General features: G+C 35.6%; 1 protein-coding gene across 3 annotated transcripts; it reads left to right on the forward strand.

Annotated features, from left to right (window-relative positions):
• The first annotated feature begins 37,871 nt into the window (after positions 1–37,871).
• Positions 37,872–401,879, forward strand: LOC145660877 (glutamine--fructose-6-phosphate aminotransferase [isomerizing] 2-like). 3 transcript variants are annotated; one of them, XM_081726310.1, is made up of 16 exons: positions 37,872–38,004; positions 62,616–62,705; positions 77,069–77,215; positions 103,560–103,726; positions 108,214–108,355; positions 137,944–137,964; positions 157,919–157,939; positions 159,609–159,760; positions 192,536–192,659; positions 221,361–221,476; positions 235,459–235,657; positions 267,045–267,289; positions 285,556–285,711; positions 302,265–302,393; positions 370,844–370,978; positions 397,449–401,879. In XM_081726310.1, exons 2-16 carry the CDS (start codon positions 62,648–62,650, stop codon positions 397,557–397,559), a joined length of 1,923 nt encoding a protein of 640 aa, XP_081582436.1. In that variant the 5' UTR covers positions 37,872–38,004; positions 62,616–62,647; the 3' UTR covers positions 397,560–401,879. The 3 variants fall into 3 exon arrangements, with proteins under 3 accessions (XP_081582436.1, XP_081582443.1, XP_081582449.1); XM_081726317.1 differs by lacking the exon at positions 137,944–137,964; XM_081726323.1 differs by lacking the exons at positions 137,944–137,964; positions 157,919–157,939.
• The last annotated feature ends 174,837 nt before the right edge of the window (positions 401,880–576,716 follow it).

Below are 576,716 nucleotides of genomic sequence, written 5' to 3' on the forward strand. Positions count from 1 at the left end.
TGCAGTACTTCAATCCACAGTAAAGTTATGAACTAAATGAAACAAAATAATGACAAAGGAATTTAACAACTCCTCCCCCAAAAGAAGACGATAAAAAGGATCTGATTTGTTTTACCATTATCATATACAGACAAGAAAATATAAGATGTTTTCGCAACTCTTAAACACACCAATGGAAAAACTGTTTCTAGTTTGGTAGTTAAACAATTGATTCATAATCAGTCCTAGGCTTGAGTAAAGTGTGAAAGGAAGTTAACAATAAGAAGATAATTGGGTTCTGAATTTGTATTTCCTATGCGCATAAATCTTCCCATTCTACATATTTCTACTTGAAGGATAAGAATAATTATGTACAATCCACCACAATCCAAGAATAACGAAGATATTGACATTTTATCTGGGTATTGGTCATTTGACACTTCCAGGTATTGATCATTTGACACTTCCAGCGGCCATTTTCCAAAATGGCGGGCGAAGATCGGGTAGGATTGCAGGGGACTTTTAGTATGCTGCTTAGAACATCATTTCCAACATCTATATCAGTTTTCAGCTTGTTACTAATTTGTTCCTTACTTTTTATTAATTTGACTGCACTATAATAGCACATTGTAATATAATGTTACTGCAAATATATATATACAGTGAACTCTTTTTAATTCGAAGTCCAAGGGGACACGAAAAAACTTCGAATTATCCAAAATTCAAATTATCCAACAACATTCATTCTCACATATATAACAACAAACCAAAGTACTGTGCATCAAAAACATATTCATATGGAGTAGACTTTACATTTCAAGCAGCTTTTATTTGCGTGATCGAATACCGCAAACTAACAAACGACATTCACTCCACATAATTCAAACTACGTGTACAATGGGAAATATATTTACGTACAACACTGCAACATACGTTCAATAGCCCAAACAATTAAACACCAGTAACAATTTGAATATTCTGTTCTCACTCTTAAGAAGTCGTAAACCTCATTTGCTTAAATTTGATTGTTTTTGTACGGTCAATAAATCCTGAATTTCATGTATTGCGTGGAATACGATATTAATAACATTTAGTTGACTTTATCAATAATTCATCTTAAAGTTTCAACCAATTCTGAAACAAGATTAGATTGGCAAACATTCTCTATCTTGTTCCCCAACTCACCTTCATCTTTATCATTACATAAAATTTCTATTTATCTTTTGTATTACTCTTCTCTATGGCTGCATCTGGATAACTGAAAACACGTTAAAACTGTATTTCTCTTTTTACATCTGTCCAACATTAAAAATTTTCAACTGTATTTACTTCGAATTATCCAAAACATAGGTTCTAAGTTCGATTTATCCACGATATTTTACTATTGTTTTCAATACAGTTTTCAAGGGGAATGGACTTCGGTTCGAATTATCCAATATTTCGAATTATCCAAGTTCGAATTAACGAGACTCTACTGTATATATAATCAGGGGCGGATCCAGGACTGACTTCTGGGGGGGGCGGTGGGTTGTCATACTGCTACTTTTAAGGGCTCCAAACATTGGGATGGGTTTTATTTATATAAAATGAGTTTCCTCTTCTGGTGGGAGGGCGATCGCCCCCTGGATCCGCCCCTGATATATATATTATAGGAAGTAGCTTTTCAAAGATCTTCACATAAGTCAGAATTTTGTAAATAATATTTATTTTATAAGGTGTATCAAAATCAAAATTTTGTATCAGTTGTGAAAAATAATTGCAGTTATTTCATTAAATAAGTCTAGAACGATGTGTGACTTTCTCTCGTAATGATTTTCATCATGATAAGACAAAAGCAACAAGTTTTATAGCTGCTGCTGCTTGGTTGTGTATTTCCTGTTAATCGATTTGTATGACGTTCTTACCTGTTTTGCTAATTTTTTGAAAGATTAATGTTTTTCAGAGGTAACTTATAATTTCCTAGTTTTTATCAAATATCTGATATTAAAGGAAAGGTCAACTTGTAAAAGGAAATAGTGTGTATGAAGCATGAACAAGTATATCGTTTGATTTTTTTTTTCCACGGATGCAGTAGTACTTTTCCATTAAAATTACTTAGAATATGAGTATTTTTTCTATGAGTTGGCTTTCATTACTGATATTTAGTCCGTATACACTGAAGAAATTCCAGTAGACGTGATACGTGAACATACAGAAGCATCTAGTTAACAAATTTTACAATAATACTTTCGGATAACAATCTAGTTCTACACTTACGATTTTTTTAATGTATGCACTAATATACCTATTTCTAAAACAATTATGTTAACTCTTTAAATTCTTTAAAGAATTAATATATGTTAATTATCCCAAAGAGATGGGGAATATCGATAGAACTCATTAAGCAGAACAAAATGAAATCTTTAAGTTTTACGTCTCATGCTTATACCGGCTAGGCTAAAGGAGACGCTAATGATGAGAAATGAATGAAATGGTGGAATGAAGAAAGTAGGAGGAAACGTGAAAACCCCGAGACAATCTACGCACACGGTGTTTGTCTACCTAAAAGCTCATTTGGCGCGAGCTGGAATTGAACCAAGAGGTTCATGTACCAGAGGTGAACGCTGTACCACTGAGCCACCACGGCCCCTAAGAACAAAATGACGTCAGGAAAATCCCTTCATTTGTAGTTTTCACAAAAGAAAATTTACAAGAGCGAATTTTTACGATAATAAAAAATATCATTCATGGCCAACAATAACAGACTCAATAACACGGCATCTATATTAGAGTGAAACTGATTCTAAAACACATCGCTCAAGTTTTTCGTTATTACCTCTTCAACTTTAAAGAGATTAAATAGGAATTTTGCCAAAATTCAGAATTGTATTTCTAATAATTTGTCCCTTTGAATTGGGATCGTATAAGTCTAATAACAACTATGACAAACATGTGAAAGTGGTCGCTTCAAGTATGAGGAACTCACCAGAGGGTGATGTGGGCATTCACATGGAACGATCTTCAGGGAAGAAGCAAATCTTCTGATGAAAATCATGATAACAGATATGTACCCTTGAAGTGTGTTACCGTAGGTAATATACGTTTTGGTATTGTTACCTGTAAGCACGAGAGAACAGACCTTGCCCTGAGCAATCAAAATTATTTTCCGTTGAAAGTAGATATTAGTTTGTGAGCAATATTTTTAAATTATCTTGTTTGGAAAGAATGTATTGGACCTAAAATCACGAACAAATAATTTTATCTATTTTAGATTGAGCGATAACTGAAGCGCAAACCTATTAGTCTTTTGCTTATGGAGCTAAATTTATAAAATACAACTGGCGGAAGAGGCTAACTTCGGTCTCTGTGGTCTTAGGCCGAAATGCTTGCTTGAATAACTTTTTCAAATTACCTTAAACATCTTAGTAAGTTGAGAAACGGAAATGTTATTAAAGTGAGCTGACAAAGGACATCACCCAATTGTCCGGCTCCGATTTCAATGAAATTTTTCTAGGTGATAGAGGAATATATGTATTATTTGTGATGACAGAAATTTTTGCCATGGTGCATGTTTTCTATATTATGTATATGAGAGTTGTGATGTGGTTATTAGAGATTACTGCAAAAGTCCCTTACTAACCTTTGTAAACGGAGCGTTAATGAAAGAACAACCATGTAGATACATGTAAGGCCTAGGGTGAATTTGTATGGTAGGTATGACCTTGACCGCAGCCATCTTGAAATCCGCCATTTTGAATTAAGGTCAATTTTTTAAATAGGAATAGGTAATATGATACATAATTTCGGGCTAGAATTTAATCAGGAAAACAATGGTGAAGTTAGTTTTGAAATACACCCATTTGGGGAAAAGTTACAGGCATTGAATTGTTCACTTACTACGTGCGAAAGTCCCTTACCTCCGCTTCTAACCCGCGTATTAATGATAATAAGTGGATAAAAGCTTCGGTAATACGTATTATGCCTAGGGGAAAGTGATACGGTAAGGGTATCCTTGACGGCAGGCCATTTTAAAATCCGCCATTTTGAATTAAAGTGAAGTTTGAAAAATTAAAACCATACCATGTGACACCTCATTTTAATAGCAAATTTTCCCAAAAAGCCAATGGTATGCTTATTTTTGTTCTATAATTAACCAGTGTGAATTTAGGACTGCTTCTAATGTGCACCAAACGTCCATTATTCGATCTTTCAAATTGGCAATACTCCTAATTTTCACCGCATGTTTTAAGATTCCAACTGGCACTTTGCAATTGCTGCCATGGCTCATGTTTTCTAAATTTATTACACATTTTTAAGAGTTGCGATTTGTCAGTTCATGAATAGTTGCGTTAAGATCCAGCAATCTTTCTGAATTTTGAAGACTTGCAATGTAATTGTTTATTTTAAACGAAAATACATGATGAACATATGGACCTATGTGACGTAAAGAAATACAATTGAAATTATAACAACAAAATTATCAGGAAATGTAGCCTACATGTTGCGCAAACGACAAACAATAAAATATTTTTAATAAATACAACTTCAAAGGAACAGCAGCAATGATAGAAAATATCAAAGAGGCATAATATGACTGTTCCCGAAACATTGTTTGTACCATGAACATAATATGAAAACAGGTAACTTGTTTATAAAGATGTGTAACTTAATCAAGTTTCCGATCAAAACTAATTATAAATCTTACAAATATAAACCTTCGACAACAATCGCTAGAAAACGAATAACTGTTTTGTCTAGCTAAAATATTGCCATAGAAAATAAAGAATTAAATATAAAACAAAACAAAAGACCCTTGATTTACACAACAATCATATTTCGTTTTCCTTTTTGAAGTGAATTTTTATTCGATTTTTCGTCTCATCTACTATACAAGCTACGTCTTCGGTATTACCTGAATGCAAAGTTGAAGTTGTTTCGTTGTGCGATGATTCATGTCAGTAAGCGAGTTTTTGAAGGGCAGGTATAGGAAATAAATAATTACATGGCAAGTCTTCAAAATTCAGAAAGATTGCTGGATCTTAACGCAACTATTCATGAACTGACAAATCGCAACTCTTAAAAATGTGTAATAAATTTAGAAAACATGAGCCATGGCAGCAATTGCAAAGTGCCAGTTGGAATCTTAAAACATGCGGTGAAAATTAGGAGTATTGCCAATTTGAAAGATCGAATAATGGACGTTTGGTGCACATTAGAAGCAGTCCTAAATTCACACTGGTTAATTATAGAACAAAAATAAGCATACCATTGGCTTTTTGGGAAAATTTGCTATTAAAATGAGGTGTCACATGGTATGGTTTTAATTTTTCAAACTTCACTTTAATTCAAAATGGCGGATTTTAAAATGGCCTGCCGTCAAGGATACCCTTACCGTATCACTTTCCCCTAGGCATAATACGTATTACCGAAGCTTTTATTCACTTATTATCATTAATACGTGGGTTAGAAGCGGAGGTAAGGGACTTTCGCACGTAGTAAGTGAACAATTAAATGCCTGTAACTTTTCCCCAAATGGGTGTATCTCAAAACTAAGTTCACCATTGTGTTCCTGATTAAATTCTAGCCCGAAATTATGTATCATATTACCCTATTCCCATTTTAAAAGCTTGACCTTAATTCAAAATGGCCGATTTCAAGATGACTGCCGTCGAGGTCATACCTACCATACAACTTCCCCTAGGCCTTATATGTATCTACATGGTTGTTCTTTCATTAACGCTCCGTTTACAAAGGTTAGTAAGGGACTTCTGCAGTAATCTCTAATAACCACATCACAACTCTCATATACATAATATAGAAAACATCCATCATGGCAAAAATTTCTGTCATCACAAATAATACATATATTCAGCTAGAAAATTTTCATTGAAATCTGAGCCGGACAATTGGGTGTTGTCCCTTGTGAGTAAATTTATAGTACACACCTAGATATGAAGAAAACTGTTTTAAAAATGCTGAAGAAAGATATGAATGGAGCAGAATGCATAATACTACATCCCCAATGCCTTTATTTACATCACGGATGGTCAACGCGTCGCTCGCGGTCTACTAGTAGACCGTTAATCCTGAAGGTAGCCCTTGATGCTCTGTGTCATGATGTCTAAACCAATCAGCCATATCTATTTCGATTGACTAATTGCTACTTTCTGATAAATTAACGTTTTCGATAATATAAAACAAAGACTTTAGTGTTTGTTTAATATTTAAATTTTAATTATATTCAATTTTATGGCATTGACTTTTATTGCTTACGTTTCATAAGGTCCTCGTTATTAATTTATGAAAATGGTTTTCAACCTATTTCCTATTATGATCCAGCGTCGGACTGACCTGCCGGCCCACCGGTCCGCGGGCCGATGCGGCCTCCTCAATGAATGGTTTATGCCCCCTACCGGCAACGCCTTTTGGGTGGAAAATAGGGAAGTGCCACTTGATCGTTTTTTTGGACATTGAATCCACAGAGTTAAAATAACCTATCTCTGTGAGTACTCTATCTCTTGTGATTGTATCATTTTCAACTATTTAATTTGGATTCTAGGCCCAAATTTGTATATTTTTACATATTTGGTTCTATAGCATGTTCTGCACATTTGAAGTTATTAGCACTGTTACCCCGGATGCGTAGACCTAAATCAGAAATATTAGCTAAAACAGTACTTCTCAAACGTAAAATTTATAAAATGCCCTTCTTGGAATTTTGATGGTTCGGCACGGCATCTGTGATTCCCAACCATATTCATACGTGGTGTTATGCCTATGTTTTCAACCTTGTGATCTGTGATAAGGTGCAATGGCTTCCAGCTTCCATATCCTTCTTTGGATTACTACAGGAAACACAGACGTTTCTCTGAGTTCTACAAGCGCCTTAGTATGTGTAAACAACAGAATCCTAGTGCACGTCTTGTTGCTATTTGAACAGTGAAAGCCATGCTACTGTATGTATATTTGGTCGTTTTCATTATTGGGCAGAAGGTAGAGCTGCCATAAAGAGGATATCGGAGCCAGTCTTCGTTGAACTTATGATTACACTCTTTATTGGTTACTCCAATTCAGTCAAAAAGTTCGCAGTGATGCTCTTTCATTGTTGAAAAAGTTTGTCTTCTACGAAACAAGCTTAGTGGCCATGATGTGTTTACTAATATTTCAAATTACTAGTCCACTTTTCGATTACCTTCGAACCAAGGTTCTGGATTGTGTCCAAGCTTGGAGGTTCATTTCCGCTGCACAGAATGGTTTAATTAAAGCAAGGAATAAATTTGATAAAGTTATTCTGGCAGCGAAGACTTTTGTAAGAGTAGTGTCAGGAAAGAATAGTGTAGAGTAGTCATTCACTTGAAGACCTTTGGATTGAAAGGGAGCTTCCGAAAAGGAAAGTACCTAAGGTAAAGGAAATGAGTGGTGAATTGGCATCTGATGAAATCATAGGGAATACAGAAGAGGAAAGCTTCGTATTGTGTGTTTTTAATGTTGTACTTAACAAAATCAGTGTGACAAACCTGGTTTCGAACACTGAAACCTGTATCTAGACTTGGCGTGTTTTGATCCAAGGCGGTTTTCTGATTTAAAATATGACCTACCCTCAAATTCAGTGAACAAAATCTGAGTTAATTCCCAGCATAGATAAAGGGAAACTTATCGAAGAACTGAATCATTTGCAGAGGTTTGGGCCAAGGTATTGCAAGGAGGTGTTCAGAGTATGATAGTGAAGAATTAACTAGTGAGTATTGAACCAGCAATGCAAAAATCAACTTAAAGGGTGCGTTCAAAATTATATATCACATGTGTTCTTTATGTTACACAGAGCTCTTTAAAATGTACTAATTCCTTCTTACGATCCCTCTTACACAAGTAAGTTGTGAACGAGCGTTTTCCAAACTCAAGATTATTAAATCTAGACTAAGGGCAAATCTCTCTCAAGACAACCTTGAATTGTTTTTTGTTAATGCAGTGTGAAAGGGATATACTAAATAAAATGAATAATGATGCCATAATTAACAAACTCTATCATGATAGTGCAGAATTGAAAACACTCCTGATGTAAGGTAAGAATATCCTTGTTTCTTGTCATGTAAACAGATCAAAGTAATGAAAATTGAATGCTATGTATATCTGTATGACATTGAATCAATAGTAGTTAAGCTGTCTGAAACCAAAGTGAACTACTGTAACTGCATTTTTGAGCTGTTAACAACTACGTGTAAATTTAAAAAAAAAAAAAAAAAATGTCAGAAAAGGTAATTTATCACATTTTTATATCACCTTTTCATGTTATTTTATGTACTACTGTTTCCAGAAATGCTAATTTATCGCAAATCATGAAAAACTACATAGTTCATACAATTACATGGTTGCTGATAGCTTGAAAGTGTATTTAGTTCACTGATTTCAGACAGCTCAATTGACGGCCCCATGATACAAGGGATCTAAGTTGTACATGACTTTTCCAATAAGGTTTATGTTCAGAAAAGGACTCTCCACAGCACAATATTCAAACTAGAAGGTGGACCACATCGCAGTCTACTCGAGGGTCTACCTATGAGTGGAGAGTCGTGGTTCACCTCCCAGCTTATAAATTTCACTGTGGAGAGTCCATTTCCTGGGCATAAATGACCTTTATTTCAAGTCAGTCAAACCTCTTGACCTCCAAGATCATCACTTTGTGTTTGCTGTAGATGTTTTGTTGAATGTAACAAATAAAATTATGTGGTTTTGAAACTTATAGTTTGTGCGTTTAGATGGTCTGCAAGGATATTTTTGTATTAGGACTTGATCAGCCAGTTAATCTAGATAGAATACGCATATGTAATAAATATCTCTATGTTAAAGATAGTGCGCCCTCCTATTGATTTAAGGTCTGCGCCCCCGACAGTTTTTCAGTCCGACCCTGTTATGATCCCCTTTTATCACATCCTGTTGCCAGCGACTCGTAATTTCGGATGTTTAAGAAGAGTTTTTACGAGGTTTCAAATCTACCTATTGCGAAGATACGACGATGTCTATATATCAATCTATGGATAGGATCGATTTCTTGTAGACACGGTATATTTTGTAAAAGTTAATGGATTGGAACGAAACTTGGCGACGGCGGGCAAGCTATAAATATCTTGAATGAAGTCGTTAGCCTGCCGTATTTGCCATATTGTATCAAAATGAAAGCCATTTGAAAATGTGGAAACTATACGTAATTCCCTTAAGTTTGGTCCTAGTACAAACAACAGTAAATGCTTTCTAATCCTTATGAGAAGCTCTATTTATTATAGTGAATTCTTCATTTGAATTGTTTTTAATTATTTGTTATGAAAAGGTTATATCAAAATGAAATTAAAATATTCTTAAAACCATATTTTCCGTTACTAGACTAATTACATACATTTTTTTGTGCCTTTCTTTCCCGAAGCCGATGTGTGGCGACCCCCAGGTTAAAAAAAAGTGGACCACCAGGGACTACTGAAATAAAAAGTAGCCTTCAGATCTGAAATAATTAACCATCCCTGATTTACATGGATGAACGAAGCACTGAAAAATGTAATAAGGTTTATATGAAAGTATCACACAGTATTGATGCAGAAGTTTGCTTCAACCTATAGGGGATTTACAGTTTCATTGTGTAGAATAAATAATTCCCCTAAACGCCACCCCGATAACTAAACAATAAATCGGATTAGCGTATAAAATCATTTCTTCTAATAGTTTGCACGTTTCATTCTTAGCAACAATAATCATCCTCTATATTAAAACTATAACGTGATTGAATTACAGTCCCATTTACAAAGGGTGTTAAAAAAGTTTTGCACAGTGATCTGTAATTTTTTTATTTGTTGCAGGAGAATGAAACTTTTTGTGAACATACTTAGAACATTTAGCTATAAGTTCGTATATAAAAGTATTTTCTTTTCTTTACAGGTGAGCCATAATGGACCGTGAAGTAGATGTCAGGTTGCGACAACGGTCGGTGATATAGTTCCTCTTCAAGACCGGCGATGACTGCCACATCTATTCACAGGAAGTTGCTCCCTGTTTATGGGGAGGACACATTGGATCGCAGCAGTATCCAGCGGTGGTTGCAGAGGTTTAAAGAAGGTGATTTCTCTCTTCTGGACAATCTACGATGCGGTAGACCATCGACGGTAGTGAGTGATGTGAATAAGAAGACCATTAATCAAATCATCCAAAATGACAGATGTGTGGCGACACGACAGCTTGCTGAAATGACTGGTTTGTCATTGGGTAGTGTGGTATCAGTGGTATAGTCACTAGGATACAGAAAAATCTATGCACGTTGGGTGCCTAGATTATTAACAAGAGAAATGAAAAGATTAGAAAGGATGTGTGCGAGGATCTTATGACGACCTTTGCTAAAGAGTGGAAACAGTGTTTTGACGGCGTCATTATCCAGGATGAAACATGGTTGTTTTTGTCCGAACCTGAGAGCAAAACACGTGTGAAGGCTCACCTGCGCGGTAAAACATTTGATAGTGAGAAATACCTTATTTCATGTGTCAAGCAATGGTGTGAAAGTCAATCTCCGGAATTTTACCGAAGTGCATTTACATCATGGAAAGAACGTTGGACCAGATACGCCACAGCTGATGGAGGCTACATTGAGTGGCCTCAGTGTATAGCTAAATGTACCAAGTATGTTCACAAAACATTCATTCTCTTCCTGCAACAAATAAAACAAAAATAGAGACCACTGTGCAAAACTTTTTGAACACCCTTTGTACATTAAAATCGCCTGAATGCGCGTGATTGCCGTACTGAAACAATTACAATGTAAATATCACTTAGAATAGGCAATTTTCTCGTATTTACATTAATTATAAAGGGAACAAATTTTACACTTGTACACATGACGATTGTTGTTTTTTAGTTTAACGTCCCGTTCAGCAACAAGACTATGTGAGACGTGGACCTACTGATTACTGTGGAATCCGAGTTACATGTGCTCACGCCAGGAACCTAACCCTAGTTTCCCATGACAAAGACGTGTACGCTAACAGCGTATGCACACAGTACGAAGAAATACTAACGAGCATAAGCTCTTTTTCGTGTAATTCGGTGGCCATCCATCTTAACTGTGGAGTGTTCGAATCTTCCTCACTCCCTCTAGACAAATATTGGACAGCACCATTAAATGTAGATCTTCGGCGGTTTTCTTCTTCTTCCTTTCCCATTGTCTTTGTTATCACTACTGTTCACTCATTGCTACGACAAAAAATGATAAATGGCTTACAAGCAACTTAAACGCAAAAGCGAAAATGAAGACCCATTGAATACATGAAAATGAAGACCTGAATTGGAATGTTAATCTGCAAAAATGAAACAATTTAAATGAGAATCTGAATGAACAAACTCCATGGCTCTGGATAAGTAGCTTAACAAATAAAACACAGTTCTGACCAGAGCAGAATGAAATATATTCAAAACTATACTTACAATGTGTTACAGTTTCAAGAACCTAACGTCCTCTTCATCAGACACCAACACTCTATGTATTTCATTCTGTTCTGGTCAGAACTGTGTTTTATTTGTTGAGAGTCTGAAATTTCCAATAATTATTCTATCACAGGAAAATCACGTCCAATCAAACAATAGAGAATGCATATATCCTGGAGTCAAATTCTACTAATTCTCTGGCTAATTAAATAATAATAATAATAAAATAAAATACAAAATCAAAGCTAGAAAATAAATGCTATTATAACACCTAATCTCACCGAACAACGGCTGAGAGAGACTTATTTAAAAAATATATCCTGAAGATTCGAGGAGACAATTTTAACCTTACGACCATAAGCAAACAGACAGCGATAGAAAGTACAAGAAATATAGTTTTCTTCACTTACGTATTATTACAAACTGCGGGCCTTAACCTCTTTGTCCTCAATTTTCTGCAGGTTCACATACCAAAATGGGACCGACATCCAAGTATCAAAACTCAAATAGAACTCAAACGAAAATACTCCCGGCGCTCCCATTACCCATTTCTTCGGAACTGCAGGCAGCCACTGGTCCTCCAGGAACGGGGTTGTGCCGGGCCTACCACCCGGTATTTGAAACCTGCGATTGAGCGTAGTTAAAATACAAGCCTCGGATGTGGATTTCTCTTACTAGACGATAACCTCGCCATGGACTTGTTTCTGCTCTATGGATTTGATTGGATGACGCTAGGACTCGGGGCCATGGGACGGAGGAGTGAGGTGCATGTGCACCCAGCAGGACCGGAAGGAGTGATGCCCTGAAAGGAAATGCTGGGAGTCTGCGATTCGGGAATCACCACTGAACCATTGGTTCCTTCCCTTACACGGTGGGACGTGGATCCTCTCAATAATACCCATCAGTCGGCGGTGCAAGTGGCTCTGCCACCTTATCATTTTGACTTGGTGTCACAGCTTAGCTTGCTGACGAGTGTCATGCAAGTAGGACCTGCCAGCCTCGTTGCCCGCTTCGAACCACGATAGGGAAGACGAGAGGATTTTGGGCTTTCTTAAATTATGGGTCTGCATCAACCATCCCACACGGATACTGGCCCGATCCGTAACAACGAGGAAAAGCTTGGTATTCTACCAAGATATTTAATAATCAAGAATAAATTACCGATACAACTGGAGCCGTTAGTAAATTGTCACCATTTGTTATACATCAACAGTTACACCATATAGCCACAAGAACCTTTCCACCCGGTCATATTCGCAAACTAAGGAATGGCACATTACTGGTGCAAACAGTTTGGATTAACAGTCTCCTATTATTGTCTTGCACTGCCTTAGGCCCTGTCCCTGTGGTAGTTGAGGCACATCTTCAACTCAAAACCAACAAGGGAGTTACCACCTGCTTCGATTTGAAAGAGTTACCAGAGGCGGAAATATGTGCTGAACTTAAGGATAGCCATGTTACTGATGTCGGCTAAGGTGAACTTACGGATAGCCATCGAATCACCACGAAGAAGAATGGTACGGTGCACCCCACGGATTCTTATATCCTCACTTTTGATCTACCTAACCTTCCAACGCATTTGAACGTCGCTTACCACCGCTTGAAGATCCGGCCTTACATACCATTACTCTTACGGTGCTTTGTCAGCATTTTAGTCACTCAGCTCCTTCCTGTAATCCCTCTGCCATCTGTGGCAATTGTAATTAAGCAGCTTGTGGTCAGACCCCATGTGCAACCCAATGAAGTGCGCTAACTGTAAAGGTGGACATCCAGCTTGGTCACGTGTCTCCTCATTTTGTGATAGAAAAAAGATTCATGAACTGATAGTCCTAGAGAAGATATCAGCAGCTGAGGCTAAACGAAGGCTACAACCGAAGGCACTAGTTTCTCTTCCCTTCTGAAGACCAGTAGATCACAAGGTAGGCTACTCAGTCGATTTATCTACCCAGACTGATCTTGCTGTTTCCAGTGTGCTCATCTCTTCCAAGACGTCTTGTGCCACTGCCTTTTTTGTGAAGTCAGGACTATCCCGCACGAAGTACAGGTCATCTTCCGCTTCGCCACCTACGCCTACATCGAATGATCCTTCGTCTCCACGAATTGTTAAGCCAATTCCTGCTTCTCAGCCTCCTGCCGCTCCGGCTCCTGGCTCCACTTTGACTGCCCCCTAGTCAATCCATAGCCCAGTTTTTGAAGCGATCCAACAGGCAGCCTCCTACCAAACCCGTCACTAAGAAGGAACGGAATAAGCAGCTCCAGGCTCAGGCTTCCAAGGCTGCCCCCATGCTTGCTTCTGGAAAGCAACCGAAGAAATCTCCACGCACCCACTCTTCTAGCTCACCTGGGGAGAAGAAACAGATGCATGCATCACGCAGTCCATGTAGTGATGATGAGTAACTTATGGATAATATGGTGGAGGAGGACATCGATAATTTTACCCTTGTGGAAGGCCGTCAAAAAGGCAAGCGCAGTACCTCACTCTTTGTTATTAACGCTGGTTGAATATGTCTCTTCTTCAATGGAATTTGAATGGCTAGTCCACTCACTATGAGGAATTTTACCAGTTATTGACATTGTTTCATCGTACTATATTCTGTCTTCAGAAAACGCATTTTACCTATACTAGCAATTCAGTTCTCCCTGATTACACTTTATATCGTCATGATCAGCTTACTGCAGGTGGTGTGGTCATCAGTGTCTTTGATGCCTACCAGTCTGCTCTCTTACATGTGAACAGTGATTTCAAACTTATAGCTGTTCATGTCTTTTTAAGGCAACCTGTAACTTTTTGTTGTGTCTACCTTACGCGCCATGACGTCTTTACTGCTGCCAATCTTGAACTCATTGCCCGACAGCTTCCATCCCCATTTCTGTTTGTGGGTGACTTTAACTCCTACAATGCACTGTGGGGCTCTCCTCGTAATGAGCCTCGAGGTCAGATTGCCACATTCCTTGCCAACACTAACTTATTGCTTCTAAATGATGGTAGTCCTACACATTTTACTACTGCTTCTGGTACGTAATCTCATTTAAACCTCTCCATTTGTAGTCTTCAACTTGGTGCCCACCTCACTTGGCGCGTGCATGACAATCTCTGTGGCAGCGACCCCTTTCCTGTTACTGTCAATGTACTTCTGCTCATCCCTTCTGCTCCTTTCACTGCCTGTAACCTACGTAAAGATGATTGGGGTCGTTTTTCTATAACTTTCAGTTCATTCTAGAACCCTGTTTTTCTGTTGATCATCATTGTGCCAGAGTATCCTGGCAGCTGCACACGACTCTATTCCCATCTATGCTGGCTCCCGGTGTAAACGCACCGTTTCCTGGTGGTCTGAGATTCGTGATGCTATTCTGGCCCGACGCCGAGCACTCCGTACTTTTCATCGTGCATTTACTGATGATAATTTGGCTCAATTTCGTCTTCTTCGTGCTCAAGCTCGCTATCTGATTAAGCAAGCTAAATGTCGTAGCTGGCGCACGTATGTCTTCTCTCTTACTGCTGGCAGTTCCATGACAGCGGTCTGGTCGCAGATTCGTCGTCTCCAGGGACATGTTTCGTCTGTTGCGATTCCTGCCCTTCTCATCAATGGTATATTGATCACTGATCAGGATAAAATTTTTGCTGAGTTAGGACGTCATTTTGCGGATGTCTCGAGCTCTACTCACTACTCAGCCGAGTACCTCACTCAGAAACAACAGACTCAACGTACCCCACTTCAGTTCCGCTCCTGGAACGCTGAACCTTATAATCTGCTTTTACCGCTGCTGTTTTGCGTTCTACGAAGGGCAATGGCAAGCAACATCCTCTTCACCTGTACAATCGTCTCTGGCTTGAAGACTCCTTCCCTGTTGCTTGGCGTGAAGCATACACGCCTTGACCTTGAAAAGGCCTACGACACGGCGTTATGGCATTTTGCAGTAACTGCATATTTGGGGCTTACATGTCCACTTGGGTCTCTTCATCCAGAATTTTCTCCAACAACGTTCTCTTCGAGTCAAGCTCGGAGATACTCTTTCTGCTTAGTTTCCACAGGAGAATGGAGTTCCTCAGGGCAGTGTGTTGAGTGTCACTTTGTTTGCTGTAGCAGTGAACAGTGTGATGTCTCAACTCTCACCGTCTGTTTATGGGCTGCTTTATGTAGATGACTTTACGATCTACTCTCGCTCACGTGATCTCCGTAATATTACTCGACAGCTGCAATTAGCACTCAACCGCCTTCACCGATGGTCTGCTACTGCTGGTTTCAGCTTTTCTCTCACCAAAACACACTGTGTACATTTTTGTCGCCTTCGTCATTGTGCCTATGATCCTGAGCAGTTCCTTGGCTGCTCTCGACTATCCTATGTAGATCATGTTCGTTTTCTAAGCTTGAAGTTTGACAGACGACTTAGCTGAGCTGTTCATATTCGTGAACTTAAGTAGCGCTGTCTCCGTTCCTTAAACTTATTACATTTAGTGTCTCACCTTTCGTGGGGTACTGATCGTTTGGTTCTGCTGCGTCTGTATCGCTGCCTCATCCGCTCCCAACTGGGTCATGGCTGTGTTGCATATGGTTCTGCTCGACCTTCCATCCTCCGTCATCTGAATACAGTTCGTCACCTTGGCCTTTGTTTGGCGCTTGGAGCTTTGGGAACCAGCCGTATTCCTAGTCTATGTTGAAGCTCATGAACCATGTCTTTCACACCGTCGGGACTGCCTGCAACTGCGCTACTATATTCATGTCCGTGCCCTACCTGACCTTTCTTCGGCCTTAACCTTTGAGGCTGGTGCTCGCTTTGACAGATATCAAGCACGACCTACTGCTACTCGGCCTTGTGGCTTCTCTTGCACTGGACGCTCCTGCAATATGTCCATTGGGCTTCCTGCATATTCCTCCATGGACTGTTCTTCCACCAGTCGTCAGAGTTAGTCTAACGAAGTTTAAGAAATCCATCACCAGCAGTCAAGAATTTTGTAAGAAGTTCACTTTTCTGGATCAATACCGCACCTACGCTCTTTTCTACACAGATGGTCGAAGCATGAAGATTCTGTTGGATGTGCCTTCGTAACGAATGATGATAGCGCTGACTTCAAGCTCCATCCTACTTCCACTGTCTTCATTGCTAAATTGGTTGCTATTTTGGAGACTGCATTATATTCGTTGATGTCATCTTCTACGTGTTCTCCTTTGTTCTGATTCCAGCAGTGCTTTATGTAGCCTCACTGATGTTTCAACTGTGCACCCTATAGTTCAGCAAATTCTGCTTTCCTGCCATTCCCTACATCTAGCAGGTTGCGATGTACACATGGAAAAGAATGTATTTGACAGTTGACAAATTTTCTATTCCTAATATCTCGGGAACAAATGAATTAATTTGGATCTTTTTGTCGTTATTCATAGAATAGTTATAATTTGATAACTTGCCAAAATCAGTACTCTAATAGATTAATTTATTCCTGAGTTATTATGCAAAGAAATTTTGTGAACTGAAGAATTTCTTTCGTGACTGTACAATTTTGTTGGGTGCCTGGCCATGCTAGTATTCCAGGGATCGAGCGTGCTGACCGTGTTGCCAAGGACGCTGCCCTTACAGGACCTGATTATGACTCAGCGCTCCCCAGCTCAGATCATCGTCCTGTAATTGACAGCCTTCTCCTTCAGCGCTGGCAGACAAACTGGGATGAGCATGTTCAGAATAAATTGCACGCTGCCAAGCCTCGCCTTGGTGTTTGGGCCATGAGTTTCGTCCTTCATGACTGGAGGAACGACGATTGGCACACCTGCGTATCGGGCATAGCCATACTCAATGCGTATCGGGTATTGACTCATGGCTGCCTGTTACGAAGGCAGAACCCGCCTTCCTGCACCCACTGGTGCCTTACTAACCATCCGCGATCTTGTAGAATGTCTTCCTCTTGCTCGTGAACGAGCCCGGCTTGGATTACCAGTTGATATGGCTACATTGCTTAGAGACGATACCCAAATTATCCAGAAAGTTTTCTTGTACCTCCAGTCTGCGCAAGTCCTGACTGCTTTGTGAGTGCATTTCTCACGTTTCTTTTAATTATTTCTAATTTTATATCATGTTTCTCTGTGGTTTCTTGGTGCTTTTATGCTTGTCATAGCATTTCATTTCCTTTTATCTTCTTTTCTGCACTGTCATATTCAGTACTAATTATGAGCTGTCCCACAAGTGTACACCTATTGACGAACTGCCCGACAGAGAATATTAACATGTTATTGTGTACTAACCAGTCCTTGAGTTTGTGAGTTGAGTCTGCACATTTCTTAAAAGGTATGACATTTTAATTTGTAACTGAACTGACGCTTTTCAGATCTAGGTTTTGCTTGTGGCAGTTCTATTCTGAAGAGAATGATTGGCGGATTATAGTCCTAGGGTAAATAGAGATGTCTCAGGAAATTTTTTACCTGAGATCATAACAGAGGAAAATCATATTCACGGAGAAATTAAATGTCGACTAAAAGCAGGGAATTCGTGTTACTATTCGGTTCAAAATCTCTTGTCGCCAGTTCTGTCGAGGAATTTGAAGCTTAAAATATACAAAACGATAATCATGCTTGTTGTTCTGTATGGCTGCGAAACATGGTCACTTACTCCGAGGGAAGAACATAGACTGAAAGTATTTGAGAACAAGATCCTGAGACGAATATTCGGACCCAAGAGGAACGGGAATGGGGAGTGGCGGAAACTTCATAACGAGGAACTACATAATTTATATGGTTTACCCAACATTGTTAGGGTCGTGAAGTCTAGGAGGCTTAGGTGGGCGGGTCATGTAGCTAGAATGGAAGAAAGTAGTAACGTTTTCAAAGTCTTGACTGGAAGACCAATCGGAAAACGACCATTAGGAAGACCTAGGCGCAGATGGGAGGACAATATTACGGTGGATCTCGCAGAGATTGGAATACAAAGAAGAAATTGGATGCAGTTAGCTAAGGATAGAAATCAGTGGAGAGCTTTTGTGAACGCGGCATTGAACCTCCGGGTTCCATAGGCCATAGAGTTAGTTAGTTAGATCATGGTCTTTTGCGGTAACTTGCGGCATTGTGGGGATTCTTGATAAAATTTCTCCCGCCCTTAGTATTCAAGATAGAAACTTGAAATTTGGCACACACATTCAGTCTACCAAGTACTATTTACCAGATTTTTTGAGATCTCTACGTTCACACAGGGCCGTTCCAGAGGGGCCCAAAGTGTGAAAAAAAAAAATCCCCCGAAATTTTCCCTTTGACATCACTTTTCCCTCTCCTGGTATATGTTGTGGGCATGCAAGTGGTACCATTTGAAAGAATGAGGTATGAACCATGATTCTAAGATAAATAGTAACGATGCAGTAGCTGCTTGACTGAAAGTCTAAAAAAAAGTACCCCCAAAACCCAGGTACCCGAAAGGGCTATTGCAATACGGCAACTTGAAGTCGTTTTAACAAATAGGATCGCTGACACATTCCCATAAGTACCACAATTCAATACCTCGTGCGTTAAAGAGACAGACAGACTCTTTCAATGCAACTGATTAGAGCAGCGCTCAAAACCAGTTACACAGACACGCGAAAGTATACAACAGCTAATTGTTGACGTAATCAGAAAGAATTCTCTTCAGAAATTAACCACACTATTCCAATAGTATTTATATTATTATTTTTTAAGGTCACTGTCTTTCATTTCGCTTCCTTTTTTAAAAAATAAATGAAAAACAGCTTTTATTAAACATTTCTCGAAATAAAAAATAGTCCCTCTCATGCCAATAACTGCAACTCTTTTAATCTCTTCCAGTCAAAAGTTGTATTCGTAGAAACCAAACCTCTGAGTACCACAAAAGTCTGGTCGAAAATTTGAAAAAGTGTAAAAGTACATTGCAACTTATATGGTTGTCACATTTATCTTCCACTGGTTTCTAAGGAACATTCCCAACGAATTTTAAGTAGAAAATGATACATATCTGAAAAAATTACAAAAAATACATATTAATAATTGTAAACATTCATATTTCTTAAAAACAAAATATTACTCTAGTTTCTTGTTTGACTAGTCAGGTTTTTTTTTTTTTTTTTTTTTTAACAAGATTTGGAGAATTCTTAATTTTTAATCAGCATTAAACCCTTTTCTCACATACTAAACTTTTCAAAACACTAAAATTTCACAATAAAATTGGCTTACAACTGTACTTAACAGATTCAAAAATTTTAATCACAAAATAATCTGATGCGTTTCATTTCTACAGAAGAAATAAAGAAATTCTCAGTGTTATAAATGTATTAAATTTAGTTTTCGAACTTTCAGAAGATTATTCAATTTTCAATTTCCAAAGTTTTAAAAGTTCGATTTTATAACAATGCAAAATGATTCTCAATCATTATTTTTACGAGGAAGAACTCCTTCACCTCAGATACGGGCACACATTTATAAGAATTGTTAGCAGGGTGGAAAAAAAAGCATGATCTTTTCAAAATCATTTTTGTTGATTTTTTGATTTAAATCAAATCTTTCTCTTCGTATAATACTAGTAGCGAACTGAAGAAAAAACATTAGGAATTAGTGTTAAATGTTAATTATCCCATTTAAGTGAAAGTATTGGGGTTTAATTTTGACTTAATCCCCAATCGTTAACCTATTTCAATCCCAAGCAATGTTTCTTAAGAATTAAGGAAAAAACGTACAGCAACGTTTATCAACATGACACTTTTCTGTTCACGAAAGTTATTGATATTTGACAGGGGTATATTTTCGAAAAAAAGAATCGGAACTAGCTAGCGGCACGAAATACATATTAAATACATAAATTTCGCCTAAATTTAACTAACACTATGGCCTATGAAAACCGGAGGTTCAATGCCGCATTCACGAAAACTGTCCACTGATTTCTATCCTTAGCTAACTGGATCCAGTTTCTACTTTGTATTCCTATTTCTGCGAGATCCATCTTAATATTATCTTCCCATCTACGCCTAGGTCTTCCTAATGGTCGTTTTCCGATTGGTCTTCCAGCAGGGTTGGCTGGTTTAAACCAAAAAATGTTCGTAAAAGTGTAAGTGTTCGTAAAATCTTGATGAACACACATTTGTGGCTTATCACGTTTCACTCCCGTATATTATTTTTTATCATATTCAGACCTAAATTCCCCATTCATTACTCAAAGAGATTATACTACAAAAGCAACTTTTTTTTTTTCATTTTATGAATGTTTCTTCTGTGATTTTTTAATAGTTTATTACAGGGATGCAAATAAGCAACAAAATTTTACTCACCTTCGATATGATATTAAATACTCGCCCGCACCAAAGAACCACTCACTTTGGGCGAGTGGGTGAGTGGTTATTTGCATCCCTGGTTTATTATTATTGTTTTGCAATTTCAATCGAAGAAAAATTCTAAATATTGTTTCGTTTTAATAATGTTAGTATTGATAAAATATATCAAAATGCCGTATTTTTCTTTGGGAGGGGGGGGGGATCATACAAACCCCATGAGAGGCATTTATTGAAATCAGAAATATCTTTGGTATCTATTTATGTATAAATGGGTCCGAGCCAAAGTGGACTCAAATAATTCGTATCTTTTATTCAATTTTCGTACAAATATGCAAATTAAGTTCTTGTATTTCTTTAACTTGGACTATAAAAGTTTTAGTGAACTAACTTGGACTAAATTAGTTCTTCTGTACTCTGCAGTATTTTGAAATTGTCCATATGTATTTCTGTATAATGGTTTCATTTCTGCAACTGTTGTTCTGCAATCTTTTTGTCCTTCTGAAATGACTCTTGACAATTGTATTAACAAGTGGGTAAAGAAAAGTACAACGCATTTTTATCATGAGTCCTTGGTGAGTGAGTCGGCAGACGTATCGAATTTGTGGCCAATTCGTCCTGGTTTCGAGTTCAAATAGAGGACAATTTCTTTCGGATGTAAGCCGAGAAGCGGTTTGGATTCCGCTTTAAGCTTATGTGAACCCTACCTGCATAACCCGGTTGTTGCATAATAACACCAAGGCGAAACAAACTTATTTCTGTCCATATGTGATACAAATACAGAGAAGAAATTATTTAAACCAAAAAGCCGGTTTTTTTTTTTTTTTTCAATAAAAACCATGGTTTTTGTCAACCCTGTCTTCCAGTTAATACTTTGAAAGTGTTCCTACTTTCTTCCATCCTTCCTACTTGACCTGCCCATCTGAGTCTCCTAGACTTGGTGACCCTAACAATGTTTGATAAACCGTATAAATTATGTAGTTCCTCGTTATGAAGTTTCCGCCATTCCCTATTCCCGTTCCTCTTGGGTCCGAATATTCGTCTCAGAATCTTGTTCTCAAATACTTTGTCTATACTCTTCCCTCATAGTAAGCGACCATGTTTCGCAACCACACAGAACAACAATTATGATTATCGCTTTATATATTTTAAGCTTCAAATTCCTCGACAGAATACACGACGACAAGAGATTTTGAACTGAATAATAACACGAATTCCCTGCTTTTAGTCGACATTTAATTTCTTCGTAAATATCGTTTTCTTCTGTTAATATTGATCCTAGATATTTTAAAGTATCCACTTTGTCAAAAGTATTATTCGATATTTTAACACATCCAAAATTTGCCGTGTTACGATCCCAGACGAACTTCTATGTGTTTAGTTCATAAAGGAGGTGGGCGGATAAGGGCCATTTTTCGCCCATCAGGCAACGGAAAAACGAAGTGTCCGATTCCGACAAGTTTGCAATGTATTTGTATACTAGAAGATATGTTGCATATGTAAAGATAATAGATACGTGATAAAGAAAATAGTAAGTCATAGAAATGAGTGCCCAAAAAGAGTTCGTTTCAGCGTTTTGCAACATTTTGGTAATGTTTGCTGTCTTTGATGGAGGCTGATAGGAAGGAGTCGATGAACCAAAATAAACCTGACTCGTCATAATATAACGCTGTATAACCTTTGATATGAATATTAATTGATTTTGGTTCGGTGTGTCCTTCTAAATTTACCTATTAGAGAACAAAATGTATTGCGAGAGAGTATAGAGCGATGACTACCGTTTATACGCTGTAATGTACGAGTTCAACTGGAGACTCCAGCTCTGATGTTATTTACCGATTGTGACTGAAAATACATGCTCAGCATGTCAAGAAAATATATAAAGAAAATGTATTGTTTGCGCGGATGTGTGTGTAGGGCAGCAAAAATAGAGACAGCACGTTATGGAGTATTGAGAAGGCGTGTCAGTTCTGAAAGTGGTATGAGTAAAAGTGTGAGCAGGAAAACAAGTCGCAGAATGGCATGAAATTCTGCAAAAAAAAAAAAAAAAAATATATATATATATATATATATATATATATATATATATATATATATATATATATATATATATATATATATATAGAGAGAGAGAGAGAGAGAGAGAGAGAGAGAGAGAGAGAGAGAGAGAGAGAGCAAAGGCAGATATACGCGAGCTCGTGTGTGTGTGAAGGTGTAGAAGTGTGGAGTCTGCGTCCTGTGCACCTAGATAAGCGCCACGGGTGGCAACTGTTGGAGTTACACGTTTCCATTGCTCTATTTGCTGCGCAGCGATTGGAGTGTTCAGTCGTGTTGTGCCGCAATCAACCATAGTTAAGAAGTGCAGATATCTATCGTGGGTTTGCAACTGTTTGTGCAAACATATATTGACGAACTGAATAAGACATAATGCCGAACGGCCTGTGTGATTGTTGTAAAACCTGGCAAAGAAAATCTACGGCTTTTCGTACCTGTTCTAACAAAAAAAATTATATCGATCTTGAGAAGTTCTAAAAACTGCGGTATACAGAGTGATGCGAAGTTGTGCTCGAAATCAGATCATATGCATGTCGTGTGCTTCGTTCTCGAAGCAATCCTATGCCTTCGTCTGTTGTACAAAGAGATCGTGCGTCTACGAGTACTGCCGTTAACACCACCTATAAGAGTCCTAAAATAGAGTTAGCAACCTCGTTGTCACAACTCTAATAGCTGTTGTATAATATGTAAGCGTAAGAAATACTTGGTGGCTGTACCAAAAGCAGCTCGAACGCAGGCCTTTACAGAAACGGGAATCTATATTTCGTCGGGAAAACGCTGCTGTAAAACGCATCTTACGGAGTCGGTATTCCGTGAGGAGGCTCTGCAAGCTGTACGCCCTGTAAGTGAGAAGACAACAATGTCTGCGAAAGTTACTGAAAGTCTGATAAACGATATCAGAAAGGTAGCACAGAAGAAGGGTATCGATTTCGACTCACCGGGACGACTTTCCGACTCCGATTATTATACTCTTATGGGTACATCAATGTCTGATTTTAACTGTATTTACGACCTAGTAAAGTCCAAAATGCGCTCCTCAACACAGAGATCGTCTCGTACTTGTTTGGCAGTGTTACTCGTAAAGCTTCGAACGAGTCTCTCGAATGGTGTTCTGTCCACATTATTCAATGTCAGAAAACGAAGAATATTATCTTCTGTGCACTCTGCACGTGAGGCTTTGATGCAGAACTTTGTTCCACTATATCTTGGAACGGAACAAATCACCAGAACACAGGTTATTGAAAACCATACGAGGCCTTGAGCACAACGATTATTCATTCCCGACGACGACAATGATACTGTAATACTTGTTGCTGATGGCACGTACATTTATATCCAGAAGAGTTTCCACTATTCCTTTCAGCGACGATCATTCTCGTTACACAAAGGAAGACCTTTGGTGAAGCCTATGATGTTGGCCACGACGACAGGTTACATTTTGGATGTCTTTGGACCTTACTTCGCGGATTCAAAGAACAATGACGCTAACATACTCATATCTTAAAAAATGAAGCACACAATATCAGAGAGTGGCTGCAGCCAAAGGATGTTCTGATTGTTGATAGAGGCTTCCGTGATTGTTTGGCACTTCTGGAAGAAATGGGTCTCGTAGCTGAAATGCCTAGATTCCTCAATAAGCAGCCACATTTTACAACAGCGGATGCTAACGAGGCGCGTCTGGTGACGAAAGTTCGATGGGTCGTCGAAGCCGTTAATGGACAGTTGAAAAACTGGCACACATTGGATAAAGTGGTACTCAATACGCAAATACCTTATATTGGTGACTATGTGCGAATTATGTGTGCTTAGTGATGTGAGGTGGAAAATTTTCCGCTATATTTTTCTGGAAAATTTTCCGTTCTAAAAAAATATCAGTAATCAAGTAAGAATTCCTCAGCAATCATAAAATTGGTTGAATTCATGTACAGAAATGTAAAAATGTGAAAGATCGTTTAAAGAATCTGAAAATTTTCATGGCTCAGACAATTTTCAGCACTATGTAGGAACAAGTTAAACCATTTTCCATGAATCGAAATATTTTCTCTTATATGGAAAAATTGAAGAACTTTTTATGAGTCGGAAAATTTTCATCATTTTGAAGCAAAGAGTAAAACAACTTCTTGTGAATCGGAAAGTTTTATTGCTCTGTAGAAACAAGTGAAAGGAATTTTTATAGATCGGAAAATTTTCATCACGATGTAGAAACAAGCGGAAAAAAACTTTTCATAAGCCGGACAATTTTGGATATTATTTATAGTGATGCTAGGTGGAAAATTTTCCACTATATTTAACTGCACATTCAGCTGCAAAATTGAATTTCTGTAGAGGAAAGTTAGTCAACAACAAATTATAATTTTCCAATTAGCTTTCGGGAACCGGAAAATTTTCTAATATTTCAAGTTGGGAAGTAGATTTTACACAGTGTTTCTCTCTCTCTCTCTCTCTCTCTCTCTCTCTCTTTCTTCATCTGCGAGCTCCTTCTTTGCTAAGCAGTTAGCATACGCGCCTTTGGCATGGAAGACCTGGCTTCGATTCCCAGCGGGAGCTCATGTAGTTGGGATTTCACGTTAATCAGTTGGTACCGTCTTATATAGTCTCGCTGCTGAAAGGGATGTTAAACTCAAAATCAACTCCTCTCTCTCTCTGTGTGTGTGTGTGTGTGTGTGTGTGTGTGTATGTGTATGCAAAGTGCAGAGAACATGAGTTCGTAGGATACAAATATCCCATTCTATTATTTAAAATTTCAATTTATTAAAGTCATGAATGTTTTCCGATTCATAAAAACATACTCCACTTATTCCTACATCGTTGTTTAGCCATAAAATTTATTGGTAATAAATATTATCTTTAAAAAGTTTCATGAAATGAAAATCTAACGATTCTTCATTTCAAGAATGTTTCAAAAACTTCAATACGTTCTTCCCTCAGAATCCACCTTTGATCTTACAATATTAGATTTCGTCAGTTTAATAGGCATAAGACGGTTTTCTCATAGCTTTACTACTATTATCGATTTACATTCTGCAACATTTATAAATAAGTAGATATAATAGAGACAGAGAGAGAAACACTATGTAAATTTTTACTTCCCAACTTGAAATATTAGAAAATTTTCTGGTTCCCGAAGTCTAATTGGAAAATTATAATTTGTTGCTGTCTAATTTTCCTCAATAGGAATTGTATATCTCAATGTGCAGTTATATATAGTGGAAAATTTTCCACCCAACATCCCTATATATAATATCCAAAACTGTCCGGATTATGAAAAGCGTTTCCACTTGTTTCTACATCGTAATGAAAATTTTCCGATTCATGAAATTTCCTTACATTTGTTTCTACAGAGCAATAAAACTTTCCGATTCACAAAAAGTTGTTTTACTTTTTACTTCAAAATGATGAAAATTTTCCGACTCAAAAAGTTCAATTTTTCCATACAAGACACAAAATATTTCGATTTATGAAACATTGTTTCACTTGATCCTACATAGTACTAAAAATTGTGTGAGCCATGAAAATTTTCAGATTCTTTAAACAATCTTTCATTTTTTTGACATTTTTATACATGATTTCAATCAATTTTATGAATACTGAGGAACTGGTACTTGATCACTGATATTTATTAAGAACGGAAAATTTTCCGGAAAAATATAGAAGAAAATTTTTCACCTCACATCACGGCTATACAATGATGTAGGAATAAGTGAAGTATGTTTTTATGAATCGGAAAATTTTCATCACTGTGTGTGCTCTTCTCAATGCTTTCTATTCTACAAGGATTCACAACACCGAAGATGACGAAATAATCGCTCAGCGAATGCTGGCTTTAGTTAAAACTAATTATTTAAAACAGATGGTCAACGAACAAGGCTGGGTGCGAAAAAAGGCAATTTGGGTCAAGTTAGCCGATACAGATCAAGATTTTACACGACTAAATTGGGATGGACTACGGCAATTAACTCTTGGCATATATCAACTTAAACAAAGACAATCTTACACTCACGAGCACTAAGTGACGAAGGTATGTACTCTCTGTACATACATCATGACGATGCTTCTATTCTCCGAGTTCAGTTACGATCACGACATAAAATCCAAAACCTATATTTGGATCAAAACAGAGCAAGGCAACATCAACACGTACAGTGGTACTGTCAATGTAAAGTAGGCGCACGTGTCGTCGGATGTTGTGCGCATGTTGCTTCCGTACTATGGTTTCTGGCTTACTGGCGACACAATTCCACCGCAGTTAAGAAACAAAGTCTAGAATATACTCATACACTACAAGATGCCACCGCTGCAGAATGGTCCAGTGGCGATTCGGATGACTACAGCAAGCACGATGCCTAATCTGCAAACTAGCTACAAGTGTCTCCAGCTGTCATTATTATCTATGCTTGATTATTTCCGATGTAATATATTGATTTCATAGTCGTAGTAGACTTCATTCTTATTTTTGCCGTTAGTGTTATATTTACTATTGCTTTCTCGGATTACAACTCATGACATTAGTGTTTACGTTCCTTCATTAACACACGACTTACGTCTTTGTTTATTTTTTATCTCTCACTTATAGCGCTTTCCGTCAATATATATATATATATATATATTTTTATTTTTATGACGTATAATATTGAAAACCATGCATTTCACATCTCGGGCCTGATGGGCGAAAAATGGCCTTATCAGCCCGCCTCCTTTCGCCTAGTTTTAAAATCTGATTTTTTTTTGTTTGTTTCGGAGAAGGGATCGGGCTCCTCTAAACACACCCCTACTATCTGGAAACAAACAAATAGACGTGAACACAATTTGTCTTAAATGTCCATGGTGATTTTTCCGTTGGAATAGTTAACGATTTAAAAACCCTATGTTACGAAGAGAAGAAAGCAGGATTCATCAGTTACCCGTTCAAAACGGGATTTTCCCTAATTATCCTCTGCATGATACTCGTTTTCATACCGTGCTTACATACATTTGAGTCTCATTGTATTATGATTATCATCTTTCATAATCGAAATAACAGAACAGAAACGGGATTTTACTTATGTTCACTTTAAATTCATTTATTTAGGAATTTGATTTAAATCGACGATTTTTATTTAAAAAATCAAGTTATTTAAATCTTGATTAAAATCGTGATTTAAATCAATCCACCGTGATTGTTAGTATCATCCAAGTCGGAAATAGCAGTATTGGGAGTCAAAAACTTTATAAGAACCCTCCCATTTGTTATATAAAGATTCGAAACTTATCTCCCAAAGAGGATTTAATGTAAGTTTTAATTAAGATTTTAACACCAACCTTAACCATGACGGGATCTTTTAGACAGCATTTTTTTCTTTCTACACCAGGATTTCTCCATATTATCAAGGGCATATTACTAGGTCTTTTTCTTATCAAAAATAATCAAATCTGGACCATTCACTTGCCCGCGAATTTCGAAAAGGGGTTGAAACTGGACGTTCGTAAAGTACTTCCACTCAAGTGGATTTAAACCCCAAAATGCTCAGAAATAGAGAAAACAATCTCAGGAGCGAATTGAGACCACTCAGTTTGCTTATTTGTGCAATAAGCTCTTAATGAACACTTCAGAATCCTCCGTATGATATTGTCCTGATATGCTGAATACCATGACTAAACAGAAAGTACTTAAATTGTTGAGAGATTCAGAAGCATTATCAGTAAAAATTGTTCCCGGAAAGCCAATTCTACTAAATGTTTCTAAAAGCTTAATACATATTACCCGTAAGTATAAGGTTCTAATTTTTGTAAAAACACAAATTTGGAAGCATTGTCAACACCGAGAAATATAAGCTCATACCCGTTTGACACAGGCATGAGGCCGACAATGTTCTCACCTACTCGGGTCGAATATTTCAACAACAAAAGACGCATTTTATGTTGATTACTATCCGTAATCCTCTGGTATTGTGGACAAGTTTTTAAGTAGTTTTCACGTCATTTATAATAGTCCCAAGTATCGCTTCATGACTTTCATTAGCGTTCTATGAAAATCTATGACCTAACGTAATCATGAAAATATTCAATTATAATTTTCTGCATATCTTTAGGAGTTTTGATGCTATAAGCGAAATAAAATGACCTGTTCTGCATTAAAATCCCACTGTTCAAAACTAAGTTTCTGATATTCTCTCCATATTCGAATCTTTCAATAAGATTTCGTAATTCTGGATCTTGTGTTCCAATCTATTTTGCAAGAAGTAGAGTCCGCGAATTGGCTACGCTCATATTTTTCATTATAACAAGTCCAATACTGAATAAACTCAAAGGAATCATACATCATAAACTCGAAGTCAACGACCAAATTATTTTGGGACGTAACATGCTTTACCGTAAAAGAAAACTGACAATGTTTCTACAAGCGATCCCTATTTCAATATGCGTTTTGAACTTCCCAATATCCCTGTTAATGACTTGTCACCGGTAGAAACTTCAAATTTATTGACAAGGTAATGTCTAAACCTGTTAGTTTTTACGAGACTTATAAACTCAGTCTCGTAGATATTGATGTCTATCTGCTTCCGTAAATATTTACGAACAGAATCCTACTAGGAGGACACTAATATTGTCATATTGTGAAATACAACCTCCAGTGGCTTTCCCAGAAGCATCGCAGTGTACGTAAAATCTGTTCAGGTGTTTTCTAAACCATATTATCTATCAACATGTTTTTTAAAAATCTATTCAGGATCTTGTGATCTAAAGTCCAATCGAAAGTTTTCCGAATCGAAGGCAGCTCACTTTTTGACGCATCCCGCGGAATTTTCAAAAATAATTTAACAAACTGCAAATTTTCATTACCCCCTTCTTTCATAGAAGGAATATTCTGAATTGCGAGTATACTGGAGGGATCGATTTCTATGGAGTCACCATCTGCCACGAAGCCAAGGTACTTTATTTTCTTACAAAAAACACTTATCAAGCGAGATGGTTACTCTATTTTGTCTGACAGCTTCTTCGTGGGTAAGTGGTTAGCGTACACATCTTCGGCATGGGAGATCCGGGTTCGACTCCCGGCGGGAGATTATACGGTTTGGAATCAGTATGTCGTTAATCGGTAGATCCACGTCTCATATAGCCTCGCTGCCGAAGGGAACATTAAACTAAAATCAACTCCATTTTGTCTGAGTGTTTCGAGAACTAATTTCAGTGTTTTCTTATGATCCTCAATGTTATCTGACACCACTAATACATCAAAATAGACCAACACCTTTATCTTTCTTGTCCCCGAATATTTTTCCATGGCTCGATCTAACAGACAATTTCCCGACTTAATTTATATCGGAACACTTGCATACTGATAGCTGTCCTTTTGCGTAACTATAATTGTAATTTCTCGCGAGTCTTTATGAATGAATATCTGGTTATATGCTTTTTTTCAGTCCAAAGAACTGAATACCTTCTAAGCTGGTAAGACTACTCTAAAGGTGACAGATAAATGTCATCATTAATTAAGCTATTAGCTTTGTAGAAATTCCCCTATATATATATATATATATATATATATATATATATATATAATATTAAAATAATATCTGCAACCAAAATTCGAGTGGTTCACCACATTAGGAATCCTTTGAGACACTAATTCTTCAATACATTCATTAAGTATTTTTACCTTTCGGTATAGGAAAAGGATTCTCTTTAAATCGTTTATTTTCCTTCACGTACAATTTCCCTTCACTGTTTTTCAAACTTATATCATTAGAAATAATGCCCCGAAATTCCTCACGGATCCCACTTGCGAACTCCGGAACGTCATTATCTAAATATCTATTTTCATTATCGGAAATATCGCGTTCGAAATTAAATGCACTAGATTTCGAATCTTTACACTCAGGTTGGCTATTTTGCGAAAAAAGTTTACTATTCTTAAGTAAGTCAAAATTTATTAGATTGTTCAATGTCTAAATCAGATGCTTTGAACCAGTTTCGACATTCACCTTTTTATGAATACAATTTTCGGAAGTGCGCAAAATAATATTCTCCTTCGTTAAACCATCTGGATAAACTACGTTCACGTGGCCAAAATTTCCATAGTTATGCTTATATTTCAGTGACTCCGAATTCTTTCTTTTGTTACGTCAATGAATGTGAGTCCATATGATTGATGTATCTCTAATCTTCTTTCTTCCACCCTATCATCATCTGCACGATAACGATCAAATACCATCACTAACATGCCCTAGATCAATTCTGCAGGAGCTGGCTAACCCTTGAATAATCTGAACTGGTATCAGCAACCGATGGTAACTTGGGATCTCAACGTCCAGTCTCTGAAACTACAGGCAAATCTTCGTTGAGTGAAGGCACCATCCCGTCATTACACTGAGACGGAATAGCCCGATTTTCAAAACGGCGATCAGAATTCGAAAACGAAGTCCGCTTGGAATCCCAAACTTTATTTCCTGACATGCTTTTTTTTAAATTAAATCTTAATTTAACAGATATTTCGATCAATTACTTTCAGAACTAATATGACTTATAACTGCTGACGCTGCTTTTAAGCCCTTTTATTTTCGATTTTAAAAATTCTATTTATTTCTGAAAAGGATATTTACTAGTACAGTAAGAACGTCACAGCTGTCAAGTTACTCCCCTGAACCCGATTACTGCTACTTGCTAAATTATTTGGCAATTATCAAAATAATTATGATCTTGCGGCATAGGCCTATCAATCCTAAAACACCTATAGGTGTTGAGTTTTTAATTAAAGAGATTACCTGTACTTAATTCTGAACTACCTCTAGTAAACTGACTAGTGTGTATGGGGATGGGAGTTGAAGGTTGAGCAATACAACTGAATTTCCTAAAAGATTTTTCCAAACTATACTGTCCCAAATTCTCAGTTGGCAACTCAAACACTCTAGCATTCTTCAAATCGTTCACCTACATGTAAAAAATTACTTTGAGGAGGAGTCAAACTCATTGAGATCCCAACAAAACTATTGGTAGTTATCTGCTTTGTCTGATCTATCGTAGTAAATTACATATTATCATCTAAAATATAAATGCGAACAGTTCTTGTGAAGCCATTATTAATTTAATGTTCTTGGGTCTTGTTAAATCACAATAACTTAGTAGTACTGTAATACACGATAGAAATTTAATAAATCAGAAGTAAAATATCAAGTATTCATAACAATTAAATAGCAATAAGTTTCATACTAAATCAAATTACTAAATACTACACTAACTACGCTACTAGTGAAAGACAATAGCGACTCTCAAAGATAACTCCAATTCAGACTACACCAATTGCTATAAATTCAAAATTCCGTTTAATCACAAAATATATTTTTATTTTGTTTTTCAAATTAATCAACTTCTCCACTAATAATAGTGTGAATTCAAATTCAGCAAAACTAGAAAATCATAAATTGAAAGACCTTCTCAACTCAGTGACAATGTGAAATTGAATGATCAGTAACAAATCAATATCAAACAAGACCAAATCCAGGGTAGTTAACAAGGTCAAATATATATCGAGTTACAAAATACCAGTTAGCTAGTGAGTTGCAATGCCGAAAATGACAGTTTGAGTTGTATGAAAGGAACTTCTAGCGCTCCCGCGGTAAAAAGAGAATAGTCATTTTTAGCGTTCAACAAACTCACGGAAAAAAACGCAACTGCGATCCAAAATTTCCAAACCCAATATTCAAGTTGTAACCTAATTACTAAACTCCACATAATTATAAATCACCAAAATAATTATATTAACTTCAAATTATCCAAGGTAACTAGGATACGATAATTTACCTTCCAAGGTCAAAATGCAATAAATACAATATAAACTTATTTTTTCTGTAACAAGGTATATATGATTTTAAATTAATACTGAAAATTAATTATGAATTCAACAAACAACAATAACTCACCCCATTTATAAAACAAGACCAATGAAGTTCAGCCTTTATTAAACAATTGCTGCTATTGTATTATTTCATCAGATATTTACTTTGCATTTCCCCCAATAAGTGAAAATTTGTCTACAAAAGAAAATATCTACACTCAAACGGCTCAATAAAATTGCGTAATTAATTCTGAATTAATCTCGTTTCAAATACACAATTTAATAGGTTCAAAAATTCAATAGCCAACTAGCTTTGATTGGATTCGCAAAGAAATAACAAACTCTAAAGGACACTGCAGTAAGCACTTTTCAAATAGACAACCGACCAAGGGAAAAATCTATTCAAAATATTTTTCATTGGGATGGCTTCAAAAATAACCACTACCAAATACTTTCTTTACTTAATACTCTCTTCTTAATAATTAAACAATTTAGTTGCCAAACTTCAGAAATATTTCACTATCCAATGTAATAAACGCTGGGCCATTGAGTGATGTTTGACCAACAGCAGACCAATTTGGAACCCCCTGCTTCAGACACGAAAAGTATACAAGGTTAAAACACATTCAAAATACTAACCAATAAAGGATGCTAAACTGCAAATCAAACAACAAATAAACTCACGCCAAGCTTAGTAAAATATTAAACGCAAGAGAGAGCTCAGAAATGAAGCTAAATGAAAATTCAATGACTTCCGAAAACCAAAGGAAGCACAGAGAAATACCACTAACAAAACGGCATAAAAATGACGATGAATAGTTAACTAGCAACTTACGAACGCAATAGCGAAAAAGACCTATTAAATACTAAAAATAGAAAGGCCTGAATTGGAACGTTAATCTGCAAAAATGAAACAAATGAGAATCTGAAACTTTCAATAACTATTCTACCACAGGAAAATTCCGCCCAACCAAACAATAGATTATGTATATATCCTGGAGTCAAATTCCTACTAATCCTCTGGCTAGTTAAAAAGAAAGTTACAAAATCAAAATTAGAAAATAAATGCTATTTACACCTAATCTCACCGAACGGTTGAAACAGACTTACTGAAAAATATTCTGAAGATTCGAGGAGAGACTTTTAACCTTACGACCACAAACAAGCAGACAGCGAAAGAAACTACAAAAATGTAGTTTTCTTCACTTACCGTAGTATTACAAACTGTTGGGCCTTCTCAACCTCTTCCCACAAATTTCTGCAGGTTCACATACCAAAAAGGAATCAACATTCAAGTAACAAAAATCGAACTCCAACAAAATACTGTTCCAAATAATTTCTATACTTCCAGGTTATTCCCGCAAACAGCATTCAGAAAACAAGTTCATTCGAATCCAAGCTCGGTTAGTCAAACACGCACATACCGGCTGTTGCAATAGAGGAACTGGAAGTCGTTTTGACAAGGAGCACTATCACTTTTGTATGAGTACCACAATTCAGTACCTTGTGCGTTAATGAGAGACTGACATAAACATTCCTTCTATGCAACTGAGTAGAGCAGCGCTCAAAATCAGTTACACAGACATGCGCAGATATACAACAGCTGGCTGTTGACGTAATCACAAAGAATTATCTTCACAAATTAATCACACTATTCCAATAATATTTATATCATTATTTTTCAAGTTTACTGTCTTTCATTTTTCTTCCTTTTTTAAAAAAAATTAGAAACAGCTTTTATTAAACATTTCACGAAATAACAGTAAATAGTCCATCTCATGCCAATAACTGCAAGTCTTTTACTCTCTTCCAATCAAAAGTTGTATTCATAGAAACCAAGCAGCAGGTACCATAAAAGGCTGGTCGAAAATTTGAAAAGACGTGGAAGTCCATGACAACTTATTGTGACGAGAAACCATGATTGCCCCAATACTCGACTTTTAGAATTGACTTTTATCTGAGATTGTACCTTTTCACTCAAACCTCCGACTCTTTCTCAGTTTATAATATTCCTAATTATGACGAAAAAACATATTTAAACATACAGTATGCAAAAATTTGAGCTGCGGATGTTGTCATATTAGTATATCTCGTTTGATTTATCGGTGCGTGTGGCAAAATTTCGAACTAATTTCCTTGTTTACAAGTGACGCGAACTCGATAGGATTGCCAAAGGTACTAGTTTTACTTGAGGTTTCTTTCATATGCAATTTTTCAAGAAAAGAGAATATCCTAAACCAAAACACATTTGGTGGTATCAGTTGTGTATATACTTCAAGTCATGCGTAGAATGCGTAAAACTGTTAAACGTGAAATCAAAGACTAAAGCATGTAGACGACTGCAAAATTAAATTTACCATATGAAAATAGGGCTTAAAGGATATCAAATACTATTAAAAGGGCTTAAAGGATATCAAATACTATTAAAAGGGCTTAAAGGATATCAAATACTATTAAAAGGCATTAATTTAATAGAACCACACCAGTGATAGAGCCAGAAAAACATGAGGCTAATATACTGCCATGTTAAAAAAGCGCAGACAAGCATATCTATCTATCTATATAATATCGATGCACTGACTCAAACGAATATATGTAATGTGCAATAAATTGTAAATTTTCCGTCAACTTTTGGGTGAAAACAATTAGTAAAATATTCTAATTTATCCTAGAATATATGCAACACACACGAGATATGCGAGATGTGACTAGGAAAAAAACCCGGACTGATGCTACAAAATCTTTTATTGAACATTTTGCACAATGGGAACTCTATCACCTTCAAAGTACTCCCCTTCACTTACATCGTTCCATACAATTCTTCCATTGTTGGAAGCAGTGTTGTGTTGTCAGTTATTTTTGAAATCATGTTCATGACATCCATTGCTCTTCTTTTCACAGCTTGTACTGTCTTGAATCTGGCTCCTTTCACTTCTTACCTCACAGTGGAAAATAAAAAAAAGTCACACGGAGCAAGATCTAGCGAATATGGCGGGTGATCTAACACGAATGGCATGTTTAGCAAAAAAGTCTTAATTTCGAACGTCCATAGGGGCGTATGGACAAAAAAAAATTGTCTTGGTGCAGAATCCATGACTTCGTTTGCCACAAATCAGGTCGTCGTCTTCTTACTCGCTCACGAAGGGTGTCAGAACATCAAGATAATAATGTTGGTTTACAGTTTGAACCCAATGACCTTACACGATCCCACGCATGTCGAAAGAAACAATCATCATGGCTTTGAATTTCGACTTGCTCATTCGAGCTTTCTTCTGGCGTGGAGAACTCGGGCTCTTCCAATGCATTGATTGGTGCTTTGCTTCAGGATCGTATGTGATAAACCACCATTCATCACACGTAATCACTTTGTCTAGGAATGTAGGAGGATCCTTTTCAATGTTTGTCAAAATGTCAGTACAAATGTTCACTCGAGCTTCCTTCTGTGTGTGTCAGATTTCTTGGCACCAATTTTGAACACACTTTACTCATGTTCATATTTTCATGTAAAATTTGACGAATACTTTGTCTATTCCTGTGATGCCAGCAGCAGCTCTAATGCTTAATCGACGATTTTTCCGAATCACATCACTCACTTTTTGAATGTTCGTTTCTGTTCTCGACGTGCAAGGTCGTCCTGGACGCGGGTCGTCTGTGGTCATTTCCCGTCCCTCTTTAAAATGTTTAAAACACTCAAACACTTGTGTGTGTGATATGGAATAATATCCGTACACTGATTTTAACATATCGTACGTTTCTATTGTTGATTTTCCCAGCTTGCACAGAAGCTTTACATTAGCACGCTGTTCCATTTGTTCACTCAGCATTTTTCCGACGGAGCACAGACGTACTTTCCGCTTTGTACAAAGACCACAGCAAAACTGATTGACCTGCATTCAGGGCAGTCTGTCATTCAGTAGGCAGGGTATCGTGCTATAGAATCATTCATTACTTTACCTTCATGTACACGTTGTTTGTCAGTAGCTAAATCAATCCTGTTTTTTTCTAGCCATACGTCGTAAAATACTGAATTCCTGAAGATATAATGAAACAGTGTTATAATACTCTACTCAATACAATAAACAGATAATAATTATACATGAATTCACACATAACATTAAGAGCTGTCTTTTCTCGGTACATTATAATTTTCGGAAAACTTACGTATTCAAGCAGTTACTGAGTAATTATTTCCGATAAGCTAGAGACACGGTGTAATAAAGAAAAAATACATTTCTTCTTAATGTTCACCTTTAATATAAGACGTTCAAAGATTTCATAATTTGTATAGATCATTTATGATTTACCAAGTATAACTACAATCCCTAAGTAAATAGTTAATAAAATATTTATATCATATTTATATATAGTGGGATACGCGGAGTGTAGCAAAATGTAAATAGAAGAAACAAAAAAGATGGAAGAAAGGATAAAACAGCAAAGATGACGTAAAGTTAAAAAGGGACAACGTAATATATAACCATTAGAAAGAGACAATCCACAAGATAGCGTGGGAAGGAACAGAGTTCATAGAAACAGAAAACAGGACATTGGTGAGAAAATGAGAGGAAGCAGGGAAATTATGAAGGCAGGATACAAGGTGGTGAATTGAAATGCATAATTCGCGATAAAGAATGAGAGAAGATTAAGATTCTATTTAAAGAAAGGAAAAGAAAGAAAAAAGAGAACAAATTAAGGGAACAATTAAAGAATGTATCCAGCAAAAAGCGTATATTTTTAATTGGACAGGTGCGCAATTGTGCAAGTGGAAGTGAATAACACACGTGTTACTTTTAATGAAGGGGCGGAACCTAATTGAAAGTTGATCTCCAGGAAATATATAAGAGGTGTCAAACTCACAAATAGCCAGAAGGAGAGAAGTCTTATGAAGACAGTTATTGTGTTGAAATTGTTATGTGAATGTGTGTTTTATACGGTACATATTATTACATAGCCTTATTCATTGTGTCGTTGTGTTTAGTTTGACAGTATGCAAACAAAGCCTGATTGAATAGTCACTATTATTTCTGTCCCTTTCCTAAACTTGTGAAGTAACATGGCTTAAATGTTAATTTTTCGTTTTCAGTGAGTTCTTACAAATTCAGTTCACGACACATTATTTGATATGTCATTTAAATGACAATCATGCTATCTATCGGTACTACCTAGCCGTGATAAACACCGGTGCTCCTCTAAAATTGTTTCCATCAGATACTGAAATTGGGCTCGTACATCCGATATTTATGAAGTTAACGAAGTTCCATTCTGGTAGTTAAAAATTAAATTAAGCGAATTAGCTTCAATAATAATAAAAATGCATTAACGAAAGTTCCTAACAATAAATTATGTAAAATTTCCTTTCTTTCAGGAATTTTTGCATATCTTAACTATTTGACACCAAAAAGTAGAAAGGAAGTTCTCGATCTTCTTATCAATGGATTAAAGAGGCTCGAGTACCGTGGATATGATTCTGCAGGTAAGAGCAAGAACTTAACTTTTACCAGAAAATCAACATCTTTAGTTGATGTTCAATTTGTTCATTATCATAGTATTTGTTTTGTACGTAGTTAGCCTCTTACTTTTTTTTTTTTTGTTGTTGTTTTGTTTCGCTCCTTTTCATTGTCTACCCACGCTTCTGTAGATTATCGGGTAAAATATACATACATAGAAACACATTATTTTGCATAAAAAATAAAAATAAACATCTTGTGTTAGTGTGGTATGACGACATAGCGTAAAATTTCCATATATGGATGCACTTCATTCTTGTGTGTATGCACATAAGGCACTACAATCTGTTGAAGAAACAACTTTTTTCATCACAAGTGAACACAATATCACAAATGCAGACATTTACATCATGTGTGTTTTGGGCGTAGTTCCCAACCAATGTGTCGCTCAGTACTATTGGGTATATCGCGAAATTTTACAATTTAAAAATCAGTAAAGATTTAATAATTAGTTTTGAAATATAGTATACCAGCCAAAGCCTACAACGGCAATAACAACGATCGTACTGTATAGTTATTCCTTTATAGAAACTGACTTATTTATTAATTATTATTATTAATTAGAAATTAAAGAAATATGTTGCGATGTCGTACGCGTTCAGTAAAGTATGTTGTCAGTCAAAAAAGTTTGAGAACTGCTTTTAGTGGATGAATAAGGGAGAGGCATTGAGGGTAGACTGTCAGGAGCGGCATAAAAATTAAATTCAGCGTTATAAAACTGACGTAGCTGAGAAGGCAACAGTGGATCTCCTGCACCAATTGTCAAATTTAATATTGTTACTGGATAAAATTTGTAATTTTCTCACTTCTTGATGTTCGAATTTTAAAGTTATAGTCTTATGATGAACACATAGTAGTATGTACGAGACTTCAGCTGACTCTGCTCTGATCAACTGATGGACCTCAGGTGGTATGATGTCATAGGAGTTAATGTCATCTTGATTTTGGCAAGGGTGCATTTGCCCACCCCAGAATGCTTGAGATGAGTACTTAGCACCTCCCTCCATAAATTGCCAAAAGTAAAAATTTCATTTGGTAGTATAGGACCGGGGCATGTACCTCGGTAAGTTTCGTTGGCCATTCTCGTTCTCGTTTATGGCTAAAAACTTGACAAAAACGTGAAATTCTCAAGTTTTTGACCTATTTTAGTCTTCCTGATGAGGTTTGATTATCTTATATGGTTGAGTATATGGATCCATTCCCTGTCATAGTATATAAGTACATTACGCACCCCTTTCAAAATTTGAGAGGGGTATATAAGATCGCCCCTTAAATTTGAGAATTGTTAAAAAATAAAACTTTGTTAATGTTTACTAGGATCCAAATACATACTTTTTAAAATTCGGTTGGTCGAGCTTGTCTCCTTTTGTGGATAAAAAATGCCGAAAATGTGTATTATCATGTGTTCACTACATGGTCTGTTACAGGCGTAATTTATCTTCTTGGGTGAGCATTTATGACACTTTACGGTTAAATAGTTGAGTATAGTGACTCATTCATAGGACGTGGGTATTTTGATGCCTTTATCTTAAATTTCTTGCTCACTACTTGCCCATTATTGACCTGATTTATCTTCTTTAATAATACTTTGACATTATTTGGTTATATTGTTGCATATAGGGGTTAAGTATCTCCATAAAACTGTGTTACATTCATGCAGTCCTCTTAAATTTGGGACCACCCATTAAATTTTCTGTGTCGAAAAGTAAAAATTGGTAAATGTTTTGAAGAACGTAAATACATTTCCTCTGTAAATCTGGTTGGTCCTATTTGATCCCTTCTATGGATGAAAAAAATTGCTAAAGAAATAAAACATACTCGCCACATGATCAGTTATTGATCTAATTTATCTTCTTTGATGAGGCTTTATTACAACATATAGTTACATAGTTGAGTACATGGGTTCATTGTTTTTCATAAGACTTGGTTACATTGATGCAATCCTATTAAATTTTGGGAGGGAATACGTAGGACCGGCCCTTGAATTTGGGAATTGTCAAAAGGTACAAAATAGTAAATGTTTCCTGGATGTAAATACATATCTCTGTGAATTTGATTGGTCCAGCCTGTTCTCTTCCGTGGATTTAAAAAAAAAAAAAAAAAAAAATGTCGAAAATATACGTACGCAACGCAGCGGGAAATTTGAATTAGCGTGAGGCGGTATTTTGAATGTATTGCTCCAAAGTTTATAAGATGAGGCTTAATCTCGTTATATGGTTATCTAGTTAAGTACAGTGGTCTATTTTCTTTCATAAGACGTGAGTACATTGATGCTCACATCTTAAATTTTGGGAGGGGTACATTGGGTCATCACTTAAATTTGTGAATTGTAAAATGAATGAAATTTAATGTTTTGGAGCTTGACTAAATACCTTGATAAATTTGATTATTCTGTATGTCCCCTTTTTGTGGATTAAAAAAAAATAATCCAAAAATTCAAAACATGTAAGTATTTTACCTACTATATTGTTCTTGATGTATTCTATTCTTATATAGTTTAGTAGAGGAGTCATTCTCTTTGATAGGATATGCATACATTGATATACCTCTCTCAAATTTCGGGAGGTATACATTGTCGTGTACCTTTAATTTGCGAATTGTCAAGAAAGAAATATTGATAATTCTCTAGAACTTGAATACATACTTCTATAAATTTAGTTGGTCTTGCTTATCTTCTAAGGTAAAAACATTACCGAAAATATACATAATTAATATGTATTATCAGAAGATAAATTATTGATCTAATGTTCTTCTTTGAGGCTTTATCGCATAATCTATCTTGAATTGAACATAGGTATCACAGTGTAAACTTCGTAAATTTTAAGAGCACGTAGGATCATCTTTAAATTTTGAATTGTCAAAAGAATTGTCTTCAAAATAAAAGTTAGCGACAACTACTTCATACTGTGAACCTTAGGATTGGTATGCAAGATTCATAGTTTTAATCCATTAATAGAACCTGATTGGTTAATTTTTGGTAAAATCTTATTGGGTGGTGTATGTTAAACCTTTAAAGCTAAAGATTTGTAGTCACGTCTCATAGTCTCAAGATCATTGGTAGTGGAATAGTTTAAAAAACCGGATTTAGTTTGAAACTTGTGTTTAAAAATTTTTGAAAGCTTTTAGTTTAAAATTGTTAGAAAAGTTTTGAAAATTTTTAGTTTAAAAGTTATAAAAATTTTTTGATCCGAAAATTTTATTTTTAAAAAATCGAAATTTTCGTTAGAACTTTAGTATGAAAATGTTGGAATTTTTAAGTTAAAATTCTTGTTTAAAAATCCTTGCTCATTTTTCTGTTTTATTTTTACGATTTTATTTAAAGGAAATTATTTTAAAAGTTTAGTCTGAAATTTTCAGAATTGTGCTTTGGAATTTTTTTTTTTTTTAAAAAGAAAAGATTTAAAAATTTTGGTCTTACTAAAAATTGTTTTAAATTTTCGTTTTGAAAATTTGGAAACTTGATTTAGAATTAGTTTTGAGAATAAGAACCATTTTTAAGAAATCGGAATATTTTAGAATAAAAACATATGACACTACATATGAATTGCATAACCATGATGATGCAGTTATGCATGTCAGAACAGGATAATGCAAACCTATACGTTCTGGTGTTTGTATATATGAATCGTTCTAAATAGTATGTTATGACGTCGTCATGGCTACTTGTTCGCAGTTTCTAAAAACACATATGTTAAAATTATTTACCAAGATTACTACTTTACATCACAGTGAACCGTACAGAATCTTACCTATCCAAATTATTCGATAGGACATTTGTATTAAAATCAGGGTTGGCAAAAACCATGGTTTTTATTGAAAAAACTAAAAAAAAAACCGGTTTTTTGGTTTAAACCAGGTTTTTTTGGTTTAAATAATTTACTCTATGTATTTATATTATATATGGACAGAAATTAGTTTGTTTCGCCTTGGTGTTATTATGCAATAACAAGGTTATGCTGGAAGAGGTCACATAAGCTTAAAGCGGAATCCAAACCGCTTCTTGGCTTACATCCAAGAGAAATTGCTCATTTGGACACGAAACCGGGGCTAATTGGTCACAAATGCGATTGCCGACTCATTCACAAAGGACTCTTGTTAAAAATACGATCTTTACATAGGCCTGCTTGTTAATGTAATTGTCAAGAGTCATTTCAGAAGAACAAAAAGATACACAAGTAAAAACATTATACCGAATTATATATAAATCGGGAAACTCCCGCCTTAGCCATTGGGAAAATCCTGTTATTTAAATGTATTTGTGTGTAAAATTTTAAGGTCAACGTATCATAATCACTACGCTAAAACTGAGGTATTAAATTACAAATTTGGTATGTAGGTATCATTCAATAAAATTAAAGTCAAATCCAAGCTGATGTTGAAAGCTACGTAGGCAGTTGATAAATTTTGCCAAGTTCTATAAATATGTTTAAGCAACCTTGGCTTCTTTATAAAGCAACAGGCATTCATTAAAGTAGAAATATGTAATTTGGTTTCATTTCGTATGATTAGGTTTAAAATCCTTATGAAATACCAACGTTACCACGGAGAAGACTTTCGCTTAAAGAGACACCTCGAATCGCTACTTGGTGTACACTTGAAAGATGGGTTGTGGTTCGACCGAGAATTGAACACGGGACCCCTTGATTAAAAGGTGAAAAGTAGATAAACGTAATGCGGATGGTTTGGTATGTGGAAACGTCACCGTGAAGTTCACACGATTTAAACATTTTTCGTTCTTTCTTTCTTTCTTTTCTTTTTTTTTTTTTGTTTAAACCAATTTTTTTTTTTTTTTTTTTAAACAGCTAGTTTAAACCACCTTGGTTTAAACCAGCCAACCCTGATTAAGATATTACTGGTGATTCTTTAAAATGATCAAAACATTATTTTACCTGCAGGATATTTACCCATGGAAACTATAAAGTAAGAAAAACTCTTGTTTTTTCTATTTAGTACACAATCCCTTTAAATGCCATCACATCTTAATGTTGAAAAGCATGCGTATAGGATTTTGTGTGTGTGTGTCATTTGTTGGATCTTACAATGTCAGCATGACACCACCAACTTTCGATTTCGATGACAACAATGATGTATGTACATAGCCTACCTATCATTATTAACTTCCAATCAACAGCAATGTCATTCACGATAGTCATTCAAGCATAAGCATTTTAGTTGAAGAGTTGTGCACAGCCATCGTTAAAGTTTATGACGAATTCCTGTTTGCCAATTACTATTCAGTAAATACATTATAAACAGAACAAATGATAGTTTTTATACATACGACCTCGTTTGAATCTGAAATAAAACTGGCAGTACAGCAAGTGTTCGGTGTGCAGTTGGACATCGAAGAGTAGAAAATACTAAATACTCTAATCAACCATATTGATGATCACTTTCATGGTGAACTAGGTTCAGCAATTGAAATCAATAGGCACAATGAAGTAGTAGTACATACAACACTTGGTGACGAAGTATTTATGTGCTTTGTAATATTATATACCTGTCACAAAACTGAAATTTGTGAAATTTGCATGTTCGTTGGAAGGTGTAACATATTCTTTTGAGATGTGTTGCAAGGGAAGCGTATTTCTGAAAAAAGTACTGTTTTGAAAAACGACTATACATCTCGTAGAACATTTATGTAGACTGTCGACACCATTCCTAAATACATTCATGTGCACCATCTCTAAATACACACGACAGCTTATGACGATATATACATCATTTTGTGCCTATAGATATTGTCCTAGACTTGAGACTGGTCGAATTACAATTATGCGCTAAAGACAAATTGCTGCAAGAAGTGCAAAATAAAATGTATAAAAATATCCAGTTCCATTATGTGACATGAATGTGTGGAATTAACCAACCAGTATGTATTAATAAATAAAAAGTTTCGTTTGAGTTATATTTGTGTTGTATCATTTCAAGTACGATCCAAAAGTATCAAAACTAATTATAAAAATTACAACACTTCACCACAATTTTAAGTTTTCAAACTAAAACTTTCAATCAAAATGTTTAAAAATTACAGAGTTCACAAAATTTTAAAACTAAAAAAATTAATAGAAAAATTACATTTTCAAACTTTTAATGACTTCAGATTTTTAAAAAGGGTGTTCAACCAAAAATTTTTTTAAAACTGATCAAAAATTTTAAACAAAATTTCAAATATTCCTTTTCCAAACTTGAAAAAATATTTGAACAAATGTGTTCAAACAGAAAAATTAAAACAGTGCACATTTTTTTAAATTTCAAAAAATTATTGAAATGTGATTGCCAGTCAAATTGTACCAAATATAACTTTCCACTAATGACCTTAGATTGAGTTGTGACTGAAGTTGAAAGTGTGAAATTGTTGTTCTTGCATGTAGTTCAGTCCCATTAATTATCAGGTTTCAAGTCCTAAAATTTTTTCATGAATGACCTTAGACTGAGAGTCGTAACTATAATCCTAAGGTTAAAGAAATCAAATTAAAAGCTATTCAAATAATGATCGGAAATTATTTTTTAAAAATTTTAATAAAATTAACAATTTGAAAGTGGTGAATCAGAGTGGACCAAGAATAACTTTTTATCAGTAATCTTAGACTGAGTCGTAACTATAATACTAATATTGAAATAAATAAATAAATAAAATAAAATAAAATAGTGTTCGGAAAATTTTTAAACAGAGATTTGAAAGACATCAACTGTATCATGACCACAAATCCTAAGGTTCAAAGTATGAAATTCCTGATGTATATCAATAAGTTTTAATACTTAGTATCAAGTCCTAAATTTAAAAGGTTTATTTTGAAGACATATCTATCAGAAGGTCCGTGCAGTCACCTAGAAGAAATCTACTTTGAAGAACTGACACTATAATGGTACTTGTCCTTCTCTACATAGTCCTCGTACCAGCAACACATTTTTGCCAACAGTTCACTTTCCGTAAGCCCGTTTTGCAAAAGTTTGCAGTTTCGGTTTGAAACCACAGTTGAATGTCAGAAATGACGTCATCCTGACTGTGAGAATGCGTCCTTGATGAGTATGGAGTGGGATGAACAATGTTGGGTTAGGTACTCATTTTTTGTACGTAGGTACGGGTATTAGGTATTAGCTGGCCAATGTACTTAGGTACAAGTACAGGTACTGATCAAAGTACCTAGGGTACTTTGCTAGGTACAAGTTGCTACCTAAGAATTTTCATATATAAATGAAGAGTCGTCTGTCAAATAAAGTTAGAATATGATATTTAATTATAGTAGTAGACCATGGGGGGGGGGGGGGTTATTGTACATTAGATAAAGACAGTTGAGTTTTGTAGATTAAGGGTACAACTCTACTTTGGCGTTCAGTGAACATATTTGTATTTCCTTAAGACAATTCTATTCCAGGATTTCCCCTGCACTTTGAAACTTAAGTACAGCGAATAGTAAACACAAATAATTTGTACTAGGCCACTATTTAAGAAGCAGTCTATTTTATATTATTTGAAAATAACTACAATAAACGCAATTTACATTAATAAAAAGTGAGCAGTCCTTTTCATGGTTCAAAAACACATTATAACTCTTGTTCTCCACCACAGCTTTTACTAATACGCTGTGAGACTAATGAAATAGTTCAAGTTTCACCAGTAGCAAAATTTCAGATTTTTTATTTCTTCTTAGCGTAGCTTGATTTTAAAAGTATTAAAATTCCAAGCAAATCGTCAGTTAGACGGTTTCTTCTCGCAGTCAAAATTTTTCCTCCGGTGCTGAAAAGCCTCTCGACTGGGACGGATGAGGGAAAAATTGTGTTATATTTTAAAAAGATCTGTTTCACAGTTGGGAATGAATGCAATGCTGACAGATCTTTGCTTTCGTCCTCCAAATAGGACAGTATTTGTATTTTGGCTGTATTACCTGCCGATGAAAGCGTGTCTGAGGAAGGCTTTTGATTCAGAAAATCAAAAAAGTCATCAGAATCGCAGTCAGAAGGCTCTGACATTGCTCCTAAATTACGGTTTTTAGTTCTGACTACTTTGCAGCTTCGCTAAACAATAACTGCTTGCACATGTTGAGCTTCTCGGGATCAGATTCGGTCCATTTTAGTTCGGGATAGTGCACGTTGCGGGAACGTATGCCTTGCTCGAGAAAGAACTTATGTCAATCGATGACGCGAAGCGACTCTCCCAGCCATCCAAGATATAGCTTACAAGAGAGAGCTCACGCAGAATTCCAAATGCGTGAAGGACTGGACTGAAGTTTCGATTTCAATTGATACACTAAAGGTGAAACAAATCCCAAATAACAGTTGTCGCCCTGCAGTTTGTCCAGCGCTGACCCCAAAGGATTCATTCTGTGATATTTTCACTCAAAAAATCAATGTCAGATGTTTTGAACCTGCCTATGTTCAATCGCTCGCATAGGTCTCCTAGATGACTTTTAATCGAAACAATCTTTGTCATCTAGTCGAATGAAGAATTCCATCTTGTTGGACACGGGACTGGAAGACAAAAGCCACATCGTCGAAAACATCCGCTAATTTTGTAGATCTGCTGAAAGCACAACACTTATCTAATGCAGAATTGTACGCTTTTTTGTGCTGTATATCCAGAAGAGTTTTTCCGGAGTCCTTTGTCGCCACGAAAACTTTTCGTCGTAAATATGGCTTTCTTTCATGTCGTCGTTCCACATTTTCTCGTTCGACATTTGAAGTACAGAGATTGAATGGTTTGAACACACACAATTGTGAGCTAAGCAAAGCACTGATGCCAGTTCTTACCAAATATGACCAACCGAACCAAGTGAAATTACAAGCCTCAAGATGCTTTGAATTTGATACTAGCTCAAACTAAAACCAAGAATAACGTGAGCTAACAAATAATGATATAGCTGAATTTTGATCATTTGTGAAGCAGGTAACAAATTATGATTCACTAAAAATTAGTGTGTGCGAGATGGATCAAAAAACTCTTTCAAAGAAACAAGAAAATCTGCAATATGTGTTTTGTGTGCGACCTACATAAAAATGTACCTAAAAATAGGTACAGGAAAGTCGTACCTAGGTACAGGTACTAGATACTAAATACTAAGTGTACCTAGGTACAGGCCTTAGGTACGCGTTTTGTATCTAGGTACTTCCCGACACAGATCATGAATGCATTGGCGGATGAGTTGGTACATTGTCTTCCAACAGTAGCACCCCTTTTGTGACCAACCCTACCGACGTTTCTTCTTCAGTTTCTCTAGTAACTTCGGAGATGGGAATAATAAGTACTAATAATAGTTCGCCCCTGTGGTAGTTAATCTGTCATGATGATCCCTTCACAGTCCCAGAAAACAGAAAGCATCATCTTGGCGGTAGACTTCTGCACTCGTGCCTTTTTAGAGATGGGGGAGGAGCTCCTCCCATCGTTTGTTCATTTTCTTCGTTTTTGGGTCTTAAAGATAAACCCAACTTCCATCCATCGTCATTGGTCTGTCGAAAAGGTCCTTTTCAGCCACCTCACAGCAATGCAACATTTCTCTTGCAGCATTCTCGCGGTTTCTCTTCTGAAAGGATGTGAGAAGTCGTAGCATCTACCGTGGTGACACTTCCAAAAGATGCAGCAGGTTGTGAATGATATTCCAAGCAGAGCCATAACTCGTACCTATTGCACACATAACACTTTCAGTGGTTATCCTTCTGTCTTCCATTATATTCTCAAGTTTCTCCGTCAAGGCAACATCATTAGTGAAAGATGGTCTTCCAAATCTCTAGTGAAAGATGGTTGTCATGTGTGCAGTTTAGAATTCTGTTTCCACTTGGATACTATCTCATAGGATGGACTTTCATCTCTTCGTGGATCTACTTTGCTGCTTTCCTCAGAAGATAGGTCAACTTATTGACGCTCCGTGCTTCAAGCTTATCAATCATAGCAACTTCAGTGATCTACCTGAAAAAAGAAAGGAAAAAAAAGTTCGATTTCAGAATTTGCATGGTTAACATACAAGAGCGTAACTATAAAATGCATATTCGAGGGGGTTCGTAGTTCGTGCAATCACGTAGAAGGGACGACCTTTTTGATACCTCCTTGTAATGTGACGTAAGAACACATGACCCAATTTACAGAAAGATATATCAACGTTTTGTCCACTAGTTGAACTATTCAAATTTACACGAGTCGTAGAGACACTTTTCAATTTTAATTTTTGACATTTTTCAAATTTAAGATCAAATTTAAGATGGGTGTACCGAGAGACCACTGTAGAAAATAAGATCATGCAGTTATCCATATGATCATGTTTCACCTTTGATGAGGTCAAAACATAAAAATACAAACTAAAGAAACAGTTAGTATAATCATTCTAAAACAAGAAGTGTGTCAGAACATATCAACCAATAAGATTTCACCAAACACCAACCAATCAGATTCTGTTAACGACTTTAAGCTATAAATCATGTCTGCCAACCCTAAGGTTCAAAGTATGAAGTTGTTGTAAAGTTTTACTTTAAAGACAGTTTTGTTTGACAATTCCTAAATTTGAGGGTGATCCTACGTGCTCTTCAAATTTAAGAAGTCATATCGTTCTATCTTTGTTCTGTTCAAGAGAATAGACCCCTGTACTCAGTCATATAATATAATTATGCAATCAAGTTTCATTAAAAAAAAAAAGAGGATAAATTAGATCAATAACTTATCGTGTGATGATACGTATCAATTACATATATTTTTTTTCTAACTCATAAAAGACAAGCAAGATCAACTAAATTTACATAAGTATGTATTAAAGTGCTAGAGAATATGTACTAAGATTTCTTTTTTGACAATTCTCAAATTAACAGGATGAGCTAATATACACCTCACGAAACTTAAGATATCAATGTATCCATACTGCATGAAAGAAAATGAACCACTCTGTTAAACTATATAACCATATAACGCGATAAATCTTCATCGAAGCGAACCTTAGAGCAATACATTCAAAATACCACCTCATGCAAAATCTCCCACCAAAATTTAAATTTCACTCCGTTTTGCTTAAGTATGTTTTTGACAATCTTTTATCTATAGAAGGTGTCAAGCATGACTAATCAAATTTACAGAGCTATGTATTTACATTCTGTAAAATATTGACTAACTTTTACTTTTTGACAGTTCCCAAATTCAAGGGATGGTTTTATGTACCAAAATTTAGGAGGATTGCATGAATGTAACTAGGTCTTATGAAAGATAATGAACCCTTATACTCAACTATACAACCATACGTTGTACTAAAGTCTCATTAAAGAAGTTAAATGAGGTCAATAACCTTCCACGTTGTAAGCACATGATAATGTTTATATTTTTGGAAATTTTGTACTCATAAAAGTGGATAAGCTGGTCCAACCAAATTTATATGTGTCTTAACAAATTATATATTTGGTCTAGGAATTAATTCGTGCGGTTGGTACGCACACATTGAAGCTGTAGTACAAACACAAAATACATAAATACCTTAAGAAAAATATTGTCCATCGCTAGCCACCACTTTCGCCCATCTGTCAGGCAATGTACGGATTCCGTGGCGAAAGAAGTCCTCATCCTTGGAAGCGATCCAGTCAGAGACCCATGTTTCGATATCTTCTGAAGAAGTAAACCGCTGTCCAATCAAATCGTTGTTCATGCAATCGAACAAGTAGTAGTCCGGAGGAGCAACGTCTGGTGAATACGGCGGGTGGGGTAAAACTTCCCATCCGACATTTTCTAAATAGGTTTTGACCGGTTTTGCGACATGTGGGCGAGCGTTATCATGTTGAACAATAAGTTTATCATGTCTGTTCTCCCATTCTGGTCGTGTTCTGGCCAGAGCTTGCTTCAAACGCATTAATTGTCGTCGATAACGTTCTCCATTCATAGTTTCACCCGGTTGCAGCAGCTCATAGTACACCACACCTTTCATATCCCACCATATGCACAGCATAACCTTTGCACAGTGAATATCTCGTTTTGGTTGTGATGGACCTGGTTCACCTGGTTTCACCCAGGCCTTTTTTCGTTTAGGGTTCTCGTAATGGATCCACTTCTCATCACCGTAATAATTCGATGCAGAAACCCCTTTCTGCTCTGTCGTTGAAGCAGCAATTCGCAAATGGTTTTTCGTCTTTCAACGTCTCTGTCTTTCAATTCATGTGGAACCCAATGTGACATCTTTTGAATCATTCCCATTGCTTTCAAGCGTTTGGAGACTGTTGTTTGATCAACGCCTAATGCTGCTGCAAGTTGTTCCTGCGTTTGACACGAATCCTGCTCGAGCAATGCTGTCAATTCTTCGTCTTGAAATTTTTTTGGCTGTCCAGCTCGCTCTTGGTCTGCCAAGCCGAAATCACCACTTCTAAACCGTGCAAACCACTTCTGACACGTTCGCTCAGCTAGAGCATGGTCACCATACACTTCCACCAAAATACGATGACTTTCAGTCGCACTTTTCTGCATGTTAAAGTAATGCAGCAGGACACCCCGCAAAAACACTTTATCAGGCACAAATTGCGCCATGTTCACTTAACTACAAACTGGTGTTGTTGACGCTTTAATCCACTGCCCTATACTACGAACGATACGCGATGACAGGGGTTTGCAACACGTGTGGATACACGGAACTGTGGGACGCTCCGTTCGTTGCGCCATCTGTTGTCCACCCGCACGAAATAATTCCTAGACCAAATATTTGTGAACCCCTATATTTAACTATTAAGCGATATAATGTCATAAAGAGTCACCAAAAAAAATAAATTAGTTAATAACGGACCATGTGTTATTTTTATTTATTTTTATTTTATTTATTTATTTATTTATTTATTTTTACTTAAAAAGCGGATAAGCTGATCCAACCAAATTTACTAGCTGAACCTGTGCTCTCTACACAGCGCATCATTCACATATGAGCATAAATCTCATTCCTCACATCTGTATTTGTCCCTTTACAGACACAAGTGAAAGACGTATTGATTAAAAAAAAGCCAAGGGGTAACATAAAGGGGAGACTTTTGTCGATTATTTTTTCTCAATATCTCGCACCGTTTGTAAGATTTGAGTTTACTTCCGTTTGGAGTTTCTAATACATGTATGACCATTGTTTTCTTTCTTCTTGCATGCAGTATGTAATAAGCAAATACATTACATACACAATTAATTATAATGTCAGTTATATATATTGTTCATTGGGCAAAACACTCCAAAAATAAAGGTTCATCTTCGACTGGAGAAATGGTTATCCTTTCTTTTCCATTATCATTTGGCCATGAAACAAACGCCTGAGACATATACAACCGCAATATACAATAATGTGGTGTTGGAATGTATAATGCGTAGGATGTGATTTTTTTTTTTTTTAAATTTCAACACTTTCAATGTGCGCTTAAAAATGTAATAAAGAAATAGTGGCCATGTTTTTTTATAAATATTTAATTAGAACTGGACAATCTACATGAAATTTGCAATCGATCAGTGAAAACATCATCTTTCTAGAGCCTGTAGTTTCCGAGATCTCATTGTCGAAAGGATTGACCACAAACATATAAACGTCCATAACATATAGTTTAAAAGACTCGGAAGATGGCAGCAGAATTCACGTGTTGATTTTAGAGAAGGCTTATTAAAATACAAAGGCTTTGAACAATAATTTTAAAACATAAACTTTATGAAAATGATATATTTAACTAATTTATTTAAAGTGCACATATTCAAAATGTTTTGTTTGTCTCTGTTAAACGAGAAATCACACATAACCGTAAATGAAAGATATGAAAGCCAAAGTTATAGGTTGGAACTCAGTCGCTATTAATTGCTATTGTAGCATTTTAATAGATACATACATTTGAGTCGTAGAGAACATTAGCCGATTTTTTTTTCACAATTCCCAAATGAATAGAGTAGTCCTATGTACTTCTCTTAAATTTTGAAAGGAGTACATCAATGTACTCATGTCCTATGAAAAAAAATTGACCCCAATACTCAACCATGGAAAATAATCAGTCCTTACCGGAGAGGATAAAATAGAAGCTCCGAAATTTACGTTTTTGGCAATCTTTTACCCAAAAGGGAACTAAATAAATCCATCAAATTTACACATGTACATACTCCGGTCCTATAGTTATATAACCATATAACGCGATAAATCTTTATCATAGCAAACCTTGGAGCAATACATTCAAAATACCACCTAATGGTAATTCAAATCTCCCACCAAAATTTAAATTTCACTCCGTTTTGCTTAAGTATGTTTTTGGTAATTTCGAGAATTAAAGGGGGGGGTGGTATGCACCCTTTCCAAAAATTAGGAGGTAGGCTATAATACCCCTGCCAAATTCAAAAGAATATTAACATCCTTCTGGTAAAATAATAAACAGAATTTGCACATAAAGTGTCCAGTTGATTTCATTCCATAACTAACACTTTCACCCTATGGCATCCGGATGTTCGATGCTGCGTTCACAAAAGCTTTCCATTGACTTCTGCCCTTAACCAACTAGATCCGGTTTCTACTTTCTGTTCGTATTTTTACGAGATTCATCTTAATATTATCATCCCATCTGCGTCTTCCTAATGGTCGTTTTCCGATTGGATTTCCAGTAAAAAAAAAACTTAGAAAGCTTTCCTACTTTCTTCAGTCTGGCTACATTACCTGTCTACCTGAGCCTTCTAGACTTGATGACCCCAACAATGTTCGTAAACGGCATAAATTATGCAGTTTCTCGATATGAAGTTTCCACTATTTCCAATTCCCGTTCTCCTTGTGTCTGAATATTCGTCTCACGATTTTATTCTCAAATATTGTGAGTCTACGTTCTTCCCTCAGAGTAAGCGACTATGTTTCGCAACCATACAACACAACAGTCGTGATTATCGTTTTACATATTTTAATCTTCAAATTCCACGACAGAATTCGTGACGACAAAAGATTTTGAATTGAATAATAACACTAATTTCCTGATTTTAGTCGACATTTAATTTTGTCCTGCATTGGCAAATGAACATTTCAAGAAAGAAATAACCTTTTACTTTTTAATTGTTGAAAAAGGGATAAATTTTAAATCAACACCCAATTAAATTTTAGAGAACCGGTAACGCGTAGAGATATGTGCCAGATATATTACTTGTCAGTATAATAAAGAACGGGTTTTTACCGTATATTCGGTATATTCTGTGAATTTGTATTTTAAAGAAAGCTGTTTTGTAAAACAAACTCTGTAATGAACATTTTATTAGTTAAAAAATGACTGACAAAACAAGGTAGGAGAAAAAGGTAGGGAAATAGTATGCTCTTAATTGACACTCATATCTCGTATAATTTTAGTTTGTAATTTTATTTTCTCGTTATTTTTTGAATAATAATAATAATAATAATAATAATAATAATAATAATAATTAATAATAATAAGAAGAAGAAGCTGTTTTAGGATGGATCATTGAAGTTGGTCAGAAGTCTTTAGCTAGATAAATATGATTTCAACTACAGGTTTAGCTCCACATCGACTATAACTAAACACGTAGCTTGCGTCTATTGCTGCCTAAATGAAGTAATCACCGTGGAAATCGTTTTTCCATCGAATTGTCAGATTCAACACTCTAGATCCCGGAGAAGGAAAGAAGCATACTGCGTTTCCAAGTCAAAAGGGAAAGTAAGAGAGTTTTTGTGAGTGATGATTTTTCTCAGTGAGATTTAATCTTACAATCGTAGAGCTATGCACTGAACTTTCCAGTGGCATCATCTGTACAAGAATCCAATGAAAATGATTATATTCGGATGCTTTACAGCAGATTACTATTTAAAGTGTCGTAATTAATGCAAATTTGAGAGTTACATTTGAAGCACGCTAACTAGCGAAGTATTCGAAGCTCTAAGCGCACCAAAGTTAGAGAACTAGCTGGACCGTGCTCTCTACACAGCGCATCATTCGCATATGAGCATTAATTTCCTTGTCATTCCTCGTAACATCTGTACATGTCTCTTTACAGACACAAGTGAAAAACATCCTCAAACAGAAAAACATTTCTTCTTGCATGCAGTATGTAATAAGCCAATGCATTACATACACAATTAATTATAATGTCAGTGATATATGGTGTTCATTGGGCAAATCACTATAAAACAATAAAGATTCGTCTTAGACTGGAGAAATGGTTATCCTTCATTTTTCATTATCATTTGACCATGAAACAAATGCCTGAGAGATATACAACCCCTGTGTACAAATATGTGGTGTTGGAATGAAGCCTTACTTTTTAAAACTTTCAACATTTCCAGTGTACTCCTAAAAAGTGTAATAAAGAAATAATGTCCTTTTTTTTAATATTCAATTTTAACTGGACAGTTTACACAAAATTTGGAATCGACCAGTGAAAACGGCACATTTCTAGCACTTATGGTCTTCGAGGTCTCATTTACGAAAGGGTTGGAGACAAGCATATGAACGTTTGTTTACCACAAATATATAAACCTAGCATTTTAATATAGAAAGAGCTAATTTTATTCGTGCAAACAATCTTGAATCATTATCTTTCGCGGATATTTGTTGTTTGGTCTTTTTCGAATGCTAATTCTAAATCCCAATTAGAATTACATTATTTACATAAATATAAGAAGTCAAACCCAAATTATTGACAAATTTTAGGTTAAGTATTAAACTTTCGCAACTTCTGTTGACAAACGATCAGCACACAGCCATGTCAGTTTACAATTAATCAGCTGTTAGAAAACTTAGGGAAAGGGATGAATATGGAATGAAAATAATCGTTGGAAAGACATACATGTCATTGTTACTGGAACGAAGCAGTCGGTTTCAAAGATAGAAGTAGGGGATGACAAGTTTTTGATGTCAGGGTGGTATTATTAGGAAGGACATGAAGTGCAAATATGAAATAAGAGCAACGATACGAAGGACGAAAGGGACGTTCAGGAGGAAGAAAAGTTTTATTGTGAGAGTCATTGAATAGAGAATTAAGAAAATGTCGTATAAGATATTTCGTAAGAAGTATTGTACTATATGGACATTACGCAAAAACAGTGAAGAAGGCTGCAGGGTCGGTGCAACGACATTGCGCAAATTTTTCTAAGGACCAGAACGTTGATAAGCTCTGTAATCTATGACTTATTAACGAGGAGCAGAAAGTGCTGAAATTGCACAAATTTCTACCGCGACGTTGCCAACAACAGGATTCAGGAAATTGTGTAAAATTTTGCACCGAAATAAAATGTATAAGCGTCATTCCTTTGTGAGATATACTTGTACTGCATGCTAATATTTACAAAGCAATATATATATATATATAATATAAGAACATTTCACGTTTACACCTTGAATCCCTAGAATTTAAATTCTACAGCTTTTAAAAATGACATATGTGTCTTCTCATGGTTTATCTGTGAATTCCTAAACTCAGCGTATTTCCTCATGACGAACTCACTCCTTTAGTCTTCTGCTGGTCTTTGGGCCTTTGGAATTCCTCTCACTATCGACGTCGTTATATTATTTTCTTATTATATCCGCAACCAGCACTCTGACCGCTCATTCTTGTAACTACTTATACGATAATAATATACCTATATAACAAATCTTTCTCACAGCACCTAAGAACAGTAACCAAGATACAAATGCAAATATAAGAATCATTTATATAAAGGTGAAAAGGCAGTTACTAAGATACGTGGACACACACCTGAGATAGTAAACAAATGCTTGTTTGTGATTGATCAAACCTGGAAAATGTAAACAAATCCTTATCTCTGATTGATCGAACGTCTGTCCATAATATTTAAAGAGAGTGTATGTAAAATAAGCAAAAAAGAAAATATATAAAGTTTCTAGAAGTTTGTTTTTCGTACAGTTTTCCAATAACTATTTGCCTCCAGTGACTATTTTCTTATAATTTTAATCTTACAAGCAATCTGATTGTTGTATATTGTTATATTGCTAAATATAGTGAGTTGAAAACGTCTCTGTGCAATAAATTTTACAGAAAGTGAGGTAGCAGGTTTTTTGAATGTGTGGAATGTAACGCGAAGTATCTTTGAAGTCTTCGAGATCATTTTTGTGAAATCTGTTTTTAATTTGGTTAATCGGTTGAAGTGTCATAATCGAAAATGTAGAATTCGGTTAGTATGCTAACGTTAAATTTTTCAAAACTTTCTAACAATGAAGATACTTTCAACGAAATATCTGTACCTCTATTGTTTCATATGGAAAATAATACTGTGAATTTTTCGCAAAACATACCTTTGTCAATTAACATCGAAGCTCAAACATGTTCGGAATGTGGCAAGGAATTTGCAACAAAAAAGGATTTGAGCATACATAAAACATGAAAATATACCACACAGGAAATACCTACAACCAATACGGAGGATTTTGTTCAAGAGCCCACTAAATTAAAATCAAGTACTTGGCTGGTTAAACGAATCCCAAGAGGAGCTAGAAACCTAGCAGCAAGAAAACTCTCATCTGTAGTAGAGGAATGCATCGACAAGAATGATTTTGTTTCTTGGAAGAAATTATTATTCTCTTTTTACAATTTATGTCTACCCAGAAATCGTAGCTGAACATCTCTCACAAACATCATAGAACAAAATCTAAACGAAACCTCCTCTACGGACACTCCTCCCGCTCCTAGTAGAAAACGTAATTTTGATTTAACAAATAGGATAATATCCAAAATTTCTAAATTTGATACAAAAGGAGCTTTGAGATTGCTAGCTTCAGATGATACCTTGGCTCCTGCAAGTGAGAAAACCTATAAACTCCTGCATGGAAAACATCCATCACCATCTAGAGTTCAAATAATGCCAGATCCTCCAAATGAATTAGACCCATGCTTAAAAGTTAATGAGGATGATGTATTAAAGGCCATCCATAGTTTTCCCTGCGGTTCGACTTCAGGAATAGACGGACTGTCGCCTCAACATTTAAAGAACCTAACGTCCAAATCAGCAGGTGATTTAGCGCTCATGTTACTAAATTCAATAACTAGAATGACAAATCTAATTTTAAATGGAAAGGCAAATCCGGATATGTAAATATTTTTACGGAGCAAATTTATGTGCCTTGCGAAAGAAAGATGGTGGAATCAGGCCAATAGCAGTAGGTTGTGTTCTTAAAAGATTGGCTTCAAAGATTGCTGTTTCATTGGTCTACAATCGTTGTACTAACTATTTACAACCTCGTCAACTGGAATTTGCCACAATAAAGGGAAATGAGGTCATCATCCACGCTACCAAAACATTCATGAAAGCAAATGTAGATTCAAACAAGGTAGTCCTCAAAATAGATTACCAAAATGCTTTTAACTCAGTCGAAAGAGACTCCATGTTAAAGGAAGTGAAACTAATTCAACCTTAACTGTATCCATATTTCTGGCAGAGTTATTCTAGCCCATCATTGTTATTTTATGGAAATAGAACTATTTCATCACAAGTAGGATGCCAACAAGGTGATCCGGCTGGACCGATGATTTTTAGCATAGCAATCCACCCAATAATGCGTTTGCTTTCTTCTGAAATAGATCTCTATTTGTTTAGATGATGGCACATTAGGGGGCTCAACAGATATACGGTTATACAAGATCTAAATTTCTTATTGATAGAATCTAAGAAGATAGGTCTGCAAGTTAATCTTTGCAAATGTGAACTGTTCTTCACGTCGGGTAAATCAGATCCAATTATAGAAGTCCAGTTTCAGAATTTGTTGCCTGAAATTCGGACAATACAAGCTCACGAGCTATCGTTATTAGGAACACCACTATTTGAAGATAGCTATGAAAGTTACTTTGAAAACCATTTGAACAGTTTAAAAATGATAACACATAGATTAAAAGACTGCCATCACATACAGCCTTCTTTCTCCTTTAAAAAAATCTAGGTGTCCCCAAATGAACTTACTTCTTTTTGCGTACCACTCTCACATGGCTTCTCATATAGCCTCGCTGCTGAACGGGACGTTAAACTCAAAATCAACTCTCACATGGCTTCTCCCATCAAAAATTCTTCAGTTGGATAATCCCTGAAAACATCCTTACAATCAATAATAAATCAAGTTTTAAATGAAAGTCAATGAGTTCAGACAAGTTTACCAATACGATTCAATGGGTAAATATTCGAAGAGCATCCGATTTGAGCCTTCCTGCGTTTCTGTCTTCTTGCTGTGGGGTATTGTCACTAGTCTCCAGTATTTTGAAAATTTCAGTTGACGAAGTGAAAAATCCCTCATCTGTCGGAAGCATTGGAATTATGGAAAGGCATCTATAATAATGCCATTCCGGAGGCCAAGGAATCACAAAGAAAATGGGATGAAATCTTACTAAACGAGATAGCTGGAAAGGAGGTAATTTCACAAAATACATTTGACGTTGCTCGCCTAAAAGCACTTCAGAGAAACGAGTCTGGCGCCTGGTTACAAGCTACACCTTCCCTCCCTCCCCCCCCCAAAAAAAAAAACCGGAACTTTTTTAGACGATAATAGTTTCAAAATATGTGTAGCATTACGCTTGGGACTAAATGTTTGCCACCCATTCACATGTACGTGCCAAGATCGAGTGGACGAGAAAGGTTTACATGCTTTGAGCTGCATTAGAATCCCACGGAATTAAACCAAATAATCAAATCGATGTTCCTAGCATCATAGAGCCACAAGGATTGTTTCGAAATGATGGTAAACGACCGGACGGAATAACTTTAATCCGTGGGAAAATGGGCTAGAGTCTTGTATGGGATGTAACATGTGTTGATACTTGTGCTCCTTCATACATAACACTAACTTGTGAGGAAGCAGGAAATGCAACAGAAGCAGCCGTTAAACGGAAACATACAAAGTACTCCAGACTGAAAGATCATCTTTTTGTTGTCTTTGCTACAGAAACGATGGGAGTTTTTAGCAAAGAAGCCAGTGAATTTTTGAATGAATTAGGGTCAACTTTAATTAAGAAGTCAGGCGACCCAAGAAGCAAACACTATTTACTATAACGAATAAGCCTAGCACTACAGAGAGGAAATGCAGTCAGCATTTTAAAATCCTTCCCACCAGCACAAGAGCTGGATGAAATTTTTTTTACTTAAAATAAGTAGTATAAACAGTACTGTGAAAACCCATGGTTGTAAAACCATGGTGATGGACATCGATTTGTTTTTCTAAGAAATGAAAATGGACTTTTGTCTTAATTTGTAAATTGGTTCGTATGGAAATTTAGCACTGGAAGACTCACCTGTTAATGTTGATATATTTAAAAATAGGCATACAGTATTCGATTTTGAGAACACAATGTAAGCGAGAATATTCTATTTAAATATGTAATTTTATCTGCAATTTAAATTGAAACTTGTGACAAATTATGTTGTCAATAACAATATCTGATTGTTTTGCTCAGGATACAAGTATAAATGAATATACATTATGTAACAATATTATACTTACAAATGGAAATAAAAGTATAATTTAAAAAAATGTTATTGTTAGACAAGAGACAGAAAATTATTAACTGGAACATGTTTCCCGTCCCCCTCTCTAACGACGCCCATGCACACATACAAGTATAATAGCGATAACTGAAAATGCTATTGTCATCCATTACTTTTTTTTCCCACTACAACGACTTGCGATTTGGTGACTTTATTTTAGTCGAAATGCTTATGGTAATAATGGCAACGTTGCACTCTTCTCGTTAAGACTTTATCTGTCTTAACAGGTAAGGGAGTGGAAGTTTGCGCAATTTCAGTGCACCCTGCATGGTTTCGAAAGATAGATGTAGAGATTAGCTGGGTCGAACGAAAACGAATGAGGAGGTGTAGATATAATTAAAAAGCCGAAGACAGACTGGTTGAAATATTGACTGAGAATGAACTGTATGATGAGGGACGTGCTCAAAGGTACGGTGAAAGGAAAGGGGCGAAAGAGATTGCAGTTGACGGACAGTATTAAAACAGAAAATTCCTATTCCAAGGCGAAGTGGTAAGCTGAAGACCATGTGCGTGGAAGATTCTCAATTACGGCAAGTGACTTGCCAGTAACGGTAGAATACGCATAGTGATGATAAGTCAGTCTACAGTATTGTTAAAAGAAAAATGTAATTACCGTATTTTAATCTAGGGAGAATGACAAGCTTCATAGGCCAAACCTGGTATAGCAAGTCTTATATGATGCCTTGACACTTTCCACTATTGTATGTTCAATTGTTTCCATATAGAAGACACTGAAATATTTTATACCATTCCTGTCATCTGATGGATGGTAGACCTCTGCCATGTCATAGGCAGTAGGTTAAAACTTCTTCGAAAAAACAAAGAAAGAAACAGATTATGTTGTGTGCTACTGTAGTTGTCGACAGATTAAATAAGTTGTGTTTTGGGCAGGGTTGTTTGATTTAAATCAGATTGATTTAAATCATGATTTAAATCGCAATTTAAATCACATGATTTAAAAAAAAATCAATTATTTAAATCAAATTTATTTTTCCTTGAACTGAAACAAAATGCAGTACTTTTGAGCATTCTGAAACTCGAATCAAATTTAAATGTAAAATTCGTATCTTAATCCGAGGGGGCCGCGGTGACTCAGTGGTAGAGCTTTCACCTCTGGTGCATGGGGCCCCGGGTTCAAACCCTGCTCCCGCCAAGTAAACTTTGTGGTGGACAAACACCGTGTGCGTGGGTTTTCTCGGGGTTCTCCCGTTTCCTCTCACTTTCTTCATTCCACCATTACACCATTCTCATAATCACCGTCTCCTTTAGCCTAACCGGCATAACCGTGGGACGTAAAACTCAAAGATTTCATTTCATTTTCATATCTTAATCCGTAATGTGTAGCGGCAGTGATGCCAGTTAGTAGGATAATCAGAAGAAATGTTCTTAACAGATTACTTGGTTTATGTGGAGTGATGAAAGTTAGTTTATTATTCAAGTAAGATACATACTGAGCTGTTAAGATCAGATTTCCGTACTTCTTGGAATGGCATATTATTTATCATTAAATAATGTGACGAATTATAATCACTAATCGTGTTTGTTTCCTTATTAGTAGATAGCTGTCAGACGATACCATATAAGGAATCTAAAATTAACATTTAGCCAACTTCGTCATTGCTGTTTCGTTTATTAGTTCGTAGCTCATATATTTTAAGATCAGGTATGATGCAAGTTTAAACCAAGTATTTTTTTTTTTTTTTTTTTATTTAAAAGATTAAAATTCCAGGGCCAAGAATTTTGACAATGTAGAATTCATTGTCGATGACAATGAATAATTTAGAATTCAATATTCACAATTTTCAGTTCAGAATTTTACATACCATGTTTGCTAATATATATGTTTTTTAAACCATTACTGCAAAATTATTAATAAGAACTTTGAAAAATATATTTTTAAGAAATGTCATTTTTGATTAGAAACTACAAGCTGTTCGTTTATGGCAGTGTCTACGTCCTGTGCTAAACTACTTTCTACTAACTACTAAACGATCTTACATAGTGTTGTATTATGTTGGTCATACTCAGTGTAGATTTAAGCGAAAGATAGTGATGTGTAACAAAATAAAATTAAATATTTGCCTATACAATATATCTAGTGATTATTCCTCTTTCATAGGTAAATATAAGTGCGTACAAGAAATATGAACACATGGCATTATATAAAACGACACTGATTAACATTATATAAAAAGATACTGATATTTATTACGACATAGTTGAAATAGAAGAGTGTAAAAAAATTATTCATTTTATAAAAAAAAATATAAAATAGGCTATATATTCACTCTGCAGTGCAATGCAAATTTTTCTACATGAGCATATTTAAATTCTTTTCTGATTAAGTTGCTTAAAAGGAAAAACTAACTTAGAGGCTTTATCAGTGCCTAAATGATTTCGTATTTGAGATTGTACAAAATCAAAAGAAGAAAAATTCTTTCTCAGTGTGTCTATCTATCACGAAATCAGAAAACGGTCACGAAAGTCAAGAAATGTAGCTTTTGGGTCACGATTTTTTGTACCTGTACAAATATAAGTACAGACTAAAAATTTTTCTTGGATAAAACATCAAAATTCACAACCAAAAGTGTCAATGGTCGGCCTTAGACGCTACCAAATCCCAAACAAAGCACGCTTCTATCGCTTGCATGAAAATTCGGCCTAATTCGCTCTTGAGAATGTCACGAAATTTTATGGTTTGGTAAAGAAAAAGTCACGAAATTTCATTTTGAAATTTTAGTGGACACCCTGTTTCAACCCCTGCAGATGAAACGGAAGCTGTAAACACTTGCATAATTGGCTTCATATTTCCAAGTAAGGCATAATTGCTTTTGATTTCCACCATTCAATGGCTGTTATACCTTGTAGAACTTAGTCGATGAAAATCACTCTAGAGAAAGGAGGAGACTTCGCTTGAAATTTAATTACCATGGGCAGTAGAGAAGTACTACCATAAGCTTCTGCAAATTTCAAAGCTAAATCATTTCTTTCGGTAGTTAATTTCAATTTGCGCTGTTTCGGGTCGAGAAGGTAGGTTTTTTTTTAAATCGTGATTTGTTTCAACCCTGGTTTTGGGTTACTGAGACCTCATAAATTCGTACCTGTAACATGAAATAACTTACAAGTTAATATTAATTTTCCAGGCGTAGCAATTGATACTCCCGATGGTAAGGACATGTCCTTGGTTAAGAAGAGTGGCAAAGTTCAGGCTTTGGAAGAAGAAATATTGTTCCGTAAGTATTACACTAAGTCAAGTATCTTCAGGCAAGAACACGAAATTTCTAAAGAAGAATTGCAGTACCAGTTGAAAGTTTGTAGTAAATGAATATCAAGTTACTGGACGCAACAGGCACGTTTTTGTATTGTAAATAAAGGTACATTACTCACTGAGTGTACCTTCCATTTTTTTTTTCTGTTTTTCGCGTTATCTTTCAATAACAGGTTTGTGCTATCGTGAGACTACAGTTTAAAATTAATAGAAGTCCTCAAGAACTTGTTTACATTTTGTAGCATAACGGGTATGTGTCAACAGTCCTCCTGTATACTTATTAGTGGGGTAGCATAATGATAGAATCATGCATATTGTGATAAGAACATAAAATTTTGCACAGAGCTTACTAACATAGTAACAAATAAATTTTGACGTAGACCCCAAAAATCTGACGACAATTTCCTGGAATTCCAGGCGCTGGAACATCTGGAGCACTGGAGAACGGTATGTTGTCGCTGGAATAGCCATTACGTGAAAACGGCTTGACCTACAGAGCCAAAGTAAGATTCAAATGCAAGAGAAATAACAAGCCTTTAATTTAAATTCTATATTGTCTTAATTGCACATCATCTAGAGCCGCACGAGGGGCCCAAACTTCATTAAAAAAAAAAAAAAAAAAAAAACCTATGGCGTACTTTTTCTTTGGTCACTTCATGAAGAAAATGTTACATAAGATAGTAATAAAGTCAAAATTTAAATTAAGTAAACCACAGTTTCTTGCTGTAGTAATGCATCAGTTTATAGTCATTTACACATACCATCACAGGCACACAAGGCTGTGCATGGAGGGAATAGGCCAGCCCATTTACACACATTAGTGCACAGAGATTTGCATCCACAACGAACAAGTTCTTGGCAGTGCTTGGAAAGTTCTGGTAGCACAGACCATAAAGGTGTATACCCTGAATCACTTCTTTTCCAGCCCCACTGTTCAGAATCTGGCAAATTAGGTTGTAGCGCAGACCACTGTGACCAAATATATTCTCCTTGCAAAATGGCTCTTTTCACATGTTGAAGTAGTGCAGCGTCAGTGGGAGGTACGCTTTCCAACTGACACATTTTTTAGGTACAAGCATTCGACGACAGTCGTTTACATTTTGCAGGTAGCTGGTTCGATCATATATTTACACGGTGAAACCTTGCAATTTCATGAATGTAGTATCGTCTAATTTTAAAGGTACATGTGAAAGTTCTACAAATGCAGCAGTAATTTCTAGATTTGTCCGCCACGCTTCCCAAGCTGTTTTCTTTCCCCGACTTGCAAAGGCAGATACAGTATCGTATCCGGTGAATGCGTGCCAAAACAGGATGCCGTCACAGATTTCTGTCCCTAGTTTCTCCGCGTACTGGTAAATAGGAAGAAAGCGTTTGTTTACCAACACCATATTCAACCCACAGGTGAGACAGTAGTAGTTTGGGAAAAGCATGCAAAGCCAGGACAACTACATCTGAATGTACCATTTTGATGATAATGGATTTATGGCCCGCTTTACTGGCATGTTGGGCATGCAGAAGCTACCTCGTATCGGCCTCTTCATGCGTGGTGCTAGTGGACCGTGTATATTTACGTCAAATGTACTCCATATGTCAATACCTTTAGTGCAAGTATCAGCTTTCTCATTGGGTATTTTAGCCTCGTTCATAGATTCTGCAATTAAGAGAAAAAGACTTGTTTTGTTCTCTTCATTCTGCAAAAACAGATTCCAGTTTTTCGGGATGGGAGTAGAGTTTGTAACACGAACTCGTGATGCTGACCCTCGTTTCTGTCTCTCTTCACTTTTTAAGCTATCTGGCAAGTAACGATCAAACACCAGATCTACTCTGCTCTTCCCTGATAGAATGGATGAAATATAAGGATGTACTTTCATCTGCAAGTAATCATGGAATATTTGTGATGGTGATGGCTTCAACATATGGATGATAGCAGAGCCGTCCAATATCATACATGAAGCAGGTGGAGGAGTAAACTGGGTATCGCCGTATTTTTCTAAACATGTAACTACATCCGATTTAGTTCCTTTGTGTATGAATCCATCTTCAGAAATTGACGGAGGATATCCCAGATTTTCATGAGCAAAAAAGTCGGATAGATCTCCCTGTCGACTCTGACATGCTATGAAGAGACGACTGAAGAGAGCACAGTTATTTTTAATATGGATATCTTACGGTGTTCAGGATTAAGTTTTTTCATTGTCTTGCGACAAAGAGCAAGGTTATTTCGTTTAATTGGTTCAAACAGTGATTTACTGCACAGCTGCAACCGTTCCTGTTCAAACTGTTATACTGATCTCTTCCAAGAGTTTCAGCAATGTATACTAACTTAACTGAATCATCGGGCATTACAGAATTAGTCGCAACACTAAAAAGTTCATTACCTTCTTGAATAAAAGGATTGTTGCCATTCTCTGAGAACACACGTACTAGTTCTGTGACATCATTTGTAAATCGCATCTTAGCACCAGATGATTCTTCGTGGCGTATTCTGAGATCATCATTATCAGAGATCAATCCACACTCTTCCTCAAAACCCGATACAAGGTTGGCAATTACAGGTCCGGACACCATCCATTTTAGCAACGCACTTGAGTTGTCGAGAATTACAATTGCACCACCTTCAGACTTCACCGTCTTGTTGCACTGTTCGTGCATTTGATCATGTCCCATACAAGAATGTGGTCGACTTGTTTTGGAACCTACAAAAGCTCCACGGACAAATTCCTCATAAATGGCAGGATGTCTAACCCTAAGTTCCTGTAAAGATTTAACAAACACTGACATCCATCTCGCGTAGTGAGTATGTTCAAGAGCGAACATCCAAGGGCACATTTGAGATAGTGAGCTTACATACTGTTCAAAATCTGCTATTCGCACACTGTGTAGGGAAGTTCAAGAGCAGCAATTCCAACTGTAATACTGTGTACCAATATTTAAACTGAACCGATTCACTTTGTCGAATATCAATCCATTCTTCAAATGATAGATGTTTGTCAGAACCAGAAGCCACATACTCTACTTAGGCTTTCCTTAGTATAATGTACAATGCTGCTGATGTTACCTCGTGAGCATATCTAGCTCGCTTAACGTGAGAACCATGCAGACATAAATCGGTCTTTTCAGAAGTTGTTACGCCTGCTCAACCAAAAGATCCATCCATCCACTTCCAGTTAACCACGTGCCCAACATTTCCAGAGGCGCCATCTCGATATGCAAAGGGCCCATCATAACTATAATTAAGTCTTCTCCATACAAATTGGGCAGCATCCATTGTACTTGCTTTGCCATCGCATAAACAGGCTGATCACACGTAATGACAGGTACTTGAGATAGATTCAATGAAGATAAAGTTCTCTTGATTGTATCAAAGCAATGCCGAATCATTGCAGGCGAATTTATGGAATCTGGAAGTAACGGAAGTAAAACACACTGACTTTTAGATGGAAGCTTACCACGATACTCACAAGTATAAGAAGCTGTCCATGTCATGTTTGGCGTATTTCCAGGACTTTCTGTTGCAACTGCTTGGATGTGTTCCAGCCATTTCCTTGACAACAGCTTACTTTGCTCAGACAGTTCATCAGGATTTATGGTCGAAACGGACACATTGGATTTCAGTGGAGTCATCCAGGGGACATTTGTATACCACGCTGGTAACGCACTTTCGCACTTTTTCGAAAATGTCTTAATGCTAACCCCAGAGTCACTTTTTGGATATGATGATTGAATTATTGATGTTGCTGTTCCATGAAAAGACTGATGCGATGTTGTTGATGATGGATTGTGATCGATGTTGTCAATGGCTGAACACGTGAAAGTGTCAGGTTTGAGGAAAGAAGGATATATTCTTTTTTCTCTTGCATAAGGCATTCGTCATAGAAGCCGAAATTTCTCGAACTCGATCGTACGAAACACTTATTCCCAGTTTGTGGAGTCTATCTATGATACCTTTGTTTCTTGTCTTGGCATGGATCATTAATCCAATGTACAATGGCAACGGTGTTTCATTAGACTGTGGGTGGCGTACGTTTACTTGATCTTGCTTTCTTTTTCTCTTCATGCAATTGAAGCGAATTAACTGTGATATTGACAACGCTGCACTAAAAACGTCAATACTTTCCTTAATAGCAAAGTTTGTACCTTCGAGAATCATTCGCATTAGCGTTACCAATGCAGAAGGAACGGACTGCTCTTGACATCGTGCTGGGAAATGCCCATTAAATTGTGGAAAGGATTAAAAAACCTCATTGCGTATGATGGAGGCAGCCTTAGCCAAACACATTCCGTCCTCTTCTGAATTCTGCACGTATGCACTGTAGATTGCCTCTCCCACATCATCTTCACACACTAGTAACACATCACGGCCTCGCTTTTGTGCTGTCATCTCAGGTATATGTGCTAATATTGTTTCTTTTAGCCGTGAGCTGTGCACCATTTTCTCGGCATCATTTTCCAAATTCTGACATTCGATGAGCAACAAGGCGAGAATCCCCATCCACAAATGCGGGCTGTTTCTTTACCTTACGTGCACGGTTCTGGAATTGCACAAGACACTTATGATGATATTTGGCTTCTGTTGCGACCATATCCCCAGTACTCAGTTTTGCTAATAATTTAGTGTCATAGGATCACAGCTTCTTCGCGTACACGATTACTTAGTTCAACATGCGCACGTTTACTAATGTTTCATCACCTGCGTCATCACAAAAGAAGCAAGTGAATTTGACTTCACCAACTCGGAATGATGATCGAGTAGATGGTCCCGATTGAGAGTTTTTATCTTCTTGCTTTCGTTTGGCAGCAACAGCCCGCGCTAGCTTGCTTTTGTCGAACTTATTTCGGCAAGTTTTGTGAAATTTCGCATGTTTTCTACGCATCGTCTCCTCTATTCCATTTCCATCGTCGAGAAGATTAAGTTGAATGCTTGATAGAAGTCCAATCTTTTCTTTAAAATCTAGATGATCACTGCACGAAAACTTATAGCCTGCTCCCTTGTCCATGTGCGAGCTGTTAGCAGGACAGACCAACGATTCAGCTTTATCATTCTGACATAAAATACACATGTTCCAGTCTATGGTGTCAGAATTAGAATGGCTGAAATCGGCTGCGATCTTAACAATCTCACGTTTTCTTTTCGACATTTTTTTGAAACTGTTTGTTCAGTAGTTGTTTCTCTCTTATAAATACCTCAAAATATGTCATACCTGCAATATATATATATATATATATATATATATATATATATATATATATATATATATATATATAATATTGTAGCATTATCAGTTCTAACTGTTATATATTCAACCATTATATACACATTTTTATACAAATTAAAATTTCACATTACCGCGTGTTTTCTGTGATATTTTGTCCAATCTGTTTTTATATCTTATAATCTCAAAAAAATCTGTAGTCAGATATTTTACCCAAAAAAAGTATAGCTGTAATTTGATACAAAATAACCTCAGAATAGTTTTCATTCCAAGATTTTTTTTTTTTTTATATATATATGTTATAACCAAACCTAACCAGATATATATCCACAAAATAGAACTCTGGAAGTAAATAGTCGAATGCATTCCGCAGATGTCGGGATTCACCTTTTTATTTTCAGAAAAAAATTCTATTCAAAAAATGACCGTTATCCAGAAAATTCAACAGCTTAATTTTCTTTTATTCATTATCTCACATCACAAACGCTGTTGTACCCCTAGTTGCTTAACCTCCGCTTTCTAAAATCTAATCCAACCTAGTGTTGGACATGTTATCGCTTGTTAGGATCACGCCAGTAACAATGCAAATAAACCACATTGTTAGACCTTCTCATACAGATTGTAAGAAAGTTATTCACTAGTTGAGTAGGGATTTTTATATATTCTGGTAGCTTAAACAACGAAGATTCTTGTGACATATAAATCTTCTCCCAACTCTGTTTCTGTTAAACAAAAACTTTATCAACATTACCTGAATATCAGCATACATCCCAATGAACAGCAGAAAGACCGGCTGGTTATTTAAAGTTCCACCTTCAAGCTTCTTTCACACATATGTAATATTAAAAGGCTTTCTTGATAATAAAATATAATTTGATTTTTCAAGACAACAACTCGTTTGTCAAATATAAATAGATTTCTTCAGTTACGGTGCAAAGTTGCTATCAGTACAACCATATTTTCAGCTGGAAGTCACTGTAGCCAGCCACTGCAATTATCTACAAACATCTACCTAGCCGCGCTTAATTTCTCACTGCTGCCTAAACATTTGAAACTGTATACTGAGAGGAAACACTTACATGCCTTTGTTATGCTTCCCTCGGTGTCAGATACAACCACTGGGTGGGGCACTTTTGCATTCATTTTTTGCTCACAAAATGATAAAGTAAAGTGTGATGGCTGCAGGCGTTTATTCAATACTAACATGAACGGAAACCAGTGGTGTAGCGCATCACTTTAAATGCACATAGCTCCGAGACTATTGATCTCATATACACTAAAAGGATATCAACGTAAAGCTTAAGGTTTTGCTAAACGATTTACAAGAGTGTTATTGCGATATCTGTTAAACCAAAGCTTCCAGATGGATAAAACCATAAACAAACGCCATAAGTTTTTTGTTTTTTAATGAATTTTGGACCCCTCGTGCGGCCCTGGATGATGTTCAATTAAGACAATATAGAATTTAAATTAAAGGCTTGTTATTTCTCTTGCATTTGAGTCTTACTTTGGCTCTGTATGTCAAGCCGTTTTCACGTAATGGCTATTCCAGCGATAACATACCGTTCTCCAGTGCTCCAGATGTTCCAGCGCCTGGAATTCCAGGAAATTGGCCTCAGATTTTTGGGGTCTGCGTCAGAATTTATTTGTTACTATATTAGTAGACTCGGTGCAAAATTTTATGTTCTTATCACAATATGCATGATTCTTATGAATTTTTCCTCTAATCCACTCCACTATATAATTTAAGGCAATATAGTTTGTTTAAAATACACCTAGTTTTAAAGTGTGGTTTGGTGGATATTTAGAGAATTTCCGTGTTAAGTGATTAATTGTTTAAAAAAAAAAAAAAGTTTTTCAGTGTAATTGAAGTATTTCAAATGTACGTAAAAGTAGCAAATCTGTATTTGAATTTTAAAAAAACGACATTGCCTCAAATTTTAATTAATTACAGGTGGATTGTTGATAAATATCAGTTATGGAATATGATGCAAATAAGTTCTTCAGAACTCACATTAATTTGTGTGTTCTGACAATAGCAACAGCCCTTTGGTGAAGTAATAACAACATTTAAGAATTAAATAGTACAATCGGTGAATATTCTTTGTTCAATCAAAAGTTGTTGTTGTATGAAGTTGCATTATATATATTTATATATAATAAATAAAAGTGTATATATATAATAAAATAGGCGTAACTGAACCGTAGTTTTAGCAGTGATTTATCCAGAATTTTGAACCTAGGGGAGTGGGGGAGTGTTCAAAAAATCTGGATGTGTGTGCGCAGCTTTTAGTAGCTTTTTAATTAGCTTTTTTTTTTTTTTTTTTCAACTTTAAAATTCGTTTATGCAACGAACGATTGCATTGGATTTCCTTCCTAAGCAAAAGCCAATTGGCGTCGACTTTCTCATGCTTGGTGTGACGTCGAGATGAAATTATTGGCAATCGAATGATCAAACGTTGTTGTGACGATCACAGCCATGTAAAGGTTGATTTTCATTCAATCTTGCGTTGCGTGGTTTGCTTGAAAATTTATCTTGTCGAAAGTAAGTAATTTTATTCTATTGGCACTTGAAAACAAGAATTCAAAATCTTTTAAAAACCAAAATAGTAAGATTTATAATGGTGTCTTCCCGTTCTGCGTAAAGGTCCTCCAGCACTTTGTAGAGAATATTTTAAATGATCTTATGTTTACACAGAACAGGAATTCTTGTTCTACCTAATCTTTCGAGACGAGGAATTCTGTCCAGGGTGGGACTTCTTCAAGAGAATTTTTCTTTAGTAATTGTAACAGATTCTGTAAGAAGGATAACCATTCCTTTAAATTTTGTTATAAATTTTAAATGTTATTCTACTTGTTCCCCTCGGAAAAATGACTAAATACAGTTCTGTTATTAACAGTGTTATTCACATCTATTCAATAAAAATGAATGTGATTTAAGAAAAGCTACCTGCTGAGTAATGGAAAATTGATTGACTCAGTTGCAAGAAAACCGTTTGACATTGTAGCTGAAACGAAGATAAAACAAACTTACTTCGGTCTAGTATCAAGTCATTTCACAACAAAATTTTATTCAGTTTTCCAGTAGTTCACGTCCAACATACTAAGGCTCGTAATCAAGGGCGGCTTTATGATTTTAATTTTGGGTAGGCCCGCTCCCTCTCATATGGATACATATGCACATTTGATTGATTAATGACAATAAGAAATTACTTTTACAGTAGTGGTTGATGCTGTTTATTAAATAATTTTTGACCATTAATATAAAGAGTGGAAAATATATTTACTCTTTATTGTATCTTTTAGTGTTTATATATATTTTTTCATAATTTTTGGGTAGGCCCCTGCCTACCCGGCCTACCCGTTAAAACCACACTGCTCTTAGTACGTAAAAGGTGCCACAGTTCACATCCTCAAGACATGTTTGGTCATATATTAAGCAAACAATACAAAAGGATGCGTAAGACAGCCCTTATCCCCGATTATCTGACCTTTTGATCAAGTATGTACGAAAATCGTACAAGTATTTCAATATTGATATTGATATTTTGTATTGCTGCTATTTACATTGACAATATAAATGTGAAAATAAAAGTATATAGATAAGACTATTGCATATAGTATAGAATTATGTATATAAGACAAACCAGCTGATAAGGTGATATCGAAAAAGGAGTTGTGATGTAGAACACTAACATACTTTCTTAACCCTTTTAGGATTTATGGTATATTTTTATACCATGGCGCAGTATCGTCTTTGACCGCTTATTCAGGTTCTATAAAAAATATTTAAGCTGGATTCTTTTTATTGGTCAAGTCAGGGATGGGCCAAATAACGCTCTAGATGCGTTTTAGAACCGGATGTTCAACTTGGGTGATCAAGTGGGGGCGGAGGGGTGTGACTTGTTTTTTCTTATGGCAAATTTCAACGATTTTTCACGCCTTTAGTTTTCAAGATATCAAATTGAAACTTTGCATATGGATTGTGTGTACCTTTGGGTATTTCTCAATTTTTTGGGGGTTCCTACGTGAAACCAGGGCCGGGACCGAGGGGCGCAAATGTTCCTAGGGGATGATTTTTCAGAAAGATTTCCGTTTTTTTTCTTTCTTTCTTCGATTTTCCAATTCAAGTGGATGATATGGACATTTGAGTGATACCGTTGGAAAGGGGTCATTATACTGAAGAAAATGGCGTTTGAACCATGATTCTAGACCAAATAGTAATGACGCAGTACATTTTTATAATATGTATATATATGTATAGGGCTTAAATTCAGACTTTCAATAATTTTTTCCGCCCTTTGTTTTCAAGATGTAAGATTGAAATTTTGCACACGTATTATGTACATAGCAGCGATTTTTTTTTTTTAAATCAGATTCCGACGTGAAGCCAGGCCCGGGCCGAGGGGCAAAGTGTTTTGGCGGGATTTTTAAAAAATTCGGGTTTTTCCCGAATTATCCGGTTCAGGTGTATGGACATGTGAGTGGTACCGTTGGAAGAATCTTGTTATACTGAAGAAAATAGTAATGATGCAGTACATTTTTGAAGTGTTTATATAATATATATATATATATATATATATATATATATATATATATATATATATATATATATATATATATATATATATATATATAGATAGATAGATAGATAGATAGATAGATATATAAAGCACGGGACAAGAATAAACGACCATAAATGCCATTACTTTTAATGGCATTTTGGTCGTTTATTCTTGTTCCGCACTTTATATATTTATACATTTATATATATACACGAGGGAGGATCAATAATTATTGTCCCCGGCATATTTAAAATACTTGAGCTGGGATGGCTGATGGGGGATATTGTAGCCTAATGTCTTAGAAGCCTATATGCTAAATTTCAGAACCATAGCTGCTATATTAATATTATTTTTTGTCGTTTCAGGTGTGAGAGGTGGCACCTAGCTTGAAAAATAGAGAAAACCGAACAACTAGCTGTCAAGTACCTCCAGAAAAAGGGGTTAAGCCCAAAGGGGATTCATGAGGACATGATCAGTGTGTTGGGTGATGGGGCTCCTTCCTACCAGGTGGTAAAGAACGAGTGCCGCGACTTCCGTTGCGGTAGGAAAAGCTGTCAATAGGCCCCTGGTACTGGTCCTCCAACAACAAGCTTGCACCCCAGAAAACATTGATGCTGTGCATGATACGATTATAGCAGACAGACGAATCACGGTGCAACAGTTAGCAGACATCATGCACATCTCTGTAGGCTCAGTGGAAACCATTGCGCATGAACACTTGGGATTCAGAAAGGTGTCAGCGCGATGGGTACCCAAAATGTTATCTCGTGAAAATCAGAAAGACGGAGTTCGACGTTCAAGGGCTGGTTTGAAGGTTATGGGGGCAGACCTGAAACAGTTCTGTGATAGATTTATGACAGTGGATGAGACGTGGCTCCACCACTATGATCCCGAGTCCAAACGACAGAGCATGGAGTGGCGGCACAGCAGTTCGCCTCCCCCACGCAAGTGCAAGGTGCAAGCATCAGCATGCAAGGTTATGGCTACAATTTTTTGGGATGCGAAGGGCGTGCTCCTTATTGACTACCTGGAGGTTGGACACACACTCACGGAGACCTATTATGCAGCCCTAATCCCTAAGTTACGCGAAGCAATAGGAGGATATTCCACCAAGATAATGCTCCGGCCCATAAAAGCCATATTACTGGTGCCGCAATCCATGTTGCTGGTTTTGATGTGTTGGAACATCCTCCCTACTCACCCGACCTCGCCCCGAGGACTTTTCATTTGTTCCCAAAGTTGAAGGAGCACCTCAAGGGGAAGAAGTTTCACTCAAATGCAACTGTTATTGAAGCTGTGGAGGAATGGCTCATGGCTCAGTCAGAAACTTTCTTTCAAGCTGGCATAGTGGCTTTACATCATAGGTGGAAGAAGTGCATTGCTATGAAAGGAAACTTTTTGGAAAAATAGTACTCCTTATAGGTCAGGGACAATAATTATTGAACACCCTATAAGAAAAAATGGATCACCTTCAAACTTTCAAAAATTTCTCCCGACCTTAGTTTTCAAGAGAAAAGATTGAAATTTTGCACACGTCTTACGCACATAACAACGTTTTTTATTTTTATTTTTTGATTTAAATTCAGATCCCTACGTGAACCCAGGCCCGGGACAGAGGGGCAAAAAATTTCGAAAAATCTTCCCGTTTTCCCGATTTTCCCATTTCTGGTACATAATACGGACAAGCTATAGATACCGTTGGGAAGTATGCTCTATCCTGAAAAAAATGAGGTATGAGCCATGATCCTACGATAAATAGTAAGGAAGCAGCAGCTGTTTGAGTGAGTCCAAAATTTACCTCAAAAAGTGGAAATCCTAAAAGGGTTAAGAGTCGCCTTATGCATCCTCTTATATATGGCCAAACATATCTTGACGATGTGAAATGTGGCACCTTTTACGTACTGCGACTCTTAGCATGAAAAAGCATGAAAAAGTGAATGAAATCTTGATGTGAAATAATTTTATATTATACCGAATTAAGTTTATTTTATTTTAGTTTCAGTTCCAATGTCAAACGCCTTTCTTGCAACTGAGTCAATCAATTTTCCATTTTCTCGCAGTTATTATTTTATGATAAAAAATCACATTCATCTATACCAAAGTAGATGTGAATAACACTGCTGATAAAGAGTTGTATCCTCGTCATTTTTCCAAGAAGCACAAGAAGAACAAGCAGAATAACATCTAAAATTTATTATGAAACTTGAAGAAATAATTATTCTTCTTACAGCCTCTGTTAGAATTACCAAACAGAATATTGTGAATGCAGGACAAAATTCAAAAAGACAAACCCCAAGGAAAATTCAGACAAAACGGACTAAATTCAAGCGACAGAATCATAGGCACAGATTAATAAAATATTTTTTTCTTTAACTGTTATGCATCTAAAATGTTATCTGAAATTCTGCACTTTACGGAAATAACGTTTTTTTTTTTTTAAGTGCTACAAACTCAATAAAAGACGTAAGACTGTTATAGTAAGTATATATTTCATATTTTGATCTTTGCAAAAAAAAAAATAAATAAATAAATAAAAATAAAAATAAAAAAAATAAATAAAATCAGTATTCCACAATTAAAATAAATATACATTACTCAAAATGAAAGACTGCTATATGCTACCATACAAGAACGACTTTTTTTAAAAATCAACTAGCATCACAGTTACTTTTCGTAATTAAAATGAATAGTCTTACTATAATATGCTAAACGTATTTCAAACGTATTAAAGGTATCCCTATTTATTATACCAGAACTTTTCATATGGGTGTGTGTGAAAGTAATTAAAGCTAATCTGCCCTTTTATTATAACATTTTTACGTTTTATTGACCTTTCAGCATTTTAAAAGAAAGAAAAAGTTATTTCAGTTGAAAAAATAATCATAGAGGGTGTGCACTGGTACATCCAATATATACTTCTGTGATTTTGTTCCATGGATTTTGTCCTCGTCAGAATTTTCCTTGCATTTTTACCGCTTGGATTTAGTTCCCGGCCCTCTTACTACAGCCATTTTATACGTGAGTTCCGATCTGCATACAAACACGCTAGAAGTCAAGCTTTTCGGTGCTGCATTTCCCTAAATATTTCCTCCTCGCATAGAATTCCCTGTTTCAAAGATTAGGTAGAACGAGAATTCCCATTCTGCCTAAAGATAGATCATTTAAAATATTTTCTACAAAGTCCTAGAGGGCCTTTAGGCAGAACGAGAATGGATCTTTTTAATATTGCACCTCCTAGTTGGGACAGTGTAAGGAATTTATTTTCGTGGGGATGGGTGTCCGAAAATTTTAGGGGGGTGCTGGGGGGTTAGGGGGTGTAGATAAATCACTGAGTTATAGTATTAATTTGAAGCCGTGGATAGTTGGAGAGTGGTAAGGCAATCATGACAGACCCCCCCCCCCCTTAAAAAAATGTGATGCTGTCGTTTGAATTACGATTTCAGATAGTGAGAAGAGTTTAATTGATATTTCTGCAGATTAGGAGGAGGGTTCTATCTAATGACTGCATAATGCGTAGTGGCAACGAACTGAACATGAGTAACCCTCTCCATTTAGCGGTTAACTTTGTATCGCTCGATTCTCATTTATATCTACATGTAATACAGTTGTATTTGGCAAACAATATACGTTGTAGTGAAGTCACATTATGAAATTGAAATGCTGATACAAGAGTCGAATAACCACGAGAGATCAGTTAAGCAGGTAATATGACAGACAGAAATAGTGATCGAAAAATAAGAGAAATGAAAAAGAGAAAGTGAAGAAAAATGGTAAAAAGATTGAGGTGAAGAGGTGTAAACTTAAACCGGAAATAGGAGATAAATACGTAGAAATGGTAGGAAGTATCAGATAATATATATATTTGTGTATTCACTATAAATTGTTCATAAATTTGTATTAAAAAGGTATAATAGTAATTTCATACACTCAGTTAGTAATGCTTTCGCAAAGCTAAAAGAATCACAGTTTAGAGATAAACTGCAATCGTGCCAGAGAATTCATGAAAATACAAAAGTACGAAAACAAAAAGATGAAGTTACACAAAATTTTACAAACTAATCTAGTTGTCACTTTTGATCTTCAGAAAATAGTGTTTATGCGTCTCCTGTTCATAAGTAAATTGTACTGTAAATTCCAACTCTATGCATTTTAGTCTTGAAATACACCATCATTCATGGTTCTTTCTTTGGTAAAATACTTCGTGAACCTGACCATCATTCTTTCCAAGATAGAAACGTTACATTTGTTAGAAGATTTTCTGAACATCGGAAAATATTATCGAAGAATGTTTTCCACTTACACATATTGCGAGTGTTAATGAAATTTGCGTTAATTAAAATAGCAAAATGTACATTCCTGGAGTTTGTGTCAAAGGAGAATGTTAAGTTCATGAAAAAGAGAAGAAAAAGTTTTTCAGAATTTTATTTACTAGAATAACAGATGATTGTGTTGATTTAGAATTATGCTGCTTGAAAACGTTAGTCAAATAATTTGGAAAGTATTCTGCATTGTGTTCTTTCTCTTATAATTGCTACCATTTTTATTTTCAGAGGAAAAAGAATTGGATTTCAATGCAATCACTGAAAATCATGTTGGTATAGCTCACACACGATGGGCCACACACGGCATTCCTAATGCATTGAATGCTCATCCTCAGCGCTCTGATACAGAACATTCTTTTGTTGTTGTACATAATGGTAAGTTAAAAAAGAAAAAGAAAACTTACGACAGTTTTACAGAACGCTGAAATAAGTTCTAAATTTACTAAATGTAATCAGAATAGCTCATTTTCTCGTTTTGACATTAAGCTTCGTCAACAATAAACAAGCTCAATTATAAGGTGGTTTAATGTAGAGTTGTAGTTTAAGAGAAAAGATGAAAAATAGTCTGTTTCGGTTATATTTGATAACCTATCTTTCGTTTAAAAATTAAATTCATATTCTAAATCGACCATGGAAATAAATAAAATATGAATGTATTAAGTACAAAAGTATAGGATTATGGCCGCAGTCAACTGTGAATAACATATATATAATCTTGCTAATAGAATATTTGAAATAATTTTATAGGATGTTGACAGAAGAGAAATGCCTCGATAATTATTACAGTCAGTGTTGTAGCCTTTCTTGTGAATTGGAACAATGATTGATTCTTTCCACTTTTGTGGCAATTCTTCCTTGTTCCAGATAAGGAGAATGAATTTGTGTATCTTGTTCCACAATTTTTCGCCTCCAGCTAAAATTAACTCAGCTGGAATTTCATCTACACCCGGAGATTTGTATTTCTTTAATTTTTTTTATAGCGGTTTCTACTTCTATTCGGTTGGCCTCTGGAATATACGGTTCTGCGGTGTGTATCTCCATTTCTTTACGCACATTAGCTTTTGGCTGTGTGCTCAGCAAATCAAAGAAATCTTTCCATCTATTTAAGATGCTATCCGTATCAGTGAGAACTGTTCCGTCAGCTTTCTTTAATATATAAGCACGAGGTTGATAGACTTTCTTAAATTCCTTGATTCCCTTATACATGTCTCGAGTGTTCTAATTTTTACTATTATCTTCAAGTTTCTTCATTTTAGCTTTGAAAAAATCGCGTTTCTTTGTTCTAAAAGTGTGGGAAGTTTCCCGCCTGATACCTGCGAAATTTTGTGTAGTTGTTTTATTCGAATTTTGTAGCCAGCGTAATTTTGCCTGTTTTCTCTTCTCTGCTAGTTTAATGCATTCCTGGTCGAACCATGGTTTGTTCCTACGTATTTCCGCGTGTCCCAATTTTTCTTTTGCTGAAATTGTAATCCTATCTCTAATTTCAATCCAAGTATCCTCAACAGTAGTGCACTCCGAATCTTCTAAAGCCGAGAATCTATTCGAAACTTCATTCTGGTATTCCTCTCTTACCTGGCTCTCTTCTAATTTCTTCAAATTAAATCTCACCGTTTTCGGACATAATATCTCTCCTATTATCCCTGCTACCAGATAGTGATCAGTGTCACAATCAGCCCCTCTAAACGACCGGACATCAATTATGCTAGATTCCCTTCCTCTATCTACTAAAACATGATCAATTTGATTATGTGTTTTTCCGTCTGGTGATGTCCAAGTGTATTTACGAACGTCACGATGTGGGAATTTTGTACTCTTCACGATTAGGTTTCTGGATGTTGCAAAGTTCACGAGTCTAACACCGTTGTCATTATTTTCCTTATGCATACTTTCGTTCCTTATAATCGGTTTGAAGATATCCTCTCGTCCTACCTTCGCATTGAAGTCCCCTAATAGAATTTTCATATGGTATCGCGGGAGTTGGTCAAATATCAGTTCCACTTCTTCGTAAAAAACTGTCTTTTATATCGTCATCCTCATCTTCAGTTGGGGCATGTACACTTCTCCAATATATAATTGCATGCCCAAACTTTTCTAAGTCCATTAAAATTCTAAGTTTGGCAACAACGCATTCTGAGTGAGAGGAGGGGAAGGAATGAAAAAAGAAACAAGACTTATGAACACAGCTCACAGTTTGCTGTTCGAAATTCTCAGTTCTTCTTTTGTTACTTCTAGTATATTACGATACTTCTAGTACAAAACAATACCTTAGCATTAATGCAGCAAACTTTTTTCTTTTTTAAAAAAAAGAAAAAACGCACACTTCTCAACGAAAAACAAAGATCGTCATAAAAACAAGGGTAGTTAAGGAATTCAATGCAACTGAAGGAGCGTTCTCTAGTTATTCCGATAGCCATGCGTGTTAGTAGTCTATTTTTGTGTTGATGCAATACTTTTTAACCTGGTTCGAATCCCACTCGATGCTTTTTTTTATTTTGTAATTTTTCAGTCATTCTTGCCGTACATTTTTATAGTATATGTATTACACGGGGGTGATGGACAACTTTCTAATTTATCCAAAAATAAGGTGTACAGACATAGAACCTTTCCTATATATCCCAATGTGAGTTCCCCTTAGTGCAAATAACTTGCATCGATCCATAAAATTTTCGAAAACCTGTAAATAAATCCGGAGATCTAGTGTTCAGGAAATCAGTATCAGATCTAATAACTCCTTCATCACTACCAGAACGCAATTCTTCTTCTTCTTCTTCTTCTTCTTCTTCTTCTTCTTCTTCTTCTTCTTATTATTATTATTATTATTATTATTATTATTATTATTATTATTATTATTATTATTATTATTATTATTATTATTATAAGTAGGAAATAAATAAATAATATAAAAAAGGTTTTAGGGTACTATATTTGGTGAGACATTTTATTTCTTCCAAGTATGGACTTCATTGTTGTCTTGGTGTATCAAAACCATTTTAGATAGGTTTTCAAGATGATCTCACATTTTTTTCACTTAAAAGTCTTAATAGCTCTCAATAGTATCACCGCTTGCTAGAATCAGTTGCATCTCACAAGAATGCACTCAGTTACATAATACCTTGGCCATCACCTTACTCCGAACATTCTCACTTAGTATCTTACAAGAGGAGGTGAGGTGTGTTTTCTACTGTTTTCAAATCGGTTTTGTCTCAGGTTCAAAGTAGTAGATGTAAGCCATACGTTGAATTATGATATTTTTTAAAAAACCTGGTTGTATCCTCTTTTTAAAGATAAATGATGTGCTCAAAAGTGAGATATCTTTCACATTTTTCTATAGAAAAGCTTGTCTGAAGAGAAATCAAAGTGAGTTGAGGCCATAGTGGGACACTATTTAGTATATCTTACTTGTTAGATCCTGCGCAGGGCGATGTTTCAACTTCGAGGGGGAAACGTACACCTAGAAAAAACACTGAACTCGCTGCCAACTGTGCTCAGTATTCAGATTTGGGAACCTGCCTCGTCAATATTTTCCTCATGCTCTGCCACATTTGTATCTTCAAAACTTCATCATTGGGTGTTGTAACTTCTGATGCAAAATGCCTATAATTTCTATAGCACTCCAAAGGTTTTAATTTTGCAATACTGTCATGGATGACATCAATTTTTTCTGGGTCAGTATTATTGAAGGTGCACTGCAGCGAAGTTAATTAAAAAATACCTTTGACCTTTTAGAAATCTGCAACGCAAATTCTCACAGTAGCATTAGAAGTTGCACGGTTCCTCAACAATTGACGCATATCTAGTTGGATTTTTAGGGTTTATCCTTCTAGTAGAGGTACCCAATAAAAGCTAGGTAATGCGCACCACAGAGCCGGTTAGGTTGCGATGAGCTATCCGCTCTGTTCGACTCGGTTGAGATGAACCATCCTCTATAGATTCGGCTAGGTTGAGGTCCGCCACATCTCGGGAGACGTGATATGAGAGCGGTCTTTCTGAGCTCGGCTCTGTGATGAACAAGCCGCGAGCCAACCAATTTAAACCAATTGCACAATTAGAATTGGCACGTTTCATTCAACACATTCAAATGGACAGAGTTTCGTCGCTAGAGGTTAGATCGGTTGTCGCTTTTATGGAAATGACTGTATGTCCGGCTAGTGAGCCTTCCTGTATCGATCTCTCCTTAAAGAAATCCTTGGTTCGGCTGTGAAGAGGATTGTCACAAAACAAAGTTCTTGTAAAGTCAGGTGTAAATTTCCAACTCGATAAATTTTTTGCATAGCTATCTTGAAGAATTAATGGATTTACGCAGTGTTCAGTAGCTTTTATCAATTCAGGTGAGTATGGCCATGGTTTTTATTGGCCATTTGAAAAACAAACACTAAAAAGAACTATGTTTTTTATTATTGGAAATAAAACTTCACAGGTTTTGTTTACAACACCATGTTTCGTATCCATACAGCACCGCAGGATTTTCATTGGAGAAAAGATATTCAAGTGACAATTAGCTCACATTTTCTTTACTGTTTATACACTCTGCTGTTCTGTTGGAGATATCAGCAAAAGTGTTTAATGAGTATCAATTTGGGCAACAACGACACGCTGATGTTCTCTCATGCTTCACAGCGTAAGCGTGAAGATTCATGAGTTATCGGAAATTAATTTTCTAAATGGTAGTCCAAACTTTTGAATATATATATATATAGGGTAATTTTGAATAGACCTAATATAGGCACATTAAAAGCACAATGATGATATAGAAATATAATTTGATAGAAACGTGAAATATCTTGTCTAGAGTTCAATCTGTTGATTAATTACTTTTAAAATGTATCGCGTTACTTTGTCATCAACTTTTCCTTATATACAGTATATGACACAAGTTATACTAGGTGATAGTTGTTACTAATAGATCTTATAGTCGGTTCGGAAGTAGCGCGCTATTTGTAGCGAAGCTACAAATTTTGTAGCTCTAGATGTAGCTGCGCTACAAGTCCAAACCTGTAGCTTGAGCTACATATTTTTATAGTGTGTAGTGAATTTTGCACTAAAGCTACAAATAAACCTTTTCCAGGACGCAAAAATATTTTGTAACTCTAACATTTCCTCACAATTTTTAGTACATTTTTATATGATGATAGGGAGAAAATATGATTGTTTTCTGATTTCTGTCTCCAATTATTTTGCAACAATATTACAAGAAAATTTTCTGAAATAAATTGCGTACTAACAGTCGGTCAAAAGGATAGTAATGACTCTTAAAATAGACCTACATGCCATTCTAGCAGCGAAAGCATATACATTTTGGGGGGAAGGGGGTAATATATATATATATATATATATATATATATATATATATATATATATATATATATATATATATATATATATATATATATATATATATATATATATATATATATATATATATATATATATATATATATATACTTTAAAAAGAGCAGACAAAATGCATACTTTACTGTGAAATGCAAATTGACAGACAAAGCTTTCATGTAATATTTTAACCAAACTTTTAAGTTTAGTTACGTATGTAGATGGAATGACATATTATAATGCATGATGCCAAGTAAACTGTATTTGTGACAAGAGCTTAAGTAGCGAATACGTTTCTGGAAAAGTAGCTAATAGTTGTAGCGAGCTACAATTTTTATCATGTAGCTGTAGAGCAGCTACTTTTGAAAAGTAACTTTCCGACCACTGCTCATACTAAAATAAGGTTGGCAAATGGTGAACATACTGTATACTTGCTGCTACGTGTGCCTCTCGAGTCTACTCTAGGCGATCTTGCTTTCCTCGATTTCAACAAGCGATAGAAGGAAATTTATCACCTTTCTCAGTTGTTTTTCTGTATGCTCAGAAAACTGTTAAAGATATGATTTAGAGTACTCGGGTCATAACCAAAGAAGGGGCATGAAAACCATGGCCCTACTCACCTGAACCGATGAAAACTACTAAACACTGCTTAAGTCGATTAATTCTTTACGATAGCTATGCAAAAACTTCATCGAGTTGGAAATAGTGGTGTCAACCGGCTCGAGTCGGGATGATTGGAATGAGCCATTGGCTCAGTTCGGCTCGGCTCAGGTGAGCCATTGGCTAGAACCGGGTCGGTTGAGATGAGCTACCGGCTCGGCTCACCTAGGCTCAGGTGAGCCATCGACTCGAGCCTACTCGGTTGGGATGAGCCATCAGCTCGGTTCGGCTCTGCTCAGGTAAGCCATTGGCTCGAGCCGGCTCAGTTGGAATGAACCATCGGCTCGAGCCGGCACGGTTGGATGAGCTGTTGGCTCGGGTCACTTTTCAGTTCGGCTCGGTGGTGACTGAGCCGGGGGCCGAGCTGCTCTAACCGTTGACAACACTACTACTTGGAACCTGAAAATCACCCGATTTGAAAGCAGTAGAGAATACACCTCATCTCCACTCGCAAAATACTCATGAAAGATTGTTCGGGGTAAGACCATGATCAATGTTTCATGAAACTGAGAACATTCTTGTGAGATAGTCTAGCAAACGGTGGTACTATTGAGAGCTATTAAGACGTTTAAGTAAAAAATGAGATCGTCGTGAAAACCTATCTAAAATGGTTCTGATACATCAAGATAACAACATACAGTCCATAAGTGTAACCAGCGCCGTAACTTAGATTTTTTTCTGGAGGAGGCAAGCATTAAGACGCGTATTAGGGTCCCTAGAAAAGTTGTTTTTCTAATTCTTGGGCCCCCTCTTTCCATCTTTCTCTTACTCTTTATGGACCCTAGGAGCCTGTAGGCCCTCCCGCACAGCAAGGTCTGCGGTTCCATTAGTTGCGCCCCTGAGCCCGTTTCATACATGACAAATTAATTAAGGGGACAATATTGACAAATCTCAAGTCATACTAATACATATTATTTCTAGGGCACCTAATAGTAGACTTTTTTACTGAAATGGGCTCATTTTTGTTTTATTTACGTTTTGTGTGCTGTTTTGTTTATATAATGTAGTGAATCTGTTTGATATTTCATTTATAATTTCATCTTCGTATCGTATATGGAGTAAAGAAAAAAAAAATGTCTTAACATGGACCCTCATCGAACGGCGGGGAACTTCTCTGGAAGGGACAGTTGTCCGATGCCCCCAACAAGTTACGACCCTGGGTGCAACAACAAACTGGGAGGAAATAAAATGTCTCACCAAATTTAATACCCTAAAACCTTTTTTTTAATTCCCTACTTATAATAATAATAATAATAATATTTGATTTTGATTTTAGGGTTCCTTTCAGCAGCGAGGCTATATGAGAAGTAAACCTACAGCTGAACGTAGGCCCCAAACCACATGAACACCTGCCGGGAATCAACCCGGGTCTGCCACACCAAAGACGCGTATAATAATAATATATTTGATTTTGAGTTTAGCGCCCCTTTCAGCAGCGAGGCTATGTGAGAAGTGAACCTACAGCTTAACGTAAGCCCCGAACCACATGAGCTCCCGCCGGGAATCGATCCAGGTCTCCTACGCTAAAGAAGTGTATAATAATAATAATAATAATAATAATATGAACTGCGTTCTGGTAGTGATGGAGGAGGTATTAGGGCTGATAGTGATCTTCTGGACACTAGAACTCCGGATTTATTTTCAGGTTTACAAAAATCTTACGGATCGATGCAAGAAGTAATTTGTACTAAGAAGGAATCACAATGGGATATATAGAAAAGGTTTTACACCTGTACACCCTCTTATTTTTGGATAAATTAGAAAGTTGTCCATCACCTCCGTGTAATACATATATTATAAAAGCGTACGGCAAAAGTAAATGAAAAATTACAAAATGAAATAAAGTAAGAGCATCGAGTGGGATTCGAACCAGGTTCAAAAGTACTATATCCGCACAGAACGCAAGAACTTAGCTCGCATGGCTATCGAAACAACTATGAAGTTCCGTTCCTATTCATGAATAGAGAACGAATTTCTTAACAACTCCCCCTCCCTTTTTTTAACGAATATTTTGGTCGGAAAGCGTGTGTGCTTTACTTACAACCAAGTTTTCTGCATTTACCAAGTACTATGATGTTTTAAATGTATCATTACATTAAGTTATAAAAAGAGAACTGAGTATTTCAAACAGCAAACTGTGAGCTGTGTTGAGAAGTCTCGTTATTTTTTTTCTTTTTACTTCCCCTACCATTACGTCAACTGCGATGTTGCCAAACCTACAATTTTAAGGGACTTACCAGGGATGATATCGAAACTGCACCTTGAATTAGGAGACATTCTATCTATTTCCTGATAGGACTTCTCGAGCAAGTTCCAAAACAGGTGTTCGTTTCTTGCCCGGAAGTGACCCCGCCTTTGCAGGGGCTAAAATATATAGAACATTTTGACCTATTTTCTATAGCAGGTTTCCATAAAGTACGTTGCTACCCCTAAAAGTTGAAACCTATGCTAAAACGCCAAAACACGTGTTTCATCATTGTAAAAGCATAATTTAACGAAGTGAAAATATTTGCCCCAGGGTCTCCGCAGGGTCCTAAGTGGGGTCCAACTCAAAATTTGCAATTGAAAAGAGGAGAAAGTAGCATATCGTTTGAAAGCTAGTGTTAAAAGAAAAACGTTAACAGAAGTTTCACAGCTCAATGCAAACTCTGTGTGAAATGGCGGAAGATTCAAAATTTGAAAACAGTGCATGGCCACCACTAGAATTCCAAAACTGTGATACAGATGTCAAAATTCGAAAACATGTTTTACAGTATTTAAAACGTGCAATTTATCTAAATGAAAATGTTTGCTCCAGGGCCCTCGTAGGGTCCCACGCGAAGTCTACCTCGAAGTCATCATTTGGAAAGGCTTCAAAAAGTATATCGTTTATAAGATATCGTCCTTCAACTTTCCGACGACCCGTCTGGTGGAAGCAGTCTAGAAGATACGGCTCCGTCGAATGTTGTTTGCTGAAGCTTGGCTTTTGTTCTGGTCTATTTGTGAGACCCACGTAAGTCACACACCACGGTCGTAGCAACGTGGTAGCTGCCGGGACTGTAGCTTTGTTATGCAGGTATGAGGGCCATGTGCATGACGATCACTCTACGGCGTGATATTGAGGCTTGAGTGTCTCGTGGAGGGGTGCGGCCATGCTATTGTTCATGAAGAAGTGATAAAAGCACAGTGGTTGGAGACACCAACTGCACTGAATAAAACTCTTTCCCATGCAGTGTTCGTCGTCCGGAATCGAACATGTCGAGAAAGCTGGATCCTTTGTGTGGAAACGTAAAGACAAGTCTCTCACTGACTGGTAACTAAAATCATCAGGAAGGTCGATGTATCCACATTTGCCGAAAGCGTACTTGATCATATGTTGGAATCCGGGTGATTCCAACTGATTTCGTGTTACCCCAATCAAGTGAGCACTGGAATACCAATTTGTCATGTCTAGCTTGTGCCCAAGTCTTTCATTCCGAACATGCTTGTGGGCACGCTTCACCATCATTTTTCTGTAAAGAATATATCCCACATCGAATGGCTGTCCATAGGAAGTACAGCCTGGAGTGATTGTTCCTGGATGTAAGTCAGGACACTCTTGATATAAGTCCGGATCTCTCATGATGACTGGGTCGTCATTCAACAAAAGACACAGAGTTCCAACGTCTCGAAAAAGATGTGGCACGTATTCCTTGAATATTGCCTTTGTCATCATTCCTGACTTGTTGGCTCTGATTATGAGTCCAGGGATCTGAGGGATTTTACATTGGACCCTTGATCCAAATTTCCCGGATGGTTCGCGAAGCACAATGACAGTCGGGCCCACGAGTTTTCCTGATGCCGAAATCGCTTCCTGGACTGTGTAAGAATGTGTCACTTTTGATTCGCATCTTACTTGAGTTTCGACATTTTTTACTCCATGTTGAGTTAGAGTTCGTGGTGTTAGTAATTCATAATTGAATCCATTTTGATCAAGATTCACAATTTGATCAAGATTGTAGTTATCCTCTTCAATCTTCCGGCTGATTTGTTGAATGTAGCTGTCGAATTCGTTTGAACGTTCCAGTGCTTCTGTTTTGGCTGCTATTGTCATGATTTTTGTGATTTTCCTGGAACCCCAGTTCATTTCTGTCAATAGTCGGCGGATCCAGAATCGTGATGCCTTGAAACCAGTAACCCCTAGCTTCCGCGATTGTTCCAATGCTTCCACGGCAATGCCTTATTCAGTGATCCTGAAAAAATTCGGAGCAGCGCGTTGATTTTTGCACCATGCTTTGACAGATTCTCGGAGTTCTGCTAGTTTGGTCCGCTTGGATGCCTTGTCCAGGAATAGTTTCATCCGAATGATGTCACTTGTACCGATGTCAACTCTTGCTACACGTTTCTCATCCTTGAGTTTGTTACCACTGGGTGCGTTGTTATAAGCTGCTACAGTATCCCGCAATTTCGTTTCGCTCCATGATCTCCAAAATGCGGTTTCCTGAGAAGGATTTGCATCCAGGTAGTCGTAATCAAAATCGCCTTCGGTACCCGAAGCAGTTCCTTGTTGACTTGATGTCGTGTCCAAGGGCTGGAATTGAGTATTGTCTTCGAACGTAACATAATCGTCCACGGTCATTGTAATGTCCTGGAGAACAGAGTTTGTCACCATCAACTTGATGAGCTTGTGAACCTTCTTTGCAATCTAGGGACGTATGTCCTGGAGTCCCTATATGCGGGCAGCGGTCAAACTACACATTTTCAAATGGGTTAAGTAGATTTTCTTTCAAAGTTTCTCAAAACAGACAGCGTATGGAACCAATCTTTCGTCTCTAAGCCAATCCTCTGCAAAATGGTGGAATGTTTACACTACGTCTACATACTGAATCTTAAAGTTCATGACCACCTCTTACACCTAAAGCTTTGAAACAAATATCGAACTATGTGGTTCTTCACATCAAAATGACATTTGTAAATGCAAAACAGCCACGTGGTCTACAGGTTTATAGATCGATTCTACCAGACGGGCTGTCGGTAAGTTGTAGGGGGATAGCTGTCAAACGATATGCTACGTGCCCCTCTTTTCAATTGCCAATTTTGAGTTAGACCCCACCTGGGACCCTGCGGGGACCCTGGGGTAAACATTATCATTTCGATAAATAGCACTTTTCAAATAATGAAACACGTGTTTTAGAATTTTGACACCTGTATCACAGTTTTGGAATTCTTGTGGTGGCCATGCACTTTTAGCTGCAGACTGTTTTCAAATTTTGAATCTTCCACCATTTCGCACAGAGTTTGATTGGAGCTGTGAGACTTCTGTTAACGTTTTTCTTTTAACACTAGCTTTCAAACGATATGCTACTTGCCCCTCTTTTCAATTGCAAATTTTGAGTTGGATCCTACCTGGGACCCTGCGGAGTCCCTGGGGCAAATATTTTCACTTCGTTAAATTATGCTTTTACAATGATGAAACACGTGTTTTGGCGTTTTAGCATAGGTTTCAACTTTTAGGGGTAGCAACGTACTTTATGGAAACCTGCTATAGAAAATAGGTCAAAATGTTCTATATATATTTTTTAGCCCCTGCAAAGGCGGGGTCACTTCCGGGCAAGAAACGAACATCCTGTTTTGGACTTGCTCGAGATGTCCTATCAGGAAATAAATAGAATGTCTCCCAATTCAAGGTGCAGTTTCGATATCATCCCTGGTTAGAAAAATTCGGGCATGCAATTATATTTTGGAGAAGCGTACATTTAAAACAATATCACACCACCGTCCCTTAAGAGTAATAAAAGAAAGTCTGTCAGTAACAAATTCAACCCGTTTAATTGCTGGTTATATTCGTTTGTGAACGTAAAACCCTGTTCCTAACTGGTGATTTTTATTTCCTTCCCCGTAAAAGAACGTAAAATTTCCGGAATTCACAGATCCATTTCCTTCCCACCTAACTTCCTGAACTCCTACTAGGTCCATCCTGTATTTCTCTAACTCACTCGTTACGGATTTTAACGCGCCTGCCCTATAAAGACTTCTAATATTCCATGTTACAAATCTCATGTCCATTTTCTTTTGCTGAGGTCGTGTCAAGTTATCAGTCCTTGTCCGAGGCTTTTGTGAATGTTTCTGAACAAGTGTCTTTTTTTACAGGATAAGGTTGTTAGTCATACCTAAACCCTCAAGCTGGAGGACCACTCCTAGTCGTCTGTCCGCGACTGCTTATTCAGTATATTCGCAGCTAACCTCTATATCTAGAGGCCTTCTCCTCAATCCGCAACCTGAGGACGCGCCATGCTGTGGTGACAGGAACCCACGTTACACGGTAATCTGACGTAGTAGTTTTAAAAAATATAACTTTGTTTGGTTTGCAACTCTTATTTGCTGCGTACGCCAAAGCACTTCTCCAGTTGGTATTTGCTTCGTACAAAATTTCATCATTTTGTATCAATTGGTTCAGAAATCACACTCTTGCTTCAACTTAAAAAGCAAAACACTTACCATATATATATATATATATATATATATATATATATATATATATATATATATATATATATATATATACATATACAGGGTGTTAATGAACTACACCGACAAACTAGGAGGTGATTCCTTACATCAAAATAAAAAAAAAAAAAGTTCATATGGATCTGTGAGGAAAAGTGTATTTGCTACACAGTTAACTTTTGTCACATCTAGGAAAAGATTGTCTATGAGCCTTCACTATCTGCAAAAGAAACTGTTTCTGATCATTTTTTCGTAAAAATGTTGTTGTAATCTTCTATTAGTTTCACTCCTCTTTCTGTTGCATCGTTTGTTACGGAGATGAATTTAAGTGTTGTCTTTCCTTGAAGATAGTCATTGTTATTTGACCATGAAGAAACCCTTTGGGTACTTTAAATATCTCGAGAAAAATTTGTTTGTTGTAACAAAATCACTTATTTCTCTTTTCACAAGAATTTTTATGGTATCACCTCGTGCGTCAAGCCTCTTTGCTGCTTCACGGTTTCCCCTTACAATTTTAATTCTTTCAACCAATTTTTGTTTTTCCACTATGCTAACTTCATCATCAATAAACGCCAATGCTACGTATTCCTCCTTCAAGTACCAGAGATGCCGAAAAAATTTAGAAAGAGCCACATCAGATAATTCAGCATCTATTTGTCTATAGCTGTACAAACCTTTCAAAAGTTGCAAGTCTTGTAATGGTGAATGGAATACTTGATCACATTTAAATCAAACTTGAACATATAGTCGTATCAGAAAAATGCATGCTCTCCGAAGACCCGTGCTTCGTTAAACGAAATCGTTGGCGAAAGAGAAATATTTTTAAACAGTAGATTGCTTTTCCCATCCGCCTTGCATGGTGTATTGTTCCAGGCAAACGAAAGAAAACTCTTTGAGGAGGAATGCCACCCAAGAATATGATGGTCAGTTCTAAAAATTCTTTGTAATCTTTTCTGCGGTGTCCTGCTTCTACAGTTTGATAGCAAAATTCAACACTTTATTTCTTACATCTGAAATATTGTTCCTTACGTCATCATAATCAATTCCTGGAATAAAGTTAGTACAATCTATTTTAGACCACTCGTTCTGAAAATGCTCAAATAGGAGAGCGTCCGGTCCAGATGCAAACGAAACACAACACTTGTCAAATACACATTTTAAAACCAATTCATAAATGTAGTGTCTACAAGGAAGGTATAGAAGATTATTTTGGAGCATCTGCTCTAGCAGAATGCAAGCATCGTTCACATGGCACATATTGCAGGGAGTAGTGTGACAACAAACTGGCTGCACGAACTTTACCAAGTTCCATTCTTCAAGCTAATAAACTGTAGTAGAAGCAATATGTTCTCCTTTTGATGATGACAAACTGAGAACACCAATTAGCCTCTCATGACCATCTTCTGTAATAATTATTGATAACCTGTCGACAGTCTCTCTCTACCAGTCAAATTGGGCAGTAGTTTTCCGTCCCATTGCAAAACTAACGCACTTGATACACTTCGAAATTGTTTTTGAGGTCTTATGCAACCCCGCTATGGATTTTCTCTCAGTATCGGTGAATGGAAGACGTATTTATTACTAGTTCCGCTACATTATGACCTAATGCTACTGCCGTCGCAGTCAGAATATGTATTGTTGCTCTATCAGTGGCCGTGTATCAATCAAGAGCAGCAATAAAATTAGTGTTTCCTCTTTTACATCTGTTGCAGGGTCCGGGCGTACACAAGCATCCATATTTACATCATCTCTAACATTCTCAATGGGTTTTCCTCTTCATTTCTTGAAATGAGACATCTTGCTTCTCTTCCCTCAGGGGTCTCAGCGGTTGTTCATATACAAGATTGTACATTACTCCTGTGTATCATAGTGTCGGATTAAACCAAAAAGTTAGTTGGCGGAACTGTCACAAGTATTTAGTTTTTTAAAGTAAATATATTATATTGTTTTGCTCAGCAAATAATAAATTTGTATTTAATCTTTTCCTCATACAGAAGTGGCTCCTATTCTCACTTTCTCATTCTCTTTTTCTCAGAAAGTGAAAACGATGGGCATTCGGTGATACATCATTATACACATATCATATGCTCGTTATTCAGTCATACAGTTATATTAACTCGTACTTGGATAATCAATCATTCATCGGATTATACTTGAGTTTCCCCACAGCGAGTTACATTTTGATACAGTCCAGCGTCGTAACTGTATAGAGAGATTTTTTTTCATGTTTTGTGTAATACACAATTTTGTATAATAAAAAGTAAGTAAATAACTCTCACGCGCCTTTGCTTATTTTTATTTTAGAATCCTTGTAAGTTTAATAGCTCATATGATGCTGGTATCATCATCAGAGTGGACATTCATATGTAGTAAAGCGAAGGGATATTCACATACTGCTTTACTAATACCTGCATCATCAATATCCCCTTTTAGCAGGGCTCATAGCGAGTCACTTGGTGTTTTTTTTTTTTTTTTTAACTGAAAGTTACTTTTTTTTTCAAGTTCGTCACTAAAAGTTACTTTGGGCGGGTGGGTAAAGTAATTTTTTCGTCTGATTTGTGTTTTACATTGGCAGTTTTCTAAGAAAAATATTACAAAAATAAATGGAAAAAGGCAGAAACTTGTTACTTATTACTCTTCTAAAAACTTCAGTACTGCTGCCATGTGCAACTGTGCTGCCCCATGTGAACCAAGTCAGCTTTATTTTCACTTCAGCCTTTGTTCTTTCTAAAGCACAATGGATGGTTGGTGGGTGCTTAAGCTCTCAAGGTGGGTTTGAGAGCCCTTGTTAGCATTTTGTATGCAACTGCATTTTTAGTTAACATTTGTAATTTTATTAGAGAAGTAGGCAGACGCATTTCTATCGTTACTGGAGATATTCGTTCAACATCTTTCCTAATTCAATGCATATCTATTGCTATCCAACGTGGCAACATGTCGGTTCTTGGCACCTTACCACATAGAAAAGAACTAGATGAGGTGTTTCTTCTCTTAACACAAAGGACAACACTGAACATTTATACAACTGGACGACATACTATACAAATAAGGTGTAATATCATTGGATGGCGTAAGAAAGCAGACAGTAACAATAGATATGATGCCCTTGATAGGTGGTTTTCTACCCCTTCCTTTGGTTCGACTATCGAAATATATTTCCTGCTGACTTAATTATTTTTTCGCAATTATTTCATAAATTTATTTAATGTAATTGTTACAATTTTATTCAAATTATTATATTTTTCTGTTATTCTGTTAGCAATTATTGTTCCATTCCTCATTTATGCCTGTTGTTATTTTATTTGAATGTCGAATAATTTAGAGTTGAAAATAATAGAGTTGAAAATATATTGTTATTGTTAAATATTGAGACTTGAAAATGTCTCAGTGCAAGAAATTTTACAAAAAGTGAGGGAGCAGGTTTTTTTTGAATGTGTGGAATGTGACGCGAAGTATCTTTGAAGTCTTCGAGATCATTTTTGTGAAATCTGTTTTTAATTTGGTTAATCGGTTGAAATGTTTTAATCGAAAATGTAGAATTCGGTTAGTGTGCTAACGTTAAATTTTTCAAAACTTTCCAACAATGAGCATTCTTTCAACGAAATATCTGTACCTTTATTGTTTCATATGGAAAATAATACTGTGATTTTATTTTCTTAATTGAATATAAAAACACACTACAATCTAATGGAATCATCAAGTGACTGTTCAAGTGTTCCATCGTTTGAATCAACCAAATCAGATAAAACTAATACCACTAGGAATGTTTCAGTTGCCAACATTAGCAAGCCTAGTAATGGCCATTCATCTACTACTACTAAATCTACGAATGTGTTACCATGTCCTCACTGTGGAAAACATTATGCGAATTCCAGAGGATTAGCTATACACATAGGTGAAAAGCATCAGGTTATAAATGGGGACGAAGACTGTTGTCATGTCGATAATAATAGCTATCCTGATCATAAAACTACTTGTACTAATATCTCTAACCGCAATAAAGGCACACAGAAATTATCGTTGTCTAACCTGGGCAAAATGTTAATATCGTTAAGGTCCTCAACGCATATTTTAAGACGTGTCCCTCGAGGTGCTCGAGCTGCAGTTGCTGATGCACTTGCCGATGTGTTACTTCAAGTAACTATTTCAAACGACGAAAAAGATTGGATCAACTTGTTTCTATTTCCATTAGTTGCACTAACTGCTCCCAAAAAATCAGAAAATGTAAAGAACCTTACCTCCTGGGTAATACAAAGAGTTCGTGTTTGGTGTGATGTAGGTATCTTAACCTGGTAGTATCTTAACCTGGCATCCAACAAAGATCAAGAAATCTCTTCCAAAACAGAATGTTTCCAATCTTAAGATTGTAGAAAACAAACTTGCAGATGGTGACATCCGTGGAGCAGTCCGTCTACTAATGTCAGATGATACTGTTGCACCCGCCGACATTTCTGTGTTTGAGACGCTGTTGGAGAAGCATCCAGCCCACCCTGGTGAATTTATTTTACCAAATCTTCCTGATGACCCAAAGAGCTGTCAAGGAGTTTCGATTAATGAAGCTAAGGTAGCTATTAATTCTTTTCCATCTGGTAGCGCGGGAGGTCTCGATGGTCTTCGCCCTTCGATTCTCAAAGATCTCCTATCCTGTTCAGTACTTGAATCGAAGGAAAAGCTCTTAAAATCATTATGCGATCTGTTCAATTTAATTATTGCAGGAAAAGTCCCCTTGGAAGTTCGGCCATTGTTTTTCGGAGCCAAACTTACTGCTCTTAAAAAGAAATGTGGTGGAATTAGACCTATCGCAGTCGGTAATGTCTGGCGCAGAACATCAGCCAAAATTATATGCTTCAGAACACGAGAGCATTTTAAGAACTTTTTGTCTCCCCACCAACTTGGTGTTTGTATTCCCAACGGAGCCGAAGCAGCTGTACATGCAACCCGAGTTTATTTATTTATTTATTTATTTTTTTTTTTTATTCACAATGCTCCTAAAGCTATCTTAAAGCTAGATTTTCACAACGCATTTAACGAGCTTCGCCGGGACTCCATGCTCACTACAGTGTTGAATGAATTTCCTTCAATCTATCCATATGTTTACCAATGTTACGCTCAACCCAGTGATCTATTCTTAGGTGAAGATACTATTTCATCCCAGAGAGGAGTACAACAAGGAGATCCCCTGGGCCCAGCACTCTTTGCTATAACCATTCATTCCTTAGTTAAATCATTCAACACTGAATTAAACATTTGGTACTTGGATGATGGGACTATCGCTGATGAACCTGATGTAGTTCTTTCAACTCTAGCACAAATAAATGAGAAGGCATCTGCACTTGGTCTACATTTGAATTTTTCAAAGTGTAAAGTTGGATTTCTTGGGTCAGATGAAGCCAAGTTCGACCTATTATTTAAAAAATTTGACGAAGCTGCCCCAGGAATACGTCTTCTAACTAACCATAATGCTTGTCTTCTAGGCGCCGCTCTCACAAAGGAAGCATTTACCAATGTCCTGTTAAGCAAAATATCGAAGTTAGAACATTTTTTGTCTCGTCTCGCCTCGATTTCTGTCCATGCAGCTTTCTTTCTTCTACGTGCCTCTTTATCGATCCCTCGTTTAAACTACTTCTTAAGATGCTTTCCATCTTGGAATGAGACTCCACTACTGGAAAAATATGATCTTATCCTTAAAATGGGTCTGGAGTCAATTTTGAACTGCTCCTTGAGTGACGACTCTTGGATGCAAGCATCCTTACCTGTTGGATTAGGAGGTCTTGGTATTCGAACCGTTGATATGGCGATTCCTACCTTTTTAGCGTCCTACCACGGATCTCTTCGTTTAATCGAGGATCTCCTTCCACAAGGTTACCACCTGGACCCAGATGAAATAGTTCAAGAAGGCTCAAGTAAATGGATAAATATAACAGATACGGACCTTCCAGAAATCAGCAAAAGAGGTTTTCAGGCATCTTGGTACACACCAATAGCAGCACATTTTCATGAACTTCTTTTACAATCCGTTACTGTTCCTGAGGATAAAGCTAGGCTTCTTGCTGCGTCATCCCCCCATGCTGGGGCATGGTTAAATGCGTTACCTTCCCCCCAATTAGGTCTTCACATGTCTAATGAAAACTTCCGAATCGCAGTGGCCTTAAGACTAGGTTCAGATGTTTGTGAGCCACATCGCTGTCCAGCTTGCGGGGATCAAGTTACCCAACGCGGCCTGCATGGCCTCTCATACATGAAGAGCATAGGCAGGAACACCAGACATTCATCTGTTAATGACATCATTTTGCGAGCCCTCACAACGGCAGAAATTCCTTCCATTCGTGAACCGTCAGGCTGTTGTCGTTCTGATGGTAAACGACCTGACGGCATGACATTAATACCTTGGATGAGAGGCAAATCACTAGTTTGGGATTTTACATGTTCGGACACATTTGCCCATTCAAGCCTCCCATTGACTGTTATGAATGCTGGAGAAGTTGCTAGACGTAGAGAGGCAGAAAAGGAAAGGAAATACAATAATCTCCTCGACAAATTTATTTTTGCTCCAATATCCATCGAGACCAGTGGGGCATGGGGTTCTAGAAGCCTTGATTTTATCAGAGAGGTAGGCAGACGCATATCTATCGTTTCTGGAGATGTTCGTTCAGCGTCCTTCTTAGTACAACGTATATCCATTGCGGTCCAACGTGGCAACATTTCGTCAGTTCTTGGTACGTTGCCCCCTGGAAGGGAACTGGAGGAAATATTTCTTCTCTAGAAGAGTAAAGCGGGGCAAAAAGTCGCACTTAATGTTCAGCATGCTATTGCTGCTATACCAAAAACAATATTGAGATGATCCATAATTGTTATTTTTTCTCGAAAGCCATGTGAAATGAATCTTTTTATAAAGCATATATAAATATGATAAATTAATATATTATGTTTTCTTCGTTAATTATTTTGAACTTCTGTGCATAAAAATTCTGTAGTTACATTTTACTGATTATTAATTTTAAAAGTTCGTAATAAGGGTATAAACATAATCCACATTATTTACTTGATCTTATTGTGCTAAAGGAGAATGACTTACATTATCTGTTTACAGTTTACTTTTCATTGTATGCGGAATGTTCGTAGAAGCCATTCCTATGTTTGCCAATCATGTCGTACCAAGACAAAATTTGTAACAAACCAATTGTACAAGACAGAATTTTATTACCACTTAATGATAATCTAGATACTATGTATTAATTATATTACTTTAATTTTGTATTATTGGACATAATGAAAATATAGAAATTGTAACCCCTTTCTAAACACAAGTAATCCCTTTCTTTTTATTAGCTGACAAACTTAGGTAAATAATTTTTAATCTTAACATGTTGAAAAATTATACATTTCAGCTGTGATCCATCCAGCCCTGTTTTAGTTGGAAAAAAAAATGTAAAAATTCGATTTATGCCCAAGTTTGCCATCGAGGTTTAAAGTTGCTTTTTGATGAGATTTTGGTCACTTTTCAACTATTTAGAAGAGACTAGAACACTGAGCCCTGCTTTTAGATTCTAGTGCCTATTTTTAAATACTAAACTCGTGTCTTCATTATTCGATTAAAAAAGTATCAATAAAGCTTTTTACTTTTTTTTTTTTCGAAGCATAGAGGTCTGTGTCGAAACACGGGGAGTGATGACGTCATAACTAAAAATATGTTTTCGTTAGGCCTATTTTTATTATTTTTGGCGGTCTTACTTTCACACCTAGGAGAAACATTCAGTTCAACGAGCAGTATTTATTAACTTTTATTACGTCTCTGCATTAACACAGGGGGGAAGGGGCCAGAGGGGCAAAAATGTAAAGAGGGATACTTATTTACCAAAAATCCGTTTTCGCGATTTTCAGGTCTCAGATACATGATGGAGACATGTGAATGATACCATTTGAAAGGTTGTTCCATTCTGAAGATAATGATGGACGAACCATGATCCTAGGATAAATAGGGATGTCTCGGGAAACGTTTACCTGAGATCCTGTTTTATACGGGAATCTGGGGTATTGTGGGGTATATTATTTTTGGCGGACTTACTTTTGCACCTGGAAGATTTAAATTTTGCACAAACATTCAGTACACTGAGTAATATTTATTACATTCTTTCAGGTCTCTACGTTAACACGGGGGGTGGGGGGTGGGGTAGATGGTCCAGAGAGGCAAAAAAGGTAAATAAGAGATCTTTCAACCAAAAAATCCCTACGCGGTTTTCCCGCCTCCGATACTATATATAGGCATATGAATGGTACCGTTTGAAAGAACATTCTATTCTGAAGAGAACGATGCCTGAACCATGATCCTAGGGTAAACAGAATGCCTCAGGACATTTTTGTCTGAAATCCTGATTTTTTTTTTTTTTTTTTTTTGTTAGGCCTATTTTTACTATTTTATGGCGGGCCTACTTTTGCACCTTGAAGACTGAAATTTTGCACTAACATTAAGTCCACCGAGTAGTATTTATCAGTTTTTTTTCATATCTCTGCGTTAATACAGGGAGGCGGGTCCAGAGGAGCAAAAATGTAAAAAAAGAAAAAGATATTTTAACCAAAAAATCCATTTTTTCCCGTTGTTTACTCTCAGATACATGATAGAGACATGTGAATGGTACTGTTTGAAAGGCTGTTCTATTCTGAAGAGAATGAGGTACAAACATGACCCTAGGGTAAATAGGGATGTCCCAGGAATTTTTTTTACCTGAGATCAGGGTCTTTTGCGGTAATCTGGGACATTGTGGGGATCATTTATAAATATTTTTCCCGACCTTACTATTCAAGATAGAACCTTGAAATTTTGTACACTTAGTACACACACCCCTTTTTATTTTTTCAGTTAATTTTCAGATCTCTGCGTTAACACACGGGGGTTCAGAGTAGCTCAAAATTTAAAAAAAAAAAAAATCAGAGAAAAATCCCGATTTCTCTCAAAATTTTGCGCCTCAGGGACATGATAGGGAAATGTGAATTATCCCGTTTGAAAGACTGCTCTGTTGTGGAAAAAATAAGGTATGAACAATGACCCTACGATAAATAGTGATGATGCTGTAGCCGTTTGACTGAAAGTCTATAATTTACCTAAAAAGGGCCAGAACCTAAAAGAGATATTTGATTTAACAAGTTCCTAAAGAGATTGAAATACCTGTTCAATCTTAAACGATTTTTGTTTCTTTGAAGCACTAAACAAATAAGTATGTTGTAGTCTTCACTCATTATTCTTCTCAGATATATATAATTGCATATTACACAAAATATAAAAATAATTTATTGTGATGATTAGTTGCAAACAAAAGCAACCATATGCAGGTTTGAGACTTGAGAAGAATAATGAATGAGAGAACACAATATATTTGTTATTTAGTGTTTCAGAAAACAAAAGTGGTTTAAGATTAAACAGATGTTTCAATGACTTGTAAGTCAAATATCGATGATGCAGATATTAAAGGAGTAACATATCCACTTCGTGTACTTGTCAAAAAAGTAACGTTTATTCTAATGAAGATAGCAGCGTTGTATGAGGTATTGAAACTATAAGCGTTTTAAAAATAGAAGTACACAAAGATTTGTGACATTTATTTGCTTACTTTTTATTATGATTATAGAGGTCTATTCCTAAGTTTTTATCTCACGCTTATCAATAAACTTATAAATTAATTTACATGAATGAGACTTTTGTAATGTCTGTTAACTTCATTCTTTAATTCATCATCAGTAATTGTGTAAGCTCTGCTATAAATAAACGGAAATTTCTACCGCTATTAAGTTACGAGCTACTCACTTTTACTATAGACAATAAACGTATCCACCCATTACCAATGAGATACATTTTAGTTTGCAACAATGTATATGTCAATCAAATGTGTATATATTTGTTTCTGCATGTAATACCCGTAATAACTTCACGACTGGAAAATGATTGATAAAATGTCTGGTATGTAGATATGAATCCATTACCTTGTTCCTTAGAGTAAATCTATTCGATGGTTAGTGTTGAATAGTAAAACAGTAATTCTCCTAGTAATTCTCCTTTACCTTGTCAGCAGTGGAAAAATGTTTGTCCATATTTGAATCTTTAAATTTCATTATTTTCTTTTGATATTGCACTAAAATATTAAAACCATGTTTATCAGCAATCTTTTCTGCTGTTTAAACCACCAAAATCATCGAATTTGTAAAGAAAACGGAGTAGTTTTGACAATACGTTAGTAACAGCCATGGCTGGTTTAAACCAGGTGCTTCTTTTTTCCCTTTTTAGTTTAAACCAAAATATATAAATAAATTAAAGATTAAAAATGCCACAAATCGTAGAAATTCATGAAATTTCCTCTATCTCAAACCATCTAGAGTTTCCGGGACCCAGGCGTGGAAGAAGGGGCGAGAGACTAAAAAGGGATCCGAGGGACATTTTATGCTTATTAAACGTTGTTAACCTGTTGCTCACGCCTGCAATATTTATAATGTACATTGGCTAAGTTTTGACCAATTGAAAAGAATCGAATACCAAAAGATGAAGAAAGAAATAAGAAAATTACCTACCTAGCTGAAAGAGCTCTCACATTAGGTGAAGATTAAATTCATAATAAGAGGCCTAACTGGTATGATAGCATTTTTTTTTTTTTTTTTTTAAATATCTCCATTTATAAGAATACCGCATTGTCATAAATAACACGTTTAGTGTTGTGAAGTTGAAATTTTATCAGTTTAATTTAATGATATATATATATATATATATATATATAATCATTTTTGATTTCAGGGAGGGACGCGGAGTACTAATAGTGACTACGAGCGGTCAGCGACGTCAGAAACCTTGAGAAACAGTGATCTAAATCTTTTCTCATACATTTGGGGAATATTGATCTAAATCTTTTCTCATACATTACAAACTCAGGAAGCATGAATGTAAATGTTTTATTAAAATTATTTTATGCATATGTACAGTATGTATATGTATGAATGGATGAGAGTCAGAGTGAACTTAAACGATTCGTATCTTTATTCACTGCTTTTATTATATGCAAATTGAATTTAAGTTATTGTATTTTTCACTCATTGAACTAACTTGGCCTAAAATAGATCTTCTGTACTCTGTAGTTTTTAGACATTATCCATTTATTTTATTAACGTATATAACTCTGTGCAGCGTTTTCACTTGTTCAGGTTGTTTTCTTCTTGTTTTTTTCTCTCCTAAAATAACTTCAATATTTGAAAGTATTCAACGTTAGTACAGTGTATCAGATGTTCTCTATGAATAAGCCGGTACACTCGTCACCTTTGTAATCAAGAAGTCGCTTGTTTCAGTCCAGACGGAGGACCATTCCTGTCGGGTGCAAACTGAGTACTGGTTCGAATCCCCTTGTAAACTTAGGATTGCCAGATTTTTCAGAAGAAGTAAAAGAAGTCGTGCAATTTTAGGGAAGAAAAAAAAAAAAAAAAAAAAAACAACAAGATATGTGATACTGAGAATTTACTTACCATAGTTATATGTGCTTCACATAGTAATGCAGAATATATTTGATTGAAAATTGGTGCAGTTTCATTAAAAATAATTGTAACATACAAAACTCAAAGTATATTATTATTATTTCCAGTGTGAGATTATGTGGTTCAGATTCCACGTTAAATCATACAGTACGTTTTTGCGTTATACTTCTTCTGAAAGAAACATTATACTCGAATCCACCCAACCAAGTATATTATACTAATCTTTATTGTCTTTTAACTGTGTGTATCTCTTATCAGTTCCGCATTATTTTCTATACGTTGAGAAATACTTGCAGGACATACTTACAAAATTCACAGACACTTGGAGTTCTGCTTTTATTAGTTTAAAGTAGCTTCTGTTTCTCACATCAGTATATCACGATCGATTGGAACTGGGACACGACCTAGCAGCCCTATTTAAGCTGTAGGTTCCGTTCCTCAGGACCCCGTTCTTGCATAAGGAGGTTAAAGCCAACTAAACTTTTTCTATCTATATGTAATCTAAGTAAGTAAAGGAAATCTATTTAAACAAATGTTTTAAAAATCTATTTCAGAAAATGTTTAAAGAAAAATCTTTTTTAAAAAACAGTTTTTGCCAACTCTGGTTCTAGTATGCCCATTTTTTTCCCCACATAATTATAGAATTTATGTTTTGATGTGAGTTCTTTTCTTTATATGTCGGATTTAGAAGTAAAACATTGAGCATAGAACCATAATTAAGCGTTAACTATATGTGTTTTTAATTAATATATTTTATTTGCACATTAATACAGTCTTTATTATTAATTTTCTGTTTATAATGAATTTCATCTATTCTGTTTTTAAAAGCCTCAGAGGAATTCTTGCAAGTTCATGTTTGTACAGTGCTTGATAATTGATAAAGAACAAACTCATATTGAAACATAACTTTTGTCCGCAATACTTTGTCTTTCTGTTATCATAAATATATCAGTAGAGGGTACTAATGAGCTGTTGCGCCTATCAGTAGAGGCAAACGTGCTTTACGGGCGTCGTTATCGAAAAAGAAAAAAATTGCCACCAAGTGGGAAGCTGGTACCCATGGGATACAATCAAATACGGTGGAGGCCGTTGTCAGTGCAATAATGTCGTGTAAAGTGAACAGTATATTGTAAATTGGTTAGAAAGGTTCATCTAAGTTATTATGATCGTGCCAGAACTGGTGATTGGCTTAAGAAAGTCGAACTTTGTGAGCGTAATTTCCCAACTTCAGAAAGCTTCTGTTGTAAGAGGAACATCTGTATAGTGGAGTTAGTGGAAGTTGTACAATAGTTCGACAGGATCTGTTTATGCCAGTTAGCAAAAAAGAATAGATTTACGACCGCGGCCAAAATTCCTCACATTGGTTTCCATGTGCCATCCAGAACTAATTCAAGACTACTAAATATTGTTAGGTTGTATGCTGGTACGCCAGGCAAGTGTGTTACCCTCCACTCTCGTTGTACGAGATTACAACGGTTTAAGAAACATCGTGACTGAGGCCAAGGGAGGTGGTCCCATGTGAGGTTTTTAGATGCATCACTATTCTGTGCGCAAATGATTCTGGACGTCACACTGTATGAAGAGAATAGGAAGTGCAAAATTGTCCAAAGTACATTCGTGAATGTGACAAGTATGCGGATCGAGCATAACAAACAGTGAAAGAATACCAGTGCACATCTTCGGCGCAGAATCCGTGAGGGGAGAACTGTACTATACCGAAATCCTGAAGGGTATGTTCCTCTTTTCCGTTGTGCAGTTGTTCATGGATGACAGCGGGCACGTACACAGAACTGCCTAAGTTACAGAAACACTAAAGAGTAGGAATCAACCGGATGGATGGGTTAATATATTCCCCAGATGTTAATGCCCTCGAACAAGACATGTACAAAAGAATCCGCCATCCCCGGACCCTCCAGGCCCTGAAAAGGAAAAATAGGACAACATATTCTAGCTCTCCTGAATCGTGCCAAACAGATGTGCAGAATGCTGTGCTGTCTGGCGTAGTCATACGCCATACCAATGTGATGAAAGCTCTTATGTGTTCACGGTAACTTGTATTTCATGCCTTCTGTTCGTATTGCTTTACATTGTGTTTGATTTATCACTTCCTGTGTGATGGTGGAGAATCTGCATGGTGGAGAATCTGAACTATTTTTGACAATAGACTTGGAGTAATATTTGTACTCATAAATTGATCATTTGATGTACCCAGATCGTCTTCTCAAAAGTTATGGGTCAATATGTGTTTGTTCTTTAGTATTACTATGCAGTGTATATTTTAGTGTTGCTTTAATCCGTGTTACTTTTGACTCTAATCTAAGGTTACAAGAATTTTTTTAATGAATGAAATACCATAGGAAGTTTGCTTTTAATAAATCCAGGGACTGTCTTTGGGAAACGGTAACCTCACTCTAATCATATTTTGTAAACATAGGTATCATTTACTTTCAAGAGTTTCATTATAGATCTCATTACATTATTTCAAATCTGTGATTTGGCCTTTTAAAACACCCTAGATAATTGGCAAAATATTCTAGGTTTCGATTTTCATTTTCTATGATTGAAAAGCTTTTTGACCAGATAATACATTTATGTCTTAAAACTGTAACACATTGTTTGTTTTAAGAAATAAATATGTTACTCTGCTTAGATTTTTTCTTCTTGGTAATGATCAAATAAGTTCCAGAGTCGTAATGGATAATGTTATATTTCAGTTTGTCCATCACTTGGATAAAACTCCTTTATTTTATTTTTCTTCCAGGTATTGTGACTAATTATAAAGATGTGAAACAATTTCTTATTCGAAAGGGATATAACTTCGAATCCGAAACTGATACAGAAGTTATTGCAAAATTAATTCATCATATTTATAAACACCATCCAACACATTCGTTTAGGGAATTGGTTGAATTAGTTATTCAACAGCTGGTAAGTTCACATTTGTATTTTTTTTTTTTAAATTTATTTACAATACTGTGCTGTCTGTATAGGATCAGTACATACATTTAATATTTTCACTATATTTGAACAACACTAAATTATGTAGTGTTTATCAGAACGCAAATTTATTTATACTATTCGCAAGTTCATCCTGTCGAAGTGGTGGACATAACATATGTACTGTCGAAGCAATGAATATGCAGATTTTCAGGAGCTTGAATATAGCTGATGGAAATGTAATTTGTCTATAGTTTGATTACAACAACAGTTCAAAATAACCAAATAACCTAGCTCATCAGCCCATAGAAGAGAGGTGGTGCCCCTCACTCATTTTGCTCTCATGAGAAATGCCCTTACTCTTATTGCATTACATGATTCCGAAGGCACGGAAGGAGAGAGTGCTGTATCCTTGCATTGTGGTCTGCCTGGATGGCGGTTGTTAAAGTCAACAGTTCTGTTACGGTAGCTCCGATTCGCAGACATTAAGATCACTTCTGTGCTTTTGCCAGTGCAATTGTTACTTACCTGAGAAGGCAAGGTTTTGTTGAGTGTCAGTGCTCATAACTCTCAAATGGGAATAGATATATAAAATAAAATTACATAAATGGATCCAGGGAAATTTTTAGTGGTACTTGATTTCCCACGTGGCGTCTTTTCCGTTTAAAAGAAATTGAAAATGAAATCTTTAAGTTTTACGTCCCACGATTATGCCGGTTAGGCTAAAGGAGACGGTTAAAAGAAATTGAACTCGATCTAGTATGTCCGATTTCAAGGTAGCGACTATAAACCGGAAGTGCCCTAAAACGCATACAACTATTCCATTACAGTGGTAAACTCAGATTGGCTTGTACCAGGCCCATTTTGGAGAAAGGATGATGTAAATCAGAAGTCTAGGACACCCTTCATTAAGATGGTATAACTTAACAAATAAAGTAGGGACACTCCATGTCAAATCAACAAGTCATCAGACTTGACCATCTCAGATTTTTGTAAAAAATTGGTGCACAGCTTTATTACAGTGGGAGATGAAAAAATCCCAAATATTACCTCTCTCTCATCCTGAAAATGTCCCCATACAGGGCGTTCAAAAATTGCGAAAAAGGGCATTTTTCAGTTACAGAAATTATTAAAAATTGTCATAAAATGGTTAATATGTGCACTAGAGACGTAGAACAAACACCATTGAAAAGCTTAAAGATTGCCCTACAAGTTGTACTATATTTAAAAAACCTATACAATAAAAAATAACACTTCAAAAATTCAAATTCAAATTTGAATTTTGAATTTCGCACGGAAATGTCCCTGTGAATTTGTTCAAAATTGTCCAGATTGTAGTCTTATATGTGTACTAAAACATCACAAAGTTGCATTTTGGGCACTCAAGGGGATCCGATTCAAAATTAAACATAAACCAAACATTGCAAGATTTTGACCATGTGAATATCTGCGTTCAGATTGATAACCATTTGCCTGTAGCTATTTACCTGCAGCATCAAAGGAATTTATATTATACTTCATTTGTTTTTTGAAGTATTCATTTAAATTTACACAATTATAAAGCTTTCCAGTTATTTAGAGAGGTATTACGTTTCCGAACAATACTCAATACAGGTCGTTATTCTTGTTAGTCAGTATGGATGTTTCTAAATTTATATTGGCTATATTGATACAAGTTACGTTCATTTCTTTGTTTCAAGATTGCTGTTACAGACATGTGGAAGCGCATAATTGAAATAGGAAAAAGAGTTGATTGACTAATTGTTTATGCTGAAAGTGTTTGAAGTGGTTGTGAGCAGTATCACTGTGTTTCATAACACATTTGATACAAATATTCTGAAAGCGAAGGAAATATATTCCTCCCTTTCATAATAAGTTCTGTAACAGCAATCCTGAAACAAAGGAATGAAAATAACTTGTATCATATAGCCAATATAAATTTAGAAACATCCATACTGACTAACAAGAATAATGACCTGTATTGAGAATTGTTCGGAAAAGTAATACCTCTCTAAATAATTCGAAAGCTGGATAATTATGTAAATTCAAATGAATACTTCAAAAAAACAAATGAAGTATAATATACATTCCTTTGATGCTGCAGGTAAATAGCTACAGACAAATGGTTATCGATCTGAACGCAGATATTCACATGGTCAATATCTTGCAATGTTTGGTTTATGTTGAATTTTGAATCGGATCCCATTGAGTGCCCAAAATGCAACTTTGTGATGTTTTAGCACACACATGAGAATACAATCTGGACAATATTGAACAAATTCACAGGGACATTTCCGTGCGAAATTCAAAATTCAAATTTTAATTTGATTTGAATTTTTGAAGTTATTTTTTATTGTACAGTTTTTTCAATATAATACAACATATAGAGCAATCTTTAGTCTTTCCAATGGTGTTTGTTCCACGTCTCGAGTGCACATATTAACCATTTTATGACAATTTTTAATAATCACTGTAACTAAAAAAAAAAAAAAAAACTCCCTTTTTCGCAATTTTTGAACACCCTGTATGGGGACACTTTCAGTAGGAGAGAGGTAATATTTGGGATTTTTTTCATCTTCCACTGTAATAAAGTTGTGCACCAATTTTTACAAAAATCTAAGATTGTCAGGTCAGATTTTGTCATTTCATTGGTTGATTTCACATGGAATGTCCCAGTATCAAAAGTGAATGACGAGGTTGATAATACCTTACATTGGGCGCTGTTACTTTACCGCCATTATTCATATCTAATCTTTTCCAAGGAATTATTTTTTCGTCCTACATTTCTGGTCAAGTAAATTACGCAGACAATGATGTAAGGTCAAAATAAGAGCAATACTTGGGCCAGGCAAATTAAAAGTAAATAAATAAATAAATAAATAAAAAATATACAGCGATAACAATTTAGATGATTTATTATTATTATTATTATTATTATTATTATTATTATTATTATTATTATTATTATTAATAATATTAATATTATTATTATATCGTCATTAGCAGCAGTTACAGGAGCCGTCGAGTGCAACAGGTGGTTCCAGTTAACTGAACCTTTTCATTCGGTCCGCCCAACTAGTTTTTGAAAATGTAGATCTTACTAATTTCTTAAATTGAGTGATTTTTCCCCTCTTGAAACTATTGTCCACCTTAAATCTTCTCCACGTTGAAACATCAGTGTACTACCGAACTTTAGATAACTGGTTCAGAACATGAAGGATCAAGTTTCCCACTAGAATTATAAGTAAATAGATTTTTGTTTTTCTTTAATAAGCAAATATTTTTGTTACTATTATAATAGTGTTTGTGTTCCGTGATGCTAGTGTATGATGAAAAAATTTCTCCATTGAATATGGCTGTTCAGTTCTTGTGAAAATGTTATACATTGTCTCGTACGGCCCTTGAAACCAGTAAGTCCTCTGTGATTTGCCATCCTTTTTCCAAGTTGCACATCTCTGATCTACAGCTGTTTTGAGTAACTCTTACGGATGACCGTTGTATTTCTTCTAGTGATGTGTGGTGTAGTTTCTTTCGAGTTTATATTCCTTAGAAGCTGGAGATGAACTAAGTATGTTGTCTCCATACTTAGAAGACTCTAAACTTATGAAGAACAGACATTGAAACTGTGTTTTACTGTCTACTTTCCCAAATCTCGAATGCATGTTACGAACAAACTTATATATAGCAAGGGTTGAAAAACGCTACATCCAGCAGGCAGTGATTGAGATATATGTTTAACAACGTTCACAATCCAATTCGAAGAATTCTGCTAGATTGATGATAAAAGCCCTCTAACGTATGCTGCTAAATATCTGAGGCAGCAAACGTTATTTTTACCATCACGATTAAATAACGTATTTTCTCCGTTGAAGTCAAGTCTCGATTCAGATGTATTACGCTATCGTTTTGGTGCTTGGGCTCCCTGGTTAGATCAGCTCGCGCCAAGTGAACTTTGTGATGGACAAACACCGTGTGCGTGGGTTTCCTCGGGGTTCTCCTGTTTCCTTCCACTGTGTTCATTCCACCATTTCATTCATTTCTCATCATCACCGTCTCCTTTAGCCTAGCCGTGGGACGTAAAACTCAGATTTCATTTCATTTTCATTTTTCTTCTTATCGTGTGTGGAGTTAAACAAGTAGCGTATTAAAAATTACAAATTTTATCCGCAGGCTCGATGAAACACTCGCGGGCCGCTATTTAGCCACTACTGATGTAGAACATATTACTCTTTTGCATAAGGATAACTATGGACGTAATACTTTCATTTTACAATATTATCCAATTGCTTTAGGAAAGCAGTTGTTCAGGAAAGATTAAGGATAGAAACTTTCGATAACAGCTTGATATGAAGGTTTGATCGTGATCATATTTTTTTTAGTGTTCGTTTCATTTGTGTAGTTCATGAATGTAAAGTTGTGTATTTTTCATTCGGATGTTGTAAACATTATTTCAACTCAGAATCTTTCGTATGTTATAGGAAGGTGCCTTCGCTCTGTGTTTCAAAAGCAAGCACTTCCCAGGAGAATGCGTAGCAACAAGAAGGGGAAGCCCTTTGCTGGTTGGAATCAAAGCAAAAACTAGACTGGCGACCGATCACATTCCTATATTGTACAGTAAAGGTACTGGAAGCTTAAGTTTTCGAAAAAGGGCGTAATTCATGATAATAAGTTTTTTTTTTTTTTTTCTCAAATTGATTTTGTTCTGGTTTAGGACTAAATTTTTTAACTTTTAGAAATTATCTCTTTCCTTATTTAAACTTAGGACTTTCTTCGAAATTAGTATTTTACTTCCATTATTATTTCTTCGTTATTTTATTTTATTGTAGTTTTATTTATTTATTTTTTCTGTAGTTATCTTTTTGAAGTATTTAGAATATGTAACCCAGTTGAATCAGAATTAACCGTAAGACATTTGTTTTCTAAAGAATATTACTGTATACAAAATACAACAGGTGTTATAAAAGTGAGAAAGGAGATAAGTTTGTTCAAATAATAATTTTCAAACTAATGCGCAGTTTTAGTAACAGTAAAGGGAGTGATAAAACTTCTGAGTACAATAAATACAGACACACGCTTAGAAGCCTAGAATTCGTAGAAGTGTAATTATATAAAATTATACGATCACATTTGTAAAAACTTACACTGATAATACTAAAGCCGAAAGTTTTAAAATTGAGAATCTTAACAGCTGCTCAGTTTTTGTAGGTGTGTGCTTCTCAGCTTTTGTAGGTATGCGCAACACTACCCCAGAGCCAGCGGAACTTCTCGCATTCAGGCTGTAGCCTCCTCTCTCTAATGTAAATCAAGCAGCCGTAGACTGATTATATATAAGTGAAATGTTTAATACACAAATTACAAAATTATTTATACAGCATACAGTACAATATACTGGAAAGGAGGAAAAATATTTTTGTCGACCTTCAATAATATTTAAAAATATAAAAGGACTAGAACACTTTACCGACACGTGTAAGTTGAGATCCCCTTTATAATGTGATCGTAATGTAAACAGTTCTGTATTAATATCCACACGTAGGATTGTCACGAGAGAGATCTATAACTTTCGCGACAGAGTCATATTAAGTTACTTCAGAAATATTAAAAATGCTGTGGAAGAACGATTTCTTATCTCTTAATTCGTATTCGCTTGGCTACTTATATAAACAGGAAGCTTCCAGATCGTCGAATTCTACTTGACATGATCAGAATAATGAATCTCGCATTCCGCTTCTTGTGATAATGTATACTTCTATTCACAAAAATCTTGCCTACCTTCCAGAAAGTTGAAACATCCATTAGGTCTCCTTACAAGGGAATCTATTGTCCTTCATTCTGTTATGGAGCAACATGTGTATTCTTCAACAAAAGTAGACCATTTGGACTTTGGTTCCAAGTAAATATACAAGTGGCATGTAGAAAAGAATCACAAAATATTACAAGAAAGAGATCAGTCAGAAACTAGCACATTGCATGACTCAGATTCAGGGCTCTAGGGAGTATACTGTCAACGGAACAGAACAGAAATAAACAGAGGGAAATCACGCATGCGATCCTGGTGTAGAAGATAGCGTCATGGAGCTGTATGCCACTGTTCATTTTCGCGTAGGTTCGAATCCTGTCTACAAAAAATTATAATTTAAAAAAAATAAAGATGTGCATGGAGCATGCTTGTATGAATATGAGAAACTTATATCACAAGTATGTAATGTATAAGTAATACATTAGAATATACATATTAAACAAAATCTCAGCTCCTTCGCCTTTTGTCTCTAATGTGTACTCTTAAACAAAAAGCAATGTGAAAACATGTTCATCATTCAGTATTTCACACATAAGGTATCATTCTAGAAGAAATATCCAATAAATTGTATCAATACTATCAGAAGTGTCTATTTTGAGCATGGTAAGAATGAGGTGTTAATAAATATAGAACCGGAAATTTGAGTATTATAGAAATTTGTTTCTACCTATAGTATGGCTTGGGCGATGATGAAAGTCACTTTTACTTTTTATATAATATATAAATTATAAGGTTTAATTATTTACAGACAAAGCTATTTATCATTTTACGCAAATTTGGTAGAAAACCACACTTTTAAATGGTCGAAATACAAGAAAACAGTTGTTTATAAGCAGAAGTTCCTTAAATAACGGAATGAAAATTTTGAGACATCGTATAGAAGAATCCAAATGAAATGCAACGAGCAAATAAGTTACTTTATTGCATAATGCGAAACCTCTCGATAGTTATAGGTGACCGAAAATCCTGGGGATAATATAACGAGATGTCTAACATGGGAGCACAGTAAAACATAGCGTGGTGCACGTAGTTGTAGTACGTTATAGTTAAAGCATCTGACAGAATAGCTTCTTTGAGTAGAACAAGAAATTGTGAAGATAATACTGTATAAAACAAGATTTAAGTAGATTAATAATAATCGAAACTGGTTTGGCTTGGCAGAGGGTAGAATCAAATGGAAAGAATCTACTTTGCAATGAACCTCCAGGTTGCTTACACCATAAAGCGCGTTCGTTAGCTATTATAAGAAATCAAACGCTGAAGTGTTCGCAAAAAAGAGTACATCAGAGTCCGGATTATCTGAGATAATGTAGACCGACTAATCTCGGATAATCGGACTCGAATAATACTTTTCTGCAAAATGAAGGGGCAGTACTATACGTACATTATAATAAATACAGGCTGAGGTACAGTATAATAAATAAGCCTATAGTGATTGCTGTACAGCACGTTCAGTCATTATAGTATAAGTTGAAAAGTAAAACAATAAAACATAAAAACTAAAGAAAGTAATACACTCATAGTACAGTATTTTTCAAAATTGCATCATAAAATAGTCCTAAGGTTTCGAAGATGATGGTTGAAAGCAGAACACACAGTTATGAATAGGGTCCGAAAGTTGAGGAAAAATCCTCTTTTTTACGAGTGCCCGAAGATTAGACTTAACATAATATATGTTTATTTTGGGTCATTGTAGACCAGAAATGGTAAATTCTATTTGTCCTTTTTTACCTTTTTCGGCCTTTTTTTATTGGTCTTTTTTAAAGCTTTTTATAGGTCTTAACGTCTTTTTGTGCACTTCATCTTTCGACAAATTTACTGGCCATTAACTCCCATTAGAATCGCAGTAGAACCCGCTCTGCCTCATTCTGAAAAATGACTTCTAAATTATTAAAATCACTGTAATAAAATGTAAACCATGGGTTAGGACTAGAAAAGGAGCAACAAATCTCTTTGCCCAGGTGAAAAGTTTGCCTTGAGCTGTTCCTGCAAAAGGTCAAATAAAAATTTATTTTCGTACGTTTTGCTGCTCAAGGCTGCCGAATTCACGTCCAGCGGGGAAGTAATTTTGTTCTTTACCTACAATTGAAAGCATAAAGTATTTAAATATTTTTATTACGTGCTAACTGATAGACAGATCAATTATAATTTTAGAGTGTTACGGGCCAGTGTGGTGTCCTGGCCTTCTCCAAAAGTGTCCGGCTTCTAGTTGCCCTCCAAAAGTAGGATTAAACTTGGACATCAGAAATAATATAACAAAGATGCAAATTGAACGACAAAGCAAAGCATTTCATTTATAAAGTTCCTTGTATACTGTATTGTATATTACCAGAAGCTTATATTCCTTGAGCATTATATTCATAAAATATGTAATTCTGGGTAAATTGGGTCTTAATTTTGTGTCCTTTTTTTTTTTCAGTTTTGGGTTATTTTTAAGATATTTTTAGGTCTTTTTATAGGTCCTTTATAGTCAATTTTTAGGTCTTTTTATAGGTCCTTTATAGTCAATTTTTAGGTCGTCTTCAACTTCCGAGCCCTAGTTATGAAGCTGTTCCTTACTATGTGTGGAAGCGTGACGGTTCATAAGGGAGAAAAACTAGAGAAAGAATGACTTCTCAGTGAGAGGATCATGATAGAATGAAAGTGAAAGAATGAAATACGACAGTGAGAGGAGCATGATAGCAGTTCGTGTTAGAGCTTTACGCTAGTGATCCCGGGGTCGGGAGTTCGAATCTTGTCGATTTCTTTTCCGTTTTTTTTTTTTTCTTATTTCTGTTAATTTGTGTTGCTGCGTTGCTTCGGCTTCTCGCACACTGCAACGCGAGCCTTTTTTTTTTTTTTTTTTCCAGGAGCACTTTGGTTAACTCGAAACTAGATAGTCGAGATTCGGATAATCTTGGCTCTATTATATTACAAATTATCGCCGTCATACTGACACGAGTGTTGTTTAGAACCAGAGAAAATATATACAATAAAATTGGGATATTTTACAGTTCTCGTTGTATTAATAGCAATCTTATTTTCCTACAGAATGATTACCATTGAGCGAAATATTGGAATATTAGATAAACATCTAAATATATACAAATGAATTAGAAATAATGTAAGTAAAAGGCTAATAGTCACCGCAAGAAACAAACCTCATCTCTAGGAAGTACTTTCGAAGAACATAGTCTTCATCGTCAGCCTAGGCACACTTCAAAAAGGATTTAAACTATAAAAAGAATTTTAAAAATGTGCGAAGTAAAAATCTTCTTTTCACTCTAATTAGACATTTGGTAATAGTAATTCACTTGCCACTGTTCACTGTTGTTTACTGTTTTTTTTTTTCTTTTTTTTTTCATTAGTGGGGCCGCGTGGCTCAGTGGTAGAGCGTTCACCTCTGGTGCTTGGGGTCCCGGGTTCGATCCCAGCCCCCGCCAAGTGAATTATGTGGTGGACAAACACCGTGTGCGTGGGTTTCCTCGGGGTTCTCCCGTTTCCTCCCACTTTTTTCATTCCACCATTTCATTCATTACTCATCATCCCCGTCTCCTTTAGCCTAACGGGCATAACCGTGGGACGTAAAACTCAAAGATTTCATTTCATTTCTTTTCTTTTTCACTATCTTCCAGACGGCGAAAATGAGTAGCAAAAACATTGCTTCAAATGGCATTTATGTCACCTTTATTTGAATTGAGTGCCGGTTTCTCCTTATGAATGTAATAAGCTTCTTTAATTTTCCGTTCAGTTGCTGTTTTTGCTTTTTCGATCAAACATGAATTAAAAATGTTGTGGTTATTTTCTTTGAGATGTGATGCCAATCCAGATAACTGTTGTAAGCTACGAGATTTGGGCGTGCGAATGTGCTCAGCGATTCTGGTATGAATATTCCTTTTTGTTTGACTTATATATATTTGGTCACATTGACATTTAACCCTATAGACGCCACTACTTTGTTGGGGATCAGTAAAAAATGATTTAAAATTTGTATTATATTTTTCTATAGGTTTAGGAGGAATTCTTTTTATAGTTTAAATTCTTTTTGAAGTGTGCCTAGGCTGACGATGAAGACGATGTTCTTCGAAAGTACTTCCTAGAGATGAGGTTTATTTCTTGCGGTGATTGTCAGCTTTTTACTTACATTATTTCTAATCATTATCACCATTCGCAATATAGCGATAATATACATATGAAATTGATGTCTGTTACAGCATGTGCAGAAATAAATAAATAAAAAACTATCTAATCATTTGAAATGAATTTCTGAACATAGTTAGTATGTACCTCGAACTAGTATTTTTACCATGTTGCTTTGATTAAACTGCGTATCGGAAAGAAGAAGGATTTCATAAAGTGTGAATATATATATAATATAATATAATATAATATGTGTGTGTGTCAAGGCCTCATGTTAGAGAGAGTTGCTTGAACTAGAACTCCTTATTAAAAATAAGTAATGTGCCCAGTGTTTCCGAAAACTCCACCTCAGAAGGAGAAGGTACTAGAGCCATGTTTCAGGGTTGGGTGGAGATACTGCGGATCATACGCTTCTTTAGGCGTCCGCTACATATACAGAGCCCGCGATTTAAAATAAGGGTTACGATTGTTTATTCGACCATATCAGACGTTTCCATTCATCAGTGGTCCATGTTGCATGTTTGCGGCATCATTGCCATCACGTTTGAAATCGTTACGGTTCTTTATCACCGATTTCACCTGTGCAACCCGACTCCATATGTCCATGTCACGTAACTCACACGGACTAGGATTATCGACACAGGCTGAGAGAGATGTTGCTTGAGTTCTTCTGTCACTTCTACGACAATCTCACGACTGTTCTGAGTGACAATACGTTTAATGCTCGGTAGGACTCAAGCAACACCTCTCTCAGTCTGTGTCGATAATCATCACATGTGTCAGTTTTCTTCCAACCACTGCTCCTCTTCGATAATGTGGTTTTTCGTCCTGAGCTTTTTAGGCGGTCCCAACGTTGGACACTGTCCTTCACGACACACCCAACCCACTTGCCACTTTCGTCACTCTCACACCACATATCCAAACCCCAACAATTTGCCGCCTTTGGAAATCAGAGTCGCTCATTTCACTGTATCACCGTCTGCTCAGTAAATAGCACACCTCACGTACTACGAAGTTGGCCGGAACGTACCACCACGAACAGCCCGGCGCTACGGTTCCATCTGAACTTTCCCAATCCAGACATCTGATGCGTTTCCAACTCTAGGGGTTTCCGTTATTCTGATTACCGTATGGATATATTATTTGAAACATGAATATTTATATCTCACGGTTTTGTTTCAAATCTCTGTATGAAATATGAGCCGATGTAAAAGCCTAGCGTGAATTAACGGTCTCTTGATTTATAAAAGAAAAATGAAGTTCCTGAATCTGATACTACCTTTAAGTAAGGATGGTGCTAATTCTGATAAACTTGATGTGATTTTATTCTTGCTTATAAAGTGAACATGAGTTACAGTGTAAAGTAGGAGCTCATGTATTTCGATACTAAAATACTTTTATTTCGTAACTAGAATTTTTGAATGTTAACTATTTTCTTATGCTAGACAAGGTTGTTTGTACTAAATGTAAAATTCTACCATTTAAAAAAAAAAATCTTTTTTCTCGTTTTTAATTTTCAAATTTATTTTCCGTATATTTTTCTTGTTGCAAATGTAGAGAAATATCGTCTCATGTAAATAACGTAAGCTAAAGTAATGTTAAAACTTGTACGCCACTGGCTGTGAAAACGTGTATTGGTAAGCCAAGTATAGTCCATTTCTTTATTTCGGAAAATATGTAATCTTTCATTCAAAGAATAAGGCAGGTATGCAAAGAATAACATAAGAGCAATAAACATTTTAAAGCACAAAAGTAAACTCTTTATTTGATCTAACTTCAGGTAAGTTTTGCGTTCTTAGTATAATAAAATTTTTCAAAGCTTAATACGCAATTAATTTTCTGTGTACTTGACTTGCATGGGGTGTATGAAGTACATACGTAGCGGAATTATTGTTTCTGTTAACGGAATGCACAGATGTTTTTATGTTACGAAACTGAATTCTAAATCACGTAGTTAAATGGGTCATTCCATGTGAAATCAACCAAGCTCAAAACCTCATGGTGTCAAATTTCGATGAAACTTGATGTACATATAGGCCCCTATGAGAGATGATCATGCACCAAATTGTAGTTTCAGAATACAGGGTGTAAAAAATGGACAAGAGTATCTATATTGGCACTCCGGGCGTCTCTCCCGACATGGTCATACGAAAATCATTGACTCCAAGACCATTCTTGGCCCAAGTTGACATTTGGCACACTTATGCCGGACATATGGGGCCACTTTGGCACAAAATTTCAAGGAAATCAAATGGAAACTTTCTTAGATATCGCTGATCCAAAATTTCCCGGAAAATGTTTGATTTTCAAATAAATCTTCCTGACATATCTTGTAGCCTACTCTTTCCTCTTCAAAATGGTATATATTTTTTTTCTCTAGCTCAATATTTATAGGAGATATGACCAATTGAAGCGAACAAGAGGGCCTACATGTACACCAAGTTAAATCACATTCTGAGACGACGTTTTTTTTTTTTTCTTTCTCTTTCCTGAAAATTTGGTTGATTTCACATGGAATGGGTCAAATGCAAGCGATTGGCATGAATGTTTGAAATAGCTTCTTGTTAAATCAGTTATATTTTCATTACTAAAGATGTTTACTCAAACTATTATTATTACTCGAATTATTACTATTACTTTGGACTACTTAAACTGTATTATAAATAATGCTTTAGGCATAAAATGTATATAGTACATATAAGCTATAATTGTTGGAGGTTTTTAATTTTAGGAGATTCTAAATCTTAGAATGAAATACTTAAGGGCATGTCGACCCATTATCAGAGGCTTTGGAATCTCCTTAAGGTAAAATGTAAAATTTAATTCATAAATATCTTACAAAATACTGCGCTCAGAAACTTGCAATTTTCTATATGAATGCCAAAGAGCAATAGAAAGGAGATGGTTATCGCAATTTTAAACTTAATGACTTAGGTTAATTGTAATAATTACTTCCGTAATGAGGTAATCACTACTGCAGGTAAAGGTTCAAAAGACCACTTTCATACCTCATAAATTACTACGGGTGACATTTTTTGAAGAACACATGCTGGGAAGGGATGCATTGTGGTAATTTGAGAATCGAAACTCATGTCTACCACCTCCAATTTCATAATCTTTTACGTCTTGGGCATTCTCCCTTCCCACCCCGACCTCCACTTCCCATACTGAGTTCCTGCAAGTTTACGACAGCAACTATCTGAATTTGTCTTTTCGGTGGAAGCTGGTGTGATTCACGTGTCAACAAAATACTTGGTAGAACAAAGATAATGATCTTTGAAACCTCAGTATCGAACATATGTTTCCGATTGCTTTTCTACATCTTTTGTTGCTTGATTCTTCGAAGCAGTAGCTTTCACCTCTACCAATCACAACTGTACAACCAAGAAAAGTCTAAATGTTTTTTATTTACCTACTTTTTCTTTTCTAGAAGGATAGGTTTCCTTTCGTTTTATATTATTTATCATAGAAAACAGACAGTGTGGTTATAACGGATTAATTGTATGCAGGGTGGCAAAAAACAAGTTTTCCTTGTTTTGTTTTAAATAACTATAATTTGGTTTACTACTTCATATATTTACTATACCCGTGTGTACAAGTGTGTGAAAAAAAGAAAGAAAAAGAAATAAACTAAAGAACTGCTTGATGGATCATCACCAAATTTGGTCAAAATATAGTCAAGAGTTAGGAATTGAATTTATTAAAAACCACCTACGCAAACTGGAAGTGTTTTAAATAAACCTTTTCTGGTTTGATCTTTGATCACCATAGATTGAAAGCGGTAATATGTAGTGAGATCGGTAGTTTTCTGCTTCCTAAGAACATATTTAATCTCTATTGTTAACTCTACTAAACCGAAAATGGTTCAAATCAATTATAATTTGTGGTTTCAATAAATATTGATCTACATAGAACAAAATCGAAAACAGATAGATGAAAGCGGTTTCCTCCAATCGAACAGCTCGTAGCGTCTCAAGTGTACCTCTCATCTCCTCTTCTGATCTTCTATTGGAACCTGAAGTGGTAGAAATTGACCACTTCCGGTTTTAATAGTGATCTCCGTAGAACAGGAAGGGTAAAAGCAAAAAGTGGTTTTTTGCTTTCTACTCAGTGTTCTAAAAATAACTACTATTTTCTGCTTTAAGTCTCTATTCAAACCAAAAGAGATGGAAATCAACTTCCGGTTTTAACTTTGATGGCTATAGAATAAAAACTGTAATAGATAACAACCAGCGTTATTCTGCAGTCAATTAGGCGTCCCAAAAATATATTTAGTCTGTCTAGTATCTACTAAAACCGGAAGTGGTAGAAGTCTACTACAATTTCCAGTTTCAATATTAATTGTGAAAATATCCTACCACAGAAACCAAACTCCTTTGCGTGGTGTACACGTGGCACTGCTAATTGTTTTTGAACCGTTTTCTTTATTTTGTGGATAATCGTGGCCTCTATTTTTTAAACAATAAAATAAGCCAAACTTGAAGTCATACGTAAACTAGTTTTACAAATGATTTGCCAGTAGAACACAAATTATTTACTAGTCTGCCCATTCAGCACTGTTCAAGATCGAATAAGCCAAACCGAGTTGAGTTGAGTTGATTTTGAGTTTAACGTCCCGTTCAGCAGCGGGGCTATATGAGACGTAGACCTACTGATTAACGTGGAATCCGAACCACATGAGCTCCCACCGGGAAACGAACCCGGGTCTCCCATACTAAAGGCGCGTGCGCTAACCGCTTAGCCACGGAGGAACTCCATAAGCCAAACTGAGTAGCGCGTCTCTACAAGGAATTGAGTTAGGGAAACTAATATATAAAATTATTTGCATGAAGTTAAACCTACTTTAGATTTCTAATAAGAGATAAATCGTAAACATCTGAGAAGTTATTTGGTTCACACAGTTACAGTTAAGAAATAGATAAAAAAAATAAGATAGATTGGGTTAGAGCCTAGGTTAGGATAAAACTGGAAGTATAAAGCCTTCCATCATGCTATTTTGTGACAACCAATTAGGATACATAATCTCCAACAAAATTCGTAAGCGCTTAAACATTTTTGTAATGGAAGTCTTGATTGTGAGCGAAAAGAACTAGTTGACCTTTGACCTCGATTTATACCGGTTTGCGGTCACTTCTTGAGATTGAGACCGAGCTCAGTCTAATTAGCATCCTCAAATTGCAGTTATTCATTAAAAAAAAGAAGGGGCCATGGCTACAACACTTTTGCTTTATTTAGATTACATATGGATAGAAATAAGTTTTTTAGCCCGTTCTTATATAATAATGGGGTTATGAAAGACAGAACCTACAGTTTAAAGTGGGTTACAAACCATTACTCTCTTTGAATCCGAGAGAAATTGTCCTCTAGCTGGGCTCAAACCCGGGACCAATGATGACAGAAATGACAATTCTACAGACTTATCCACGGAGAACACCTGATAAAGATATAGTGTACTGATCTTGCATGTACTGTACTTGTAAATATTTTAAGAGTTACTTTACAAGAAGAAGAAGAAGAAGAAAAAGACCTTCACAAGTGAAATCGGTACAAAGTACAGAAGATATACTTCATTCCTCCAAGTTAGTTCACAGAATCAGAAATTTAGCGACCTAATTTAATTTTCATATAAATATACGAAGTGAATAAAGATATGAATCATTTGAGTTCACTCTGGTTCTGAACTATTTGTTATTTTATTGGTTTAAATCAATAGTTTAATGCACACATACAGATTCTAATTATATGTATTTGTTTGAACATCAATGGGAAAATAATTTTGGTTCACACACAGCGGAATAGGTACGAAGTTCGTGACCCGACGTCTCACTATATATCTTCGCAGGATGTTCGGAAAAGACATCAAACAACTTAGGGAAATTAATCCTTACACGAGAACATAAAATGAAAGTTACGGGTCACCGCACTAAAAGATTCTCACTTAAATTTCTTGAACTAAATCATATTGTACTGCAGTCAAATACAACAAAACTTTAAGGCGTTTTCGAAAAAATCCAAAATATTGCTCGAGTTATTGCTTTCTTGTACCGTTACGACCAATTTTCTGTGGACAATATGTCTGAAATAACGCAATTGTGCACAAAGGTTGGTCTATAGGCTTTTTCCTGTTTTCGTCCGAGGATTCACTTTTTGAAGTTATTCCCTGACACCATGTGTATATATTATACTGCTTATTTTCGAGTAACAAGAACTAGAAATTTTCGAGGCCCTAGTTTCACTTATATTTATTACCATAATCTGAAAACTTTAAAAAATCGCTCCCATGGTCTAAATTATTGTGACACTACTATATCCGTTCTTGATTAGCTTGATTGTTTTGGTGGGTTAGAGTTTAGCGGCCCTTTCTGCACTGATGTTATAAGAGACGTGAGCCTTCAGTGAAATCCGAATCCTTAGTGATGTGTTGAAGTTTCAAGACTTCCACCGGGTATCGAACCCGAGATTCATGATCCAAAGGTGCGCGAGCTAGCCAATAGACAGACGAACGGAAAGGGCTGTTGTATTTTTAGAATGTTACTTACGTATGTTTATTCACGGAAGAGTTGGTTCATGGGGTCCATCGTTTCTGTTGAATGAATCTTAAAGTAAAGTTGATTTTTTTTTATTACATCCAGAAAAATATTTAAATAGCTAATGTTGCCAGAAAGTAGAAGTAACTATCTGTCACGAATTTCAAATCCCAGTTAATACAGGGAATTCTGTAGTTTGTATCCATGCAAACATTAAATACAAGCTTAGTGCTGCAAAGGAAAGCTAAATTTCAACCATGATCTGTATCAAATTGTTGATCCTGCTCTCCAAAGTATATCCCCACTCCCCTATTTTCTACTGCTGAGGCAGTGTTATTACAAAGAGTTGAAACTTACTAACATGAAATTAGTGGCTAGCAATAATTATCTAACTAGAGTTATTAGTAATGAAGAAATTGACATTCTCTACCTAATCTTTGCTTTCGCAGTATACATCATCCAGCAGGAAATCGCAAGAAGCAAATATTTCAAATTGTCTTGGAAACAAATATTCTTCCTTTCTGTGACGTTTACTGAAAATCTTCTATTCGCTCTGCAGAAACAAAGGAAAGAAATGGGATGAGGGTGGCACCCCGCGGCATTCTACCACACCCATTGGAAAAGGACTTAAAAGGGGAGAGGGAAATCCTGTCTGTCAGCAGGATATCTGTTTGCGAAGATCACATTGAAACACACAATCTTCAATATATAGTCCATTATAGTGTTACTGAAAAAAGTTCATTACTCTTGATCTACGTCAGTAAGCGTGAAATTGAAACAACCATTTAATTTCTATTGCTTTTCTGTATACATATGAAAAATTTTAAGTTGTTATGTACAGCCACGAACATTAAAAAAAGGAGGTTGGATATATAAGAAATGATAGCTTTTTCCAGTAGCAGCATAGTTTCACTGTATGTCTAATAGTTGGACAACCAACGTGACAGCAAATACATGCCCGAAAACATAACGTGCCAGGATATTCCTCCACTTGGAGGAAAAAGTATTACTATCTGAGAGCATCACTTAGAGAAACAACCACGACATAAATCTGTAGAAATTCCATTCACGTTAAGATCAAAGAGAGAGGAATTAATGCAAAGAAAACGGAAAGGATAATACGCATCATGCAGAGACCGAAAAAGTATGGAAAGCTAAACAAAATGAGAAAAGAAGGAAAGAGAAAAAGGAAACACCAAAAGATGGGAATAAATTAAATTTAAACACTTAAGGATAAACAGTCTCCGTCTTTCTCCCTGCCCCTTGTATTGTCTTGGTTTTTCTCCTTTCATAAGATAAATCTCTTTCGGTATCAAACGCGAACATCATTTATAGTGTTTAATTACTTGAAAAAAATGTAACTCAGTCTAGGCTGAGACTCGAGCACAGAATCCTTAGAACGACGGTCACACACGGTACCTACTTATCTACACAGGCCCTATCAATGCGCTTATAAATCAGCCATTACACGTGCTGTTATCAAACGTGTTAAATCAGCCATCGTCGGTGAGTTACCCCAGTTACACTTGGAAGTTTGAATTTTATTTACTGCCTTTAGCCATCTACGGCAACAGGCCCCATGTTTTCATTAAAAGCATTTGTTCTGTAGATTAAAATCAAGAATAAATTAATCTATTATGAATTAATCTCTTGGGTGCACCAACACACACACATACATCGTATATATATATATATATATATATATATATATATATATATATATATATATATATATATATATATATATAGACTGATTAAGGATTAAATGAGTTATTTCGTAAATGTACGAAACGGGTCTTGAAGGAGGTCGTCGCAACAGTAATGACACCTCGTAGCGTTTTTACGTAACACATGCAATATAAATATAGCTTCAGAACCAGAAATTACAAGTTCTGCTGCCTGTCTTAAGACCCTCTTTACTATTTTAATTGTCGTGTGCTATTACTAACTCCAGTATCGCAGTAGACACGCCTATCTGACTTGACTTGCGGGTTTAGAGAGTAAGGTAGGTTGTACGGAATACTATTTGTAAAAAAAGTCTTAGTGAGTCGGTATTGAAATTTTGAACACGTTCAGGAAGGCATATTTCAATTCAGTTTGGGACTTTACTTCGTAAGAGCTTTTATTTTCAATTGTTTGCCACCCTCTAAACGTGCCGCCTTACTCGCTCCTCCCAACAGTCAGTATCCTCTGGGGCCAGTGCAGTCACATCGAACTTTACTTGTCGGTTAACATTACTTGACATTAATGTCTTCGTTTTCGACGTATCTATGACAATTTATATTCGTGTATTCGTGCTGGTAAAACAAATTTCAGTTCCGAAATAAAAAAAATAAAAAAAAAAGAAAATAGAAAAAGATCAGGGTCGAGGAGCCTCAAACCAGCGGCGCAAATCTGTCTTTAACTTTGGGGGGACGGGTAAGACCGTCCCCGTATTTTTTTAAAGAGATATTCAGAATATTTATAAGTTGAAAAATAACACTATGGAGGATCGAGGATCAGAATTGTCTTCAACATTGGGAGGCGGGCAGATTTCAATCTTATTCTGAAGGGAGGGAGATGAGACTCATATTACGGTAAATGAATCTGATTTCTGAGGTGAACCTGTTGTATATTATATGGCGATGTAGATGAAGTGGAGTAGGACACAAATAATCACATTTCCCCCCAAAAAAACACATTTCAAATCGAGTTACTGGGGGGGGACAGTCTCCCCTATTCAAAGATGAGAGGGGAGACATGTCCTTCTCATCCCCCGAGACTTGCGCCAGTGTCTCAGACAATTATCTGCAAAGAAATATTATCTTGTAAATTATTTTTCCTTGCCTTGTAAACTTATTGAATTTATTTGTAAGACCTTGAATGAACTTTGGCTCACGCCAAATGGACGATGGTGGGAGAATTAGTGGAATAAAGAAAGTGGTAGGATACAAGAGAATGCCGAGAAGACTGACTCTTACACTCACGAGAGATGAATGCTTTACGGCGAAGCTACCGCGAGAATTTTTGTCGTGTGTTCTGGGTAATAACTTTGTTGTATCTTGATTAGTATGGTGCAGTCTGCTACATTTAACTTTCATTCCCATGATATGTTGCTATATCTTTTACGAGACAAGACGAGACGGGACAGAACCTCTCGAGACGAGACGGGACGAGGACATTTTTTGGAGACGAGACACGAGACGGCATATGCTTTGCACGAGACTAGAAGAGACAGCCTGAAATCTCGTCTCGTCTCCTGGCAACACTAGCTATTTCCGGTTCTAACATTTAACCCATAGATGAAAACGGCAACATGCAAGGAGATGTTTTTTCGTAAACGATTTCGTGTGTATAAGCATCATGGCCATCCACAATACTCTAAAATTGAAAATGGTTTAAGTTTATTAATACTTCCGGTTTCAATACCAGTTTCGGCTTGTATCGTCATAACATGAAACGGTAACATAGCGAGAACTGACTTTTGAAAAAGAGTCACCATCTAGAGAACATCATGAGTATCCAACATACTCTACCAAGGCCAAGGTTGAAATTTGCTATTCCGGTTTCAATTTCCGATTTCCGCCTAATAGAAATAGTAAAAGCTTCAAGATGAGGTCTTTTGCAATTAATTCAGTGTCCAAAGAATAATTTTATTTCCTCCGTTAACCTTCTACTCAAACCGGAATTGCTTCAAATTAGCCATTTCCGGTTTCAACGTTTGTCGATATACAAAGAAAATGATAACGGATAGTGAGAAGAGTTTTCTGCAAACGATTTAGAATGTAAAGACTACATATCATTATTATCTACAACACACTACCAAATTCGGCTGTAGTTAGAATTTACTATAACTTCTGGTTTCAATAACTGTTTCAACGTTTATCTCTATAGAACGAAAACGGCAGCAGATGCCGAGAAGCAGTTTCAGGCAAACGATTCAGCCTCTCAACAAACATATTGTTACTATCCATATAACTCTACCAAAACTGGAAATTCCTCAAATTTACAAGTACTTCCGGTTCCAATACTGATTTCCGTAGAGCAAAAATGGTAAAAGATATTAAAAAATGGCTTTTTGCAATCGATTCATCGTCTCAAGAATAGCTCCCTCCTTCTCCGTGGCAGCTTTGATCAAAGCAGTCAAGCTACACAAAACTGCATGCAATTTACAAATATTGATATTAGAATGATGCTACTGGTATCAGTACTTAGTTTGAATTGTCGATATTTGTAAATAAAATTATGTATTTTCTGCTACCGGCACAGGAACCGCATTCTAATATATTAGCATATGTCCCACAAAAATGCCAACTCAGGAACAGAAAAAAATTTCCGTGAACTGATTTACCTTGGTTATTCCTTATGTCGAAGAATATCATCCCAACCGTAATTAGTGGGAGATTTACGGGATTTGGGACTTTCAGGCTGAAACCCACCCAAATTGCATGATTTCTTTTTTACAAAATCTAATGTTAGTCATTCTTATGCATATAAGCTGAAGCCCCCCCCCCCAAAAAAAAGTTTAGTCATTTCTAAAAAAAAAAAAAAAAAAAAAAAAAAAGCAAGCCTTTGTAAGTGAAGCCTCTCTCAAACTACTTTTCTGGATCCGCTACTGTTCATAATTTATTTTCCAACAAGAAATTCATTCCAGCATCTTCCTAATTAGGAAATTTACCTAAATTTCGAATGCAGGAGGCTCCAGTAGTAATAATTTCCTATCTAAGTGGTATTTTGGACCGGTGCAAAGTAACCCCGAGTAGAGACTGAAACTGCCTTCTCCCAGTTTTACTTTTTTTATGACTTTAAAACGTTTCACATTTCAATTTCAACTATTGCATCGAAGTTACATTATACACAGTAGTATGCTACGAAACTGACTTAACTTTGACGGAAAATCTCGTACGTGATATCTTTCAAATTTTGGTGGCCTTTACAGTGACTGCTTTCCATACCTCCACAACAATGAACCCTCTCGGTAATTAGAACTGATGTTAACCGCCAACATAATATCCAAAGTACAGTTAGATGTTCTATCTTACGGTGCCAGTTGGAACTTCCTCTTTTCTGTTCATGTTTTTGCCGACAGAGGACTGTGAAACTCTTTTCATATTTTGTACAAAGTAACCCCGTCTTACGGTATATAAAATCCTTATTAAAAGCTAGTATCCAAGCATTTTGATAAATTTCGGTATGAAGTGAGGAAGATGGTCAATTTCTATAACTTTCATTCATTTAGGAATGATGACATCGAGCTTGTATGTCTTGTGTTCACATTAAAACAGATGATCTGCGTGAAATGATTTGTTTTTTTACTATACTGTATGTAGCATTCGGCTCCAGTCGGATTTTTATAATGTTACATTCATTAACATGTGTGCTGTAAGAAGAAGGTGGAACTAGGTATATAAATATATTGGTTTAAAATGTGAGCTCATCTTCCATCGTCTTCAAATATCAGCTTTGAAGTGGAGAGGAGGCAAGTTCCAAATACGTCGTGAATATGTCAAAGTGATATCGTGATTGAGTGTCTGGTTGAATAACATGAGTTGTTCTTAAACCCGTGATTCACAAGTTTGTTTGTTCTCCACACCAAATTACAGATTTAATTCTCATACTCTGCATTTGTTTCAAAGGTGTCGCTATTACCTGATCAAAGACTTTCTGTCCGGCACTATACAGAAAATGCCTCCCTCAATAAAAGATAATTTAAAAAAAATACTAGGACATGTTATGTTTATTTATAATAAAGAATTAATATACTAAATTTCAGCTCTCCAAGTTGAACGGCTTGTGAAATCCTAAATTTTTCGCAAATATTCGGACCCCCTTGGAATATGTAATATAATGAAACCGATACGCGTATAACTTCCCAGTTGGGATTGGGGCTTAACTATGTACAAAAAATCATTTCATTTGGCTTTGCAATTTGGATGTGATGATCACGCACACATAGTTACATTCAATTTTGTTAGCTAGCTCCTCTAAAAAGTCACAGGCTGCGTCTCAAAGCTAACTAATAAGTCCTATTGTTATTATTACAATTGCAAATATCAGTATCTAAAATTGCCTGAAGTTCTTTTTTCAATAGAAACAAATTAAAAGAAGAAAACGGATGCCTTGAAAGTAAAACGTAGACAAATTCACAAGTTTTCAGAAGCTGTCTACATGCACTGAGCAGAATGGGTCGGTGGGTCGTAATGCGTTGTTAAGTCAGAGTGGATCGGTGGGTCAGGGTGGGTCCCGGTGGGTGGTGGGTCGCAGTGGATTATGTTCTGTTGACCCGTGACCCACTGACCCGCTCCGTCTCTGGACTGCACATACGGATAAAGCAATCATATATATGTGTTTTAACCTTCCTGACTTTACTTAACCTCCATTAATTTAAGATAATTTACAAAAAATGCAAGAAAGCAATTATTAATAATATATATAAAAATATAGAAATGTATTTTGAAAGAAAAAGTAATTGGTGTACTCGAGACTCGAACCCGCGCTGCACACTCAACAGGCAGACACCTTACCGACTTATCCACGCCACAACTTGTAACTTGGGGTTTCGAAGCTTTATTTATATTGAGTGTGTTACGTAACAACACTACCAGATTTCAGTACTGGTGCGACCAACATCTTGAAGACCCATTTCGCAGTTACGAAATCACTCTTTTAACCCCCATTAATCCGATATCTATATACCTATATCTATCTATCTCTATCTATCTATCTATCTATATATATATATATATATATATATATATATATATATATATATATATATATATATAGGTGTGTATATATATGTATATATATATAGATAGATAGATAGATATAGGTATATAGATATCGGATTAATGGGGGTTAAAAGAGTGATTTCGTAACTGCGAAATGGGTCTTCAAGACTTTGGTCGCACCAGTATGTATGTATGTATATATATGTATGTATGTATGTATGTATGTATGTGTTGACAACAATAAGTAAGAGTATAGATTAATTCATCCTTGAATTTAATCTACAGAACAAATGCTTTTAATGAAAACTTGGGGCCTGTTGCCTTAGATGGCTAAAGGCAGTAAATAAAATTCAAAGTTCACGTGTAACTGGGGTAACTCACCGACGATGGCTGATTTAACACGTTTGATAACAGCGCGTGTAATGGCTGATTTATAAACGTATTTGATAGAGTCTGTGTAGATAAATTGGTACCGTGTGTGACCGTCGTTCTAAGGATTCTGTGTTCGAGGCTTAAGCACTTTTTTCCAGAAAACTTCCAAATTTCGAATGACTGTTTCTATTTTTCAATGTTGAAAATGTTTATAATTGTCAAGACTGAGGTGATTTAATAAATGAATTGAGACAGGAATATGAAGCTTCAAGTACAATTGTTGAAAAGACACAGATTCTGCCATTAGTTCCAAAATCTTGGATTAATATGAAAACTGTTGAAACATTTCAAACAACCGAGTATCTCGTTCATAAAGCCCAAAAGATCAAGAGGAACATAGTATTTTAGCTAAACCTGGTTTAGGTAGGACATAGTATTCCTGCAAACACACACATCGCAACAATCACAAAATTGTACAACATGGATAAAGTGCCCTGAAATGCTTTATTCAGTGTCAGCGTCAGTAAGCATTTGATATTTCACATCAAAGAGAAAAAACAAAGAAAAAAATAATGTCAAAATTTGGCAGTTATTTCTGGAAAAGGTCCACCTAACATCAACCGCAAATTTTCGAAATAAGTAGCCCTGGTATTCCTCATTATTATATAAAACATAGTTTTATATATATATATATATATATATATATATATATATATATATATATATATATATATATGTATGTATGTATGTTGAAGAAAAAATAGTTCAAGTCTCATATTTAATTTTCTAACAATACGACTTGCATGGTTAAGTGTGTTCCTTTACAATGGTTGATGGTTCTTATTGGGAAAAAAGTAGAAACTCTTACCTTAAATGTAGTTTATAAAGGTATTTTAAAACAGTTATGTGCCTATTACGCAGCCTATATAGCAGTGTTTCTTCCAGACTTTTTTTTGGGGGGGCACTGCTCCCCCGGAGCTCTGAGAATGCCTTCCTCTCGGAGGCCATCACAACAATACGTCTATAATGTAAGAATAAATAGAATAGTACCAGCAGTGCCCCCCCAGAATATTGAGTCCTTCCCGCGGAACATTTTCTCTGAAAGGACGACTGCTATATAGTGCTGTTTGATTGATTTAATAAAAGAAACCTTGAACTGTAGTGAACTAACGCCAAATAATACACAACTAACATTTACATGTTTGGTTAATTGTAAGCAATTTGAAATATTAAGCCTAAGATTTCTTATCACCAGTTTCAGAGAAGGTCTTACTTGAATTTCTTCTTCAGAAACGCTGTAATTTCTCAGTACCAGTTGAAATACTGGGTACTCCAATATTAATGATGCAGTTTCCATATGGAAACCAGCATGTGTCAAATACTTTTGGTCAGAAAAATATTTTCTTGAGTCCATGGGGATGGATGAAGGAAATTCACATTACAGTCACGATGTTTCTGTGAATTCGCAACTATTCTTCCAATCACCATTTCTCTTCATAAATGCATACAGTAAGTTGCTCATATGAAAGGTTAATGTCTTTGGATTCTGCTCGACTATTTAGAGTGAACATTGTCTTTGAAGAAGATACACGACAGACTTCAAGTTTTGACAGACTGATCGTGTTCATGATGATTTTCACGTGCCCCTTGCAGCGTGATGGCATTTCCAGTCTCTTTTGAAGCATTGGACGAACGTTTTCAACATCTTCCGTTAAAAATAAAATCAATAAAAAAAATTTTAAAAAAAAGTTTGAAAAATTCGAAGAAATCGACAACAGCAACAATCGGTTATTCACTGGCCTCTGTAAACCAACATGTCTCACTAGACATTTCAGCGTCTCACCTATACCATCGCAAACACTTTTGCCATGGCTTATGGCAAAATGGTTCCACTCACAAGTGAATTCAAAATCAGTCATGGAGGCATAAGTTGACAAAGTTTTTTATACAGTAAAATCTTATTCGCGCTTCTTTCTTTCGCGTTTTTCCTATTCGCGGATTAAAAAAATGCGACCCAATTCCTATATTCGCGGCTAAAGATTTCTTTATTCGCGGATCTAATCAGTACGCACATACATACATAATAAAAAAAATTACAAAGGGTATTGGGTTGGATTCTTATTGGAAACGCCGTCAAATGGACTGATAAAATGTAAAATAGACCTTATTACAACTTTGCCTAAAGTATGTTGTTAAATGATATCGCCGCTGTATTGGTTCGGACTTTGACATAAATCGCCTTCGCCGCGATCGGTGTTTTTGAGAATGTAAACAAACAAAATGAAAGCAACCTTATTACTCAATGAATAAAGTATATTTTTAAATTCCGCCACATTATTAGACGTTCCGTCCTTCGGTAAGAGCCGCTTTGCGTGTTTTATTGTTTCGTCTTTCCGTTCGTTACAAAAATTGTTGATCCAGGGACACGTCTCTACCGCTGTCTTCCTAATTTATACAGTAATGTCAAAAAAAAAAAAAAAAAAAAAAAAAAAAAAAAAAAAAAAAAAAAAAACGAGTTTCGAAACGAAAAAAATCTGTTACCGCTTAAAGTGAAAATAGAAATGCTTGATCGTTTACATCCATATCGCCTTGGAGAGTCGTTTGCATCCATATCACGCTCATTCAATGTCAACGAATCAACTGTACGGTCAATAAAAAAATCCGAAGATAAAATAAGGTTGTCTGTAGCTTCAACTTCACTGTCAGCAAAAATTGTTCGTGATCCAGCAATAGAAAAAATGGAAGTGGCGTTGTCATTATGGATCGAAGACCGCAATCAAAAAAGGGTGCCCCTGAGTGGTCCAATGGTCCGGCAGAAGGCAAAGCGTCTTTACGCTCATTTTAAAGAACCTGATGGTAGTTGTAGTGGTGAATGTACAGATTGGGGATTTCAAGCATTGGAAGGTTGGTTCAATAAATTTAAGGTGAGACAATCATTGCATAACATTAAAATCGTTGGAGAAGCTGCATCTACAGACACTGCTGCAGCAGAACGATATCCAGAAGAATTTGCAAACTTAGTAGCTGATGGAGGATACAAACCTGAGCAAGTATTTAATGCAGACGAAACAGCACTGTTTTGGAAGAGAATGCCAAACAAAACATTCATTTCTAAAGAGCGAAAAGTCTGCTCCTGGATTTAAGGCAGCAAAGGATAGAGTTACACTGCTGCTATGTTTTAATGCATCTGGAGATTGTGTCATTAAACCACTGATGCTTTACAAATCGTTAAATCCTCGGGCTTTAAAAAATCAAAACAAGGACAACCTGCCAGTGTTTTGGCGTGCTAATAAGAAAGCGTGGGTTAGAAGCGCTATTTTTTGTGAGTGGTTCCGAAATTGTTTTGTTTCTGAAGTTGAAACTTTAAAAGAAAAAAAAAAAGAAAAAAAAAACAGAATTTAGACTTTAAAAGAGTTCTAGTTTTGGACAATGCACCAGGTCATCCTCACGAACTTGAAACTATGCAGCCAAATATAAAAGTGACATTTTTACCTCCAACACGACGACTTTGCTTCAACCTATGGACCAAGGAATAATCCAGGCCTTTAAGCTCTATTACATTAGACGAACCTTCAAAATCGTATTGGATAATATGGAATGTAATCCTGATATGAATATTAAGGAATGCTGGAAAAAATTTGACATAGCAAAATGCATCGTAAACATAAAAGAATCATTGGAAGAACCGAAGCCACACACATTGAAGTCATGCTGGAAAAAACTGTGGCCTGCTCTGACTGCGGAAAATGACGAAGAATGTGTGCAAATTCAAACTTTGACTGCAAACATAGCTGAAATTGCGAATGGAATAGGACGAGATGGGTTCGAACAGATAGAATCAAGTGACATTCAGGAATTGCTTGAATCGCAAGATGAAGATTTGACTGAAAACGACTTGGAGGAAATGTTAAATTCACAGCCCATTGAAGAAGAGGCTTTAACAAGCACTGGAAACGTGACATTTAATTTGAAAAATCTTAGTGAAGGTTTAAGAATGGCAAATGAGCTTTGTGATTTCTTTATGAAAATTGATCCGTCTATGGAACAAAGTCTTATTTTTAAGAGGCAAATTGCTAATGCCACTGCTGAATATCAGTCTGAATTGAAGGAGCTTTTAAAAACTGCCAAGCAAGAAAAAATTACAAAATTCTTCAAACCATTGCCTAAGCCTGAAGATAATAATCAATATGGTCAAAAACTTCAATTACAGTAAATTGATTTTTTTATATATGTATTTGTTTTTTTATCCCCTATAATTCCATATAAATTACCATTCCGTATTCACGGTTTCTGTATTCGCGGCATATTTATGGAACATATACTGCGCGAATAAAGAGCTTTTACTGTATAGTTTTTATATTCGTCTGCTGACTCATCTCTAAAGTAGATGACCTGTTTAATCTGAGGAAAAACATCGTTAACGTACTTCAAAAGAATAACTTGGAAAACATAAAATGTAACTGTATCGTGCTTTAACATATCACTGACACAACACAACTGAGACATTTGATAACAGAAGTTACAAGATCTTGGTAGTATATTCCAAAAGGATTAAAATGTTGCACGGTTGAGTAGAATGTTGGTCCAGTGGTACTCTTAAGTTTAATATTGAATAATATAGGAATAGTTTTCAGCAAAATCAACCATGATTAAGCATGATTTGTCATCCAAAGTCTCTTTTTGTGTGTGTTTGAAGTAGTCGCTCTGGGATTTGGCTATGAAGTGATGCTGCGCTAATTTGTCAATTTTTTCCTACCCAAATTTCAATGAGGTCGTCTGTATCTTTAATCATTATCTCAATTTGAGTTCTGTAAATTTGAACCCATTGAGTTTGTACGATATATCTTCTGAGTGAACCAGTTCTTCTAATGTACCTAAGTGCAGGGTTCCCACATTCTGGAAAATCAGGGTATGTCAGGAAAATGAAAACATGTCAGGGAAATCATGCATTTTGCGTAAAATTTTATGGAAAGTCAGGGAACGTAAATATGCAGGACAATTCATGAAGTATAAATTATGTTTCTTCAAAACTGTCACAGTAGTGTGCGAATCATTTTAAAGGAAATTCTAGAATCTTGAGACATTTGTTTGTTTCCTCTACTCAGAACTTCTATCTCTCTTAAGGAATCTAATGAGTCGTTGTATCAAACAAAGCATTACGAAACTTGCTGACAGTGCAGTGAAGCTTCTTTCTTTGTATTTGATTGCAAATGAAAATTTACTAGAAGTAATAAAGCTGGATATTGATTTTAAAGGAAACTAGTGAAAGAACTGAAGCCATCAGATAAAGATAAACTAGCTTTCAGGCTTGACTGTCGAAACGTTTTGCTCGCCACAATCAAGAAGATTGTGGAAAGGATCCTCTGAAGTACAAACTAGTACGTGCTCTGTCAGCTTTGGATCCCAAGCTGCAAATGAACAATTCAAAACTTGCTCAGACTAGGATGAAACACATCCTACAAACTCTTCACGAGCATAACAATATCTGATTCTGTACCTGAGAAAGCAAAGTATCAATTTATGTCTTTACTGAAATCCAAAGGTCTCCTTGCAGTTGACTTCAGAGAATACGAAGAGAAGATGGGCAGCATCAAGTTAAATGACTTCTTTGTAAAGGTAATGTCTAAGAAACAAGAATATTTCCGATTTGTGGCATGTTGTGAAAATATGGTTAATTTTGTCCCATGGCAATGTCTTAAGGGCGGGTTCTTAGTCAATAAGACACTTATTTTAGAAAACCAAATCGAAGATTCTCTGGTACAAAGAGCACAGAGGCAGGTGCATGATGAAATTACTCATATGTACTATGGAGGTGTGGAATGTGTTCCTATTGATCGAAGAATGCTTCTCTCAGTTCGTTCAGTTCGGAGTCGTTATGATGAATACCTTAAACAGTAACAAATCCAAAGAGCAGAGGAAAGTAAAATCAAACGTAAAAGAAGAAGACGAAGTGCTGAAGTTAAGAAATTGGAAGAAGGAAGAAACAAATAGAAACATGTTACAAACAAGGACAAGACGCGCTCGTAGAACAAATTCAAAAACTGAAAGCAAAACAAAATTCTGTTTAAAAATTTAAGTATGAGGATTAATATGTTTCAGAGTTGGTACTATTAGGACTGATAATAATATATTTGGCTCAGGGAGAGTTGGCAATATATTCTTGAGCGCTTTTTATTGTTTTTTCAAGCTAGAAAAAAAAGTATTTTGCAGTGTCAAGGTATGTGTTTCTGTATCATACATACATTATTAATTAGTTACATGTTAAATTTCGTGTAAATAACAATTACTTATACTGAACATAACTAGTATGTAATTGGTAACTAAAGGTGTCTGTTGGACGACTACGGGGATGAAGGAGGCCGTTAGAAAAGTGTATGATAGAACTTACCTCATATATTCCCATTTATATTCAAGAATTTATGTCGGGGGAAACAAGAATTTGTGTCAGGGGAAGTAAGGGAAATCGATCTTCACTTTTTTGTGGGAACCCTGTAAGTAGTCGATGAGGTTCTATACAGAGGACACTTATTGCGCCCCCGCAGCATAGTTTTCTGATTTAATATCACATTCTCGTTCTTGCTGATGAGATATGTGTACTTTTCATTAAAGTAAACGTTATGCAATAGCGTTTTCACATCCTGATGAATAGCACAACGCACACATTGTGGCTTCCTTTTGCATCAATATTCACACATTCTTTGTTCTGAAGTTCGTAAAACTTGGATAAGTTAATTCAGACACTGAAATGTTTCCTTTTTAAAAACTGGCAAATTTCATTTATGTTCGATAAAAGAAGTCTCTTTTGCCGTTTTTCCTTTCCATTATCCGTTATCACTAACACTGAATCCAGCATTTCAGGGCACTTCATCACTGTTGTAAAATTTTGTTTCTAAATTAAAGATGTTTGCAGGAATACTAAGTCGTATCTAAACCAGTTTTAGCTAAAAGACCATGCTCCTTTTTGATCTTTTGCGGTTTACGATCGAGATACTCCGTTGATTGAAATGTTTCAACAGTTTTCATAGTAGTCCATGATTTTGGAACTAATAACAGAGTCTGAGTCCTTTCAGCAATTGTACTTAAAGCTTCAAATTCCTGGCTCAATTCATTTATTAAATCACCTCAGTCTTGACAATTATAAACATTTTCAGCATGAAAAACTAGAAACAGTCATTGGAAATTTCGAGGTTTTCTGCAAAAAGCGCCCTTAACTTACATTGTGTCATTTTTTTTTCTTGAACATACCAAAAAACACCTTTTTTTTTTTTTTTTTAAAATATGTGAAAGAGGGAGCACCAGAGCTACTTACTTTGAAAATTTGAGGCTGATGTTAGGTGGGTCTTTTTCAGAAATAACTGCTAAATGTTGACATAATTTTTCTTCGTTTGTTCTCTTTGATGGTGAAATTCATATGCTTAACCACACGTGAACAGTTAATTACTGCAATTTTTTAAATGCTACAAAATTCTGAGATTGTTTTAGTGAAAACTATTTTCAAATAGCTTCAATATCACCAAAGATCTAGCGGTTTCAGTAATTTAAGTCGAGCGCGGACTTAGGCCTTTCTTGCACAAAACTACCAAATTTCGAATGGCTCCTACAAGAGTTCCCTTTGAGGTAGAATTGTAAAATTTTACAGATGTGTTATGTCTTAGTACCAAAACATTTGTACAAAATTTGAAGAAAATGAAAAACATATGAGCCAGCTTGATTTGTTGATTTCATATGGAATGGCCCACAAATTAAAACTAATGCATATTAAAAATTGATAACAACATAAAAACTTCTTTGAGTTAGGGCAGTCTTATTCTTTGGGTACGATTTGTTACTTTGAATTAGTATCTGAACAAGGAATGCATACAAGGGTAGCCTCCCATTAATTTAGTAGCTAGCGCGCACATTTAATGAATAGGGCCCCGTGTTCGATTCCATTTGGGAAAAGCTTGAAATTTAAACCCATTGAACTGTTTTGGATTCCACTTTAAACCGTATGTCTACGTCCCATGTAGCCTCGATGCTTAAAAGGACTGTTAAACTTCAACCATCTTCCTAGCATTCAAGAGGCTGCTTTTCTTCATACAGAACCGTCCATTTTCACTTACTACTGCAGGCTGACTGGTCATGAGTGTATCATGAAGCTAAGTGTTTCCTGGTATATATGACATCATGTCAAAGTTTTTCTGACTTGTATGATACTTGCTATCAACCCTTTCAAATATATTTCTTTTTCCATAATTCCATTTAAGTAAATAAATAAATGAAACTTAGTTTTTACGTTGGGTTTCAATCGGCAGTCTTTGGTTTACCAACTTTTTTGTTTACCTCTTCATTATCTCGACTACTGCCACAGGCGGAGTTTGCAATTCCAGTATTGAAATAGATAGTTTTTAGTGTTTACTTCATATATATGTAAATTAGTGTAAGAAATAACTATTGGGATACTGCGATAATTTTGTCTGAAAAAGACTAAAATATTTCGTCTGAAGATTTGAATCCACGATAACCTCTTTCTTCGAAGAGAATTCTCTATTTCAGAGTTGTGGTAGTATTCCCTGTAGGCCTTAGTTATATTCCCTTCATGCTATAGTAGAATATTCTATTAACAATGTAGGCAATGAAAGAAAGTCTAATGTTAAACAACAAAAGGCAAAAATATAAGTATGTTTGTTAGAATCTTTCCTCCTGTGGAGACGTTTCAGAAATTCGACTACATAAAGAAAACGATGGTTTTGAAAGTCAGTACAATATATGCACTTTTTTCTTTTCTTTTCTTTCATTTTTTTGTTCATATATGCGTGTACGTTTCACTTTTTGCGATAAATATATTGATACGTTTGTTTTTGTGTTTATCAAGGTACCGAGAATACATTTTCCTTCGCAACCTTAACAGTAAAAGGAAAAAATGGATCGTGACTTCAGATAGTCATTTATTTCCGTGAATGATTAATTTTGTGATATATATTCGTGTTCTCTATTTATATATATATATATATATATATATATATATATATATATATATATATATATATATATATATATATATATATATATATATATTTGTTTTATTTCTTGTTTTAGTTTTCAGTTCCACATTTTTCTTGCTGGAAATTTCTTACGGATTCCTTAAATTCAGGTTTGGAAATTACTACTAAAGAAGGAGACAGTAGCGTTTCCGATTCAGTGTGATCTTGTGAAATGCTAGCAGAAACAGTGTATAAGTTACGTTAATATTTCTTTGAGTCTCAGCTTAGCGTCGCTAATATTTATGTGGTATCATTATAAAAGCTTCATAGAAAGACATACACGGGCGCTAGGAGTTGTTTCATCGATATATTTAGTAGTATAGGTAGTAAAAAAATACAGGCTACCTTGGAAACTAAATTAGTTCGCCCTGTTCGAGTTCCAAGACAAGTGTTTGTCTTAAAAATAGTAAAAACTGCATTAATCTGTTCCTTTATACCACGAATTCGAATGATTTTAATAGTAAATACACTGATTTTATTTTTTAGGTGAAATATGAATAATTAATAACTAATACTTGAATAAAAATAACCCTTTTAGGATCATTGCAAATATACTATACAAAGAGGTATAAAGGCGTAAAATTAACAGACAAAATTACAGTATATGCTTTCACTCCAGCTTTCGATAACAAAGTGAAGAATAAAGCGCGTTAGTACACAGGGGAAACGTACGCAGAAACAGACAAAACACGTGCTGAGCGTTCGAATTCCGAAGCAGCATTCGTATTCTGAGGCAAAAATTTCCTCGAATTTTTCGTCCTGTTCCAAGTTGTTCTATTTCTTGGGCGTTTGGATTCCGGAGCAAAGCTGTATTTGGATTGCTTAATGAACATGACTCCAATACATAAGGTAGATAGATTGTGAGCTGTAAAAACAAAAATAGGAAAAATAGATAAGTATTCAGCAAACTTTAACATCCATAGCTATTTGAAATTGAAAACAACTGAAAAATACCAAATAAAAAAATGCATATATTCTAGTTGGAATGTTGATATATGTTAAGTAATATTAGAATTGAAGTCTCGGTTTAATATGGAATGTTAGGTTATATAATTTCACTGAAATGCTCTTATCAAACTTCCACTTCAAGATTCGAAACGTAATAGCACTGGTTATAAGTTTTGTTATTTGAACAATAAACAAATATCATTTACTTTTAAAATAGCAAATAGAATACTCTTGATAAAGAAATCTGTCTTCAGTAATATACTTGGGTAGAAATGGCAAGAAACCAAAGAATATGCACATCATCAATTAACAAATGACTCGTGAAGTTCTAAAGAAATTGAAAAATCGTAATATATTGGCACTTGTTGAAATCGTTTTGCTTTATTATTTTGTTCTTTTCGTTAGGAAAGATAATATGTCTTCTATGATAACTAACAGCCATTCTCTCTAACCTCTTAATTTTTTCTTTGTATTACTAATATTACTGTTTCACAATTGCATGACTTACAATGGAAAATATATGTAGTTTAAATGTGTTTACGCAGATGTGTGTTTAGCAAATCTTTCTTATACTCGTCTTTTGTAACTGCTGCATTTACTTAGGATTGTGATAAATAATTGTGTTTGATTTGGTGCAACATCTTTTTTAATTTTTTTTCTTTTATTTTATTTTGCATGATCTTTTCCATCTGGATATCCCTTCTTCCAGGTGAAAACAATCTGTCAGAAGGTAGTCTTATTTTTATTTTTTAACGTGATATACATACGTTTTATTTGCTTTATTTATTTATATTATGCCTTTATATGAATATTTGCATGCCATTGTTTTCTGCTTCATTTGCATATACAAAGTGAGAATTTCTTTCTATTGTGTTAAATTTTATTTATGATAAAATTGTTTTTAATATAGATATGAATGAATGAAAGAGTTGCTGTCTTGTCTTCGTGTGTGATCTGGTTTAATGTTAAGTAGTGCTCGGAAAATTAAATTGATTCTGGACATACCGACCGTCCGTTGGATGTATATTGCGTTTTTACCCTATGAAACGGGTTGTTCCAATAGGATCATATGATCCATGAGACTCGTTTGAACCATTTGACCTGTTTGAACCCATTTGGATTGCTCAACCCGTTTGGATCGTTCGACCCGATAGACCTACTAGACAGAAAGAACCTGTAAACCTAATGAATGCTTCAGATAAACACAAACCCGAACAAGAAATGTAGGATGATTGTATTCTTAATAATTGAGTAATGGAAATGGAAAAGGCTGAAAGTGCCACAAAGTAAAATTTCCAGTATTCAATAAAAACTTCCTAAAACTGTACTTTATCCTTTAAGGTGCTGCTCCTTGCGAGTGCTCTAGAAACTAGTAGGAATTTTTCTGGCACTTTGGACCTTCTCTAGGTTATTGGCGATGTCGTTTACAACACATTCCATGCAAAAAATCGATTTTTTATTTTTTGGCACTTTCAGCCTTTTCCATTTCCACTACACAATTGTGATTGTTGATTCGGAATATTGGTCCTAATTTGATAGTTTTTACACAAAAATATGCTTTCTTCTTAACTATTGGTTTGTATACCATCTGGTTTTAACAATTTTTGCAGTACTGAATCAAATGCTTACCTCTTCCTGTACTTCTAACCAGGTACGTACACAGAGGTGAATGCCGAAGGTGCTTTCCCCCGAAATCCGAACTTTTCTGTAGAGTTATTCTAAGTTGAGGGGTAATGTGACAAATGTTAATATAATTTATACTCATCTTGAATCTCCTCGTCCCCAAAATAAATTTCTACGTACATGCCAACTTCTAGCGCTACTCTTGTGAATAAATGGCTAAAGAAATGTGTAAGAATGCGTTTTCCAGCTCTTTGTGCCGATAAATCTATGCGACGAAAAAAATAGGACATCAGAGCTAGATTGGTAGTTACACCTTCGACATTTTTGTTGCAGAATTAAAAGAAAAAACAAACTCATAAAAGAACAAAAAAAAAACAGCATGAAATTCAAAAGTTTTATTTTTTTAAACTTATTTATTTGTTTATTTGGTTTTTGACATTAGTCATCGAATAGAGAGATTGAAGGAGCAATTAGACTAATTTCCGTACAAAAATGTTGATATGTACTGTACAATCAACTCCAAAAGATATACGAGGCCAATAAAGTTGTCTTTCAGTAACTTTTGTACAAATTCTTTAAATAAATTACAGTTTTCTTTTACTATGTAATATGACAGGCAGAGAGACTTAGTCACTTGTGCCCACAGATTTAGACTTCCAAACTATGATACACGTATTCATCATCATTTTGTGGCCACGCGTAGCGTAATCGCTAACGCTCTCGCCTTCGGTGTGAGCGGTCCCAGGTTCGATTCCCGGTGGGGTCACTCGGTCGAAAAATTGTAAAACGCTTTTTCAGGCAGCCACCCTGAATGAGGTTTTTTTCTGGGTTTTCCTCATTCATACCAGGCAAATGTAGGGGTGGTACCTAACTTATAGGTCCCAGGCCGCTTCCTTCCTTCTCTTTTCCCGGATTGTATGATCGCCGAGGGACGTCATCCCTCCCTTAGGTGCCGAAAGCCCAGAAATCTAAAATCCTATTCTATCCTAACGTATTCATCATCATCTTAGGTATTCTGCCATTATTGGTAGGTCACTTGCTGCAACTGTGAAGCTTCCATGCACCACCATCTTCAATTTCTCTCTTCGCCTTCATGCACGGTATTTTTGTTTTAATACTGTCCATCAACTGTAGTTTCTATCGCCAGCTCCCTCCTTTTCCTGTTACTATACCCTCTAGCACGTTCCTCGTAATCTAGTCCCATTTAGGTCAATGTCCCAAGCAGTTTCTCTTCCTCTTTTCAATTATATCTACAGTTGTTCTTTTCTCCTCTACTACTCCTAACACTTCCTTATTAGTTTTCCGCTCGCCCTAGCTAATCTCCATTCTTCTCCACACCCACATTTCGAAATTTTTTTAGTCGTTTTGTATTGCTTTTGCGTAATGTTCATATGTCCCATAGAGTGCAATACTCTACAGGGGGTAGACAAAAAAAATTAAAAACACTTCATACAGGAGACGTTAGTTTGGCCCTCCACTGTACAACACGTGTTGCGGTTGCCGATCGTTCTTTGTTTTCAATGTGTCATGTGGACCTTCCTCTTCCGTCAGCAGTAACCAGTTCATCTGTGAGTGTCGGGGTGTGAAAGTGGTGCGGTAAAATGGGCGACCTGACAGACTTCCAAAAAGTCATGATCGTTGGTGCCCGTCTGGTTGGAGCTTCAGTGGCAACAGTGGCAAACATTGTGGGGGTATCGAAAGGCACTGTGTCCAATGTCACGAGGGCATACACAATTCATGGGCAAACGACGTCTGCAAAGCACAACAGTGGTCGAAAGACAATTCTGTCAGATAGGGACCGGAGGGCATTAAAACGGATTGTAGCAGCTAGAAAGAGAACCACTGCAATGAAAATTACGTCTGAACTTAATTCCGGCCTACAGAACCCGGTTTCATTTAAAACAGTGCGACGGGAACTTCATAAAATGAAGATTCATGGCAGGGCCGCTATCGGCAAACCCCTGGTCACAGCAGTAAATGCGAAGAGGCGTATCCAATGGTGCAAGGACAACAAGGCGTGGACTCATGAGCAGTGGAAACACGTAATGTGGTCCGATGAATCTACCTTCACCTTGTTTCCAACAACTGGTCGTGTTTACGTATGGAGAACACCGTCGTAGGCTTATGATACAGACTGTCTGTTCCCAACTGTAAAGCATGGGTGGTTCTGTTACAGTATGGGCAGTGATATCGTGGTTTTCTGCACGTTCCATCATAGCCCTGCATGGAATGATGAATGCTAAGGTATATGAGGCCATTTTGGGGGACCAGGTTCTACCCATGGCCCAAATATTGTACCCTGATGGTGATGGCATCTACCAAGATGATTTGGCACCGTGTCACGCTAGGGTGGTCCTTATTTCTCAAGTTGTGTATATCTGAGACCGCACCCCTTAATCTTTTTCCTTTTAATGAGAAAAGTGTTATCTGTAAATTTGAGTTCGTTATGACAACGATAAATGGTGCCGCAAAGACATTTTAATCTTTATAGGAATAAGATTTAGAAAACAGTAGTTTGCTATGTTGCTCAATAGATGACAATAGATCCATATATTTAGATTATTCTATTTAATCCCATCTTCTAAGTAATTTGGAGCAGATTTATGAACAACATTAAATTTAAAATAATAAATAAATGCCAAACAATTATTTTTAACGAGCGTTTACAACGAAATCGTTCTCTCCTTTGTTTTTAATTACAACTGTTATTGTAAATGAAATAATTTTAGACTACTCGTAACATGTATTTGTGTTCTTTCGTTTTGCATTTATGATCTTTTGATATGATTGTTATTTTTAGGAAATTGAAGTTTCATTGTGGGTCTTGTATCATTACATGTGATTAAATGAACAAAGTGATCATTATGTGTTCGGTGTTTAGTGAAATCAGTTATCGTAGTGGTAGGCCTATTTACCTCGTTGGTAATATGAGTGAACAGATATTGGGTTGTAAGTTACTGTCCAACAGACAAGTGCTTGGTGCATTCTTTTATAATATACGAATGTGAAATTACCTTTAAGAGAGAATGCTCGGTTAGCAATTCGTGAAACAGAAAGGTTTTGGTCTAAAGCAAGAATACCGATCAAGGATACTCACCACAGCACAGAAAATACAGTTCCAATGGAAGGTGTAGATTCTGATGAGATAGTACAGGATCTTCGAGAAGAAGAGGAAAAGTACGTTTCATTACTCCACGACTCGTTGCGGCTTTTGATCGCTATAAATTGATTGATAGAGCTCCATGCGCATATTAATCGCAACAGCAGAGGCATTGGGACACAACTTCGTCTAATACTGGACGTATCGATGGAGCTTGTATTCTTCTTGAACAAAAATTGGAAAAAGATCTTTTATATCTTCTGTGTAGGCATCACATTTTTGAATTGATATTAAAGTATGTATTTGAAGAATGTGTTTCAGTTTCCTCCGGTCCAGAGGTGTCAATTTTTAAAAGTTTCCAGAAAGAGTGGCCGAGATTTCAACACAACAATTTTGTTACATGAATTTCTAATCGAAGTGTTAATTCAGTTCTTTGCAATATGAAGAAAGATAAGCTAGTTTTTGCTGTTCAAAGTTTGGAAATGCAGAGAAGATTATAGAGAACTTTTGGAGCTTACAGTAATTTTTCTAGGAATTACGCCTCCTGGAAGTATTTCTTTCCGTTTCCCTGGAGCTGTACATCAGGCAAAGTGGATGGGAAAACCCTTATGATATTTAAAAATATTCTCTTTAGAAATCAGTTTAAATTAAACGAGCGGGGAGAAGAAGGACTGCGTCAAGTGTGCACTTTTCCTGTTCTAAAAAGCTTGGTTTATGTTGTATGTAAAAGCTTGGTTTACTTGTCCCAGTGCATCTCGTTCACCACATCAAGATTTACAATTTCTGAAGAGCCTTCAAACTTACAAACTCATAAACTCTGATGTCTCGAGAGTGACTTTATTGAAGTTTTCCTAACATCTTTGATACCGTACTCTCCGAGGAGTGTGAGCACTTTTATTTTTTGACGAGAATATCAATAATGAACAAAACACAAAATAGCAGAAAAAATTAAAAATAGTGACAGTTCATATGAAACGATGAAGCGATTTGAACTGCACGCTAGTAAAATAGATTATATTGAAGAAAAAGAATTGGAGACCTCACTTAAAATCTATTTTGACCAAAGCCTATAATCGAATTAATCTACTCCGTCGCTTGACTGGCACCAACTGGGGTCTCAACGCCTCTACAGTTCTCACTACGTATAAAGTCTTTCTCCGACCAGTACTGACTTACAGATTCACAGCCTGGATACCTGCAGCACCCTTCTTTTATAAAAAGCTACAAATCTTAGAACGTCATGCCTTCAGAATCGCTTACCGTATATCCTTACCTAGCCCCACTGCCGATCTCTATAGTCGCATTACTTTTCCCACACTTCTTTCCCACATAGAACATCTTCGGTTAAAATATATCACTCATCGACTGACAATGAGCCACCCTCTACTCATGGACACAGTATATACTGCAGCCGACTTCGTTACCCTCCCACAATTACGCCCCACCCCTCTATCTCTGCTTTTTACTCTCTATCGCTACACTGTCCCTCCGAATCATCCCGATATTCCTCTTCTCGATGCATTTCATCTCGATATTCATTCACATTTCATCTTTCCATCACATCATCCACAGTAATCCTACTGTACTAACAGGGCACCAACTGTCTTACATCAATGCCCCGCGTAGCCCCGGGGCGAGAAGATAACCTCACTTGTTCTTCTAACCTCACCTATGTGTCGTGATGTGTATTGCACGTACTCATTACTTTCATACCACATAATCATTTCATATCTACCTTATGCTAATGTTATGATCACAAGATCATAAAATCCAATGACCATTAAATGTTAAATAAATAAATAAATAAATGGACAAATATCACTTATCCCAACAACAGTAGTCCATATTCCATTTTCCCGATTACCTCTTCCCGAGTCGAGGGCGTAATCCTTGGGTGGGGCTAGCTTTAGGCTAGCAAAAAAAGAAAAAAGAAAGAAAAGAAAAAGAAATTGCTGATTTTGAGATAGGAAACACGAAGAAGTTCTTCGAAAGGTTTCGGATTTCTACAGGTTTTCTAGACCTTGATTCGGTTTGTTGATCGACAAATGATGAATTTCTTTTCGGGAAAAAAGTAGTTGATAAGCTGCATGTTACAAATGACGCAGCGGAAAGAGCGTAAAGTTAATGGAAAATCACAATGCAGTTCTAACTAAAAATGAAGAACAGAAACAATTCCTTTTGTAAGTAATGAAAGACTAACTTGTTTCTAGGATGTGCAAAAGCTACCTTGCGTAAAAAGTAAAAGTTATCATTAAGTCGATCTACAATTCAAATATATTTTTTGTCCATTTTTTTGGAATAGCAGCCATTATCATAAATATTTTACTTGTATTTATTAGCTGATTGATTTCTAACTCATGTAAATTTTACTAACGAAGCAAGTGGCATGAGAAACAGATCCAAATATCTTTTCCACAGTGGTTCATAACACTGTGCATTACCATAAGTACTATATAACACATGGGCTGAAAAGTCCCGGGCCTAACAAAGAAAACACCGTTTTTTTGGTTCAAAATTAGCTTTATTCATCAACGTAATCTCCATGAAGAGCAACGCAATCAGTCACCACTTTTGTAGAACGATTTATCTTTTGCCTCAAAATAGGCCTCAGTTGCAGCGATAACCTCTTCATTCGTGCGAAATTTCTTACCGGCGAGCATTTTTTTCAGGTCTGCGAACAGCCAGTAGTCGCTGGGAGCCAAATCTGGCGAATACGGTGGATGTGGGAGCAATTCAAAGTTCAATTCATGTAGTTTTGCCATTGTTTTGATTGACTTGTGACACGGTGCGTTGTCTTGATGATACAAAAGTTTTTTCTTTGCCATATGCGGTCGTTTCTTTGCAATTTCGGCCTTCAAACGCTCCAATAACGCTATATAATAGTCACTGTTAATGGTATGTCCTTTCTCAAGATAGTCGATGAATATTACACCACGCACATCCCAAAATACCGAGGCCATAACCTTGCCAGCCGATTGTTGTGCTTTCGGGCGCTTTGGACGAGGTTCACCAGTTGCTGTCCACTCAGATGCCGATCGTTTTGATTCCGGAGTGAAGTGATGGATCCATGTTTCATCCATGGTCACATATCGACGCAAAAAGTCCGGTTTGTTACGTTTAAACATGGCCAAACACTGCTCAGAAGCATCAACACGTTCTTGTTTTTGGTCAACAGTGAGCAAACGCGGCACCCACTTTGAACAGAGCTTTCTCATAGTCAAATGCTCATGCAATATAAAGCCAACACGTTCTTTTGATATCTTTACGATGTCAGCTAACTCACGCACCTTCACTTTTCGGTCATTCAAAACAAGTTTGTGGATTTTTTTTTATGTTTTCTGATGTTACTGCCTCATTTGGACGTCCACTGCGTTCTGCATCATCGGTGTCTCTACGACCACGTTTGAAGTCAGCAAACCAACGTTTTATTGTTGTTTCTGATGGAGCGGAGTCCCCATAACACTTTTCAAGCCATTGCTTCGCGCTTGAACGGTATTTTTTCCCATCAAGAAGCAGTGTAAAATTAAAACACGAAATTGTTTTTGATCCATTGTTTTGAAACTAACACAAGTAGGGTCACTCTTAGCACAATAACTCACAGACGAATGAATAGAATATGATGAAATTCTCACAGCTGTCTTGTGAAGGTTAGTATTCACTGAAAACAAGGTGACTGCAATACAACTAGCGCCATCTATGTGTTAGGCCCGGGACTTTTCAGCCCATGTGTTATACACAGACGATGATCATGATGCTTGTAGCTAGATGCCTGATAACCAACCGACTGTATTTGAAACTCAGTCAATTCTGAATTACAGAGGAAAGCTTTATATTGTCCTATTTACATTTTATATAATTATTATACGTTTATTGACAAATAGTAAATCGAGTGCCATTGAAATTCAAATGGATTTCTTTTTACAGAAATCAACTGCTTTGCGGCACGGGTTAACGTTGTTGGATTTTTGTGAGATTTTATGTATGATGTTTCTATCACCAAAGGAAAAGAAATAAGGGATGCGGCGGAAGAAATTCGAAAATTTATTTTTTCCCATATACCTAAGGACCACCCTAGTGTCACGCTGCAAAAACGGTAAAATCATGGTTTGAGGAGCATGACCAGGATCTATCACACCTCCCCTGGGTCCCACAATCACTAGAGCTGAACATCATTGAGCCATTGTGGTCTGAGTTAAAGGCGGTCTCATTACCCTCCACCGGCATCCCTTAAGGAACTGGAGCATGTTTTGGAGGAACGATGGTACAAAATTCCACACACCACGATTCAGGAGCTGTATACGTCCATTCCACGTCGGATCCAAGCTGTTTTGGACGCAAAAAGAGGCCGCACACCATACTAGGTATGATTTTCACACTTTCGCAAACGTTTTAGATTTTTTTGTCCAACCCCTATATACAAAACACTTCGAATCTTTCACTGAACTCTATTCAAGGACCCAGAAAATACATCTTTTTGTTTCTCCTAAAGGGTTATTTCGCTATTCTTATTCTTGCCTTTATTTAAGTTTCGCACTTCATAGCATCACTTATGTAGTACCCAGATATCGAAAACTAGTCTGTGGTCCATTTTCTCCCATCGTAGTTGTACTGCGTTAGAATGGGAAGACTTATAGTACGGCTATGTCTGTTGGAGGGTATCAGGGCCAAAATAGTAAAAGATAGCGAGAAGCAATTTCTTAGAATCGATTAAGTATTCTAGGAATAGATTCCATCTCCCCCATTAACTCTTTGTTCGAACTAGAAATGGTGTAAATAAATCATTTCTTGTTTTAAAGTTGATCGTTATACAAAACGGTAATATATAACGGAAAGCAGTTTGCTCTAATCGATTCACCGTCCCAAGAATATGATCCACCTCCTCCCTTATCTACCCGTATCTACCAAAATCGAAAGTGCTAGAGATCAATATTAATCTCCATGGAAAAAAGTGATGAGAAACAAAGAGTAATTATTTTCTGATGTGGATTCATCAATTCGAAAATAAATTTTCTCTCTATTCAAACCGAAAATGGGTGAATTTCCGAATTGAGCACTGATCGCCATACTGTAAAAACAGTAACAGATAGTAGAAAAAGTTTTCTGATATGGATTTAGTACCACATTGGTAAATTCCATCTCCGACTTTATTCCCGTATTGCGAAGTGGTAGAGATATACTACAATTTCCGGTTTCAATATTGGTCTCCATGGTGCAAAAATGGTCAGAAATAGAGAGACATGATTTCCGTGTCCTAAGAATAAGTTATATCTTATCTTTACTCTTGTACTCAATCCGGAAATGGTAAGAAATAATGACTTCCGGTTTCAACACCAATCGCATAGTGAAAAAAACACTAATACTCAGTGAGGTTTTTGGATGGTTTGTTGGATCTTAGCGTCCAACTTCAACACAAAGGTTTTAGGAGACGTAAACCTACACTTTAAGGTGGAATCCGAATCACTTAATACGTTCAAACTTCAATGCTGTCTCACCACATGCAGCAAAGGTGACGGCGCTAGGCACTAGATCAGCGGAAAGAGCTAGTAATAGATAATGAAAAGTAATTCTTTTTATAAGATCCGGTGTACTTCATGGATAGGTTCCGTCTTCGACTTTAATCCTCTGTTACAATCGGGAGTTCCATGAATTTTACTGTCATTTCAAGTTTTAATATTGCTAATAGAGCCAAAACGATAAGAGAGCCAGAAGTGTACATTTTATATGGATTTATTGTCCTAAGCATAAACCTTCCCTTGAACTTTGTTTTTTTATTCAAAACCGAAATGGTGAAAGTCTACGACGTATAGTGGAAAAAATTAGTAGTAGATAGTGATGGAGTGATACTACATTTTTATATAAATCAGGATCCTAAGATATGATTTCATCCCAGCTACTACTCTTCCACTGCAACTCGAAGTTGTTTAAAACTAGTACAATATCTGGTTTTAATACTGGTTCCATTCATTAATAGTTGTAAGAAATAGAGGGTTCAGTTGTAGAGCTCTCACTTCTGGTGCGTGGGTTCCCTGGTTCGAATCGCAGCTAATGCGAAGTTAACTTGGTGGTGGATAAACATCCTGTCGGTGGCTTTACTCAGGGTTCTCAAGTTTCCTTTCACTTTCTTTGCTCCGTCATTTCAGTCATCATCACCGTCTCCCTTAACCTCAAAGCATAATTGTGGGATGTGAAGCTAGGAATTTCATTTCACTTCATTTTGGTAAGAGATACCAAGGACCTGTTTGTGATATAGTCAGCGTCTGAAGATTTCGTCTCTGACCCGGACCCTTTACTGCAATCGGAAATTATATATCTACTGATCCCTCATTTAGTATTGAATCCGCACAAGTGCGTGGGATCCCTGATTTTATTCCAGCTTACACTAAGTTAGCTTCGAGGTAGGCAAACACTGTGTTCGTTCTTTTTATTAGGTTCTCTCTCTTCCTCCCACTTTCTCAACTCCTTCATTTCGTTCGTTATCATCATCAGCATATCCATTAGCTTCGGGCTTAATTGTGGAACGTTAAACTACACCACTCATCATTTAAAAATGCTTCATCGAGAAGAAGATATCTTAAGAAATCCAAAATTCGCAGAATGTAAGGATAAGCAATTTATTAACAGGACAGCGCCATTAAAAATAAATAAATAAAAAAAAAAGCAGAGGCGTCGGGTATGCAATCCACGAACACGGCTGATGCTAGCGAGAGCTGGAGTTCTGGGTTAGGAGGAGGTTGGTGTAACGTGTGTGTGTATATGATCGAAAGATGCTTATTAGTGGTGGGTCTTGCAGCACGTTTCGACATCTGATCGAGGACTAATAGTAGCATATCATTCCGCGACAGTGGTGCCAGTATTTGAATGCGTCCAGTGTAGCGAATTTGAGCTCGATGGCTCCACGAAGGCGCTACGCAACGACACACCGACCTCAACCACCACGCCATACCACAGGCCGCGAGAAAAGCCTGCTTTTTGGTATGGCTCTGGTCGATGGATAGCCATATCTTGCACACTGACCAAAGCACTGCAGGCTGTTATACAGAGCCCAGTGTTTCCGCTAACAGTTCTTGAGTACCGTGCCCGTTCGTGCCTTCTACGCATTTGAGGGTCATTAGACCACCCAACAGTACATTGACGAGGTGTTGGAACCGATTTTGGCTCCTTCAGTGTATGTCCTGTGTGGGACTACATTCCAGTAGAATAACACGCGTCCTTACGTTGCACGTGCTGTCCTACACTTCCAGACCGGACATAATTTTTGTCTGCTTTTCTGCCCGACGCGTTGCCCCGTTCTCTGCCCACTTGAACACGTTTGGTCGATGTTGCACAACGCCTCTCATACCTAAAACTCCGCTGCACTTTATCACGCGTCGCACAGAGCGGTATGTTTTATCATTTACTGTCTGAGCATTAGGTCTTTGCTTGCCTAGTTTGGCTCTGCTATCTTGTCCCCTTCTTGATACTGCATTCTTAAAGGCGATCTATGTAAAAAGCTATCGCATAGTTTGGAAGCGTACCGTGGTTTCACAATGTGACAAGAAACTTACTTTGTTGGGAACAAATATGAGTTTTGCCGAAAGTGTACTAGGTGTAAGCACATACGTGGAAAATGGAGAGCTATCAGAGAGTGAGTGTAAAACAGCTAGATAGGTGTTCCAATGAAATGTTGAATTATTAACAAGTGTGTACGTATATTGTATACCTACGCTACTAAGTTCTCAATATACTTCTCATGCCGTTTTGAAATCAATAACACTTCTATTTGAAAAAGAATTTTATGGGGTTTGAGTATTACTTTGCAGCGTACTGTACATTGTATATAGAAAAATAAGGAAGAGGGTGAAAGGTAGGCTAACTCCATGAAAAGGTAAGTGGTACAGATGTTGGTAAGGCGCCATACCAATTGATCAGAGAGGGAGGGTATTATCGAAATCAACTTACATTCTTGAGATTATTCTATCCATGAAACCATCTATTAAATACATTAACACCATTTTTTTTCTACACAACTTAAGATCTGTAACACTAACTTAGAAGGATATCAAGGTGTTTTTTAAATTTAATGTTTGTTGACTACAGAAGACAGCCTTGGCTAAACCTTACTCCCGCCGTGTCAACAAAGATTCTCAATATACACGAATATTTTGTGTAATATTCCAGTAAAATAATGTAAATATTTCAGATTTTTTTTTTTATGTTATTCATGTTTGAAAATTTATTAGTTTGGGTTTAACATTCCTTTGGAGCCGAGGCTATGTGAGACAAAACCTTCTGATAAAAGATACAATACAATAGTTAGGAATAGGGTTGCCCGCGAGGCGAGAGGAGATAAAATTTTGGGATGAAACAGAGGCCTTTGACTAGCAACAGATACATTTTCCGAGGCAAGACGTCACCTTCACGACACCATATCGACAAGAGACCGCCTAAACTTTTATTTCGTAGGCAAGCCTGTTCAGGTGCGTTATTCGAGGCTTTATGCTCTACTTGAAATCAAATTCAGGATGATACGCACGTGATGCACGCAGTTCTGCTACTTAGTCACGAAGGTTCTCTTCTACTCCGGAAAGCTATTCATTAAAAAATAACACTTTTTTGTCGAGGATTAAAATGTGTACTTTTCATTTTGAATGTTTTTCTTTCTTTTCTTTTTTTCTTTTTTAAGCTGAAATAATCCTACTTTGCCATTAATCTCAAAAAGAAAAGGGATTATTGTAACACACAACGATGTATTTTGTGTGTGAGGATTCATGAATATTGGATCTAAGGAGTTTGGCAGGTCTGGGTTCTGACGGGTCCAAAAACTCCTAGTTTTAATACGCAAGACGATTCAAACGGTCCAAACGAGTCATACGGGTCAACGGTACAAACGGGTAATACGGACCAACTGTCCTGAGTTATTTGATCGGGTAAAACCAAATGCATGCAGTAACGAGCAGGTTCTCGTTTATCCGAAATTTCTGAGCACTAGTGTTAAGTGTCGTGATCTGTAGTGGCTGTAAAAAAAACAGTGCTTTAATAAGAAAAAATGTTTTCCATTCTGGTGCCGATGTAGGTACAGGAACCCTTTTTCAAAACTTATCTGTTAGTTTGGAAATCCAGAAGTTCAATATTATGATGTAAAGTAACTGAAGTAGAGAAACGCATGAAAGGAAAATAGCAAATATTTAATAAAAATTTGTGTTTCGAAACATTACCAACAGCATGTAGGGCATGTTCCTAATACCATAACACGACACCATACAGACCAACTTGATGATAAGAACACTTCCTTTCGGTGCTGCGACCAGTTAGAAGTTTGGCAAAAAATGTGAACAACCATAACTCGAGAAGAAATTGTCGGATCAAGCCGGGTATAAAGAAATACACTTTATTTTTAGGCGTATATTCTATTAATACACAGTTAAATTGTGACGCATGGATGGCTGAAAAGTGGCCTCTAAGGAAATAAGATAATAAATAAATAAATAAATGAATAATGTTACTGGTTGATGACGTGTGAAGTTTATTGTCCCATTCAGCACCGAATATATATAAGACGTAGACCTACGGCTTAACATGAGATTGGAACCACAAGATCTCACATCAGAAATCAAACCTGGGTTTTCCGCGCCGAAGAAACGTACTCTAACCATCTAGCTACGAGGGATTCTTTTGGGTTATTCTATAAGACAAAAAAGCAAAATAACGTTCAAGACATAGAGTATAGAACAGATAGATTAGTATAAGCAAAAAGGTGTGAAGTTTCTGTACGCCATTGTTATGATCTATGATTCATGCTAATATGACTGCACGCCTGATACAAAGAAACTGCAGTTGAAAAATTGAGCTTTCCCGCCCTCAAGGAAGTACCACATTTCACGGGTCATATTATAGTAGCGGTGCGATGAGACTAAAGAGTATTCGTTGTGTATGTGTGCGTGGGAATTTCTTTAAAAATGGAAGCTTTAAGTGTTTCATACTCTACTCTGCTTTGTGGTAAGTTTTGGAAGAATATTAACAAGAATCATTTAGAAGTGTCAACTGAAATTGTCGTTCTCAATCGCAGCAACTTAAAACTGTAGAGGCTCTCAAAACTATTACAATTATTGACCAATTACAGTGATAAATATGGTGTATAGTTTTGAGTGGCTTTAGATGTTTTTCAGCTTTTCGGACTGAAGGAATTTCGTGGATGTCAAAGGTTCACTGATGATGAAGTGATTCAGGCTGTTCTCTAAGGGTTGATCAATAGGATTTAACACTATCAGAGTAAAGAAGCTTGTATCCAAATAGGAAAAATGTGTTGTACTTGCAGGGAACTAGGCGGAAAAGTAGTAGAGGTAGCTTTAAATAAAATAAAGATAATATCTGACCACACCACACACTTATTAACATGTGGGCAGCAGTGTACATCATTGCCTCCTTTGACCAGACACACTATCTAACATTTTCTTAAGAAAACTATTTGCTGTAGTATAGGTATCTTCTTCCTTCTTGTTCTGCCAGTGGTTAACATTTCGTCCTTGACTCAAAGGTATTCTATCTGAATTCTGCTCATGCTAACTTTGGAACAACTTATAACTTAAATATAATCAGACCAAAGCAGATACTTATTAGTAGTCTGTTACCGTTTCGGCATTGTATCCTTGTCTTCGTCACACATAATAATGAAGGCACTCATATATATTGCCGAAACTTAACATAGATTATTAGTATAAGTGTTTCCTTTAGTCAGATTATTTATTCAAGTTATACTTAGTACCAAAGGTAGAATGAGCAACTTAATTCATATCTAATCAGAGTCACTACACATTAAATTTTCAGTATGAATTACATATTTAACGTACTTACTACGTTCTACAACGTTTAGCAGTGTTTTAAGAACAATTTTATATAATTCAACGAGTCAACAATAGCAAGCTAACGTTGTTTTGACAATTTCTTTGCGTCACAACAATTATTTTTGACTTGCAAAATATTTGGTAAAATTTGGAAGAAGTGATACAGTGACTTACTGACTGATGGATTCTTAAACATCACGTACTTCATGGCGTCGCAAAGGGAACACGGCTACGATACGAGAGTTACGGAAATTTTAAGGGAAAAATGGGCGAGTATGTATAACGTACTGTTTCAGCGCCGAGGTTATGAAACGTGGACCCAAAACATAATATAAGGCCCGAACTCACTTGAGCTCGCGCTGGTAATTGAACCCACATGTTCCGTGCAGAAGGATCGCATGCTATCCATATAGCCACTTGAGAGTTTCGAAAAAAATTCAGTAGAAAAAGCAAAAATGTATGGAGAGTTCAAAAATGTATTAACTCAGAAATGTAGACATACCAGGGATGGATTGTACTGTGGAAAATGAGAACAAAGAATTTAGGAAAACTAATGAAATTTTTGTAACGTCATTGAAGGAGCAAAGAAAAACATGTTAATAAATAAATTTTAAAAAAAATGAAATCCATATTCGAGGAAAATAAGTTTTAACCAGATAAAAGAATATTACTAATAGTTACAGTTACAAGCGCAACGAACTCTAATGCAACATACATATTTCATTATTTTTCGGAAGTTAATAAGTCACACAGTGGAATAATGGAATTATAGTTCCCGATTTTTTTTTCTGTAGTAAAACAAAATAGTCACACTGTGGCACTCTCTGTTCCTTTCAAATTCTAACAGTTTTCTTCTACTATGACCAATGTTCTATTATTTTATTCCTTAAAATATTGTATGTTATTGTTTTTCCTCGTTTTGTACTTTTGGTAGTGTACCTCAGGAATTCTCTAATTTCTTCTGAGATTACTTTTGCGCTGCTTCTGATATTGGGCATTAGTAGAACTTGAAACTAAAATTAATGGGTATTCCCTTTTATCAGACTTTGATCCGGCATTTCGTTCTCAAATTATGTTCGTTTTCATACAAGTTATTGGCTGGTCATAGCGCCGAAAGGAAGCATTTCTACACCCGTCTTATTTTGGTATCAAGATTTATTTTCTAAACGTTGTTACGTTATTTCGAAATACCCTTTATATATATATATATATATATATATATATATATATATATATATATATATATAGTAATCCGTAGTAATTCGTTCAACAGAGTAGTCAGGTATGCTAAGACAGAGAAACCATTCAGATCAGTTACCTAATCATCCATTAAAAGAGCTGTATCGCCCGAACTGATCGTTCGATTCTTCTTTTTCTTCTTCTTCTTCTTCTTCTTCTTCTTCTTATTATTATTATTATTATTATTATTATTATTATTATTATTATTATTATTATTATTATTATTATTATTATTATTATTATTATTATTATTTTCAAAACAGCCAATGAAAACAGAGACTGAGCAACCACCTGAGCTGTAATGTAAGCATCGTTGTCCTCCGTGCTATTCTAGCGCGCCTGCCTTCGGTGCACAGAGTTGCAGGTTTAATTCTCGGTGAGAGAGAATTAAACACATTAGAGTTGTTCAGATTCCCCTTTAAACTGTAGATTCATGTCTCATACATTTGAATCTAAAAGCTATCGTATACAGCATACTCAACTCTTGTGCTCCTAAGATAGCTTACAGAGAACTGCGAAGATATGAGGTAACAAATTCTGGTGCAAAAAGGTCATAAGTAACTAACAGTGACTGGAGTTAATGTGGTTATTACGTATCACTCAAAGTCATGCTTTATGCTCAATCATAGCACTTCGTGAAACTGCAGCGACACTCAATTTGTCTCTATCTCAATCTTATTTTACATGCTGTCATCCTGCGCTTCTGCACTTTGACATATTCTTATAATTCCACCTTTTTCCTCCACGATCGTTTTCGCAGTTACAAAGTTACCCATAGTCTAATATGATAATATTTTAATCATACTTGATAACATTCAGAAATTTTGATGCAACCTTTAATCATTCCACACTTGACTCATATCTAAATATACAGAGCGTTCAAAAAGTCTCCATACATCTGAATTGTCACATATTCAAAGCAACGAGAAAATTATTTTACTCAAAATTTATTATATTTTATGGCATAAAAACACTATGTACAGGGCGTAGCATATACACACACATTTTCACAGCAAATCTTGGAAATGTCTCCCATGAACCTCCAAACATGCTTGCACACGTTTCTTCTTGTTCTCAAATACTCTTACAAGTTGTTCATGTAGAATGCTATGAGCAAAATCTCGAATAACTGTTTCGAGTTCTTGTATAGTGTGGGGGGGGTTCCCTTTATAAACAGAATTCTTTGCATATCCCCAGAAGTAAAAATCCGGAGGAGACAAGTCAGGAGACCTAGGTGGTCACAATCCCTTTGAAATTATTCGATCTCCAAAAACCTCTTGCAGTAATCTCATGGATTGGCGAGCTGTATGTGCTGTAGCGCCATCTTGTTGTATCCAAGCATTACGAATTTCGTCTTCCGTTAGTTCTCCCATGAACTGGTGAATAATTTCACAATAACGAGTTGAATCTATTGTTTGTTTGAAAAATATGGGGCCGACTATTCTTCTTCTGGATATTGCAATCCACACCCCTACCTTCTGGTCATGCCGAGAACTTCATGTATGACATGTGGGTTTTCTGCACATCTCAAACGTGAGTTCTGGGCATTGACGTAACCAGATAAATGGAACCAGGCCTCATCAGTTAAAAAAAAAATCCGAAACATCGTCAGACTTGTCCATAACAAACCGTGTAAACCATTCACAATACTGCACTCGTTTTACACTGTTGGGAGGAAGTAACTGCTACACCGCTCTCACCTTATACGGGATAAGACGCAGTTTCTTACGAACCGCCTTTTGTGCCGTACTAACACTTATTGCTTCTTCCTGGGCAAGTTTTCGAAGTTGTTTACGGGGGCTACGTTGCATTGCATAAGATAGGTGTAGCATTTTTTCTTCATCGAGCACTGACGGTCTACCACTTCGATCATAGTCCATTACCGTTCCAATGTCTCTAAATTTATCGATCAGTACCCTTACAGTGTGACGATTCGAAACAGGTGTATCCGGAAACCTAACTGCAAACTTATCTTTGACTGTCTGTACTCACCTTGTTCACGGAACACATATTGAACCAGGAATATTCGTTGTTCCAAAGTTAACACCATTGTTTCAGAGACCGCTAACTAGATGCAACAATCACTTCAACGTCACTTTGCCGACTGAAATCTAAGAAATGACCTTCACGCAAGGCGATAATATAGCAGTGTTGCAAACCTTCGCATAAAATTTTATTTCATGTGACTTTGAATGCGACTTTGACTTGCCACGATTCAGGTGTATAGAGACTTTTTGAATGCTCTGTACAAAAGGAGTTGTAAATGTAAGTGAATAAGAATCGACGAAGAGAGACTAAGTTTTCACAACAATTTTCAAATGGATAGCGAAACTAGACAACGAGTAATCTAAAATTAACACTACTAATAAATGTCTCTGACGATAGGATAGAATTAGGAAATTATCACGTAACAGTAATTATAGCATTTATATAAACGCTATATAAATGCAGAAATAGTTTAAGTCAGGTTATTTAAAAAGTATTGAGCCTTTGAAGGTCAAAATTGACAATACATTTATCGTATTTGAAAACATTTTGAAATCGCTTTGGAACCTTCTTGTTCGATGACCTTCTGTCATTTTTCCGGCAGTACCATAATCTCGTTACTGTAGAACTCTGGTTTCTAATAATAATAATAATAATAATAATAATAATAATAATAATAATAATAATAGGTTTTCACAAGCCTTTTTTGAAACTAACTTAACACCATTCAAGGAGCTCTGAAGAGATCGAAATAAATAATAATTTGGCAGTGCCAAGTCCGGGTTATACAGTGGATGCATTAAAACCTCCTAGCCAAATTCTTTCAATTTCTGACAGGTTACTAAAGATGTAACCGGTCTTGCGTTGCCATCGTGGTAACGACACCTTTTCTGTTGACCAGTTCCGACGTTTTTTGAATTGCTAGATGCACTCGCACGAATTGTCGACAGTACAGGTCCGAGTCTATCCATTCCCACCAAACGTACAGCATAAACTTTCTTGGTGTTACTGTGGGTTGGTACAGACCGTGGAACTTTTCCTCGCTTCGACTACGATGTTATTCGCACATTGTTGTTGTAGGTCATTCACTTTTCGTCGCTCGTGATCAGCTGCTTCAAAAATAGCTCGAGATCTTTACGTTTGAGTAGAGTTCTCACAGCTTCGGGTTTGATCCTTGATAGGATACTAAGTCCCTCTCCCCCCCCCCCACAAAAAAAAAAGCTCGAAATATTGGATCGGAGCTTATCTTGAGTCCCTATCGTATTAACGATGGTTCTGCTAAGAAATGTTGAACTTCAATAAATCAATCAACCCTCTGAATTCGTAACACTTTAAATTTTATTCAGAAATACTTTGACGATGCATCTTTTCTCCTGTTATGTACATTTAAAAAAACAAAAACTAGTTTTAAAATATCTATCTATCTACGAGTATATATATATATATATATATATATATATATATATATATATATATATAATCTTCAGGAAATATAGCCGAAAGCTTTTATTATATTTCAAGTTTGGAAAGAAATAACATAGTTTGGGACGATGTAATTAATTTCCGTTCTGTCATTACTGTAGTAAAATTAAGTTTTGTGAAAAATCCTTCTGCAATATTTGTTGGATTAAGAGGCACATTGGAAAACATTTTAAGCATGAAATTACTTTCTTCATATGTATGAAAGCTTACCTTCATTGATAGTACATTAGTTTTTAATGTTTACCTGTCTTGTGTCCTATGTAGATATCAGTTATTTGTGTTTCTTTGCATTTGTTGTGTGCTTGCATGTGTTCATGTTATTTTACTTTTAAGTTAAGCTTTAAGCAAGTGCTATTACTTATTTTATCATTAGCTATGTACTTACTAATTTTATTTTTGTTTTTCTTACTTTCACCATCCTGTCTACTGAGTAGAAGCTGAACGAAAAGCAACAGGTATAGACCTTTTTATTTTTTCTAAAGTTATTTTTTGTTTGCATTACTTACATGTTTTGCATGTTACTTTGCTTGCATATTGTAGTAAAAGATGGCTTGATTGCTTGAATATCATGGTAAACTTGCGAATAGCTTCCACGAATACTGTGAGTTACAAGGTATGGTAGCTTAGCAATTCATTGTAAGAATATATAACACATAACGTTTGTTTGTTTATCTTGTAATTTTCTTTGGGTGTAATGGTGTAGTTCTTGTTTCTGAATATCTGGAGGGATCTTCATAAACCGTAGTAATTCTGTTATTGCTTGAATTGTTTTAATTGTTTCTATTTTCGTTCAAGTGCATCGTCCTGTTCTGAAATTATAAAATTCATTGATCGTACTGCCAGACCCGAGTATATCATGAAAACAGTAGAATCATCTATCTTTCTCAACAGTCACAGCCACTTGCAACTGCTGTTCAGCGGACAATACTTGACAGTTTCTGTGCTTTACAGCGACCTACCATGATTGCAATGGAGAGTTTTTCCTCTTGCCGCCTCTGCTGTCTAATATGCTGAAAAGAAATAAAAAACTCGCTGAGAGTTTTTGATTCGTTTCCCTTGTAAGATAGCTATTTTATTGGCACTACTTGGAGAACAGATTGGCCCTTTCAATATCACCCATGGTACCTTTATCGGAGGCAGTCATGCTTGTTTTTCAATTAAACAGGTTCTACGAATACATACGATTCTTTAAGGTGGTGGCACGTCGCAAATAAAGAACCATAGATTAGATCTATCGATCTATCAAATAGTTATATCAGTTCTTTCCAGATGGCAGCTAAAGTCGATATTAATTGACACTAGCATCACTTATTAGTGAAGCAATCGATTCAGCTGCTTGTTGTATTCTTAGAGTAATGGTAATGACTCCAAGTTAATCTGCGACGTTGCCACATTGTGAAATTTTGATGCCCCATAGCGGCTGAAGGAGGCCCGGAGAACATACCATCATATAACATTTTTGTTTTATTTTGGTCTGTAAAATAGTGCTTTGTGGTCCGTGGGCGCCATTTTTAAAACACCCGATATATATATATAGGATGTCTCAAAAGTCTCCTGACATAGGGTAACTCTGTTATTATCAGAGTTACAACAAGATTTAAGAGGAAAAACCATCTCCAAATATTATGATGTTTTCAATATAAAGTGAAGGATTTTTTTAAATCGGACGAGCCGTTTGGGCTGTACACTCTTTATGTGCCCAATGTTAAATGAGAATGCAACGTTGCCATTTACCTGGACCCACAACATACGTGAATGAAGTTACTGTCTTTTATGTTAACACATCGATGGCCAGCCCCCATTTCAAACAGTAACTTCATTCACTTATGTTGTGGGTCCAGGTAAATGGCAACGTTGCATTTTCATGTAACATTAAGCGCATAAAGAGTGTACAGCCCAAACGGCTCGTCCGATTTAAAAAATTCCTTCACTTTAGATTGAAAACATCATATTTGGAGATGGTTTTTCCTCTTACATTTTGTTGTAATTCTGATAATAACAGAGTTACACTATGTCAGGAGATTTGAGACACGCTGTATATATTCACAGTATGTATGTAGGTGTAAATTACCTTATATATGAAATGTTAACTGATTCGAAACCTTGAATTCAATTCTTTAACAGATCATCGTCCACATGGAAGAGACCTTCAGATGATTCCACGATCCGAATCTACATCAGAATTTCAACCGTTGGAGGATAAGGAAGTCGAATATTTTTTTGCTTCAGATGCCAGTGCAGTAATTGAACATACCAACAGAGTCATCTTTTTGGAGGTCAGTTTATATTGGTGTACAATATGACCAAAACATTAAGATTTGAAATTTAGAAACGTGAAAAGTTAATTGTCCGCTTTATCATTTTTTTTTTTTTTTTTTCAAATGGGAAACCGTATTTAGTAGTTTAAAGGCACTAAGTGTATATGGGTATTGCTAAAATACCTAATAGCATGTCATTCTCGTTTTGATTATTAATCTTGTGCATATAATTATGTTCATAACTGTTACAAGTTCCTAAAATTCGAGAAAATGTGGTTTCAGTTTCATGTTATTGGTTAGTCTTATTTTCTCAATGCTAAAAACACCCCTCCCCCAACCAAAAAAATCTGGGAGATAATATTGGTAGCAAACAAAATAAGATCAGGCCATTAAATCATGCATTGATAGATGAGATAGTTGTACAGATAAGTCGTTTTAGCTAATAAGAATTTTTCATCAAATCAATATAAGAAGAATACATCAGAATGGGACAAAAAAAACTCGTATTTGTTCTTATAACAAAGTAATCCTCAATGAATACTGATATACTGCATTTAGTTTTTTTACATCGCACAACCTCGTACAGCAATTAACTAAGAACTAGATACAAGATAACCAAAAGTGTTCTTGACGTTTTTGATGTCCCAATTGATGAAGCACTTACAGAGAAGAAACGAAATTACTTAGGCGCCCGAAAGGCAATGGGGGTTAGTGGCACTATTGATTTTCTCTAATGTAGGTACGCTGCGCATACACAGCAATGACAAGAAATGAAAGTATCAAAGCAGTTTGTTCACTGTTGTTTGCGTATGACTTTAAGGTGGATCTGCCAGCAGCCGCAGCAAATCGTCGAATACATCATGCATTTGGGAAAATGCTGTGAACGAACACATTCCCAGACATTTGTCCCAGAAGTTCAGTCGGGAGATCTGGGCATTGTGATGAACCTCGAAGTGGCGAGGAACAGCCATTGAAGTGACGAGGTCTTGAAGGTAGTCATAGAGGAAGACAGCAGTCAAACGTGTGGTGAAATTGCTGAACGCTTGCTAGTTTCCGAGGAGACACTTCATGTACACAGTATAGAGGTGATCAAGTACAGAAGAAGCTGAGCAAGTGTATACCCCACACATTGTCCGTAGCCAGCAAAGAACGAGTGTACTGTCTTGGCACAACCACCTACCTGTAGCGCTCCGATGTTTTCGAGGAATCGTGTTACAACAGGTAAGCAAACGTTCCTTTAGATCTTCGACGACAGCGTGGAAGTTTCGCCTAAGTCGCCGCCGCGTTTAGAAAACTGCGGAAAAGAACGCTAGTTCCAGTTCGATGGAAAGTAGTATGGTAATTAAGTTCCAAAATCACACTGCAGGGGACAAATTAAACAGATTAAACACAGTGTCTTCAGATACGCGTATGGGCTATTAGAGGTTGAATTATTTAGTCTTTTAATCTCCGCGGATAAAACTGCTAACTTACGCAGAGAAGCAGTTACAACTATTTCAGAAAAATGAATACATTTATGTAATTTCACTCGATAACAGCGGCGGCTGGTACTATATGTTGCATGGTTGTGCAACTGGATAATTTTTAATACTAAAACTATTTTTAAGTATTAAAGTAAGGTATCAGTAAAAAATAAACCTCTGCTCTTGAGCGCAAAACAGTATTGATGCATTTCTGAAAAAAGTCAATTAAAAAACGGAAAGAAAGAGAGAGATTTACATTTCCAGTGGCAGCGAACGTTGCCACTGGAAGCAGTAACATTGAGCATATGGCAGCGATCTCCTATCTTTTAACATGGGGAAGTGGATTTATTCTTACATCGCTCCTATCTTCCCGTATTGCTCTCTTGCGGTTGCCTTTCTTCCGCAACTGGTCAGCTTCTGTAATAGTTACGAATTCCTCAATTGATAGGGTGAGGGAGATACAGACGCTTGGAAGAAAGAAGTTATTCACAAAACATAAACTCGCAAAGAACAAATATGTCTGGTGGTAGCAGGAACAGGTCCAGGCTGAAAGTTTGGGGGCGGTCATTCGAAGTCAATAGATTTCATTTAACATTTATAATACAAAGGTGAAAATTCTTGGGATAAGATTTATTTTTAAAAAAAGCCTATTCTAGGGGGGGGGGGGGTCGATCGAGTCTCGAAGAAGAAAATGTCTTACTACTGGTCTAATTCCTAGCTCTGTGTCTTTCGTGCACATGATTTCGTGTTCGATTTCCGGCGGAGAGCATAAAAAATTAATCTCAAATCATTCACTTCCAATACTCATCTGTCTTCTTTAGCCTAATGGGCTGGAATGTTAAACTATTTTTTTTTTTTTTTTTTTCATTTTCGAAGGAAAACATCTTAGATTTCATGCTTCTTTACAGACAAAAATACGTGGTTTCTGAAAATGGACTTTTTGTACCGTATATTTATACAAAGAAATGCTAATAAAATGCATATTGTCGGAGGAGAGAGGTGTTTCTGGAGCCTAAAAAAAAAATAAAGCAGAAAATATTTGCGGTAGCGATGCTTTCTATTCAGAGAAACTTGGCGAGCAGCATTTCAGATTTCAATAAAATCATAGAAAAATTTGAAGCCCAAAAGATGGAAGAAAGACCTTCCATTCTAAAATAATGCATAGTTTATATAAGTAAATAATTCTGTTTAACTGCGTGCATGCAATTTTCTTGCTTTTTTTTCTTCTTCTTTTCGGATTAACGCCATTATTCATGGCTTACAGCACATACTATATATTCGATTTATTTCGTGTTCAATAACATGAGTGTAGAGGTTTTGTATATAAATATTGTATAAACGCAGGACCGAATCTAAGAAATATTGCGCCCGGGGCAAAGACGCATATCTGCCCTAATTTCTCCCAATTTTGCATCGAAATGGCGCCCCCTACATACTCTCAACCAGCTGCGCCCCGGGGCAAATGCCCCGAATTGACCCCCCCCCTAGACCGGCCCTGTATAAACGTACATTGATAGTGGTTGTTTGAAAAAAAAGGAAATAGCTTATATATTAAATCAATATTAGAGAAATAATTTAATCAATAACATACAAATAGAGCTTAAAAGACTTTCCTCTTCATATTTCCTGAATACTTTTTGGATAAAACTCAAGAATGCTGGGGGAGGGGAACACTTGCGCGTACCCCTCCCAAAGAATACCTTTGATATTGCAACATTGCATCAGTGCTTGTACAGACTACGATCCGCTACTGCTAGATAATGTCTTTATAAAAGTAAATTTCCAAGCTAATGCTCAAATACTCCATAAATATTCCATAACCATTGACAATAGCAATTGATCATCAAATATTGAAACATAATAGAATATGAATATTTTCAGGAGAAAGTGACATTACAGCTGAACTTCGCAAAAGAAGTTCAGATAAAATGGTGTCCGGTCGTCTTTTACAATCCATATTTCGATAGCATTCATGATTAAGTTTGAATTTAAGCATTATGATGTATTTCTTAAATATTGCAAAGTTAGGTTAAGTTCATATTTTTCTCGTAAAGCTTCCAATAGTGGCGCCTAGGTTTTAAATTCAGTCTGATAATGCAGAGTGCAGTTCAATGTTATTCGATTTATGCATGCATTTTATAATTTAGCCTAACTTTTGAATAATTATTCGTATCTTTTGGTAATATAGTAAAATTGAATAATGTTAAAAAGACTACTGATAACGAATATCATATGAAGATAAAGATGTTACTGTAGTTCGCGAAATTACCATAGTTGTGGCACAACATACAACTATCTTCAAATGATGATATATTAGTAATGTATCGTTTACTTCAGAAGCTGAGCATAACACATCCTTCTTCATATAGCTAGTTCTGGCATCTCCGTAACGGGCTAGTGAGTAATTTAAATAAAATTTTCAATTTTTATAACAATTAATTAATTGAATCACTTGCCATATGCATTAATTCAAAATATGTATCCACTTTACATATTACATTAACTGTATGATTACAAGTACAGTGTTCAATTTCATGTAATAATTATACACGTTCTTTTTATGCTATTATGCACAGATTCTACGATCACTGTAAGAATGATTTTGAAATGAAGCTTAAAAAGAATTACGTAGGACATGATCTTAGTTAACACAATAATATCGTAGATGTTGTTAATCCATAATAAGTAATTAACGTGTTTGAAGTTAGTTTTACTATTTAATGTTGACTCGTGCTTTACCGTCATGTACGGAATAACAGGAATCTGTTTCGACACTAAACAAGCAGAATACGAGTAAACACATTAATCTGTAAAATTCCAACATAGAAACGCGAAACTGGCTATTTTGAATATTTAGAAATATTTCCAGTTAGTAGTTGTGCATTTTAGATGTAATTAGTGGCATGGCTATGCAACAGCATAGGAAAAGGAGAAAGCAAAGCTTTCCGAAGACTTGACTTAGCTCAGCATGTTAAACATCTTCATGATCAAGACAACTTTCAGAGAACGAAAATGAGGAAAATTAATGTTACCTTGGAAAGACCACTAATTACTACTTTTTAAAGAGAACTTTACCGACTCTTAAGTAAAACTGGTGATAGAATCACAAAATTATTCTGTATTCAATTTGAGACGTTCGTTTCATCTTATAGTCACCAGTATTATTTCTTCAAATCAATTTTCTTCTGCTTTCGTTTTCCTATAAGATACAGACAAACGACCAAGTCCCTCCAATATTTTCCACTAGAGCTTTTCGGTGTAGATAGGTAATATGTTTGTTGGTTACGTCATTAATGTTTCTCAGGAATAAACTTTATATTCAGAAACCGATGATTCATTTGAAGATAAACCAAAAGTGACGTTCCATTAAGAAATAAACAGAGGATAGAACAAACAATAAATTAAAACATGAAATACATAAACAAGTAACAAACAACATAACGAAGAAAATTAACAACAGCATATCTGTGATGCTGGAGCATAACACCCATTTTTAATCAAGTGCTCACGTGTTACGAAAAGTGGGTCCCAGTATGACAGTTCAACCATACCAGACATTGGTTGTTATCAGATGACCGTGTATCTCACACCTGAAAATCACCTTTGCTTTTTCTGATAGGCTAATCGCCAAGTGTGCATTAGGAGCTCCCACCATCAGGTCGCACCATCACGGCGGTCCTGTACTCGCAGTAGTTGCAACGAGTGCAACATGCATTCCAGGAGCCAGCATTGGTTAATTGCAAGGGTGTGCTGACAATGTGAGACTACACGTGGCACGGATGACCGGAGATATTATTCATCGACTTGACCGGGAGATGCTGTACGATCCTCCACATTCCCTTGACCTAGCATCATTAGATTAGCACCTGCTCTATTCCTTGAACAACCAACTCCGTGGGAAATCCATCATCAATGAAAACTCACGGAATTCTTTGCGTCCAATACTTCAGAGTTTTATCGCTAGAGCAAATTGCGGAGGTGCAGGATCGTTGGCAGGAGTACTGGACACTGATGGAGATTACTTGAAGACCTAACACTGAGTATCATGCTGTGCATATCTGTCTGTTTCTGACGATCACGAACGGAAAACTCTTTTTTCGGTTATCTTGTACAATACTGAAGTTGAGTGTACATGGTACTCATAGTACTTTACTAGTGTTGAGCAACCACAATTTCAGTAATAACATTGTTTTGCTTTTTGCTATTGTAATTTACCGGGCACACAAAAAAGAATATAGGCGATTATGTAAATTTCATTTAAAGAATTTGTGTAGATTTTCTTATACCTGTGGTATAACACAGTAAACCACTCACTCCGCTTTCCGCGTGGAAGAGCAAGTCTTTCATTATTATCAGTTTCTGTTTGTACGACTGCAGTTTTATCACGAAGGCTGCAGAGGCATACATTTACCTACATAACTATCCTGTTTTCTGTACATATCCGATATTTGTTGTTAGAATAAAATTTTTTGAAGCAGGCATGAATAATAAATTACCCAAACTACATTGAAAGCTTCTCTGTCAATGCTTCATCAGGCAAATGAACAAGTAAAAAGAAAATATTAAAGGAAAGAGTATTAACTGAAAAATGTCAGGTTCCGTGTAATGCCATCGAGAATCATGTGATGGCATTGGCAGGTTCAAAGCAGGGAGATTCTATTTGCGAAAGACAAAATTCACAGTATAGATTGATCGATGCAAGTAATGAGAGTGATGAGAGGAAATCCATCAAGTACAAGAAAGCGGAAAACTAAAAGTATCAGCCATACCACATAATATCACACACCATACCTCTTCTTCATAGGTACCACACAGACATTGATATCTCGACTAATTATAGTATTTGTCTTGCCAAAATCTACTCTAGCAATGATCATAGAGAAAATCTCTTCCTAAAAAACAGCTACAACCACTATTAATCTCACATCACACTCAAGGGAATGGATAACCTTAGCTTTTGCTGTTTGTTTTCTTTGCTGAATGATCTATTCAATATCTGCTGTAGTTTTTATTGAGCATGCGATACTATACTTAGTTTTTTTTTTTTTTTTTTTTTGCTTAAACCGTAAATTAATAAATAGATGAAGCTCTAGAATCACACAAAGCATAAAACACTTCGTTTAAAATTTTTACCTTGCTCTCTTCAGTGGCATTACGTACTTGAGATTTATTTCGATTTTGATGTTTTTCTTCATCAATAGATGAACTTTCATCATCCTCTACACTACATTAACGAGATCTTTATTAATCATGACATAAACAATATGATAACTCGAGTGCATTTTATACAATGTTAATGTCATTTTCCCTGTAATGAGCACACATCATTTAGAGATGGCCTGGTTTGGATGCGGGAATCTTCCTCGGTTCATAGAGCGGGTAGGTAGAGAATCTACTAATTGTGGTCTTAGAGGCCTAAAATGATTTACATTGTTAAAATCTGCAAAATTCTGAGGAATGTTTGACATTGAAGTATTATTAGGATATTTCCAATATAAGTTACATTGTTTGCAAGTCTGCTGTTTTTATCAGAATTGTAATGAACCTGAATACAATTTTTCTTATTTGCGGTTAATGAAGATTTCCAACCGGAACTTTTAGATTTGATTTTATTTTAATTTAGCTTCCGTTTCAGCAGCGAGGCTACCTGAGACGTGAACCTACAGCTTAACGTGGGATCCGAATCACATGAGCTCCCGCCGGGAATCGAACCCTGGCCTCGCATGCCAAAGGCATGTACGCAAACTGCTTAGCCACGAGGGAGCTCCCAAAAGTTTTGTACCATACTTTAATAATCATTAACTTTTCAACTATGCTCTTTTGCAATATTACTACTTAATTGCTCCGAGAAATTACACTAAGATATTTTTATTAACTTTCTAATACTGAATCACGAACTTTTTAGTGACTTATTTCATACAAGATAATCACAGTACATAATATTTTTAAAATTTTCTGGCAAAATAAAATCCAAAAACTTTTAGCAGTACACATTCACTTTAGCACGAAGTTTTTTCGTACAATATTTTATTAACTTTTTTGTTAATGTAAATTTCCAACCTTGTTTTTGAACCGAATGACACTGCATATTGTTGTTAACTACTGCTATAAACTAAATTGCAGAAACTTTTCAGTACTTTTATTATAAGGATAAATTAACTTTTGCACAAGAATTTTTACTACAATATTTTGTTGTAAACGTTTTGTTAAACTAAATTCCAGGAACTTTTTTCTTACAAGAAACTACATTACACATTCTTTAGAACTTTTATGATAAACTAAATTGCAGAAACTTTTCAATACTCCTATTAGAAAAGAATAAATTAACTTTTACACTAAAATTTTTTTACTTTAATATTTTGTCATTATCTTTTTGTTAAACTAAAATTCAGAAACTTCTCTCTTGCAGGAAGTTGAGAAGTTCATATACAAATACTTGATTTTGAAATAGTACGAATACAAGTATTTGTATATGAACATAATAAAGTAACAAACAAACTTTAAAATAATACTCAACTTTTAAACAAAAATATCAAAGTAATTTTGTTAAATGCACTTATGTATAACTGAAATCCAATTTTAATTGTTTAAGAGAGTTAATATCTTAATCTTTACTGGTAAAGACTGAATTTCTCAATTGTTAATTATTATGTTGCTGTGTGTTCCTTAGTCTGCTAATTAGTTGATTCATAACATAAGAACTTACTGGTCTAGATTTATAAATGATGTATGCAATTTAACATTTTACGTAATAGTATTAATATGCAAAATAGTATTAATGCAAAATGGTATTAAAATTTAAATATTACTAACAAAATCACTAAAAATATGAAAACATCGATTACAAGTAAATCGATAGTAAAATGACAAGAATATTGTACTAACTAAAATTTAATAAGAGTCATATTTGACGAAGGGATAGAAAGAAGCTGCAGAGGACTCCTTCACATGACAAAGTTTAAAACTCAACGTCATTCAAATTCTTAGCATTGCTAGCAGTGATTATTAACTAAATCCGTACTTTATTTAAACATTTTCAGTGTGACCAAACATTGTGTTGATTTGTATGAAGTTAAAATTCTAAAATAATTATATACATTAAAAAAAAAAAAAAAAAATGAGTGAGTAATATTTCATAGCAGAACTTGATAAGTTACTTCAGAATATTAGGGTCTAGAAAGACAAGACACAGCCAAAATACGTAATAGTAAGAACATTTTCAAGTAGGTACTCGATTAAAATCAATAGTGTCGTTGAAAATTAATATTAAGGCATATCTTGAAAAGTACCTACAATAAAGTGTCAACAATTTACAAAGTGACTAAGTCAGTAACCAACTTCTTTGAATACATCATTCAACTTTTACATTTCAGATTGTTAATTACATAATACTCAAATATGTGTCGAAACTAACATTACTTCTGAAGAACATGCGCATTTTTAAGTGGGTACATCAAATTAAATTATATACAATAATTAAAAAGAATTATTCACCACACAGTTTAATATAAAAATTATGATTTTAGTCGTATAAATAGGCAACGTTTCAACGTATAGGAGAGGGAGTAGGGGACTATTGGACATATTAGGCATGAGGAAAAAGAGAAAGAAGAGGAGGAGGAAAGCCGAGAGGAGCTTATGTATAGAAGAGGAGTGGTTTACAGGATAAAATACAGTGATTGTAATAATTGTTATATTGGTGAAACTGGGAAAACATTAAAAGAACGGTTAAAACAACACATTGACGATGTGAGAATAGAAAGAGAAAGAAATACCATTTTTAAACACGTGAGGAACACGGGACATAATATTAATTGATGCGATATTTAAGTGTTAACACGGGAACAAAGGACGTTAATAAGAAAGTAGAACGAGGCCAGATTCATTGAGGAAGAGAAAAGCTGTGTTATGAATTGGAATAGTCTTAAAATTGACGAACAAGGGGCAAGTTATTGGAAAGACTTGATTTGTAACTTAATTTTCCACTGGGTCAGAGAGGGAAAAGCATCTGCGGTTCTTAGTTTCATTTTTGTCAACTTTTGTTATGATTGACCGAATCTGTTTAATCACCCAATCAGCATTTAGAACCATTTTTCGGGATGCAACTCTTTGTTTTCACAGTGTCCTGTTCAGCAGCGAGGCCGTATGAGACGTGGACCTGCTGATTAACGTAGAATCTGAACCATATGAGCTCTTGCCGGGAATGGGTTACTAAATGAATCACCATGTGCAAATATACCTAATATAAACGTGAATTCGTCAATAGCGGTAAACGTTTTTAGGTGCTAGAGGTCGACGTGAGAGATTGTGTGCCAAAGACATTAAATGTCGTGTAGTCATCATACTATTTTGCGCTACTATTATTAATCTGCGCATAGTAGTACGAAATAATGGATCTCTAAATTTCGTAATAGAATACAACTTTTGAAAGCATTAGAGTGATTTTGCCCCAAGGAAAATACTCTAGCTTATATTGAATAGATGTCCCATTATTCTGCAAGTAAAAGAGCTTCTGTAACAAAAATATCAACTATTTTAAAAATTAAGTTATTGTACTCTGTCATGATATGCTTTCCTCAATCTTCCTCGAAACAAATAACTTCATAGATACCGCTTAAGCTATTAATTTTGATTAGAATCTTATGCCCAATTTCATCATGCCTTACATCCTTTTCGACAAAAGAGGCAACAACTCTTTACGATTCGTATAACCATTTGGTACATGTTAGCTGTGCTTTACTTCAGTAACTTCACCCAAAAAAAATCTCTGAACAGATTAAATAATTGTGTTACAGTTTCGCCAACTAACTAAACCTCTTGGCTTCGTCAAACACAGTACCTAGTGTACGAAACCATACCATGTCGTACAGTACTGTATAACTAGTTTACACAATAGTAACTTTTTCGGCCCTAGAATTATCATAATTCTGCCAAAGGAAATGAAATGCATATTTCAGTTTAACATCCCATTACTATGACCTTAAGGCTAAGGGAGAAAGATTATCAAGGCAAGTGAATGATGATGGAAGAATGGGTAGTATGATAATGTGGGAGGAAACCAGGTTGTTCACCACAAACTTATTTGGCCAAGGATCGAACCAGGGACCCCATGCACCAGAGGTAAGCGCTCTACCACTGAGCCACCATGCACCCTCTCCAGACAAAGGAAAGGGCCAATCCATACGAAGTGGTTCAGAGGTGGTTGCTGGACCATCTCCGAAAATTATAAAACTTTGAGTGTGACGAACCTTGTGTATGAGAAGGTCAATAACACTATTCACGTTGTCGTATGTACAAGTGTTCCTGAATGGCGGCCATCTTTGTTGTCGGTGGAGTGCCAATTTTTGCATTTCCAAGCATTTACGAAAACTACAGTTGCTCAGGACGTACATATCAGACGAACTCCAAACAAAAACGAATGTTTGGAGGAAAGACTGAGGTATACGGAGAACATATACTCTTGCTTCTAAATAAATATGCAGGGTTGTAAACCATACATGAAATCACTAGAAAAGGTACAAAAAATTACCGTTTTAAAGAGGCTATAATTTGGAATGGCATAAAGTGGGGGGTTCATAAGTTTTGTGCTGAATTCTATTGCATGTAAAGAGTCTTCAGAAATATCTACAATTATGATAGTATTGGCATCATAGATTTATGGGGGTCCGAAAGTTGAAGTTTGTGATGTTGATGCCATGTGTGAGGCGTAATATCTCAGGAGGGCAAAGTGCAAAAAAATGCTGCTTAGGCCACAAAGTAATTCTGTATGTGAATAAACTATTGCAAAAAAAAAAATCATGACTGATATTACATGGAGAATGGACATGGTAAAAACGCGAAGAAAGCACGCACGTGATGATGGTCGTAGCCCGGAAAAATTTAAATGTTTTGATATATTTCATGCTAGATCTAAAAAACTACTCATAGTTCAACAATTCGGCCCGCTTTTGTTTGTGTTCAGTTGTGCAGAAGCTTACGAGTGGCGTTTGTTCCATCCCTGGGTGTCCCAAAGATACACGGAAGAAGTCATTGCCTTAATTTTAGCGGGTTCCGAACCAGAGGTATCCCGATTTGGCAACTAAACCGCCATGATTACTAATCAACGAGCAGTAGCACGGTTCGCTGTAGTTTTTGCTTTTTTTTTTTTTTTTTTCACAAGTTCTTTTTGCGCTTAATTTCCTATTCTGCTTCCAGCATTTGGTGCGTAAAAGATACTCTTTTATTGCTGCAGGCGAGTCTGGAATCTTAACGGGAAATTTACACTATGCACTGCGTTAAGTTTCAGTTAGCGTTTGTGATGTTAGCTAAACATAATCACTTTTAAAAATCAACGGAACATACTCATAATCTTTGTGTTACTATTGCTATATTGTTGCATTTGGTAATCCACTTCAGGCCAGTTCTGAAGTCTGAAACTTGTTAGTTAGGGCCCGTTACTAGCTGGGAATACTTAAAAGTAAACCTCATCAAATGATTTTTCATGTGTGTTCAGCATGTAATTCAGGCAATGTGCGAATTCGATCTTTCTTTCAGAAGAGCTGAATTTCATCTATATACGCACGGAACAAACCCAGTCATCACACACACATGCTCTCTTTCTCCCTGTTTCTCTCTCCCTCCCTCTCTCTCTCTCTCTCCCTCTATCTATCTATCTATCTATCTATCTATATATATATATATATATATATATATATATATATATGTACACCTTGTCTCAAAAAGGTTGAGCGCATTCTTTATTGGTGTTTTGAGGCAAAAATTTTCAAAGTCCAGCTTCGGGTATCTTCGGGAAAAAGTAAGCCAGGTTCGAACCTCCAAGCCAGCCTTTGCAAAAGGGTAAAAGTTTGCAGATGTGTTTTTCTTCTTTTAAATATAATAAGACTTGTTACCAAGTGTTTAAAAAAGCAACATTGATTGAAATACTAAATGATACAATATTTCGAAACGTTTTTATTAATGTGAGCACATGCTTGTTTGTCATTTAGCTCTCTATACGTAATGGAACATTTAAATACGTTAAAGAATCTTTCCATATGTAAAAGAATGCTCAAAATTAAGAAATAGAACATAATTATCGCCTGAGTACTAAAATAAAAGTCAAAGTAGAACAGAAACTGCGTTTGTAATGGATATGAATGTCATAATTATCATGAGATCCGTTATACATCGCTAGAAGCTTAGTTCTAGAAGTCCTTGTGTTAGCTCATTGGTAAGCTGTCGGATTTCAAATCATATGGTTGAGAGTTCGATTCTCGTCTGGGCCAATACTTTTTTTTAAAATTATATTTTCCGCAATGCATGAAAAATTATATAAAATAATTACATTAAAATACATAAGTTGTTTATATATAACATAATAATTGCAGAACATAGTAAGTATTATGTTTAAAATATAACATCTGAGATAATTTTCACAGTAGGTCGGTATTATATATGAGAATGTTAAATACAAGTTAGGAAAATCGTTTAATAGCAATAAATAAGTTATGTAGTGTATTTATTTGCAGCTATTTGTCATACAGATTTAACTTCTCAATATTCTCATTACAGTATGTTATTTATATTCGTGAAATACAGTATATTCCTACGGATATAGAAAGTGTATAAACAGAGTATCCAAAGTCGTATCCTGCTTCAAGACACATAACTTTTCCCGATCCCCTTAACGTCACGGGAAGAAACACAAATTCTCTTTAGAACGGAATGTCGTTACTTAGAGTCTCATTCGAATACGTTGAATATGCTTTTGTGTATTCATCTCTCTCTCTCTCTCTCTCTTTCGCTTTGTTTATGTGTGTGTGTGTGTTGCGGAATATCCCAAGTTGAATACAACATTTGCAAAGTATATGAGCATCGTTGTCATCGAATACCAGAAATTGAAAGTCGTGTTTCTTCAGGTTGGGTTTGCGTGTTCATGTTAGTTCACTGGTAGAGTACGGACTTGCCACTGAAGAGGTCTTGAGTTCAAAGCCTACAGCTAATTATCATTCTTTTGTTAGTAGGATTGCACAGAAATCGGATACAAGAAGTGGTTTACTTTTAGAAATATTTTCAGAGGCGTTTAGGTAGCCCTGAAAAGGGCTTTTTTCGGGAGTTAAGGCGGGGACATTAATATTGTGTCCAAGACCCTTCTGAATTTATTACACGCTCCATTCTTCTGGGCATGGAATCTATTACATGGGTGACAAATCTATCTCCTTCCCCTACCTCCAGCCATGCTTCGGAAACAAGATGCCACAGGTCATCCTGAGTTCTTGGTGGATCTGCCTCAGGCCAACGTTCCCTTAGAGTACGCTTCACTTCTGCCCACATATTTTCCATGAGATTGAGGTCTGCTCCACGAGGCGGCCAGTCGATTAAATCAATCTCAGGGTGCCCTGCGAACCATTCATGAACCACACGGGAAGTATGTATTGGCGACTGGTATTGCTGGAACTGAATTACACCATCAGGCTGAAATACTCGTACAGATGGCACCATGATATTACTGATAATGTCTAAGTACTGAGCATTGTCCAGATGTCCTTCAATTCTATGAAGCTGTCCTGCTCCGCGACTGGAAATCCAACCCCAACATAAAATAGATACATGGCCACTGCGATTGCAAGCAGCCACATATCCATGGTCATATCGGGTACCTCTCGGACGATACACAAAACGGCGTCCCTCCTTTGATGTTGTGAATATGGATTCATCTGAGAAAACTACGTTTTCCCAATTGAGACCCACATTCGCCTGTGCAAACGCGAGACGGTAAATTTTGTGGTCGTCTGAGAGTTTTTCCTTCACGGCAGCAACACGGCCACGTAACCCAGCATGACGAAGCCTTCGCAGAGCTGTATGCTTATAACCAGGAAAGAGAGAAGCTTCCCTTAGCTGTCCAGACGTCCTTAGTGGGTCTAACCGGGCTTCGTTTACTAATCTCGCATCTTGGGCTTCGGTTGACACATGCGGACGACCAGGAGATCGTAAATTACCAGTCTGACCTGTAGCACCATATTTCCGAATCCATCGCCTTCCTGTAGAGGCCGGGACACCTACTCGCCTGCTAGCTGCAGTTGCAGAATAACCTTCCAACTCCCATAAAGTAATTACTGCTGTACGTCTATCCATAGTTACCAATGTTCTGAGCTGTGAGAAGGAAGCAATAGGTAAAAGCTAGTACCTGGCGTGTGATTGGTTACTTGCACGACACGCCTATTGTGGGGAACAGCGTTGCCAGATCTAGCATAATGATGCTAGATCTAGCATAATTTGCATGTCTCTAGCATCTAGCATCTTGCTTTTAGCATCCTGCCCAAATCTAGCACAATTTCAGCAAGTTATCAAAAAGCCGTAAAACCTGGAGATGAGAAAGAAGTTGGTCGTGGGAAGAAAAAGAACGGCAGAAATGTATCCTCTTCCATTGATTCATACACTCGGTAAACCATACAGGCAGTCTTATTTTCCGAAGTAAGTTCGGAACGGCTTTGGGCTTTTTTTTTGTGGCTCCACCCAGGGTTTTCTAATCCTTTAACTCCGAGGTATGGGCGGAGCTATGGGGGCCATTCTCCCCCCAACTTTTTGGCAACTTCACCATCTTTATTTCTGACTTCATGATCATATTTATTCCTGAAATGACAGCTCCGAGACCGACCAAAAATCTGCCCCCCCCCCCCCCCCCCAGCAGACGATTCCCAACTCCGCTTATGCTGCGAAGTAATTTTCTTTCAAAATATGTAAACAAAAACTTTGCATTCATTTATACGATATATACGCCATTGAGTCTGACAACGACTGCAGTAATTTAGTTGAGTTAAAATTTTGGTGCGTGAAGTATTGAGTTCTATCCATGCATTCTTGCTCTCTGTGTATTTTAAGTTACGTTATCGTATCTCAACTTCCTTTCTTTAAAACTCCTGAATTAGTAATTATGAGGATCTAGCATAATTTGACCGAATCTAGCATAAGTTCGATCAGGTTTTGGAATAATTCCGAGCTGTGAGTTTGGCAACGCTTGTGGCGAACGACTTGATCAACGACTCGCGAAAGAAATCTGAAAATGGTGCGCCGTAATAATAACATTAAAAACAGTTTTTATAAAGAAATATTAATACATACGAAAAGCTGTTTAAAGAATGAATTGTTATACTGACTTTACACGTATAAAAACATATACCATATACAAAACAGATTGAGCGATATGATAGCTGTTTTGAGACGAACACTTTCGAAGTCCAACTTCGGGTATCTTCGGAAAACAGTAAACTAAAGCTGCTGGTTCGAACCTCCAAAGCCAACCTTAGTAATCGGGAAAAGATGTACAGATATGTTTTTCCTTCTGTTAAATATAATAAGACATGTTGAAATGGTATTAAGAGTAGAAAAAAGTAACATGGATTGAAATACTTAATGATACAATATTTCGAGACTATGTATTCACACTCTCGTTTCGTCATTGTCATTTCCATACGGAAAAGAGCATTTACGTATGAGCTCAGTTATATTTCAGAAGCAGATTCCGAAAAGCGGTCATGTTAGCTCAGTGGTACACCACCGAGTGTTTAAATCGTGAGTTCGATACCCGTTCAGGTGAGATTCTTTTATGATATTCTACTTTCCTCAATGCATGAAAATTATGTAAAATAGTTACATTACAATTCATCAGTTGTATATATATTTTCATACCATCCGTTGTATATATGAGTTGAATATATATATTCATATCATTTCACGACATAAGTAATTCTTATCTTTAAAATATAACATCTGAGGTATTCACAGAACGTCGGTGTGTTATGTGTGAATATTGAATACAAATTTAAAAAATCCTGTAATAGCAATAAATAAGTTATGTAATGTATTTATTTGCAGCTACTTTCATCGCAGATAACTTCTCAATATTCGCATTACAGCATTTAGGTCGAGCATATCGAAAATCGGATCGTGGTTCAAGACAAAAAAAACTAGCTAGCCCCAAACTGTCACGTAAGATTTTCACGAATCGCAAAAGTAAAGTGAAGAGATTGAGAGCGGTAATTCCTTAATCGCTCTCTCTCAACTCTCTCTTATCTGCATTTATACATATAAAAGTGTATGTATGTATGTTCCATCATAACTCATGTGTGCCTAGAGCAGGGTTTCTCAACCTGGGAGTCGCGGCCCCTAGGGGATCGCGAAGATAGGCGGAAGAGATAAATATAGTTAGAATCTAATACCAGAAATTATTTTTAAATATTATTTTTAATTTTGTTCTGATAGGCATACTTTTATTTTTTATACACACTGTAAAGAACAATAAAAAATAAGTCTACTGAACATTTTCAAAGGGTGTAGAATTCGTGTTACTATTCGGTTCAAAGTCTCTTGTCGTCGCGAATTCTGTCGAGAAATTTGAAGCTTAAAATATACAAAACGATAATCATGCCTGTTGTTCTGTATGGTTGCGAAACATGGTCACTTACTCTGAGGGAAGAACATAGACTGAAAGTATTTGAGAACAAGATCCTTAGACGAATATTCGGACCCAAGAGGAACGGGAATGGGGAATGGCGGAAACTTCATAACGAGGAACTACATAATTTATACGGTTACCCAACATTGTTAGGGTCGTCAAGTCTAGGAGGCTTAGGTGGGCAGGTCATGTAGCTAGAATGGAAGAAAGTAGAAACGCTTTCAAAGTCTTGACAGGAAGACCAAACGGAAAACGACCATTAGGAAGACCTAGGCGCAGATGGGAGTAGAATATTAAGATGGATCTCGCTGAGATAAGAATACAAATTAGAAACTGGATCCAATTGGCTAAGGATAGAAGTCAGTGTAGAGCTTTTGTGAACGCGGCATTGAACCTCCGGGTTCCATAGGCCATAGAGTTAGTTAGTTAGTAGAGTTGTTTAAAAATGAATTTAAATCAAAGAGGTATGATATAAAACTAATGAGAACTGTATATAGAAATACTAGAAAAATACACATGAAACAAAACCTGCACATTGAAATACAATTAAAATTAAAACCTAATGAGATACCTAAGCATGGTGTAATTTCACTAGTGCAGCAATGCCCGGTTCAATCTTCATGACGAACATTATCAAGCCATTTTCAACTGATAAGCGATTTCTTATCTTTGTTTTAATGTTTACCATAAAAAAAAACACACTTTCGCACAAGTACGATATAGCAAATGGAATTATTACTTTTAAAGCAGAAATCACCAGACCAGGATATTCTTCTCTCCTCATCAGGCAGAACTTGTCCAAGTCTTCGTTACAGAAAACCAGTTGCAAAGACTTGTCGCATGATCATTCTATTATTTGGTCAAGAAGTTGTGGGCTTAGATCGGATACGTTAATGGCCTCTTCAATGAAGGAGTTTAACATCCATCTTGAACCAGCACCTTCGTCGTTGGGAATATAGATATTACAGTTACTGTATCCACTGTCAGTGCCGGACGCCTAAAAAAGGGGCCACATATTTCGGAGGAGGTGTGTTACTCATGTTAGGAAAGTGCATGTGCACATGTGTAAAATAGAAGGAAAACGTAATAAAATGTGCTCAAAATTAAGGAAAGGTAGGGTTTATTTTGAAAATGTTATTGAGCTTCGTGCCAACCATGGTGGCGCTTCGTAGCTAGTCTGTCGACGTCACTCATATATACGGTGACATCGTACTATACTCTCGCCCCGGGCAATGATTTTCCATGGCACTGTTCACTATAAACAAAAAAATGGATTCTACTATTATAGAAATAGGTATGTTAAAAATCCCACACAAGCTTATTATAAAACAAATTATAAAAGGGTCGCTGGCAAGAGCGTGTGATAAAAGGGGATCGTGATAGGAATTAGATTGAGAACCACTGGCGTAGAGTAATTTTAACCACATTTCTTATAGTTTCAAAAAGAGTGCTGTCGGGTTACCTATGGTGAATGGGAGGGGGATACATATAAAAGACTAGCAGCGTTCACCCCGCTACGCTGCGGTCACCCCGGAACGCAATAAACTTTGTTACTTAGATAATTTTTACTTTTTCGCTTTCAAGTGATATGATAAAAACCATAGTAGATTGCAGTAAATGTTAACATTATATCGCCTGTCATTTATGTTAACCCGCCCCGCTTCGCTGCGGTCACCCCGGAACGCAATAAACTTTGTTACTTAGATAATTTTTACTTTTTCGCTTTCAAATTGCAGTAAATGTTAACATTATAGCGCCTGTCATTTATGTTAACCCGCCGAGTCACACGGTCATGCGGGTTGCATATAAATACGTTTATTTTTACCTATGATGAACTAATAACAAAGGATTTGTACGTATGGACACCTGAATGGTCAATTATCTCAAGACACTGGTAATTGAAAATTAAAGTGATATGATAAAAACCATCTAGGGTCCAAATCCTAACAACCCCCCAAAAATGAAAGAAATTGGTTCAGCCGTATTAGCGTGATGAGCGGACAAAGGATTTTGTACGTTCTCTTTTATATATATAGATTGCTAGAAAATGATCGATATTAGATTCATAGTTTTCGGGGTCGCTTAGATAAATAGTGAGACTTTCAATTTCGCTTAACTCCGATTAAGCTCTCATTAGTAGGGATGGGCACGAACGACTTTTCTTTGAAACTCGACTCGACTCGAAACAGACATCTTTGAGGTCTACTCTTGGACTCGGCGCGAAAAATATCTTCCAACTCGACTCGGATTAGAGTCAAGTCGAACCAAAACGACCCAAATCCTGTGTGTAGTCCTACCTAGACAATACATAGACAATAATTATTCTATCATCAATTATACTACTGTTACTACAAATAATAATAATAATAATAATAATAATAATAATAATAATAATAATAATAATAATAATAATAACTATTATTATTATTATTATTATTATTATTATTATTATTATTATTATTATTATTATTATTATTATTATTATTATTATTATTATTATTATGACAACACCGTGTACAAACATGAACGATAGATGGTTAATAAAGGAATACTAAAAGCTAGTTGACTGCCGACGTCGGTAGTCATGAAGTCTACAAGGCAAGGACATCATTCATTACCCTAAGCTGTAAGCGTCGGTGGACTACAGATGGTCAACTATTAACCTCTCGCCAGAAATTGGTGGCCCCGCAGCGACGATCCGTGATGGCCCAAGTTCAATTTTGAAAACTTTACTACCAGCGGCAGAGACGCGATGAAACGCCAACGAACCACAAAAATTACTCTCCCAAAATATGTTAAAATGCCTGTATGTGTGATTTGTTTATATTTAGGTGAATCAAAAAAACACAAAACAAATACGCCGGGGTGGACGCGAACTATCAATATTACGATTACTAGGCACGTGTTCTTCTGACTTCCCCACGGAAACGATCATAAAAAGCTTGGTTGTTGAAGGATAAATCATTGACGTCTTAATTTATCCAATCAGACAAACCCCTATATCTCGAGTTCTAGGAGGTGATACCGTGAACCGTTTCAGATTTATTGCTTTCTGGTGGAGTACTATCCATGCGCAAAATTTGAGCATAATAGCCGACATGCATCTTCGGTGCCTCTTATCTTTAGTACAATTTTAACCAGAGATGGTGTGGGTCAATGAAAATTTGATCCACGACCCACCATGACCCACTATCACCCACCACCCAAATGACCCATTGGCCCACTCTGACCCATCAAACATCGTGATCCACTCTGACCCACCACCAACTATGAACCACTCTGAACCATTGCGACCAACTCCGACCCACCAAAACCCATCGACATCAACTCTGACCGATGACCCACGTCCTCCTCTCCATTGACTAAAGAGATTACACTTGTAATAAAACAAGACTGTGAAATTATCACTTATCGGAGTTTGAATTTCTACCGTCATTGGCTCAAGCACCTCTTTGTTACAATACTGGTGGGTCTGACCTTTACGATATATAATGGCAAAGTGTTTCTCATTTTCTGAATTAAAATGAATTTAAATTTATCATATGTAATTATTTCTTTGTTGCCTTACAGACACATTCAGTAGAAAATAGGGTGAAATTTAAAAGTTTCGAATCAAGGAAAAGTAGACCAACGTAAAAAAAAAAAAAAAAAAAAAAAAAAAAAATTGAAAATGCCCATGTAATTACGTTTAGAATACAAATTTTATGGCCATTTTCTCTAACTTTATGGCTTGATTGCCTTAAGCTCGGAACGCTCCATATATTAAACACCAGCTTCAGCAATTATAAATAGAAAGCAGTGGGTATAAAATTCAAAAAGAACTTTAGTTTGCATTACTCAATTTTTTTTCTCAACTAATATCAATCGTTTTCGATTATTTTTACCAATCAACCCACTATTAATTTCCACTATATAGAAAAGGCACCCCCCGTCCCCCCGCTCATAAAAGACAATTTTAAAAAATGCCAGGGCATATTCTCTTTATTTTTAATAAAGAGTTGTATGCTGAATTTCAGCTCTCAGTTGAACGGCTTGTGAGATACTAAATTTTTCGCAAAAATTCGGACTTCTACTCCCCCTAAGGATATGTATTATAATGAAAGTGACACGCGTATGATAACTTCCCAGTTGGGATTGGAGCCTGATTATATACCAAACGTCAATTCATTTGACTTTGCAATTTGACCGTGATGATTACGCAGACATAGTTACTTTCAATTTTTTATGATACATATCCTTATTTCATATGTTACAGATGATTCAAAAATATTTTTTCAAGCAGTTAGCTCCTCTAGAATCTCACAGGCTGCATCCCAAAATCCAACTCCTACTATCCTATGACAATCCAAAAGTGACTGAACTTTTTTTATTAGGAACAAATGACAAAAGAAAAATGGAGATCTTGAAAGTAAAATGTAGAAAAGCTCGGTGCCGCCAATAACTACATATTTCTCCGCCCCTTCATTCCGCACTTAAAAAATAAAACTTAATTCGAATATGGTTAATTACTGAATTTATTACAGTTAAATTCCACTCACTACATGCTATAGCTACAACTATGTAACAAAAAATAACAACTGTGAAACATGTTCTGAATTACTATTACATTTCTTACGCAATTATTAAACATATTAGAATAGTAAAAGAGGATTGTTCGTGAAATAGTATATTTGCCCATGATTTTTAACTTTTTCATACGGAAAAAATTAAAATATTATTCAAGTTTTAAAATTTGCACTCTGCAAATATGTTGCCCTCTAGGCAATGGGACTAATGTGGACTAATGGGAAATGCTACACTGTTAGCGGCGCTGAAAACTTACGATTCGATTCTAATATCGGTTGATTTCGATATCTTTATGTCGCTACGTAACCACCCTGGGTGCTAATGGGAGCTTAATTGGACTTGAATTGAAAGTAGAGCTATTCACCTAAGCGACCACGAAACTATGGATTCGATACTAATATCGACCCGTTTCTAGCATTTTTGATATGTATCCCGACAGTACTCTTTTTCCAGACTGTAAGAAATATAGTTAAAATTGCTCTAGATATATTAGAATTATGTTGAAACACACACATAAATCCACTTTTATATTCTGTATAAATAGAGAGTGAGCGAGCGAGCGAGCGAGAGAGGGCGACTCAAGGCATCACCACTTCCACATTGCAAAAGCATATATCAGGAATTGAATTGAAAATCTATGTAAAAACTTTCTGCTGTGGCATGCTTCATAAGCACAATTTCAGTCTGCTCACGTGACCATTGGGGTTCATGAATTTTTTTGCGAGCGTTCCGACTTTGGATTCTCTGTTTATACCCTCTGTTTATGCATCGAATAACTTTTCAAGAACATAAATGACATTCTGTATTATGAATGTTGAGAATTACTCTCTATATGACAAATAGCTGCAAATAAATACACTACATGATTTATTTATTGCTATTGAACGAGTTTCTTAACTTGTATTTACATCCTCATATATAATACCGACCTACTGTGAAAATTATCTCAGATGTTATATTTTAAACATAATAATTACTATGTTCTGCAATTATTATGTTATATATAAACAACTTATGTATTTTAATGTAATTATTTTATATAATTTTTCATGCATTGCGGAAAATGTAATTTTAAAAAAAGTATTGGCCCAGACGAGAATCGAACTCTCAACCATATGATTTGAAATCCGACAGCTTACCAATGAGCTAACACAAGGACTTCTAGAACTAAGCTTCTAGCAACGTATAACGGATCTCAAGATGATTATGACATTCATATCCATTACAAACGCAGTTTCTGTTCTACTTTGACTTTTATTTTAGTACTCAGGCGATAATTATGTTATATTTCTTAATTTTGAGCATTCTTTTACATATGGAAAGATTCTTTAACGTATTTAAATGTTCCATTACGTATAGAGAGCTAAATGACAAACAAGCATGTGCTCACATTAATAAAAACGTTTCGAAATATTGTATCATTTAGTATTTCAATCAATGTTGCTTTTTTAAACACTTGGCAACAAGTCTTATTATATTTAAAAGAAGAAAAACACATCTGCAAACTTTTTCCCTTTTGCAAAGGCTGGCTTGGAGGTTCGAACCTGGCTTACTTTTTCCCGAAGATACCCGAAGCTGGACTTTGAAAATTTTTGCCTCAAAACACCAATAAAGAATGCGCTCAACCTTTTTGAGACAAGGTGTACATACAGGGTGAGTCAAAATAAGTGTTACAAGCCAATATATCGCGAACTATACATCATATAAGAAAAATATTAAGAGACAATGTACAATACAGAGGGGCCTAAGAAATGAGTCAAACATTAGGTTTCCCCCGCCCCCCATTTTGGGGGAAGGGGGTGAACGTGAAATTTTGAAATTTCCTGTAGCAGATAAAATTTCCAGTACTTATAAATCGGAAACGGCTAAGTAAAAAAATATGAAACAAAAAATGAAAAAGGTAAACGCCATAGGCATCATGGAATGGTGTTGTCGTGGTGCCCCAGGCCCCCATCATGGGGCCCCGGGACCAATTTTAAAATTTCAAATCTGAATATAGGTCAAGTGATAACTTGTTTGATAGATTATGGAAAACCAAACAGCTTATTAAAAAAAATTATTTTGATTTCGGGCAAGCCTGTTTCAAAATGGCCGCCGGAAATGGTTCCACATTCAGATAGAAAGTGCAGTGTTCAAACTGAGTGTTACAAGCCAATATCCCGCGAATTATTGCATCAAATAAAAAGTGTTAAGAGTCAGTGTACAATACAAACAGGCCTAAAAATATGTCGAACACGAGGTTCCATCATCATACTGTAAGTGAATGACAAGTAAAATGTTCGGGGGCAAAATCGACCTATAAGGGTTAACGTAATAATAATAATAAGAAGAAGAAGAAGAAGGAGGAGGAGGAGGATACTACGAAAAATAATAATAAAACTAGTAATAATAATAATAATAATATGAATGAAAATAATAAGACAATGAATAATACTAATACGTATGCGCAAAGAGACGTCGTTTCTCAATCACTACAATCCTATGAGAAAGGGATAGGAAGGTACCTATTAGGCCCTACTTGTAGGCAACATCTCAACATGTGCCCAGTTAGAGTAAGGAAAGCCCGTCAACGTCATTGCCTGGGGAATGGAACCGATGGCCTTCGGAACATAGTACAACGATAACGTTGTATATTGCATTAACAATCTGTACCATCTTATAAAAAAAGGATCAAAGGCGAATTATTTGAGCCGCTTTTATACAAAGAAAAGAAAGTTGCAAAGAAATATCTTTAGATTATTTTTAATCGTCAACTATTAATGTAATCGCTATGGAAACGTAATAAATGTAAGTGTGCAGACATCTTGTTAAATATGTCAATGTGGAATATAAACGCTTCTCAAGATTAAGTATTAAAACCAATTTAAGAAAATTGTAACGTAGTTTAAGAATCGGGATACAATCTAGATACTACGTAGAAATAAATGTAGTAAAATTAGTGGTGTGTCAACTCCAGAAAATAGACATTTTAACGTATTATAAATTGGTGCCGGAAACCCGAAAATAGACATTAGAAACGTAGCAATAGCTAGTACTCTACCTCCTTAATAATGGCTGGTATACACAAGTGTCAATAGAGCCGATCACACAGGGGACGGGGAATGTGATTTTCATTGTTCTACTGAGAACATTTGACTGTACCTGTGTGTTGTTTGTTCATGCAGTGTGAATAGTATGGTATTATTTTTTTCTTGTTAAGTAGTAGTGTTCAACGTAAAATCATCATTGATGTTACATTGCCTAGATGTTAGTGAGAGTGTTAGTGACTTAAAGGGAAGTGGCAGTGTGGATATTGTAGGTAGGGGCTGTAGTTGTGTGTTGAACGGTTCAAAAGCGTAGAAAGAACGGGATATCAACTTTGGTGATAAGTTTTCCGTACAAGGAAACGAACACTATCGCATTAATATTATTAGTTTGGGTAGCGTTTGAATAGAGCAATGGCGGTGTTTGAGCATTGTGTAGATAATTTGCTGGTGTTGGGCGAATGTAGAAGAAATATCGTAACGCGGCACTAATGTATGCAATGCGCTATCCCCAACGCCAACAAACATCTCACATGGCATTTCTGCGATTGGAGAGACGTTTGCTGCAACATGGTAGTCTTGTCCGGGGACGAGGTAGGGGTCGTTACCGCTCTGCAACCAATGAAGAACGTGCAACAGGAATATTGGCAGCAGTGCATGTAGACCCACATGTTACCACGAGACACCTTGCTGAGGCCAGTGAAGTTAGCCAAAGATCTGTAGTGCGTATTTTGCACGAGTACAGGTTTCATCCGTATCATATCATCTTACATCAGGAAACTATCTGGCAATGATTTTCATGCCAGATTGCAATTTTGTCTATGGTTGGAAGGTATGGAAAACAGACAGCGCAACTTCATATCCACCATCTTGTTTAGCGATGAAGCTAGCTTCTTTCGAACGAGGTATCACTCGACCTATGTTCCCATTTGAAAATTTCACGTTCACCCCCCTCCCCCCAAAATTGGGGGCGGGGAAAACCTAATGTTTGACTCATTTCTTAGGCCCCTCTGTATTGTACATTGTCTCTTAATATTTTTCTTATATGATGTATAGTTCGCGGTATATTGGCTTGTAACACTTATTTATAAGTACTGGAAATTTTATCGGATACAGGACCATTTTTGGGGCCCATCTTGAAAACGGTGCCCCATATCAAAAATTGTTTCCTACAAAAATTGTTCAATTTTTCAAGCTCTTTCGAACGAGGTATCACTCGATCTATGTTCCCATTTGAAAATTTCACGTTCACCCCCTCCCCCCAAAATGGGGGGCGGGGGAAACCTAATGTTTGACTCATTTCTTAGGCCCCTCTGTATTGTACATTGTCTCTTAATATTTTTCTTATATGGTGTATAGTTCGCGAGATATTGCTTGTAACACTTATTTTGAATCACCCTGTATATGAGTACTACTTCCGATTAAATTGAATTATTGGCTGGAATGAGTTTTGATTGGACCATAAGACAGTATGTAGTAGATTAATTTTGGAAATATATCTGCAAATGGCAGGAGAAGCTTTTTTAGTATGTCTGTACCATGAGGACGTTCTTTCGTTTTACTCGAAAGTTACAAAAATGTGACATACTATTGCCTTCCCCCGAGCCGCTTATATAAAATCAAGTATTGCTATAAGTATTATTATTAGTATTTGTATCATTATTATTAATAATCTACATATTAGAGATTTTTAGATACTTGTAAGTGAAACTAGATCATCATCTGTTTGACTGAATTTGTCACAGTGACATGGCATACCCACACATACATAGATGCTTTTCCAGGAATTGCAGACCTAAATATTTGGTGACCTTTCAACCCTTCAATACTTTTTAGCCAACTCCTGAGAAAATAGTGTATTTTTCGCATGAATAGTTAAATATTTTAAGAAACAAAAGTGTGTGATTCTGACATCCGCAAAGAGATTAAGAAATGAGACGTTTCATAAACTATTTCAGCTGACATAGAAGTTTCTTTCAGCTTGATTACACAAAATAAAAGTTGTTCGCTATTTGTATCGTTATAAATGACCATTCGAAAGAATATACTAGAGGGGATAGGGATGATTTTTCCTCCAGAGGGAGATAATTTTTGTTAGGAAGGAAATCCGTAGAATCTTCCCGTTAATTCACATATTGCATTCAAGAAATTATCTTCTCAAATATAATTTTCAGTCTTCGGGAAATTCATTCCACCTTCAGGCTACAACTTGGAAATTAGCACCTCAGAAGGATTACCTCAGAATTTGAAACGTTTGCATGTTTTGATGAATGGTAACATTTACAGAACTACAAGGTATATTATATGCTACTTTAATTCATTATATTTACTTCCCAGAGATAAATGTTACAGAAGTACACACCAAACGAGTATATACATATTGCGATGTTGAACTTTCATCACAGATAGATTTTATCTTTTCTTGCAAACTTTATTGAATCATCCTACCTATAATCCAAGTTTTCGGAGAAAGTGTCTAGTGGTGGTTCTATTTTTTTCTTGATTGTATGTGCATGTTAACTTCCACAACTCCTGCATCACTTCCTGCTGCATTTACAGAAACTAACAAGAAGTGTACTCTTGCATTTACTGAAATGCTCTAATTTAATACTTGTAAACGTGATGTGGAATTTAATTTGAGACTAACAAGATGCCTGATCTTCTTTATACACCCATCTTTCTCTTATCTAAGGGACTAATATTATTTTCTTCTAACCATCTTTTCTTGTGTGAAATGATTAGCTTACCAACAGTCTCTGGCATTTGTATTCCCATCATTTAACACAACTATTATCGGAACAATAATTTAGTTCAAATTAACAAGTGTGGGAGATAGTTCTAATTTTTATAATCTGCTATCTTCTTCCAATGGTCCACTGGCGGAGAGTGAAAGCAGGAGGCCCGCTACACATTTCAATATTCGATCAATCTGTTATCTGATGAGTTCTGATTAGGATTGAAAAAGTGTAGTAGTGTTGACTTACCCTACATACCTTTATTACCGTATTTCGTAAATATATACAGTACATTCAATCATGCTTAGGTAAATAAGTAGCTGATTCCAAACGTCATTATAATGACTTGAACCGTTATTTTTTTTTTTTTTTTATTTTTTTTTTCTGGTTTGAAACACGGTAAAATGTTTACAGTGGTCTTTTACATGACAGTTTTTCGTTCAGGGTGATTGAGGATTGACGTGCTAAAGTTGATTCTCTGTGCTGATATTCGTAGTTATAAAAAGTAATTTAAAAAATCAACAGATTAAAATTAAAAATTAAATCTGTGGAAAAATAGTTGGTTAAATTAAAAATCAATGTTGGAGAAAAAGTAATGGTTAAAATTAAAGTTAACTTCAAAATTAATTGATTAAAATTAAAATTAAAAACGCCAGTTTCACAACTATGCAATACCAGTTGCCTTGAATTGTAAAAGTTGATGTAAAATTTAATGGATAAAGTGATGTACTTGGAAAATTATCAATTATTATGAAAAGTTACGGTTTTCAAACAAAATCGATAATTAATAAAAGTAATATTAGAATAGTATAAAGTTGCGAAGCAATTTTCGGCGTTGATGATAATCAACGAAATGGTGCAATGGTGAAAGTGGTAAGGAACGGGGAACACCATGAAGACCCACACACACGATGTTCGTTCACCACTCAGCTCACTTGGCGCGAGCTGGAATCGAACCATGGATCCTACACAGCAGAGAGAATCTCTTTGCCACTGAACCTCCGTGGTCCCTATATAAACAGATAGCGTTGTAGTGCATTAACATGAAATAGCATATGGAGAAGTAACGGGGCGAAGTGTGGTACAGACGACATAACTCCATGAACGCTTTTCCTTCCGTACATAGTCGTCTTGCCTTTATGTCTGTCCGGAATGGGGGAGGCGGACTTTTACTTATTTTATTTAACAGTGGTCCCTTTGATATAAAAGGGGTATGTATTATAATCTTCAATAATGATTTTTTCATTGTTCGTGAGTAAAGGTCTCTAAACGACCCTTATTATACGTTCAATGTCGCAATATCTTACATTAGATGATTACTATTAAAATAAAATAATAAAAAACGAAGAAATATATATAACTGATGTATATTTCTTTTAATTGTAGTTATCTAACGTCCATCATACACATATTTCATTAAAAAAACATGTTTGAAAAGCTCATATTTTAAGGTTACCTTTCTACGTGAAAACAAACATATTCGCCTTCAGCAGTAAGTAATGGTTTTGTCAGTAGTGTAAACCAGAAACTAATTCACCTTTTTCTTTCTTTTTTTCAGAAAAAATAGTTCGTAATGAAATATCCTGTAATAATATTCTTAAATGACTGAACAAGTAAAGTTCCCATTTCTATTTAATTTATCTAATCCTAAAGAGCAACTTTTAATTCAGTATTTAATTAGAATAGTGTGCTTATATATATAAAGTGCAGCAAAAATACTGAATTCATTATCATTGAATTATTGAATTTATTAAGACGGAATTTTCCTTTAAATTTGTATTAATAGTAGAAATTGGGGAATTTTTTGTAAATCTCTTAAGACAACAAAAAATATATGTGCGTGGGAAGATCGGAAAGTTCTAAAAATTGCTTAGAGAGAGTGTTGCAAACGCTGCAATAGGAATATGAGCATGAGCATTACAGTGACACATCTGTTCTGAACGTGCAAGGAAACGTACATTGCCATTCGTCTAATAGTCTGGTTTGCAAAGGCACGGAAAGGAGCAGAAATTCTAGTGACGTGAGAATATGGAACAAGGGAAGTTCTTATGGTCATAAAGATTTTGGTGCAGAAGAGACTAAATGTGACACCGTGGAATGGCTTGTTATTTAACACCATTAGCAAGTGGACGACGCTGTTCAAGTTTGGGTGGAGCAGTGTTGAAGACGACCCTACAGTGGACGTCCGCTAACCACCATCACACGAAAAACAAACATTAAAGTCGGTTATATGGTGCTGGCTGGCTAACGATGAAAAATGCGCTGTATAGCTTATCCAGCGGGCATCTCATGGGACCGGACACACACCCCATTCTTATTCAAGAATTGGACATAATGGGTGCCACGCCTACTCATACCAGAAAGTTCAGCATAGGTCACAGGCTGGAAACTGGACGAACTTCGCTTCCAAGTGGTACCCACTCGTATTTGCCTCATCGTGCCCCCATTGACTTCCTCCGTTCCCAAATCTTGAGAAAATTTTGATGGCAAAAAATTTCAGTCTAATGAACAAGTCATCCTCACACTGACAGGCTATTTGTAGTTCTGGATGAGCCGACAAATCCTGCTGGTGTCAAAGCTTAAGAAGGCCATTGTCAGAAGTGTAATAACCTTCGAGGAGATTGTTGAAAAATAAAACGTCGACTTTTCTGATATTGTGTTTTAATCTGTCTGATCCTTGGAACTTTCCAAACAATCTACGTACATGGAGAAGCAGAGAAACATTCTAGATACATTCTAGAAGTAGGTGAAAAGATAACGGAACATACTTCATTTGAGTTTAGTGTATCTTACTATACAGAAAATGTACCTATTTATAAGACTTGGTTTAATAGTTTTATGTATAATCTATAAGAATAGTGCAAAAAACTTGTGCTGAAACCCATGATAATATGAAAAGATTGTTCACTTACTGTTTTCAAGCTACAGTAGAGCTTTCGCCATGAGGAAATCAAGAAAACTATTTGATCTTAAATTCTAGTGTTATCATGGAACAGTCAGACAAATACACATACGAATGCCAATTTAATCAAATAGAAGAAATTCGCTATGCTCGAATTAGCGATTTAGCTACCAGTTTGTGTTTACTAATTTTGTTTCTTTAGGTCGCATTCTCAAAATCTCAGATAAATATACATTTTAAAGTCATATAAGGTATATTGCACTTCGAGTTTTCTATTTATCATTCTTGCAATTTGATAAGAAGAGTATCAGTTACTTGTTTTCGAGACATAGGCAGTATATATCAAAATGTTTCCTATATTAGATTACACTATATATAAATAAAACACGTCACTTTCCTTTGGTCTTGCAAATATCCTATTTCTATGTTATGCTGAAATTCTTGGACTTCTTTATTGCCTTTTTTATTTATATTGCTTCGTTAATAAACTAATAGTTCTTTTCAAGACTTTCCCAAGTATGAAAATGTAAATACCCAGCATTATGATGTAACAGCTTTCTAATATATTTGAAAACATTTTGAATGTACTATATTGTCTATTCTCTAGATTTCAAATATTCTTTATTACATGAGTATTTGATCCATGAAACATTTTCATCATCTACACTTTGAGAAGAGATCTGAATTTTGAAATTAAAATCCAACTACTTCTTTCTAAGTACTCTTCTTGCCAGGTATTCAACCTGTGTCTACCAAACAAAAAAAAAATCACACATCCCATCCGCCGGAGTGTTAATCAGTTTTATTTTTTTACTGTTCAGAGAAATAATTAGAAATATTTGTTTTCTCCTCAGGAATTGTCAACATAAGGAGAGCACATAATAATAATAATAATAATAATAATAATAATAATAATAATAATAATAATAATAATAATAATAATAATAATAAAAGCTTTTATTCTTTCTAACTGGCATTGCTTTCCTTTGTTTGATTACCTGATAAAGCAAGAGTACCGTAGTATGCTAATCATTAAAGTCCCAAAGGTCAAGATTGTATAGTGGAATATATATATTTCCTGTTCATTTTTGTGTTCTAGATTAGAAAGAGCAACAGCTCTCTCTCTCTCTCTCTCTCTCTCTTTCTGTATATATATATATATATATATATATATATATATATATATATATATATATATATATATATATATATATATATATATATAGATAGATAGATATAGATAGATAGATAGATATAGATAGATATTATATTGAGGACATAGACCCGCAAAATCATTAAGTTCGGAACGTTTTGTCCCTTTTAACAGATAACAGTAACATTTGTGTGCTACTTGTCCAAACCACAGCTCGCTAGACACACAGACAGTGGTCAAAGCATACTTTACATTACTGTCCGCTGTTCTATAGCTGCATCAATGAAATTGTAAACTACGAGCATTTAAAACTTACCACTGCACTGCAAAGATCCAAAAATTAGGGAGGGAGTAAATCTCAAACAACCCTGAGGTTAAACAGTATAAACCTTTGTTTTCCATGGCTCTTTGGCGCATCTAAAAATTATTTTTAAAAAACTTTTTTTTTCTTTTCTTTGAGAAAGGAAACTGACAGACTTCTGAGGCAACTTGTGGTCAATATATTCGCCTTGAAAGTTACTGTCATGGAATGCCCACGAAGTGTTTGAAAAGTAATTGTAGAATATACATTTCGCATGTTTTTGACAAGTAATAGTAATAACGATTATTGTTTAATCGTTTCGAACTCCTTTAACGATTATCAGTTAAAAATTTAACGCTTAATAAACTAATTGAGTAAATTAAAAATTAACAAAAAAAAAAAATTAATTAATTTATTTAATCATTAATTTTTTAACGGATTAATTACAAGCCTGCTGAATCTCAAATGCTATAAGAATAATTTGCAGGTTCTAATCTTTCTTGTTCTGCCTGTTCTCCGAATATATATCTGTAATGTATATATCTGTTGAGTAAGGTAATCTTTCCTGCAAATACATGAGTTATATGGATTCACGTGTAGTGGAAATGCATCGTAGAATGAGTTCCTACGGCATTAATCATCGACATTTTACATAAAGAATTGAGTGCACTTGTACCACAAAGTAAATAAATGAGTACTGAATATGAATAAGAAGTTAGTTGTATAAGTAAAAATTTCATTTAATATTATGTCACTTGTATGAAATTTTGTTCCCTATTTCCCAAATAGTGTCCAACTACTTTATAAAAAAGAAACTGATCTCATATTGTACTTTGATTTCTAATTTTTAACGTATTTGACAGATGAAATTTAGAAAAACAATGTACATTTTCATAAAAATAAAGAAAATTAAGCATTCTGAAAACTTACTTTATGATATAAGTATATTGAACGTCTTGAACTTCCTATGTTTCAAGTCATCTATTTCCAAAGTATTACTTCGACGTATACCTAAAAGTGACAAAATGTATCAAATGAATGAATAGTCATAAACAGTTGACGAGTATTAATGAACCACTGACCATGTTGTTCTTTCCCTATCGAAATCGTTGTTTGTCGTTATTCCAATTTTCTCAACCATCTTCAGTTCAGTAAGAAAATAAAATTAATATTTATGTTTGAAGTTGCTGTACTTAAAAAATTACTTTTCTTTTAAGGACGATGATGTTGCAGCTGTACAAAACGGTGCGTTAACTATTCACAGACTCAGACGTTCGCTTGATGATCCGAACGCACGGGAGATTACAACATTAAAAATGGAAATTCAACAGATCATGAAAGGTAACTATAGTATAATGTAAGGGTGTTGGTTAAATCTTCAATGGAGTTTGATGGGTAGAAAATCATCTAGTTTTATTATCGATATTAAGTATTGAACACAATAAACACTGTTTGCTTGAATAAGTGTTAACATCTGAGTTCAAGATCGGAAGTTAGATTTTTGGTCTTAAAGACATTGTGCTTGTTTGACATCACAAAAATGAGCACAATTAATGACAGTGTTTTGCATATTTGTTTTGTATTTTAATTTCTTGCTACAATTTGCACTTCTAATTTGTAATAAAATCAAAATTTTTTGAAGTGTTAGGTTAACCGCCAACGTGTTTTGCAGATGCATAAAAAGGAGGTTTCAGAGGAGGCATGGCTATATGGAAAGTCAGCACGGGAAATCCGGGTTCGATTTCCAGCAGGAGCTCATGTGGTTGGAATTCCGCATTAAGCTGTAGGTCCAACTTTTATACACAACCACTGCTGAAAGGGGTGCTAAACCCTAGTCTATTCATCCATCTATAAATTCCCATTGGATGGATTCAACTATAAAAGAGCTAATATTGTTACTGTGTACTGCGTCAAAAGGTTATTTATTTCCTAATACAGTGTGTCCGGATGAAATTCCAATAAGAAATTTGAGTAACTCGAGAACTAATGGTATATTTTCATCCAGACACACTATGTATGTATTTCTCAAACCCTTGACATTTTCCTTTGAATCCTTTTCCCACACAGGTGCGAACGGTCCCGGGCTCGATTCCTGATGAGGGCACTCGGTCGAAAAAAGTGTGAAACGCTTTTTCAGGCCAGCCACCGTGAATGAGGTTTTCCTCATTCACACTAGACAAATGTCGGGGCGGTACCTACTTATAGGTCCCAGGCCGCTTTCTTCCTTCCCTTTTCCCGGATAGTGTGCTCGCCAAGGGACGTCATCCCTCAAAACGTGACGGGCTAAATGGCCATAGATGCTGAAAACCCAGAAATCTAAAACCTAACCTAACCTAACCTTTTCCCACACAGGTAATAGTATTTACTATTTTATATAAATTAATGCTTTAATATGCATAAATTTATCGATTTAACTGTAATTTTTGATGAGAAAATGATTCATATGATTCACATGTTTTGACAGTTCATATTGTGCCGGTGCTGTGCCATCAGTTGTAGCTCAGAATAATCTCAAAAAATACTCATAGAATAAAGTAACTATTGGGGACGGAACTGATGCACAACACGGTACTTAATAACTAAATTATGATTAAATTTAAATAAAATTCAAATGTTTCTAATTCTGAAAAATGACTAGTGGGCCATTCCATCGTCACGGGCAGGACATTTACACTACAGTTTTGATGCTTTAAAGTTGTATATTTCTAAAAGTACAACATAAATTCTGCTAATTGTATGATATATGAGCAGTACAGACTTAGGAGTATATGTAGCTGATGCTTTCAATAGTTTTTTCTGCTTAGAGTAGAAAATATTAATTTCTAAATGTCTGTCACGGGTGGGGACAAAAAAGAGAAGTGACTTTCGACACACCAAGTGAATGTTACAAAACGGTGAATTCTTAGCTCAAAATGTTTTTATTTAAAGGGAAATGTATAAATGATGAATTTTTTTTAACAAATTTCACATAATAGAAATTTGCCAAATATTTATTTAATGAATAAACTAAACTTTACTGTGTCATGGGCAGGACACATGGTTGTCACGGGCAGGACACCGTGTGAATCAACACACATCATCTCAATAAGAATGATTTCAAAAATGAAATTTCTGCTGTTCTGTTATAGCATTTTACATAAATAATTATATGTACTTTACTTGAGGCTCGCTTTTACCACATAAATATAATAATATGCCGTACACTTATTTCTCACCACCTACACTTTAGGAAATGGTTTTATTTGCCCATTTACCTTGTAGGGAAATTCGGACAAAACACTGTCGTAACAGTATATAAAATAGGTGCTGGTATCCAGTGCCCGTGCCGTGGAAATTCAGCGCCCGAGGCGAGAGTATACGACGCGTCGCGACGGCGCCCCCGTAAATATGAGTGAGATCGACAGACCAGCCGCAAAGCGTCACCATGGTTGGCGCGATGCGTAAGAAAATTTTCAAAAATAAACCCTGATTTTCCTTGATTTTGAGCACTTTTTAATACTGTTTTCCTTCCATTTTATATATATATATATATTTCTCCTGAATTTTGCGCCCCCTTACTTTGACGCCCGGAGCCGTAACCACGCTCGCCCTCCCCCCCCCGGGGGGGGGGGCACAGCACTGCTGGTATCAAAGGTATTATTTGATCGAAATGCACGTAAGACACATTTTCAACAGTCTTGAAAATATTACCGCAATCGCTTACGGTCTTCATACGAATTTCCTTGACTTCTTCGTCCTCTTCCACTGGGCTTTGTGCAATAGTTGCATGTCTATGTTTTCTTTTTCTGTCCACTAGAGAAAAATTCCATCAACAAAAATGTTTACTGTGTTATATCTTCAACAGCTGGTCTAACACAAGCCTTGTTTACATGCAAACCTAAGTCGTCGCTCAGGATAGCTTCATGGCTTTCGGAATCATCATTTTCAGAATCTGAATAAAAGTCTGTTAGAAATTTAAAGATTTTATACGGATGAAGCTCTAATTTAAAAGTTCGACGAACTACCAAATTTTCGCTGTCAAATTGCAGTAATAATTGTTTTGATTGGGGACATTCAATTGACAAGAGCATTTTCCCGTCTTTATTCAAACGTTTTTTTTTTTTTTTTTTTTTTTTCAATTTCTGCTGATGATAGTAGTAAAACAGATATATTTTGAAACGAAGAGTTTAAAGCTGCTACGAAATTAGCAGCACATTCTACAATTACTTTGTTTTGTTTCACAAAGTTCCATACTGGCCGTTTTGTACGTACTTCAATCCCATCTACTGCTCCCTTGAAACGAACAGAAAGGTGACACTAATGATAATATTTATATGACATTTATTTTAAGTTAAAACATCATACTGACAGTAATACATAATCCTCTATTTAAGTAAATAATGTTCATGCTTAGAAAACTATTTTAGTACACATAGAAAAATTTTCTATCGTGAATAACCAATGTACACAAACTATCCCACCAGTGGCATGCCCACTGTCACGGGCAGGACAAGTTTTCAAATTGAAATAAATCGAAATATATTGTTAGCATTAGTCCAAAATTTGGTAAATGTGAAGTACACGTGAAAATTGTTACTTCTACTAAGTACGAACCACATTCACAAATTTAGTAATTCAGTACAATAACTTTTGGTAGTTTTCTGTCACGGGCAGGACACTCAAGTTGACGTTTATATCTTTAATGATATTATAAACAATTTTTATCCTGTAAACACTATTTCAACTGCAGCTTGTAGCAAAAAGAAGCATCTTGAATAGCTCGAAGTTACTTCAGCCAAACATGCAAAATATATCGTAAAATGTGGCCGATAACAAGAATAAAAATTTTCCTCCCAGCTGGCATGTTACAAATTCACAACTCAGACTTAAAATTTTACGTGAATTCTAAGTGTAAATAAGTTTTTCTTTGTGAAAAAGTAAATTTCGTTCTATTTACTTCATATATACGTAAAAATGCATTGATTTTGACAGTTTTCGAAAATTTGGGTTCAGGCTCACTTTCGCGTGGAATGGCCCTAGTAGGGAAAAGGTGAGAGAGAGAGACAAAGGTTATGATTAAAAGATAAAGGATGAGCACTAGCCTGATAGATCCGTCGAGACTGGCGTCGTCCTGTTCATCTGGAATGATGAATGTTTTCCCTTGGAACAGCCTGGATAGCTGGAGACAGTCAACACCTGGATCTCTATCCTGTTAATCTGCAAGGGGCGTCGAGTTCTCTCGTCTTCATGCGTTTCCGATTAGGTTTTCCCACATCTTCATTCCACTACTCTGCTAACAAACTTAAAGGTGTCTGCGGCGATGAACCGACAGAATGGTACTCTTGACTTATGGAGTCAGTCGTCCTCCAATGGTGGGATCTGTTTGTCTCCAATGATCGTGCACCTATCTTGATCGTATGTCGAATACCCCTTGTTGTTGTGTCCCCCTTGGTTTTGTGTCGGTGAAGAATGATGACTTTGGAGTTCAAAGAATCAGGAAGTATCAGGCTATGCTTGAAGGTATGCGGAAAGGAAAGAAGGAAGCTAGTCGAGTTTATTAACAAAAATGTGTTTACAAAAGCTGTCTGAGAATGTACAATCTTGATCAAAGTTTCTTTCCGATGAATTTTCAAAAGTTCATGATTCTGTCGTTGATAATGCAATTTAATAAAATAATAAAAATTAGCGAATTAAGTTAAGAGTTTACACAATTATCTCATGGTCACTTCACATCTAATACACAGTTACTTCACAATATATATATATATATATATATATATATATATATATATATATATATATATATATATACACCGGGTGCACCATTTATAACGTCCAACCTTTATAAGAGAAACCAAGGAAGGAAGAGAATCGAAACTTCGCACGAAGCAACTATAGGAAGGGGAACATTTATCCATATATTGGGTAACATCACCAGATAATATATATATTTTTTTAAATAGAATGACCTAAGTTTAATTTCATAATTCGAATCAGTAATGAAAACAAATACGAAAGAGATGTCACTCGCAGATCAGTGTTACATACTTTTTGAGAAATAACGTTAAGCATGTGTCAAATTTAAATACCTTTTACACACACAAGGAATGAAGTAGTAACTATTTGTCCACATTAAATTAAATACTGATAAAAACTCTTTAAGATAACTTCAAGTTTAGAAGGATCAGTTAAACAGTGTTGCCACAACAGAAGAGAAAAAAGTTGAGTTTGGAAATAGTGCAATAACTTAGAAAAGGTCACTAATACAGTATGGTTTAAAATTCGTAGATCAAAACAGCATGTCATAAGAAGCATTGTCACGTTTATTTGAGATTAATAAGTCAAGTACTTACCGAGATATTCGATATTTTGTAAAAGCTGAGAATTTTATGCTGTACAAGATGGTAACGATGTTTCAAAATTCCATTTCTTCTTCTCAGCGTTGGCGAAATCGTGAAGAAATATTTAAAACGAAATAAAACATTAATAAATGGATATACAATGAAATGAAACCCATTTGAGTTCTTGAAAGACTAATGAAACGTAATGTTGTGGATATAAATGGTTCTTGAGTCAGTAATACTAATTACAAATTGATACAAAGATTTACGAAAGTTACCTAATAGCTACTTTCGTGCGGTGAATATATTTATTCTCGTGCAACTTTAGGGGAGTAATATCGAAACAATTCAATATTATCTGTAAATATTACCGACTTGTTCCATTTTTTGTTTAAAACGCGAATGTGAACAGTTTGTTGGAATTGAAGCAATACAAATGGTTGGTGTACAAGCACAAGTTCTTTGGCTATGTGATAGCAGGTATGTGTAGCCAAGCGGGTGTAACCAAGAAAGTTATTCACTTCCTTTGCTTGCTAACACACGTCTAGGGGGGTCATTCGGAAGCAGTGTTCAAGAAATCCTACATACAAGAAATGCAAGAAGTCATAACTGGTATGCCTATTATCGCTAACAACATGGTAAATATTGCTTTGCGTTGACGCAATCCATTATGGAACGTGCCCACAAGTCTCTCGCATTACCCAGTAGGTTACGAAACAAATTTGTTTGTCCGGTATACTTACAAGCAAGGGGCGCGATATCGAGACTCGAATTGCGCAATAATAGTTACATATACTGAAAGACCATCAGGTAGTTAGTAAGTTACCAAATTATTAGCTGCAGTCCGCCAGTAGGGAAAAATTTATGGGACTGTAAAGTTCAGAGCCTGGCGTACGAAAACCACACAAAACTTAGCATTTGGCTTGTTCCTTTTTGTATTGACAAGAGATAATGAACTCTAACGTATTCCCATCACAGAACATAATGTTTGACATAAGAAAATCTGTGTGAGAAGCATTGTCAGTGTTGCCATCCATAGAAATTACACTGTTGCCAGAATAAAGATACCTCGAAAAACTTGCAAGCAAATAGTACGTGATCAGGACTTGCGTTACATAATACGGGTTATAAAGTATACTCTGAAGGAGCATCAAACATGAAGTGTCCACGTTATTAGCTGCAGTCCGCCAGTAGGGCAAAATTATGGGGCTGCAAAATGAACATGAGAGACTATGGCAAATAGAAGGAATAACCTGTTTGTGTGTGCAAAAGCAAATGGTATTATTTTGGGAAAGGGAGATAGCTATGTAAATGACAGTGTTAAGCCCAACAATTGATATGAAGAGCAGTAAGTATCGAGTGATCCAAACAAAAAAAAACTTAGTACAATATGCGCATCGGATGATAGCCATCGACGCGCAGTGATAACACATTTCTGTGGTAGGGGAGTCAAAGCTACTGAATTGGTGTCTGCAATGCTTCCGGTGCGATGTCCAGGTATCCCGCTTTATAGAAAGCAAAGCGAATCATGTTGCGGCGCAGGGGAGCGCAGAATTGGTACAGCGTGAACTGCTGGAGACGCAGGAAATTGTCACGGTGCCAGATGTTCGTTTCCTGCGATAAGACAATTGTGTCAGTGACGGACTTGACAAATTTCTTGTTAGGGCGGAAAAAGTACACGTCCAAGGGCTGCACCAGGCCTGTACATTCAGTCGGGATAAATCGCTGCAAACCAAGCTTTTCGCGGTATTCTTATTCGGGCAACACTGTTATTTCTATGGATGGCAACACTGACAATGCTTCTCATACAGATATTCTTATGTCAGACATCATGTTCTGTGATGGGAATACGTTAGAGTTCATTCTCTTCTCAATACAAAGAGGAACAAGCCAAATGCTAAGTTTTGTGTGGTTTTCGTACGCCAGGCTCTGAACTTTACAGTCCCATAACTTTTTCCCTACTGGCGGACTGCAGCTAATAATTTGGTAACTTACTAACTACCTGATGGTCTTTCAGTATATGTAACTATTATTGCGCAATTCGAGTCTCGATATCGCGCCCCTTGCTTGTTAGTACAGGTGAACTTTTACTCAGGAACTTAAGAATTTTAAAGTCATTTTCCCTAAGTATTTTTTTTTTAATATGTATATTATCATTTTGCTACCACATTATAAATCTCTGCAATGGTTAGTTGTATGAGTTGTAGCCTATATGTACCAATGAAGTAGGCATTATTCTGGAAATACATTATTATGTTTACCATAAAATTCTTTTATTTATTTATTTTACATTTCTACTTTGCCGACAGCTTGTCAAACAGCAAGTTATCTCCTTGTGTATTTGTCAGCTCATTTATTGAATGTGTAGTTCGAATAAGTTTGAAATACGCCACTTCATTTCATATCGAGCTCGAAATAATGTTTTAAGCACATATTTAGGAATATTTCTTATGAATTCAAAGGTAAATAAATTTACCAAAATGCAAGTAGTAATGGGGAAATGTAAGACTGACGTAATGTACTATACACAAGCTCACACACAACAATGCATGATACGTTTAACTCGTGTAATATAGTGCTAATGGGGTTCAGTAAAATTTTACTCAAGTAATATTTTCTTACTTTTTGGTTCGTCAACATAAAATATGTTAGGATAGGTAGGTTGGATTTGTTTAGCTTAGCAAAGTTTATATTTGATAAACTCCTATGATAGTTAATCAAACGTAAATAAAATATGTTAACCTATGCAGTAATATTACAGAAATCACCGGTTAAAGTTTTCTTTTACATACGCAGTAGCTAGGTGCTAATTAATGAATGTCTTAAAATGTTATACAGGGCTTCATTCTGCAGTAGATTGTGTAAACGAAATGTAAATTTTTACTTATTTGTTTGCGATACTTGATATGCAATTATAATTACATATCGCATTATTTGCGTTCCTCTGCGATCCGCAAATTTTACAGAGACTATTACGAAATTAGACACAGATACTGTTATTTAGCGTGGCTCCTAGACTGTTTGGCCCACTATATGATGGATCCTAGGAAATCTAGATTAAAAATCTCAACTTGTATGGCATCAGATTGCGTCATTTCCTGTGTTCGGAACGATCCTATGAGATTTCTCTTGTTTAGAGCAAGCTCTATTTTGAAAACTAAATTCGTAAGATTTCGATTTAAGCGACGTCAGGTGAGAGAAAGTGAAAACAAGCAACTGATGTGGTACGTTTTGCGTTTATTTCTGATCGCGCAGGCTTACTTTTGTTGAAAAGTTATAATTTGTCACTCATTTCTTTATTATTATTTCCTAAATGATTTGCGCTGAGCGACATGAAAATCTCAAATGGCATAGATAAAATTCAAAGGGACCATCAAAAACAATTATTGAAAAACATTTTTTCTTTTTTTTACGATTTGCCTATAAATACGACGTCCGTATGTATAGTATAAAAACTATAGTGCAAAAACACAAACCAACCTATGCTAGGTGGCCACTGAAAAGCACGAATGCTATCTGAATCAGGCAGGCCGAAGAGGGGGCCCGGCCTTTAGCAAGGAAGCAGGCACGTCAGCGAAGGTAGTGAGAACGAATTGGTTTTGTCAATGATGTGAGTTTGTATAGCACTTGTGATGTTATCATACTGCTAGCGCTTCACTTGTAAACATAAGTTACAGCTTCTGTAGAAATACACCGGTGGTGGAAAATGGTGTCACCGTTCATCTTTTATATGCACGCACTTAGGTAAATGTTTCACTGAAGGGGTCCAGGAGAACGGTGAAATACAACATTTACAGGAGAAATGGAAGTATTTAGACCTAACACACCGAAACCAAATTTAACCTAATCAAACTAACCTAAGCTAATTTTAATAGAACAAAAAGCGAAATTATATACCCCTATACAAGTATAATCTGACATAACATAATATAAGCTAACCTAACCGTAACTAACCTAAACTAAACTAGTGTGAACAGAAAGTACCGAAATTGTAACATTTCTTGGAAGAAATAGCTGGACTCCTTCTGCTAAACATTGTTCCTCACTTATTTCTTCCGTTGTAAAACACAATGATTTTACGATAGTAAACCTACACTTGTAAACGTAAAATATAGGTGTACTACTTTGTATTTAATTCTATTCCTTGCATCTGGTTCGATCCCAGCTCGCGCCGTGTGAACTTTGTGGTGGACAAACACCGTGTTCCTGGGTTTTCTCGGGGCTCTCTCGTTTCCTCCCACTTTTTTCATTCTACCATTTCACTCATTTCTCATCCTCATAGTTTCCTTTAGCCTAACCGGCGTAACATGGGACGTAAAACTCAGATTTAATTTCATTTTATTTCTATTCCTTGCAGAAATTTGCTTTTTATAAGCATGTCTTTTCATGCAAAGAATGGAATTTTACCTATAAATCTAAAATGTGTTGCGCCAAGAGTATACCAGCACCCTTCTGATCTTTTTTTAGAGGTATCCAATTTAACGATATAGCGCCTGGTATTAATATTAGTATGGTTGCAGTGTAGTTAGCATAGGAATTCATCAATCTTGTACTTTCGTTAAAGAGAACTATTTCATAATATTGGAAAATGTCATTCGGTCAGGCAAGAAAAGTCCTCACGTGTATAGCACAAAACTGTAGGATTCTCTACGAGATATGTCATAACATTTTTCCGAAGATAAATCCTAAGGTATTTCCTAGGATTTATCTCGTAGTGTATAGCTGCCCTTATTTGTTATGGTACCAAATTTCACAAAATTAAATCCCCACGTTAAGCGGGTTTGCATATCCAGGCTCCTAACTATGAAAACATTTACGCTCAGTCCAACCTCAATCATTTCACGAATTTGTTTTACGTATGTTATTAGGACATAATATCGATTGTGATTTATTCTAAAAACACTTTTATGCATTGCAAGAGCTGTAACGTCCAAATATTTACTGAGAACTCATAGTCGTATCGGAATAAACAAAAGCGAGTATGGAACAGTAAACTGCTTTCACAAGAGGCAAAAGAAAATGTGCAAAGGCATACAAAACGGTCGAGTGGTTTCGGTCGATATACTATCAATCACATGTTTGTGTGTTCAAACCCGGTTGTTTCTTTTTTAAGTGTCTTCCTATTTTCATCCGGAGGCTAAAAATATTTCTTTGAGTAACTCATTGAAAACTTCTTTTGTTTCAAGTTCGATTAGAACGGAACATTATATGAATTGCGAATCTTAAATCCATAACTTAAAAAAAAAAAAAAAAAAAAAAAAAAAAAAAAAAAAAAAAAAAAAAAAAAATGAAGTATACTCTACTCCATTATCCTCTGATTTGTAACGAAAAACTATTTATAAACAGTGGTGACTTCAGAAAATTATCCTTGGGGGAATTTTAATATGCGGGTGGAGGGCAAACATTGGCAGTCAACATTGAGCACGATCGAATATATGGTCCTGAAGGCGGAAATTTCTTAGCTCGAGAGGGGTCTCAAATTCTCCCTCAGATCATGTCCTGAAAGCATCATTGCTTAAAAGCTTTTTCTAACAAATATAATATTGCACTTGTTTCTCGTTCTACATTTAGAATTGGTAAAATCATAACTTATAGAGGATTATAATAAAAGCATAAAAATTACAATACCAATCATGTATAAATTATCCTGTAAGTTACCAACTTTGGGTCAGATTAAAACTCAAATATTTGTTTTCGGATTGCACTTAGAAGTAAGTCCTCTCTATATAATCCTGATTGGAAAGCCATGTATAACTCTAATTAATTAATCAATATTTATACATTTTTTTATTTTACTATTCAATATTATATACACTTTATTTCCAGAATCAAAATCTCGAAAATGTATATTGTAAGATTGCAGATTCGCAAATAAATGATTATTTATCATATATATTGGTCTCTATTCGAAATTCTATTTAATCGAATCCGACAAGAACACAGACAGAAACATCGAGAACAGGTGAAGAAAGTGAAAAAAAAGTGCACAACCCGGCAGGGACTCGAACTTAGTTCGAATGGTGCTTTATAAGCCGAACGCCTTAGACCACTCGTCTATGGTAACAACTAGTGGTTGTAGCAAAGGCTTCGAGTAGTGGTTCTTATTACAGAATAACATTTTCTATTGCCTAAAATTTAAACCTAATTTACATTGATATAATATATCTATTAATTTGTTTCATGAACACTTTTTCGTTACTTTGATGAATGATGTATGTTGTTGATATAGATTCTATTACACGTTCTTTCGTAAATATTATAGAAAGTATCAGGGTTATTTATGATCTTTCATGGAAATTGACTGGCGCATGCGCAGTACACAGACAGTTCAATTGGAAGGCGAGGAAGGAAACACTAACACACTGTTAGAATATTTCCCTCGCAAGCAGTAGTTCCCAACCGAGGGACAGCGGGACGCACTTCCTCCTCCTGGGGTGGCGTGAAGGGTTTACGAAGTCCCTTCGTTGTGTTATATTTCTTGAATGATTATGCACAATATCCAGTCACATCTTCTACACATTTGGAAGTGATAAATCGTAGTATAAATAAACCGTCGTCCACACACAGTGATTGTTGCTTTTCCAAGATTATAAACTGAAACGCTTTTTATTTCAATAGAATATAAAAGTTTCAATGGAAGGGGTTACACCCCCCTCAACCCCCTGGGTCTTTGATATGTCACCATCTAAACTGTAACTTTTAAGTTAGAATCGAAAAATTAAGACATGTGACCTACTAAATATATTTTTAGTTCATTATACATTTTCATAAATAAAACATCCACAATTACAATGACAGTAAATGCTAAGTAATTATTGCAAATCTTTGTACTCTCATTTTCCCTCTTTCTTCTCAACTGAACTTGAAAAATGTAAAAATGGGAGGTTAAGAGTTTCAAATATTACGTATATTTTAGCGTATTACGAAATTATATTTAATAGAATCCGGCAGGATCACAAACAGAAACGTCAAGAAGAGGTAAAAACCAAATTGTACTGTTCGAACTACTCTTGAATGGTGCCTCAGAATCTCTAGCCGAATGTCGGCTAATGTGACAAGTTAAAAATATAGTAAGCGTGTTTCGTGTTCAATCTTTTGTTACAGTATGAAATTTATTTTGTACTCTCTGAAGTTTAAGCCTATTTTGGCCTGATGTAATAGTCTGTTGAAATTGTTTTATGTTTACAGTATTCTTTACTTTGACGAATGATGTTAATATAGGTTCTATTACGTATTCGTTCATAAATATTACAACAATTGTCAGGATTATTTATGATCTTTCATGAAAACTGACTGGTGCATGCGCAGTAGAAACAGAAAGATGCACTTAACCGACATTTGTCATACACGCCAGAACGCAAATTTCTAACAGGTTCTGAAAATGCCTCGCTCTAAAGGTTGTGGAGAACTGTCTGTTGCTCTGAGAGGAGAAATCATAGGCCGAGCAAAAATGGGACAAACTGTGCCTCAGATTGCTAGAGATCTGGGATGTGACAAGAAAACTGTCAAGAAATGGGTTCAGCGACATGAAGAAGGTGGTGAATGGTTCAGGTCTCGGTCAGGAAGTGGAATGCCGAAAGTGGCAACTGCAGCTCAAAATCAAGCTTTAGTTACAGAAGTAATCAACAGACCTCTACGCCACACGTCAATCCTCTTGGACAAAGCCAGAGAGTATAATTGTTCTCACGAAACAATAAGAAGATTATTGGGGGCTGGTCTACACTGTTTAAGACCCGCTAGGAAGACTCTCCTGACTGAAACTCACAAGGCCAGACGAATGGAATGGGCACAGAATAACATAACCCAACCTCAGTCATATTGGGACTTAGTCATCTGGACCGACGAGAAGGTTTCCAAGTCTAACCAACAAGGCAGAGTTATATTGTATAGACCGCGCGGAAGCAGGTATGCTGAACAAAATATTATTAGAACTTCTTGTTCAGGACGAATATCAACACACGTTTGGGGATACATGACGGCTGCTGGTCCTGGAGATTTGGTTGCGGTGCCTGAGAGAATGAACAGCAGTGTTTACATTAATATCCTCGAAAATACGTTGTTACCGTCCTTAGAAAGAAACTTCCCCGAACAGGAAGAATATATATTTATGCATGACAACAGTGCTGTTCACACTTCCCGGCAAACACGAGAGTGGCTAAGTGAACATCCAGAGTTAATTTGTATTGAGTGGCCCCCTCTATCCCCAGATTTGAACCCAATTGAATCTCTGGGCCTACATGGTGCAAGAATGGGAAGAGAGACGTGAAGACAGAGACCAAACGTTTCTTCAAAATCATGTTATGGAACTGTGGCAACATTTTCGTGACACACTGTCGTATTGCTCGAGACTTGTATCTAATTGACTCTGGAGATGATTACACGAAGTACTAGTGTGTTACTTTTTGTGTAAACATTTATTTAAGTTTCATTTATTTATTATATTTTTTCAAGAGCAATACTTTCGTTCTTTATTCTTCTCCTTTGCTTGTTTACTTATTAGTTCGTTAAGACGTTAAGGAAGAGTAGTATATCTTCAAAAAGTATTTGTGAATTTACTTTGAACGTTTCTAGGAATACATTTACTTTTTTTCTTACTCTATATCATGCCAATATTACTTTCATTTCAGTTAATTAATAACTTTATTTCACATCTCGGATAAAAGTATTATTGTCTTTTTAACGATGTTTTTCCTTTTGATTGTGTAATTTCTAGTTTTGATTGAATTATCTCAATTCGAATGAATAAATCACATTTTGTTTATAGTCCCTTCCTTAGCTAGGTTCGAATTCGAGAACAATGTGGTGTAATTTACGTTTTTAATTCTTCATATTGTGCAATAATGAAAATATTAATTATTTTTCATGAGTCCAGTTGATCAGTGAGAACTTGGACAAACATTAACCTGGTGATTCTTTACGCAATGACAAGCGTGAAATACATTTTAGCTGTTCTTTATACTTAACAGCGATGAAACATTCTAACAGTGTGTTAGTGTTTCCTTCCTCGCCTTCCAATTGAACTGTCTGTGTACTGCGCATGCGCCAGTCAATTTCCATGAAAGATCATAAATAACCCTGATACTTTCTATAATATTTACGAAAGAACGTGTAATAGAATCTATATCAACAACATACATCATTCATCAAAGTAACGAAAACGTGTTCATGAAACAAATTAATAGATATATTATATCAAAGTAAATTAGGTTTAAATTTTAGGCAATAGAAAATGTTATTCTGTAATAAGAACCACTACTCGAAGCCTTTGCTACACTCACTAGTTGTTACCATAGACGAGTGGTCTAAGGCGTTCGGCTTATAAAGCACCATTCGAACTAAGTTCGAGTCCCTGCCGGGTTCAGCACTTTTTTCACCTGTTCTCGATGTTTCTGTCTGTGTTCTGGTCGGATTCGATTAAATAGAATTTCGAATAGAGACCAATATATATGATAAATAATCATTTATTTGCGAATCTGCAATCTTACAATATACATTTTCGAGATTTTGATTCTGGAAATAAAGTGTATATAATATTGAATAGTAAAATAAAAAAATGTGTAAATATTGATTAATTAATTAGAGTTATACATGGCTTTCCAATCAGGATTATATAGAGAGGACTTACTTCTAAGTGCAATCCGAAAACAAATATTTGAGTTTTAATCTGACCCAAAGTTGGTAACTTACAGGATAATTTATACATGATTGGTATTGTAATTTTTATGCTTTTATTATAATCCTCTATAAGTTATGATTTTACCAATTCTAAATGTAGAACGAGAAACAAGTGCAATATTATATTTGTTAGAAAAAGCTTTTAAGCAATGATGCTTTCAGGACATGATCTGAGGGAGAATTTGAGACCCCTCTCGAGCTAAGAAATTTCCGCCTTCAGGACCATATATTCGATCGTGCTCAATGTTGACTGCCAATGTTTGCCCTCCACCCGCATATTAAAATTCCCCCAAGGATAATTTTCTGAAGTCACCACTGTTTATAAATAGTTTTTCGTTACAAATCAGAGGATAATGGAGTAGAGTATACTTCATGTTTTTTTTTTTTTTAAAGTTATGGATTTAAGATTCGCAATTCATATAATGTTCCGTTCTAATCGAACTTGAAACAAAAGAAGTTTTCAATGAGTTACTCAAAGAAATATTTTCAGCCTCCGGATGAAAATAGGAAGACACTTAAAAAAGAAACAACCGGGTTTGAACACACAAACATGTGATTGATAGTATATCGACCGAAACCACTCGACCGTTTTGTATGCCTTTGCACATTTTCTTTTGCCTCTTGTGAAAGCAGTTTACTGTTCCATACTCGCTTTTGTTTATTCCGATACGACTATGAGTTCTCAGTAAGTATTTTGACGTTACAGCTCTTGCAATGTATAAAAGTGTTTTTAGAATAAATCACAATCGATATTATGTCCTAATAACATACGTAAACCAGGTTGAATTCGTGAAATCATTGAGGTTGGACTGAGCGTAAATGTTTTCATAGTTAGGAGCCTGGATATGCAAACCCGCTTAACGTGGGGATTTAATTTTGTGAAATTTGGTACCAATAGTTTCTAATGTTTGCATTTAGTGTTTACATGTACCCTTACGTATAAGGTTATGTCCTTGCAACTTTTCGGAATATTTTTTGCAATATATTCTACGAGGATCATTTAAAAAGTTCTGCACACTGAAAGGTTTTATGGAAGTAAATAATTTATTGTACAAAATACCTTTACATGCCTTCAAAACAAACTCCATTCTTGATTATGACAGCTTCCTAATGTGTTGGTAAATTCTGTATTCTGGATAAGACACCTTCATTGTTGAGGTGTCTGATCACTCAGGTCACCTTACTGAAAGCTTCCTCAATTAAATCAAAACTTTTTCCACGGAGTGGTTCCTTCAATTTGGGAAACATATCAAAGTCTGGTGGGCTCAAATCAGGACTATATTGGGTAGGGAAGTATTTCCCATCCATACTTGTGTTCCATCTAGTGTTTCTCTTACTTGTAGGGCAGTATGTGGTCTAGTATTATCGTTCAAAATGAAGACACTAGCTGCAAGCATTTCAGGCCTTCTTTCACGAATTTTCGAACGCAAAACATTTTGCAGAAACGCCTCGTACAGACGTCACGTGTGCACTCTATTGTAATCATCACTCCATATCATACGCGAAGATCGTCGTTGATGGTTGGCGATGGAATTTCTTCGGGCGTGGAGAGCCTGAACTTTTTATTGTGACGGCTGAGACTTCAGCTCTGGTTCAAAATCTTGTATCCACGTTTCATCAATTGCAACAGTCCTACGTAGAAACTGATCTCCGTCTGTTCGCTAACGTTGAAGGAATTCTTCTGCGATTCTTTTACGACATGCTTTTTGCTCTTCACTCAGATCATACGGAATCCATCTCATCTTCAACTTTTCATTAATGATTCTGTAAACTGAAGTGACAGACATTCTGGTCTCACATGCAATTTTCTCACATGTTATCGTCGATCTTCTCCCAAAATATCATTTACAATAATCTCAGAGGTGTAGTCTGTTGCAGTTATTGGTCTTCCACTTCTTGGGTTGTCCACAGTGGTTATACGACCTTCACGGAAACGACCTGAGCATCTTGATACAGTGCTACGATCCAACACACTATTTCCACAAACCTTTCGCAAAGCATTGTAAATTTCAGTTGAATTCATTCCACGTAGAGTTTCGATTTTGATATAGGAACGCTGATCATTATGTGTAACCCAACCTCAGTCGGGTTCACTACTGAATTTTTCACAACACAGCCAGGCGAACCAGCAAACACACACAATTGCCAAGACCAAACTCTCACAACTGACATAAAATTGAAATTCATCACACAATTCAAACGGTCGCGCGTTTGCTGTGTGCAAGACTTTTCATTTCACTCTTGTACTTACACCTAGACCCTCTCATTTCGTAAATGTTCGCGTGATTCAGGGTTTCGGTTTAACTTTTATGTGCTGACGTGTCAGTTTGCTACGGACGCAGTTCCACGTTAAGTAATCTTGAACTACAAGAATGTTACATCATAATGACCACGTAGCACAGGTTGGTGCGCGTTTTTCGTCCTTGTCTTCCTTTACACGCACACACACTGTGGCTGACATGCCTCCTCCGTACGGATACAACTCCGTGTAAGTTTCCAACTTCGTTCTGTTCAAGTAGATTAAATGTTAGTTTGTACGAGGGCCACTATTTATATTTTAAGCCTTGGCAACACTGATTGTAGTTAGGCGCTATTTTTGGTTTGGATATAAACGTTTGACATTGTTGACCAGAATGTACTTCAAATGTTTTGTCAAAAGCTTTATTTGTGTTGTTTACGTTGATTTCAATATTGCGTGACAACAGAGAAATGGAATTAACTCGTGAAAATTTTCGTGCGATGATTTATTACGATTTTCGACGTTGATTATCAAGACAAGAGTGCATCGATCAGCTTACTTCCACATTTGACGATGAAGCCCCATCCTTTGCCAATGTGAAACGCTGGTACTACGATTTTACTCGTGGCCGCCATTTGCTCATTGACGAAATTCTCGAAGGTCGTCCAAAATCAGTTGTTATCCGAGAAAACATTGATGCAGTGCAAGACCTAATACTGCAAGATCGTCATCTGACATACTGTGAGATTAAGGCAGACCTAGGCGTTAATTCCACCAGCATATATAAAATATTACATGATAATTTAACTGTGAGAGATGTTCTCGTTGGATCCCACATAATTTGACAAAAACTCAAAAAGAAGCTAGCGTCGATTAGCACACAAATGCAAAAGAAATAAAATAGCAGTGCTTCAAAAGACGATATATGATTGTAACAGGTGACAAATCATGGATATATACATATGAGCTGGAACGTAAACACCAGTCGACTGTATGGGTGTTTCAAGATGAAATCCAACAAAAGTTGTCGCTCGAAGCACATCGAAACAAATGGTCGTTTTTTTTTTTTTTTTTTTCTTCGGGAAAACTAGTAATGTGCCAACTGTGCCTTTAGAGGAACGTGTAACGGTGACGGTAACGGTGGAGGGTTTTAGTGGTTAAAATATGAAACAAAATTTTAATAACCTCCCGTTATCCGGAATCTCGGTAGCAGGAGCGCACACTCCGAAAACAGTGAATCAAGAAATAGTGAACTCAAATAAGAATACTAATATTAATACTACAACACTCTTGGGTCGTAATCGACAACTTACCATTCGAGCCTTCAATATAAATCTCCACACTGATGTTATTCACGAAGTTGTAAGACGTAGCGTGGACGTAGAGAGATGATGCAATCTAGACTCAGAATTCTCAGAATACAATTGCGTAAACTTGCTATTAAAAACCATCCGTATTTATTTACTATATTTGTTTCAATAATACCACATTCTATCACAAAATAGTATTCACATACACGACAGATAATGCTCACCACACATGAACAATCTTTTGACGTAAATAGTAGCTTCAATAATGACTTGGTAACGTCACCCACTTTAATTATTGATACCGTTCAACATAAAACTGAGATTGACAAGTAATTGAAAGAAATAAGATATATCAAACAAGAAAACATACAAAATACTATATAGAACAAAAGTAATAATAATACATGCAATAAGGTTTCTCTACTATTTAGTCTTTTCAGATTAAATGAAAGTCCAGACGACAGTAGCAAATTATATTATTTCAAATGTCTAGAAAGAAGTTTGATCTCTTATTTATATTTGTATTTATTATTCATTTATTATTTTTAATTATTTCCTTTTTACGGATGCACTGAACTATTATATTATACTTGCCACTTGATATAATTGTTTCTATCTTCCGTTCTGTCTTTGCCCGAACAGATGATTCACTAGTGAAATACTAATTTGAATGCAAAGTGACTAACTAACTGACACTTGATAGTCGCGACTGGCGAACTTTTATTTAAATTGAATTCAACTTATTACTGATATTTCAAACATTCTTCACAAATAAATATGTTAGCTAGCACAGTTTTCAGAAATAATGCAGTTATGTAACGATGTTATATCACTACTGTGGTTGTTAGATATTTTTATAGCTATAATTTGAAGTAATATTCCGCTATTATATAGGCCTATATCAAATATAGATTGATTTTCTTTCAAGCGCTTTTTATGGATATATGTTTCAAATTTGTGCTTAAGACGAAAAGAATTCAATGCAAAATAATGCGTTCATATTGTGCGCTCATTATATACATGACGTTTTATATTTACTAATCCTCTAGAGTGTATACAAATTATTAACTTCTACTAATATTGACTGGTGCAAGAAACTTTATATTTATTTTTTGTATCACTGATATGCAGTATCCAATAAAATAGATTAAGTCATGAGTGAGGTATTTGAAATTAATAATATTATATCGGTTTACATAAATAATGTATCAATATTGTAGATTTACCTTTTATATGCGCATATGTTTCTACGGTAATATCAAAAGAATTCTATTATGTTACGAATGCTAAGCATGCTTTAGTGTGTCGTATACCGTATACACATATTACTTGTTTTAATTCTTTTCGTTGACATTAGTACGTGACATGCGATGTTTACTTGCAGGGTCTTGTTTCTTCACGAATATGGCTTACTTGTTATTTTTCGAGCACATTCGTTTTTCTTACCTTCACCGGCAGGTTGAAGCACGTATTTACATTTCATCGTACCTCTTATGCTTTTCACTTTACTATTACATCACTTAAAATGATTTTTCAGCTGCATTTCTCTTCTATTCTTCTCCAGCTGCCTGCCACCTGCTCCTCTTCTCACACTGCTGTCGATTCAACCTGCTGCTCCCTGATCATGTGTTGACAATGTTGCCAGTGAAGTTTAGACAACATTGGGGAGTTCAGAAGGTTACTGAACAGAGCGCTCAGTCACACCGCTCGAAGTGAGCGAAATGCAAAACTTGCGAAAACAACACGTATCCAAATGCTGATGGGGCAGCATGTCCTGTCACAAACGTAGAACGGTCAACTCTGAATGGTACACAACAATTTGTTTGCCGAAGGTCTTTGGTAAATACGGAAAACAAACAAGCACCGCCGTCAAATCATTCTTCATCAAGACAATGCTCTCTCACATCTCGTCTAACAACAAACTATTTGAACACTCAAAAAAACGAATAGATGGGGCATCCGCCGTACAGTCCTGATGTGAAACCCAATGACTTCTTGTTCCCGAATGTCAAAAATAAATTGCGTGGACAACGATTTTCGTCGGCGGAAGAAGCCGTTTATACGTTCAAAAACCACATTATGGATGTTTTCTAAGATGGAAAAAATGCTCGGACAAATGGTTCGAACGAATGCAAAAGTGTGTCGATCGTAAAGGAGAATATTTCGAAAAGCAATAAATCAATTTTCAGTGACAAATTAATGCTTTTTCATTGTTAGGTCCAAATATAAATAGTGGCCCTCGTAGTGACCACCTTGCAGAGGTTTGTACATATTTTTCCGAGAATCTGTATTCAATTATTGTGAAGCATTGTAGAGAAAGCAAAAGATGTATAACGATTTTTTTATGTTTTTTATTGAGTTATAATAGGAAAATTGTGTCGTTATGACTTCTTAAAGTTAAGCCGCTTACTTCCGGTGCTTGGAGTCCCTCGTACGATTCCCGACCAAGTAAGTTTGTGGTGGATAATATCGTGTCCATGGGGTTGTTGGGTAATCTCGCTTCGTCTCACATTCTCATCCCACCAATTCTTCCATCATCACTCACTTGCCTTAATCATTGTCGCCTTAACCTAAATGGCATAATCGCGGGACGTTATACAGAAAGTTAAGCTGAGCTAAGGAATACGATGTCGCATATAATGTACAGAAGAACGATGTAATATTCTCTCACACAGTATATTTACACTATATTTGATTACGAACATACCCATCTTTGTTAACGCGCCTGTTTCTTACAGACACCTCGAGTTTACACTAGTGTCTCCCTGTCCTGACTTAGTTAAATACCTTCTTGCCTTTTGTGGTCATCCAACACAGATTTGATTTTTTTTTTTTTACACTGTACTCGTTTACGCGCCAGCTCACTACGGATGCGCCCCTTCATGGATCAGGTTTTCCATTCCTTGACCAATCAGATACATTTCTTAGTTTTAATGGCCACCTAACAGGTTGTTTGGTGTGTGTGGTTCTTTTATGTCGTATATCTGCATGCTGTATTATTACCCATAATGTTTGAGTCCTCATAAGGGAATCTGCACCTACGAATCAATAAATGCAACTCGCTTCTTAAAAAAACAATTTGTAAATTAGTTTTAGTTAATTTCGTGGTGAATAAAATGCAAAAGAAAGTTGTATATGTATCCCTAAAATAGGAGAGTACGTAGTATAAATATTGAATGATCTGAAAAATTTTGCTACCATTTAACAGAACTTAGCCAATGTATTTCCAATTAAAATTTGACAAGTATTAATATCTACGTTTTATTGTCTTTCTTATCTATATTCAGGAGAAAGACATTAAAATAAAGAAATATATGATTATCAAGAAACAATTATTCATAGCATACATTACAAGCTTCATAAAACAGAAAAAAGTATTGTGGTTCCTTATTTTAAATGATTTCCTTTAGTTCGACATGTCACATAATACAACTTCAGATTATTACCTTAATATTTTCCAACGCGGAGGGAAAACAGAGAATTTTGAGACAGCGTTACCATCTTGTACAATACAAAATCCTCAGCTTTTACAAAATACGAAATATCTCGGTAAGTATTTGACTTATCAACCTCAAATAAACGTGACGATGGTCCTTACGATATGATGATTTGATCTATGAATTTTAAACCATACTATACTAGTGACCTTTTCTAAGTTATTGCACTATTTCCAAACTCAACTTTTCTCTCTTCTATTGTGGCAACACTATTTAACTTATCCTTCTAAACTTGAAGTCATCTTAAAGAGTTCTTATCAGTATTTAATTTAATGTGGACAAATAGTTATTAATTCATTCCTTGTGTGTGTAAAAGGCATTTAAATTTGACACATGTTTAACGTTATTTCTCCAAAAGTGCAACACTGATCTGCGAGTGTCGTCTCTTTCGTCTTTGTTTTTATTACTGATTCGAATTATGAAATTAAACTTAGGTCATTCTATTAAAAAAAAACTTTATATTGGGTTGGCAACACTGTTTATCTGGTGATTTTACCCAATATATGGATAGATGTCCCCCTTCCTATAGTTGCTTCGTGCGAAGTTTCGATTCTCTCCCTTTCTTGGTTTCTCTGTTATAAAGGTTGGACGTTATAAATGGTGCATCCGTATATATATATATATATATATATATGTATATATATATATATTGTGAAGTAACTGTGTATTAGATGTGAAGTGACCATGAGATAATTGTGTAAACTCTTAACTTAATTCGCTAATTTTTATTATTTTATTAAATTGCATTATCAACGACAGAATCATGAACTGGTATATATACAGAGGGTTGATTAATTCGTGTGTCAATTTCATTTGTTCACTGTGCAAAAGTGGTATGAAGTAAAGCCGTGCAATTTGGTGTAACTTTAGACGAAGGACATAAGTTTCGTTTTGCCATAGATGCATGTCACTTGTACTAAAAATTGAAGAGATATAGGGTCAGAGGTCAAGTTTCGATTTTTCCTTATGAGACTGCAATGGTAAACTCTGAAAAAGCCTGAAAAAACACAAATCGAAGTGATAACAAAGAAAAAGCTGTATGGTATGATTCTATGTGGCAAGCCGACCAAATATGCGTCAATCAAGTGTCAAGGTCAGAGGTCACGGTCAGATCAAGGTAACCTGTGATCTTGATCTGAAAGGGACCTCTGAGCATGACGCTTGATTGACGCATATTTGGTCGGCTTGCAACATAGAATCATACCATACAGCTTTTTCTTTTGTTATCGCTTCGATTGTTTTTTCAGGCTCTTTCAGAATTTACCATTGCAATCCCATAAGGAAAAAATCGAAACCTGACCTTTGACCCTAAATCTCTTCAATCTTTAGTACAAGTGACATGCTTCTATGGCGAAACAAAAATTATATTCTTCGGCTAAAGTTACACCAAATTGCACGGCTTTACCTCATACTACTTTTGCACAGTGAACAAATGAAATTGACACACGAATTAATCAACCCTCCGTATATATATATATATATATATATATATATATATATATATATATATATATATATATATATATATATATATAGATAGATAGATAGATAGATAGATAGATAGATATAAAATATACAGGGTGGTCCAAAAGTAGGAATACACCCCTGCATTGATCAAGTATAACTTCTAGCTTATGAGTTATTTGCTTCGGCTTTTCTGAGCTTAAGGTATAAGTAAAAAGGCTTTAAGAACAAATAATAATGAAACTGATGGATAACAATAAGAAATATGAAATACAGTGAGCTGATGAGTAAAGGATTATATGCCTACTTTTGGGCCACCCTATATATATATATATATAACTCAAGACGCACAAAGGTACGAATTATCGTTTTGCACAAATTTAGTTGAAAATCATATTTCAGGTTATTAAGGATGGAAGAAAATATAATATTGTTTGTAAATAAAAACTCATTAAAATACCCAAACAGTTTTAAAATACTCTACTACATGCAAAGTAAAGGATGTTTCCATTGAAACCGGTAGAATGTAAATCCAACTATTAGTCATATAATTCCTTACAGTGTAATCCAACAATCTACCCTTAACCGAGAGGAGGCGAATGAACAGGTGAATTTAGAAGCTTACATAATATCGGGCTTCACATACAATCATCAAATTACATTACTTTCGGGCTTAAAGGTAATTAAATAGCATATAGATAATACTAGGGTACAACTAGTTCGTCTGGAATGGGTGGGACGTCGTGGAGCAAGGAAAATGTACTGTATTACATACAGTGAAAGTTGGAAAGCCGAGGCAAATTTGGCTTGGCAGAACATAATTTCCAATGGAATGGTTTCGTGTTCAATTGGATGTACCTTCAAGCTCCTTACGCTATATAAAATTGAGTAATTAGCTATTAAGAGAAACAAATGCTGCAATATACAGGGTGCGGCAGCTATTTGAGAACAAAATAACATCCACGGAAAAAGGAAAAGAGACTGAAGATAGAGCATTTGTGACCATTGAACGTTCTGTACACTTGAAGACAGACCCAATATAGGTTATCATCCAATGAAACTGCCATCTGCCGCAATAACAGTCTCTAAACGGTGCCGAAACCGTTGGCAGGCATGAATGAGGTGGGCCCTGACAATGTTTATCATGGCATCCACAATAGTTGCCCTGAGAGCCGCAAGGGTGTTTTGTGGATGCTTATTGGAGGTCCTCTTAACTACGCCAAGGACGTAAAAGTCCGAAGGGTTGACACCAGGGGAGCTGGGAGGCCACACGTTTGGGGTGACGTGGTCGTGAAAATTCGTGGCCAACCATTCTTGGGTTGAGTGGGCCGTATGGACGGGAGCGGAGTCCTGCTGGAATACATATGGCCTGCCACATGCTATAGCAGTAATCCATGGCTGCACAACCATCTTTAACACATCGGTGTAAGCAACGGCGTTGACTCTGGCACCTTGACTAAAGAAATGTGGAGACAACACGTCGCCCTCACTGCTCACAACCTCCATAACCATCACAGAGGCGGGAAACTTGGTGTGCATGACGGTAGGAACTTCTTCGGCTGTTTTACAAAGCCACTGATCATTTCTGCGGTTCGCCTTCTGGTTCTGGACGAAGATTTTCTTATCCGAGAAGAACCAGAGCATTTCTGGCTGCTCCGAATGTTTAAGCTTGTTCAAAAGGCGCCTGGCGTGGGTCACTCTATTCTCCTTGGATCTTGCAGACATGAACTGGCCTCTCCGCATCACGTACAACTTGTAACGGAGGTGTTCATGCACCACACGTCGAATTGTGGCCTCGTCAATCTGCTTCTCCCTTCCGAATGCTCTCGTGGTTTTCCCTGGGTCCACTTCGACAACAGCTTGGACGGAACCGATGAAGTCGGGCGCCTTAGTAATGCACGAGCGCTGACAATGTCGTTTCCTGTGGGAAATGGGTTCCACATCACCACTGGTGGCCTCCAGTTCTCTCCGAACTTTGAAGACGAATGACCGAGCGACTTTCAAGAAGGCAGCGATGTTGGAATCGGCGTGTTCTGCGGCCAAGGAGATGATGACTGCATGCCTCTTCATTTCCTGGGTTAGCTTAGGGTTTGCCATGTTTACCTGCAACATAAAAGGATGTGTTACAATGACATACAGGATACTCTGTCACTCATGCTATGTGTTCTCAAATAGCTGTGTATATATAATTATGGCCGTTATGATGAGATGACTGCTATGTAGAATCCAAAGAAAGCCATACAAGACGTACAATTTGCAGTATTTATCAGTTGTCAGTGTATGGTATTAATACTGATAAATAATGTACTAGCGAATAATTTAATCATTTGATTACTCTTGCTGCGTGAAATGCTGAGCAGTAAAGACCGAAAAAGAATGAGAGGTAATATTGCCTAAGTAATATACAGTGTTCTAATGTACTGTATTTTATTATTTTCTCAGAGTTGTACGAGCGTGTTCTTGGTCACTGAAACTCAGTTTATAAACAAAAGTAAATAAATAAATAAAATAAAATAAAATTTAAAAAAAAGGATTCCAACTCATCCTAAAGTGATCCTACATTAGTATTCTAAAGTATTGCACGCCTAAGAAAAATTTGAAATTTTCAAATGTGTGACCTTTTTTAAAGACAAATCATTATTTGCTGTATGTTTTGTTGAACCACTATACTCGACAACTGACTGAAAATTAATACATATGAAACTTGTAATGAAATGGAATTTTAGTATTTTATTCAAGTGGAATTTGATAACAATATTCATACATTGCGTATTACACAATGACATTCATTTTTTATGTTATATATTACCAGAATAGATTGTTGTTCAAATATTTGTTACAATTGTTATTTGTTTGCTACTCAACTCGTATATAAATGATAATTTTGATACAAATTTGTTTCGGTACAAACGCTTAGTACTTTGTTGTACCACCATTTACTTTAATGACTGTCTTCAGTCTTTGTGGCTTTAAGTCTATCAGATCTCTCTCAATATTATTGTCGATTTTGTGATTCTATACATTCACAATCACTTCCATAAATTCGCGTTTGGTGCCAGGACTTCTCTTTTGAATCTTTTTCCCCATCAAGTGTCACAAATTTTCAGTCAGATTAAGGTCTGGTGAACTACACGGCAATAGCAAAACATCTATACCCAATTCAGACATGACAGATCGAATCTGCAGAACAAATAAAGGTTCGCAGTATTGCTCAATACTGGCCTGAAAAACATATTAAAAATATAAATAATAAAATTTCTCAGGGAAGATAATATGAATTTACCTTTTTTGATGTGTGGCACGGTGTTAAGCCCTGCTGAAAAATCCACTGATCATCCTGGAAAGCATTGCAAGCTGTGTTCATCAGAGGGCGCCTGATATTGGTCACTATTCATGTTCCCTTAACAAAATATAGTCGCCCAACACCTTGGTAAGTCATTGCTCCCCACACCATAACCGAAGGAGCATGTTTCACTGTTGTTGAGGGCACCCCATTCATGCGGTTCGCATTTAATAAGCTGCTATCTGTCATTCATTATGGAAAATCGACTTTCGTCGGAGATCATACCGTTCTCCATTGCTTCTCTGTCCATTTTTCGTACTGTTTAGCCCATGTCAATGTTTTTCTTCATCATTGCAGTTGTCAAAAATGTCTTTTTCTTTGCAACTCTTGACTTCATACCCATTGCACAAAGTTTTTTTTTTTTGTGTGTGTGTGTGTGTGTGTTACAACTGATGAGCTCGCTTAAACTATCGCTAGTTTCCATTTTTCCGCGAGCTCTGATGAGATGGCTGTACTGTTTCTGCGGCTCAAACGAGTATTTCGTTTTCTCGGGATGAAAAAAATGTGTGGGCGACCACACCTTGGCAAGTTTTTCATGCTGTCGATGATTTTCAGCTTCTTGAGATTGCGGCTGACCTTGAACACTTCAATCTTTTCCAATCTCAGTATTGTTTAAGCCTTCTCTACTTAATGCTTGTGTACATTTCTTCTTCCTCAGTGTTAACTCGTGAGTTTTTACCATGTTAATACTTCACGCGCACAAAATAAATAGATAAAAGTAAAATAACAACACATTCAGAACACAATATTACCTGCAAGCTCCTCTTTAAACAAACTGATAACTCTGCCACGTGACTCGGATGACTTAATACCCTACCACGTGATACTGACAATTTAGCAGTGTAGCCAAATATGGTAAAAATATATCTCCAAATTATTCCTTATATTTATTTATAAGTTATGCATACTGCATTCAACAATTATTTTATTCCGTAAAATACAGGAAAAGTTCACATTTTCATCCATGCTTGCAATACTTATTAGAACAGTAATGTACATACAGATTCACGAACTTATACCCAAAACATCTTTACAAAGTTTCTCTGTTCTTTATCTGGTAGTGATTTTGTGTTTTGTAGAGGCTTGGATCATCTGTTACCCAATATGCTTCGTTTTTCGTTTTCTTTGTTTCGTTCATTTCATGCACTTCTTATGACTGATTTCTAATTCCAATTATATGTTTATTTGGTTGCAATGCTCATATTGTCTGTTCTTCTTATATATTATACCTGTTAGTATAATACATAAGAAATTATGGCTCCGAAACTAAAAACAGAGATTTCACTCGCTATCTTTTCTAAAGCTTCTTGTCGCATATGCTTATTATGGTACAAAGGACCTTTAACTTTGTACAAACAAGGATGCTCCTCATATTTTGCAATCAGCATAATAATAGCATCCCTAATCCAACTCATTTTTGGTTACTACAACTCAATTTCACAAACAAAATAGAACATGGATATTTGGCACAAAATCTTTTGCTTCCTTTTAACACACCACGGCGCTGCAATCGGATCAGAAATGGCTACGAAATAGAGCAGGTTGTATCGACAAGAAATGCCATAGAATATGCCATGGCATGGGAAATGCTATAGCATTTGCTACTTTAGACGGTAGCATATCGATGATACGATTTTTGCTACGAGAAATGCTACAATAAATTCTTCCGTCTAAAACTAGCCTTAGACGATTTTGATACTAAAATAAATCAATGGAACATACATAAGTTCTGAACTTCCTAAGTCCTAAAAGAAAAGAATCCAATGTTGATATGGTTGTACCGAAAGTACAATTACCGAAGACCTTCCATTAAGGACTTGCTGAATCTTATGACTTCTACATTTTTAAGACTTACGAACGTCACCTGTGGTAGAGAACACTAACTTTTGTGCAGGAAGTGGGTCAGATTAAATGCACAAACTCTGGAACGAGTCGCACTGTGCATTCTACATTACACGAGTTCTTGATAATTTGAGACCGTATCTTTAGTACCACTTCTGGCAGAGCATGTTTTTTATATACATTCTGTAAATAAATTTTGGACCCAAATCTAATGTACATATTCATCTAGAAGAAAACTTAAGAAGTACTCATTGTAAGATTGATTACAGATAAACTTTGTTGTGATCTTGTTTAAAATGGATTATCCTATTAAGAAATATTAAGTCTATCTAAGTGATCGTTTGTTTTGCAGGAAACTTCAGTTCATTTATGCAGAAGGAAATTTTTGAACAACCAGAGTCCGTGGTAAATACAATGAGAGGTCGTGTAAATTTTGAATCAGAGCAAGTTGTGTTGGGTGGTATTAAGGTGCGTATAGATTAATTATATTTCAGATACAGAATTAGGAAGATTAATGTCTCATGTATAGGTTAGCGGGTCAGTGGTCTAGGACATGATTTAGTGATTAGAAACAGCGGAATTGAATTTACTTTGTGCTGCTCCATTTTATTTGATTTTGTATTTTCACATATAGCGGTAATAAACAGTAAGTCTTTTCTTTTTTCTTTTTCTTTTCTTTTTTTTTTAATATCTGGTGCTTCATGTTTCGATAAGAACAAATTACATAACAAATAATTCCGTAGTTATGTATGCATCCATTGATAATTCAGTTACTTTGCAGTGTGTTATCAAAAAGAATTGAGCCTTACATTGATTCCGAAAACTGTACTATATCTTGGGAAAATCAATAGTATGGCTAGTATTTTTGGTTGGAGGGTTTAAGGAATGATACTAAATCCATGTATTGTTCTTACTTACAAGGGACGGATGCGAGTCGTGACAGCTAGATATTTATGAAAATTGGTGCACTGACTAACTGTGGATCGCTAATCATCGTGGTGATAGTCACTCGGTGCGGAAATGCCTTGTTTACCCATTACGTATAATACATATACCACTCAGCGACCGGGTGAAGCTGTGCCGAGTTATATACCCCAAAAATGCCGGAAAAAGGCAGAAAATGAAAAATGTGCGTAGGTAACGTAATACCTACGGGAGGGGACACGTGGCCAAGAACACGGCAGTAGTGTCACACAAGCACGTTGCCACCCCAACACAAACTTACGGTTTTTCAAATAGGACGTATACCATTTTATGGCATTAAAACGTGAAAGAAAATAAGCAAACAGTGGGTTATCATTGTTGTCAAATAAGGGAGATACGAGGCTCTAAAGTTGAAAAATTATAAACTAAAGTCTGTTTCAATCAACCTGATAGTAAACTCCCCTACCTCCCACCACTTACCCCTGCAGAAGGAAAAGCAAATCGTTGACCTTCACAGGGAGGGAAGCTTTTCTAATAAACAGAATCATGTAAACTCTAAATTCGCACGTCAATTCGCTCGGACCTGATGTTGAGAAAGCAATGCTGTTCCTTTTGGCTATCAATCCCGAGTGGAAGACAACACCAACATTCACCTCTACTTGAGCGTGGTGGTGGTGGGGGAAACTTCTTCTTTTTCCTATCAGGTTATGTGAAACAGATTATAATCACTACCTTATTCGTAATTGCAACTTCCGTATTTTGTCCGCGTTGTTAAGCTCGTTTAGCTCAGTTTCGGATTTCAAATGCTGTTAGTTTCCTTTGGGTTTTTTCGTGTCGAAGTTGTTAGCGTCTCACATTTTCTAGGGAGATGCCATTTTGATTTCAAGTAGTTCATGTGGATCGAATATCATGAACTTTGATGCACTTACAACGCGTCGATATTAACAAGAACGCCAATCTCAGAACAAGATAAATATATAGCTGTCTTTTTATCAGAATGAGATTACAAATTGATCTACAACTTACCATTGATAACAATTGGTACATTGGTAATGGTACGAAGGAAAACATAGAGCAAGGGAAGAGTTTTACAGGAGAGACTATGAGGACATAGAAGAATTAGAACGAATTCGGAAATATGAGGAAATGCGTGAGGTAGAATCTATGGAACTTCGGAGGAAACAAGGAAGTTTTACAATAACAGTAGAAAATAAGAATGAGAAGATGAAAAAAATATTGAACACTTGTATGAGATAAGGACTAGACCGCGTGGCCTAGATGTTAAAGTAGAAAATGAAGTACGCGACGTTGAAAAAGGGTTTACTATTCTTCGGAATGAGTTTGAAAAAGCTATATTCGAGATCAGGAATGGGAAGGCAACCGGGATAGATAATATACCAATCGAATTCATTAAGGACATGGGAAACAAGGAAAAGGAAAAGTTGTTCCAAGTCTGCAATGAAATATATGACACAGAAGAGTAATCGAAAGATTTCCTGAATACAATCGTGACACTGTTGGGCAAGAAATTGAACCCAGAGAGACGTGAGGAGTACAAAACTATCAAGTCTTGTACTACATGCAGCAAAAATTGTGCTATAAATATTGAACATAAGGTTGTATGGAAAGACGAGGAGGAGGAACAGTTCGGATTTAGGTAGACATAAGTATAAGAGATTCAATTGACTTATTAAAAGTAATCGCTGGAAATTTTATAGAAAAAGGGGAGAGAGTTGTATATTGTGTTTATTAATCTACAAGGTGCTTTTGACTGGATGAAATGAGAGCTAGAATGAAGGTTGGATTGGAATTGAAAGATCGAAGACTTATAGAAGCTTGAGAGTCATAAAGTAAGTTTTAGAATAGGGAAAGTAATGACACAGGAGTGTACAGTTGCAAGGGGAGTTCGACAGGGATATTGTCTCTAGCCAACGTTATTTAATATCTATCTAGGAGAGATAATAAGGAAGAGCCTACATAATATAGACGTTATTTCGGTGGGAAGTGGAATGATTAATAAATATAGTTTGCAGGTGATACGGTGCTTACTGTGGAATCTGAAAAGAAAATCCATAAGAGTTAGAAAACTTGAGGAAGAGCTGTGTAGAATATAGGATGAAAATAAATGTTAGACAAAAATCATAGTAATTAGAACGAACGGTCGGTGTTAAATATAAAAGTAGAAGGGGAGAAAATAAACGGGTCACGCGAATGTAAAATAAAAACAAGGATGGGAATAGCGAGAGAAGCATTTAAGAAAAAGGAAAGCATATATCGTGGCTTCTTGAATAAAAAGTTGAGAAAAGGACTCATAAAGTGTATCGTACTATATGGGGCAGAAACATGGACATTACGCAAAAGGGATGAAAAACCGGAAGCTTTCGAAATACATGTGTGGAGAAGAATGAATAGAATTGGCTGAGTTGATCGGAAAATTAATTTGGGTGTGTGAGGAATGTGGGAGAGAAAAGAACGATTTGGGATATTATTGAAAAGAAGAGTAGAAACTGGTTGAGACATTGGCTAAGAGGGACCTGATCATGATGGACATGCTAGAGGGTGTGGTGGCAGGAAAGAGAGAGGAGCGAAGGAGGCCACAGTTGATGGACAGTAGCAAAGTAGAAAATTCGTACGTGAAAGCAAAATGGTTTGTGAAGACCGTAGTGCATGGAAACTTCTCAGTTCGGCAAGTGACTCGCTAATATTGGCAGAATACCTATAATGGTTATACCATTGGTAATAGTTTAGAGTTCATACTGATTCTAAATTACTTTCGGAAGTTGCGTCTATCGTGTACACTCTTTAGAAATCACTTGTTTTGTACGAGTTTACTACAATAATAATAATAAGAAGAAGAAGTCCATCGTACTTTCCAAGTAAAATGTAGCCGCATATACAAGGACAAAATCAAGACATGAAAGTGAAAATTACAGAATTAATCAAGATCCATTGAATTTACTTTCGTTGTTAAAAGTTTGGAAATGTTCGGCATATGAGAACTAACAAATGCAAATTTTGTGCTCAGTATATTTATGCACAATAAGTTAACAGAAACATGCGCACATTAGTAATCGAGAAGTTATATCCAAGGATTATCAACAATTGCAACATACCGTAGTTGTACTAATTTCAAGTGGGTAATCTTAAAATAATGATGATAATAAATAGACAATTTTGCAATATTGAAAATATTTTTCAATTAGCAAGGCAGATTGACTTATGATTATTTACATAGTCGTATCATAAATTCTGTTACAGAGTAAACACAAACTATAGGCACAGTTTTTAAGCAAATGTATTATTACTTGGTCGTTACAGAGGCATCGGTCTTGCAAATACAGAGCACCTATCACTGTTCAAAATGGCCGCCCTTGGCCTTCACGCAGGTCTGAAGTCTTTGATGGCGGCACGCACCGTCTCGAGGGGAAAACTTGCCACTGCCTTCATAAAAGAACGCTTAAGACACTCAATATTTCGATGCCTCTTCCTGCAGACGATGCCCTCCAAAACAGTCCAATGGTTTGAGGTCGGGGCTACTGGAGGACCAATCTGATGAAGTGATGAAATCAGGCACGTTCTTCTGAAGCAACTCCTGTGTGGTCTTTGCTTTGTGGACCGATGTCGAATCCTGTTGGAAGCTCCGCGGCTCATTTTTGAACATGCTATGGCTCAACTGCTTTACAAGTGGCTCCAATACGGTTGTTTGGTTTCTAGCAGACGTTTTCACACCTTTTTACAGAAATGAAGGTTAGTTGTGCCATCTAAACTATTACCCTCCACCAAACCATCACTGAAGCGGGATGATGGACTCTGAGAATCCGCGGCGTATGTTCACGAGCTTCCTGGGATGTTGAGGCGTAAACACGGTCGTTTTGACGACTGTAAGTCTTTTCAATCGTGAATTTTTTTAGACGTGAAAAGGACCCTTCTGTGGTCACCATTTGCGTAATGCTCAAGGAGCCGTTTCGATTTTTGCTCCCTCTGGACCTTAAGCTGGGAAGTGAGGAAATGACCAGTTCTTCTCCGATAAGCCGTGCGTCCTAGGTCACTTCTAAGCACTCGCGACATAGAAATTTTCGGATGACTCATGTCTTGAGCCATCACTGTTTCCTCAGAGGATTTCGTCCTATCCGCGCCACCGCAGCTTTTATGAGCTGGCTCCTCACGCTGCGCGTCTACCCTTCCTAGGACGGTCCTCAGTTGTCCTTGTATCACTGTCTCTTCATGGTCCTGCTAACCTTGCTGATCTTCAATTTTTTCAGGGTTTTGAAGATGTACGATGGTGATTTGCCAGCTGTGTGCAGTGCGATTACTGATACACGGTTCTCGTAAACACCCCACGCCATTCGACTGGCAGCAAACTTCGCCATTCCGCTATCATAGCCACATGCACAATGATAGTGGTTGTTGTTTGTTTAAACATTGCTAAGTTATCTTTTGAAGCAGTGTTGCCATGCCTATCTGAACTTTGTAACAGAATTTATGATACGACTAGGTAAACACAGGGCATTTGGAAACAACACCGGTAACGTTTGGGAGATGATTCCTTACAAGAAGATAAGACAGCAAGCATAGACCAACCTGGGTGCAGAAATGCTTCATTTTGGCGCTATGACCAGCCGAAAACTTGTCGAAAAATTGCGAGAACAGGTAACTCGAGAACAAAATATTGGAGTGAAGTTGGAAACAGGGAATGACCATTATTTTTACAAGGTACATTCGCGAAGTGTTCCCTCGGGATTCGTGTAAATTTCATTCAAATACAAAGTTCTCCGCGGCCCAATGTGAATTTTGCTAATTTTAGCGGCCTATATTGGTAATTTGCATATTTATGGGCCTTCATATATCCGGAATTCAGTCATACATTACTATAACGCTTGGACACAAAATTGCTGTAGTGTCTTTAGATGTAATTTTAGATATTAGTGTTTTAGATGTTAATTAAGCACGGTTATAACCTGTAGCATACATCGAGCCGAAGGCTTGGGAAAACAGCTAGAATATGTATTACCTGAAAAAGTGTCTCAGTGTGGTCATATGAAAATAAATATGAATTCAGTAGAAATGAACAAAAACATCTCTGGTAGAGACTAGATTTCCATCAGGCGTCTCCTCTGGTGAAGGTTACAGAAACGTTCGCTTTGTGTGGAGAGTATCGATTTTCTTTTCCGGAATGGGTCAAACCAGAACTGCTGTCTTGCAGTTAGTGGAGGGATTCACAAAGGTTAAAGGCAAGAATACTAAACAAACCATTGGCATGTCAGCTCTTTATGGGCCTGAGGTGCTCAAACGCTATCTGTTAGCGACCGGCTGAACTACGTCCAGTCTAGCGACGAACACGTGGTCAATGCACTGCGTCGCCCTGTCTAACAGGCGTATTAGCTCTCTACACCTAGTGGCCGTCACGTCTTTTATTTACGTGACTCCCCAGAAGCACCGCCCAGAAATCGAACCCGGGACCACACGAACGTGAATCTAACGCTCTGTTCACTACACTACAATATCCCCTGAAAGAAAGAAAACCCTGACAGAAAATTACCTGGTCCTTCTGGTACGCTGAGCATAAGACCGACCATCGTGTTCTTTGAAAAAGCTGATGTTGCGAAGACTTCAGTTAAACCTCGGATGGAACAGACTACATGAAGACAAAAATTGATAAAGAAGATAGACATGAAACGTGCAAACATTGCGTAAACTTGGAGAATTACAACAACTAATAAACACAGTTGAACAGTATAAACTATTGATAACAGCGCTACAAGAAATAAGAGGCAGATGAAAGCAGCTCAACCCTGTATTATGTTCTTATCTTTTAAAAAATATAATAAATAACTCACCACCCATGTAAACTGTGTATTGTTAATAAAAATTGCATCAGAAGGGGTTGTTAGCAGATACAAAGCGGTTTCAACCGTCAGTATGATCACTGTTTTAAAATCACGTCAGATCCATTGATATTGTAACACTCGCAGACTCTATGATTGATGGATTCCATTATACGCACAAGCATGTCTCCTAAAATTGCACACACTTCTTCCTGAGCTCTTTAATGTTGCGATGTAGAGCAGTTGTATTGACACTATCTGGCTTTTCCCCGAAGAATTTAATCGCACGCAAGTATATCTGGTGACCTAGAAGGCTAGTTAATGTTTCTAAATCGGGAGATCACGGAAAACACTATACAGAGTAGTCATAGACTGTCGACACAGGTCAAAATGAGCACCATCACATAAAATCAAATTGTACACTAATTTCTTTTCTTGATTTGATAACTGCAGATAAGCTTCTTCACAGAACTGTTTTCTTAACTCACAATGAGGGCTGATAGTTCCTGAATAACCCATATGTGTGTGCGTAGTAATTGAGATCGTCGTGCAAAATACACTGCACCGATCGGACTGACATTTGCAAAAAAAAGCAGCATGCTTCTTCACAGACCGTCTTGGACTCTGGTCAGTAGATCGTCTTACCTTATCAGTGTGTTCGTACTCTCTCTACTCTCTGGCCTATGGAACCCGGAGGTTCAGTGCCGCGTTCACAAAAGCTCTCCACTGACTTCTATCCTTAGCTAATTGCATCCAGTTTCTACTTTGTATTCCTATCTCTGCGAGATCCATCTTAATATTATCCTCCCATCTGCGCCTAGGTCTTCCTAATGGTCGTTTTCCTATGGGTCTACCAGTCAAGACTTTGAAAGCGTTTCTACTTTCTTCCAATCTAGCTACATGACCAGCCCACCTAAGCCTCCTAGACTTGACGACCCTAACAATGTTGGGTAAACCGTATAAACTATGTAGTTCCTCGTTATGAAGCTTCCGCCATTCCCCATTCTCGTTCCTCTTGGGTCCGAATATTCTTCTCAGGATCCTGTTCTCAAATACTTTCAGTCTATGTTCTTCCCTCAGAGTAAGCGACCATGTTTCGCAACCATACAGAACAACAGGCATGATTATCGTTTTATATATTTTAAGCTTCAAATTCCTCGACAGAATTCGCGACGACAAGAGATTTTGAACCGAGTAGTAACACGAATTCCCTGCTTTTAGTCGACATTTAATTTCTTCGTGAATATGATTTTCGTCTGTTAATATTGATCCTAAATATTTGAAAGTATCCACTTTATCAAAAGCATTATTTAATATTTTAACGCGTCCACAATTTGCCGTATTACGGTCCCGACGCACTTCCATGTATTTAGTTTTCTCTGCATTTACTTCTAAACCCATGTCCCTGCAAGCGTTTAATAAGATCTCTGCATTTATTTCTACTGTTCTCCTATCCTCCCCTATTAAATTTACATCATCAGCATATGCCATAACCTGGTGAATGCCGTTCAACTCTAGGCCCTGGTTGCTATCTTTGATTTTCCTTATGGCGTATTCCAGCACAAAGTTAAATAATAATGGCGACAACGCATCTCCTTGTTTCAGGCCATTTTCGACGTGGAAGCTCGTGGACAAAAATTTTCCTACCCGGACTTTACTTTGGGATTCATTTAAACATATCTTAATTAATCTAATTAGCTTTCTCGGTATTCCAAGTTCTGTAAGAACGTTGTATAATGTTTCTCTCCTAACCGAGTCGTAAGCCTTTCTAAAATCAATAAATAGTTGATATACCGGGGTATTGTATTCCCACTTCTTTTCGAGTATTTGGCGAATGGTAAATATTTGGTCGATATTTGATCGATTTCGTCTAAATCCGCACTGATAATCTCCAATAATTTCATCTGCGTATGGGGTCAATCTTGCTGACAGAATATTTGAAAGGATTTTATAGGATGTTGAGAGAAGAGAAATGCCTCGATAATTATTACAGTCAGTTTTGTCGCCTTTCTTGTGAATTGGAACAATGATTGACTCTTTCCACTCTTGTGGCAATTCTTCCTTGTTCCAGATAAGGAGAATGAGTTTGTGTATCTTGTTCCACAATTTTTTGCCTCCAGCTAAAATTAACTCAGCCGGAATTTCATCTACAGTTCGTACAGTGTGTTCGTACAGTTCTTTCATTTTGACACACTTTATTATCGGTTGCACAAGCTGTTTGTCTAAGCTTATCAATCCAGTTCCTCATTGTACGTCGTCCAGGTACACGATCATGATGGCCTACTTGAAAATGTTTCCACAGTGAACGACGGTAAGCTCATGACCAAGTCTCCATCTCGAAGTAAATGATGGAGTGGTAGAACAGCTTGCACAGGGTATGTAATCACAGATGTTATGATGTATACCGGAAGTAAATCAGAACATATTGAATTTGTAGTTTTATATATATATATATATATATATATATATATATATATATATATATATATATATATATATATATATATATATATATATATATATATATATATATAGCAGACAATAAGATTAAGTATAAAATAATGGATTTCAAACCGAAAAATGTAAGAATGTGAGTACTGAGAATAAGGACAAGGATGCTTATGATGACAATAATAAATGGACGTACGTCGACTGAAGAAAATGAAAAATTCTACCAGGAAGTAGAAGAAGCATATAATGAAGCGCCACCTAACGATATAAAAATGGTAATAAGCAACATGAATGCGAAGATAGGCACAGGATACGTGAGGGAAGAATTAAAAAATATAGTCGTCATGATGAATCTAATAATAATAATAAATAACGACTAGTACATTTTGCAGTGAACAGGAACATGAGAATAGTATCAACGTGGTATTCTCATGCGTTGATTCACAGTTAGACATGGAAATCACTGTATTGAGAAACATTTAATCAGATCACGGACTGATTGATAAAAGGAAAGCAGGTATAGTACAGTTCGATTCCCGCTGCCGACCATCCTGACTGAGGTTTTCCAGGGTTTTCCTCAGTCCTACCAGGCAAATGACGGGATGGTACATAGTAAATAGGTCCTGGCCAATACCTTCCCAAATCCTTTCCATTGTTATTATTGTTATTAGATATCCAGTATAAAATGGCCTCTGAACTCGATCTGCTGATTGTTAAATAAATAAATAAATATGATGTTTTAAGGGTTCTTTCCGAATTACTGATAACTGTGAATAGTTACTGTGTGCTGTGTTTACAAAGAAAAATAAATATGACGACTGAAAATGCTGCAACAACAACGAATAAAACAAGTGTTTTAACATAGAGAAGTCAGTCACTGAAAATGACATGTAATGCATGGTGCTATTTCGAAGACGTGAAGGGAAAAAGAAGACCCCCTTTTTCCCCGTAGAACAGATGGTCAAGTGCAGTTTGAATTATTTGAAAATCAGTGAATGAACAATTCTTGTTTTCTTGAGGGGATGACCAATATCGAACCTGAGAGGATAATATCGCTTGAGGAGAAATGGTAAATGTTAATCACTTTAATAACAAATGCTAGACTGACTCGACACGTAAAGTATAAAACCTGTCCCAATTGGTAAAAGATAGAGATTGATTTTGTTACATGCAAGCAGGTATGAGGGTTTCATATCGAATACGAGGGCGGGATGAAAAGTTCTCGGCCTGAACCAGAGATGGCACTCCAATCAGCAAAATTTTATTGTTCTTGCGTGGAGGCTCTTTTCAGTTGTTCGTATAACAAGTGTCAACTTGTTCTCTCAAGTAATTTGTGTGCAGGCATTGTTGCAGTTAGACGTCTTGCGTGTGAGTTGAGAAAATGGATAAACTTGAATATCTGCAGTAATCAAATTTTTCGTTTTAGATGGATTAACCCCTAAGGAAATTCATTCGAAGTTGACAAAAATTTACGGGGACTCTGCTCCTTCCATGTCAATCGTTAAAAAGTGAGCAGCTGAATTTAAACGTGGTCGTACATCCCTCGAAGATAACCCATGTGAAGGAAGGCCGAAAACCGCAACCACACCAGAAACAATCGTAAAAGTGCATGATATCGTGTTGGACGACAGGCGAGTGAAGGTGAATAAGATAGCTGAGCGTGTGGGGATATCGGAGGAACGGGTGCGAAACATCTTGCACAAAGAACTAAGGATGCGAAAGCTCTGCGCAAGGTGGGTGCCGGATTTGCTGACTGGCGACCAAAAGCAAATGCGAAAACGATTTTCGCAGCAATGTTTGGACTGATTCAAAAGGAATGCGACCGATTTTGTGCGGCGATTTGTGACAATGGATGGGACGTGGAGTTCACCACTACACGCCAGAAATGAAACAGCAGTCCAAGCAGTGGGTGGAAGCCGGTAGTGCAACGCCGAAGAAAGAGAAAACGATCGTATCGGCCGGAAAGGTCATGGCCATTGTGTTTTAGGATACGAAAGGGATCCTGTTAATTGATTACCTTGCAAAAAAGAGAACAATTACAGGCGAATATATTTCCAACCTTCTTGACCAGCTGGGTGCCAAAATTCGCAAGAAGAGGTCTGCCTTGAAGAAGAAAATCATCTTTCACCAGGACCACTCACCTGTGCACAAAGGTGCGTTGATGATGGGAAAACTGCGGGATTTGCGGTACGATTTGCTCGGCCATCCCCCATATTTTCCTGATTTGGGACCATCGGTCTTCTATCTGCTCCCAAACTTGAAGAAATTTCTTGCTGGGAAGCGCTTCACATTGAATGAAGAAGTTGAGAGAGTCGTGGGTAACTATTTTCACAACCTTCCAGACTCTCACTTCCGGGAAGGAATACTGGTGTTGGAGAAACGCTGGACCAAGTGCATTGAAGTTAAAAGAGATTATGTCGAAAAATAAAATTATTTTTGAACTGAAATTCGCAGTCTTTCGTTGTCAGGCCGAGAATTTTCACCCCGCCGTCGCAGTCTCCTGTTTTGTATCACGTAAGACGACAGAAGTTCCGAATTTTGTTGTAATCTCAATGCAATAATCAAAATTAGATTTATTTTTTCATAATTAATTGCTGAAAGAGAGTTGAATCCCGAAACACAGTCCATGCACACGCCACTGTTCCAAGTATAATAATATTATTATTATTTAGAAATCATTTTCTCCTGTCACTATTACGATTATAGAATTACGACTTGTTAAATGCCCGAAGTGTGTTGTCGAAACTGCTGCCTCTGTGGTTTCAGAGCCTTTGGCAACAGTGCAATCGCTACACCACGTGCTCTGTCGAACTGTCACTACACCAGCTTTCGTTAACCGCGCTTTTGTGTGATAGATGTGAGAACGTACAGGGAGGAAAACATTGATTCAAGCCACTTTTTGGTTAAAGTGAGGCACCAGTGTAAGATTAAAAAGCAGAAAGGGGAGAAACGTGGAGAACTGGGAAGAATATAGTGATAGGAATTTTGGAAGGATCAACGAGGAGCACAATAGAAATAGTTATCAAGAGGGGGTACGAAAGATAATAGAAAATTATAAATAAGTACAAGTAGAGAAAACAAAATGGAACACGAATGCCAAAGAATGAAAACGTTGCAGGAAATTTAATATGGAAACAGCAGATAAGAAAAAAAAATAAATGGTATGATGAGGAATGTAGAGAAGCAACAGAAAAAAAAGAGAAAAAACGAAGTATACAAAAATGGATAGAGCTCCTCCGTGGCTAAGCGGTTAGCGTACGCGCCTATGGCGTGGGAGACCCGGGTTCGATTCTCGGCGGGAGCTCATGTGGTTCGGATTCCACGTTAATCAATAGGTCCACGTCTCATATAGCCTTGCTGCTGAACGGGACTTTAAACTCAAAATCAACTCAACTCGTTTGCCCTCCTAGAGCTTCTTTAAGCGGTTCGAACAAATGGAAATCGCAGGGTGATAAGTCCGGACTGTAAGGAGGATGTTCAAGTGTAGTCCAGTGCATTTCCTGTAGCTTCGAGACAGTTTGAGCAGCTGCAGTATGGGGTCGCGCATTGTCGTGCAGGAGGATGATCTGTCGAATCGATTGGTCTCGTCTTTTGTGGCGATATGCAACTCTCGCCTTGTTCAACAGCTCGCAGTAGTATTCATTTATTGTGCGTCGCTCATGTAAAAAGTCAATCAGCAAAATGCCTAACCGATCGAAAAAAACGGTTGAGAGAACCTTGCCAGCTGACAGTCGAGCTTGGCTTTCACTGGTGCTGCCTCCCCTTTCCTCCGCCACTCCTTACTGGCTTGTTTGAATTCAGGAGTGTAGTGGTGAACCCATGTTTCGTCGTAGGTGACGATCCGACTCAAAAATGCATCACCTTCTTCCGCAAACCTTGCTTTAAGCCTCTGACAGACCTCCAAACATCTCAACTTTAGATTTTCGATCAAAAGCTGAGGGACCCATCTGGAACACACTTTACGGAATTGTAGGTCGTTTCTGATGATTGCTTGACAACTCCCATAGCTGATTCCGACTTGTTCTGCAATTTCTGATACTGTTACTCGTTGATCGTCGTCAATAATGCTTTTAACCGCACGAATGTTTTCGTCCGTATTGCTGGTCCGAGGACAGCAATCGTGTTGCTGATTTTCCACACGTTTTCATCCTTCCTTGAACACTTTATGCCAGACATGTACACGCGTTCTTGACAATCTTTGACCCCCGAACTGTGCAGTCAATCCCTGGCAAATTTCTGCCGCTGTAACTCCTTCACGAGTAAGAAATTTTATAATTATGCGTTGCGCAGTGGAGGGGTGCCCTGTTGCTCCGACATCATGAGCGGTACTGACGAAATGGCGGGAAATATCTAACAGCACGCTTTCTCCACTCCCAGCGGTCCCGCCTATACATAGTAGAAGCGCGCGGCTAGTCCTACCAACTGTTGATGTTGAGGAACAAAAATCCCGTTTATATTTGATCCACCCTCCTGGTCTTCATGTGCACGATTTAAAAAGTCTTCACAGATTTCCACACATGTTTCTTTTTGTTAATTTGTTACAAATCGTGCAAATTTTGCAGCTTCATGATATATGTTTAGTTTTTTCAACTAAGATCATATGACAGAATGATTTACTGGTTTCCCTTTCCTCAGCTATTACGCAGACAGGCAAACGACGATTTTCCGTACAATATTGCGTGCTGTCTGGACGTGGACGCCATCAAGGTTTTTGCCTTCCCTTCGATTGTTTTTCTCCCTGCTTTCAAACACTGAAACCACTCATAACACTGGGTTCGGCTGATATATTCTCCCTCGTACAATTTCTTCAACATTATCAGATTTCCTGTAAATGTCTTGCCCAATTAGAAACAAAATTTGATGCGTGTACGCAGCACCTCCAATAACACTTCCGTAATACTACAAAATCGCTACAAATACAGAATATATTTTCACCAACCCTAGCACTCTCACAACGACACAAGGCATGATGATGCACTCAGTATGAAATGCTTGTGAAGAATCCTAGTACGCGGTACTGGCAAGCAAAATGTTATGGACAGTTTCGATTTTTTTAAACTTTTTTTTTTCTGAACGTGAATTATTTAAAGCTAAGTTAACCCTTCTGCAAACAATAGTGTCTTTATTAGTTCTTCCTAAATTATAAATTGTGGAATATGTAAATTACTCGAGCTGGTTTAGAAGGTTAGCTTCAGAGTTCCTGTATGTCCAGTAATATTAAATAATTTCTATAACTAAACTCTATTGCAGGACTATATTCCTGAAATTAGAAGATGCCGAAGATTGATGCTTATTGGCTGTGGTACTAGCTATCATAGTGCAATTGCAACTAGACAGCTCTTAGAGGAATTAACTGAATTACCTGTTATGGTCGAGTTGGCTTCTGATTTCTTAGATCGTAACACACCTATCTTTAGAGATGATGTATGCTTCTTCATATCGCAGTCTGGTAAGTATTCCTCTTAACGTAGAATTTCAGTTAATATGTATATTTTACTTTCTGTTTTTCTTTGCTGCAGAAAAATTTGGAAGACAGCGTGCTGATTTATTCTAAACGTAAATAGTCATTATTTTTCACACGAATAAAGATACTGTTGAAAATCTTTATTTGTATCTTTCTTTCTTTCTTTTCAGTTTTCTTTGGTTATGTTGGCCAAATTATTATACATACTTTGAGCTAGTATGTAATCCACTATTTTATCTAATCATGTCGCTCTTTTATAATGAAAATTCAATATTGTGTAAGTGTATTATGGAACCTTAAGGGATCCTCCTAGTTAAATTCTACTTTTGCTTAAAAATGAGTCTCTGGATGTGTAGTTCAGCGATTTCGCTAACGGAGCCTCTCAAAATCCATGTGTGTATGTTTCGTTCACCAAGCGCTGCGACGACTCATACATACAAGCCGTGTAGTCATGAAATTTCTGTCTTCACTTTTGGACACGCCTACAGTAACGTTTTGTAATGTCGAAAAATAGTTCCATTTAATTTGCAAACATCGAAGCTATAACTGCAAAAATATTAAAAATTAATCTAAAGGTATTGTTCGTCAGTTGTTTCTGTCAAACATAATTCATGGATATTTTATGTTATGAGGAATTTTCTTTCCCTTCACATAAGTGATTCTGCAAAAGTTCGTTACATGCGGATTAAGAGTGCTGATAAGTCCTTCACCTCGCTAACTATGGCGATGAAAAGACGCTTGCTACGAAGAAAATCAATAGCATATTGCACAAGTCCATAAATAACTTAGTTAAAGTGAAGCAAAAATCGTGTTAACGTTAAGTAAAACCAAGACATCAAATTTGAAGCTCCGGTTGTGAAAATATCTGTGAAAAAGTGTTCTGTAGTTCGACTTCGCGGTTGTATTTAGTATATGCATCGTTAATTTTTCGTGCATGTCGGACTAACAGTTGAATGATCTTAATATTATTTTCTTTGCAATATTGAAGTGCTTATTAAGTTTATAAAAGTGAATAAAGTATTGAAATGATTTTCATTTTGTGCAAACAAGTTTTCAATGTCTTCTAATTACCAGTATCACCAAGTGAATCTTGTGGTAGACAAACACCGCGTGCGTAAGGTTCCCCTGGGTCCTTCAGTTTCCTCCCACTTTCTTCATTCCAACATTTCATTCACCATCATCATTCATTCATTCATCATCATCACCGTCTCCTTTAGCCTAGCCTGCATAATTGTGGGACGTAAAACTCGAAAAATGTCATTTCATTTCATTTCAAAATTGAGCTTCTTGTACGTTTCCATTATAGGCGAGCGAGTGTTTAGAACAAGCAATTGTTCATTCTGCAAGAACTTGAAAACTACTGAGTTTACTTATTTATTGAATAGAGAATTTATTATTTTATTTCCTTTGTTATATGTAATAAAATACCTATAAAATATATTTTAAATCCTCGTGACTTATCCTTTCATTTGATATCTAACAGAAAAGTTACGCCATAAACTAATATCAGTCATGAGAGTATGAAGACTCTATCGACATCTTATTCAACAAATTCCAAGAAACTTTTCATATTCTACATAGGAATAAAGACACATTATTTACCATGCATATAGTACCTCCTCTTAATTTCACTGCAGCAAAAAAAAAAAAAAAAAAAAAAAAAAAACCTCAAAAGTTATGAACATTCCTATCCAATATTATAAAAATTCTTAAATGTTGAAGATTCCTTTGTACATTATTTCATTTCTGGCAACGAATATTCGGTTTTTAAATGGTCATTTATTCTGATCGCAAATTAGTCTCATACTAGCAGCGTTCACCCCGCTTCGCTGGGGTCACCCCGGAACGCAATAAACTTTGTTACTTAGATAATTTTTACTTTTTCGCTTTCAAGTGATATGATAAAAACCATAGAAGATTGCAGTAAATGTTAACATTATATCGCCTGTCATTTATGTTAACCCGCCGAGTGACACGGTCATGTGGGTTGCATATAAATACGGTTAGATTTAGCTATGATGAGCTAACAAAGGATTTCTACGTTATGGACACTTGAATGGTCAATTATCTCAAGACACTGGTAATTGAAAATTAAAGTGATATGATAAAAACCATCTAGGGTCCAAATCTTAATAACCCCCCAAAAATGAAAGAAATTGGTTCAGCCGTATTAGCGTGATGAGCTAACAAAGGATTTGTACGTTCTCTTTTATATATATAGATTACTTCGTAGTGAATCACTAAAACAGGTTTTATCCTCTTTAACTTCTCTCTATCCCCCTCACTTTTTTTTTTTTTTTTTTTTTTTTTTTTTAATTGACTCCTCTCTAATGAAAGCTCAAAGATAGATCTGAAATACTATAAGGAACTTATTATCTTCAATAAGAACAGCGAGTTCACTTGATTTCTCGTTTTCATTTTCGTAGCCCATTTTCATGAAATGACACAACTGTTTGACAACCATTCTTTGTGAAAAACTGAAAAATAACTATGAGTTAGCAATATTGAAAATGAGACTAATAACAGCTTATTCTTCCATGAGCAAATAGTACACAACAAATGCAATGTATTATGGTAATTCATGTATTGTTAAGGCACAGTAAGAACATTTAGGTTTCGACTCAAAGTATGTATCTATATGGGATCGAAATCTTGAACCAAAATCGAATTTCTAAGGAAAAAACTGTTACAACAAATGACAAAACACAAGAAGTGTGCGCCACAATTTAAAGATGTCGCCCAAGGAAGCCAGCAGGTTACCTGCTGCTCCGAGTTATTCTGTTAAACATAAACAAGGCTAACCCGTAAGTGCAGAAGAAAAGCAAATACTTTGTCAAACGATATCAACGTTGTTCAATTCACTTGAAGAAAATTAAGACCTATAATTGCTAATTTTCATGTTCTCATAGAATATTTATTTACTTACTTTGTAGTACTGAAGTTAGTATTTGTACATTCGCATGCTAAGAAAGCACATCGATAAATTGAACTAAAGGGGGAAAAGTACCATCTGTTTTTCATGGATATGCTTAATGATTTAGGTAATAGATAAAAAAGAAATAATCTCCCATAATGATAAATATGCTTGCTGTTATATACCAGCGCCATCTCTTTATCGTTCAGTTGATAATTTGACATAACTCATTGTAATTTCATCTATAATTACAGTTTGGAGAAAAATAACAATGTTCAGTTGCTCTTAAAGGAGCGGGATTATATAGTATTGGGTATTTTGCCCTATATCACGGCAATGGTGTGAGATTGAGACGAGTAATGCACATCGTAGTAGCAGAAATACATGCACGTGCTGAAGCAGAAATATTGCGGGAAAGAGACGAAACAATTTCCTCTTCACCAATCAGCAAATAATCGTGTGCGCAACATCAAGTTACGCGGTTTGTTTTTGAAAGGTGCAAAGGACTGTGAAAAACGCTTTAGTCACCTGTAAACTTGATAAGAAACGAGTGGAAAGAAATTGAAATGAACGAACAAATACTGCTGGATTTCTTCTTCAATTCATCATAAAAGAAAAAGTTCAGTAAACATCAATAAGGCAGGTAGACAGCATAATACAATATGTATACAGTTAAATATGGCATGTGTGAAACAGCGTTAAATTTTTCGAATTGTTCATAATGTGTGTTAATATAATAATTATTGCGCATTGAATCATTGTTATTAATGTAATTAACAATCCTAGAAAAAATAAGAAGAATCATATTAACAAGAAAATATAATAATAATTAATAAAAGTTATGTAAATTATGTAACTAGTTCACATTTATTAAAAAAAAGAAAGAAAAATACCCCAGGTATATAAGCTTAATGTAGAAATTATGAGTACTAGTGATACTACTACTACTACTTCTTTTAACCAGAAATTTTACTATTCCTACTTTATATCATTATAAGTCGCTTGAGTCTCTTTGCAAGGAATGGATACTACACGCACGTTATCATTTCCTATTTTCGTATATTTCCCCATATTTCATTCGGATCAATGTATGACATAATTTACTTCAGACTTTGCTACTTTAGAATCAAATAAGTGGCAATGTAACGCTTCTTTCACATTGAGGCGGCGATTTGCCGTCGCCGCTCGCGGCAGTTTGCCGCGTGAGAAGTGTACCCTTTCATATTACGCAGAGTTTTGCCGCGAATGAAAAATATGCGAGCAGGGTTGCTGTGCAACTGAAGAAACAAAATCTTGTGAGTCGTATCGTGTTGTGGTGGTTACAATGGACAGACGCAAAAAGTGTCTTCTACTCTTCTTGTTAAAACAGAGAGAAATAAATAAATTAAAAAAAAAAAACAGTAAGAGAAACATATGCGTTCACTTTATATATATATAATATAGAAGTGGTAACTTGAAAGAGATTTTTCTATATTGTTTCTACAATTGATAGACTTGAGCAAAATAGCGGCAAGGTTCTGGATATTTAAAATACCATCCCGATATTCACCTGTTGTGACTGGAAAAACCAGGATAAAGTCCTTTCGGGATAGTCGGTGGTTGAGATCTATCCCAGAATCCCAAGTCAACACAACCACTGAACCCAGGGCTGGTCTGTTGGTATATTATTATTATTATTATTATTATTAACTCTAACTAACTCACTCTATGGCCTATGGAACCCGGAGGTTCAATGCCGCGTTCACAAAAGCTCTCCACTGACTTCTATCCTTAGCTAACTGCATCCAGTTTCTACTTTGGATTCCAATCTCTGCGAGATCCATCTTAATATTGTCCTCCCATCTGCACCTAGGTCTTCCTAATGGTCGGTTTCCGATTGGTCTTCCAGTCAAGACTTTGAAAGCGTTTCTACTTTCTTCCATTCTAGTTACATGACCTAAGCCTAGACTTGACGACCCTAACAATGTTGGGTAAACCATATAAATTATGTAGTTCCTCGTTATGAAGTTTCCGCCATTCCCCATTCCCGTTCCTCTTGGGTCCGAATATTCGTCTCAGGATCTTGTTCTCAAATACTTTCAGTCTATGTTCTTCCCTCAGAGTAAGTGACCATGTTTCGCAACCATACAGAACAACAGGCATAATTATCGTTTTGTATATTTTAAGCTTCAAATTCCTCGACAGAATTCGCGACGACAAGAGATTTTGAACCGAATAATAACACGAATTCCCTGCTTTTAGTCGACATTTAATTTCTTCGTGAATTTATTTTCCTCTGTTAATATTGATCCTAGATATTTGAAACTATCCACTTTATCAAAAGTATTATTTAATATTTTAACGCATCCATAATTTGCTGTATTCCGGTCCCGACGCACTTCCATGTATTTAGTTTTCTCTACATTTACTTCTAAACCCATGTCCCTGCAAGCGTTTATTATTATTATTATTATTATTATTATTATTATTATTATTATTATTATTATTATTATTATTATTATTATTATTATTATTATTATTATTATAGTATTTCGGGTTTTATTCGTTTGTTTTAAGCGTTCCGACTATTGGCTCAAGTCTCTTTAAAGCACTGCTCTAGTCCCTTTATTCAAAGGACTATTCAAGAAATTACAACCATAGAAGTGTTTAGTTATAAAATATATAAAATACGGTACATTTATCAAATATCACGTAATGAATTCTCTCTTGCTAGTACATAAATATATAGCAAAAGTGTGAAATATGTAATATTGTTGAAATACTTGATAGTACATATTTCAATTTTGGGGTACCAGAAATTTATAAAATTAGAATCTCGTTTGCCCAGCGCTGCCCGCACATTTATCCCAATCTTCTATTTGTATTGATTTGGATTCTTTTTTAATCAACGACCTTTGGATTCGACACTTCGGTAGTATCGGTCGTTTTCGATTATTTTTACATGTCATCTTTTCCCATATATTGTATTATCGAGGTGCCCTAGGCTAGAACATAAAAACATACATAAATATACAAACACACACATATATATACGTAAAATTCACACACACACATACAAATTATCGCAACCACTCTCTTCTCTTTCCTGGCAACACTTGCCCCCTCCTCCAACACCCAAGCGGCAGATCGCCGCCTATATGTAAAGAGCTCCATTGATTGGAGTGTCCTGCTTGGCTGTACGCGGCAATTTGCCGCGCCGCTTTCTAGCAGGGAGAGGTTGCTGTTTTTTTCTCGCCGCGTAAATTTGCGGCGACCGCCTCCAAATGAGAAGGGGCTGTAAAAACTACCTCATATATTGCATCTCATTTTATTTTGCTTTTTTTTTCCGAACGTGAAAACTTTTTTGGTATGAATTTTCAGTTGTTTACCACACAAATGTTGGTTTAGTTAACTTTTATTGAATTGACAGCCAAACCATTAACCAATTGTGTTGGTCAAGTTTGACAATCCAATTTAGCTGAAAGATGGTTACATAGTGACATTCACTGAAACAAGAACAGAGGTTGTTGGTATATATATTTTACCAACTTCACGTCGTCAATTGTTTTTTTCCAGCTGAGCTCAGCTCAGTGGATGGCTTTCCCCATCCCAACAAGTTTTAAGCGATTTTCCGCTCATGACTCACCAAACACCTAAACACACTTTATTTGACTCAATTTAGGACTTAGTGTTGTTTTCTTAATTGAAGATACTTGTCGTATATTGATTAATAAATTCAGAGTGAGTTCGATTCTTTTTAAAACCGTTCCGAGTTGTTACTGAAACTATTTTGTTAATAACGACTTTCAGTTTTGTTTGAAGACAGAACTTTTACTAGCAAATTTGTTTTCATGTCAATAAAATCGCTCACCGGAAGTTTTAAATTCGCTTTACTCATTACCAATATTCTTTGCAACAGGTTCACTTATAAATTTTATAAATCTTACGTTATTGAATAAAACGAATTGTATTTTTCAAAAGTTTTATTTTTACTGGCAGAAATTATTATGTGGTGTTCGATTTAGAGAAAAAGAATTTGTTTTCCGGTTAAATTATTATTTTAGTAGCTACTGAGTCTTTTTTTTTAAATTCTACTTACTAAAATTTACTTCGCAACACAATATAAAAGAAAATGAACAACATAAAATATTTATTAGTATCGTAACTCTCCTTACTAAATTTAGCGCAAAAGTAAACTAATGTCACCATTGATCTTGTATTTTCGCAACAATTTTTTGTCCGATGAGTTTACGATTGCACATACGAAAAATAAATAACTTACCTATCATCTTTTTAAAGAAGCTGCAACGTACTGGGGTTCAGTTCAAACAATGGATGTATTAGCTGTTTTTTTTAAAAAAAAATGAATCGACGAGCACAAAATAATCATATTTTGTTCTAGAAAAAAAATTAAACAATTTTTCATTCATTCCATTAAATAACTTTTAGAGAAGAACAGTTATTTCAAACCACGATTTTTTAAAAAATAGAACTTCATACATACATTTGATAAAATTATTTGTAGAGAGCTAAAAATATTTACCGTTTTCTATACTGGTACAGATGTTGTAAGAGAGACGAACGGGTGTATGATTCTAAAATATTTTTCTACAAGGTGTTCAGAGATACAAGACAGGGAATTAAAATTTTTCAACCAACATATTGATTTACAAAAATGATGTCTCTTAGATAGTATTTTCAAAATGAAAAATCCTAACGATTCTTTTCTAAAAGTGATCCTTTTCATGAATTGTACACGAGTTTAAAGAAATTAATTAAACAAAAATAATTTATTTAAAACAGAGTGTATACGAAAAAACTGGCTACTTAAAACAGGATTCACGTAGTCATTGAAAAGTAGAAATCCATTACCTTAATATTCAAAAATTAAACTAAATAAATAAACTTAACAGAGCACATAAATATACTTAACAGAGCAGAGAGAAATTGCGCGTATACTGTAGTTCGCTTTTTTTCGTCTTTGGTCGAAGTTGAGCGATTAGTAAGTTGAAAAGTTAGAAAACGTTCTCAATATGAAAATATTCCCCCAAAAATATTCAATAAAAATAAACTTATGAGAAAAAAACAGCTCGATTGAGTCTATCTGGCAGTTATGCTTTAGAAGGGATTGTATAGTAGCAGAAGTTTGCAAAGGGGGAATTACAATTTCCGGTAAACGAGCTGGATAAGGGACGGAAGTGGAGTAAACTTTTGAATTTATTGGCTTAAGACCAGTGTCTAGATTGCCAACCAAACATAAATTGACTTCTGTAATCAAGATTTTGTGGGGTCGTGGTGGCTCGTTGATAGAGCTTTCACCTTTGGTGCGTTGAGTCCCTGACTCTATGTCAGCTCGCGCCAAGTTGACTTTGTGGTGGAGATGGATTTTCTCGATGTTCTCACGTTTCATCCTACTTCCTTCATTCCATCATTTCATTCATTCTCGTCGTCACCGTCTTTTTAGCGTAGCGGGATGTAAAACTGAAAGATTTCATTTTATTTTGTGATCAAAATTTCATGTGCAAATGTAGAAACAAGCAGAAAAATCTCGTCTCTTGAGGCCCGAAGCTACATGCTATGGCTAAAAGAGCTAAATGTATGGTAAAACGTAGAAAGCTCCTTCAATGAATTTTCCCTGAGTAAATGAGTGAGACACTACAAATTCGAACATTTTGATACCGGACCGGATCGAATCTCATTCTGTTTTGTTTGTTTTCATTTTTCTTTTTTTTGCTTTTTTTACCATTTTAAAAAATAAAATAATAAAATACATGCAACATTTTCATGTTAATAAGAACTGAAACGATATAAGAGAGTAACTTATCAGTAACATAGTTAAAATTATAGCATACAGTACAATTAATGAAATATTAGACAAAATCGTTCCATTAAACAGTTTATTCATGTAGCAAGAAAGTATTACGGCGGACAGGAATGAGAAGAGTATCTCAGAGGAAACACGCCGTGTAATAAAGAAAAGAAAAATGAACATTAATAGTGACAGTATGACATCCAAAGTAGAATATGGAACTTTGCAATACAGTAGGGAAATGTATTACAGAAGATATAGAAAGGTCAATAGCAACCTCATGAGAAAAACAATTAACCCCTTTCGGACGACTGTCGCGAATGCGTGCTTCTATGATCCGATTTGTGGCAGTGACTGCAGATGCCGATTGCAACGAATTCGCAACGTACCGGTCAACTCATCCTTGCTTACGAAGATTTTGTGTACTTTGGTGAGAGCGAGGATTTTGGCGATAGCAGAACAACGAGTTTTTGTGTTTGTGCTGTTTTCATCCTTTGCTCCATTGCAAAACAGGCAAGTGCTCGTAATATAAAAACTGTCTAACACTTACGAATATTCAGCGGCTACAGGGACGTAATATTGTCCAGATTGGACGAAACATTTTTCGAAAAAAGTATTGCAATAATGTGGTATGTCACCTGTTCAGCAGTAATGACTAACATTTTTAGATGATTCTAATAAATATCACTAATAACTTTTGTATATGTAATAAATACAATAATACGCACATAGTAATATAGTGTACTTCATATCTATGCTGCAAAAAAGTTTAAAAATACATCGAGGGAGGGGAAGGTAAGAAGCCCTAGGGAAATGAGATTCCCCACGCTTGAAGTTTTCTCTTACAAATCCTTATAAGTCACTATTTTCTTATGCATATGTATGTTTTGCTTCCTTTACCTTCCTCGCCAGCAATTGCAAACACTGAGGGAGGATTAGGAAGACTGAGGGAGGAGGAGTCGTATTCGCGACATATCAGAAATACATAGTAAAAAAATATTTTCCACACATTTATCAATTGATTCAACTTTAGTAATCCTAATCTATGTAGAATACCTAACTGAATATTTTTTCGAACTATTTTAAGTAATTCTGGTGTTACAGGGTTAAAGGTAAAATGGGTCTGAAGAAGACAAAGCATAGGTTTAGCAGTGGACGGAAGCAGATCACAATGCTGTAAAAGAGGCATAATCACCAAGAACCGCGAAGAAATACTGAAGACGATTCAACTATTCTATAGCAAGATACATTCAAGCGATAAACTGAAGGTGAAAGAAAACTAAAATGACGAGGAAACAAAAGTTCTCCCCGTACTATAGGAAAAGCTATCATACCATAAGCATGAAACGAAGAAAAGTACCAAGAGAAGATGGAGTTACATTAGACGTACTAGAGGAAGCTGATGAAGAATCAGAGAAAGTTCTAGGGCAATTTTTTACTAAATATCTACGAAGCGGTCGAAGTCCCGAAAATTGTCATGTTCCTGCAATAAGAAAGGAGACAAACATACGCAATTATAGACCTCTAATATACTCTCTGCAATTAACTAAGTATGTATGTATTGACACGCAGATTACAAAAGCAGTTAGATATCGCTCAAGAAACAATCTGAATATTATCAGGGGTTAGGTTGTAGGTGCAAGAATGGATATTCGGTGGAAAGAGAATTCTTAGAGTGGAGAGCCGAAGCGGACGAGTAACAATTGGATTCCCAAACACTTCACCGGTGCACTTGCTCAGTTTCAAGTAAGCTAAAGTACCAATACAGGCTTTCTCCTTATACCTATTCTGCCTATCAATACAGAACTTGGTACAAACATTTCTTATCCCCTATAGTATTTTTCGATATACATTTGGATTTTGTGCTTTTATCCGGGGCCACTCCAGAGAGGTTCAAAGTTGATGAGAGGCATTTCTGGTAGGAATTGTCCTGACATTCTCCCAATTTTCCCTGTTCAAGTACATTATGAGCCCCAATACATAGCACCTCTGGAAAGCTTGTTTCATGCTGAAGTGAATGAACTATAAGCCATGACTTTCCAGTGAACAGTGTTGATGCAGTTGCTATTTCACTGAGAGTCTACGATTTTTTTTACTTACAGAGTTAATGGGTCCCAGGGACTTAGTCAGTTGTCTATGGCATCTAATTTTTTTGTGCATGAACGTATCTTTGTTGTTTATCGAATGACTAGGTTTGGTTCGAATGTCCGTTCAAAGTTAAGCCTAACGCTGGACCTAGTTTTCAAGTCGGTACCGGTAAAACTTGCAACATATTTTGTTCAGAAGGAAGAGGATGAACATCCAAATTAGCGAAATTTTAAAATAATTCCTTCTCCATCATTAGATTGTGAAGTTGGGGAAATTCAAATAAAGTGCATCATGTACACAGAAGCTAAGCTAAATTTATTAAATTATAAGGTTTGGACTAACTCAAAATTCATTTCTAGCAGCAATGCTTAAACGTGTGCCCAGCATTCACTTGAGTGCTTTCGCCGGAAAGAATAACTTCGCTGTAAAAAGTTTGTTAGAATTAACGTTGAACATTCAGGAAAATCTATTTTACGTTCCTCTTTTTGTACTTAAGGACATGGAGGATGGTTTACTCTTGGGTTCTCCTTTCTTTGCAAAATTCCAAGTACTATTGGGTAGTGAAAATAAGAAACTAGTATTGAAAAATAATAACCAGGAAACAGTAACTTTAGACATATCATATCCCAACATATGACTTGCCCATTTACATAGTGATAAAATATCTTAAAGATGAACATGGTGGATTTCCTCCTTCAGATCATAAAGATGATTTCAGTGAATTTTCGGAAATTGAAATTTGCTAATATGTAAAATAATGTGAAGATTTAGATTCGGAAACTAAATCAAAATTTCTAACCTTATTGATCAAGTATATAAATCTTTTCTAAGAATATCCAATTTGGTGTGAGCCCTATAAAATTGAAGTGATTGATCAAGAGTTTGTAGTTGGGGAACTTTATCCAATCCCTCAGGCAATGCAAACGGAGTTCGTAGTAGAGTTGAATGAATGGATTAAACTGGACATTGCAAAAGAAAACCCTAGTAGCTACCGCAATCTTATTCATTGCATCAAAAAATCTTCTGGTGGGGTAAGACCCGTAATTGATTTAATGCTGTTGAATAATAGTGATCCGCAAAAAATCCAGGTGGAGCCAATAAATCAGATTCGTTCCCGAATCTCTGGAGCAAAGATTTTTAGCTTAATGATGCCATCATGGGATATTATGGAGTATGGTTACACCCTGACACTTTTAAATGCACCAATTTTATCTATCGTGGACGGCATTATGTACTATGTGTTCTTCTTATTGGATGAAAGTCGAGTCCAAGTATATTCCAGAATACGAGACACTTCGTAATAATATATTTAGATGATCTCTTATGTTGTAGTTCAAATATGGAAGAACATTTAAGTTTTGAAAATATTTTAATTTGGAAATTTTGCATTGAATTCTAATGTAGATTTATACAAACTTAAATATTTTAGGTAACATTGTAAATGGAATCGAACTAAAACCTAGTCCAAAACAAAATGAAGCGATAAAACACTTTCCGATATCTACAACTAAGAAAAAGTTAAGATCTTTTCCCGGAATTTTGTCATGGAGAAATAAATTTATCCCGCAGTTCGCTGCTTTAACTGCGCCGTTCTACGATTTGCTAAAGAAAGATAAGAAATAACATTTAACCTCTGAATTACTAGAATTGTTTCAGAAACTTCGAATTTTGGTAAGTGAACCTCCAGTATTGAGTCAGCCGGGTCTTTCGAAACCGTTTCGTTTGTTTTCCGATGCCGCCTTGAAAGTTCAGCCGGTTATTTAGCACAATATAAAGATACTGGAGAGTTAGTAGTAATTGAACATACTAGCCGTAAACTTAATTGTATGAAACATCGTATTCTGGTTTCAACTAGAATTATTGGCAGTGCTATTTTTGTGTGAGCGTTTTTCCGTCCTAATATTAGGACGGAAAATCACTGCTCATTGCAGTGACTTATGCGTTCACTCTTCAAAATTTAGATATCCGAAGAACAAAGATTTTGCTAGAGTTACAAAGATTTGATTTGAAATTCGAACGTATAAAGGAAACCGAGAATAAAATCCCGGATATTCTAAGTAGAAATACTCCGGAACTACCTGCGAATCAGAAGAATACCAAATAAGTTTTATTACGTACGTTGAGAAAACCTGGTGTAAGCAACAAGAATTGACGGAGTTACAAAAATCGGATGTTTATTGTTCTCAATTAAGAGAGAAGTTAAATAAATAACCAGAAAGAGATTGTATTCGGTTTAAGGATAACTTACTTTACTTATGGAATTCGAAATTAGACCTCTGGCTATTAGTTATGTATCGACCTTGTAGGGAAACTTCCCTGTAGTTATGATTACTATTATATTTTATCTAGGGATGCGCACGAGTCGAGTCGAGATTTAAGCCTGTCTCGACTCGTCTTGAGAAAATGTCGTCTCGACTCGAAAATATGTCTCTGTCTCGACTCGACTCGAATTCGAGTCGAGACAAAATATACGAGTTAAAATATACGCACACATCAGCCAGACCATTATGACTACCTACCTAATTGTCAGTATGTCGACCTTTGGCACGGATAACAACGGCGACAAGTCTTGGCATGGACGCAATGATCCTTGGTAGGTCGCTGAAGAGAGTTGACACCACATATGCACACACAGGTCACCTAATTCCCGTAAATTCCGGGGAGGGGGGTGATGCGTCATGACGCCACGTTCAATCACATCCCAGATGTGTTCTATTGGGTTCAGATCCGGCGAGTTGGGGGGCCAGAACATCACTTGGAACTCGCTTCTGCGCTCCTCGAATCACCCCATCACACTCCTGGCCTTGTGACATGGTGCATTATCTTGTTGAAAAATGCTATTACCGTTGGGAAACATGGTCGTCATGAAGGGGTGTGCGTAGTCTGCAAGCAGTGTGCAATACGCCTCGGCCGTCATGGTGCCTTGCTCGAGCTCCACTAGACACATGGATGCTCACCTGAATATTCCCCATATAATAAGCCGCAGCCAGCTTGTCTCCGTCCCGCAGTACAGGTGCCAAGAAGCTTCCCTTGGAATACGACGGATTCGCACCCTCCCATCGTCATGATGAAGAAGTTATCGGGATTCATCAGACAATGCAACGCTCTGCCACTATACTAAGGTCCAGAGACGGAGTGGGTCGTGGGTCAGGGGGTCAAGTGGGTCAAGTTTTCCGAGTGGGTCGTGGGTTAACAGCATGTGACCCACCACCCACCGTGACCCACTGCGACCCACCGACTCAGTATGATCTACCGACCCACTCTGCTCACTGCAGTGTAGACAGTATCTTCTGAAGACTGGTAAATTTGTCTTCGTTTTACTTTCAAGACCTTCATTCCCCTTTTTCCATTTGTTTCTCTTTACTTACCTGAGGTGAGTATATCTAGCTAAGTGAAAAAAAGAACTTCAGGCACTTTTGGATATTGATAGTTTTAATTGTAATAATAGCAATAGGACTTACACTACTACTTGGCTTTCGAGACCTGTGAGTTTTTAGAGGAGCTAACTACTGGAAAAAATACATTTTTGAATCACTGTAATATATAAATTATTATATAAAAAATTGAATGTAACTGTGTGCGCCTGATCATCACGGTCAAATTGCAAAGTCAAATTAAATTACTTTTGTATATAGTTAGGCCTTAATCCAAACTGGGATGTTATATTGCTTTCATTATAATGCATAATATCATAAGGAGGTAGTGAGGATCCGAATTTTCGCGAAAAAAATTAGTATCTCGCACGCCGTTAAACTTACGGAGCTGAAATCCAGTGTATTGAAAATAAACAGAATGTGTCCTAGTATTTATTTTAAATTCTCCTTTATGGGGAAAAGGCACTTTCTATATATGGAAAATTGGTAGTGAGTTGGTTTGTAAAAATGATCGAAAACGATCGATGTTATTTAAGAAAAAAAATCAGAAACAAAAAATACAGTGCTTGGCTTCATATATCCATTGCTTTCTACTATAATAGTTGCTGAAGCTTATGTTTATTATATGGAACGCTTACAGCACAGTACAATCAACCCATAAAGTTGTGACAAAAATAGGCATAAAATTTGTATTGTAAGGTTAATTATACAGAAATTTTAAGTTTGGATTGTACGCATAATTATATGGAAAATTTTACACTTTTTAAGCCCCTTTACGTTAGTTTACTTACCTTGATTTGCAACTTTCAAATTTCATCCTTTTTTCTACTGAAAAGTATCGATAATTCAACAAGGAAATAATTATAATATGATAATTTAATTGAAATTCCTCGTAATTTGGCACATGGCAAACAGCAGTGTGGTAATTAAAGGGGAAGAAGGAGGGAAATTCCCATTCACCTCTGAACACTTTCCAAGAACCTCATTCCCTTTCGACTTCTAGAGAGGGGAGGGAACTTGGTAATGGCATCAAACCTTCATGTGTAATTACGAAAATTAAATTTATAAACAAATAAGAAATCATCAGATTATCAGGCTTTAATTGATAATTATTCACAAGGTTCCCTATTGAAGGCGTGGTAGATGAAGTTTCTGTTCTCCATGAGTCGACGTTGCCAACTGACATGGTCGATGTGGAAAAGATGTTGTATGGTGATAGAGAGATGATACTTCCTGCTGAGTATTTCAAAACTGACCAAGAAAAATCGTTATCAGACTTAAGTCTAACAAGCAGATTGTCGATGAGGAGTTGCAGAAATCGGGTAGAAGTATTATCAATTTCCACGACAGAGTGCGAACGGCGATTTCCCGTTATGAATTTACAGATGACTGATATTAAAAATAGACTAAGTGCTCAAACATTATTTAAGTTGTTGTTCATCAATGTTAATGGCCTACACTAGACAAGCTCAAAGTAGACGAGCTAGTTATTTCTTGGCTGAAGGATGGACATCATTTCGCTGCGGATGATTTACCACAAAAAAGTTACCAGCAGGAAATAAACCCAATTTCAGATTTGTTTTAAGGTGGAAAATTACGAGTTATGGAAAATGTATACTTGTATTACTAATGGCTTATTTGTGTTATTCAACTTTGTACCTGTTTTAGTAAGTCTCTTCTTTGCTTTACGTAAACTACTTTGAATAAATATTCATAATAATTGCAATTATGCATATTTGTAACTTAAATTTAACGTTATGTTTTAGTGATTACACAAATTACAATTATGAGCATACTTTATGGAGATGCTCTCACATAGGGTACCCGAGCACCTTTATACAGTATGAAAAACTGATTTTTCAAGTCTTTTGTGAGAAAAATACTGTGAACTGAGAAACCATAACCTTTTCCATATTTTCCTAGGGGTATTTTATTGCTAATAGAAGTTTCTTTTGGAATGCCTTTACAAATTAACACTTGCAAGGATACTCTTTTATTACAAGTATATTTTAGGCACAAACTAATTTCCTCCCACCTCGGACTGTCTCAATTTCCTCACTGACAAACACTTTACCATATTATATCGTAAAGGTCAGATCCACCGTTATTGTAACAGAGTGGTGCTTTAGCGATTGAGTAGAAATTCAAACTCCGATTAGTGACAATTTCACAGTCTTGTATTCTTATAAGTGTAAACTTTTTAGTCAGTACAGAAGAGGCCGTGGATCGTGTTCAAAGTTGATGACGACGTATTTTGGTGAGTCAGAGTAGGTCACAGTGGATGAGAAAGGTTCATGGTGGGTGGTGGGTCATAGTGGTTCACGGTCGGTGATGGGTCAGAGTGGTTCACGGTGGGTGGTGGATCAGTGGGTCGTGGGTCAAGTTTTCATTGACCCACGCCAACTCTGCTAAGGTCCAGTGGCGATGGTCAGTATTCATTTCAGTCGTAGTTGCCGATATCGTGGTGTTAACATTCGCACATGAATGGGTCGTCGGCTGCGGAGGCCCATTATTAGGAGTGTTCGGTGCACTATGTGTTCAGAGTAGTGTTGTGAAGGCCTGGGAGAAAACAGATATTTTGGGTAGAAAACATTTTTTTACGGCTTTCCCGAACTTGAAAAAAAAAAAAAAAAACGGAAAATTTGGGTAAAATTGAAATTTTCGAATATTTTATTCTATTATGCTTTCAAAATGAAAACTACTTTATATTTACTAGTTTAGAGTTAAGATAATTGAGTACTTGTGTTTCTTGTATTATAATAGGGAAATTTTGTGCACAACTCATCCAAACTCTTCAAAGTTAGCACCGTGATAGAACGGAGTTATGGCTACAAAAGAAACTAAAATATAATCCTAGTTAGCTTACTTAGTATACACGCATTAAAATTATCTCGACCAATCTTATGAAGTTCCCCCTTGATAGCAGGGAAGTGTTAACCCGCATCAGGTACCATGGGGTCAAATTTGACCCCAGTGTTCTTTCCAGTGCTGTAACTTTTAATACATTCGAAATAGCTTCAAGCCTTTTTTGTATTTTCACTTTGGTTTCAGACAGGAATTATGCTTAGTATACACTTGACCTCAGGTTTACCTAATGAGAGGGATTTGTTAGTATAAGTGTTTGGGGTCAAAATTGGCCCCATGATACCTCTTGTGTTCAAAATTATGTAATATGTTACATTCATTTTTTATGACTTATGCCCTGTGTATTATTTTTCCTACCAAAATAAATGGTAGATAATAATAATAATAATAATAATAATAATAATAATAATAATAATAATAATAATAATAATAATCCTGTTTTATAATTATTACAATCGCGAATTGAACAGATCCTGGAATATGGGCTATTTTCTTCCTGGTCTTGGCTACATTGCAACACCTGGAATTGGCAACGCTAGCATCAGTAGACACATTGGGCCTTATGCAGAGTCGTTCTGACGCGTAATTCGTGCCATACTAAAGAGTTCGACTAACATATGTTTCCTGCAGTAGTCATGCGTTTAGTATGTCACTAATCGTACATCAAAACGACTCTGCATAAGGCGGATTATCATCAAGCGGTAGTAAACAAAACGACATAATGGGAGACAAAAACTATCTGTTGAAGAAAAGTTGGTCTATTTGGAGAAGCTCAACAGTGACGAAGAAGACGCTATTCAGTACAGCTTGAGCTGGGATGAGAGTGACGAAGAATTCAACAGAGTGGTTGATTCCCAGAGTGAGGAAAGTGCAAGTTGGTCTGAGTGCAAGCTAGAAAACGGTAGTGATGTGACTCCAGCAAACCCCACAGGAAGTGAAGAAAGTCATCGAGAGCTGTGGTATGAGGATAACAAGCAATCCTTCACAACCAAGTGGTACAAAGCTATATGGAAGGCGCGGGCGGTGTTACCTGTGTCCACGAGCGAAGGACAACAAACACGCCACATTCTGCATCAAGTACAGCAATTTTCTGTGCAAACAACATGACATGAGTTTTGTAAAGTGCGACGTATGCAAGGACGATTAAACAGAACTACAAAGGAACAATTACAAAAATAACGAATATTCTTATGCTAATGTGCAATGTACTAAAGATGAGTGTACATAAAACATTTATAGTAAAAAATAAGACACGAATATTGAAACATAATGAAAACGGTGTTCACATTCTTTGATAAAGATGTCTGGATAAAGAAACATAATTTCAGAGGTAATATTATTTGCATAGTTGTGTTTTGTAAGTGGGGTCAAATTTGACTCCATGGTACCTTTAGTGTAATTTTTTTCGTGGTACCAGACGGGGGTTAAAATAACAGGGCCAGAATCATTTTAGTTAATACGTTAAATCAAACATGTATTTTATAGAGATGTCTTCCGTGTTCTATGTAAAATTTCCGAAAATTTGGAATCCATTAAAAAAAAATAATTTGTCTGGAAATATTGGCAAAAACAGGAAAATATAATTTTAAAAACTATATCTTGGCCTGATGCTAGTCATCTTCCTTGCTGTAACATGTCTGCAGCATATACAGTAGGAAGTCGAAAATCCGAACTAATTGGGACCATAGGTAGTTCGGATTTTCGAAAATGACCAAGAAAATGCCATTTAGGCTTACATATACTTTACGGTATGTTCTTCTATCGATACAATGGTTATTCAGTACATACAGTAACTACAATACCATACGAAAGGCTACTTATATTTAATGTTTCTGAAGAACTTGCTCGTTCACTAAATTACACTGATGTTGTAAGTCATACTTAAAACTTATAGGCCTAAAAGAAGATAAAAAAAAATAAATAAAAATATGTATGACAAACAATTACGTATGAATGAACTTTTGTAAAAACACTGACTTCACATAATGTCGACGAACACACTGTTGTTTGTTTATCGCTAGCGTTATATTAAGACAAAATGTAAAAAGCTTCTAGGGACCGCGTTCGGATTTTTGACGTTCGGATTATCGACGTCCTACTGTATATACAATGTATTTCGCTAACGTAAAAATACTTAAAGCAACAAGATTTAATTCTACTTTTTAGTTTTCTGATTTCTGGTAAAATCCCTCTTTATTCTTTGTATATTTTTCGAATAATTCAAAAAGAGAGATGATCTTATTTACATATACACACATATATCGCACAAGTGAGTAAATTTGAGCAGCGAGAAATATATTAAAGGGTTGAGTATGTGAAATTTCCGTTCGTTATTATTACAGACTAGCAGAATACTCGTTTTTCGCACGGGAAGAATACGTTTCACTTTGGCACAAAGGGCACTAAAACTGTCACCAATGAACTTATGGAGCCCCAAAACTATGAATTTGACGTAAATATCCGTAATTTTCAATTATCTTTACATGTCACTATTCCCCCTTAGAGTATTAATGGGACTGAATTTGGATTTAAACTGCCGGAATTGTCACTGTTCATTTCAGGGACCCCGAATAGTATCGATTCGACACTAATATGTCATTTTCCCATTTCCCCTTCCCTCAAGCTGCACCTTCAAAGTGAAATAATAAAAACCATCCCGAACCTCATCTATGTTGAAAATTTTGTCGAGATCGGTAAAATTTCCAAAAATTTTGAAGCCATTAATAAAAAATAATTTGTTCGGAAATATTAGCAAAAACCGGAAAATACAATTTAAAAACTATTTCTTCGTCTGATGCTAGTAATCTTACTTGCTGTAACATGTTTGCAGCATTATACAATGTATTTTGCTAACAGGAAAAATACTTAAAGCAACAGGTTTTAATTTTACTTCTTTAGTTTTCGGATTTCTGGTAAAATCCTCCCTGTTTATTATTTGTAGGTTTTTCGAATAACTCAAAAAGAAATATGATCTTATTTACACATATACCACACAAGTGAGTAAATTTGAGCAGCGAGAAATATAATAAAGTGTTGAATATGTGAAACTTCCGTTCGTTACAGTCTAGCCGAATATCTTGCACGGGGAGAATACCTTTTATTTTGGACATAAAAGGAACCAAAACTGTCACCAATGAACGTATCGAGCTCCAAAACTATTAATTCGACACTAATGTTGGTGATTTTCAATTACCTTTACCAATTCCCGTCCCCTCTTACGAGTGCTAAATGGGACTCAATTTGTGGATTTAAACGGCATCTTCTGTTCATCTCAGGGACCCCGAAGAGTATGAATTCGACCGCCATTTTCGATCATATATATATGTATATCTATCTTCCTTTCTTTCTCTCTCTCTCTCTCTCTCTCTCTCTCATTCTCTCTCTCTCTCTCTCTCTCTCTCTCTCTCTCTCTCTATATATATATATATATATATATATATATATATATATATATATATATATATATATGTAGTTTTTTAATAATAAATGTGCCGGTACGCTGGACCTCACGTTGACAATGGTTAAAAACTTGGAAGGTTGGTTGCATACCTTTCAGGGTAATAATAATAATAATAATAATAATAATAATATAATAATAATAATAATAATAATAATAATAATGTTAATAATGAGCACAATATATAACACAATTAGCTCCCAATGTTCTTCCAACCCTTCACTTTTGAGTAGAACAGCATTTTCATAAAAGATAATTGAAATATATGCACGTACGCAGCAATTTTTTCGGAAGAAAAATGAAATCTTTGAGTTTTACGTCCCACGGTTAAGCTTGTTAGGCTAAAGGAGACGGTGATGAGAAATCAATGAAACGGTGGAATGAAGAATGTGGAAGGAAACGGGAGAATCCTGAGAAAACCCACGAGCGCGGTGTTTGCCCACCACAAAGTCAACATGGCGCTAGCTGGGATCAAACCAGGGACGCCAAGCAGCGGAGATGAACGCTCTGCCACTGAGACAGCGCGTCCCTTATTTATTTCGGAAGGGTCAAAGGTATTCGGGAGTGCAAGTTCAATTTGAGCATAAATTTATTAGAATTTATGAACTTGCCCCTAGAATTAGACTAAATTTCACAAAAATCAGGATTTCGGAGGGTCCGGACCCCCAAATTCCACCCCCTGAGTTCATCCCTGTTAAAATATCTACGTTTTATAGCCTATTCCAGACAGCAACGTAAATTACGAAAAAACAGTATAGTATTTTAAAACATGGTTCATAGGATAAGACATGTACTCACATGGTCCTTGGCAATTTTTAAAAAGCGACTATACTTTTTGTCACATGGAGATAACTACTCGATGTTCCTCTACACACTACACACTTATACGTACGTTTAAGATTCAATTAAAATTTTCATAATTCGAAAATATTTACAGCTTTATTGTCTGCCACACCACGCAACAAATAACACGACCAACTAAATGAAAGGTACTTCATTGCTGAAAATTCATCCCACGACGTTTTAGTGTCCCCGAAGCCGAATGTTCAGATTCACAGAATCTCTTGATCCGCTGTGATCGGAACTTCAATCTTTTCCAGCTGTAATTGAGCACAAACTCGAGAGCGCGACGAGTTGAAGTTGCTTCTCAATGTGAAAAAAAATAAAAAGATTTTAGACAGAAAGCTTGATTTACTAAATTGCTTTTCTCAACGTGCCTGCAAGTAACAAAAGTGAGGATATCCAAAGAAGTTTCTGCCAAAGCATACAAATAAACAATAGCACAATAGTTTCGATAACATCTGTGTGGTCCTTCGGTAGGCTACATATTCCGTAGTTTGGACTGCCCCCGTGGCCAAAACAAAAGACTCGTAGCCGGGTTGTATAGATAATAGAATGAACATTTTCTATATTTCTGCATCTTGAATGCACATTTCCATTTACTGAATGCCCATTTGTGAAATAGAGTGAGAGTCTGACTTTTGCTCACCGTCCACTTTTTCTTTATTGCTTTATTTATCTCAGGAATTCAACCCTCAACTTTCCATCTCAAATGGCCATTGAATTAGCGACAGACAAATTTGTTGTGAGACATCAGTCTTTCCAGAAAAAAAAATCTGGTTGGTTCAGCGCCTTTATGGTTTATATTACTGTGCGAAAAAGGAATGAACAAAGGGAAACACGAAGGAAAGATCCCTAAATATTATTAACTGGCTTCAAGAAGGAACAAAGATTCGCAGCTCTTTCTCCTGAAAGAAAAGAGCAAAACGAAAACAAACAAACAGCAACAACAACAACAAGTTTCTTGTCAAACCATTTTTAAGACAGACAAGGAAATATTCCGCTACCATTAAAAGGTGCAAGAAAAATCAACATATATTCTCCCTTCCGCCAAGTTGCGGAACTGAATTTTGATTTAAATGGCATCGGAAGTGTCATTGCTCATTTCAGCGACCCCGAAAATTGTGGATTCAATACTAATATGTCATTTTCCCCTCTCTCCTTCCCTCAAGTTGCACCTTCAAAGTAAAATGATAAAAACCATCCCGAACCTCATCTATGTTGAAAATTTCATCGAGATCGGTCTGATGGTTCAAGAGTTATTAAGTTAGAAACATAGTCACTTTCATTTTGATTGTAATAGATAATCTGTCGCACTAGAAAACATGTATTTGTTTACATACAGAATTTTGTACATAAAGTTTATATAAGTGTGTATATTATATTAAATAATAGTAATTATATGTTTTAGTGCATGAGTATTAGTGAAATTTGCCAATTGCTCTTTCTCTTAAGAAGTAATTTGGTCAACATTAACAAAATTTCACCAGACCAAAGAGCACATTGAGAACTCAGTTTTATTCAAGAGACCTATTTTTTGCAACAGAACACTTCATGTTGGTAGGCTTGTATGTAACTGTAATTAATGCATGTAACTGTAACTGTAACTTCTGTAATTAATGCGCATCCACGAATAAAGGACAACAGAAATGAGTGCAGACTATTAATTTTCAACTAGCTGAACCTGCGCTCTCTACACAGCGCATCATTCACATATGAGAATGAATCTCCTTGTCATTCTTCGTATCTGTACATGCCCCGTTACAGATACAAGTGAAGAACGCCTTCATAAAAATCGGCAGGGAGTATCATAAAGGGAAAATTTTTTCGACTATTTTTTTTAATATCTCGCACCGTTTGCAAGATTTGAGCCGACTTATGGTTGGAATTTCTAATTCATATATGATCAGTGTTTTCTTTCTTTCTGCATGCATTATGCAATAAGTAAATAAATTACACACACAATTAATTATCTCAGTTATATACGGAGTTCATTTTTAAGAAATCTCCAAACAATGAAGATTCATCTTAAACTGGAGAAATGGTTATACTTAGTTTTCTTATCATTTGGCCATGAAACAAAAACCTGAGAAATATACAACCCCTATATACAACTATGTGATGTTGGAATATATAACTCGTAGGGTATGAAGCTTTACTTTTAAACATTTTCAGTACTTCCAGTGTACCCCTAAAAATTTAATAAAGAACTAATGGCCATGTTTTTTTTTTTTTTTTTTTTTTTAATATTCATTAAAACTGGACAATTTACACAAAATTTGGAATCAACCAATGAAAACGGCACGTTTCTAGCACTTGTGGGTTCAATATCTCATTGTCGAAAGGACTGGAGACAAACATATAAACTTTTCTGTGGGGACAAACATATACCCGTAAATCTAGTATTTTAATACAGATAATAATTGGAATAGTTTTATTTTCGATTACTATATTTTAATATTCGCAATATTGAAATTTTTTTCACTTATATTTTTCACGCGTTTGAAAAAAAATATATCATTACTAGTAAAATTAACCAAATACAAACGTTTTTAATTTTTTTTCAATGTTTCCAATTTTTCCGGAAAGAAATCGAAAAAAACAGTTTTTTACCAACAGGTTCAAAATTTCCGGAAATTTTACAACACTAATTTCGAGTCACTTGTACTTGGCCCAGCATTAAACTCTGATGTTAGTTCCGACGCAGTTCGCTGCTTGTCCTGTTCTTCAAAATAATATTAAAAATTATAGAAAAATTTTCGAGACATTCGAGTCGAGTCGAGATTTTTACGAGGTCGACTCGAAAATTCGAGTCGAGAAATGCGTTTGTCTCGACCCGTCTCGAATTTTACAAAGTGTGTCTCGACTCGTGCGCATCCCTAATTTTATCGATAATATGTGTCTATAGTAGATTCATATGCAACTTACCTCTAAAAAGTGTTACGGTGGCAGAGATTACGCCAGTCCTGGATAAAGAACATGTTTATCTATTCTCGTACTCAAGTCTGGTAAAGGACCATAGTTTATATAACAATATTGGAAAAATTACTGTATGAAGCATCGAATTCTCCTCACTCCATACAACCTGAAGGCCAGTGAGATTCTAAAAGGTTCCCATAGAGAATTAAATAAGATAATACGTTTAATGTGTAATATGAATCATACTAAATAGAAAAATATGTGGAAAGCCTGCACAGAATTTACTAAATTACTCTTATAACAGTGGCCTCAGTTGTACTCCTGCGGAGCTATTTATTTCTTATTCTGCTAAAGATTTATTTAGAGTACAGTTTCCTTGGCCATCGGAAATGCGGAATGTGGAATCCTCGAAGCGCCATGTTCAAGTAGAGCCTCGCTTATTTTCAAAAGAAGGCAGTAAGCTAAAATAATCCGATTGAGATTCAAGAGGACAATATAATAATGAAAAATGAAACTAAATCTATAAGTCTTACGTTCCACGGTTATGCTGGCTAGGCTAAAGGGGACGGTGATATAAGAAATGAATGGAATGCTGGAATAAAGAAAGTGGGATTAAACGGAAGAACCCCAGAAAACCCACGCATACGGTGTTTGTCCACCACAAAGTTCACTTGGCGCGAGCTGAGATCGAACCAAGGACCCCATGTGCCAGAGGTGAACGCTTTACCACTCAATATAAAATAATAATAATAATGGTCCGAACCCATTTCTTATCAGATGCATTTAGAAAAATCTCACGTAAGTACATGGCTATACGAGGCCGTATTTGATAAAGAAGACTCATAGGAATTCAGTTTGAAGACCTAAAGGGGAGAGAAGTACCGAGTCAAAATTTATCTAACAAGAAACTTTTTGACTTACGTGAAAAGGTTCTTGAATATTTTAAACAGTAAAAAATGATTTTTCAGCCTGCTAGGAAAAATGTAACATACCGTTTATCCGATTACGTAACATTAAATTTAATACCGTATGTTCATTTGGTAACACATGTATGTACATTTATGTTGTCATTGCATTACCTAATATTGAGTACAATTCAGTACTATTCTGTGTTAGTTTGCCCTTGTACAATTACGGGATAGTACACGATATGTTAGGACACCTTTATTATTAATCTCTTCGTTGATTATTTTAATATTTGTGATTACTCTTTAAATTCATTTAAGTGTTCGTGGATTCATGGTTTATTTTGTATTGTTGTTCGTTCCCTAATGGTTCATTCATCGGTGATCGGATATGTGTAGGTATACGGAAGGCAGGCATATACCTAATCATAATCATAATTTATTGAATCCGTTCATCGTCATACAACGAAATTGGACATGTCATTTATATATATACCAGTATACATAAACGTACATACTATTATTACATATAGATTCTTACGGTTTCACTAATTTACTTACTATATATTTAATTTTATGTATACGAATTATTTTCTACATATTCTTCAACCGAGTAAAAGCAATGTTCTATCAAGTACCTTTTAAGTTTGGATCTAAAGCTACTGACAGAGACCTGATTTTTTTATACATGATGGAAGTAGATTGTATAATAGAGTACCTTTGTGCGTAACTGATTTATTGTATATATTTGTCCTATGTGCATGCAAGTGAATGTCGTCTTTACTTCTTGTGTTATAACTGTGAATGTCTTTGTTAACAATAAATTCACTACTATGTTTTTTCAAATACATTAATATTTCGAACAAATACATTGAGGGAAGAGTCATTATTCCAAGTTCCTTAAAAATATTTCTGCAAGAAGAGTTCCATTTTACTTCTGCAAGTATTCTTACTACTTTCTTCTGTAGCCTAAAGATAGCAATACTTTTAGGTGCATTTCCCCAGAACATCAAGCCATATTTTATTGTAGAATGAAAATTTGAGTAATATATACACTTAGCTGTTTTTATATTAATCTTATCTCTTACACAACTAATTGCATAGCATAGTTTGCTTAGCTTACTTCTTATATGTTCTATATGTGGTTCCCAGTTGAAATTATTAGATATTTTAACTACGAGAAAGGTAGCAGTTTCTACATATTTAACTGTTTTATTATTTATTTTTATTATTGCATTGGCTTGATTACTTTTGCCATTGTTAAAATTTAAGGCACATGTTTTATTTACATTAATCATTAGGTCATTTTTATTCATCCAACTTCAAAGTTGGTTCATTGCCGTTTGCAAGTTTGAAGCTAATTCGCATTCATCTTTCCCACTAACTATTATGTTTGTATCATCTGCATATAAAGTCACACATGAACTATTAATACTTTCAGAAAGATCATTTATATAAAGAAGAAAGAGAAGTGGTCCTAGAATTGATCCTTGTGGTACGCCACGATTAATAATTTCTTCACTTGACACACATTTTTGAATTTTATTTTTAACTATTCCTGTGATTTCAGTTACTTGTTTCCGATCTTTAAGGTATGATTCAAACCATTTATTTGCTAAGCCTCTAATACCATAGCAGCTAAGTTTTTCTAGCAATATATGATAATTTACTAAATCGAAGGCTTTTGTTAGATCTAAAAATATTCCTATAGATATTTTTTTCTCATCCAGTAACTTTCTGCAGTTTTCTAGAAAATGAAAAATTGCTGTCTCAGTAGATTTACCTTTCAAGGAACCATGTTGTGTGTTGGATATAATAGAATATTTATTAATGAAATCCATAACCCGATTGAACAATATTTTTTCCAGAATTTTACCTATAATGAGTAGCAATGATATGGGTCTATAGTTTTCTATTTCATTGAGTTTACCTTTCTTGTGCAAAGGTTTAACTTTAGCAATCTTTAGTTTATCAGGAAAGGTTCCTGTGGCGATTGAAATATTTGAGAGATAACATAATGGTTTAACTAAATATTTGTAACAACTTTTTACTAAATTGTTAGATAATTCGTCCGATCCAGCCGAATTCGAATTTTTCATTTGTTTTATTATGATGGTTATTTCACTCTCTGTTACTGGTTTCAAGAATATAGATTTATCACATTTTTTTAAGTTCCGATAAGTTAGTTTTACTAGTTCCTTTGTTTTTAATAAGAGTTTGTCCTACATTTGTGAAATATTTATTAAAAGACGTTGCTATGTCCTTTGGATTTGTCATGTTCACGCCCTCATAAATTATGCTATTTATATGGGTACTACGTATTTGCATGTTGAGCTCTTCTTTAATTATTTTCCACATTGCCTTTGTTTTATTGTGTGACTGAAGAATTTTCCTACTGTTATAATTTTGTTTCGCTATCTTCAACAATTTTTTATAACTAGTTTTGTGTTGTCTGTAAATTAATTCATTCATCCCGGTAGGGTAACGCTTCCTAGTTTTAATTAGTTGTATGTTTACCATGTTTGCTTTTAAGATTTCAGGTGTAATCCATTTTATTTTTTTCTTCTTTATATCTGTATGAATTTAGGTATATAATTTTCCTTCTATTGTTTGCATAAGCGAAAACGGGCCTACGTTCCGTAGAAAGAACAACGGTTTAAAAATAGTAATAATAAAAGAACCTTTAGTGTATACGGTACATGCTTTAACAAAGTGAACATTCCGTTAGTGTAAATAATGGAAAGCGAACATTTACTTCTCTTCTTTACTATAGCGTATTATAAAATTTGGACTAAATGCTGCCTAGAAGTTTAAATTATTACGGTAAAACTGGGTTCGATTCCCGGTGGGGACACTCGGTTGAAAAAGTGTAAACAGCTTTTTCAGGACAGCTATTCTGAATGAGGTTTTCCAGGGTTGTCCTCATTCACACCAGGCAAATGCCTGGGTGGTACCTTCCTTCCTTCCTTCCCTTTACTCGGATAGTATGATCGCCGAGGGAAGTCATCCCTCATACGTGAGGGGCTAACATGGCCATAGGTGCCCAAAACCCAGAAATCTTAATCCGATTATAGTTAAAAGGAAATTCTTATTTGTTTACATTTTACTTACGTGTATCAGGGAATGTACGTAATTTGTTTCTAGACGGAAGTACTTGTGAATAGAAATTTTAATTCGAAGATGAATTTCAAAATTAAAATTAAATTGGATGAAATATATATATATTCTTATTTAGTTATTAAAGGAGGGGTTTTCTTAATATTTATGATCATTGAAATTTAATAAAATTTAAAATCAGTTACTGCATATGCAAATAGATATTTTGACCAGGTATACCAGAAATGTGAGAAAGAAATGGAAGTATAGTGGAAGAAGACATGGTACAAAATAGCAGATTGTTTCAAGACTCCTTAATTCTGAGATAGATAAATGAGATAGCGGAAATTGCGCTCATATTGGAATAAACCTGTGAAAAATTTCAATCTTTAGGTCTAACCTTGTTCTTTCGAATGTCAGAAGGAGTCTTCGCAAAAATCAAATCAACCTGTTTCGGATACATCCGCCGTGCCAATAAATAGGCATTGATAGGAATGCATACATGGTTGTGACGGCCACATTTAAAGCATTAAGTATAGAAAAAGAGGGAGGAGTATTTTCTGTTAATCTCATGAAGTTTTTTTTTTTCTTTTAATAATCAATATACAATAACGATTCCGAAATATTTTTCTTTTTATTAAATATGGTTCTTCGTGCGTTTCTGACCAGTCTGTTAATTAATTAACTGCAACACAAGTATAGTAGGTAATGACTTTGTTTTTAGTTAACTTGAGGTAGCAAGATATGATTTAAAGAACAAAAGTAACAGACAGTAACAGACAGATTTAAAATTTATTGAACTTCCTTTGAAGTTTAACATTGTAAAAATTTAGAATGAATCTGGAAACATTTTTTCTTTCCTACTGTCCATTTTATTATATGTTGTTTATATTCTAACCAATGTATGGTTAATTTTGTAATCAAAAATTTAAACTCCGTTTTTCTTCGACATCTGAAAAATTCAATAAAACATTTATTGCGAATTATTATTATTGAGACAAGACTCTGGGAAGTAAGATTATGAATCTATTTAATTAAAAATTGAAGAACTCTACAAATTAATGAACTCAAGCTAGATTTCGTTCCCATGATGATAAAAGTCCAATTGTGTCTTGCAGTATGAAGTTCGATTAATTACTGAAATTTTGTTGTATCAAAACATTGCACATACTTTGCTGTTACATCTATCCCAGAACTTCTATTGGAAACTATTTTATTACAAACTAAGACTACTACAAATAAGGGAAGTACAGGCTACTGCAAATTTGCTCCCAGCCTTCTTTCTCTACTCAACTTTCCTCTCCGCAACATGGAAGTTTTAAAACTTTTCTCTCGCTTGGGAGAGCTGTTTTGTACTTTAATAAGGTTTCATTTTCGTAGCTGCATCTAGATATTCTATCCTTGGTCTGTCTCTTCCTGGTTTTCCTTCTGCCTTCCCCATATCAACACGATGAACCAATTGGAGTGCCGAAGAAGATGGCCAAGCATGCTGTCTCTTCTTTTTCCTATTATCATCGTGATCGGTCGTTCTTCATTAACTTCCTTTAGTACATCTTCATTTCTTTTCCTTTCGGTCCACGATGTGCGCAGCATTCTGCGCGAACATCACATTTGAAATGCTTCTAGCTTGGATATGTCAGCTTTTCTCAATGTCCACGTCTCTGATCCGTAAAGCGCTACGCTCTATACTAGTGTCTTAATAAATCGTTCTCGAGCGTCCAACGACTGATTTCTTGATGTTAGCAGTTCTTTTTTCCTATTGAGTGCTTATTTAGCCTGTGTTATTCTTGAACGTACGTCTTTTTAACTTCTTCCGGCCGAGGATATTAGACTTTCGTAAATAGGGGAACGTCTTAACGTCTTCGATTTTCTCTCCCTCTAGCCATACGTTTGTCTCTTCCTGTACAGCTCTAGTGCACTGTATCACTTCGATTTTCTTCTTATTTATCCTTTTTTATCAGTTGGTCGTTCAGGTTTGAAAGTGCTTCCTGTAAATCCTTTTCGTTCTCCGCTGTCAGTGCTATGTCATGAACAAACTTCATTTTGTTGAAAACCTGTCCATTTACTTTTACGTCTTTCTCGTTTTTATCCAAGAATTCTTTCATAGTCTCTTCTGTATGGATGTTGAACAGGAACTATATAAAACTATATAGACGTCCACATCCTTGCCTTACTACTGTACGTACTTTTGCTTCCTTGTGACCTTTTCCCTATAACAGCTGTCTGATTCCTGTGAAGTTGGTATATTATTCTTCTGCCTGTTATCCACCTTTGGATTCTTCAGCGCTTTGAACATGATATTCCAATCTACGTCTCAAAAACTTTTTCTATATCTACAAATGCTATCACAAAATGTTTGTTTATTCTGATGTGCTGTTCCATGATCAACCGTAGACTTAGTATTATTTGCCTTTTACTCCTGAATTCAAACTGGTCCTCCGTTGTCCCACATCATCTTCCACCAGAAATTGAATCTGAGTCTTCCGCACCGAAGATGCTTACGCTAACTACATAGCTACGAGATAGTCACAATCATTCGAGGTCATCATTGTGCCTGGCTGTGCATGTCCAAATGTTGCTGCAAGAATGTTACGAGAACTCAAGCCTTGGAATTAAGAGATTCTGATGCATCCACAGAACAGTCTCCGTCAGCCGTACATGTTTTCGGACCAGTAAATGACTTCACTAGCCGGAGCTTTCCAAGTGTCAGTGGTGTCATCAGCTGCACTCTATGGTTTACCATCCAGGCGAACGAAGTGTATCACATGGGTTAAAGTTGATGTTAAATTTGAGTCGCTGACATGTAAAAAAATAAAGGGATGGTCACTCTTCAAAACGTGTAATTAAGTTTTTGTAAATACATTTCCGTTTTACTTTGAAAAGTTTGCTAAATTACTTTTTTCTTTTCCCTCCTAATTGTTTAACTATGATTGCTGGTGGTGTAACAGGTAATATTTTATAAATTGTGCGAATTGTAAAAGGTTTAATGTTTTAGTAATAAATTCTGACTTGCTGTTTTATATTATGTTTTAGTAAACTAATAAATTCTGTTTTAGTAAAAGATTTAGAATGGTGCTTCAATATCTCTATTCAGATTTCATCTCCCACTGCATGTGTTTTTTGCAGGTGAGACAGCAGATTCCCTTATGGCTCTTAGATACTGCAAGCAGAGAGGAGCCCTGATTGTGGGTATAACGAACACTGTTGGTAGTTCAATTTGTCGAGAGTCTCATTGTGGTGTACACATCAATGCTGGTCCTGAAATTGGTGTAGCATCCACTAAAGCATATACTTCTCAGTTTATCTCTCTAGTTATGTTTGGTTTAGTAATGAGTGAAGATAGATTATCTATGCAAACTAGACGAGCAGAGGTAAGTTATCGAAATGCTACATTTCGTCTATCATGAAATTTAGTCATTTTATTTATTTATTTATTTATTTATTGTTTATATTAAGTAGTAATTAGAATGGCATTAGAGAAGACCAACATTCACATGTGTGCAGACTTCCTTTAAAATTTCCATTCTTCCAACTGTCTTGGTTCCTAGCATCTTTTAAAAATCCTAGGATAATTCATCTTAAATCTCATGGAAATAATAATGGAATCGGTATAGATGAGACTGCATGCAATTTTGGTCTTTATCTTGAGTTGAAGTGGCGCTTCAATATCTCTATTCACAGAATAATGTAAAATAAATAGTACAGTATTTCAACAATATTCCGACTAATAGTTTGCGTTTGATTTCTAAGTAGTTCCTATCTCATAAATCTTTGATGCTAAAAGAAGATATTGAATTCCAATCAATCAATTCTTTATCTGCTATAGTCTTACAGAATGATCGGTGAACCCACGCCGTTCAGAACCACACACTACACAGTACACCAGATAACATCAAGAATGAATCGATCTTATATTCAATATTTATTCTCCCAATGGACCTCATTAAATTCGGGTCCGATGTTAAGCTGTAAGTTCACTTATATAGCCTCGCTGCTGGACGGGACCCCAAACTAACCAATTAGTATTTACCCTTGACTTTGTATTTACCGTCTATTGAGTACCTTTTTCGAGTCGTGTATTCATAAATAAATTACGCTTATTATCTTACGTACTGCTGTAATACTACCTCAAAATGTCTTTTTAATTCCATATTTATAAAAATCTTGGTTATACTTGGTCACTATCTAATTCATACAGCGAATTACGTATGAATTGCGACAAAAAGTTATATGATAAAAAGTTCCTATAATCCTGTATTGTTCCAGTACAAGTATATTCTAGTTCAAGAATTCGAAACCCGTCAGATATATTTTGAGTGACTGAACTTTTCAATTGATTTTCTGGCTATACAGCAAAATTAATGTGGAGTGAATATAAAATCCGTGTTAAGTAAAAACGAAAATATTGAATAAACAGCCCAAATGTTACAGCCATATATGCACGTGCATTCTTCTGGGGATTATTTGAACTACTTCCACAGTGAATACTAGATAGCTAGTTTTTCACTGTTAGGCACATAAGCCACATTTTTACATGAAACCGAACTTTTCCATTTTTGGCACTTACCATATATTTTATGTTCAGTCTAGAAATAATCAATATGATGTAAAAGTTATAAACTTGTGATTACTTTTACTTACTTCTAACTGTTGATTATACTTCCACAAGCATCGCACCTACTAAACCAAATTTCATAAAACAGTGCTCATCTGGATGACAATAGTTTCTACCGTGAAGTTTTAAAATCCTCATCTTTTCTTATTTCACACTTCTTTCCGTAAAACCTTTAAAGCACCCTTTTCTATTTGTGTGGTCAGGACTGACAATTTCACAGTGCATTCAGGCCTAGTGTGTGTTAATTGGTTCTTTTATGCTGCTATCCATAGAAATCTATTGTCTTAGATAGTTGAAGATCTTCACTTTTAAGATAGATGAAGAGCACATTGTATTTTTGAATTATGTCATTGATTTTCTTTGCTGATCTATACTTCATTTGCTATGTTGTATTACTTAAAATCTTTTCTGTATTTATTTTCAACTCATTTTCCTTGACTCGTATTTCAACTCTTTTTCCGTGTTTATTTCAACTCCAGGTTGAGCTCTTTTATCGTAACTCTGTGGATTTATGATAATGTTTGCAATGGGAACGATCTCTTCAGCGAAACGATCGAAGGTCAGTCATTCGTACGTATCTTCTCTTATTTCCGGTTGAAAGACCTAAACAAAATGTTACCAGTAACTAATAGGCTTCTTACGCTCAATTTATAAGCATAGATAATCGTTGATGTTTTCGCCGGAGTGAATGATTTTCCGTAGTCAGATAATGCAGCACGCAAAAGTAACTCATATCTCTTTCCCTTGATGTGTCCGTTTGTTTATAAGAACATGATCAATTTCATTTTCTGCATGTCTGTTAGAAGACATCAAAATATTTCTGGTAATTTGTCAGTACTGTTGTCGCTAATTATGTAGTGTACAGTACTTTTTGTACTGATTATCAGTCGAAACATCTTTATCCCTTTTCTTCTTTGAAATTGTGTACAACCATTCTTCATTATATGTTTGAAATTCATTAAAACTACAATTGTAATTTTTCATATAAATCGTCCAGATTTTACATGATCCTTCGTCGTTGGTGTGTAACATGTTTCCTTTAACATATATGTATGACATTGTTATTTACGAACTTAATCTCTCGAAGAGCTTAAAATAGGCCTATACAGTGACTAACAAAGAACGTTATTTTTTCAGCTATGAGCGTATTTTTCTGGACAATACCTAAACCATTACAAGACTATCATTTCCCGCCCATCACCTTTTAGGATCGTTGAATTATCCACACTGAATTTTTCTACCCTTTTAGTTAATACTTTAGTCTTCTGTATTCTGTACATATTTGTAACATTCAACCTTCCTATTCCGTTTTGTCTTACTTCGTTATAGTAGTTCCTCCCTGTTTTTTAAATGTAGTTATTATTAGCTTCATCTTCATGTTATCTTAGTCTGCTCGTTTATCCCGCTCTACCGCCACAATGTTTGTTTTCATTTCCTTTACTTCTTCCTTGTTTTCATAAGGGGAGGGCAAAAAATGAAAAAGAAAGGGCAAGCATAATTCAATGATTGCGGATTGACAGGAAGTTAAAGGTATGTGACTTGTTTTTTCAAAATCAATTTAAGTAACACTAATTTTTTCTTCTCACAAGGCAACAATTTACTTCATAAAAAGATACAAACACAGCTGATCGGTAAGAGCGGAAGGAACATCTTCTCTCGCCAATGCAAGTAACCAAAACCTGTGAGGCAAGTATAACACCTGCCAAGTAACTTATTATCTCCTCTCTAAACTCCTATCTCGCACAGCCAAATGGAAAGCGAAAACTTTGATTATTAAAGTTCTTTTTATCTTTTAAAGCAATAGACCCCCCCCCAAAAAAAAAACTGCCATTTAACAAAAGAAAAGAATTAAAAACAATATCTAAATATATACTCACTAATACCACAATTGCCTCGGAATATTTGGTCATACACAGCCTTTCTCTTTCATTCTTACATTACGCCATAATTGAATATTCAAAGAATTCGACTTCATATATCCCTTGAAATAAACTGCTGTAATAATCACTTATTAGTACACAGAACTTACTGCGATTCTTGACACCTAATAAACTTATTTGTTTCATTACGAACTTCGCTTTAACTTCTTGCATTCAGCATTCATTGGAAGACATCTTAACGGGAAGGAGTAAGAGCACACAATGGCGACTCAGGCCGGCGCGAAACCAAAGCACGCCAATTCAGTGTTGCCACCTGTATTAAAGAAAATTTCATCTGTGTTAAAATAAAAGTTAAACATAAATATCGTGATACAGAAATAATGTTGTAACAACTGTTACAAGGTCACCGCCCTGGAAAATTATAAAAAATTTTCTTCAGGAAGTCAAAATATTATATCTAAGTTTTTAGTTTCTTTAATTTTAAATTTTACAATTCTGAATTCCTCAGGGTGTAACTTTCATTTGTATCTTTAATTACTCTAAATAATTTATGTTGTATATTTCAACATGAATTAGAAATTGCAGACTGAATATAAAATCTGTGCTAAGTGCCAAAACGATAAAATTGAGTAAACAACCCAGATGTTACTTCAAAACTGATGAGACATATAGCCACGTGCACGCTTCTGGGAATTATTTGAACTACTTCCACAGTGAATACTAGATAGCCAGTTTTTCACTGAGTAGTGTTAGGCACATCGGCCACATTTTTACATGAAACTGAACTTTCCCATTTTTGGCACTTACTAAGGATTTTATATTGAGTCTACAATTAATTCTATACTTTCACCATAATTTTAAATTTTGATTCTCAATGCTTTGCAAAATGTTTAATTTCAATTGAACAACAACAAATTGAAAATTAAATATCCATTTTTTCTACACAAAATCAAGTTAATCCGAAAGTCTCAAGAAAAAAATATGTATATTTATTCTCTTGGATTTTACACATAAGAGACATTCGTTACGTGATAAAGTGTAACTTACCTGTTCAATATCTGGAAATTACAAAAGAATTTGCGGAATAAACACAAGATACACAAGACTAACAAGTCCCGCTTAGTCAGTCCGAAGTAGTATACCTTGGTATAAATGGAAGTACAATTTAATTCAATTTTTAAATCTTTGCATGAATGCCATTGACACCGAGGGAAGAAATTTTAAACGACAAAATATCTTATTTTACAAAATTTATTATACACAGAGGAATAGAGTTCAAGGATTTCATTACTAGACCATTCCATCTACATTAACCTAAACTGGTTGCCTTCGTTCCAGAAATGTCTTTTCTGTCTCTTTTGCTAAGATTTACGCATGTTATCCAGAGCTCTTTTCCGAACTTCAGCTCGATCTGATTTATACAATTCCTGATCAGACACACACTATCGGTTCTCCGAAGGGGTGTTATACGGCCGACCTAAAAATAGCTCGATAGGTGATGCCTTTAACCCAGAATGTTCCCAAATGTTTAGCTGGTATTGAAGTTCATACATACTATCTGCCCATTTTGTCTGACAATGAGAAAAATACGCCCTCAAGGAAGCCTTTAAAGCCTTAAAGGGATCTGATACTACTTCGCTTAGGTTTATAACTCTCCATTTGATAACATGCAAATTTTAATATGGTAATTTCTAACAAAGTATTACAGGTAATGACTTGAAATTTTTAATACAAATACACAAGACCCATATAAATCCAACCACGGTCTCCAATTTACGTTACATGCGTTAGATTAATTGCAATATATTCTTCAGTAACTTTGGCAACTATGCTGTATATAGTACAGTATATGGATAGATCTTTTTGAAGGAATTGAGAGCCCTCTGAACCTCTAGCCCTACTAGTCTTCGCGACACGTGATAGTGATTTATGAGCGCTTCAGGCTAAAAACCAATGTCGCCTCTGTTCCTTTCCTTCTAATTTTCTTTCTTTTTTTCCTTTTTTTCTAAAACTTGTTTTGGGCAGCTTTGCCCTTTTGTCGGCTGTCTATAGAAATAGCAGTCATACTCCCTGGAATTGTTGATTCTCGGTTGGAACAGTCACTTCCTCTCCGTCGTGAACTTCAGTGTTAGATTCGACAAACAAAAATCAACTCGAAGACAGTAAATGTAAAAAGGCAACAGCAGCAGTAGTTTGTATTAACAAATTGGAACGAACAAAAATATTGTATCTAAATAACGTATTTGTGTTAAATGTACTTTATCATGATAAGAAGTTCTATATTCTTCTCGTATAAGATGCTATAAATGCTCTACTTTGTAATAAAACTAAAAGTAATGTCTTTGAAAGATGGTATTAGACTTGGCAAAAATTGGTTTTGTGGGGTCAATGTAATATTTCATACATACAATATTTTTATTCAATTTTCAGAAATTAGTGTATTGGTAACATACAAAGTGTACAGTACATGTAATTAGTGTACAATATTAAGATATTTTATTGATAATTGCTGTTTGGATGAGTTAACTTCAGGCATATAATCATTCTATTCTTTTCTATAATGTAATTAATATAAATGTGTACACAGAGTATAAACGTTGTTTGACAGTAGTAACGTATTTCGTTGGAAAAAAAAAATGCTTTTTGTAGGATCATTTTAATTTTAGATATATATAGTCATTCTACCTGTTTTCATAAAGTAATTAATATAAATGTATCAACAGTATAAATGTCGTTAGTGTTAGAAATGTAGTGAAATATTTCGTTGATAACTGTTTTTTGTAGAATCATTTGAATTTTAACCTTATAGTCATTCAATGGGGTTCCATAGTCTAGTGGTTAGAGCGTCCGACTCCTGATCGCCTGGTTCTAGGTTCGATTCCCTGCTAGACTACTCAAATTATTGGCGTCTGCCCATCGTCGTGAGGCAAGCTAGGTAGCCATGTGATTAAAAGACATGACAGTCTGTATAATTAATATAAATATATACACAGTACAAATGTTGTTTAATAGTAGTGAGGTATTTCGTTGATAATTTCTCTTTGTAAGATGTATGTTATTTTTATAATGATAGAATGTGTGTGTATACTATTTATAGAATGTAGACCTATACATTTCTTTGTATAGACCTTTATAATGTATAATGTATTTTTATAATCAAGAGCGAAAGTTTAAAAAAACCTTAGAATCGGCGAATCTTGCCACAAAAGCAAAATATACTCGTGGAAAGATTAATAATAATAATAATAATAATAATAATAAGGGAAGGAATGAAGACGTACTAAAGGAAGCTAGTGAAGGACGACAAATCATGAAGATAATAAGAAAGAGAAGAAACAGTATGCTTGGCTATCTTATTCGACACTCCGATCGGACCACCGTGTTGATAGAGGAAAAGGCAGAAGAAAAACCAGGAAGTGGAAGACCAAGGATAGAAAAATCTATAAGTTTTACGTCCCACAGTTATGCCTGGTAGGTTAAAGGAGCTAGTGATCTTGAGAAATGAAGGAAATGGTGGAATGCGGAAAGTGGAAGGAAACGGGAGAACCCCGAGAAAACCCCCACACATGGTGTTTGTCCTCCACAAAGTTCACTTGGTGCGAGCTGAGATCGAACTAAGGACGCCATGCATTAGAGGTGAACGCTCTACCACTGAGCCACCGCGGCCCGACCAAAGATAGATGCAGTTACGAAGAAGAGACCTTATCAAATTATAAAACAGCTCTCCCAGGGAAGAGAAAAGTTTTAAAATTTCCTTCTTGCGCATCAACCTATGATTGAAGTGAGGAAAATTATAATAATAATTATAATTATAATAATAATAATAATAATAATAATTATTATTATTATTATTATTATTATTATTATTATTATTTCGAGAATGTACTTCTGGGTTTCCTCCTAAAAAATACACACACTATTTCCAACTATAGTTATCCTACTTTTTACAAATTTGCCTAATTCAATAGTGGTTTAAATAGTAGTAGTTTTCAAGCTACATATATGAGTTCTTTGACTAACTGAATAGTGCACGCCCCTTCTGGCTCACTCGCCACTATTTAACATTAAATTTCAGATGCCTCGATATATTTGCACAAGTTTATTATTTCTAAAATAAACATTACGTAAAAGGTCTATTCAAATTGATATCAAGTTTTTCTGACATTTGTATATTACGCATATTTTTCTTAATTTGCATTACTCACATTACCCCAGAGAACGAACAAATTTTAGAGTTCTGGTTTGAACTTCTCTTACAATAATAAGCAAATATACGAGGAACAAATTTACCATTATTGAGGATGCGGAGGGGAGGAGATTTTCTGGACTAGGAAGGAATGTGTGCGGGTGCAGAGCAGAGATCTGCACGGGTCGGAATTTTCAGCCCGGGCCCGGCCCGTGAATTTACAATGTGAGGCCCGACTCGAGTCCGAAATATGTCTTAGCATTTAGGCACGAGCCCGGACTGAGCTCTGTGATAATCAAATGAGCCCGAAATAAGCTCGAATTACAGAAACTTAATTATTAATGCAAAATTGTATTTTTATTTACAGCAATTCGAGGTTTGATTTTGCAGTTGTGTTTTAAAAGTCTTCCAGAAAGAACGGTGCAATTTGTATCGTTTTACACTATATTTACAAAGTTAGGCCCGAAAAAGTCCTAGAAATATGGTTGTATATTTAAAAATTCATAGCCCGAACCCAGGGGCGTCATTTAGGGGGGCAGGGAGGGGCATTTGCCCCCCTGGGTTTGAGATTTATATAGAGTTTATCAATAGAATAGTAGTAAGTCAGTGAAAAACGCGAAATTTTACATATATCAAGGGATCTTGCCCCTCCCCCCCCGCAAGCCAAATCTGAAATAACGCTACTGCCCGAACTCCTCCCGGGCCCGAAGTGATACATGCTTTGTAGGCCCAAGGACGTGCAGACCTCTAGTGCAGAGGCGTTTCAAGTGGTTGGTGACTGCCCACATCCTTGCATGTTTAGGGACCTCGCAAAGACCAACGAGCCTAAATCGATTTGGCACTCACTTTTGTCGATGCAACAATAGAAACAAATATGAATTCGAACTTACTTACAGAAAAGCAATACATAAGGCTTCAAACTAACTTTTCATCTATTCGTATATATTAGATCGCTAGCATACGCGACAGGCGGCGAGTTTATTTTAAGATTGCAATAATGAATGTGTATAAGTCTTTATCGTTGGGATGAATTGTTTTCGATAAATTTTATTATAATTAGCAATTTTTAAAAATGGGGGCAGAAAAAGGGGCAGGAAGGACTCGTAAACCTTACTCGCCTTGCTGTGCAGATGGTAAGGTCAAAATCAATACTGGATAGTGAAAGTGTAAGTGTAAAGGCTAATATGGAACAGAGAAACAAAAGAGAACTTCTTCAGAAGGGATTGGGAGGGGACACTTGACACTTAAAATGCGTCTTGATCTATATACTTCAACAAACTTTTCTTATTAGATTACGCAATTTCTAGTTTCTTACTCCGATTATTCAAAGTATTCAAATGTTCTCGGAGGGAGTGACCGCCCCTCCCTTTAATCCGTCCGTGGTGTCATTCAGTTTTGCTTTTTGCTACTTCCGAAACAAGTTGTCTTCTTGTGACTGCAGGGGGTGGAAGAAACCAACAAACCGTGAAAGGAAGAAAGAAGTGGTTTTGGGCTCTTCCAGTCCAGACCATTCTAACCACTGAGAAGTGAGAATCACATTAAAAGCAGCTAGAACAGATGGTCAACCCTCTTCCCTCTGCAGCATACTTTTTATTCTCTGTTGCCAAACTTACTGAAGAATATATTGCAATTAATCTAACGTATGTAACGTAAATTGGAGACCGTGGTTGGATTTATATGGGTCTTGTGTATTTGTATTAAAAATTTCAAATCATTACCTGTAATACTTTGTTAGAAATTACCATATTAAAATTTGCATGTTTTCAAATGGTTAGAAACCTAAGCGAAGAGGTATCAGATCCCCTTAATATAATGTTCTGATATATTAGCTTGAGCCATATGTTCTGATATGATAAGGTGCCAGTCTTATGTGTTTTATTCCTAAACTGTGAATAAAACTCCGAAAGGTTTCTGAAACAAAAATACTAGCATTGGCTGTTGATACTGACTGAGCAAAAGCTTACTTACAAAATAATGAATATAATGTATTGCAAACTATCTTAGCGTTAACCTTTATCAATTTTTCCAGCATAACAAAACGTGACGCATTGTCTACATATGTAAGAATATACGAATATCAATTTGATTTAGGAATTGATCCTATAAGGTCTAACATATAACTCGTCTATTTGAGAACAAACCTCTAAACCTAACATACCCATTTTCTTTTTGTTCTTTTCCTTCACCTTCTGGCATATTTTACAACTTTGTATATATTTAATTACATCATCAACTAAATTATTCCATGTATACATTTTCATAATCTTACCAATAGTCCTTTGTGTCCCAGCATGTTCACCGGTTAATATTTGATTATGTAAATATTCCATTATAGATCTTAATACATTAAGCATAACTATCATATGTGTATTACTTACCGCTCGCGTCTTCTTTAATAGTAAGTTGTTATGGATTAAAAGTCCATCGACCTTTTGATCTTCCTTTATTTTCTAAATAATGTTCAACAATTCAGGATCTTCTTGTTGATATTCTTGTATAGGTTTATGAGCGAAAAGTAATTTCCATATATTTAGCGATGCTAAATTTTTTGTTTTAACGTTTTCGCCTATTTTACTGCTGACTAAATTATTTTCATAAGAATCGTACATTCTCCACAAGTAATCAGCTAATAAGTTATTGCCAGACCTTATATTTCGGATATCAAGTCAAATTGACACATTTACTGTAGTAATGGATCATACTTCAAGATACCTTTGGGATTGTTTAAATCCAGGTCGGAGATTTATCAGTATAAACTTCAAATTTATTTCTTAAATAATGCTTAAAACGAGTTATCGTTTTGAATAAATAAATTCAATGTCGTATATTGATCTATCTGGATCAGAAAGTTTCTTCGAATGATATGCAACTGGGATAAGATTATTGTGATCATCGTATTGTCCGATCCATCCAGCAATAGATCTACCACTCACGTCAATAAAAACAGACATTTTTTCTTCAATTAATTACTTAATATTTCTTATATCACCATCTTGCTCTTTCTTTCCAAACAAAAGGTTTCCTGGGAGATCTAAAATCACTCAAAGCTGGCAAAAAGCAATCCAGGAAATTTATCATACCCAGTAAACGCAATAACTTTTCTATTTCAAGGTGGTGGTAGATCTCTAATAGCTTGAATTCTTGTGGGTCAATTTCTATGTTGTTACCATCCGCTAAGAAACCCAAATACATAATCTAAAAAAGAAAGATTTATCTGGAGATATTCACCTATCTAAAACCAATTTGATTATATATTTATGTTGTTCTTTCTATTTATGAGTTAATAAGAGTCAAAAAAAAAAAAAAAAAAAAAAAAAAAAAAAAAAAAATATATATAGCAACACCAATACCTTCAAGATCAAAAAAAATATAGCAACACCAATACCTTCAAGATCTCCTAGTATCTTTTGCAGAACTCTATTCAGTAAATTACTCTCAGTTTTGATACCAAAGGGAACTCGGGTATTTCTATAACAACCTTTCGGTGTAACAATAGTTGTAATACACCTAGAATCTTCTGACAAGACCAGCTGGTGATAGACCTGTTTGATGTCCAGGTGCGTTACGTAACGGCAACCCACTAGGCTAGTCACATTCCTCCATGTTTGCAGACGGAAAAACATCCCCCATTACTAACTGGTTAGCCTTCGTATAATTTCCTACTAATCTATAACTACCATCTTTATTTATTTTTAACAAGAAAACAATTATGAATACTTCCGTATTCAAAACAATCAGTTTCCTTAAGAATACCCTGTTCCAGCAATTTTTTATCAGTTACTCTTTTCTTCTTTTGTTTTGGTATAGGAAAAGGATTTTTTTTCCGAAAAGGCTAATTTTCATTTAAGTAGATCTTACAGGCAGATCTCTTGTAAGAACCAACATTATTAGTAATGACATCAGCATAATTTCATTTTAACAATGAATCCGAGAATGTCAGAATTGGAGTGCACCCAATCATTCGTTTCTTTACACAATCTTCTTTCACTGATTTATTTCTAGCCAACCCCGGACCTAAATGCAGCACATCTTTAGCACCAACATTACTAGTCAAATACTTTCGAGTGTTCTACTTTGCTCTGTAATCCCTCCGAAGTAGTATTCTCCATCTTCTTAACAAGCTCATGAAATCTATGGGGAAAATCCTCATCTATATCCGAACAACCCGAAGAGCTATCATCCAATGAGAGTTCTTTCACAATTTGGGATTCATTCACCACTCGGTTCATATCATCAGTTTTTACATTTTGATTGCTATTACACTTTGATTGCTTTGTCTATATTACTAATACCGGGCTCCAACTGACGCTGAAATTCCGTATTTAAAGTTAGAAGTTGTTTTTCTATTTCTTCCAAACTAATATTACACTGGGTAGCAAAATCTTGTTGGTTGTATGTCTAGAAGTTTTCCTACTTCCACAAAAATCCAAGCCCTGATCGACATTTGGACCCACCTAAAATAAATTGTTATGTGGTTACTAGAAAGTTTACCTGCAGCTCTTATATTGAGAGATACTTTCAAAGCCGAACGTTCACTCATCAGACAATAAATTTTGTTCGTAAATACAAAACATCATTCATTCACATAATCTGCTCGGGCTCCTACAGCTTTCAAGTAAGACACACCAATCAAACGTTCACATGACAAAGTATCTGTTAGCTGAAACTTGATGAGAAATACCAGCGATAATCACTGTTAACATGACTTTCGTACAGCCATTAGCCTGTCTCGACGCAGTGTGAAATTCCAATTTACTTTCCCAAAACTAGTAAATGGGATGGAAAATTTTTCTAACACTTGGGGTTAGATCAAATTGAACGAAGATCCACTATCGCAACAAACTTGAGATCGTTTTCCTTTCAACTGACCATACACAAAAGCAGCCATTTTATTTTCATCCACTAAGGGTATTCACCTTTTGATTGGAACATCCTTTATCAGAATTCTGAAATTCATGAACTACCTTTACATGACTAAAATTACTACTAGTTGAACGAATAGGGAATTTATTTCCATTTGACAAGTTAGAATTTGTTTTACTAATTTCATTAATCTTCGGAAACCTCTTTTGGTTGCTATACACCATTTTATTTTCATGTTTTCTTCTATGAATCGAAGCCGTACTAATACCGAAATTGAACTCATTCTGCATTGACCATAGACTATACGAAAATATTCCTTTTTAGATTCTTTATATTGCTGGTATTCAAAGATTTTCTTACGTAATTCGACAAGGTTTACTGGAACATTATTTTGTAGACATTCATACTTTACCACTGAGTCTAGCCCCATTTTCCTGTATATTCTATCGGCAATTTACGATCTTCGAACCAAAGGAATAACAAATTTACACATGAGGTCATCCTTTAACGAGTTCCAAGCTAAATTTAGTAAAATACTTTTATGAATATCTTCCAAAAATTCGCCCAAACATTTAACACTAACTACTGACAAAATCATAGGCAAAGGAAAGTATGAACTCGATTATCAAGTTCATACATTTTGAATTCGAATCACAAGATCGAATACTAAAAACTATTTTTACCATTTACAAGTGGAAATTCATCAAATTTAGAATCCAAAATACCACTAATTTTTGTAAAGATGTATCTCATCACTTCACTATCATCAAAAGCGAACATATTTCTTGAAAAACCTTTTCCATTTGGATTCACATTTCCTTCCTGATCATTATAGGTATTAAAACCACTAAAGTTGAGAGAAATAACTGGCCCAAATTGTTTGGAATTAGGATCTAACCTCGTACCATTATATTCAAGAAAAACGTTACTGATAGTTAGATATAAATAATCTAAATTAACTCGAGACTTTACTCCCGTTTCCTTTTCCACTGAACTTAATTCAAATTTTGATCAAGATCTCTGTAAAAACTGACATCTCTAGGTCTGAACACTGTCAATTTCCTCTATCTTGTGCTTCATCAAATGTTTTATAAAAGTAGACTTCTATAAAACTCAGTTTGTTGATTAATTTCAGGAACATTTCTATACCCCCTCGTATAAAACATACGCGATTTATAGTACCTAAAAGGGTTAACACCGATACGTTTATTCGAATTTTCAATGAAAATTGAACTAGGAAGAAAATTCTTATTTGAAAACTCATTATGGCGCAAAACTTCCAATATATTACCAATAGTGGGCGTTTCTACCATCCTATTACTCGTATCCGTTGCCGCATTAGTCAAAAATACTACAGTTACGTGTCAAACAATCTCCTTAGTTCACTGATCTATCACTTGGAAATATAAAAGGACTAGATTCACATGTTAATTGAAATTCAACAAATCGGGTTCTGTCTAAGGTGACATAATCTTCGGGGATATCTATAGCAACATACTCATTCCATATGAAGGGTAAGGGGAAAAAAACAGGAATGTCCATGTATGAGGTATTTCGGGTGCTTTGTCCTATCTGTTGGTGACTCTTGGTATTATTTGACTGTATATACCATGCATGCGTAGATGTAAAAATGTCCATGTAAAAAGGGGCAAAAGATGTAACTAACTCTATTCTTTTTACGTGGTTTTCAATATTAAAACGCCGTTTTCTCGCAAATGCAGTTTTGTGACATTCCTTCTTTTCCCCTTACCCTTCATATCCTATATTTGAATATTGACAACACGAGTATAAATCCACCTTGTATCTTATCTTACTCTGAAACAGCACAAAAATTCATGACAATTTTGTGAAGCCTCATATAATTTTGGGTTTTGTAGGAAATGGTTATAATACGTGAAATTCCTACACGAAATTATTTTTATCATTAGTTTTTAAAAATGGAAAATAAAAATACTAATCCGGTTCCGTAATGGAATTCTTCACAAATATATACAACCCATACGAAAAAAGTCGTATTTGGTTTTTCAGAACCCTCGTATTTAATCTCAATTTTAACCTCTGCGTTAAATCTTTCATTAATAGACAGAAAATAATAAAACAATATACAAAACAAGTTATTTTTACTCTAATGTAAATTCTGACTAATTTTAAACTTCACATCCACATGAAGTAACTTTATCCATTTAATAATTAGATGTATGCTCTCATACCTTGCAACCACTATTATGAGTTCGCAAGTATTCGAATCTTCCGATCCCATTATTCCGTTAAGGAAACCCACACATAGAAAAAACATACAGAATTACAGGTTCCTCCCATTAAAAGGTAATGTAATTATTTAAAGGGATAATTGCATGAGAACACACAGCTAAATCCTTCATTGAAATTAGCAAAATACTTTATTTTCAACAATAGAGAAAACCAACAAAAATATACTTATATTTTTATCCTCACAAATAAACAAATTAATAATACTTGCACTTAAAGCTGACGTTTGATAGTAATTAAGTGACTAGTAATAAGTAACATAACATTCAATTACTCCTTTGATTAATTGACATTTATTTACTCCTGTATTAAAACTTTATGCAATTTTTATTTCCATTTTCTTTATTTCTTCCTTGTTTTGTGAGGGGGGGGGGGTTGAGCAAACGTAATTCAATGATTCCTGATTGACAAGAAGTTAAAGGTATGTGAGTTGTTTTTCAAAATCAAGTCAATTTAAATAGCACTACTTTTCTCTACTCACAAGGCAACAATTTACTTCATAAAAAAATACAAACACAGCTGATCGATAACAGCGGAATAAGTCTTCTCTCGCCAATGTGCGTAACCAAAACCAGTGAAGCAACTTATTACCTCCTCTGCAAACTTCTATCTCGCACAGCCAAATAGAAAGCGAAAACTTTGATTATTAAACGTTCTTTTTATCTTTTAAAGCAATAGAACGCCCCCCCCCCCCCAAAAAAAAGCTGCAATTTAACAAAAGAAAAGAATTACAAACCATATCTAAATATATATACTCACTAATACCACAAGTGTTTCGGAATATTTGGTCTCACACAGCCTTTCTCTTTCATTCTTAGTTGACACCATAAATTGAGTATTGAAAGAATTCAGCTTCACATATCCGTTGAAATAAACTACTGCAATAATCACGTATTTTTACACAGAACTTACTGCTATTCTTGATACTTAATAAACTTATTTGCTTCATTACGAACTTTAATTTCTTTCATTCAGGGGGCATCGATGGCTCAGTGGTAGAGCGTTCACCTCTGGTGCATGGAGTCTCTGGCTCGATCCCAGTTCGCCAAGTGAACTTTGTGGTGGACAAACACCGTGTGCGTGGGTTTCCTCAGGTTATCCCGTTTCTTCCCATTTTCATTTCACCATTTAATTCATTTCTCATTACAATCTCCTTTAGCCTAGCTGGCTTAATCGTAGGACGTAAACTCGATTTCATTTCAATTTTTTCTTTCATTCAGTATTCATTGGAAGACATCTCAACGGGAAGAAGTAAGAGCACACAATGGCGACTCAAGCCGGCGCGAAACCAAAGCATGCCAATTCAGTGTTGCTATCTGTACTAAAGAAAAGTTCACCATATAAATATCATGGTACACAAATATTTTTGTAACAAATGTTGCAATAGGCAGAAGATCCGGGTACGATTCCCGATGGAAATTCATGTGATTCAGATACAACGTTAAGCTGTAGGTGCACGTCTCAGATTTTCTCGCTGCTGAAGGTGGTGCTAAACTTCAATCGAACAACAGTAATCTGCAGTCAAGAATTTTGAGGAATAGCTTTTATTGTTGGTTTGTTTGTTAGTAAATAGTTCTGAATCTGCAAATAAGTGCAAATGCAGTGCATATATGATCATATCCTCAAAATAGGTCTGGAGTCAATTTTGAACTGCTCCTTAAGTGACGACTTTTGGATGCAAGCATCCTTACCTGTTGGATTAGGAGGTCTTAGTATTCGATGAACCGTTGATATGGCGTACCTTTTTAGCGTCCTACCACGGATCTCTTCGTTTAGTCGAGGCTCTCCTTCCACAAGGTTACCACTTGGACCCAGATGGGATAGTTCCAAGAAGGCTCTAGCAAATGACAAAATATAACAGATACGGATCTTCCAGAAATCAGCAAACCAGATTCTCAGTCATCGTGGTACACAGCAGCTGCAGCATATTTCCATAAACTTCTTTTACACTTAGTTGCTGTTCCAGAGGATAAAGCCAGACTTCTTGTTGCTTCATCCCCCATGCTTTGGCATGGTTGAATGCATTACCTCCCCCCACTAGGTCGTCACAAGTTTAATGAAATCTTTCGAATCGTAGTAGCCTTAAGACTAGGTTCAGCTGTTTGTGAGGCATATCGCTGTCCAGCTTGAGAGGATCAATTTACCCAACGCGACCTGTATGACCTTTCATGTATGAAGACTATTGACAGAAACACCAGACATTCCTCTGTTAATGACATCATTTTGCGAGCCCTCCCCACGGCCGGAATTCCTTCCATACGTGAACCGTCAGGCTGCTGCTGTTGCGATGGTAAACTACCCGCCGGCATGACATTAGTACCTTGGATGAGAGGCAAATCCCTAGTATGGGACTTTACATGTTCGGACACATTTGCCTATTCAAGCCTCCCATTTACTGTTGTGAATGCTGGAGAAGTTGCTAGACGTAGAATGGCAGAAAAGGAAAGCAAATACAACCACCTCCTCGATAAATTTATTTTTGCTCCAATAGCCATGGAGTTCTAGAAGCATTGATTTTATCAGAGGTAGGCAGACTCATATCTATCGTTTCTGGAGATGTTCATTCAGCATCTTTCTTAATCCAACGTATATCTATTGCGGTCCAACATGGCAACGTTTCGTCGCCATCTGAAAGGGAGCTGGAGGAGGTGTTTCTTTTCTAATACAACAGAAACAACCGAACAATATCACAGGGCTCATAGCGAGTCACTTTTTTAACTGAAAGTTACTTTTTTTTTTTCAAATTGGTCACTAAAAGTTACTTTTTTTCAAATTTGTCACTTAAAGTTACTTTTTTGGGAGGTAAAGTGACTTTTTCGTGTGATTTGTTTTGCATTGGCAGTTTTCTAGGAAAAATATAAAAATAAATGGAGAAAGGCAGAAACTTGTTAATCATTACTCCTCTGAAAGCTTCAGTACTTGCTGCCACATGTGAAACAGTCAGCTTTATTCTCACTTCAGCTTTTATTCTTTCTAAAGCACAGTGGATGGTTGATGGATGCTTAAGCTTTCAAGGTGGGGTTGAGAACCCTTCTGTGTCTATTCTGGTCAGAACTGGTTCCACTCACTCAGAAGCTTCTTACATCTGCTAAGTCTGCTTACCGTAACTACAAAGCATACTTAGAAAACCTAAGAAAGAAGGAAGCTCAAAAAGAAGTGAAGGAGAAAAGATGAAACAAAACAAAGAGAGAGGTGATGGAGAAATTGACAAAAGAAAATAGGGACATGATGAGGTTTTGGTCACTTTTTCGTATGCTTTTGGTCACTTTTCAACTATTTATAAGAGACCAGACCACTATGAGTCCTGATATCATAGTAGATGTTAAGTGCACTTTTAAACTTAAAAGTATGTAAACAAAATTTGTTGGTGAGTGCAATGCGCAACAACGGTACATTTATTTTATACAATAATGGATTTGTACATATACAATTAAAACAAGTACTTATGGACCTAGTGATAGGTGACACATTCATTGATAAGGAAATTACTATAAATAAATAAATAAATTTATTCCAGCAGAATAAAAACAAATTATTACAAATTGACATTATGTATTTTGTTATCTGAGAAGATTCTTCAGTAAGTTCTCCGACGTCCTGAGGAAGATAGTCCTATCTGCCAAAATTGTATAGAACGATTTTAACGAAATGTCGTCACTAATAAGTTCTTTATCTAATTATTAATATCATACGTCAATATCTGTTACTAAATAATAATTTAAATTGCTATGATGTAAAATTTCTTTAATCTCATATTTAGTTTTTACAGATCTTTATTTATTGTTGATACATATGCTTTCATTGTTTTTTGATATTTTGTTTCAGATCATTAAGGGCTTAAAACTTCTTCCAGAGCAGATAAAGAAAGTTTTGAAAATCGATGATAAAGTGAAAAAATTAGCAGAAAATTTATATCAACATAAGTCTCTTCTCATTATGGGACGTGGATATAATTTTGCAACGTGCTTAGAAGGCGCATTGGTATGTCAGCATAGCTTTAGATATGGAAATCTACCAAACTTGTGAATACTAAATGAATAAATCCATCTTTATTTTATTTTATTTTTTAATAATATGCAGACTCTTTGATCGCACCTATTATGTTAATTTTTTTATTAATTGCTTATTTTCAATTAAATAAAACAGTTAGTCTTGCTTAGACATAGCAAAGATGTATTGTAGAAGATGTGCTTAGAGTGTTGTAAAAGATTCTACTTATGTAGATCATAAAGTAGTATCGTAGGTTGTGGAAACATCACTTGGGATAAGGTACATGTATAAATTTAAGAGTTAGAAGAGTATAATCTCATCATCATAGTACGACAACGCAGCAGAGATGATCATAGTCATAATCTGTGAATATCGTGTATACATAATGATAGTATTCACCATGTTAATGTAAAACAAATAATGAAAGAATTTATTAGCAGTGATTACGGAAAGTTGTTTCTGAAAAAAAAAAAAAAAAAATGTAAATGTAATCTCATCACGAGAACTTGTGTATATTTTATTTTAATAGGAGTTTGTGTTTATGTATTACGTTAGAACATGCTAATGATTCCTGATCAAAATGTTGATTTTGCAATGAGCACAAAAACTACATCTAAAAGTGCAATATACACGATCAAATCAAGTATATTGTAAGTGCGTGCACATTTTATTTCCTTCGCTTCTAAGTGGTCCCGCGTAGCGTAATCGCTAACATTCTCCCCTTTTTTCCGAGCGGTCCCATGTTCAATTTCCGGTGGACGCACTCTGTCGAAAAGGTAAAAGTTTTTTCAGGCCAGCCATCCAGAGTGAAGTTTTCCTATGTTTTCCTTATGCACTCCAGGCAGATACGGTGATGGTACCTAATTTACAAGTGCCATGTCGCTTCCTATCTTTCTCATTCCTTCTGAACTTTGAGGTGGACAAATATCGTGTGCGTGGGTTTTCTCGGGGTTCTCCCGTTTTCTCTCATTTTCATCATTCCACCATTTCATTCATTTCCCATCATCACCGTCTCCTTTAGCCTAGCCGGCATAATCGTGGGACGTAAAACTCACAGATTTCATTTAATTCTTTTTCCCCGTTCACGGATATTCTGCTCGCCGAGGAACATCATCTCCCATATGTGACAGGCTTAAGGCAATAGATGCCGGTAATGCTCAGAAATATGTATGTATGAATATATAAGTAATCCTTCGCTTCTAATACAAGATTTCATACACAAACAATTAACAAGAATCCCGTATTCTACTTTTTGAGTGGGATATACCTACAAGCAATTCAACAATTGCAGTTTACTTTTTACAAAATAACAGTATTTGTTACTATTATTATTTAGTTTTTACAAAATGACAGTATTTGTTACTATTATTATTAACAAGGCTTTTAGAAAACAGGAATATTTCAATTCATAGTGGTTATTGTGTACTTGTATAAAAACCAAGGCTCATATCAATATGAAGAGCTTCAAATGTGATGCAGAACCTCGAATGTTCTAGTAACATTATCCTGTAAGAACGTTGATACGTGGAATATTTTTGAAGTGACAAAATTTCTAACAAATCAATTATCATGAATATTGTATCCTTATGCAGAATATTAACTAAATTTTAAAATAATACACATGCTGTTCGAAAGAATTTTACAGTTAAAATTTATAATATTTCAGTCATATAATTTAAAACTCGTAAGAAACCATGTTCCACGTATTTGTATAATCTTGCAATCTTGTTCGTTTCAGACACGAGAACAACAACATACCGAACAGCCTTTTCTCTTTCTTTTCTTCTCTCTCTCTCTCTCTCTCTCTCTCTTTCTCAAGATTGTGAATTTTTGTCAAAATATTACGTATCTAATTTTGGTGAGATTTCATTATTGCAAATAGTATTAAACACTATTATCTTTATTTCAGTTCATTTTATAAAGATAACAAAGAAAGTTCTGTTGCTTTTTCACCTTCACCTTCGAACATTGATATGTCACATAAGACGTACCTGGAAGATCAAAAATAGTCCCCATCAACATCGACGACCTTCTGCCAACGTTCTAGAAGCCATGGATTCCATCGCGGTAGAACTTGGTGGGCCGTGAAGCGAAGAAGGTATCAAGTGCATTTTGCACCTGTACTAGGGATTTGAACGGGCGGCCTCTAAGGTGATTGTCCAAGGAATGGAACAGATGATAATCAGACGATGCAATGTCCGGAGAATATGGTGGATGCAAGTGTTTCCTATCCAAGGCGTAGAATGGTGTCCCAGGTTATCCTAGCCACGTGGGGCTTAGCGTTATTCTGTAGCAGGAGGACCCCTTTGCGATTCAGAAATGCTGGCTCCAGAGTTTTGAGTTTTTCTTGAACACGGCTCAACTGCTGATAGTACACAGTTGCATTCATGCTCTGACCAGCTGGTAGATGCATGATGCCGCGAGCAGTCCACCAAACACACAGGAGGACCTTCCTCTGGTGCAGTACTGGTTTCGGCTGTTCTGGTACCGGTTCATGGGATGCTAACCAATGATGACCTCACCGTGGAGCCTCATACAGGACCCATTTCTCATCGCATGTCAACACACTGCCCAGAAATGGCTCCTTCCTCAGACGAGACAGCAAAGAAACACAGGTGTGTGATCGCGTTGCCTTCTGAGCTGGAGTCGAATCATGTGTGACGAATCGACTTAACTTGTAGTGCTTCTCAAGTTGATAAAGGTGCTACCGAATGGTTTCTTCACTCACACTTAATTGTAGTCCTAGTTTTTCACATGTCTGGCCACTGTTCGCCTCAATTGCTGCCTGAAGTTCTTCATTTTGTACATGTGCTGGTCTTCCAACACGTGATGCGTCTTCGAGTGTTTCGTTACCGTCCTTAAACTTGTTAAACCACCGCTTCACTGTCCGCGTAGTCACAACACCTCACCAAAGTTCTGGCGTATCTTTCGCCTCGCGGTAGCAGCGTTTGACCCCAGTTTGAACTTGTACAGCATACCGTCCTTATGACGCTGTGTGGAGGTTCCATGTTCACTCTGTCCTTACGCAAGTTCTCGGTGTAACTGAACTGCCACAACTAGTTAGTATGTTGGAAATAGCTTCGTTGGAAATATCTTGGAAATACACAAACAACTGACTTCGTCTTATCTCCATTCGCACTCAGCTCACGGTGTGAGGTCAACAAGAATACACATCTTCATGAAAAGCGATAGAACTTTCTTGGCTTATATATTTTTGTGCTTTTCCAGTATTACTGAGTAAAAAGTCACTCGCTAAAAATTGGACATGGTAATTATGTGTTACATATCCCGTTGATATACTATACATTAGAAATACGAGTTTCCTTTCGACTTGATGGTTTCTCTTATATTAAACGAACTTGAGATCAAAGATAAACCTAGTAGCCGTTAGAGTATGGAAACCTGTATTCTTGTTGAATTCCTTGTGGTATAATTCACTTTAATAATAACTTTAACAAGTTTTCTTATACGTTAGGAGTTTAAAAAACCGTAGAAAACGTCCTTTACCGCATTACCGCAAGAAAATAAAGTCTCATAATAGTGGCGGAAGTAATATTCATGCAAATGCGGCAATAGTTGACGTACAAGAGAATACAACATGAAGTGTTTAAAAATACAAAGATCAGATGTGTAAAATGAGTGTATAAGGGATTCACCAAAGTACGCAACGGATTGAGCGTATAACATGAGAGAACTGTGAGGCGAGGTGTGTGAAATGATCACTTACATATAGACCAATATCCGTTAAGTGGTGGGGAAAAAACAAATAAGCCCATGCAAAATTGTGAAGGAAGGGAATATTGGTTGATTGTTTACGACCTAGTGAGGACGTCAGTACCGAGATTATATATCCTCACCAGGAGGAAGAGAATGTGTGGAGAGGAACGAGAGTTAGTACGTAGGTTTCGTTTTCCCAGCGATTCGGAACAAATGTCAAGTAAGGATGGTAATGTAGCTTACCAATGCGAGGAATAAAGTATCAGACAGTACATATATACGTATAGTAAGTAAATGGTAGAGTAATTGACCTGAAGAGAGCGGTGTAAGGAGAAATATCTTAGATGCGGTGCTGAAAGGGTACATATTCGTCTCAATACAAAGTGACGTAGATATACCGGCGTTTGTGTGTACAGTCAAACGCTGTTGGTCTTTCTTGGATCACAACTACACCTGCAATAATATGAGCAAAGGTTTCTCATCTGTTGTGATAGGAACCTCGTATATGATATATTCACCTAAGCCCATAGAGAGAAGTCGAATGACTTAATGTCGGGGATGTTGGGGTGGCCAAGGTAGAAGTTCGTCCGTATCAATCCCACGATCTTGAAATATTTCATTGAGAAAGTTCGATAAATTTGCGCTGTCATGCTAAAACACAGTTGATGTATACATTCTAATGGTACATCTAAAAGTTCAGGCAGGACGTTTCGTAGAAATGTAAGTGATTTGCTTCATAAAAGCTGATTGGGTAAAGGAAAACCAACAAATGTACTTTGCCACACAATACATTTATTGCAAACCTGTTGAAACTGATATTGCAAAGACAGTATGAGGATTTCAGTATTCCACATGTGGTTGTTAAGCATGCTGTCTGGCTAAAATTAGGCCATTGGTGCACAAAACTATTGTTGGGAAGTCTTGTAGAACAACAGCTGGATGAAGACAGTATTAGCCACATTCGTGTCTGTAAGGAAAACATTCAAGTGACACGATATAACTTGAGCAACTTGTATGAGTGTATTCCTTCATCATAGAACACACTTCATGTATTGAAATGGAGAATGTATAGCGCCCAGTCTATGGCGTATGTGTTGGTCCCAGGAGGGCATCTTCTTGATATAAGTTCGTCCTCCTCAAATGAAGCAGTCCCACTGTATAAAGCGGGACTGGTACGAGAGATCCTATTTCTCGAAGGCAGATATAAGGTTGTTGAAAGAGAACATGAGGTTGTAATATCCTTTTACACACCAGTGGGCATACAGATAACTCGCTTCTGAATTGTTATTTCTTTCCTTCCTATGTATAAGATGCATATTTTTCAGCTCGGATGTAAGATCCACCTTTTGTATATATCTCGAAAGAAGATATGGAGATGTAAACACAAATATCTATTCTAGTGAACGAAACTACAATTCACACCAGAGCATCTCTAAACTGTCGTTTGACTTCCGTAACTAATAAGAAAAAACGGTTACCCACTACAACACAGTAGACAGCCGTCGGCGTTATTCGTTCACAGCACTGAAAGAACTTTAACCATAAAACAGTTACAAACTACTCGTATTCTGCATCTACAAAAACTTACACTGCAAGTCTCCTTCAGTAGATGAGCAGATTCTTTATCAATTTAATTGAAACACTTGGAGTTCGGAACACGTTAGATGTCTGAATTGGCAAGAGTAAGGCCACAACCACAACTCCGGACTGTTGGAGGTCATGTTAACAGAAAATCCATACAACTTTAGGAGCAGTAAAACTACAGTGTGCATTGTGCAGACGATAATAGTATAAAATGGGCGACCTCTCTGATTGGCGCTTGGTTATGTTGTGCGAGGGGGCAAAAGTGGGAACGTGTTCGATGTTTTACTAGAGACAGTGTCCAAGGTGATGAACGGTGGTCGGAAAATATCCTCAGTAATAGGTCCCGCCGAGCATTAAAGAGGATTGTCATTTAAAACCGTTTGCAACAGCGGTGCAAGTGACGAGGAAACTCAAGCAGCCCCTCCTAGTCCGCTGCAGGTTACATGGCATGGATACACAGGATCAGATTGCACGACGAGTCCGCTGATACGGAACTATAACGCTTCAGCACGACGCAAATGGTGCCGCCAACGTGCAATATGGACCGCTGATGACTGGAAACTTCTAACATGGTTGAATGAGTTCATTTCGTTTTATTCCAGGGCCTGTGTTTGTGTGGCGGAGTCCAAAGGAACGTTTGATCAATAAAACGTTTATATCTCTGCCCAACCGTGAAAAACGATGTAGGCTTTATATGATGCTGTAGGCCACAGTACTCTGGTTTTCAGTAGGTTCTGTGCTGACACTCGCAAAACGCGTCACTGTCCGTGATGTAGCCATGGAACCATGTGCATACTATGATCATTTTTTTTTTCCCCCTTTAATGATTGCATATTCCAGGCTGATAATGTGCCTATTCATATGGCTGGAGTTATTGCGGTGTGATTTGAGTAACACCGGTATGTAGTTAAACATCATACCTAACTCTCACACTCTCTGGACCTTAACATAATTGAACATATTGGTCTATTTTCGAGTCACGTATCCGGCATAGTTTCCGCCTCCACTCTCTATTATGGAACTGAGTGATGTGCTGCTCGCGGAATCGTGTAATATTCCACTTGCTACCATTTACAACCTCTGACTCCATTCCACGACACACCAGAGCTGTTCTGAGGGCGAAAGGTGATCCAACGCTGATAACTGGTACTTTCTTTAGATGTATTTATTAAATTGACAAGTGTATGTACCTTCTGTACCTCGATCGTGGTATGTATGAGCCTCGTTCCTGTCTCTAGTTCGTACGGCGTTGTGGAAAGTTGCAAAACGAAAAATAGATTTGGGTGCAATATTGGCTCCAGCTCTTAAATGTCAAATAATTCTCTAATCTTTCTGTACTTTTGATTTAATCGGCAAATAGTATCACACCTACGTATCAACATACCATTTTTACCTATTCAAGATACATAGGCAGGTCTAATACAATTGTACGGGCGTATTCACAGAAAAGTTCCAAAGGACCCCCTTTCTTGAAATTGTCATTATCTTATTTCTCATAGGGTCAGTGTGATTCATAGAAGAAGTTCTTATTGTCCTATTTTTCATAGGACAAGTGTTTTTTGTTACCAGTCCGTGGAGAATAGGAAGAATACTGCATCATTTTCCAAAATACTTATTACGGACTGCATACTGCACAAATAGTATTCATCGGTTTGATTATTCTTGTGTGTATGGTAAGTTCGGTATGATTATTCTTTGCGCTGAAAGTTGTATTCAAACCTTAATGTAGAAATCAGCTTAACACATAAGACGTCACTCGTTTACCCCTTCCTAAGTTGAAGAACGTGATTTTTTTTCAAAATTCTATTTATAATGCAAAAACATATTGATGTGTGAACACTATGCAAACTTCAAAATATTTAATAGTCATGGGTTGCATAAATATCTAGGCGAAAATATTTAGATAGTCTGAATTCTTATTATAAACGCATGACTTCTCAGTCTGTCAGCCAAGCTATTTAGTTGTTGTTACCTGCACTTCCTCCTACCTGACGCCAATACATGTTGCTACCTTGCAGGAAATTTGCAGACGAGCTGATAGCTTGGGAGGACAACTAGCATTATTTAATAACATTGTATTTAAATCCATCATGTTCTATTAAATGATAAAATTTTTAACGTTAGGAACAGACTGGAAGTCGACGTTTTTAAACAAAGTATGGTTATCTTTGCTTTGGATTTGGAAAGGTAATGGTAAGCCCTCGATTCAGGATAGGTTCATGGGAGTATGGAAGTAAGGCACCACCTTTTTCGATTTCTGTTTGTATAGGAGGTGATATAGGTGGCATAAAGCTTCAGCCACCTTTTCCCTGGAATTACCTCAGGTGCTTATTTTGTAGAGGCTTTTTGGACCACTGAACTGCATTGGAATTAATCCTAGGATCGAATCCTGAGTGTCCAGTTGGTAGGTAGACGCCTTGACTGCGGCACCTTGGCCCTGGTTTGGAAAGTACGCAAGAAAATAAACTTTGGCATTAGTTTTTTCCAAAATATTTTTTGTTCCTGGAATGATGATGAAAATTAATACTTTATATAAAATTCGTCTCCTCACATTTTAAAGATCATTTCAAGGCCGAAAAGGTCACTTTCGGGTACAAATGTATGAAACGAAAGCTTTCCCTTTTTCTAGTACGTATTCCTAATCTAATCAAACACTTACATCAAACACTACTGCTTTCCATTTTGAAGATTCGACCTCAGGTTTAGACAGATCACGTCCTTTCGGTTTTGGAAGTTCGCAATATTTCTATTAAATTTTGCACATACGATTTAATGTGCCATCATTTTATTTCAAGTATGTGTGCAATACAAGCCGAGCTAAAACCTGCGACGATTTAACCGTCTCTCTCTCTCTCTCTCTCTCTCTCTCTCTATAATCCGAAAGTAATGCCTCGTATTTTTCCTGGAGATACATAAATAACAACAGCACAACTAAACAGAGCAATACTTCAGCTACGGACTGTCATTTTCCACAGTTCCCACCATTCGTTATGCACTTTTGCTAACGATGAACCAGAGCCTGCATGCCGCACTTCTAAAAATCGGAACCAGCTGAGGCTAACCACTTCCTTACAGCTTTGACAAGCAAGGCATTACAGCCGACATTCAGCTGTACACAATTCTCCTGTCGTTATTCGACGATCAACGCGGATGAGATGATCAAGACGTTCTTCGTTGCGAGGGATGACAGCTGTACAGGGTCGACCGGGCCGTGGGTTGTCATGACAACCTTTTCACCACCTTGAAAATGCCGTACCCATCGCGTCACATTGCTCACGTCTATTGTATCGTCTCCATAAACCTTTATCGAGCGTCGATGGATTTAAATCGGCGCAATTCCTTCAGCAGTGAGAAATTTAATCACACATCGTTGTTTTATACGCACGTCCATATCAGGCTCCATTTTAAAGTACTCCTATGCTGGCGCCAACTACCGCAGAACAACGGGACCAGCTGCAAATAAAAGAGAATGGTTCAAGCATTAGCATTACACCGACACCTGGCACGGACATATAAATTCAACACAGAAAAAGTTATATCCCAGCTCGCGCCGTGTGGACTTTGTGGTGGACAAACACCGTGCTCGTAGGTTTTCTCGGGGTTCTCACGTTTCCTCCCACTTTCTTTATTCCACCATTTCATTCATTTCTCATCATCACGGTCTCCTTTAGCCTAACCGGCATAACCGTGGGACGTAAAACTTATAGATTTCATTTCATTTTTTCAATACAAAAAATGAGCCATTAATTTCGGAACGACCCACATGTATATGTATATATATATATATATAGTATCCTTTTTTGTCAAAAGTAAGTTAAACCAAAAAAATCAATTCATTTCCCTTACGAAATGAAATTATGGTAAGTATTAATAATGGCCCCAATGTGGCCATTGGACATTCCGAATATGTCATATAGGGTGTCGAAATGTCAAGTGTAACGTCCCGGGCCGAAGACACACAAGCAACTGTTCGGGCATGTAGCCAGTTGTACAACTGCTGAATGTGTTATGGGATATATTATTCGACGTTCGCGGTAGTCATACTGTATCTAAGTGGTAGTCATTCCCTAAGGCTCAACTTGGCGGTCAGACACTATACCACCATGTCCCACCCATGCTGGATAGTCCCTAAATTAGGCAACTTCTCATGCAAGAATTAGAAGTATACCGAAGTATATACCGTATAGGACACGCTGCTTTTCCATGAAGATGTGGAGATGTGACTTATTGTGCTAGAAGTTCTATGCATATAAGGTAAGGATACGACTGACGACATCATGAAGTTTGACTCATTAGTCATACTCTCCTGAACGAAAATCAAAAGCGAACGGAATCTGAAGCTTATTGCTGCACCTACTAGGTCATATCCTTGTATAACAAGTGCAAGTATATGATGAATTTCCCTTCCAGCTGCGCGTGTATGGACATGCACACGTCTATCACTGTATTCGAGACAGAAATTACTCTTGAGCTCCCTCGTGGCTAAGCGGTTATGGTACGCGCCTTTGGCGTGGGAGACCCGGGTTCGGTTCCCGGCGGGGTTCGTGTGGTTCGGATTCCACGTTAATCAGTAGGTCCACGTCTCATATAGCCTCGCTGCTGAAAGGGACGCTAAACTAAAATCAACTCAACTCAAGAAATTACTCTTACCACTGAATACTGTTGTTCTACATTGTTTGTTTGAAGTTTAGTGTACCCTTTCATCATCGAGGCTATATGAGACGTGGACGTGCAATTTAAGGTGGAATCCGAACCACGGTAATGCATTCAGTTCACTCTCCTGACACCACAAAGGGCATGCTTGGAATCTAGCAGGTGTCAGGGAGAATTCAGAGAGAGGAACACAGAAACTAGACCTGCCTTCAGCAATCGATTTTTTTGTGTTCGTGCGCACATATGGGAAACCACAATGGCTCTGATTGCACTGATAGTCGCCTTCCTGTAACGAAGTAAAAGCTATCCCTAAAATCATTTTGTTCAGGAACTATCTGATGCGTAGCGTAGTACCGCGGTGCAAGGGGCGAATCACGGGAGACCACTACATAGACAGCAGGCTAATCGTAGTGTATCTGCAGAGAGGGAATGTTGCTATAGTCTGAAAGTCGTCGGACAACACGACGGGTGTAGATGTGTGTGTGAATCACAGTCTCAATCTGTAATGTCAAGACGACGCAAGCGAATGAAAATTACATAACTAAGTGATTTTGTGTGGGGTCACATAATGAGGCGAGAAACTGGATTGTTGTTGCACAGAAATGACTCTCGAGGCGTTGTGACGTATCAGTGATCCATAGACAAGATATATATTATGGCCCATATGGTAGGGCCTACAAACGAAGACAACACACCCTCTATATACTTTGTGTGATGCGAATTTCGTTCAAATTTGAAAATGTATACGTAATGTTCTTAAAATCATTTCGTTACGGAGAAATCTCGAGAGCTGATTCCTTATGTCACGTTGAAGATTTTGAAATAGGTAAAATTAGGTTGGGCAATACCAAAGTAAGAAATATTTTCTAAATGCCTGGACGTGGTCATTTAATATCGCTGTGAGTGTTAGGGATGGTTGTAGAGTAGAAAACGATACAGGTGGAGGAAATGTAGCTGCACACGTAATCGTTTGTCATTTTGATGATCATAATTTTCTAGTCTCTCTCAGTTTTTAAAACTGAAACACAATCTTGTAATACTACTTAAAATTTGCAAAGGAAACCATCGCCCAAATCATACTTGCAAAACGTACTCATTATAAGTTATCCTTAACATCCTTTATATCTCCTTGATTTGGCTTCGCCGGCCCTATATCGAAATCGTTAATACTACGGACATTCCACAGTCAGTGAACCACATTCGCTGTAAACACTGTAGATCAAACGAAAGGAGAACAGCCTTCTGCATGACTTGACAGTCAAAACAAAAATAAACATGATTAAATATCATTCATATAGCAAGCAGTAAGAGCAATGAGTATTTACGGACTTTTTGTCAAGTGTGCATTTTGACTTTTCTCGCCTTTGCTGATAGCGGCATTCTTCACTAGTGCTGCTGTGGGTGTGATAAGACAGTTTATCACAACTAGAGGAAAGAAACGAACTTGAGAACCTTGACTGGACTGACCATTCATTTTACTTTATTTTACGTTACAACAACGAATTTCCAGTTGAATTTGTAAACAAAACACCTCCTAGAGTATTAATATTTTGACCCCCTTCCGCTCAAAAACACCTCCTAGAGTATTAATATTTTGACCCCCTTCCGCTCAAAAACACAAAACCCGCTTTGTTGTGTGTTATGGTATACTAAAGGAATAACTATTCCCCAAATATCAGATTCTTTTATCCAGGCCTATTGGGAGATATTGGACAGTGAAATGTGCCAAATTGACATAATTCCCCAACTTTACGATTTTTTCCATGCTTTTGCGAGCAGCTACAAGTCTGCAAATTTTTGAGTATAAACTTATGACCTCGGACTACATGCACACAGAAATTCAGACCTCTACGTCAGTTGCTTCCTCTTCCCAAACATGTCTTCAATGTACAAAAATGTTGCAGCTATAGGCCCTGATTTCACCCCTTTTAAGTGGTTTTAGGCAAAAAATGTTAAGAGATCAAAATTTTAGCTCAGAACAAGTTGGAGACGTCCAGAAATTTTCAATTTGGTAGGACAAATAGATGCTGAGATATTCAAAACAACGTAAACGCTTAAAATCGAGAAAACGCAAATTACCGGCAACCGCTGCGTCGCCATGTGATGTTGAAAAATATAATTAATTGTGGTTTTAAAGTACTCTTATATATAGGATAAACATTCATGAAAAAATTATGTTTTATGGAGATTGTCCAGCGGCAAATGCTTCATCACTTAGAATGGATTGACCCAGATACGAGAAATCGGGCAAGCAGATAACCAGTTTCCGTCAGAATTCATTTACCAACAAAAGTTTCACAGTAATGATAATATATATAAGTATTTAAAAAATGTTACAAGCACAGTGATTTCTTACACTACACACTCCGAATCTCAGCAACATGTCCAAAAATAACATACATTGGCACACTGGCCGCGTCAAAAGAGTATCTCACAGGCGTCTGAAACTTTGCTGGTCTTTCTGTTGTTGAACCAATCTCATACCAAGCGTATTTAAGGACATCTCGATATGTGACGAGGAGAATTGATTATGCGTCAATGATCGTAGTTTTATGATATTGTCCCGCAAATGCAAGTTAATGTCGGACCGTTGTAAGATCACAGTATCAGAAAAGCGCTGCACAAAGGTCTTCTACAAACGAAAAAAGTTACATCCATTGGTTGCAGTTTCCATGTTAGTCTTTGTTTTATTTTAAGCAGAGTTGTATCCTTTTCTTTCCGCTTAACTTCGCGTAATGTGTTTTCACAATAACTACTCCACGGATCTGATAGCCGGCCAGTGTTCCATTGCGTTGTAGGAAAATACAGTTGAGCCAACCACGTTCGAACATATTTCTTTGTAAGTTTGCGGACTTCGATGCAGCTAGATAAATGCTACGAGAGTGAAACACGGTGGCCTGTACACTTGGACCGAACTCACTTTTGGCTTCTCAGTACAACAAATGACGGTGACAAATCCCATCCGGGGATATTATAGGTTCGAAGGTACACTCATGGGTTGTACAACTGTTTTCATACCCTACACTGTCAAGTTACGATCGCTATGCGTTTAGGTTAAAACCCGCTCTAGTCCGAATTATACACATTACTCTGACCGTATTCCTGTATATAGTGTTTCACAATGTTTATGGAGTCACTAATTGTTCTCGCGGAGTCCAAGTCCCCTGTTGCGTGTGCAGTGTATATATATATATATATATATATAATATTTCACTTTATGTGATGCTGAAAATGATGGTATGCCTACTCTGCTACTAGGCTACATAGCCCGTCTCCAGAGATCCACATTGTGTATAGAAAAGTGTGCGTGTAGATTCTCTTTAAACATACGTAGAACAAACTGTGACACTTTCACTATCTTGTCCTTCCGTGTTCCTCCAGCAGCGACCATTTGTCCCATCGTGCTAGCTGTTCTCTTGATGTGACTTTTCTGTATTTGGTTTGTGTAAGAAGAGACCCACGGATAGAGGTCTCTTCTCACAACTTTTTCAATACGTGATGGCGTTTTGTTTATACACGAGAATGATGTCACCATCAGATGCAGTGCCAAGGCTAGTACACACTTCCTTGGCAGTCGTCCCCCGGTAAATAATACACGTCGTCCAGTTCTCTTTTTCCATCGTCATTTGCGAGAGCTAATGTTATAACTTGTTCAGTCTGAAACGCAGCTCCCTCTTCCATCCAATTATCCAGGACACTGTAGGACACTTACTACGTGTTTTCCTGCGGTGTAATTATTGTATCAGGAAGATGCATTACGTTAAATGCTAGATGCAGGAACTCAATAACATTTGCAGATTAATTGCAACCCATCTTCTCGTCTCTGTAGTTTCTTCCTGTGATTAGTGTATTGTTTCCGAGCCATATAAATATTCCTGGTGTATCATTGTGTATACATGTTAGAATTCAACGTAGTAAGTATACATGTGACCTCTTTCTCCTATATTTTTGTACGCAATGAGTGAACAAACACATTTCTCTATACTTATTATGTTCATTACTACACTACACCAAGTTCCACTGATGATATGCGCATGTATAACCAATATCACTTCATTACATCACGAACAGTCAATAAAACGATGAGTACGTTTGTACAACCTCTTGAGCTTTCTCTGTCAAGAAGTATTTAAAAAATGTTACAAGCACAGTGATTTCTTCAAGCACAGTTTGCACATTCTGATACTCCATATCGCAACTTGAAAGACAAGTACAACTCATGTATTGTCAACTCCACAACCCCCAAGGCGCATATTACGTAAAAGTACTTCAGATCATGTGGAAAGGAGAAAAACAACATTAAACTTCTGCAATAGTGATATTTCCCTGCATGTACATTCTTCTTTCAAAGGTAATACAGTCAAACGACATTTTATCTTCGATTAGGTACATATCAGTACTATATGTATCGTGGACTGACTTTTGGTATTGCGTGAACGTACTGGGGGTTCGTGGCCCCAAGAACAGTTTTCCCGTAGAAAAGAAACCTATCTACGTAATTTATGTCTAGTATCTGTATTTTAAATTTCACACCGTTCAACTGCTTGTACTTCTCGCATCACACATTTCCTGCTTTTCACATGTCTCGATGTTTCGAGATGCCTCTGCCCCTTGCTGTTCTTTTCGGAATGACTATCCACACATCTTCCTTTCTTTTAATTTCATTATGTATCCCCTTCTAACTACCTTCAATCCTGTTCATCCGTTTATGTGATATCAGTTGCCGCAATTTATCACTGAGTTTCTGCCACCAATAACGCTTTCCGCAGAAAATTCAAAATATTTTTCTTGTTTTACACACATTCTTCAACGCAATTTCATTACAATCATACATATATTTTAAGTACTTCTGAGCTACCATCATTACTAATTTTAACATTTCGTAGCTATAAGTTTGGAAGGGCTTTTGCCCCATTCAAACGATTCTTTCAAAGAAAATGCAAAACACGTATTCTCTTATTTTATATGTAGTATATCTGTACGCAATTTCGTTCGCTTCGAATTATTGTTTATGCATATTTGGCGTCAATTTTAAAACCTTTGAGGGGGGGGGGTGAGATTTTACACCCAATAACCAGTTTTCCGCAGAAATTAAAAAAAAAAAAACACGTATTGGCTTATTTTATACATATTATCCCTCAACGCAGTTTTGTTACAATCTTGCATGCACTTCAGGACTTCTGAACTACCTTCATTTTTAATTTTTACATTTGTCTGGTAATAAGTTTGGAAGTCCCTCTGCTCCACCCAGACGCGTTTTGAAGAAAAATATGAAATATGTATTTCCCTATTTTGTCTAGTATATCATGCACAATTTCATTCGCTTCAGTCTACTTTTTTCCTGTGCTTTTGGTGTCGAGTAATAAATTCTTCGGTGGAGACTTTTGCCCCCTAAAAAAACATTTTTCCTCAGAAAATTAAAAAAAAAAACGCGTATTCGTTTATTTCATGTGTAGTATCTACCTGCCAAATTTTATCAAAATCTGGGGGGCGCGGTGGCTCAGTGGTAGAGCGTTCACCTGTGGTGCTTGGGATCCCGGGTTCGATCCCAGCCCCCGCCAAGTGAACTTTGTGATGGACAAACACCGTGCTCGGGGGTTTTCTCGGGGTTCTCCCGTTTCCTCCCACTTTCTTCATTTCACTCATCTCTCATCATCACAGTCTCCTTTAGCCTAACCGGCATAATCGTGGGACGTAAAACTCAAAGATTTCATTTCATTTTTTATCGAAATCTGCTTGGATCACTAAGTTTATGTTCCTTGTTAAAGGTCACTCCGTATCTTTTCGGTCGTTATGAGGTATAATTTATATGGGCAAGGAAAATTAAGAGAGGATAATTCCCTGCTTGCCATTAACTCCAAGCCTGTATCAGATTCAGAGCGCACCACGAATGTCACAACATAGAACTTGCAGTTACTCACTAGTGTGTCAAGTTTACCACCGAGTTACTTTCGTAGTGAATGTGTCACGATAGGTATCCAATAATGTTTCAGAAGAATGTATACAATATTATTTTAATTTGTATTCTGTACACACGGTACTTCTTACAGTTCTGAGTCTTTCTGCATTCTATGGGTAAAAAGTATACTACGAAGAAACCGTTTTTTCTTATTACGTATATTTTTCTATTTCTATACTATATGTTTATTCTATTTCGCATGATCACTAATTAATCAATTATGTTTACTTGCTTGTAGATGTTTACATGAACGTTACTAATACTTCTTGTATGACTAAATTTTATTATCACTCATACCTCTTAAAATATGTCTATTGTTGCAGTGTCCTAGTGCTTGCAGTGCAGTGCAGTGCAATAGTAAAATATGTAGTGTCAGCTGATTCTTTCCTATAATAAGTATTCTTGGCAAATTATTCAAATGAGAATGTAGTGCTGTATCTAGTTACAAATGGTATAGTAATGAGGATTATCCAGCAATAGTTCCAAGGATTAGTATCTGCACCGTAGCAATTGCCAACTACAATGAGAAGAAATATTATTGTATTAATAGAGAGGAATTATTGTATTAATAGCATTCAGTATCATTAGTTGATCCGCTAGATCTAATACATCGTATTTATAATATTTTCAGAAAGTAAAAGAATTGACTTACATGCACAGTGAAGGAATAATGGCAGGAGAACTCAAACATGGACCTTTGGCACTAGTAGACAAAGCTATGCCCATAATTATGATCGTTACGAGAGATCCTGTGTACGTGGTAAGTGTAAATGAAAGAACATTGCAAACATGATGTTAAAATTAGTAGGATGGAAAGAGTTTATTTTCTATAGAATCGGAGCTGACACAACGTATTTTCGAAGTAAAATAAATGTGGTTCTAGGTAAGTAGAAGCATTATTTGTTGAACTATATTTCTGTGTGAATTTTCATGGGGACCATTTTCCACCATCGTAAATGTTGTTTTGCTGTATATTTTCTTTATTACGAAACCGAAACCTAGTATGTGTAGTTGTTTAAATCTTGTTTTTCTTTTCTTTTCTTTTTCTTTCTTTTCTTACAATCGTGCCGTATAGATCATGAATTTCCTTGAAGTAGAAACGTTAAAGAATATTTCGGCTCTCAGATAAGAACATAAAATACTTAGTATAATTTTGCTTGTGAAAAAGCTGTTATATATTGATGTATTTATCACACTTATGGCAGTCATTAAAAAAATAGATTTTTCTAATTAGTACCAAAACTATCATAATTTTATATTCAGTTTCGAGGATGGTTCTGTATTCATAGTCGCATGATTCTTAGTTTCGAGCCTAATTAGCTGGCAGAGCCAGCACCAGTTCGAACTACAATGGAAACTATAAACAGAATAAAAAATGGAAAAAATCGTTTGATAAGTCTATAGAAGGGGACTCCCAATGAATCCTTATTCACTGTAACGAAAACCCTAGATATAGCCAGGAAAACTACCGGAGAATGGACAAGGAACCCAATATAAGTACTCCAGTAAATCAACTACCTTACTGCCAAAGAATACGCATGCCTTCAATTTTCAGCTTAGATCCGATAAAGGAAGATAAAAATAAAAGAGAAAACCGATTCGGTAATTTGGAAAAAAATATATATAAAAGAATGAATCGAAGTGCGAACCCAAGAACTTGAGCTACGTTGATTGTCACACACAAAGACTATCACTAATATTTGCATCAGAAAACTCATCTTGGCAGTACGGGACTATCTCTGTTCGAAATACAATTAGAAACACGAACTGCATACTCGAACGATAATTTGCATATACATTAGATGATAAATAGTTACTTTAATTTCTTGGTAAACATAATAATTTTGTAGCCATCTTAACGTGAATTTCTTTGTATCTCCTCGTTTTATTTGCGTACAAATTTATATAACAATGTTCTTACAGAAATCAGGTAGTTTTGGTGTACTATTACTATTTAGCAAATAAAAATATTGTTTGAGAGGGGGGACTCCAACTCACTATTATGCGTTCCAAGAAAAATTATAGTTTTTGTTCATAATTCCGATTTAAAATGCAAATGCTCTGACATAAATAAAGTTATATTGATATATTCACTTGTTTGGTTATGGGTATGGTTATGGTTTTAATTTTCCAATACATTGACCAAAAAGTATCAGACAAGTACTTAACCAACTGCTCATGACAAACGGAACTGTCTCCCATTCAACCATCAAAGGGTTCTAATTCTGATGCGTCAAATTTGAATGTGATGACGTGTATTTGTTATTCATTCCCTCACATTCAAACACAAGAAATACACTTAAATATCTCTCAAAATATCAGGGAAAAGGCTCGATTCATACTAAAACGTCTAAGGCAATTCCAGTCCAGGTGAGTCCATGTCTATCCCATAGTGTGTAATGGTGTATTATAATTCAGAAATCATAAATAAAAATGAAATACACTGAAACTATATTAGCTCCTATACACAATCAACACAACAAAATCACTTTATGCTTAACACATATCACACGTAATACACATGTATACAATATGAAGAAAACTTTTTTCGTGAAAGAAAGGTACTAAATGTTGTACAGACTGTGTAAATTTAAATTTCTATTTCGAAATTAAGCCAATGTACGGTCAGAACGACGTATAACATTTATTTATGAAATGTTAGAGCTGAAGTAAACGAAACTAAATATACTGGGTGATATCAATTAAAATAAGTAACTACTCCTGAGAAGTCCTGCTCGAGAATCGGAGTAACTACACCTGGAGTAATCTCCCCCTCAATTTCGTATCAATAAAACAAGCCATTACTCAGGTTTAGTCTGCTCCAGATTTATAAATGTTTTAATGTTTTCTCGCGCTTCCTCTGCACGTAGCACTGAGTCGTATCAATAAAAGAAGTGGTTACTCATTTCTACCATCTGTGGGCGGTCATTTCGTTGTGGGTAACCTATGGCGCAGTATCCATGGAAGGGACAAGTAGCAACGACAGTTTCAATCAAAGCGCATTTGTGGATATTTTAAAAGTTTCCAGTGGTACTTTCGAAGTCACAGTTACCAGAAAGTAAATGAAGGCAAGTACAGTGAAATGCAACGAAATATCAAATACATCTACGACAGACACAAATCCAAAAGAGAATCTTTAATATTTGAGCGAGAATAATAATAATAATAATAATAATAATAATAATAATAATGAAAAAACCGGGAAACAAAGTTCAAATCCAGCAATATCAAGATTAACACGACAAGCGCATATCACATCTTGTCCAAGGTCTTTGTAGATTGTTTGGCTTAAGAACGAAATCAGACACTTAGCCCCTTTTTTTTCTTTTAAAACAAAGTCCACCCAGTCACATCACAAAGCACGTCCATCCGATTGCGTTTTCCACATCATACTTGTCCCCTTTCGCCTTGGCATAAAAAATACATTCTCATGTATACACCCTTCCTATCAACGTTGAGTTGAGTTTAACGTCCTTTTCAGTAGCGAGGCTATATGAGACGGGACCCACTGATTAACGTGGAATGCGAACCACATGAGCTCCCGCCGGGAATCGAACACGGGTCTCTCGTGCCAAAAGCATGTACGCTAACCGCTTAGGCACAAAGGAGCTCTTCCTATTAACGTATTCGTCTCCAAAGTACTAGGTTTCTTTATTTCCGTGTGTGTATAGTCAAGTGCTCCGATAGCACCCGGAAATGTATATTGTTCTTGCCACTCTGCCTTTGCTGTTTGCATATTATGCACACTTCGGAAACAATCAATTTTCAAATATCGCAATAATCGCATCCATTACACTTGTAGTAGTCATAGACACAGTACTTTGAGCCACACCAGAATCCCCTGACATTCCGACCTGGAATCCCGGATCACTCACGTAACGTAAGAGAACCCGCATCTTTTCCTCATTACGTAGTGCACCATCCCAAATTTAGGTTGATTCTCCTAAAAAATGTTGTGCTAACCACTCTACATTTTCTTTCATGAACCTATGTTTTCTGTAATCTCCATTTGCAACATTTCGATGAAGTTTATAAGAGTTTATAAGTTTTTCTACGTAGCAAAACAATCATATACTCTGCTATATTTAACACGGAGTCACTTATTTAGCTTGCTCCATAAATTTGGAGAAGTTAGTAGCATCACAGAGAAGTCTTTGATTTTTATTGATATCAAACGCGGAGTAGTTACTCGGCTCGAGAATAGAGGTGTAGTTACTTCAAAAGGGCGGGCCTTCTCCGAGGTCAGCCGAGACGAGTGGTGCTCAGTTCTCTTTTTATTGATGCCAATGCGAGTAACTACTACAAAATTGGGAATAATGAGTAACTTCTCCGTTTTATTGATATCACCCACTATGTCTTATCTTCAGGTTACGGAAATTAAAAGAATTAGGAATACAATTCAGAAAGCTCCTCTAGAGAAATTCATATATATATATATATATATATATATATATATATATATATATATCTGAATTTAGGGTGTCCCTTATTTTGGGTAATTTCGTGTTGCGATACGCACACCCCGAAACGTATTCTATTTGACCATAAACACGCATTTGTGAAATAGCAGCTCTCTACAAGAACGTTAACCCGTGCCGACTTGACGACAAAGTCATATAATGGCGTTTCCACATTATTATATTTAGAATTTCCAACCGTGATAACGGAGAAACTAAAAGAGACAGAGAAATGAAACTTCGCACGAAGCAACTAGAAAAAGGGCGACATCTGTTTGTGTATTGGCAAACAGCACCAGATAAACAGTGTTGCCAACCCAAGACAAAGTTGTGGTTTTGTAAATGGAATGACCTAAAGTGAATATCATCATTAGAATCAGCAATGAAAATAAAGACAAAAGAGATTGTCAAGGTAGATCAGTGTTGCAAACTTTTCGAGCAACAACGTGTAATATCTGTTGGCGCTCACAGGGAGTGAGGTACTAACGTTTTGTACACCTTAAATCAGATATTAACAAGAACTGTTGGCGTTGACTCTAAGTCTAGAAGCATCCACTGAACAATATTGCCATCAACAGAAGGGAGAAATTGAGTTTAGAAGAGATACAATAACTCAGAAAAGGTCACTAGTGCTGTATGCTTTAAAACCTATAATGCAAGGCGGTAGAGCATGAGAAGTAGAACCGTGGATATGTAAGATCGATAACTGACCGAGATATACGATATCTTGTAAAAGCTGACAAGTAAGGTTTGTGAAAGGTGGCAACGCTGCACAGCGAGTTGGAATCCCAACAATCTGGTTAAAATATGAAAATAGCGTTCAATTTGCATGGGTTTAAGTCCTTGTGGGCTTTTGAGGACGCTGAAAACCATTATGAAATCAAGAGTAAAAAAGCCGCTGCTGTGCAGCGTTGCCATCTTGTACAAACCTTAGTTCTCTGTTTTAACAAGATACCGAATATATCTGTCAATACGTAGGTTATCAATCTCACCTAACCACGCCTATTCCTCATGCTCTTCTGTCTTGCATTATAGGTTTTAAATCATACAGCACTAGTGACCTTTTCCGAGTTATTGTATCTCTTCTAAACTCAATTTCTCCCTTCTGTTGATGACAACACTGTTCTGTGGATGCTTCTAGACTAAGAGTCAACGACAACAATTCTTGTCAATATCTGATTTAAGGTGTACAAAACGTTAGTACCTCACTCCCTGTGTGCGCCAACACATATTACACATTATTGCTCGAAAAGTTTGCAACACTGATCTGCCTTTACAAACTCTTTTGTCTTTATTTTCATTGCTGATTCTAATGATGATATTCACTTTAGATCATTCCATTTCCAAAAACACAACTTTGTCTTGGGTTGGCAACACTGTTTATCTGGTGCTGCTTCTTAATACACAAAAAGATGTCGCCCTTTTTCTAGTTGCTTCGTGCAAAGTTTCGTTTCTCTGTCTCTTTTAGTTTCTCCGTTATCACGGTTGGAAATTCTAAATGATATTATAATGTGGAAACGCCATTATATGACTGTCGTCAAGTCGGCACGGGTTAACGTTCTTGTAGAGAGCTGCTGTTTCACAAATGCGTGTTTATGGTCAAATAGAATACGTTTCGGGGGTGTGCGTATCGCAACACGAAATTACCCAAAATAAGGGACACCCTAAATTCATATATATATATATATATATATATATATATATATATATATATATATATATATATATATATATAATAATGAATTTCTCTAGAGGAGCTCTCTGAATTGTATTCCTAATTCTTTTAATTTCCGTAACCTGAAGATAAGACATAGTATATTTAATTTCGTTTACTTTAGCTCTGACATTTCATAAATAAATGTTATACGTCGTTCTGACCGTACACTGGCTTAATTTCGAAATAGAAATTTAAATTTACACAGTCTGTACAACATTTAGTACCTTCCTTTCACGAAAAAGTTTTCTTCATATTGTATACATGTGTATTACGTGTGATATGTGTTAAGCATAAAGTGAATTTATTGTGTTGATTGTGTATAGGAGCTAATATAGTTTCAGTGTATTTCATTTTTATTTATGATTTCTGAATTATAATACACCATTACACCTAGACTGGAATTGCCTTAGACGTTTTAGTATGAATCGAGCCTTTTCCCTGATATTTTGAGAGATATTTAAGTGTATTTCTTGTGTTTGAATGTGAGGGAATGAATAACAAATACACGTCATCACATTCAAATTTGACGCATCAGAATTAGAACCCTTTGATGGTTGAATGGGAGACAGTTCCGTTTGTCATGAGCAGTTGGTTAAGTACTTGTCTGATACTTTTTTGTCAATGTATTGGAAAATTAAAACCATAACCATACCCATAACCAAACAAGTGAATATATCAATATAACTATTTATGTCAGAGTATTTGCATTTTAAATCGGAATTATGAACAGAAACTATAATTTTTCTTGGAACGCATAATAGTGAGTTGGAGTCCCCCTCCCAAACAATATTTTTATTTGCTAAATAGTAATAATACACCAAAACTACCTGATTTCTGTAAGAACATTGTTATATAAATTTGTACGCAAATAAAACGAGGAGATACAAAGAAATTCATGTTAAGATGGCTACAAAATTATTATGTTTACCAAGAAATTAAAGTAACTATTTATCATCTAATGTATATGCAAATTATCGTTCGAGTATGCAGTTCGTGTTTCTAATTGTATTTCGATCAGAGATAGTCTCGTACTGCCAAGATGAGTTTTCTGATGCAAATATTAGTGATAGTCTTTGTGTGTGACAATCAACGTAGCTCAAGTTCTTGGGTTCGCACTTCGATTCATTCTTTTATATATTTTTTTTTCCAAATTACCGAATCGGTTTTCTCTTTTATTTTTATCTTCCTTTTTTATTTTCATTGCTGATTCCAATGATGATATTCAATTTAGGTCATTCCATTTACAAAAACACAACTTTGTCTTAGGTTGTCAACACTGTTCATCCGGTGCTGTTTGTCAATACACGAACAGATGTCGTCCTTTTTGTAGTTGCTTCGTGCAAAGTTTCGTTTCTCTGTCTCGTTTAGTTTCTCCGGTATCACTGTTGGAAATTCTAAATTATATTATAATGTGGAAACGCCATTTCATGACTTTGTCGTCAAGTCGGCACGGGTTAACGTTCTCGTAGAGAGCTGCTATTTCACTAATGCGTGTTTATGGTCACATAGAATACATTTGAGGGGTATGCGTATGGCAACACGAAATTACCCAAATAGGATATATATATATATATATATATATATATATATAGATATAGATATATAGATATAGATATATAGATAGATATACATATATGTATATGTATGTATATGTATGTATGTATATATAAACTTCAAGTTTATATTTTGATCTGGATACATTGAGTGGTATGGTTTTTAAGCAAGTATATATATGCATTGGCAAGAACAGACGCAGACATATTCAACAAAGTTTTTTTTATGACAAGTAAGCGCCATGGAATGTGTAAATCCGTTGAAATCTCGACTTTCTACATTTTATGTATTGCTACAATGGCGGCTTTCTGAAAAATATTAGATGTGATATGGAGTATTTACGCAACTCCCCCAAAGTGCAGAGTGTGTGCGCGTTTGCGTGTATGTGTGTGGTTGTTGTTGTGGTTGTGTTTGTTTATCAACCATGAGAGGATTTATGACTTACCTTTATCAAATACGAGAACTACTGAAAACTTCTAGCCCAACCCAAAAGGAGTGTAGGTAGATATCTGCATTGACAAATACTAATTTCCATATTAATAACAATATTCTTATTGTGTTTTTAAGGCTCCTGAAGTCATCATGTGAGCCCAACCAGCGAATTTCACGAACATCGAGACCAGAGCTGTTACCAAATTCTTATTCCATCAAGGAAAGTCACCGAGGCAAATTCATGAGAAAATCAATCAATCACTATGGGACTCTTCTCCGTCATATGCAATGATGAAGAAATGGGTGGCACAGTTTGAACATGGCGATTTTTTACCCAGGAAGACCAAAAACAGTGACTGTCCCCGAAATCGTGGATTAAATTCATCACGTTATTCTTGAAAATCGCAGAATCTCAGCAAAACGTGCAGTAGAGATTGTGGGCATTTCTCGGAAACGCATCTCTAGCATATTTTAATGACTTGAACATGTGGAAGCTCTCGACAAAATGGGTTGTCAATAATCTGTCAGCAGATCACAAGTGAGAGGATCAAGCAGAGTCGTCTCCCGTTTTTACCGCAATACTGACTAATTTCCGTCACGAATAGTAACCATAGATGAAAATGATTATAATGCCACAATTCTGAAACGAAACAATAGTCAATAGAGTGGCTGTCAGAGGGAGTCAAGAAGTTAGACAGAAATGCGCTGGTAGAGTGTTTGCAACGTTGTTCTGGGATAAAAATGGTGTCGTACTCGTGGACTGCCTGGCCAAGGTCAGACATTTTGTGCCGAGGATGTGCCGTCAGTTTGTAGCTCAAATACTCTGTAAAACACTCATAAAATGAACGTAACAATTGGGGATGAAACTGATGCACAACACGGTACTTAACTGCAAAATTATGGTTGAATTTAAATAAAATTCAAATCTTTCAATTTTGAGAATGATTAGTTGTGGGAAACGTGAGAGAAAGAGAAAGGATTATATCAGCGTTTCCCAACCTTTTTCACCTTGCGGCACACTACGGGTGTAACTTGAATTCTCGCGGCACACTCATAGATATTATTATTTGTAAATATAAAATACCGTGGTATTTTTTTTCTGTGATTACTGATCTCCTTCTCACAGAGAAGAAAACTCGATTACTCGTTTTCCCCTGTGGTAAATCATTATAATTATTTTTCATTCTAATTCAAAAATAGAAAACAATTCCAATGAAATATTGGACTCAGGTTTTTAAAACTAAGTTTTCTTTTTCGAAAACTGTATCCAACCTTTCACTAAGAAGAAAGATCACTAAATAACGAACGAACAAACAAATCTCTTTTAGTTTTAAAACACAAATGTAGGAATTTGTATGCATGTTTGCTTTGTCGAAAGGATTGAATGATATTTTAAAATTTCAAGTTACGAAATAGTCTGCATCAATAAAGAAGCAATAATAGTCGTACCAATGATAACAAATACTTTTTTCAACATTAAAAATGTACAGAAAAGTAACATAGTATGAAACTTAAAATTGTAGATTCATAGTAGAGGTTCATAGTAATGTGAAATACAAATATACATTTTTACTTTGTCTTGCAATTTGATTCCTATAGAATTAATAATTTGTTTCTATTTTCTCGCGGCCCATTCACGGCACACCGGTTGGGAAACGCTGGATTATATTATAAAATGAAGGAAGAACACTAGTCTGATATTCCAATGAGACTGGCGTCGTCCTGGTCATCTGGAATAATAATTGACTTTCTCTGGAGGAACCTGGAAGCGCTATTATCAGTCAACAACTGGATCTAAATCCTGTTGAACTGCTAGGGACGTCGAATTCTCTCTTTACGATGCGTCTTCTGCGATGTTTTAATGCATCTCCATTCCAGTAGTCAGATGTTAAGCTCAAATGAATCTGTGGCGATGAACCAACAGAATGGTATTCCTGAGACATGGAGTTAGTCGTTCTCCAATGGTGCGATGTGCTTCACACGACGACCCTGCACCTTCCCAAACCTTGTGGGGCATACCCCTTGTCGATGTATCCTCCGTGGTTTTGCTTAATCAGAAAACGATGAATCTTCATTCAATCCACTAGGAAGTGTCAGAAAGCGGAAGGGAACGCGGAAAAGCAAAAAGCAAACTAGTCGTGTTTATTGACAAATTCAGAAACGACAAGTAACAAATACATGCTTATTCAAGCTGTCTAGAAATGTACGGAATAAAAGTTTTTGTTCCGTTGAAATATAAGAGTTCATGATTCTGTTGTGAATAAACGTAATTTAACAAAATAATTGAATTTAGCGAATTAAGTTAAGAGTTTACCCAATTTTCTCATAATCACTTCATTGTTACTTCATACCCCCTCTTCGTAACTGGAAATACACGAAAATTTTAATTTTCCGTAGTACAAAACATAAAAAGAAAAAATTGAAGAAATTCAAGCAAAAAAAAGTTCGTAGAAGATAGAGTTCTTAATATGATATACTGTTTGTTTTGAATGAGGTTTCTATTTCAATATGCTGAGTGTGTATTTTAAGGTCAGTCCTTAGTCGGTTACTGGGTATCCTTGAACACGAGGCGGAACATTTGTGACGGCGTCTCTGCGAAGATGGAAAGGAAAAAGAAAAACATTAGTGTTTGCTTAATATCGTTGTGAGTGACACGTGCTTTAAAGTCTTAGTGTAGATTTGTGTTAGTGCTCGTTTTAGGATAGTTCGGGAAAGGTGGGAATAATAATAAAATTAATTATTGCTAATGCATATAATTATAAATGTTGATATAGATTATGATAAAAATAAAAATAATAATTTAATCAGTACACGAGATACGTCAGTACTACATGCTCGTAAAGAAAAACATCCAGCCCACTCTCACTCATTCATTAATCCCGAACCACCTGAGAACTCGCCTACAGTAACTAAAGTCTCTTCCGTCGAGTTACTTAAAGCGATAAAATCCTTCCCCTCTGATTCGGCATTCGGTATGGATAATCTCCGTCCTTCAATCTTAAAAGATCTACTTCTAAATCAAGACTTCATTTCAAGGGAACGCTTAATGACATCAATCTGTGAATTTATTCACTTAATTATATCTGGGAAAGTGCCTACCATTTTACGACTTTTTTTTTTTTTTTTTTTTAGCCTCACTTATAGCACTGAAGAAGAAAAGCGGTGGAATTCGATAGAGCTGTTGGCAATGTTTGGAGACGCGTATCAGCAAAAATTATCTGCTTCCGGATAAGAGATTCATTAATTACTATATTATCACCACACCAACTAGGGGTCTGTATACCATTCGGAGCAGAATCAACTATACATGCTGCCAGTATGTACTACTCATCTCCCCATACTGAAGTGAAAGCATTTTTAAAAATTGACTTCCTCAACGCCTTTAATGAACTTAACCGCGACTCAATGTTACAATCTATCGGCGTCGGGATGTGGCGCCCCCATCGACCAGTTCTTCGGAACTGCAATCAGCCACTGGTCCTCCAGGTTGGGGGTTCTGGCGGGCCGATCACCCGGCATTTAAAACCTGCGATCGAGCGTCGGAAACATAAAAGCCTCGGATATGGACTGCTCTCTTTAGAAGACAACCTTGCTATGGACTGGTTTTGCTTTTGGATTTGCTTAGATGACGCTGGACCCGGGGCCGTGGGACGGAGGAGTGAAGCGCATGCGCACCCAGCAGGACCGGAAGGAGTGATGCCCTGAAAGGGAATGCTGGGAGTCTGCGGTTCGGGAATCTCCAATGAACCATTGGTTCCCCCCTTACACGGTGGGACGTGGGTCCTCTCAAAAGTACTCATCAGTCGGCGGTGCAAGTGGCTCTGCCTCCTTGTCATTTTCACTTGGTGTCACAGCTTAGCTTGCTGACAAGGGTCATGCAGGTAGGACCTGCTAGCCTCGTTGGCCGCTTCGAACCACGACGGGAAAGCTGAGAGGATTTTGGGCTTTCTTTAACTATGGCTTTGCATCAACCAACCACCCAGGATAGAGAGAGAGAGAGGAAAAGCTTGGTCTTCCACCAAGATATTTAACCATCAAAGACAAATCAAATGACACAGTTGGAGCCTTAAGTAAATTGTCACCATTTATAGTACATTGTCAGGTACATCATATTGCCACAGGAACGTTTCCTCTTGGACATATTCGCAAATTACGCAATGGGAATACTTGTTCAAACGACCTCAGATAAACAATCTCAATTACTTTTAGCTAGTACACAGTTAGGACCTGTTCCTATTCTGATTAAGCCTCATCGACAATTAAATACCAGCAAAGGAGTTATCACCTGCTTCCATTTGAGAGAGTTACCAGAGGCGGAAATATGTGCTGAATTTAAGGATAGCCATGTGACTGACGTCCATCGAATAACCACGAAGAAAAATGGTACGGTACAGCCCACGGATTCCTACATCCTTACTTTCGCCCTACCTGACCTTCCGACGCATTTGAACGTTGCTTACCACCGTTTGAAGGTCCGGCCGTACATACCATTACCATTACGGTGCTTTAACTGCCAACATTTTGGCCACTCAGTCCCTTCTTGTCATGACTCTGCCATCTGTGGCAATTGTAGTTCTGCAGCTCATGGTCAGGCCCCATGTGCGGCTCCATCGAAGTGCGCTAATTGTAAAGGTGGCCACCCAGCTTGGTCACGTGACTGTCCTACTTTTATGACTGAGAAGATCCGTGAACTGATGGTAATAGAGAAGATCTCCGCAACTGAGGCTAAACGAAGGCTACAGCCGAAGGTTACCTTCGGCACTAGTTTCTCTTCCCTTCTGAAGACCAGCAGATCACAAGGTACTCAGACAGTAGATTCCGCTACCCAGACGGAAGTTGAGGTTTCCAGTGTGCCAGTCTCTTCCAAGGCGTCCCGTAGGAAGCACAGATCATCTTCCGCTTCGCAGCCTAAGCCTCAATTGACAGATCCTTCGCCTTCACGAATCGTTACACCAATTTCTGCATCTCAGCCTCCTGCCGCTTCGGCTGCTGGCTCTACCTCGTCTGCCCCTAATCAGTCCATAGCCCAGTTTTTGAAACAGCCAGCCTCCTACTAAACCCCTCACTAAGAAGGAAAGAAAAAAACAGCTCCAGGCTCAAGCTTCTAAGGATACCTCTACCTCCTCCACAGCTTCTTCTACCAAGCCACCTAAGAAATCTTCACGCACCCAGTCTTCTAGCTCACCTGGGGCGAAGAAACAGAAGCATACGTCACGCAGTCCACCTAGTGATGACGAGCCTCTTATGGATGATATGGTGGAGGAGGACATCGATAATTTTACCCTTGTGGAAGTCCGTGCAAAAGGCAAGCGCAGTACCTCGCTTCTTGTTCTCGACGCTTGTTGAACTTGTCTCTTCTTCAATGGAATTTAAATGGCTATTCCACTCACTATGAAGAATTTTAGCAATTATTGACATTGTTTCATCGTACTATATTCTGTCTTCAGAAAACGCATTTTACCTCTACTAGTAACTCAGTTCTCTCTGGTTATACTGTATATCGTCATGATCAGCTTACTGCAGGTCGTGCAGCAGATGGTGTAGCAATCGGAGTCTCTGATGCCTATCACTCTGCTCTCATACATGTGAACAGTGCTTTCCAGCTTATAGCTGTTCGTGTTTTCTTACGCCAACCTGTTACTTTTTGTTGTGTCTACATTACGCGTCATGACGCCTTTACTGCTGTCGATCTTGAACAGATTGCCCGACAGCTTCCATCCCCATTTCTGTTTGTGGGTGACTTTCACTCCTACCATGCACTGTGGGGCTCTCCTCGTACTGAGCCGCGAGGTCAAGAGATTGCCACCTTTCTTGACAACACAAACTCATTGCTCCTCAATGATGGCAGTCCCACACATTTTACTACTGCTACTGGTACCTATTCTCATTTGGACCTCTGGGGGGCGCGGTGGCTCAGTGGTAGAGCGTTCACCTCTGGTGCTTGGGGTCCCGGGTTCGATCCCAGCCTCCGCCAAGTGAACTTTGTGGTGGACAAACACCGTGCTCGTGGGTTTTCTCGGGGTTCTCCCGTTTCCTCCCACTTTCTTCATTCCACCATTTCACTCATCTCTCATAATCACCGTCTCCTTTAGCCTAACCGGCATAACCGTGGGACGTAAAACTCAAAGATTTCATTTTTTTTTTTTCATTTGGACCTCTCCATTTGCAGTCCTCAACTTGGTGCCCACCTTACTTGGCGCGTGCATGACGATCTCTGTGGCAGTGACCACTTTCCTATTATTGTCAGTGGCCTTCCGCTCATCCATTTGCTCCGTTAACTGCCTATAATCTACGTCAAGCAGACTGGGATCATTTTCCCGCCACTTTTCATTTCACTTTAGAACCTCGTTTTACTGTTGGTCATTGTGAGGCCTTTCAGCAGAGTATCCTGGCAGCTGCACACGACTCTATTCCTATCTATGCTGGTTCCCGGTGTAAACGCACCGTTCCCTGGTGGTCTGAGGAGATTCGTGCCGCTATTCTGGCCCGACGTCGAGCACTACGTACTTTTCATCGTGCTTCTACAGCTTATAATTTGGCTCAATTTCGTCGTCTTCGTGCTTGTGCCCGCTATCTGATTAAGCAAGCTAAGCGTCATAGCTGGCGCACTTATGTTTCTTCTCTTACTGCTGGCAGCTCCATGACAGCGGTCTGGTCGCAGATTCGTCGTCTCCAGGGCCATGTTTCCTCCGTTGCAGTTCCATCCCTTCTTATCGATGGTGTAATGGTCACTGGTCAGGACAGAATTGCTACTGAATTAGGACGTCATTTTGCGGATGTATCCAGTTCTACTCACTACTCAGCTGGATTCCTCACTTATAAACAACGCACCGAACGTACGCCACTTCAGTTCCTCTCTGCAACCGCTGAAGCTTATAATCTGCCTTTTACTGCTGCTGAACTTGCTGCTGTTTTGGATTCTACGAAGGACACGGCACCTGGCCCGGATGGCATCTGTTATGCTATGCTCAGGCACCTTCCTGACGATGGCAAGCACCATCTTCTTGACCTGTACAATCGCATCTGGCTTGAAGACTCCTTCCCCGCTGCCTGGCGTGAAATATACATTATTTCTATTTTGAAGTCTGCTAAACCTGCCACGTCCAGTGGAAGATACCGCCCGATCTCCTTGACTAGCTGTCTGTGTAAACTTTTGGAGAAGGTGATCAGTACCCATTTAGTCTGGTTTCTTGAACAAAATGGCCTCATTTCCAATCTTCAATGTGGCTTTCGGCGCTTCCGTTCCACTACTTATCATTTGGAGCATCTTAAAAGTGCTATTCAGGATGCATTTCATCATCAAGAACATCTGATAGCCATCTTTGACCGGCCTACGACACCGCTTGGCGATATGGCATTTTGCGGCAACTCCATCTCTGGGACTTACGTGGCCACTTGGCTCTCTTCATCCAGAACTTTCTCCAACAACGTTCTTTTAGAGTCAAGCTTGGAGCTACGGGTTCTGCTTCGTTTCCACAAGAGAATGGCGTTCCACAGGATAGTGTGTTGAGTGTCACATTGTGATGTCGCAGCTCTCCCCTTCTGTTCATGGACTGCTTTATGTGGATGACTTTACTATCTACTGTCGCTCACGTGATCTCCGTACAGTTACTCGCCAGTTGCAGTTAGCGCTCAACCGCCTTTACCAATGGTCTACCACTACTGGTTTCAGCTTTTCTCTCACCAAAACACACTGCGTACATTTTTGTCGCCTTCGTCATGTGCCTATGATCCTGAGCTGTTCCTTGGCTGTTCTCGATTGTCCTATGTGGATCATGGTCGTTTTCTGGGCTTGAAATTTGACCGAAGACTTACCTGGGCTGTTCACGTTCGAGACCTGAAGTACCGCTGTCTCCGCTCCACGAACTTACTACGTTTGGTGTCCCATCTTTCGTGGGGTGCTGACCGTGTGGTGATGTTGCGTCTATATCGTAGCCTCATCCGCTCCCAATTGGATTACGGCTGTGTTGCATATGGTTCTGCTCGACCTTCCGTCCTACGTCATCTGGATTCTATCCATCATCTTGGCCTTCGTTTGGCGCTGGGAGCTTTCCGAACCAGCCCTATTCCTAGTCTCTATGTCGAGGCTCATGAACCACCTCTTTCCCACCGTCGGGACTGCCTGCTCCTGCTCTATTACATTCATATCCGTGCCGTACCTGACCATCCTTCGGCCTTTGCCCTTGAGGCTGGTGCTCGGTATGACAGATATCAAGCACGACCTACTGCTACTCGGCGTTTTGCCATTCGTGCTATAGACCTTGGAGCTTCTCTTAGACTCGATGTCCCTGCCATCTATCCATTGGACCTCCTGCCTATTCCTCCATGGACAGTTCTTCCACCCGTTGTCAGCTTTCATCTAACACAATTTACGAAGTCTGTCACCAGTAGTCAACAATTTTGTCAGGAGTTCTTCTCTTTTCTGGATGCGTACCGTACCTACGCTGTCACGATGGTTCGAAGTATGACGATTCCGTTGGCTGTGCCTTCGTCACGGATGATCATACCGCTGGCTTGAAGCTCCATCCTGCTTCCACTGTGTTCACTGCTGAATTGGTTCTATTCTGGAGACCCTGCATTATATTCGTCGACGCCATCTTCGACAGGTTCTTGTCTGCTCTGACTCCAGCAGCGCTTTATGTAGTCTTACCGACGTGTCAACTGCGCACCCTATCGTTCAGCAAATTCTACTCTCCTGCCATTCCTTACGTCTTGCAGGTTGTGACGTCCAATTTTGTTGGGTGCCTGGCCATGCTGGTATTCCAGGTAATGAGCATGCTGACCGTGTTGCCAGAGAAGCTGCCCTTACAGGATCTGCCTATTCGGCACCGCTCCCTGAGTCTGATATTCGTCCTGTGATCGATCGTCTTCTCCTTCACCGCTGGCAGACACACTGGGATGAGCATCTTCAGAATAAATTATACGCTGTGAAGCCGCGACTTGGTGTTTGGACCACGAGTTCTCGTCCCTCAAGACTGAAAGAACAAAGATTGGCACGCCTACGTATCGGGCACAGTCATCTGACCCATGGATACCTATTACGTCGGCAGAACCCGCCTTCCTGTTCGACTTGTGGTGCATCCCTGAGCATCCGCCACCTTCTCGTGGAATGTGTTCCTCTTGCTCCTGAGCGAGGTCGCCTTGGATTACCAGCCGATATGGCAACCTTGCTTGGAGATGATGAATCCATGATCCAGAAAGTGTTCACTTATTTGCAGAATCTGCATGTTCTAAATGCTCTGTGAGTGCATTTCTCACGTTTCTTTTAATTAATTTATTTCCGATTTTATCTAATATTTCTTAGCTTTCATGCTGATTTTATGCTTGTCATAGCATTTCCTTGATTTTATTCTATTACTGCACTGTTATATTCAATACTAATTATGGGCTGCCCCACGTGTGTTCACCTATTGCCGAGCTGCCCCGGCAGAGAAGATTAACATGTCATTGTGTACTCTCCAGTCCTAGTATTTGTACAAACACCGTGTGCGTGGGTTTTCTCGGGGTTCTCCCGTTTCCTCCCACTTTCTTCATTCCACCATTTACATTCATTACTCATCATCACCGTCTCCTTTAGCCTAACCGGCATAACCGTGGGACGTAAAACTCAAAGATTTCATTTCATTTTTTTTCTAGTATTTGTGTATTGAGTTTGCACATTTTCTAAATGCTATGACATTTTACCCATCAATGCCCTGACACTTTAGCATGCTCCAGATACCTCTTTTATTTTATCATGTCTGCGCTACTATATATTTTTCTTCTTGGATACTTTTATTTTGTTGCTGTCAAAAAAGGGTGCAAAAGACCCCGTTGTCGACGCGCCCACCCAAACCATTTCAATCAATCAATCAACCATGGCTACCTGTTACGTCGGCAGAATCCGCCTTCCTGCACCCATTGTGGTGCATTCCTGACCATCCGCCACCTTTTTGTGGAATGTGTTCCTCTTGCTCCTGAGCGAGCCCGCCTTGGCTTACCAGCAGATATGTCTACCTTGCTTGGAGGCGATGTCCAGATGATCCAGCAAGTTTTCACCTACTTGCACCTTCTGCACGTCTTGACTGATTTGTGAGTGCATTTCTCACATTTCTTTTAATTAATTAATTTCTGATTTTATCTACTGTTTCTGTGTTTTCATGGTGGTTTTATGCTTGTCATAGCATTTCCTTGCTTTTATCTTCTTTACTGCACTGTCATATTCATTACTAATTTTGGGCTGCCCACGTGTGTGCACCTATTGCCGAGCTGCCCCGGCAGAGAAGATTAACATGTCGTTGTGTACTAACCCGTCCTTGTGTTTGTGTATCGAGTTTGTACATTTCTTCAATGCTATGACATTTTAATTCATAAATGAGCAAACACCTTTTATGACTTCGCTTTTAACCCCTTCGCTTTTAGTTGTCGTAACCATTTGGTTACACATTTTTTGATTTTGACTGTTAGTAGATAGATAATGGGGTTTCTGCAGACAAATTCATTATTAGCCCATTTAATCTATATGTCACCCTATCATCTCTAATAACTTCTAATCTACTCCCTAATAATTTGCAGCGCACTCCCTATCCCAAATAACTTCTATCACATCTCAAATAACTTCTATCTTACTCATAATAACTTCTAATGCATTCTATCACTAAATTTAGTAAAAAAAAAATCACTAAATTTGGTTACAAAAAATCATTAAATCTAGTTACAAAAACAAAAAAATCACTAAATCTAGTTATAAAAATCACTAAATTTAGTAAAATAAAATTACAAAACACTTTTATGATTTTACCATAAAAGTTAACTAAATTCTACATAATTACATAATACTTACAAATTAGTATATTGATTGTTACAAGTTCGGATACTGATAATGGAATCGTCTGCTAACCTCGTTCTCAATAGGAAACAATGACTTCTTAAACTCTGTCCACTGATCATAATTCAAGCTGAATAGACAGCCGTTAATATCAAAAACTACTTGAACTTCGGTCTGCACATTTTTCACAATTACATTGAAGTTATTAGTAAGTATAAATTTCTTTTGAGGATCCATTCTATTCACTCCATTTTTTACTTCTAACAACATATTTTTGATCATTTTTATTATTTTTTGGATTCACAAAACCGATCATCATTTGAAATTTACATACAGAACTCAACAGTTGGATAGTTATCTTTTAAACCAGTATATTTGATTTTTATTCCATCTTTAACGATCTCATCAATCATTTTATCTGTTAAGTGTTTTGTAAATCTAGGTGGAAGAAATACCTTAAACTCTTCACATTCAACTAAAATGCTCTTTCCAAACTTAGTTTTAATCTTTTCCATTTTCACAATCTTACATTCTGTATTTAATTCTAATTCTCTTAATCCAATAACCTGTTTTTGTTCAAGACTTCCAAGTTTATTTAAAAGTTCAATGTGACTCGCCATCGTATTTATTATATTAAAACTTTTTAAAAATCAGTTTCTAATAGCCTCGAATTTCATTAAGTATGTCATTGATTCTGTTAACAATATCTCTTACATTTTCATCTGTTAATTCACCATTCATGAGCTTAATTACATTAAGCTCATCTTTAAACAGCCGAATTCGATTCACCATATTTTTATAATATTCTTTCTTTGAAGCTATATTAAACCGTGTTGATAGGCCAGTGATAACAGCAGAAGCCGAAGCAAATGCAGTTGTAATAATTGAATACACTGTAACAGGAATAAATACATTGATGAACCCTGTAGAAGCTGATAATAGAATTGATAACGTAATAAGAGTAATATAAACACATTTTATTCTCTTAAACTTCCTTTTGTTTTTCATTAATAACTTCTCAAGATTTAATATAGTATTTTCAATTAACACAATTAAATTCTCACGTGGAATGTTATCTGGAATAGTCATTTTATTAAATAAGTTTTTATGATATTATCATAAAAACACTTACAAACTAAACTAATCTAATAAACATATAATTGGTTTATATCTTCTCAATTATTTTTTCTTTGTCAACATCATACTCTAAATTTTTCTTACCAATCATAACAACATAGCAAATTGTTTTATCTGGTACATCGCTTTCAAAATTAACAGTCAGTTTCAAATTAGTTCTATCACTTACAGTTACTGATTTATGCTTGCTTGTGTTAATTACGAACATCGGCCTATTTTCTAAAAATTCCTTAGGATAATAAAACATCTCAGTATTTCCAATTGTAGCTCGCTTATATACCGTATACATTTCATAAACTTTCAAATACTTATGTTTTGCAAAATCTAAGTTTAAAGATTCTAATGGGAAAGATTCATTTCTAGAATTACGAAAATGGATATTCTGAACTTTACAATGATCAAAATAGCTTGAATCTCTTTCTTGATTATCATTTCTATCAGTTTGGAAAAAGGCAATCACAAAATTAGGCATATCAAATTCACTTGAGTTAAATTGTGTAGTTAAATCGAATTCTAAATACTTCCCACTAACAGTCTTCTGCAAACATTGATACGTGTTGAATGAAATAGGAATTTTACCTTCTTTTAACATATTTGATCTTAACAAGGTGGCATAGTTAGGTTCATAATTAACAATAGGCATTCTTAACTCCATATTTGTAATCTTAATTTTACCTGGATGTGGTTGATCATTCTCATATGTTCCATCCTGCTTTTTTGTTTTCCAAATAGCAAATGCATTATCATCAGAACCACTTCTTTTAAATGTATATTTCAAACCTCCTTTCCACATAATATCTTTAAAATCTGAACAAAATCCTGGCAAAAGTCTTAGCAAAAACACTATTTCTTCATCTGTTCTTGCCCACGTAATTCCTTCCCATCCACATTCATCATAGTGATTTGCCTCTGGTTTTGAAATCGTACATGTGTTTACAGCTGTTGAAGTTAAACCAGGATAATCTATAATATCTAATATCTGTCCATGCTTACTAACTTGAATTTGAGAAAACAAATGTGGGAAGAAATTATTAATAAGTCTAATATTTTGACCAGTAGTATATTCTCCATCAGCATCTCTACCTCTAATTTCAAAAGTTACATACATATCAGCATAATAAGGATGTATGAAGCCATCACCCACGTCAATATCAAATTCAATAGACCTGTTCGGCTTATTTAAATTCTCGATTGTTTTTTGATTAGGTTTAAAGGATTGTAATTCATATGATTCTGTCTTATCCATATTTATTATAAAAAAATATTTATAATCGTTTTATGAATTAAACCCATAAATTAAACCCATAAAACTTAAATATAACTTCTCCAAATATCCTTATTCCTATTCACCTGACTAATAATTTCTGAAAAACTATACTCATCTGTAAACATTTTAACACTGTAATGCATAAATGTCCACAAATTACCTCGTTAAAATGTTGTATACGGCTGCTATTGTACTCTATATTATGACCAAGATATTTTACGAGTGTTTTTGGTGGATTACCTCCAAATGAATCAAACACATACTTTCTATTTCCTTTTTTCCAATAACAAATCCAATGCGTTCCTATATTTTTAGACGTATCAAATTTAACAATACCACACTCATTCTTCCTTGGTTGTTTAGGCAATTCATCACTCATAAATACACCTCTAAAGTTTCTTATCTTAAGTTTTTTAACAAGTTGTATTAGATCTAAATTACTTGAAGGTTTAATTTCTTTTTCTTTACTGTTTTGGAGTTTACGTTTTTTGAAAGCTTACCACCTTGTTTTTCTTCCATTGCTAAGTTATGTCGCTTTTGTTCTTCTAATTCCATTTTATTCTTTTTTGCATCATCTACAGTCTTAGCAATAGCAGCCGCACCTCCAGCAACAGAACCTAGAGCACCTATTAAAGCTAAAATCGTTGGAATAGTAAATATAAAACCACCATAATGAACTTTATTATCATTTGCCTTCATTTCTTTGTTTATTTTCTTAAGTTGTGGTATAGAAAGAGATAGAGACATACATTATCCTTTACTTAGTTTTGCTTCCTTTTGTTTGAGTTGTTTGTTAGTTAAAATGTGATCTATATTTAATTGTTTAAGTTCCTGATTAGGAATCGTAAATGTGAAACCTTTTAACTGCATATTTATTATATAATTAAAAGCTTTTTTATGAAAAATTTCCATAAAAAGTACATATAAACCTAAATCTAAAAAATACTTATAAACCTAATCTTACTTTCATTACTTATAAACCTAAACCAAATCTTACTTTTGTATTCATCACTAAAGCAGTTCCAAGAGCAGGTAGTTTTTCAGTTATTAAATTAGCATCTTTAGCAAAAACTCTTTCCCAAGCTTTATTTTCTAATTCCTTATCTGCAATGTGTCTTGATTCTGTATCTTTATTATCCCTGTAGTATATATCATGTTCTTTACAAGCCTCATCTAATTTGTTAATACCTTCATCACCTCTTTCTAATCTTTCTTGAAGTTTTGTACCCGGACCGCAAAATCTAAATCCTGGAATATGCAACTCAAATGGAAGTTTATTAATCAAATCATTTACTAATCCTTTTCCATACTTTTCACTATTCCAAAATTTTGGTGGCAGCGTATTCAATATCTTAATCAAATAACCTATACCTTTTGGATCATTAGGAATAAATTGTGCAAGTTTAGAATTAATCATATCCATAATACCTACTTTCTCATTATAAAAGTTATCATTTCCAGATTTTTCTTCCCCATCAATAACAATCAAACGATCAATCAGTTTTCTCACATCATCCATCCATATGTATTCTTTTGATAATTCGTTATATACCTTTATTCCTTCTCCAAATTTTGGTGTCTTTTTTGAAGGTGTTGTTGGTTTTATATATTCATCCCAAATAGGTTTGATAATTTCTTTATATTTTTTACCTTTACTAGATTTTTGTTTTCTTGTACTTGGATCATTATTATGAAATGCAACACTAGAATCAATTACTATTTGTTTATATTTTTCTAGATCATCATCATTATAATTTGTTGGATTATGTTTTGTCAATAATTCCCATAAACCTTCTGTTCCTGTATAATGTCGATTATTAATACCTAAATCATCACCATGAATTTTAACTTCCGCATTTCCTATCATATGTATAATTTTCCCATCTTCATCATATGGTTGTATTCCAAAACTTTTATCATCTCTAGTTGCATAATATCTTGAGGCAATATTACCAAAATGAGTTGTTGCTAAAGATTCTATTCCTTCTACTTTATATTTAATTTGTTTTTTCATGTGTTTTATTTCTTCTGTTATAGGCGTATCACTTTCATTTATAGAACTATCATACATAGGCGGTGTTTCTAATAAGCTTGAATCCACTCTAGCACTTTTATACGCAACTGGAACTAACTCTTGAATTAGATTTTTATTTTCTTCTGCTACTTTTGATATTTCTTGCCCTAAATCTTTAATTGCATCAATAACAGGCTGATCTTGTTCTTTAAATTTTTCATACTTACTTCGATTACTTTGTTTAATTTCCTTAAATCTTTTAATAAGTTCTTCTTTTAACTTAATATACTTCTTAGCTTTATTAACATCCATTTATTATATAAAGAAAAAAATAAAAACATAACATAACATAACATAACATAACATAACATAATTTATACGTTCACCTGCATTCATATACGTTTAGTTTACACTTTTAGAAATTCTTTAATTTTATTTCTATATTTACCATTATCCACCTTCCTAGTCATATCTATTGTTAAGGAACCATGTTCTTTACTCCAACACTTGCTACATAATAATTGTAATTTTTCAAACGACATATCAGATGCAACAAATTCATCATATATATGTTTTAAATTTACATTGTCCTGTCTAAATATACAAAGAAAGTTTAAGTTGTCCCTAATTAATTGTTTTGGTACTTTAGAATATGTTTGTCCAAGATAGAAACAGTTCAAACCCTTATGACGCCCTCGAGTAAAATATTCTCTAACGTGATTTTGTTCTTCTAATATGAAATCATCAAATACTACCACAGAATAGTCCTCACATTCATCTAATGGAATAATCTCTTCATTGTTTCCTTTTATTATTGCTATTGTGTCTTTAATATTACGTTCTATATCTCGAAAAAGTTGTATTAAGTGTTGGTATTTAGGTTGATTTAAACTTTTAGAATAGATATAAACATTTGCATATTTTAACCATTTAGGTGCTAACAAAAAATTATCAATCATTAACGTCGTTTTACCACAACCACTAGGCCCAACTATTAAACATCTTATATCATCAGGTAACAACTCACCATTCCTCTTTCTCTTCGCCGTTTCTTCTGTTAACCTTACTTTAATATCCCAATTATCCATATTAGTTATTTATTATATAATAAATGAAGGTATTTAATTTAAATGGTTATTCATCTGTATTAAACATGTCATTGCATTACCCATTTGAAAACGATTTAGAAGTAGCTGTTGCAGGATTTTACACAACATACTTAACTCCAAACATTACAGAAAAGAACAACAAATTAACGTTTTGTAATAGTAACTCAAAATTTACAAAATAACTCATAATTCAGCCTGGTCAATATAGTTTACAAGAATTAGAAGAGTATATTAAATCAAACCTTCCATATACCAACGATCCTTTTAAAAATATTCAATTTACTGAGGATAGAAGGAAAAATAAAGTTAAAATATTTAGCCAGCAATGTAATATAACCTTAGATACCATTAATACTGTATTAGGTTTTAGTGAAAAGAACTTGGCTGAAAATATAGAACATGTTGGAGATAAGGTGCCAATGTTTCATCCGTTTGATACTATAAATATTCACTGTGATTTAGCAGAAGGTATGATTTTAAAACACAATGATACAACACCCAACGAAACAGACTTAATTGCAACATTTAGAACAAATGCAGAGTTTAGAGAACCAATTATATATGAACCTAATGAAAAGATATTTTTCCCAATACATCACAATAAATTTAATAATTTCAAAGTTTCAATTAAAGATGAGAATGGTGATTTGATTGATTTTGGTGGAGCTCGTATAACTGTTTTACTTGCTGTTAAATAACTCAAATTATTATATAATAAATATGGATATTTTTGGTAATATTAAAAGTAAGGTAAGTGATATTAGTGAAGAGCAGTTAAGGAATTTAGATAATGTTGTTAAGAATGAAGAATTTGAAAAATATAAAAGAGAAAATTATTACACACATGAAAGTTTAATGAGTCGTACAAATTTTAAATCTGAACTAAATAAAATTTTCACAACAAATTATAGATCGTGGATTGATTTTACACAAAAAAGATTAGTTAATATAACTAATGGTATTGATCAACAAGATGCTATTACGTTAAACCAGCTCGAGTCAGTGAAAAGCGATATTAACAACCAATTAGAAAGTGATAGAAACAAATTTGAAGATGTATTAAAATCATTACAAGACACACATATAAAGAAAGATGATATTGAGGTTTTAAAAGGTGAATATATGGAAGAATTTAAAAAGACCAATAATAATGTTACTATTCTATTTAAAGCAAAAGTTCCTGTTTCAGAATTTAATCAATATAAGTCAGAAATATCATCCCAATTAAATACACTTACAACAAAAGAAGATTTCCAAATGATGAAGAAGGAAACTTTTAATCTAATTATGGAAAAAGAAACTATAAATTTATTATGTCGATTGAGAACTAGAAATGTTCCAAATCCAATCTTCAGAATATTTAATTTATCTAATGATTATGAGTTTCTCTACAATGGAAAAATAATGCATATGGAATTAAGTTTGGATAGATACTTTTTAGATATATTTTTGAACAATACTTTAGTGGTAAATTTGCCATTAAACATTAAAAAGGGTGATAAAATTATGTTTCAAGCACAAAAAAATTCAGCTATGGAAGAAGGAAAATTATTGGAAGTTATTTATGTATATAGAAAGAGAACCTTAATTATTTTCTTTTAATAAATAATGATGTATTGTGTTAAGTGTAAGAAATCAACAGATACAAAAATAGATAACATTAGAATAGAACAGACAAAGAATGGAAGATATGTTAAGAAAGGTATATGTGTTGTATGTGGTACTAATAAATCTCAATTCATTAAAAAGCGCGATTGACTATATGAAGGTGAAGGTATTAGAGAAGATATTATAGAAGAAATTCATAAACCATCTAGAAAAAATTATCCTAGGTTAAGTGTTATTGTTAAAGGTATAGATGATTTATGGCAAGCAGATCTTGTGGAAATGGATAGTGGTGTGTTAAAAGGTGTTTCAAAATTAAATAAAGGTTATAAGTATTTGCTAACGATTATAGATGTGTTTTCAAAATATGCATTTGCTGTTCCTGTTAAAGATAAGAGTGGTAAGAATGTTACAGAAGCATTTGAATCAGTGTTAAAAGTAAGAAAACCTAATAATTTACAAACTGATCAAGGTAAAGAGTTTTATAATAAAGAATTTGAAGATTTGATGGGAAAAAACAATATCAATCATTACTCAACATATAGTGGTAAAAAAGCTTCTGTTGTTGAAAGGTTTAACAAAACACTTAAACAAAATATGTGGAAAAAATTTACTGTTCAAGGTAATTATAAATGGTTAAAAATATTGCAAGGTTTGGTTGATGAATATAATAACAAAGTACATAGAACAATTGGCATGAAACCTGTAGAAGTGAATAAGAAAAATGAGCATGTGATATTGAAAAAAGTATATAAGAAAGAATATAAGTCTGTTAAGTTAAAGTATAAGATTGGTGATTATGTTCGTATAAGTAAAATTAAAGGTTTGTTTGAGAAAGGTTATACACCAAATTGGTCAACAGAAGTGTTTGTTATTAATGAGGTTATACCATCTAATCCACCAACATATAAAATTAAAGATTTAAACAATGAAGAAGTTAGAGGAAGATTTTATGAACCAGAATTATTGAAAACTAAATATAAGGATGAGTATTTGGTTGAAAAAATATTGAGAAAGAAAGGTAATAAAGTGTTGGTTAAATGGTTAGGGTTTGATGATTCACATAATAGTTGGATAGATAAGAGTAATGTAATATTATAAATGTTATATTTTATGATTATTTCATAAAAGGTATAAATAGTTTATTAAATGGTTAGGGTTTAATAATTTGCATAATAATTAAATAAATAAAAGTAATGTAATATAAATGTTATATTTTATGATTATTTCATAAAAGGTATAAATTGTTTATTAAATGGTTAGGGTTTAATAATTTGCATAATAATTAAATAAATAAAAGTAATATAATATTATAAATGTTATCTTTTATGATTATTTCATTAAAGGTATAAATTGTTTATTAAATGGTTAGGATTTAATAATTTGTATAATAATTAAATAAATAAAAGTAATATAATATTATAAATGTTATTTCATAAAAGGTATAAATTGTTTATTAAATGGTTAGTGTTTATTAAATGGTTATGGTTTAATAATTTGCATAATAAGTAATATAATATTATAAATTTTATCTTTTATGGTTATTTCATAAAAGGTAATAAAGTGTTTATTAAATGGTTAGGATTTAATAATTTGTATAATAATTAAATAAATAAAAGTAATATAATATTATAAATGTTATTTCATAAAAGGTAATAAAGTGTTTATTAAATAATTAGGGTTTATTAAGTGGTTAGGATTTAATAATTTGTATAATAATTAAATAAATAAAAGTAATATAATATTATAAATGTTATCTTTTATAGTTATTTAATTAAAGGTAAATAGGATAAGAAGGTAAATGATAATTATGATGATGAGTGAGTTTATGAAAATGATTCAGTTTTTATCATATTAATAATGACTTTGATGAGGTAATCCCATAAAAGCCCTATACTAACACAACACACTAATATATGTAGACAATTGTAGGAGTGTACAAGTATTAGCAGTTGTGTTAGGAAAAATAAGTATGCTAATGTTGGTATATATAACATGAGAAAAATATTATGAAAATGAACTAAAAAATTTGGTAAATATATAAATAAACGATACAGTATTTTTTCATATAAGATGAGTATAAATAATGTTAATTTTACTGGTGAGGAGATGAAGGAGATGTCGATTAAAAACTAAAACTAATATGTAAAGTCAAGAAAATCCGTAACTATAGTTCTTTAAATAAGAGTGAATTAATCAAAAAAATCGAACAATATCAAAATGAACCAGATGAATTGAAAGTTATATACACAATGAAAGTTGATGAATTAAAAAAACATTGTAAAAGGAAAGGAATAAAAGGTTATTCTAAATTAAGAAAGGCTGAACTTATTGACCGTATTAAAAAATATGAAGATGAACAAAACAGATCACAAATTAGAAACATATTTCCATTTAAACAAGATGTTTTTGAAGAATCGAAACCACAACGAATACCAATTAAAGTAGAAACAAAGGAAACAGCAATACAGAAACGATTACAAACTATCACAATTGAAAACATAGGAGGATATAAAGATCCAGTGAAGTTTTTAAATATAAGTGGGAAAGTAGTTATTAACAAAATCAAGGAAGAATTAAAGCACCACCCATTAAAAGTCAACCTTGTAGTCATTTGTGATTATATTAAAGATAAAGAAGTACAAGAACGCAATTTTAAAACTATGAATGAAAGAATATTACAATCAACTGACTTAGAAGAATATATAACCTATGCTAAAGAAAAACTATGTAGAGAGATGGAGGAATTTCAAGGTAGAGGATCAGGATGGACATTACATCAAATTAAACATTTAGAAATCAGACTAAATAAATATGTACCATTACGAGCTTCTTCATATATTGACCTTCCTAAACCAATTAAAGATAAGCAGTAATCAATATTAAAAATCAAGATAATAAATGTTTCTTATATTCAATTGTAAGTTATTTAAAACCTATTGATAGATGTTCCCAATATCAACGACCTTCACACTATACAGAAATTGTGAATGAGTTACAAGATAAATATTGTAATGGTATTGAATTTCCTGTACAATTAAAAGATATAGTAAAGTTTGAAAAGAGAAGTAACATATCCATTAACGTGTATAGTTATGATGATGAATATAATATATACCCACTTCAAATCACAAAAAATAAGCAGGACAAGCACGTTAATTTATTATATGTAAAAGATGAAAATAATAGTCATTTTTGTTGGATAAAGGATTTATCGAGATTAATAAGAAGTCAAGTAACAAAACATAAGGAAAAATTGTACTTTTGTGATAGATGTTTGGTAAGACATTTTAGAAATGAGAAGCAATTACAAGAACATGAGCTATATTGTAAGGAGCATGAATCTGTTAGAATAAAACTTCCAAAACCATATGACAATCAAATACAATTCCAAAATTATAATAGATCATTTAGAGTACCATTTACGATATATGCCGATTTTGAATGTTTGTTATGTAAAATGGAAGTAGACCATAATTGTTCTAAAACTGTGAAGTATCAAAAGCATTTACCAATGAGTTTCTGTTATTATATTAAATACTCAAATGGTGTGTATAAAAGTCCTGTTAGTTATATTGGTTTAGATGCTGCAAAGGTGTTTGTGGAGAAGTTAAAACAAGAAGCAATAGAAATAAAGAAAATATATAACAAAAAAGTTGAAATGAATAACCTAACTAAAGATGAGAACGAGATATATAATAATTCCAATAGTTGTCATATATGTGAGAGAAACTTGAATGATTTACCACCAGCAATTGAAAAACAAATAAATATGTTAAATAAGAAAATACAATTCGCTAAAGATAATGATAGCATGGGTGAAAAGTTAGAAGAATGGAAACATGAATTAGGAAAATGTTTAAAGGATATAAATAAAAATAAGGCAAAAGTAAGAGATCATGATCATTTAACTGGGAAGTTTAGAGGTGCAGCTCACAGTTATTGTAACTTAAGCTATCGAAATCCTAATTTTATTCCAGTATTTATTCACAACTTAAGTGGTTATGATACTCACCTGTTTGTTAAAGAACTTGCTTATGATAAGAATGAAATAAAACTAATTGCAAATAATGAGGAAAAATATATAACATACTCAAAATATGCGAAGGTTGAAAAAAGAATGGAATTAATTTACGATTTCTAGATTCATTTAGGTTTATGCCAAGGAGTTTAGCAGAACTAGCAAATAACCTTACAAAAGAACAATATAGAGAAACGTCAAAGTACTTCCCTAATGATTTGTTAGATTTAGTAATTAAAAAAGGTGTGTACCCATATGATTATATTGACTCAATTGAAAGATTAGAAGAAACAAAACTACCTTCAAAAGAAATGTTCTTTAATAAACTTACTAGAACCCACATCAGTGATGAAGATTATGAGCATGCGAAAAATGTTTGGAAGTCATTCAATATTAAAAATCTAGGTGAATATACAGAACTTTATAACAAGACAGATGTATTAATATTAGCTGATGTATATGAAAGTTTTAGAGATGTGTGTTTAAAAGCATATGGTTTAGATCCTGCTTGGTATTTCACTGCTCCTGGTTTATCGTGGGATTCAATGTTAAAGATGACTAAGATCAAACTAGAAATGTTAACTGACTATGACAAAATATTAATGATAGAAAAAGGTATAAGAGGTGGAATTTCACAATGTAGTAAGAGAGATGTAAAAGCAAATAATAAGTATATGGAAAATTATAACAAAGACGAACCTTCAAAGTATTTAGCTTATCTAGATGCAAATAATTTATATGGATGGGCTATGAGTCAGTACATGCCTTACAAAGACTTTAAATGGGTTCAACCTTACATAAACATAATGAATGTTCCAGATGATTCAGAAACTGGCTACATATAAGAAGTTGATTTAGAATATCCAGAATACTTACATGATAAACATACAAATCTACCATTAGCTCCAGAAAATATGTGTCCACCAGGATCGAAACATTCAAAATTATTAACAACGCTTTACAATAAAGAAAGATATGTTATTCACTACAGAAACTTAAAATTGTATATGTCACTTGGGATGATATTAAAGAAAATTCATAGAATATTGGAGTTCAAGCAATCAAACTGGTTAAAGGAATATATTGATCTAAATACAAATATGAGAACAAAAGCTACGAATGATTTCGAGAAAGATTTTTACAAGTTAATGAACAATAGCGTATTTGGTAAAACAATGGAAAACATTAGAAAGAGACCATCTATTACCTTAGAATGTGATCCAATGAGGGTAGAAAAGTTAATAGAAAAAACCGAACTTTGATTACAGGACAATATTTACTGAAGATTTGTGTGCGATACATATGAAAAAAGAAAAATTGACCTTCAACAAACCTATATATGTTGGTATGAGTGTGCTAGATTTGTCAAAACTATTAATGTATGACTTCCATTACAACATTATGAAACCTAAATATGATATTGATATAGGCTTATGTTATATGGATACTGATAGTTTTATATATGAAATTAATACAGATGATTTCTACAAAGACTTAAAAGAAATGGTTGATTTATTTGATACAAGTGAATATGGAAAGGATAATCAATATGGAATACCATTAGTAAACAAAAAAGTATTAGGAAAGATGAAGGATGAAAACAATGGTAAAATAATGACAGAATTTATTGGGTTAAGATCAAAGATGTATGCCTTTAAAGTTGAAAATAAAGAGAAGAAAAAAGCAAAAGGAATAACAAAATGTGTAGTAGCAAAAGAGTTACAATTTGATGATTATAAACAAACCCTATTCAATGATGTGAAAACATAAAAATATAAATCTAATTCGAAGTTGTAAGCATGATGTGTATACCATAGCTGTAAATAAGTTAGCATTAGATTCGAATGATGATAAAAGATATATACTAGAGGGTGGTATAAGTACATTAGCTTGGGGGCATTATAAGATATAGTTAAAATGTATTTATGTGTAGTTTAGTTTTAGGTCATATTTAATTAACTTTTATGTATAGTTTAGTTTTAGGTCATATTTAATTAACTTTTATGTGAGGTGTAGTTTATTTTTAGGTCATATTTAATTAACTTTTATGTATAGTTTAGTTTTAGGTCATATTTAATTAACTTTTATGAATAGTTTAGTTTTAGGTCATATTTAATTAACTTTTATGTATAGTTTAGTTTTAGGTAAAATTTAGTTAACTTTTATGTATAGTTTAGTTTTAGGTAAAATTTAGTTAACTTTTATGTGTGGTGTAGTTGATAGGTGTTAGTGAGTAATAATGTATAGTTTAGTTTTAGGTAAAATTTATATTTTTGTCATAAAAGTTGTTTTTGTAATTTTATCCTTAAACATAGACAACCAGTAACGCGTTAGAAAAAAATTATAAAAAATAGAAACCATTTACCGTTTGAATTTTGAAAATCGGCTAATATTTGACGATGTTATAGCAAGTTCAAAATTTCGGGAATTTTTTACGGGTTTATTTTTGAGTTTTCGGGAAAATGTTATTCTTTAAAAAAGTCTTAAAATTTTATTCTGATTATGGTAGTATTTTTATTTTTTCGATTTGTTGAAATTTTGTGGGGATATTGAAAAAGGGAAAAGTATCCTTTGGGTTATGCAACCATCTATGCATTTTAAAAAATTGGTTATGTTATTAGTATTCATTTACCGTTTGAATTTTTGAAATCGGTTAATTAGGGATTGAGGTATCAAATAATAACGTTATTTGGGGGTGGGGCTGCAAGTGTTGCCAACTCATTTTTAACAATTATCATATTTATTAGTAATGGGGTGAATTCATCCCTATATGTTTTAAAGCGATATCTTGAAAAATTAAAATCCTGGAACGTTCCGAAAAAATATATTGAGTTGGAGACACTGCATGGTAAAAAGATCTAGTGAGAACAGCATGTGAGTTGTGAATTTCTTTCTTTTATTTGAGGAAATCATGTTGAGGAAATCATGTTGAGCTATATGTAAGTCATTCTCTCTCTTTCTTGCTGAAGATGGAAGGATATAATGACGTGTATCAATTGACATCATAGTTATTACGTAGTCCCATCTCGTGGGATTATGTCATAGTTATTGCGTAGTCCCATCTCGTGGGATTACGTCATAACAGCGCCATCTGGTGTCTACTGCAGTTAGAAGTTCTGTTGGCATGAGGAGGCTAATGTATATATATGTATGTTAGTGTGAGGAGAAGGAAAGAGAATCGGATTAGACGGTCCTATGCTGGTACTGGAATCGTTCAAAATGAATCAGTGACAGATAACCTATTCCGGAGTTGTATGTATTCCTTCTTATTGAGTCTTTAAAGCTAATTATTAACGGATTTTCATGATTCAAGTGTCAAATGAAAGCTTATAAACTGCAGATTAAGATGCAATAAATATATTTTGTGTAGGATTCCATTGTAAGTTTTTAGATGTAAGTTTTTATGATTTTTGAAGTCAAAACCGGTTATAACCAGATTTTTTTGTAACCAGATTTAATGATTTTTGAAGTCAAAACCGGTTATAACCAGATTTTGTAACTAGATTTAGTGATTTTTTGTTTTTGTAACTAGATTTAATGATTTTTTGTAACCAGATTTAGTGATTTTTTGTTACTAAATTTAGTGATAGAATGCATTAGAAGTTATTATGAGTAAGATAGAAGTTATTTGAGATGTGATAGAAGTTATTTGGGATAGGGAGTGCGCTGCAAATTATTAGGGAGTAGATTAGAAGTTATTAGAGATGATAGGGTGACATATAGATTAAATGGGCTAATAATGAATTTGTCTGCAGAATCCCCATTATCTATCTACTACTGTTGGGTTGAAGAGGATTATATTTCGGTATTGTTCGTTGTAGTTATTTGTGTACATACTTTCTGCGATGGAAGAGCAGCTATTGCCCCCTTGTGACAACTGTGGTGAATTTTACACGGGAAGTAGTGTGTGGATATGTTGTTGTTTTGCAAGCAGTGCTACAAGCAGACAGAAAAATATTAAATACTGAAAATAAGTAGTTTATGTTTTTACTTTCCTCGATATGTTTTTCTTTGTAAGTCGTTGCCCAACAATGTGCAAGTATGAAAACGGCATAATGTCAAAAATTGATTACTATTTATGATGAAAATATACTACGTAACCATTCGGTTACATTGTCCGGTAACCGATCAAACGTATACTTTGTACAGGAAAAAATACAATATATAGGACTAGCTTATATTGATATATCATTTGATATTTTTATAGAAATCTAACTTGAAAAAGAAACATAGTACTCTGTTTATTAGTTAAATTTTAAATTTTATACAAAGGCTCAGTATGATATATATAGATGCAAAGGAGAAATATTGTGATAGGCTATTTACATTTTTGCGGGTGACTGTGTTTCGTCAAAAATGGATTAAGAACTTACCTCCGTTGATATATCCTATGGAACGAAACTAAGAATAAGGCCAACAGAAGTGGTCCCTTTCTCTTCTAATCTATTGGATTTCGGAACCTCTGATTCAGAACCTGAACTTACTTGCAGTGATTCAGATCCAGATTATATACCTAAGGTATATAACAGAGTGAGGCATCAGTCAGTTAAGACCCCTGTAGTACAGGAACGTCTTGGCATTCACATTCGATACCTGAGGTATAGTATAAAGTGAGGCATCGGTCAGTTAAGACCCTTGTAGTACAGGAACGTCTTGGCATTCACAGTTGATTCATAGTATATGTTTTTCAGGTGGATAATGGACCATATTGTTTGACATGGTTGCCCTGGCTGCCATTTTGGAAGCCGTAATCTTGGATCCAACTTTGGATTTTTAAAACGGAAGGTGGTATGTGGGGTATCATTTGACACGACCTCAATTTCATGGAAACCGTGATGCACAAAGGGTGAAAATTTGGCATTACAGCATTATTTACTCCATGTGCTATCCTTCTTGAGCAAGACAAACGGCAAAGCGCCTCTGCCAATCCGCATGAATACGCAACAGCATGTCCGGGTCAACGGTTTCACAATAGTGCAAAATTCGCTGCATCAGATGATGGATATCACGGACGGGTTCTTGATAAATAAGGTTCGTTAGATGACCCCAGAGAAAGAGCTCTAGTGGCATAAAATCTAGGCCACTCTATCCGTCTCCGTCGCCCTATCCAATGTCCCGGAAATGGTCTATCGAGCCATTGGCGTGAACATAACGCATAGTGAGGTGGAGCTCCGTCTTGCTGAAAAATTATGGGAAATTACCGTCCTCATTCAAGAGAGAGGAGCCTGAGTTTTCAGTCGTGTACACTGATAACTTTTTACAAGTGTGAAATTAATGCAATATTTGGAAGGATGTGATAAAAATCTCAACTCTTCGAACAATGAGACAAAATCGTTTAGGGGGATGTCCTATGGCAGAAGATAAGATTTTGTCAAAGAAAGGAAGAGGAAATTATGATTATTATAGTGGTAACGATATCATGTTGTAAAGTAGATAAACAATAGGTGCGTAACGATCGGTAGCACGGTAGCAGGAATTCATCCACTAGAGTATGTAAAGAGGTATGACAAAGCGGAAAAACGTTGTGCGTGTCCTGATATCATCAACGTTATAGCAAACACATGAGAAGTGTAGACAAGTCAAACATGTTCATAGAACTCTGCCGTACACCAATGAAATCCAAACGATGGTGTCTTAGAATTTTTGGGTACATGTTAGATTTAGTTCTTGTAAACAGCTGGTTACCTTACGAAAGAGAGTGTAACGTACTTAGGAAATCACCCAGACTATCTTTAGAAAGCTTGGGCGAATCTCAAGTGAAAATATATCGACCTGTTGCTACGTGACCATGTGATGATACAAGGAAAGATTTTGTTGCTCACTGGCCAGCCTACACATCTAAGGGAAGATGTCGTTTTTGTAAGTCGGGAGTAACAAGCTCACTAAAGAATTTCTTTATGCGGTTCCATCTGTAAGTATATGTATCACGATAATGAATATTTTTGTCACTTGGTAATTGATATCCTTTGTAGACCCCTAAGTCATTGTTACACTACGTTGAGATATTCAGATTTAAAAATATAAAAAGTGAAATAAAAAGAATGTTCTATAAAACTACGCATGTATTTGAATATCATATTTATTCAATCTGTATTTTCAGCGAAATGTAAATATAATTATTTTTTCTATGTGGATTCATAGATAGTACCGTAAATTTTCTTATAAAATTAATATTCAAGATTTAAATATTAAATCCTATAACGTAAACAACTCCTATCATGTTCCATTTACTTCTCCTTTCTTATGAGACTAATTTTCTTTATTACTATTTATATGGCTGCAAGTACTCAAAAATCGCTTTACGGAAAACTGTGCAAAGTAACCATTTGGACACAACTCAGTTCTCGAAAACTATTGGCGGGAAAATTTAGAAAACTACTTTCAGATGATATACAGACCAAATAGACGACATACTGCAAATATTATAATTTTTGATAATTTTCAAGGGTAGTGAACCGTTAAGGGTTAATTTATTATATCTGCGATACTATGCCTTTTTGTTCTTGGGTATTTCATTTTTCCTGTCAGAGACGGGTGCAAAAGACCTCGATGTTGACGCGCCCATACAAACCCTTTCAGTGAATCAATCAATGTTACAATCTGTTAAAATTAACTTTTCAACTTACTATCCTTATATTTACCAGTGCTACTCCGAACCAAGCTATCATTTTGTAAGTGATATAATTCAATCACAACGTGGAGTACAACAACGCGACCCACTTGGACCAGCACTGTTCGTCCTAACCATCCATCACATTGTTAATGATATTAACACATTTAAATATCTGGTACTTTGACAACGGTACAATAGCTGGAAATATCGACGTAATACTGCGCGCTTTTAATAAAATTCGTCTAGAAGCTTCATCTATTGGATTGTTTCTTAACTCTTCCAAATGTGAAGTGAGTTTTCTGAGCGCCAGAGATGATGAAGTTCATGACCTCTATGAAAGATTTAATGAAGTAGCACCTGGTATCAAACTCTTAACACCTACCAATGCAGAACTTCTAGGCGTTGCCATCTCTGCCGAATCAAGGAGCAAAATTTTATTGGACAAAATATCAAAATTGGAATTCTTTTGTCAATTATCAAAAATTTCTGCACACTCCGCTTATTATTTACTACGAGCTTCACTTTCAATTCCAAGATTACTATATTTTCTTCGTTGCTCCCCTTCCAGGCAAGATGATAAATTACTTGACAAGTTCAACCACACTCTTAGAACAGGATTGGAATCCATACTAAACTGTTCTTTGAAATCGAGAATGGAGGTCTTGAGATTCATCGAGTCATAGATATCGCCACACTTTCTTTCCTCGCATCATTCTGTAGCTCAGGAGAACTAATTGGATCTCTTCTTCAACAGGAGGTTGACTTAGACTCGATTCGAGATGTACAAGAATGCATCGATAAATGGACTAGTTTGGTTGGAATGGATCCCCCACCTAACGACAAAAGACATGTTCAGTCTGTCTGGGATGAACCTATAGTTAAGCTTCGTTTATCTTCACTCCTATCATCAACTAATAACCCAGATGACAAAGCCACACTGGTAGCTGTCTCTTCCTCCAAAAACGGTGCATGGCTTCAAGTCCTACCTTTGCACACACTTGGCCTATACCTTTCTAATGAGAGCTTACGTATTGCTACAGCTCTGCGCTTTGGTTAGGCTCACAAATATTAGCACCTCTGTCACTGTCCTGCTGCAACGCATATGTTGATAATAAAGAATTACATGGTCTTTCATGTATATATATAATATATAAAAGGTGTCGGAAGACAATCTCGACATCATAATATAAACGACATCATTTGGAGAGCCCTCGTTTCAGCGGGAGTTCCTTCAATAAAAGAACCAAATGGTTGTTGCTGCTCTGATGGTAAAAGGCCTGACGGCATGACCTTGGTACCGTGGAAAAAAGGAAAAGCACTAGTCTGGGATTTCACATGTTCCGATACGTTTGCTCCTTCCAACATACCCCATTCTTCAATTCAGGCAGGTCTCGTCGCCGCTCACAGAGAATCCGACAAAATTTGTTTGTAACAGGAGCAGTAGAAACCAGTGGGTCTTGGGGTCACGAAGGATCTAATTTCATTAACATAGTTGGTCACCGATTAGCGATCAAAACTGGTGACCCCCGAGCTACTGCATTCCTTTTCCAACGTATCAGCATTTCCATCCAGCGCGGGAATGTGTCATCGATTTTAGGCACATTATCTCCTGGTAAAGAACTGGACGAGATTTTTCTTCTATAACCCAGAATAAGAAAGAAGCACAGACATCATAAAAGACTGACAACCACTTTGACGATGTTCAGAAGAATGTATTGAATCCAGGAAAGATTTTTATTTTCCTGGCGAAATTGTTTTTATTATAAAAAAATAATTAAATGAATAAATAGTTCATAAATGTAGTAAAATCCAATATGTATAAATATTCCTCTAATGCAGATAACCTCAGTATAGAACGTGACTAATACGCGAGAAGAAAAAACGTAATACTATCTAGCTAGCCAAAGATAGTGAAGTGAGACAACACAATACTAACTACTGGTTTCAGTTTGAGAAAAATGAACTTTAAGTTATTTAGGCTTAAAGCGTCCGTTGAACTTAAGGTTATAGCCCCATATACTAGCTGTAATCAAACTATAGAAAATCAGTACGATAGAACTATTCACGACATGTAACCTAAAACCCTAACTAACATATAAATTCTTCTTCTCCTTTCTTAAATCTTGTCCTCTTCGGGTATCGAATCCTGGACATCGATCATGGCATGGAATTCTGGGCATCAAAAGGGATGGAGCAGGGTTGCAGTCTTGACATCGATTTTCTTGATGTACCCATCTAAATATCAATTCATATACGTGACGTTAATTTTCTCTATTCTTCATATACTTACATTTCAAAAACATAAAAGTAAGAAACTTCTGTAGTAAAACGTTGCCCAAGCAAATAGAATGTTAAAAGTCTTGAAGATACCAACGTGTTCGAAATTTATTAACGAAGTTAACTGATCGTAAATAACCTAGTAATTCGAAAATGTATTTCCAACTCTTTGAAGTTCTCCAAGTTTCGAAGTGTTCCACCGGTGGATTTGGATGCAGAGTTCGAAACCATGATAAACTAACTTGTAAGCGTGGTCAGTACTAAAAGAAAGTTCATCATCCATCTACAAGATGTTCCTATCCACAATCCAATCTTAAGAAAAGTAATACACATAGATGTTACGTACGGACAGACGGACTAATAGGTTCTTCATCAATGGGAAAATATATTGGGAGTAATTGCTGATAGATGTCCCAATTTTCCTTATCATAAACGCAAAATACGACACGGTCAATGCCATCAAGATGTTCCTCTAAAAATATTCTTGTCGTAGCCAAAGGAATTTTGGCAGCTTCTAACTTTGAAAATGTAAACGCTCTTCTAGAAATGTGAGGTAGTACAATTTTAGAAAGATCATTCTCCAACATTACTTTGAAACAATTTTTGTGTGTCTCACGCAAAATCTTCTTATCTGAATTTCGCGGTCCACATGCCATAATTACATAATTAGCTGGTAAACGAAGACCATTGGCAATTTTCGCTTCTCCTGGCTTAAATGATGATATAGTGAAATATTCTTCTAAAATTTCATTTCCATCAGCATCTTGAATAGCTTTGTCTACGCCACCTAAAGGAGTTAAAGTTTCATTCGTCGGATTAACCAAGGCATCTGCTTTTATATCCACTATGTTATCTTCATAAATACTTCTTCTGATTGATGGCAGTGTTGGAAGCGAACTTCTTTTTACCTGTTGTGGTATTCTTTCCTGTAGTTGCCCATGTTGGTTGATTTTCGGCAATTACAACATTTTTGATATGAAGAGAAGGGATGAAAACTTCTATACATTCTCTTGGGGTTGAAAATCTCTTCAGTTGGTAGTCCTTGATGGTCTTCGCGTCTCATCTTCTTTTTCATCGTATAGTCTTCAGTGCAGACGTTGATAGGCATTTCTTCATCAGTCTGTTCAAGATGGTCTTCCTCTTCCGGGTTTTCCTTCTCATAAAACTTATTCAATCTCTGAACTGCTATGCTGTCTATCTTATAAGATCCTCGGGCGGTCTTGTACTTAACATAATACGAATTTGGATTTCCACTCATTCAATTATGCCTGAGCCAATGAACTTTCCGCTGAATGCTTTGGCATGGCCTTTCTTCCTTGTAGTGTCTAATATCCGAACTTTTTCTCCTTCTTTAAAAGTAGGTTTCGTATGCCTCTTGTCAAAAAATTTTGTCTGCGTTTTGTGGCGCTTGTAAAGATTTTCTTGTGCTCTGTCCCTGATCTCTTGCAACTGCTGTAAACGAATAACATTATCTTCGTATTGGCACGGGGGATTTTAAATTGCCTGATGAAGTAACCTAGGTTTAAAACCAAAAAGGCATTCAAATGGTGAAATTTCAGAAGATAGATTCTTGGTAACGTTCAGGGAAAAAAGTATGGGTTGTAACAAATCAATCCACTGTCCTAAATCTTTCTCACATAATGCTAATTTTAGTCGTCGTTCTATATTCCGAATAGTAATTTCACAAACACCATTACTGTAATGCCCATGAACATTCACAAAACGCATGTTAGCACCAATCATAGCACATAATTCTTTGAATACTTCACTAGTAAATGAACTACCTTTGTCTAAAACAATTTCATAAAAAATTCCATGTTTTAAAATTACTTTATGGTAAAGAAATGAAACCAAAGTGCTTGCTGTAACATCAGGAATAGAATCAGCAATTATGTATCTAGTACAACTGTCTACTACAACTACTAGATATTTATGATTTAACATATTATTGAGGGAATAATTGCCACTTACGTCTGTGTGCCAACGATAAAAGGGCGGAACTGAAGGATAAGTAAGCAATGTACCATGTACCAATTTTCGATTTTGAAATCTGACATGTACACTCACGACATTTCTGATATATATATATATATATAATATATATCTTTATGTTCGGAAAATACACTGTTTTTACTAACGTATCATACGTTTTAGAATAGCCAGAATGAGCTGATCCTAAAGCAGATGTGTGACAAGCATTAAATACTTTGTAACTGAAACTGAAACTAAAAATTTTGTACCTTGAGATGTTTTCTGTTTCCTATATAAAATACCATTCTTAATAGTAAAATATAACGCCTGCCGTTCTATTTTAGGATTTCTATCTTCTTTCTGTTCCAACCAAGAAAAATATCTTTGAAAAAAGGATCTTTACGTTGCTCTGTTGCCAAATTTGGTTCATCTAAGATTGAAAATGAATTTGCTATTTCCTGACTAAAAAAATTCTCGGGTCTTCCTGATTCTTTTTCTCATCTTCCAAATCTCCAGAGGGGTTCGCAAATCGTGAAATAGCGTCTGCTTCTATATTACTGCAGCCACTAATATGTGAAATAGTAAAATTGTAAGATTCAGTTTCACTCAACCATCTGGAAATTTTACTTACATTCTTTGCTTCAAATGCAATAAACTATGACAATCAGTTCTCAAATAAAAATGACTTCCCAAAAGAAAATATCTGAATGAACGTAAAGAGCACAGTAATGCTAGTAATTCAAGCTGGTATGGGTGTAATTTTCTCTCACTAGGAGACGTAGCACGACTACAATAACCAACAGGTACTAGATTTTTGTCGTCCGGTGAATTTTGAGGTTGCTTTAACAGTCCCGAGAGGGCAATTTTGCTGGCATCAAAATAGAGGTAGAGAGGATAATCAGGTTTATATCTCACTAGACAAGGAGCTGAAATGATGGCTTGCGTGATATTATTGAATGCTGTCTCTTGCGGTTCTTTCCATCGCAAGAGAACATCTTTTTTCAACAATGACAATAACGCTTCTGCCAAATAACTGAAATTAGGCAAATAGGAACGAACAAAAGAAGCCAATCCTAAAAACTTTTGACCTGTTTCTTAGTTTTCGGACGTTGATAATTAGAGATCCAGTTTATTATTCTTTTCGATATAGACAAATCATCTTTACAAACAGTATGCTCAAGAACATCTAATGAAAAATATCCCAATTTTGTTTCTTCTGGGAAAAGCTTTAAACCAACTTCCTTTATTCTTTGAAACAACATACGGGTTAACTGTATAATTTCGTCAAAATTATCGCTGGACCAAAAATAATCGTCTACGTGTACATATATTTTATCTTGTGGAAGACCTTCTAAAGTAAGTTTCACTAATCTATTCATACCACTAGTAGATGTCTTTACCCCTTGAGGCAAAAAATTAAAATGGTATGAGTCAACGCCTGGAATCGAAAAAGCTGTAATAGGTTTTGACTCTTCGGTGAAGAGGATATTAAAAAATGCTCTAAAAACATAAATATTTGCGTCCTGCTAAATTAGTCAAAATTTCCTAAATAGGAGGGACTGGAATGCGGTCAGGAATCATTTGTTAGTATAGCTAGCATCCTGAATAAATCCATTCTTCTTTGTAACAAGCATTACCGGAGAATTAGAGACTAATACTGGGCTCAATGATTTTACTTTTCAATAAAATATCTATATGTTTTTTAATCTCATCCCTTAGATGATATGGGATGGCAAATTGTGGACGACTGACCGGAATATTGTCTACTAATTCAATTTTATGCTTACATCCTTTAGCACTACCATAATCAAGTTCATTCCAACAAAAAATAGAATAAAATTCCTCTGCTAAATCATATAATTGCTGTTGTCGATGTGGCAACAATTCAGGGTTAACATTAACATGGTATTTATCATAACCTTCAGGAAAATATTTTACATCTGCTTCATTGACACACTATACGTTATTGTTAGTGCAATTTTGTTTGATTAAGTTGGTACCACTGATAATATGTTTGGCAGAACCCGAAACATCTTTTCTCAAATAACGTTTACTTTTGGTGGGGTTAACTACAGAAAATACTGGGTAAATTTCGTCTACAACTGTTTTCTGCACAAAAATTTCTGCCCGTTTATCTATTAACTCATTAGGGACTATTAAGTTACGGGTACCTGCAAGATCATTTACTTTCTTCAATGTAACCTGAATATTTGAATTCGGAAGTAAAACTACAGAACGAGCCACTGAAAATTAAGGTTTATATAATTTCGCTATATGATTAGAGATTTCATCAAATGATACGTGTGGCGGTAATTCAACTCTTGGAGGGATACCAAATTTAACAAAACTGAAAGAATTGTGATCAACCATAGCAAGATGATTTTTCAAAAATCTTAGCCAAGTATGCTATTATTACGGAAAATCTTTATACACTCGAAAAGGATGCGTGAAATGTCCTCCTAACTTAAATTTCACTAAAGCGATTTGATTACTTTCTTGAGAATTTCCAGTGACACCACGAATAAAAGTAGTACCCTTGAGTATTTTATGCTTATTACTTAAAATATTGCCAAAAATTATGCTAATAGTACTTCCTGAATCCAATAGAAATATATGCGGCTTATTATCAATATATACTTTAACATGAGGCAAAGTAGATTCAAATTGAATGGGCACATAATATCGCTTACTATTTCTAATATTATTACACACATTACTGTCTGCTTTATTCCTATTATTCGACTTAATATTCTGATTTACATTCACTGTGTTAACAGAAGCAATAGGCTGTGAATGAGATGACGATGCAATAGATGGATTTCTTTGCTTCAAACGCGAATGCTCATAAGATTGTGTATACACAGATACTTCTTTGTGTGCGTGAGTAGCTTTTGCGAGCGCACTTCGTTGCACGACACCTTCAAGTTGGACTTTGATATCCTGCAACTGGGCGATTAAGCTTGTTTTTTCTACAGGATGAATTACATAATCATTTACGTTCTGTGTATTAGAATCTAAAATATTTTCTTTTTGCTGTATGGTATTATCACCAACAGGATGTATATTATGCTCGTCTGTTATTGCCAAGAACTTCGATCGCTGCCTACGCATGCTGACAAGAAAAGTAATTCTTTCCTCTAAATCTAACAACTTTGCTAACTCAATGACAGACGTAAAGGATTTTTTTGACACCACAGAATAAAATGAAGACAATACCCCGTCGATTATCAAGTTTATTTGCCCTGTTAACTGCATCTTGGGATCGTACGCTAGAATTAATTTCCACTTATGAAAAATGTATTCTAAAACAGGTTCAGAATCTAACTGTTCTCTATTTCTCATTTCTTGCTCTAAAACTTGCGAAACTATGTTATCCTGATAGGCCTCTATCAATTTCTTAATTTGAATATACATAAGATTGTCATATTCTACGGTCGATTGTAAAGCTAACAAACAGGCACGAGCCATATTTTCCAAACAATATGGCAACAAATGTCGTTTCTGTACATCACGAAGGTTATGAAGGATAGAAAAATCCTCAAATTGATTAAAAAATGACTGAACTGATTCATTCAATTTGCCAGAGAATCTGGGGGGTTCAACTAAACGAACTAACGTGGATGAAATAACTCTAGTATTTTTCATTATAGCTATTATTCTAAGTCACAATTCCTAATCACATTAATAAATAAATAAATTACACTACCATGCATATATATCCGTCACCAAAATGTAAATAACACTTCATATATACTACGAGAAAGAGAAACAAAATGTAGCAAGTTGGCAAAATCACTCTTATTTCTTCTTACCCACAAATAAATCAATCAACAAAGAAGCAATGAAACAAAAGTTACCCTAAATGAGCAAATGCATATTCTACTCAAACTATTTCTCAGCAAAAAAAAAACTATAAATTACACTATATTCTTCACTCAAAAATGTATCATCATTATGTTCAACTCAATGATTTATCTCTAAAACTCTCTAATATGCTTGACTTATCTATTACTACCATGAACTATACTTCTCTATAAAGAAAAAAATCAACAATCAATAATTCTAATGACTATGAGCTATGTTTCTAGGGAATCGTTCCAAGGGCGAAAGCCTCACAGCATCTCCATAAAATAAACTTAACAATTGGGGATGAGACTTATGCACAACACGGTACTTAACTGCAAAATTATGGTTGAATTTAAACAAATTTCAAATGTTTCAATTTTGAGAATGACTAGTTGTGGGAAACTTGAGAGAAAGAGGAAGGATTACAACATAAAATGAAGGAAGAGCACTAGCCTGATATTCCAATGAGACTGACGTCGTCCTGGTCATCTGGGATGATGAATTATTTTCTCTGGAGGAACCTGGAAGCGCTGTTATCAGTCAACAACTGGATCTCAATCCTGTTGAACTGCTAGGGACGTCGAATTCTCTCTTTACGATGCGTCTTCTACGATGCCTTCCTACATCTCCATTCCACTAGTCAGATGTTAAGCTCAAATGAATCTGTGGCGATGTACCAACAGAATGGTATTCCTGATACATGGAGTTAGTCGTTCTCCAATGGTGCAATGTGCTTCTCATGACGATCCTGCACCTTCCCAAACCTTGTGGGGAATACCCCTTGTTGATGTGTCCTCCGTGGTTTTGCTTAATCAAAAAACGATGAGTCTTCATTCAATCAGCTAGAAAGTGTCAGGATAAGCGGGAGGGATCGCGGAAAAGCAAGAAGGGCCAATCCATATGAAGTGGTTCAAAGATGAGGAAAATGGTTGCTCGGCCATCTCCAAAATTTATAAAACTTTGAGTGTAACGAACCTTGTGTATGAGAAGGTCAATAACACTATTCACGGTGTCGTATGTACAAGTGTTCCTGAATGGCGGCCATCTTTGTTGTCGGTGAAGTGCTATTTTTTTGCACTTGCAAGCGTTTACGAAAACTACAGTTGTTCCGGACGTACGTATCACACGAACTCCAAACAAAAACGAATGTTTAGAGGAGAGTGAGGTACACGGAGAACATACTCTTGCTTCTAAATAAATATGTAGGGTTGGAAACCAATACATGAAATCATTAGAAAAAATACAAATAATTACACTTTTAAAGGGGCGGTATTTTGGAATGGCATAAAGTGCGGGGTTCATAAATTTTGTACTGAACACTATTGCTTGTAAAGAGTCTGTAGAAATATCCACACCTTTGATACTACTGGCACCATAGATTTATGGGTCCGAAAGTTGAAGTTGGTGATTTTGATGCCATGTTTGGGACGTAATATCTCAGGAGGGCAAGGTGCTAAAAATTGCTGCTTAGGCCGCAAAGTAATTTTATATGTGAATAAATTATTGCAAAAAAAATCATGACTGATATTACATGGAGAAAAAAGTGAGGACATGATAAAAACACGAGCGTCACGATGGTCATAGCCTGGAAAAAAATTAAATGTTTTGATATATTGCATGCTACATCTCAAAAACTATGCATTGTACAGCAATTAGGCCCGTTTTTGTTTGTGTTCAGTTGTGCAAGAGTTTGCGAATGGCGTTTGTTCCATCTTTCTAGCTGCATGATCATTGCTACGTCTATATGGTAAGGGGGTTAGCTCCTTGCACTCACAACACCCATTATCGAACTGGACAGCAGTACTTAGGCACTTAATGTATCAGCAAAGTATCATTGAAATCCAATCCCAGTTACGGAAGTTAATGTGCTCACGAGGTTGCACTACACCAAGCTATCCTATCCTGCTGAAAATGGCGTATTTGTGGAAAATATTTAAAATAATTGTTGTTTCCCTTGTCTTCTATAGCATTACAATAATAGCTTTTAGTAGCTAGTTCTTGCAATTACACGATTTAAGCAGCCTTGCAAACTTCAGCAATGTTTATCATATCTCCGGAACGGTTTGAGATATCGAAGTGCTGTAAACGGCAAAATAATTTACGTATCCATTACAAACCATACAATTAACCAAATATGATACTTATCTCAGCATTTTCTCGAAATAAATATTTTCAAAAAAATTCAAATTTTCCACCCCTAGTAATTTTTTTCTATTCATTCGAAACAAGTCATACCATGACCATGGTATCCAGTACTTTCGATGTGCATTATCCTGTGCATCTCCGTTATGCTGTATTTGCGTTAAAGGCTTCCGAACTTTGGATGTTTGTGAAACTATAACATCCTAAGTTTGCAACACTGAATAATAAAAGTGATATTTTAGGGTTACGCTGGCATGTTGATTTGAAATATATAATAATCTGACGTAGTGCCATTTGAAAAAAATACAACTTTATATTGGATTGGCGACACTGTTTTTTTTAAGTCTTTCTGTTTAATACATACAAAAATGTCCCCCTTCTTATAGTTGATTTGTGCAAAGTTTCGATTTTCTCTCTCTTTTGGTTTGTCCGTTATAGCGGATAGATGGTCAAGATAAATTGTCCACTCTGTAGACGTGGCAATAATAATGAAGCTAGAAAGGCGGAACAAACGCCACTCGCATGCTTTTGCACAACTGAAGACAAGCAAAAGCGGGCCTAGTTGCTGAAACATACGTAGTTTTTTAGCTTTAGCATTAAATATATCAAAACATTTAAATTTTTCCGGGCTACGATCATCGTCACGTACGTGTTTTTTTCGCGTTTTTACCATGTCCTCACTCTTTTCACCTGTTATATCAGTCATGATTTTTTTGCAGTAGTTTATTCACATACAAAATTACTTCGTGGGCTAAGCAGCAATTTTTAGCACCTTGCCCTCCTGAGATATTACACCCCAAACATGGCATCAAAATCGCCAACTTCAACTTTCGGATCCCCATAAATCTACGATGCCAGTAGTATCATAGCTGTACATATCTATGTAGACTCTTTACATGCAATAATAGTATTCAGCACAAAACTTATGAACACCCCCCCCCCCACTTTATGCCATTCCAAAATACAGCCCCTTTAAAAGTGTAATTTTCTGTACTTTTTCTAGTGATTTCATGTATTGGTTTGCAACCCTGCATATTTATTCAGAAGCAAGAGTGTATGTTCTCCGCTTAGTTTAGCCTCTCCTCTAAACATTCGTTTTCGTTTGGAGTTCGTCTGATACGTATGTCCTGAACAACTGTAGTTCTCGTAAACGCTTGCAAATGCCAAAACATGGCACTCCACCGACAATAAAGATGGCCGCCATTCAGGAACATTTGTACATACGACAACGTGAATAGTGTTATTGACCTTCTCATACACAAGGTTCGTTACACTCAGTTTTATAATTTTCGGAGATGGTCGAGCAACAACCTCTGGACCACTTCATATGGATTGACCCAGAAGGAAACTAGTCATGTTTATTGACAAATTCAGAAACGACAATTAACAAATACATGCTTATTCAAGCTGTATAGAAATGTACATCGTTAATAAAAGTTTTTGTTCTGTTGAAATATAAAAGTTCATGATTCTGTTGCGGATAAACGTAATTTAATAAAATAATGAATTTAGCGAATTAAGTTAAGAGCTTACACAATTATCTCATAATCACTTCACCGTTACTTCGCAATTTAATGCAGAGTATTAGTGTGCATTACTCACAAAACTGAAAACAAATTGAAGTGCAATACCGCACAAAATTGGAAAAGGAATTCTGTTCCTTTAGGTCAATGCTGCTGTCCATCGAGCACTGCAAACACCACTGACATTGCATGACCAAGGGTTTCAGTGTGTAGATCATCCATCTTACTCTCAGATCTAGCTCCGTCAGACTATTGTTTTTTTTCCCTAAACTCAAACCGCATTTAAAAGGACACCATTTTAGATTCGGTAAAGGTGATCAGTGCTGCGGAACAATAGTATGAAGAACGGTCTAGAATTTTTTAAATTGGCCTCAAAAATTGTAGCACCTTCGGGATTAAGTATATAGAATAACTAAAATTTCATTTTTCCACGTTTACTCCTTCTGGGTTGGGCTATGAACTTTCCAGCAACCCTCGCACCATGAATAATCTTCGTTCACATTACAGAGACCATTACAATAGTGGTGTAACATGGGTTCCTGTCACCACGGCGTGGCGCGTCCTCAGGTTGCGGATCGAGAAGGCCTCTAGATATAGAGGTTAGCTGCGAATATACTGAATAAGCAGTCGCGGACAGACGACTAGGAGTGGTCCTCCAGCTTGGGGGTTTGGGTAAGGCTAACAACCTCATCCTGTGAAAAAAGGCACTTGTTCAGAAACATTCATAAAAGCCTCGGACAAGGACTGTTAACTTGGCACGACCTCAGCAAAAGAAAATGGACATGAGATTTGGAACATGGAATATTAGAAGTCTTTATAGGGCAGGCGCGTTAAAATCCGTAACGAGTGAGTTAGAGAAATACAGGATGGACCTAGTAGGAGTTCAGGAAGTTAGGTGGGAAGGAAATGGATCTGTGAATGCCGGAAATTTTACGTTCTTTTACGGGGAAGGAAATAAAAATCACCAGTTAGGAACAGGGTTTTTCGTTCACAAACAAATATTACCAGCAATTAAACGGATTGAATTTGTTACTGGCAGACTTTCTTTTATTACTCTTAAGGGACGGTGGTATGATATTATTGTTCTAAATCTACATGCTTCAACTGAAGATAAGGGTGAGGATATAAAAGACAGTTTTTTACGAAGAAGTGGAACGGATATTTGACCAACTCCCGCGATACCATATGAAAATTCTTTTAGGGGATTTCAATGCGAAGGTAGGACGAGAGGATATTTTCAAACCGATTATAGGGAACGAAAGTCTGCATAAGGAAAGTAATGACAAGGTGTTAGACTCGTGAACTTTGCAACATCCAAAAACCTAATCGTGAAGAGTACAAAATTCCCACATCGCGACATTCATAAATACACTTGGACATCACAAGACGGGACAACACACAATCAAATTGATCACGTTTTAGTAGATAGAAGAAGGCAATCTATAGCACTGCCAACAAGAGATGGTCTCTGACGTTTCTTACCACATGCGGTGGGACATTGCAGCCCCTACTTTGATACCAGTGTAACCAACCACGATCATTCTGTCTTATACCATTAATTAAATTGCCACTACAGTTGCACCGAAAAAACCTTGACACGCGAGTAGTGGCAATGTCACTGCGAGCTGTCAGAGACGTTCTCTCACTGGACGCACTATAGCATAATTGATGTCCGGTCGTTTAGAGGGGCTGATTGTGATACTCATCACTACCTGGTAGTAGCGATAATACGAGAGAGATTACCGTTCAATAAAGGTGATATTCAATGTCCGAAAACGGAGAGATTCAATTTAAAGAAATTAGAAGAGAGCCGGGTAAGAGAGGAATATCAGATTGAAGTTTCGAATAGATTCTCGGTTTTAGACACGGAGTGCACTAGTGTTGAGGATACTTGGATTGAAATTAGAGATAGTATTAAAAGTTCAGCAATAGAAAAATCAGGACACGCGGAAATACGTAGGAACAAACCATGGTTTGACCAGGAATGCATTAAACTAGCAGAGAAGAGAAAACAGGTAAAATTACGCTGGCTACAAAATCCGAATGAAGTAACTACACAAAATTTCGCAGATATCAGGCGGGAAACTTCCAAAACTTTTAGAACAAAGAAACGCGATTTTTTGAAAGCTAAAATTAAGGAACTCGAAGATAATAGTAAAAATAGAAATATTCGGGACATGTATAAGGGGGTCAGCGAATTTAAGAAAGGCTATCAGCCTCGTGCTTATATATTAAAGAAAGCTGACGGAACAGTTCTCACTGATACGGATAGCATCTTAAATAGATGGAAAGATTTCTTTGACGATTTGCTTAATACGCAGCCAAAAACTAATGTGCGTGGAGAAAAGGAGATACACACCGCAGAACCGTATATTCCAGAACCCAACCGAATAGAAGTAGAAACCGCTATAAAGAAATTAAAGAAACACAAATCTCCGGGTGTAGATGAAATTCCGACTGAGTTCATTTTAGCTGGAGGCGAAAAATTGTGGAACAAGATACACAAACTCATTCTCCTTATCTGGAACAAGGAAGAATTGCCACAAGAGTGGTAAGAATCAATCATTGTTCCAATTCACAAGAAAGGCGACAAAACTGACTGTAATAATTATCGAGGCATTTCTCTTCTGTCAACATCCTATAAATTCCTTTCAAATATTCTATTAGCAAGATTGACCCCATATGCAGATGAAATTATTGGAGATTATCAGTGTGGATTTAGACGAAATCGATCAACTATTGACCAAATATTTACCAATCGCCAAATACTCGAAAAAAAGTGGGAATACAGTACCCCGGTACATCAATTATTTATTGATTTTAGAAAGGCGTGCGACTCGGTTAGGAGAGAAACATTATACAACGTTCTTACAGAACTTGGAATATCGAGAAAGCTAATTGGATTAATTAAGATATGTTTAAATGAATCCCAAAGTAAAATCGGAGTAGGAAAATTTTTGTCCACGAGCTTGCACGTCGAAAATGGCCTGAAACAAGGACATGCGTTATCGCCATTATTATTTAACTTTGTGCTGGAATATGCCATAAGGAAAATCAAAAGATAGCAACCAGGGCCTAGAGTTGAACGGTATTCACCAGGTTATGGCATATGCTGATGACGTAAATTTAATAGGGGATGATAGGAGAACAATAGAAAGAAATGCAGAGATCTTATTAAACGCTTGCAGGGACATGGGTTAAGAAATAAATGCAGAGAAAACTAAATACATGGAAGTGCGTCGGGACCGTAATACGGCAAATTGTGGATGCGTTAAAATATTAAATAATACTTTTGATAAAGTGGATACTTTCAAATATTTAGGATCAATATTAACAGACGAAAATCATATTCACGAAGAAATTAAATGTCTACTAAAAGCAGGGAATTCGTGTTACTATTCGGTTCAAAATCTCTTGTCGTCGCGAATTCTGTCGAAGAATTTGAAGCTTAAAATATATAAATCCATAATCATGCCTGTTGTTCTGTATGGTTGCGAAACATGGTCGCTTACTCTGAGGGAAGAACATAGACTGAAAGTATTTGAGAACAAGATCCTGAGAAGAATATTCGGATCCAAGAGAAACGGGAATGGGGAATGGCGGAAACTTCATAACGAGGAACTACATAATTTATACGGGTTACCCAACATTGTTAGGGTCGTCAAGTCTAGGAGGCTTAGATGGGAAGGTCATGTAGCTAGAATGGAAGAAAGTAGAAACGCTTTCAAAGTCTTGACTGGAAGACCCTTCGGAAAACGGCCATTAGGAAGACCTAGGCGCAGATGGGAGGACAATATTAAGATGGATCTCGCAGCGATAGGAATACAAAGTAGAAACTGGATCCAATTAGCTAAGGATAGAAGTCAGTGGAGAGCTTTTGTGAACGCGGCATTGGATAGAGATGCAAAAAAGCCGACTTATTTGAATCGATGGTTTTCTGCACATAAAAAGCAAGCTTTTTTGGTTCATTTTCATGATTTTTTCTGTTTAAATAACTTTCTTATAGTATACTCTAAAGTTAAATATGATTCCATGATCTAAATGCCATATTTCGCTCTGGAATTCACCATCATGATGGATGGAGCACATGGTTTATGAATTAAAGTAAACATTAAGTGCGTAGTATTTGAGGGCAATTTTAGAAGCTATTTAAGTTTATTTTAACTTCTGAATTATCGACATTTTTTCTTCTCTAGATCATTTCTTGTTAGTCATCCGTGTTTCACTTCTTAGAGCTTAGTACTCTAGCGTCTAGCACATAATTAAACTTACTTTTTTCAATATATCTATCAGAGCGTACGTTTTTCAATATATCTGTCAGAACATATTTCCACATTTCCGTTATACTGTAGCTGTGCAATGATTTAACAATAATCTTCCGGACACAACCTTGAATACCATTTTATAGAAATAATCAGTATCGGATTTAGAAAAATATTTGGAGGGGTTTTCTGAATAATATTTGGTTTTTCTAAAAAGTCCTAACTTTTATTTAAGAGGAGCTTAAGTTTATGAGTACAGGCATAACAAATATTTCGTTTCGTTGGTATATTCAGCTATAATCTTCCAGATACAACCTTGAAGACCATTTTATACTGATAATCAGTGGCGGATTTAGAAAAGTATTTTTGGAGGGGTTTTTCTTGTTAATACTTAGTTTTTCTAAAAATTCCTAATTTTTTATTTGATGACAGCTTGAAGTTTATGAGTAAAGGCAAAACTAATATAAAACTAATATATAATCAGTTTGTCTTAGAAATTCTGTAATTTCGGGGTAGAGGCTTCAATCCGAAAGACATCCTCACCCCAACCCTCTTCGTAAAACCACTACTGCTGGTAATTAGTAATAACAAAGATTTAAAAACAATTAGAAAGGAAGTCGGCCAGGACTCACAGTACACGCACTATCTCTACATTCACACATGGAATTAAGAAAAACTTCTGTTATAATGGTCGAATGCGGGGTTGAATCCCGGACTTCACGATAAAGCGCAAAATCTAACCACTCACTCATGTTTCTTGTGCAGTTGTGCTTAACTTAAATGTATTCTCTCTCTCTCTTTCTTTATGCCCACAAAAGTTCTCCATTGCCTTCTGTCCTTATCCAATTCAGTCCAGTTTCTACTCTGTATTCCTATTTCTGCTAGATCCATCTTAATATTGTCCTCCCATCTGGGCCTAGGTTTTCCTAATGGACGTTTCCCGATTGGATTTCCAGTTAAAACTTTGAAAGCGTTCCTACTTTCTTCCATTCTGGCTACATGACTTGCCCACCTGAGCCTCCTAGACTTGATGACTCTAACGATGTTTGATAAACCGTATAAATTATGTAGTTCCTCCTTATGAAGTTTCCGCCATTCCCCATTCCTGTTCCTCTTGGGTCCAAATATTCGTCTCAGAATTTTATTCTCAAATAATTTCAGTCTGCGTTCTTCCCTCAGCGTAAGCGACCATGTTTCACAACCATAAAGCATAACAGGCATGATTATCATTTTATATATTTTAAGCTTTAAATTCCTTGACAGAATTCGCGACGACAAAATGCTTTGAACTGAATAGTAACAAGAATTTCCTGATTTCAGTCGACATTTAATTTTTTTGTGGGTATGATTTTGGTCTGGTAATACTGATCCAAGATATTGGCAAGTATCCACTGTGTCGAAAGTATTAATTGATATTTTAACGCATTCATAATTTGCCGTGTTACGATCCTTGTGAACTTCCTTGTATTTAGATTTATCTGCATTTACCCATGTCCCTGCAAGCGTTTAATATTATCTCTGCATTTCTTTCGATTGTTCTCCTATCAGATTTACATCATCAGCATACACCATAACCTGGTGAATACCATTCAACTCTAGGTCCTGGTTCCTATCTTTGAGTTTTCTTATAGCGTACTTCGGAACAAAGCTGAATAATAACGGCGATAACGCATATCCTTGTTTCAGGCCAATCTCGACGTGAAAGCTCGTATTTTTCTACTCGGATTTTACTCTGGGATTCATTTAAACACTTAATAAATCTAGCTTTTTCGTTATTCCAAATTCTGTAAGAATGTTGTACAATGTTTCCCTCCTAACCGAATTGTAAACCTTTCTAAAATCAATAAACAGTTGATGTACTGGGTAATATATTTCCATTTCTTTTCCAGTATTTGTCGAATGGTAAATATCTGGTCGATTTCGATTAAATCCACACTGATAATCTCCAATGATTTCATATGCGTATGGGGTCATTCTTATTAATAGAATGTTAAGAGAAATGCCTCGATAATTATTACAATCAATTCTGTTGTCTTTCTTGTGAATTGGAACAGTGATTGGTTCTTCCACTCTTTTTAAATGTATTCCATAGTTTTTCTTTTTTGTAAAAAAAAAAAAAAAAAAAAAAAAAAAAAAAAAAAAAAAAAAAGAAAAAACCGTAACGATATATTGAATTTTCTTGTAAAAAATTCAGAAACCTTCAGGACTGGGTAAACCTTGATGGTGGCTATATATTCTACAGCCTAGGAAACCATACGCTCATATGAACCGTCTATTACGTATATGATCCATGAACAGAAAATTTGATACTTTCCCGATTCTGAACAAGCTTAAGGAACAGTCAGTGCATTACAGAATTTGGAGCTTTACCGATTTTGCAGATCCGAAGCACCTGATAGGTGGTAACAGATTATTACATATGTGATCAATCAGTGAAAAATTTGTTCGAAATATTCATACAATGTATATGAAAGTTAAAACTTAACTGAAAAATTTCAAGAATGTACAGAACTACCCGAAACGAAGCTCTTGATGTGCATATTTTCCTCATGTTTTTCTTTATTTTGCTTCAAAAGGGGGATGTGTGATATTTTGAAGTAAAAATACTACATACAATTTTGCTAGTTATTTGTGTATCATTTTTTTAAAGTACTTATTGTATATAAGAGGTTAAAATATTATTACATATATTGGTTAATCCTTTGGAATTCATAATGTAAATATGTTAAGAATTTAAAAAAATCTTTTTGAAATTCGTGGTTTATTTTCGAGGTTTCATATTATTATCTGCATCAACCACTAATTAAATGAGTTTTTTGTCGTAGAGAAGCGAAACAAAGTCTGCTTTATCAGTTTAAAGCAAAATTTTCAAAACAGCCCAAAATTTCCCAAGCAAAAAAGCGAAGCAGAAAATACCTTTTTTTTTCAAAAAAAGTCGGGTTTTTTTCCGAGCCCTTGCATCTGTAGCATTGAACCTCCGGGTTCCATAGGCCATAGAGTTAGTTTCTAGTTATTACAGTAGTGGATCGTCCAATGCTACAACATATATGGCAAGAAATGGACTATAGGCTATATGTGTGTCGCGTATGACAAATTAAGCACCCAATGTAAAACAAAAATTATGAGTATCCGTTTTCATTAGTACCATTTTCAAGTGTCTGTGTGGTGTTAAGTGAGATTTGTTCAGGTTTGTAATCGAGAAGATCATACTGTAGTAAGGAAGACGATAATGAGGAACTCAAAACTGAATAAGAGCCTGATTGCGATGATCGTTTCTAAGTGGAAATTAATCCTTTCTTAAAGTTGTACAGTCGGTTACAAAAGAGAATATAAAACATGTTTTATATAGTGTGAATTATGAAATAAATCTTTTCATTTGTTGGTTACTTCAGTTAAGTTCAATACTACGTTACCATAATCTTCTGTGGCTGAGTGACTTCTCAATTACTTTAGATATATTGTTCCAATCACACAGGATATCAGTTGCAGTCCAGCAGTCCAGCACTGTACTTGAAAAATGCTGAAAGTATCATAATCTAATTAGATCTGTACTTAACAGAGGGGAACCTCGTCCATGAGACTATAGGATGTCCAAAGATTCAATACATGGAAGACATAATATGTAGAAAGAAAATTGAATTTGTTGATGATAGTAATATTGGTAGAAAAAATTAAGAAGTATTTTACAAATATACGAGTAATAATTTAGGGACCCGAAGAATTCAATTGTTTTAGAAAAATGGCTTCCATACAACATCAGCGACGACGGAAGTTTTGAAGGAACGAGATTAATGGAACAAGAGATAAATAAAAACAGTCGACTTTGAATCACTTACCTGACTAGTAAATTTCCTTTCTCTATCACCAATTGTGTTTGATATGGCGGCCCCAGTCCCGAACAATCATCTGGTAGCGAAGCAAACTCCTACATAGAATGGGAGGTTTTTTACAATAGTTGTATTTTATTAATATTTAAATTTTTCAAATTACAACATACTTTTATACATTTTTTTCACCGAAAATGAAAATTACTTCATTATTATAAAAATTGCAACATAGGTTACAAAAATATATATTATTAATTAGCAGAAATTGCGTGGGTTTGTTGAGAGGAGGGTGGTTACAGAAGGAAGATTTCTTCCAGTGCCTTTCCCGGTGGAAGCGTTCCTAGCATCGCTGCTACGTTCCCTCTTTGCACAGCCATACTTAATCTCTGTATAAGAAAGGCTGAAGCTGGAGTGTCGCCTGTTTTGAGAGTTATTCGTCGCCCAACTTCTTTAATAAAATTTAGTCCTTCATGACCCCAGGACCCACAAGTTTCGATGGCGATGGTGATGAAGTGGTATTTGTCGAGGAGGTTGTTATATTTTCGTCTCTTTTCAGATTCTCTGCGAGTTGCGACCATCCCAGCTTTTGTGGAAGAAGTAGGAAGATTAGAGCTAGAGTATCGCACAAGTGAAATCCCATATTAAAGCCTTCCCTCGTTTCCATGGCACCAAAGACATTCCATCAGGTCTCTTGCCGTCAGAATGACTACACCCCATTGGCTCTCTCACGGAAGGTGTTCCAGAAGAGATGAGGGCTCTTATGATGAGGTCATTAAGATCTGAGTGGCGAGAGTATCTGCCAGCACTGTGGAGACATGATAGGCCATGTATACCTTTCTTATCCACCGCAAGCAAAGCACCGGTGTTGTTCGCAGACATCTGCTCCCAAACGTAACGCACAAGCGATTCGATAACTTTCGTCGGGAAGATGCAGTCCTAGGGATGGAGATGGAATAGCCTGTATCCAGGCACCTACTTCAGGGGATGAAGTAGCTAGAAGACGTGCCTTATCCTCAGGATTGGCGGAGGACTGAAGAAGAGAAGAAAATCTGGAGTTTATAAGAGAAGCGTCCCATGAAGATTGTAAACTTCTCTTATCAAGATCAGGTAGAGCAAGTCCGCCGCACGATCTCCACTGGGAGATACAATCATTAATCTCAGCGAGAAGTAAGACTGTATTTCTAATCTTCGTGCCTCGAAAGTGTTTGCATATTCTAGATATACGAGAAAAACATGATTTATCAAGCAGCCTTCTCCATGGGTGAATGGTTAACGTCGTGGCTTCGTCTCCGAAAGCTGTGATTTTTTAAAACATTTTTCATTCTCCATATGTTAAGATCTTTTTCTCACTGCACAATCATCTGATGCTTCAAAGAAAGAGTTCTCTATCTTAATTCGACAACTATAGGTGTGATGCTCACAGGTTTCACAGAAAACCTATGATTCTTACTATGCTTAGAGAACCTCAATTTTCTTCAGAATGTGGATGCTGTCCGATCATTTGTTTCTCCAATTGTAAGCTTGCATATGTGAGTGTTTCCCTCTTTGTTCCCATATTTGAATCTCTCCTATCTCTCAATGTCGTTTATCACGAACTCATATGGGACGAGATCAAACGTCCAACTCCTGTAACCAGATGTAAGTCTCTACTAACTGCCATCACGACTCCCCTTAGGTTTATTTTTAGTAAGCTTCGGATATTCAGGCACTTCAAACACGAAACAAAGACACAAGAGTCAGTAAAACAGTCATTTTTCATTTTGGAAATTTCAGTCTCGAAGGTACTTCTCGCAGTGGGCAAACAATCACACAAAAAGTGCATTTTGGCAATATATATATATATATATATATATATATATATATATATATATATATATATATATATATATATATATATATATATATATATCAAACTGGCATGTAAACAATCCATCCTAAACATCCATCACTAGTGTTAAATCATTCAGAGAAAGCGCCTGAAAAGTGTTCTTACACCTTGGTTGTATGTAACCCGTCTTACTATGTTGAATTTCTGGTTGCAGTATATTTCAGGATAGTTTTCTTCTCATTAGACGTTGCAAGAACTATTTGATTTCTTTAAAATTAATTAATTGATTATAACTTTAAAAAGTGTATGTATAAACTTTCTTGGGAATAGCTTATTTGATCAGTGAAAACCACATCGAAATGCTAGCCGCAGTTCTCGAGATAATGTTCATCAGTTCCTTTACAATTTTTGTAACACCCCTATCTGGTTGCCTAATGTAGTAATCTGTTTTATCACTGTTTTCTTGAAGTTTGGACTTTCCAGCTTCAAATTCTTTGATTTTGTAGCGCCCAGTTTTCATTCTAATTGTTCATTCTTTAGTTTTTGCATCTGAAGACGATTTGTTGCTAGAGCCTTTCTATCCCAACTGTGGCCCTGCTGGCGCTACTGTCGATATGTGATTTCCCGTACCTCTGTCGAAAGAGGAGGGATAAGTTGCTGCGACCGACATCTTTCAATTGTTAAATGCGGAAGCGTTACCACAATGAATTATTTCACGGGCTTCGCTGTGGTCTGTCTTATTAGCCACTCTAAGTAGCCTGTGATCTTCACTCGTCAAGATCAAGCGACTGAATGACAAATTGGCAACACAGCTGAGGTCATTCACTTCTTTTCCCTAAGCAAAGGGAGAGTTTCCTCCGTCAGAGGGCGGCGGGGGTTGGGCCGAAGTATAGTTCGCATAGTTTCCGAGGCCACAGGTGGAATAGACAGACTCTAATGCTTCGCTTCTTTTTTCATGTATTATTTTTGTCACAAAAGAAAATGCATGTTTTTCGCGGGGTAGTATCTCATGGCCCTTGAAGTAATGGAAGATATGAAAAAATTAGTTTGCTTAACAGTGTAATTAATCTTACTAAAACTGTTAAAAGCTGTGGATCCTAGTAAAATAACAAAATATGTTATGTTTGAAAAAGGAATTTACACAAAACATAACACACATAGTGTAACAAGCAAAGAAGACGGAGAAACCGACGGTAAGACAACAGAAATAAAAATCACAAGCTGCGTGTTTAAAGTTTATAGCAAGAAAACAGCATGTGAATATACGTCGTAGTGGGTAACGTTCTTACCTGCCAATCAGCTTATCCATGTTCGAATCTTTATCAAGTATACTTTTTTTTTGTTAAGGAACAGCTATTTAATGTAGTATTAGACTTTTTATGTATGGTTTCAGTCTGTTAGATTTTTGTTACTTTTTTTCTAAGGCAATAGTATAAGATTACAAGTATGATTCTAGATCAAAAGTAAGGATGTTCTAGGTTTCGTTCCATTAATAAAATATAGAAATAAGCTTATATCCGAAGCTAAATGTACACGTGATTGAAACGAAAGTATAAGTGTCTACCAACTAACTTCACCAGAATTTGTCTCTCTGTCCGTTCGTCTGCCTGTTTCACCGTAACTCTCATAAAACTTATTCGATTTTCATTAAACTAGGTATATGCCTTCCTCCGATCTTTGAAAATAACTTTATTATTTGATGTTGCAAAAACCTATCAAAAGTAGGTGAGTAAATGGTAATAAAATCCTCCCCATTCTGCAGGTTTTCACATATAGAACATCATTTTGGAGACTACGTAAACATGATTTGAATTCGATAAAACATAGTGCATACTTTGTTTAGGATATCCTATTCATCCCCAGTGGTTGTAGTTGAAACCGATGAAGGATAAGTTGGTGAAAGATGAAAGTTCCCAAAACTTCGAAGTTTCATTGAGACAACTTTCAATCATTAGCAACACGATCAATAATGTCACCTTTTCACCTTTTAGAGCGGTAATAAAATTAAAGATACAAAGATAAACAGGCGTCTCGTTTTAGCTGTTGTCCTTTATTGTTTATTTTCAAATGGGAAATCTAAATGTTTCATTTTAAGCGAAAACTAACATAGTGTCCCGTAAGTATTATTTAAACTGTAAATACTGAGAGCAATTATGCGCTCTCTCGTTAAAATGACTGCATGTACAGCTATTTTTCGTAATAATATTCATTGGGAATATTTAGGCCACGTAACCATCCTCGCTGATCTAGTGACTAACGCATTTGATTTTGATGCACGTGGTCTCGGTTTCAATTCCCTGGGGACAACACAAAAGGATCATTTTACAATCATACATTTTCATTAATCATCTAGCCTAAAGGGCATAACCATCGGACATTAAACTGAAAACAGTTCATTTCATTTTAGGTCATGCCTGAAACTTTAAAATGCTCTTGAGTGCTTGAAACTTTCTAATGCGATACTTGTGTGTCTTGTAACTTAAAAACATAAGAAAACATTAACATTTTCTATTCTATTTAGAAAGTACTTTAGAAACTTTAGTACTGTGAACCGCCCTTTGATAACGGGAATGCAGACATCTCCAAGTCTAATTTCCCGATAAGTTAAACCTAAACGGGCAACGGAACATCAACATTTTGAACCCGTAGAGAACCTTAGCCATTCGTCTTGCGGGATAAATTGCCCTGGGATGTGAAACTTCACTCCACAAGGTGATGTTTCTTTTAGAAATAGGACAGCAAGAACATCGTCCAATGATCTTCTCGTGAATGGGCAATAGGCATTTGACCTTGAGCAAAATCCATAATAAATGTTTTGCTGTCTTTAACAACTGAGAGCACATGCGAATTCCGCACAACCTGTCTGATACTTCGTGTGGTCTGTCTGTGTCCAGTTCTAAAATTTCTTGAAAGTCTGTCTGTGTCCAATCCTAAAATTTCTTGAAATCTGGTTCTCAACGTGGGCGATATCGTCCTCCAGGGGGCGTTCTCGTTCTCGAAGGAGGCGCTGTAACAAAAAGGGGCGATCGGGGAGCGATAGGCTATGTAGAGGGCGTTTAGATTTCATGACCTGTTAGTCTTTTTCTTAGTATTATTGGACAAAGGGCATTCTGCATTCATATGCATTTTACGAATTTTTGACAATGAACTGGATACGCTGAACACGAACGTCAAGTGACCAATTTCACAACCAAGCGATGGGAGAGGGGCTCTGCCAATCAACTCTAAATTCCTCAGCCTCTTATGTCTCATTCCAGTCAGCAACTAGCAGTATTCTGTTCTGTTTTGTTCGGTTCGGTTCTATTTTGCAGTTCGGCTCTTTACTCGCACGAATACGTAATATAATAGAAAAGAAGTTTCCTTCCGAACAATCGGAAAGTGGTTACGAACTTAATTTAATAATGTAAGTAATTTACAGTTAATTCACAATCGATTAGTTTTAGTGTTCTGTGTGGAGTTTGTATATTTTGAAGAACACTCATGAACATCTCTGAAAAGAAAAAGTGCCATCAATATTCGACTGAATACTTGCAATTTGGATTCATCTTGTCTCCTACAAACGTACAACTTCCTTTCTTCATCCTTTATGAAAGGACATTTTCAGATGAAGCCATGAAATCTTCGCGACTAAAAGATTATCTGCTAAGAATCCACCCAGATAAAGCCAATAAAACTTTTTCTTCTAAAATCAAAAGTTAAAATTTGAAAACCCAAACATTGTGGAGAAACTGTTTGGAAAATCTATACAGAATGCCGAAAAATGACTCCTTTCTTCTTATAATCAATTAACGTAGTAAACGCTGCAAACCCAAGCAAATAGCAAAATGTGGATAATTTCACACTATCGTAGAAACATTAATATTTACCCGCCGTTAAAGAAATAGTTAATACTATGCTAGGACCGGGTTTAAATACGTGTATCCAATCCATTCCCTTGAGTAACGATAGTGTTTCCAGAAGAATTGATAAAATGGCTGCTGATGTTGAAGAGACACTTATCAACATGCTGAAAAATACAGAATTTTTAATGCAGGTTGATGAATCAACGGTTCGTGATAACGAAGCATTACTGCTAGGTTATGTCCGTTTCATTCTTCAAAATGACAAGCGTATGGAGGAAATGTTGTTCTCCCAAAACTTAACCACCGACACGAAGGGTTCTTCAATATACAAGAAGGTGGAAGATTATTTAACGAGAAAAGTATCTCTCTAGCAAACATTGTAGCTTGCGCAGCCGATGAAGCTGCAGCCGTGATTGGATGATATCTCGCGGGTTTATATCTAATTTGGAAAGAGCAATACCTTGTGTTATGACTGTCCATTGTGTCATTCATCGACAGCAACTTGTTGCTAAAAATTTGAGTGACAGGTTGCTCGAATCTTTGAGTTATAAGTGCTGTTAACAAAATCAAGTCCCATTCTTTGAATGACCATCTGTTTCGTAATGTCTGTAAAGAAAATGACGAAAAATTTGAACGTCTTCTTCTACACGAAAATTAGATGATTGTCAAAAAGAAAGTGTTTGCGGCGTGTTTATGAACTTTTTGACACAGTAGTTGAGTTTCAGCAAGCCTAAGTGATGCTCTTGGTGTGGCCTATTTATCTGATGTGTTCGATAAACTCAGTGAAGTCAACACAAAGCTACAAGGGGACAGAATGAATTTCGTTAAGGCTAAGGAAATCACCTCTTCATTCATTGCTAAATTGGACCTTCCTGCAAGTAACGTAAGTCGTTGGGGGTTCTATCAATTTTCTAGTCTTAGAGCACTTGAAAACGAAAGGGAACTTGAAGAAAGAGATTTAAAAGGTATTATTATTATTATTATTATTATTATTATTTTCCTGTCTCAAACGGGTCAAGGAAGGCATGGAAATTATATATCAAGATGTTTGTACCCTAGAAGTTCCAAATGAGATGTTCAGTCCTTTTCCAGTGAGTACCACAGATCACGCAAATTTGCAGGAGCAACTCACCGACTTGAAACAAGACTATGAAGCCAAATCACTCTTTGAACAGGCTGGTTATGAGTATTTTTGGGTGAAAATGAAGAAATCTATTCTCTCATATAGCAGGAACTCAAGTTACTTCTTTTAGCTTTTCTTTCTACGTAGTGGAGAGGGGTTTCAGCGTTGTACAACAGATCCTCACGAGAGCGAGAAACAAACTGCAAATATGTGAAAGGGGTGACTTGAGACTGCGGTTGATGAAGCTAACACCAAATATTGTTAAATTGGCTTCAATCCACCAAGCTCAAAAGTAGCCATTAATAAAGTAAGGGAATATTGACATTTAGGGAAAAATAATCTTCGTTTAATTTGTTATATATTTAGTTCGTAATTTTACAGGAAATAAGTCAATACCGTCGTATTTTTGACACAGTGAACAGTCAGTGTTGATTTTTGTTATTTCTTTTCATTACGAAAAGGAATCTACAGGCAATAATACGAATTATATATTTTGAAACATGGTAACTCTTCTACTTCCTCTATCAGAAGAGAGGTTAATTGTTCAAGCTATTGTATTGCAGAGGACTTTCTATTCCTGCGGGTTTTAAGAAGAAATTTGCGACTTTCCACTTGCTTTTTGCGATAAGAGGACTAAACATTTTGTTTTTGTCGAAACAAAATACTTTTCTCGGAGAAAAATGTAATATATAATGTATTTTAATAATGTATAATGTAATGTGTAATGTATAATGTATTTTAATGTATTTGCTTCATTCAAGACTTACATTTGACCTTGTGGCTTAATAGATATGGTTAAGATGACGTTAAGGGCACGCTCAGAACAATCACCCAAGAGGGTGCTAGGCTCGAAAAGGTTGAGAACCACTGTGCTAGACAATAACCGAAAGGCGATCGATCATTACTTTTCCAGATGTATTTTCCAATAACTTTCCGTCCCAATGTACAATCAAAGAATTGTGAAATAACTTACAGAATAATCATTGACCTAGATTTGCTGCTACAACTAAAGCTGCTTTTCGATTATTGATATCGGTTCTATCTAGAGTGGCAGCTAGTTTTGACGTTATTGTCAATGATGGTCCAGCTCTGCCAATACCTATCGCTTGATCAGGTAATTTTTGAGATACGCTTCCAGATAGGACACTTAAATCAATGGATTCATTAACATCGGTCTCAGACTCGAATCCATTACAACGACAGACCCAACGAAACAATTTTCTAACTTTCGCTTTTCACGTCGAATTTTTAGCACTTCTTGCATTTTCACTTTCTCTACTCAATGTTCCTTCTCTGCCAAATTCATGTCAATATTGCTCATGTAGCCGCGACAATCCTTTTTTTGATCTGCGCCAAAAGAAACTCTTGATCATCCTTATTTTCTACCATCTCCATTGCATCCGCATGTACTATATCGAAGAAATTGAAAGATGCTTGAAATTTCTGCTCATTACGATATTGTTACTTCACTCCCTCTTTTTGCATTTTTTGTCAAATCCAAACATTGTAAAGTTTCTCTATTTTGCTTACCACTTGATAAACGTTCTGAATTAAAATCTGGATTATTGTCCAAAATACACTCAAATTCGTGGCGACATCTCTCAAACTGTCTTGGATAGATTTCTGTAGGTTACTGCGATAATTAAAAAAAAATACACAGCAAAATCGATTTGATCAAAAGTACTATCTTCGATTTCATTCCCTGGACATGACCAAAAGGCAGGGTTGAAAAATCACGTTTTTTTTTAAAAAAAATCATGATGTTGATCATTTTTATTTAAATCTATTTTTTAAAATTGAATTAACTTGTACGTGATTTTTCTGAAAAATACAATAAAATTTAAATGATTTTATTTTTTCTAATTGGCAATCTACGAGGGTTTCAGTTTTATTTATTAAATGATATTACAATAAAAGCAAAAAAAATAGGAATTTCCTAGTATTTATGTTACTTTCTTCAGGTGTTTCTTACACGTGGCAGTTACTCAGTAGCAGTACAATATTCTTCACCCAACATCTGAGGCGGGCGCAATCACCGTAATCTTGAGAATTCATTTCACAATGATTGGACAAAAATGAAAATGTGTGGCAATCATAAATTTAAGCATCCTAATTAGTAAACAACAAAGTAAATATGCATTATCACAATATTGCGAGCGGTGATTATATTCAGTGAGAAAAAGCAAAAAGGCTACTACTCACCGCAAAAACATGTAGCAGAATTTTCTTTTACATGTAGCAGGTAGCGCTTTCGGAAGATGCTGCTTCCTTCTTCAGCCTGTGGTAGACTTCAAAAAGGATAAAAAACTGAAGGAAGGTTAAAAGGTTAAGATATGTAAAAAAAAAAAAAAAAAAAAAAAGTCTCCTGTCAAACATTAAAACACACGGGAATAGAAACTCACTGATATTGTACACTGCTGTTCACTGTTTTTCTGTTCTTGCTTTCCAAATTGCGAAAGTATGTAGTGAAAAAATTACTCCAAATGATATTTATTTCTCCTCTATCCAGGTTAAGTGAGGGCCTTTCTTTGTGAATATAATATAATTCTTTAATTTGTCGTTCCGTTGCTGTTTTTGCTCTTTCAATTAAACATGATTCCATGATATGATGGTTGTAATTTCTAAGATTCGTTGCTAGACCGAATAACTGTTGCGGATTTCGAGGTTTCGAGGTACGAACGTGCTCAGTTATTCTAGTTTCTTTTTGTTTAAACTATATACACTTTATCACACTGACATTTCACCCGATGGACTGCTTTGCAAAGAGTCAGTAAAAAATGCTTTAAAATTGGTTATGTATTTATCTATAGATTTTGGAGGAATTTCTGAAATTTTGATGATGTATCTTTGCAGAATCTTCTTAATTTTTGCTGAAAAATGTGGAACCATAAGGACACCAATCCATCAAACTAACAAACGCAGAATTATTTAAGCGGTAGACCACGGGTCTACTTATTTCTCATAAAGAATTCATATACGAAGTTTTCATCTTCCAAACGTGAAAGACGTTCTAATTTTTGGCATACATTTTAAACACCTCCTTCCTCCTTAGGATACGCATTTATGAAAATGCTACGAAAAAATCCTGGCTCGAGCCAAGTGCTATGTTAAAAAGTCGTTTCAAGTGATTTAGCCGTTTTCTAGTGATGAGGCAGACAATGTCGATTTGAGTATGAAAGGAAAAAAACAGAAATTTCTCTCTTTCTCTTTACAGGTAGAATTTCCGAAAGCAATAAGACAGTGTCAAAGTACTTTTAATGTTGAGCTTACATCATGTTCATCTGTTGAGTTGTTGTTGTGTTGTTGGTTTCATCTTCTTAACTTGGGGGGCTCGTGAGACTCTCTATTTCTGGCATAAATTTTAAATCTCCGTTTTCCCTTTAGAATACGCATTTTAGTCAAAGTGATTCGATAAAAATCCGAAAATCCGAATGAAGTAGGTACTGACTATGTTCAAAAATTCTTTTAAACTGTTTAACCCGTTATATATATATATATATATATATATATATATATATATATATGCGCGGATCCATATAAGGGCTATAGCCCCCTTTCCCTTTGACGCTCACATATACACAGGATAAAATGGGCTTCAATCCTGCTTTACACTGGATAAAGCTGCAAACTATAGTTTAACTCCTCCCATATATATATATATATATATACGTACGTCTCAATTACAGTAAAAAGGCTATGTATTACCACGATACGTAAAATTCTGAACTAAAAATTGTGAGTATTGAACGTTAAATGGAGTCAGCTTTTTTCTCCTGTACCATATAAAATTAAGTACATTGTCAAATCACTTGGATTTCTTTTAAAAATAGATATTTGGTTTAAATTTGCTCTATTAAGATCCTACCATCACATAGTACGGATTACGAGTTTAGTTTTAGATTAACAATTCGATTAGTATCTACGAGTAGCCAGAAATACTACGTTTTATTTCAGTAATGCAAAAATAAATTTGATTTAAATCATTGATTTTAAAAAGATCATCCGATGTAAATCACTGATTTAATCAACCCTGCCAGAAGGTATAATTCGTTTCTACTTGTTGTTGAAGTAAGTGATCTGAATCAAGTAGCCATGTTTCTTGTCTGGCTTAAGCTACATTACTTGTCCAACAAGTCTTATTTTCCGGTACTCTATTGGATAACGCTCTTACTTTTGCATACGTCGTCCATCTACCTGTCTTCTTACATGCGTGCGTAGTCGCTCAGCACTGCTGCCAGACACTTGAAGTAACAAAATATGACATAATAACTCAAAACTTGTTAAAAATATTTCTAAAATTTAGAAATTAAAATATTAAAAATTCGAAAATCGCCGTCTAGATTGATAAAACTTGATTGATAAATGAAAATCGCAGCGATCTGAAATGTTCAATGCCAATAGAACGCAATGCTCCAATCTGGCATACTTCATGCTTGATGAGCGACCTCTAAATATTAATAGAGTTTGACAAAACGAGAGAAAATTTTAGTCTCTAGAAACATAAATTGCGCGGAAGTGAGATAAAAAAAAGTCGGAATTTGAAGTTTTGAATTACCCAAATACATATATATACAATATCCTAGACATTAGTATTTTTCCGGGTTTCTTTCTTCAGGCGCCTGGTGCTACGAATCCCAAAAGGGGCGCTCAAATAAATAAATAAATAAAACTTTTTAAGAAATTTTTCATAAATTTTGTGAATTTATGGATTGTGACATGCGTATAGTATCATTTGAAAGAGTGCTTCATACTACAGAGGATGGCGTACGACCTGTGAACCTGGTGGTTGTTGTTGTTGTTATTATTATTATTATTATTATTTTTTTTTTTTTTTTCCTAACACTTCTAAATAGTGAAATATTCTTCGAAAAACTTGTCTCTCTTCCTACATGTTTTTAACCGTACGTTAATGAAACTTGGAGAACGTGTAATATATTTAGAATACCTGAAACTAAGCGCCCAAACACCTAAAAACAACATTTTTCCGGGATATTTCGCGGAATTTTCCGGATTTTGCTTCCATGAGGTGTATGTATGATAGACTCAAACCGCTGATTCATTCTGAAGGTAATGGCGTGCGAATCATGAATCTAAGATAATTAGGGTACGAACAGACACTTCCTAAAATGTATTTTCCCTTTTATTATTATTATTATTATTATTTATTTATTTCTCACCAATTTTGCACTACATTTTCGGTTCAAAAATATTGTTTATCTGGATTCGTATTACACGTGTTTGAATGATTTGAGAAACGTGTAGAAGCACGTGCATTTCGAGGTTTTAAAATAGATTTTCGGCAAACTTCACAAAAAGTATTTTCTCCAGTGAGAGACATTAGGAATTGTCTCTTTAATTTTCCTCTCTAGTATTAAATTGTCCCTTCTATCCCTTCCGCTGTTATTTTATGCTTAATTTATATTGTATTGAATTAAATAAAGATAATTCGAATATAAGGTAAACATTATTGTATGTTCTCGCTTGCAGAAATGTTCATTTTTTTTATTATTGAAGCTTGCATAAAATTCCATAATAGTAAATGCTGGATATTGTGAATGATGTGAATCTATCATACGAAGTATTGTTATTCATGCTTAATGAAATCGAATAGTATGAAAATTTCCAAAATGATTAAACACACTTATCATAGCGTAGCATTATAGCTTATGCAGTCAGGCAATTTAGTTACGTAGATCTTTTCCACAAGAATGTTTGTTTCAAATGTTTTAATTAAGGAAATGAATATTTCATATGCTGTTTTCAAGTATTTCTAGTCTTGCTGTAGTTATATCATCCATAATTAATATACACTTAAACTAATTTATACTTATTACAGAAATGTATGAATGCATTGCAACAAGTGACTGCACGAGAAGGAAGACCAATAGTTATTTGTGAAAAAGGAGATTCAGAAACTCAGAGTTTTGCGTCTCAAATATTGGAAGTTCCTCACACCGTAGATTGTCTTCAGGTAACACTATACTTAAAACCATACTATAGCATAGCATATTATACACTATAGTGTAGTACAGCATATCATACTATAGTATAACATAACATAATATATATATATATATATATATATATATATATAAAATATGAGGGACGTATTTCAAGGTGTGTTAGAAGAGTAATGACTGGCAACACTGTGCACGAACCGACAAAGCATTTGCCTCCACCTTCCATACCAGTTGCATTAACCCCTGCTGTTGACTCGATACAGATTTGAACTTGCTCCAATTGCTACACGATTATTGAGGGCGTCTGAAGTAAAGTTGTGTTTTTGAGGTGCTTTACGAAAATGGACTGGCAAAAGTTTGAGCAACGCTGCACCATCAAATTTTGTGCAAAACGTGGCGAATCCGCTAGTATGACCTACAAAAAGTTACAAGAGGCTTATGGAAAACATTCTTTGTCCAGGGCACAAATGCTCAGATTGCGCATATCCTTTTTAGAAGGCCGAGAACAAATGGAAGACGAAACTCTTGCGGGAAGACCTTTAACCTCTATAACAGATGACAATATGGAATCATCTTCAATGATTTTTTGGCAGGAAAGCATTCATGTTGTCCCTCAGTCTCCCTATTCAATGGATCTCAGTTCCTGTAACTTCTTTTTATTCCGTTCGCTCTATAACTACCTGAAAAGGCTACATTCTGGTACTTTGGATAATATCCAGAAGAGCATAGCTGACGAGCTGAAAGGTATTCCAGCAGAAGCATTTCAGCACTGCTACAAGGAATGAAAACAACGCCTCCATCGCGGTGTAGCTGCGCAAGGGGACTAGTTTGAAGCAGATAATCCTGATTTATAATAATATTCATTGTTAAAAGACAATCAGTCTCATAATTTTTCTAACACACGTATTTGTGAACCTTGTGAAAACATTATTTTTGTTATTGTAGGATTCATATCTGTTTACTCATTCTTTCGAATATTATTAAAAACTTGTACATAAAAGGAGCTACCATTAAACTTAATACTAGTTAATGATCTTTTTCCTTTCATTCTGTTACAAAATATACATAGTAGACTGGTAGATCACAGTGGTAAATAAATTTATTTAATTAAATGTAATTATATGTTCGTAGCAGTTTCTAGTCGTATACATAATATTATAACAGCGGCTGGATGGTGAACACATGCATACAGTACTCTGACACAAGTAAATAGATACTCGAAAACTGAGTCTATGGCCACTGCTACGTACTATTGCACAGAAGAAACCGTTCCTGGTGCTGAAACTAGTACTTGCTTGAACCTCTTGACAGCACGTAAAACTTTAATCACATGTATCATGATACAGTCATTTCCAACGCGCTGCACTGTGACGTGTTTCCTGCTTTTATTTTCAGTAAACCACAGTCTGCAGGTGCATTACTCTTGGATTCATGACTAATGGTACACTGCCAACACTTGTTTTATTCCATTCTTGACCTACCTCGTTCCCTCCCCATCTTTGCTCAGCCTGATCGCAGGAGTGCGCTCCTATCCCATACAGTGACTAGTTTGGAGTAAGTCGTTAATGAGATCCTGTGACAAATTATAGCATTCGACAAACTGTGCTTCCAGAAAATAAGTATTGTTTATTTGCAGGTCTGTTTGGGCTTTATGCAATTTTGGTTATAAAAGATGCCAAACATTTTCTATAGAATTCATGTCCGCAGTTTTTTAATGGTGCACCAGTTTGATCCTCATTTTGCCTTTGCTGGCGAGTAGTCAGTTTTGTCCTATGACATGGCACACATGGCACTCCGTAATTGATGGATTGCGTTGCATTCTGCGATTCCTTGACTTCGCCTCTTTCAAAGTACAGTAATAATCCATCTTGGTATATCGCGATGTATTTAGCAGCATTAAGAGGCTAGTCGAAGAAAAAAAAAAAAAAAAACAATTGCAACCATTTTTTTCATGTTGCACTCAACACTATAACATACATCGCCGTATTTCACTATAGTGTAATAGAGTTGCGATCTTTCAGTCGCTTTTATACTTACTCTCCACTGCTGTCTAAGAATTGACAAAATCGCTCGCGTTAGAGAAAGCCACATGGGCCCAAAAATGTTCTGGATTGTTGTACATGGCGATGACCTAATTTTGTCATCATGTCATTTGTTTTCGTAAACATTCTTCATTTTGGTGACGCATCAGTACATTCCCACACTATGCAAATACCGCTGGACGATTCATGCAAATCTACCAACCTCAACTGAAATGTCATTAGCAAATTTGGATGGCTGGGTCCTTGCACTCCCAACGGCCATACGTTGTTTTACAGTCGACTCTAGTTCTGTCATACTCATTGGTTGATTAATTCGTTCAGTGTTTCCATGAAATTGTGTTCCGCTGTTATGTATATTTAACACGAAGCTTTTAAGGAAACTTCAGTTCCTTTACTGACCCTTCATCAGACGAAAGGAAGATATGTCAGGTCTATCACATATCGTTCCCATTCGCTTTTTCCTTCCCTTTTTCCTTCCTGTCTGATAAAGCTTCATCGAAAGTGCATGCAGTTTACTGTTATTTATCCTTGAGGTTTTCTGTCATATTTACGAATCCTATGTCGTAGGATTCCGTTTTCATATATATACACATATCATGTAGTAACTCCTATACCAGAAAATAGTGAATCCATAATTACACACACTAGAAAAGTACGCAATTATCTTTTTGGCTAAAGTCTTCATCAGATAGGGGCGTTTTATCGAAAGGAATCATTGTCTGTGTTAGCATGTATGACTTTGTTTTCACTGTTCCTTAGTAAGTAATTGAGTTTTTATTCCTTCTTTGGAATTGACATTATATACCCTTGTAATGACTATTTTCTTTCAATAACATTAGATGTGAAATCTCATGACGTGAATATGTTTGAACCCCTATTTAATGACCACCCCTCATCTTCTACTAGCGTATAGAACAAATACGTACACCAACAATGCAGAGAATACGTAACGTATCAAATGTCCAAATCTAGACTTGGAAATCATTATGGTGTTGTGAACACATATCCAACCTATGAAACCTATAGATTATTTATTGATATGCCTAGGCTATATTAGTTAGAAACATTTTAAGACACAAATGTCTTGTAGTAGTTGTTGATAGTTCCTCCGGGTTCGTGGTCAAGGGTTCTTATCATATTTAACATCGTTTTTTTTAATGAGCAAATCATTCTGAAGTACAAGATTTTCAGAGAACTTATACAAAAGTTCTAGCTTTACTGTGGTTTTATTTAAAGAATTATGTGCATCAATAGGTGCTAAGATACATTTTATGAATGTCCTTGGGCATTATGGGAATGGTTCAATTGAGGTCTTAATTCGACACATAAAACAACGCTTAAAGTCAGTATTATGTAATAAACATAATGAAAAGTGGACCGAGTACCTCCCAGCCGTGTTTTTTCCTCCTCTTTTCGTCACTCTGATTAACATTTCATTTATTTGGGTCATTACCTGACACTCATGGAGGAGTATAGTCGCAGATTTTTGTGACGTCATTGTGTAGTGAATTGTTCAATGCAATCAGTGATGGATATCGGACTGGTTTTATGGAAAAGTTTTCTTTTTAGTTTCGGCCTACTACGAAATAGTTGAATTACTACGATGAACAAAGAAGAGGACATTATATTTGAATTACGACGATGCAAGAAGAAGAGTATATATCATCTTCTGATCTCCCTTCTTCATCGTAGTAATTCAATTATTTTGTAGTAGCTCCAAACTGACGAGAAAATTCTTTCATAAAAAACAGTCCAGTCACTAGCATAGTTAGGGAATTAGGTTTAAATGGTGATTGCCTGTCGTATTGGTTCTGAAGATCCATTTGTCGAAAGCCAGGAAAGGGACTGTAACGTTTCCAATTTTTCGATTGCTGTGGCCTTAAATTTCCCATAGCTCATTTTTCCATGGGTTTAACCAATATTCTTTTGTGTTGTCCTTTTTCTATTCTATAGGTAGCTACTTTGTTATACTCCCCTTCTTTTATTATGGATATTATTTTTATTTTTCTGACATTTTATCATTTTTATTATCTTAATCCTTTTATATTTATTGGCACTGCATATTGTGTATATTGAGTTGACATACTGGGTTGAATATATTGCGCTTTATATTGAGTCGACATGCTGCGTTATTGTGATCCTCCTCTATTCTCTTACCGTACTGAAATTAAGTAGTGTTTATTTTCCTATATTTTACAATGATGTATTTTTTGTTCTATTAAACTGTCACTTTCTTTTTTTTTTTCGATGTTGTATATTTCACTCGCCTTATATCTGTTTCATTTATTTCTTTTAGTTTTTTCTTTAACCCCTTTTTTCCCTTACTCTCCTTAGTACAATATAGTCGTATGCAGCGTGCCTGTAGAAGTAGACTATCCTTTACTTGCATGTCTTTGCGGTTTTCAAGGATGCTCTAGTTTCAACCAAGTGCCCTAGTCCCAATGAAAGAAAAAAAAAATCAGAAATATTTACTGCTTAGGTTTTTGACCGACAAAGTGGTCTACTTTTTTTTTTTTTTTAAGTCCTCTGTTTGTTGTTATTTAAATCCTTTTATATTTACAGTGTACTTTTGATGTTGATGTATTTTTGAAACTATTATTGTTCTATTTCTTGTGCTGTCTGGTAAAAATAAAACTTCTGTGACTTGGATTTAGCGTCAGAGTTATGAAGGAATATATGGTATGTAAAGGGATGTTTATGTGATAGGAGATTAAAACATTTACAAATTGATATAAATTTGTATCATAAAAAGAATTATGATATAAATTTCTGGAATAGACAGCCAGTTTTATTACTAATAATTAATTTTGAAACACGTGATAATGATCAACGCTTCAAACAAGAAGTACTTACACGATTTACTTTTCATTCATTGAGCTTAGTATATTTTTCAAAATAAAACCAACACGTCTACTCCCACTTGCACATTCCTAAGGTTGCATCAGGTTCCTAACTTCTTAGTACAGTCATTTTCACATATCTAATTCTAGTCTTCCGTGTTTATTGACATAGGAAAGCCGATGCTTTCGTGGCGGAGTCTGATACAGGCGTTCTTACGAGAAAGTTTGGGCAAAATATTTAACGGAATGGCTCACCAAAACGACATTTCATTTCTAAAAAGTACAAGCACATAACGATGATAAGTTGACGTCCAAATTTTGAATTGATAGACAACGATTCCATGCGTTGCATTAAGCTTACGAGAATTTCTATGCTTTTGTTTCGTCCTGTGAATGACGAGTGTAGTGAGCATATATGGGGAGTCTCGGCCTGTCTTGCGCTAAAGTCATCCATAGCAGTTGACGGTTTACGTCGTTAGAAGAAGAGAAACAGATTTACCTGAAAAATCAGTGCAACATCAAGGTACTGTACTAAGTTTCCCTTTCCCTGAGTTATATGCCATCAAATGACTATCAAATTACTTTTCCATTTTAGTCCTTCTACCATCACGTCTATTTTCTCTTTGTAATTGTTGATTTTTCTATAAAAGCAGTCTAGGTCTAATCCCAATACTTCAAAATCCTAGGACGGCTGTGTTAGCCAACATCCCCATTTATCTTCATTGTAAAGTGTAGATTGAACTTAATCAGGGCTAACATCCATCATCTGTTCAGTATCAAATAAATAAACCTATTGGTTGCATCTCATTCTCAAATTTCGATAGTTATTTATCACGTATAAGATGCGTTAGCAAGAGTAATTTTTTTTATTTATTTATTTATTTATTTATTTTTACATTGCTTGTTTACTTTTAATCATTCAAATCTACAGAACTTCTCTAAAAACTATATATATATCTATCTTCACTCCTCCTAATGACCTACAAGACTCAGGCTAATTACATATAGAATATAATTTTGAAATCATAATGAGATCAAAAACCTTAAAAAAATAGTTTGAATAGCTAAAATATAACTTTGACAGAATAACTACTCAATAAGAAAACTAATCAAATTTTAAAGATTCGGTTGAACTTCGGAAAACTACTCAAGTTAGTCAATTTCATTGTGTTATTCATTGTAATGATTTCTCAGAATCTAGCCAAAAGTATTTTATCTAAAGCTAAATTTAATGCATTTTAATTAATAAAGAAATAAAGAAAATTATCTTTCAGCTACAAAATATAAGTTAAAGAAAGTAATCAGTTTTAAATTTGATCCTAACGCATTAAATTGAAAATATGAGTAATGAAAGCCTTACATAAAATTCTCACTATATATATCCATTCTTAGTTCCTTATAAACTCACAAAATACCTTCATAATGTTATAAAACACGTTATAAAAGCTCCGCTATCAATCTGAATCCACAGTGTCACTGAAATTTCATGTTCATGCCAAGACATAAAAAAGACTACTTTCACTCGGTAGTGTACCTACGAGTGCCAAATGGGGATCCAACCCTCAAACTACTTCCTGTCCCCCCAAATGGAGTTCGGCTGTTTGGTTTTTATTTAAATATGTTTTAATTTAAACATTACTTAAAATTGTCGAAAACGCTGTAACATGTTTACTTATTTTTAATTATAAATTTTTATATCGATTTTTACGTCTCGAACTTAAACGAATACTCTCATTAAGCATTTTCTGAACATAGAATCGAAAATTTTCGAACTGGAAATTATATATTTTAGGAGCCGAAATTTTGAAATGGCTGGAACACCTTTCCGATTAATACGTATCAATTAGGAGTTTATGTACCAAACTTCTTACCCGCACTTTAAACGAGTACTCACACAAAGTTTTTCTGTATAAAGGATTGGAAATTTGAATATTACACAAATTGTTCCCTTTCCCCATTAGAAGCAAAATTTTCGAAACTTGTTTTTTAAATTCCGAGTTTTTTAAATTTTTAAATACCGAATTTCTCTCTTCTAACTTAACTGAATCCTCACATTTGGCAGTTTTAGAGTAGAGTCGAAATTATAATAGAAATTGCCCCTTTTCCTATGTAAGAGCGGATTTTTTAAAAATGCTGACACACATGCTCAGTTATCTTAATGGCAAGTTTTACGTTCTCAATGTTAACCAAGTTTCACTTTCATTCTTTTAAAATAGATTTGAATCCCTTTTAAGCAACCTTAGGTTACGTATTTTAAAAATCCTTTCTTATCGCGTATTTTCGTAGCAAAGGAGTTTCCTGTTCAAGTTTCTAGCTATAGTAGTATGGTATTCATGTTGATGAGTGAGTCACTTTTACCCTTGTATATAATAGTATAGGTATGAAAGGAAAAAAATTTAAACCGCATCAACACATTATAATAGTTATGAACTTCCGAAGTGCAATAATTAGTGCTATGCTGATCAGTGACATAGCCAGAAACAGATCATGGGGCATACTAATAATTACCATAACGAAGAAATGCGCTTACGAACATACATACACATATACCAAGCATTGTGTGGCGTCACCGATTGAAATGTAGGCCATATGGTCGGCCAGAGTATTTCATGGGCTCTTGTGGCACGAAGTTCAGTATTTTATTTCAATACACAGAGGTGAGATGAATTCCAGGTAAGACAGATAAGAAAAAAAATTAATAAGTCTTTTCGGGCTATCAGCTAGATAAAGGTTTTGACATTCGAACAAATATATAGTTGGAACAAAGGAATCCCGAAGTGTTAACAGAAAAGTAATTTCTTATTAGAGAATTATGTCAACATAATTACGCACAGACTGGCAAAGTACACTATAAGCACTTTCACTAAATACTTCACCAGATAGGGAAGGAAATACAAAGAAAGGGGAAAAAAATACCTAACAGAGAAAAGATTATGGAACGTTTAGGAGCCTATTTCTCAAAACTACTAGTCGTATAATCTTCTAAAAATCAAACATTTATAATTGCATATATAATAATTTGGCAAATTAGAGATATCAACATTAGTATTTAACAAAAGAAACACTGACCAAAGCTTAAAACACACTTTATTTTAAATTATAATAACGGATTCGGATATCTAACATATCCTTCTTCAGAGAATATCGAAAATAAATGAAAATCTTCGATCAGTATTTAGAAATGACTTCTGATATTACTCTAGTGCTTGATATTTTACGACTTGTAAAAAACATATTAACAAGACTAGTAGCTTTGAGAAATAGGCTCCAAGTGGGCATCATGATGGAATACCGAAGTCATTCCAACATGGCTTCCATTCGAACTCTTCACTGTTTTTCTCTGTTCTCTTTTTTCTTCGTTATTTTCTCCCTATTTGCTCTTCTTCGTACATGATGCGATTTAGTGAAAGATAGTGTACGTTTTAAATATGTGTGTGACTGTGCTTTCACTATTTTCTTGTAATTACATATATATTACTTACCAGAAATGTTTCTCTCTTAAATTCACAAACAAGCAATCCGGATAAATCCATTGTTTCTAGTACTGGTAATCGTGTTGAATCCATGTCGACTTCCCGAGACATCGAGCACGATATCCGAACTCTCCCATTATACGTCAGACACACTACTCGCTCCATCATTTAATCTCTACTTCACAACTCTAAGTTGGGTTTCATAGACGTAATCTCACTATATGCGAATATACCTCATGTTCCCCATCAGCGACCTTGAATTTCTAAACTTGCCCCAAAGTTCGAAACCTTAGCACATAATTGCTAATGCAATTTGCCCACTTTGTCCTAACCGTGAACGTAAATAACTATTATCTATAAATCAAGGGGACTACCATGAACCCCACAATAACCCAACCTATTCGTAGGACACTTCAAACTCAAAACATCCCCTCGTCAGTGCTTTATCCTTTCCTCCGACTTCGATTTATGAATATCTTAATATGGATCTATGGCAAAGAAGCGCTGAAAAAAATTCCTAGCATTTTTAAAGAATAGGTGCCCAGTCAAATTCACGTGATCTTTCCACATCCATAGAGTGACTTTCCTGGATGTGGACATCCGACTTGGGAATAAACGTCTCGAAACTGGCGTTAATCTTGCCAACAGTATGCGATATCTTTACTTCAAGAACTTCCACTCTAACCACATCAAACGTTCTCTATCCTATGACTTGGCCATTCGGGAAGCCACATCCGTTCCACCACATCATCTTTCAAGAATCTAGAGGTTCTTTAGTCAGCACTGTCATACTAGGAATTCCTCCTCAACTTAATCACCAAGCAATTCACTCGTGCAAAAATCCCTCCCGAAAATAACAAAAACAAAGACAAAAACCCTTGTAAAATACTCTATACTCTGAACTTCCTTATCCAACACCGTTCGATACAGAAACTGAGTCTCCCTCATCTCATCTTGTCTTACACCTTCATGTAAAATCGAAAAGGCTTTTTTTGCTTACCGCAAAGTTGTTTACCGAAGATCTCCACAAGAACTGGATCCTTGAAATAGTTTCCTATTCCATACCAATTAGGCTTTCCAGCCTCATTCATATCATTCCCAGCCTTCTACATTGGCAGAACTCTTAACTCCTCTTTCGCGTAACATCAATAATCACTCATATTTCAGCGCTCAAATTTTCCATCCCCTGTCCTAGACAATACAACTATTGCGTTTAACTACCTCTTCCTGGTAAGTATTCTTAAAATTCTTCCGCAGATTCTCTCATATTTATCAGAAACAGATGGAAAGGCACAGTACTATCCTCTATGCAAACCGTCTCCTGATCTTAAACCGTTTATACCAGTAATGTTCTACTTCACTTATTTATAGCGTCCCATTCATTTTTTTCTTTGCCAATTTCGTATATTATTGCTAGTTGGTTGCATTAGAGTTTAGTATCCCTTTCAAAACCGAGGTTATATGAGGTGTGGACCTACGGCGTAAGTGAAATCCGAACCACATGAGCCCCGCCGGAAATCTAACCCAGGTCTTCCGCATCAAATACGCGTACGCTAGTCATATAGCCACTACGGAGCCTATTCTTTTAATATTGATTACAGTTTTACTTCTCCTACACCAGCCTTTTCCATGGTTGGTATTGTCTTTCATCTACTAACTTAGAAATGTCAGGATCAAACGAAGAAACTTTTAAGCGAAGATCAACCTCAGCATCAAGTCTACTGCTGTACTTATTCTTCAGGTAAGAAAGAGCAGAAAACGTTGATTCACAAAGGTATGTCGTAGTAAAGGCAGTAAGCATCGTAGCACCCTTTTTCAAGATTTCGGGACACACTGATAGCGCATGCAACCAGAAATCAGTCAATATGGAAGATGAATACTTCATTTTCATAACGGAGTTCCACAAAAGTTCAAATGATCTTCGTTGTTTGGCAACTCATTTTCTGTCTCTAGGAAAGGATCTTTTACCTATTTCAGTTTTTCTCTGTTTAATGGGAAATATTCCCTGAATTTTAAGACCATGGTTTCTAAATGTTGTTTCATGTTCATAACAACATCAGAAGGATGTTCTTCTTTAGTTGTTGACAAGAAATCGCTAAGGGAAGAGAAAGAATCATCATCTCTTTTATCTAGGCGACGGGACCAAACGTTTAGTTTCTTGATTGATGCTTCAATCTTGTCTTGAACCATGAATATGGTAACACTTTTGCCTTGAAGGCTTATATTTAGAGAGTTTAAAAAGCATGAAAATATCTGACATGCATGCTAGAATTGAGAGCCAAGTGAAATCCTTTAGACGGCAACTCAATTCAAATTTGGAGTCTAAAAGAAATAATCTCACTTCATCGCGGAGGTCGAAAAGACGGATCAAAGCTCTTCCACGAAATAACCATCGAATTTCGGAATGTATCAGGAGGTGTTGTTGGTCTCTGCCCATTTCATTGCACAGTGCATTGAGTAATCGAGAGTTAAGAGGACGAGACTTGATATAATTCACAATTTTCACTGCATCGTCCAGAACACTTTTCATTTTGTATGGCATATCACGTGAAGCTAACGCTTTTCTGGATACTACAGTGGGTCCATTTCGCTAAAGGAGCAACCGATTGAACGCGTACTATCAGTCATTGCTCGATCACAGTCTGTGCTAATGCCAACACAACGTGACCATTCTTTGTGATTCACCACCATAAAAGAATTAAGAATTTCGAACATAGCTTCTGCCGTTGTGTGAAGCGGAAGCTGTTTATAGAACAAAAGCTCTTTTTGTATGGTACTGTCGTGTTCATTTCTAATAAAACTAATAAATTTTGTTTATCAGAAACGTCCGTACTTTCGTCCAGTTGTAAAGTGAAGTATTCACTGGCCATCACTCGTGCTATTAACATGTCTTGTACATTTCCAGCCATTTCTTCTATTCTTCTTTTGATGGTAATGTTAGATAATGAAATTGAAGATAACTCGTTTGATATTTTTTCCCCAAACATCAGGCGTGTCATCACTTTGGCAGCTGGAAGAACCAACTCTTCACAAATTGTGTGAGATAGTCCTTTTTTCGCAATTAATAAAACTACTTCATAAGAAGCCAACACTACCTTTTCGGTATTTTGTCCAGAGGAAATGTCCTTAAGTATCTTTTTCGAAGCACTAAGTTTTGTCAGCTTATTTCTAAAATATTCAACCGGTTTTTTCCCCAGCTCAAAGTGTTTACTTTCGATATGTCTTTGCAGTTTCGATGATTTCATACACTCATTCGATAACACTTCGCCACAAACAACACACTGCGGTTTTTGAACACCGTTTGCCTCAACTACAGTAAATCCCATCTCTAAATATTTATCACAATATTTGCGTAATTTCTTTTGAATTCGCAGTTTCCTTGTTTTCTTCTTCTATAGTGCCGCTAGTTTCTCTTCTTCCGCGTTTTAGCGAACCTCATTTTAGCCACGGATCCATTATGTGGAATTCTCACACACATACATACACATAAACTCCCGATAAACACGATACCTTAGCTTCACAAGTACACTACTGTCCACTAACACCAACTATCAAGTATCACTGTGTTCTGGAATATGATTCAGAGTATTTCTTTCCAACCCCTTCAAGACTTGCATTCGGAACTACATTAAGAAATAGTCAGGTGCAACCCTTTCCACCCAGTTTGTTAAAATACGGGCGGGGTTGTACTAGACGCATCTCAGTCGCCAGATTTTCTTTCACCACCTACTTCATGCGGCAATTCAGTAAAATCATTTGTAAATAGACAATCTGGAGGAAACAGCACTTTTCGTACTTGTAACAACAAAAACTATGGAAAGGGTGCAGGTTGAAGGTGCGGGGGTCAAGGATTTTTGACAAATGAAAGAATGCTGAGGAAGAATTTATCATTCTCTTTTTCCTTTTCGAGTCACCTATTATGTCAAAGATGATTTTCGTTTGAAGATATTTTACAAACATGTACATCAGTCTACACGCTTTTTGACTGTCAGAAAAAAAAAAAAAAGTTTTAGTATAGGCAACTTCTTGTAGGTCAGATATCATTTCTCACGCAAATTGACTTATTAATTCGATCATTTAACTTAAAATGGTATATTTCTCACTGTGAATGCCTTTCTCAGATTGGGGGCGCAGTGGCTCAGTGGTAGAGCGTTTACCTCCGGTGCTTGGGATCCCTGGTTCGATCCCAGCTCGCGCCGTGTGGACTTTGTGGTGGACAAACACCGTGTTCGTGGGTTTTCTCGGGGTTCTCCCGTTTCCTCCCACTCTTCATTCCACCATTTCACACATTTCTCATAATCACAGTCTCCTTTAGCCTAACCGGCATAAGCGTGGGACGTAAAACTTACAGATTTCATTTCATTTCACAGATTTCATTGCCTTTCTCAGATTGGCTTGCGGACCCCAGGTTTGGAAAGGCTGCCCTACACCTTTTATTTGCGTTATTTCTGATCTTTATTTATTGCTATTTTCTTGCGTACTGTAATATTTAGTTTATTAATTCATTATTTTTAAAAATCTTTTTCTATGTACTATACATCTTTTGTTATTCATTTATAATTTTTCTCATACAGTCTTACCGACCCATCCATCCCATTAGTTTTATGTTGAACCACTCAACTTCATCGACTTTCAGCCTAGTAACACTATGACATGATAACATGATCTTTCATTCCAACGTAGCTCCTACTTTGTACGTTTCATAACTATTTCTCTGTTCTTTAACTGTTCACCATACTTCTCTCATCTGTATCTGATGAAACGTTTAGCAAAGTTTTTTTTAAGTGTGGATGAATGCTTGCACTTTTTTCTGAGTAGTTAATTTTCTATCCTCGCTTCGGAATTTGTTTGTTACAAGGGAGGGCTGTGAAGCGCCCAGGTTTGTACCATGTAGAAGTAAGATTACCTCATAGTGCTACAAGGCTAAAAATGCATGGAGTTGAATGGGTGAATATAAAATAATGGGACAAGCAGGTCGGTAAGTGTATAAGAAAGAGCAGGAATAATAAACAAAGGAAAAACATTTGTTAATATAGGAAGAAAGTATTGATAAATTAAAACTAATAAGTAAATTAACAAAAAATAATAAATAAATATTACAATATAAGAATAAACACAAAATAAGAGAGAATGTAGAATAGAAAGTATAAAGTAGAAATAAATGTAAATAATAATGAAAAGAAATTTACGAAGACAAAAATGAGTGTACTGACTTGTGAGGTAGAATATTACATATAATTAAAACCAGGCAACAAATCACAGCAGATAGTGGGAAGGCATTCAAATGAGTGCTAAGCCAGAAAACTGAAGTAGATTATTTTCTTAATGTACTAAAATGTAATAAAGTTCCTTTTTTGACGTTTTTGCATCCAAGATTCATATTTTTATTGCAATTTTTAAAGATGTGTGGAGCATATTTGGGCTGGTTCATGATAGCGCTGATTATTTTTACTGTAACAACTATCTCCTAGTTTTGTACGTATGTAACTGAGCTTTGAACTCGGTCCCGGCAAGACAGAAGTAACGGTCATGGGACTGAATAGGCTGCTTATTTACAAACTAGGTCACTGTCTATTCATAGCCCCTGTATGGGCTATAATAGTAGTGAGTTCAGTCATGTATCGTTTTATTTCTTCCACTGTTTTTATAATTTCTTGGAGTATTCCATCCTAAAAGAAACAATAAATACAATCGCAGAAATAAAAATAATATCCTAAGAGTTTATATTCAAAAATGAAACCCGAGTTACTACTTTTACAGCCCACAAAGGAACTGGATATCCAATGGTCGGTACAACTGAGATTGATCACGTGTACGTACCTCGTTTGCCACGTTATTTACCAGAACTGCGACACAGAATCACGTAATCATTAATATCAACCGTCACATGTTGGAACATGTGAGATAAGAGCTCCATGTTTCTGGGTTTGCTCATATCGAGCACTAGTAAGCTAAGTAAAAATCTTGGAGAAATTCTGCAACTTTCTATATGAATAAATTGGTTGTCGGTCATGATTGTTTCAATATCAATGTTCGAAACTTCAGAGGGAGTATGAACAACACACACACATACATATTATATATACAGTGTGTCCCCAAAGTAATGGTGAAAAATGAAATCACAAATTTCTGGCGCCAAAACAAGCAAAATAGTTTATATGACATATAGTCCGGAAATTGATAGTTTCGAAAACGGGGGAAAGGAACTTTACACCTACCTACCGGGATACTAATAGAAGCTAGAAACGGGGGTTCAGAAACACATAAAAATCATATCGGCTTGACACACATGTAACGTAACTGTGCCAGAGATTCTCCATACGCATGTAGGGATTCACCGAATGTCTGTATGGCAGAGGTAATGAAACTGTGCAGTAAATATGGAAACCATACAGAAAGAAGTTGTTATCCATGGCACGATTGCACGCACATGTACGACAGGAGTAAACGCTGTGGCCGTGGTTAGTTGTGATTCCTTATATTTAAAAAAGTCGATCTTATTCTATCCCTTCGTCTCAGCTAGTCACAATAACCCGCCCTCAACACGCTCAGCCTCGACCGCAGCTGGGAAACGACAGATTCCTAGACGTGAGCGCTGTAAGCTAGTGTTGATGAATGTGTAACACAGAAGAAAAAAAATATTAATTATTCATTTTGATTTTAATTAAAACTAAGCAAAAGGATACTACACACAAATGCAAATATTACATATACATAAACTATAACCCTTAAACTTTTACGTGCATGCACGGATCGAGTTCGCTACTCAGAGTATACTATGAGTTTGAAACTGTTTCGAATCATAGAATTTGGCCGTATATACGATTACTACGTATTTTATAGTTACCACAAATTTATCCACGAAATCTGAAATTGTCCTTAACAGTATGGGTGAAGGCGACGGCGCAATCTACCAGTTCACTCGCCCGATGAGGGCCCTGGGGGAGGTTAACTCTTCCGACTGTACTCAAGAATGATGTGACCAGGATCGAAATATTGCGCCCGGGGCAAAGAAGTTTTTTTGGCGCCTCTTTCCTCCCAAGTCTAAGTACTTTATGTTAGGAATTGGAACAAATCTTAGGTTTAAGTATATATTTTAAAACGTTTAAATTTTTGTCATCTTTTACTCTTTTATGACTTTTGCTGAAATTTGTGTACAGTAGGCCACACAAATTTCTGATATACAAAGTCCGTGAGTTAGGCAACCCAACTAACGCCCGCTCCAAGATTAATTACGCCTGGTAGAATAGCTAGAACAGCAGCATGAAGTTGTCTCACCTCTTAAAAGCACAAATCGTAAAGAGTATTTTTGTGCAGAAGTGGAGTGAAACGCTGGCCGACGAAATGACAAAAGGGAATATTTGGATACTCGTACACACACTACTGCTTGTTTGTATGATGCACATGTAAAGCTATACACAGACACTTGGAAAAAATATACGGATCTCAGACGCGCTGATGAGAAGTTGACAGTCGGGGGACTTAGTTAATCTTATAATTAACTCAAATGAGGATTATACGAACAAGTTTACTTAGGTCATATAACTACACATATCCGCGTATCAAATAATATACGGATAGATTACGCGGTATATATGGTAGGTTATTGTCTTTTAACTAACCCAAAGCTTTGCGCCAAGTTTCGCGCTAGTCCTACCTGCAAATCAATTAAAAGTATGGATGGATCGTTTGAGGGGAAGAATCCAACCTCCAATGAAAATTTTGGTGGTCTAACAGGGCGTGAACACCTAGGTTCCAGTGGTGCTGATTCATACGTACTACTACTTCGAAAGAAGAAATTGTTGATTTCATTATTCGTTAAATAATTTTTGAAAATACTAACTATTGGCAATTTATTTGTAAATATTAAAAAAGAAAAATTCGATAACACTCAAACGAGTTGGACAACTTATTCCTCATTAACATATTTCCGTTAGGTTACAAATATAACTGAGTGTTCATGATTTGTATAATATTTGTGAAATTTTACACATTGAAACAAAGAGAAAAGGGGATAATATAGTCAATAAACACCTTAACTCTATGAATGATTCTATATTTGATATTATTCGTTAATTTCGAGCATTTTTAACTCTGTAACTCGTTTTCTCCATTCATTTTCTTTCCTTTATTTTCAGGATTACATCATCACTGAATTTCTCCACTGGAAACAAACTAGACAAATCAATTATTGCGTAGTAATCGTGGTTAAGTTAAATATTATTATTTCTAGCTGTAGGAGTAATAGTGAAAGACGTTCGGAATAATTGCTCGGAAATAATATTGTTTCAGACACATTTATGACTCATACTAGACCCTAAGCATGAGCCTTAGGGGTAGTATTCATGAATTGTTTGCTAGGCACGTTACGTTTTCCACCACAGTGCGAATCAAGGTTGTAGACAGACATGTGACGTCATTTCGCTAGTACTTCCCCTGTGAAGAAAGTTGTCTCCACTCTAACTCGTAAGACCGAAAGAAATTGAGCATTTTTCATTTTATTACACATCAGAAGTATGCATATTGTAGTTCATAAAAACAACTTACCACACCGAGAATCGAACTCGAGACCCTTGAATTACGAAACGAATGCTCACGCCACCACGCTAAGACTTCTCTGTTAAGTAAGAGTTAAAAACATTCGTTTATGAAGCAAATTTTACACGTTGACGATAACGATCAAACACACTGATTTCTGTCATGATAAAATACTATACTCGAGAGACTTCAAATTTAAATTAAGAAACAAAAATAGACTTATAGTGCAACAGAACAATTTTTTTTTTTCTGATTCACCGAAAGTATCTCCGTATCTTGCTATTATTGCAATTACAAATGTCAATATCCAAAAATGCCTGTAAGTTCTTTTTTCACTCACAAGGAGAAAGCAGACTTTGGTAAATTAACATTAGGGGCCATTTTTTGCAACGCGATTGTGAAATTTGAAGTTTCATATTACACACTGGGAGAGCGCAATGGCCTAATATAGCATAGAAAAAGCGTCCTAAAGTTTTCTACTCGACGCATATGTCGTGCGTTGCGCAATTTTTTTAAGTGACGTCGTGGCAGAGTCAGAAGCGTTTGTGACTCACGTTCTAAGGGTTACTGGTTCGATTCTTCCGGGCGTCAACTTTTTAGGTTTTTTTTCTTTCTTTCTTCAACCAATAAAGTAGCCAGTTGTAGCTACAAGTAAAATGTTAATTTCCCATATGTTTATAAGGGAATTGTGGGAAACTCCGACATGGTAAGTGGTTTCTTGGCAAAAACAGAAAAGTGCAATTTTTTACAACAGTGTTTTGTACTTAAAGTTCAAGTACATTATTTAACAAATAGATGACAGGGTAACCATACATGTAGCACACCTACAACTGTGGGGAAAAAATATAAAATTAAACCACGCAACATTTCGAAGTTACCCACAATGTGTGGGTAACTTCGACAGCTTCTCAGGCGAACAGCGACAGCTTAGAAAGTTTAGTTTTAATGTAATACAGGCAGCATATGAAATAATCTTAATGCATACGAAAAAGCAACAATTTAAAGTAAAATAATACAAGTGTCCTATAATGCCATTTTTACGATTTATTTATTTATTTATTTATTTATTTATCAAAAGGATACAAATGTAAGTCAAAAAGTTCGTCCTTTCTGGATCTGTTCTAATCACTTGACAAACAATCGTCACATGTAAAGTAAGGGTAATCTGCATTAGAAACACATAGTTCATGATACCAGTTAGTGCTCTTGTTATATTGAACCTTACATGTGGGACAAACGTAGTTGCCATTGCGTTTGCGCAAGGATTGGGGTGCTTCGAAGGTTTGCTGGCTCGGTCTAGAAAGTAAAACCTTTCGAGTGCTCCTCTGGTTACTCTTAGGGCGCGATTGTATTTTTTCGAGGACCATCCATATACTCTGGAGACGTGATTATTATTCCACCTGCATTTAAACCTGTTTTTGCTGCCTTTTTCCTTTGAGACGAATCACTGTTTTTGTAGGTGTATGGGTCAAGTCATGGAAAGTAATAGACGGAGTTGCCTGTGAAGTTGAAGGAACACTGCTTCCTTGTCCTTCAACGGTGTCTCTTTGAAGATTGTCATTTAATGAATGAGGTACCGATGGCATAAGGTCACTATCTGCAATTTTGAATGGATCTAGTGGGTAAATTCCTGTTGATTCGAATCCACTCACACCAGTATCAACACATGCAGCTTTAGACCAAGCTTTGTTGAGATGTCCAAAGTGTATTTTTGAAATTGGGTTTCCTGGATGAGCATATACGAACGAACAGCTTACATGCATCATTGTAATACTGCTTAAGGCGTTTAAAAAATGCAACGTCTAGGGGCTGCATTTTGTGCTTAGCATGTAGAGGAAGGCAAATCATATGAATATCATTCTCCAATGCATGTTCAAGAACATGCACATCCTTGCAGTGGGCCCCATAACTGCCTAACACAAGCAATATTGGTCCTTCTGGTTTGTGAGAGGCTAGGTGATCCAGAAATTTGGGGAAAATGTCGGATGTCATGTAACCTGTCTCTGACATTCCTACTTTTGTTCCTGGTGGCATTCCTAGTAGAAATTATTCCTTCTTTCTCTTCCCTTTCATAATAATAAATGGTGGTGAGAATTGTCCAGTGGCTGATACACAAGCTGCAACAGTAACAGTTTTCCCCTTCTCTGCATTTGTTTGAGAATAAACGCCCTTCTTTCCCCTTACTGATATTAACTTTCCTGGTTTATAAACAAGCTGGAACCCTGACTCGTCACAATTGAAGATGTTACCTGCTTTTATCCACAAATGTAAATCATCGTAGGACTTACTTAATCGGGAGAAGAATTTACCAACAGTTTCCTTTGTTATTGCTTTGGCTCGAGTGAATGACAAAGCTTCGGCTTTCCGTACACTAAGTTTTGGATGTCTAGACAGGAATGAATGAACCCACTCATATCCTGCCATTTGAGCGATTTTGTTAAATCGGTGTGGTATCTTATGTTTATCTGCGAACTGATAGGCTACGTGACGTAAATCATTAATCGTTAACTCATAGCCACATGAATCTCATGGACAAAGATGTTCCTCGAATATCTTCTCTTGTTCAATTGTTTGTAAAGGTCATGTGTCCTCCTAATATTGGACGCGAATATCCAGAGCGTATTTTGTCTCTCAGTGTGTCCTGGGAACATCGTATGCACGAGCAGCAGTAGCCAAAGGCATACCATTTTTCACTTCGTCGATAGCAGCACTCTTTGTCTCAACAGTTCACTGGCATTTCGATGATTTTCTGTTATAGTTCCCTACCATATTCACACCCTGAAAAACACAACATACACGATTTTAAGTGTGTTGCTTAATTATACCCATCTAAGGCACAAAAACCTTGCCATTCACGAAGTGTCGAAGTTCCCCGTAGTAGCACGTCTGCAATTTAGTATATTATAGGTACAGTTAGCAACACTGCATGGGCAAACGATTTGTACCCCATTACTCAGCATGGAGCTTGTGCCACCATACAATGCTCAATAAACAACAACTCGCAATGATCTTGATATCACTACTTACCTTTCAGTATCACAATTTTATAATACACACATATTTCCGGATGCATGAATTCACCTCAGCTCTTTTTGTTCCCTCTTTTATCCCAGTAAATTCAACTGTAATGGCGAGACTTCCCACAACAAGTCTTAAAGCTTTCCTGCATCAACCTCGATAATCGGTTATCTTTTATTGTCCTTCAACTAAAAGTTACAGTGTTGCTAACTATCAAGTGTCGGAGTTCCCCAGATGTCGGAGTTTCCCACAATTATTTTAATGAATTAAAACAATAAAAATATTCAAATTAGTTGTAAAATCTTTCAATATTTCATGGTAACTGGCAAGGGCGCTGATCCTGGGCCCCCTCAAAGCTCATGTGGGCCCCATGTATTTTTATGAATATGTATTTTTTATTGTTATATGTATTGTTGTATGTATTTTTTAATGAATGCTCCCCCCCCAAATTTACAGAGAAATCGGCGCCGTTGGTAATCTGGCAAAAAATATAATCTATTTCGTAAATATATTGATATCACGAGTTATATTGTGGTTACCACAGTCGTAGCGTAAAAAATGTTCTTATGCTTCGTGTCTACATCTGTTGACAGTGTGTGTATTACGAGCACTGGCACAAATGGCACTTGTGGATGAGGGGCACATGTCCCCTCCAATCTCCTAACTGAGGGATTGTGCCCCCAATAATCCGATTTGAAATGTTTTTTTTTGGGGGGGGGGGAGAAATGTGATGAATTGTGTCCGATTGCCACAAAGAAAAATGAAATGAAATTGATATTTCCCCAGAATAAGCATTAAATCTACCCGCCTCACAATGTTGAACACAACTCTGCTCCCCTGATCCTCCACAGTATTGTTTTTCAACATCGCTTTATGGGTACAGTCCTACCCACATAAGCAAACATGTGTTTTTAGCTTGTGCGGAGAAACAGTGTTGGGGCTAAGGCCTCTTCCACAAAAAGTAAATATTATCGTAGAAGTACGGGAAGAAGTGAATCGAAGGGATTGAAATTGTGTGTAGATATTGTATATGTAAAATAAGGCAATTCGTGATTCCCAATTGTCCCCATGTAATCTATTTCGTACATATATTGATATCACGAGTTATATTATAGTTACCACAGTCGTTGTGTAAAAAATATTCTTGACGCTTCGTGCCTACATCTGTTGACAGTGTGAAAATTACAAGGGTGATGAGAAGGAAATCCTCTTTGGTAATACTGGATGTTACTATAACCAAAGGAGATTACCACTTATTCCCCTTCTATTAAGCGGCGAAAATCTGTCTCCAATATTGGGGGAAGGGGGGAGGGCGGACGGGTAAGACCGTTCCCATAAAGCGATGTTGAAAATATTTATGATGTTGAAAAACAAAACTGTGGAGGATCAGAGGAGCAGAGTTGTCTTCAACATTGTGGGCGGGTAGATTTGATGCTTATTCTGGGGGAATATCAATTTCACCTCATTTTTCTTTGTGGCAATCGGAGACAATTCATCACATTTCCCCCCAAAAAACACATTTCAGATCGGATTATTGGGGGCACAATTTCTCAGTTTCAAGATTGGAGGGGACATGTCCAACTCATCCACCCGTGCCATTTGTGCCAGTTCTAGTGATACACACACTGTCAACAAATGCAGACACGAAGTATAAGAACATTTTTTACGCAACGACTGTTGTAACCACAATATAACTCCTGATATCAATATATTTACGAAATAGATTATATTTTTGCCAGATTACCAACGGCGCCGATTTCTCTGTAAATTTGGGGGGCCCATTCATTAAAAAATACATACAACAATACATATAATAAAAAATACATATTCATAAAAATACAGGGGGCCCACATGAGATTTGGGGGGGGGGCAGGATCAGCGCCCTTGCCAGTTACCATGAAATGTTGAAAGATTTTACAACTGATTTGAATATTTTTGTTTTAACTCATTATAAACATACGGAGAATTAACATTTTACTTGTAGCTACAAGTGGCTACTTTATTGGTTGAAGCAAAAAAAAAAAAAACTAAAAAGTTGACGCCCGCGAGAATCGAACCCGTAACCCTTAAAACGTGAGTCACAAACGCTTCTGACTCTGCCACGACGCCACTTAAAAAAATTTGCGCAACGCACGACATGCGACGAGTCGAAAATTTTTAAAACTCTTTTTCTATGCTATATTAGGTCATTGCGCTCTCCCATTTTGTAATATGAACACTTTAAATTTCACAATCGCCTCGCAAAAAAATGGCCCCGATGTTAATTTACCAAAGTCTGCTTTCTCCTTGTAAGTAAAAAAAAAAAAATATATATATATATTCAGGCATTTTTGGATATTGATATTTGTAATTGCAATAATAGCAAGATACGGAGATACTTTCGGTGAATCAGAAAAAAAAAATTGTTCTGTTGCACTATAAGTCTATTTTTGTTTTTTAATTTGAAGTCTCTCGAGTATAGTATTTTATCATGACAGAAACCAGTGTGTTTCGTCGTTATCGTCAACGTGTGCAATTTCCTTCATAAACGAGTGTTTTTAAATATTTTACTTAACAGAGAAGTCTTAGCGTAGTAGCGTGAGCATTCGTTTCGTAATTCAAGGGTCCCGGGTTCGGTTCTTGGTGAGGTAAGTTGTTTTTATGAACTACAATATGCATACTTCTGATGTGTATTAAAATGAAAAATGCTCAATTTCTTTCGGTCTTGTGAGTTACAGTGGAGACAGCTTTCTTCACAGGTGAAATACTAGCAAAATGACGTCACATGTCTGTCTACAACCTTGATTCGTACTGTGGTGGAAAATGTAACGTTTCTAGCAAACAATTCATGAATACGACCCCTAAGGGTCATGCTTAGGGCCTAGTATGAGTCATAAATGTGTCTGAAACAATATTGTTTCGGAGCAATTATTCCGAACGTCTTTCACTATTACTCCTACTGCTAGAAATAATAATATTTTCGTTCGCCATGTCCAACACGTTGCTTCTATCTGTTCAACCAAAATTTGTAAATAGGAACTATTCTTTTTTATATTGCTATTATATTTTTGATAAAATATCAATATAACGCATATATAATCCAAAGTCTTTTAGCCAAAGAAAGCGTGTTACTATGTATCGTGGTGAAGACAAATTATACTTAATTTCTGTTTAGGCATCCGAAGTTTCGATATTAATATTGTTCAGAAGCTGACATCATCTTTCTCACCTTTCGTTTCGTTTCGGATACTAATAGCTCTTATCCTTTCTCTATCACTATCTCTCATCCTTTCCTTTTTCTTTTCCTATCAACTTCAGTACGCTTGTTTACATTGCAATAGGACCTAATATTGAGGTCTTAAATTTTCAGTAATAATAATAATAATAATAATAATAATAATAATAATAATAATAATGGCATTAAAATTTTTAAAGTTGCCTAAAATTAGACAAAACTTACAGATAAGTCGGGATTTTGGGAGGGCGTCTGGACCTCCAGGACATACCTCTGCAACTACCAACATTTTAAACCAAAGCGTTGTTTTGTTTTGTTTCAGAAACGAGATGAGAAATTCCTCTTGTGAGCAACACTAAACAAAACCGAAATATTCTGGCCAAATGTTACATTTCTGGCTGTAATGTTATTCCCTGAGCGATTATAAGCTCCTAACTTTTAATCTTCTATGAGATTATTATTATTATTATTATTATTATTATTATTATTATTATTATTATTATTATTATTATTATTATTATTATTATTATTATTATTATTATTATTATTATTATTATTATTCGTGAAGATTTGATAGTTCAAGTATTGAAACATCAGAGTATTCAAATATCAGAAGAAAATAAAACGTGTGTCATCGCCAATCAATCGCCACCAAAAATTCTAAAGTAAAAAAAATCGTGTGTACTTGCCGTTCGTGGATCCGATTCGATTCGACTACAATCAGATCACGGGCGTCGTTAGCGGGAGGGTCGCGGGTTCGCGTCCTTCCCCCCCAGACTTTAGTCAAGTATATTTAAAGAAAGTGTACTACTTTGTATATGTAACTTTCGTCGGAAAGAGGATTTTGATTTTGATTCATCCGACCCCCCCAGCTTTAAAAAGCTAACGACGCCAGTTTTCAGATTACTTGTCTAGCGCCTGGACCACTTAACCACGATTACTACGCAATAATTGATTTGTCTTTAGTTTGTTTCCAGTGGAGAAATTCAGTGATGATGTAATCCTGAAAATAAAGGAAAGAAAATGAATGGAGAAAACGAGTTACAGAGTTAAAAATGCTCGAAATTAACGGATAATATCAAATATAGAATCATTCATAGATTTAAGGTGTTTATTGACTATATTATCCCCTTTTCTCTTTGTGTTTCAATGTGTAAAATTTCACAAATATTATACAAATCATGAACACTCAGTCATATTTGTAACCTAACGGAAATACGTTAATAAGGAATAAGTTGTCCAACTCGTTTGAGTGTTATCGAATTTTTCTTTTAATATTTACAAATAAATTGCCAATAGTTAGTATTTTCAAAAATTATTTAACGAATAATGAAATCAAAAATTTCTTCTTTTGAAGTATTAGTACGTATGAATCAGCACCGCTGGAACCTAGTTTTTGGCAACTGATTTGACTTCTGAATTAGAGGAAGTGGGTATGATTTCATCAAGTTCTGCGAGAACATTTTTCAGCTCAGATTTTCTCACATTTTCTTCATTTCACCAACCACCCGATCATCATCCATACGACCTTCCAAACTTGCCAGCGTTAATCTTGCCTCGAAATGGCGCCTCCTACATGATCTTAACCAACTACGTCCCGGGGCGAATGCCCCGAATAGATCCGGCCCTGGATGTGATACATTGTTCATTTGAAAGTGCACACAACTTGACACAATCCACGAAATATAACATAAAAGAGTAGAGCCCAAGACTTTGTTCACCTCGCACAAAATATGAAATAAAGGTTGTATTGACGCGGACTTTACAAGTCCGGCTCTCACTCACACCAGCGCGCGGATTAACTTAGAACGGCACACCGAACTTATGTTCAGGGGCGACCTACAGAGCAACGATCAACACGGATCGTGCATCGACGCTAGCAGAAACACCACTGGAGATTCCCTTAGCTAACTATGGCTTGTATATGGTCAGCCGGGAAAATCCCGATTTTCACTCGTAACATTGGGGCCAGAATCATGGCTAAAAATATCGATGAGTCTTCCTCGTGGAACGAACGCTGAGCGATTTTCTTCCTTTCTTTACCATGTAAGGGAGTCCTGGGCGATTTGGTTGAAGCCTAGTACACCAAAACATAGAAAAACGTATCAAAATTGTGAGAGAAGGCTTCGAGACGTTTCTCTCATATACGAGGCTTCGTCAATTCAGTTCGAAATTAACGCTGTTTTTCTTCCACTTCAACTTAAATGCGATAAATGGGCTTGGGGTCGGTGATAAAGCAAAGTCCACTGAGCATGGTTGCAGAGAAGTGGAAAGTAGTATACCACTTAGAAACTTGCAGAGAGAGAGAGAGAGAGAGAGAGGGTAGAAATAAGTACAAGTGTAAGCAGTCGTGTAATATAATGAAATAACAACCAGAATACAATGCATGATGTCGTAATGAAATGAACAATGTACTGTACATGTAACGTAGTATCTAACACAGAGCAGCACTACAAACTATTAGGTTATACGTGCTGACAATGAACGTACCTACAGATAATGTTCAAATGATGTCCTCCCACATCTTGGCAATGTGCTAATCGTAGTTGCAGTGAGTTTCGAATACGTTCCATCACTGCCAAGAAAACAAGCCATCCTGTCGTATCACAATTGGAGCCGATGCCTTATTAACGCAAACTCATCTCTTTCATAAATTTAAGCAGCTACAAGTCGCTAGACTACATGAACGTATAACTTTTCAGTTAATTATGTATAAGTAGTTGTTCGTTGTTGAACATTAAATGACTTCACTGAGTTCTTTTATTTGATACGCAATTCTGTCAGAGAAGTGAATTTGATTTATTATTTTGTTTTTACACGTTTTCTTTAAAAGCATAAATATTCAGTTAAAAATTTGTCCAGGATAAAAGAAATATTTTTTCCCTAATTTCTCTAGCTGCTTTAATTTTTTGCACCACTTTATTTTATAAAATAAAAGTTATTACTGGATCAAAATGAATTGTTCAAAACTGCCTGAACCAAATTCAAATCTACCCCAGCCTTGTTTAACTCTACTCCCAGGGAGGTTCATTTGAACAGTCTTATTTTTCTCACTGTTATTTTTTGAAATTCACATTGGTATATCCTGCCTCCTTGGAAAACCTCCAGCTAAAGAGTTTCATACCCAATAAGACTCCAACAAGAGTAAATCAAATTGTAAGAAATAAAAATTCAAAATTTAATTTTAGAAGTTCAAATGTACTCCCTCTCCCCGATATCTATCTATCTATCTATATAGATAGATAGATAGATAGATATAGATATAAAGATAGATAGATATACCAATGTAAAATTTAGTCTATTGTGGTTCACACAAAGGGATCATTATTCACTTATATATTTTTTTCTCGTTTTAGGGTATTTTGACTGTAATACCTATGCAGTTGCTCTCTTATCACATCGCTGTACTGCGTGGATGTAATGTGGATTGCCCAAGAAATTTAGCCAAATCTGTGACTGTAGAGTAATTGCATTATTTTACCATACTTTTGATTTCAGAATTAATTTCATCCCAACAGCATACATGCTCCTTTTGTTAAAGTGCTACAAATAAAGACCAGTAAAAAAATTAAGAAAGAAAATGAAATAACAATCTTACCTGTTCAGATGCATCGACAGCTTTTGTTCTAAGGAAGTGGTACTGAGTATAAAATGTATATAGATATAAATGAAATATTTTATATATTTTTGTTAGTGTTTATATCTAGAGAAAGTGCAGTAAAGAAGTATAGCCAGTTTATTGGCCTTATGAAATTTCAAAATAAAGTGGTGCATGTACATTTATCGTGAGGTGTTTTAATGCCGCATATGAAACTCAAATCACACAAGATATAATGAGAATGAATAATCATTAGTTATAAATATGTAAATGTAATAACGGAAATTGGAGATGAACAAGAATTTTACATATATGTGTGATTATGACTTCCATATTGGAACTATGTGAACATCTGTTTTTTAATATTATGTTAAAGATATAATATTTTCCTTCCCGTAATTAATTTTAAGAAATGTTATTAAATTGAAGAAAATTGAAGTAGGTAATATAATATTTTTTGCTCTTTTAGTACTCACGTATCATAAAATTGCATAAAGGACACATTCTGTCTATAATTACTATCTATCTATTTGCAAGGTCTCATTTGTTAAATGCAATTGCTGAATTTTCGATATCGATGCTGAAACTTTCTTTCAAACCTTTTAGCTGGAAGTGGATTAGGAATTTGATAAATTGTATGTTTGTAATGAAAAGACAAGCTCTAAACTCCACGATAAACGCCTACCTAATTAAGCGTCAGTAATGCTTATAGACCACATGGCTTCAACAGAAACTGCATCCATTCATTTCTTTAAGATAAACTATGAGAAATATCTTATTCAAAAGTTAAATAATAATTAATGATCTTCGCTACCATTCCGTCATTTTCCTCTTCTTACGTTACTCAAAATGTGCTCTTCTGAAGTCCATAAATTCCAATATTAAAACCGAAAAAAAAAATCGTTTTATGTAAACTTATAAAAGCAGTAAATATTGTTCAGAAATTTTTACTTGTACATTTCTATAATATCACTCTATACCCTATTTAGTGTATCCTATCAAAGAGAGATCTATTATGCGTGTGCATTATGTATATCTTTCAGTTTTTTATTTGTATTTGTCCAAGATTTTTGTTCTTATTTCTGTGCAGGTTTTCTCGTAAGTGTTTTGAAACATCAGATGTAACAGCATAATTTTTCGCTTCTTTCTTCAACATACCATCTTCAGAACTCCTGCTTTTGGTGGTTTGAGCTCCGAGGGATTAAACCATTAATCGAAGCAGACATTCGAATATACTCAACTTTCATGACATAGTTCATTCCTTCGTAACCATCAGTATCTATTCAAATTATAATGTAACTATGAGGGAGAACTAAAAATTGAGCAAATTTTTCACAGCAAAGCAGAAATATATTCACAAAAGTTGAAATATAAAGTTTGAAATTTAGATATTCCTCTACTTTTCTACTAACAGATATTGTCATTGAAACGTTTGTCCCAACGTCACGCCAAGTTTTAGATAACCATGTAGTAGAATTCGTTTGGGTAGACGCTAAATCGTCGATGCAACTCGGATCACTGATGCTGCGGAAATACTAGTTACTAAGATAATATATTTAGTAGTCCGAAAAAGAGAAAGTCTGGCCAAGCCAGCTTTAGGCCGTATGCTGGGTTCCAGCTTCAAGACTGGAGATTTTTGCAACAATGTTACATCAACTGGGATGCACTTTGTTATACAGTATGATAACTTCCTCCAGATTGTGGGGTATTTTCTCCTCGGACAGCTCGTAAATAATCCCGTGTGGCACAACACGCAGCAACATAAATGGTTTGTCCTTTTCCGCAACAATAAGCAGAATCACTCTCACTCTGTTCCAGAAATCTGTGTGCAAAACCTTCCCTACAGACAGAGTTGTCTTAAAGTTTTTAAGTGGGAACAAGTTAGTTTGTGTTCCACCATACTCCGGCGCTTTCAGTCCGGTATGTAATGACACAGAAACGATTAGTCATCAGTAGCAATGCAGTCGAGGAATGCATTTCCATCCTCTCATACCGAAGTAAATCCGGTTCTCCATGTGGAGGGTGTGAGCCTTCAAAGGACCTACTTTGCTGACACTTTGTAATACCCAATGCTGCATACATGATCCTCTATGTACTGTCATATACAATGCCCACTTGATTCGCTATTCTTTGAATTATTCCTCGCCGGCCCGTTGAATCATTTCACTCATAGCACTAACATTCATTTGTTTATGGGAACTGCATCGCCGTCCGAAACAAATTTCATCGAACATACCTATGCGCCTTACTTTGAACTTTCACACTAGTTACACACATCTTTGTGAATGTCATGCACTTGTTACCATAAATTGCACACAATTCAATAGATTTCAAGCGGTTTCTGTCCTTTTGACTATGAAAAACCCGATCACACTCGGTAACTCCACCTCCTGTCCGAACGTCTCGAGTCAACGTGCTATTTTGAAACAAGTGCCATTTAGCGTATGCATTTTTAAATACCTAAAATCAATCGAAAAAAACTACTATACATGAACACAATAATTGATTTGCAGCATATTATTTTAGTGATCCAATACCACAAACAAACAAAATAACATTTGCTCGCACATAAATTAAGCGATATCTACCATAGAGAACTCATTTAAGTACAGTATTACATATACTAACGCACAAAATCACATACACAATTCTATTTATCGTTTCTCACTTAAAGAAGTTCGTGATTTTTGTTTTCATTTGATTGTTTTTACACAATCAGTTTCATTTGGTCTTCAGTTTCATTTGTTACGTGAAATAATTCATTAAAATTGTTAGTTAATATTCAGTAATCATCGTAAATTTTCTACCATTTCGGAAATTTCAGACGAGTTTGACACACGCTGTTACTTTTCTTCATTGCCTATTTCATCTTCATCTTCTTTATCATCATCAAATGGATTGTGTTTTTGAGTCAGTCTTCTCTAGGCTGCTTCTGGATAATTGAAAACCAGTTAAAACTGAATTATTCTGTTTGCACTCTGTCCAAAACTCAAAATTGATGTACTGTAATTACTCCAAATTATCCGAGCACGATTTACCATTGTTTTCAGTAGTTTTGAAGGGGAATAAACTTCTATTCAAATTATCCAAGTTCGAATTAGCAAGACTCCGATCTATTTGAAGATATATATATGAGAGAGAGAGAGAGAGAGAGAGAGAAAATGAGAATATACTTGACAGTTTATATTTCAGTTTTTGTGGATACATTTCTCTTCGGCTGTGAAAAATTTATTTCTTAGCATTAGTAATCACGATTACAGAAATTGTAACTTGCAAAACAATCGATGTGATGATCCGAATTTGGTTTGTTGTGCTCAGAGTAAATGAAAAACTTAGCAGCAAAAGAAGAAAAACCATTATAAATAAATATGTTAACTTTTTGTGATCATATATAGAGTTATGTTCTGGCCTTTTTATTTTTTTTTTTCTAAATTCAGTTAAATTTAGTCTCTCATTTAATTAGATTCGTTTGGCTTAAATGTCTTCTTGGAGCATCTTTCTAGCTTTCTTGAACTAAAGTTTCTCAAACTTCTTAAATACATACAGCTAAAAGTAATTTGTAGCGCATTAGGACGCAATTAAGTAGATAACAAAATGTTGGACATATGTAGATTACAAATGCCAATATACGAACTTCCTTCTGATATAAAAATCATATTGGTAGTAAAGATCTGTACATCTGCAAAGTTTAGACAAACTTTGCACTGAGTACCAACATATGAGATCCAGTAGCTAGCTCATATGTGTTATTTTGTTTAATTTCATTCGTTTAGATTTTTCCACTCCAGATGAAGAAAGTAACCATAATAAGTTTTAGCATTACGTTGCATGTTTCACGATGGAATACGTTTATATATCCATATCATTTTAATAAAATACTAAACGCAAATACTAACAACAGTAATAAGAGCGTTTCCGTTTCAACTATATCAAATATTATGAGGTGTAAGGTGATACGGTGGTGGGGATAAAATTATCATTACGAAAATTGAACACTTCAATGATGGATGAAACTTTGTAAGCTGTTATGGAGAACACTAGTGTGTGTTTATAAGAGAGTATTTATAAATATATTTTCATACCTAGTAATATTTACAGATATATCAATACATTCCGTTTCACTTTTGTAAATTAAATAACTATAGGAAATAGGTTAAAGGTTTCTCACAATAAAAACTTCTATACCATTTATAGATGTTTCATTAACATTATAAATGTAAATTCCCTCTTGTTCGTAGTTTCAAGGTAATTGGATATAAACTAATTACTTACATCAGTGAAACGTATGGTTCAGTTTCAATTTCATGGAGTTTTCTTACTTTAAGAAGTGAACAAGAATTGAGTATAGCTCAAACTGTAATTGTAATGAGTACAGTGAACTTACTTTTGTACCACGAAATTATCTTCTTTTCGGTGCATAATTTTTGTCAACGCTGTGGTCTTTATCGATATCCTATCTGACTATTCAGTGGAACCTGTTTACCTTTACATCATTTTATGTATTTAGTGAGTGTCATTAAAATAGAAAGTGAGCTCGCAAAGTATTCTGAAAACACTATAATTACACCACTATTCGCACTTACTTGATGATCACTGTGTCTTAATATGCTAAATTTATAAACTTGAAAGAACTATGTAAGAACTATGTATTCATAAATTTTGAATGTTCACACTCTGAATCCTACGTAGAGAAACAATTGTTTACATAACAAATTAAATTTATATACTGTATGTACAAATAGGGTGATTCTTTATAGGGTTTACAACTTCAATCAGTTATAATTCTTTATTGGAACCACATACAGACTTGATTTATATCAACAGAATATGTCATTATATTGCAAAACACTTCAAGTTTTTGTGACAAGTCCATTATGGCTCAATGTGTGCACCTGAGGCCATCCTGGACACATTCCAACAAAAGTCGATTTCCTGCTAAACAGTAGCAAGCGTTTCGACTGTAACGTCCGCAATGGCTGTGGTGAAGCGATGTTTCAGTTCATTAACATTATCAGGTAGGGGAAGGGTGTACACCTTATCTTTCATAAACCCCCACAGAAATAAGTCAAGTGGCGAGTAATCTGGAGACTGGCGGCCAGGCAATTGGTCCACCACGATCTATCCACTTATCTGGGAAACTCTGATCAAGAAATACCCTTACTTCTATCAGGTAGTGCGGCGGGGCGCCATCTTGTTGCTACCATAAGCGGCCATCGTAGTCATCTTCATCTAACTGTGGAACAAGGAAGTTCTGGAACATATCAAGATAGGCGTTGCCGGTGATAGTGCTCTCAGCAAAGAAGAATGGTCCATCATTTTTGCTGTGGAAACAGCGCAGAACACGTTCACTTCACGGGTGAGCGCCCTGGAGCCTTTGTGTGTCGCACAGAACAATCTATTTCAACAAACGTCTGGTTCTATTTTTACACTGTTGGTCTGCTGGGTTTTTTCTTGCCGTATTGTGTGCGAAACTTACGCTGTACACTCGTTGCTGACTTAGTTTCTTCAAACCAAAACACGCACTTAGCTCTTTCCGCACCAGTGAAAGCGTCCATTTTGAACGACTGACCGGTTGCGCCGTGTGTGGTCAACTCCCCAAATACTCACTACGTGAGTCAAACTTGAAGTGTTTTGCAGTATAATGACATATAAACCAAGTCTGTATGTGGTTCCAATAAAGAATTATAACTGATTGAAGTTGTAAACCTATAAAGAATCACGCTGTTTTATGTACAAATTCATCTTGCTAAATCATCACGTGAAATAATTTCCTTTATCTATTAGTTTAAAAGTTACAAACTTGTTTCAAGGAAAATCGTTCATTCTGCATACATCGTATATAGGAAGAATCATTTACCTTGAAACGACAGTTTAACTTTTACACTAGTTGATAAAAATCGATGAAATTTTGCAACATGCAAATATTATAAGTATTCTCATTGTTGGACATACTCGACAGTAACACCTGATTAACAAACCCAACTTCAGAATTGTATTTTTCTTAAATGACTACATCAGGTTATTTCAAATCTACATGATAAACGAAAACTTAGTACACTGCATTTATATTCAGTATGTCAGATTAACGACGTTACAGTATCACAGACTCAACATTTTGGAGGCCTCTACGACAGTAATAACATAAGTGAGACGGATGTGTCAGTGCACATCGGAGGTACCTTTGTGGCTAATACTATAGTCGTGATATGACATATTAGTAATAAGTAAGAACAAGGTTACAAGGAACTGAAAATTTTACTTCTGAAGTTTTTAATTCGAAAAAGTGCATAGATAAATATCACGCCCAGAGCATAGATCGTTTTCAGTAAACAAAATATCAACAGAATGCCGTATACAGCAATTTGATATCTCAACCCGATTCGGAAATATGATGAACATCTGTCAAGTTCGCAACACTGCTTAAAATTATAATTGCGAGAACTTGCCATTGCTTAATGTCATAGAAACAGACGAAATTCTATCTATATAATTTAATAGAACTACTCACTTAAGCGGTACAACATTCTCTACCCGACAATTTGATACATAATTGAAAAGATCACGATAACTTTTATAAAGTATCTATTCAAGCTTTCCTGGCGACCTATTGTCAACAGGTCTTCTCGGGCTAGCAGCAAGGTAAATACTGTTATATCTTGCGACGTTTCGAGGGCTGATATCGTCCTCATCTCCAGGCGAATATGATCGGGCAATAGAGCGTATGGAATATATACTTCATGTAAGTGTGATTGGACTCTTCTGATTGGTGGTTGAAATGGCGGGATATGATTGGTGTCCATGTTTGACTCGATTGGAATCCTGTGTCTTTGTGAAGGTTAGGTTTTTCTTGTGTGATTGCGACAGCTTCCTTTAACCTTCGGTCCCAAACTCTTGAGCATTTTGCTATCTGTAAATAAAATCTTATGTTTCTGTTTGATGCGATGTTCAACCAGTCCGGATTTTTCTGGTTTGTTTAGTCTTATGTAACTGTTGTGTTCTTTGCATCTGGCTTCAATGGTTCGTCCTGTTTGTCCAATATATAACTTACCACATTCACATGGAATGCTGAGCTTTCCAGAAGTGTTGCCGATGTATGGGAGGCAGATTGTGTTCTTCATTTATAGCTTAGTCTGTACTTTTGTTCTTGTTGTCAGTGTCTTTCGTTCTGGTCCTTAGTGGGTGCAAGTGGTGCTTTCTTCAGTGCTTCATGTTCAAAGTGTTCCATATAAAAATTGGCTACTGCGGATAAAAGTGGAGAACCCATGGCGACGCCGTCTGTTGGTTCATAGCACCACTTGCACCCACATATTTCTATAGATATGTTGATGACACCTTGACCATCTCGCCACATGGACGCAACTCCTCACAGGAATTTCTGCAGCATCTCAACCAGCATCCGAGTATTAAAGTCACGATGGAAGTTGAACAACAAGGCCGTCTACCATTCCTGGACATCATGGAATACAGAAGACCGAATACCAGCCTAGGCCATAGAGTATACAGGAAACCAACACACACAAATTTATATCTGAACGCAAACAGTTTCCATCACAAAGCTCAACGACTTGGAGTTCTCAACACCTTAGCACATAGAGCATTCTCCATCTCCGACAAGGATTGTTTAACAGAGGAACTTAATCACCTTCGCACCACCATGCTCCAAAATGGATACAAAAGGAGAGAGATAAATATGACCCTGAAAAGGACCAGAACGAAGGACACTGACAACAAGAACAAAAGTGCAAAAGAAACTATGAATGAAGAACTGAAGAACACAATCTGCCTCCCATACATCGGCTACACTTCTGGAAAGCTCAGCAGACTATTCGCCAGGTACAACATGAGGACAATACACAAACCTCCAGCGAAAATAAAAAACATACTACGACCAACCAAAGACGATCTGGGTCTCCGAACACCTGGAGTTTACCCGTCGGGATGTGGCGCCCCCATCGCCCAGTTCTTCGGAACTGCAATCAGCCACTGGCCCTCCAGGTTGGGGGTTGTGCCGGGCCGATTACCCGGCATTTAAAACCTGCGATCGAGCGTCGGAAACATAAAAGCCTCGGATATGGACTGCTCTCTTTAGAAGACAACCTTGCTATGGACTGGTTTTGCTTTTGGATTTGCTTGGATGACGCTGGACCCGGGGCCGTGGGACGGAGGAGTGAAGCGCATGCGCACCCAGCAGGACCGGAAGGAGTGATGCCCTGGAAGGAAATGCTGGGAGTCTGCGGTGCGGGAATCTCCAATGAACCATTGGTTCCTCCCCTTACACGGTGGGACGTGGGTCCTCTCAAAAGTACTCATCAGTCGGCGGTGCAAGTGGCTCTGCCTCCTTGTCATTTTCACTTGGTGTCACAGCTTAGCTTGCTGACAAGGGTCATGCAGGTAGGACCTGCTAGCCTCGTTGGCCGCTTCGGACCACGACAGGGAAGCTGAGAGGATTTTGGGCTTTCTTTAACTATGGCTTTGCATCAACCACCCACCCAGGATAGAGAGAGAGAGAAAAAGCTTGGTCTTGCACCAAGATATTTAACCATCAAAGACAAATCAAATGACACAGGTGGAGCCTTAAGTAAATTGTCACCATTTATAGTACATCGTCAGCTACATCATATTGCCACAGGAACGTTTCCTCCTGGACATATTCGCAAATTACCCAATGGGACGTTACTTGTTCAAACAACCTCAGATAAACAATCTCAATTACTTTTAGCTAGTACACAGTTAGGACCTGTTCCTATTCTGGTTGAGCCTCATCGACAATTAAATACCAGCAAAGGAATTATCACATGCTTCGATTTGAGAGAGTTACCAGAGGTGGAAATATGTGCTGAACACAAGGATAGCCATGTGACTGACATCCATCGAATTACCACGAAGAAAAATGGCACGGTACAGCCCACGGATTCCTACATCCTTACTTTCGCCCTACCTGACCTTCCGACGCATCTGAACGTTGCTTACCACCGTTTGAAGGTCCGGCCGTACATACCATTACCATTACGGTGCTTTAACTGCCAACATTTTGGCCACTCAGCCCCTTCTTGTCATGCCTCTGCCATCTGTGGCAATTGTAGTTCTGCAGCTCATGGTCAGGCCCCATGTGCGCCCCATCGAAGTGCGCTAATTGTAAAGGTGGCCACCCAGCTTGGTCACGTGACTGTCCTACTTTTATGGTTGAGAAGAAGATCCGTGAACTGATGGTAATAGAGAAGATCTCCGCAGCTGAGGCTAAACGAAGGCTACAGCCGAAGGTTACCTTCGGCACTAGTTTCTCTTCCCTTCTGAAGACCAGCAGATCACAAGGTACTCAGACAGTAGATTCCGCTACCCAGACGGAAGTTGAGATTTCCAGTGTGCCAGTCTCTTCCAAGGCGTCCCGTATCTTCTTCTGTGAACTCAGGACTATCCCGTACGAAGCACAGATCATCTTCCGCTTCGCAGCCTAAGTCTCAATTGACAGATCCTTCGCCTTCACGAATCGTTAAACCAATTTCTGCTTCTCAGCCTCCTGCCGCTTCGGCTGCTGGCTCTACTTCGTCTGTACCTAATCAATCCATAGCCCAGTTTCTGAAGCAGTCAAACAGCCAGCCTCCTACCAAACCCCTCACTAAGAAGGAAAGAAAAAAAAACAGCTCCAGGCTCAAACTTCTAAGGATACCTCTACCTCCTCCACAGCTTCTTCTACCAAGCCACCGAAGAAATCTTCACGCACCCAGTCTTCTAGCCCACCTGGGGCGAAGAAACAGAAGCATACGTCACGCAGTCCACCTAGTGATGACGAGTCTCTTATGGATGATATGGTGGAGGAGGAGATCGATAATTTTACCCTTGTGGAAGGTCGTGAAAAAGGCAAGCGCAGTACCTCGCTTCTTGCTCTCGACGCTTGTTGAACTTGTCTCTTCTTCAATGGAATTTAAATGGCTATTCCACTCACTACGAGGAATTTAAGCAGTTGTTGACATTGTTTCATCCTATCATATTCTATCTTCAGGACACTCATTTTACCTCTACTAGCAACTCAGTTCTCTCTGGTTATACTGTATATCGTCATGATCAGCTTACTGCAGATCGTGCAGCAGATGGTGTAGCAATCGGAGTCTCTGATGCCTACCACTCTGCTTTCATACAGTGTTTTCCAGCTTATAGCTGTTCGTGTTTTCTTACGCCAACCCGTTACTTTTTGTTGTGTCTACCTTTCGCGTCATGACGCCTTTACTACTGTCGATCTTGAACAGATTGCCCGACAGCTTCCATCCCAATTTCTGTTTGTGGGTGACTTTTACTCCTACCATGCAATGTGGGGCTCTCCTCGTAATGAGCCGCGAGGTCAAGAGATTGCCACTTTGCTCATTGCTCCTCAATGATGGCAGTCCCACACATTTTACTACTGCTACTGGTACCTACTTTCATTTGGACCTCTCCATTTGCAGTCCTCAACTTGGTGCCCACCTTACTTGGCGCGTGCATGACGATCTCTGTGGCAGTGACCACTTTCCTATTATTGTCAGTGGCCTTCCGCTCATCCATTCTGCTCCGTTCACTGCCTATAATCTACGTCAAGCAGACTGGGATCGTTTTTCCGCCACTTTTCATTTCACTTTAGAATCTCGTTTTACTGTTGATGGTCATTGTGAGGCCTTTCAGCAGAGTATCCTGGCAGATGCACACGACTCTCTTCCTATCTATGCTGGTTCCCGGTGTAAACGCACCGTACCCTGGTGGTCTGAGGAGATTCGTGCCGCTATTCTGGCCCGACGTCGAGCACTACGTACTTTTCATCGTGCTCCTACAGCTGATAATTTGGCTCAATTTCGTCTTCTTCGTGCTCGTGCCCGCTATCTAATTAAGCAAGCTAAGCGTCATAGCTGGCGCACTTATGTTACTTCTCTTACTGCTGGCAGCTCTATGTTTCCTCCCTTGCGGTTCCATCCCTTCTTATCGATGGTATAATGGTCACTGATCAGGATAGAATTGCTGCTGAATTAGGACGTCATTTTGCGGATGTATCCACTTCTACTCACTACTCAGCTGGATTCCTCACTTATAAACAACGCACCGAACGTACGCCACTTCAGTTCCTCTCTGCAACCGCTGAAGCTTATAATCTGCCTTTTATTGCTGCTAAACTTGCTGCTGTTTTGGATTCTACGAAGGACACGCCACCTGGCCCTGATATGTCTACCTTGCTTAGAGACGATGTCCAGATGATCCAGCAAGTTTTCACCTACTTGCAGCTTCTGCACGTCTTGACTGATTTGTGAGTGCATTTCTCACGTTTCTTTTAATTAATTAATTTCTGATTTTATCTACTGTTTCTGTGTTTTCATGGTGGTTTTATGCTTGTCATAGCATTTCCTTGCTTTTACGTGGTGTGCGTAAAAGCACTGGTGTGCGTCTTTACTGCACTGTCATATTCATTACTAATTTTGGGCTGCCCACGTGTGTGCACCTATTGCCGAGCTGCCCCGGCAGAGATGATTAACATGTCGTTGTGTACTAACCCGTCCTTGTGTTTGTGTATCGAGTTTGCACATTTCTTCAATGCTATGACATTTTAATTCATAAATGAGCAAACACCTTTTACGACTTCGCTTTTAATTTATTATATCTGCGATATTATGCTTTTTTGTTCTCTGGTACTTCATTTTTCCTGTCAGAGAAGGGTGCAAAAGACCTCGATGTCGACGCTCCCATACAGACCCTATCAATCAATCCAGGAGTTTACCGCATTCCATGTGAATGTGGTAAATCATATATTGGACAAACAGGACGAACCATTGAAGCCAGATGCAAAGAACACAACAGTTACATAAGACTAAACCAACCAGAAAAGTCCGAACTGGCTGAACATCTCATCAAATAGAAATATAAGATTTTGTTTACAGTTATCAAAATAATAGCAAAATGCTCAAGAGTTTGGGACCGAAGGATAAAAGAAGCTGTTTCAATCACACAACAAAAAACTAACCTTCACAGAGACACAGGATTTCAACTGAGTCAAACATGGACACCAATCATATCCCGCCATTTCAAGTACCAATCAGAAGCCGCCATTTCAACCACCAATCAGAAGAGTCCAATCACACTTACATGAAGTATATATTCCATACACTCTATTGCCCCATCATATTCGCCTGGAGATGAGGCCGATGTCAGCCCTCGAAACGTCGCAAGATATAACAGTATTTACCTTGCTGCTAGCTCGAGAAGACCTGTTCATAACTTTTTTTTTAGTTTTTTCATGCGAAGGACCGCTTACGTAATAGCCACCATTATCTGAGTAATTTATCTGCCTGTCAGAGTTCACAGTTAAGCGGTGCCCCACACGAAAGAACATTTTTACAAAAATTGTTAGTTTTTTGGGGGGATTTTTTAGAGATGTATCAAATTACATATTGTGCAATTTAACACTTTCTAGTACTCCACTGGAGCTCCATTCAATATGCACTCTGACAATTTCCTATCTAACTTGCTTCCTACTTTTATATTCAAACGTTTGTGATTTATAAGCATTGAACATTTTATCTGACTGCACCCACATAAATCCCATTGCTACAAAAGTTGTTTATTTTTCGATAATTTTTTCAATGCTGTATCAAATTACATACTTTGTCACTTAAAATTCTTGCGTAATCCCCTGAAGCCTCATGATAGGGGCTCTGTTTGGCAAGTAGAGCGTTTCATTCGATGGGCTTGCATATCTAACTTTCTGTTTCACTCTTTGTTGTTCGGACAGCATGTGTGAGCTCAATTACTTCTGCTTCACTCCTCACAAGCTAGAGTGAAAGAAATCGTCACTTTTTCACAGAAACACAAACTATTTAATTCTCGTGTTATTATGGGTGAAATATAATACTGCAAATTAAGAAGTTTCTTATGTCCACTACCGAGATTCGGTCCTGGGTACTTTGATTCAGAAGTTCGATACCGAAACTACTACACTAATTTTCATTCGTATATATGTTGAGGAAAAATCGATTTGAAGTGATGTAGGAAATTCAGCTTATTGATTATAGTTCGTTTGAGGCAAACATTTTCTAAATCCAACTTTGGGTGTCTTCGGAAAACAGTAAATCAAAGATGCCAGGTTCGAACCCAAAAGCCAACCTTCGGAATCGAAAAAATTGTTCATATGTGTTTTTCTTCTCTAAAGTATAATAAGATACATTAAAATGTTAAATGTAGAAAAAGAACATTCGTTGTAATACTTAAGGATACAGTATTTCGAAACTATGTATGTATGTATGTGAGTACATGGTGATTCTATATTCCATACGTATAAGGACATTTCCAATTAAAGAAAAGACACTGAACAGAAGTTTCGCTAAAAACACAGAATGTCGGTACACTGTATGTGAATGTTAAATATGAGTTAAGAAAACCATATCTGCAACTATTTGTCATACAGATGTTCACAATATTCTCATTATAGCATGGGGTTTACGTTCTTGAAATATAGTCACAGGTGAAAAGAGAAGGTGCGGGTAGAAATAGAATATCCAAAATCAGATCGTGGTTTCAGACAAAAAAAAAAAAAAAAAAAAAAAAAAAAGTCCCCCAAAGTATGTGCACTGTAAATTCACGTTACCCACAAGTCGCTTTAAGAGACTAAATTGTGCTTCAGTAAGGAAGGCAGAACAGGACTTCTTTCCCTAGGTTTACAGTTCAATACTCTGAAAGGCTTTTGTATATGCAAGTGATGAGACTTTAGTCTCTCTCTCTCTCTCTCTCTCTCTCTCTGATCTGTATTTATATACATAAAATGTATGTATGTGTCTGTGTATTCCAGTGTAACTCTGGAACACCTGGAGCACTTTCAATCAAATTTCCAACACATATTGCTTACAAATCTGAAAAAAAAAAGTATTGTTGGGATAATACTTCCTAACACATCTATGGGGAGTGGAAGAAGGGGATGCATATAAACATGTTCTAAAACGATCTATATTAGAGTCAACCCATAGTTTTCGGAGTCGCTTAGATAAATAGTCACACTCCTGATGCCGTTTAACTCTGATTTGTTTCCATTTGCATCCGGAAAGGTGACGCAGTGAGATGAAAAAAATATTGAAATTGATCGATATTAGGGTCCAATAAATAGTTTTCATTGTCGTTAAGTTAATTGGTGTCAGTTCCGATGCCGTTTAAGTCCAAGTTTGTCGCTCAGTGTTGGCAAGGCCCATTTAGCCTTCCTGTGGGAAGTGGGAGACCCAGACATAAAAACGATAATAAATGACTGATATTAGTATCGAATCCATAATTTACGGGTTCACTTAGATAAAGAGTGACTCCAGATGGTAATTAAATTAAAGGTCAGTCTACATAGTACCCTGAAGGGGAGTGTGAAATTGTGACATGTAAAAAGAATTGAAAATTACCGATATTAGTGTCGAATCCGTAGTTTTCGGGATCCATGAGTTAATTGGTAGCAGTTCCGATGACCCTTAAGTTCAGCCTCTAGTAGGTGTAAGACCCTCTAACTCACTCAGAGAGTGGAAGGGAGTAAGATACAGTGATTGAAAACAACCGATATTAGTGTAGAGTTCCTAATTTCGGGGCCGCTGACATAAATAACACTTCCCATGCCGGGTAAGTAAAAGTTGAGCCCCATTAATTCTCTTGCGGGAGGGATAGTGAAATGAAAAAAATTAAGAACGACCGATGTTAGTTTTAGGGGTCCCTAGGTTGATTGTCGACACTCCTTATACCATTTATATCTACGTTTAATTCCCATTAGTACCTCGAGTGGTGAGAAGTGGTTGACATGTAAATATAATCAAACGCGACCGATATTAGTGTCAAATCCATACTTCTTGATCTCGCTGAGATTAATAATTACAACCCCGATAGCGTTGAAAGAGGCCAAAAATTAAGTACCTCAAATGACTGAAATCAGTGTCGAATCCGTAGTTTGGGTTCGTTAAGCTATTACATTACAATTGCGATGACATTTAATTCCAAGTTCATGCATGAATAGCCATGTCAGCTTAATTGGGAATTTATAGGGGCAGCGCCAACAGGCGTTTCCCTCACATCTATAAATATTAGATGTATGTGTATGAATGTATATTCCAGCGTAACTCCGGAACATCTGAAATAATTTTAGCCAAACTTAGTAGACATAACTAACTATGGCCTAGGGAACGCGGAGGTTCAATGCCGCGTTCACAAAACTCTCTATTGAGTTCTGCCCTTAGCCAACTGGATCCAGTTTCTGCTTTGTATTCCACTTGGTCTTCCAATCTTAAAAAAATATTATTCTATTCTGCACAATTGTGATACTAGGGTGTTATTGTAGGTTGAACGTCACTTTCCCCTTTTCAAGCTTTTTATATACAACACTACATAAATACATAGCGCAAGAGCATAGGCTGTCTTCTATTAAATACGCCACTGGAAAATTATATAGTGATGACCCTAATACGCTATTGAAAGTGATTAATTTTAAAAAGAATATATAAAACAATATTACGATTTTTAGGGTAGGCACAGCTCCAACCAACGCTAGTGCCCTGTGAATGCCAACCATTATATTGCATCCCCCATCTCCATTTCAAAAAATTATAAAAGTAACATCTATCTTAGATCCATATCTTCAGATTTATTATTTGATCTCATATCCTCTAAATTTCTAATTTGAATATCAATGTTATCATGTTCGCGTTCGTAGATTCTAAGTTTTTCAGCTCGCTCTCGCATTCTTTTTTGACCTACTCTTTGTTTCTTAAGTTTTAGTTGTACAATCTTCAATTCAATTTGTTCATTGTTAGTTTGGTTAGTAAGAGAATCTAAGAAAGAGCTAACTCTTGTATCTGACGTTGCGTTCATTTAAAGACGCAGTTTCGTGTTCGTTCTTATATATGTATGCAGCTTAAAGAAAAACAACAAACAAAAAAGTTACACATTCATCCGGTACATATATAGATATCTATTCAATGTTTCTTACATATGCACATAATTTATATATCAATTGCGTATGTATTCTCTCATCCTGACTCACATATATGTATTCAACTCGCTGTTACATACACACACACATACACACACACACACACACATATATATATATATATATATATATATATACATGCTTTTGCATTCTTTCTTCCTCAAGACAAAGGTAAAAAAATAATACGTAACTTGCATTACATTCATTCATCCTCAAGGCAAAAAGAAAAAAGTGTTAGCTAAATTGCTTCTTGTATAATACCAGACAACATTTTTTTTTTTTTTTTCTTAGCAACAGACAAGTAGTGTTTGGACTGCAGCCAAATCTATCTCTAACTTATCTCTTCCTGTCAGTTTGAGAAAAAAATTCTTCTGCAACTTTCTCTGGTGGAGCGTAAGGCTGGTAATTCTTGTTTGATCTTCATTTATGCAAATTTTTAAACGAACAAGTGCAGCTATGTAAATAAACTTTCACGCACGCATCAGGCGAGGAACTGGTTATAGAAACTTTTACCAGATGACACCTAAAGTCAATCAGTTATAGTTAAAAGAAAGATGTTTACCGCTAGATGGTTCTAGTTGTAGAGCAGTGTTGGAAATTCATATAATTATAATTATCGTTCTCCCCAGTTTCACTGGAAGCATAACAAATATATATATATATATATATATATTCGAGCTAGTTTAACGAGTGGATTTATTTTGAGTATACAAGGGTATGTTAACAAGTAAATTTTTGATATAATGTTCAAAAACTCGAAAACTATTAATCACAAGTATAAAAATGTATATATATATATATATATATATATATATATATATATATATATATAATATATATTTGAGCAGCATTTAATGAGATGCATATATATATATACACACGAGGATAGCTTGTATGATATAGCCATAAAACTTACTTCCTAAATTATGTGTTATATGTTTACATGAGGTTTGGATACTGATAATAAAATCTCCTGGTTATTTCGTTCTCTATGGGAAATAATGACTTCCAAAAAATTCATTTTTGGAAGTTCATTTTTGAAAAGTGTTTGATGCATAAAATAGCCATTATTTAACTGCTTCATACCATCATAACGCATAAATAATTTGAATTTTCTCGTATCTTTTAACACTTGCTATGTATTTTCATTATATCTTTGTGACAATAATGTTTTATATTTCCCATCTAAATGTACTAAAACTCTTTCATCTGTATATTGTGTTTGAATCAATTTCCATAATGTAATTTTGTAAGCTTTACCTTTTTCTCTATCTTGTAATTTAACAATTCATAAAGTAGTAATATCATTTTTTTTTTAAATAGGATGCAATTTCTTATTATATAGAAAATCTTTGACAAACACAGAACTCAATAGTAGTCCAGTGTATTTAATCTTCAATCCATCTTCAACTATATCACTTATCATTTTATCAGTTAAGTGTTTAGTAAATCTACGTGGAAGAAATACCTTGAAAAGTTTTCACATTCAACTAAAATACTCTTACCATATTTAGTCTTTATCTTTTCCATTTTTAGAATTTGAAGTGATGTCTTGGTCCAGTTCCCTTAAGTGTATGACTGGCTTTTGTTCCAAGTTTCCAAGCTTATTTAAAAATTCAACGTGTTCTGCCATACTTATTTAATAGAAAATCTTTATTTACCCTTATTGAACTCAACTTTTATGATATATATACTCATAAAGGTTCTAAAAACTAAATAAGCTTAATCTAATCTAATCTAAAACTCTTTACTACTTTCTCATTCTTAGGATCATACGTAAAGTTGTTTTGACCAATTAAAATCGCATAACAAATTGTCTTTCTCTTACTACAATTAATCACATACATTGTTCTATTTTTAATGAACTCATCTGGATTGTAACACATTTCCGTATTTTTGCCAAGTTACTCTCTCAAATGCAGTGTAATCTTGATACATCTTAAAATAATTATTATTATCAATATCTAAATTTCTGTTTTCTTTTGGAAAGACCTCATGACGACCGTTTTTCAAGTAGAGATTTTTAACTTTACAATGATCAAATTTACTAGAATCTACAGTTTGCTTATTGCTTTTATCAGTTTGAAAAGTTATAATTACAAAATCAGGCATATCATATTGTCTAGAATTAAATTGAGTAGTTACATCAAATTCTAAGAAAGAATCTTCTACATTCTTATATACACATTGGTAAGTGTGAAATGAAAACATAATATTAGGCTCTCTAAGAATATTTAACTTTAACTTACTTTTGTAATTTGGTTCATACTCTACAGTTGACATTCTTATCTCCATTTTTTTTTGTTATTTTTCCATCATGTAGAGCTGTTGAACCCGCTTCTGTCCATTTATATAAAACATCATTATTATTACCAGCCTTTATAAATGTTATTCTCAATCCACCTTTCCACATAACCTCTTTGTAATCACTTAGAAAGCCTGGAATTAATCTTAGCGGATATAAAACTGTAAAATCTTCTCTCAATCAAAGTTAATCATCTGTTTCGAAACCTGCTTGTTTTAAGTCCTCAACTTCTGGTTTAGAAATCTTTAAAGCTCCGATAGCTGTAGATGTTATTCCAGGCAGATCAATCCTATCTATAATTACTCCATGTTTTCTAATTTCTCTGCTAGAGAAGAAGAATGGGAAGAAATTATTTACAAGTTTTATTCTATTATTATTTTATTCTATCCAACTTGAGTACCTATAACTTCAAATTTCATGAAACAGTCTACTCTGTGAGGACGAATAAATCCATCTCCTACATCAACATCAAATTCAATATCTTTCTTAGGTTCATTCAAATTATTATATGTTGTTCTCTTTGCTGTAAAACTTTGCAACACACAACTCTCAGTACTCTGCATACTATTTATTATAACTTGAAGACCCTATCCTAACTTTAGCGTTCATAGCAGTACCAACTCCAAAAGCTGTGAGTCTTTCGCCAATTGACGCATCTTTACTAAATACTCTTTTCCAAGCTTGATTTTCTAATTCTTTATCAGCAGTATGTCTTGAAGCTGTATCTCTATTATCTCTGTAGTATATATCGTGTTCTCTACAAGCTTCATCTAATAGGTTAATACCCTTATCTCCTCTTTCTAAGATTTATTGTAACAGTTCCTGGCAATTAACCCCTGAATTATCCCTGAAGGCTGGACTGTATCTTAATGGATAATTGGAGTTGGTCAGACTCCTCATCACCACACCCGTTCAGTCTCTGAGACGGCTCCATATTAAACTGACCACTTTTGCTAACTTAGGAGCTCACCTGCGGATTACCCAATCCTAATCGTTTTTACCATTGTGTTCGGTCATTACCCGAGTTTCCCCTAAAAGTTTCCAAACGGAGGTGGTTGATTAGGCTCTAAGAACGTCCCCGCAACAAGGTGTGTATTGCCATGCACTTTCAAGCACAACAGCGGCCCAGTTGACCGCAATAGCTAAATCCAAGAATATGTAATTCAAATGGGAGTTTATTAATCAAGTTATTTACTAAACCTTTACCAAGTTTCTCATCATTCCAATATCTTGGTGCAATGTGTTTAATATCCTTATCAAATAACCTATACCTTTTGGATCGTTAGGAATAAATTGTGAAAGCTTGCTATTAATCATACTTACTATACCTACTTTCTCATTGTAAAAATTATTACTAGCTTTTTCTTCTCCGTCTATAACAATTAATCTATCTATTAACTTTCAAACATCATCCATCCAAATATATTCTTTAGGCAGTTCAGTGTATTGTTTAATTCCTTCTCCAGACTTAGACGACTTTTTAGATTTAGGAGTTAGAGGTAAGCTTGGTTTAATCTTTGTCTCTCAAATAGATTTTATAATATTTTTTTATTTTTAACTTTCACTAGACGCAACTCTTTCATTGTCTGGATCATAATTTTGAAACGCAGCATCTGATTCTATTATTATTTCTTCATAACTTTTAAAATCATCCTCATCATAATCCTCAATATGTTTAGCAGTATTCATTGTTAACAACTCCTTTAAACCTTCTGTTCCTTTATAGGTTTTACCGTTAATTATTAAATCATCACCATTAACTTTAACATTAGAATTCCCTATTTTATTTATTATTTTACCAGCTTCCTCAACACTTCTTATTACAGATACATCATCATTTCTTTTAGCATAATATTTCGTTGCAATCCTACCAAAATGAGTTGCTAAAGGCTCTACTCCTTCTAATTTATATTTATTTTCTCATTTGTTTTATCTCTTTAGTCACTGGTAAATCATCTTTCTCTACAGAGCTGTCATACATTGGAGGTGTTTCTAAATATTTTGAATCTACTCTTGCACTCTTATTTACAACTGGAACAAGTTCTGTTATTAGATTTTTGTTTTGCTCTACTACTTCTTTAATCTCACTACCTAAATTCTCAATAACATCAATTACAGGTTGTTCTTGTTTTTTATACTTGTCATATATTCCTGCTCTTTCTTTTTTCCAATTTTTAAAACCTTTAATAAGGAACTCCTTTAACTTCAAGTTCCTCAAATTTCTTTCTCATCCATTTATTATAAAGGAAACGAACAAACGTCTAGGAAATGTTTATAAAATGTTTTATTTTGTTTCTATACATGGCATTATTTACTTTCCTTGTCATATCGATAACTATAAAACCAGAATCATCTTTCCAACAAGTAGAACATATCTCTAAATTTATCGCAAGGCATATCCCCTCCTACAAACTCATTGTACATATGCTTTAAGTCAGTATCATCTTGAAGAAATAAACATAAGAAGTTAACATTATCTCTTACTAGCTATTTAGGTACTTTGAAATATGTTTGTGCAAGGTAGAAACAATCTAATTGCTTATGCTTTCCACTTGTAAAGTAATTTCTAACGCTATCTTGATTCTCTAAAATATAATCATCAAATACAACAGAGTATTTTTCACATTCATCAATAGGTATAATCGAGTCATTATCAGCAGTGATGTAATGCTAATATTTTAGGTGGGTATACCTTCATCCTTTGTTTTACACACACACACACACACACATATATATATATATATATATATATATATATACACTATGTGATCAAAAGTATCTCGACACCTGGCTGAGAATGACTTACAAATTCATGGCGCCCTCCAACGGTACTGCTGAAATTCAATATGGTGTTGGCTCACCCTTAGCCTTGATGACAGCTTCCACTCTCGCAGGCATACTTTCAATCAGGTGCTGGAAAGTTTCTTGGGGAATGGCAGCCCATTCTTCACGAGGTACTGAACTACTGAGGAGAGGTATCGATGTAGGTCGATAAGGCCTGGCACGAAATCGGCGTTCCAAAACATTCCAAAGGTGTTGTATAGGATTCAAGTCAGGACTCTGTGCAGGTCAGGCCATTACAGGGATGTTATGGTCGTGTAAGCACTCCGCCACAGGCCGTGCAGCATGAACTGAAGCTCGATCGTGTTGAAAGATTAAATCACCATCCCCGAATTGCTCTTCAACAGAGGGAAGCAAGAAGGTGCTTAAAATATCAATGTAGGCCTGCGCTATGAGAGTGCTATGCAAAATAACAAGGGTTGCAAGCCTCTCCAAGAAAAACACGACCACAGCATAACCCCACCACCTCCGAATTTTACTGTTGGCACTACACACGCTGACAGATGACGTTCACCGGGCATTCGCCATACCCACACCCTGCCATCGGATCGCCACATTGTGTACCGTGATTCGTCACTCCACACAACGTTTTTCCACTGTTCAAAAGTCCAATTTTTACGCTCCTTACACCAAGCGAGGCGTCGTTTGGCATTTACCTGCATGATGTGCGGCTTATGAGCAACCGCTCGACTATGAAATCTAAATTTTCTCACCTCACACCTAACTGTTATAGTACTTGAAGTGGATCCTGATGCAGTTTGGAATTCCTGTATGATGGTCTGGATAGATGTCTGCCTATTACACTTTACGACCCTCTTCAACTGTCGGTGGTCTCTGGCAGTCAACAGACGAGGTCGGCCTATACGTTTTTGTGCTGTACGTGTCCCTTGACGTTTCCACTTCACTATCACATCAGGCACAGTGGGCCTAGGGATGTTTAGGAGTGGGGAAAACTCGCGTACAGACTTCTGACACAAGTGACACTCAATCACCTGACCACGTTCGCAGTCCGTGAGTTCCGCGGACCGCCCCATTCTGCTTTTTCACGATGTCTAATGACTACTGAGGTCGCTGATAATGAGTACCCTGCAGTAGGTGGCAGCACAATGCACCTAATATGAAAAACGTGTGTTTTGGGTGAAGTCCGGATACTTTTGATCACATAGTATATATATATATATATATATATATATATATATATATATATATATATAGGGTGTTTCATAATTTCTGTTACAGCGCTTGGGGATTGAAACTAGACACGAAAACAAGCAAAAAAGTTTATTACAGCGAAGTTGAAAGCGGCGCCCTTTTCGAGTTACGAGCGCCGGAAAGTGTAAAAAATATCTTCACAGTATCATAGGTTAATTTAAGACCGTATCTAACTCTCTGCGTAAGTAGGTCAAGTTGTAGAAATGGTTGTACTTCCAATTCGACGCCAATTTGTATCCAGCTGCCAGATGCCAGCTCCGAAGTTAAAAGTCGGGTAGTATCGTTATACCCATCTAAGACTTTAGTCCAATAATTTCTTTCGGGTCGAGGCTCAAGTTTCCCGCAGGAGCAATTCAAAAAGAAAAAAAATCACAAACGACAATCTTGCCGAGCGAAGTAGCTCAATTGCTAGAGCGTTTGCCTCGCATTTGGGAGGTCGTGGGTTCAATTCCCACTGCCGATCATTCTGACTGGTTTTCCCTCAGTCCTACCAGGCAAATTCCGGAATAGTACCTACTAAACAGGCCATGACCAATATCTTCCCAAATCCTTTCCATTGTTGTTATTGTTGTTAGGTATCCAGTATAAGATGGCCTCTTAGCTGTATCTGGTGATTGTTAAATGAATGAAATAAAATAAAATATACACACACCCTGGAAAAAAACGAAAAATAGATAAAGGCAAAAAATGCTCTCTTCCTAAAAAGTCTTTCCTAAAAGAAATAAAATTGTAAACTAAAAAATTGGAGCTTTTCCACTTTTTAAATTCAAATTAGAACTTTTAAGAGATTTTAGAAATTAAAACCGAGGAAGCAAATAAGAAAACCCTTTTCTAGGTAGATTATAATTTCCGTGGTCAAACATTTTCTCATATTGAAAGGTCTCACTTCTTATTAAACCTTGAGCACACTGTTAGACAAAAGAATTTGAAAAGGACGTTGCCCGAACTTATAAGCTGATGTACTATTCCAGCATTCACTTAATCTGTCAAAGATAAGCATGGAAAGAACAGTAAGGATGGCCAGCTATCATTTTTTAAAAAATAGAATTACTCGCACAGTTGTTTCTAGCTAAACTTAAAACGGTCGTTCACACAGGTGTAAATTCCTATAGTAATAATAACAATAATAATAAATCGGTGAAGAAGGTGTGGTAACCCCTTTGCAGATCAACTATCTTGAAAGTATTTTCTTCACTGGCACCACGCAAATATCGGAATAGTGCATAACTTATAGGCCCCAATTAGTCTCCTTTGCAATGTCTTTAACGAAGGACCTTATTCCTCTGACATCTTCGTCATCAAGTCAGAGATGCCATAACAACCTTTACAATGTGAAATCGATAAATTAATAAATAAATGTACTTACGTCTTTTTCTGAAGTAGTAGCTAGCAAATTAACCTGATGTTTGAATTTTTCTTCCCTATTTCTCGATATCTTTGCTTTTACGTTTTCGTCAACGGAATTTACACAGTTATTGCCTCTCTTCCTTTTCAACCAATTTTCTAGTGCCTTCTTTGACATTTTGCAAATTGCGAAGCAACGCTTAATACCCCCCCCCCTTAAAAAAGTTTAAACACTATTAAGCAAATGAAGTTCGGCTACTACAAGTGACGGCTCTCCTGAAATGTTCGAAGATTGCTGTGACATGCTCATACGCTAGGTCTTTCCTGACTTTCGTTTTCCACCTCCTCCTGTTAACAAATTTTCTTCTAATATGTTTTATCTGAACGAAAACAAATCAACAAAGAAAAATGTTTATTTTTACCCCACCCTTTTTTGTTGATATTGTTTTACCCAGTAGGTTGCGGAAAAACTACTACTAGTACTAGCTGTTGGAGCATTTATGAAAATCAGTCGCCACTTTCTTCGATGTCAATTGCGGCTACAAATGAGCAGTACTAATCCGTAGTTCGCTGTTGTATTTGATGGTATTGGGAACGATGGTGAAAGCTTCAGCTAGAGTGACGATAGGTTACGTTGTTTTGTTATTTTTATGAGGGCCAACGATTTCTTGGAGCAAATATATTCATTTAATTTCCTCTTAACCCTTGAACTAAAGTAAAGACTCATTTTTTCGGAACCTCCTTACACGATTGAAAATGAACTTGTTCCATACCGTATTGCCTTGCTCAAATTGTATCCAACAGGTAGACTTTGAATTTGGATTATAGAGGGCGTGAAAACTGTGGTCATTGCTATGTCAAAGTAGAACAACTTCAATGTCACCACCTGGATATACGCCCTACTCCTTACCTTCCTCGCCACTCAACTCTATCTTCCACTGATCACTGATCTTTAGAAACAAGAGTTTCTAAGAGTTTCCAAGAAAAACATTTAGAAACAGCTTGGCTTTATTTTTATTATAGTACCAGAGGTCAACTTTCAGAAGGTAAGGACAGCGCATGTGACATCGTGAGGAAAAACCACTGCAGGTTCAGAGTGGTGTTTTCCATTATAGAAGGGATTCTCAGAAAACTCGATTTCCACACCCCGAAAACGCAAACTTAAATATATACGACCACAGCCTGACGACCAGCTGTTTAGTGAATTTTTTGTTTTGAAATACAGCACATGAAAAGCAGTAGTTGTGTTTTCCAATTAAGTCAGTATACTATGAATCGAATTTAGCGTATACTACGTACTTCCTAAATTTTAGGTGGCTATACGATAGTTTCCAAAACTTGGAGGTGGGTATACACCGTATATCTGCGTATACCCTTCATTACATCCCTAATTACCACTTAGAAATGTTGCTATTTGTTTCTTAAATTTTAATTCTGCTTCTTCAAATCGTTCTTTTAGTTTCTGATACTTTGGCTGATTCATGCTTTTAGAATAAATGTAGTAATAATTATTGTTTAACCAACCTGGCTGTAGTAAAATGTTAAGTGAAAGAAACTTTTTTCCACAAGTAGACGGACCTACAATAAAACAACATATATCATCAGGTATAAGTTCTCCATTTCTCTTAGTCGTTTTTTCTTTAATCATCTCTCCTACATTCTAATTAACAGTTTTCTTACTCGTACTCATTTATTATATAACAAATCTTAATTAGGGGCTCTTATGTTTTTATATTTTTATGTATTTGTTGTATCTTATAAACAGTATCTTTAATATATTCCTCATCCATATCACCATTCAACGTTATTATCATCTCTAATTGTTCTTTAGAGGAGTTAATACAATTTACAATAGTCTTATATTCATCCTTCTTCTTACTAATATTAAGTTTGGAAGACAATCCTGTAATAACTGCACTACCTGTAGCTAAAGATGTTGTTATAATTGAATAAACCGTCACAGGAATAAATACATTAATAAAACCAGTTGTTGGAGATAATAATATGGATAAAGTAATTAAGCTGTAATACCCATATTTAACATAACGTAATTTCCTCTTCTTCTTCTTTAAGCTATGTTCTAATTCTCGAATGATATCTTCTATTAACTTGATTACTTTTTCTCTTGGAATATCTTTAGGTAAATCAAATTCATTCATTTATTATATAATAAATGGCTAAGGTGTTCAAGTTAACTGGTGATACTTCTATTTGGAAAAAAGAAACTACATTACGAATTAGATAACAGTAATAACGATTTAAGTATAGGACTAGCTGCATTTTACAGTACTTATTTAACTCCAAATGTTGCAGATAATACATTAGTTACATATGGAGATAAATGAGTACTTTTACCAGGTGGACAATACAGTTTAAAGAGCTTTAACGATTATTTAAAGTCTCAATCTGTAAATATAACATTAACAGAAGATCAGATAAGAAATAGAGTAAAAATAGAAACAGGCGATAGTGATTTTGTAGTAGGAAATTTAAATACTGTTCTTGGATTTGAGCATTTACCAATATTAGCAAAGGAGGAAACATATATTGGAAGTAAATTACCAAAATTTCATCCTTTCAATACAATTAATGTTCACTGTAATGTAGCTGACGGCATGCTCGTTAAAGGTGATGATTATACTCATAGAGAAACAGGAGTAATAGCAACATTTAAAACAAATGCTGAGTTTAATCATAGTTTAATTATATATGAACCCGCTTATCCTTTATTTTTTCCTTTAACAAGAAACAAGCTGGATGAATTTGAAATAAAAATAACAGATGAGATTGATATTTTAATTGATTTTGATGGAGCAACAACAACAACCATACTTTTACAAAGATTTTCTATTAAATAAGTAGGAAGTTTGTGTTCTATTAAAGGTTATTCGTTTTTTATTTCTCAAAATGAACTTGAGAATTTAAAGATTGATCATATATTAACAAAGAAACAAGTAAAATGTTAAGTGACAAAGCTAAGAAGATGAAAGGAGAAGGTATGAATGTAACTCTAACCGCTGCATCAATGAAAAGGATTAAGAGTTCACCTAAAGAACACATCATTGGATTTATATTTACGATACCAGCTATTCTCGTGTCAGTTGAAGCTTTAGTTTTTTTTAGCAGGAGGATCAGCAACTATAGCTAAAACTGTTATTGATGCGAAAAAGAATAAGCAAGTATTAGAACAAAATCGACATAGTTTAGCAATGGAAGCCAAACAAGGTGGTGGTAGAAAGTCAAAAAACTAAAACCATTAACCAACTTCGACATAGAGAGGTTGGTGAAAGAATTAAAGGTAAAGTACTTTCGAGGATGAATTACGTAGAAAATCTAAAGAAAATGAGTGTGGTGTAGTCAATTTAGATAAATCAGAAAATATTAGCACACATTGGACATGTTATTGGAAAGATAAAGATGTCAAGTACGTGTTTGATTCTTATGGAGGAGTACCACCTAAACCGTTAACACAATATCTTGGAAATCAAAATCTATTTTATAATGACGATCGAATACAAGATTTTAATTCTGTTATTTGCGGACATTTATGTGTTAAGGTTTTAAAATTATTAAGTGATGGATATTCTTTTAGCGATGTAGTGTATATAATAAAAAAATGAATAAAAATACATTTTAATGGTTTTTATGAGTAATCTTCACAAAAGCTTGTTTTAAGTAAATATAGAAGACATACATAATATAATTATAGCTTATTTTGAAAAGTGTGATAACATTAATTGAGATGATTTTCATAAATATTTAATATATAATAAGTGTTTTAAAAATATAGACTTTAAAGATAAATATTAAATTTATTATGTCATTGATATCTGGAAAGCGCTTATTGCTAAGTTTTTGTACACAGATGAAGAGTTGGAAAAGTTAATATCAATAATTACTTTAGAAGATTTGAAAAGAAAACTAATAGCTAATCATCATGGCTCCAACTATATAGATGAAAGAACAAATGCTTATTATAGTGTTGGTATGAGAAAACCATGGTATAATACTATAAAAAGATTTAAGTTACAATTATCTCATTTACATGCTTTACAAGATAGAGTTATACCAAAAGAGGTGTTTACGATGTTAGACGTAGAATCTAAAAATATACCGAAAGATCAAATATCAATGCAAGATATATTGAAAATACTAAAGAAACATAAATACTCAAACTATTATGATGATGTTTATTTAATACACTTTGACTTTACAAATCAAACACCAATAAACTTACAACATGTGAGATAGGCTTGAATATGAATTTGAAGAATTATATTACACCTTTTGTGAACTTTATTATGGTAAACGAAGCGCCTTTATAAATGTGAAGTATGTTGTGTGTTGGCTATTAAGAAAGCATGGTATAGATATTGATATTGAGTTTAAAAAGTCGAAGAAGATTGACATTGTATTAAAAACATGTTTCGAGAAGTTAGGTTGGGAATTACCTTTTTCTATATAATAAATAATGGATATCCTTGGTAATGTCATAAGTAAGAAACGTGATGTTAATATTAGTGATGAGCAATTAGAACTATTAAAGAATTTGAGTACGAAAGAAGTGCCTAGAAACCTTAGTAATCTAGATAAAGTTTTTACAACAAATAATGAATCATGATTTGAGTTAAAAAAAAAAAGACTTTAAATGTAGCTAGTGCGATTAATCAACAAGATGTAGTAACTTTGGAATAACTTGAGCCAATCAATAATCAATTAAAAGGTGGTAGAAAGAAGTTTGAAGACACATACTTAAAGAAAGATGAATTATATATAGGATCAGAATTATCAAAATTAAATGTTTGGATAAATGATAGATAGGTACTCATCGGACATAGACAATTAGGTCTTTTACATGATGCAATTCTAGATGATGATGCTGTAACATTAGGTCAGCTTAAGTCAACGTTAGATAAATTTGTTACGAAAGAAGATATCCAAACATCAAAGAAGCAAATATGCTCATTATGAAGAAATAAACTATATCTTTGTTATGTCTATTGGAAACGAATGGTGTTAAAGATCCAATCTTTAGAATATTTAATCAATCGAATGGTTATAAATTTCTCTATAATGGAAAAATAATGCATATGGAATTAAGTCTGAATACACACTTTCAACTAGTATTTTTTAAAAATATATTTAGAAACTTTTCCTTTAGACATTAAAAAGGGTGATGTAATTACGTTTCAAGCAGATAAAAATTCAGCTTTCGAAGGACAATTGCCACGTAGTCCAATTATTATGTACGTAGAAAGAGAACTCAAATGATTCTCTATATAATAAATAGGATGTATTGTGTTAAGTGTAAGAAATCAACATATACAAAGAAAGATACCATTAGAATAGAGAAAACAAAGAATGGAAGATGGATTAAGAAAGGTGTTTGTTCTGTATGTGATATTAATTCGTTAAAAAGAAAGATTGATTAAAAGGTAAAGGTGTTAACAAGACATTATAGAAGAAATTCACAAACCTGTAAGAAAAAACAATCTTAGACTAAATGTTATTATAAAAGGTATAGATGATCTTTGGCAAGCTGATCTTGTAGAAATGGATAGTGTAGTATTAAAAGGTGTTTCCAAATTAAACAAAGGCTATAAGTATTTATTAACGATTATTGATGTGTTCTCGAAATATGCGTTTGTTGTTCCTGTTAAAGATAAGAGCGGTAAGAATGTTACAGAAGCGTTGGAATCAGTATTAAAAATTAGAAAACCTAGTAACTTACAAACTGGTCAAGTTAAAGAATTTTATAACAAAGACTTTAGAGAGTTGATGAAGGAATATAATAGTGTTTGGCAGAAGATTTGTTTCTTACATATCTTAACCTTTTAACCATTTTTTAACCTTCCTTCATGTTTTTTATCCTTTTTGAAGTATACGACAGGCTGAAGAAGGAAGTTGCATCTTCCAAAAGCGCTACCTGTTGCATATAAAAGAAAATTCTGCTACATACTTTTCACGGTGAGTAATAGCCTTTTTGCTTTTTTCTCATATAATATCTCTCATTACTCAACTTATACTAGTAAAAAGGCTCCCATTGTAGAACGCTTCAACAGAACTCTTAAAACTTGTGGAAGAAATTTACTACGCAAGGGAATTATAAATGGACAGATACTACCAACATTAGTTAGCGAATATAATAATAAAATACATAGAATAATTGGTATAAAGGCTGTAGAAAAGAATGAACAAATAATATTAAACAAAGTATATAAGAAAGAATATAAGCGTGTTAAACCTAAATATAAAATTAATAGTTACGTTCGTATAAGTAAATTTAAAGAGTTCTTTGAGAAAGGATATACACCTAACTGGACAACAGAAGTATTTGTTATTACAGAGGTTATTCCATCCAATCCACCAACATATAGAATAAAAGATTTGGATAACGAGAATGTACAAGGAAGGTTCTATGAGCAAGAATTATTAAGAACTGAATATAAAGATGAATACCTTGTTGAAAAAGTATTGCGTAAGAAAGGTAATAAAGTATATGTGAAGTGGCTAGGGTTTGATGATTCTCATAATATTGGATCGATAGAGAGAATGTTGTAGTTTAGTATGTTTTGTCTTTTTATGATTATCTATATATATAAAAGAGAACGCACAAATCCTTTGTTCCCTCATCACGCTAATACGGCTGAACCAATTTCTTTCATTTTTGGGGGGTTATTAGGATTTGGACCCTAGATGTTTTTTATCATATCACTTTAATTTTTAATTACCAGTGTCTTGAGATAATTGACCATTCAAGTGTCCATAACGTACAAATCCTTTGTTAGTTCATCATAGGTAAAAATAAACGTATTTATATGCAACCCGCATGACCGTGTCACTCGGCGGGTTAACATAAATGACAGGCGATATAATGTTAACATTTACTGCAATCTACTATGGTTTTTATCATATCACTTGAAAGCGAAAAAGTAAAAATTATCTAAGTAACAAAGTTTATTGCGTTCCGGGGTGACCGCAGCGAAGCGGGGCGGGTTAACATAAATGACAGGCGATATAATGTTAACATTTACTGCAATCTTCTATGGTTTTTATCATATCACTTGAAAGCGAAAAAGTAAAAATTATCTAAGTAACAAAGTTTATTGCGTTCCGGGGTGACCGCAGCGAAGCGGGGTGAACGCTGCTAGTTACTCATAAAAGGTTTCTAGCATTGGAAAACCAAGTGTGGAAATCATTAAGAGATTTTGTCATTGGCAATCTAAAGAGCTTATAACGAATATATGAGATCCTAATATTGAAGCTAAGGTCACCACACCGGTGGTAAAAGATTATAATAAACAAAGCGATTTCCTCTAATGATAGGGAACGCTCTGACCCACAAAAATGAAATAAAACTATTTTTTCATGAAAAATATGAGTACTTTGGATAACTCTCACAGTTTAAATGATATATGTTACGAACAGATTAAAGGTAACTATTGGTATGGTTTGTTTGGTGATTTCAAGTTGTTCATAGATAAGAAGACAGGATATTTTAACGCTTCTAAGTTATGTCGAAGTGGCGGTAAAAGGTTTCATCATTGGATAGAAAATAAACAGTCTAAAGAACTAATAGAATATTATAAGGAAAAATTAAGACCAAGCGTAATAATATATATGATAAAATCAGGTGATAACAAAATAAATAAGATAATATCTGGTTCATACGTTCACACATGTTTACTTCAAGAAATAAAAAGATGGGCATTTATAAAGAAAGAAAAAGATACATCAGGCTATGTTTATATAGCAACTACTAGACATAACAAAGAAAGGAGTATATATAAAGTGGGTTATACGAAAAACCTCGAACAACGTTTAGATTAGTTTAATGAATGCAGATTAGACTTCGAACTATTTTATTATGAAGAAACTTATATGCTAAGAAATTAGAATCTCTGATACATAAAGAATTAGATGAATTTAAATGTAGAGGTGAATTTTTAAAATGTGAATTAGATACTATCAAAGAAATTATAGAAGAAATATAAAATGATGAATTAAGTGAAATGTTAAAAGATTTGGAGTCAAAAGAAGAACTGTGATGATGGGGAGCCCATAAAAATGAAATAAAACTATTTTCTTCATGAAGAACATATGAGTACTATGAAGAACTCTTATAGTTTAAATGATACATGTTACGAACAGATTAAAGATAACTATTGGTATGGTTTGTTTGGTGATTTCAAATTGATCATAGATAAGAGTACTGGGTACTTACGCTACCAACTTAATGTCAGAGTGCTGGTAAAAGGTTTGATAAGTGGTTGAAAAATAAAGAATCAAACGAGCTTATAGAATATTATAATAGAGAAAGCAATTCCTCCGATGATAGGGACCGCTCTATATACATAATAAAAGGAGGAGATAACAGGAACATATGTAAGAAAGGAATTATTATTAAGTATCTCGTTTTGGATCTCAATTGATTTTTACGATAAGTGTTATAAAATTATTTGTGACTATTTCACTCAAGACTTAAAGCGATACCATAGTATCGAAAAAATTAGAATCAAGACTAGAAGAAATTGAACAATCAGTGGAAAATTTAAGGATTTAAAACAATGCTTTAAACGTAGTAGCAGCACTATATACTAATGACAGTTTAAAAGATAATTGTTTAATCATATACAAGAACAAAAAAACAGATGTCAGAAGAGGAATTTATACAAACCTCTTAATGAAGCGTATGAGAAATATCCAAACCTCGAGATCATTTACGAAAAGTTTAGAGATTCTAACAGTGTTAAGCTGTTTAATCTAATGAACAAGAACTAGATAGCTGTAAAGGTAAAGGTATCCGTAAAGTTTTGGACACCTATCAGAAGAAGACCTAGTTAAAGAAATCGATTATTTGTATGATTAGTTATTATGTGTTTGAATATTTTATCAAGGGGCTAGTTGAAAATTAGCTAACTCTAAAAGTAGTCAGCTAAAATTTCTTTCAATAGCCATAATTAAAATGAAATCTTTTACGAATTATCTCATAAAAGTAAATATCACATTATGTCTCTCAAAGTTTTTTGTCTAAATGAATATAGTGTTGTTCCTAGAGTCATGGTAAAAGATTCTGTTGGCTATGATCTCTATTCTTCTGAAACAGTAAGAATAAAACCTGGGCACACTCATCTACTTAAAACTGTAATTAAGATAGACATACCGAAAGGATACTTTGGGAAAATCTTTTCTAGATCAAACTTGAGTTTAAAAGAAGATATAAATGTATGTGCAGGTGTTAATAAAAGGAGGAGCAAACATAATTATAACAGGAACATATGTAAGAAAGGAATTATTATTAAGTATCTCGTTTTGGATCTCAATTGATTTTTACGATAAGTGTTATAAAATTATTTGTGACTATTTCACTTAAGACTTAAAGCGATACCATAGTATCGAAAAAATTAGAATCAAGACTAGAAGAAATTGAACAATCAGTGGAAAATTTAAGGATTCAAAACAATGCTTTAAACGTAGTAGCAGCACTATATACTAATGACAATTTAAAAGATAGTAAGATAAAAGATTTATATGTGCAGGTGTTATAGACAGCAGATATCATGGAGAAGTTTTGATAGTAATTAAGAAAAGAACGTTGATAGTATGGTCTATTTGTGAACTATTTTGAGTTAACGCGATGCTTAGATATTTTAACTTCCTTCCTTATGGTGAAACAGTTCTTCAAAGAGTTCAGAGGATTGCACAGTTAGTTTTAATAAAACATTAGTCATTACTAATCGAAGTAGTTACAGAATTTGATAACGAAAGCGAAAGAGATTCTGGAGGTTTTGGATCATCAGGTGCTCTCTATTCGAAATAGTGGTGATATAGAAATAGAAGCTCGTTAGGAATCTTACCTTTAAATTCTAAAACAAAAGATTTTGATAAACATTGTCTCGTTGAAATTTCTCTCCAACATAATCTATTAGCATAATCTCTTATAAAGTTCTCAGATAAAGTTTGAGACCATGATGTATCTTCCCAATTAACTTTATCAGCAAAGTCTCTAATAAAATCTTCTGATAATTTTTTTGTTTGATATAATCCCCCAATCAATCTTATCAGCAAACTCTCTTATGAAATCTTCTGAAAAGTCATTGCATGATATGGTCAGCCAGTTAACTCTATCTGCTAACTCTCTTATGAAATCTTCAGATAAGTCATTGTACGTTAAGTCTTCCCAATTGATCTTATTCTTGTATTTACGTATAAAATCTTCTGTAACATTTTCACTAAAACCCATATAAGACCATTGCTTATTTGTTAGTGTACCTAACGTTTCATCTGACAAACTCATAATACACTTCTCAATATTTTTATAAGGCGTTCGTTATTCTCCTTAATGTCTTTTTAAAATAAATGATCTAACATATCAATAGCAATGCAAAGATTAATCAAATCAAGATTAGCTCTTTCATCATCATCTAAATTGTCATACTCATCTGGGTTATAATAAATATCATCTGTATCATATTCCACATTCATTAAGAGATCATCATCTTCTTCATCTAAGTAATAACACACACGATTGAATACAGATGTAAGAGATAATACTTGTTTAGCAAGTGACGTTCGATTACGATTTCGTGTAAAAAAAAAAATATATATATATATATATATATATATATAGTTAATTTCATTTTTAAAGATTTTCTATATAATAAATAATGGATATGAATTGCAATTTAATATATGATCAACTTAAACTTATTCACGAAAACCGTAAACTTCTAGCAGCACTAATAGAAAGACAAATACTATTAAAAGAAAAAGAAATGTTGCTAAAAGAAATAGAGTTAAAGGAAAAAGAGAATGCAGAACTAGAATCAAATTGGGATAGTGATAAAGAAAACAAATCTGTACAGGGTCATGATGAGATAGATTCTTAAGTACATAGTTTATAATGTAATTATCTATGGCTTTTATTTGATAATCTCATAGAAGCTGCTCTATAATAAATAACACGAGTACTGTAAAAAAAAAAAAAAAATGAAATCAGATCAAAATTTGCAAGGACAAAACAAAGAAGATGAAGTCGTTAGTTAAGCATACTGTAGTAGAGTTAAGAAGTATATGTAAAGAGAAAGAGGTAAGAGGTTATTCCCGATTAAGGAAAGCAGAACTTATTGATCGTATTAATAGGTATGAAAATGAAGACAAACAAAACAGATTGAAGTTAGCCCAAACATTTGCATTTGAGGAAGACATCTTTGGAGAACCAAAACCTAAAATACTAGATAGAAAGAAAGATTTAAAACTGATTCTATTTGAAGAAGTAATAATTGAAGAAACTAAACCAGAACGCGTACCTATTAAAGTAGAAACAGCATTAAAAAAGAGATTATAGACCATTAAAGTCGATAACATAGGTGGATATAAAGACCCAACAAAGTTTTTAGATGTAAGTGGAAGAGATGTTATTAACAAAATCAAAGAAGAACTAAAGTTCCATCCTGTTAAAGTTAATCTTGTTTTCATTTGTGACTATATCAAAGAAAAAGAAGTACAAGAATTTAATTTTAAAACGTCAAATGAGACAATATTAGAATCAACTGACTTAGATGAATACATATACTATGCTAAACAAAAACTTCGTAGAGAAATGGAAGAATTTCAAGGTAGAGGTTGAGGATGGACATTGCACCAAATTAAACATTTAGAAATCAGACTAAACAAATATGTACCATTAAGAGCTTCTTCCTATATTGAACTTCCTAAACCAATTAAAGATGAGAAAGCAGTAATTAATGTTCAAAACAAAGACAATAAATGTTTCTTATATTCTGTGACAAGTTACTTAAAACGTATAGACCATCAATCACATCTTCGAAGACCTTCCAACTATATACAACTTGTTAAAGAATTAGAACATAAATATTGTGATGGGATTACATTTCCTGTACAATTAAAAGACATAGTAAAGTTCGAAAAGAGAAGTAACAGTTCAATTAACGTTTATAGTTATGATAAGAAATATAATATATATCCACTGCAAATTACGAAACAAGCAAGAAAGACATGTTAATCTATTATATATAAAAGATGAAACAAATAATCATTATTGCCAGATAAAGATTAATAAGAAGTCAAGTAACAAAACATGAAGAGAAGTTGTACTTCTGCGATAGGTATTTAACAAAACATTTTAGAAATGTGGAGCAGTTACAACATGAGCTATATTGTGAAGAACATGAGGCTGTTAGAATACAACTTCTGAAACCATATGAGAGTCAAATAGAATTTCAAAACTATATTCGATCTTTAAGAGTACCATTTGCAATATATGCTGATTTCGAATGTTTATTATGTAAAATGGAATTAGAACATAATTGTTCTAAAACAGTAAAATGCCAAAAGCATGTTCCAATAAGTTTCTGTTACTATATTAAGTACTCAAGTGGAAATTATAAAAGCCCTGTTAATTATATTAATCTAGATGTTACGAAAGTATTCGTTGAAATGTTACAGCAAGAAGCAATAGAAATAAAGACGATATACAATCAAAAAGTTGGAATGGATATTCTAACTGAAGAAGAAGAGACACATAACAGCTCAGATCAGTGATTCCTCTATCACACATCTGCTAGTCATAATGATCTTGGTGTCATCTTTGATTCAAAACTCACATTCTGTGACCATATCTCCTCAATACTTAAGAATTCATTGCGCATGTTGGGACTTCTTTATCGATTCACTGAACTACGCACTGTTTCGTCATTAGCAACTTTTTATGAAACCTTAATAGCGCCCAAGATCGAATACTGCTCTCCCATATGGGCCATGGCAGCATCTACACGTCTCTTCAGACTTGATTCTATTCTCAATTTCTTTATTGCTATAGTCCGTTTTCGTGTTCCTGCACTTCGAATATTATCTAAGAAGGAACTCTTGCGACATCTTAATATCCAGACTTCGGAAATACACAGAATTATCTCTGACCTGAAATATCTTCATAAAATAGTTAATGGAAACTTAAGATCGGAAATACTACTATAGGCTATCCTTACGTGCCCCTTCTCGCATAACCCAGAATACCTACCCATTCCGTCTTGCCCATCCTAGGTTGGCAATTATACAGAGTTTTTTTTTTATATATATATATACAAAATACCGAACTGTTATATTAATTTAACAACTAATGTGGACATTTTTTCGAGCTACCCGGTGTTTGAAAAAACAATTAAGCGAGTTTTGACGGAATAATATTACTTTTACTCTTTTTTGACACTGTTTTATGTTGTTGTTATTGTTGTCTTGTTTTTTTCTTTCTTTTGTTATTTTCTCATTATTTTCTCACACTTTATGACATTATGGGGTTGGTATCTGGTCCTGGTTCACGCCAAATGATAACCCGGCGAAAATCACTGTTCAGACTATATCTGGACTCGTCCGTGAACATAACCTGGGTCCACTGTTCCATTGACCATGTACTGTGTTCTTGACACCAGGCTTTACGGGCTCTCCTGTGAACAGTGATCAGTGGAATGCACCTTTCAGGTCTCTGGACGAATAAACCATGTCTGTTCAGTCGTCTGTAGACTGTTTGTCGGGAGACAACTGTTCCAGTGGCTTTGGCAAGGTCCCGAGCAAGGCTACCTGCTGTACTCCGTGGTCGTCTGCGGGCACTGATCGTGAGATATCGGTCTTCTTGTGGTGTTGTACACTGTGGACGTCCCGCACTGTAGCACCTGAACAGGTTTCCTGTCTGCTGGAATCGTTACTATAATCTTGAGATCACACTTTGTGGTACACGGAAGGCCCGTGCTACGACCTGCTGTGTTTGACCAGCCTCCAGTCGCCCTATTATTCTATCCCTCATAACGTCATCAATATGTGTTCTCTGAGCCATTTTCAACACACAGTCACCATTAGCACGTCTGACAACATCTGCACACTTACACGCTGCACCGTACTGTGACATGCACCAACACACCTCTGCGTATTTGGACTGCTGCCAACGCCACCGTGCGACGACTGCACAGCATGCACCCCACCGAATGGTCAAATTCACCGCATGGTGATACCCCGAGGTGATTTCCAACCGAAAATCGCCCACCAGAGCGTTGTTTCACCATGTATCCGAATTATCCTTAATTTATGAGCACGAGTGTAGTTCGTTGAAGTTAAAACTATACAGTGAAGGTGAATATTTATTATTATTATTATTATTTGTATTATTATTATTATTTGTATTATGATGATTATTATTATTAGCGTACTTTTGAATATGTACGGCGAAATTACTGTATATGTTATTATTTCTGTAATTTTCCTGCATTGCATGTTATTTAGTTTAGTAGTGGGCACCAATTTGTCTCCAGGTCATCGAATAAATGAGTTGCCGCATGCACTTCGGTGGAAATATCATTACAGGAAGAACATTACCGATTCGCTCCAAACATCAAGGCAGAACTTAGTACTGTTTGGTTATGATTTCCTGTGGGAAGATAGTGTAGGGGTAACATGATGGACTTCTGAGGAATACAGCTAATCAACATAGGTTCAAGTTCTTTTCAACTCAAATATTTTTTTTACAAAGCGGTCCTGAAGAATGGAAGAGCGGCTTCTCATACTAAACGAGCAATCCTTAAGAGGGTGGAATCACACACCTGTATCACGGAGATGATTTACAAATGTTGGTTGGGAAAGGACAAACAACATCTACGGGGATCACCAGTGTCGTTCAAAACTTCACGTATCTGAAGTATCCTCTTTTCATGTTATTGCTCTTAGAAAAAATAAGTGCACCATTTGTTGAAAACACATTTTCGGTAGAGTAATCTGTATGGTATCGGTATCATCAGGAACGGAATTTAATTTTGGGTAGGCTCGCTCCCTCACCTATGGATACATATAAACATATGATTGATTAATGACAGGAGGAAATAAATTTTACAGGAGTGGTTTATGCTATTTGTTAAATAATCATCTGTCATTAATATAAAAAGTGGAAAATATATTTACTTTTTATCGTATCTTTTCGCGTTTAAAATTTTTTCTAAATTTTTGAGTAGGCCCGTGCCTACTCTCTAAAATCGCCACTGGGTATCATGCTGCGCTTCCAACTAGAAAACCTCATTTCGATTCCACACAAGGTAACATCTTTTTTCGCGTAAAATAATGGCTGTACGGAAGGTGAATGATCAATTTTCTTTGCTCAAAGTTCTCCATCTAGAGATGAGATGCAAGAATCATGTATCGTGACGGATATAAGTCTTTGACCAGGTAATGGCGAATGCTTTGGAATAAATGCAGAGTATAAGAATTAAATCTGTCATATTTGTAGTTTCGTTTGGAGAAGTTACAAACTTGTGAGCCAAAGGTTTAAGAACAACTCAAGTTATTAGTATATACTTTGCCGAAGATTATTCACTTGTATCATCATAAAAGAAATACGAAAGACGTTTTGAATCGAAGAAATATAATATACAACTTTGCAACCGGAGGCAAAGAAACCTAACGTAACCAGACTAAAGACGAATCGTTTACCGCGTAGTGATTGCGGTTCAGTGGTCAAGGTGCTTGACCACTAATCTGAAGGTTCTTGGTTCGAATCTACGTCGGGCATTTTTTTACTTTAGGATTTTTGATGGCGATTGATCAGTGATAACATTCGTTTTATTATATTCAGATGTTTGAATACTCGAATGTTTCAATACTTGAGCTATCAAATCTTCAGGAATAATAATAGTAATAATAATAAACTAATAATAATTATTATTATCTCGAAGAAGATAAAAGCTAGGAGCTAATTATCGCTCAGGTCATATGATTACAAGCAGAAACGTGACATTTGGAAAGAATATTTCGGTTTTGTTTAATGTTGCCTACGAGAAGAGGAATTTCTCATCTCGTTTCTAATACAAACAAAATAAAATGAAAATTAACATTTTACATTTGAGACGGGACAAGGCTAACTCAAATTATCGTCTCGCTTTGGAGATGAGAATCGGGACGAGATGAAAAGTATCGTATACATTTCTCGTCTTATCTCGATTTTCGAAATAGTGTATGTCCATTCTTTAAGTAACAATTGCTCTGTAGACTAAATCTTATAGGCTATTTTGTTACTTTGTATTTCAGAGCTCATTGAATTATGGTCTGTGTATGTATTTTTGTAGCAAAGCTTTTATAATTTCCTAAAAATTATTTTATTGTATGCCTTATTGCGTGATATTGTTTATTTTATTACTGTTATTTTCCTTAAAACATACAGTAGAATACTTTCTACATGAAACTTTAGTGGAACGCTTTAGCTTAAAATTTGGGTAGTTGCAGAGGTGTGCCTTGAAGGTACGGAGCCCCTTCCCCGAAATCTCTACTTTTAAGTAAGTTTTGCCAAATTTTAGGGCAACTTTAAAACTTTTAATACTATTTTATTATTATTATTATTATTATTATTATTATTATTATTATTATTATTATTATTATTATTATTACTGAAGCGTTGTGAATTTAATGGTACAGCTTCTGCCTAGTAGGCATTGTGCTGGACAAACACCGTGTATGTAGGTTTTCTCCTGTTCCGCTTCCTCCCACTTTCTTTATTCCAAAATTTATTTCATTCTCATCATCGACGTCTTCTGTAGCTTAGCCGTCATAACCATGACTTAAAAACAAATATTCTTAGGGCTCTTGTGAGTTCAGTAGCCCTATTTTCTACATGAAATTTTCCTGGAAACAATCCGTTTAACATTTATCTAGTTGTAGGGACGTATGCATAGGGTATGTCCTGATGATCCTGACATTTCCCTTCAATCCCGTCAATTGTGTAACTTTTTCCTAATGCTAAGGGTGACTTTACAGGTTTTAATGCAATCTGTCCTGATACGGAATTTATCAATATTATGTCCTATTAAAATGCAAATAAGCATTCCGAAGTTAAGAAAAATGAAAATAAATTTTTGGGATTTTCTATAAGGATGAATTTCCTTAAAAGAGATACTTTGGAAGGAAAAGAAGGGGTAAAGGTGTCAGCTCCTGGATAATACGACAATCGAACCTTCGGATGCCTTAACAGAAATTAAGTAGAATTTGTCTTCATCACGATACATAGTAACGCCCTTAATTTGAGTAAAAGACATTGGATTATGTATGCGTTATATTGATATTTTAACAAAAGATGCATACAAATATAAAAAAGAATAGTTCCTATTTACTAATTTTGGTTGAACAGATATATGGAAGGTGTTGGAAATGGCAAACGAAAATATTATTATTACTTCTAGTAAGAGTGGAAGAAATTACAAACAATCCAACAATGAAACAATAACGTTTCAGATAAATGTATGGCTCATTTTTATGTATTCATGAATTGTTTGCTAAACACGCTAAGTTTTCAGAGAGTACGAATCGAGGTTGTAGACTGTGACGTCATGTTGTCAGTATTTCCCCTGTGAAGGAAGTCGTTTCAACTCTAATTTGTAAGAATGAGAGAAATTGACTATTTTTCATGTTAATATACGTCAGGAATATCAATATTGTAAATGATAAAAAAATTTCTTAGTTTCCTCACAGGGAATCGATCCGCGGACCTCTAAGTTACGAAACTAATGCTCAAGCCACTACTCTAAGACTGCTGTGTTAAGTAAGAGTCAAGAAACACTCGCGTATATATAGAAAATTACACACGTTTAGGATTCCAATATTTTGTAAACGATGAAACAATGATTTTGGTCATGATAAAATGCTATAGTCCAGAGAATTCAAATTTAAATTTAAAATGACTTACAAACACGCAAGAACATGGAAGAGAAAGTGGTCTTAAGAGTAATTCGAATCCTTAACCTGGAGCCTCAGACCACTTTTTTTTTTCTGATTCACCGAAAGTATCTCCGTAACTTCTCTCTGTTATATTCGGTTATTTTCGTTTTACAGTTATTTCCAGTAACCTTGAACGAAAGGAAGGGACAAGAACACAGATATATCGAGGACATTTAATATTTCAAAGGCTCTCCCACCGGGAATCGAAACTGATACCCCACCTATTAACTATGTAATGGGTAGGGTACCTGGTTTATTCCCAAGGCAAGTAAGCTTGAGACTGACAACATCGTGCTCGTGAGTTTTCTCAGAACACTCCCACTTTCTCATTCCATCAATTCTTACATCATAATTCACTTGGTTTAATCATAGTCTTCCTCAAACTAACAGGCATAATCGTGGGACATTAAACGTAAAGATTACATTTTCAATGTTAACCCAAACCAATCCGAACGAAAAAACAGTTATATTTTCTTTTGCTCATTAACGTGTTTACACACAAGAAAAAAAAAATAGAGAGAGAGAAAAAAACATTGGAAATCGTAATTCCATTCAAAACTAAAACAGCAGACTCATAATACCTTAACCTAAAACGAAATCATTACATATCGTTATATTCTTCCCTTTTCTCTTTATGTCTCAACGTGTAAATTTTCACAAATATTATACAAATTAGGAATATTTGCAACCTAAGTGAAAATACTGTTAGTACGGATAAATTCACCAGCTCGTTTCAGTGTTATCGAATTTTGCATTTTTAATATTTACAAATAAATTACTGCGTACCAATATTTAGCATTTTCAAAAGTCATTTAAGGAACAATGAAATCGGACTTCTTCTTTCGAAGTAGTATACGTATCAATCAGTAGCGCCGGAACCAAGGAGCTCGGGCCCAATCAGACCACCAAAATTTTCATTCAAGGCTGGGCTCTTAGCCCGAATGATCGATCTATACTTTAATTGATTTGCATGTAGGACTACTGTTAATAGTTTCAATACTAAGCGCAAGGCTTTGTGTTTACTTAGAAAAATAACCTACTACATATACTGTATAATATATCCGTATAGTATTTGATACGCATATATGTATAGTCATTTGAAGTAAGTTAACTTGTTTATAATCCCATTTGAGTTAATTATAAGATTATTTAAGTCCTCTCACTGTTATTTTTCCATCGGCGCCTCTTGCTCCCGTATATTTTTTCTGTTTACTGTGAGTACAAGTATCCAAAGACTCTCTTTTGTCATTTCGTCAGACAGTGTTTCGCTTCACTGCTGCAGAAAAACACAATTTACGATTTGTTCTTTTAACAGGTGGGGCAACTTCATGCTGCTGTTCTAGCTACTCTACCAGGCGTAATTAATATTGGAGCGGGCTTTAGTTGGGTTGCCTAACTCACGGATTTTGTACCTCAAGAATTTATGTCGCCCACTGTACTCACATTGGCCACAACGGATGAATAATATCAAGCGCCGCTTTTTTTTTTATCAAGGGATACCGGGTTTCATTCCTAGGAGTTGGAAAATGTTAAAAGTCAACGGTAGATCATGACCTTATTCAGAGATGTATCGGCACTGAGAAAGATCATGAGTATAACATAACGATTGCAATAAAACACCAAAACTTCAGAAACTGGGGGTGGAATATATAAGAAATGGTAACTTTTCCAGTAGCAGAATAGTTTCACTCTCAGCCTGTTAGTTGGACAACCAACATGACAGCAAATATATACCCGAAAACCTAACATGCCAGGATATTCCTCCACTTGGAGGGAAAAGCATTACTATCTGAGAACATCACTTAGAGAAACAATCACGAGATAAATCTGCAGAAGTTCCATTCACGTTAAGTTGTAAGAGATAGGAATTAATGGAAAGAAAACGAAAATAATAATACGCATCATGCAGAGACCGAAAAAGTATGGAATGCTAAACAAAATTAGAAAAGAAGGAAAAAGGGAAAGGAAAGAGCGAAATACATGGTAATAAATTATATTTTAATACTTAAGGATAAACAGTCTGCGTCTTTTCCCTGCCCCCTGTGTCTGTCTTGGTTTTTCTCCCTTCATACGATAAATCTCTTTCAGTATCAAACGCGAACATCATTTATAGTGTTTAATTACTTTTAAAAAAGTAATTCCTAGTCTAGGCTGGGATTCGAACACAGAACCTTTAGAAGGACAGTCACGCACGCTGTCTACTTATCTACACAGGCTATATCGACTGTGTTTATAAATATGCCATTACACTCGCTATTATCAAACGTCTTAAGTCATCCATTGTCGGCGAGTTACCCCACTTCCACTTGAAGTTTGAATATTATTTACGGCTAGTGTTGTAAAAAAAAAAACGTTTTTTTTCTGTGAAGTTTTTTTCAATAAAAAAACCGTTCTTTTTCATGTTTTTTTTCCAAATGTCTGTTTTTTTTCTGGCAACTATTATTTATTGATTTATGTTGCAGATTACTGAAATAATCAACAGAACTTGAGTCGAAGCCGTCGTAACTTACAAATCGTTTGTTTCTTTGCACCTATATACTAGCAAAATTGTGTGAGTATTCCTTTTTGGATCCAGGTCATTTTTGGCGTGTTCCAACATTTTCAGTTAGTGACTTATTGCTCAAAAACCGTTCATTCGATTGATATGGTTAAGGCCTTGTTTTTTTAGAAAATGGATGTGGCTATTTGTTGGTGTAAGTTACATTGCAGTCTTGTCAACGGGTGGGAAATTATTGAGGGAAATGTAGGGGTGAAAATTTACAAAAAATTCTATAACCGAATTTCAATTTTTTTTTTGTAGCTAGCACCACTGCTGCCATATGGGTTCCAGTCATCTAAAAAATTCTTTGGTGTGTTGGCAAGGTACAGTGAAATCCTGAAGTCGCTGGCTTCCATTCGAAGAGGGAAACAAAAAAAATTCTCTATCATCATACACATGAAATTTTGACACTTTTTACGCCACAGAAGAAAAAGCCAACAGATATGCCGGGGCTACAGCTTCTCTAATTATCCTATTGAAACTTTTTATGGTGCGTTCTGTAGGCCAAAGAGGAAGCTTTCAGGTAGTGGTACGTTTGTTTCAATGTAGCCAGTAAGAGGGTAATAATAGAGGGGAAAATGGAAATTTTCCGAATTTTTTACCTAAAATCGGGAATTAATTGTTTTGGCTGGAAACACTGCCACCAGACAGACGAAAGCTATTTAATAATAAACCTTGGTACCACAAGAATATATTTTACAAGTATCATGGCGATATCTAACAAAGTAAGCATGAAATTAAAAAAAAAAAATCTTATTCTCCCTCAGGAATTCACCATTATCTTGCTATTAACAGAACATGGTTTATTGTAAACATCAACTGTACTTTCTCTAATTACTCGAGTGAAACTTTTTATGGTGCGCTGTGTAGGCTAAGGACGAGGCTTTTAGACACTGGTACGTTTGTTTCAGTGTAGCCAACAAGAGGGAAATAATAGAGACGGTAAGGTGTCTGCCTGTTGAGTGGGCAGCGCGGGTTCGAGTCTCAAGTACACCGATTACTTTTTCTTTCAAAATACATTTCTATACTTTTATATATGTTATTAATAATTGCTTTCTTGCATTTTTTGTAAATTATCTTAAATTAGTGGAGGTTAAGTAAAGTCAGGAAGGTTAAAACACATATATATGATTGCTTTATCCGTATGTGCAGTCCAGAGATGGAGCGGGACAGTGGGTCACGGGTCAACAGAATGTGACCTACTGCGACCCACAGCCCACCGACACCCACCGACCCATTCTGACCCACCGATCCACTCTGACTCAACAACGTTTTACGAGCCACCGACCTATTCTGCTCAGTGCATAGTGGACAGCTTCTGGACACTGGTGAATTTGTCTAAGTTTTACTTTCAATGCCTCCTTTTTCTTTTTAATTTGTTTCGATGGAGAAAAGAACTTCAGCCAATTTTAGATATTGATATTTGCAATTGTGATAATAGCAATTAAGACTTATTACTTAGCATAGAAACGCAGCCTGAGACTTTTTACAGGAGCTTACTACTGGAAAAAAATATTTTCGAATCACGTGTATATGAATTATGTATTTATTTAAGTTATTAAATAAGAGGTGCTCTTTCACTTAGGATATTTTTGCATTTTTTACATTCATATAAAATACAATTTAAATATATAATTTTAAGGTCAAAGAAAAACTATTGTTCAGGGACTAATATATATAAAATTATTCTTATCAGAGTATAAACGCCTCATTCAGTTCCTTTCTAGAAGATAAAGTGCCAAGGACCGACGAGACGTTATCACGTTGGATAGAAACAGATATGCACTGTATTAGATAAGATGTGGAGCGAACTTCGCCGGAAACACAAGAAATGCGTCTTCCAACCTCCCTAATGAATTCAAGACTTTTTGCATCCCAAGCACCACTGTTTCAATAGCGGTTGGAGTGAAAACTTTCTTGAAGGTTGTTGTATTTTCTTTGCTTTTCAGCTTCTCTGCAATTAGCAACAGCTCCAGCGTTCATTACTGACAGAGGGAGACTTGAATGAGCGTATGTATCAGCGCATGTGAAGTCCCACGATAAATATTTACCTCTCATCCATGGAACCAGTGTCATCCCATCCGGTCACTTTCCATCAGAACGACAGCAACGAGAAGTTTCCCGTATTAAAGGAATTCCAGCTGTGTTAAGGGGTCGTAGTATTACATCATTAACGGAGATGTGTCGGGCGAATCTACCAGCGCTCTTCATGCATGAAAGGCTATGCAGGCCATGTTGGTTATCCTCATCTCCACAAGTTGGACAGTGATGAGACTCACAAACAGCTAAACCTAAATGTAAGGCAACAGCAATTCGAAAGCTTTCATTTGACAAATGAAGGCCTAAAGGTGAAGGTATCGCCATCAACCATGCATCCGCTTCGGGAGATGAGGCAGCAAGTAGCTTTATCTTCCGGAACCACAACAATTTGTAACAGATGATTATGTAATTGAGATGCAATTGGTGTATACCAAGATGACTGATAACACTTTTTGCTAATTTCTAGTAGGTTCGTATCTGCTAAGCTTGTCCACTTATTAGAGCCTTTCTGAACTGAACCATCTGGGTCGAAACAATAACCCTGTGGAAGGAGAGCTTCGATTAAACGCAGAGATCCATGGTATGACGCTAAGAATGTAGGAATCACCACATCCATAGATCGCCGAATACCAAGACCCCCGAAACCAACAGGTAAATATGCTTGCATCCAAGAGTCGTCATTTAGGAGCAGTTCAGAATTGATTCAAGGCCAGTTTTCAGGACAGTATCATTTTTCTCCAGCAAAGAACTCTCATGCCAAGATGGAAAGCATCGTAAAAAAAATAGGTTAAACGACGGATTGATAAAGATGCCCGTAAAAGAAAAAATGCTGAATGGGCAGAAATCCAGGAATGTCGAGACAAGAGTAATTCTAAATTAGATGTTTTATTCAATAACATGTTCGTGAGTGCTACTGACGTAAGAACAGCAACTAGAAGACAAGCATTCTGAATTGTTAGAGGACGTATGCCTGGTGCTGCCTCATTAAATCTTCTAAAGATTTCGTCGAATGTTATTTCATCTGTTCCGAGACAACCCTCCTCGCATTTAGACAAGTTAAGATGTAAGCCAAGAAGTGATGCCTTCTTACTTATTTCTATTAAGGATGAAAGAACCACCTCGGGTTCACCACCAATTGTTCCATCATCTAAGTACCAAATGTTTAATTCGGTATTCAGTGATTTAAATAAAAGTGTATAGTTATAGCGAAAAGTGCTGGTCCCAGAGGGCCGCCATGTTGTACGCCTCTCTGAGAAGAAATAGTGTTTCCGTCGAAAAACAGGTTGCTTGGTTGAGCATAACATTGATAAACATACGGATAAATTGAAGGAGAATCATTCATAACTGCAGCAAACATAGTGTCCCGGCGAAGCTCATTAAATGCGTCACGAAAATCCAACTTTACAACCATCTTAGTAGCACTGTGAGTAGAAGAGAAATAAACTCGGGTTGTGTGAACAGCTGCCTCGGCCCCATTAGGAACACAAACATCAAGCTGGTGAGGGGATGAAAAGTTCTTAACTGGTTCACGTATTCTAAAGCAAATTATTTTTGACGATATTGTGCGCCAAACATTCCCAACTGATATGTTTCGAATACCACCATCCTTTTTTCCCAGAGCTGTAAGTTTGGCACCGAAAAACAGCGGGCCTTTTTTTCGGTTTCAAACTTCCATCGGTACTCTTCCAGAAATGATTAAATTAAGTAGATCACAAAAGGATTTTAGGAGTTTTTCCTTCGATTCCAGTATTTGACAAGAAAGGTCTTTAAGAATTGAAGGACGAAGCCCATCTCGACCTCCCGCGGTGCCTGACAGAAGGGAGTTAATTGCTTTTTGAACCTCCATAATCGAAACTCCGTGAAAAGTGTGTTGATCATCAGGAAGATCCGGAGCAATGAAATTGTTCCGGTGGGCAGGATGTTTCTCCAACAGGCTCTCCAATATAGAGGTATCCGGAACTGCAACCGTATCATCAGAAATTAAAAGACGTACTGCTCCACGTATGTCCCCATCGGCAAGTTTATTCTCTACAACCTTCAAATTAGAAAATTTGTGGTTTAATCGAGGTGTCCATCTTTGTTGAAGGCCAGGTTAAAGCGTCATGGCCAATATTGCACCAGAGGCGAACTCGCTGCTTCACCCACGAAGTCAGATTCTTAACTTTATCTGATTGTTTGGGAGCACTTAAGTCAACAAATGGAATTAGGCATAGGTTAATCCAGTCTTTTGTATCATTTGAAGTTGTTATATGATTTCAACACTGATGATAAGCCACTGTTGATCGAGCACCTCTTGGAACACGTCTTAAAATATGTATCGAGGACCTTAGTGGCAGTCATATCTTGCCCAGGTTAGAAATCGTCAAAACTTTCGTGTTGTTCCTGCTGTTAGTGTCGGTAACATTTGCAGTTTTACTCTGAAGGCAGGTATTAAAGGTGATCTCAGAGCAAACATCATCATCACACGCAACCCGATGTTTCTTACCAATATATATAGCTAGGCCTCTAGCACTTATATAATGTTTTCCACAATGATGACAGGGCATTGCATTAGCACTTCTAGAAGCATCAGGGAAACAGTTACCATTGCTAACACTTGGCACTGAATCACTGTTTGCAAAATCTGGCTTCTTTCAAGCTTGTGAAACACATCCGTCACTTGAAGATTCCATTAGTTTAGTTTATTACGTAAATTTGTTTTAATTATATACATTTTAGTTAAATAGGCCATTTTATAAATTAAATATAGGTATTGTTGTTTTAATTTCAAAAGGTATTTGAAAAATTAACGAACGTATGACGACATTTTAACTGACCTTTTGATATTAATAAAATCGGTTCTCCTGAACCGATTTAAACGTGGATTTCGCGAAATTGATCCTTAGATATTCAATGATCCACTAATATCACTTCAGTGCACAATTCACATGTCTTCCTGCATTAAAACTAAAATTTCATGGCGTTAAATGAAACCTTGAGCATCAAAGTCAACAATTACAACAATTTATTTATAATAAAGAATTAATATAGTGAATTTCAGCTTTCCAAGTTGAACGGCTTGTGAGATACTAAATTTTTTCGCAAAAATTCGAATCTCCATCCCCCTCAGAATATGTAATATAATAAAAGCGATGCGCGTATGATAACTTCCCAGTTGAGATTTATATATAAATTATTATATAAAAAACTGAATGTAACAGTAGTAGTGGCCCCAGTTCGCGCGAATGACTCACCCTGCGGGGAAGTTCCTCACTCTTTTATGACCGGGATTTTTGAAATTCGTTCCCTTTTACGGGTAAGATGAGTGCTTTGGTACCTCGATGTTGATTGGTTGAGAGAGCTCACGTGATGTTAGGCCCCACCCACGCGTGAAATTCAAATTTTAGCCACACCCCACAGATCACGTAGTATGACGTCATGAGTCAACCTGTGGGAAAATCCCTCACTCGGGATTTTTAAAATTCGTCCCCTTTTACGGGTAAGATTAGTGCTTTGGTACTTTGATTTTGATTGGCTGATAGAGGTCACGTGATCTTAGGTCCTGGGATATTTGAAATTCGTTCCCTTTTACAGGTATCCTCTTTGATGAGTACTTTGGTACCACATTTCTTATTGGCTGATAGAGGTCACATGATCTTAGACCCGCCACACGGTGAACAGGTTACAGGTATAACGTTATGAGTCATCTTTGTGGGGAAATCCCTCACTCTCTTTTATGGTAATAATTTTTTAAAATTCGTTTCATTGTAAGAGTAAGATGATGCTTTGGTACCTCGATTCTGATTGGTTGATAGAAATCACGTGATCTTAGCCCTGCTCATGTGGGAAATTCACATTTTTTATCACGTGGTATGCATCATAAGTTAACATTGCGGGGAATTTTATCACTCTGAATTTTAGAATTACGTTCCCTTTTATTGTTACTGTACTGGTTATGTACTGAAGTTCACCTTAAATATTATCGTTTTCTTTTATGGGTAAGATGGTTCTTACCTTGATGGAAAAGGAGCCCATCTTATGTGTTTCCGTGTGGAGATTGAGCACAGAATCTTGTCCTTGAATTAGTATGTCTCTGAAAAGATACATTTACTCTCTAATTATGGTGAAAAAGGGGCCCATCCTTGTCGCTTGCAGATTAAATAAAGAGATGGTGCTTTGCTTAAATCTGAATGGTTCATTGTTAGAACTCTTACAAAACATTGTTGTGAGTTTGAGCGATTTTTAAACGCTCAGCGTTTTGTTGCACAGTAAGCGCTTCATTGATGGAAACAGTCTTGCCAGATTTTTAAAATCTAAACTGCTCCGATTCTTTTTGAAACGGTTCCGCAGAGTGCAAGAATTTTGTGAAACTAAAAATTTTTCGAATGAAAAGAAATTTGAAACTAAATTTTTTCGAGCTAGAAAAATATTTGAAACAATAATAATTTCAAAACCAATTTTTTTCGAACTAAATTTTCAAACCATAATTTTTAGAACCAGAAAATTTAAAAACAAAATTCAAAACAAAAAATTTTCGAATCAAAAAATTGAAACTAAAAAGTTCAAAACAAAAATTTTTGAACTAAATGTTCAAACCAAATTTTTTTCAAACTAATCCAATTTTTTTAAAACAAAAGTTTCGAATTAAAGATGTAATTCAAATTTAAAATTTTTCAAATCAAACTTTTTCTCGAACTAAACTTTTTAAATTTTCGAACTAAAAATTAAACCAAGTTTTGGAAACTAAAAGGAAAAATCCTAATAAATGTTTCTCTAGGAATCGAACTTAGGTCTTTCAAACCAAAGACGCGTACGCTAACCATTTAGCTATGAATGAGATATGGTTTTAATCGTGCTTGGTGGGTTTAGAACCATGGTTTCTGAGACGATACATTTATGCTTTAAGATGTGTAAAAGAAAATAAATCTAACAAGTGTAACGTTTCTGTTCGTGGATTAAAGTAAAATGCTGAAAGACTACTTTGTGTGTTGGCAAAAAAGCACGTATGATTGAAATGCAAACGTCAGGGGATGCTGTGTCGTATTACTTTTGTTTTACTACGAACGTGTCAGCATGATTCATGAAAACCAAACATTGACATTCTCTTATGGAATATGAGGAAATTGAAACGTCGTTAGTTACGAAAGGTGGTCCAGGTAGAAAGCATTCGGGATAATGTCATGATCATAATTGCGATACTAATTAGATGTTGTAATAAGGATTTCACAACTATTGAGAAACTTGAATAACGTCACGATCGATTGTTACACATCGTTTTGGTTCGTGATTCATGACGATCGCAATATTGAAAGCAGCGTTTTGATTGGTTCGGTGTGATGTTATTTATGAATTTCCGCGTTTCTGATTGGTTGATGGTGACGTCGTTTTCATAGCGACCTAAATAAAAATCTAAATTTCATTTTTCAAATCCTACACCACCCTCAGCTGCCAAGTGAAGAAGGTGTGCTCTTTATAAGTTTTTTTATTTCAAACTTTACTGCGGCGGCTTTTCGTTCATTATTGAGATTTTATCCTCAGACAAGTTTATAGACGCGTTACTCAATATCCATGGTGTTATGAAAATCATAAACTACGCATTAGGATAACATTTTTGTCACTAACACACTGCTTTACTTTTAGCATGAAATGTCGTTCCTTTTTGACTATGGGAGAGCAAATGAATGATCGTGGATTAATTAGGGAGTGGGAGGAAACAGGGCACGATGTTGTTCATCACAAACCGGGGATCGAATCAGATACCTACGCACCAGGGGATCATGCCCTTTAAAGTTGTTGTTTTCATGTCAGCTGTGTGTACACTAACCAATTAGCTTAGTTTTGAAAAGAATGTATTACAAAAAATTTCGAAAACTACACATGAGAATAATATTGTTCGATTCCCTTTGAAACCATTGTATTATTTTATTTTGGTTTAGCATCCCTTTAGTTTAATGTTGAATCTGAGTGCCCGCCGGGAATTTAACCATGTGTAGAGACGTGTACGCTACCCATTTAGCATAATTTTGAAAAGAATGTATGATAAATTTCGAAAACTACGCATGAGAATAATATTAAATTTCAGAAAAGGCTTGACATCGCCCCGACATGGAAAGCAAACCCACCGAGGATTGAACCAGGGCGTTTCACGTTAGAGACATACGCTAACCGCTTAGCCACGATGAAAAGAGAATGCATGAATATTTGGTTAAAAGGTTTACGCTATTCAGATTTTGTTTTGACAATTATATATGCGTTACATTAACGTTTGATGAATCTCTTAAACTTGCAAACAAATCATTTTAAACTTGAGGGGGAAAATGCTTACGCGTACTTTGTCACATCTCAGCGCTGTTGAAAGATTCATTCATTTTATGCATTTTTATCATTATTGAATTGTAGGTCAGTTAGATGTGACGTAATGGTCTCGAGTTTGATTTCCAGTATGACAGCAATAAAACACTCATTTCAGTAACATAATTATTTAAGACATGGTATCCGAAAAAAATTTGATTTCAAGTATGTGCACTTTAATAATGCGAAGTGAGTGCCCCCGCCGGGAATCAAACTCATGACCTTCACATAATTGCTTAGTTAAGAATTTAGCACAAACAAACGTTTCTGTTTATCAGGTGGTTAAGAGTTTTCTTTCTTCTTTCTTTTGTAGTAAATTAACGCTGCTCAGTTCCTTTTTTCACTTACATATTTCTTTTTACCGTAATTGTGCCTGTTTGTTTGCTTTATCTCTTTAACCATGGCCGAATCGGGTTTCACTGTTCGTAACGAAATCACTCGTCATTATAGATGATTTGATATTGAGGGCAGAATGATGGAAGTGCAATTTAACGCACCACCCGCAGGAATCGATATCATTCAATATGTACACAACAGTTTTCAAGCAATGCTGGATTATTTATTAGCCAATGTCGCCGATGAGGCGATGATTGGTTTATCGATAATATCTACACGAAACACCAATAAATCATTTTGGGTAAGCTTTCGCCAAGCACGAAACCTGACACTGGAGACGATGTGGGCCTCATTCGAAAGGGAATTGCAAAGCAACAATTCGTTTCCCCTTCACTAACCATTTACCGTTTATTTTCATCGTGTGGATATTCCACGTGACTACTGTGGTTTGCGGTAAGGAATACTTCAAAATGAAGAGTTATTACGAAGCAAACGAGGGATTGTACGCGTAAGAAATCAAGATTCAAGATGTCTGGCGTACGCCCTTGTCGTTTCTATTGGTCTAAAGAAATACAAGGATATGGATATGAAACGATATTGGCAATATCAACTTCAATGGAAATGTGTCGTGGACCAAGAAGTGGATGCTTTGTGTACAAATGCAGGAGTGAATTTGGACCGTGGTGCTAGTGTCAACGAAATTCAACAATTCCAGTCTTATCTGAAAGAATATAAAATTACAGTGTATACTAGTTTCTTAGGCCGTGAGATCATGTACGAGGGGCCCAACGATGAAAATCGCACCCCCATAAATTTGATTTGTTTCGCTGGACATTTTTATATTATCCAATCTTTAACGGCTTGTTTTGCAACCAAGTTCTATTGTGAAGCGTTCCATAAAAAGTATGATCATCGTAACAGACATGTGAAAAAATCTGTAACGTGTTCAAAATGCTTACAGAGACCTGTATGTGAGAAGAACCAAACGCTGATATTGTGCAACGACTGCAATCGTCAATTTTATCGCGAAGAATGCTTTAATAATCATCCAAATATTGTATATCATCAAGGGGAACTTGTATGCGAATTAGTGAAGAAAGTACTAGACGTTACAGAGTATATTTTTGTGCATACTGGACAACACATTCATGACTGCAATGAGATCTTTTGCAATGTATGTAAGAAGATTGTTCCAGGATCGCATCAGTGTTTCATTCTTCCTGATCGACAATGCTTGAAACCTGGTGTTCCTCCACTCATGCATGCAAAGAAAGCATTGTTGATTTTCTACGATATAGAATCCGTGCAGGACAAGAACATTGATGATAACATGTTTGTATACGTCCCGAATTTATTGGTTGCATATCAAGTATATTATGCATGTGTTGAAAATGATAATATCCAGCAGTCTTGCAGTACTTGTGGTCAGCGCCAGCATATTTTTCAAGGAGAGAATCCAATTTATAATTTTCTCCAGTACTTGCGGGAACGTCGTCCCAATATAAATAGGATTTTCTGCCTCGCACACAATTCGAAGGGTTACGATGGACATTTTATTCTAAAGACTATGGTAGAGCAATGTCATTGGAGACCTGACGTCATATTAAATGGGACCAAGATACTAAGTTTAACACTAAATAATCTAACATTCATTGACTCTTTGAACTTCTTACCTATGGCATTAAACAAATTTTCGAAAGCGTTCAATTTATCTGCAACCAATGGCTACTTCCCGCATTTCTTCAACAAAAAAGAAAAATCAATCGTATATTGGACTACTTTCAGAAACGAAGTATTATGGTGCAAATAAAATGTCCGTCGAAGACAGGGACAAGTTCATGCAGTGGTACAACGACCATCGTAATGGTACGTTTGATTTCCAGAAGGAAACTATCAACTATTGCATTCAAGATGTCAATGTACTGCGACAAGCATGCGTTTTGTTTATGACGTCATTTGAAGGAGAAACGAAAGTGAATTTTTTCTTGGAGACGATAACGATTGCAAGTGCTTCCAATTTAGTATTCCGCCGGAATTTCAGCAAGCCTAATACCATTGGAATTCTGCCGGCACATGGTTATCGATGGAGAAGTACGCAATCGATCGCTGCAATGCAATAATTGGCCTACATTGAAAAAACCGAAGGAAAATAAATCTTACATGCGGCTCGACAAAAAGAAGTGTTTATTGCGATATTCCATGTTGATGGCTATTCACCTGAGACGTTAGAGGAGCACGTCTAAGAGCATGCCAGCTGTTTTTATCATGGCTGTAAAGTGTGTGTAACTACAGGCCGTAATCACCCCATTTACGGCAATCCAGAAGACACCATGGAATTCCGTTATGAACGGACGCAACGAAAAAATCCAAGACTGCGTGAATTGGGATACATTGTACATGAAATGTGGGAGTGTGAGTTTAAATAGTTCTTGAAACAAAATCCAGAAATGGCGATATATCCCAAGAATCACCCGTACATGAATCGTAGCCCCTTAAATCCAAGAGATAGCTTTTTTTGGAGGCAAAACCAATTGTGTGAAATTGTACCATCAAGTCGACGAAGAAACAGGAGAAAAATAAAATATCTCGATATTGTTTCATTGTATTCATCAATAAGTGTGCTATATACCCTGTAGGACATCCTAGAATTTATCTACAGGGTGATGAAAATATACCACCAATAAATAAAGTCAATGGTCTGATCAAAATGACGATATTGCCGAGTCGTCACCTTTATCATGGTCTCCTCCCATATCGATGCAACAAGAAACTACTGTTTCCACTGTGCGCTGCTTGTGCCGAAGAAGTGGATCCTGAACCTACAGCAACGTATACGACGATCAGGAGCGATGCCTCACTTGAACATGGGTATCATACGAAATACTAAAGGCAATAGAATTAGGGTATCAACCGGTGGAAATCTTTGAAATTTGGGATTACGACATTGAACAATATGACCCCATCACGAAAACAGGTGGCTTGTTCACGGAATACATCAACACGTTTTTAAAATCGAAAATAGAAGCTTCTGGATGGCCAAGTTCATGTGTCACCGAAGAAGAGAAAACGAAATTTATACAAACCGTCCTGGAGCGTGAAGGTATTGCTTTGGATCCGACCAAAATTGAAAATAATCCTGCACGAAGAAGTTTATCTAAGCTTTGTCTTAATTCTCTATAAGGAAAGCTATCGCAACGTAAAAACTTTAGCTAGACCACGATTATTGATCGGCCAGAAGAATTTTATGAAAAACTCACTTCCCCGACATTGAACTCCATCAAATTGTACCCATCAATGATACCATGCTGTATGTGTTCTGGGAATACAATGAACATGTTCCTGTTCAAAATCGAACCACCAATGTCGTTACCAGATTGTAATATAACTATCGACACTCATAAATATTCATAAGTCTCGATATTTTGATATTGTAGAAGTTCTTAATGATATGTTGTAGTTATATTCACGGCCGGTTGACAGTTTGAAGAATGGATGCACCCTTTTTTCCGCATAGTAATGACACAGAAGAAATACGATAATGTATGCAAGTGCGGCCGGATATTGTAAATGGACTAGGGAACATGACACATAATAAATGTTTTCCGGTGAAAGAAAATGTTAATTGGACAAGCAGAATACAGAAAGACCTTTCGGAATAAAATATGCAGATCACACACGTAGAACAATTTAATATATTAATATGCATCACATGTAACGCGGCAGCTGTTGGAAAATATTCTTGAATTTTGGATCGTTGGAATGAGTGAAAGGAAGCGCTGGAACGTTCGAGATCTTTTCTTAAGGTAATTATTGTTGGAATAGGGGAAAGAACACTCTCGAAATTTCTGGAAAGATGGAAGGGTATAAAAATAACGATGCATTTGCATGATGTGTACATTTACAAAGAAGAGTGCAGCAAGAACAAGTGTTAAGTTTGCGAAGAAGATATTTTACTACTAGGAGAGACTGGGAGATTGGTAAGTACGAACGTTGCAGTTTTCTTGTATTATGTTTGTTCATTTTTTGGCATTGAGGCATTGAAAACCATATGACTCGGTATACTTTTATGGAATTATAACATGACTAAGATATAGTATAATGTAATATGGAGGGTAGAGGGAATCAACATTATTGATTGCACCGGGAATCGAATGAGTATTCTCCCAGGTGGAGAACCGTACGCTAAATTTTATGCTTGAAGTGTGAACTTATTACTTATATATAGCTATGAATTGTGTAAGACATAACAGGAAGTCAACAGAATCCGCATCGGGAATCGAACCTGGACTCTTGCACGTGAAAAACCGTACGATAAACCTTTTGCTTAGCAGGTATTGTTACTTGTATGTAGCTATGAATTGTGTAAGACGTATAACTGGTATTTAGAAAGTATATGGTAAGAAGGAAGTTTTATTGAGTAGGGAGCCATGGCACTGCCGGAACTCGAACCAGGGTTGTCCCACGTGGAGAACCGCACGCTTGCTTGCACTGTAGACTTTTCTCAGTTAAAAATGGTATATTTTTACTGTGTATGAACAAACTTATATTGGATAGGTAGTTAACAGAATCTGCACCGCGAATCGAACCGTGGCTCTCTTACATGCAAAGCCAATATGGTTGGGAATGTTAGTGCTACGTTGAATATCATATTTTGTAATTTGAAAAGTCGTAATACGGTAACTAATTGCACTTTTTTATTTTCTGTTTTAGGTGCTGAAGCAAATAATAAGTGATAGAGGCGAGAAAAAGCAGAGAGTGACGTGGATTTGAATTGGATCATTACTTAAACAGAGATAAACTAGCATTTGGTAAGTATTATTGTTTTTATTATTATTATTGTAAACTTTTGTGTTTTATTTCATAAACGCTAGTGTAACAATAAGGTTATATGGCGACAGAACGTTTAACGTTACCGCAGATTGAACTTAAGGATTTTTATGGTGAAAGCTAGTGCAATAAAAAGAGACCCGAGATTGTTTGAACATATTACCAAGGACGAAATGTAGTAGTGAAGTTGAAAGGGAAAGTTTATACATATATTTTGTAATTGGAAGTCGTAATACAGCAAATAACTAATTCTTAATTTCTTTTACTACATATATTTTGTAATTGGAAGTCGTAATACAGCAAATAACTAATTCTTAATTTCTTTTACTGGTTTTAGGTCGTGAAGGAAATAAAAAATCTTAATAGAAACACTGGAAAACAAACCTTATTTTCCCGAATTGTTTGCTGTTGAAATATAGCGGTGTTTTTTAGTAAAAAGGAGTTAGAGATTGGTTTTAAAACATGGATTCACTGAAACCGTTGGATCTTAGCACAAGAGGTGAAAGTGATTTTACAGAATTTTCATCTTTGCAGGGAACAGGTTTTATCCCAACCGGTGGTGATTTCGCACTTTCCACCACTGGAAACAGAAGTTACTCCGTTTAACTTGGATGTATTACCAGGAACAGAATTTTCATCCCAACCGGTGGTGAGCCCGCAGTAGGGTATGAATGTATGTTCTAGGACACTTTTCCCCTCCACCCCCTAACTATCAAAAAATTATGAAGCCACCTATGACTATTGTACTTTAACACAGAAGGATAACCCAAAGTGAGATTGAATATGCTTTTATGACATTTAAAATCATAAAAACTTACATCTAAAAACTTATAACTAACTTACATCTAAAACTTGTAACTAACTTACATCTACTTCTTTTTTATCTTATAATGATCCCAAGCTAATGTATTTGCCCCATCTCGTAATATATATCTCTTATCATCTGAAGAATCTAATGCTAGCTTATGAACGGTAATACTATATATCGTGCTTATAACTTCTAATGAGGTTTGTCTTTATACGTTTTAACATTTTTAAATAAACTTTCTTTATAATCATCAAACTGCAACTCCTTGGCAACTACACATTTAGCTGCTCCTTTAGCCTTTTTCTACTCTATAAGCATACATCTTTGATCTTAATCCAATAAACTCCGTCATTATCTTGCCTTTATTCTCATCTTTCATCTTACCTATTACTTTTTTGTTTATTAGTGGTAGTCCATATATGTTATTTTCCTTGTATTCACTCGTGTCAAACTGGTCAACTATTTCTGCTATATCTTTGTAAAAGTCTTCAGTCTCAATCTCATATATAAAGCTATCGGTATCCATGTAACATAAATCTATATTGTTTCCATATTTCGGCTTCATCGTGTTATAAAGAAAATCATACATTAACAGTTTTGATAGTTCTAATACACTCATACCAACATATATTGGTTTGTTAAATGTCAATCGCTCTTTTTTCATATGTATAACACATAAATTCTCTGTAAATATTGTTCTGTAATCAAAATTAGGTTTTGCAATTAATTTCTCTACTCTTTCAGGATCACATTCTAATTGTATGGGTTGCCTCTTTCTAATATTTTCCATAGTCTTTCCAAATACTGAGTTATTCATGAGCTTATAAAAATCTTCTTCAAACTTGTTTTTAGCTTGCGTTCTCATATTTATATTTAAATCTATGTATTTCTTTAACCAGTCTGATTGTTTGAATTCTAATACTCTATGCACTTTCTTTAATTTCATTCCAAGTGACATATATAGTTTTAAGTTCCTATAGTGAATTACATATCTTTCCTTATTATAAAGTGTTGTTAGTAGTTTTGATTGTTTAGATTCTGGCGGACACATGTTTTCTGGAGCTAATGGTAAATCAGAATGTTTGTTGTGTAAATACTTCGGATACTCTAAATCTACTTCTAATATGTAGCCAGTTTCTGAGTCATCTGGAATGTTCATTATATCTATGTAAGGTTTAACCCACTTAAAATCTTTATAAGTCATGTATTGACTCATCGCCCATCCATATAAGTTGTTTGCGTCTAGATATGCTAGGTATGTTGAACACTCATCTTTATTATAATCTTGCATATATTTGTTGTTAGCTTTTACATATCGTATACTGCATTGTGAGATTCCTCCTCGTATACCCTTTTCTAACATTAGTATTTTATCATAATCAGTTAACATTTCTAAGTTAATTTTAGTCATCTTTAACATTGCATCCCACGATAGACCTGGTGCTGTATAATACCAAGCAGGATCTAATCCATATGCCTTTAAACACACATCTCTAAAGTTTTCAAATATATCTGTTAATTGAAGGACATCTGTTTTGTTATAATGTTCAGTTAAATCTTCCCCTATTTTCAGATCGAATTCTTTACAAACTCGTACATGAAGCTTATGACGTTCAGGACTCATTTTTTCTCCTGTTAATCTGTTTGTAAATTTGTCTGGAGATGATGGAACAGGTTCTTTCAATTTTTGAAATGAATCAAAAAAGTCATATGGGTAATCACCTTTAGTATTAACTAGATCAAGCTTATCAATCGAGAAAAACTTTAATGTTTCTCGAAATTGTTCTGGCTTTAAATTCTTTGTTAGCTCTGCTAAACTCTTTGGCATAAATCTAAATGAATCAACAAATCTTAAATTTATTCCATCTTTTTCTGATCCTGCTTTTTTTTTTTTACATATTTTTCATATGTTATGTACCTTTCCTCATTATTAGCGATCAGTTTAATTTTCTGTGTATCATAAGCTAACTCCTTAATAAACAAATGCGTATCATAGCCAGTTAAGTTGTGAAGAAATATAGGAACAAAGTTAGGATTTTTATAGTTTAAATTGCAATAACTGTGAGCTGCACCTCTAAACTTTCCAGTTAAATGATCATGATCTCTTACTTTTGCTTTATTTTTATTTATCTTATACAAACATTTTTTTAAGTCATGCTTCCATTCTTCTATTTTTTCACTCATATCATCTTTATCCTTGTAGAACTGTATTTTCCCCTTTAATATATTTATTTTTTTCTCAACAGCTGGTGGTAAGTCATTCAAGTTTTTCTCACATATATGACAAGTATCCGAACTGTTATAAGCTTCTATTTCCTCCTCACTAAGCGGGATCATATCAACTACCCTGTTATATATTTCCATAATTTCTATTGCTTCTTTTTGTAACACTTCAATAAATACTTTCGCAGCATCTGGACCTATATAACTAACAGGAGCTTTATAGTCCCCATTTGAATATTTGACATAGTAACAAAAACTCATTGGTTCATGCTTTTGATATTTTACTGTTTTACTACAATTATGCTCTATTTTTAACTTACATAAGATACATTCGAAGTCAGCCATTATCGTAAATGGAACTCTTAATGATCGATTATAGTTTTGAAACTTTATTTGATTGTCATATGGTTTAGGAAGTTCTATTTTAACAGCCTCATGCTCTTTACAATATAGCTCATGGTTTTGCAACTGCTTCTCATTTCGAAAGTGTCTTGTTAAACATCTATCACAAAAGTATAACTTCTCAGTATGTTTTGTCACTTGACTTCTTATTAATCGTGATAAGTCTTTTATCCAACAAAAATGATTGTTTTTTTCATCTTTTACATATAATAAATTGATATGAGTTTCCTGCTTATTTTTTTGTGATTTGAAGTGGATTACATTATAGTTCTTGTCATAGCTGTAAACATTGTTGGAGATATTACTTCTTCTTTCAAATTTTGGAATATCTTTTAATTGTACAGGAAATTCAATATTATCACAATACTTCTTTTGCAACTCATTAACAGGCTGTTTATAATGTGAAGGTCTTTCAGGATGTATTTCAACAGGTTTTAAGCAACTTGCAATAGAATACAAGAAACATTTATTGTCTTTATTTTTAACATTAATCACTGCTTTCTTATCTTTAATTGGTTTAGGAAGTTCAATATAGGAAGAAGCTCTTAATGGTACATATTTGTTTAATCTGATTTGTAAGTATTTAATTTGGTGTAATGTCCATCCTGATCGTCTACCTTCAAACTCTTCCATTTCTCTACGAAGTTTTTGTTTTGCATGATGTATATATTCACTTAAGTCAGTTGATTCTAATATTCTCTCGTTTGATGTTTTAAAATTGCGCTCCTGTATTTCTTTATCTTTAATATAGTCGCAAATGAAAACAAGGTTAACTTTAACAGGGTGAAATTTTAATTCCTCTTTGATTTTGTTAATAGCAACTCTTCCACTTGTATCTAAAAATTTTATTGGGTCTTTATATCCTCCTGTGTTTTCAACTTTAATGGTTTGTAAACACTTCTTCAGTGCTGTTTCTTCTAATTCTACTTTTATAGGTATACGTGCTGGTTTCGGTTCTTCAATTACTTCTTGTTTAAATGGGAATATATTTCTAATCTGTTTTCTGCTTTGTTCATCATCATATTGTTTAAGAAGGTCTATCAGTTATGCTTTTCTTAATCGGGAATATCTTCTGATCCCCCTCTCTTTACGTTGTCGCCTTAACTCTATTACGGTAAATCTATTGTAATTACTCATCTTATTTATTATATAGAAAATCTTACTATGCTCAATTTTTATCTTCGCTGGATTATTTCAGTTCATTTTCATACTATTTTTACTCCCATATATCCTAATACAACGCTTAACATTGTACACTCCTGCCATTGTCTACATATTACGCGTTGTATTAGAACACGACTTTCATGGGAATAACCCATCAAAGTCACATATACACATATTAAAATTAAATCATTTTTGTAAACTTACTCATCATCATCATTATAATCATCACTACCACATTTATATTCATCATCACTACTCAAATCAGATGTTTTTTGTTGCATTATTAATAATCCTTTTCCTTTAACAGTATTTGCTTCTCTAGTAGTGCTGCTAAGAGTTTAAGATCATGATGAATTAGTTTAAGTCTATTATGTAATAAATCAAAATCTTTCTCCATATTTGTTATATAGAAAACCAACAAAAATGATATAAACTTAAAAAATCTAAGAATAAAAACGAACATGACTAGTGCTAAGGAAATATTATCTTACAAACCTAGATTTGATTGTGTATGTAAATATTTAGATATTGGTGGTTATAATGATGAAGACAAAATAAATTTTAGCGTGTCCATAGGTATGTTAGATCATTTGTTCAAGAAAGCCACTAAAGAAAACAACTCATTTCTTATACAAAACATTCTCCATGCGAACGTTATGAATTTCTGATGAAATATTAGATTCACTGACTGATGAACAATGGTTATCTATAGGTTATGATAATTATGAGGAGGAATATAACTATGATCACATTACAGAAGATTTCATACGTAAATATCTGCAGAAAGTTAATTTGAGTGAAATATGTTTATGGAAAAAGTTATCGGAAGAGTTTATAAGAGAATTAGCTGATAAAGTTGATTGGGAGATTATTTCAGGAAGCCAAGACTTATCAGAAGACTTTATAAGAGAATTTGCAGATAGAGTTGATTGGAAAGAAGTATCGTATAATCAAAACCTATCTGAAGAATTTATTAATGAGTTTATAGATAAAGTTGATTTTGATGCTATATCTTATAAAAACAAACTCTCTGAAGCCTTTATACGAGAACACGCAGATAGAGTTAATTGGTGGTACATATCTGGAACTCATCAATTATCAGAAAACCTTATAAGAGATTACGCTGACAAAGTAGATTGGGAAATGATTTCAATGTCTCAAAATTTAACAGAAGGATTTATTGCAGAGTTCGAAGGCAGAGTTCATTGGGTTAACATTTCAATTTATCAAGACCTATCTGTAGACTTTATATATGTATATAGATATTTTGTGGATTGGAGAGCTATAATAAGAAAATATCATAATAATCCCGATTTAGGTGATATGTTGAATTTAGCATTCGATGTTGTAGCAGATGGTTTTTAATGTTTAACTAATTAACTTTTATGACTTATATCATAAAAGTTGTAATAAGAATGAGTAGAGACCGGACTCGTTGATGAAAATTGTATGAGGTTGTATGTTTGAAAGGGGTCCAGTGCTGGTGGACCTCAGTTGTAACTTTAATTATCAGATAACCTATCGTATAAACAATCAATTTCTTTAACCAATTCTTTTTCTGATAGTGATGTCTAAAACTCATTACCCTTACCTTTACGAATATCTAGTTCTTGCTGCATTAGGTTGAATAGCTTAATACTGTTAGGATCTCTAAACTTTTCATATATTATTACATGATTCGGATATTTTTCTTCTGCTTCATTAAGAGGCTTATATAGACTTCTCTTTTGACATCTGATAGCATAATAAGGGAAAGGATCATTAGGTTTGTTCTTCTTATATATGATTAGACAATTATCTTTTGAAACATCATCTGTATATGGCGCTGCAATTTCTTTTAAGCTCTCGTTTTGAATTCTCAATCTCTCCATTGTTTGATCTATTTCTTCTACTCTTTTTTGCAACTCTTCATTGTCTTGTTGATACTGTCTAAATTCCTGAGTGAAGTAATTAATAATAATTTCATTACATTTAATATAAAAATCTGGCGAAACCCATCTTGCTATATCAAGTATTAACTCTTTCGGAACATATGTTCCTCGTGTAATACCTAATTGCCCACCTTTAACAATCTTAAAGTCATCCCCACGAATTCGTTGCAATGACTTTATATAAGAAATTAATTCTTTAGATTGTTTATTTTCTAATCATTTATAAAATTTCTTTCCTCCGTCATAACACAACTTAGTAGCATTGAAATATCCTGTACTCTTATCTATAATCAACTTGAAATCACCAAAAATACCATACCAATAATTGTCTTTAATCTGTTCATAGCAAATATCATTTAGACTGTACGAGTTATCCATAGTACTCATATTTATTATGTAGAAAATCATGATTTTTAACTTTATTTTGTTACCACCTGTTATTTTTTGAATGATTTGATCGGCTCACATGTGAGCTCTGGAAACATATGCTATGGGAGTAACGTTTTGTTCCCCCTTTGTTGTTTGAGGAGTAACGTTTCGTAACCCGCTTCCCACGTTAATCCACAACCACATACAATCTTCATCAACGAGTCTGGAAGAATTCAAGGATCTGGGGTCCACCAGCACTGGCCCCCTTTCAAACATACATCCTCATACAATTTTCATTAACGAGCCTGGTCTCTACTCATCCTTTAATTAGATATGTAGAGCGATTCCTCGTATATGAGGAGTCGGTTATTTTTTGATCGTAGTATCTTATCAGCCTAAAGCAGAGCCAACCTTTTATGGCTATTATTCCATAAAAGACAAACATCTATATTTACTAGGGTGGGCCGAAAAATTTTTTTTAAGATATTCAGGATTGAGTAGTTATCAAAAGTTGTGCATTGGTACGAAATGAAGCCATGCCAAATATGTTGATTTTAAAACAATATTTAACCGGGCCCCCGTGACCCTAAAGTTCCCAATTTTTTCTTCAAATAAAATGGTTTTAGGTAATAATAACATTTTACCAGACAATACTATTAATACATAAAACATAAAATACATGGTTTCAATATACGCAAATAACTATTAAGAGCTTAACTAACTTTCATAACTACCATACTAACACACGAAAAACCTTTGTGTTGAGCCCAGCTCAGAACTCTCAAACTTTAAGAGAATATCACTTTTTCGCATCTGGATGCAAAATACATAACACTGGCTTTCCGAAGGCGGCGCTTACATTGCTAAATTCAAATAAACTAGAAACAATATGGCTACGAGCCTCTCTTCCTGTATTGTCTTGACTTCGAATTAAGCATATGATTTTGAATTACAACTCAAAATGCAAAACGATCATTAACCCCATTAAGAAATGAGATATCCCCCATTAAGAGCCAAATTAAAGAAATTTAAGAACGGTGCTCAGAAGCTATGTGATATGTTCTCTTGCAAATGCTGCGATAGATTAACCTGTAAGTGTGGTAAATCAAATTATATACCGCTTTTGGACTGGGAGCTCATATTAGATCAGAGAAATCAGAGACAAATGACGAGTTGCAATGTAGATGAAGCAGAAACCCATAGGCTCAAAAGAAAGCATGACACACAGATCGATTATGATGCTACGGTACCAATTACAAGAGGGTTACAATCGTTAGCCTCAATCCCGTACTTGGAACATACATTAAGCGCTTCCACCCCGAATTCAGACGATGAAGTGTTCGCATGGAGCAATCATTTGGAGAATAAATCTAAAGTAAACCTAAATAAACAATAGTGAGCCCTAAACAAATGAGTACCGCAAACGATTTAACAGGTATATCGAATAGGTCGGCTGCTAAAATTGTATCCGCTGTTTTAGAAGATATGAATTTACTAAACAAAACTAACTAAGACAAGGTAGTAGATAAAAACAAAATCCGTACGAAACTAGCAAAAAAGAAAAAGAAAAAAGAAAGCGTCTACAGTGTAAAGCTACTAATTTTAAGGGTCTCTATTTTGATGGCCGAAAATACCAAACTATAGTTCTAATTGACAATTGCAATAGGCAAAGCACTGAAGAATATGCGGATTATATCGATTTGACCGATTGGTCAGAAGTAATAGTAACAAAACCTCCAATTTCGGCTAACGTATCAATAGAAGAACCAACCGAAATGATTGTGGAAAAGAGGAGGTTTCAGTTTGTCACGTTCCCCTTCCACACACAGGCTTTGGAGAGGTGTGTAAAGGTAGTAACAGAATCTTCTTCAGAAGTATGCGGGAGTGTTGCACGAGACGGTTATATTCGAGCAAAACTGGAAGCACGAAAGTATCTACCAAGCTTCGAACATAAATCTCAATATTTTGTTCTAAGATTCAACTAAGGAGCTTTAAGTAAGAGGAGGGTGGGTGGGAGGAACTCGCTGTGTAGCCACCTCCACGTGGTGAGTTCTGCGCTGGTTTGGTGTTTGTTGGTCAATTTTTCAACCTTACCTTATGTATTTGTGTCCGTACTATTATATCTACTAAACACCAATCAGGCGAAGAGCTGCACATCAGATCAGAACATTTAAAATCCTGGGGTCAAGTTAAAGTATTAGGAATCTTAACCAATTTTCTATACATACTTAAAATAATGGTATTTATATTTTAAAAAAATAATAATAACACTTTTCGGACCCGCAGGGCCTGCTGAAATATTTTTTTCTGCCTCTGTTTTGGGGAAGAAACAGCATTATACAACTTTTACACGGTACTCAAACTTAATTTTCTGAAAACAAATATTTCAATATTTTTACTACTCACAACCATATTTTTTTCTGCATTAACGTTCTTTTGGGCTCCCGGGGCCCGGTTAAATATCTTTTTATCCGGCTCTGTTTTGGTGAGGAAACATGACATTATAAATTTTGCACGGTACTCAAACTTAACTTTCTAAAAAAAATATATTTCAATAATATTTTCACTATTCACAACTTTTTTTTTTCAAAATTAACGTTCTTTGGGGCTCCCGGGGCCCGGTTGAATATCTTTTAATCCGGCTCTGTTTTGGTGAGGAAACATAATATAACATTATACAACTTTTGCACGGTACTGAAACTTAACTTTCTAAAAAAATATTTCAATATTTTCACTACTCGCAACTATTTTTTTTCAAAATTAACGTTCTTTGAGGCCCACGGGGCCCGGTTAAATATCTTTTAATCCGGCTCTGTTTTGGTGAGGAAACATAATATAACATTATACAACTTTTGCACGGTACTGAAACTTAACTTTCTAAAAATATATTTTAATAATGTTTTCATTGCTGGCTACTTTTTTTTTAAAATTAACGTTTTTTGGGGCCCCCGGGGCCCGGTTAAATATCTTTTAATCCGGCTCTGTTTTGGTGAGGAAACATAATATAACATTATACAACTTTTGCACGGTACTCAATATTAATTTTCAAAAAAAATTTTTTTCGGCCGTTTTCGGTCCACCCTAATATTTACACTACAACATTACTTTTATCTACCCAACTATTATGCGAATCATCAAATCCTAGCCATTTAACATATACTTTATCACCTTTCTTTCTCAACACCTTTTCTACCAAGTATTCATCTTTGTGTTTCGTCTTTAATAGTTCTGGTTCGTAAAATCTACCTTGCACATCCTCTTCTTCTAAATCTTTAATTCTATATGTAGGCGGATTAGATGGAATAACTTCACTAATAACAAATACTTCTGTTGACCAATTAGGTGTATATCCTTTCTCAAATAACCCTTTCGACTTACTTATACGAACATGATCACCTAACTTGTATTTGGGCTTAACACGCTTATATTCTTTTTGATACACTTTCTCCAATATTGTTTGCTCATTCTTCTTATTAACTTCTATAGGATTTAAACCAATTGTTCTATGAATTTGATGATTATACTCACTAACCAATGTTGGTAATATCTCTATCCATTTATAATTCCCTTGTGTTGTGAATCTTTTCCACATGTTTTGTTCAAGTGTTCTATTGAATCTCTCAACAACAGAAGCCTTCTTACCACTATAGGTTGAGTAATGATTAATCTTATTGTCATCCATTAACTTCTTAAACTCTTTATTGTAAAACTCTTTACCTTGATCAGTTTGTAAGTTACTAGGTTTTCTCATTCTTAATATGGATTCGAATGTTTCTGTAACATTCTTCCCACTCTTATCTTTAACAGGAACAGCAAACGCATATTTCGAGAACACATCTATAATCGTTAGCAAATACTTATAACCCTTATTTAATTTGGAAACACCTTTTAATACTCCACTATCCATTTCTACAAGATCAGCTTGCCAAAGATCATCGATGCCTTTTATAACTACACTTAATCTGTCAAAGTTTTTTCTAGATGGTTTGTGAATTTCTTCTATAATGTCTTCTCTAACACCTTTACCTTCTTCTAGTCAATCAGGCTTTTTAACGAATTGAGTTTTAGTAACACCACATACAGAACAAATATCTTTCTTTAGATATCTTCCATTCTTTGTTTGTTCAATTCTAATAGTATCTTTCTTCGTATCTGTCGATTTCTTACACTTAACACAATACATCCTGTTTATTATATAGAAAATCAATAACTATCGCTGTTTAATATTATGCTATCAACATTCTCACCATCATCATCACTATCTTCGTCTTCTCTTTCTACATCCATAATAAGCAATAATAATTTACCATGTTTCAGATCAGAATCTTTAGATGGTCTAACTGCTAATAGATCATTTATATTAAAGTGTAATGGAAAAGTTTCAACTAGAGAACCATTTAAATATATATCTATAAAATACGTATTTTAAGATGATTCTATATGCATTATCCTACCTTTATAAAGAAATTTGTATGCGGTAGATAGATTATGTATTAAAAAGAATGGATTTACAACATTTTCTGATATCAATCGACCTGGAAGCTCTATAAGATAACTCCGTTTGATGAAGTTAAGCTCTTCTTTTAACATGGCAATATCTTTTCTCACAACTGTATTATCTAACTCTGATATCATTTTAACATTACCAAAGATATCCATATTTATTGTATAGCAAATGTTTATGAAAGCTCTCTTTCTATGTACATTACAACAAACAATAATTGTCCTTCTTCCATAGCAGAATTTTTATTTGGTTTAATCGTAATTATATCGTTCTTCTTAAAATCAAAAGGTATCTCTTTAATCAAAGTATCACCCAAATATATATCTAGAAAGTATTTATCCAAACTTAATTCCATGTGCATTATTTTCCCATTATAGAGAAATTTGTAACCATTAGAGAGATTAAATATTCTAAAGATTGGGTCTTTAACATTCTTAGTTCTCAATCGATATAGTAGAGGTACAGTTTCTTTTTGCATAATCAATTTAGTAGTATCCATCCTAATCTTTTCAATATCTTCTTTCTTGACGTATGTGTCTTGTAACGTTTCTAATGCATCTTCAAATCGTTTTCTATCGTTCTCTAATTGGGCTTCTATCGATCTAAGTTGACTTACGCTAACAACAACATTTAAGTTCTCCAATAATTTTAATTTTTCTTCACTAATATCAACATTATATTTTCTATCTTTAACATTACCAAATATATCCATACTCATTTATTATACAGAAAATGTCCATCCTAGTTTTTCAAAACATTTCTTTAACATCTCTATTTGTTTAGGTGAGTGTTTAAAATCAATATCAACATGAACATCGTGCTTTTTCAACAGATGGTACAATACACATTTCAAGTTAATAAACAATACTCTTTTCAGATACAGTTCTTTAAAGGTTTTGTATAAGTTTTCGAAGTCGTTTATAAGTGTTTCTTCCATATGTCGTAAGTTTAATGGTTTTTGATCGGTAAGGTGATAGTGTATTAAATAGACATCATCATAATATTTTGTGTATTTGTTTTTCTTTAGTACTTCTAGAACATCTTTTGTTGATATTAAATGTTTTGATATATCTCTAAATTCATCATTTAACACTTTGAACACATCTTTGGGAATAATTCTATCCTGTAAAGCTTGCAAACGAGATAACTGTAACTTAAATCTTTTTATAGTATCATACCATGGTTTTCTTACGCAAGCAGCTCTCATTTCTTCATTAGTACTGTAAACCCAACCACTCTCTACAGAACAATCATCACAAATGTATCTACTCATACCTTTTGTTAATGACTTACTACCACAGTTACTGCATTCTAATGGTCTAGAGCTATAATTTGACAACAAGTCCTTTAAGATAATTATTGGACGTAACTTTTCCAACTCTTCTTCCGTGTACAAAAATTTTGGTATTAGCATTTTCCATAAATCAATAACATTATATACATTGTTTTTATCTTTTAAGTCTATCTCGCTAACATCCTGAAAATACTGATAAAAATTATATCTATCTAGTGCATCTAGTTCATCCTCATGCTTCTCAAAATAATCTAAAAATCTATTTTGTATAGCTTCCATATTTATCTTAAAAAAAACTTTTATGTATACAAACCATAAAAGCACGAAAATACTTAACAGATAGGGAGCTCCGATCGGTGCTACCAAAAATATACATGTTGAAGTCTGGACTTTACTCACTTGTGTTTTCATCTAAGAAGCCCCAGGCCAAAACTTTTATGGATATACCATAAAGCACTTAAACCTAATCATTTTTAATCATATACATAACATCACTAAAAGAATACCCTTGATTTAGAAGATTTAAAACCTTAACACAAAGATGACCACATATAATTGAATTAAAGTCTTGTATTCGTTCGTCATTGTAAAATAAGTTTTTGGTACCAAGATATTGTACCAGTTGTTTAGGAGGAACACCACCATAAGAATCGAACACGTACTTTATGTTGTTATCTTTCCAATAGCATATCCAATGAGTACCAATGTTTTCTGATTTATCGAAGTTAACTACACCACACTCATGTACATGGGGTTTTTGTGGAAGTTCATCACTCATAAATACACCTCTAAATCGTTTTATCTTTAATTCTTTAACCAACCTCTCTACATCGAAGTTGGTCAATGGTTTTAGTTTTTTGACTTCTTTGGTTTACCTGCCCCCTGCTTTTCTTCCATAGCCATATTGTGTCTCTTTTGTTCTTCAAGTTCTTGTTTATTCTTCTTAGCATCAAGTACAGTTTTAGTAATCGCTGCTGCGCCACCTGCTAATGAGCCAACTGCTCCTAAAGCTGCTAGAATGGCTGGAATTGTAAAAATAAAACCGCCCATATGCTCTTTCCTAATCTTTTTCATTTGTGCAGTAGTTAGAGTTAAATCCATTCCTTTATCTTCTTTAATTTTCTTAGATTTATCGTTAAGTTGTTTCTTTGTTAATACATGATCAATATTTAAATCCTTTAGTTCGTTATAAGGAACACTAAACATACAACCTTTAATAGAACACATCTTCCTATTTATTTAAGTGAAAATTTTAGTTTGTAAAAATAAAGTTGTTGTTTCTCCACCAAAATCAATTAAGGAATCATTCTCATCTGTTATCCTTATCTCAAAATTGTCAACCTTGTCTTTGGATATAGGGAAAAATAATGGATAAGTAGGCTCGTAAATAATACTATGTTTGAACTCAGCATCTGTTTTAAATGATGCTATGATCCCTGTTTCTCTATGTGTGTATTCTGTATCTTTAACAAACATACCATCTGCTATATTACAGTGAACATTTATAGTATCGAATGAGTGAAACTTTGGCAACTTACTTCCAATATGTGTTTTGTTTTTTTCTAAAACTTCAAGAACATTAAACCCGAGGACAGTACCTATACCCCCAATTGTAACATCATTACTATCAGTTTCTATTTTCACTCTGTTTCTTAAATGATCTTTTGATAATGTTATGTTGGTGGATTGAGATTTTAAATACTCATTAAGACTGTTCAAGCTGTATTGTCCATTTGGTATATGAACAAATTCATCTCCATACTTAAACCACGCATTATGTGTAACGTTTGGAGTTAGATATGTACTGTAAAACCCAACTAGTCCTATACTTAAATAGTTGCTACTGTTGTCTAATTCGTAATGGAGTTTCTTCTTTAAAACAGAAGTATCACTCGTTAACTTAAATACCTTAGCCATTTATTATATAATAAATGAATGAGTTTGATTTACCTAGAGATATTCCAAGAGAGAAAGTAATCAAGCTAATAGAAGACATCATTCAAAAGTTAGAATACAGCTTAAAGAAGAAAAAGAGAAAACTACGAATTGTTAAATATGCATACTACACTTTGATCACGTTGTCAGTTATACTTTCTGCAACTACTGGGTTTATTAATATTTTTATACCTGTGACAATTTACTCGATATTAACAACGTCTCTTGCAACTGGAACTCCTATAATAACAGGTTTGTCTTCTAAGTTAAACATAAGCAAAAGAAAAGATGAATATAAAACCATTGTCACTTGTAATAATTCATTTAAAGAACAGTTAATGATAATAACATTAAATGGTGAAATGGATAACGAATATATAAAAGATACGTTGCTTAAGATCAGAGAACAACTTAAAGATATAAGATCATAGGTGAGCGTTTTGCTCACCTTCAAATTTTCTCTATAATAAATGAGTAAGAAAACTATTAATTGGGATGTACAAGAGATGATAAAAGAAACAACAGTTAAGAAAAGAAATGGAGAACTTATACCTGATGATATTCGATGCCTTATAGTGGGTCCATCTGGAAGTGGTAAAACTTTTTTGTTATTTAACTTCTTATTACAGCCAGGTTGGTTAAACAATAATTACTTCTACATATATTCGAAAAGCATGAATCAGCCAAAGTATGAGCAGTTAAAAGATCGATTTGAAAAGGCAGAACTAAAGTTTAAGAAGCAAATAGCAACGTTCTTAAGCGGTAATGATTCTATTGTACCTATTGATGAATGTGAAGAATACTCTGTTGTTGTGTTTGACGATTACATTTTAGAGAATCAAGATACTGTTAGAAATTACTTTACGAGAGGTAGGCATAGACATTTGACTGTTTCTATCTTGCACAAACATATTCGAAAGTACCTAAACAGCTTATAAGAGATAACGTTAACTTCCTATGCATATTCAGACAAGATGATACTAATCTTAAACATGTGTATAAAGAGTTTGTTGGAGGGGATATGTCTTATGATAAATTTAAAGAGATATGTTCAAAATGTTGGCAAGAAGATTATGGTTTTACAGCAATTGATATGACAAGGAAAGTAAACAATGGTAAGTATAGGAACAAGATAAAACACTTTATAAACGTTTGATGTTTTTTGATGTTTGACGTTTTAACGTTTTTCACGTTTATTGACGTTTGTTCGTTTTCTATACAATAAATGGATGAGAAAGAAATTGATAAGAATATTAAGTTGAAGGAGTTCTTGATAAAGGGCTTCAAATCTTGGAAGAAAGAAAGAGCAGGTATATACGATAAATTTAAAACACAAGAGCAACCTGTAATTGATGCTATTCAAAACTTGGGAAGTGAGATCAAAGAAGTAGCAGAACAAAATAAAAATCTAATAACTGAACTTGTTCCAGTTGCACATAAGACGGCTTCAATAGATCCTAGTCTACTAGAAACACCTAAAAAGATAACTTATGATAGTTCTCCAAGTAGTAGTGATACGCCTATAACGGGAGAAATAAAACAAATGAGAAAACAAATTAAAGACAAAGTGGAAGGAGTAGAACCTTTAACAACAGCACAGTCATTTGGTAAGATTGCAACGAAATATTATAGTAAAAGAAATGATACTGTGTTTGGAATAAGAACTGTAGAAGAAGATGGAAAAATAATAAACAAGATAGGAAATTTGGAAGTTAAAGTGAATGGTGATGATTTGATAATTAATGGTAAAACTTATAAAGGAACAGAAGGTCTATGGGAATTGTTAACGACGAATACTAATAAAACCATTGAAGATTATGATGATGATGATTTTGAACAGTACAAGGAAATAATAATAGAATCAGATGCTGCCTTCCAAAAATATAATCGAGATAAGAAAGTAGCATCTAGTAGAGGTTCTAAGTACATTAATATTATCAAGCCTATTTGGGATAATTATATTAAACCATCTTTACCTCCAACACCACCAAGAAAGAAAACACCAAAGTCTGGGGAAGGAATTAAACAATATACCGAGATACCTAAAGAATATGTATGGATGGATGACGTGAGAAAGCTTATAGATAGGTTAATAGTTATAGATGGAGAAGAAAAGGCTGGAAATGATAACTTTTATAATGAGAAAGTAGGTATAGTGAATATGAGTAATAACAAGCTTTCACAATTTATTCCTAATGATCCAAAAGGTATAGGTTATTTGATTAAGATCTTAAATACATTACCACCACGATTCTGGAATGATGAGAAGCTTGGAAAAGGATTAGTAAATGATTTGATTAATGAACTTCCAGTTGAATTACATATTCCAGGTTTTAGATTTTGCGGGCCTGGGACTAAGCTTCAAGAAAGATTAGAAAGAGGTGATGAAGGTATTAACCCATTAGATGAGGCTTGTAAGGAACACGATATATACTACAGAGACAATAAAGATACAGAGTCAAGACATATTGCAGATAAGGAACTAGAAACTAAAGCATGGAAAAGAACATTTAGTAGTGATGCGTTAATTGGTGAACGATTAGCTGCTTTTGGGGTTGGTACTGCTATGAATGCTAAGGTTAAGTTAGGATGGGGGTCATAAGTTTTTAAATGTTATTATGTATGATTCTTTTATCGGTATGTCCCATAAAAGCGTTGTTTCAAGATTTTCTTTATAATAAATGGATAGTGTTGAGAGTTATGAGTTACAGAGTTTTAAAGCTAACACAAGAACATTTAATAATTTGAATGAGGCTAACAAAGATATTGAGTTTGATTTCGATGTGGGGGACTGCTTCATACATCCACACAAAGCAGATTGTCATATGACTTTTGAAGTTGTTGTTGCATCAGTTGGAGGAACATTTGGCGCAAATGATACTATAAAACTTGTAGATAACTTCTTACCATTCTTCTTTTCTCAAATTGAGGTTAGAAAGCATGGAGTTGTTATAGATAAGATTGAACTACCAGGAATAACATCTACAGCTATTGGAACATTAAAGATTTCCAAACCAGAAGTTGAATATCTAAAACAAGCAGGATTTGAAACAGATGATAAACTTGGTCTAAGAAAGGACTTTAGTGTTTTGTACCCATTAAGATTAATTCCAGGCTTCTTAAGTGATTATAAAGAGGTTATGTGGAAAGGCGGGTTGAGAATAACATTTACAAAAGCTAACAACAATAACGATCTCTTGTACAAATGGACTGGATCAGGAGCAGCTCCTCATGATGGAAAAATAACAATAAAAAGTATGGAGATAAGAATGCCTATTGTTGAATACGAATCTAATTATGAAAACAAGTTAAAGTTAAATATTCTTAAGGAACCTAAAATCATGTTTTCATTCCATACTTATCAATGTATTCAGAAGACTGTTGCAGGTTCTTTCTTGTAGTTTGATGTTACTACTCAATTTAATTCTAGACAATTTGATATGCCTGATTTCGTAGTTGTAATGTTCCAAACTGATAGAAGTGGCAAACAAACAGCAGATGCAAGTAAGTTCGATCATTGTAAGGTAAAGAATATCTATCTTAAGAATGGGAGGAATGAGGTATTTCCAAAAGAATCAAGAAACTTAGATATTGCTAACAGGGATTATTTTAAGATGTATGAAGATTATACTGCATTTAAGAGAATAACATGTGGCAATACCGAAATGTACTATGGCCCTAAAGAGTTTATAGATAACAGACCAATGTATGTGATTAATTGTAGTAAGAGGAAAAATGTATCGGCAAATGAGAGAACAAACATAAAGATTGTGGTAGACTTTGCAGAAGCTGTGACTGCTAATACTATATGTTATGCGATTTTAATTGGACGAAAGAACTTTACATATGACCCTAAGAATGAGAAAGTAGTAGAAGAGTTTTAGATAGTTAAATGCATGTTTGTATTGTTTTATGGAAGTTTTTCCATAAAACGAATTTGATAAAAATGATTAAATATTTTTTGTTAAAGATAAAAATTGAAGAGTGTTAAATACGATGGCGAGTAATATTGAACTTTTAAATAAACTTGGAAGTCTTGAACAAAAACAGGTTATTGGATTAAGAGAATTAGAATTAAATACAGAATATAAGATTGTGAAAATGGAAAAGATTAAAACTAAGTTCGGAAAGAGCATTTTAGTTGAGTGTGAGGAGTTTAAGGTCTTTCTTCCACCTAGATTTACAAAACACTTAACAGATAAAATGATTGATGAGATCGTTAAAGATGGAATAAAAATCAAATACACTGGTTTAAAAGATAACTATCCAACTGTTGAGTTCTGTATGTAAATTTCAAATGAGGATCGGTTTTGTGAATCCAAAAAATAAAAATGAACAAAAATATGTTGTCAGAAGTAAAAAATGGAGTGAATAGAATGGATCCTCAAAAGAAATTTATACTTACTAATAATTTCAATGTAATTGTGAAAAATGTGCAGACCGAAGTTCAAGTTGTTTTTGATATTAACGGCTATCTATTCAGCTTGAATTATGATCAGTGGACAGAGTTTAAGAAGTCATTGTTTCCTATTGAGAACGAGGTTAGCAGAAGATTCCCTTATCAATATCCGAACTTGTAATTTTAAGTATGTTTTAAGTGTATAAATGTTTTTATAGTATCAAGACTATAAAAACTAAGACCTTTGAATATACAGAACATAATATCATTTAAATTTTAAAGATACATGTATAAATAAGAGATTTATTTGAGGTTTTTGTAATTATATCTTTAGAGTTATGCAATTTATAAGACATTCAATAGATAGGAAATTTATTTGTCTATTGATTGTCGTTTGAATTTTGAAAATCGGTTAATATTTGATGATCTTATAGCAAATTCGAAATTTCGGGAATTTTTTACGGGTTTATTTTTGAGTTTTCGGGAAAATGTTATTCTTTAAAAAAGTCTTAGAATTTTATTGTAATTATGGCAGTATTTTTTATTTTTCAAAACTAACAATAATTAGTGAAATTATTAAAAATTAAAATCATATCCTTACACTTAGCCAACCAGTTATACATAAATAAAATAGTACTTTTACGTCTCTATTGATTGTCGTTTGAATTTTGAAAATCGGTTAATAAATAAGGATGGTATAAGCATTTTTCGTTTTTGCCCCTGAAATTTTAGAAGTTATGCAATCCCGCAACACTTGCCCGTGTAAGTATGCAACCAGCAATACATATATGGGCTATCCAAAAATGCAATCAGATTGCCAAAATATTCAATAGGAACCAAGATATAGATAATCTCATTGTTATATATTTTAAATTTACCACTTCTTTACTCATGCTCTCTCTAAAGGATTGTATGTTGGTAAGAGAACCAAGAGATTCAATGACATCATATATTACGTTTTCTCCCCGAAGGAGACTACGTCACGGATTCAATGACGTCATGTATGATGTATTCTTCTTCGAGGAGACTACGTCACATAGAGCGCCATCTCGACTGCTAGCTAGAAGTTGTGTTGAAGGAAGAGGCTGATGTGTATATATGTTGACGTGGGGAGAAGGAAAGAGAATCGGATTGGAAGGTCCTGTGCTGGTACTGGAATCGTTCAAATGAATCAGTGACATATCACCTATTCCAGAGTTGTATGTATTCCTTCTCATTGAGTTTTTAAAGCTAATTATTAACGGATTTTCATGATTCAAGTGTCAAAGGAAAGCTTATAAACTAGAGACTAAGATGCAATATATATATTTTGTGTAGGATTCCATTGTGATATTTTAGATGTAAGTTTTTATGATTTTAAATGTCATAAAAGCATATCCAATCTCACTTTGGGTTATCCTTCTGTGTTAAAGTACAATAGTCAGGGGTGGCTTCATAATTTTTTGATAGTTAGGGGGTGGAGGGGAAAAGTGTCCTAGAACATACATTCATACCCTACTGCCCGCAACCTCCGCCACTGGAAACAGAAGTTATTCCGGCCAACTTGGATGTATTGACGTCTTTATCGGGGACATCCCAACCGGTGGTGAGCCCGCAACCTCCGTCATTGGAAACAGAAGTTTTCCCGTTACTTGATGTTGAAAACGAAATAGAAGAATATTCCCCTACACCTTCACCAACAGTGAGTAATTCCCCGGTGCAAAATTGGGAGTTGGAAGAATTTTTGAAGTTACCATGTGAGTGTACTGTGGAACGTACATCATTGGATTGTATAAAAGAGTGTATAATATATTGAAAACCAGACGATATTTGTATTTGTATTGCATGCGGTTTTTTGGAAGGTGGACAGTTAAAGCATGATTGTTTCATGTTGGATAGGAATGTCTTGAACGGAAAGCTATAGAAACCATAACAAAAGTTGAGGTTCGTAAAGAATTATTAGCAATTTACAGAAAAAAGCATGGGCATTTGTTTTTGATTACATGGAACTTTATTGAACGTTTCCGAGATCTTGTGTGTGACTTTGAATACAGGCCCACTCTATTAAAAATTTTACTAGAACAAGATTTTGGGAAATATACTGATATGGTGTAAAAAATGTAGAAGAAGAATGTACGAAAGTACGTTAAAAGTAACCTTAGTGTGAGTGAAAGATTTTTATATTGAATTAGAGTGTAGAATATATTGCCAATAACAATAAGACAAATATATATTTTTACATTTATGTATTTTATTATAATGGAATATAAGTTTATGGAGTATATTTGGAAAATAATAGAACATACATCGTGATGTTATATTAACGAATTGTTTCTTGGAAAAGATTTATTTTGTATTGCCTTGAAACATTAAACAGAGAATTCGAATAAAATATTATTTGATTGTAATATAAGACGGAGAATGCATAGAAAACTTTATTAACCCTTTCACTGTGGAAGGCGACGGAAAAAAAATTCCCTAACCTGCGAATGTCGATTATAGTCGACGTGCTAAAATTTGTCTGTATCTTGGTTTTGTCGATTGTAGTCGCCAAAGGTTTCCTGTGTGATTTCTATTTATCGAAAACAATAGAACACAAACAAAAATGAACGGTACAAGTTTGGCGACTACTCTCGACAGAGCCAAGATACGGACAAACAAATTTTAACACGTCCACTATAGTCGACATTCGCATGTTAAGGAAATTTTGTTTCTGTCGACAAAAGTCGACTTCCTCTGTGAAAGGGTTAAATGTAAGGAAAAAATGTGTTTTACACATGCGCAGAAGTTTTTATTGTAGGTATATAAATAGATGTATCGCACTTGAAAAAATTATTGTATTTGATTTTTTTTTGCTGAAGAGCAGAAAAATGACTAGCATGGAGATTGTTTATGTTTCCTAGAGAGAAAGGAATTCAGCGTGAAAACGAAAAACCTATACTGTTAATTCACCCGTCTGACCCCGATTTGCCAGATGAATTACGTGATAAAGTGAGAATTATATATCCATCACAAGAAATAGAAGAAGTGTATTATTTTAGACGCTATAATAGATATAATGATGAAATACTCCCGGAAAGTGATAATGACAGTGTTTCAAATATTAACTGTTTTGAAGTGAAAGCTAACGAGTGCGAGTGTACTAGTGAAACTATTGGTGATACATGTGTTATACAATTATTTAATGAGTACACACCAAATTCAGTACTATTATGTGAAGCATGTTCTGAACATAATGAAAATGAAAAAGATCACAACTGTTTGCTGCAGTATAATTGCGAATTATTACAAAAGGTGTGGACGATTTTAATTAAACGTAAAATGAGAGAGAAAATCTATAAACTTTATTTAAAGAAGCATTTTAAAGGTTGTAATATTAAAGGTTATAAATTTTAAATGTGGTCCGCATCCAATGAATCTCTCGCGTGGGTACGCCCTTAATTCAATCCATTCTGCATACAAAATTGTATGTTGTTTTTCATTTAAAGTAAATTATTAAAGAAAGGTTTTAAAGTCTTCATATCATAAACTAAACACAAGGTATCAAACTCAGTGCCTCCTGTTCAATGGACAACAGGTCATCATTTACTTACGTTGGTAATGTCTCTAAAAAATTAAATAAAGTATTAAATATTTTCAGTTTCCTACCATATTCTTCGAAAACAATTATTTTTCTTCTAATGCACTGCTTTTAAAACACTAGTTTCTTCATATAGCATACAAAACAACTAAGATTATTTTTTCTAATATCAGTTTATTTCTTTTAAAGAAAACAATACATTACTCTCACTGACAATTCAGTTGCCAGTAATTCAGTATTTTAGCTCTAACTATAAATGTGTTAGTAAATGTGTTTACATGTGTTAGTCCAGTGTTTGTAATCTATTAAATTCTTAATATTACAATACTACAAATTGATCCATTTATAAATTAATATAGATAGTTCAATTCTCTGTAACCCTTTGTAATTTCTCAACTTACATCAAAGTATTTAGCCCTAATATATATATGAGGATAAATATGTTCTTCTATTCATACACAATCAAATGCATATGCTACAGTGTCTCTGTTCATTTACAAAATTAAATAATTGTTTATCTTTCTCTAAAAAACATTTCTACTATTTCTTTGATATAACAATCACACTCTGTAATGTATTCATATACCAGCTTAAACTTTTTCTCCAAAGTATAAGTGTTCTTAATATTACAACCTTTAAAATGCTTCTTTAAATAAAGTTTATAGATTTTCTCTCTCATTTCACGTTTAATTAAAACCGTCCACACCTTTCGTAATAATTCGTAATTATACTGCAGCAAAAATTTGCGATCTTTTTCATTTTCATTATGTTCAGAACATGCTTCACATAATAGTACTGAATTTGGTGTGTACTCATTAAATAATTGTATAACACATGTATCACTAATAGTTTCACTAGTACACTCGCACTCGTTAGCTTTCACTTCAAAACAGTTAATATTTGAAACACTGTCATCATCACTTTCCGGGAGTATTTCATCGTTATATCTATTATAGCGTCTAAAATAATACACTTCTTCTATTTCTTGTGATGGATATATAATTCTCACTTTATCACGTAATTCATCTGGCAAATCGGGGTCAGACGGGTGAATTAACAGTATAGGTTTTTCGTTTTCACGCTGAATTTCTTTCTCTCTAGGTGAAACAAACAATCTCCATGCTAGTCATTTTTCTGCTCTTCAGCAAAACAAATCAAATACAATAATTTTTTCAAGTGCGATACATCTATTTATATACTTACAATAAAAGCTTCTGCGCATGTGTAAAACACACTTTTTCCTTACATTTAATAAAGTGTTCTATGCATTCTCCGTCTTATATTACAATCAAATAATATTTTATTCGAATTCTCTGTTTAATAATATGTTTCAAGGCAATACAAAATAAATCTTTTCCAAGAAACAATTCGTTAATATAACATCACGATGTATGTTCTATTATTTTCCAAATATACTCCATAAACTTATATTCCATTATAATAAAATACATAAATGCAAAAATATATATTTGTCTTATTGTTATTGGCAATATATTCTGCACTCTAATTCAATATAAAAAAATCTTTTACTCACACTGTTACTTTTAACGTATTTTCGTACATTCTTCTTCTACATTTTTTACACCATATCAGTATATTTCCCAAAATCTTTTTCTAGTAAAATTTTTAATAGAGTGGGCCTGTATTCAAAGTCACATACAAGATCTCGGAAACGTTCAATAAAGTTCCATGTAATCAAAAACAAATGCTCATGCTTTTTTCTGTAAATTGATAATAATTCTTTACGAACCTCGACTTTTGTTATGGTTTCTATAGCTTTCCGTTCAAGACATTCCTATCCAACATCAAACAATCATGCTTTAACTGTCCAGCTTCCAAAAAACCGCACGCAATACAAATACAAATATCGTCTGGTTTCCAATATATTATACACTCTTTTATACAATCCAATGATGTACGTTCCACAGTACACTCACATGGTAACTTCAAAAATTCTTCCAACTCCCAATTTTGCACCGGGGAATTACTCACTGTTGGTGAAGGTGTAGGGGAATATTCTTCTATTTCGTTTTCAACATCAAGTAACGGGAAAACTTCTGTTTCCAATGGCGGATGTTGCGGGCTCACCACCGGTTGGGATGTCCCCGATAAAGACGAAAATACATGCAAGTTGGCCGGAAAAACTTCTGTTTCCAGTGGCGGAGGTTGCGGGCTCACCACCGATTGGGATGAAACTTCTGTTCCCGGTAATACATCCAAGTTAAACGGAGTAACTTTTGTTTCCGGTGGTGGAAAGTGCGAAATCACCACCGGTTGGGATAAAACCTCTGTTCCCTGCAAAGATGACAATTCTGTAAAATCACTTTCACCTCTTGTGCTAAGATCCAACGGTTTCAGTGAATCCATGTTTTAAAACCAATCTATAACTCCTTTTTACTATAAAACACCGCTATATTTCAACAGCAAACAATTCGGGAAAATAAGGTTTGTTTTCCAGTGTTTCTATTAAGATTTTTTATTTCCTTCACGACCTAAAACCAGTAAAAGAAATTAAGAATTAGTTATTTGCTGTATTACGACTTCCAATTACAAAATATATGTATAAACTTTCCCTTTCAACTTCACTACTACATTTCGTCCTTGGTAATATGTTCAAACAATCTCGGGTCTCTTTTTATTGCACTAGCTTTCACCATAAAAATCCTTAAGTTCAATCTGCGGTAACGTTAAACGTTCTGTCGCCATATAACCTCATTGTTACACTAGCGTTCATGAAATAAAACACAAAAGTTTACAATAATAATAATAATAACAATAATACTTACCAAATGCTAGTTTATCTCTGTTTAAGTAATGATCCAATTCAAATCCACGTCACTCTCTGCTTTTTCTCGCCTCTATCACTTATTATTTGCTTCAGCACCTAAAACAGAAAATAAAAAAGTGCAATTAGTTACCGTATTACGACTTTTCAAATTACAAAATATGATATTCAACGTAGCACTAACGTTCCCAACCATATTGGCTTTGCATGTAAGAGAGCCATGGTTCGATTCGCGGTGCAGATTCTGTTAACTACCTATCCAATATAAGTTTGTTCATACACAGTAAAAATATACCATTTATAACTGAGAAAAGTCTACAGTGCAAGCAAGCGTGCGGTTCTCCACGTGGGACAACCCTGGTTTCTAGTTCCGGCAGTGCCATGGCTCCCTACTCAATAAAACTTCCTTCTTACCATATACTTTCTAAATACCAGTTATACGTCTTACACAATTCATAGCTACATACAAGTAACAATACCTGCTAAGCAAAAGGTTTATCGTACTGTTTTTCACGTGCAAGAGTCCAGGTTCGATTCCCGATGCGGATTCTGTTCACTTCCTGTTGTCTTACACAATTCATAGCTATATATAAGTAATAAATTCACACTTCAAGCATAAAATTTAGCGTACGGTTCTCCACCTGGGAGAATACTCATTCGATTCCCGGTGCAATCAATAATGTTGATTCCCTCACGCTCCATATTACATTATACTATATCTTAGTCATGTTATAATTCCATAAAAGTACACCGAGTCATATGATTTTCAATGCTGGAAAATCCGCAATCAATTTCCGATAAAACAAACACTTCCGTCCCCCTTATACTCCCAACAATTCAATATGTCCCTTTCCCACATAAAAAATGAACAAGGATAATACAAGAAAATTACAACGTTCGTACTTACCAATCTTCCAGTCTCTCCTAGTAGTAAAATATCTTCTTCGCAAACTTAATACTTGTTCTTGGTGCACTCTTCTTTGTAAATGTACACATCATGCAAATGCATCGTTATTTTTATACCCTTCCATCTTTCCAGAAATTTCGAGAGTGTTCTTTCCCCTATTCCAACAATAATTACCTTAAGAAAAGATCTCGAACGTTCCAGCGCTTCCTTTCACTCATTCCAACGATCCAAAATTCCAGAATATTTTCCAACAGCTGCCGCGTTACATGTGATGCATATTAATATATTAAATTGTTCTACGTGTGTGATCTGCATATTTTATTTCCGAAAGGTCTTTCTGTATTCTGCTTGTCCAATTAACATTTCCTTCCACCGGAAAACATTTATTATGTGTCATGTTCCCTAGTCCATTTACAATATCCGGCCGCACTTGCATACATTATCGTATTTCTTCTGTGTCATTACTATGCGGAAAAAAAAAGGTGTATCCATTCTTCAAACTGTCAACCGGCCGTGAATGTAACTACAACATATCATTAAGAACTTCTACAATATCAAAATGTCGAGACTTATGAATATTTATGAGTGTCGATAGTTATATTACAACCTGGTAACGACATTGGTGTTTCGATTTTGAACAGGCACATGTTCATTGTACTCGCAGAACACATACAGCATGGTATCATTGATGGGTACAACTTGATGGAGTTCAATGTCGGGGAAGTGAGTTTTTCATAAAATTCTTCTGGCCGATCAATAATCGTGGTCTAGCTAAAGTTTTTATGTTGCGATAGCTTTCCCTATAGAGAATTAAGACAAAGTTTAGATAAACTTCTTCGTGCAGGATTATTTTCAATTTTGGTCGGATCCAAAGCAATACCTTCACGCTCCAGGACGGTTTGTATAAATTTCGTTTTCTCTTCTTCGGTGACACATGAACTTGGCCATCCAGAAGCTTCTATTTTCGATTTTAAAAACGTGTTGATGTATTCCGTGAGCAAGCCACCTGTTTTCGTGATGGGGTCATATTGTTCAATGTCATAATCCCAAATTTCAAAGATTTCCACCGGTTGATATCCTAATTCTATTGCCTTTTGTATTTCGTATGATACCCATGTTCAAGTGAGGCATCGCTCCTGATCGTCGTACATGTTGCTGTAGCTTCAGGATCCACTTCTTCGGCACAAGCAGCGCACAGTGGAAACAGTAGTTTCTTATTGCATCGATATGGGAGGAGACCATGATAAAGGTGACGACTCGGCAATATCGTCATTTTGATCAGACCATTGACTTTATTCTTTGGTGGTATATTTTTATCACCCTGTAGATAAATTCTAGGATGTCCTACAGGGTATATAGCACACTTATTGATGAATACAATGAAACAATATCGAGATATTTTATTTTTCTCCTGTTTCTTCGTCGACTTGATGGTACAATTTCACACAATTGGTTTTGCCTCCAAAAAAAGCTATCTCTTGGATTTAAGGGGCTACGATTCATGTACGGGTGATTCTTGGGATATATCACCATTTGTGGATTTTGTTTCAAGAACTATTTAAACTCACACTCCCACATTTCATGTACATAGTAAATAAAACTTAAGTCCGGAAGTCCCCTTTAAATACGCCTCTGATCATACCATACACTCACTCCTACTATGAAGATGGAGTTTTCTTTCAGTCCTTTTTTTTTTTTTTTTTTTTTTTTTACGAAAAAGACTTTTAATATACGCCAACAAGACAAAGCTGCCTCCTGTGTCCAGTAAGATAAAAGCGCTTCTTCTGTCGGAAATATCACTGAGACTTAAAATACGGTTTCCCAAGAAATACACCATGCATAGAATCTCAGAGTAACGTCAATCAAGTTTGATACTCATAAGTTGTTTGTGTGTAGATGTATTTTAAAAGCCTTTCAATCATTCGACATCCTTAAAGCTTAGGGATTACATCCTAGTATTGCGATATATTGGAAGTTTGAACTATTAGTTACTTCCAAGGTTTGTTGGTACTGCCATGGGAATTTTCCAGAAACTGTCTGTTTAAGAAACACCCCGATATGTTCATACATTGTTACTTCAAAACACAAGGAAAATAGAAAACCACCTGCACATTCCACTTCTACCCCTTTTATCTTCAGGGACATTGACCTCTCTAGAACAATATAATAGCATGTCAGGGCAAATTTATGTTTTCGAAGCTTCCACATCTATCTCGTTTGTTCTAAATATGAAGTAGTATTGCAAAATACAATATTCACTATGGCGATCAATGTTAAAACCGGAAACCGTAATATCCAACACGTCCAGTTTGAATACAGGGATAATGGTTGAAGTTAAACTTATTCTTAGGAGGGTGAATTCATATCGAAAGGCAATTTCTTACTGTTTTTGATGTATAGAGATCAAGATTTAAAGTGCAAATGGTAGTGGATTTTCACCACTTCCGGTGTGAATTCAGCAATAAAGACCAATTAGCTGTCTCTTACTATTATTGCTCTATGAAGATTAATATTGAAACTGAAAATAGTAGGAAATTTCCATCACTTCCAGTTGCAATAAGTCATGGATGGAACCTTTTCTTGCAATCTGAATCCATATTTCAAAATTGCTTCTCACCGTGTACCTAATTATCAGTCTTGTGTTTTATGAAGAACAATACTGAAAACGGAAGTGATGGTGAATTTTACCACTTCCATTTGTAATAGAGCAATCTAGATAGAAATGGAACCCGTTCTTGGAATTCTGAATCGATTTAAAACAATATAGCTCATTACCATCCTCACTGAAACTTGAAGGTATGATGTTGAGTTTGAGACACTCGATTTCCAGTGAATATGTGACCATGAGGTTAGGTGGACGTGAAGTCGGACTTATGTGGAGTGACAGGGAGGGAGCATCAGATTGGTGATGCAGGGTCAGGTCATCGTGATGTCTAAACGATGTTCTGAGCGCGATCTCGGATTGATGTGTCCTGAGCGTGGGGTTGAATGAGATTATACCAAGTTGGCCCTCTACATAGATCTAATATTTAGCGAAACGTTTATCAGTGCCAAGAAATTTTAGAATAACAGAAAGTAATTTATGTCTAGATCAAGGTCAAAGTCTGCCCTACTACATGGCAAAAATGTCTTCACGAGAAACGCTAGAAACTTGTTGCGAAATCAAACTTATCGTTTTACGTTCCGTGATAATGCTCTGAGGTTACAGGAGACAGTGATGATGAGAATGAATAAAATTCTACAATCAAGAAGGTAGGAGGAAATGAGGAACCCCGAGAACATCCACCCACACAGTATTTGTCCATGAACCAAGGACCCAACGAACACGAAGGAAGCACATTACCACCGGTCTATTGTGATTCAACTTGTTGCGAGGAAGAAGACCGAACTAAGTTACTCAAACACATTCGTGATAATAAAAGAATTCCTTTTTAAGTGTGTGCTCATAGACATAATTTCAGAACAATTGAGAACTTGTAAAATACCGCAATAGCAATTAATTCCTTGTGATAGACTACTAAGATGTATTTAATTAAATTATATTGTATAATTTATTTACAATATACATTCATACTGACCGAAATACGTGTCCTCTGGACGAGAAGAGTAGTTCTATGGAAAAGGAATAATTCCATATTTCCCTTACGCTACGCATTTGAATCATAGTAGAAAAAACAGTGTAGCTCAAGTGGAGAGTACGTAGAAAAATGCATTTCAGACTGTACAGTCATTATTCTTTGCGAAAAATATAAACGCCCTTCCTCCTCTAACATGCGCATGTGAATGAAAGGAAACTGATAAAATCATAGGTCAACTTACGTACTATGAGTAACTAGGTACAAAATTTCGTTTCAAACTATTCTAACGTTTCTTTACTTTCGCCATTTTATATATATAAAAAGGGAACTTCGAACGTTTTAGAAAGTGTCCAGATGCCTCTTTCAGAAACGGCATTTCTGAAAATGATCGGAAATCATCAAAAAAGTATTCAGTAAGTGTAACCCGACCGGGGTTCGATTCTCATGTTCGGGCAGTTAATTTTATATTTAAAGCGGACTTAGTGGTTAGAGGGAACAAGTACTTCACTCTGCAGGTGATAGTGGTTAGAGTAAATACCATGGAAGCCTCCAAGTTAAATAACAAACCAAAATAAACTCATGTTGAGGTTGCGCTCGCGCGTACCCACCATCCTTGATGTGTCCATCTATTATGCTTGCAGAGCATACGCAAGTACCTGTACCTATTGCTAGGAATTTCTGTGGTGATTCATGTAAGAAACATGGCGAAGATTATTGAAAATAAACAAATACACAGAATAAATTTTACTTGAACAAAAGGTATAGTACACTTCACATTTTATTACGTGCACCTTTTGTGAATATGATTTCATTGATACATCTACTTTGATATTCTCTTAATACCTTCTTTTTATTTTTAGCCCATTTTATTTTATACGAAAAAAATAAAAAAGGACAAGGCATTAATTCAAAACGATATGATATATTGTCGTAGCCGGCTTATTTTGAGGTTGGTGATATGTGACCACTTAGTACACATTGGTTCACTAAACACTTTTCTGCACTACACTTTAATTACTGAGGATTTAGGGGGGATTTGGTGTTATTCCATTGTAAAGGAATCTAATTCCGTCTTCTTATTCTGATGACGATTTCGTGGTTCTGTCTTGGTCACTTTGGCTTTCATCTTCCCATTGCGAAGTTTATAGTAAAATCACTAAATATTCGATAATTTGATGGTACATCAAATGGATTTATTCTTTGAGATAACTTACACCATCTTGCAATGAATATTGACGTAATCGACTAATTTTCTTATTGAACGAACGTGAATGTAACTGGTTTTTACGACTGGTGTGTTCACGTCATTTTCAGTGATTTGCATAAAATTGGCATTTATTCACTAATTTTCACAAATCATGTATATCTTGAAACTAGGTTCACTCTCCAAACCTTTTATACTATTAATTCCACAACACTATAAGAGATGAACAATTTCTTTGCAGATTTACATTGCATTCGGTTTGCCTAGTCGTTCCTTGAGTTCATAATGGCTTCCAATGCCGTCTTTCGCGCCTTCAACACACAATGTTCGTGTTCCTACGCCTATTCATGATAGTGCGTAGTATTACAATATTATTGGATGACGTTCACTCATAGTTAATATGTGTATTATGGAGTTTTATACCTACTTCCCGTATAAGTAGAACAATTAAAATATCAAAAACGATAGAGATGACCATCGATGACATTAAGTTTCACTGAACTAGTTTTTTAAAGAATTACAGCCACTTCACAGCTCATTGTCTTCTGAGGACGTAATGCAAGTCACCACTGCACAGCGTTGCCAACACGTTGAAAAAGACAGGACCATAAGATAAGATTTGCGTCAACGTATTGTGCAGAGAGCCTTATTCCACTTCAAATGAAGCTGAACGGGGAATTTAAACAAATGGAAAGGGAGTGAGGGGGGACTCACGCTCACGCGCGCGGGATGGACGATGATCTTCATCGAAGATTATCAGAATCCTGGAATCTTTAGATATTCCTCTTCTTAAAATATATTTTCTGATAATTATTCCTCTTCTTTCTTGTAATAGTAATCTTTGATATATTATGGTTCGGTAATACTTTACACAAACGTAGATGGGCTATTTATTTTTATGGGCTATTCATCTTAAATTAGCATTTTTATAAGTGCAAAATAATATCTTAACACAAATTGAATAACATTGATTATATATTATGTTTTCATTTTATATAACATCTATATAACTTTCACATTACATTTATTCACATTGAATGACCTATATAGCTCGTACACCATGATATAAATCATAAAGTTTCAATCTTCTCTTTTTTGTATATGCAAGTGTCTGGCTCGTGTTATTATATCTTAAACTAAACATTTTCATTATATTACACTAAGTATGTTTAATTTTCGACATTTTAAAGAAAATAAAATGTAACATACAAAGTAAGTATTTTTATGTGCCTATGCAATTACTTGTAGCTAACTTTCAAATAACCTTTAATGAGATATTACTTTCATTATTCAAACATAAAATATAGCATTTAAATGACATAATATCAACTTATTGGTTAACTTCAAATATAATGCAATAATACAGTAACATGAAAAATAAATTTTAGAAACACATAACATATTATAAACCTTATTTTCAACATAGGATTGAATAATATACTTTTGTCGAGATTTAATAAAACTTGTCGGCGCATTCAAGATTCAGAGCTAAATTTTTCGATGTAAGAATTCAGTTGTGCTTCTCTCTGACCACTCGACAGGGTCTGCCTTGCTAAGTTTTGAAGATACCTACCCGCAATAAATCATTTGTTTCCCTATCCCGGGACGAGGCCGGAAGATAGAACACAGGGTTAAAATCTAAAACAATAAAGAATGGGACTTACCAAAATTGCTTACTCAGAGCTTTAAAGAAATATTATATTACCCAAAATATATAAGAGGGGAAACCTCATCTCAATGACTTGACATATATCTTTACTGGTTTTTCCATTACTTTGGGAAAGAAAATATCAACGGCCATCTGGAAGTCGCATCGCTGGTCACAGATGCCTGCTTACATCATTTCAAACATCTTTTTTTTTTTACATTCCTTGGACTCGCTCATTCAATAACAATTAAGAATTTTGTAAATTTACCAATGCAAATTCCAATACATCGGATAAACATAGATTTTTACAGTACAGAAAATTCAAATATTTATTAACATCCTACAATTTCTCTAAAATTTTGTGTATCCGTTTGTTATTACTCCTTGACTGAACCTTATAACCGCCCCCAGGTTATAGAAGTATTTTTTGTGGACACCCTGTATATTTCGTGAAGACAGTGATTATTATTTTCGATTTATACTTTATTCTGCAACGCACATAAGTTCTTTATTTGGTGGGAATTGCTTCTTTCCCACACAGTTGGACAAAGAAGTCTTTCATCATTTTTTCATATATATATGTAAAACATTGCTTTTGCTGAGAACATTTCAGTTAGTGACTAACCATTTCAGTGTTTCTCCCTGACTCATTATATGCACAGTGTATATTCTGCAGTTATTTGGAACTGAATTAAGTGCTTTCTTTAATCACTTATGGAAACATTACAATAGATTAGAAAAATACGGGCTGGCCAGATGTTCCAGCAACCAAAGTGGCACCAACTGCGTTGTTCTGCAGCCCGTTATCTGTACTTTCTCACGCCAAAGTTATCGCCGTGTCTAGTGCATTATAGGCAGTTGACTAAAATTAACATAAATTCTTTTCCGTATTCTGTTTGTATGTGCATTCAGGTGAGTTAACTGAGTGATTTTTGAAATGGACTGCCAACACTTTTAGTTGATCATTGCAACCCGTAGCTTGAGCTTGGATGCTCGAGGAGTTTGACTCCAGGTCTGGAAGCCGTAACCACGCATGTCGTGTCGAGCTTCAGATACGACTTTTTGTGAAGAGGCACAAGCTATTTAGCCGGTGAAGGACGATTTCTTACGGCTAGCCCCAACTAGTAAAGTCCCAGGTTCATAAACCTAGTGCGCTAAAAAGTTATACACGCGCCCTCCAATATCAGTATTCCACTGCGGAGACCTTCTTTTTGTTTATTTGCTGAAGATTCACCTTTACGCTGCAGGACTGTTCAGCGTAACAACTGGATTCATCGCGGGACGATCCAGACTACTTTTCCCCAGTGCTAATCCCCCAAGTGTGGCAATGGTGTGAGAAAAGCATTTGTAGTGATATCTAAATTATAATCATATATATATAAAGGGCTATATTACCCGAAAAGGGCAAAGCGTGATTTCAGCGACTAAAATTGTTATACATCCTCAGTGTTCAGTGTTGTGTCCATTCCTCTTTGATATCTTTTTTTTTTATAAAATAGTGTTCTAATAAATAAGTATAGTGTCATTTAATCCAGTGTGTTTTCGTTGTTTGTATGAGTGATGTTTGTGTGCGTTATGGTCTGGATGACCGTCTGATCGTCCGTGAGGTTTTCGAGACGAGACACCCGAACCTCTCGGCGCCTAATGCTCATCTCATTATTGAGACCGACGAGCGATTTGGAAACAGTTTGTAACCTTTTCTTGGAGAGGTCCTTCATCGTCCTGTCCAGGTAAGTTAAAGTATCAGGAGTATACTTATTGGTAGTGCCACGAGCCACGAACAGCGACACGAACACCCTTGCGGTTACAAATAAATGGCCGCCCGAACAGTGACCCGAACTACAGTTGGTTACCTTTTGAGACAAACATACAGGTGCTGTTGTTAGTACGTGGCAAAGAACAATTTCAACACTACTTTCTAAATCTGAATTTTTAAACTCACTTGAGATTACATCGTGATACTTTTCAGAACTGTGTTTTACAGCTAAATCTAACCAAATCTTTTGAGTTTGCTCCGTAGATTTCCACACCTTAAGTCGATCTACAGAATGCGACCCAATTGATTCACCAGTTAAAGGATCTAACAATTTGAAAATTTTCTCAATTTCTTATACGGTTCAAAAAGGAAATTTTAATATTTTTTTTTTTTTTGTAATTTCCAGAAATCTTAAACATCGCTAAGGCCTAATTTCAAAAATGTACACAGTACGGTTTTTTGTAAACATATATTTTTATCCTATTCCCATTCTTAGTTTCTCGAACGCAACAGCAATTTTGAATTTCGTTCCAAAACACCTAGTAAACATGTCTTCATAATTAACTGTGTGGTTTCGGCAACAAATATTTACTTTGATAAACACTGACTTTCCATGCGGATATGATTTTTCACCGTGAACAATGGCGACATCAAATTGTATACTGGCAGGAATTTTCACTTTGGACTTACCACATTGCTTCACTAACTTGCGATTTCCACATATGTTGTAATTTCGTTCACTGCACTTATTTCGTTTCAAAATGTTATTGCAGGAAATTTTCTGCCTGATTTTAAATAAAACACTGAATTTACTTTTCTGATCGAACTGGGTTTTCATTTTCCCTGTATGATTACGCGTTGACACGGTAACCAGATGTTTCAGCCATCTAGCACAAGTTCGTTTGACTAATCTAAATTTGGCTTTCCTGTCACATTTGTTTCGAATTTTCGACGCTTTGCTACAACACGGTTTTTTCATGTGATTTTTGAATCTTTCACGGAAACCATCATGATTTTTAACGTCTAATTTCTGCATATAGTTTCCTTCCGCATTAACTTTTAACTTTCTGAACAGCTTATGATGCTTACTAGATTCTAGCTTTTTACTTACCTTTTCCGACTGTGGTTTCTCTATAACAATTACATTGATCTTTTCATTAGTGCCCACCACCATGCAATTGCCTTTGCGCTCACCTTGACTTTTCTTAAAATTCCTACGAACAAATTTTGAAATTTTTTCAAAAGATCGCAAAATTCTGTGCATATTTCCTATTTTTCGTTTTAGTTTACGCAACTTTTGTTCCTTCCAGTGCTTATACTTACCGCGCCGTGACCAATATTTATGCTTTCTAACAATTTACTCAAAGTGTATTCCAGGCTACCAAAACTATTTTGACAAATTTCAACTTCTTTGCGCCATGATAATTCACCAACATTACTCTCATCAATGCTACAAGTGCCTGAACTGATTTCATCATTCATTACACATACTTGGGTGCATAGGAAACAATAAAAAGTTATGCGCTTGAAATCCGTAACACACACATTCGCTACTACCAAGTTAGAACTGTTACCACTGTTTCTCCTATAGTCTATCTGAACCATAGCTATGTTCACGAAGTACGAACAAATGTCATTACTTGGAATACATGCTAATCTCTGTTTGTGACGTGCTCTGGACGCATCCTAGCTCCATTAATTTCAAAATGTGACTAATGAGTAAAGAGCGCACTTTCTTGCCTCCATTAATCAATATTACTACATTAGTATAATTACACGCACAAAACCTATCAGTGCACCTTTTACATAACATGACAAATACTTTATGCCCAACACATCTATCTGTTGTTTAAACTTCGAACAAACATTAGGCCTACATGACATAACAGTTTGGCTAACTGAACTTTTAGCTTCATCTGACACTGGCTGACTACTCCTTTGTTTAACAGTGCAAGCGCTAACAACAACTGAATCATGTATAGCTTTTTGGCAACCTTGTTCTACGCCTGCACGATTAAACTTTTCAATTGGCGCTTCAATCCATTCAATTTTTTCGTCCCTAGGTATTTGTTCATATTTACCCCCAAATTCTTTCCTTACAATTCTAATTGTGCCTCGAGTTTATTGTCAATTTGTTTTTTTTTTTTGGTTGCCTCGCTTATTTCTAAAACTTTTAGTTTCTAAAGCTTCGTTAACCTTTTCTATTTTGCTTTCCAAAGATTCGCGTACATTATTAGTTTGTTCAACGAGTAAAACTTGCATTTCATCTTTATTTGCTTTAATTGCGTCCAACACTAACTTAACATTACTTTCATCCCTTTTATATGCCTAAAAAAATTGTAAATACGAGTCAGACTTAACTTTCACCTTTACGTTTCTAAACATAAATCACTACTTTCAATTTAGCGGTGCAGGAATTCTATCGTTGTTCGGTGCGCCATTCTTGTAAGCCGACCGGGCTTAGATTCTCATGTTCGGGCAGTTAATTTTATATTTAAAGCGGACTTAGTGGTTAGAGGGAACAAGTACTTCACTCTGCAGGTGGTAGTGGTTAGAGTAAATACCATGCAAGCCTCCAAGTTAAATAACAAACTAAAATAAACTCATGTTGAGGTTGCGCTCCCGCGTACCCACCATCCTCGACGTGTCCATCTACTATGCTTGCAGAGCATACGCAAGTACCTGTACCTATTGCTAGGAATTCCTGTGGTGATTCATGAAAGAAACATGGCGAAGATTATTGAAAATAAAGAAATACACAGAATAAATTTTACTTGAACAAAAGGTATAGTACACTTCAAATTTTATTACGTGCACCTTTTGTGAATATGATTTCATTGATATATCTACTTTGATATTATCTTAATACCTTCTTTTTATTTTTAGCCCATTTTATTTTATACGAAAAAAATAAAAAAGGACAAGGGATTAGTTCAAAATGATATGATATATATTGTCGTAGCCGGCTTATTTTGAGGTTGGTGATATGTGACCACTTAGCACACATTGGTTCACTAAACACTTTTCTGCACTACACTTTAATTACTGAGGATTTAGGGGGGATTTGGTGTTATTCCATTGTAAAGGAATCTAATTCCGTCTTCTTATTCTGATGACGGTTTCGTGGTTCTGTCTTGGTCACTTTGGCTTTCATCTTCCCATTGTGAAGTTTATGGTAAAATCACTAAATATTCGATAATTTGATGGTACATCAAATGGATTTATTCTTTGAGATAACTTATACCATCTTGCAATGAATATTGACGTAATCGACTAATTTTCTTATTGAACGAACGTGAATGTAACTGGTTTTTACGACTGGTGTGTTCACGTCATTTTCAGTGATTTGCATAAAATTGGCATTTATTCACTAATTTTCACAAATCATGTATATCTTGAAACTAAGTTCGCTTTCCAAACCTTTTATACTATTAATTCCACAACACTATAAGAGATGAACAATTTCTTTGCAGATTTACATTGCATTCGGTTTGCCTAGTCGTTCCTTGAGTTCATAATGGCTTCCAATGCCGTCTTTCTCGCCTTCAACACACAATGTTCGTGTTCCTACGCCTATTCATGATAGTGCGTAGTATTACAATATTATTGGATGACGTTCACTCATAGTTAATATGTGTATTATGGAGTTTTATACCTACTTCCCGTATAAGTAGAACAATTAAAATATCAAAAACGATAGAGATGACCATCGATGACATTAAGTTTCACTGAACTAGTTTTTTAAAGAATTACAGCCACTTCACAGCTCATTGTCTTCTGAGGACGTAATGCAAGTCACCACTGCACAGCGTTGCCAACACGTTGAAAAAGACAGGACCATAATATAAGGTTTGCGTCAACGTATTGTGCAGAGAGCCTTATTCCACTTCAAATAAAGCTGAACGGGGAATTTAAACAAATGGAATGGGAGTGAGGGAGGACACACGCCCATATAAGGAGCTCATATATCGCTCAACACTGAGAATGTAAAAAATGCTCCCCTCCTCCATCCCCTTAGAAGCTGAATTTTCGAATACTTTTGGACACACTACCACTTCTTTTTAATGAGTTTTATATAGAGTTTCATCTCCCTCACACCGGACGCTCTATTTTTGGTGTATCTTTTTAACTCCCTCTCTCTCTTAGGGTATATAGTTCATGAAAGTGACAAGGTAAGTACCTGGCTAAAGCCTGGCTTTGCAAATCCATTTGAAACAATTCGTTCGTTTCCAGCGATGGTGAGACAGATATCGTCGATTTTATTTTTATACTAGCTAAATATGCCCTTTCTTCGCATGGGGGCTGTATTTGGAAGTCAACGCCTGTGGGAGTATCATCATTCTTTTCAGCGACCGCAAAAAGTATGAATTTGACACTAATATCGGTCATTTTGGGCTATTTTTACATGTTTCAGTATCCCCCCCCCCCGCTGACGCCCGGCCCGAATGCAATGCTAGCTGAATTTGCAGGTCATTGCTAATGGAAGTGTGATTGAGCTCAGCGACCGCGAAAAGTATGGATTTGACACTAATATCGGTCATTTTGGATTAGTTTTACATGTCTCGGTATCCCGCCTGGTGACTCCCGGCCCGCAGCCGAATAGGGTGAATTTCTAAGTTAATGCGATCGGTGCTTCACCATTGATCTAAGCGACCGCGAAAACTATGAATTAACACTAATATAAGTCATTTTCTACCACTTTTACATGTCCCGGTAAGCGCCCCCCTGAGACCCCTCGTTTCGAATTTTGACATAAACGCTTCGTCTTGGTCTCGGGCCTGACCAAGGTATCCGTGACCAAAATTTCGTAACTCTCGGTCAACTTACAGGGTCCCCAGGCCGGTGCCGGTAAACGCCCGTTGAAACCCCCTGGTTCGAAATTTGCAAAAAGCGCTTTGCCTTGAACTGGGGCCTGGAAACCGCAACCAAATTTTGGTAACTCTCGGTGCACTCATCTGGTCCTCAGGTGGCACACAGACAGACAAACACACAAACAAACTCTTGATTTTATTTATATTAGATTGAGAAACAGAAGTGGAAATTTTGAAAATCTTTTTTTAGTTTAATGGCCCACGATTATCTTTTGGCCAAGGGAGGCTGATAATTACAGCAAATGAATGATGATAAAACTATTAGTAGAAGGAGAATATGGGAGGAAACGGGAGCACCTGCAGAAAACTCACGGACCCCACGCACCACCGTTCCCCCCTCGGAAGTTTCGAACACCTTGGGTATGTGCCCACATATCTTCAATAAAGAGTTTAAGTTTCATCTTTCTAATATTAGGGGTCTAATAGGATACTCTTTTCGACGTGTGTGTTAAACAGCCTCCCTCCCTTGAGTTTTTAACGACTTGACATAATTGCAATTGAAGGCAATAGGGTGCTTATAGTCTGGAGGATCGGTCATATCAGGCACGTAGCCAAGGGGGGGGTCCTTGGGGTTTTGGTTACTCTTTCTTATGAGGAGATTTGTATTACTTGTAATACATGGTAGCAAGGTGAATGGTATATCCTGGAAGAGTCAGGGAAATTGAAATTTCCCGGAAGTTACGTAATTCTTAGAATTTCTGCTACTAGTCAGGGTGATTTCAAGCTTCTGAATGCATAATGCCGGTTGTGTAACAGTGTGGACATTTTTGATCATATTTTTTCTCATCGCATCCTTGCAGTATCAAACATGTTATTTCAAAACCAATTTTCTACTACTTCTTTAACCTGTCATTTGGAACAGTAGTTGAAGGAATAATAAAAACAAAAATTTATGTGAAAAGAAAATTCTGTTAACATTTGATTCAACAGAGAAAGGAACGCAGATATTCTAAAATATTTTACAAGATTTTATTGAGTTTGTACACTCATGTCCAAAATTATTGTCGCCTGTCTATAAATATGTTGTTGTTGGAGTATAATTTGATAACGAATTCACCCGCTATTTCTTACAATGTTAGTGTGTGTATAATCGGCAAATACATGTAAGTGGCAAATTTTGTGAAAAGAACAATAAATAAGAACAATAAAACGAAAACAAAACTTTGTTGTCCATTTAGCAACATTTCATTTTACTCACTCCAATTTTCGTATTTATAATTCTTTTCCTATGAAATTTACCACAAATAGGGTCTATACATTTCCCGATTATACACGTGGTATCAGTATTAAAAGTACCCTGCAAAATCATTATCAAATTATATTCTTACAAGAAGACAGTCATAGATATGCGACAATCATTTTGGAGATGAGTGTACTTTTTATAATAGTGAATATGTACTTTTTATAATAGTTGAGGTCGTAATGAAAGAAAAATTGTTATATTTGAATGAACAGAGGAAGAACGTAAGTATTGTAAAATGATTTTCAACACGTTTTTTTTATTATTATTATTTTACTCGAGATTTCTTCGTAGTTTGTTATTAAAATACCAACATATCCTCATTTTATTGTCCTAACAAACCACTATATGTTGATAGTAAAGTAGTTTAGATTGATTGGGCCTTCAGTGTTTCACATCATGTCCCCCCGTTACGAAATCCTGGCTAAACGAACCACTTTATGTACCAGTAAAATAGTTTAGAATGATCGAGCCCCTGGTGTGATGACCACAGTATTTCATGTCACGGACCTCCCCCCTCCACGAAATCCTGGCTACGTGCCTGGTCGTATGATCGTGCACTTTTTGATACAAGTATGAAATTTACAGTACAGAATAATTTATGTGTAAACAACAATATTAGGGGTGGAGCCAATCGAAATTGGCGCTCTTGTCATAATGGCGGCCATATTGAAAACTAATCTCGTAAAGGTGTTTTTTTCTTGAAAATAGCTTATATTTTTCTCTTTATGTGCAAGTGACAATATTATTTTAATCACTATTTAGTTTGCTATTTTTCAACATGGCGCCCAATGTGACCAGATTTAATATAATGTCATAACTATAGAGTGATGGGTATCAAAATATATGTTCTTGAGGCCACTAATTGCAAATATACGCTTAGAAATACTATCAGACGGTCTGTTCTTGATTTAAGGGATGGAATTCATAGCACTATTAAGTATTTTAAGTTTATCTTTCTAACTTTACACATCAAGCTTGTGAGCTTGTGGAAATTGAAGTTTGAATATAAGATTTCTGCAATACCAAAACTGTACAATAAAACGTATCACATAGCAACAAAATTGAGAATTTTACTTCATGTTAAAACATGAAGGAGAGTAAAATTGGAATTTACAGCCTTTCTTCGTGTACATATATTCAGCGTTCACATTCTTCACATCTACAAAGAGCTGTACATGGTGAGTCAGCTTTGAAACAGCTACACTTTCCAGAATACACTTTGGAACAATTACATTTCAATATATCTCTTGAAGACTCACTGACCAGTGGAGTTGTTATCCAACGAGATATCCATCTTCCTTCCTCGGTTTTTGTCTATCTGTAAATACTCGGAGATGGAAGTTCAGGTTCTTTTTCAAGTGATCTTCCCCAAATCTGTTCTTCTTGACAAGCTGCTCGAAGTAAATTCTGTAGCAAAGCATCTTGAGTTGGTGGTGTAAGCTCAAGCTCACGATTCTTTCGTGTAAACATCTTTTGCCTTACTACAGTTATGTCATTATCTATGCTGCAAAGGTCATATAGTGATACAACAAATTTTTCAACAATTGGAAACACTGTCTTCACGGCTTCTAGATCTGGAGCACTTGATAATACTGGAAATGCCGACGTAACCTCATCATAAGCTTTCCAGACTTTCCAAGCTAATATTTTACCTTTACCTGCAAATTTAGATGTAGTGTCACTTCCCGTCAAAACATGAAAAGCAAGTATTGCAGAGCTTTTCTCACTTCCCAGTGCCTTTGATATTGCTGTAGCATTGATGTAACGCATATGTTTTCCTGATCCATACAATACCCACAAACAATCACATTCCAACTTAGCTGCTTGGTTGACTGCCAACACAACCTCATCTGAGTCAACCTTACAAACTTGTATATTTCGATACCCTTCCACTATACCATCTGCTGCATGTAAAAATATCCTTGCGTCTGCTTCATGTTGAGAACATGGTACTATTCGACTTAAATCCGCAGGTTGTTAACTAACGGCTCTGTTTCCTTGAGTGACGACAACTTTTCCTGGATATTCTGCTAAACTTTTAAATTTTGCCAATAAAAGAAATAATTCTGTTTTGTTTTCATCAACTTGAAGAAAGTCCTTCAAGTTTTTAGGCACCATTTTATCCGCTTAAACTTTTCTTAGAATGCCTGTTCCTCTCTTCTCACGAACACAATTCTTCAAGCTATCTGGTTTATACGTATCAAACACTACGTCAACACGTTTCACTTCTCCTTTAAATCGATTTCTAATCATGTTTATGAACTTTTCGGCATAGTCAGCAAACGAATCTGTACTTTCGGGTGTCAGAAAGTGCACATCAAGAATAATCATTTCAACATCAGGTCCAGCTTGATGAGGTTCATCTTCTTTACTGCAAGAAATAAGTTTTTCCAGGCAGGGTACTATGTCTGATTTACCTCCATACCGAATGCTCCATTGCACTCTGCCAGTGACGGAGGAAATGATTGATGCTCATGACTGAAAAACTGATAAAGGTCACCATCTCGAACTTGACATCCTTTCATTTCTTTTTTAGAAGCATGATATGATGCCCATGTGCAATCTGAAGTCAGATGTGAATCTTCTTTTTCGGTAGTATGGTCAACGTGTTCACAGCATTCACTTTCTTTATCATTTTCAGTATTCCCAATTTGTAATGGTGCTATCGTCTCAATTTTAGCTGGAGAGTGTTTCATCTTTGGGGAAAATATAGGCTTGACTAGAGTGTAACTCTCTGGGAGTTTCATCAACTTTTTTCATTTGTGCACTACACGCTCTTTAACTTGTTCTTCATCCAAATGTTCAATATCTGGATGTGAAACAGTGATATTCCCGTTCCATGAAATGAAGTAGTAGATGAAGGATTATGATCGATATTATCAATTGCATCTGTAGTAAAAACATTTTTCTTTAAATGTAAGGGAGCTACTGGCATGAAATGAATTATAGCATAATTACCCAATTCTGCTGAGAGGCAGAGAATTCTGTCATAAGATACACTAAGTCCTAATTCAAACAACACATCAACTATTTGTTTTGATCTTGTATATGAGCGAATCATACATCCAACAAAAAGGGGCAGCGGCGTTTCACTATTTTGGAGAATGGATTTAATGCTGTGAAACTTTTCTACGTTTTTAAAAACAATTAAAGGATAAAAGCTGTGAAAGAGAGACAAACTTGGGACATATAATCCGCTTTGTTTTCAATGTTAGGACCATATAATATCATTCCAATAAGAGTTAACAATGTCGTTGGTACACTGTTTTGTTGGCACTTATCCTCAAATGACCCTTTAAATTGAAACTGGAGATGTTTAAAAATATCTCGTCTTTCTATGTTTACAGCATGAGATAAAACAATGGCATCTAACTCAGAATCATGAGAACAGGCTTTCTTGAGGCTCTCTCCTATATCACTGTTTCTCACAAGCAAAACTTCTAGACCAGCGCCACGGGGCTCAAGTTCTGAAAAATGACTAAGTATTTTCTCTTTTAGCCGCGTTGAATGCACTTTCGGTCACCACCCAGTTGCTCAATTTTCTGACAATAGAGTTCTGATCTTAATTTTAAATCTCTTTCACGATTATATAGGGCCACAAGACATTTTGCATGATACACTGCATCTTGAGCAAACATATCACCAGCACTTAGCTTTGCAATTAATTTGTAGTCTTGAAGAGTAAAAGCACATGATCTCACACGATTATCTATTTTAAGTGTTCGTGATTTTCGAAATGACTGATTTTCATCCACTGGCTCGTCTCAAAAGAAGCACAATGTACACCCACCTTGACTGACTGAAAGTGAGCCCTTTGATCTGGTATTTTTCTCACTTGATGCAGATACGTCTGACTTATATTGACTTCCACTTTTCTTCTTCTTTTTTCTTTCAATTGTCCTGTTCAATTTAGTTTTATTGAATTTCAAAGAGCAGCTTTTATGATATTTTGCCTTTTTATCCATAAATGTTTGCTTAATACCTTGTCCTTTATCCAGCCTTCTTATTTTAAACCCAGAAGGTAGTGACTCTATTTCTTCAAATTTTACTAAATTTTCCGCTATAGTTGAATACCCAGCATCTTCATTTGATGATTTACCAGCAAAATCTCCAGGGCAGGTCAGCCTTTCCTTTGTTACTTCTTCGGGAAAAAGACAAAGGTCCCAGTTTGAGATTTCATCACGTGGTTTGGCAACCTCAGTATTGTCTATTAGTTTGAAATTCGTTTCATTTTAGTTGCAGTTCAGTTCTGAAATAAATCGAAAACAAAATTTGAGTTACACTGAAAGACGAAAGAATTAGCAGGCAAAATAACTGTAAAACAACTAATAAAAATAAATAAATAAATCAAAATTAAACATTTAAATTCAACATTTTACCACGCCAAGTGTCAAATGACCTTTATCAAGAGCATAAAAGTGAAAAATAGATTATAACTTAAAAATTAAAATGCATTAACATGTTAAACAATACAATTAAATGTTATTTTACTATGTACTGAGCGGCCATTTTTAATATGGCGGTTATCTCGACGAAATCACGTGATATTTTTTGGCTCCACCCCTAGAATTGTTTCTTATGATGTCTATAAACCGTGTGTACAATTTGACGCTTGTATCATAAATTGCACGATTCTTTGAGATTTTGTTACGGATCCTCCAGACTATTATAAGTGAAGCTTCACAAAAGAGCAGTGTGTATTTTATGCCCGTAGAACACTGAGACACTAGTTGTCCACTGTTCTTTATGGTTCTAAATCATTTTATGATGGACCATTCACGTTAATAAACATTAATTCATTAAGCTGCTTCTTTCCATTTATGGCCTCAAATTGTTTTTTGTTATTCCCCCATAAAAAATAAAAAAACTACTGCCAGGTAAAACTAGAAATACAAATGTTAAATAGAAGATATCCACTATACTCGCATTTCTACCTAGTCGCCTTGCAGCCTGCTGTTCGGGAAGTTTCGAGCCCTGGATAGAGAAGTTACCAATTTCTACTATTTTATATAATAATACGTAGGTATATGTCACGGGGCGAAGAACTACTCCATTATTCTTCACTGATTTTTCTAAAAACATGCATTCAGGATGAATTTAAAGCCCCAGAAACATAATCCATAGTCCATCAAAATCGAATATTTTACGAAAGATCTCGTGGAACATGTTCATATATAACATATCCCGTTATTCGTTATTAACTTTTACTTCATGCAATTGGAATTATTAAACAGCCTTAAAGGAAACAGTATATGTGCCATATTTCTTCAAAGTGAAATTGTAGTTTTTAAAAAAGAAAATTATCATGAAACATATTTTCATTTTAATTTAGGAGTTTACTCTTATATTTTTGAGAGACTTTGACCTCAAATAGGGGGATGACTGATAAGCATCAAAGAAAATATGCGCCATACTGCATCAGAACAGAATCCTTTGTCATTTGACATAATTAGAAGAATTTGGCGATAATTATTAGAAATCTTTATCATATAATTTCAATAAGGAAGCTTCGACATTTGAGGGGAGATTATCTACTTTGAATTTTATTCACTTGTCTTTGCAATAAACCGATCGGAATTATGTTGACGCCCTAAAATACTTGATAAAATGTTTTATCAAAATCGGATACTTTTACATATTTTATACTGGAGTGGAATGGATTTTACTGCTTTTAAAATTCTTATTACTGGGGAATGTAGACCCAAAAATGGGGTTGTTACGGAAAGATACGAAATTCCATAACATTTGGATAAGGTTTACGGGATTGAACGGCCAAATACAAATGTTGATTGAGTAGGAAGAGACAAGTTTTAAAAGTTAACTTAAAATAAAACCATATATAGTCTACTCGTGCGGAACATGCGAGATGCGGGATACTTTCCCATCTTCTTTGTCAAAATCTCAGAACAACATAAGAAAAAATTAAATGACATTTTTGAGTTTAACGTCGCACGTTTATGCTCGTTAGACTAAGGGAGCCGATGATTAGAGCAAGTGAATGATAATAGAAGAATTGGTGGAATGAAAAGAGGGACAAAACGGGAGCATCCTGAGAAAACCCACGGATACGATCTTGTCCACCACAAACTTACTTGGCTGGGGATGGAAACAATAAGGACCTCACACACCAGAGGAAGCGCTCTATGACTGAACCACCGTGCCCCACAACAAAAACATAAGAAAATTAGAAGTTACTAGGAAACATTTTAAGAAGCAATACCTTTCAAAGGTAAAAATCACTGCCCGATGATAATCTTTTAATAACTCCATGAGTAGAATAGACTGATATGTCCCTCTCCTATATGATCCTTCTAAAACCATATCCGTTATATGAATATTATCCTTTATCCGTCATCCGAATATTATCAGCTATCCGAATATTCCATTATCCGTATATTATCCGTTATCTGAATTTTATCCATCATCCGGATAAATCCATTATGCGGATATCCGTCATCAGGATATTATCTGTTATACGGATGTTATCCTTTATCAGTCATCGGGATACTATCCGTTATCCGTTTTGTTATTCGTCATCCGGATATTACAAACACAGATACAGATATCCCAATAAAATATTATCCGGATATGGCCATCGCTATTTCAGACTTTGACCGTTTCCGATTTTCAAAATGCTTCTGTGTACAGTGGGCCACAGAAAATCCTTGATGTACGAAGTCCGTGAGATAGGCAACCCAACTAACGTGCTCCAAGATTAATTACGCCTGGTAGTAGCTAGCACAGCAGCATGAAGTTGCCACCAACTGTTAAAAGCACAAATCGTAAAGAGTGTTTTTCTGCAGAAATGCAGCGAAACGCTGGCTGACGAAATAACAAAGGAGAGTCTGGATACTTGTACTCACAGTAAACAGCACAATACCAGAAAAAATATACGGACACCAGAATATACGGCGCCGATGAGAAGATAACAGTCAGGGGACTTAAATAATCTTATAATTAACTCAAATGAGGGATAATAACAAACTGACTTACTTCAAATGACTATACATATATACGTATTAAATAATATACGCATAAATTGTGTGTTATATGTAGTAGGTCGTTTTTTAAGTAAACACAAAGCCTTGCGCTGAGTTTTGAAACTATTAACAGTAGTCCTACCTTCAAATCAATTAAAGTATGGATCGATCATTCGAGGGAAGAGTCCAGCCTGCAATGAAAATTTTGGGGGTCTAACAGGGCCTGAACTCCTTGGTACCGGCGCCACTGATTGATACGTAGGGGGCATGAAAATAAGGAAGTAAATCTGTCTGTGTTGACATACTTTTGATGGTTGAAATGCAGACACTTTTCTTGGTAGATGAGAACCCTAAGAAATTATTCGGAAGTGTACCCTTTCTTCGTATTGCTACAAACAAGATTAAAACTTAGATTCAAGCACTCAGTTAACACACACACACACACACACACACACACATATATATATATATATATATATATATATATATATATATATGTGTGTGTGTGTGTGTTCGTGTGTGTGTGTGTGTGTGTGTGTTCATAAACGTTAGATGAAAGTCAGTATTCTAAAATGATGTTTGCAATTTCACATGTACTGTTAAAAGTTGGAATAATCTACGGAGAGAAACATTTTAACCAGTGTCAGATGACATTCAAAGGTTTGAGAGACATCATTTAATGAATATGTGATGAGAACCCGTTAACATTTAGATAAGAAATATTTTTGTCTAGACATGTTCTAAAACACAATTTCCAAATTACAGTTAATAGTTTGGTGTTGTACACACAGAGAAAATAAAGGTTGATGCACTCCAATATATGAAATAAAATACATTTCCGCCTATTGCAATATTGAAAATGTTTATGCAGAGAAAAATTTAATGCCCACCGACCAACTGTCCTAAATAAAATACATATAAATTACCCTGATCCATATTCCTTATCCTTATTTTGTGATATCAGCGTGATTATACACTGTGTGTACGCCTTTGTTGATTTTTTGTGAAGTCATTCTCATCTTAGAACTTACTCGTAAGTTACTTTACTTCTTTTTATGATATGTTATTTTACTGTATTTAGGTATGAGATGGTTTAGACTATTGAAAAAATTGTGGAATGATAATGTGAAAGGAACTGTGGGAACACTTCAGAAAACCTTATATTTAACGAGTTCTAAAAGGATTAATTGGTAATAAGGTACTTTTATTGAAAAAATGAACTTTACAACATAGGTGTCCGTACAAGTTTTAACTATATTGTATTATATTAGACGTAATATATGTTTTGAAGACTTGTCTTTAAGCTAAACATGGATGTTTCTTACGGTAGAAGTGCAAACGATACGTGGTATTGTTGGGATTTTTCAACGCAGGTCCCTAGAACCGCATGAATTGATTTAGGGTACCCCTGAGATTAGAACTTAAAACTTTAGCTATAAATCACGTAGTAAATAAAAAGATTTTGCCGAAACGTTGAATTCAGGGGATGGGCGCAAATTCGGTCACTTTTTCCCGCAGAAGACACTTACATTTAAGACTTTGTAAGTGTGTTGATATTAGGAGTAGCTCATTTATAATTAACGCAAGTCCCTCTGATTATTAAATCTGGATAATAATAATAATAATAATAATAATAATAATAATGCATTTTTGTCATAAAATAGTTTACATGCCTGTACTGGGCGAGAGAGTTATAGCACGTTTAACACGAAGGACACTTAACACTATACTGGATAATTTCAAAATTCGCCAGCAGAGAGCGTTAGCTATCAGTGGATACGGCAAAGCATTATAGAACTTGTCGGCAATCATGAAACATAATGCAATGATATATATATATATATATATATATATATATATATATAATAGATATTTATCCGCTTTTTATAACATTTCCTTTTACGCTATTAGACGTATAACTTTGAATAGAAGTTTCGTTTGCTCCTGCTTTGAAACAGTTGTTTATAAAATTTAAAAAAATGGTACAGAGTTTTAAAAGAGTTAAGATTTTTATTGAAATTTATTATTATTATTTTATTACAGTGTGTTAATCCCTGCTGGAAACTTAGTCAGCCTTACACTAAGAGAAAAAACAATTAAGTTTTAAGAATAAGGCCCTACTTTGATGTTTGTTGACCGGCCATAGTATCGAGTGGGCACGTCATTTTGGTGTTTTTGGAGATTAATCAGAGAACAAATAGGGATTAAGAGGTCTGCATTTTATATTTCTTATATTTATTGAATATTTAAGAAAAGAACTCATACAATTTGCACGTTTTCTTGTCTTGTTTTTTAACCAAAAATTAGTGGTCATTGAGAGAGACTTTTATTAAAACTAGTCAATCTTCTGCAGACATAAAGCAAGTTAACTGATGCCTTTTTTGTTTTACTTATTAATTATTATATAACAAATACTTAAAAATAACTAATTAATACTCTGTTTATACATTATTTAACAATAGTTTGAAAATAACGTATCTGTTTTCTTGTCAGATTCAATTTTATTCAGTATTGTTGGTCAGTAAGAAAGACCCCTTTTTTAAAACTGTAGTGAATCTTCTGCGAACATTAAGGAAATTAACTGATGCCTTTTTGTTTTACTTATTTCATTATTATATAACTAATGTTTGAAAATAACTAATTGACTATTCCTTTACATTTTATTTAACTGATTTTTGAAAATAAGTTGGTTTTCTTGTTAAATACAATTTTATTCAGTATTGTTGGACACTGCGAGAGACTTTTTAATTGTACTCAATTTTCTGCATTAACTATTGTGATTGCTGGATTATTTATACTATTATTATATAACTAAAGCTTGAAAACAAGTAATTAATACCCTGTTTATGTATTATTTAACTGCTTTTTGAAAATAAGTTATTGGTTTCGTTGTTACACTATTTTATCCAGTATTGTTGATCAGTAAGAAAGACTTTTTTAAACTGTACTTAATTTTCTGCATTAACTATTGTGATTGCTGGAGTACTTATTTGATTATTATATAACTAAAGCTTGAAAATAGCTAATTGACCTTTCCTTTATATATTATCTAACTGCTTTTTTGAAAATTTTTGATTGGGCTTGTTCTTACACTTAATATTTAACTGATGCTTGAAAATAAGTGATCAGTTTTAACATTATTACTAAAGCGTACTTGATAACTCAAAAGTATTTTTCTCTTGTGTTTATTTTAGATGGATTTCTTCTGCCCCGCTAAAGAACTCAATATGGTTGATGAGATCTACCTTCAAGAAGTGGTTCGTGGTCTGAACGAGTATCCGAGAGTTTTTAGTGCATGGAAAGCGATAATGGAACTCCAGCGATTGGGACATCGCGGCTCGGAGAGATGCAATGCACTACTACGCGCCCTTTGTGTCTTTTAAGGTAATAACATTTTATTATTACAGCACTGTGTAAGCAGTGCCGATGTGTTACATTTGTTTGTTCACGGATTTTTCCGTACATAATGACTACGAACAGGCTCACCATAAACTTATTTATTTATTATCTTGTGGGGATGGGCAAGTAGATAGAATAAAAGATTCAGTTATCAATTTTTTATTTTGGGACCGGTTTCTTTCAAAGCAATGTGCGATCTCATCTGAAACACCCATAGCCGTGACCCCTCAAGAAAATTGTAAGTTGAGTAGTAATATAAATCAAATAAGTAATGGTTATTTATTATTTTTAGATGGGATTGATATAAATTCCGTTGAAGAAGAAATGAGGAGATTGGTTGAAAATATGGACTATACTGTGGTTACACCTACGCAAAAGGTCCAGGGACAAAATCCTCTTTACAATCACCAGCCTAAACATTGTGTACAGGTTAATCATGGTCATGGGAAGCAATTTGATCCTCAGACTGGTCCGTCAAACGCCCCTGATCCAGTATTGGTGGGATATGGGAGCAATAATAGTAATAGTACATGTGATAGTACTAGTAGTAGTAAAACAAGTGGTAGTAATAGTAATAATAATGACGGGGAAAATCAGAGTAATAGTAACTTCGAATTTCTTAGAGAAAGCAAAAAAATGTTTCGTAAGTTTCATCTTACGGGCCATGAAATCGCGGCTAGAACTTTGGATAATGATACAGGTATTGATAATCGGGAGACCTATATTGAAAGTTTAATTGATTTTGCGTTGGAACATGTAATTTCCAATCCACGCCCCATGGATTATATCGGGCTATACATAGACAGTAGTAGTAGTAAAAATAACAAGTCTGTGCATGTGCCATTTAGAAGAAAGCGCGATTTCTCTGCTAGAGCTGTTCTCACCACAATTGAACGAGTATTAAATACAAATGAGGAGTTCCTTTTGAGGCACGAAGTACTCTTCCGGTTTCATTTGGCAAACAGTATGCATGGACAAGGAAGAAATGCAGCAAGTATTGTTGAAAAATATGCAAAACATCAGGATTATTTGTAAAAGCGTTTAATACGCATAGAAAATAAGATTATTTATTGCCTCCCCATGGCAATTATGTGGTGGATAACAAAAAACACTGCAAGTAGGCAAAGTTCGTGTAATTTAAGAACAAGAGACCATGATACATGGCTTCTTAAGTTCTCTGCGAAATGGCAGGAGTTAACGTTAAGAGGAAGGGAGGTTGTGATTTTAAAGACGTTGAAACTTTCCAATCATATTTGAAAGGGGAGTATCAAATTTTAATTTATGAGGAGCAGAAAATAAGATTTGTATCTATTATCAGAGAGGTGACAGTGTTCGTCATTTTGAACGGATTCGCAATATTAAAACTTTTCTTGGTAAAGTGAAGTATTGTTATTTTTGTTTGAAAGCGTATATTGGGTTGACATATAAACACAAGCATGAAACTCAGTGTTCTTTTTGCGAACAAAAACACGAACGCGATTATACCAGTAAGAAAATTAAATGTGATGCTTGCAATGTGCTGCTTTGCTGAGGGTGTATATTTTGAGAATCATGTGAAGCGTAATAAGGCGGCTAAATCTGTGATAACATTAAGGTCTGCATTGATTGATAACAGGCGTCAAAAGTTTGATGTGTGTGGTGAACATTTTTCTTCGACGTGTCGAATGCATGTTGGTATAACCCACACATGTTTTGTACTTAGACAACAGCCTGTACATAGTAATAGCTTTATGTAGATTGCTTATGATGTAGAAACAATGTTAAAGGCACCAAATGCTCGCGATGAAAGGGTACACGAGGTAGTACTTGTGTGTTGTAAGCATGTCTGTCACAGCTGTATAACTAAAGGCATCGATGAGCCCTGTAAGGCATGTATTGATAATAATGGAAATCGTTCGTTTTCTTTTAAGAGGATGACGGCTTTTATTAAGCACGTATTAGTAGAGCGTCCCATCTTTAGCCTCATAATTTGCATCGCGCACAACAGTAGTCGCTACGATGGTCTTTTCTGCCTTAGAAATCTAATAGAAGAGCAGCATATTATTCCTTATGTGCTTATTCAGGGTCAGAAAATTTTTAATATGTATTAACATTGGAAATCGTAGTTTTTAAAAGATTCTTTTTTGTTCAACTGATGCAAACTAAGCAAACTACCCAAAGCTTTAGGCCTTAGTGAAAATTTAAAGAGAGATTTCCCATATTTGTTCAATACAGAAGAAAATCAAAATTATGTTGCTTCCTCCCCCCTTTGAATTATATGACCCTTAGGGGCGAAGCACAGAAGAAAAGAACAATTAGCAGCCTGGCACCAAGAACGTGCTTTAAGTGGCGAGGAGTTTAATCTGCAAAAGGAAATGCTCTCTTATTGTAAGAATGACGTTAGAATTCTAGCAGAAGCGATCATCAAATTTACTGATATTAGTGAGGAGAAAACGAATGGTTTGCAATGTTTCATCACGTCCTCCACCATTGCAAGTCTTGCGATGCAAACTTATCGTACTTTGTACTTACCTGAAAATACTTTCCCCGTAATTCCCACGTTGGGTTTCCATCATAAGACCAAGTATAAAACTAAAGCTATGCAATGGGTCATGTATATGGAAGAACAATTAGGGATAGAAATCCAACATGCTAGGAGGAGTGGGAAAAAGTGTATTGGTAGGTAGTAGCATTTGGGTAACACGAAGTACTCAATACTCAATACGAATAAACAATGCTCTGCCGGAAGCACCTGAAAAGTTTACGTTAAACCTATACGAAACTAGGAATGTTCTTGGAATGAGAAGGTAAAGACGGATAAGGACGTACAAAGTTTTATTAAAGAACTTTGTAGTAACCTGCCTGATTTCCTTATTCCAAAGAATTGATTCAACGGTGGTCGCACTGAAGTGTTTCGATCTTACTTCGAGTGTCGGAGTGATGACGTCATAAAGTACGCCGATATTACAAGTCTTTATCCCCATGTAATGTCACGTACACCTATGCCTGTTAAGTCACCTAAGACACATATAGAGCCGGACTTTCCAGATGTGGAAAGTATTCATGATTTAGTAAAATGCGCTATTTTGCCCGCAAAAGACCTCTATTTTCCAATCCTCACGTACGTTTGGGGGAGGCCGATGCCGTACATGTATGGAGTAGGAAAACACTAGCGATTGTACTCATAGTGACGCTGAGTGTGCTCTTACAGGGACATTTTTACTCTAGGGATATTTTGTACCCTGCCTCTTCAAAAACGGTACAAAATACTCGATTTACACGAAATATGGGAATTCGAACTCATAAATCCTGAAGAGGGGAATTCAGGTGGTTTGTTCGTATCTTATGTGAATTCCTTCCTTCAGATCAAGCAGCAAGCCTCTGGTTTTCCTGCTTATTGTAAAACAGAGAAAGACAAGCAAAAATACATCGAAAAATATTATGCCCATGGATGAATACAGCTAAATTATGATAACATCAGGTCGAAGCCGGCATTGAGGCAATGTGCAAAACTTTACCTCAACTCATTATATGGGAAATGAGGACAGCGGACTAATATGTCACATAGTGTAATCGTTAGTGATGCAGTCACGTTTCTTAGGTATTTAACATCGGCACGGTATGAAATTCGAACTGTGGTCCGAATTAATTATGATCATTTAATTATCACTTACAGAGACATTGAAACTGAGAATGTTCCTCTCGAGTTTTCCAATGTAATTTTAGCTGCCTTTATTACTTCCTGGGTAGACTTGAACTGTACAAACTACTGACGACTGTAGGACCAGGCAGAGCAATTTACTGTGACACCGACAGTATTATGTATATACAGAAAAAAGATGATGAACCTATGTTATTGCTTGGGAACTATTTGGGTGAAACAACAGATGAAATTCCAGAAGGCTGGAAATTTAAAACATTTTAGGATTAGGCCCGAGAAACTACTGTTATAGGCTAGTTAATACTCAAGGGGATGTTCGGAAATAGTCAAAAGTAGGGAGTAACATTAAACGGTAGGACCTTTCAGAAAATTAACTTTGAGAGTTTCTATAAATTAGTGTCTGGACAATTAGAGTTCACAGTAATAGAAAATCCAAATAGTATCGTCCGTAAACCAGGGTTCTTATCTTTAGCTGTACAGAAACAAAGACACACTGTGAGATCAACAAAAAACGTAAACGTATTAACGAACATGACGTGACTCACGACGAACCGATAGGAAAACGTGCAATCGTACCTTACGGTTATAGGCCCACGAACGAGTGAATGTAAGCTCTATGAATGTCTCTTTTTTTCTTTCGACGAATCACTTCCCATCTATTATATTCTCCTTTATTATCTTTTACGGATCGCTTCCTGTGGAAGATCGTTGTTATTTATTTATTTATTGGATCGGTTTCTGTGAAACCTCGAGAGCTTTAATTTCTTAACTCGAGAGCTTTAATTTTTTAACTTGAAAGTTTAAATTTTCCAGCTTTTAATCGTTTCGTTTTCTAGTTTTTCCTTTTTTGTTCATTCGTTTCTTATCTTTTCCTTTTGTTGGATCAGAAGCTCGGTGTTAATTAATTATTTATTTATTTTGTGTGCATGAGTGTGTATATAAAACTAAGTCTCTATTGTATGCATTCATTTGAATACATGATGTTAAAGTTTCATCATTCCTCTATTTTAATCGCCGGTGCATCAAGAGCGGGGAAAACATGTTTTGTAAATCGATTACTTAATGAACGTGACCAAATGTTTAGTATAAAACTTAATGATATAGTATGGTGTTACGGCGCAGTAATACCAAGCTTAGATGCACATGCCAAATTACGTTTAGCAGAGGGGATACCCCACATGAATAATTATGAAATTAAAGAAAATTCATTATTAATACTTGGTGATTTAATATCAGAAACCAATGGTGATGTTACTAATTTATTTACAAAGTATGCACATCATAAAAAGTAGACTGTAATATTTATTATTCAAAATGTATTTCCAAAAGGAAAACATGAACGTGGTAATAGTCTAAATGCTCATTATATCATAGTATTTAAAAATCTTCCTGTTAAATTACAAATACAGTATTTAGCAACGCAAATAATGCCTCGATATAGTAAGGAAAACTCAATGTGTTCGAAGAAGTAACATGTGAGCCTCACACATACTTGACTTAACACAAAAAACTAACGATGCATTGCGAATACGTACAAATATTTTTCCTAATGAAATCATGCATGTGTACGCTAACGTAAAAAACATGCATACAGAAATTTTGTTTAGTCAGAATCAAGATGTTGAATGTAAAACAACACTACAACACGCTCTGTGCGAATGCAAGAGTACAAAACGAAAACAATTTTTACAAAATCCTTCAGGGGATTCAATAAGAACAATTTCTCAAGAAGCTAAAACACAATAAAAGGAAACATTCCTTCAAATTGACGTAAGAAGAAACGTTTACGTAGACATAAAAAGATCTTACGTGCTTTATCTCAACAACATATAGCATTAAAGAAGAAAAGAAGTTGTTAGTACAAAAAGGAGGTGCGCTTCTACCATTAATCTTGGGTCCACTTATTGCAGCAGTCGGAAGTAGTATTTTTAGTCGATAACAATGTCAGAATTACGTAAAATGATTTTAGTTCCTGAAAATGCTGTACATGAAATTCGATCCAATATTAAATCCATAGATTCACATTAATCACGTTTAGATGAAGAAATGAACAATATTTTAAAACGTCATGATCTTAGTGTAAAACAAAAGTAGAAATTATATCAACAAGCTTTGCATCGTTATTTACAGCATACTTCATCTTCACATAAACCTATTACATTACCTGTTATTCAGGAAGAAGAAGAAGAAGAAAAATCATTATCAGCTTTCCAACATGATAACAATACTTCTATTTTACCATTGTATCAGACATTTTACAATCAGTACCGAAAACACTTCGTAGGAAAACAGATCCATTATTAAAGCAGTTGACAAGCTCTGATAAAATTGAGTGGTATAAGCCTGGTATAGTACGTATCCAGGGAAATACAATACACGGTTCAAATATTATAGATTTAGTAAATGATGATGTCCGTACGAGAAAACAAACAAGAAATCCTATAGGTATTCATGAATTTAAAAATTTATTAAAAGATCTTAATGTTCCTAAAGAATTTCTTGGCTCATCAGCATCAAAACTGAATAGTAGTAGTAGTAAAATACAATGTACACATAAAATAAGAAAATCATCATCATCTAGTCCAACTGCAATATCTAATTTATTTAAACATTGCAAAGAATATAGTATGTAAAAATTACAAAATTATCAGAAATATGTTATTATTATCCAAATCCTGAACATTACAACGTAAAACAAAGTTGTCTAAAAAGAAAATTAAAAATTGGTTAGCTTACCAAATGCTTATGCATTACATGCACCAACTCGTAAAGTTTTTAAACGCAAAAATTAGTATGTTAGTGCACAAAATGAAACATTACAAATGGATTTAGCAGATATGCAAAATATTGCAAAGTATAATAAAATTATGAATATATATTATGTTGTATTGATATTTTTTCACGTTATACATATTTTGTTCCGTTAAAAACAAAGGAAGGGGCTGAAATAGCAAAAGCAAAATGAATTTTTTAAACGTTTTAAGTTTCCTCTGTTTAACGTACAAACAGAATTAGATACAGAATTTTATAATCGTCACGTGAAACAATTGTTTAAAGAATATGAAATTTATCATTATAATATTTAGTCTGAAATTAAATGCGCTTTACAAGAACGATTTATAAGAACATTAAAAGAAAAAGTAAATCGTTACTTTACTGCAAAGAATATTTATCAATATATTAACATCTTGGATCTAATTGTACATAATTATAATCATTCATATCATTCAAGTCTTAAAATGGCACCTGCACAAGTAAATGATCCCAATTTGAATCAAGTGTGGGAAACATTATACGGAAATACAGTAAATAAAAGTAATACAAGTTGTAAATTTAGTCCTGGTGATTATGTTTGTGGTAGTAAGTATAAACATATATTAGAAACAGGATATCTCCCTAAGTGGTGACAACAAGTATTTACTGTTGATAAATGTATTAAATCAGATCCTATCACTTATAAATTAAAAGATTGGAATTGCGAAAAATTAAAGGAATATTTTATGCACAAGAATTACAAAAACTAATTATAAATTCAAAGAAAACTTATGTCATTGAAAAGGTATTAAAACGTAAAAATGGGTGGATGTGTGTAAAATGGTTAGGATATCCATTAAGTATGAATTCGTGGATTAGATCAGATTCTATTCAGTCTGCAAGATGAATTCAAACTTTACACATGACTTTTACTTTACTCTTCCTTCAAACGCTAGTAGTAAACATTTAGATAATAATACTACAGCTTCATTTCGAGTTAAAGTACCACAATCTATTGATTTAAATGATGGAGAATCGGGTGTTGCATTAACACAATTAATAACCGTGGAGTTTTTATAATGGCGAAAATGCAGAAATTATATTTACTACTGTTATTGATGATAAAGTTGAACGTTATCATGTTTCTATAACACCAGGATATTATTCATCTATTGAATCTATTCTTCAGTTGATTCCTGAAAATGTTAGTATATTACAATATTTACAAAATAAAAATCAAATTGTTATTTAACATTCTTTAAAATTAGATCAATGTACGATTGGTATTACACCGGGATTACAACATATTTTTGGATTTATCAATGAAAATACACTTGATATTAAAATGTTGTATACACAAAGGTTAGAAATGTTGATTAGATATTAATACGTGGAAAAGTTCCATGTAATTTAGATTATAATATTTCCAATACAATAAATGTTTGCGTTGATATAAAACAACAACAAAATATTGGACTGATAGTTCGAAAACTTAGTGTATATGATGTACAACACGGTCATGTAAAATCTTTTGTGTTTCGCACACCACACTATGTTAAATTTGAAAAGAAATATTTTGATACGATAGAAATAAAGTTAAAAAATGAACACGGGTTGAAATTAGCATTTCGTTTCGGGACTTCAAACTTGACACTTCACTTTAAACGAAAATGATTTCTGAAAGTATTGATGATAGTTTTTACATTAGATTAGTTTCAAACGCTAATACAAATGTATATCCAACAAATAGTCCAACACATCATTAATCAATTAAAATATAATATACGATTATCGGAATCTGATTGGTACGTAATGTTAAGTGAGGTACATATACCATTAACATGTTCTGATGTTACCGAAGGAGAAAATATTATATGGTATAAATTTAAAAATGCACAGCCTATGAAAAGTAGTTATTGTTGCATATTATCCAAAACACAGTATCAAGATTTATAAGACTTAGTTTTTCAAATATTATCCATGTCGAATGTGATGAGCGTGTACAATCTGTAACATGTTCACCGACATTACCATCACAATTAGGTTTTTCTGAAAAATCGGATTTTGTGAAAGAACGTCGGGATTCAAAGAACCATACATAGATATTGGATATCCACATTAAACTTTTATTTATACAGATATTATACAATATCAATATTTAGGTGATACAAAAGTACCATTATTACGTATAGCTAGAATCTCTAATATTAAATACGGAAAAGTTCAAACAATTACATTTGAAGATATTCATTATGTCACTTGCAAAATTGTGTTTTAACACAATCAGAATACTATTAAAAGTTCACGCAGGGCGACATTTGCCATTTCGATCTAGGACAATGACCGTAACACTACATTTTAAACGCTCTCCTGCATTTGTTAAATAATAACAATAATAAAAAAGATGACATCAAAATGTATCTCTTATCACCGTGGACCTGTTTGTCAATGGGAACATGGTATAGATACTTTCTTTAAAGGGTTATTTCGTTTTGCTTTACCAATTATTAAACAAGGTGCAAAAACTGTAGGGCGTCAGGCATTACAAACGGGTATCCAAGTTGCAGGTGATGTATTGGAAGATCGTCCATTCAAAGAATCTGTTCGCGCTCGAGTGAAAGAAGCTGATGATAGTTTAAAGATAAAAGCCATTAATAAAGTCGGACATTTGCTAACTGGTAGCGGTAAGAGACGGTCCTGCAATTCTAAAGTTTGGACCACCAGCAAAACGTAAACATATAAACGATATCTTTTTATAATGTCGCTCCTAAATTCAGATAGTTCTGAATGTTGTACCAATGAATATGTACGTTCTAAAATTATATCTATATCTTTATGTACGTTCTAAAATTACAAAACCTGATTGTACAAATTTAATTGAAGATGATAATGTTGCAGCAGTAAATAATTTCTTACATTCTTTATTTATTCAAATGGATATTTCAGTAAATGATAAATTAATTAATTCTTCATCAGGATCTTTTCCTTATCTTGCATATATTGAAACATTACTAAATTATTTTTATGATGCTTCTGAAACACATTTAGCATGTGCCATGTGGCATAAAGATACTGCAAAACATTTTAATAAATTGGATAATGCAAATGCTGGTTTTGAAAAACATTCTGATAAGGTGAAAAATAGTACATCTTTTGTTATGTACGGACGTCTTCATACTGATATTGTAAGTTTAGATCATATGCTTCCCCATAAAGTAAGTTCCGTGTAAAATTACGTGTACGTGTAAAATTACATCGCAGTAAAGATAACTTTTGCTTAATGTCTCCTCGAAATACAAATTATAAAGTTGCACTTGAAGAAGTTATTCTTCATGTACAACGCATTGATGTAGCTGCAGATTTAGCTTTGCAATTAAATACGCCAATGTTTTCGGAAACGGCCAAGTTACCTCTCCCAAGAGCAGATACGAGATCTTATACTATCCCTGCACAAGTGGTCTTACAACTTTGATAATCTCTTCCTAAGGGCCTGGTTATTGGTTTCATCTCCAACACAGCCTTCAATGGGAAATTACATCTTAAACCCTATGAGTTTCGAAACTTTAACGTTAACAAACTGCAATTACACGTTAACTCAAAATCATTTCCTCCCAATCCCCTCAACCCTGATTTTAATAATGATTTATACCTTCTAATTTACTATACTCTGACATCAGGTACTAGTATATATTACCAAAATTATTCACATACTGTTACTTTTGATAAATATCCTAATGAATATGCTCTGTATGCTTTTATTCCGTCTCCAACAGGAACTTTAGATGACAATACATGGGATGTAGTTCGTGATACTCCTGTAAATTAAAAGTATCATTTTCAGAAACTTTAACTGAACCTGTCACATCTTTTGTGAAAAATGAAATGAAATCTTTGAGTTTTACGTCCCACGTTTATGCCGGTTAGGCTAAAGGAGACGGTGATGATGAATAATAAATAAAATGGTGGAATGAACAAAGTGGGAGGAAACGGGAGAACCCCGAGAAAACCCACTCACACGGTGTTTGTCCACCACAAAGTTCACTTGGCTGGGCTGGGATCGAACTTTAAGCACCAGAGGTGAACGCTCTACTACTGAGCCACCGCGACATGTTTTGTGTATGCATAATTTGATTCAGTAGCACAAGTAAATAAAGATAGAAATATTTATACTGACATCACTTTTTAATTTATTTAGTTGAGTATAATGAGGATTGTGCACTTCTCTGCAATCCACGATAACAATGATGAATTTATTGTAAAGAAGGTAGCAATTGTAAATCCTGACGTACCCTTTTGTCAAAATTGGATATTTAAACAACCATATCCAATAAATAAGTTATCTGAGCCAATACTAAGTACGAACAAGTAGCTAACTGAGAATGTATATGGCATTACCTAGCACGAAGGCGATGTAGAGTATTCACATCTTAAGGAGATACTTCAATCATATTGTTCAAATACTACAAGTATTTACATATATGGAATAACTAGAAAGTGTTTTCTTCAAGAAATTCTTCAGAGATGTTACAAATTTGGAACAAATAGACTGTCCAAAGTATACTGCTTTAAGTTATCACGTTCACAAGTGTGCACATAATAAGCATCGCTTCGGACAATATACGTGCAGTGTTTATGACGCATTACTGTATAGTAAATATGTAAAAGTGTATGATTATGTTTTACATGTGAATAACAGTGATAATTACATACCTACTACAATTAAGAAAAATAACAATAATAATCTTCATCATATATAGTGACGAATTGTTAAAAGTGTTTCTAATTGGTAAAGTGACTGGTGCAAGTGTTACTGGAATTTACCCCATTCACAAACTTCCTGTAATGGTGGAACCACCTGCTGCACTTGTGATTAATCTTGATACATCTGATTCAAATGGTACGCACTGGGTTGCAGTCTACATTAATAACAAGTAACAATGATATTACTTTGATAGTCTTCTTATGGACCTTTCCAATGAAATGAAAAACTTTTTATCAAAAAATGCTAAAATATATTTTACGAATAGTCAACAATATCAGGACGATGAATCTGTATTGTGCGGATATTTTGTTTTATTCTTTCTGCACATATTATTCGCACTCTATCATTTCAAGTCTTTAAAATGTTTAACAAGAAAAATTTGAAAAAGAATGATGATAATGTTTGTAAACATGCAAACAAAATTTTAAAAAGAAAAACAAATATTTTATATTTTTATATATATTACATTTTTTATTATATTTACAAATTTCTACTTACACTTTTTATTTTTTACAATAAGTATTTACATTACTGCATTTTATTTACAAATCCTTATTACAATCTTGATAATGTATTAGTTAATGCTGTTAAACTTTCATATTTCCACCAATGATTCAACTGTTGTGCATTGCGATATGCAAATCCTGATTTCTTTACATTTGAGTGAAAATAACAATATTCGTTAAATGTGTTTCCACATAATTCATTTAATGAAGGACAATGTTTTGTTTCTAAATCAATAACAATATCTAATGCAAATATTCTCTTAATCCATAGAGATTTCTCTAAACCTTTGTTTGCATTTTCATGTATAATTGATATAAAAGGTTCCGAATGAATGATACAGGATATCCAGTTTTGCTATCCTACTTCAAACCGTGTAAATTTAATGCTAACCAATCAATTTGTTTTTGCGAACCTAATGACAATAAATTATATTCCATTGGATATTTTACCAAGCAATGAAAATTTACTGTGTCATCACATGCGCTTGGACAAAATTCACGAACAATAAATTCGTTACCAGACATTTTAAAACCTTGCATATCAATAACATACTGATTTACGCATGGTGAAATTTGATTTGTACGCTGAATAAAAATGGTATAATTTGACCAACAAACTCTGTATTTCTTAAAAGATCACAAGTTTTATGCATAAAGGATAGAAATGATATTTCACAATGTTTTTGTTCAAACACTTCAAAATGTTCACTAAGAGTTTTATCAAGAGAAAGATACTTCGCTGCAAATGTTCCAACATTATGAAGATGAGTACAATCATGAAGAATATTCAATTTGCATTCCACGCATTGAAATGGATTATTATTACGTAAGTATACTTTTATTGTTTTAATACAGATTTCACATCAATATTTTAACAGTATATAACATATGAAACAGTACCACGATTTAAGTACATTTTTTACTCTGGAATGGCCGATTTCTGTCTGTCTTAATAAAACGTCTAGTAACTCCGAGGAATAGTCTGTATCAGTTTCTAATTCCAAATATGATTCATAAAATGTATCTCTTGTTAGTATTCCAATAATGTGTGTATCTCCATACAGGTAAAATACATCTTCTTCAACACTAGGACTTGCTATAATACTCCATGCACGGGTTTCCAATGACTTTGGGGGTGCATTTATACAATCAGGAGCATAGGCATGATAGGAACCTTCTCTACATTCGTCGCATATTAATGTATCGTTGAAATCCCATTTTTCAGTAGTATTCTTTATACATTCCTGATACACTTTTTGACTATTACAACAACAGTCTAAACTCCAAAATCTTGATGTTCTTGATAATACAGGTGGTGATGTTGGGGTTTCTGAAACTGTTAGCGCTGGTGATTCTATTGCGTCAATATCAAATTCTTCATCTGACGATGATTCGTATATTTCTGTTTCAACATTAGATGATGATGATGCTTCAATATTACTTTTGCAATAATCCTTTTTCTAATTCGACTTCATGATGTATCTTTATATATTTTTGCTTCTTATAGCTTGTATGTAAAGTATTTTCATACTCAGAGAGTAATGACCTGTTCACCTTACATGATGTTCAAAGTTATTTTCTATTAGTCCACGCCTTTCTCTGATGATACGTAGCAATAAAGTCAATCACTTATTCAACCAGCTTTTTCACTTCCGCCTATCAATTCAAGTTCCAAAGTTGTTTTCTATTCGGCGGTTTTCTTTGATATCTACTCACCGTGGCGCCAATGTTCTTTTCTATTATTCGTGGTTTTCTTTGATGTTTACTCACCGCAACGCCAAAGTTATTTGTTAATGCGCCAGAAACTTTCTCTAATGTTACGAGGTCAATACCGTACACCGTAAGCTTTCCATACGAGTTCCAAAACAACGCGAAAACCTCAGTTAGTATCCAGACCTTAGCCAGGAAGGACTTACGAAGACCATACTCTCTATATGCAACAATATACGTACACGACGTCTTTCAAATTACCAACGAGTTTTCAGGGGAAACGGTCCAATTAAAAGTCATTACCAATAAATAAAAAGAAAAATGCCCCGCATGAATAAAGTTTATTTTCTCCCATTTTAATATGATCACTATCAAATTTAACAACTAGTATGCTATGCATACGATCCATCAAAATACAAGTTGCTATGCAAATGATCAAGTAAAATAATACGAACCAATTAAATTAATTAACATAATCACCATCAAAATTAACAAGGAGTATGCTATGCATACGATCAAATACATACGCTGAGTTTTCTTTAATGAAACGAAACAATAAAAAACAATTAGTATGATCACACATTTAAAAACGAGCTTTTAACATTATCAAAATCAAATTTTTAACAATGAGTTTCCAGAGGAAACGATCCAATTAAGAAATGATACAAAAGAATAAATAATTAGTATGATCACAGAGTGTTCGAGTAAATTACGAGAAATTAAAGAAACGAGTTTCCAGGGAAATTTTAATATGATCACAGGATAGCTGTTCTATTTGAATAAAATTTTACTAGAGAATAAAAATATGTTTCCAAAGGAAGCGATCTAATTAAAAAGCTGGGTTTGAGATTAATTTTATTTTACTATAATTGTTCTAATACGCTTCATATCAATTTTAAAATTAAAATCATATTTCCAAAAAACAATCGAATTAAAAAGCTGGGTTCGAGATTAATTTTATTTTAGTATAATTGTTCTGATAAGATTCATATCAAATTTTAAATATATACACATCATTGTTGTTCTAATGAACTTTATATCGAAGCAAAAAATAAAAAATATAATACGTAAGCACAGTTTCATACGGAATCAATCAAATAAAAATTATATAAGTTGTGCTTCCTACGATTAAAAATTATTACAAGGAAATTAAAAATACAATATAAATAAATATAACACGTGATACAGGTCATTCACCGTACAGGAAAAACCCTAACCCAGCGTTTCCCAACCGGTGTGCCGCGGCACAATGGTGTGCCGCGAATGGGTCGCTGGTGTGCCGCGAGGAAATCGGAACAAAATTATTAATTCTATAGCAATCAAGTTGCAAGACATACAGAAAAAGGTATATTTGTATTTCAAATTACTACTATGAATCTAAAATTTAAAGTTTCATACTGTGTTACTTTTCTGTAGAACATTTTTCTGTGCATTTCTAATTTTGAAAAAAAAAGTATTTGTTATCATTGTTATGACCATTATTGCTATTATGCAGACTATTTCGCAACTTGAAATTTTAAAATATTATTCAATCCTTCCGGCAAAGTAAACATGCATATGAATTACCTATATTTGTGTTTTAAAAGTAAAAGAGATTCGTTTGTTCGTTCGTTATTTAGTGATCCTCCTTCTTAATGAAAGGTTGGATACAGTTTTCGAAAAAAAGTGTATTTTTAACAACTTGAGCTCTATATCTGATTGTAATTGTTTTCTATTTTTAAATTAAAATGAAAAATAAGCATAATGATTTACCACGGGGAAAAAACAGTGGTCTAGCTTTCTTCTCTGTGAGAAGGATGTCAGTAATCAGAAAAAAATACTACAGTATTTTATATTTTCAAATAATAATAATAATAATAATAATAATAATAATAATAATAATAATAATAATAATAATAATAAGTGTGCCGTGAGAATTCAAGTTACCCTGAAGTGTGCCGCAAGTTGAAAAAGGTTGGGAAACGCTGCCCTAACCTACTTTCACCATGTGGCAATTAACGTCACACGCTTTCTCTATCATGTAAAACCCATTAAAGTACCGTTAGGGCGGCAAGCGTTTTTCGGTGTACAAATCTATATCATTCTACTGACCGACTAGTGTACAAAAGCTAGAGTAAAAGCGGTACCCGATCCTATCTCTGCCCGGATATGTACTCCGTTTAATTTGGGAGAGGGTTGTCTCGATTTCGGAAAAAGTGATGGGCGCAAGTAAAGAAGTGCAGTGTTCTTCGGATAGGCACGTTGGAATCTTGGTAAGGAAAGGGGGAGGTACTGTATTAACGTCGGGTAATGTGTACAATGACGTGTAATATTCCTGAAAATGATCATACGAGGCGTCTTTAATAGTGAGCTGTTGCCCATCCGAGGTGGACACATGAGAGATAAACTGATGTTGGCGATTGAGGCGTTTAACATAATGATACAAAGACGAAGGTTCAGCAACAAGTCTATCTGCCGTCCCGTCGTCGATGTGAACGCTCAGAGATTGGGTATGTTGCACCTGTTTCAATTGGTGCTTAACACGCATGATCGCCGCCGTATTGGAAACGCTAATTATTTGGTTCCATAGTTCGCATAGGACACTGTATAAGAATTGGTGCATGTCGCGATAGTTTTGACGATGTGATTTCCCCATGCCTTGAAAGAACGTTCGAATTTGGGGGTTGGTAGATCGTACGAGCGTACAAGTTGGGAAGTTGCTTCGGAAAGCGTAATACCAGCTTAATACCAGCATGGTATGTCAAGCAAGCCGCATATTGCTGTATATCAAATATTCTGCTTAGGAGGCTTGGCGAGAGATAGCATCGGTCCATGCGTGAGCCCACTTGGGCTGATTTGAAAGTAAAAGCATGATTCTTATGAAAATGAAGAAAAATGTCTTTTAAGCCCAAATGTGTAATAAAACGATGAAAAGCTGGAGATGGGTGATATTCACCGCTCGTATCTTGAGGAAACATGTGACAATTCATGCCTCCAAGAAAGAAAATCGGATATCATGTAATAGGTAGCATGTCAATAACTTCTTCGTGATAAAAACATTCGCGGGCCATACGCTGATTTGTCCCTGAGTGGCCGTAGACCGCCAAAATACATATACCATCAATAACACATTGAATGGCCCGCCCTGACGAGGATAGGTGGATATGCTTAGCGTGGAGGCCTCGTTTCACAAGTACAGCAGTGCCCAATGATGGGGCCCAATATTAACAATGGCAGTATAATTAGACACAAAGGATAGGACGGGATCCTTTACCTCCTGCAAACAATAAATATCAGCATCGTGAAGCGCTATGAAGTGCGCTAGTAGCTGTTTATTCGGTATGCTGCTTATAGAATTAATGTCTAAAGTTAAATACGAACGGGAGTTGACCCAGCGTTTATTAGGTAAAACACAAGAAGCGTACCCACAAAGTATATGTGTACCTTAGAAGGTCGTAAAAATATCCAGGACACATACCTGCAAGTGTACCTCGCCAGCAGAACAATACACACACTGACTAAATCTGCGAAACACCATACATATTGTTGACCTCACACACACACACACTCACACACACACAAAAAAAATAAGCACTGGATTGTAAACACGAAACCTTGAACTTCTCGAAAATAGGTTAATATCTTTGCTATACACAAGCAGGAAAAATTCAAACTGACATAGCTTTCCCATATAACGCAAGTAACACAAGCAGGAAGCAAAACACCAGAACAGCATACAACTCGTGATAACGAGACGAAAGAAAGAAACCAGTGAAGTCTTACCACAGTTGCTATTCCACAAGGTCAGGCGTTTGGAGGTTTCTCACACTTTCTCGTATATTCGGTTTACGGTTTTTCATGTGTTTTATTGATAATTATAATATAGGCAAAAAACAGTTTGTATCATCACTAAAGACGTCAGCGGGCAGAGGTATTATCTCTCAGGAAAGTAAATGTACATTTATTTTTCGAGTCTGGCATTCCTGCGCTCCATCCGTGGAGAGTATGAGAATTAAATCAATCAAATGTTTACTGAGGGGCAAAAAGAAAAGTTTAATCTGAATAAGACATTGCAGAGGGGCACAAGCTGTGAATACGAATAGTGCATAGTGTAAATAAAGGACGACACCCAAAGAGAAAGCCAGAAACAGCTGTTAAACTTAGAAAGAAGAGTAAAAATTGTCGAAGTGGGAACATAAAACACAAATACAACAAATAAGCCGACAACCAAATGTTCACCATGCCATGATCATGGTGTAGTGGTTAAGGTGCTGGCTTACAAATACAAAGGTCGCACTTCGAATCCTCGGCAAGGACATTTTAAAAAATTTTTGTTAATAATACATACAGCTCATGACAGATGGTAAAAGAGTTTTTCGTAGCAATTATTGTTGGTAATGTTTAGTACTGATAATACTTTTTGTCTTTGCGTATTGCTTTTATTCTTGTCTTCATTTCGAAAGAGAAGAATATCCGAACAAATGCCACCAAAATTCCTCATATTTTGAATGTAAACGCCATTTGCAATTAGTAAAGAATAAAAATTGCATGTTCCGATGTAGCTGCAAAAAGTAAGAAGAAAAACATGGAAGTGGACCATACTCATGGTTATTAAAAATACAATTTCTACATGCCTTACACCTCCCGACCACGTTTCTACGTTAGCAAGTAAGAGGCTTGTGCTTAGGTTAGGCTGGTCAATAGGTTTTGCAAAGGAGCCCGGTTTAGCTCCGACGCACCACAGGTGCGAGAAGGGAGCCAAACACTTTCTCTTTCCCTCTGTGTGTCTATTTATCTATCTATCTGTATATATACAACGCTATTTGTGACTGCCATAACCACCCTAATTTTCAGCGGATTGAGACGAAACTTGGCACAAACATTAATTGTTGAAATATCTTGATGAGTTCGTTAACCAGAATAATAAGATGAAAATGTGTCAAAATGGCGACCCTTCAAACTCTTAAAAACTTCCAAGGGAACCAAATTTCGCCCATAAATAGGTATTCAGAAAGTTTGAATAACTTTTCCTCTTTTACTGAAATATTTGTGTGCAGGGACTTATTGAAATATTGGACCCGATTAATCGCCTAAAGAAGGTTCACGTCCTTTCGCTACGGTCAGGCTTTTTTTTTGCGGGAGGGGTTATTTTCGTATCAGAACAAGATGATTGTTAGTGATGATAAGAAGTTACACATTGAAAGTGAAGTAACTTGTGAAACGTGTTATTTGAAAGAATAATATAATAAATGTGCTTTCTTCTCCGTGGCTAAGCGGTTAGCGTACGCGCCTTTGGCGTAGGAGACCCGGGTTCGATTCCCGGTGGGAGCTCATGTGGTTCGGATTCCACGTTAATAGTAGGTCCACGTCTCATACAGCCTCGCTGCTGAACGGGACGTTAAACTCAAAATCAACTCAACTCATATTATTCTTTCAAATAACACGTTTCACAAGTTACTTCACTTTCAATGTGTAATTCCATATCATCACTAATAATCATCTTGTTCCGATAGAAAAATATCTCTCCTCCTGAAAAAACAAAAAGCTTGATCGTAGCGAAAGGGCGTGAACCTTCTTTAGGCGATTAATCGGGTCCAATATTTCAATAAGTCCCTACACACAAATATTTCAGTAAAAGAGGATAAGTTATTCAAACTTTCTGAATACCAATTTATGGGCGAAATTTGGTTCCCTTGGAAGTTTTTAAGAGTTTGAAGGGTCGCCATTTTGACACATTTTCATCTGATTATTCTGGTTAACGAACTCATTAAGATATTTCAACAATTAATGTTTGTGCCAAGTTTTGTCTCAATCCGCTGAAAATTAGGGTGGTTATGGCAGTCACAAATAGCGTTGTATATATACAGATAGATAGATAAATAGACACACAGAGGGAGAGAGAAAGTGTTTGGCTCCCTTCTCGCACCTGTGGTGCGTCGGAGCTAAACCGGGCTCCTTTGCAAAACGTATTGACCAGCCTAACCTAAACACAAACCTCTTACTTGCTAACGTAGAAACGTGGTCGGGAGGTGTAAGGCATGTAGGAATTGTATTTTTAATAACCATGAGTATGGTCCACTTCCATGTTTTTCTTTTTACTTTTTGGAGCTACATCGGAACGTGAAATTTTTATTCTTTACTAATTGCAAATGGCGTTTACATTCAAAATATGAGGAATTTTGGTGGCATTTGTTCGGATATTCTTCTCTTTCGAAATGAAGACAAGAATAAAAGCAATACGCAAAGACAAAAAGTATTATCAGTACTAAGCATTACCAATAATAATTCCTACGAAAAACTCTTTTACCATCTGTCATGAGCTGTATGTATTATTAACAAAAAGTTTTTAAAATGAACTTGCCGAGGATTCGAAGTGCGACCTTTGTATTTGTAAGCCAGCACCTTAACCACTACACCATGATCATGGCATGGTGAACATTTGGTTGTCGGCTTATTTGTTGTATTTGTGTTTTATGTTCCCACTTCGACAATTTTTACTCTTCTTTCTAAGTTTAACAGCTGTTTCTGGCTTTCTCTTTGGGTGTCGTCCTTTATTTACACTATGCACTATTCGTATTCACAGCTTGTGCCCCTCTGCAATGTCTTATTCAGATTAAACTTTTCTTTTTGCCCCTCAGTAAACATTTGATTGATTTAATTCTCATACGCTCCACGGATGGAGCGCAGGAATACCAGACTCGAAAAATAGGTGTACATTTACTTTCCTGACAGATAATACAGCTGGACGAAGCACTATATCCTGGGTCATGCCATGTTTAGCAGAAGGAAGACCTGTCGCTGGATGATGAAGTACTACTGTCGCATATGAAGCGAGAGATGAGGGTGGTGAACCAGGGGGGGCCTCGGGGAAGCATGGTACCCCGTCATCCAAATCAGTGGGAACTGAGGTTTGCTTAGCTGTTAATATGGTAGCGGATGAGTTAATTTATGTCAATTGGGGGAAATCAGTTTTTGAAGTAGACAGCAGTGTTGACACTTGTTGGGACGTAGCGTTGGAATTTGTAGCACTAACAGAGGATGTCAAGGGCAAAAGTCGTTCGGGTACATGACGTGTAGTTTTTGTAACTTGATGCAGATCTGTCATTACAGTTGTGTCCCCTTCCAGCCGCGTGGACCGGGCAGGACGTCGCCGCTTTTTACACGTGGAAATTGGGTGATCGAGTGATCCACAAGCGTGGCAAGTTTGTAACTGTCCTGGATGGGAGACATTGCCGGTAATAGTGTCAAAATGTAATCGAGTAGGGATATGTTTTTTTAACGTCATCGAAAAAATCCTCTTACCATTATAAAGGCGTGTAGGAAACACAGTTTTCCAGACTTCATACTCAACACTTAATTTCACCATAATTACATAATAACTGAGACACTTGTTCATTAGGAAAATCGAATGGGAAGTCCATAATGTTAATTTTCCATAAGTAGAAGCTTTGCTTTGTTATAATTAAATATAGGCTAATTATTTGCTGAGCAAAACTATATATTATCATTAAAATTCAACACGTGTTACAGTTTCACCAACTAACTCTTTGGCTTCATCAGACAATATGTGTTACACACAGATGTATATACAATTGTACAGTTATACTGTATCACATATTGACTGATCAAGCCAAAGAGTTAGTTGGCGAAACTTTAACACGTGTTGATTTTTAATGAAAATATATAGTTTTCCTCAGCAAATAATTAGTTTATACATAATTTTAACTCTCGTGAGATTAACTTGCGCGTCCATAATATACACATCACTGACAGATTGATCAAAATGAGTAAAAGATAATTTGTCTGGAGCCTTAGACATAAACTTTTCGTAACTCTCACTATTCTTGAATTGAACAAACCAGAGTTCGCGTGGGTCAATGAAAACTTGACCCACGACCCACTGACCCACCATGACCCACTCTGACACGCGACCCACCATGACCCACCATCCACCGTGACCCACTGTGACCCACCATGAACCACTCTCATCCACTGTGACCTACTCTGACTCACCAAAATCCATCGTCATCAACTCTGACACATGATACACGGCCTCTTCTCTCCTGACTAAAGAGTTTACACTTGTAATAAAACAAGACTGTGATATTGTCACTAATCGGGGTTTGAATTTCTGCGGTCAATCGCTCAAGCACAACTCTGTTACAATAACGGTGGATCTGACCTATACGATATAAAATGGTAAAGTGCCACGTCACTCAGGAAATTGAAGCACTTCGAGGTTGGGAGAAATTAGTGTGTGAATAAAATATACTTGTACTAAGAGAGTATCCTTGCAAGTGTTAATGTCTCAACGCATTCCAAAATAAACTTCTATTCGCAGGAAAATACCCTTGTACAATATGGAAAAGGTTATGATTTCTCAGTTCACAGTATTTTTCTCCAAAAGACTTGAAAAATCGGTTTTTCATAGCATATAAAGGCGCTCGGGTACCGTCTGTGAGAGCATCTCCATAAAGTATGCTCATAATTGTAATTTGTGTAATCACTAAAACACTACGTTAAATTTAAGTTACAAATATGCATAATTGCAATTATTATGAATATTTATTCAAAGTAGTTTACCTTCTAGTTTATAAAAAGGAAAGAGGAGACTTATTAAAAATTAGGTACAAGGTTGAATAATACAAATAAGTAATTAGTAATACAAGTATACATTTTCCGTAACTCGTTTGCCACCTGAAACTAAATCTGAAATCGGGTTCATTTCCTATTGGCCTCCAGGATTTTTTCGTACTAAATCATCCGCAGTGAAATGATGTCCATCCTTCAGCCAAGAAAAAACTAGAATGTCTACTGGTAGCCATTAGCATTGATGAACAACAAGTTAGACAATGTTTGAGCACTTAATCTATTTCTAATATCAGTCACCTGTAAATTCCTAAGGGGAAATACCCGTTCGCATTCTGTCGTCGAAATTGATAATACTTCTATCCGACGTAGAAATTTCTGCATCTCATCGACAATCTGCTTGTTAGACTTAACTCTGATAACGATTTTTCTCGTTCAGTTTTAAAATTCTCACCAAGAAGTATCACCTCTCTATTACCATACAACATCTTTTCCATATTTACTATGTCAGTTGGCAATGTCGACTCATGGAGAACAGAAACTTCATCTACCACATCTTCGATAGGAAATCTTGTGCATAAATAATCAATTAAAACCTGATAAATTGATGATTTCTTATTTGTTTATAAATTTAATTTTTGTAGTTACACATGAAAGTTTGATGTCATTACCAAGTTCCCTTCTTCCTATAGAAGGCAAAAGGGAACGAGGTTCCAGGGAAATGTTCAGAGGTGCCTGGAAATTTCCCCTCTTCTTCCCCTTAAATTACCACACTGCTGTTTGCAATGGGCCAAATTACTATGAATTTTAATTAAATTATCATAGTATAATTATTTCCTTGATAAATTATCGATATTTTACAGTGGAAAAAAGGATGAAATTTGAAAGTCCCAAATCAAGGTAAGTAGACCAACGTAAAGGGGAAAAAAAAAAGTAAAATTTTCCATATAATTATGCGTACAATCCAAACTTAAAATTTCCGTGTAATTAAGCTTACAGTACAAATTTAATGTATATTTTTCTCACAACTTTATGGGTTGATTGCCCTGTGCTGTAAGTGCTTCATATAATAAACATAAGATTCAGCAATTATTATAGTAGAAAGCAATGGATAAATGAAGCGAAGCACTGTATTTTTTTGTTTCTGAATTTTTTCTTAACTAATATTGATCGTTTTTGTTCATTTTTACAAACCAACTCACTACCAATTTTCCATATATAGAAAGTGCACCCTCCCCCCCATAAAGGAGAATTTAAAAAAATGCTAGGACACATTTTGGTTATTTTCAATGAAGAGTTAATACACTGAATTTCAGCTCCGTAAGTCTAACGACTTGCGAGATACTCATTTTTTCTCGCAAAAATTCGGATCCTCACTACCTCCTTAGGATATGTATTATAATGAAAGTAATATACATCCGAGTTTGGATTAAGGCCTAACTATATACCAAATGTCATTTCATTTGACTTTGCAATTTGGCCGTGATGATCAGGCACACATAGTTACATTCAATTTTTTATATAAAAAATGTATATTACAGTGATTCAAAAATGTACAGGGTGCGGCACGTAAAACCGGCCCGTCGTAATATTCTGGTATATTGTGTTTTTGGCAACACTTAAATAATCTACCTTCCTACTAAGAGATGGTGTGTCGAGGTCGGGTCGACTTACGTGACCTGCAGCAGTCACGTGCAGCCGCAACCAGTGAAACTTGTCGAAACCAGTTGAGAAAAAGGCCTCGTTGTGTTAAGCCCTGTGAGTGTCAGCGTGTGATAATGCAGTATTCGATACCCGAGCGTGTTAGCATTGTTGAAGGGTTCATTCTCACTTGATCTTTTGTGAAAACAAAGAATTTGTTTCGGGAGAAATTTCCAGGACGTTCTGTGCCAGCAAAAAGCACCATTCAGGAATTAATTGAAAAATGGCGGCGTACAGGATCGGTTCAAAATGCTCCCAGGAACAGACGACCATCTGTCTGCACACCTGAATTAAGATGCAGGTGGAGGAGATAATGACAAGAAGTCCTCGAAAGTCAACCAGGAGATTGAGTCAACAGGTTGATGCGAGTGAGAGAAGTTGCAGACGTGTTTTAAGGGGACTGAAGTTAAAACCGTACCGGATAAGTGTTGTGCAAGAACTGAAGGAGCCTGACCTGCAGAAGAGGGTGCATTTCTGTTCATGGCTGTTGAGCAATGTTGCCAGTGGTTTCTTGGATCCACTAATGCTCATCATGAGTGACGAGGCGTGGTTCCACCTGTCTGGGTACGTAAATTCCCAAAACAACCGGTATTGGTCGACAGAAAATTCACACGCAATCCACCAGGTACCCTTGCATGATGAGAAGATTGGTGTTTGGTGTGCCATTTCCGCCACACGCGTTATTGGGCCCATATTCTTTGAGACGACAGTGAACAGTGACGTGTATATGGGAATCCTGGAGGAGTTTTATACACACTTGACCGAAGAGGAACGTCAGTTATGTTACTTTCAGCAGGATGGTGCAACATGCTACATATCAGCTGCATCATTGTCCCTTGTGCATGAGATGTTTACACCAGAGAGGACAATCAACAAAGGCTTGTGGCCTCCTCGGTCACCAGACTTGTCCACGTGTGACTTTTACTTATGGGGACTGTTAAAGGGAAGAGTATACGAAACAAATCCACACACAATTGAAGAACTCAAGACCAGGATCCAGGATGTCACCAATAGCATTACAACACAAGAACTGAAAAGGGTATATATGAATCTCCTCAATCGTGCTCACATGTGTGTTGAAGTGGGCGGAGGACACTTTCAGCACCTGCTGTGAAGGTGAGTAGTCATATTCAATACATTACATTTCATTTATGTGTTGTAGTTAATCATATTCAATACATTACATTTCATTTTATGTGTTCACTTTACGGGCCGGTTTTACGTGCCGCACCCTGTATTTTTCCAGTAGTTACCTTCTCTAAAAACTCAAGGCCTCGAAAGCCAAGTAGTAGTATACGTCATATCGCTATTATTACAATTAAAAATATCAATATCCAAAAATGCCTGAAGTTCTTTTTTCACTTAGATATAGCCTACTCATCTCAGGTAAGTAGACAGAAACAAATGAAAAAGGAAGGGAAATGAAGGTCTTGAAAGTAAATCGCAGACAAATTCACCAATCTTCATGAAATACTGTCTACAATGCACTGAGCAGAGTGAGTCGGTAGGTCAGACTGAGTCTGTGGGTCGCAGTGAGTCATGGTGGGTGGTGGGTCGCAGTGGGTCATGGTGGGTGGTTGGTCCCAGTGGGTCACGGTGGGTGGTGGGTCACAGTGGGTCACATGTTGTTGACCCACCCAGAAAACTTGACCCACTTGACCCACTGACCCACTCCATCTCTGGAACAAACATGCAATACTCTTCATTATGGAGCTGTAAAGCTTGGATATCCTCAAATATGTTGGGAAAATTTGCACATAACCATGCATGTAATTCAGCCAGCCTTTTTGGCTCAAAGTCGAGTCCAAACTAAACTTCTTTTGGTTGCGGCGCACCCACAGGATTACTTGTGTGGTGCCGGAGCCCCGAAGCACCCACGTAGTCGGCGCGCATACCATCATCACACCATCTCAGATATTGTTGAAACTTTTTTTTATATAGCAACTAGACATGTTTTTAAGGGAACCATATTTTTTTTGTTTTGTCGACAAAATTCTTCCCGCCAAGTAATGGACCATCAAAGACGCGGAATACTATTTATGAATTGTAGACGGCATGGGAAATGGTCAGCTTCTGAGCCTCACCATTCAGCTATGAAGATGTGGTGTGTACAAAGGGATATAAATAAACTATATTGTATTATAGTATGGTTTGCGCATGCGTATCTTTTTGTACATAAATTAACAAATGAACGTCAGTTTATCTGAAAAGTCGAAGTTTGAGAATTTTTTCGAGCACTTCCGATTTGAATTTAAAATTCTGTTTTCACGGCTGGTAACACCTAGTTACCCGCTTTCCGTAATATATATATATATATATATATATATATATATATATATATATATATATATATATATATATATATATATATATATTGCTTCTGTGTGCAACCGTTTCGTCGCAAAAAGTTCGAGAAATTGTAAAATTTTCAAAAAGCGCCATTTTCTCAAAAACACCATATTATAAAATTCTGAACTTTTTTCAGATATTTCAACTTTATATGAATAATAAACACACCAAATACCATTCTCGACCAATGCTTCATGAATTAACTACAGCGTTTTGAAGTTAGCGAAGTTTCGTTAACTTTGATGAGACAGTGGGCAACACTAGAAACAATCAAAGTGCAACGATTTGATTATGTTTGTGGTTCACATTCATTAAATGAAGAACAAAAGGTTATCCTGACTGTTTTTTTTCATTATTATTTTGATCAAAAAGGTTCTCTGAAATAGTAAAATGAGCCTCCACCTACTCGTCCGTTTTGTTAAACCGAAGTAATCTGAGGTGGAAATTACGATTAAGAAACACACAAATTTTAAGTTTACTTGAAATGACCGTCCAATAAATTCTGATTATCTATAAAAAGCCTAAACTATTACCTCAGTGATGATTTGGAATGCTCCAGACTAAGTCCCAATAAGTACGATGTCATTAGCCTACAGTGATCGAAAATTGCCAAAAGATAAAAAAAAATCGAAACGTTTCCTTACGCGTTCCATCAAAGATATTTACGGACTTTTTAAACAGAACACTCCCAGTATCAGAATGGGTCTCTGAAATTTTATAGTATTCGACCAAAGTGGGTCAATCTGTAACCTGCGAGGGAAGTTTGTGTGTGTGTATTGTGCAAATTTTAAGTTAGCTGCTACTGCGTTGCAACAAATCAAAGGTGCAGCCTGTATTGAAGCTGTCATGAGTGACCTGTTACTTCAGGGGTATAATCCATAGAAAATGATAGTTGTCTTCTTTAAGAATATGGTGAATGTCCTGGAGTGGAAGGAATAAGTGTGGAGTCTTTAATTATTGATCCTGATGAAAATGAAAGTGTTATGTATGCCATATGGGAAAACAGAGATCTCGTTAAGAAAACTTTGATACTTTCTGGTTTCGTATCGTACGTTGCTGGTTTAACTGTAAGAATTGTAATTCATGACTATATCAAGAAAATCCAAAGGGATTTAGTTGCTACCGAAAAGCATCGTATAAAATTTCAAAAAAAAAAAATCTATTTTACTTCATGTAGACTTCGCTGAAAACTGGACTGATTCTGCAAAGTGAAATTCAGAGTTATCACCGGGAAAACGAGCAAATTTTCATCTTTACAGCAGTAGTATGTTATTATGAAACAACAGGCAGTTTTCCTGTAATAAACGACGACAAAACACGATTCGGCTCATGTACTCATAGAAATAGACAAGATTCTTAAAATACTCGAAGAAAAGCGAAAATATAGGTTATAGAAAAAGGTTCGAATACGTAAAAATAAGTATGTACAATTTCCCAAACCGTGTCATGATTTCTGATGGTGCTGCATCCCACTTTAAAAATCGCTTTCAGATGTTCGAGATGCAGACATGTTCGATAAAGCAGTCGTTTTTCAGCGAAACCAACCATGCAAGGGACGACCCGTTCGGGAGAGTAATGCTCCCGGAAGTACGTTTTTTCGCGCGCTATTCTAGCCAGCTGTTTTAAGTAGGAGTAGCTCGGGAGAGTAATAATCCCGGAAGTGGGAACTAAATACATGATTCTGATTCGTTGGCGTTATCAGTTTCTTGCCACATAGCAAACATATAGCAGAAATCAAAGATGTGATGCTGTCGGTCTTCGTGACCGAGCGTGTTAGCGGTACATGCTAGTAATGAAAATCACTTTTGGCGTTGGTCAAACCCTGCCCAAGGAAATTTTTTAAAACTTTTTTTAAATTTTCATAACTCTTTTTTCATTAAAATAAGATGAAAATAATACTCAGAAAAGTTATTTACTTACTTTTGTGCAGATAAGTAGTAGTAGTAGTAGGAGTAGAAGTAGATGTAGGAGCAGTAGGAACGGGTTAGAAGCCCCGCAGGGCTCGTTTTGTTCCACCTTGACCCCCATGATATAAATTTGTGACCAACTTAATACAGCTGGCTAGGGAAGCGCGCGAAAAATACGTACTTCTGGGAGTATTACTCTCCCAAGCGGGTCGTTTTTAAGTTGGTCACAAAATTTGTATCATGGGGATCAAGGTGGAACAAAACGAGCCCTGCGGAGCTTCTAACCCGTTTCAACTACCACCATCACTACTAATACTAATACTACTATTACTACTACTTCTGCTGCTTCTACTACTACTACTACGTATTTGCACAAAAGTAAATAACTTTTTGAATATTATTTTCATCATATTTGAATTTAAAAAATGTTATGAAAATGTAAAAAAAAAAATTAAAAAAACTTTCCTTGGGTCGGGTTTGAACCCCTGCCAAAAGCGCTATTCATTACTGGCATGCTCGGCCATGAGGGCAGACAGCAGCAAGCGTTTGATTTCTGCTATTGGAATGCAACATGGCAAATGGATAACGCCAACCAATCAGAACTGTGTATTTCGTTTCCTATTTCCGGGAGCATTACTCTCCCGAGCTAGTCCTTGCAAGGGTCTCTGCGACGGTATTAGGGTGGTGGGGGCTGTAAAGAATGTGGCAAGGCGGCATGTCGTTAGGCAAAAACAGATATACAGTATTAAAACCGCACAAGAATTCGTTAGTATGCTGCAAGCACAAAATCCAGGTGTTAATCTCGTTTTGTTGCCTGGAAGTGAATTCGACAATTTCTGAGAAAAAAAAATGCAAAAATGGGATAGTGTGCGACCGGTAACTGGTATTCAACGAAGTCACTGTTGGCTTGCCGAAAATTGCAAAGTTTTTATGGCAGTAACGGGTCACCATGAACTAACTTCATGCTTCCTCCAAAATCGAGCTTCTGCAAATAAATGTGTAGATTTAAGAAGTCTGCATAAGGGAACTTCTGTAACACGTATATATATATATATATATATATATATATATATATATATATATATATATATATACATATATATATATATATACGTGTTACCATATATGGTTATCATATATATATATATATATATATATATATATATATATGATAACCATATTTTCCCGAGGTGGTGGGTAGCAGAAGTATTATGAATAAATCATGAATTACGTGAAGTTGGAGCGCTGTTTATGCTTCCACATAGGGCTGTTCCGATAATCGAGTAATCAATAACAATTCGATAAAATTTCAAAACCGTTTCATCGATAAAGAATTTTAATTTTATCGAATTATCAAACTTTCGAGACTCCCGAAATGTTTGACACTCTCGAAATGATCGAGAATCTCGAATTGTTTGAAAGCTGCAAATACAGAAATATATCAATATGATCGCATTTGTCGAGTCGCTTGAATATTTAGAAAAGTTCGGGAATATCGGAGTATTCAAAAGAAACGATGTATTCGAGGTTATCATAGTTGTATACAATATATGCAGAGTGTTCATTTTAAAACTTCTCTCCTTAGCAATGTAGTGAAGGAAAAGTTTTTTCCCCACAGATCTGTACAAGGTTTAAGCAGTCTGTCAGAAGAGAGAAAGAAGAAGAGAAAACATGCATCACCATCACCCGAATGGAATTGGAATCCAAGACATTAGTCTACTAGTAGTCACTTTGCCGACTGCGCCAATAACGGGGCAGGCAGAAAAATAATTTTTCATATGATTTCGACAAATACAACTTTGCAATAACTTATCAGATGAAAAAAGTTGTTTGACTAGTTTGGCTGCAATAAGAAATCGTTGGAGAGGTGAAGAAACAGAACTGCTTTGATAATACCCGAAAATTCGATAATACTCGAAATGTCGATAATACCCGAAACTTCGATAATACCCGAAACTTCGATAATACTCGAAATTTCGATAATACCCGAAACTTCAATAATACTCGAAATTTCGATAATACCCAAAACTTCGATAATTTTAAATACTCGAGCGGTTTCGAGTAACCGATGACACCTCGATAAATTTTCACTCCCGAAGTTCGATAGGTCTTCAGCCTTATCGAGCACCCCTACTTCCACATAGAACTTCAGCAGGGTACAGGTTTCCAGAAGAGCATAAGAGAAGTGAAAATAAGTGTTTTGTGACTATCGACAATGTGCTACGAGTTATGAGTGCACCAACACCTACTGGAGCCAGAGTTGGCGTGGGTCAACGAAAACTTGACCCACGACCCACTGACCCAACACCCACCGTGACCCACTCTGACCCACGACCCACCATGACCCACCGTGACCCACTCTGACCCACCACCCACCGTGACCCACTCTGACCCATCACCCACTATGAACCACTCCCATCCACTGTGACCTACTCTGACTCACCAAAATCCATCATCAACTCTGACATATCATCCACGGCCTCTTCTCTACTGACTAAAGAGTTTATACTTGTAATAAAACAAGGCTGTGAAATTGTTACTAATCGGAGTGTGAATTTCTACGGTCAATCGCTCAAATACCAATCTGTTAAAATAATGGTGGATTTGACCTTTACGATATAAAATGGTAAAGTGTTTGTCAGTGTGGAAATTGAAGCACTTCGAGGTGGGGGGGATTAGTGTGTGCCTAAAATATATTTGTACTAGGAGAGTATCCTTGCAAGTGTTAATTTCTCAACACATTCCAAAAGAAACTTCTATTCGCAAGAAAATACCCCTATAGAATATGGAAAAGGTTATGATTTCTTAGTTTACAGTATTTTTCTCACAAAAGACTTGAAAAATTAGTTTTTCATAGCGCATTAAGGTGCTTGGGTACCCTCTGTGAAAGTATCTCTACAAAGTATGCTCATAATTGTAATCTGTGTAATTACTAACACAAAACGTTAAATTTAAGTTACAAATATGCATAATTGCAATTATTATGAATATTTATTCAAAGTAGTTTACCTTCTAGTTTATAAAAAGCAAAGAAGAGACATTAAAAATTAGGTATTAAGTTGAATAACACAAATAAGCCACTAGTAATATAAGTATACATTTTCCGTAACTCGTAATTTGCTACCTTAAAACAAATCTGAAATCTGGTTTCTTTCCTGTTCGTCTCCAGAACTCTTTCGTGTAAATCATCATTTCATTTCATTTCATTTTATTTATCCTCCATTCTGTACAAACTTGGAAATAATTTTCCGATAGTACATGGGATTCGTCATGGTTAATTGATGCAGTACATATATATTAGACACATTTGTTAAACATAATTCATACTTTTATACATTACAGTAATTTGAAATATCATTATACAAATACTACAGCATACCTTATACATAAATGAACCTATCTTGTTACTTTGCTACTACTATTTACATTGTGACTATTTAATTGATTATATTCATCTATTGTATAGAAGCAATGTGACAATAGGTATTCTTTTAATTTTCTTTTGAATGTAACATTAGACTTGATTACCTTTAATTTGTTTGGTAACTTATTGTATAGCATAATACCAGCATATTTTACTCCCTTTTCGTACATTGCTGTTCTATGGTTTGGTGGATGAAAATTAGTCTTATTTCTTGTGTTGTATCCATGCATGTCACCGTTTGTTATGTACTCATTTATGTTGGATCTTACAAATTCTATTAAGCAATATATATACAAACATGGTAAAGGTAGTATAGCTAGTTCTTTAAAATATTTCCTACAGGACTCTCGGGGTCCTACACCAGCTAGGATTCGTACAACTCTTTTTTGAAGAACAAAAATATCTCTACTTTTTACAGTATTTCCCCAAAATATTAATCCATATCTTAATATAGATTCAAATGAGCAGTAATATAATATTTTTGCTGTATTTCGGTTTATAGTATTTTTGATGGTTTGTACGGCAAAACACATTTTTCTTAACCTATTCGAAAGTTTTTCTATATGATAATCCCATTTTAAATCTGCTGATATATGTACACCTAAAAATTTTACAAAACTAACTTGTTTTATTTCGTTTTCTCCTATTTTTATACTTCCTTTATCTAGATTGTTGTTTGTTAATTTAAAACTTATTGAGAAGGTTTTTTCTGAATTTACTATTAACTTATTATGATCAAACCAGTTCGTTAGCTGTTTTACGGTGTTTTCTATGTTAGTATTTAATCGTTGTTGGTTTTCGCCTGTTATTGCTACACTTGTGTCATCCGCGAATAATGTGGCTTTTGCAAAGTTTAAATTATCCGGGAGATCGTTTATATATATCAAAAACAGTAATGGCCCAAGAATTGATCCTTGTGGTACGCCGCATTTTATTTTATTCATTGTAGATGTGAAAGTAGTTAATTTTGAATTTCTCCCATCTACTCTAGTTATTTCTACCACCTGCATTCTATCTGTCAAATATGAACGAAACCAGTTTCTTATTACTCCTCTTATTCCACATTTCTCTATTTTATATAAAAGTTCTCTATGAGGCACTAAGTCAAACGCTTTTGTAAGGTCTAAAAACAATCCTATGCACTTATTTCTTTTATCTAGTAGTTCGCTTACGTAATTCAGATATTGATAAATAGCGGTTTCCGTTGATTTTCCTTGAATAAATCCATGTTGATATTTTGAAATTGTTCCAGTACTTTGTAAATACAGTGTAACCTGTTTGTTCATTGCTAATTCTAATATTTTCGCAAATGTTGTAATAAGAGAAATTGGTCTATAATTACTGATATCCATTTTATCTCCCTTTTTATAAATTGGTTTGACTTTGGTAACTTTTAATTTATCAGGAAATACTCCTGTTTGGAAAGAAAGGTTTATTAAATAGCATAAAGCTTCAGCTAGAGAACTGTTTACAACTTTTTTGATAAGCGCAGGAGGTACTTCATCAATGCCTGCTGACCATTTATTTTTCATTTGATTGATATTTTTTATTACGTCTGTCACATATACATGATATATATACATTGAATTTAGATTATTTCTTATGTTAACTTTCCCAAATTGGTTGCTATTTTTGTGTTTGTCATATATTCTACTTAAATTTGTGTAATAAGAATTGAATGTGTCTGAAATCATTTGTGGGTTATGAATTACTTCATCATTGCGTTTTATTTCAGTAATATTTTCTCTTGTTTCATTTATTTTTAGTTCATTATTTACTAATGACCACAACGCTTTGGTCTTATTAGACGAATGCTGTACTATAGTTTCGTTATGCATTTGTTTTGCTGCTATAATTACACGTTTATATATATATTTATATTTCTTGTAATATTTTTCGAATGCTTCAGTAGTATTTCCTTCCTTCCTTAACAAGTTTAGTGTTTTCATTTTTTGACTGGAAATTTTAATACCCTGAGTACACCATTGTTTGGAAGCTTTTGTTCGTAAAGTAACACTCTTTTTGGGAAAAGCTACATTGAAATAGTAACTAAAGTTATCAAGAAAAACGCTCCAGGCTTCATTTACGTCATTGTGCAAAAATACTTCTTCCCAATTTTCATCTTTAATTAGCATTTTAAAGTGCATAATATTATTTGTATTGAAATTCCACCTATATGCGTGTATTTTTTCTTGTTCCCGTTTTAAAGACGTACTTTTATTTATCGGTACATTAATAGTGAAGAGTTGACCGAGATGGTAAGAAAACCCAGTGTTTACTACCCTAGCATGACTATTTAATATTAAGTCATTTATCAGAAGTTGATCTATTGCTGTTTTGCTATTTTCGGTTATTCTAGTAGGTGTTCGTACGATTGCTTTCAAGTCATATGTTTCTAACATAGCATTAAATTTAAAATCAATCTTTTCAGTTATCAAAAAATCAACATTTATATCCCCTAGCAGCGGAATGATGTCCATCCTTCAGCCAAGAAATAACTAGTTTGTTTACTTTGAGGTTGTCTAGCGGAGGGCCATTAGCATTGATGATCAACAAGTTAGACAATGTTTGAGCACTTACTCTATTTCTAATATCAGTCATCTGTAAATTCATAAGCGGAAATCCCCGTTCGCACTCTGTCGTGGAAATTGATAATACTTCTACTGACGTAGAAATTTCCGCAACTTCTCATCGACAATCTGCTTGTTAGACTTAAGTCTGATAATGATTTTTCTCGGTCAGTTTTGAAACACTCAGCAAGAAGTATCACCTCTCTATCACCATACATCTTTTCCATATCGACCATGTCAGTTGGCAATGTCGACTCATGGAGAACAGAAACTTCATCTACCACACCTTCGATAGGGAATCTTGCGCATAAATGATCAATTCAAGCTTGATGGTTTATTATTTGTTTATAAATTTAAATTTTGTAATTACACATGAAGTTTTGATGTCATTACCAAGTGCCCCCCGCCCCCACTAGAAAGCAAAAGGGAACGAGGTTCCGAGTAAGTGTTCAGAGGTGCCTGTTAATTTCAACTCTTCTTTACCCTTAAATTACCACACTGCTGTTTGTCATGGGCCATTAAATTATCATAGTATAATTATTTCCTTGTTGAATTTTCGATACTTTTCAGTGGAAAAAAGGATGAAATTTGAAAGTCCCAAATCAAGATAAGTAGACCAATATACACGGGAAAAAAGTGTACGATTTTCCATATAATTATGTGTACAGTCCAAACTTAAAATTTCCGTGCAATTACGCTTACAACACAAATTTTATGTCTATTTTTCTCACAACTTTATGGTTTGATTGCCCTGTGCTGTAAACGCCCCATATAATAAACATAAGCTTCGGCATTTATTATAGTAGCAAGCAATGGATATATGAAGCGAAGCACTGTATTTTTTGTTTATGAATTTTTTCCCAACTAATATTGATCGTTTTCGATCATTTTTACAAACCAACTCACTACCAATTTCCCATATATAGAAAGTCCTCCCCCCCATAAAGGAGAATGTAAAAAAAATGCTAGGACACATTCCGCCTTATGCAGAGTCGTTTTGACGTATGATTAGTGTGATACTAAAGGCCTGACTACTGCAGGAAACATATGTTAATCGAACTCTTTAGTATGGCACTAATCACGAGTCGGAACGACTCTGCATAAGGCCCATTCGTTTATTTTCAATGAAGAGTTAATACACTGAATTTCAGCTCCGTAAGTTTAACGGCTTCCTTGATACTAAACTTTTCTAAAAAATTCGTATCCCCACTACCTCCTTAGGATATGTATTTTAATGAAAGCAATATAACATTCCAGTTTGGATTAAGGCCTAACTATATACCAAAAGTAATTTCATTTGACTTTGCAATTTGACCGTGATGATCAGGCAAACATAGTTACATTCAATTTTTTATATAATAATTTATATATTACAGTGATTCAAAAATTAATTTTTTCCACTAGTTAGCTCCTTTAAAAACTCACAGGTCTCGAAAGCCAAGTAGTAGTGTAAGTCCTATCCCTATTATTATAATTACAAATATCAATATCCAAAAGTGCTTGAAGTTCTTTTTTTACTTAGATATTACCTAACCAGCGATAGAGTACGGGCGGCTGGTTTAGTAACTAAAATACAAGCAACAGTGTTTCTAACCGGATTACTTGTAATTAATCTATCACCGTTATTTTTGTCCTGTTCATAATAAACCACTTCAAGCATATGTTCAAGTTAAGACAAACACAGTTTCAAAAGTTATGTAGGTTATTTCCAGAACATTTTAAGGGACATACATCCTCCATATTAATTTGGCAATAACTTGCAAATAAACTAACCTCAGTGTTGTACAGCGAGGGACACTTCTGGATGGCACAGCCATATGGAGATTTACGGCTAAAGTGCTTCACCAGTTGAGTCCGAAGCATTTGCCGGGAAGTATTGCAACCGAATTAACTTTAAAAGAAGGCGGGTGGCATAAACGCCAGGCACTGAAAATTCCCGTACACTTGGGCGAAATTCCCACTATCGTCTACAGCATCATTTCTCCAAATGAAATGAATCTACTTCTTATGGCAAACATATTACTTGAGATTTGTTCTATTTGTGGAGATAAATTGAAACAAAAAATTGAAGTCCAATCCTATTGCGGTTGGAATGAACACTCTTTCTGTCGTTTGATCTGAAATGACTTTGCAGAGTCTGAATAAATATTCTGTCACTTCAGGGGGGTAGGAAGAGCGGATACCCCCCCTCAATCAGTGTGAAAACACATACATTTAATCAAATGCTTAGTGAGAGTGAGCCCATTGGTATAGCACTTTTAGGATTTCAATCTTTGCTCCCAAGCCATCTTATGTCATAGCTGATGACCTTGGAAAACGAGAGATGCAAGTAGGGTGGGGACACTTGCGGGTGTTTTTTTTCCTACTGCGCATGCGCAAACCCTTGACGCTGATTGGCTGGCGCAGGTCACGTGACCTCACCCTCTTGGCCACGCCCCTTGACGCTGATTGGCTGGCGCAGGTCACGTGACCCCCTTGGCTACGCCCCCTTACGCTGATTGGCTGGCCACGCCCCTTGACGCTGATTGGCTGGCCACGCCCCTTCACGCCGATTGGCTGGCACCGGACCACGCCCCTTCACGCTGATTGGCTGGTACCGGCCACGCCCCTTGACGCTGATTGGTTGGCACCGGCCACGCTCTTTTATGACCTCCATTTTAGGAGTATCTACTGCGCTTACTGGCTGGCGGCGGACCCCCGCCGATTGGCTGCCGCAGGACCCTCCCCCTTGACGCTGATTGGCTGGCGTCGGACCCCCGCCCGCGCACATGCCACATAAGATTCGTTCCCTTTTATGAGCACTTTACGAACACATAGCAGAGCAGATAACACATAAGACTATATAACATAGCAGGGGTGTACTCGTTCCCTTTTATGAGCACTTTACGAACACATAGCAGAGCCGATAACACATCCTCCATCCACCTATTTAACATACCGCATAGCAGAGCTAATAAAAGAGTATGGCTTATTTGAACATAACAGAGATTATTTTCTTTTACGGGGGTAGCAACCCCCAACCCTCCTCCTTTCTCATCCAGGGCTTGGGACCGGCAATGGCGGAGTTTAAAAAAATAACATCATCATACTCTCATAAATGAATAAAGCATAATATCATTAGCATCAATAGTGGTGAGTGAGAGTTTGTTTAAGAAATCGTGCAGTGAATAACCAGATGCACGACATGCTAGATATAGAAAACAGTAATGTCCACAAAATTGAGATAAATCACCTTGAATACGTCTATTATTCCATGTATAATAGAGACAGTTTCGTTTTAAAAACCTTATATGATGTTGTATATAGGAAGGTATACCATAGCTATCGAAATACTCTCCCACACACATATTAGTTATATAAACAGCAACCCAATGTTCACCAGGCTTATCACTAGAATTAGTATTTATAATTATGGCGGCTGGAAATGTATGAATAACAGAGGTAACTCATCTGCAGCATACACACCAATAAAATGATCTTTAGGTAAATTTTGTTGTAGTGCCTCATAAAGTTCAATTGTATTTAAAATTTTTAATTTAATTAATATATATTTTTCTCTGGAAATCAATTTCTAATTCTGAAGAGAATTCACCATAAATGATTGTTGTTACAGAAGATTGCAATGCTTCTTTAAAATAAACCTCTAGGCGTACACTTCCTTGCCGTTGTGGACTAGTATGAAATGCGGCACTAGCACTAGAGTTAAATCAAACACCAGTAGAGTATAACCATTAGGATATGCGGCGAGTGAAATATTATTACCTTGATTAGAATAATAAATACCTGAACCTGTAAATAACGTGGAATTTGCTGGTATATATAGCTTATTATCAAAATCAGGTTGCAGTGGTTTGGATGGCACAGGCATTCCATCAACATACAATGTAAAAAATGACATATTAAAATGCTGAAAATTGAACGGATAAGTACCATTAAAAGCAGTATTACTACCAATACTAATAATAATATGTTTAGGCACTATGCCTGAAAACAGATCTGGAAGTTTACTATCCATAATTCCTTGTGGCAGAGTTTCTGTCTTCACCTGCACTTTTGTTATAGGATATTTTACTCTAAATTTAGGATTTTGTAATACTTTATTTTGTGCTATTTTAACGGCTGGTGATACATCAACCTTTTTCACAAGCAATGTTGCATCTGTAATTACAACTTTTCCATCAGCATCTGCGTCACCCATTAGACAAAATGTAGGTTTAGCTGGAATTAGTTTAATACGAAGTTGTACACCATTCAGTAAAAATTTCTCCTGATTAAATATATCAGCATGAATATAACCCAATAATTCATATGACTGACTTAAACTAGTGAGAAGAAAACGTTGTTTAAATCCTACATTACTATCGGCCACACTGTCCATATGCCCTACAGTATCTTTAAACCACATTGATGTCTGAAGATGCGTTGATTTAGCTTCAGCATTATAATTTAGTAGTTTTTCAATATACGATCAATATGGATATGTATGTGTAGAGTAGGAAATAAGTTGATTATTTAAATATAATTGCAATTCACTGAATATTGCATTGAGAAAATCATTTACAGGGCCGATTTTCTTATCGGTAGAAGTTAAATTAGAACCATCTGATTTAGTAATTTTACCTTTAATATAAAACATTGTGTGCGGCAGTGGCGTATTTAAGATTTTGTTTCGGAGGGGGCTTTGCAAACATTCGGGTGGAGGCTTTGCCTGTGCAATGTGAAAATTCAGCAAGATATTTCATATACTTTACTCTAGTAAGATTTCGGGGGGGGGCTTAAGCCCGGAAGCCCCCTCCCTAAATACGCCACTGGTGTGCGGTAAGTCTATATAGTCATACCCATGACCGGGGACAACAAATTCTATTGGCGCATTATCAGCAATCGAAGCCACAGGCTTATGTGGAACTATTTTATTACCTATAATGCTGGTTTGAGTGGGTAAACCAGCAAATAAATCTAATTCTGATTTCATACACTCACACAGCATTTTTCTTACTATTAATATTCACACATGGTAAAATTTATAATACCGTATTACGTTTGCGAAAATGTAATTTTACACATACACTACCATGTTGGAAAGGAAGTGGATTACCTGTACTATCTCTTAAATCAATACGTAATAATTTGATCAGATTGTTTACGTTGCACGGGTACATAGTGAGGATTGTCAAAAATATACATTATTAATACCATACTCTGTAATATTTGTATTTATAATACGTAACAATGGAGCTATGGTGTCACCCACCATTTGTGGCTCTACAATATCACTGTAAATATACATAAGTGTAGGTAGCGATTTTTGTAAATCAGGTGGATAACGAGCATGATGCACAACTGCAATATCTTCTTGTTGTATGTGATCAAAGCCTAGTATTCTGGCTAGTTCAGGAGATAGACGTACTTCTATATGCTTCTCTTGATCTTTTATTACTCTACTGACTTCAATTCGTTTTACTGATGCTTTAACTTTTAATTGTAAATTCAATATATCACTTTTATGATTAATTTGAGATAGAATATCATCAACATTATAATAGTGTCCTGGTAAGATTTTAGTTATGTTCCAGCTTTTTGTATTCATGAGACGGTAATAAATATTATTAGTATATTTGGAAACATTCTGAAATGAAATTGTATAATGTACTTCAACAACCGCCGTCTCCCACTCACCTTTCTCTAGCACCAATGGATGATATAATTTGGTAGTATAACATGACGAAGTATTTTGTGGAAAATACTCCACAGAACTGTTACTCGGTAATGTAAGATAAAAGCTAGTAGTACTCTGTTCCATATTAATCAAAAATATCACTCTCCCTCTTCCTTTTCTTTTTACCACCAGTCTTTGCAAAATGAACTTTTTTCTTTTTCTTCCAGATCCTTTCAATACTTGATTTATTTTATTTTGAGCTTTAGTTTTTATATTATTTTTAGCTTCTTGCCAACGTGATGTTAAAGCTTCGTCAATAGGTCTATTATCACCTAATACATATCCAGCTACATTAATTCCTGTACGTAACAATTTTTTACCAAAGGTTTTTGCTACTTGTTTAATTAACGGAAATACACTTCGAAATAAACCACCTGAAAAACTTCAAATACCATAACCTTCTTGATATGGTGCACCCCTATACACGTTATAACCACCTCTTGCTTGATGCGTATAGTATTTAAAGTATGGATCATTCATTATTATTTTTTCCTATATACACAAATATAACAGTCGTTTATAATATTGTATTGTGGCTAAATGTTTTTAAATGCGACACAGGAATCCATGAATTAAAGGAAGGGGGTATCCCCGCCAACGAACAAGTACACGTTTAACTTTAACTTCTAAAATTTCGTCTATTTCATAAAGTTTCGGCAGAGGCACTCCTTGTAATTCCTCTTCGTAAAATGTACCATCAATTACTTCACCATTTAAGTCCTCCAACACATAAACCACTTTCTTTTCCTTATGTATCACCTGTTTTATATTAAATATTTCTACAGTCCACTTTTCTTTGTACCCTTTTTCAAAATGCCGTTTTGCTTTAGTAATGCGCACAGTATCACCTTTTTTATATTTTGCAATGTTAGTATGTGGCATCGGTTTTATTAATTTATTCCAAACTTGTTGAAAAGTGTCCTGGTTCACACTGGCGGGTGGTAATTGATGAGCTCTATGTGGTCTAGAATTATATGCTTGAACAAGTTTCGATAGCACATCTATGTATCGGTAAGTCTTCTTTGCTGTAAAATATTTCCACATTCGTTCTTTAAGAGTTCGATTAAAACGTTCCACTACACTTGCCTTAATATCGGAGTTTTGTGTTGTGAAGAATTTAATATTTTGCTTTTTTAAGTATAACTGAAATGGTTTATTAACAAACTCTGTACCTTTATCTGTTTGTAGACGTAAGGGTCTACGACGGGTAGATGCAAATATTTGCTTAAATGCTTTTATAATGTTTTCACCAGTTTTTGTACGTACAGGCACAGTCCATGCATAACGACTAAACAAATCAATCACTGTTAAAATATACCTATTGCCATCATTATACTTTTGCAGACTGTGCGTATCGTTTAAATCAGCTTGCCACTGATCGTCAATATTGAACACTAAAAAGGGATTACGTGGAAACTTTTTACGTACCGGCTTATGCAGAGTATAAGTCGGCTGTTCTTTTACCCACTGTTGCACCTTGTGTAAAGGAATTGATTTCTTCACAGCTCTCCATAATGACGTAGCAGTTGAAAACGAGGCAGGGTGTGAAGAGTTATAATGAATATCGGCCACTTCTTCATATTTTATAATCACGCCATCTGTTGACAACTTTACGTTTACGTGGTGGCTCCTCTTCTTCCTCCTCTTCTTCCTGTTTTGGATCAGCAGCAGCGGCAGATGATGATGATGTCAGCTTACGAATATATTCTATACGGTGTGGGTTACCTATATACTCTAAAGGTATATTGGATTTTGCTAACAGTACAGCAAAGGGTTCCCAACCTGTAGGGGGAATATTTTTCTTGCAACACCTGACAAAATCTGCTATTAGATCTACTATATTAGCTCCAGGAATTAATTTATTATAAATATTAACATTTCCATTGTCATCCCAATGAATGTTGGAATTTTGTTTTAATTTACGTAATAAAGGTCTTGCTTTACGCAGACAATTTTCGGGGAGAGTAGATAGTATTTCATCCTCCTCGTCGTCCTCCTCCTCCTTCTTAGTACCAACACTAGTTGATGTTGTTGCAGTAGGTTTTTGCACAATGTGTAAATATTTTTGTAACACCTCTTTATAGCGTATCCATTTTTTCTTCAACACTCATTTTTATTATTTAAAATATTTTTCATCTCATCATATAAATTAGATATAATTTGATATTGGTGCAATTTTTCTGGTGCCATTAAAACAAGCTTTTGTGCATGCTGCATAATTATTTAATTAAACTAGATAGTATACCTCCAATAATAGGTGCAAGCAAAGCAGTAAGAAACCCATATTTTTGTACAATTATTCGTTTTTTTGTTTTAATGATGGACCTTTTTTCGTTAAATACCTTAATTCCTTTCTATATCTTTTTAATCTATTTTTCTCTTTTTTATTTAGCGGAACATTTCCTTGTAATACGTTATAGGAACATTCACAAATAGAGCGAATTAATTCGGGATCAGCATTTGGTAAAATTGCTTGGCGTACTTTGGGTTTTGCCTTTGCTAAAAGTTTTAGTAAATGTGCACTCTCTTTGCTAATCATTTTTTGTAGCCATTATACTAAAATTGAGTATTAAAATATAACAGTTATTGAGATTATTTTTTTACTGGTAGATAAACATAATTGTAAGAATCTGAGGGGAAAATGTTTGTTCGAACACGATGTTCGTCGGGATTGCTCTGTTTTAAATAAAAAACCAAATAACTATGAGGATCTCGTGTTGCGTCCTGATAGGCCTCCTGTACAAATTTTGTGTTACCAGGATATAATTGGCGTGCTAGATAATTAATTTGAGCCTGGTCTCTGGGGTTTTTAAAACATATTATATAATGGCATATTAATGATATGTCTCGCATACCTTTAGCTTGGTGAAAAATATTTTGCGTTATAAAAATAAGACTTAAATTTCGGTGGTGGCTACCTTTAGTAAAAGTCAAAAATTCGTGTATCACATTCTCGCATTGAATCATCAATAATTACAAGATGTGGGCCCGGTTGTGCTGAAAAATCATCTATTTTGGGGAGCTCTTTAAATGTACAACCTGAGGATAGAGTTTCATACAGAGGTTGCCACTCACCATAACACCATACTATATCTTTCCATTTTTCGACATAATGTTTTAAAAACTTTTTTACAAAATATGATTTACCACACCCAGTGGGTCCAGCTATAATACAAGTAAATGGGTGTTGAAACTCCATATTCTGATACACCACAAAATAATTATGAATATAATAACATATTATTATTATTACGATTCAAAATGTGAATACTTTCAGACGGTAGATTGGTAGTAGTAGTAGTAGTAAATTCAGACATGTTTAAGCATACTTTGTTACAGCTTTACATAATTGAGAACAAGTAATTATGGTCCGCTGAATGCACGGCAAATGAAGCTGGAGTTTTCGCCATGTACAAACACAGAAATTTACCTGACCCTTACTATCGTCATCTGTCGAATGAATAAAACACTGACGAATACCTTTAAGAGTATCTGACAATGATATTTTATAATTTTCACTAATGAAAAATTGTGTAGGCAATGAAGAATTTGTAACAGCATTAAAGTAGTTTTCAATATATGAATAATATGATAGAAAAGTATACCACTCATTAGGTGAAAGACGAATACGATCATAGTAATTATGTAAAGTGATAATAACAGAAAATTCTCCCTCATCATCGTATGCTAGACCAACACATACCTCGATTTCATTGAAATAATAATAATAATGATTTAAAATTTGATTATCCATTTTTTTACTGTCTCTCTCTCTATCTCTACTTAATTAAAAAACTAATACTGTATTTACCCTATTCGTTTTCTTTTATACCCGTAGGGAAGTGTATCAAAATTTTCTATTCGTTTCCTTTTACTAACAGTAACCTGATAGATTTTATGCGCCTCCGGCTTAGTAATCAATTTATAATCTTTAGTACGTACAATTTGTCGACCGAGAGGAACGCTAATAGAAGGTGAATTATTTAAAATCATATCTTTCATCTGTTCAAAGTTAACATATTTTAATGTTTTATTATTCAGTGTGATTTCCTTGATTTTACATATTGTCTTTGTTTTACCATTAAGAGTGTTAACAACGGAATAGTCGTAACATTTGGGACAACCAGCACAAAATTCTTCGATATATGCATCCGGACCATATTCTGCCTACTCATTCTTCCATTCCCCTAAATGCACTCCTATTTTTAACTGTGGCTCACCAGGCGATTGAGTGTAAATAATACTGTCGATATCATAATATAACACACGCTCGCGAAGTAAATCCAAATAACGAAATAACTCGAGGCGAGCGTGTGTCGTGGTGTATGCTGCGACTATCACGTTAATATGTTTAGGAGGAGCAATAACGCTCTCATTAACACTCCAGTTGAGTACACGGAATTTGTCGCCGATTGGAATACACGATTTAACCTCAATATTCGGATTTGTTAATTTATCGAAATACTCCTCGGGAGTTTTAATGATAGCGATTTGCTCCATGTTTTGTCTTTGTGCGAACTTACCCCACAGGCTGTTTACTCCTAGCTTTGAAATTTGTTTCTTAGGTTTGTTGCGCATAATCTTTTCCCGGTCTAATTGGATACCCTCTTTCTCATAATACTCCTGTATGAACTGGTCTTTTTGTTGTTCATTGACGCATCCTGCAGGCCAACCGTTACGCTCAGTCTTGATCTTCATAAACAGGTTAATGTATTCCGTGAAAAGACCGCCCTCTTTCTTTACAGCGTCATAAATTACAACCTCATAGCTCCATACCTCATGTTTTTCTAGCACTCTATATCCTTTCTCGACAGCTACCCGCACTTCGTCTACAACCCATACTCCAGTCAAAGCTCTCTCCTCTTCCGAATGCGTGCATTCTTCTTCTTCGTTAAGAGTGTCCGTGCATGTTCGGCATAAGGGGAATAATAACTTTTCACCACTCCGATAGGGCAGCACCGGGTGGTAGAGATTGTCCGGGGGTAATACCGTGCACTTTATTATTCCCTAAAATCCCGAAATATCAGGACACTCGTCATCACCCACATAAACTTTCGGATGACCCACAGGGTATTTTTTCACCTTACAACAATAAGGATAAAGGGAGATTATATCGGTATACTGATACGTTCTCCCTCTTTCACCTTTTTGTAAAGTTTCATGGCGTCGACTCTACCGCCATACAGGGCATCCCGGTGATGAATTGGGCATTTCTTAGCCATGCTGTGTTTTTTTACAAATATATTCACTGTCGGGTGTTCTTTCAGAAACTCGCGCCACCGGCATTCCCACATTTCATGCACTATATACCCCAGCTCTTTTAATCTATTAATTTTGTTTATAGTATTCTCATAACGCATATTAAAAGTAGTGTACGCGTCGTTATATATGGTGTTATCACGACCTGTGGGGTAACACTCCCGGCACCCGTGGAATAGACACCCCTGGTACTCCCAAACATGTTCTGCACCATTATAATGCGCATAACCATCCACTTTATACCCACCTCTCACCACAACCTCTCGTCCGTTACCAGAATGCCGGATTTGTGTTTTTAATCGGTCGGCCTCGTACACGAGCCACTGAACGGCGCCGACAGATTGGTTATCACGCCACCTGTACCCACTATGTAGGATAATACCAATGATGTCTGTTCGCAAGAACTTTTTTCTATACATTAAGTTGCACGCGCTGGCAATGCTTATACTTTCTAGGAACGGGTTGACGCCAGATATAACCTCAAACTCGTTCATAAATTTTATGCACGCATTGCGCAGCACGCTCACATCGTTTACACAGTATTTAATAAGCTGTTATTTTAAAATGAAACCCGTCTCTCCAAGTATTTCCTTTTCCTCATTATACCAACGCAAAAACTTCTCTTTCTGTTTCTTTTTTAAGCCCCCCACATCGTAATACTCAATGCCTGGTAAAGCACTTCTATACTACTGATTAGCTTTTGTGTTGAATAAATGAGGGAAATGACCCTTCGAGACGGGCAAATCGAACGCGTCGCCTAATTTGGACAAAGGCATTGGTAAGAAATTTAGACTATCAATAAATTTTAAATATAAATATTCCATCGATAAAATTTTGCACCCCCGCATAATTATTCGCGGCGTCCACTCTTTATGAAGCATCATCGCGCGTAAAATAAAATGGCCGTCGTAACACTTTGCGTTATGAGCTACAACGACTATTTTATTTATTTCAGAACGCCTTTGTGCTAAATAATCTAAAAATTCGACAATGCATTTGTCCCCATAAAATACATGTTCTCTATCGCCGCATACACCACACCGTTCACTCGCACTGTTTTTACAACAGTAGCACACCTGTTGCCTAACTAACAGGTTGGGCTCATGCTCAAAAATACCACCGGCTACTTCTTTATCCTGGCGGCACTCAATGTCGTAAAACACTAATAGCCATTTCTGTGGAGTACGCGTTCGGCACGGCTGAATATAACATAAATGCCCTGACGGCATCATATTATTACACCCTGTGCAGAATACTTCCCCACAGACATGTGGATTCCGCCCTTTTTTCACCACGTATGCTTTACGACATTGAGGACACACTTTCAGAATATCACACAATGAGCCTTATGGTTTTTGAGGCACTGAGGCCCATAAAAGTATCTATTGCATTCCCGGCAGTATATTACACTTTTCGTAATTGTGCATGGTGGTCTGTTCCGGCATTTATTGCATAAAGCTTTACACTTCCTCACGTGCCTGTCTTTATTCTGAATTTTTTGTGGCATTCGCAAAAGTATCCGCATGAAAAGGCTGCTGTTAGGCTAGTGATCACGTTATAATGATTGTTAATATATAACAAATTAATCTGTTTGCCATGACCGTGACCCTCAAAAAATATTTTTTCCCCCGATAACCCATCATACACTGTGATTTTATAATCCGCTAAATATGCCTGAAATTTTTTAAATTCCGGTATCCCCCCGCCATTCTCTAGGCTAACACCAGCCTTTTCACTTAGTTCGGATACCTTTTGGAACATATGTTTTGCGTATTGATTGCGATATCTATCTCTTTCTTTTGTATCATTTTTATGTTCAATAAGCCCTATAGCTACCACCAGAGTTTCACCCAAACAATAGTATTCAGGCTTTTTAATGACTATAATACCTCTGTTATGTTTTATGTATTCGTTTATGTCAGAAAAATTCTGTTTCACCCGTCCCATACCAATAGGTAATTCGACATGGTGAAAATAGAGAATAAAGCGATCTTGATATAAGGATGATGTATTGGATTGAATTACTTTTTCTAACGCACCCGACACATTTTCAGCAGTCATATTATTAGCAGTTCGAAAAGACAAATAGAATGGTTTATCTGGGTGATTTGGTTTATAAAAGTCAACCCTACACGATGATGAGGGAGCACACCTCTCATTACATACCGTACCAAATCATTAATGCCGTTTTCTACCCATTCAAAGGGGGTTTTCTCCCACTGGGGGATGAGTTAATTCAATTGTCAATCAAATTCCCGTTATCTTTAAACTGTCTATAATATTGCTGAGATTCGGATATTATATTAAATCGCTCCATTTTTTTGCTGTTTATCTAACTTTTAGAATATTGTAAAATCGTTAATGCTTGCTGTTTTATCTTAATTTTGGTCTTCCAACTATAGAACGCCAATTAGTGTTTCTTCTAAATTACCTATTATTCTTAACGATCAACAATTATTCACTGTAATAACGTTTGTAACGCTATATTGAAAGCAATACTTATAGAATTTTTTTCCTAATAATTAATTATTGTAATTTTTTTGCAAAACTCTTCTCGGAAAAATCAGGTGTTTGCAAGAAAAACGTAATTGGGGCTGTTCCCACTATAGATCATCAAAAGTGTTTTTCCCAATAACGTATTCTTTCTAAACCTGTAAATAGAAAAAAGGAATCTTACTTTGCAAAATCACCACCGAAAATTTTGACAGAGTTCAAAAATACTTAATTTTTTAAAAATCGATATTTTGCTTATTTTTGACCGCTGTGACCTCTGGTTTTCATGAACGTATTCAACACAACATATATTTCAAAAAATAATCGGTCTTGGTTGCGGTTATGAGGAACACTTAAAAACCACCCCCGAAAATTTTGAAAAAGTTCAAAAATACTTACCCTTAATTCACACTTAAAATTCAATTCAATGTTCTCACACTCTGCACACGATGTTGTATTTTTGCAATCCAACGAATAACTGACTGAGAATTGCTTCGAACCTCAGCCTTTATGTAGTTGTTCTGCTTTCCTCTGATTGGTTAAAATAAAACTCTTTTTCATTGGAGCAAAATATGCAAGTTAAGTATCTCATTGGTTAAAATAAAACTACAGTAAACCCTCGTTAACACGAATTCCAAGGGACTGAAAAATCAGGAGTTCGTGTTAAAAGAATTCGTGTTAACCGGGGGCACAAATTTTATTATTCGAATACATTTTCTCCATACATACACACTACAGTATGCAGACTATACATACAACTACAGTATATTATGTATGCCATAGAAAACACTAGAGATGGTATCGAGACGAGACTGAGTAGTCTCGGTTCCAAATTCGAGACGAGACCAAGACTATTCTCTGTCTTGATACATCCACAGAATTGTATCGAGACGAGACTGAGAGTTTCGGTCTCGTCTCGATTTCAAAAAGCACTTCTCAGTCTCAAATTCGAGTTAAGATCGAGATCGAGACTAGTTTCGATCTCGGTACCATCCTCTGAAAAGTGAAAACACTACAGTAAGTTTGTTATCCTATCTTCCAAGATTAAAAAAAAAGTTTCCACGCAGGAAATCCAGGTCAAGTTATAAAATTGATAACTCCACTAGCAGGGTGAGTACCGCTAGTAACGGAAAGGTATTTATGACTGATGTCACCAATTTGGAGTTACAGGGAAGAGATGTTTTGTCTCGAGCTGTCGCCACCTCGTCTGCCGAGCACCTGCATGTTTAGCGCTTGACGGAAGACAGAATCAACACTTCATAAGAGAGGAAAGATACCTGTTTCTGGTTTTTCTCTTATTTACAAGGCAATTTTCGTCTGTATAAATACTGTATGACAAAAAATTGGTCTGGAGTGAAATCTGAAATAAGAAAAATGATGTGAAAAAAAAAAGGATTGAAAGTTCGTGTTAAATCAAAACCTTTACTGACTCAAGGGACTAAAAATTAGTTCGAAATTCGTGCTAACCGAAATTCATGTTAACCGATAAAACTTCCTATAAGATAACGTACAGCGATGCCGGGACCGAAATTTTGTTCGTCCTAACCGAGTGTTCGGCTTAAGCGAGTTCGTGTTAACGAGGTTATACTGTATTTACTATTGGCTCCAAACAAAAACGGCTAATATATGTGCTAAATATTTTCTAAGTCCATTTGAGTGTCCAAAATTCATAAAATAGTCCATATCTCGAAAACGGTCAAAAATATCAAGAAATAATCGAAAAAATCTCCCCTTTATAACACCCCTTGCCGTTTTTACACATGAAGAACCCATGGAACCATGTTTCAATCTTGTACGACAAGGGTGGGCCAAGTTGCCAAAAAAACTTAGGATCGTCATATCTCGAAAACGGTGAGAGAGAGAGCAAACATAACATATTGAAGCATTGTTTCTCGACTTTCAGAGCGTCATTGCAAGAAATACTCCAAACAAATCGTCTAAGTTTATTTTCGGGTGTCCAAAATTCATAAAATGGCCCATATCTCGAAAACGGTCAAAAATATCAAAAAATAATCGAAAAAACCTCCCCGTACCTCACCCCTTGCCGTTTTTACACATGAAGAACCCATCGAACCATGTTTCAATCTTGTACGACAAGGGTGGGCCAAGTTGCCAAAAACTTAGGATCGCCATATCTCGAAAACGGTGAGAGATAGAGCAAACATAACATATTGAAGCACTGTTTCTCGACTTTCAGAGCGTCATTGCAAGAAATACTCCAAACAAATCGTCTAAGTTCATTTTTGGGTGTCCAAAATTCATAAAGTGGCCCATATCTCGAAAACGGTCAAAAATATAAAAAAAATCGAAAAAATCTCCCCTTTATAAAACCCCTTGCCGTTTTTACACATGAAAAACCCATGGAACCATGTTCCAATCTTGTACGACAAGGGTGAGCCAAGTTGCCAAAAAAACTTAGGATCGTCATATCTCGAAAACGGTGAGAGATAGAAATAAAATTTTAACGGCATTCGATTTAAGATCATCAAATGTATAATCTGTCCAAGGTTGGTAAACTTCGCCCAAAGAACAAGTTTTCAATGTGTTAAATTGTCCACCACTCTTTGTTCTCATCTGAGCCCTGCTATGTTATATTAAAATAGTGGCTGGAAAATGTGCCATAGTCTTTTATTAGTTCAGCTATGTTTATGCCATACAATTTTATTACCTCTGCTATGTTATATGTGCTATGTTACAATAGGGGTTATTAGCTCTGCTATGTTCGTAGTCTCCATGTATTCTCTGCTATGTTTAAGTAAGGGTTGGAGAATGTGTTATCTGCTCTGTTATGTGTTCGTAAAGTGCTCATAAAAGGGAACGAATCTTATGTGGCAGGGTCCGACGCCGACCAATCAGCGCAGACCGTGCGCGTGACCAGCCAATCAGAGTCAAGGGGGAGGGTCCTGCGCCAGCCAATCGGCGGGGGTCCGCCGCCAGCCAGTCAGCGCAGTAGATACTCCTAAAATGGAGGTCATAAAAGAACGTGGCCGTTGCCAACCAATCAGCCTCAAGGGGCGTGGCCGGTACCAGCCAATCAGCGTGAAGGGGCGTGGTTCGGCGCCAGCCAATCGGCGTGAAGGGGGCGAGGTCCGACGCCAGCCAATCAGCGTCAAGGGGCGTGGCCAAGGGGGCGGGGTCACGTGACCTGCGCCAGCCAATCAGCGTCAAAGGTTTGCGCATGCGCAGTAGGAAAAAAAAACACCCGCAAGTTTCCCCACCCTACTGATGCAAATATGATGAAAGAGAGATACAGCCACATGCGCAAATTTAGGATTTGAGACAAAATGATCGGATAGCATCCATATTTTGTCGAAAATTTTGATTTGGTAAGTAGACATGTAAAAGCTCACCCAAAACCTGAGAGCATCCCACTACCAATTGTTGAATTCAAGTGAAGAACTCAGTTGAGAGCATCAGATGATTACGGAGGGGGAGAAACATGTTCAGATATGGGAAACAAATAATGAAAAAAGCTTGGACTGCCCTGGGCAGGACTCGAACCATGAATCTTATGATTACTAAGCAACGACTCTACTCACTCATCCACGGAGCCACACTGAACGCTAAGCAGTCATACGTCAGACACAGAACCTTTGTTACTTACAAAACGTTTTTGTAAGGGGGAAAGCTAAGGAAATTCCCCGTCTCTAGTTTTTCTTTCCCTGGCACTAACTTAATTACTGTTGTCCCAGCCTGGGAAGAATATTTTCCACCCCTCCATAAACTTTCCTAACCATTTTCATACATTTATATATAGCAGCACAAAACATTTATCCATGGCTGTTCTGCACAATTATACATACACAAAACTATTACTTCCAATTCTATTAATTCCAGTACCAAGTAAACAGAAATACTGGATATGAAATTCTATATTTTGGCAATAGTCTTGCAGAAAATATAGAAAAAATCAATTTTTCTATTTGGATCAGGGGGACCATACACGCAAGTTGCGCACATAAGATTTGTTTTCGGAGGAGGGGACAGAAATTTACATTGAAAATGGCAAAATCGCACGTTTAATTATAACATAATTTTTTAAAGAATGCCAAATGCGAAGGAGAACGAATGTATTCTCTTTGCCTTGAAAGAATAAAATTAAAAAGAATAAAAACAAAATCAAACTACTTTTTTTTAAAGATTAATATTGATTGCACACCTCATGCACAGTTCCAATATGCAAAATCAACCACTATCTTAAGCAGAAATTGCAGAAAACGACAGAAAATGGATATTTAAACATCCAAGTAGAAACCTGTGCTGGAGCGATTCTATTATCAATATTATAATACAAACTCTTGCAAGTTGCGTCTGTGGTCAAGCGGGTTTAGTACTGCTATTGAAATTTCTGAAACGAAGGGCGACGGTTCGAGCCTCCGTGCGGAAAATTAAAGTTTTCTTCCTTTTATTTAAATATATGAAAACTTTTATATAAATATAAATTTCTACTGTGAAGTGGTTGGAAACACATTATCCGACAAACTGTCACTTTTCAAATCCCTGTCCCATTTACTAGCCCGCTATGTCCATAATTCATATACGAAAACGCTAAAAATGAGAAATGTGAACACAGTTAATAACCTAAAACCAGATTGTCCAAAATGAAAATTATTCATATATGTATTTCGGGGGGCTTTGCTAGCTTAATTCTTGGAAATGTGAACATTCTACAAGATATTTCATTCACTTTACAATATATTATTTCAATAAACATAAAATTTGGGGGGGATCAAGCTCGGAAGTCTCCTAAAATACATCTATCTATCTATCTATCTATCTATGCATGTATTTTTTTTTTTTTTGCATTACAAAATCTTAGGGTTCCCCATAATCTGGATTCTTATAAAGCAATTTGAACAATTATTTAGAAAATATGTACTGCTTAAAATCGGATTAAATCGCAATGTCAGTAATCTGTAATATCTTACATTTTTATTTATTTACATTGACTGTGTACCTGTTTTATACTGTATAGCATGAATATTAGCTGCTAGATAAGAAACAGTTATCTATAATTATTTAAGTAGGAAGTCAATATAGTTATTATAAGAAGAAGCTTGTGAAAATGATGTGTATAATAATGGTTGTATCTGAAATAGATGTTGCGTAATGGTGTAGTTGGTTACCCCGCCAGCTTTGGAATACTGGGCTTTTCAAACTATCCATCCTTAGGGATGCGCAGAGTCGAGTCGAGACAGAATATTCCTGACAAAATTCAAGTCGCGACACAGCTCTTCCGATAGAAAAATATACATTTTTCGAATCGAGACATCACTTTTACAGCATATTGCCGAGAACCGACGACCTCAAATCTTGTCTCGCGCATCCCTATCCATCCTACCTACATAAAATCGATTTTGGATATGAATATTCAATTTCTTTTAACGATAATTGTAATCTACGATACAGATTGAAGTAAGATATTGGCTTGAACTGGTTTATTACCCACTTAACCTCCGTATACTGCGATTATATCTATGTTTGGCATAAATATTTATTATTATTAGAATATAAACACTGAAGAATATATATCAACAAACAACGAGGAAGAACTCAATGCTCGTAGTAATTAACAAATTGGTCGCATGTTTATTTAAAATTAACTCTCTTAAAATCTAAATAATCATTATTAGAAAGAAAGGAAGAGAACCGTTTTGTTAATTTGGACATATTATACGAGATTGAGGAATGTGTATGTAATCGAACAGAATATATGAAACTAAATAGAATGGCATATGGAACTGAATTTGAAAGAGGATAGGATGTGTAAATGAAAAATTAAAGAAACCAATGGTTAACAGCAGTAGTCACTACTTACAGCAGATGAGTGTAATCTCGCCCCCCCCTAAAAGTTCAACAATTCTGAAACATAAGGGCGTCACATTTTCTTCGTTTCCTGAAAAATTGAAAAAAGGATTTTGCATATTGTTCGTCTATATCCCTCCAATATAGTTAGCTAACAAACCAAGTACGATCGACTGACTAGACGTCACGTGAGTGAAATTTGTATAGGAAGTTTCGATACAGCGTTCACCGAAGTGACCCAGACGTAGTGTTAAAACTTCTGGTAGGTCCTATTTCGTAATGGCTTTTAGGTCAGTGAGATTTCTTTATACGTATCAGAAAGCTCTTTAACTCCATACTAAAGGCGTGTCGTATGATTTATTCAAACCGTCAGGTATTCGTACAACCATGAGCTCAATTCGTTTTGCTTCACTGCTCACAAGTTTAACTTGAAAGAAATCCTTACTTTTCCACGGAAACACAAACTATTTGAATGCTCATTTTATTATGGGTGAAATGTATAATTCTGCAAGTAATAAAAATTTTCATGTCCTTGTCCGAGATTCGATCCCTCGTCCTTTGGCTCAGCAGTTCGACACGTAGACAACTCGACTAATTGTCGTTGTGTAATAACTTGGATGAAAATCGGTTTCAACTGCACGAAGGAAATTGAGGACATTGGTTATAGCTGGATGGAGGCAAATACCATGTGCTTCCAAGTTCGTAGTGCCACTTGCTGTTTTTGGAAGATGAAGACAGCCTTGGGGAAATCATGTGTACAGATTGCAAGCACCTGGAAGATTTTGTCGTAGATTTGGCAGCTCCAAATCGATACATTCAGTGAGTGAACTAGGAGTGCAATGATACCGGTACTCTATTTTACTTTGATTGGTGTTGTTTTTATAAAGATGGAGAACGAAAATATTTTATCGTTCGAACATTTGAAAGAATACTTTTTCTTAAGAGCTGAGGATAATGATGGACAAAATTTAAAAGTAAACAGTCTGAACTGTCCCGGCGGAAAATATTTATCAACAATTAGGGTGCCATAATTAACGATTTATAGTAAGGGGTTAATATGAATAAACTGTGTTCTGATGAGCAGGCCTACTTTATTAGTAGAAAATAGTTTGCTGATGGTATGTAATATTAAGGTTCTTTCAGATCAGTTTGCTTATCCTAGAGTCCTGTTGATTATAGAGTTTGAAACTAGCTTTAAAAAGCATGTATCGATTTTAGAGTTACTGGCAAGTTTTGATTCACTCCCAGTTCATGTGTTCTCATTTTATTAGTTCTAGTGCAATGTTTCTCTATATTCTGTATTTTTAATTTTACATAACAACATTGTTATTGTTATATAATTAGTTTAGCAGAATAATAATAAGCAACATTTTTTTCTAACGCATAGGGATGAGCTAAAACTCTACTCATCTCGAATTCAAATTGAGCTTCGAATCAAGTCAAAGGTAATAATCTCGAGTCGAGTTCCGAGCCGATTCAGTGTTTCGCGCCGAGTTCAGTCGAGTTTGATAAATGGTTCGTTCGTTTTAACTCGTCTTGAAATCATGGCCTGATTACACTGGAAAACGAAAGCCATGAGAAATGTAAGCTAAACACTAATGTGGAATACTTTTAGTGTTGCTCACGAGAGGGGACACTGCTCGCATCTCGTCTCGTCTCGATAGCGAAACCACAAGAGATTTTTCATAATAAGGTCAGCTCGGCTCGGCTCAACTGAGAGGATGGCTCGAGCCGGCTCACTTGGGGTGAAACATCGGCTCGAGCTGGCTTGGTAGGGATGAGCCATCTGCTCAGTTCGGCTCAACTGAGCCGAGGGCTCTAGCCGAGTCGTTGGGTGAGCTGTTGACTGGGCTCACTTCTCGGTTCGGGTCGATAGTGAAGGAGCTGTGAGCCAAGCTGCTCGAGTCGTTGACAATTCTAAACCCGGACCGAGCAGTTTTGAAGATATTTGGCCAGTGCCCTATAACTTCTGACAGTGTTTGTCTCGAGCCCGAATACTCAATCTAGACCCTGAACCAAAATTCAGAAGCTAGTGATCAATGTCCTTGACTCCTAGACTTCACGACTACCGAGGTGACATTCAACTAGTTTTTTAGTATTCAAATACAAACCGCCTATCTTTCACGTTTACATACAGAGTTGTTACAATTAATAATAATAATAATAATAATAATAATAATAATAATAATAATAATAATAATAATAATAATAAAAGTTGTAGTAGTAGTAGTGTCATTGATAATAATTATATTGCCTGTGTAATATACTTGAAGAATATACCAAATTTCACAATAGTAAATCCCCACGTAAAGCGGGTTTCCATATCCAGGCTTCCAACTATGAAAACATTTACGATCACTTCCCCAATCATTTCACAGATTTAACCTGTTGCATATAAGTTATTATGACGTAAAATTGAATATAGTTTATACGAAAAAGACCTTTATGCATTGCAAGACCTGTAACGCCCAAATATTCACCACGAACTTATAGTGGTATCGACATAAACAAAAAAAGTGTGGAGCAGGAAACTACTTTAGACAAAAGTCTAAAGAAACTTAATGAAGACGTACGAACTGGTGGAGCGGTTTGGGTCAATATTTTATCAATCATGTGTTCAAATCCTGTAGGAAGTATTCGTTTTGTTTTTTTTCCTTAAAAGTATGTTCCTTATTTTCATCAGAGGACTGAAAACATTTCTTTGAATAAATCTTTGGCAACTACTTTTCTCTCAAATTCGATTAGAAGGGAACATTAAATGAATTGCAGATTTAAAATCCAAAACTGAAAACAAAATATTAAGTATGTTCAATATTTCATTATTATCTTTTGATTTGAATTGAAAAACTAATTATAAGCATTGATGATTTCAGAAGATTCTCCCCGTGTAATGTCAATATATGAATGAGAGGAAATTCATAGAACATTATTAGTCCACTTTGAGCATGATCGAAGATATATGGCCACGAATTTATGTCGACAAGGTTTCAAATTCTTCCACAGGTAATGCCCTGAAATCATCACTGTTTCAAAAGTTTCCTTAACAAATACCTAGGTAGAATATTACATTTATTTCTCGTTCTACGTTTTCAAATGACAAAATTATAATTTTAAAGGTAATTATAATACGATAAGCATAAAGGTTTATAGAACTAATGAAGTAAATAGTATTGTGTAAGTTATCGGTTTCTAATCGCATTAAAACTAGAATATTCATTTGCATCGCATTTTAAAGTAAATCCTCTCTATATATAATTCTTACTGGAAAGCATGTTTAACTCCAATTACTTAATTAATATATTTAATAATATATTTTTATTATAATATTTTTACTATTCAATGTCGTATACACTTCATTTCCCAAAGCAAAACCTCACAAATGTATAGTGGGCTAGTGAATATTATCAAATAAATTATCATTTAGTTTACGTAAATACTGCATCGCCTGATTTGAAACTTCGTACTTTAACTAATAATAATAATAATAATAATAATAATAATAATAAAATCATAGCCATATCTTATAAGAATTTTAGGCTTACTCAATAAATGAATTCAACATGGTCTCTATTCGAAGTTCTATTTATTCGAATCCGAAAGAAATACAAGGAGAAACTTCGAGAACAGGTAAAAGAAAAATTTTACTTTGGTGGGACTGGAACTAACCTTTAAGAGGTACTTTCAAGTTACAAATGCCTTAGACACTTTGTTTCTTGTCTTTAAGTTAACTGATTCACTGAACATATTCCAGTAAATTGTCTTTATTTTCTACTCGGTTATACACGCTTTACAATAATTTCTTTTAAGCTTGAACGACAGGAACACGAACGCAAAAACATTTAGGTCAATTAAAATTCCACCACCGGGAATCGAACCGGGGACCCCGTACACCAAAGGCACACGTGCGAACAACTAGATCAGCTATAAGGACGAACGAAATCTGTTTTGAAGTGTCTGAAATTAATGCCTATTTCGCCCTGATGTCATATGTCTATTGATGAAATGACGAGGTGTATACGGTTTGGGGTTGATATAGTTTTTGCTGGAGAATCTAAAAAGAAAATTAATAAGATGTAGAAAACTTGAGAAAAGCTTCTGAAGAATATGGGATGAATATAAATGATAGAAAGACAAAATGCATGGCCATTGAAACGAAGCGATCGGTGTCAAATATAGAATTAGGAGCGGGAGAACAGAACAAGTGACTACTTTTCGATATCTGAGTAGTATTATTACTGATGATATGATATGCGAACGTGAAATAAAAGCAAGGATAGAAATGGCGAAAGAAGCCTTTAGGATGAAGAAAATACTATTTTGTGGGACCTTGAATGGAGTTGAAAAAGACTCATAAAATGCTTCGTGTACTGTATTTTACGTATTTATAAGACAGAATCATGGACATTATGCAAAAATGATGAGAAACAATTGATGGCTTTCGAAATATGTGCGTGAAGAAGAATGGAGAGAAATAGCTGGGTCGAGATGAAAACAAACGAAAAGGTGTTAGTAATGGAAGGAGAAAAATATTATTAAGAAGAGGAAGAAAAATTGGTTGGGACATTGGTTAAGAAGAAACTGTATATCATGAGGGATGTGCTAGAGAGTATGGTGGCAGGAAAGAGAGGGAGGGGATTAATTAGACTAATTAGGCTACTGGCGATATCAAAACAGAAAAATCTATGTGAAGATGGAAAGGTTAATAGAAGATCGTGGAGCATGGCAGTTTCCTCCAAGCTGTTACACAACGACAATTAGTCTAGTTGTCTACGTGTCGAACTGCTGAACCAAAAGACGAGGGATCGAATCTCGGACAAGGACATGAAAATTTTTATTACTTGCAGAATTATACATATAACCCATAATAAAATGAGCATTCAAATAGTTTGTCTTTCTGTGGAAAAGAAAGAATTTATTTCAAGTTAAACTTGTGAGCAGTGAAGAAAAAAGAATTGGGTTCATGGTTGTACGAATACCTGACGGTTTGAATAAATCATACGACACGCCTTTGGTACGGAGTTAAAAAGCTTTCTGATACGTATAAAGAAATGTCACTAACCTAAAAGCCATTACGAAATAGGACCTACCAGAAGCTTCAACACTACGTCTGGGTCACTTCGGTGAACGCTGTATCGAAACTTCCTATATAAATTTCACTCACGTGACGTCTAGTCAGTCGATCGGTGTTTGTTAGCTACTATATTAAAGGGATATAGACGAACAATATGCAAAATCCATTTTTCAATTTTGTCAGGAAACGAATAAAATGTGATGCCCTTATATTTCAGAATTGTTGAACTTTTAGGGGGGGGCGAGATTTCACTCATCTGCTGTAAGTAGTGACTACTGCTGTTAACCATTGGTTTCTTTAATTTTTCATTTACACATCCTATCCTCTTTCAAATTCAGTTCCATATGCCATTCCATTTAGTTTCATATATTCTGTTCGATTACATACACATTCCTCAATCTCGTATAATATGTTCAAATTGACAAAACGGTTCTCTTGCTTTCTTTCTAATAATGATTATTTAGATTTCAAGAGAGTTAATTTTAAATAAATATGCGACCAATTTTTTAATTACTACGAGCATTGAGTCCTTCCTCATTGTGTGTTAATATATATCCTTCAGTGTTTATATTCTAATAATAATAAATATTTATGCCAAACATAGATACAATTGCAGTATACGAACGTTAAGTGGGTAACAAACCAGTTCAAGCCAATATCTTACTTCAATCTGTATCGTAGATTACAATTATCGTTAAAAGAAATTGAATATTCGTATCCAAAATCGATTTTATGTAGATAGGATGGATAGGGATGCGCGAGACAAGATTTGAGGTCGTCTCGTCTCGACAATATGCTGTAAAAGTGATGTCTCGACTCGAAAAATGTATATTTTTCTATCGGAAGAGCTGTGTCTAGACTTGAATTTTGTCAGGAATATTCTGTCTCGACTCGACTCTGCGCATCCCTAAGGATGGATAGTTTGAAAAGCGCAGTATTCCAAAGCTGGCGGGGTAACCAACTACACCATTACGCAACATCTATTTCAGATACAACCATTATTATACACTTCATTTTCACAAGCTTCTTCTTATAATAACTATATTGACTTCCTACTTAAATAATTATAGATAATTGTTTCTTATCTAGCAGCTAATATTCATGCTATACAGTATAAAACAGGTACACAGTCAATGTAAATAAATAAAAATGTAAGATATTACAGATTACTGGCATTGCGATTTAATCCGATTTTAAGCAGTACATATTTTCTAAATAATTGTTCAAATTGCTTTATAAGAATCCAGATTATGAGGTACCCTAAGTTTTTGTAATGCAAAAAAAAATACATGCATAGATAGATAGATAGATAGATAGATGTATTTTAGGGGACTTCCGAGCTTGATCCCCCCAAATTTTATATTTATTCAAATAAAATATTGTAAAGTGATGAAATATCTTGTAGAATGTTCACATTTCCAAGAATTAAGCTAGCAAAGCCCCCGAAATATATATATGAATAATTTTCATTTTGGACGTGTTGTTTTAGGTATTCAACTGTGTTCACATTTCTCATTTTTAGCGTTTTCGTATATGAATTATGGACATAGCGGGCTAGTAAATGGGACAGGGATTTGAAGTGACAGTTTGTCGGATAATGTGTTTCCAACCACTTCACAGTAGAAATTTATATTTATAAAAATGTTCTCATATATTTAAATAAAAGGAAGAAAACTTTAATTTTCCGCACGGAGGCTCGAACCGTCGCCCTTCGTTTCAGAAATTTCAATAGCAGTACTAAACCCGCTTGACCACAGACGCAACTTGCAAGAGTTTGTATTATAATATTGATAATAGAATCGCTCCAGCACAGGTTTCTACTTGGATGTTTAAATATCTATTTTCTGTCGTTTTCAGCGATTTCTGCTTAAGATAATGGTTGATTTTGCATATTGGAACTGTGCATGAGGTGTGCAATCAATATTAATCTTTAAAAAAAAGTAGTTTGATTTTGTTTTTATTCTTTTTAATTTTATTCTTTCAAGCCAAAGAGAATACATTCGTTCTCCTTCGCATTTGGCATTCTTAAAAAAATTATGTTATAATTAAACGTCCGATTTTGCCATTTTCAATGTAAATTTTTGTCCCCTCCTCCGAAAACAAATCTCATGGGCGCAACTTGCGTGTATGGTCCCCCTGATCCAAATAGAAAAATTGATGTTTTTTCTATATTTTCTGCAAGACTATTGCCAAAATATAGAATTTCATATTCAGTATTTCTGTTTACTTGGTACTGGAATTAATAGAATTGGAAGTAATAGTTTTGTGTATGTATAATTGTGCAGAACAGCCATGGATAAATGTTTTGTGCTGCTATATATAAATGTATGAAAATGGTTAGGAAAGTTTATGGAGGGGTGGAAAATATTCTTCCCAGGCTGGGACAACAGTAATTAAGTTAGTGCCAGGGAAAGAAAAACTAGAGACGGGGAATTTCCTTAGCTTTCCCCCTTACAAAAACGTTTTGTAAGTAACAAAGGTTCTGTGTCTGACGTATGACTGCCTAGCGTTCAGTGTGGCTCCGTGGATGAGTGAGTAGAGTCGTTGCTTAGTAATCATAAGATTCATGGTTCGAGTTCTGCCCAGGGCAGTCCAAGCTTTTTTTCATTATTTGTTTCCCATATCTGAAGATTTTTCTCCCCCTCCGTAATCATCTGATGCTCTCAACTGAGTTCTTCACTTGAATTCAACAATTGGTAGTGGGATGCTCTCAGGTTTGGGTGAGCTTTTACATGTCTACTTACCAAATCAAAATTTTCGACAAAATATGGATGCTATCTGATCATTTTGTCTCAAATTCTAAATTTGCGCATGTGACTGTATCTCTCTTTCATCATATTTGCATCTCTCGTTTACCAAGGTCATCAGCTATGACATAAGATTGCTTGGGAGCAAAGATTGAAATCCTAAAAGTGCTATACCAATGGGCTCACTCTCACTAAGCATTTGATTAAATGTATGTGTTTTCACACTGATTGAGAGGGGGTATCCGCTCTTCCTACCCTCCTAAAGTGACAGACTCTGCAAAGCCATTTCGGATCAAACGACAGAAAAAGTGTTCATTCCAACCGCAACAGGATTGGACTTCAATTTTTTGTTTCAATTTATCTCCACAAATAGAACAAATATGAAGTAATATGTTTGCCATAAGAAGTAGATTCATTTCATTTGGAGAAATGATGCTGTAGACGATAGTGGGAATTTCGCCCAAGTGTACGGGAATTTTCAGTGCCTGGCGTTTATGCCACCCGCCTTCTTTTAAAGTTAATTCGGTTGCAATACTTCCCGGCAAATGCTTCGGACTCAACTGGTGGAGCACTTTAGCCGTAAACCTCCATATAGCTGTACCATCGAGAAGTGTCCCTCGCTGTACAAAGAAACACTAAGAACTTCGTAGCATTCGAGTGTGAGGAATTCCTACTTCTCCTATTAACAAAACCTCGAAGTTCATCTTTGTGAATCAAAGTAATACTTTGGAAACTGTGCTTTCCTTGTTTAAAGCAAGTTCTATTGTTTTGTTTAAAGCAAGTTTTGTGATAAGATATTGCGACCAAGTTGGACAATGTGATCTCCGATCGGTTGTCTAAGCAGTGTCTTGAGTAACAAAATTCTTTTGCATTGATATTATTTTCGGATGTGCTGCAAAAGTTCGGTCAGAGTGAAACTGATAACCTTTGACTGCCAAACTCCTAACCACCTCCGAAGGAGACTTGGATCCGCGCCTGAATGAGATGGTAAAGATAACTTTCTCTGATGTGTAACCTGTCATTAGCATGCTTTTGTAATTTTAAAAAATCCAGTATTTCTACCATATTTTGAAAACTTTATTTAAAAGAAATATACCCAATGTTACATTGAGGGCGGTACGGAAGTGAGTAAGGTTTAAAGTGGGGAGCCTGACAATTGAAGGTTACTTATAACTAGAGATGCAAAAAAGCCGGCTTTTTTGAATCGATGGTTTTTTGCACGTAAAAAGCCGTTTTTTTTTGGGAAAAAACGAGAATTTTGGAAATTTTTGCTTTTTTCATTTTCATGATTTTTCTATTTGAATAGCTTTCTTATAGTATACTCTAAAGTTAGATAAGATTTCATGACTTAAATACCATATTTCGCTCTGGAATTCACCATCATGATGGATGGAGCATATGTTTTATGAATTAAAGTAAACATAGAGTACGTAGTATTTGAGAGCAATTGTAGAGGATATTTAACTTTATTTTAACTTCTGAGTTATCGACATGTTTTTTTCTTCTCTACGTCATCTTTTTTTTGTCATCCGTGTTTCATTTCTTAGAGATTAGTAGGCCTACTTTAGCTTCTAGCACATAAGTTAAACTTACGTTTTTCAATATATCCGTCAGAGCGTACGTTTGTCAGTATATCTGTCAGAGCGTACTTCTACATTCTTGTTATACTGTGGCTGTGCAATGATTTAGCAATAATCTTCTGGACACAACCTTGAATACAGTTTTTAGAAATAATCAGTAGCGGATTCAGAAAAGTATTTTGGGAGGTGCTTCTCTGCTTAATGTTTGGTTTTTCTAAAATTTACTAATTTTTATTTGGGAGGAGCTTGAAGTTTATGAGTATAGGCATAACTAATATTTCGTTTTGTTTGTATTCAGCAAAAATCTTCCTGATACAACCTTGAAGACCATTTTATACTGATAATCAGTGGCGGGTTTAGTAAAGTATTTTGAGAAGGTTTTTCCATGTTAATATTCAATTTTTCCAAAAAATACCTAATTTTTATTTGAGGAGAGCTTGAAGTTTATGAGTAAAGGCAAAACTAATATTTAGTTTGTTTTATAAATTCCGTAATTTCGGGGTAGAGGCTTCAATCCGAAAGATATCCTCACCCTAACCCTCTTCGCAAATCCATCACTGCTGGTAATTAGAAATAACAAAGATTATAAACGATTAGAAAGGAAGTCGGCCAGGACTCACAATACACGCACTATCTCTACATTCACAGATGGAATTAAGAAAAACTTTTGTCAAAATGCTCGAATTCGGGGTTGAATCCCGGACTTCCCGATAGAAGTGCAAAAACTAGCCATTCACTCATGGTTGTTGTCCAGTTGTGCTTAACTTAAATATTCTCTCTCTCTCTCTCTCTCTCTCTCTCTATGGCTTATGGAATTCGAAGGTTCAATGCCGGGTTCACAAAAGCTCTCGACTAACTTCTATCCTTAGTCAACTGGATCCAGTTTTTACTTTGTATTCCTATTTCTGCGAGATCCATCTTAATATAATCCTCCCATCTGCCCCTAGGTTTTCCTAATGGACATTTTCCGATTCGATTTCCAGTTAATCAATTAATCCAGTTAATCCAGAGGGCAGAAAGATGTACAGAAAGTTAAATAATGAATTACGAAGAGAAAGAGACAGAGCGAGGGAAGAGTTTTACAAAAGAAAATGCGAGGACATAGAAGAATTAGAAAGAGTTGGGAAATATGAGGAAATGTACAAGGAGGTGAAATCTATGGAATTTCAGAGGAAACAAGGGGGTATTATGATGGCAGTAGAAAATAAGAATGGGAAGGTAGTCAGCGAGAGAAATGAGGTCATAGGAAGGTGGAAAGTATACGTTGAAGACTTATATGAGAATAGGGATAGACCGTGTAGCCTAAATGTTGAAGTGGAAAATGAAGTAGGCGAGGATGATAAAGGATTTAGTATTCTTCGGGATGAGTTTGAAAAGGCTATATCCGAGATTAGGAATGGAAAGGCAACCGGAATAGATAACATACCAATCGAATTCATTAAAAATACAGGAGACAAGGGAAAGAAAGAATTGTGGCGACTATGCAATGAAATATATGAAACAGGAGAATGGCCAAAAGACTTTCTGAAAACGATCATGATACCGATGGCTAAGAAATCGAACCCAAAGAGATGTGAGGATTATAGAACTATTAGTCTCATATCTCATGCAGCTAAAATTCTGCTCCGAATACTGAACAGAAGGTTATATGGAAGAACAAATAGAAATGTTGAGGAGGAGCAGTTCGGGTTCAGAAGATGCAAGGGCACAAGAGATGCTATTGGATTATTAAGGGTGATCGGTGAAAGATTTATAGAAAAAGGGAAAGAGGTGTATGTTGTATTTATTGATCTAGAAAAGGCTTTTGACCGCGTGAATTGGGAATTGTTGTTGGGAGTTTTAACAAAGATAGGGTTGGAATGGAAAGATAGAAGACTCATAAGAAACTTATACATGAACCAACAAGTAAGTGTTAGGATAGGGGAATAACTGACGGAAGAGAGTGCAATTGGAAGGGGAGTTCGACAAGGATGCTGCCTCTCGCCAACACTATTTAATGTTTATCTAGAAGAGATAGTGAAAAAGAGCCTACATGATGATGATGGCATTTCGGTAGGAGGTAGAATGATTAGATGCATAAGATTGGCAGACGATATGGCGGTTGTTGCAGAATCTGAAAAGGAAATCAATAAAATGTTAGAAAAATGAGAAAGGGTTTTGAAGAATATGGGATGAAAATAAATGTTAGAAAGACAAAAGCCATGGTGATTGGAACGAAGGGGTCCGTGTCAAATATAAAAGTAGGAGGGGAGAAAATAGAACAAGTGAATAGTTTTTGATACCTGGGTAGTATTCTTAGTAATGACATGAAGTTCGAACGTGAAATAAAAGCAAGGATAGGAATGACGAAAGAAGCCTTTAAAAGAAAGAAAAATCTGTTTTGTGGGACCTTGAACAAAGAATTGAGAAAAAGACTCATAAAATGCTTCGTGTGGAGTGTTGTACTGTATGGGGCGGAAACGTGGACATTACGTAAAGGTGACGAAAATAGACCGGAAGCCTTCGAAATGTGGGCGTGGAGAAGAATGGAAAGAATTAGTTGGGTCGAGCGGAAAACGAATGAGAGAGTGTTAGAAATGGTGAGTGAGAAAAGAACACTTTTAGATATTATTAGGAAGAGGAAGAGAAACTGTTTGGAACATTGCCTAAGAAGAGATTGTATCATGAGGGACGAGCTAGAGGGTATGGTGGCGGGAAAGAGAGGGAGGGGGCGAAGGAGACTACAATTAATGGATGATATTAAAACAGAAAGATCATACGCGAAGACGAAAAGGTTAGCGGAGGACCGTGGATCATGGAAGCTTCTCAGCTGCGGCAAGTGACCTGCCAATAAAGGCAGAATACCTATAATGATGATTTCCAGTTAAAACTTTGAAAGCGTTCCTACCTTCTTCCATTCTGGCTGCATAACCTGCCCACCTTAGCCTCCTATATATTTGATGACCGTAACGATGTTTAGTAAACCGTGTAAATTATGCAGTTCTTCGTTTTGAAGTTTCCCCCATTCCCGTTCCTCTTGTCTCCCAATATTCGTCTCAGGATTTTATTTTCAAATACTTTCAGTCTGTGTTCTTCCCTCATCGCAAACGACCATGTTTCACAACCATACAGAACAACAGCCATGATAATCGTTTTATATATTTTAAGCTTTAAATTCCTCGACAGAATTCGCGTCGACGAAATATTTTGAACAATAATAACAAGAATTTCTTGATTTCAATCGACATTTAATTTCTTTGTGGATATGATTTTGGTCTGGTAATATTGATTATAGATATTTGAAAGTATCCACTTTGTCGAAAGTATTAATTGATGTTTTAACGCATCCATAATTTGCCGTATTACGATCCTGGTGAATTTTCATGTATTTAGTTTTCTCTGCATTTACTTCTAAACCAATGTCGCTGCAAGCGTTGAGTAAGGCCTATGCATTTCTTTCTATTGTTCTCTATCATCCCCTATTAAATTTACATCATCAGCATACGCCATAGCCTGGTGAATACCATTCAGCTCTAGGGCCTGGTTGCTATCTTTAATTGTCCTTATAGCGTACTCCGGAACTATGCTGAATAATAATGGCAATAATGCATCTCCTTGTTTCATGCCATTCTCGACGTTCAAGCTCATGGACAAGAATTTTTCTACTCGGACTTTACTCTGGGATTCATTTAAACACATTTTAATTAATCTAACTAGCTTTTTCGGTATTCCGAATTCTGTAAGAATTGTACAATACTTCCCTCCTGTTCGAGTCGTAAACCTTTTAAAAATCAATATACAGCTGTTGTACTGGGCAATATATTCCCATTCCTTTTCGAGTATTTATCGAATAGTAAATATCTGATCGATAGTTGATCGATTTCCCTAAATTCACACTGATAATCTCCAATAATTTCATCTGCGGATGGAATCAATCTTGTTAATATAATGTTAAGAGAAATGCCTCGTTAATTATTGCGATATATTTTGTCGCCTTTCTTGTGAATTGAAACAGTGATTGATTCTTTCCATTCTTCTTAAATGTATTCCATAGTTTTTTTCTTTTTTAAAAAACAAAAAAGTTGAATTTCTGTCGTTAAAAATTCAGAAACCTTCAGGACTGGGTAAACCTTGATTGTGGTTATAAGCCTAGGAAACCACACGATCAGATGAACGGTCTATTACGTATATGATCCATGAACAGAAAATTCGGTACTTGCCCGATTCTAAACAAGCTTAAGGAACAGTCAGTGTATTATAGAATTCGGAATTTTACCGATTTTGCAGATCGAAGCACCTAATAGGTGGTAACAGATTATTACGTATGTGATCAATGAATGAAAAAATTGTTCGAAATTCAATGTATATGAAAGTTAAAACTTAAAAGTTTCAAGAATGTGCAGAACCACCCGAAACCAAGCTCTTGATATGCACCCTTTAAGATCATCATATAAATGTATTTCTCTCATGTTTTATTTTATTTTGTTTCAAAAAGAGGGTATGTGATATTTTTTGTAAAAATACTAGATACAATTTTGCTAGTTATTTGTGTATCATTTTTTTAAAAAATAAAAGTACTGTACTTACTTTTGTGTATAAGAGGTTAAAAAATTATTACATTTGTTGGTTTATCCTTAGTAATTCATAATGTAAATATGTTAAGAATTAAAAAAAAAAACTTTTCAAAATTTATGGTTTATTTTAGGTTTTACATTATAACCTACATCAACCACTAATTAAATGAGTTTTTGTGCTGTAAAGAAGCGAAACAAAGTCTGCTGTACCAATTTAAAGCAAAATTTTGAAAGAAGCCCAAAATTTCCGAAGCAAAAAGGCGAAGCAGAAAAAACCGAGTTTTTTCCCAAAAAAGCCGGTTTTTTTCGAGCCCTTCCATCTCTACTTATAACTCCAGTGAAATTCAGATAAAAAGAATTACGTATTAAAAAATAAAACGTACAAAACACATTTTCAGGCTAAGTTACAGGCATTATGTTATTATAAAATGAATGCTACTTCTGAATGTGATTAGAGTGAATAGATATGTATTTGAATAACAAAACCACTTGCGTAAGTTTTTCAAAGTATGAAGTTTGGGAAGAACGAAGTTTGTCTCCCACTGTTATCTCATTGTTCAAGATACCGGTAATGAAACAATTGGCAGAAAATCACGCAGCCGCTTCTTACATCAATTCATGCAGAAGAAAATGAGTGCCAATGTTAGGTACCTAAGCTCATTATTAAAAAAAAAAAAAAAAAAAAAAAAAAAAAAAAAAAAAAAAAAAACTTGCAACCATACGTAGAAAATTTTAATACTTAGACTTGAAACAAAAATACAGTTGCTTAAAGACGATTGCCTTTATCTTTGAATTTCATGTGGATAACAATACAGGCCTTTTCATAAAGAGGAGGGGGAGGGGCAGGGTTTATTAAACAAGACTGTACATATGTTTTAACCATAGGTAATTTGTGCGTAAGAGCTAAACTCAGTCCTCTGCAGTAAATCGACAAATGATTATGTATTACAGACACAAAGATAACACTAGGCTCCAAAGTTTCAAAATTATATTGTGTGTAAAAATAGTTAGTAGAATTAATTCTTTGTCACCTGAGTCCTAGAATCTGAAAGAAATTCAGAGGGAGTTCAAGGTGAATTTCTCTACTTATAAATAAAAGTTGTGAATTTATTGTGTTGAAGCAAAGATACTTACGCTTATATTACCAATACGCTGATGTTTTATCAATACTTTTATTCCACATTTATCAAAAGTCTGGATTTCGATAATAATCCTAAAAGAAAGATGCACTGTAATCAGATTTTACAAATCAATCCCGAAAGGCAAGCTATGCAATTCCATAGGCCTTTAAAGAAAATAAAGGAAAAATTCTTCTTCACCTTCCTTTCCCCCAATGGATTCACATTCATCGAGAAAATGAAATGAAATTTCTTTAGTTTAACGTCCCATGATTATGCTCTTTATGCTAGAGGAGACAGATAATTAGTGAAAATGAAGGATTGTAAAATTAATTTTTGGGCTCTCACTGCGATTTCAACCCAGAACCACGTACAGCAAAGGCAGATGCGCTAGCCAATAGGCCAACAGAGAGAACTTCCACAGTTCTCGAGTGGAAACGTATCGGAATTCTTCCTTGGCTAAAACTCGAGAAAATAATTTATTTGTCAACCGTTAAACATACACTTAAAACAAACACAAGCATCGTGAGCCTTAACTTGATTTACACTTACAGTTATAAGGTATTGTGAAGTATCTAAGCTATCAACTCTAAATTAATCCTTTAGCTATTGACATCTCATTCTTGCCTTTAACAGGTTGCTCCTGTTTTAGAATGGAATCGAATAAAAGTAATCAATTTTATACAATCTGCTTAATACACGGTAGAAACTCACTTACGTGCTGTGTTGTTCTTAAATTGCTAATTTCTATGCATATGTCATTATCCACAATACATCTGCATTACTGCAGGAATGGTGAACCATTCCTGCATTCAATAATAACTATATAATTTATGGCGTTCTTTATTAAGCACAAAGAGATTAGGCTACTTACAACATTTAAACTGCAAGTTTTAAAAAGCGTTGGATACACTGCTAAGGCTCTCCGCTCCCCTGTTCCAACGCACTTTCTTAGAAACTGATGTAAACACAACAGCACTAATATCCGCCAAAAACCGCACTAATATCCTACCTCAGGTAAGGAGATAGAAACAAATGGAAAAGGAAGGGAAATGGTGGTCTTGAAAGTAAAACGCAGACAAATTCACTAGTCTTCAGAAGATACTGTCTATAATGCAGTGAGCAGAGTGGATCGGTAGGTCAGAGTGAGTCGGTGGGTCTCAGTGGGTCATGGTGGGTGGTGGGTCGCAGTGGATCACGGTGGGTAGTGGGTCACAGTGGGTCATGGTGGGTGGTGGGTCAGAGTGGGTCACGGTGGGTGGTGGGTCGCAGTGGGTCACATACGTTTGACCCACGACCCACTGACCCACTCAGAAAACTTGACCCACTCCATCTCTGACTGGAGCATTTGCACGGTTACATGCTGTTAGCGAAGAAAACACCTAGCAACCAAATATTAGTTCATGTGAAAAAATCAGTGAAATTTTGTTTCCGAAGACCATTTTAAATAAGTGAACTTAAAACTTGTATGTTTCGTAATCGTAATTTCCATAGAGGAGTACGGAGAGGCTCATTTTACTATTTCAGAGAGCCTTTTTGATCAAAATAATAAAGAACAGTCAGGAAAAAACTTTTGATACTAATTAAACGTTCGTTGTTTAATTAATATCAACCACAAACATAATCAAATTGTTGCTTTTATTGTTTGCACTGTTGCCAACCATGACATCAAAGTTAACGGAACTTCGCTAACTTCAAAAGGCTGTAGTTAATTCATAAAGCATTGGTCGAGAATGGTATTTGGTGTGTTTATTATTCATGTAAAGTTGAACCATCTGGCAAAATTTCAGATTTTAAAATATGGTGTTTTCGAGTAAATGGCGCCCAAAAATGGCGATTTTTGAAAATTTTACAATGTCTCTAATTTTTGGGGACGAAACGGTTGCACACAGAAGCGACACAAAATTGTTTATGGAAAGCGGGTAACCAGGTCTTACCAACCGTGAAAACAGGATTTTAAAACTCGAACCAGAAGTGCTCGAAAAAAATTCTCAAACTTCGAATTTTCAGATAAACTGACGTCCATTTGTTAATTTATGTACAAAAAGATACGCATGCGCAAACCATACTATAATAAAATATAGTTTATTTATATCCCTATGTACACACCACAACAAGAATTTTAACTCTACTTGTCTCCATAGCTGAATGGTGAGGCTCAGACGTTGATCATTTTCCATGATTTCTACAATTCATAAATTGTACTTTGCGTCTTTGATGGCCCATTACTTGGCGAGAAAATTTTTTTCGACGAAACAAAAAATATAAGTCTCTTAAGAACATGTCTAGTTGCTATAAAGAATTAAATGAAATCTTTGAGTTTTACGTCCCACGGTTAT

This window comes from Thermobia domestica, chromosome 1 (genome assembly GCF_964235325.1).
Source record: "Thermobia domestica chromosome 1, izTheDome1.hap1.1, whole genome shotgun sequence".
NCBI lineage: Eukaryota > Metazoa > Arthropoda > Insecta > Zygentoma > Lepismatidae > Thermobia > Thermobia domestica.

What these genes read in the sequence shown, in the direction of transcription:
- LOC145660877 (XM_081726310.1), top strand. Translation starts at nt 62,648, where the DNA reads ATGTCCTTGGTTAAGAAGAGTGGCAAAGTTCAGGCTTTGGAAGAAGAA. An exon ending in AATTCAACAGATCATGAAAG is followed by an intron (nt 192,660 to 221,360) that starts GTAACTATAGTA and finishes TTTGTTTTGCAG; the next exon opens with GAAACTTCAGTTCATTTATG. An exon ending in TGCAAACTAGACGAGCAGAG is followed by an intron (nt 267,290 to 285,555) that starts GTAAGTTATCGA and finishes ATTTTGTTTCAG; the next exon opens with ATCATTAAGGGCTTAAAACT.